The sequence below is a fragment of the Copidosoma floridanum genome, unplaced genomic scaffold (genome assembly GCF_036245765.1).
Source record: "Copidosoma floridanum isolate Cflo_tuat_1 unplaced genomic scaffold, Cflo_Japanese_pri ptg000027l, whole genome shotgun sequence".
Classification (NCBI taxonomy): Eukaryota; Metazoa; Arthropoda; class Insecta; order Hymenoptera; family Encyrtidae; genus Copidosoma; species Copidosoma floridanum.
The window spans coordinates 7808534-8323695 of record NW_028321904.1 but is presented as its reverse complement, the minus strand read 5'-3'; the positions used below and the strand labels follow the sequence as shown (position 1 = coordinate 8323695).

General features: G+C 33.3%; 3 protein-coding genes and 2 long non-coding RNA genes across 6 annotated transcripts; 2 read left to right on the top strand and 3 right to left on the bottom strand.

The window, feature by feature from the left end:
• The first annotated feature begins 43181 nt into the window (after window positions 1-43181).
• On the top strand, window positions 43182-400626 carry LOC111642868 (pyruvate dehydrogenase E1 component subunit alpha type II, mitochondrial-like). Its single transcript, XM_089595686.1, has 6 exons — window positions 43182-43380; window positions 205014-205247; window positions 248858-249076; window positions 300638-300886; window positions 381843-382091; window positions 400410-400626. Exons 1-6 carry the CDS (start codon window positions 43342-43344, stop codon window positions 400593-400595), a joined length of 1176 nt encoding a protein of 391 aa, XP_089451812.1. The 5' UTR covers window positions 43182-43341; the 3' UTR covers window positions 400596-400626.
• Window positions 45188-47796, top strand: LOC149373766 (uncharacterized). Of its 2 annotated transcripts, XR_016293298.1 has the most exons (4): window positions 45188-45537; window positions 45617-46727; window positions 46796-47194; window positions 47274-47796. It is a non-coding gene; the product is annotated as an uncharacterized LOC149373766 (long non-coding RNA). The 2 variants fall into 2 exon arrangements; XR_016293297.1 differs by having other exon boundaries at window positions 45188-46727; window positions 47274-47788.
• Window positions 62787-64177, bottom strand: LOC149373765 (uncharacterized). Its single transcript, XR_016293306.1, has 3 exons — window positions 63856-64177; window positions 63389-63787; window positions 62787-63309 (listed from the first exon to the last, which is right to left on the bottom strand). It is a non-coding gene; the product is annotated as an uncharacterized LOC149373765 (long non-coding RNA).
• Window positions 400627-486344: 85718 nt separating the features above from the next.
• LOC149373764 (uncharacterized) lies at window positions 486345-490358 on the bottom strand. The gene is made up of 5 exons (XM_089595762.1): window positions 490280-490358; window positions 490056-490174; window positions 487899-489752; window positions 487113-487718; window positions 486345-486590 (listed from the first exon to the last, which is right to left on the bottom strand). Exons 1-5 carry the CDS (start codon window positions 490356-490358, stop codon window positions 486345-486347), a joined length of 2904 nt encoding a protein of 967 aa, XP_089451888.1.
• Window positions 490359-490534: 176 nt separating this feature from the next.
• LOC149373763 (uncharacterized) lies at window positions 490535-493121 on the bottom strand. Its single transcript, XM_089595761.1, has 2 exons — window positions 492998-493121; window positions 490535-491457 (listed from the first exon to the last, which is right to left on the bottom strand). The coding sequence occupies exons 1-2, from the start codon at window positions 493119-493121 to the stop codon at window positions 490535-490537; spliced, it is 1047 nt and encodes a 348-aa protein (XP_089451887.1).
• Window positions 493122-515162: the final 22041 nt, after the last annotated feature.

The window sequence follows — 515162 nt, the reverse complement described above, 5'->3', positions numbered from 1 at the left end:
ATAAAGTATCAATTACTAACACAAGCACCTATTACCCAATGACCCGGGGCGCTAAGTGGCCACTCTATTAAATAATAAAGAATTATTTATTAACACAAGCGCCTGTCACCCAATGACCAAAGGTGCTTACTTTTCACTCTATTAAATAAATAATTATTAATAAATAACACAAGCGCCTATTACCCTATGACCCAGGGTGCTTACTGGCCTCTCTATTAAATAATAAAATATTTATTAACAGCAGAAGCACCTATCTACTGATGACTGCTGTGCAATTAATTAATAATATATATCGTTTAATAAAGCGACCAGTGAGCACCCCAGGTCATCGGGTGATAGGCGCTTGTGCTATCAATTAATGATATATATCGTTTAATAAAGCGATCAGTAAGCACCCCAGTTCGTTAGGTGATAGGCACTTCTGTAATTAATATTGCAATTTTTAATTTTCGCGTGTCTGTGGCAATGCCCCTTCACTGCTGTGCAATCTGACCGACGGAACATTTTCCCTAGATCGTAAAGATATATATATGATCTAGAGAAAAAGTTCCGATATTGAATTCGCCTAACCCAACGCTGTACAATATTGGATTGCCAGACCATCACTCAGGTCCTACGTGCTTCGTCCCGAATAGTTAGAGCAATGATGCGTAATTACAACATCAGCAAAATAACCGGATGACACGTTGTAACATTGCAGTAGAAGCGATTTCCAACCTTTCGTCCTGTTAAACTAATGCTCTTCATTTATCGAGGGCCGAGATATAGGGCTATGAAAAAAAAATTTTTTTGTTGCTTATTAACTGAACCAAACTACGGTAAACAGAAAGATTACACCTAACTTGTATTACACAATTCTTACCAGCCGCAACGTATGAGCTGATTTAAAACACGAAATTATTTTTAAAATAAATTTTTTAAATAACCCAATTATTTTTTTTTTTATAACTCCGTGTTATGAATCAGCCAGTATATTTTGGCTGGCGAAAATTGTGTGATATACGTTAGGTGTAACTTTTCTAATAACCATAGTTCGGTTAACAAACAAAAAAAAATTTTTTTTTCATCGCCCCATATCTCGGTTCTCGATGCATGGAAAGCATTAGTTTCAACAGATAAAAGGTTGGAAATCGCTTATACTACAATATTACAAAGTGTCGTTCGGTTATTTTGCTGATGCTATAATTACGTATCATTGCTCTCACTAGAAGCTGTTAGTGGGCTCGTCAGTAAGGCATATCAACAGCTTCTGCCTAAGCAGAGTTGGTTAAATACATTAATTTTCGGATTCATACGGTAATACGGTATTAAACATTTCCAACGTTTCCAACAACCAATTCAGAGTGAGCTATATATATGTACACATTAAGGTCCGATGAGTCCTATTACCCGATGACCGGGGGTGCTAACTGGCCACTGTATTAAATAAATAATTATGAATCACACAAGCGCCTATCACGCAATGACCCAGGGTGCTTACTGGCCTCTTTATTAAATAATAAAATATTAATTATTAACACAAGCGCCTATCACCCGATGACCCGGGGCGCTAACTGGCCACTCTATTAAATAATAAAGAATTATTTATTAACACAAGCGCCTGTCACCCAATGACCAAAGGTGCTTACTTTTCACTCTATTAAATAAATAATTATTAATAAATAACACAAGCGCCTATTACCCTATGACCCAGGGTGCTTACTGGCCTCTCTATTAAATAATAAAATATTTATTAACAGCAGAAGCACCTATCTACTGATGACTGCTGTGCAATTAATTAATAATATATATCGTTTAATAAAGCGACCAGTGAGCACCCCAGGTCATCGGGTGATAGGCGCTTGTGCTATCAATTAATGATATATATCGTTTAATAAAGCGATCAGTAAGCACCCCAGTTCGTTAGGTGATAGGCATGAGTCCTATCACCCGATGACCCGGGGTGCTAACTGGCCACTATATTAAATAAATAAGTATGAATCACACAAGCGCCTATCACGCAATGACCCAGGGTGCTTACTGGCCTCTTTATTAAATAATAAAATATTAATTATTAACGCAAGCGCCTATCACCCGATGACCCGGGGTGCTTACTGGCCTTTTCTATTAAATTATAAAACATTAATTATTAACACAAGCGCCTATCACCCGATGACCCGGGGTGCTTACTGGCCACTCTATGAAATAATAAAATATTAATTATTAACACAAACGCCTATCACATAGTGACCTGGGGCGCTTACTGGCCTCTCTATTAAATAATAAAGTATTAATTATTAACAGGAGCGCCTATCACCCGATGAACCGAGGCGCTTACTGGTCGCTTTATTAAACGATATATATTATTCATTAATATAGTACAACGGTCATCAGGTGATAGGTGCTTGTGCTGTTAATTAATATTTTATTATTTTATAGAGAGGCCAGTTTGCACCACGGGTCATTGGGTGATAGGCGCTTATGTTAATAATTAATACTTTATTATTTAATAGAGTGGCCAGTTAGCGCCCCGGGTCATTGGGTGATAGGCTCTTGTGTGATTCATAATTATTTATTTAATATAGTGGCCAGTTGGCACCCTGGGTCTTCGGGTGATAGGACTTATAGGACCTTAATGTGTCCATATATATAGCTCACTCTGAATCGGTTGTCGGAAACGTTGGAAATGTATTATACCGTATGAATCCAAAAATCAATGTATTTAAGGTGGTTCTTCACCTAACCCATTTACTTAAACTTACAGAGAAACTTGGAGGGATTGTTATTAAAGTTATAAGACATCTTCTCTTAAAATTTCAAGTCCCTTTATCAGGCAAATTTTTGAAAACAAGTCAGTCAAAAAATGCACTTTCAACATGTATTCTTATGTAGGTTACTTTTCCATACTATGATATCATGTAATATCTCGTAAAGTAGACTTAAGATCATAATAGAAAAAGTTTGTAGTGAAAGAAGAACTTTTCAGCTTTCTAATAATATAACAAAAGTATGAGCTAATCAGGGAAATAGTATACGATATTTAATCGTAAACGTAATCAGTTATCGATCATGCAGAAATCGGCGGCAATGTCTGCTTGAGTAGGAGCGTACATGACATTTTCAGAACCTTGCGTCAAAGAAAATTTTTTTCATAACTCTTACTCTGACTTTATTAGCATGTTTATTTGTATGTAAATGCAATGATATTACAGTCAAGTGCCAGTACAACATATTTTATGTTGCAAATAATACGCTAATCGAAAATTAGAAAACCACAGGGCCCCGTGTCGCTTTGATACGGCACCATCGTAAAGAACCACCTTAACCAACTCTGTGCCTAAAACACCTACTTAGGGTGCTCGCACTAAACTGGAACTTCCTTATATACCAACTGATGGCCTGATCCTGATGGATAATCCTGCCACTTGCGAATAAGCACAAGGCAGAGGTGACACGCCTAGCGGACAGTTATCGAAATATTATGTAGTGATACTAGAGTTCCCCACAATAGCCCACATGGGCCTAAAAGAGCTTCTAGGGAGTGAGGAGATAATGTCTGCCATTTGACTATTTGAGGCTCATAGGGAAACGCGTGAACTTAAAAACACAGCATTTAGCATACATATACGCCACGATATACATATATATGTATAGAAATATACATATATACAAATATATGACTAAAGTCCCTATAAGCCTCAAATGGCAGCTGAACAATCAACAGCGGTCCCAACGGTGTCTTCTCACTCCCTTCGAAGCTTCCCAAGTAGAAATTGAAAGTGGGCAGAAACTGGCCCCAAACTTGGCTGCAACGTCGACGCTACCGACCTTGGCCGTAGCTTGGCCCTAACTTGGCTTCCAGTGAGTTTGTAATACGGCGCTGAAATGGGTGCAGCTTGACGCTTGACCTTACTTGGCATAACTTATACCCAGTAATCACCCATTTTCATCTGCCCGAACAGAAATCTGTTGAGGTAACCTCCTTAGTTCGTGAGGACCTCCATAGGTATCCTACAGCGGATCTACTGAGGAACGTAACGCGGCGTACAGTTAGTCCTCTTTAGGTATCGTCAATAACCGTGTATAGATAACTAAACTTAGAGCATTTTTCCAGACAAAATATGTGTGAATTCATTAAAAGCGAGGGACAGAAATAGAGTTAATATATCAGAGTAAGAGAGCTGCTAGATTTAGTGAGCAAGTTATAATGACAATCGTTTAATAAATGAAAAACTATCTAACCTATATATGTGTAAATTATTGATTAAATGAGATATTTTGTGTCTCAAAAGTACTTAGACTGCTTATACTTTCAATACTTTATATGTACTTATATGTTAAATAACTATTATATTAAGTATTAAAAGTATAAGCAATCTAAGTACTTTTGAGATGCAATATCTCAAAACTAAAGTCGGCTTCGAACTCTTGCGGACTGTGCATTGTAGTTTCCCCGGTCCTCTGTCAAGTGACCTCGTCACGGTGCGTCATGGATCGTTTGCTGGAGCAGCGCTACCCAGCTAAAAATTTGTCAGAAGTTCTTACACAAGTTTTTATGTAATTTCTTATGTAATTTTTCGTGTAATTTCTTACATATTTTTAAAACTACACACAATAGGCTTAAACATAATGTTACAAGCTTACATTTTTCATCATTCTGCACATTTTTGTTAAAAAATGATTATAATTGCGGCGTTTAAGTAGGCGTAAAGTCTTTAATTACAGCACGTAAAAGTCATTTTAACAAGTATACATTTTTTGCACCAATCTATTTTTTACTCTATAATAAAACACCTGTAGGTATAATAGGGTGTTTAATTATGATTCTATCTTACTCTCTTACATTGAATTTACACATATATTTTAATTCTACAGACTCTTTAAGTTTGGTTAGGTACACAGTTCTTTAAGATACCTAAGGAGGACCAACTGTACGCCGCGTTACTTTGCCTCGGTAGGTCCTCCATAGGCTATCCAGGTATCTTCTAGAGGGCCTCTCGTTTGCCTCAACAAGATTTCTGTTCGGGTGCAGATCAGTATAATCAGCGTTGGGTTAGGCGAATTCAATGTCGGAACTTTTTCCCTAGATCGTATATATAGCTATATGTGTATATAAGTATCACGTCTCGAAGGCAAGGTTATATATATAACATACCTATATACGAATTTCATCATCAGGGCCTGGCCATACCCTTTCGATAACCTTGTTACAATACTGGCCAGGGCCTGGTGTTTAGCTATGTCCGTCTAGTGATCATTTCTTATCGGGAAGTAGCTAACGAAACGTCACTGCGTCAGAAAAAAAGGTTTCCTCACCATCGGTTTAGCAAGTGACGCTTCTGTTTCCGTTAGACAGACAGTGCCTCGTACATATGGACACGGAACCATGATGTAAAAATTTAAGGTGTGGCGTTGCGCATCCATTTTGATTGACCAATCAGGAACGCTTCCATAGCGCCGTCATGTCAGTCTGCGAATTTTAATAGACCTGTCGAAAATCTGTTCAACCTAAAAGTTGATATCCAAATGGTCATTTTGGATATTATATTGGAAAATATGTTATGTAGCTTACATGCATTGCATAGCTGTGCGGAGGGGCAAGAGAGGGGCGAACAGTTGAACACACGATGGATCGGCTTTTTATATTTGAATTGCGACACAATTTCAAAGTCCCAAAAAAAAACTGATAATGGTTAAATAAAAAAGTCTCTGAGAAATGATTTTTGAATGACATAGTCTTGAATTTTTTTTTTCGACCGAACTGCATTAATTTGTTTATGGTAACGTCTGTACATTTTCCAATGAAAAAAAATAGAGAACAACTTATTGTGAAGCATACGATCAAAAATAAATATTAAATTGATAGTAAACAAAATTTATTTATTCGCAAAAATCATAAATGCTACTATCTGGAGTATACATATTGAGGGAGGACTGAGTATCTTACTCCATATGACCTTCTTTCATCGTTTCCTCTTGCATGTCGACAACGTCATTAATCACATCATCGAAAGAGTCTTCATCAATTACTGGTCTCGTGGTGAAACCATTTTCACAATTGTCTCCGTTGCAATTTTTACACATACGTGTACACATCAAACCTGCTTTTTTGCACGTGCATTGTTTTGTTTGACAATTTTTACGACAAGAGCAGAAAATCTGTTAGGAAGAAAATTTAATATTTAACTATAACTAACGTGACCAAGAATTTGCCTTTATTTTGACTAAACACTAATGATATATCATTGCATACCTGTCGCAAAACGTCATTAGGAGCTGGCGTTTGTGTGGTCATTATCGGAAATAAAATGGTCTTTGTCTTTCTCCACTCCCAATGTGTGGGCTCCATTGTATTTCCTAGCCACGCCTGGACTTGTAGGTATATACGTTTAGCGTGTTCTTTTAGAGCATCTCTTGTTGGAGGAAGCACCGCTAGCGATAATTGTTTTTTAGAGGCGGTGGTCGATTTGCAAAACAGCCTGTATCGTAATTTAGAAACATTACAATCATATTCGTATTGTCAACTTTATAAAAGTGTGCGTTGGCATTTGGAGGTATCAAGGCGATCAGAAAAACAAGTAAGTCGATATCATTTCCGACGACTGCCACAGGTTTTTTTCCTAAGATCGCCAAGTCTCGTGCCGTTTGTACAACTAGTACGTCGGCGTCCTCGACCGCAACCTTCGTCTTGACGTTGTTATCATTCAAAAACTTAGTTAAATGAGGAACAAAATCATACTTGTTCATGATGTTTGTCAGAAATTTCTGTTGACTCATTACAACAAGAGCAGACTCGTTGATCTCTATAGCCGCAGAAATTTTTTCTTTGCGTCGATATCTCAAAAACAATAAAAATAAATAAATATAAAAAATATATTATACTACGTCGTACGAAAATACGTATAATACAACCTTTCATAAGACTTTGTGCCAATATTTTCCAGACAATATCCATCAAAAACGACCACGCAGTCACTGTCGAGACGACCAACGTCGAGACGAAGGTTGCGGTCGAGGACGCCGAAGTACTAGTTGTACAAACGGCACGAGACTTGGCGATCTTAGGAAAAAAACCTGTGGCAGTCGTCGGAAATGATATCGACTTACTTGTTCTTCTGATCGCCTTGATACCTCCAAATGCCAACGCACACTTTTATAAAGTTGACAATACGAATATGATTGTAATGTTTCTAAATTACGATACAGGCTGTTTTGCAAATCGACCACCGCCTCTAAAAAACAATTATCGCTAGCGGTGCTTCCTCCAACAAAAGATGCTCTGAAAGAACACGCTAAACGTATATACCTACAAGTCCAGGCGTGGCTAGGAAATACAATGGAGCCCACACATTGGGAGTGGAGAAAGACAAAGACCATTTTATTTCCGGTAATGACCACACAAACGCCAGCTCCTAATGACGTTTTGCGACAGGTATGCAATGATATATCATTAGTGTTTAGTCAAAATAAAGGCAAATTCTTGGTCACGTTAGTTATAGTTAAATATTAAATTTTCTTCCTAACAGATTTTCTGCTCCTGTCGTAAAAATTGTCAAACAAAACAATGCACGTGCAAAAAAGCAGGTTTGATGTGTACACGTATGTGTAAAAATTGCAACGGAGACAATTGTGAAAATGGTTCCACCACGAGACCAGTAATTGATGAAGACTCTTTCGATGATGTGATTAATGACGTTGTCGACATGCAAGAGGAAACGACGGAAGAAGGTCTTACGGAGTAAGATACTCAGTCCTCCCTCAATATGTATACTCCAGATAGTAGCATTTATGATTTTTGCGAATAAATAAATTTTGTTTACTATCAATTTAATATTTATTTTTGATCGTATGCTTCACAACAAGTTGTTCTCTATTTTTTTTCATTGGAAAATGTACAGACGTTACCATAAACAAATTAATGCAGTTCGGTAGAAAAAAAAAATTCAAGACTATGTCATTCAAAAATCATTTCTCAGAGACTTTTTTATTTAACCATTGTCAGTTTTTTTGGGGGACTTTGAAATTGTGTCGCAATTCAAATATAAAAAGCCGATCCATCGTGTGTTCAACTGTTCGCCCCTCTCTTGCCCCTCCGCACAGCTATGCAATGCATGTAAGCTACATAACATATTTTCTACAACGAAGTAAAATTTTAAAACCAATAAAATAAGAAAAATAAGATTTTAATTTGGAAAAAAATGTTACTGGAGACTATGTTTATTCGCTAGGAAATCGTAGATAATGTATAAAAAACATCATGTCTGGAGAACAAATTTTTTTTCCTCGTATTAATGTTATTGGCACTTGAAAAATTTTCGGGCCAAAAGCTGAAGTGGATATTTCAGCCGGAAGGCGATCGAGTGCGTCGCAGCTACTAGAGCTACATATATATAGCACCGGCTCTCTTCTCTCTCCTCGTGCCTGCAATCGTCTGCTAGTGTGATCGCTCACTCTGTCTCACTCACTCTCATAGGTACGTGCCAAAATACTTTCAGAATTTTTTACCTCGAAATTTTGCGCTGGTCAAAAAAAAATGAAAGACCAAATCGATAGAGAATTTTCCGCTCTACACGCTGATATTTTTATTTACATCCTATCTCCTACCATTTACGCGAAATTTGCAAAATAAACTTTTAGCAGCTATTTTACATAGTTTGACTAAGAATCTACGTTTTTTACTATTTTTCCCGTAATCTACGAGTTCGATTGCATATAATATCCAAAATGCACATTTGGATATCAACTTATAGGTTGAACAGATTTTCGACAGGTCTATTAAGAGCTTTCAAAATACCAAGGTTGCCTGTATCACACAAAGATTCTTTCCCTTTACAAACATGGTGTACGTTCGGCCTTCACTCGCGTGGTGGCGTGACATCACTCGCTTAGCCGAGTGAACTTCGAGCGTTCATCGAAAATTCGGGGGAAGGAACTCAGGGTTGTAATCAAATCCTGATTATCAAAATCCGAAGATTTCCAAACATTTTAAAACATCTGAAAGTTCGGAATAAAATTATTTTCAAATATTTTAAAAACTTGTGAATGTTTGGAATGTAATTATTTTCAAATGCTTTAAAAACATATTTGGGAGACAATCAGTCTATACTGTTAACATCGGGGAAAGTATATTAGCTTTTTAGTTTGCATACGAACTAACGAATTGGTTACACGAAAAAAAAAGGTGAGTGGAAAAAAATTACCATTCAATGTAATTCAATTTTTGGCACGCAGGGTATGAGCATAACAATCTTTGTAACACTATAATTTAGTCGTTTAATAACATGTAGAAAAGAACTAATGTATTTGTTATTAAGCAATTCTTAAAAATTACGCACGAAACTTCTTTAAGATTTGAACAGATAGCTTTTAAAATTTTTTTGAAACACAATGTGCACACAGATGGCGTACATATTTTAATTTTAATTCAATGTTTTTTCATTTTTTTGTAGAGTTTATAGATCATGAACAGATCAACGCGAATAGACTGGCAAGGATTTTGTAAACTACGAGATGATGATACTTTACAAATAGTTGCAGCGATGTGTCAAGCATGTCGGCAACTCTTGAAAACTCCATGTATGAGAACATTTGAGTCACACAGGTACCAATTATTGTGTTGTCCTATTTTTTAATACTATACGTCTTACTACGGTTTCATTATCTCAAAAGGATAGTAGGTGCGTGATAAAATAACAGTTGAGAGCTTTTCTATCTTTATTGTAATTCAACTTATAACATTTTACGATGTTATATTAAATTTATAAGTTTACTTCGTTTATCTGAAAAATCTTTTTTCTTATCATTTCTTTTTATACATAAACAAAATCTCAAACTGTTTTCTTGTCTCATTTATTTTTTCTGCTGCTTATGGAGTATTTAAAATTTATTATTACTTTCCAAACAGGCGGTCTTGCCGAAGAAGAATTCCTAACACGTCTAATTGTGGACAAGTCAATGAAGGATCTATGGAAAGTGACGATTTTTTGGAAAAGGTAAGAAAATTGTTCTGAATTAATTTTGAAAATAATATCATACAGTCTAATTGACGTAACCTCGCTGGTTTAATCCTTCGCTACTTATTTGACATATACAGTTTCATTTACAAGCGACTGTAAAAAAAAGCGACTGCATGCAGCACTGCGTAGTTCTCCTGTATTGACAATAATAAGATGTATGACTGCGTAAAATCTACATGATTATTTACGTGAAAATTAACGTAGATTTTTACATGTCCTTTAGTACATAAATATTTTAACGCAAAAATTCACGTGGATTTTTACTTACAAATTCATGTAAATTGGGAATCAAAAAGACCATATTTCAACTAAGCATTTTTTTTACAATATCGGGTGACAATCACTGAAAGAGCTGTGTTGTAGATAGCGATTAATCAAAAAAAATTTTACTAAAAAATGTATTAATAAATAAACTAAAGATCGAAATGATACATGATTAGAAACATAAAGTATGCAAGAAAATAGAAAATAGAACTCTTGAGAAATTGCAATGATTTTTGAAACTATTATAAAAAATTTTCATCCTCCTACTGAGTTGATTAACGGAGTAAGAATATCACTGAAAAACAATTTCAGTGTTTGTCAACTGCTTGAATAATTCATTTTAATTACGTACGAAGGAATCTACGGAAAAACCAGTTAATTTTCATGAGTGTAATATCGTGAGTTTATAAGCTCACGGGTCATTTTCTATTACTAATTACATACAGATTCTCAATTAAATTATTTAAACGAATGAAAAAACCATTTGTACCTTTTTTAAAAAACTATGTTTTATTTTGATAATAGAGAGAGAAGATAATACTCCGTAATTCGGCCTCACAGTCATGTACAAATTGTTGCAAATCAAAAATTTGTAGTTTCCATTTTTTCGTATGTTTATATATAACTGTGTATGTGTTCAAAAAAAAGGTTTTAATTTTAACAATTTTTTAGTTCCTATTAAAATGACACTAGGTAAGAGTATTGAAAGCAAAAAATTTTAATTTACATTTTCTATAAGAATCCATATGTACTTTACAGTATATAATACTAGAGTAAACACGTAATATGAGAACGTGTAGTCTGGAGTGTAAATGGGAAGAAAATCGTTAGTGGGATCCACTCCTTGACCTCCCGATCTCTTAAGTAGCTGTTAAATCTCGTGTATACATATACTAGTGGGGCTCCAAACCCCTACGTGCTAAGCGTGTCGACTCCTGAACTCCCATACCAAAATCTCAAAATGAACTTCTATGCAGATATAACCTATTTAGATTATTCGTCCCCTTCTACTATTTTTTTTTTAAGTTATACTTTTGTAAGCGCGTTATGTCCTAGAGAAAATCAACGATTTCAAAATTCTAGCCTTGAGAAATATGTGACAGAGGTTAACTTTTCATTTTACTACCCCCCCTCCCCGCCCCGTCACGTCACGCCATACTGCCCCACGCTGATTCTATCTACACCACACCACCACAGCACACATTTTGAATTTTATTTCTTATTTTTCAACTAAGTCTCTAAAAAAAAAAAAAAAAAAAACACTTTCCTTAAGTTGTGCACTGCCAATCTCCTTGACACAAACCAAGTACCTTCCCCACTCTGCTATGAGCGGTCCCGATATTAGAAAGTCGGTGACTTGCTTCGTAACTTACTTTTTATTTTAATATTCATTTAAAATTTATAAATTAATTTGGTTTGATTAAAAATAATATAAATTAATACATTATTCTTTTAATAAAATAATTTTTTTTGTTAAATATGTTTCTTTCAACATAGAAAATAGTATTTTTCAGCTGAGCAGCCTTTCTTTATATTAATAAGTATTTATTTTTTTATGATTAATTTATTACTTTTACAATAAGTAAATTGTTGTTTATACAATTTTTACATTTTTTCAAGATGATCATAAATTTTTCAAACAGTTCTATATTTTTTTTAACTTTTTTTCATCAATGGTTTACGAATACGAGGGTTGATAAATACTATAATTGATTTTCCTTGCGTCTTATCTTTTTACAATATTATCGTTCGTAACTAAGGTGATTTTTCAAGTTAAGGAGGTTCAGGAGTATCATTCAGGGAGGCGAGGAACGGGGAGTCCTTCCTGCGCGCGCAAATGTGCCCCCTTTACCACGTACCTGCTCTTGCACTCAACAAACTTCAAACTGTACAACTGTAACTGACTATATCTTTGAAAAATGCATGGTGAGTTGTGATTTTTTTGTTGAGCATCTTCGTTTTGTACTGAGGTAGCAATAAAAGTGTTTCTTTTTAATCTAACACATTTGTGATGTACCCTAATTTCAATTATAAAGCAACCTAACCTTGTTTTCCCATAAGAGACCGTGTTAAACTGTCAATATTTAATAATTATTTTCTCGAAAATTTCCCTAGTGAAAAATCTGAAAAAATTCATGTGCACTTCTGATATGCTCAAATATAGCATACATTTTTTTTTGGCACGATTCTTCATTTTGAACTTCTCTCCAAAACCTCCTTAAGGACGTTCGTGATAGTTAGCGGATGAATGATTTAGATAGGCGAGAAGAGTGCAAACATGCATCGACGCTGGTAATTATTTTTCTCATATGGATATACTTACATACACGCTTTTACGGCTTGACCCCTTTTATCTTATTTTATTAAAAAAAAAATAAAAAAGCAACTTGTGGATCTATTTGAAAATTTAATAGGTTTATCAAAAAGTGATCTTTCATTAAAAAATGGGAGATTTTTACACAGATCATATAAATGCAATTTAATGTGATTTTTCCATACAGATACATGTTAAATTGAATTATTTTAAAATTTATTATATAAAAAAGGATGCAGCGCAATAATCTGTATTATTGTAATCTGCAACATATTAATATATTGTCCGTCGTAGAATTTCACAGAAGTATAACTTGATACTTGGGTATCCTAGCTGTCTGGTCAAGATTTCCCCAACCCAAGGTCCTCTCGCGGATTTGCGAGGCTTAAACTTTTCGTCTATACTTGTGCTTTCATAATATTTTAGCAACAAATGAAATTTTTTAATTTTAGACGGCGAAATTGTGCCTCCAAGAAAATGCATTTTTGAGGTTAGATTTTTCGTGGTTATTTCTCCTTTTCTCATAATTATGACTATTAAACCAACTGCATCGTATTTTACTAATATTTCGACGAATAAGAAAAAATTTTTTTTTTATCACGATCATCTGAAGTTAAGTTGGCTTTTCTTTTTTTTTAATTCTTTACACGAAAGTACACGTCGTAGAGCTCTGAAACTTACACACATTACTTATGGATACTTACTTTACATGCAAAAAAATATTTTCAACAGTTACCTTTTGTGAAACGACGGCTATGATCCCGTAAAAATTGCTTGTTTTTGCGCGCCGCGCACCGATTGCGTACTGGGATGTGGTGTGTCTGGCAGGTTGCTCTCACACGGGTGCCTCAAAAGCGGTGTTTGAGGACGCTAAGTGTATTGCAATTTATTATTAAGTTACCTGATTTTATTTGTTGCTCATAACTATCATGATGTATTTATCATATCCTTATTTGTTTCATCGTCTAAGGTACATTCTAACACAGGATCAGTAGAATCTGGTATTTGTAGATTTTTAAAAAAGTCCTCATTAACTAGTGAAAGGGGAAGTGCTACATCACTCATGTCTGCTATCTTTATAAGAGGGTGCTCATGTGTACTGCTTTAATATTTGTGCACAGCATGTCCCCGCAGTGAGCACATTCATTTGTGCACTTTTAGACCGTGCTTAAAGCAACTACAAATATTTGTCTTACAAGCACCTTCCCACTGACCCGCAATTAATTTCAATATCTTATCGGGAACTAGGGCCTCGTCAGTATAATTGGGTAGAAGTATAGTAGAAGTATAGTAGAAGTATAGATAATTTTTCAAGTCAAAGGGTTGATTGTAGAATTATTCCCAGCCATTTTTGCAATTAGAGATACGTTCGGAACACGTGCTGTTTTGCCGCACCTTCGGTGGGTGGTATGCTGGGCAACTGAAAAGTATTACGAGCGGTGCACTTGCTAAATTTCTGGTAGCGAACGTCAGTTAATGATACCTTTGTTGATTTATTGTATAGTAGAGTAATTATTTTGTATCCATTAGAGGCAATTACCTTTTTGTTAGCATCATTGCGGTAAAATACGTTTATTAGCTGGCAATGCTCTGGTTTCTCGTTGAAAATTTGTATTAATTTGTTTTTCCCTTGTCCGTAGAGACACGATACGGTATCGCAGCCAGTTATGACGTGTAAAAAAGCAATGTACCGATTTAATTCTAGATAAACTGGGCTTTCATTCGTGTACCAGCAATCGTGCATGTTTCCTTGGATTTTCTTTAGAAAGTATATAGTTGTATTAGTTGGCAATTTTTGAGTCAGGCGTACCAATAAATCTACATCTTGACCAACTAATATGATATTATCTCTACTCGCAGCCAATTGCATGGAAGAGTCAACTAATAGCGAATCCGCATTTTCATCTGCAATTTTGCAACTGCAACCGGCTTGCGTGAGACTGTCCGTCAACACATCGATCAATTCTTTTTTATTTTCAATATTTAATAAAAACTTTGCTTCAATGATCGCGATGCGCGTGTAAAAATCAAAATTTATGTCACGTCCAACAGACTTTCGTTCTCTGCGGTGAAGCCAGACACACCGCATCCCAGTACGCAGTCGTTGCCCGGTGCACAAAAACATGCAATTTTCACGGGATCATAGACGTCGTTTCACAAAAGGTAACTGTTGAAAATATTTTTTTGCATGTAAAGTAAGTATTCATAAGTAATGTGTGCAAGTTTCAGAGCTCTACGACGTGTACTTTCGTGTAAAGAATTAAAAAAAAAAAAAAAGCTAACTAAACTCCAGATGGTCGTGATGAAAAAAAAATTTTTTTTTTATACGTAGAAATATAAGTTAAATACAATGCTGTTGGTTTAATAGCCATAATTATGAAAAAAGGATAATTAACCACGAAAAATCTAACCTTAAAAATGCATTTTCTTGGAGGCACAATTTCGCCGTCTAAAATTAAAAAATTTCAATTGTTGCTAAAATATTATGAAAGTACAAGTATAGACGAAAAGTTTAAGCACCGCAAATCCGCTCTACCATGACCCCTCGACTGAGAGAAAAGTTTTTGCAAAGGTATTTTTTTTCAAAAAAATGCGATATTCCGAAAATATTTCAAATTTTTTTATTTTTGCGAATTTTTTAAGTTAACTTAACCACGGATTCGCCGTAAAAATAAAACACTATGTCTCTTGAATCGTTTTCTTCTATAACAACGTATTTTTAGTTTCCTAATAAGAATTTTTTTATCCGTTTAATAGATTAATTGGGTTAATTGTTCTATGGACTATTACCTTTGAAATGCGCTATAGTATGCATTCATTTTATAAATATTACTAGCAAAAGGTGACTTCAACGAGATCTATTGGGAAAACCTGAATTTACTTTTCCCCCAATCTAATATAAATTTTTCCTAATTTTGTGGGTAGTGCTTGATGGTCGGTGGGAAGTTGTAGGGGAGTATGCGGAATACTGTACACAAATAACTGTGATATAGGAAGAAATATGTTGTTCAATGGTTTAGGGGAAGAGTAGGTGTGTGTACATAAATATATAAACATCTTCCTTATCACAGTACCATGAGTCCTTTTTTTAGTGGCAGTCGATACATTACAGGAAGACAGAAATGGGATAGGATCAGGTAGGTGGTAACAACTTAAAACACATTGGTGGCCCTTGAGTCTGGACAAGATGTCCACGTATAAACACCAAGACTGACTTAAGAGCACCTCCAGAACACGTTGCCAAGCTGTAAGAAAAACAGTTACTTAACGTTTAAAACTAACTGCGAAGGCGAAACGATCTTACTTGAATGTTCACCCAAAAAAGTACTGGTTATGTTTACGTAGATAAATTTAAAAAAAATATATTTTTACGCTTTAGCCGCTACTCACGAAATGGGTAATTAAAGAGTGGTGTACCCTCTAGTCTTTCTTTGTCCTTATACTCCTGTCTACGCGTTCTCCTGTTACGTGCTTAGTCTCATATTATATTATCTAAGTATTTTAAAGATAGAAAGGCATGTATTTATGCAAATTTGTCTATTACAATTAATGCAAGCTCCGAGTCAAATTAAAGAAGGTAAATTTGTTGCTATTGAGTTATAGGCAATAAAATAAAATAGTTTCTAAAACTAATGTAATTATTCAAAAATTCGCACGATAAAGTGTGTTTTTTGCCGTTTACATAATGTAGTAATACGTTGTATAATATTTATTTTAAATAAGAACTATAATATACACATGTAGTGATAATAAATGTATGGTATTTACCTTTCACTTTTGGATAGCTGCAAATTACTGCAAAGGTTTTTTAACATTTCCAAATTTTTATGACAATATGACATGCTATTTGTGTTGCATGGAAAAACTTGTATAAAATATTCTAAAATATGCTATATTTTTGCTTCCTAATGCGAGTTCTTTGTACAGTAAATAAAAATTTTTTAGATACAACAAACTACGATGGAAATGGAACTTCATGAAAAAACAAATTTGTTGAATCAAGAGTTGGCAAAGTTTTTCTTTACAGGAGGGATATCTTTCCGTCAAGTGGAGAACCCATACCTTACAAAATTTATAAAAATGCTAAAAAGCTTCAATATAGATTATAAGCCTCCTTCTAGATCATTCTTCGGAAATAAGGTGATTCAACAAGTCAATAGTCAAATTTTTAAAAATAAGACGCGATTGTTAAATGGAACTGATAGCGTGTTACTGGTCGATGGATGGCGTAATAAAAGCGTGAATAAAAAATATCTGGTATTCTCATTAAAAAATATTAATACGCACCAGACTTTTTTATCATATGTTGATACGTCTACAGAGAATGAGTATGGAGAAACCTTGGCTGTACATATTGCGGATGCTATTGATTTTGCTAAAAATACATACAACACAAATGTTTACAGTATTATTACAGATAATGACAGCAAAATAAAAAAAGGTGTGAAACTGGCAAGCACAGCTGAAAGAAATTATTGGCAGTCTACTTGTGCTTCCCATAGTGGAAACTTGCTTCTCAAATCTTTAGTTGACCAGGATTTTATGAGCGTACTTCGAGAAATCCTTTGTGTTTTTAAAGAACCAAAATTGGAATCTTTGTTGACAAGAAAAGGTGGAACCAAACTTCAAAATTATCCTGACACACGGTTCAATTATTTTCGTGATACATGCAACAGCGTCTTAAAAAATTTGCCGTTGCTGAAGGAGCTGTGTACTGCTGATGATAGTACAATAAATGAGGACACAAAGGATCTCTTGTTAAGTGAAGAATTTGAGAATACACTAAAAAACACCGTTGATCTATTAAATCCAATTTGTATACTGATTAACACTTGTCAGTCCCCAGATTGTAACATTGCCGACGCTACAGAACTTTGGTTAGGTCTCCAATTGCCTACTGTAGAACACGAAGAACTTATTCAAAATAGAATTAAAAAAGCTGTTAGTGATGTGGGATACGCAGCAAATTTTATTCACCACAAATATCAAGGCAATCTGTTAAGCGAAGACCAAAATAATATAGCTTTAAATTTCTATAAAACACACATGACTGTGGAGGAGAAATCAGAGTTGGACCAATATTTTGAAAACCAAGATAGGTATATTAATTTCAAAAATAATTGTACAAATGCTATTTCTTACTGGAGTTTAGTAAGCCTGTCTTTACCAAAACTATCCAACTTTTGTAAAAAATTAATGTTAATACCAGCATCAACTGCTTTACTAGAAAGTTTGTTTTCTAATTGGAGCTATGTCCACAATACACACAGAAACCGCTTAGGAGATGAAAAATCTGCATGTTTACTAGACATTTACCATTTTCTCAGACATCAGCAGTCTGCATGTTGACGCACATACACAAAACATGCTTTGTTAAACCTACGGTGCGTCGTGACGTGTCGCCGATAACATCACATTTTATATTTTAGCAAGAATTACACATTTTGTATTAATTAAATAGTACAGTTGCGTAGTAAAAGAAACATGTCTGAACCGATGATACTTGTCTTATTAAATGGACAATTTGTTTGTATAAGCCTTTTCAAAAAGTGTTACGATCTAAAAGATCTACCTTGTATTTAATTTTCATGTCTCAATATTCAAATGAACGTGAGTTATAGATTTAAAAAAAAAGGCCCAAAAGAGCACTTTTTGGCAAATTGTGAAAAAACGGCTGTGCCAATTTTAGCCCACCAGAGCTCATTTTCTTCGTCTTGAAATTGCGCATTTTTTCTAATGGTACACTCTTTTAGTCCGACTCTCCAGTTTTCTTCTAGACGCGAAAAACCATTTTTGACCACATTTTGAATTTTTTTTTGGGCCGTTAGCTGATACACTGATACTTTGGAGTCTAAAACTATTGAGATTTGTTCAGAAACCGAATAACCACCACCATGTTTTTTTTTTCGCTAATAGCAATTTTCCAAATTTAACCATGCTTTTTTGCTAATTCCATCCTACTACTGTAACACTTTTCAAAAATGCTTATACAAAAAAATCGTTTATTTAATCAGACTAGTATTATCTGTTTATTAAAAAATTACAAGAACTTCTTTAATTGTGAGGTTAGGTTAGTATCTTACCTTTTAGCTATAGTTTTCCTGTATTCTCTATGCGATTACCTACAAACTCAAAAAAAAAATTATTGTACTACGTCTTTTTTAACTGGAGATATTAGATTTCGAAGACAGCTACCTCCATTTTCATCGTTTCAGAACATAGTGCGGCGCCACCGAGTGAGACAAATTTTCCCTCGCTGAGATCACTAGAATGCACGAAGCCTTATGGAAAATGATTTAGTCAGTTGAAAAAAAAAAAAAATTGAGAGTGACTTGACTAAAGAATTAATAATTTTAGTGTATATTATACTGGTGTATAGTAATGCATTTTTTTTGGTGTTGTCATGTGTCATATGAGAGTGGAAAAAATAAAATCATGGATTGCGACTGTCAGCACAACAAGTAATATACCATGAAAATATAATATATATGTTTAAAAGTTAACCTAACCTGCCATTAATATGTATGTTTATTAAACACCTTGTTGTGACAAATGGACAAGTAAAACTGTATTTGTGTTTCTCAAGTTTCACACAGCATGTAGATGCACTTGTAAATATTGTTTTGATACAGTCAAAATCTATCTTTTTATTTTTTTCACTCTTGTAAAATATATGACAACATCAAACAAAATTCATTCACACTTAATAATCTTTTTTTAATTAATTAAAAAATCTTTCCATAAGGCTTCATGTCATATAGTTTACAAATTTGCGACACTCCAATACAAAATAGCGTCCATAAATTGGCCCCCTTATATATATAGTATTGTACCCTCAAGAACATGGCTATTGCGTGCGCAAATTGAATGATCTCTATAAACTTTTTGACTGTTCACAGTATTCTGTAGAAGTAAATGAATTTTATTAAGTTTTAATACAATGCATATAGTTAGGGGCATTATAAATAATTCAGATGTCTCTAGCTTGTTGTAAATACTTATTGAATGAAGTGGAATAGGCGAAGTAAAAAAAGGTTTTTCTTGTGCTTGAGGCAATTATCAACACCAATAATTTATAACTTTATTTTACTTTTGATGATTGTGTTTATTTTTTTAATTAAAAAATGTTTGTACTGTATTATATGTATACGTTGATAAGGTCCTGATGAGATCATCTACGTACGACGAAATAATGACCTTTGATGATTAATAAAAAGTGAATACCTGTCAATAAAGCCTGTATACGTTATTTTTATCTGAACAAAGAGTGAGGATGAATAGAAGTTTTTTCTTTCAGAATAAAATTTATGCTCTACTCTAACACCCTCCTACTCCTACCCACCCAAATTCTTATAACGTTACTGTGGTTTCTTGAATGACAACCCTCGAACAAAAAAGACAATATATTAGTTATTCATAAAATTTTAACCTACTTGTGTACAGATGACACCGACCTCTCCCTCTCGCCGTCACACTACTCCCGCTTCTTATTATTGTTTTCTTAAATATGTATAATAGATTGATTCTTCAAATAAATATATATTACATAAAATACCATTTCTAAACGTGCTATAACCGAGCAATTACAGTGTTTCATAAGAAGCTAAAAAAAAAGGTTCATTATACACGTACTATGTAACGTAGAGCTTCGGTGCACGGGAGGGCGAAGCCCTGCTGGTGAATATACAAATTTACTTACATACAGAAATATGTTTATACAAATTTATGCATGAACGCGCGGTGGCTCGGTCGGCTAAGCTATGGATCGAAACGCCGGAGACCGTGGGTTCGATTATCGGCCAGAGCGACGCAACGAGCAAGTATCTCTGTGAACTTCACATGTGCTTTTTCACCACGCAATGCTCTCTATGGAGGGATGGGCGACCTTCACGCAGCAAAGATTGCCTATTTCCCCCTACCCCCTCCCAGTAATGGGAGGCCTTCCATCCTTCTTCCCTTCCTTCTCTCAAGTGCTGAGTGCACATAGTAGTGCCCTTCATAGGAGCCGGACGTATAGCACTTAAACATAAAAAAAAATATATATTGGGTTATCGGATAGTAGAGGACAGAAACATTAGTCGCCACAGAAATTGTAGTCATGCCTTTGTTTCGAACAAAATAAAAACACATGATAATGTTATAATTGTGGGAGAAGCTGTTTGTTGACTTATAAGTACTGTTGACTCAATTGCTGACAAAAAGATAAAATTTTCTTTTGAAAGCCAAGTCACGGTAAAGTATAAAAAAGGTATACAGTGCAGCTAGCTCAAAATGAATCGACTTCAACAATTTATTAATTTCATTCGTGCTTTTGATTAATGAAGTGAAGGTAATTGTTTATACACTAAAACAATTTGATAACATTTTGTAGACAACTTTTATCTTATCGTGTCAACAAATTTTTATACTGCAAGAAATAATATACGGTATGTTAAAAAACATTATGAAAAATGGTGCGATGGAGGAGTTATGTCTAATCGTAGTTTGATAATAAAATAAATTTAAAAATAAAATAAAATTTGCAATTGGGTCCACGAAGATTCGTAGGGTAAAATAAAGGATTCCAAAAAATGGTGTAGAAGCTGCGGGGGTCTAGACAACAAAATGTGCAATGCAAAATAACAGAGAAAAAAACGGTATTTTACCTCATTTAAAGGGGTAATGGTGACGGGATCCGTGGGGGCAGTTGAGGTTTGTGGAGACTGTAGGGGATTTGTGTGGAATGCCTCACAGAAACAACTATATAATATAGAAAGATACGTATATTAAAATAGGATACAGAACAATAATAAAACTCGCATGCTAAGGTGACTTTAATTTATTTGAAAGACTTAGTATGTATTATGAAAATACATTACCACACAGTAAAACGTGGAGGAATACAAATAATTGTACAAAGACAATGATTTGTTCGTTAACAAATAAATACTTAAGAGATATTTGTATTGATGTAGTGTTAATTATATCAAACTAACGTGTACAGTAGTGCTGTTTTCATAATAATGTCATGACAATTGTGATCCTATTACATATTTTCATATAGTTTCTAAGTATGTACTAACATCTATTTATTATCTATAGACTATCACAGTTTCAAAACAAAAATATTTATTTTTTTACTAAACATATTTAAAATACCATAATATTTCTTCAAAAAGTAGTGATATTAAATCTATGCTAAGTACGCAGTCTTTCGTATAAATTAAGGCAATAATAAGGTAATTTAATAATTTTTTTATAATTCAGTTAATTTCCAGTCTTTTAATTTACTTATTTACTTTGACATAGAACGTGATATACGACAAACTTACAAACAATTTCACTATCGATATTTTTTTACATTCTGTTTATGAAATAATCTTTGGTGGATTAAAAAAATAATAATAAAAACTGATACTTATAGAACATCATACGAATAAAATGAAAAAAAATTCTTGAGAAAATTTTAAGTAAAGAACAGAGAAAAAATGTAACTTTCGAACTTGTGTGATAATTCGCAGTCAGTAGAATACTTTTCAAGCGCATTAATGAGTTTATTAGTATGATATTTAGTATGAGCAGCTTTTAATCCTGAAAGAGTAAATCCATAGTCACTCATTACATTATCAATTTTTGTGACTCTACTCCAAAATTTTTTTTTATCATTCCCAATGTTGGAAAAAAATACATTTGAAAATTCCTGGCTTTTCGATATGTAAGCCCCAATAGAATCAAATGCTTCTGGGGGTGCCGTAGAGTTAATAAAACGATCAAAGCTATCGACTACGTCTTTATGGCGTTTGAAACGCTCTCCATGATAGGTGGGATCAAAATAATTACTGGCTATGCATATAGGATCGATTTCCTTAACAAATGTAGAGAGTAGAACAGGCCCAATAGATGTATCGGAAAAAGCAGGATCTGTGGTTGTGAATTCCCAAAGTTTTTCTGTTGCCACGGAAAGTGGTAAAACATCTTCCTGGAAACCACTTCTCAAAGTATCCAATGATTTGCAAAACCTGGAAAAATCTGATTCTGTCATTAACTCTTGTGAGATTTGGGCTTTGATTTTGTCTATTGCAGCAATCAAGTTAGTTGCCGTGCGAATTTTTAAATTTGTATCATTCGATTTGCATGTTACTATTTGTGGCACAGCAATTGAACCATCATGAATTAGAAAATATGCCACTTCTTTATACAGTCCTTTTGCCCTAAGAAAACTGGAAGCACAAAATTTTAAGAATTCTCTTTGAATCGTGTCAGTATTTGGTAAAATACTAAACTGCAAAAACGATGGTTTATCATCACAAGCATGCAAGAATGACAAGCACACAACGCGCAAATCTTGGTGTACTGATATGACTTCAATACTTTTATAGTATTGTTTGTTCCAATTATTTGACATATGAGAATCTAATGCGTGCTTTAAAATATCTGATTTCAATTCTTCAACAGACGGCAAAATGTGATTCGAGTCAAAGGAATGCACTAATTCTATAGTAGAATCACAATTAATACTGTGCAGGTCTAGCAGATTTTTCAAGAAAAACTTTAGAATTTTAACGTTTCTTTCCATCGCTGAAACGCTTGAAGTTGTATCAACTGTCAATGTCTCCTGAAAAAGTTAAAAAATTTTCTTATAATGTTACAGACTCAAGAATATAACTTACAATGTACAAAATATATTATAAATGATATATAATATATTACATTGGATATAATGAATAAACAATCAATGTTTTATTTTCATTCATGATTCGTCAAGCTGTGATATTATTATAAATAATTACTTATTAATAGCACATTATTAATAAGTTTCATATTACTAATGTTGCATAAATAATTAAATTTCGAAGATCATTTAATGCAAAAGTAAAGGTAAAATATGGTGATCAAGTTTAAGAGTTCCTTACCTCTTAATTCCCTTGTATTTTGGTTCTCAATTTATTTTTAATTAACATATTTCGTTAATATTTTTCAATCAATTTGTTCTCAATTGTTTGATCAATTATATACATTAAGAAATGGTTTATCTAAAGTGACAATTTTTTTTTTCAACTTGAAAATAATATTGTTTAGTAACAGCTTTTCCATATATTAATAAATTACATTATTTTTATTTATTTGTGAGTTTTCAAACAAATAATTGTTTCTTCATTTTTTTTTTTAATCATCTTAAGCAAATATTTGTATTATTTTTATCTTTTTTCCATTACTGGTTTATTTATTAGAAGTTCTACAGATAAATAATTTTATTTTCGTTGCGACTTATGTTTTCAAAATTTGTTTATTCGAATATTAGGTAAATTTTTAAGGTTAGCTACATTTTATCAGCGTAAGAAGTTGTATTGAAATAATTGGGAGATTCTATGAAAGCGGGCAGTCATATACTGGTCAGCCTGACAGCAAGTCGTGCCATGGCTCTATATGTGCTCTATACTTTTATTCCCTACATAATATATTATTGTAATTACTTATCTATTACATATTAAAATACTTATTGAAATTACACCCAAACACTGAACATCCCAATTATGATCATGATTACACCTTCAATAGATAGCAGTAGGTTATTTAAAATATTGTTTTATAATAGGTGTATCTACATTCATATGTTGTCTGCGATAAAAGTTTTACTTTATACTTGGGTGTCCGGAAGCCCATTAACTTCCAGTTTTTTTTAACTCAGTAGCACCTTAAGTCATTGGGTGGTTAGTACCCGAGATCATTGATTTTTATATTTTAGTTAATAAGCGCGTCCCGTCATAGAGTTTAAAGCACTTGGGATTATTGTGCATTATTTGCTAATGAAGAAGTGCGTTGTGCTATGGAATTTAAGGCACTGGAAATGTTGTTAATAATCTCTGAAATATATACATATAGCATAGATTATTGTATTAATGGACATGAAGGCTTACAAGCAAGAGGATAATTTCGAACTATTTTCTCGACAAAATCGCAAAATGTTTTAAAGTTCGTGCAGGTTAACGCAAGTAAAAATGTTTAAATAATATTTTTCTCTAAAAATAACATACATCGTTAATAACAACATTAACCATCAACGAATCTTCAAGTAAAGTAGCAAAATTAGTATGACAAACGAGTATTTGGGTCATTTTCTTACAAACTAAACACTTTTTGACCGTCACATCTCCGATTTGGCTGAAATTTTTTTTACGAATTCTACTTTTTAAAAAAAATATAAGATCGAATTTTTTTTTTTTCTTACGTATTTTTGATAATACAAGCGATCGAAAATTCGATAAAAGCGAGTTTTTTGGCTTGGAATAATTTTCTTCTTATATATAAAATAAGACTAATTTTCAAAAATTCATAACTCCGGTTCTATAGGAGCTAAAAATTGATTTTTTTTATTTTAAAAGTAAAAACATGAATTTTACGACAAACATATGTAAAAAAAAATTTACAATAATTTTCATATTGTTATGAACAATTTAAATGTTTAAATAAATTTTTAACAATGAAACCCACCACATAGCGTCTTTTTAAGTATAACCATCGTATTCTACGCCCACTTTTCCATCGAAAATGCTTTTTTCATAAATCGAGTAACGATTATTACTTTAGCAAAAAAATCAAATAAATGGGCGCGGTACCTGACGTCCACACCCCAAGTTGCAAAGTACACCTCATATTCTCGCCTCTTACCATTGTTCTCTGTACTATATTACAAATTGTGCATATAGTATGTTTTACATTTTTAATTGAACGATACTATTTTTTATGTATTAAAGTTTTATAAGAAATTGGGGAGAAACAAATAAATAATTATATTATTTCAAAGAAACAAGTCATGTATTAAGATTTCAATTCAATAGTATTTTGCGTGAACATTTCTTTAACTTAATATAATATTAGTGTAAATATTTATTATTGTAATGTTCACATTTTACTCGAAAATTTTCACCATGTTTTTTTTTCCGTACAAAGATAATGGCTTTGCTTCCAACTCTTGAAGTAAGATAGGAATCATACAATGATATTTAAAAGTTCCTTTTATCATTACAGCTTTTTCAAAATATGCTGATAGTTGTTTTTCTTCTTCTTTGTACGCATCATTGGTTACGGATCGGATTATTTACTCTTTGAAGACTTGCACTAGCAGCAAGTCTTTTAGAGTTCCACCTACTCCGTCACAAGGTCTTTTGCCATGTGATGTGGGGAAAAAGTGCCACTTGGCTGCCATTTAAAAATCTTCTGCGTGGTGCAAAAGATTTATAAAATTTTTTTTATTTTTGTACTGTCCACTAGCCAACAAAACTTGCAGTAACTATACAACGAACATAAAAGTATTAGCATGCACAGCAGCGATCTCATAATCAGGAGGTTCCAGGAGAACATATTTATACAAGACACTAATTCACTATTTTACATCAATAAAAAAAAAAATTTTATCCATGGCGTGGACAGGTATAGCTTCAATATTATTACCTAAAGGAATGATGAGTCATAGAACGTGAAGATTGCCTTTGGATTTGAGTAGTATTGACATTTTTTTTTTTAGATAGAAAATCTGATAAAATAAAATAACGCGAAGTAGATGGAATCATTTAGGATGAAGCATCTATGATTCCAAAAAAAGCATTGGAAATAGTGGACAAAACTTTGCAAGATTTAAGTGACAATAAATTATTATTCAGTGGAAAAATGATTATTTTAGGTGGCGATTGTAGACAAATTCGTCCTGTCATTAAAAATAGTTACAAAAAAGAAATAATTTAAAAAACGATTAAATGTTTACTTGTTTGGATTTATTTTACAGTATGAAGATTTAAAACAAACGTACGGACTAAAAATTAAAATTTTTCTTTATTACTATTCCAATTTGGAGAAGGAAAAATTGAAACATTTAAAATACCAGAAAGTTGGTTAACGAACGATGTTTGTTCAAAAATTTAAAATGATAATAATAATTTTATTAACCCATGTTATTTAAACAACTCATAATGAGTATACTTTATATTTGAATAATAAAATTTTACATAAAATGCCTGGTATTTCTGAACGTGTTACCGTATAGATTATACTATTCATAAAGGTATAGATTAAACAGATGATAGTATAAATTTAAATTTTCCAGTAGAAATTTTAAATAATATTAATGAAGGACTTCCACTTCACGAACTAAATTGAAAAGTTAGAGCAATCGTTGTGTTTACCCAGTCAAAAATTTATAGCTATAATTGCTCCTATTAATTATAGCTATAATAACCTATATGACCTGTACAATACAGCTATAAATATAGCTATAAATTACAGCTGTAAATTTTTCTCAAATAATGAATAAAAGTTGGTTTAAAATTTGATTTTTTTAAAGGTGTTTGAATCAATACTGACGTTATCATTAGAATGATAACATTAAAACTGAAGGCCTTAAGGATTTTCAAACAATTTTGAAAAAACTTAAAATTGATTATGATTTTTTTTTTCTAATTATTCTAAAATACTCCAAGCTCCTAGTTTTGATGTTATGTATTGTACAGGTTATTATAGCTGTTATATAGGCAATTATAGCTTTAATTATAACTATAATTTATAGGTGTAATAATAGCTATAAATTTTTTACTGGGAATCCGAAACTTGAGTATATCAGATGGATTATGTAATGCTACAAGACTACGTTTCAATAAACTATTTAAATACAACATTTAATTAAAGCAGAAATAATAACAAGAAGGAAAAAGAGAGAAAAAGTTTTTATATATAGAATATCTTTCAACACAGGGAGTTCTTCTTCACTACCATTTATACTTTACCAAAAACAACTTTCTTTGGTACTCAAATTTTCAATGACAGTTAATAAAGCTCAGGTTCAAAGTTCTGATAATGTTGGAATATATTTTTAAAAATCATATTTTTTCACAGTCACGCATATATAGCTTTTCCAAGAGTTCGAAATCCGAACAATATTTTTATTCAAAATGAATCAGATAACAAATTTGAAATTCAAAATGTAGTTTGGAAAGAAATATTAAATTTGTAAAGAAATTATCATATATATAGCCTATACTTAAAATGATCGTATTGAACCATTATATTCCTTCTAATACTATTTTTTAGTTAAATTCATCAAGTAGTATAATAATAAAGGTTGATATGGTGGTTTTAAAGAAAAAATAACGTTTTCTCACTTTTTTTTGCAAAGAGATAGTTATAGTTTAGATTGTCTAATTAATTAAAAGCTTTTTTTGCGTTGTAAGTGTTTTTCATACGATAAAAAAATATTGTATCATAAAATTTACAGACTCTTCTTTTGGGTTAAGGTAGTGGGGGATTGGCGCGCGGAGCGCGCAGGAGGGCGAAACCTTACTAGTATATATTCGTATATTACGGCTTCGCCTCGGGCGACACCTTCACGCAGCCGTCCATCAGACACCTTACGGCCGAGTGACGTATACGATTTTTCGTCATCCCATATAGGAAAGTTTGTTGGATAGGTTAATATAGGTTTTAACGTATTGAATATGTCCCTTTTCATATAAAGCGCGAGACTTTTAAAGTAACAGTCCAATAACCATGGAAATTTGCTCACTATCACCTAAAAGTAACTCTGAATTTAAAATAAAGTTTGTGAAAGCATTTAGTGTTAATTTCGAGTACATGTGCACAAGAGACGAAAAACGGATTATACGGTAAACGATAAGTAAGAAAAAGTAAAAAACCAGGCAACGCTATAATTAATATAGGCGCGATTCGACTCGACGCAACGACAAAGGCAGATAGGTAATAGACAAAGGCACTGAAAAGACGATATGCACATGCATCTGGCCGTGAAAAAAAAAAAAAAAAAACACGTGGCCATCATATACATATAGGTACAGTTAATCGATATATATATATATATATATATATATATATATATATATATATATATATATATATATATATATATATATATTTAGAAATTTGCTGTGCTGTCCGAGAACATGGACCTCGTAGAAGCGCCTCGCTCAGCGGACGTAAAGAGATCCAGCGGCCGTACATTTGTCGCATTACGTCCTACTAAGCGGACGTAAACAACAAACTTTACTGTTGAGGATGACGAAAATATATATTTCAAACCTCCCTCCCCAAGTCCTTATACGTAGCACCATCGATATATGTGTCCAGTTATACATAGTTTTTCCCTTTATACGATTGGTCCTGCCTTTTTTAGATCAACATAGTGGCAGCCAATAGAAAACGCGGACATTTATTTCAATCACTTTTTTAAGGATCACCAGATTCAATTTGGTTGAGGGAATTGTGAGATACAACTGACCACACACACAAACACACACACACACACACAGAGTTTTTTTTTAGATTGTAAACGGATTTATTAATGCCAAAGGTGAAACACCCGAATGGCAACACACCAAGTAATACATAAAGAAAGAAGTACAATAACAGCAATAAGTGTAAAAAGTATAGGGTAAAAACTTAAGTGGAACATATTAGCAATTGAACTACATAAACATAAGTACAATAGATTGCATCTATTAGATATGGTGCTAGTTTACAATAAATTATAGGCATCTAAATAACATACAGTTAAACAAAAATAGCTAAGCACTTTGCCAAATTTCATATTTACGAATAGTAACGAATAATTTTTATTTTATTTTTCATTTTTCATACCATGCCATCGGCCTCGACTAATAATCGCCTGTACAAAGAACTCTTAAATTCATTTAAAGTTTCGGATAAACGGATACGCGCCGGTACAAGGTCCCAAAACCGCATAGCCATCTGCGAAAACGACTGCTCGTATGTGGCGAGAGAGAGAGAGAGAGAGAGAGAGAGAAAAAATTGTCTCATCGGCCGTTATGGAGTTGGTTCCCAAAATCAGAAAAAAAAATACTCGTGTTATTTTAGCACGTAAAAAAGCAGCTGTAGTATTTGATTAGTTTACAAGTAATCTTGTTATTGTGTAAAATGGAAATACATCTCAGTGAAAAAGAAAAAACGATTTTGCGTGTTAATAAGTACAATTTTGGATTTCGAAAAAAATTTGAAAAGGGGTCCTATAATGAAGCAAAGGACATCGTTGAAACATCAAGTAATCAACACGAACATGAACAAGTGGACGAAGCCGTTCAAAATTGGCGAGATATTAGTGACAAACTCGTCAAAATTACTGTCAGTCCGAAGCCTGAAGAAAGTGTTACGGAAAAAATATTGAACATATTAGTATGAAAGATATTACACATCATTTTTTATGGCCGGGAATCAACTCCTGTATGAATTCTAATGAGCTGGGAACCAACTCCATAATGATTATATCTGGAGAAATGCGCCGGCAACCAATTCAGGATCGCCGGTCTCATCATAACTTCAAATGGAAAGTGTGGGCTATGACTTAAAATTATCTATTTACTACTAAATACTATTAATCTGAATAACATAATAAATAAGTGCACCTACAATTTACGGATCAGGTATATGTTAGTTTTAAGATAAATATTATTCAATATTAGGATAATTTATCATACCGTAGAACAATATGTTGCATAGAAAAATATCTCAAATATTACCCCAGCGAAAATTTGAAATAGTAACTAAGTGTAAGAAAAACTAAACATGTGTAGTAATATGCCATGACCCGCAAGAAAACGTAAGAAAATGTAAGAAACTGTAATATTCTCATGGATTTCGGACGTTTCTTACATTTCATTATGGTTTGTTACGTTTTGTCATGATTTATCATATACTATTACACTATTAATTATTCATAATAGTTACTCGATTTTTTTTCATTAATAGTAAATTTTATTCGAAAATGTAAGAAAATGTGTCTAAAAGTTATAAATTATAATAAAATGTAAAAAAGTGTAATAAACTGCCACAAAATGTCAGCTGTTACAAAATATTACAGATGACAACATTTCCTTACGATTTATTAGAGTTTATTACAGTTGCATTATCACGAGATTCAAGAGCCTTTTTAGAATCATAATAAAACGTAACGAGTTGTAAGGTATTGTATTGAGTTGTAGTAGACTATAATCAAACGTAACAAAACGTAAGAAACTGTAACAGTGGTCCGAAATCCAACACAGTATCACAGAAATTTATGGTTTGTTACGTTTTCTTACATTAATATTTTCTGTTGGGGTACCATTTACTATGCATGATTTAAGTGATATACATAAACATGAGTTCACTGTGTAAGTTTATGTCAATCAGAAGAAAATCAGCTATTTACATGTCATCGCCTACACTGCTAATCTCAATTTTTAGAGTTTTACTTCTTTAGGCGCACTATACATGCACAAGAGTAAGTCAATGATTTCAATGTTTCTCCTTCAAAAAATTTTTTAATGGAATCGTAAATTTTTACTTTCGTTTACGATCCCGGGATTGAGAAATAAGTGACACAAATAAATTTTTTATTTTCATTCCTAAGAAAAAAACCACACTTTTAACCGGGCTTAAACGTACGACCTTTTTCATACTAACCTATCACGACATTCACTCAACCATGAGCTATGCCTGAAAGGAGGATACCTTTTACTTTTCTTAAATTATTCAAACTTTTTTTTAATTTAAATATAAATTTACTGTGTAATAATTAATTTGTTTATAATGTATAATTTATTATACACAGTTGATCATGTCAAGGTATAATTAAGTAATTTATGTCAAAACATCGAAAAATGTTTTTTAGTAGCAGCATTTCTATACGTTAATAAACATTTATTTGATTTCCAATAATTCGTTAATTTTAAAAGAAATACATAAATGAATAATTGTTTATAAATTTTTTTTATTTTTTTCGAAATTCTTTCAAGCAGTTTCTTATTTTTCAATATTTTTTTTACTGATAGTTTATTTATATGACATTCTATAAATCTATTAATTTATTTTCATTGTTCATCATTGTCTATCACAGTTAGCGAGGAGAAAGTTCAGAGAGGTGAGGAAATCACAAATATGCAGCAACGCTGGCAATGAGGGAGTATCAAAAAACTGGCTAACAGAGGGCAGCATGTAGCTCGGCTAGCAAACCCCCACTATTTTCCCTCAGTAACACTAGGATAATGTATTCGTGAATATTGCGGATACTGTATGTTTGTGCATACTGCTATAGGCTATACGTACAGTAAATATTATGTATAAAATTGTATTGGTCAACTTGACAAGCCCATGTATTATCAGCTGACTCAGCAATCAGCTTGTCAACAAAAGCAAAGTATTAGCAGCGCGTTCCTTTTAAAATGCAAGACGAAAGCTATTACGAAAAACTTACTTTAAAGCAATTTCAAGAGCTCTTGAAAAAAAAATGCTTCAATTTTGGGCAGGAAAAAGAAGCTCATCGATAAGTAACAAAGATTTTTAGGTTAAGCTAAGGACAGCAATGTCATCCATTAACCTGATGTATTATTTGTTGGATATTTTCTCTATATTGATTTTTTATGAAAAAAATTGAGTTTTTTTTTTTTTATATACGAACCAAGCGAAGAAATATTTATGTTTTGACATGTAAATGTACTACTTATGCTGCTGTTGCTGTAGTGTTGTCAGCTCTTATGCTTTCTGCTATAATAGTATATTATATATACACAGTACACGCATATACATTGTCGTAGTTTAGTGAGGGAGAAAAGTGGGGGTTGGCAAGCCGTACAGTGGGTCCAGGGATAGTGCGGCAGACAGGGTCACGTGGTCCTGATTGGCTCTGCCATTTTCAGCACCTCCCACTATTTTCCAGTATATATAGATGTGCAGTCATGTACCGAAATCGTTGCAGGGCCTCTTCTATAATTGTGCTGCCCCTGCGCACGTGCGCAGTGGAGGAAAAGGGCAATTGTAGAATGGCCCTCTGGTGTGGTGATGTGAAATGTTATTTATAAGCTAATTCAGCTTTTATCCATGAAAATTTCCTCATTCAAGTGTTTAAATTTATTTCGTATTCGTATTAGCTCATTTCTCATGCATGATAGAACTTTATTGTATATATGGGGCCAAAAAATATAAAATCATTGAAATGACAAATTACGTAATTTCAAATTGACCGCTACTGACATGTGCTGTAAATGGCGGCTATCTGCCGCACTGTTACTGGACCCACTGTAGCAGCGTTGGGTGAAGAGGATTCCCGCAGTGAAAATGACGGTCAGTAACATAAAAGTTACTGTCACTAACATACCAATCTATAGAGTGTTGGAAAAGCGAATAGGCAGAGAAGAAGGGGGCATTCCAGAGGTTCTCACCAGTGCTCCCAAATGTGACTGGCAAACATGTTAGAAATAACACAAGCACCAATCCCCACACAACCCGGTGCGCTTACTGGTCCCTTTATTTTTTTAATATAAATATAATAATAAGACAAGTGAAAATCCCCACACAACCCGGTGCGCTTACTGGCCACTTTGTTTATTAATTAAATAAATAAAATATCACAAGCGCCAATCCCCACACAACCCGGTGCGCTTACTGGTCCCTTTATTTATTTAAAATAAAGTGAATAAAACAAGCGCCAATCCCTACACAACCCGGAGCACTTACTGGCCGCTTTGTTTATTAATTAAATAAATAAAATATCACAAGTGAAAATCCCCACAAAACCCGGTGCGCTTACTGGTCCCTTTATTTTTTTAATATAAATATAATAATAAGACAAGTGAAAATCCCCACACAACCCGGAGCGCTTACTGGCCGCTTTGTTTATTTAAAATAAAGTGAATAAAACAAGCGCCAATCCCCACACAACCCGGTGCGCTTACTGGTCCCTTTATTTATTTAAAATAAAGTGGATAAAACAAGCGCCAATCACCACACAACCCGGTGCGCTTAATGGTCCCTTTATTTATTTAAAATAAAGTGAATAAAACAAGCGCCAATCCCTACACAACCCGGAGCACTTACTGGCCGCTTTGTTTATTAATTAAATAAATAAAATACCACAAGCGCCAATCCCCACACAACCCGGTGCGCTTACTGGTCCCTTTATTTATTTAAAATAAAGTGAATAAAACAAGCGCCAATCCCCACACAACCCGGTCCGCTTAATGGTCCCTTTATTTTTTTAATATAAATATAATAATAAGACAAGTGAAAATCCCCACACAACCCGGTGCGCTTACTGGCCGCTTTGTTTATTAATTAAATAAATAAAATACCACAAGCACCAATCCCCACACAACCCGGTGCGCTTACTGGTCCCTTTATTTATTTAAAATCAAGTGAATAAGACAAGCGCCAATCCCCACACAACCCAAAACGCTTACTAATCCCTTTATTTATTTAAAATAAAGTAAATAAAACAAGCGCCAATCCCCACACAACCCGGTGCGCTTACTGGTCCCTTTGTTTTTTTTAAATGAATATAATGATAAGACAAGTGAAAATCCCCACACAACCCGGTGCGCTTACTGGTCCCTTTATTTTTTTAAAATGAATATAATGATAAGACAAGCGCCAATCCCCACACAACCCGGTGCGCTTACTGGTCGCATACTTATTTTACAATAAATATAGTAATAAGGCAAGCGACAATCACTACATAAGCTGGGGCGCTTACTAGTAGCAATAATTATCATTAAAAAGCATTAAATAATCATTCAAGCGCAACCAGTGGTGACCAGTGAGTATCCTGGATAGTCAGGTGATAAGCACTCGCGTTGTTACTTAATAAATTTTATTAATTATTACAGGGACCAGAAAGCACTCTGGGTTGTGTGGGGATTAGCGCTTGTATTATCATTATATTCATTTAAAAAAAATAAAGGGACCAGTAAGCGCACCGGGTTGTGTAAGGATTGGCGCTTGTAGTATTTTATTTATTTAATTTATAAATATAGGGACCAGTAAGCGCACCGGGTTGTGTGGGGATTGGTGCTTGTGGTATTTTATTTATTTAATTTATTAATATAGGGACCAGTAAGCGCACTGGGTTGTGTGGGGATTGGCGCTTGTCTTATCATTATATTCATTTTAAAAAAATAAAGGGACCAGTAAGCGCACCGGGTTGTGTGGTGATTGGCGCTTGTTTTATCCACTTTATTTTAAATAAATAAAGGGACCAGTAAGCGCACCGGGTTGTGTAAGGATTGGCGCTTGTAGTATTTTATTTATTTAATTTATAAATATAGGGACCAGTAAGCGCACTGGGTTGTGTGGGGATTGGTGCTTGTGGTATTTTATTTATTTAATTTATAAATATAGGGACCAGTAAGCGCACTGGGTTGTGTGGGGATTGGCGCTTGTCTTTTCATTATATTCATTTTAAAAAAATAAAGGGACCAGTAAGCGCACCGGGTTGTGTGGGGATTGGCGCTTGTTTTATTCAATTTATTTTAAATAAATAAAGGGACCAGTAAGCGCACCGGGTTGTGTGGGGATTGGCGCTTGTTTTATTCAATTTATTTTAAATAAATAAAGGGACCAGTAAGCGCACCGGGTTGTGTGGGGATTGGCGCTTGTTTTATCCACTTTATTTTAAATAAATAAAGGGACCGGTAAGCGCACCGGGTTGTGTGGTAATTGGCGCTTGTTTTATCCACTTTATTTTAAATAAATAAAGGGAGCGGTAAGCGCACCGGGTTGTGTGGGGATTGGCGCTTGTTTTATTCACTTTATTTTAAATAAATAAAGGGACCAGTAAGTGTTCCGGGTTGTGTGGGGATTGGCACTTGTGGTATTTTATTTATTTAATTTATAAATATAGGGACCAGTAAGCGCACTGGGTTGTGTGGGGATTGGCGCTTGTTTTATTCAATTTATTTTAAATACATAAAGCGGCCAGTAAGTGTTCCGGGTTGTGTGGGGATTGGTGCTTGTGGTATTTTATTTATTTAATTAATAAACAAAGCGGCCAGTAAGTGCTCCGGGTTGTGTGGGGATTGCCGCTTGTTTTATTCACTTTATTTTAAATAAATAAAGGGACCAGTAAGCGCACCGGGTTGTGTGGGGATTGGCGCTTGTTTCATTCACTTTATTTTAAATAAATAAAGGGACCAGTAAGCGCACCGGGTTGTGTGGGGTTTGGCGCTTGTTTTATTAACTTTATTTTAAATAAATAAAGGGACCGGTAAGCGCACCGGGTTGTGTGGGGATTGGCGCTTGTCTTTTCATTATATTCATTTTAAAAAAATAAAGGGACCAGTAAGCGAACCGGGTTGTGTGGGGATTGGCGCTTGTTTTATTAACTTTATTTTAAATAAATAAAGGGACCATTAAGCGCACCGGGTTATGTGGGGATTGGCGCTTGTTTTATTCACTTTATTTTAAATAAATAAAGGGACCAGTAAGCGCACCGTGTTGTGTGGTAATTGGCGCTTGTTTTATCCACTTTATTTTAAATAAATAAAGGGACCGGTAAGCGCACCGGGTTGTGTGGGGATTGGCGCTTGTTTTATTCACTTTATTTTAATAAATAAAGGGACCAGTAAGCGCACCGGGTTGTGTGGGGATTGGCGCTTGTGGTATTTTATTTATTCAATTAATAAACAAAGCGGCCAGTAAGTGCTCCGGGTTGTGTAGGGATTGGCGCTTTTTTTATTCACTTTATTTTCAATAAATAAAGGGACCAGTAAGCGCACCGGGTTGTGTGGGGATTGGCGCTTGTGGTATTTTATTTATTTAATTAATAAACAAAGCGGCCAGTAAGTGCTCCGGGTTGTGTTGGGATTGGCGCTTGTTTTATCCACTTTATTTTAAAAAAATAAAGGGACCAGTAAGCGCACCGGGTTGTGTGGGGATTGGCGCTTGTTTTATCCACTTTATTTTAAATAAATAAAGGGACCGGTAAGCGCACCGGGTTGTGTGGGGATTGGCGCTTGTCTTTTCATTATATTCATTTTAAAAAAATAAAGGGACCAGTAAGTGCTCCGGGTTGTGTGGGGATTGGCGCTTGTGGTATTTTATTTATTCAATTTATAAATATAGGGACCAGTAACCGTTCCGGGTTGTGTGGGGATTGGCGCTTGTGGTATTTTATTTATTTAATTTATAAATATAGGGACCATTAAGCGCACCGGGTTGTGTGGGGATTGGCGCTTGTTTTATTAACTTTATTTTAAATAAATAAAGGGACCAGTACAGTAAGCGCACCGGGTTGTGTGGGGATTGGCGCTTGTGATATTTTATTTATTTAATTAATAAACAAAGCGGCCAGTAAGCGCACTGGGTTGTGTGGGGATTGGCGCTTGTGGTATTTTATTTATTTAATTTATAAATATAGGGACCATTAAGCGCACCGGGTTGTGTGGGGATTGGCGCTTGTTTTATTAACTTTATTTTAAATAAATAAAGGGACCAGTAAGCGCACCGGGTTGTGTGGGGATTGGCGCTTGTGATATTTTATTTATTTAATTAATAAACAAAGCGGCCAGTAAGCGCACCGGGTTGTGTGGGGATTTTCACTTGTCTTATTATTATATTTATATTAAAAAAACAAAGGGACCAGTAAGTGCACCGGGTTGTGTGGGGATTGGTGCTTGTGTTATTTCTCACATGTTTGCCAGTCACATTTGGGAGCACTGGTGAGAACCTCTGGAATGCCCCCTTCTTCTTTGCCTATTCGCTTCTCCAACACTCTATAGATTGGTATGTTAGTGACAGTAACTTTTATGTTACTGACCGTCATTTTCACTGCGGGAATCCTCTTCACCCAACGCTGCACTGTAGCAAGCCGAGCTACATTCTGCCCTCTGGCGGCCACTTTTTTGATACTCGCTCGTTATATTGCTCGTATGAATGTACTTACATGAATGCTTTTACGCATTCTCAACCCCTTAGTTTTTTATTTTATTGTAAAATCCACTTGTGCATTTATTTAAAAATTTAATCTGTTTATCTTACAGTATTGTATTGTACGAAAAAATGGGTCGATTTCTACAAATCCATTCCTTATAGATACAATTTTTTGTGATTCTTTCATATGGTGACATGTTTAATTCATATTTTTTTTAAATTAAACACAAAAAGTGGTACGTTAATATGATTATTAATCATTTACTACACATACATTATCATGCTTGCAATATATCTTATTAACAGTATGTTAATCGTTTGTTTCATATGATTGAATAATCATTTATTAATAAAAATATTTTTTCAATACTTTTCAGCCCTTCTTTTAAATATAAGAATGAGTATGTGAGCGCATGTGACAAATAAGAGCGCGACGTTAGAAATTTTATGTCTAGAAAGTTGTTTTTGATATATTATTCTGTATAACTTTTTTATTTATTAAATATTTATTAAAACTACACTAAGTAGCAAATATCCAAATTTCAAGGACAGTTGTATCACCTTCGATAAATTGTCGCGTGTCATTTAATATATCGTTTCGTAACAGATATATCTACATTTATACATGTATCTGCCAGAGATGTAAAACTCCATACTTGGATACCCCACTGAAAACTGGTTTTTTATGAGACAATTTTTTATCGAATTATTCCATTTCTGAGATGATTTTTCGTATACCAAGTGCAAGTTACAACTTGTTTCAAATAGTTTTCACGACTATATTTCTTAGTCAAGTGTGTCTTAAAATTCATTCATTTGTTTTTTTATTTTATTTTCATATTTTCTTTATTTTTCAAGGTTCAGAAATTCTTCATGACGCAAATACTAATTATTATTATTAATTTTTTCTTTTTTTAAACATAATTTTAAGAAGAAATTAATATTCAAGTTTAGAAATAGTTGCATTTGAAAAGAATTATTTTCTATTTATAATAGTTTTATAGTAGTTTTGTCTATTATTCAGAATAGTCGATTAAACATAAATATGTAAAACTCGTGATAAAAAATTTGGAATTTAGATTCAATAACCACGATTAAAGTACAATTAAATTAAAGAAAAAATCAGGATACGATTGTTTGAAGCAGCATTGTGCTAATTTTTAAATCTTATTTTCCGTGTATCGTACTTTTGCTAAATATTTATTGTTGTTCCGGTAAATTTTTAATTTTATACTTTATAAGGTCTTGTGCGGCTGTGGTCCTAATAATTATAATGATAAAATTGCAACATGTAAGCATATATTTCCTATCATAGAACTCTGAATCTTAAAATATGAAATTTAACTAGAATGTATGAAACTTCAGCATTATGTCCGCAGTGAAGACCACTGCCATGCCTTTTTAGTTTGTACAACACCGATTGTACTCAGATACTTATATTAAATTATTACTTATTATTCGTTGTCAATGTTTCATACAATTTGCTCCAAGCATAAACCTGGAGGGCATAAAACGATATGCGCCAGCACACATTGTGTCGATTGAGTGAAACTTAGTTGGTATGTGTGTACCCTGTCTACGACAATCAGGTGAGATGTCACCGGAGATCTCATATCAAAATCTTACGTGAGATATCAACCATGATTTAAAAAAAAGTGGCCTTACAAAAAAAAAACCAATTAAAAATCAATTTTACTGTATTCTAGCTGCCCCAGTGGTCAGATATTATTTTGATGTTATATCAAAAAACACATCTTTTAAAGTGTTTTACATGAATTTTAGAAAATAAAATAAAGTTCTTTAATTCTCAAATGAGATCTCAAGAGCTTGATCTTCGATAAGATCTCACCTGAAAATTAAAAATAAATTAATTTAATATTTAAAAATCGACATGTAAGACCTTCGAAGAAGTGTTTTTTGATGTATCATCCAAATGGTATCACTAACAGAGCAGCTTTGAATACTGTAAAATTGATTTTTAATTAATTTTTTTCAATCAAGTACACGTTTTATACAATCTCAGCTGAGATTTCAGGTGAGATGTAGGAATGAGATAGTCACCTGAGATCTTAGGTGAGATCTCACCTGATGTTCGTTGACAGGGTAATCATGATTGTGTTCGTGTAATTGTATTATAATATATAATTTATTTAAATCAATTATGCATATTAACTTACTTTCGATTGAGAGGAAACATTACCAATGTTACCGTCACTTTCCTCACCAGCTGTATTATTGAGTGCACCATTTGATGAAGGTGATTTAAAAACATTCACTGGCCTTCTTGACTCTGAAAATGTGTTAACTCCAGCTGGTGACTGATGCACATTTAATGTAATTAATGAGGAAGCTGTATTATCTACATCATCCACAGGTAAGCAGTTAACTAAAACACTGTTATTGTTTGACTGTTGGCCTAACATTGCTCTCCTTTTCAAACAAGCATTCCTGGAAAAATGAAAACATTAAAAATTTTTTTACAAAAGAGATACCATACATTTCTTTTTAAAACAGGTGTATTAAAAATACTATGGTCATTAACTTAAAAAGTATAATTTTCACTTCAAAATACTTTGATCAAATAATTTACCTGTGAGATGCTAAGGCCTTAGACGAGTGCCCAGCAAGTTTCTCTGAACACAAGTGACACTGTGCACCAACCAATTTTCCAGCCTCATCTCTTATTTCATGGAAATTTCTCCATTCTCCGTGCTTAGGTCTCCCTTTTGGCATTCTAAAATTGCCAAAATAAAAAAATTTTTTTTTAATGCACTTTAAGAATAAATTTGTATATAACATGAAAAGAATCTAACAATGAACAAACAAACTAACCAGTAAACAAAAGATTTCAACATAACTGACAATACCATGATATTTGTAACAACCTACTAAGTACTTAGCAAAATTATTGATATGGTATCACAAGTGAAGTTAGTTACCGTGGTAGTATTATGATTGTCACGTTGTTAGTGTAATAAAGGTTATGACGCACGAATATAGCATGCAAAAATGTAGTAAACCTACCAATCATCTATTATAATAAATATGAGCACGAATTATATTGTTAATATGCTCTTACTCACCTTTTTTGATAAGTGTAACTAGTTTGTTTGCAAATCAAAACACGGAAATGCTCTTTCCAACATAAATAGCGTGGCTTTTCAGAACAATTCTGAGACTTTGGAGGGTTTGGAATGAACAGAATGAAATAGTATCATTCCGAACTTTTAGAACATATGAAAGTAATTTTAATCCAAACATTCACAAGTTTTTAAAATATTTGAAAATAATTTTATTCCGAACTTTCAGATGTTTTAAAATGTTTGGAAATCTTCGGATTTTGATAATCAGGATTTGATTACAACCCTGAAGGAACTACGTTCACTGGGATTTTCTAGTGAACGCACTCGTAGAGCCGAGTGAACTTCGAGCGTTCATCTAGAATTAGGAGGAATGAATTGCATTCACTAAGATTTCCAGTGAACGCACTCGTAGAGCCGAGTGACAGCCTAACCTTCACTGAAATCATCGATGTTTGTATTATTATAGCTCACTCATGACTACATTGTTGTGTAGCTATAGCGATCATGGGAGATTGGAATTTGTAGCTAGGAAGTAAAATTTTATGTCCTTTCTTATGATGACAGTAACTGTCATACTATTTTGATAGTTGGGATAAGGTAAAAAGAATTCGAGTGTAAAAATTAAGTCATAAAATTTCAATTTTTTTCAAGTCCTTGATCTGAGAGTCCTGCAAAATATCACAGTGACCAAATACATGTATTCCATGGGAGTGATCACAACAGCTACATCCAGTGCGGCTAAAATTTTGTGCAGGCAAGTTGACAAAAAGTTTTAAAGTGCTTAATTAACTTGTGGTACCCAGATAAGAGTACACAAAATGATTTTAGAGCTGCCAAAATCAGTTTGCGAGACCACCCACAACCTCCCTCATCACTGTATTAGCCAGTTGTAGGCATCTGAATATTTATACCCATGCATCACACCAAACTGGTTACTGCAATTTTTTCTAGCATTATCTTTAGGAAAGCAGTGTTAATGCATTTTCAATTCATGACAATGTAGGTTTTGGACCAGTAAAGTTAATTAAATAGTTGCTGTATTCAGTTTGGTTTTGTATTCTAGGGTCTAGATGAGTATGACATTCAGATACCTACAACTGGCTTATACGGTGATTAGTGAGGTTGTGGATAGTCCCACAAATCAATGTTGACAGCTCTAAAATCCTTTTGTGCACTCTTGTCTGGGTACCACAAGTTAATTGAGCACTTAAAAACTTTTTGTCAACTTACCTGCACAAAATTTCAGCCACACTGGCTGTAGTAGTTGTAATCATTCCCATCGAGTACTTGTATTTGGTCACTGTGATATTTTGCTCTTAGGCCAAGGACTTAAAAAAAATTTTAAATGTCATGACTTTTTACACTCAGGTTCTCTTTGCCTTGTAATAGCAATAATGTAGTTGGTCAAATAAAATATTAAAAATTTTTATAAATATACATTTTTTACTGCTGACCCAAAATTGTATTTTTAAATAGTGCTTATTGTTCTGAAATAATAAATGTATTTGTATTAAGCTGATCCAATCTTTAATAAACTACTAATTATTTAGTACCATGATTATTTCATTTATTGGCATTTTACCCAATAATGCTGTATTAGTACTCTCTCCATTAGTAGAATAGTAATAAATATTATATATACGAGATAAAACTTTTTCATAACTAGTATATTATTAAGTAGCTGTTAACCTCAAAATATTTATACCATGCAAGTTCAACATTCTTACTTATATACCCATATAAATACACACATACCAATATCTAATTAGGTATCACTCGGCTCTACGAGTGCGTTCACTGGAAATCTTAGTGAACGCAATTCATTCCTCCTAATTCTAGATGAACGCTCGAAGTTCACTCGGCTCTACGAGTGCGTTCACTAGAAAATCCCAGTGAACGTAGTTCCTTCCCCCGAATTTTCGATGAACGCTCGAAGTTCACTCGGCTAAGCGAGTGATGTCATGCCACCACGCGAGTGAAGGCCGAACGTACACCATGTTTGTGAAGGGAAAGAATCTTTGTGTGATACATGGAAGACCTGCTGTTTGGCAACTTCCCGTCAAAGCTCTCTGGTCTCATGAGAGTGAGAGAGAGGTTGAATGTGGTCACGTGATGAACCTCTCTCCCTCACTCTCATGAGACCAGATAGCTTTGACGGGAAGTTGCGAAACAGCAGGTCTTTCATGTACAGGCACCCTAAGCGTATTAACATCAAGAAATTCGTGAAACAATATCAATTTTTATTTCAATATCTTTATTCCAGTTGTTTCAGTGACCGAACGCACAATTCGTGAAAATTTACATAGAAAAAACTGAATAGGTAATCATTCATCAATTGACGTACATGTATATTCACACACATGCCTGCGGGGAATAGGTTTTAGTTTCAACTTTGGTCACTTCGTTTCATTGTAGTACTCACATCTCCCTCAAATATATAGCGTCGTGATGGAAGGCGCAGAACGGCACGAAAATGAGACCTCGGAACGCCACACCTTGTATTTTTACATCATGCGCGGAACAGTACTTTGCGTCAGAGTAGCAGCTTATGGTCATGAAGAGTTTAAGCGGGAATAGCTTGATATTGTTTATTTAATAAAAATTATTATCGGATGACTGTCATTTCTTAGCATTTACTAACAGCTTACACTACTAAAAATACAATTACTCGTGAAAGTATATAATAAACATGATAATTATTATGTTAAATTAATATTTCGTTGACTTCCGTTGATACGTTCCACCGACTTCCGCATCCATGTGCACAACGCACTTTTTGTCTAACAGAAATGGAAGCGTCACTTGCTAAGCCGATGATGGGGGAACCTATTTTTTTGACGCAGTGACGTTCCGTTGGCTACTTCCGCAGCCACTTAACCGCGGCCTAAGGACCCTAACTTCTTGTCGACTACAAGTTCATTCGCCGAAATACAATTTTTTGTTCAATATAGAAAAAAAAAAAAAAAAGAAAAAAAAAGAGTAAACAAAATTAGAGAGATCTATTCAAATGTTCTGCTCATTGATTTATTCACGTACGATGAAAAGCGTAAGTTCAATTTCTACTTACTACTTACCCTTAGTGTTTTTACATAAAATATATATTACCAAAAAGATATAAATGTTGGTTTTAAAAAAATGCATTAAGATCTATCGTTTAACATGCAATGCAATTTTATAGTGGAAGATGGTCTAAACCACTGCTGTCGATAATCAAGTTGAAAATATTATGTAATAAGAATGTAGAGTATCGATTATATGCTAACATTTTTCTTTAAATTATTTGTTCTTTTATATAAATATAAAAAAAAGTACATGTAATAAATTACTACAATGTATATCTTCAAATATATAATGTTGGGTGTGAATTGTAACGAGATAATATGCATCATACTTATCAGTTTTCAAATTCTTTTTCAATGCTTTTTAATGCTCTATTTTTTTCAACTCCAAATACTTAACTCATTTGTAATCGAAACACAGAAAATTAATGTGTTGAATGTATATAGACTTGTAGTTATTTAATACCTACAACTACTTTTACTACTGTTTTTGGTGGTTATCAGTGTATTGTTGACACAATATCTCTTGGTTTTGTATAACAAGATAGTTGTACCAATGTTCTTCGATATTCTGAGAAAGAATAACTTATTTGATAAAGCTGTAACAACAATAATTAACATATGTAAACTAAGTCACATCACATGGTAGGCAAGTATCTTTTAAATATGCAGCTAATCCTAACTAGAGTTAAATAAGGAAGATGGGATATTTTTAACATTGTGTACATATTTAACAGATAAATTTTAATATAGCCACTTTTTTGACTAGCATCATTCAGCTATGGCTTAAGGAAGTTAACTTGCTAAGAGAATTAACGTCAATATATAAATAATAATTAAAACAGAAATAAAATATTGTATGAAAAACCTTTGATTCAAATTTCGAGTCCCTTTATAGCTTATAAATTGAGATATTGATAATTTTGTTTTTGAACTTTTAACAAGCAGTCTTATGAGAATCAGTACTATTCTGATGCGTATAACCTGCAATATCTGGGTGATTGACGTCAAGATTTAATTGGAAATTTTTTTGAAAATAGCTAATAACTTGATGATTACGTAGCTATAGTCTCATCTTTATTTACTGCTTATGGAATGGTCAATAAATTAGTGAATAAAATAATTTTCTTTTGAGAGCTACTGTAAGGGTGAGATTACATGGAGTCTGGCAGTCTGCAGACTGTCAGAATCGTGCCAAATTAAAAATATGTTTCAATATTAATATTTAAAACCTGTTGCGTAAGCAAAGAAATAATTATCGTACTACAATTGCATTTCTGTATTTAACTGTTTACTAATATTTATGATCAAAAGGCGACGAAAGACGTTTTGTCACAGTTACATATTGTTATACATACCAGGTTACATCAGTCAGGCCTACTGACCGACTGTGCAATGTTAACATAAATCTATAAAGAAAGTTATTAAATAATATTTGACAAGTTTTATTTTAAAAGAATTAAATTGTAACGAAGCCTTTATTCTGTTATAACAATAATTACAATTTTTTCTTTATTTTACTAAATTATTCTGAGCATACAGGTATTAGAATAGAGGGAGCTATCCCCATGTAACTGTACCGGAGATGTTTCCACGTGCGAGAGAGAAAGCTGCAAGAAGGCCCCTTCTATTTTCCTTCTCTTACAGTGTTGGCTTCAAGATGGCAAAAAGTGGTCCCCCCACCACTCTCCCGTCTGAGAAGAGTGGTGGGGGGACTGCTTTTTGGTCGCGGCTGCGCGACAGCCAAAAGCGTCGTCTGTTACGGCAGCGGTTCTCAAATACTATAGTCACTAGTCATGTATGATGTAGCTATATATATACATGTGTGTATATAATATGTACCAGCTGATTGTTGCGCGATATAGTGGTTAAGTGCTCTGTTGTCTGTTCTGTCATTCCTGTCTCCTGTACCGGTGCTGATAACTGAGATACCAAGAGCCAAGCCAACGTTAATGCTGGTACTTATAAGTACTGACCAATGGCTTGACCTTGACTTCTCTTCAACCAACTGTGGCCTTTTTTCACCAAGTCAAACGATGAGGTGAGCAAAGATACTACTGTTAGTGCTAGCAGTTTGACAAGTAGCTGCTAAGCAGATCTGACAAGTAAACTGCATATTTCAGTTATAAGCCCAACAGTGTTTGGTGAGTTGCAGTGCTTGTTTTTTTATTTTCTTTTTGTATACTTTTTTGTCTCTCTTAAATTAGTATATAAATCAAGCAGGACTTTAACGTGGGATTGCTAACAAATGAGTAATTCCCATAAGTTTCCAGTCACAAAGTTGTGATTTACTTTTCCTGCAATCAAATCAACCAAAACAAAAAAAAAACTTATCAAGAAGCAAGAGGTTAAAATTTAGTTTTATCAAGCACAATTTTGGAGGATAATAAGAAAAATCAAGGGCTGATGAAGTTTGACAAGAAAATGTACCTGAATCTCTGAAATGACCGAATGGCTGTGAATTCCAGTTGCTTTAGAGGCTGTAGTAAAGAGTTTTTTAATATTTATTGTTCACAATGGAGGTACAGAGAAAAGTCACTCAACGCTCTTATGAAAACTTGGTGCCATGTGATGCTAATCACACAGTTAATAATAAAAATGAAGTTCAGACTTGCTCAAAGTTAACAAGTGCGCAGCTCATCATATTTCAAACATATAGTACAGTTGTGGCAGATGGTCTTTACGATTATTCAAATGAAGTAAATTATGAAGGTAAAGAAATTTCATGAAGCTGTAGATGTGACCTGGTCACCTCCAGTCCAGCAGCCCACCAACTTTCCAATTTTGCTGGCTGCAGTAACAGTTGCTCAGCAGTTGGATATCAGTTTTAGTATTGTAATGCCAGTTTGGATTTGTATTCTCTCAACCTGGAGGAGCCAGGCTGTATGATACGTACATCAAGATCAGTGTGCCAAGTGATCGAAGGTTTTGTCCTTTTTTTTATTCATGTGTACCTAAATTATTCGTAGTGTTGAGAAATTAAGTATGATAATTATAATTACCATCAAGATTTTACAAAATAATTTGGGGAGCTGGCGGAACGAATCCAGCTGGCATTATTGTGAGTTGCTATGATTGTGGAAAAATAATGATTCACTTTGCTGACAAGATGTTTGAGAACGACAGCAACTGTTTGATTAGCAGTCCCAACAAACACAAAGGTCCTGTGAGAGCACTGGACTTAAATCCATTTCAGTCTCATTTTCTAGCTACTGGTGCGACAGATAGTGACATTTATACTTTGTATATTAATTGGACAAATGAGCCTATGTCTCCTAGTTCCAAAAAAATTTACCACCTGAGGATGTACTAGATGAATCATGGAATACACGAGGTACGTTACATGGCAACATTTTTTTTTACACATTCATAATTGACATTAGAGCATTTTGTTGTTTACAGTGCAACACATTCTTGCTTCAACATTTTCACAGCGTTGTGTCATTTGAAGAAGAATTAAGCCATGGTAATACTCACCGATGCCAATTCAAGAGCCTCTATAAGCATTATCATCAGGAATTTTAACATAATAATTCTTCATCATTATTGAAATATAAGTGAGATGGAAATCAGTACACTGACATCCTGATATATAGTCACACAGCTGTCTCTTGCTTCAGAAGAGGATTAAACTCCAATTATTGAACTGTAGGATTTGAGATTTGCAACCACACCGTAAAAACATTCCAAAACCATCGAAGGAAAGTAATATCAATTGCCTGGAATCCTTATTATTCTGATCTTCTCAGTTATGCAAAAGACAATAGAATTCTCTCTTGGAATCCTAATTTCGATATTCCAGTACGTAGCAGTTAAATTTTTCTTGCAACTCTGTTTTTTATTGTGTGATGCTTATTTTTTATTACAAATCTTATTTTAGGGTGGTGATATTGTTGGCTAATTGGCTCAAACAAATCATGGAAACTTAAATGTATCTTAGTGTCCTAGATGAGCTTGCTTGGTTGTGAGTACTACTTCATATGGCCAGGCAATAGTATACTCTCTGTAAGGTGGAGCTGACCATTGATCTGCTGAAACGTTGAATAAAATGTTGATTTATTTCCTGGCATGGACCCATTTCCACAAGTCTCACCGATGATGCAAACAGAAGTATATTATGAAAATAATGCTGTAGAGTCCCCAGTCTCTGGTTTAATGGTAGCTAACTATGCGAATAATACCATAGTTGAAGTTATACCTTTTATTCAACTAACAATGAGAGTTGGAAACAAAAATAAATTAGTACCCGAACCAAATAATATACCAATTAAGTCAGACTATACACCTGAAATTCATGATCAAACTGATAAATTCCAACCACTCCAATAATTGTAATTAAAACGCTTCCAACTACTGTTCTCGTAATTTATGTAGCTCTACTAGAAAAAAGTAAACATTTGCAATTGACCAAATTGTTTAAAGAGATGCTACTTTAAAAAATTTAAGTATTAGTTACATTTCAACATTTTTACAAATTAAAGCTAATTTTTTTTTAGAAATAAACATTTTATTACACCTGGATCTGTCTTTACTCTTTTCTTCCATTATCCTTTCTTCACAATATTCTCTATTGGATAACATTTTTCTTTGAGCTCATAAATAGAGAAAACATTAATCATACACAACGTTAAATATCAAAAGAAAATTGCAAAATCTACACCTATAGAAATGATGTAAAGACAAAGACAAGATTATTTAAAGAGTAAAAAAAAATAGAGAGGTAAATATAGAGATGAATAAGAGGGTTAGTCGAGTTATTAAATTGTATATTCGTTTATTTACCATAAATCAGTTATTAATCAATTTTTTTTTTTTTTTTTTTTTTTTTTCTTTAATTTAATGATTTTAATTTAGGAAACGTTTTTTTTTTTTTTTGGTCCATTTTTCACAGTAAATCTTTCTCTTTTAAAATTGCACCTGACAATGAATTTGCAAAAGTTGGACTCAACAATAGCTTAATAAAAAATCAGGTAACTTTTAAATGAATATTATGTATACACCGGGTAAGATTTGCTCAAGATTGACATAAATATATTAATCTAAAATTACAAGAACATTCTAAATAATAATTAATTTAAGTACTTGGAAAGAAAGCGCCAGTTAAAAAAGCCTTGCTGTTTCGAAGACTTTAACAGTAAGTAAAATAATTCTTATGTAAGCAAGCGGTGGTGATAACTAGCCCAGCCATTTATTAATTCATTTAATGAATAAATTATTCCTTCGGCGAGCAAGTGACGGTGATAAGTAGCTCTACCATTTATTAATTTACTTAATAAATATATTATTTCATTGGCAAGCAAGCGGTACCAACAATAAGTTTAGCGATTTATTAGTTTATTTGATGGATAAACTTTTTCTTTGACAAGCAAGTGACAACAACAAGTAGCTCAGCTTTTTGGTGGATTATTGAGTTAATAAATTCATTCCTTGGTGAGCAAGTAGTGGCAATAAGTAAATTAGCTGTTAATTAATTAATTTAATAAATTAATAACTTCTTTGGCGAGCAAGCGATGGCAGTTCATAGCTCAGCTATTCATCAGTTCAGTTAAGAAATAAATTATTCAGTTGGGGAGCAAGAAATGCCATTAACAAGCCCAGCTAAATTTCCAAGTTTAATGAATAAATTATTTTTTTGCTGAGCAAGCGAAAGCGAAGAGTAGCTCAGCTATTTATTAATTTGTTTAATAAATATATAATTTCTTTAGCAAGCAAGTGATGGCAATAAGAAGCTCAGCTGTTTATTAGTTTAATAAACTAATTAACTCTTAAGTGAGCAGGCGACAGCAAGGAGTAGCTCAGCTATTTATTAATTTTTTAAATGAATTAATTCTTTCTTCGGCGAGTAAGCGACGGCGATGAGTTGCTCTACTATTTATTAATTTACTTGATGAAAAAATTATTTCTTTAGCAAGCAAAGCATGGCAGTAAGAAATTCAGCGATTTATTAGTTTATCTTACTAATATATAAAGCAAAGTCGCTAAAACCGTTGTAATCGCTAACCGCGAAAACTACTGAACCGATTTTGCTGAAATTTTGCATACCGATTCTTGACACTTCCTAGATGGTTTTAGTATGGTTTTTATCTTGAAAAATTTAATAACAATAGCAATAAACAAGCTCAAATTTTTGCAAAAATACGCCTGCTTTTTACTTTAGTTCAGTAGGATCCGCTAGTTGGCGTCGAGGTAAAATTGAAGCCACCCGCAATCAATGATAGTGAAGAGTGGTTATAAGTTGCCCCGCTTAGACGACGATTTCCATAGTCGTTTTTCGGCAGTCCACTAAGAATAAAGGTGTTTGTCGTGAAGCTGGGCATCCCGGCTACCGCTGACACGCTTCGTTCATGGACAAGCGAAATACATCGGCTTTAACCCTGAATCGCCAAGATAACCGAGCGCCACGGAAAAATAGGCGTTCGAAACATCAACGTCTTAGGCGAAATACCAGGATACGTCCGGCCAGAGCTCAACCTGCTTCACCAACAATACAAGGTTTCGAAGCCCTTCTTCCATCCAACCTGGTCCTAGAAGAGCAAGCCAAGCAGAACAACCATGAGGAGTGTGAGCAGACATATCAGCTGGAAAGTTTACCAGCCTCCTCCTCAAAAGTTGGTCGCGAGAGGAACCCCACGAAGAAGATATTCTTCAGGCCCACTACCCTGACTAACAGTCAGCAGATAGTGATCCGGGGAACGACCCGGAAACGAGATTTTGTTCGGCCGGCTACATACCTTCCTCTAGCGCGTTCACCTTTTTCAGAGACTCCAAGGGCAAGGACGAAGCAACCTCGGGTCCAGACACCCGAGCTCCGCGATCCCCGTCAACTGAGCAGAGTGAAGCGGCAAATATTTGCCGTTTATCGAACGCCTGATAAAGCGTGTCAAATAATTGACCCTCACCAGCTCTCCATCGTTAGTAAAAAAAAAAATGAAGATAAAAATCGGCCCTTTCCAGGGCCATCAATAAATTTTACCGTAAAGTAACTTTCAATCTCATCGGTCTTTTTAAGAGCCATTAAACGTTGAACTACTTTTCCAAACATAGATCTGCCCTTTGCGGGGAGACATCGAGAGCAGAGCTATTTGTCGTGAGTCTGGGAACCCCGGCCACCGACGACTTTCTGCACTCAAATTACATAGGCAAGAAATTACTTTTCCTCCAAGATTAGCATTAAGCTAACTTGGCCAATCTCATTGGCCCTTTTCAAGGCCATTAAACGTTGAACCACTTTGCCAAAAATAATCTTATTTGTACTTTTGGACAAATGTCTTTAAACGAATTGCAACGATTCGTCCAACAGGGATCTATTTAAAGACAGCTTATTCCAAAACTAAGTCAGTCATTTACTGGCAGACATCAAGAGCAGAGCTGTTTGTCGTGAGTCTGGGAGCCCCGGCCACCGACGACTTTCTGCACTCGAATTACATAGGCCAGAAATTACTTTTCCTCCAAGATTAGCATTCAGCTAACTTGGTCAATCTCATTGGCCCTTTTCAGAGCCATTAAACGTTGAACCACTTTGCCAAAAATAATCTTATTTGTACTTTTGGATAAATGTCTTTAAACGAATTGCAACGATTCGTCCAACAGGGATCTATTTAAAGACAGCTTATTCCAAAACTAAGTCAGTCATTTACTGGCAGACATCAAGAGCAGAGCTGTTTGTCGTGAGTCTGGGAACCCCGGCCACCGACGACTTTCTGCACTCGAATTACATAGGCCAGAAATTACTTTTCCTCCAAGATTAGCGTTCAGCTAACTTGGTCAATCTCATTGGCCCTTTTCAGGGCCATTAAACGTTGAACACCTGCTAAAGTATATATTGTAATTGACAAAGTATAACAAAAACAGCCTTTTTGCGGCGCGCAAAAATTGTTAACAATGCCTCGAATCGCAAGAGGGCGAATCGGGAGGAGAACTTCTAATGCTTTAAATGTTTACAACTTTAGGAGTCGAGAAACTGATGCAGAACATTCATCGAGAGTAGAACAGCAACGGCAAAATCGACGATTGAACAACTACTTAAGTGACAGATCCGCTTTCTGTTACAATCCTGATATTGAATACTTAAATCTTCCATCCATTCAAATTGGCGGAATGGTTTCTATTTGCACTCATTGTGGCGCTAAAAAATGGAGAGATGAAGCTCCAGGGCTCTGTTGTTCTGGTGGTAAAGTTTCCCTTGATCCACTAGAAAATCCTCCTGAATTGTTAAGATGTCTGTTAATGGACGAACACCCCCTATCAAAACATTTCCTTGATAACGTCAGACGTTACAATACGCAATTCCAAATGACGTCATTTGGAGGGAAAGAAATTAGAGAAGGAAACTTTATGCCAACTTTCAAAATCCAAGGTCAAGTATACCACTTGATAGGTAGCTTACTTCCTGAACAGAACAAGAGTCCGCAGTGCTTACAAATCTATTTCATGTCTGATGAAGCTGAAAAAATTTCTATTCGGTCAGATAATACCCTAAAAAAAACTTTGATTGAATCATTACAAAAGGTGATGCATGATTGCAATCCTCTTATAAGAACTTTTAAATCCAATTATGACTCTCGAACAGTAGATGAACTTGAAAATTTAAAATTGATTATTCATGCCGATCGAACTCCTGTTGGGGAGCATCGAGGACGATACAATGCGCCTAGAGTGAATGAAGTTGCTGCACTAATAGTTAACGAGGAAAAAGGTCCTAGAGACATTATTTTACATGGTCGACATGGGCGGTTGGAGCGAGTTTCTGAGCTTCACCGATTCTATGACTCCTTGCAATATCCTCTTATGTTTGTTTTTGGAGAAAATGGATATTCTATTGATGTACCACTTCACGGTGTTTCAAACAAAACTGTTTCTTGCATGCAGTTCTACTCTTATAGGTTTATGTTAAAAAATGATCATATAAATTACCTACTTTATTATAAGAACCTGCTCAATCAATTTGTTGTTGATATGATGGCAAAAATGATCACAGAGCGTTTACTTTACTTGCGAACACATCAAAAACAACTGCGTGCTGAAAGTTACATTCATCTACGAGATGCAATAAATAATGATCGTAACATTGAACCCTCCAGTATCGGACAGCCTGTAATTTTACCATCCTCATTCACTGGCTCACCGCGATATATGCATGAAAAAATTCAAGATGCAATGGCTTACGTACGTGGGTTTGGGCGTCCATATTTATTTATCACTTTCACGTGTAACCCTGAGTGGTCGGAAATAAAAAATGAATTACACAAAAATCAAAAACCTTCAGACAGGCTTGACATTGTTTCAAGGGTTTTTCACTTAAAATTAAGGAAACTTATAGATGTCCTCACCAAGAAAGCAATATACGGGGAAGTTGATGCTTGGATCTATAGTGTCGAATGGCAAAAGCGAGGGCTACCTCATGTGCACATACTTTTATGGCTTAAAACAAAAATTCAGCCGGATGAAATAGACAAGATCATTTCAGCTGAATTACCAGATCCTCAACAAGATCCCTTGCTATTCAGTATCATTTCGAAAAGTATGATTCATGGACTTTGCGGTGAATTCAACATGGCTTCACCATGTATGGATAATGGAAAATGTACAAAAAAGTTTCCTCGAAATTTTGTTAAAGAAACCCTAACTGCAGATGATAGCTACCCAACCTATCGTAGAAAAGCCCCTGCAGATGGAGGTCATAGTTCTGTACTTACAATTCGTGGCAAAGAAGTACAGATTGATAACCGTTGGGTTGTACCGTACTCACCCGTCTTATCACGATGTTTCAATGCACATATTAACGTCGAATTTTGTCATTCAGTGCAAGCAATTAAATATATTTGCAAATATATCAACAAAGGATCGGACCGTGCCACTTTTTCAGTTGGAAACATTGACGAAATTGCAAACTATGCCAATGGACGCTATATTTGTTCCTCTGAGGGATTTTGGCGTTTTTTTGACTTTGAGATTCACGCACGGTATCCTCCAGTCTTACATTTAGATGTTCACCTTGAAAATTATCAAAGAGTTTACATAAATCAGCAAAACATTCAACAGATTCTCGAAAATCCGAGAAAAACAACGTTGATGGCGTTTTTTGAACTTTGCGTAATAGATGATTTTGCTAAAACTCTTTTGTATTCCGAAGTTGCCGCCTATTACCGATGGGACAGTAATAAGTTTGTGAAAAGAAAACAGGGTAAAGATGTTCCAGGCTGGCCAGGAGTAAAAAAAGATTTAGCTATAGGTAGAGTTTATACGATTCATCCCACCCAGTCGGAATGCTTCCATCTTCGAATGTTACTTCAATATGTTCGAGGCCCAACTTCATTTGAGTACTTAAAAACCGTTGATGGTGTTACTTACGCAACTTTCAAAGCTGCCTGTTACGCACTTGGTTTATTGGAAAATGATGATCAATGGAAAAACACACTCGCAGATGCTGCTTTGTCTGAGAATCCATCTAAATTACGTGACTAATTTGCTATTATTTTAGTTTTTTGTGAGCCATCGCAACCTCAAATTTTGTGGGATATGTTTAAACAACAATTATGTGAAGATATTCTTCACTCTCGACGAATTCAACTCAACGATTTTGAAGTTGAATTTTCTGAAGAAGTGTTCAACAGAGGTTTAATTGAAGTAGAAGACAAGATCATCTCTCTTTCAGAAAAAAATTTGACTGCATTTGGGCTAAACTCACCGGTTCGAGATGAACTCTGTACTAATGATCCTTTGGAACATTCCATCAGACATGGTTATGATCATAACTATTTATATAACTACGTTGAGCAAAATCTTCCTAAGTTGGTTCCAGACCAACGACAAGCTTTTGATCGTATAATTGATAGTGTCTTAAATAGTGGTGAAAAAGTCTTTTTCCTGGATGCTCCTGGAGGCACTGGAAAAACATTCCTAATTAATCTTATGTTGGCCCAAGCAAGATCGGCAGGAAAACTGTCCCTTGCTGTTGCATCTTCTGGCATTGCTGCCACTCTCTTGAGTGGAGGTAGAACAGCTCACTCCACTTTTAAACTTCCATTATGTGTTTTTTCCGGAGAAGATTACACGTGCCCGATACGCAAAAATGGCCCACTTGCAAAAATTCTTCAAGATACAACATTTATTGTTTGGGATGAGTGCACAATGAGTCACAGAGCTCACATTAAAGCAATTAATAGAACATTGCAAGATTTAAGATCAAACCAGAATTTAATGGGTGGCATTACATTTGTTTTTGCTGGTGATTTTAGGCAGACGTTACCAGTAATTCCGAGAGGAACTAGAGCTGATATTATTCATGCCTGTTTAAAATCATCATTTCTCTGGCATTATGTAGAGTCTCTTCATTTACGTACTAATATGAGAGCACATCTCTGCGGAAGAAACACGGAATTCTCAACTCAGCTATTAAAAATTGGTGATGGCACGATGGAAAATGAAAACGGTTTTATCACCCTAGATCAATCCATTGGAAAACTGGTTACAACTGTCGATGATCTTATTTCTGAAGTTTACCCAGACATTGAAAATTTATCAAACAAATCATACCAATGGTTATGTGAGAGAGCGATAATTTCACCAAGAAATTCTACAGCAGAGGAAATTAACAATATTATTCTTCAAAAGTTTGTAGCTGATTCTCGAGAGTACCTCTCTATTGATTCAGTCATCGCATCTGAAGATGTTGTTAATTATCCTCAGGAGTTTTTAAACTCCCTAACTCCATCAGGATTTCCACCCCATAAGTTGAGTTTAAAAGTTGGAGCTCCGATTATGCTACTACGTAATCTTCAACCACCGAACCTGTGTAATGGAACCAGACTGCAAATTAAAACTCTGCGAAATAATGTTATAGAAGCTACTATTTTGACAGGTCCAGCATCAGGACAAATAGCTTTTATTCCAAGAATTCGGATGATACCAACTGATTTACCTTTTCAGTTCAAGCGATTACAGTTTCCTGTCAGAGTTTCTTTTGCGATGACAATTAACAAGTCGCAAGGACAAACTTATAATTTTGTGGGGGTAGATTTACGTTCAAACTGCTTTTCACATGGACAATTGTATGTCGAGCTTTCTAAAACTGGTGATCCTTATCATCAGATTGTTTTAATTCCTTCTGGAAATAAAACTAAAAATGTCACGTATACTGAAATTTTGTGAATGAAAAATTAATTTTAAATTATATATTTGTATCTTTACAGCTTTAACAAATAACCCTTTGTTATATCATAACGTTAACATGTAAAAATCAACGGCCCTTTTCAGAGCCAATACCTATTTTATGACGTAAAGAATGCACGATACTTTTTACCATAATTATTTTCCTTTTTTCGATATTTTCAATAAGAAGTTATTTGTTGCAAAAAGTGTCAAAAATAGATATAAAGTTTTTTAACTGCAAACGTCCTATATTATTTGTCAACACACATGTGTTTCATTCAGCGAGTCTCGGGCGAAGCCGAGACGGGGGGCTGCTAGTATGATAGATAAACTATTCCTTTGGCGAGCAAGCAATGGCAGTAAGTAGATAAGCTATTTATCAGTTCAGTTAGTAAATAAATTATTCATTTTTGGAGCGAGTGACGCCAATAAAATGCCCAGCTTTTGATGAGTTTATTTGATAAATAATCATCATTTTTGGCAAGAAAGTAATGGCAATAAGTAACTTAGCTGTATATAAATTTATTTTATAAATAAACTATTCATTTGGCGAGCAAGCAGTGGCAATCAATAGATCAGCTATTTATTAGCTTATGCAATAACTCAGATAATTCTTTGGCAGGCAAGCGATGGCAAGAAAAAGCTTAGCATTTTGAAAGTTCATTAAATAGATAAAATATTTATTTGATCAGCAAGAGACGGCAAAAAGTAGCGTAGCTACTTATTAATTTATTAAATAGATAAAACAAAATCTAAAAATAGATATATCTCTATAGCGGGAATGCGACGTTAATGAGAAGCTCAGCTATTCATTAATTTATTAATTAAATAAATTATTTTTCTAGCAAGCAAGCAGCTGCAAACAAAAAGCTGAGCTTATCATTATTTTATTTGGAAACTACATTTTTTCTTCGGTGAGCGAGTGACGGCAACTAGTTGATAAGCTATTTATAAATTTATTTATTAAATAAAGCATTTTTTTTGTAAGTAAGTGACGGCAATGAGTAACTCTGATTTTTAATAGATTATTTAATAAATACAATATTTCTTTGGCGAGCAAGCGGTAGCAATAAATAGCTCAGCTTTTTATGAATTCCTTTTATTGTTAAACTTATTCTTTGGCAAGCAATCGTCGGTGGTAAATAGCCCAGCTTTTTATTAATTCATGCAATAAATAAATTATTTCTTAGGCGAGTAAAAGCGGTGGCAATAAGTAAATTAGCTATATAATAGTTTATTCATCAAATGAATTATTTTTATGGCAAGCAAGTTTTGGTAATGAGAAATTCAGCAATTTATTTGTTGGGAAAAATCGTGTTTCATCTGGTGCATATTCGATCAGGGAATTACGAGTCAGCCAATAACGCTACGCTCATGATGGCTTTTTACTGCTAGCCTATAGATAAACTTTTTCTTTGACAAACAAGCGACGACAACGAGTAGCTCAGCTTTTTGATGGATTATTGAGTTAATAAATTCGTTTCCTTGGTGAGCAAGTAGTGGCCATAAGTAAATTAGCTGTTAATTAATTTATTTAATAAATTTATAACTTCTTTGGCGAGCAAGCGATGGCAGTTCATAGCTCAGCTATTTATCAGTTTAGTTGAGAAATAAATTATTCATTTTGGGAGCGAGTGACACCGATAAAAAGCCCAGCTGTTTATGAGTTTATTTGATAAATAATCTTTATTTTTTTCAAGAAAGTGATGGCAATGAGTAGCTTAGTTATTTATATTAGCTTGAGAAATAAATTAATTTTTTGGTGAGCAAGTTACGGCAACGATTAGATCAGCTTTTTTTTAGATTATTTAGTAAATAAATTCATTCTTCGGCGAGCAAGTGGTAGCAGTAAGTAGCTCAGATTTTTATCACATCATTTGATAAATGGATTATTTATTTGATGAGCAACTGTCAGCAAGTAGTAGCTTACCTTAGTTTTCGTTTATTGAATGGATAAACGCTCGGTCGCCAAAAGAAGTATTTACTTAATAAATAAATAATTAAATAGCTGAGTTACTCCTTGCCAATGATTGCTTGTCCCACCAAAAATCATTATTTATTAAACAAACAATTAGCTGAGCATGTTATTGGCACCTCTTGCGACGTAAATAAATAATTTATTTATTTCTTAACTGAACTGATTAATAGATAAGCTACATTTTGATGCCACTTGCTCACCAGAGAATCATATTTACTTATTAAACTAATAAATATCTAATTTACTTATTGCCACCGCTTTTGCTCGCCAAAAAAATTAATTTATTTATCAAATAAAATAATAAATAGCTAAGCAACGTGTTGCCACCACTTGCTCGCAGAAGAAATAATTTAAGTATTGAATGAACTGAAAAAAAGCGAAACTGGTCCTTGCTGTCAGTTTCTCGCCAAGAAAATATCTTATTAATCAAACAAACTAATAAAGAGCTTAATTACTTATTTCTGTCGGCTGATTACCAAAAAATATTTCGTTTATTAAATAATATATTAAAAATCTGAGTTACTTCCTGCCGTCTCTTGCTGATCAAATAAATATTTTAACTATTAAATAAACTTATAAATTGCTAAGCTCATTCTTGCCATCGCTTGCCTGCCGAAGAATCATCTTAGTTAATATATAAACTAATAAATAACTGAACTATTTATTGCCACTGCTTGCTCGCCAAAGGAATAGTTTATTTATAAAATAAATTTATATACAGCTAAGTTACTTATTGTCATCACTTTCTTGCCAAAAATAAATATTGTTTATCAAATAAACTCATCAAAAGCTGGGCTTTTTATTGGCGTCACTTGCTCCAAAAATAAATAATTTATTTACTAACTGAACTGATTAATAGCTTAGCTACTTACTGCCATTGCTTGCTCGCCAAAGAAGTTACATATTTATTAAATGAACTAATTAATAGATAATTGCCTTATGGCCACTGCCTGTTCACCAAAGAATAAATTTATTTATTACACTAATAAATAGCTAAGCTCCTTATTTCCATCACTTTCTTGCCAAAAAATTAATTTTTTTTATTAAACTAATAAGTAGCTAAACCACTCATTGCACACCACTTGTTCGCCCCAAAAATAATTTATTTTTGAATTAAAATATTAAATAGCTAAGCTACTCTTTGCTGTTTCTTGTTTGTCAAAGAATGAATTGATTTATTAAACTACTAAATAGCTAATTTACTTATTGCCAAAAAATAAGATCGTTTTTTCTCGCCAAAAAGTAATTTATTTGTGAAATAAACTAATAAAGAGCTGAGTTACTTTTTGCAACCGCTTGATCGCCCATGAATTTATTTATTTCTCAAGCTTCTATAAATAACTAAGCTACTCATTGCCATTACTTTCTTGCAAAAAATTAAGTTTATTTATCAAAGAAACTCATAAAAAGTTGAGCTGCTCATCGCCGTCCTTTGCTCTCATCAGAATAAAATTTTAATTGTTGAATAAACTTATAAATAGCTGAGCTTCTTATTGCCGGCACTTTGTGGCAAAAAAAATATTTTACATATTAAATAAATTAATTATAGGATTCACTTATTGCCACGGCTTGCCCGCAAAATACATAATAAGAGCATCAAATAAACTTAAAAAAAATTCAGCTATTCATTGCCGCCACTTGCTCCCTAAAAAAATAATCTCACTTTTAAACAAACTGAAAATGAAGCTAAGCTACTCCTTGCCATCAGTTCCTAGCCAAAAAAGTATCTTATTAATCAAACATTTTAGTCAAGGGCTAAAATACTTATTTCCGTCGCTTGCTTACCAAAACAATATTTTATTTATTAAGTAAACTTATAATTTGCTAATTTACTTGTTAAATTCGCTTACTGGCTAAAAAAGAAATAAACATAGCAGAAAAGTAACTAACAGCTAATTAAATTATTGCCATTTCATGGTCGTACATAAAAGTAGAATATTTATTAAATGAATCAATAGATAGCAGATGACCTTAGGGCGTCTTTTGCTCGCTACTAAAATAGATCATTTATCAAGTAAACTAAGAGATAAATCAGCTATTTATTGGTGCCACTTGCACACCATAAAATTAATTTATTTGACAAATAAACTATTGTATGAATGATTTTATGTAAGGCCATCGCTCGCTTGCCAAGCGAATGTATTACTCAGTAAATAAATTAATAAATAGCTAAACTTCTTATTTCCGGTACTTGCTCGCTAAAGAAATTATGTATCTGCTTGATAAATTTAAGATATAGATAAGTTACTTCTTGCCGTCGATTTGTCACCAAAAAAAATTTTTTATTTATCAATTCAACTAATAAAAAAGCTGAGCTACTTAGTTTTACCGCTTTCTCATCAAATAAATAATCCATTTATCAAATAATGTAATAAAAATCTGAGCTACTTACTGCTACCACTTGCTCGCCGAGGAATAAATTTATTTACTGAATAAACTAACAAAAAGCTGAGCTACTCGTTGCCGTCACTTGCTCACCAAAAAATTAATTTGATTATGAAATAAACTAACAAATGGATAAGTAACTCATTGCCATCACTTTCTTGAAAAAAATAAAGATTATTTATCAAATAAACTCATAAACAGCTGGGCTTTTTATCGGTGTCACTCGCTCCCAAAATGAATAATTTATTTCTCAACTGAACTGATAAATAGCTGAGCTATGAACTGCCATCGCTTGCTCGCCAAAGAAGTTATAAATTTATGAAATAAACTAATTAACAGCTAATTTACTTACTGCCACTACTTGCTCACCAAGGAATAAATTTATTAACTCAATAATCCATCAAAAAGCTGAGCTACTCGTTGTCGTCGCTTGTTTGTCAAAGAAAAAGTTTATCTATAGGCTAGCAGTAAAAAAGCCATCATAAGCGTAGCGTTATTGGCTGACTCGTGATTCCCTGGTCGAATACGCACCAGGTGAAACACGATTTTTTCTAACAAATAAATTGCTGAATTTCTCATTACCGAAACTTGCTTGCCATAAAAATAATTCATTTGACGAATAAACTATTATATAGCTAACTTACTTATTGCCGCCGCTTTTACTCGCCTAAAAAATAATGTATTTATTGCATGAATTAATAAAAAGCTGGGCTATTTACCACCGACGATTGCTTGCCAAAAAATGAGTTTAACAATAAAAGGAATTCATAAAAAGCTGAGCTATTTATTGCTACCACTTGCTCGCCAAAGAAATGTTGTATTTATTAAATAATCTATTAAAAATCAGAGTTACTTATTGCCGTCACTTTCTTACAAAAAAAATGCTTTATTTAATAAATAAATTCATAAATAGCTAATCAAGTAGTTGCCGTCACTCGCTCACCGAAGAAAAAATGTAGTTTTCAAATAAAATAATGATAAGCTCAGCTTTTTGTTTGCAGCTGCTTGCTTGCTAGAAAAATGATTTATTTAATAAATAAATTAATGAATAGCTGAGCTTCTCATTAACGTCGCATTCCCGCTATAGAGATATATCTATTTTTAGATTTTGTTTTATCTATTTAATAAATTAATAAGTCGCTGAGCTACTTTTTGCCGTCTCTTGCTGATCAAATAAATATTTTATCTATTTAATGAACTTTCAAAATGCTAAGCTTTTTCTTGCCATCGCTTGCCTGCCAAAGAATCATCTGAGTTATTGCATAAACTAATAAATAGCTAAGCTATTTATTGCCACTGCTTGCTCGCCAAAGGAATAGTTTATCTATCATATCAACTAATAAATCGCTGAAATTCTTACTGCCGTGGTTTGCTTGCCAAAGAAATAATATATTTATCAAGTAAATTAATAAATAGTAAAGCAACTCATCGCCGTCGCTTACTCGCCGAAGAAAGAATTAATTCATTTAAAAAATTAATAAATAGCTGAGCTACTCCTTGCTGTTGCTTGCTCACTAAAGAGTTAATTAGTTTATTAAACTAACAAACAGCTGAGCTTCTTATTGCCATCACTTGCTTGCTAAAGAAATTATATATTTATTAAACAAATTAATAAATAGCTGAGCTACTCTTCGCTTTCGCTTGCTCAGCAAAAAAATAATTTATTCATTAAACTTGGAAATTTAGCTGGGCTTGTTAATGGCATTTCTTGCTCCCCAACTGAATAATTTATTTCTTAACTGAACTGATGAATAGCTGAGCTATGAACTGCCATCGCTTGCTCGCCAAAGAAGTTATTAATTTATTAAATAAATTAATTAACAGCTAATTTACTTATTGCCACTACTTGCTCACCAAGGAATGAATGTATTAACTCAATAATCCACCAAAAAGCTGAGCTACTTGTTGTTGTCACTTGCTTGTCAAAGAAAAAGTTTATCCATTAAATAAACTAATAAATCGCTAAACTTATTGTTGGTACCGCTTGCTTGCCAATGAAATAATATATTTATTAAGTAAATTGATAAATGGTAGAGCTACTTATCACCGTCACTTGCTCGCCGAAGGAATAATTTATTCATTAAATGAATTAATAAATGGCTGGGCTGTTATCACCACCGCTTGCTTACATAAGAATTATTTTACTTACTGTTAAAGTCTTCGAAACAGCATGGCTTTTTTAACTGGCGCTTTCTTTCCCAGTACTTAAATTAATTATTATTTAGAATGTTCTTGTAATTTTAGATTAATATAATTATTTCAATCTTGAGCAAATCTTACCCGGTGTATACATAATATTCATTTAAAAGTTACCTGATTTTTTATTAAGCTATTGTTGAGTCCAACTTTTGCAAATTCATTGTCAGGTGCAATTTTAAAAGAGAAAGATTTACTGTGAAAAATGGACCAAAAAAAAAAAAAAACGTTTCCTAAATTAAAATCATTAAATTAAAGAAAAAAAAAAAAAAAAAAAAAAAAAATTGATTAATAACTGATTTATGGTAAATAAACGAATATACAATTTAATAACTCGACTAACCCTCTTATTCATCTCTATATTTACCTCTCTATTTTTTTTTACTCTTTAAATAATCTTGTCTTTGTCTTTACATCATTTCTATAGGTGTAGATTTTGCAATTTTCTTTTGATATTTAACGTTGTGTATGATTAATGTTTTCTCTATTTATGAGCTCAAAGAAAAATGTTATCCAATAGAGAATATCGTGAAAAAAGGATAATGGAAGAAAAGAGTAAAGACAGATCCAGGTGTAATAAAATGTTTATTTCTAAAAAAAAATTAGCTTTAATTTGTAAAAATGTTGAAATGTAACTAATACTTAAATTTTTTAAAGTAGCATCTCTTTAAACAATTTGGTCAATTGCAAATGTTTACTTTTTTCTAGTAGAGCTACATAAATTACGAGAACAGTAGTTGGAAGCGTTTTAATTACAATTATTGGAGTGGTTGGAATTTATCAGTTTGATCATGAATTTCAGGTGTATAGTCTGACTTAATTGGTATATTATTTGGTTCGGGTACTAATTTATTTTTGTTTCCAACTCTCATTGTTAGTTGAATAAAAGGTATAACTTCAACTATGGTATTATTCGCATAGTTAGCTACCATTAAACCAGAGACTGGGGACTCTACAGCATTATTTTCATAATATACTTCTGTTTGCATCATCGGTGAGACTTGTGGAAATGGGTCCATGCCAGGAAATAAATCAACATTTTATTCAACGTTTCAGCAGATCAATGGTCAGCTCCACCTTACAGAGAGTATACTATTGCCTGGCCATATGAAGTAGTACTCACAACCAAGCAAGCTCATCTAGGACACTAAGATACATTTAAGTTTCCATGATTTGTTTGAGCCAATTAGCCAACAATATCACCACCCTAAAATAAGATTTGTAATAAAAAATAAGCATCACACAATAAAAAACAGAGTTGCAAGAAAAATTTAACTGCTACGTACTGGAATATCGAAATTAGGATTCCAAGAGAGAATTCTATTGTCTTTTGCATAACTGAGAAGATCAGAATAATAAGGATTCCAGGCAATTGATATTACTTTCCTTCGATGGTTTTGGAATGTTTTTACGGTGTGGTTGCAAATCTCAAATCCTACAGTTCAATAATTGGAGTTTAATCCTCTTCTGAAGCAAGAGACAGCTGTGTGACTATATATCAGGATGTCAGTGTACTGATTTCCATCTCACTTATATTTCAATAATGATGAAGAATTATTATGTTAAAATTCCTGATGATAATGCTTATAGAGGCTCTTGAATTGGCATCGGTGAGTATTACCATGGCTTAATTCTTCTTCAAATGACACAACGCTGTGAAAATGTTGAAGCAAGAATGTGTTGCACTGTAAACAACAAAATGCTCTAATGTCAATTATGAATGTGTAAAAAAAAATGTTGCCATGTAACGTACCTCGTGTATTCCATGATTCATCTAGTACATCCTCAGGTGGTAAATTTTTTTGGAACTAGGAGACATAGGCTCATTTGTCCAATTAATATACAAAGTATAAATGTCACTATCTGTCTCACCAGTAGCTAGAAAATGAGACTGAAATGAATTTAAGTCCAGTGCTCTCACAGGACCTTTGTGTTTGTTGGGACTGCTAATCAAACAGTTGCTGTCGTTCTCAAACATCTTGTCAGCAAAGTGAATCATTATTTTTCCACAATCATAGCAACTCACAATAATGCCAGCTGGATTCGTTCCGCCAGCTCCCCAAATTATTTTGTAAAATCTTGATGGTGATTATAATTATCATACTTAATTTCTCAATACTACGAATATTTTAGGTACACATGAATAAAAAAAAGGACAAAACCTTCGATCACTTGGCACACTGATCTTGATGTACGTATCATACAGCCTGGCTCCTCCAGGTTGAGAGAATACAAATCCAAACTGGCATTACAATACTTAAACTGATATCCAACTGCTGAGCAACTGTTACTGCAGCCAGCAAAATTGGAAAGTTGGTGGGCTGCTGGACTGGAGGTGACCAGGTCACATCTACAGCTTAATGAAATTTCTTTACCTTCATAATTTACTTCATTTGAATAATCGTAAAGACCATCTGCCACAACTGTACTATATGTTTGGAATATGATGAGCTGCGCACTTGTTAACTTTGAGCAAGTCTGAACTTCATTTTTATTATTAACTGTGCTATTAGCATCACATGGCACCAAGTTTTCATAAGAGCGTTGAGTGACTTTTCTCTGTACCTCCATTGTGAACAATAATTATTAAAAAACTCTTTACTACAGCCTCTAAAGCAACTGGAATTCACAGCCATTCGATCATTTCAGAGATTCAGGTACATTTTCTTGTCAAACTTCATCAGCCCTTGATTTTTCTTATTATCCTCCAAAATTGTGCTTGATAAAACTAAATTTTAACCTCTTGCTTCTTGATAAGTTTTTATTTTGTTTTGGTTGATTTGATTGCAGGAAAAGTAAATCACCACTTTGTGACTGGAAACTTATGGGAATTACTTATTTGTTAGCAATCCCACGTTAAAGTCCTGCTTGATTTATATACTAATTTAAGAGAGACAAAAAAGTATACAAAAAGAAAATAAAAAAACAAGCACTGCAACTCACCAAACACTGTTGGGCTTATAACTGAAATATGCAGTTTACTTGTCAGATCTGCTTAGCAGCTACTTGTCAAACTGCTAGCACTAACAGTAGTATCTTTGCTCACCTCATCGTTTGACTTGGTGAAAAAAGGCCACAGTTGGTTGAAGAGAAGTCAAGGTCAAGCCATTGGTCAGTACTTATAAGTACCAGCATTAACGTTGGCTTGGCTCTTGGTATCTCAGTTATCAGCACCGGTACAGGAGACAGGAATGACAGAACAGACAACAGAGCACTTAACCACTATATCGCGCAACAATCAGCTGGTACATATTATATACACACATGTATATATATAGCTACATCATACATGACTAGTGACTATAGTATTTGAGAACCGCTGTGGTAACAGACGACGCTTTTGGCTGTCGCGCAGCCGCGACCAAAAAGAAGTCCCCCCACCACTCTTCTTAGATGGGAGAGTGGTGGGGGGACCACTTTTCGCCATCTTGAAGCCAACACTGCTTCTCTAATTGGGTGAGCATGCGCAGTATGGCTCTCGTCTCTCGTCTCGACTCTCGAAACTGAGAAAGACTGACTCTTGCACCTTTCTCTCTCGCTCCTGGTAACACATTGGAAGCCTGATCACTTCCTCTATTCTCATACCTCTATGATTCTGAGATGTTATAATTTAAACATAATTTAAACTTAGCGCGATTCTGCCAGTCTGCAGACTGCCAGACTCCATGTAATCTCACCCTAAGTACGCCACGTTATATCTGTAGATATAGTCATACAGGTTACACACACAGCCGATCTTATGCATCAAAAAGGTTATATGTGTGGTTTTTTGCATAGATTTAGGAAAATAACAATTATTGGAGATACTATTTTTTGCAACATAATTATTACAACTTTAGGAAGTCGTCCTTACAATGTTACGTTAAAGATCATTCTTTTTCTTCAGAGTCGTGCCTTCAATCTGTGATTTTGAATACTCAATTTTTTATGACACTGAATTTCGGAGCGGAAACCAAATTTGAAAATTTAATTAATAATTTTTAAACGAAGCGAAAATGTGACAGAACAACTAAGTGTAGCATAAGAGACTACCAGAGATATATATGTCGTAAAAAAAATAATTTTCCATAATTATACCTAAACACAAAATTATCATATATATGTGCCTGTGCTAGCTTTACTACTCCTTCCAGCTTTTGGCTTTCGTAACTAAAAAACCAAATTGAAGGCCGAAAATCGAAACGCAAAAAACTAATTTTTTCAATTATTATTCCGACTAGAATAAATTTTAATTATAAAAAAAAATGATAAAAAAAAACAGAGATTTGATATTAATGGTGGTGGAAGTCGCTACTCTTGTTACACTTTATTGGAGCGTGGTGAGTATACATATTTTTCGTTGGAAGTTTCAAGTGTTGAAAGGCTTGCTCACAAGCCAGTGTATATACATAGTATTGTTCAAAAAGTAGCAGCTAAACGTTGGGGTACATTCGTCGGAACTTAGTGAGAGTTTTGACAGTTTTAATCGAAAATCTGAACTATCGTTTGCTTTTGCTGGGATTAATTTAAATCTTTTTTTAAAGCTGTCCATATAAATCGTCCAGATAACAAACCGTATCTATTCGTGTGTTTTGACTGTAGTTATAATCTACCACGGTATTGTCAATGCAACTCCATAGCAGATTTGACAGTTTTTTGTTTCGTTTGTCCCTCTTATATTCGTGTAAAAACATTCAGAATTAGGACTTTTGCCCTTCGTAATAATTTATTAACTTTGAGGTAATTAATAAAATTAAACAAGATCATGAGATGTTAATGTAAAATGTGATCGAAATATTGTAAAAGATTCAACATTATTTTATATAACGTACATAATTTAAGTACACAAAATAGTATATTACGTACCTTGGGAGCAAAGTGCGGCTAGCGCGGCTGAAGGCCGTGGTTTATTAAATGATTGCGCCTGAGGTACGTAGGTCATTTTTTGTCTCGAGGGCTCAAAGTGCAATTTTACGCTAATAGGCACACTTTGGGCACGGTAACTTACTTTGTGCCCGTGGGCCTGAAGTCAGCCCGAGGGCGCAAAGCGCAGCTGCACTTTGGGCCCATGGTATGAAAATATATTTTCCTACCTCGGGCGTTTTTTAAAGGCTGGTGTGCTCTCAGTAGGAAAAATAGCACTCGCCACATAAGTCATTAATACTATTTACTTGGCTAATACTAATACTATTTTCTCTTTCTAAGCCACTAATACTATTTCCTCGCTCGGGGAGTTTTTTTTTTTTTTTTATCTTAGAAGGTTAATTTCCGTGCTTTTGAAAGAAAAAATATCTATCGTACCTCGTGCTTACCTGATCAAGGTAAATATATAATAAGGAGTCCTTTGAGCCTGCATCGCAAGTCCCTCAAGACTGATGCTTGCCCCGGTAAACATGAGCCAATCGTATTAAAAGAAAAGATAGTGGCCGTATTATCGAGACCTAATTACCATGTATTGTGTACGCTTGCTTTGGTTCTGGTGTGATCCCACTAGATTTTTCGACGAAAAGCTCAAGGTCATGCATGTTGTAGTATTAGAAATGAATTTATTGGATTTATCTATTATGGCAAGTATCATAGTAATATTAGGAAGGTATAAATTACACGATAAACAATTTTTTTCGTATTTTCTGTTTCTTTTGTGTGAAATAATAAGAAAGTCGATAATAGGTGTACCCATTTCTATTGTGCGAGTATTATCAAGGCTCTACTTAAAGCAATGCTAGTAGCTGTAACAAGTATCTTCTAACCTTCATTTTTTGTCTGTTAATTTTTTTTCTTAGATTACGTTGTGGTGCAATAAGGCTACGTTCATTTTTGTTATTATAAAGAAAACTTGTAAATTTGCATGAAACATTTACAAATCTTAATACATAATATATTATATTGTGGTTATATGTATTATATTATAATCCATATAACCACGTACTTAGTAGATTCGAGGAGTATTGTCAATAAGGGCCCACAAAAATTCTACGGGCTGTTTTGGGACTCGAGAATACAGCCAATGAACAGTTTTGTTATTTGTTTGATAATTAACGTTAATCATTAAATTTTGATAATGCAAAAAAATTTACACTTGTAGATCAATCAATCAATCAAGCCAAGTGATGGCTCAGTAGATATAGCATGTCTGCCTATGTATCTTGATGGCCAGATTTGATTCTCACTCTGGGAAAAGGCTTTTTCGAAAAAATTGAAGGAGTTTTTTCCCGCATAAAAATCGTTCTCTTATCCATCCCACTGTATCCTTACACTAATTAATAAACCGCTGAATAAATAAATCAATGTTATATACTACCGTGGGGCTTAACATGAGATGTCAACTAGCTACGTCTGAGTTCTAATGGGCAATGATGATAAATTTCAAAAAAAGTTAAACAACTAATATTTACTGAAACTTAGATTAAATAATTACGTATACATTTTATAATACACTGCAGTGCTTAAACTCTCCTATTAGATTAGTTGATTTACTAAAAAATTTGTAAAAAAACTCGACTATTGCCATAGTAAAATTACCACGTCTAGCCTTGGTCGGATTATTTACAGTGCTAGGCGTTGTAAAAGTACAACAGCAGAAGTAGAATTATGACAAAATGAGTTTAAGTACTACAAAATTGTGTTTAAACGACGTTTTTTTAAGTAAATTTTTACAAACGGAATAGTAAATCTACGTTACTATTTTTTACGGTGATGTCTGCTGCAAACATAGCGAATACGAATACGACCGATTTTTTTAAAAATCCCTTCCTTTTTTTTACTTTAACTTTCTATTCGCGATGTGTAAAAATTATAGTGTTATTTACCTATGTGTACATTATAGCGTTAGTAATTATATTTAATATATATAATTGATCCACGTGAAAAATCATTGAGGTCTTAGGTCTTTGTATATAATTATTTTTTTTTAATTTATTAAATGAAAGAAAATCACTATCAACAACGCGAAAAAATTTCTGTTTATGAAGGAGGCTGGGGCGTTTTAGAACGAACTGACAGATTTTGCTGATATTGTTTTGGAATTTTAGTAAAATGTGCCACTTTCATTTGCAAAAAAGAAACACCTTACTTGACGACGTAATTTTTGAGAAAAACGATGTTAAAAAATTGTCAATTAAACGCATAATCTTATAGGATTCTGCAAAAAATTGAGTAATATGCGAAAATTAGCCAAAAACTTTCGTTAAACCAAATATATCCAAAAACTTCATGCAACAAGGAATCTGTTGATTTTAAAAAAGGATAGGGTTGGCGACTTCAATCGTTAAACTTCTAACTTTTGAAACCTCTACTTTACTTATACACCACCGATGGCTGCGTACCTTATTCAACTCTTTTTTATTCATGAATTTATCTGACATGGTGTTGTATTATTTTTTTTAATGTAGAGAAAAAAGTACAAGCGAGTTTTCACCCAAAACTTCGAATCCAGCAGCGAGGACGATGATCGACCGATCCCACCGAAAAATCGTCGAAGCCAATCTACCCTTCGGAATAGCTGCTTGACTGATGAAAGGTATTTTTAAGAAGTTCAATTCCTTACTATTTATACCCCATGCTGCGAATACAACTATTTAAAATGTAAATATCTGATTACGCTGAAGTTCCGAACGTTCACTTGGAACGAAAATCGAAACTTAGAAAATAAGTCAAAATCATTACCTTAGAGGTAAATAAAGGTCAAGAAATACTTAATCAAGGTATTATTCGTAAAAATTAGGTTACTGGTAAAAAAAATTTTTTTCTTTTAACCTAACCTGCCATCCGAGATCGGGAACAGTGCTACACACGAAAAATACGTCAAGCTCAAAATTTGCGTCTAGAAACTTTTTTAAGCAAAACATCCCTCTGGAATCATTAAATGTCATTGCTTTTGATGTTATAAATCTGTAAAATCTGTAATTGGGCCAATATATTGGGAGGACGGACCGGTATAGACCGATTTCTGGGCCAAAAACGCCCGAAATCGACGAAGTCCCTGCCGCAAAAGGCGATTGAAAATTTTTTTAAGCAAAACATCCCTCTGTAATCAACGAATGTTATTTTTATTCTAATTACAAATTTTTACAACGTTTGTCTTTATTTAAAAGGATGAAGAGGAGAACCTTGCAATGTAGTAGTGCCGACTCTGATACGTGCAGTGATAGTGATAATGATAAGACTCACTGTCCAGTAAAAAGGAAAGTCTTCGTGTCGCACCGGAAGAGTGACTTGCAAAAAAGGTAAATTATCGTCTTTACTGTAAGGTCGTCAGCCTGTCCCTGTTTAGCCCTTCTCTGGAGGAGCCCTCTAAGTGACATTGGCGCTTCTTGCAAGCGACATCGGATCCACTAATTCCTACCTCACAGCCCAACAGTGTTTTGCATTCACTCAGGCCCGGAGACTTTTGTGATAAAGGAAAATCTGGAACTAGGCTGAGAAACAAAAACTTTTTAGAAGTTGTAGTCATATCATAGGTGCCGGGTTCCATCACTTGTTGTTACAGTACCCAGAGGGAGAACTCCCTTTGATATTTTGTAGGAATCTGAGAGTGTACTAGTCCGAAGATGTAACTTGTTATCATTTCATTTTTTCTTTCCTTTTTAGTGTTGGGTAACTTTTTCTTTGCAGTAAGATTGCTAACTCTTAAAAAATCATATCAATTTGTTTAAAACGACGATATTAATTTGATAAACTGTGTCAGGTAGCTCTTCACCTTTTTAAAAGTCAAACCATTGCACCTAAATTGAAATCTGTAGTAAAATATGACTCGACGAATTTACAGTTACAGGGCATGTTACTGGCCAATATCGACAAAAAATCACATTAAAAATTCGAAATTCCAGCATTGGTCTTATGGGGCATTTTGATCCTTAAATTTTTAGTTTTCTATAGACAATGACTGATCCATGTTACTAATCTGTTTAAAGTCGTTATATGTACTTTCCATTATTTGAATTAGTTCAATTGATTGGTTTTTCATATCTCTACAACAATAATTACATGGCAACCAAGACATAATAGAAGTCTTCGGCATTCAGATTAATTAAGCCGTGTCTTGAATTGTCAACAGTCTCATCGAATTGATAATTCAAAATTTTTAATGACAGAATAATGAGAAGCACTTTCAAATACTTTCAGAATAAACAATAAGGAAAAAGAAAAAACCTGTAAAGAAAAAATATTCAAAAAGAAAACCTAACCTTCCATTGAAAAAATCTGCATTTAAGAAAAGCGAAATTCTGTGATTCGAGGTCACTACTTCAGAGGTTACAAGTACAAAGTGAGAAGTACTGTAAAAGGCGTAACGTAAGTAGTTTATTATTATTTTTAATAGTATACATCTTGATACTTCTCGAATTTCGAGTAGAGAGAAAATAATAGTAATATATGCTGAGAGTGAAAAATATATTTTCGTAATAAGAATGAGGTGGGAAGTGTTACTGGCAGTGCACGTTATACGATATTTCTTAGTAAAAATTCCTACATCGAATAAATATTGCGAATTTAGGTAATTGCTGTAAAGAGTATTTAGGATAGAAAAATTGTTTTTCAATGGAATATTTTTTATACATCTTAGGGAATTGATTTGAGCCAGTTATGGAAGAATAACCCATGTGTGTTGCATTCTAAAAGTTTAATTTTTTCTTTTATAAAGTTACGCAAAATAATCTAGTTATGTTTCGATCGACACATATAATTTAATAGTTCATTTAATTTTAACACAATAGATATTTGGTATGCTCAAGAATAGACGACGGTAAAAATAAATGTAACGGAACGTGCATGATTGACGATGGCAATTACGTGGAAGGAAAAAAATAACACAATTATCCTAGACGTAAAAGTTTGAATAAAGATCGGAAATTTTGAAGAGCCCTCTAAAAAGCCGTAACAAAAACAGCCATTGGAAGTGTAAAAAAAGTTTATGACAGCATAAAAGTACAGTTAGTAAAAGTTTTACTTTAAACCATGTACTTATAATTATACATATATTAAAAATTAGAAAATTTACATCGGTCAGCTTAGACTAGGCTTGTGCCAGATAACATTTTTTGGAGATTTCTGGTCTCACCTCAAAAAATAATAAGTATCGGCTAGATATTTCTGTCCTAAACAATTTTTTTCCTTACATCTTCTTTTTCTTCAAAAATGTTGTATCTTGAAAAATTTTAGATACTACTAAGATTACCAATTTTTTTCAAAAATTTTTCATAAAAATTGGGATCGTAATCTCGCCTTCTTCAGATTATTTACGTAATGTTGGGTAATTCTTGATTTCTCAAAAGAATTTATGGATGTATATTTTTTGCATATCACAGTATATTTCAAGCCAGTTCTCGATTTTTCAACCCCATGATTGTAAATTCATTTTCAAATTTCACTCTTTAATAAAACTTTTCTGATTTCAATAACGATTTAAATGCTTATAAAATAGTAAAAGTAGATCCATTCAAAGCTATTATGTTTGTCATTCTATGTAGTTAAATATTACTAATTACTATGATGAAATTATTAACGTACAAATATATATAGTGCGGTACGTGTAAATATTTTTGAAAAATATTTAATAACAGTATTTATGCAGAAAAATATTAATACATAATAACATGTAATAGTTTTATTTTTATTTGAAACATCTTGAGATTGTCTTGAAAATTCTTTTTTGAGACAAGATTTTCGTTCTATTTCGTCTCAAAAAATGGCGTTTTAAGTTTCCTTGACCTACAGTGTCACTCTAGGGATGTCTAGACACCTACCCCCACCATAGCTGTCTGCCATTTTCAGGCAAACGATGCGCGGCCCGTTTCAAACTCGGCAAATCTTTTTTTTTTCCTCGCATTAACGAAAACAATTATTTTCTCGTGTTAAATCGGTGTATTAAAACAAAAAAATGAGGTAATAACGATTAACCATTTTGTATCTAAATACATAAATATATTGTAAATGATTAAAATAGAAATCAATTGTTTGCATAATAAAAACATTGTATACATATAAATATAAGTAAAAATAAAAATAATAATTAATATGAGTAATATACGAGTAGTACAATAAATTGATAGTGGTATAGCCGTAAGAATCAAGAAAAAGCATTGTAAAACTGTTTGTACAACTACTTGGTTCCATCACCTAAGGCTCCAAAAAATCTTCCTAGTGAATTCTTATCTAATGATTTTATTTGATCGTCCATTCATCAAATCTGAAAATCAAATTTAAGATTGTTGTACAGACGCTTTACTTTTGAAATAATATACATTACTAAGTTAAATACAGTTAGTATGATTACTGATGCACAAAAGTTGAATAAAATTTTCAAATTTCATATTAAACACTGCTTTAAAGAATGTTAATCACGTTGACTTTCTTGACTTTATTTCTTTCACGCACGTGTGTACTATGCGTATATACCTATTCTTTTTTTTTACTACTCGTATATTACTCATTTTAATTATTGTTTACATTTTTACTTATATTAATATATAAACAATGTTTTTATCATGCAAACAATTGATTTCTATTTCGATTTTTTACAATAAATTTATGTATTTAGATACAAAATGGTTAATCGTTATTACCTTATTTTTTGTTTTAATACACCGATTTAACACGAGGAAATAATTGTTTTCGTTAATGCGAGGAAAAAAAAAGATTTGCCGAGTTTAAAACGGGCCGCGTATCGTTTGCCTCAAAATGGCGGACAGCGGTGGTGGGGGTAGTCGTCTAGACAAATCTAGAGTGACACTATTAACCTAGGCTCGAGACACCATCTAGCGATATTTTCATAAATGTAGCTCACTCATAGAGCCAAATGAGTTTGTGTGTTTATGTCGAAAGCACATTTAACCTTTATTTTTCATCGTTTTTCCTTTTATAAAACAGAACTACTAGTAAAAGTAACATAAGATTTTTTACAACTGATCAAAAAATTTCTCAAATCATCGAGAATAAGTTAAAAGTTCTTATTTGATGACATACAAATGGTGATTCGAATAACCTCTAGAACAGAACGGTAATTCAAGAGCTGTTCCGTAAGACACCGGTTATTAAATAAGAACGCACATACGTTTTTAACGAAGTTTAAAGGCTCTTTACAAAACTAAATGTACAATCTTTTCAAAATTTACAAAAAACGTGTACTAATGTATAACCAACCTACAAAAAAATTGTTAAGCAAAAATATAATAATTAATTTTCGGGAAAAACATCTTAAAATTTCTCCGTCGTGATGATCTCCTACCGTCTCGAACCATATCTAGCGCAGGCTTATTTTATGTACACAAAGAAACGTTTGATTTGAAAAATAAAAAATAAAATTATTTGAAAAATTTTAAATAAGTTATGAAGTTGTGCAACATGAACTTAAGAAACACGTAGTAGTGTGACGTACAGTATCTAGAGCCTTTGTAAGTTTGCGCCCAAGACTCACCTCTCACGGCGTATGAGCAGTGGATACAGAGTATGATGATCACCTTTTGGTGGCGGGCCCGAGCGTTATCAGCTCTCCCGCTTCCTCTCTCTCCAATCAGCCTCCGAACCTAACACCACGCACGCGACTGCTCTCGCTTTGATCCACGAATAAATGGTTATATACTTTTTTTCACGTGTATTCTATCCTCTTACACCCCCAAGCTCCCCAATTCTTACGTAACAGGAGGTTTTAGATAAGCCAACCCCCTAATTTTTGGCGCTCGACGTGTGGCGAGTTGTGTACGACAAAGTGATAGGAAAAATTTTTTTTTTGTTTTCTTTCGTCGTCGGGAAGCACCCATAGTGCAGTGTAAGTGGAAATAAAAAGAATCATCGTGAAAAGAAAAGCGATATTAGAGAACAAAAACAGTGAATAATAACAAGAAAAGAAAGCTACAGTGTTAAGAAGACACACGTGGCAATACACGTGGGAAACGAGCACGTGTCAAATACCAGCGTGGGCGCACAGCAGCCATTCAGGATGCCGGCACCGTCAGGAAATAAGACAAGGGAGAGCCAAAACACGAAACTATACCACAACACGCACCCTCTGGTAGCAATATTTTTCGTTGGACATTTTGTTTACGGACACGGAAATGCTTTGGATTGTACTGCTTACAATACTGTGCAGGTAGATACAATTTATATAAACGTTAAATAATGTTACTGCTGGGCGATAAGTTTTATCAAACAGGCCCATAACAAACAAATACAACCAAACAAACAAAACAAAAAAACAACCAAGCAAAAAAAACAAAATGCAGTCGGGAAAAATTGATAACGTTGTAGGTGGGGCAGTGGACCGCTTAGCAGACGTGGAGGTCGTAACAGACGACAGGTTATGGTTAAAATTTTGCCACGATCCTGAGGCGGTCAAAGAATTAGAAAAGTCGAACAAAAAAACAAAAGACTTAATTGGAAAAACTTTTGAGGGCATTAAAACGGTTGTGCTAAGAGATAATAAAAAAGAGGGCTCTAAGCAAACAATTGGAGGAAAAGAAGCTTCAGAATCGTATATAGAGCCCCTGCGTAGTGATGATAGCGGAAAGGAAGGAGATGAGTCAGATAGGGGGCCCACTGGAAATCAGCTTGGAAATTGGAGAAGGGAGACAGAGTTGCTTCGGAGATGGCCAGAAACGGAGAGGGAAGAAAATAAGAGAATTCTACAACAGAGATAGAAGAAAAGCTAGATCGATGCGGGAGTTCGAAAATTTTAAAAATAACCAGGAGAGGTGGGAGCGAACAACAGATGGACTTATACACAGATCGCCGCATTACCGGACGTATGAGAAGAATATAAATTACTCAATTAAAGAATTGAGTACAATAATCCCCACATTACCAATAAATACAGGAAACCCAATAAATCCTACAGCGTTCACAAGGGTAGTAAGGGCAATGGGCTGGCAGATGAACGACAGAGACGTCCTATATTTTTTGGCAACGCTGTCCAGCAGGCTAAAAGGTCGAGTGGCAGCACACTTAAACAATGGAATTACACAGTTTGAGTCTATAGAAGAATTTCTCGAGGAGGTTACAGAAAGGTACTGGGCCATCAGTAGCACAGAGACAGTTATGGCGAAAATTAGGTTGGAACGGCAAAGGGATAGGGAATCTGTAGAAGAATACTCAGATCGCATACAAAAGTTGTTCAACAGGGCCATGGGACTTCAAAAAGCAAACCTTGAAGTTTCTGAAATGTTAAGGCAGGAATTTAAGAAAAATATTTAAAAAGAGGTACTGACCTACTATATATTAGGCCTTAATCCCCCGTACAACCACGAAGTTTCAATGCATCGGCCCATAACGCTTACAAAGGCGATTAAATTAGCATTGAAAGTTGAGGATATGATGGCTATGAAGTTACCTCGAGTGGACAGCAGTAAATATGAGAGATGGGAAAAAGAATTTAACAAAAGGGAAGATAAAGTGAATAAGTGTAACTATTGTGGCCGAATTGGGCACAAAGCAGAACAGTGTCGTTCATTGTGGCACGACATAGAAAATGGGCTGCTAGTGAAGAAAGGTCGTGGTGAGGAGACCAGAGCACCGTACTATACAAGGTACCAGGATAGGGGTGAAGAAAGAAGAGGTGGAAGATTGTATAATGATAGTGGAAGAAGACCCGGAGAATACCGACATAATAATATGGCTCAGGCAGAGAATAAATACAACTACGGCAGATATGGGAGAGATTTTAAAAAATGATATGCTTATCGCGTAAATAATAACAATAATAACAATAGTAGTGATAGATATTATGAGCTGAATGGCAAAAATTACGGCCAAAGAGACAATGGTAGCCGAAATAATTACGGCTGGAAAAGTAACGAGCGTTACGAGCCTAGACACACAAACGGGACACAGGATGCAAGGGAGGCTGAACCCAGACGGGATGATATCTCTAGTAAACAGAAGTCGAATTTTCAGAACGATGCTCGAAGTACTCCCCCAACATTGAGCATCGGGAAAAAGTGGCTACAGATTGTAAGGGACGAAAAGTAAAAGATGGAAAAATTGGAGAGAAAGAAGAAAAACCCATACAGTCAGAGGTGTAGGGAAAGGAGATAAACAAAAACAAAATTAATACTCGTCAACAAATCGAGCCAAATTAAAAAAAAAAAAACGTAAAAGATAAAAATATATCGATGGGAAAAGAGGACGAGAAAGAAGTCACGACGGTACCTATTAATTATTCAGCAGTAGGACGCAGACCGCCAACAGTAACGCTGGAGAGTAAGGATTTCCGAAATAATAGATCAGATTTCTATGCTGACACGGGTGCTGAGATCTTGATACTAAAAGAAGATTATATAAAAGAAAATTCGCCATTGGATGAGAATATAAAAGTAAAAATAGTTGGAGTAACTCATGGAGAACGTGAAACAAAAGGCACGGTGGACGCAATGATCCTCGGTATAAAGTGCACTTTCCATGTAGTCCCGCAGGATTTTCCGATCGAAGTAGACGGAATCCTTGGATGGGATATGTTTAAAAAATACAACAGTGAGGTGAGCGCAAAAACAAATACACTTAGCCTAGGTGGTGTGGAAACCCCACTGAAGATGGCAGAACATTTCGAGATAGCAGTGAGATCCAAGCAGGTTATATATGCAAGAGTCAAAAAAGAATTCGGAAAGATTCAAGTTGGATTCGTGCCACTTCAAGATGTGAAATAACGTGTGCATTTTGGAGACTTTTACGGCACTAATAATAAAGGTAAAATATATGTGGAATGCGTGAATTTTTTAAACAAAAAAAGGAGAATTACAGTACTGGAAGTGGATCTAATAGAGTGCGAAGAAATGAAGAAAAGGGAAATAACTGGCTACGTGTGGGACGGCGCCAAAGAAGAAGAGACTGCATTTGTGGGCTTGCTCAAGGAAGACAAATTGGAAGGAAAAGAAATAGAAAAAAAATACAGACTGAGATATAAAAGCGTAGATAGAGATAAAGAAATCGACATGTACGCGGAAAGAGACTGTGATATGAAAAGTGTCGAGGACAGAATTGAAAAAATTATGACACTGATCGACACTGAGGGCTGTAACGAAGAAGAGTTACAGTACGTAAGAAAATTAATATCGATAAATCCGTTTGTGTTTGGGTTGGATGGGGAACCTTTAAACACAACTCATTTAATTAAACACAAAATAGAGACTACAACAAACAAGCCAGTAGTGGTCAGAAGATATAGATACCTGCCCACGGTGAAGGAAAACATCAGGAGAGAAATTCAAAAATTGATGAATTTGGATATAATAGAGCCGTCAACATCCCCATGTAACTCGAACATGGATAGTGCCTAAACAGCCAGGACAAAACGGCGAGAAGAGGTAGCGACTAGTCACGGATTTCAAACAGCTGAACAAAATAATTGTTGGAAGCTGTTACCCACTACCCTTTCAAAGTGACATATTGGAGCACTTAGCGGCCGCTTAGTACATCACAGTAGTTGATTTGAAGAGTAGATTCCACGAGATTAAAATTCAAGAAGAGGACGCGCATAAAACTGCATTCTCGGGACCCGACGGGCACTATCAATATTAACGTATGCCAATAGGGTGCTCAGAGTCACCAAATACATCGTGACCACTCTTTACAATGACAAAGAAGAATACGGAGTTTAATTGGGGCGAAAAAGAGGAAGAGGCCTTTAAAAAACTAGTGGATGTGCTATGTTTGGAACCTGTATTAACAGCAGCAGACTTAAGTAAACCGTTCATTGTAACAACAGACGCGTCAGATTATGCCATCGGTGCAATCCTTAGTCAGGGAGAGATAGGTAAAGATAGACCGTGTGAATATGCGTTACGGTGCCTCAAGGGTAGTGAACTTAGATATCCAACGTATGATAAGGAGTTGCTAGCAGTAGTTTTTGCAAAAGAACATTTTAGACCTTATCTGTATGGCAGAAAGTTTACGGTGGTTGCGGATCACGAGCCCTTGAAACATTTTAACATGCCCAAAAAACCTAACATTCGGTTTAACAGATTAAAGGCAGAGTTGCGTGGTTATGATTTCGACATCATTTATCGCCCAGGTATCTCAAACAACACACCAAATGCTCTTTCGAGAATTTCAGTCGTAAAAGAGGGCAAAAAGAACCCAGAACTACCGCGAGTAGAACTGTATCAAATGGCAGATGAACAAGAGAAGGAAGAGGGTGTTGTAAGTGATGGCCACCAGCGCGTATATTCAAAATTAGGGAAAAATCAAAAATACGAAAACTACGGATCGATGGTAAGCTAAAGAAGGTAGTAGTGGAATCAGATTTAGATTTATTACATAAAAAACCCAGGAAGAAATAGACTGAAGTGGAATTGTGTTCGGAGAAAGGAGCTGAGGAGAAACAACAAACTGAAGAGAAAATCTTATGACAGGGGCCACTAAAAAATAAATTGGAGCACATGAAGAAAGAGAAGGGCTGGATAAAAGGGGTACAAAAAACAAGCACACCTTATGTCGTCAGAGACCACCTAACAAGGCAAAAGCCAGGAAAAAAAAGACAAAGGCAGCTCGACACTCTAAATAGAATTATAGACAGATAGAATTAGCTTTCTGGCCCAGAAAATTCCTATTAGACGGAAAATTTTTTTTTGTGTAGATTGAAGTGACAGGAATTAATAGCAATAAAATTCATAAGTGAATATTGGGCGCTAAGGTACCAAAAAAAATGGTAAAAATGGTGAAAACCAGTTTTTCGCTTCTAGAATAAAAACTAAAACTTGGACAGAAAAAAATAAATATTAAAAATGTGCGCAATAAAAAAACAAAGAGAATGAGCCTCGGTTGAGCAAAATCGGTCCAGTGGATCGCTCGCAAATCGCAAAAAAACACGTTTTTTTTGCAAATATTGAAAATTTAATAACTGGCCTTCTGGTAGTGAAGGAGAGCTAAAATTTGAATATAATGTCAGTTTTATGGTCCTCTTAATACAGTTAAATTTTCAGATAAAAATATTGCAAAATTTTCGCAAACCGTTGACTTTTGCAAAAAGTGACATTTTTTTAAATCGACTGGGAGGGTGTTAAAATTTTCGAAAAACGTTATACTTTCGTTTCCTATGCATTAAGAAGGAGTTGAACTACTAATTTACAAATTTACAGATCGTTTGATAAAGAATAAAGTTGTTTAAATAATGTATAAAGTTCAGGTACTTTTTGCGCGCGCGAGTGGAGAGGGCAGCGGCTGTAGCCCAGTCAACCAAGCTCTGAAATCGAAAATTTTTTGGAAAAATTATATTTGATGTCATGCTAGATGTTTTTGAAGTCGCTGATTACGGGAAAAATAGTAAAAAAATTAAAAATCGTACTTTTCATTTTCAAAACGGTATTTAAGAATGTTTTTCAGCTCGTATCTCGCAAATAGTAAACTACACGGAAAAAAAATTAAAACTTTGTGGGACGAAGCATCTACCGATTTCGTATGTTGGTTGTCCCTCCTTGCGTGCAAGATTTTGAAAAAAAAAAATAAAATTTAATTAACATCCCCGAAACGGAACATAAAAAAATCATTTTTCTTTGTTTTAAAATATGAGGTAGTACATTATTTTTTATTGACAATATTAGCAATAATACACGTGAAAGTTGTAGGATCTGTAGAATATACGCAGTGTGGAATTAATATATAAAAGCAACAAATACAACAACATTATCGTGATAAATTATTATAAATTTTGTATTATGGCATATCATGACATGATTTGTGTCTCTTAGATGTGACAACATATTCAGTTGAGATACTGTCATCTACGTCCTGTGACACTTCTTCCTCTTCTATTTCTTCTTCCACTTCTTCTTCATTCATGTCTATTCCGTTCTCTTGCTCATTCTTAACTCCTCACACGAAACTTTCATCTAGTTGCACTACAGTGTCACAGTTGTCGAAAGCATGTGTATCATCGATTACAGTCGAGTGCACAGGTTCTACATTACTACACGTTTCTCCATGACATGAGTAACACAAGTTAGAGCAAAATCGGTAGATGCTTCGTCCCACAAGGTTTTAATTTTTTTTCCGTGTAGTTTACTATTTGCGAGATACGAGCTGAAAAACATTCTTAAATACCGTTTTGAAAATGAAAAGTACGATTTTCAATTTTTTCACTATTTTTCCCGTAATCAGTGACCTCTAAAACATCTAGTATGACATCAAATATAATTTTTCCAAAAAATTTTCGATTTCAGAGCTTAATTGACTGGGCTACAGCCGCTGCCCTCTCCACTCGCGCGCGCAAAAAGTACCTGAACTTTATACATTATTTAAACAACTTTATTCTTTATCAAACGATCTGTAAATTTGTAAATTTGTAGTTCAACTCCTTCTTAATGCATAGGAACCGAAATTATAACGTTTTTCGAAAATTTTAATACCCTCCCAGTCGATTTAAAAAAAGGTCACTTTTTGCAAAAGTCGACGGTTTGCGAAAAGTTTGCAATATTTTTATCTGAAAATTTAACTGTAGTTAGAGGACCATAAAACTGACATATTCAAATTTTAGCTCTCCATCACTACCAAAAGGCCCGTTATTGAATTTTCAATATTTGCAAAAAAAACGTGTTTTTTTGCGATTTGCGAGCGATCCACTGGACCTATTTTGCTCAACCAGGGCTCATTTTCTTTGTTTTTTTATTGCGTACATTTGTTGTATTCAATTTTATTTTTGTCCAAGCTTTAGTTTTTATTCTAGAAGCGAAAAACTGGTTTTTACCATTTTTACCATTTTTTTTTGGTACCTTAGCGCCCAATATTCACTTATAAATTTTATTGCTATTAATTCCTGTCACGTCAATCTATATAAAAAAATTTTTTCCCGTCCAATAGGAATTTTCTGTACTTTTCAAGAGTTTTTGGCTAATTCTATCTAATGCCATCATCTTCCATGAACTAACTATCAGCACATGGCAATAGTCACATATTGTCAATTAAGGACTGGCTCACGAAACGTATAATTCTTATACCAGTAAAAAGAGCGACAGCTTTAGTAAAAGCAAAAACTCTTTTAAACAGAGTAATTGCATACTTTGGTGCCCAAGAGAAAATGCTATCAGACAGAGGTGCACATTTCCAAAACAAACTGTCGGAAGAGTTCGCAAGAGTATTTTAAATAGACAAAGTGGGGACAACAGCCTTCCATCCACAGAGTAATGGCGCAATAGATTGAATGCATCATACATTAACAGAATATTTAAAGGCGTTCGTAAACGAAGACGACTTTTGAGACGATCATTTGGGCATGTGCATGTGCGCTTACAATTTGACAAAACATTCAGCAACAGGGATAGCGCTTCAAGAAGTATTGCCGGGCTACCCAGCCAGAATCTCATCTCATTTCAAGAAAACAATGAATGAACAAACGTATGATGAATATGTAGAAGACGTAATAAAAACAATGACGTGGCTAAGGACAATAGCAGCCATGAATCAAGTTCAGGCGAAGTACAGGTCCAAATATTATTACGACAAAAAGTTGAACACAAGATTTTTCATGGAAGGGGGAATGGTCTATTTCCTTAAAGAGCCGAGAAAAAAATATGAGGATCACTACGAAGGACCATACGAAATCGTAGGAATAAATTACAAGAACCACAATATAAAACTGAAACGTGGCAAAGAAATAAGAATTACTCACGTGGATAAAATCTAAAAAGCATGCGTTATAAAACCCAATTGTTAGATAATAGGGAACTCGAGGTACAAAGCACGATAACAAAAACAAATCACATAAGAGTAAAAAGCAATTCAAAAATAAGATATCAGAAGCAACAAGACCAAAATAGTGTACTTCTCTCGTAAGCGTGGCCTTCGGACGACTTACGAGATCAGCAGCCATTCAACTGTATAAACAAAAAAAAGAATACAAATCTTGTGTTTCAGGGCTGGAACCATGCTGGTGACACAGCAACCTGGAGAAATATTGATGGAGAGCTTGGGCCCAATCCAAGCAGTCGCATCAACTTGGAAAATGATATGGTATGTAGATTGGAAGGACGTTGTTGAGGAGGTAAATTCGATTTTAGACGTGAAAAGGCAAACAAAATGGAAGTGCAGGGGGACGGTGAAAAAGGAACATGAATGTATAGAACAAGTAGAGTACATAACTGAAGAAGTCCTCACAGCCTAAGATAGAGTAAAAGAGACATATAGAACAGGAGTAGGCCAAAAGATCGGTGATCAAATCAAGACGGTTTAAGCGCTGCAGGGGGGTGTGACTGACGCGGAAAAGAGAAAATACAAAAGCTAGTAGAGGCGGTCCCGACTAACACAATGGAAAAAACTAAGTACTTAACGAAACAAATTAGAGTCATTACATATGGAAACCATGAACGATACCTTCAGGATATAAAAACGTTTAAAGATAAAGCTGGGAGAATAACGGAGGAAGGTTCAAAAATGTTTGCAGAATACTTCAGCGATTATGACAGAGTTACAGGAATGGTGGGCGAATTTGAACACTTAGCCGAGAAATTTAGAACAAAATTTGGAACAACGGTGGACATAATATACTTAGCGAGTCGGGGAACGACACATATACCAGATGCGGCATTGAAAGCAATTTTGGAAGCAAAAATTTTGGCAGAGTAGCTGAGACCAGATCTACAGTTCCCAGTGAGGGAAAATACAACTATAGAAGAGGAAATTGAAGAAATCTCAGAAATAACGACCACGGCATTTAACAGCAGAATAATATATTACATACGGATACCACTGGTTACGAAAGAAAATTTGGACCTTCTTAGAATATCATCATTACCAGTGGAACAAAAAGGCTTAAATACTACGGATTTAGTGGCATACTTGCAGCCAACATACGAATGCATAGCAAGCAGTGTTAGTGAGAGAAGATTTACGCCAACACTGCAAGAGGGAATAAAACTATGTAAAAGACTAGGAAGAACACGAATATGCACACAAATGGAGCCAACATAGGAGGTCGAAGAGGACCACCCCTGTGAAATACGTATCATATTGGGGATTGCAGTGAAGAAACCAGAAGAATATCTAATAATATTGGCCAAGTTCAAAGGCACATTTTGGACACGTCTCCATGCTAAAAACCAACATGCCTTAACCACCATGGGAGAGGACAAAGTCTACACACAGTGTGAACACACCGATCACAAGACACTGAAGGTGGTGGGTTCTGGGATAGTCAGCTTAGCAAGAGACTGTATAGCTCAAGGCATCAGATACAAGACTGGATCCAGGACAAAAAGAAGGTGAAAATCGCATAATGAAGCTTGAAAGCGCAAACCTAAACTTGAAGGATATAATACAAAAGGTGAAAGAGACTGAAGGAGGTATGTTATAGGAATTAATAGAAGCAGTGATAAAAAGAGACGGACTACAGGAGCTCGATAACCAGGAGCACGGACTTGACGATAGGATAAAAACAGGTACAAAGCTAGCGGATGTACTCCAATGGGCACACGAGTTAGTACAAACAAAGGAGGAATTCTCAAATTGGAAGAAATGCGCATTGATGGCAACGGAAATAGCACTAGGAGTGGCAGCTGGATCTTTTGGATTTTTAAGATGGGGGGGGGGTCCAATAATACTTAAAGGTTTCAGAATGATTACAGGCGGACGGGAAAGGAACAGTGGAAACACCAACTCGGTACTACAAGACTTGTCAACCCAGAGGGCCATGGTTAACGCACGAGAGGTACACGTGCTAGTGGGCGAGTGGGTAGGATCAGAAGGCAGAAAAAAACCGGCTCAGTTAACAACCAATCCCCGATGATCATTGAGGTCGATGATGTGATAAAAAGGGTTATGCATAAGATGTGTACAGATTTAGAAAAAAAAAAAAAAAAAAAAGGGATAGTAAAATTAAAAAAAAAAAAAAAAAAAAAATTAAAATGAAAAAAAAAAAAAGAAATAAATTATAACCATACAAAGAATATAATTATACAACAATTATGTAAAGAGAGCAGCGCAAACAAAAACAATTATGTATACACAAATAACTTAGAATTCACAGACAACATACTACAAATATACTCGCACACACCAACCAGTATGGCCATCGAGGACGATGACCGCGTGGTCTCGGACGTGTGGCGTACAGTATCTAGAGCCTTTGTAAGTTTGCGCCCAAGACTCACCTCTCACGGCGTATGAGCAGTGGATACACAGTATGATGATCACCTTTCGGTGGCGGGCCCGAGCGTTATCAGCTCTCCCGCTTCCTCTCTCTCCGATCAGCCTCCAAACCTAACACCACGCACGCGACTGCTCTTGCTTTGATCCACGAATTAAAAACGATTTGGTGTACTGTTAATTATGTGAAAATTAAATATGCAACATTAAATCTTTCACATTTATAAGAAACATTTATGCTATTTAGGTGTTTATAAGGCAGTTTTTTTCTTTCATTAAATAAAATTCATTCAATTATCAACTGTTTGCGCGATTCCAAAATAGCGCACTCGTCAAGGAGTTTAAAAAACTCTACTATAGCGATGCTACTTCGAAATTAGCACATAACGAATGTAATGAATTAAGTCATGATTTATTAATCTGTTATTCATTTTACTATTGATGCATTTTATATCCAGTAGTATAAAAATATTACAAATTATTAATTATTTTAAGAAGTTTATGGATAAATAATTGCCTTAAGCCAAAAAATGTAATATGTGACTTCGAGAAAGCCTTGCATAATGGTGAAAAAAAATTTGGATCTTCCATACAAGGCTGTTCCTTTCACTACTCTTAAGTAATGTTAATTAAATATTATTACTTGTATCTTGACTCCCATAAAGGTAGTTCATGGATGACTTCGGATCAACGGCTATCAAATGAATTTTCATTATTTCGCTGAGTCACCAAGAAAATTGTTGTTTGAAAGTATTTGTTGGATATATTAAAGAATCCGAAAACCATTTTAGATTATTGATAGAAATTTTTATATAAATAATTTTTAAAAATTATGTTTAATCTCAAAATATACTACCATTTTATACATGAATCACCTTATGAACGTTTACGCTGAGCAGTCGTGCTTAACCTAAAATGGAGCTTGTCATATTAAACTTTCTAGCATTTGCGTACTTGACAACGTAATGCTGTTCAAAGTTTAGGAATGTTCCTGGAACAAATTTTTGTCCGAAGTCGCCAAATACTAATCGGATAAAAATTTAAACTAGAAACGAATAGAGCACCATGCTACATCAGATAAAAGTCTGTTATAAATTTTTGCAATTCCAAATCATACTTGCTCAGCATTGTTTATTTTTTCTTATTATTGTACAAAATTTCAAGTTTTAAAGTCAATTGAAAAAAAAATTTGAGATAAATGTCGCAAAACTATGTTGGGCTGTGTACGTATTTTTTCATTTTATTCATAGTTATTGAAAGAGACCTGGTTGTTGAATTAAAGCTTTTTATACGACGTATCAATTGGCATATTAAAGTGCATTAGCAACCGCGCTTCTTTAAAAAGTTATTAAAAATAGTGTATGAAAAACGCGTTTGAGCTACGACGTAGTTTCACGAAATTTCTTCCTAATTTTTTTCTATTACATCTTGGCTTGGAGTTAATTATTAAGTTGTAACTTACTTAAAAATTTATTTTAGGCCATATGGCGACAAGCTTAGAAGAGGAGTAGCATTCAAGAAGGGCAACAAAATAAAAAATTCAGAGAAATATGCGATTATAAGAAATGTGATCGCATTAGCTTTACTTCCCGCAGAAGATATAATTGCAGCTTTTAAAAAAATCAGAGAAGAAAGCAATCAAAAATTCGGACATTACTTTTTGGATTTTTTTAATTATTATGAGAAAACATGGATAAAAAGGTTATAAGCCGGAATGCTTCTCTGTATATAATAAAATTGACAGAACAAACAACTCGATTAAGTCTTATCATAGAGTACTAAACGACTTGCAATACACTATTTTGGATTATGGTACTAGTATGTATTTGAATTCTGATCAAACATTTAAAAGCATCCAGCGTTGATACAGTAAACATCACAGCAAAAGCTGATTCTGGAAAATATAATTTATTAGGGAGGCTCTTACCGTAATCCGTAGTAAATCTAGCGACGAATCGATGAAACACTTTTTAACTGACTTTTGCACTTAAATTTATTTGTAAAATAATTTGAAATTACTCAAAAATACGAGCTCTCTCGTTTTATTTTTTTAATGAAATGTTTTATATTTCACTTTTTATTGGAAAAAAACTTAAACTCAAAAACTCGTAATAATCAAAACCTGTTAGAAATTTTCGAAAATGGTAATTTATTTTCAATATTCACGTTTAATTTTAATTTGCAAAAATGTGCAAAAAAAACTATGAGCAGACATTGAGCGTAAGAATTCTTATAATCGACTCGTGTAACACGTGCTCAATAACTGACAATATTATTTATTTTCGTTTCTGTGTATTATCTTCCAACGATTCGGTACGTATCTTTTGAAAATGATGAATGACTAACATTTTTTAAACACTCATTCATTCAGAATAGTACAAGCTTCTTTTAAGCCGATTTTATTAAAATATAAATATCATAATTTAGAAACGTCGTGAATCTTCAAATGTATCTTATAATAGTGTTTTGTGGATCAGTAGAAACAGTTGAGTTTGTCAGACACGTTGATGTTTTGTTATTAAGCTATATTCAGACTGTGAAAAAAAAGTTAGTTAAAAATTTGTGTGTGCTCTCTCGTTCTCTTTTGTTTGAGACGTTCAAGTTGACGTATCTGTCTCTGCTAACCCACAAAAAAAAAAGTTCGACTTTTGTAACCTTTACATTTTGTCGATTTTCTGGTTGCCCACGGCACCTCAAAACGTCTATTCCTAGACGTAACATTTCGTGTCGACGAAAACGTGGATCTGCCTGGCCAGCAATCCCTTAACTTTTGAGCAACGGCTCGTCTCGATCGACTTTCCCCCTTGGGAAAGAGTTGGTCTACAACCTAACCAAAAGGTATTCTTAAATAACTTACGCATCATTTACTGATTCTCTTTCATCACATACTATTAAAGTTTTTTCTATTATTATTTATAATCAAAATGTAATTTCTTTCACTCGAATAAACCAGGTTTTTTGCCAAAAGGCTTTTTCCTGTTCATGCTGTGTTTCATTGACTTTATAGCCGTAAGCGTCTTTTTAAACTTCAACTACGTAAGTACCAATTAAGAGAGCGACGCCTGACCCATGGGGTCTTACTCTCTTTGCGACGTAAACATACATAACCATTTAATATTATCATTTTTTTAATGCCTTACTTTCTTTTTAAAAAAAAACTTCAGAGTTTGAAACCGTCGCATACGCAACAAATAGTTATTAAATAAGCTGCGATACAAAACTTTTCACGATTATTTTGTATCGATATCAAATGAGTAACTTAGTGCGAATATGCTTGAGTAATGGCAGTTTTCTGCTTTCACCTCAAACATTGCAACTAAAACTTTGTGGTTCTCTTAATTTTTCACGTTCACCTCTGTATTTTTTGATACCATAAGAATTTAAAAGATATATTGAAAGCGAGATTTTCAAACGACAATTGCACCAAATATTTCACGTTTGACCACGTATTTTGTATTTTTTGATAGCAATCGAAAGACGAATACTTTAAAAGTGCTCACTCAGAATTTCAACTGAATCTGTTTAGTTTCATAATTAACTCAGGGACCTATGGAACCTTCTTACTATTCAGGGGTTCTGTTATAATGTACGGCATCCTTTAAAATTATCATGCCATGAAAGTAGTCCACTTTTTTAAAATCTTTCTCACAACTCTGTAATTTTGATAAATAAATAATACCTGCATTTTAGAACGAAATGCGAGTATGTTAAAAGAACAAATATTGCATAATTTGATTGGTTCTGATACGTCCGACTCAAAAGACAGCACCAATGACGTACTAACTGAGATTACAGATAGCTCCGACAAAGAGAATATCGATTCATCTATAACTGAAAGTATGTTGAAATTATAAATGTTTATTTTCATCGCAAATCTCAATGTTTTATAAAGATTAAGAAAAATAAAAAGAAAAACAACGAACATAGTAATTATTTTCATAACGCGTGCGGAAAAGACGAATGTCCGCATAATTTTTGTGGTTGACGCGCACGAATGGCCTGAGTTCTTGGGAACGAGTAGCGCGTGTTATCTTCACAAACAACGAGTACAAGTCAATCACATTAGTACTAGAATCACCCGGGACGAGTTACGTAAGTTTTTCACCATGTGTATGAGGATATATATTTTTTTTCAAAGACATGATTTATAAATTTAAAGTTCATCACAATAATAAATATTCACACTTTGGACAATATTTTGGACGACTAAAAATTAGACATTTATAATTTTATAGAAATTTATAAATTAAAAAAGTGGCTTTGATAGATTGTACTATTTGTTTAATATCCAGCTCAAAATTATACACGTTAATATATTTATTATATGCATATTATCATTCGTGAAAAATTAATTACATAAATTATTAAAATTTTTTTTTTTTACCGACTTGCATGAATTAGAAGAAGAAAACGCGTTGAATAATCTCAACTTTTTGATTAAAAGTAATGTACCAAAGGATGATTCACCTTGACAAACCTTATCTGACAACGAACTATCTACCTGTGATACTGCAGTTGACAATGAATTGCAAAAAAATGACGAGAGTATCAAAGTTATAAAAACAGTTGATGTTTTGCATGATAACAATATCATTGCCGATTATCAGGATTATACGGAGGTTTCTAATGTAAAAACATTTAATTATAGTAATGAATACAAAAACATTTCATCAAATACAAAACATTTTTATAATTTTCAGAGAACACATGGGTAAAATGGTTTACTGAAACAACGAAATAATGAAGTTTCTTTGAGCCCTGCAGAAGATAAAAGCATCGTTGTTGTACAAAATATAATGGTAAACGTTTTAGCAATATTCTATAAACCCAAGATGTTTTTAAAGTTACTTTTCAAAAAGAAGTGCTAGGCAGGCCGAAATGGAGGTGGGTAGATGAAGTTTTAGAAACCTTAAAGGAAATCGATAGACTAGATAGCAGGCCATGGGTAGATATAGCGCAAAACAGGGAAGAATGGCGTGAAATTTTACTCAGCAATGAATTTTCGAATTTCTGACGCCACCCAATTACAATCATAATAGTTTTTTTAGAAGAATGTGCTTCAGAATTTTCGTAATTGTGTAAAATCATACACTGACACTACACAAAAATTACTAAAATTTATCGTTTAGTTAGAAAATTAAGAAAATGTAAAACTGCATCTCAAGTTGACGTCTAATAAACTTACATTTTAATAAATTTTGAAAAGAAATTTTATTATACCTTTGGAAAATAATAATGTGTACAATTATTTACCTGAATATAAATGAATCTATAAAATTGTATTATAATTTTTAATATAAGGAAACAATTAAATCGGCAAATCACCAGAATGATGACATTATTTTGATACCAAGTATTACTCCATATAAAAATGTAGATTAAAAAAAGAAAAGTTTGATGGAAGCGGGGAAAAAGAAAATAAAATTGATGCAAGTACGAGCTATAATGAAGGAAAAAGAATGAGAAAACAAAAAAAAGACAAAGACTTTTTGTCCGTATAGTTATTTTTAATTTCTTCTTTCATTTTATTAATAAAAAAACAAAAGCTATGTTGCGGATTGCTGATTTTTTAATTCCATGAAACGATAATGATTTTATGGAAAAAGTTTTAGCATTAAGTATGCGTGTTGCTATTTTATGTTATGTCACGTTGTGTTATGTTTGTAATTGATTCTTAATTATTTTCACTCAAATAAATATTTTTTATAAATGAATATGGCACATTTTGTTAACATTCCGAAACAATACCAGCGAAATCTGTCAGCTAGTTCTAAAACGCCCCAGCCTCCTTAATGAACAGAAATTTTTTGGCGTCGTTTATAGTGATTTTCATTCATTTCATAATTTGAAAAAAAAATAACTATAAACAAAGACCTCAATGATTTTTCACGTGGATCAAATATATATATTAAATATAATTACTAATGCTATAATGTACGTATAGGTGTATAACACTATAATTTGTACACATCGCGAATAGAAAGTTCAAGTAAGAAAAAGGAAGGGATTAAAAAAAAATCGGTCGTATTTGTATTCGCTATGTTTGCAGCAGACATCACCGTAAAAAATAGTAACGTAGATTTACTATTCCGTTTGTGGAAATTTACTTGGAAAAACGTCGTTAAAATACAATTTTGTAGTACTTTAACTCAATTTGTCATAATTCTCCTTCTGCTGTTGTACTTTTACAACGCCTAGCACTGTAAATAATTCGACCAAGGCTAGTTGTGGTAATTTTACTGTGGCAATAGTCGAGTTTTTTTACTAATTTTTTAGTAAATCAACTAATCTAGTAGAAGAGTTTTAGCACTGCAGTGTAATATAAAATGTATACGTAATTATTTAATCTCAATTTCAGTAAATATTAGTTTTTTAACTTTTTTTTAAAATTATCATTATTGCCCATAAGAACTCAGACGTAGCTTTTTGACATCTCATGTTAAGCCCCACGGTGGTATATAACGTTAATTTATTTATTCAGTGGTTTATTAATCAGTGTAAGGATACAGTGGGATGGATAAGAGAACGATTTTTATGCGGGAAAAAACTCCTTCAATTTTTTCGAAAAAGCCTTTTCCCAGAGTGAGAATCAAATCTGGCCATCAAGATACATAGGCAGACATGCTATATCTACTGAGCCATCACTTGGCTTGATTAATTAATTGATCTACAAGTGTAAATTTTTTGCAGTATTAAAATTTAACGATTAACGTTAATTTTCAAATAAATAACAAAACTGTTTATTAGCTGTATTCTCGAGTCCCAAAACAGCCCGTAGAATTTTTGTGGGCCCTTATTGACAAGACTCCTCGAATCTACTATGTACGTGGTTATATGGATTATAATATAATACATATAACCACAATATAATATATTATGTATCAAGATTTGTAAATGTTTCATGTAAATTTACAAGTTTTCTTTATAATAATAAATATGAACGTAGCCTTATTGCACCACAACGTAATCTAAGAAAAAAAATTAACAGACAAAAATTGGAGGTAAGAAAACACTTGTTACAGCTACTAGCATTGCGTAAAGTAGGGCCTTGATAATACTCGCACAATTGAAATGGGTGCACCTATTATCGACTTTCTTATAAATTCACAAGAAGGAAACAGAAAATACAAAAAAAATTATTCATTGTGTAATTTATACCTCCCTAATAAAACTACGATACTTACCATAATTGATGAACCCAATGAATTCATTTCTAATACTACAACATGCATGACCTAAAGCTTTTCGTCGAAAAATCGAGTGGGATCACACCAGAACCAAAGCAAGCGTACACAATACATGGTAATTAGGTCTCGATAATACGGCCACTATCTTTTCTTTTAATACGATTGGCTCATGTTTACCGGGGCAAGCATCAGTCTTGAGGGACTTGCGATGCAGGCTCAAAGGACTTCTTATTATATACTTACCTTGATCAGGTGAGCACGAGGTAGGATAGCTACTTTTCTTTGAAAAGCACGAAAATGAACGTTCTAAGATTTAAAAAAAAAATAACTCCCCGAGAGAGAAAAATATATTTTTATACCATGGGCCCAAAGTGCAGCTTTGCTTTGTGCCCTCATGTCGACTTTGGGCCTACGAGCACAAAGTAAATTACCGTGCCCAAAGTGTGCCCATAGGCGTAAAATTGCAGTTTGAGCCCTAGAGACAAAAAATGACCTACGAATCTCGGGCGCAATCATACAATAAACCCCGGCCTTCAGCCGCGATAGTCGCACTTTGCGCCCTTGGTACGTTATATACTTTTTTGTGTACTTCAATTATGTATGTTATATAAAAGAATGTTGAACCTTTTACAATATTTCGATCACGTTTTACATATACATCTCATGATCTTATTTAATTTTATAATATACCTTAAAGTTAATAAATTATTACGAGTGGCAAAAGTCCTAATTCTGATGTTTTTATACGAATATAAGTGTGACAGACGAAATAAAAAACTGTCGAATCTGCTATAAAGTTGCATTGACAATACCGTGGTTGATTATAACGACAGTCAAAACACACTAAATAGATACGGTTCGTTATCTGAACGATTTATATGGACGGCTCAAAAAAAAGATTTAAATAAATCCCAGCAAAAACAAACGATGAAGAAGATTTTCGATTGAAACTGTTAAAACTCTCACTCAGTTTCGACGAAAGTACACCAACGTTTAGCTGCTACTTTTTGAACAACACTATACGTATATCTGCCTTCTGAGCAAGCTTTTTAAGACTTGAAACTTGAAACGAAAAATATGTATACTCACCACGCTCCAATAAAGAGTGGCAAGAGTAGCGACTCCTACGACCAAGAATGTTAAATCTCTGTTTTTTTGATGAATTTTTTCCATGAATGAAATTTGTTTCAGTCAAAATAATAATTGAAAATTAAAGTTTTTTGCGTTTTATCAGAATTTTTTCTGGGCAAAATTTCAAGAACTAGGCGGAATGTCAGTTTTAAAAAAAAGTTTTTTAAGAAACCCATAAAAAATTTTTTTTAGGCATAATGTCAAGAATGTGGCGAAATATCAGTGCAATAAAATTTAAAGTTTTGTTTTTAATTGAAAAGAATTTTTTACGCCTAATGTCAAGAATTAGGCGTAACATTAAAAATTGGGCAAAATATCATGCATTAGGCGATTTATCAATTAGGCCAAATATCATCATCCCCTTCGTTGATTTTGCCCTGTTCGGGTGGTAGGAAATCGAACAAAAATTATCTGCCCTGTCGATTTTTTCCGGATATTTTTATTTTTAATTTTTGTTTTCATAATAAGAAATAATGTGGGTCGTTTTTAGTGGGGCCTTTGATTTAGTGTTTCAGTTACGAAAGCCAGAAGTTGGAAAGAGTAGTAAAGCTAGCATAGGCACATACATGATATATTTGAGTTTGGGTATGAGAATGGAAAATTATCCTTTTTACGACTTATATATATCACTGGTAGACTCAAATGCTACTCTTAGTTGTTGTGTAACATTTTCACTTCGTTTAAAAGTGATGAATTGAATTTTCAAATTTCGTTCTCGGAACGTTCCGAACTTCAGTGTCATAATTTTTTATTAAGGACTCGCATAACAATTTGCAGCATTAGAAGAGTAATTAATCTTATTAGTTACTTAAATTAATAAAAATCTACAATGGGCTATTGCAATACAAATCAAGTGCAAGATACAGATATGTTTGATATCACGACAAAATTGACTTTGATCGCAAGATATGTTTATCATATATGCTAGGTAACCACCCTGGTAACACAATCTTTTACGCACTGGCATTATATAAGTCTGCAGCTAGCCTGCTTTCAAAATCTTACGTAGTTCTGCTGCATGATGAGTACATCAGACACTTGCATAAAAAGTGTGCAAATCTTGCGTAAAGTCAAGTGTATTATTTACTTTATTGTAATGTACTCTCTCATGAAGCAGATTTGTGTCAGACTTGCGTTGAGGCTAGTGCGTCAGGCACTTGCACAAAAAGTTCGTAAATCTTGCGTTTAGTCGAGTGCGTTATTTACAGAATAAGTAGAAAAACGTCAGATTATAAAAATAATTAATATTACTATTAAATATGATTTATTTAAAAAAAGTTCTGAATGTAAACAATCTTTAAGAGTACGTTTAGAACAAAAATACTTATTTTGAGTTACATTCTTATGAACTGTATCACTGTTATAATCTTACTTTAGTAATCCACTGTTATAGTAATGCAATGTTTTTTTTAAATTATAACATTTAGTGGAATCATATTTTATAACTATGTATAAGTTGTAGATAATCAACATGCACAATACAAATTAGTTTTTTTCTCACTATATAAAGTTATGTTAATAAATACTTTAAGCATTATACGACTCATTTAATATTATTTATAATCATAAAATTATAATTAATAAAATAACAATTATTGTCATGTTGATTATAGTAATATTATTAATGATAATCATAATAATGATAACAATATTTATGATAATAATTATACTAATGATAATAATTCTCGGGCTCTGAGGTAGGAGCGCTCCTCGCACCTCTGCAGGTGGGGGTGCCCGGGCCTGTGCTTGCACTCGAGAGTGTTTATACCTTCCCTTGAACAATATAGGGGACAGTTGTTCAGAAAAATATCAACCACTAAAAACGCCGTAGAAGACGAACTAGTGACGAAATGTCAGAGGAAGCCCGTACCAAGTTCAAAGTCTCAGAGGCCCCGGCTTCAAGTTCGATGCGAATGCGGTTACCAAGCCGGGTGCTCTCAGGAGATAGGTCTTGCTAGTTCAGTAGGTATTAGGTATTGAGTCTGCATTGATACTAAGACAGTGAGTCCTACCCAGGGCTGGGACCCGTATCCTCTTTCATCATGCCTTAAAGCATTCTGGACGACCTCGAAAAAAAAAAATTATAATGTTCAGGGTAATGTTAGCAATAATCATTACTGTAGTAATGTTAATAATGATATGAATAATGATAGTAATTTTAACAACGTTAATGATTGTACTAGTAATAATAATAATTATTATTATTATAATGTTATTAATAATATAAATAATAATAATAAAGTGAGTCCTTAATCCACCCTTGTGCAGTTCGACAGAGCGATTTGTATAGAATTGTAAAATAAAATTTGCAAGTAAAATTGTAACATTTAACTTTTGCAACTTATAATTTTTACACAAAATATAATTTACACTCCAAGTTGTGACGTAAGTTTAGGGTGGAATTTTTACACAGGCAAAAAAATTAAAGTTTAATTTCCTCGTTGAATCGTATTTTTACATAAAACTCTCCACATAGTAATGTACATGGAATTTCACGCGAAACTATCAGTGAAGCTTTAACTTCACAACAATAGTATACTTAAACTAATGTAAGGTTTCTGAACGTATGTCACTTGCACTCACCTGCACTAAAGTCTTGCACAAATCTGCTGCAAGTGGGAGTGCGTTACGATATAGCGAATAACACACTCGACTTAACGCAAGATTTACTTTTTTTTTGTGCAAGTTCCTAACTCACTTGCCTCAACGGAAGTCTCACACAAATCTGCTGCAAGTGAGAGTGCATTACGATAGAGTAAATAATACACGTAACTTAACGCAAGATTTGCGCACTTTTTGTGCAAGTATCTGACGCACTCATCATGTAGCAGAACTATGTAAGATTCCGGAAGCAGACTAGCTGCAGACTTATGAAATTTTTATGGCGATAGTCATCTAGTGTAACAATTGCAAAGATATTGCTGCTAGGGCACCTATAGTAAGTAGGGACTTACGCCCACCCCGCATACTCGTCAAGCGTGTAACCGCTCACAGACTACCTCTGAATCCTTGTACTGAGCCACACATTTGCATATAATGAAGCACATACACAAACTAAGTCTCCCTCCAGCTCTGCATTACTTAACACCTTCTCCCACAACATCGATATATATATATATATATATATATATTCTAGTAGGGCTTCGCTCCCCTGCGCGCTCCGCGCGCCAACCCCCTACTATTAAAATTTAAAAGGAGAGTCTTTTAATTTCATCTGTTAGTGGGGAGAAATTGGTGCCCAGAATTCCGTGAGGGAGAAGAGTTTTTAATCTACATCGTTAAGCATTAGTTATATACTAATCAGTAAATTTCCACACCACCCAGAAGGTATTATTGTGGTACGTTAAGAGTTTTTTTTAGAACTCTCCGTTATGTTTAGAGAAAAAAGGTATACATTATTTTTTTATTGATGAAATTCTAAACAACGAAAAATTTCAAGTATTTTAATAATCATATGTAAATTATTTAAATTTTATATAACATATGTATACTTTATATTATTTTCGTTACTATTATGCATTCTATGATTTATCAATTAATATAAGTGGTTAGAAAAACTTTTTCATTTTTAGATTCAATGACAAATATGAAAAAATTTCTTCACAGTATTCCACACTGTAAATTGAAAAAATCGTTCGTACTTTGTACTATTAAAATTTAATTTTAAATCAAACTAATTATTTTGAAAATTTTTTGAATTGAACAATATGAAAGTTAGCGAAAAAGGGGACGAAAATTGTTTATGCAGAACTTTTTCTTATTTTCTGTATAGTGACGAAGATTTCTACATGAGAGCTCGTTCTTTAGTAATCACTACTGTTGTAAATAAATAGCAAAATTATTATGAATTTATAGTAGGAAACGATTATTATCAAAATGTAAAAAGTAATGATAAATATATTAACATATTGTCAAAAAATAGGACTTATGGTACAAGTATTAAAATTAAAAACTTCTCAGATTTATTTAATGTTCACGTTTTAGATCATTTCTCGAACAACGATATTCAAACATATGAGAATTCAAATAGTAATCTTAAACTAAAAATTAATCTTAAAGGAAAAATATCATAAAAAATGTTGCAATAGGTAGATTAAGCGTTGCATTTTCAACAGGTTATGAAAGATTTTTTTTAACTTGAATTGAATAAAGTAACTGGTTCGACATCGTTCAAAGATATTAGAACATTTATAGGAATAACTTATGAAACTTTTAAAGATACTGCGATTGCAATAAGTTTAATAGACAATGATGAAAAAATCGATGATATTTTTAAAGAAGCAATTGCTGTTATGTTTCAGTATCAGTTAAGACAATTTTTTGCTGGGTTTTTAATTTCAGAAAACGTTCAAGGTGATAAAATATCGAATAAATACAAAAATTTTTTTACAAAGGGTTAACCTAACAATAAAGATAATTTAGCTTTTTTTCATATTAACCAAATTTTAGAATCAGAGAATAAATCACGTGGATACTTTAATTTACCTACACCAAAAAAAAATGGAGTGTGAAAAAGAATATATAGATGATGAAATACGTTTCAGTAAAGAAATGTTTAACTTGATGTATAAAAGTTCGAATAATGACCAGAAAAATATATTTCATATTATTTGCGAACAAAAAAATAATATTTTCTTCATAGATGGTACTGGAGGGTCAGGAAAAACTTATTTATACAAAACATTACCAAATTTTTTTATTTCTCAAAATAAAAAAATCATTTTAATGGCATGGACTGGCATAGCATCAATTTTGCTTCCAAAGGGGATGACCAGTGATAAAACTTTTAGATCTTAATAATACATAGAGTGCATTTTTAGAATTCGAGTCAGATAAAAAAAAATTAACAAGTTAATTTAATTATTTGGGATCAAAAAAAGCATTGGAAATTGTAGACAAAACGTTAAAAGATTAATGTAATACTGAAAAATATTTTGGGAATAAATTAATTATTTTAGGAGGTGACTTTCGTCAGATCCTCCCAGTGATAAAAAACGGTAATAGAAAAATTATACTTGAACAAACTATGAAATCTTCATTTTTATAAAATTCATTCCATATTTTAAAATTAGAAATCAATATTCGTTCTAACGATAAAGAAATTTTAAAATTTTTATTAAAAATTAGGGAAGGGGAAATAAAAACTTTGATTACTTCTAAAAATTGGATCTCACATGATGTATGTTCTCAGATATTTTCTAATATCTACAATTGTTCGATAAATAGTGTTATACTTACATCGCATAACGAGAACACCTCTTATTGGAATAATAAAATTCCTAAAAAATTAACTGGAAAAATTAAAACTTACTATAGTATAAATAACGCACCTTATAATGGGGTTGATAAATCAGACGATAATATTTATTTAAATTTTCCGGTGGAAATGTTGAACAATATTCCTGAAGGATTACCGACTCATGAACTAAATCTAAAAATTGGTGCAATAGTAATGTTACTGAGAAATTTAAAAATATAAGATGGACTCTGTAATGGAACCCGTTTACGAATCACATAATTATTACAGTATAATATAGAAGGAGAAATAATAACTGGAGAAAAAATTGGAAATAGAGTCTTCATTCCAAGAATAACTCTAGACACAGGAAACTCCTCAACATTACCGGTTATTTTGTATCGTAAGCAATTTTCAATCGTTGTGGCATTTGCTATGACAATAAACAAATCCTAAGGTCAAAGTTCCGATAATGTAGGTTTGTATTTAAAAAACTTTTATTTTCTCATGGTCAATTATATAAGGCTTTATCAAGATGCAAAGATAAAAATAATTTATTTATTCGAGTGAAAAGGCAAAAAAATACAGAAATAGAAATTATTTTTTGGAAAGAGATTTTTACATAATATATTAACTTTACATCGGCAATATTTATGGCAACAAATTGAAAGTCACTTATTAATATTTCATCATTTAATAAGTATACATAGAATGACATGATGTATGAAAAATGGTGTGAGGGGCCTGTGGGGGGGCTGTGGGGGTCTGTGGAGGAATAGGCAAAGTTGCGGGGGGGCTGTGGGGGGTCTAAGGAAAAAGTTAGAAAATGTCAAATTAGCGATGAAAACGGTCGAAGTTTAGTTTATTTGTGGGGGGGGGGGCTGTGGAGGGTCTGTGGAGGGCCTGTGGGGCGATATGTGGAATGCCCCACACAAATAACTATATAATATAGGGAGATATATAGTAAATCTTCAATCCCTACGACGTAATTTTTGACTTGGCACCTATATTGGTTTGTTCGACGTGATCGTCTTCGTTGACCTGGAGATTGCTGTTGTGCTAAAGCGTTATTTTTAAAGTCTTAATATCGGTGAGCTGTTTGTATTTTGTCTTATTAATGTGTAGCAGCTTAGCCAGAGCCTATAATTTCGGCGCTTGGTACAATGTCTTTGTCATCCGACTCAACGCATCTTTGCCAGGCTCTGCATGTGCTGATGCTCTTGGTGTGGCTGCTGTCTTTCCTCTGCCGCCATGAGATGCATTGCTGACTATATGGTGTGATGCTGCTTATTATACGCCCGCTTTAAGCTAGTACACTGGCCACAAACCCTACCTTTATCATCACTCAAGTTAAACTTTACCAGGTGCATGTACGTTGCGCTTGTCTTCGAGGTTTTTGTCTTCACCCGTTTGCATGTGTCATGCACAGTCGTCGACACCTCGGCAGCCGTTGAGCCTCATTTTGTATATGGCCTTATGCTCCATGCTGAAGGGCCGGGCTATATATAAGAGACTGACAACCGTATAACCCAATTGCTTTTATTATGGCGTGTGACTGTAATTTTTCTCTTTTGTTGTGTTCGTTATGCGAATGAATGTTGTCACCCGTGTGACATAACAGTGAATGAAATAATTTGAGGACGATTATTTTGAACAGTGTTACAAAAGACCGAGGGGATCGCCATTCGCTTGATAATTTGGTATTTTATTCTAACGCTTATATGTATAAAAAAAGTGGCGTGCGTTCGATGATTTAGGTATTTTTTTTTAAATTTAATTTTTTTTTGTTACCGATGTGTGTGCTAAACTTCAGCTCTAGCTGACAAAATTTTTGGAAAAATGTTATGTTATCGTATTAAAACGATACTGTTTATGTTTTAAATGTCATCGAAAACTTAGTAAACTAGTCAATTAAATGCTTTCTGTTATACCATTTTCTTGCAGAGATATTTTTAAGCAGTTAAAAATTTTTTAAATATTTTCGTAAGCTTAACTGCGTTCAAACTTGAGAGGAGTACTGTAGAGGCTTACCCCCTCTTCTTATATTAGTCAAGCGTGTAATCCAGAGTCTTGAAGATGGTATCCACAGTGTGCGAGAATTAAAATTTTTAAAATTAATAACACAAACGCCTATCACCAAATGATCTAGGGCGCTTACTGGCCGCTCAATTCAGTACTAAAATATTAATTAGTAACAGAAGTGCCTATGACCTAACGACCCGAGGTGCTTACTGGCCGCTCTATTGAATAATAAATATTAAAAAATAACACAAGTGCCAATCACGCAGTGACCTAGTGCGCTTACTGGCCACCATATTAAATAATGAAATATTAATTAATAACACCAGTGCCTATTATCCAGTGACCCAGGGCGCTTACTGGCCGCTTTATTTAATAATAAATTGACAATCTCACAAGCTCCATTCAATGGTTTTGTTTTGTTCAAATCTAACTATTGATTGTATTAACATTTTTAATGACAAGAGTCGTCTTTGATTATGTCTCATAAGAATGCATGTAAAATTCACAAAAATTTTTTGAAACATTACTGAAACTGCCCAAATTTGAGTTAAAAACTGACTGTTAATTGCGTAAGGTAGTTTACTTCCTTAAAGTAATATATTCATATCACGAGATAAATATAAGCTCAGCAATAAAAATTCAGTCCTAATGATAATAAAGATACTAGATAGGTTCACAACTGGAAAAAGTAATAGACTGTAGTTTACTAAAAAGTAAAACTAATATCATAATAGTAGTTTTTTAATTGACTTGACTGAAACCATTAAAGCTAACTAAACATACTCATCAGGCCTTGGCAAGAGAAAAAGTAAAAAAAGGAGAGAGTAAGAATCATTCAGAATTAATTTGAGGAGTTTGTAATTAATCTCTATTTTAGTTTTGGTAAGTTCTTAGAATAGACGGTGGCTCTGAAGGAACAAGAGAGAAGTCCAGAACCGAAGCACTTAGATCCTTCGGAACAAAATTATCTGATTCAAGTTGTTCATTGGAGACTACTTTATGAATACCATTGATAACAATTTCGTTATCGAGGTCTGAAACTCGCTCAATGACTTAGGAGGGGCTACCGTTAGGTCATTTTCAATAAGTCAGGAGTAAGGAGTCAATAATCAAAATAGAAACTGTGACTTGAAGTCTAGTATCTAAGGTTAAGAGAATGCAATAAAAATGTTTGTAATAAAAATACAAACTAAAAAATATTTTGGCTTTTTTTTGTAATTTTCAACATTGCATACAAGTTATATACATCTCAATCAATATTTTATTTTTATAAATACATGTATACGTACGTATTGACGCATACGTTATAAAAAAATTATAAAAAGTGTTAAAAGAAAAGTAAAAATCAATCGTGTATAATTCAGTAGACATTATTTTGTAATGTATGGATGAAAAAAATATAAATCGTGTAAAAATCAAGACATTATTTGTTCATGCTTACATGCTAAAAAAAATTTTCTTAAAATCGATAGACGTTATGAGTATTACAATGAATTACACCAACGGAAAATAATATCATTAAAAAGTAGTGGGTCTTCCGTGTAGAAAAAAAATTAATACTGACTAATTATAGGGATCAATTAAAATCCTCTTAATGGGAGGATAAACCCCTTCATTTGTAGATTGAAACTGAAAAAAATACATGTCATAATGTCAGTTATAAATGGACAAACAGTAAAGTTATATACATCTTCCTATATTATATAGTCGTAAGAGTTAGAGCAAGGTATTGCTCCCCCCCGCTCCCCCCCACCTCCACCCAGCTACCCCTCAGCTCCCCCCCAAATAAGGTAGTTATTCTTTCATTTTCTTGCATTTTTCGAGTAATCCTACTTTTTTTCTAGCTCCCCCCCGCTCCCCTCCCGACTCCCCCCCAGCTTCCGTCCCGACTACCACCGACTTCCCCCCAGATTCCCCATATATAATGTAAATATATTCGTAAAGCCTTATATATTAACTGTTGTAAGTGGTCTAATTTTCACATATAATTTTATTTGACCACAACAAAAAATTTTTTACAATTATCTTACTTAGGATGTTTATTTTAATTACATACTCTTAAATGTCTTTTTAGGTGCTCTGCTCTTACATAACCTTTTCCACAATTTTGACAAACATTTTTTTAAACATTTTTTTTATGACTTTTCAAATGTCTCTGTAAGTGTTAATTTCTTTTAAAACTTTTTTCGCATTGAATACACTTAAAATTTTTTTCAATGTTTTGGAATTCCTTTGTGTTACGCAAATAGTTTTTCTTGTCTAATATTATAATGCTACACAGATCACATACAAAAAATTTTTTTTTGTGAATTTTTTCGTGCGATGATAGACACTCTTAATTTAAAAATTTTGAGCAACATTTGTCACACTGATAAAATTTTGCTTATATGATTGTGTATCTGAAAACATGTAACAAAAAATGGATTGTTCATAATTACATAAATCTGGGTACTAGACGGTACTGAAATTTGCTTTTTTGATGAAAGATAAAATTTGCAAGAAAGTATAAAAATAGTAATGAACTATAAAATAGTTTTTTTGTTACTCTAAAATTTCATTCCAAACAATATTTTTAATTTCAAATTTGTTTTCTGATTCAATAAGGATAAAATTTTTTTTTGGTTTTAACATCTAGACAGTGCAACATATAATTGCCCATTAGAAAATAATGGTCTTCTAAAGTATATCCCTAAGGCATCAAAACTTTGACCTTAAGATTTATTGATAGCCATAGAAAGAGTTAAGATAAATAAAAATTGTTTTCTGTACAATATAAATGGTAGTGAAGAAGAATTGTTTGTAATAAGTGTTATTTTTAGACCAAAGACTTTATTTCCTTTTTGTTTTACCTGTGATTATTTTAGCTTTGATGTTGTATTTTAATAATTTTGTAATTCGTAATCTTGTACCATTGCAAAGTCCTTCAGATATGTTTAAGTTTCGTATTAACATAACTATAGTAATCTAATTCGTGTGAAAAAAGACCTTCTTTACTACTATTTAAATATTCTGTAGAGAAATAAGTATACATATTATCGTCTAATTTATCTACTCTTTTGTGAGTTGCTTTATCAATACTGTAGTACGTTACTAATGTTCCTACCATACTATTTAAAATTTTTTTGTTCAAAAAGTGATTGTATTCATTGTGAGATGTTAATATAGCTTTACTTATAAAAGAATCATCATCATTATTAAAAATTTAAGAACATATATCATTTGTTAACCATGTCTGAGGAATTATAAAAGTTGCCTTCTCCTATATCTAGTAGCAATGAAGAAAATTTTTTATCAATTGAACGTATATTATTTTTAAAATAAAAAATATGAAATAAAGGCCAAAAATTGGAATATTTTATGATTTCTTGAACAATAGTAATTTTGCTCCCGTTTTTTACTACTGGGAGAATTTGACGAAAGTCTCCACCTAAAATTATTATTTCATTTCCAAAAGGATTATCACTACTAGATCAATCTTTGAAAGTCCTATCAACGATTTCTAACGCTTTTTTTGGTACCATAGAAGCTTCATCCCAAATAATTACTTTTACACAACATAATTTTTGTTTATCTGGCTCAAACTGAAAGAATGCACTTTCTATAGTGCTTAAGTCTAAAAGTTCTAAAGAAAGTCTGAAAGTTCTGTAAGTGGTAATTCCCTTTGGAAGCAGAATAGAAGCAATACTTGTCCAAGCCATCGTAAGAATTTTTTTTCAATTGATATGAAATAATAAATTAATCTTTTGTATAGAAAAGTTTCTCCAGATCCACCAGGACCATCGATGAAAAAAATTTTTTTTTAATTTTATTATTTCTTGCAAAATTTGACGTTGATCATGACTGAGTTGTGAAAAAATTTGCATAGTTATAAAAGCTTAGAAATATCTATTGACACATACAGGATAGACAGCTCATTTAAAAAAGGGAGCCACTAGAAGAAATAATAAAGCTCACGAACAAAAATTCAAGGGCACATCTCTCTGTCTATATAAACTTTACCACTTCTATTTGAAATCAGCAGCTTTTTCTTCATATTTCCTTAAAAGCAGACCAGTAATGATTCTCGAGCGTAGAAAATTTTTTCCCGAGTATTTTCAAAAGATGCCATAGTCTTCCCGATTCTGTAAAATATACTTTTTTTTTTTTTTTTATAGTGCTCTACGTCCGGCTCCTTTAGTAAGGGCACTACTATGGGCACTTAGCACTTTGGAGAAGGAAGGGAAGAGGGATGGGAGGCCTCCCATTACTGGGAGGGGGGTAGGGGGAAATTAGGCAATTATGCTGCGAGGAGGTCGCCTAAACCCTCCTCGAGGAGCATTGCGTGGTGAAGAAGCACATGTGAAAAATCTTAGAGGTACTTGCCCGATAAGTCGTAAAATATACTTCAACATATTATTTTCATACGTACAATTAATTTTATCATTTTTTAAGGCTTTATATAAAAAAAAGTATTAATACAATTCTTATTTTGAAAAAATTACATTTATAACACAATAAAAGGGGGGGTTGGCGCGCGGAGCTTGCAGGGGGGCGGAGCTCCAGTAGTATATATATATATATATGTATATATTCACACATGAATTTTGTAATAAAACAACAAATGTTACTGCAATAAATAAAAGTGTCTAAAAAATTACTTTAAAATTTTGGTAATTTAAGGTAATGTGTACAAAACTGTTGTCATAAAACACATGTTAAAACCTTAGACGCTAGAATGATAACATTCAACGATTAAAAAATGTTAACGAACTGTTGCATGCATTGCCATACTTTTACTTGCCTGTAAATTTTTTTAAGTCTGTAAAGTTTTTAATTTAACTTTATCTTTGAACGCAATAAATTGATATGTTAGTTTTGTTTTTAAACTATGACACTCTGGTAGATGAAACTGTATCTCATTAAATTTAAAAAAAAAAAACTGTCTCAAATTACATTTAGAACATGTAACATGCTTATAACAATTTCTTAATATAGTCTCCATCTGTTTAAAAAACACTAAAGTTTTTTGATTTACGAAGTAACGTTTTGAATTTTGTGATCTGAGCCACGTTAATTCATTGTATTTTAAATACAAAAACTTACGTGAGCATTCCGCCCATAACCATTTATCACCGACTTTTTGACTTTTTACTATTGATGAAATTAAATAGCCAGCTATGTACTGTAATACGTTTGTTTCTATTCTATTAAAAGAAATCGGTTGAATTAATACTGCTGGTATATCATTTTGTAATGACAATTCATGATTTTCATCAGATGAAATGAAAAAGGGTTTTTTTGCAGTGGTTGGTTAATAAAATATCTAGAAATTCTGATAAAAAAGTGCGGTGATCTTGATCATAATTACTATTTAATAGTATTTTTATATACTGTAAAATAGTTATTAATTTTAAATTAATTTTGCATTGCAACGCATTCGGAACAACATTTTTTAATTTGATAAGGGAAAAAACATTCTGCAAGCAATCTTGACTCAATCTACAAGGGAAAAAAAAAGTATAATTATAGTGATTAAGAAGTAAGGTTGTAAGCTCTAAAACAGTCGTTGTGGATATAAGAATGGCTGTCTGAAAAGGCTTCGACGCACCCTTAATACCAACTTTTATTTCTCTAAATAAATCTCTAAATTCTATCAAAAATTGTACAACTTCATAATATTTATTTGTATCGGATTTACTAAGTGCCAAACTAATATTTCTACGAGACATAAAAGTGAACCAACAAGCCACCATACTAATAAGCCATGCTGTTGTTAATTTTGTTCGTATTTGTGAATGTTCATAAATTTTTTCCTGAAATCTTCATAATGTAAAAACGAATATCTCTTATACGTCACAAATCCGTTTAACGATTGTATGCATTGCAAAGCTGAATTTAATAATATTTCAGGACTCTGGATAATCTTTCTAGTATTATTTAAAATCTCAAGAACAACATTCCTAAACATTACTATAATACCAGTTTTTAAAGTACGCTTTTTGTTATAAATTCCTTCAGCTTCACACCAAATTTTTTCATCATACTCATGGTACAATAAAACAAGGTAGGTCTATGTGCATGTTTACATGACCAAACCAATTAAAGAAGGAGCCTGTATGACGTCATAATCAGCGCTAAATTCAAATTGTATATATACAAACGAGCAGCAAGCAATAAAGTGTTTTCGTAATGTATTGAGAAGGTAAGTGTTGATGGGCACTGTTACATGAAAATATGAAGTATAATGCTGGACTTGTAAAAACGACTGACCTGTTCAAACATTTTCTAAAACTATAAGTTATAAGTTACGAAAGAGAAATGTATTAACTATTCAAAAGAATTTCAAAACTTATTGAAAAACACTGAGTTATCTAATTTTTTGTTAAGATATAAAAAATTTTGTTTACATTTTTGAAATTTTATTATTGCATATGAACTAATTATTACAAGTTAACAGCATTTTTTTACTTTATATTAGGCACTTACTTTATGTAGGTTCAGTCTAGTCAGGTTACGTACATGTTTTTATCACGATACTTCATTTAATTCGCTGTTATTAACATGATTTAATATTTGGCACAAAAAACATATTCGAATTTGGTACCCAATTATGACGTCAGTAGTAAGGGAAAGCTTTTACCACACAGTTTCATAGATATATGTCATACGGCATGCGCCGGGGGCGTAATCGGGGACCGTTTTCCCGGGCGTCACGTGACGAGGGAGGCGGGAAGAATAGACTTATGACCCAATACGGGTTTCGCGCATAATTTAAATATAATTACCGACATTGGCCAGTAAAAATAATTTCTTGCAGACATCATGGGACCCAATAAACGGTGCGCGGAAAAAAGCGCGCGTAGTTTTAATGCTGCTAGGATATTAACAACCATTTTTTCCTCGCAGATGAAAATTGATTTTACCGACATTACTTGGTCGGTAATTTTTTTTCTTTTTAGCGGAGTAAAAATTAAGCGGTTCCTCGATTATCAACTGTATCTGTGAAAATCCATATATTCGAAAGTGCAAAAATACGGCTAACGCTACTACTATTTTTCTTAATAAAAATTTGAAATTATTATGAAGGTAAAGGGAGTGGAGGGTGAGCAAGGTTTCTTGAATAAAAATCATTAAAATTTATTTAATAGATATATTGTATAAAAACACACTTGACTAATAATATTTATAAGTTTAGAAACCATGTAAAAATTTTAAAAATAGTTTTGTTTCAATATTCTACAACACTATTAATTCTGTTTAATTCAAAATGTATGTCGTTTAAAAATATTTCTAAACAGTACGTAGTTAACTTTAAAAATAACATGTCAAATATAGAATACTTAAATCATTGAATTAAAACATAACAAGTTCACCAGCTGTTGATGTCCTATGGCAGATTGCGTTATATTGTATTCGTAAGCATATTGCTTTCTTAGCAACAGCTCAAAAAATGCTATCATACTCATGTGTTCCACAGGTACTCCAGCTCTTCCGGCTTTTGATGAGATGGTGTGCTGCACATAAAGTCCTTCTTATTTCTATATGCATTGAACACACACCCGTGGAATTATGAATTAAGTTGGTGCAGTGGTGTCCTCTATGATAAGAAAACACTTTAACCGTACACATGTATAACTTTTGGAACTGAAGTTTGTTTTTAACAAAATTATTCCGACTCGGTTTCATTTCTAATTCTTCGTCTAACATTTTCAGACGTAAACCGTAGTCTTTCGTGTCGCTATACATTAGACGTTTTTCCAGCTTTTCATTACAATAAGTCATCACTTTTTTAAAAAACGTTTAAATTTGTAACGGCAGGGGTAGGTATCAAAACCGAATACTTCCCAACTGCATCTCACGATGTTTATTAAAAAGCGTTTCTAGTCATGGTTTCTAAAATAGGTATCGAAACCTTGTATTTTATGATACCACATTATGATAATTCCAAAAAAACTATCAATGTAAATACGTACGATGTTTATAAACATTCTAAGCATTTTGACCGATTGATCAAGCACTGGCTGATAGTTTTGAAAATACACTGAAACTAAATGTACAGCAAGCAGTGTTAGAGAAACCAAAGAGAAATGGAGAAATTACACATTCCGAGTAAACACTTTATTACTCATAAGTCTGTAGGAATTGGGAAGATGTTTCAGCTTAAAGTCGAGCGTTGGTTAAAGTTAAGCACGTGCAGCTAATGCTTATGTTCCTCAATAACATTTTGCTGAATTTGAAGTGCTGACTTGTACACCGTTAACGTATAACGACAAAAAATTCATAGAATAATTTCGAAAGTTGAAAGGATTCATCTTTCAATCCCCATTGAAGGCTTTGTAGTCAACAAAACCTAAAATGATTCTTTTTGGAAGTTATCCGAGGATAACATTATCTAAAGAGTCGCCGTTTATACCGTTATGTAGGGTAAAAGATTTGACTTCGTCGCGCGTAATTGGATATTTTGCCGTAGTGTTTGCCAGAGTTTTTGCGTGCGCAATTAAAACTGTAGGGCTAACTTTCACTCGCCAAACGAGAAGTGTAGCCTCGTTAATGCTGACGGAATAATTTTTCGTTGAAGCATTCGTGAGGCAAAAAGCATCTTTTGAGCGCACTAGACGTAAACGAACTTTGACGCCATTTAAAAATAATTAATTCTGATTTAATACGTCACAATGTAAATGACCCATTAAGTCTAAGGTCTTTCCATCTTTTGAATATTCTTGGCGCTTAGTAAGAGCTTAATTTTTTTTCAAACTAGGTAATTCGTCCATTTCACCAGCAATATCTGTTTCCCACAGATTTGTCGACAAATGCGATGATTTTGCAGCAGGACCGTAATTTAAAAGAGTTTTAATGTATGCTATGTATGGGTAAGCATTATTTGGAGAAGTCACAAGTTTTTGATTAAAATAAACGTCAACCTGATTAAATATCGAGTGTAAGAAATTGTTCACTGGAGCTACAAACGCATCCCCATCCTTGTCGTAAGGTGTCAATTTGACATTCACTCTGAGTATCGTATGGGCCAAGTCGATGTTATCCTCGTTTTGATAATTGATAACAAATTCTATGGGACTCTCGTCGCTTAACGACGAAACAGGTTTGTAATAAACACATCGATTAGTTTCTTATGCTGTCTGCGTGAGAAAAACGGAAAATAAACTCGCTCCAACTCGCTCTTCAGACAAGGATCCGTATGACTATGTAGAAAAGACATGATTATCCAAAAATATCTACAGGTCTTGATTTTTTATTTTTTACAGCCTTTTTCTTCGTTTTACGACCAACTTTTTTTACTTTTCTGTTTGGTTTTTTCTTTTTACTTTTTTTCTTACTCGCACCTATTTTTCGTTTAGCTATTTTCGATCGACCTTTTCTTTTCTTTTTTTTTGCACTTTTTAATGAGATGTTTACATCACCACTTCTACGTCGAGACTGTGCTCTCTTTTCATATGGTAAAGCATTATATCCCGATCCTTCCATCAACTTCACAATTTTTTCTGTAGCTTTACGTTTTTAAATTTTTACCAGATTCCTTCATCCGATTCTTGAATGCGTGTTTAAATGGAATATTGCTTTCCCCTATATCGTCAATTATATTCACTCCCTCTCGTAAAGCTTCTTTTCCAACGGCACGAGCACCTCTGACTATGTAAGGCATAGCACTCCGGAATAGTCAGGTAAAAAAAGTGCCTACACTGTGCCCTCTCTGTCTATACGACCCCGCAAACACATGCTTGACTCTTCTTTCGCTCCCATGCTGTGTGTGATACCCCTCGTAAAAAACCAGTTTGTAACGATTCGCTTGAAAGAAAACTTTCCTAAAATGTAACACCACGGTGTGATCTCTTTTATATCTATATCAATTGTATGAAATACATTATTGAGAAGGGGTGTGTAGACTGGTGGAGTATACCTCTTGACAATTGTGCTTCGGAAATGAATTTTCTGAACGGCTAAATTTTACTATCTTCAGCAAGGGTGTAAATGTATCACCAACAATACATGGTTCACATATATTAGAATAGATAAAAAGTTAATCAGGTACCACTCTTGATAACCTTGCAGGCTGTTTACAATGAAACAATAACCTGTAATCCTCTCTTATTTCGGCACGGTCACGCTCGGTCTCGGTCAGCCCTTCCTCGAACCCAATAATACGTTTCACTATAGTGGATAAACAGGGGTTTTTCCACACGTTCTTGTACGTCCAGGTCCTGTTATTGGAAAACCAATAAATACAAACCCACCTCGATGATCATAAATTAGCTGCTGACATTTCTTATCTTTATGATAATATTCCAACCATTTTCTATTTATTTCCTTGCCTAAACTATGTACAGAGTCATAGTAACCGTGTTGAATACAAAATTTTTTTTCTTTATCTGGTTCGCTTATTACTGCCTCTTCTCGTCGAACATGCAAAATAGTGAATGGTACGTGAATCTCGGAAATTCCTAACCTCCTATTTACCGCTTAGCTCGATTTCAGGGGTAACTGTGTAGAAAAATTTGTTGTTGTGTTGCTCAGAAAATATTTCATACTTCTGTTACTAGGTAAAACTATCGTAAACTCGTTATGATGTATTATTTTTTAAATCCCTTGAATTAACCCACGAGTTGAATTTTTCAGGATATCCTACCCAACTAACAAAGTGTTGCTTGCTTTTTCCTTTTCCTCTGGTTTTCAAGATCTTGTCAATTTTATGCTCCTGCTCGCTGACACTCTTCTAGTGACCAGGGTTGAGTTCTTGAGAGTAAAAAAAGCCCTCAATTTTTTCACCATCTAAATCGCTGAGCTCATACACATGTAAATTTTGTCTTTTCGAAATTCGAGTAATTTTAAATATCTCTTCACTCCAGGTTTTTACTGCAACTTTTTCAAACACATTTTTATCACGGCTTATACGTACATAATCACCTACTTTATGTTTATCTTTACTTTTACTGTGACTATGTTTTGCGCAAGGTTTTCTCGGATTGACTAAATTTTGTCTTGCAACATGTGCATTATATATTGTAACGCTGCTTGGTGTTAACTTAGTTGTAGAGTGGGGGTATTGTTGTAACCACTAATTAAATCTTGTACAACGTCTACGTAACGGTGTGTATTTTTGTATGTAAAATAACATTAAGGGCGAGCGAGATTGACTATTTTCAAGAAATTTTTAAAACCTGCTGTTACATTACGGCAACTTTTATCTTTTAAAGGTTGCACCCAAACAAATTTGCTTAATACATTAATTACAATTAAAATAAAAGACACTCCGTCGTTGTAGTTTTTTAATAACGTCAGTTGAATGAGATCTGCTTCTCACAATTCATCTCTAGCATTAACATCGTACAACAACCGTTGAAACTTTTGCCGAATAGATTTATGTAAAGTATAAGCATAATGTTTTTGCAGCCACTCTTTGATTTTTTTTGGGTAAGATTTTGTTTTTATTTACTCTTATTAAATTGTGGATCCCAGAAAATGTTGCTTCATGGTGGGGGTAAAATATTGTTTCTCTTGCGCATTCATTATTTATTAATAACCTAACCAGCTTTTAACACCGCTTGATTTTGGAGTAGATAAATGGACTAAATGCTTATTATCATTAGATTTGTCATTGTGTGCAGTTTTTTTCAAAGGTAATGAAAAAGTTTTGTGTTCGAACGTTTCTTTGTCTTCTCCGAGTGACTTTATATTACTCGTCCCATCCAACAGCAAGCTTGAACTGTCGCGATCTACAATTTAAGAGGTCTGTATTTCCCACGAGTTCTTAAGGAGTGTTTATTTCCCGAAGTACTTTAGCCAAATATTTCTCCCCACCGATTTAACATTTTTCCTTCATCTTGCAGCATTATTAATTAAATCGATAATATTTGACCTATCAATTTTTTCACCTTTCTAGATCACTGTACCTGTACTATCCTACTCAATATTGTTTTTGTATTCTTTCAAATGTTTTAAAAGCAGCATAGATCTTTGTTGGTACACTTTAGGTACAGTACTGACAATCGTTTCTTCGCTCATTCCATAATCATCTGTAATAGTAGCGATATTTTTAACTTCGTTTTCAGCAATCTGCATTGGATCACGCTTTCCATCGATAAAGTATAAATACCTGTGTAAAACTCTCAAGTATTCCTTCAATTTATCGTATTCATTGCTATACGAATTTGAATCCAGAATTTTTGTCATCGAGTCGTTTAATCGACTCAAGTTATCTCCAGCTGTCTGTGTGGTTTGTAAAATAGAATGTGTGAAAAAATTATTTGCGGCTGTAGGAGTAGAAGGACCGGGGTTTCCTCCTACGGTAGTGCTTTCTTTTTTTATTCTTTCGAGTTGGTCTTTAGACAGTAAAATCATTTTTTTCCCTCTTTCCATTTTATTATTTTTACAATATTCTTGATAGTATTTCACTTAGAATAGGTTGTAATATTGACGGTAAAAAACCGTTACCTTTTTTAACTACAATGTTCCTCTTTTTTTTCTACGAATGTTTACCTTTACTTTTAGCGATCAATTGTCGTAAAATACTTTTAAACTTTTTAAAACTTTTTTTGACTGTTTTTCAGAGAAACAACACCTCTAAGAACGTTTAAAACACACTTGCTCAAGCAGTTGATTAATTTTTTGTCTCCTTTTTTTAACATTGCAGCTCTCTGTTCTCTGTTTGGATGAGTGAGAGCTTCTTAAATTGCAATGTACCGTCTCTCAAACGGACCTTTGCGAGACTCGTCTGCACGATGAGGGGGCTGTTTAAAACGCCCGTTTTTCGATGTTGATGGCTTCATAGTCAAAGAAAAACTAAGAGCTGAGCGTTACTACTAATTATTTTATCTGTTTATTTAACCCAGATATGTGAATGCACTCGTAGCATATTTTGGCAGGTAAACATATGGATACTCGTCGTCTTAACTCATCCAAAGTGTCTTGCTTGCAATCAATCATAAGATAACCATGACCTTTAGCTGTTCCGTCTTGATACGCCTCTTATACAAATTTGGGATCTTCCATATATATCTGCCTCACCAAATGTTGTATTTGCACACGATCGCGGGGGTTTTTAAACACTATGATATACGACGCGTTCAGACTTGTGTCTCTCGAATGAGTTGATTCGTGAAAATTTTTTTGCGTTATAAACACTACACTAATATTTTTATGATGGCTCCCTTTTGTAAAAAGATCTACCACAACATGATTTGATTACTTGCGCATCAGATCGTCGATGATTAAAAGCTTTTTAAGATGGGAATGGTTCAAATAATCTGAAGGTTATGGCAGCCCCTCGCAAAATTCAATTTGCTGTCCTTTTTCAAAAAATTTTTACTTTCATAACCGTTCTGCCAGTCTGCATAGTAAAATAAAATACGGCCAAATGTAACGCTAGACGTTTGTTCTAAATTATTTCAAAATTATCTAAATTATTTTAACGAAAACTGTTTTTCCGCAGCCGGTTGGACCGCAAATCATGCTTGTCTGTGGGTGTTGTCATCGGGTATTTATTATGACAATATTTTTCATGCAAATTATAGTTGGATAAGCTTGTAAGTTAAATATTTTTTAAAAAAAGCTTACCTACATACTGTGTGGCGATGACCGCGACGCTACAGTGTTGTAGCTAATACTTAAGCGTACATATATGTATACCCTACATAGGTATAAATCTACGCATAGATTGCCTCTATGTGTGAGCGTCAGCTGGTTTGTCTCTACGTACACGTCAAACGACACTTCCTCGTTGTCTCAACTACTCCCTAGGGTAATTGGAACGAGCATGCAGCGAAAAAACATTACCTGTCATGGTATGCTATGCAAATAATTGACTAGTATATTTTTATTATTTACAAGGTAGTTGTACCTTATTTGAATTTTAGAAGATGCAAGCCCTGATTGGCTCAGTTGGTTAACGATTTCATTCGTATCGAACGTTGATTTAATTCAAACTCTTCAGGACTTGCATATTATTATTATTTTTTTTCAATTTTATTTTTAATTCTTGCATATAATATATATAACGTATATACGACTACATATATGACTATACATAATACATATATATATTACTATGTCCTAATATTTTTAAGTATAGAATTTAAAAAAAATAAATTTTGGTTGGGGTAACACTCTGAACAAGCAAAACTATTAGTTAGACGATTTTATTTTGCAATAACTTTTTGAAAACGTACAATAAAAAATAATTGTTTTTTTTTTTTTATTATCACTGACACTATCCACAACGTCTGGACATTCGGGGAATGATGCGAGCGGACTTTGACGTTGAATATTCTGGAAGGCGTTGTAATATGCATCACTATCCTGCGATGATGCTTTTTTTAGGGATAAAGTCTTGACGACCCATTCTTTTAGTACGCATGCTCTGTACAGTGCAAAAAATGACTGCTTGTCTTCGAAATGTTTTTGCGCACGCGTTAGACGAATTGGCAAACCAATTTTTTTATTTTCATGCATTTTGAATGAGGTACGAATTTGCGATAAGTCATGAACCTCCCGTGCTAGTATTGAACTAGGTAGTATTGAACTTATGAACTTGGCACCATTATCATCATACATGTAAATTCTCTTAAGATTTTTAGTAAGTGTAATAAGACAATATTTTAAATAATTTATTGTGATATCTCCTTCAAACCACTCTATACCGTGAACTTCTAGCGTGCTGTAATTGTTGCTCTTTTTTACATCTTAAGGTAAATCGTTGAATGGGCGGGGTGGTTTAATTAACCAATGACCTTTCACATTTGCTTGTATCGATACCACTGCAACTTCTTTAGGTACAAAATGTCTGTCAGAGTCGTAAAAACCTTGGATATCTACGACGAAATCCATGATGGTGAATCACTACACTCTCTTGTAATGTTTATTCTCTGGACCAAATTTTTGGTTACTGGAGAATCGATCGGTCGTGAATTTTTTCACCGATAAAGAAAGCGATTTCTTTTTTTTCTCCTTGTCCTCCTCCCTCTTAAGGAGAGGGGTCTTTTCTTCTATACTACCCTTTTCCTTCTTGCTGACATCGTTAAGACTAAGTAAAAAACAGGTTGCAACATGCATTTATAATATCTTTTTAACAGAATGTAGTGACATCTTCCTTACTTGTTCGAGAAAATTATCAATAATGCGGGTATATGTTTAACTGTGTTAGAACCACTTCCCCGTTTCTCTCTCTCTCTCTCTTTCTCCCTTCATCTTAACAAATCCTTTCAAAAATATTATTCAAATCATGCAATAAGTAAAAGACATGAACGAAACAAGTGACTCACTTTTTCACACATCCAATCATGGTAGTTTCTTCTTGTACAGAGTTGGTATATAATGTATGTGTAAAATATAAAATTAGGGAAAAATAAATGGTTTCAGTTTTTTTAAGTAAAATACTATGTATTTAAAAATTTTTTTTTCACAATTTCTTTACATTATCAAATTTCACAATATGCATGTTTGTTACATTTTGCATAGTTACTACAATATATTTTGTCACCATCTTTTACAAATGCATACCAACAGACGCACACCACTCACTTTAACAGTCATCATCTTGCACAGCTATTACAAAAATATCTGTTATGGTGTTTGAATTTATAATAAATAAAGTTTGAGCAATCGTTATATTCTCAAGTTCTTAAATATTATCATTATTTTCCTCAGAACCATGATAATTTATTATACTTGAAGTTATGAATTGTCCAATAAATTTTCTGTGGAATAACACATTTGAATCTGTTTGCATACTTGCATACAGTACATTTTTTCATATGATTGTCTATAGGCGGTGATTTCCATTTTATTTTTTGATTCTATCAGTGTGTGGAATAATGAGTGCCACGATAAACCTTGCAATGTCTGGCGAAAAGTTGGAATGCGTACACACTCAAAAAATTTACAAACTTTTTCAAAACACGAACATTTTGATGACGAGCAGTATGTTTGAATAGTACGTGAGAGATCTATAAAAAACAAATTAAAGTATTAAATTAGTTTACTTAAGTAACATAAATAAAAACAAAATATCTTAAAATTAATTTTCTAATAATCTTAGTCCACGTCTATGTTTAATTACGTCAATTCATCGGTTGTGATATTTTCTTTTTATCAAATGACCGTTGCGCCATTTATAAATGACACCGTCATCACGCTGCTCTTCATCCAAATGTCGAACTTTATAAAACTAAATTTTTATAATTCGGTTCGTATCGATTATGTGTAAAAGTTCCGATGTTGAAATATTTGAGAAAACGTGTGCGTCTAATAGCTTATTATATGGTACAGTGTTTAACTCATCATCAAAGTCCCAATTTTTAACAGGTTTTTGAAATTTCCATATGACGTTCGACTCATTAAAATAACCCAATACTCTTACATATTCAAATGACATTCCAAACAAATCATATTTAAATAGTTTCTCATACATTTCACGATGGACTCTTATTTCTCCATCAGCTTTAAGTTTAATTATAGTATGTAAAAGGGAGTGCCATGCTAAACCTCTTAATGAAGATTTATGGGGGGGATAGTACTTGCATGTTGGAACTCGACAACAGTACAGATGGCAATTACAATTTCCGTTAGCATAGACTTTTTTGATTGCGCGTACTGTATCTATAACAAAAATTATTTAATTGTTTATTTTTCTCATTACCGAAAGAATATGATAAGGTTTCCGAGATAAACCGCCACTTTTTAAAAACTATCGTGCATATTTTTTCTCCATTATGCGTTACCACCACATGTATGTCAGACTTTCTAATCATCAAATTTTTAATTTTAATTATTTTATCTGATTCTACATTATTTTCATTCCATCGATCGATCATTGTTACTAAAAAATCGAAATTCATTTTTAACAAATTTTAGTAATTTAATTTAGTACCTTTGACTTTGCAAACATCGTGAAAGCCCCCAGTAGCTGTTCGCACATGATACGCATAAAATTTAGGATCTCCTAAAACAAAGCTTCCTATGTACGATCCATCACCATACATTTCTACTTCATCCGTTAACTGTGCTAATAACGAACCAGTAGGTGGTTGATATTCACTGAGATTTTCGATATTACTAGTAAATATCACCGAATCTGTATCATATTATAAAACTCTTCGATCAAGTTTTTTCAAGTATGAATATAGTTTTAAGCGCGCTTGAGCTGTCGTATAAGCCGCTATAGCAAATTTTGTGCACGGGTAAGAAAGTGACGCTTCCTCTTTATATCGCCACGTTACGTACATAACACTATCGTTCGCCGGTAGAAATTTTCTACATATTTCTCACCATCGCATAACACCCTTACTAACTCTTTATAATCATTAACTACACTAGTTTGAGGTAAATTTCCCCGCTGACCAATTTCCCCCAAAACGAATTTAAACATAATTGTGCCACGGAACGCAAACCCGGATTTTTTTGAATGTTGTCAATATCCAACTTAACACCTTCTTTATGTTCATAATTATAAATGTAATCTATTTTATCTTATTACTGTACTGAGCCAATCACTTGCTTCTTGCTTAATTTTTAAAAAAGTGTCTATACACTCTGTGAATGAACCACCGCTCCGGGAAACGGGGTCGTATTTAGCAACTTCATATTGCCAAATGACACTAATTTTTCATAATTTATTTTCTAGTTCTAGAGCTTTTTTTATTTCTACGGATACCCATGTACCGGATAATGCCCTATCTGATACTGAATCGTGAATACATTCGCCTCGGAAGTTTGTTGCCATACACGTGCGACATAATTCAAAAAGTAAACGACTATTTATTTTTGTAGGGAGTATGGGGTGGAATAAATTGTGAAAGGTGGTAAAATTGTACATTTTACGAAGCCCTCGTCATTTTCTTTTAAATTTTCAAAGTTTTTCTGATAATTTCAAACAGTCATTCCCTGTACAAATTGTCGGATGGTTAAGTGGAAATGTCCCTGTTTTACAAATATAAGGGTATAGTGAGCAAACATCCAAATATTTTATCCTTTCGCTATCTTTAATCGTATAATGAGTAACAATATTACCCGTACGACCGCCGTAAAAAGCATCTCAAGGGTTTAAAGTACAGATTTCAGCAATTGGGTGATTTTTTATACACTCTAAATACTTGTTATTACTTTTTATAAATTCATAAAAATCATGCTACCATATCTCAATTAGTTCATAGCCGTATTCTTTTATTTTTAAACTTGTTCTCATAATATTTTCGTAGCGTTTGGTGAAAGTTTCGTTATTATTTAATTTTTGATATCGATCGTTAGAGAAACAACGGATACAACCATGAAAATAACATCCGTGAAACTAAAACATCGTTCCTTTTGAATTTATTTTTTTTTCCACACGAGGTTTTAAGTAACCATCAACGACAGGGCCTTCTATTAATCGGTATTCTCGTGATCTACCTGCGTGAGTGATCTCTACTTTCCTTACTTTTTCTTTCCATAAAAGCCAATTGATGCATTTTTTAGAAAAGTACCCTGCGTGTGTATACCCTGTTGCGGGAATAATACCGATTGTATCTTTTTAAAAAAAGTTTTTCCTATATAAAACGGAGTGCGCACTCGCTATGGTCACGCTTTAACAAAAGGGTCTACTTTTCCAACTTGCATGAAAATTTTTCGGACAGCCGTGCAAGCTTCGCGTAATATTTCAACATCTTGCAAACAATATTCAACAAGTTCTTTTTTAAAGTAAAACTGCGCGTTTACGTTTGAAGTTACTTTATCGTACCATTCTAAAAACACTGTGCGATCACGAATGTTCATAGAATCTGGTGCGTAGTAGCGTGAATCAGGATAAGGGCCTTTATAATTTTTGTCGTTCGTAACGAATAAATGTAGAAAATACCTTTTTTTTATATTTCCTGCAAGACGAAACGTTTTAGGTAAATCAGCCAATTTCATAGGTAAATAATTTAAACTATCTATAAACTTAGTTTTTCTTAATGACATGCGAATGATATTACGCCCATTAAGAATAACCTCGGGGGTACCAATTTTATCATCTACTATATATTTTAATATAAATTGATCATCAAAAGCCTTAGAGTTATGTGCTATACAAATAAATGAAGCGAAAGTTTTACTTTGAAATCTTACTGCAAAATCAACAAAATTTTTTAGACACTCTTCACCCTCTAAAATAAGCTGTTTAACACCACAGAGGGGGCAAATCGCGTGGACATTTTCTTCTACTTCGCCTATACATGCATAGCATCGTACTTGTACCACACAAAAAATTGGTATGTGTACTCGCGTGTCGGCAGTATCATATAATTCTGTGTCTTGTCGCTTTTCAAAATCGTAAAATATAAAACAATTCTTTTTAGTATTTAATTTATAATTTGATGTAATAGGCTGCATACTACGTAGCGTGTTAAGCGTATGAACACTTTACACTCTTTGCAATATTTTTTTCCGCAATCATGCTTACCTTTCGACAAATTTATAAATTTGTCGCAGGTATTACATATTTTTATTGTCTCGCAAATGGTTTTTTTGCGTGATTAGGAGATTTTGTCCTCAAAAGAGAACCTTTAGCTTCATGATTATCAAAACATTTTTGACCATAAAATTTTTGCCCACAATCCGTGCATTGTATTTTTTCTAAGTTATTAATGTTACTACAATTGGGGTTTCCATTGCATACAGAACAGACAGATACACATTCATGACTTCCTACACAACTGTATGATTTGTTACACGTAATGCAAAAATAACTCGACTTTACAGCTAACATATTTTTAATTAGATTATAGTGACCAATATTGTCGTAATACATAATATTTATTGATAAAGAACAACCATCTACCTCATCGTTGTCATTACCATCATAAATTAAAGAAGATTCATCGCCAAAAGTGTCGTAATCAAATATCCGAATACGTATATTATGTTGTTTAATATACCGTTGAAATTTAGAAAAATTTTTTTGCTGTCAAAACTTTACCAAACACAAAAGCCCTAGCTAAACATAGGTTATCCCTAGTATTTATCACTAAGACACCTTTTTTACTTAAACTATTTATAACGTCTTCCAGCGCACCCCACCCTTGAGGTAATTTAACATAAGTCATCTCAACTACTAATGTTTTCGCGATGTTAATTATTCGCTTACTCTATTCGATTTTTTCGCAGAGGCCCCAGATATTTTTAAGAAAATTTGATTTATTAATTTGAAATAGATACCAGCCGATCCTTCAGTTAACGCGTCAGAGTGCATGTCGATCAACACGAGATAATTACTCGTAGTGTAATTTTTTTTAATAACACTAATAAGTTCCCGAAAACCGTTCTTAAGCCATTCTAAAGTATTTGCTATATCCGTAGGTTTGATAATTTTAAATATTATAGCGCGACACGTTGTTTTAAATGATTTTATAAATGTTTTTCTATCGCTTTCTAGTATGATATATTTCATACCTCTCGTTATGTCCGGTTCACCCTCAGTCTGCACGGCGACGCTTGCAACACCTCTTCCATGTTGATGTTCGTGAGTGGGCTGCTCCTGAGGTTGTTTAATAGGAGTACTCTCAATCCCATTGATTCCATCTGTAAGATAAAAAATAGTAATTAGAATATTGTTTAAGACTTTTGAGAAATGTAAATATAAAATTTTATTTTTAAATTTACCTGTGTTGGTGTAGTGTGTCATAGTTAACCCCAACGGACCGGGTGTTGGTTCGGACACCTCTTCCAGCGAGCGGTCAGACTGATTTTCTACAAAATATTGTTAAATAAATATAATTGAAAAGGTAAAATGAATGGTGGAAAAGTAAATGTACGTAAAGATTTTAATTTGCCTGGAGATATTTTTTTCTTATTGTAAGAAAGTCCCTCCTCCCCCGACGGTCCAGGCATACTACCGTCCAAAGCGTCCTCCAGCTTTCTCTTTAGGGTGCCGTCAACGTTTTGAAGATTTTCGCTATCCTCAAAATATAATTTGCCAACTAAAAAAAAGATTTCATTTAATTTTTCTCATCATGCAAAATTTTGTAAGTATAAAAAAATTTATAAATTTATATCACTTACTAATTCTATCGTACGCTTCGTACATTTTCTTGAACATTGCAATGTTCCTAGCTTTAGACGGTGGACATTCCACCACAGCCTGTATAGCTATAGGACTACGCACTAGATAAAGGGGGTACAACGTGACAGCGTGCACACCCGCTAGATAAATGGTAAAAAACTCCTGCAATACTCCTATTAATTTGTTATCCGAGTATGCAGGCAGCTTCTCGCTAAACCACTTGTCGGGGTACGCTTTACTCGCATCTTCCGACACGATAGTCGCGTATCGCGCACAAGAACGCACTACCTTGATTAACGCTGCGATATTAGATGCTTCCATTTTGACTGTTTTTTATTTTATGGTGTAGCTAGCAAAAAACTTGTAACACGTTGTAGAGAGACACCGAAATAACTAACAAAAACAGTGTAGCTAACAAGAACTTGCAACACACCGTAGAGATACACTAATATAGAATTAAACAAGTTTAAGTAAACGAAAAAAATATACTGTGTAAAACTTTAAAGTTAATTGAAAATGTAACAGATTTCGAACACGATGTAACATGTAAAATTATAGTAACGTATAAGCAAGAAAAATGTGATTTGGCTGAGAGTGTTGGATAAAGACTGATTTTCTTTTACAATTTCTTCTTTTTCCCTACCTACTTCTATATTTCCCCTCCCCCCTTTCTGCCAAAATTTTGGCCAACGTATAATAAATGTAAAAAGTGTACTCACCCATATAGGTACACTTTAGTCATAGTCTGGAAAATTCTACAGTTACGGTATGATACACTTCCGCAGTGGTTACTTACTCTTCCTATTTTGAAAAAGATTAAAATTATAACAGCTGAGAGACAATTGCTTACTTTCGCCAAGGTTACTTACCTTTCTCCATAGTTTGAAAAAGATTAAAATTATTGCCGCTGAGGAGCAATTGCTTACATCCGCTGTCGTCACTTACTTCTCTCTACAGCCGTTTGCAAATATTTTCCCGGTGACTAAACAAGAGCGTCTTTCGGGCTTGAGCATGATTTTCCCACAGCATTTTGTATGATAAAATAAGGGTATACTATCTCTGCTTATGAATCACATGTTGCCAAAAATTTGAGTGGGCAGTGTTTCACCGCATGAAAAAATTTTGAGAGAGGAGAGTGCAACAGCTATACAAGTTTTCAAACGCAAAGGTTTCACTTCTTTACAGACCCGTTAGTCTTCCATACAACTCAGATAACGGCTGACATAGATAATTTTCGCAGCCCCTGCAAAATTTTGTCGGTAAAAAGATTTTTAATTTAACTGTGTCGTACGGAACTGTAAAAAATAGCTTGTGTTGAATAAAGACAAACGCGTTTTTCATCGCGTGATACCACTAAACATGTATCAGATTTTATTAATTCAATACAAAATCAAAAAGACAGTGCAAGTGCTATAATATCCATGGCAAAGGTGTTACAACATCCGTATTCTCTCAACAAGACGAGTATGAAAAAAATAGTCGTTGTAAATCGTCAGTGTTTTGAGCCTTTGTTGCAGCTTTCCAAATGTCAGTTTACAGCAAGTATAATTATAAATTCACATGTATGGAGCGAGTTAAAAGATTATTTTGCTTTTATAAATAATTACTTTACTGATAAAAACATGGATCAAATGGAACGCATACAAGTTGGTAATATCAAGTTGATATTCACATCATCTTACAGAATGGAATCAGTAATCTTTGATAAAAATGAAATTAGCGATGGACAAGACGGAAGTAAAAAAAAAAGTAAACGTACAGTTCAACCATTATTATGCAACATTGTACGTTTTTAGGACTCACTCAAGTTGTCATATGCGTGGATGAAAGACTGGGTGCAGCAACATTAGTTAATAAGTGCAAAGAATTTGTAGTGAATGAGTTCACTGTTTTACTACAAAGTATCACTCTAGTGAATAAAATCAGTGTATCAAATTTGGAATAGGTGATTGAAGAACATTACTCAACTCTACGAAAGAATTCATTTTAAATTAAATAGAATTAAAAATGTTGTAGAATATTAAAACAAAACTATTTTCAAAATTTTTACGTCGCTTCTAAACTTATTAATATTATTAGTTAAGTGTATTTTTATACAACATATGTATTGAATAGATTTGAATTATTTTTATTCAAGAAACCTCGCTTACCATCCACTCCCTTTACCTTCATAATAACTTCAAATTTTTACCAAGAAAAATAGTAGTAGCGTCAGCCGTATTTTTGCACTTTCGAATTTATAGATTTTCACAGGTACAGCTGATAATCGGGGAACCCCTTGATTTTCACTCCGCTAAAAAGAAAAAAAATTACCGATCAAGCAATGTCAGTAACATGAATTTTTCATCTGCGAGGAAAAAATTGTTGTTACTATCCTAGCAACGTTGAAACTACGCGCGTTTTATTCCGCGCACCGTTTATTGGGTCCTGTAACGTCTGCAAAAAATTATTGTTACCGGCCAATGTCGGTAATTATATTTTAATTACGCGCGAAATTCGTATTGGGTTGTTGGTCCATTCTCCCTGCCCCCCCCCGTCACGTGATGCCCGGGAAAAATGGTCCCCGGGCCACACCCCTGGCGCCAGCCGTATGACATATTTCTATGAAACTGTCTGGTAAAAGCTTTCGTGAAATTGTCTGGCTAGTGAGCCTACCTTGTTTCATTGTACTATGATCATACTCATCACTATCATTAGTAATAAAGCTTCCAATAGAAATGGATAACCTCTTACAAAGCTCTATTAGCTTCAGCTTGACTTGACCATCTGGTACATTCAGCTCGCTATGGAACCATAATTCTCTCGCCAGCATTTTTATTCGAGGTTAAAATATCAACTTATCAATACCATCGTTTATTTACTGCAGAAAAAATACATAAACGCTCTACAAGAACACAAAATAATCCGTAGAATAAGGCGATGCACTCGATGCTTTTTTCCGTTAAGATTTAGTGAAACATGGAACCTAAACAGCTAAATCATTTTCTTGCACTACTAAAGTTTGTACACTATTAAACTTACCACTTATGGGTGAAGCATTGTCATATGATTGAACTCTGCAATCTTTTGAATCTATATTATTTTCTTTCAGAAAATCTTTTAAGTCAAAGAACGTATCCATAGCTTTGTGGCCGTGGCTTTGTAAAAATTTCATAAGTCTTTACAAATCTGAAAAAAATTGCAATAGTCTTTTTGAGTGCTTTTAATGTAATAATTCATGTTTTCTAGCACTATTAGCACCTAATACATTCATTTTGTAGGAAAACCTCTTATTTTTAAATTTTCTTTAACTTAAGGAGTTTGTTACTGTGTAAGGATCTTAAAATTACTGAATGGACGTTGTATCATTAAAGATGTAAAAAAATCTATTTAGGAACTTACCTTTGCTGAATTTGACCTAAAGCTTTAATGGTACATTATATATCCTCTCGCATGTCACTTTGATTGAAATTATTTGTGTTTAAACATGTTGGAAGTCAATAATCAGATCTTTTAGTGGTATTGTACACCTTTTGCTTTTGATTTATTGGGTTATTGACCACAAAAACAAAAAACAATTTTTTTCGTATTTTCGTTCAGCTCCAACGTTTGGAACTTCGAACATATCTAGAAAGTTGCCATTATCTGGAGATCCAACCGTTTCATAGCTACTTTTAAACACAAAACCGTGTTCACCTAAAAACATAATTACTTCTACAACGCGCTTTGAAACTTGACGCCAATAATGAGTACGATTCCTAATTTCTTTTTCTAGCTGTAAAGTAATTTCGTATGAGCCGCTGATGTTTTATGCTATATTAAAGAATAAGCTGCATGTTTTCAATCGCAAAATCCAGGACATGTAAATGGATTATCTTTCGATCCAAATAATTAACAGAAAAAACAACACATACGCCTTGTAGTAGGTGGAAGCATAACCATGAACGATATATACCTTCACTATTTAAAGTTGTTCTCTAGAAAAAATTGATGTTACATTTACTCTTTTTTCTCCATCTTTTTTTTCCAATTACCTTTTATAGAACAGTGGAGTATCTTTGCTATACTGTATGGCTACATCAAAATGATTGGTCCAGTAAATAACGCTTACTATCATGTTCTCTGGCCACAGTCCTACATCTTTCAATAAACTTTGATTTCTTTTACTCATAATCTGAAAACTTATTAAACGTAGTAATTCATACGTCATAAGTTTGAAGTTTATTGTCAACTATTATTAAAAAACATATACAGTTTCAAAACGTCTCTTGTATAGGTTAGTGAAACGATTGCACATATAAAAATTAACTCATTCAAAAGATTGTAAAGAAACAACAAAATTCCGTAAATTTGCTTCAGTAGCAATACATGTTTTCATAATTATGTACCATGAACGCATACATAAAAATGTATGCTGATAGGCCCACACGCAATCGTATAAGACTAGAAGAGAGAATATATAAGTGTAGAGAAACTGCAACACCGATAAATTTCGAATGTATGTATTATTAATGAGTAAAGTGATATTGAAAATTTTGATAGGCCATATTAAAGTATAAGAATGTTGCGGCTTCCATGTTGTCGTAGTTTTTCTACTTGCCAGCGTAGCGCGGCCTTAATAACGCCAACGATAACTACGCATTGCAGCCGCACTACCCATATAAAAAAAGCTGATTAAACTGAATCCAGAACGAATCTATTAAAGACATATAAGAAATGGACTAGGCTGCTAATTTCAATGTTTTGTGCTGAAGCGCAGGTAGAAAGTGTTTGTATATAGTGCACGGACAATAATTTTGAACATAAGGAGATCATGTACGTGCGCTTGTAAAGTTCAAATCACTTTGAATTTCTACCACACAAGTATTTGGAATACCCAAGATCTTACATCATAAAGCCTGAGCTCATCTTATGTGAATAGTATATAGTATAGTTATAGTATTCGTATAGTTATAGGTATACTAAAGTGCGTGTCTATTAGTCTTTGTAGCGCAAGCCTTTTTTCCTCTTTTGTGCATCTACATCAAAATGTGATGTAGTTATATAGTCCACTACGGTTCGTGATAAAAAGTGTTAGTCATTTTTTATTAATGTTGTTAGATTGTCTATAAAATTAGTATTATCAGCATATTAAGACGTGCGAGATTTCTACACTGTACGTAATAGTATTTTTCATCATTTATTGCAATCCACAACGGGTCCACTAGCTTTAGCTGTATTTTATTCGGATATTGCACTACATAAATTTTCAAAAATCGATGAATACATCCCTAAAGCTGCAGATTTACTATTAGAACACAAGTATTTTAATGGTCGTCATGAGGAAGCTCGTTTTTGTTAATGCATCGAGTAACTTTCATTCTTGTTTTATTTAGACCAGTAATAAATTGATATTCTGAACTATTAAAGTATTTACAGAGACCAATTCTTACAACTAAAAACAGTGCTTGTGTAATTGTTTCCGTTAAGAGCACCTGAGAGACGGTACTCTTGTAGTACTACTGACACTATTGTGGAAGGTGCTTTATGTAACTCCTATCGTCATTATCGAAAAGATGCAATTGAACTGGGTATATTACAGAGAAAGTTATTAAAATAAGAGGTACATAAATTAGGTATGTAAAAAGTATTAAAATAAAAGGTACAGAAATTTTATAAAATTTAACATCTCGCAATATTTTACTCTAAGATTTTTTTTTTTTTCATACAATTAGACGTAAGGGCTGCAGCCGGGATTTGGATTAAAAAAGGATTATTACTTACGTAAATATACAAGCACACATGCAGGTGTACATCCAGGGTTTTTTTGAATTCTAGGTAGTAAATGTATATCCTCTAATGCCCTGGCTATGCTTCTGAGTTGTGTTTTTTTTTTTTTTTTTTTTTTTTTTTTCAATTAATACCTACTAACGTAGAGTATTTAATTTCAGGCTCTTATTGTAAGCGAGTACATGTAGCCATTAAGGCAAATTATTACATTATTGGTTACACACACGTTACAGTATTGGATTTGGTTTATTCCATTTCTTGGTTCGGTGATGGTATCACAAAGACTACTGCAGCGAAAAATCTAGGTGATAGGCAGTTTTGCTGCAAGAAATTCGCCTCATCCCTGCACGAGGAGCATTGCGTGGTGAAAAAGCACGTATGAAAATCACAGAGGTATTCGCTCAGAATAGTCGTAGTGGCTGAGTATCGAACCCGCGATCTTTTGCGTGCTGACCCACAAACCAGCTGAACGACCCACCGTGTGCTCTACTTGTACGTATAATTATTTGACTACACAGTAGATTAAATACAGTTGCCGCTTGAGACCAAGTAAAAAGTTGTTTTCCGGGCATAAGGAGTCAATTTAAAACTATAACAGTCAGCGTTGGTTTTATAAATCTCCTACGGTTGAAGTTTATGACTGTTCGCATACAGCGACGCACTGCGGATTAATGAGGAAGCTTTTGGATGAATTATTTTAATTCTTGTATACTATGTTTTTTTTTTTTTTTTTTCTGGAGGGAGGGGAAATGCATTAAGGCACACCGCAGGGACAGCGGTAGTGTGGGACTCGGTGGATTTTTTTTATTAGACCACCCATACCCACTAAACCCCCCCCCCCATGCAGCGTGGCTTTTGATCCACCCCGGAACCGCGTTAGCATCATTTCAGGGTGGAGCCACCAGGGAGAACATCGTATCTCACAGCATTAGCGAGCAAGCTCGCCACCAGTTGCTAGAGGTGCCAATCCTCTCGAGTCCTGAAAAGGACTCGGGGTCCCTGAGGACCGGCACCCGTCTTCTAGCGCTTTGATGATGCTTCCACTTGCTGATGAGTATAAATACTTAGCGCAGCTTGAGTCTGCATCCTTCACTCAGGGGCCCCCGTTACCTTCACGGCGGCTCTCTCCTCTTCTTTCTTCTGCCGGAGGACCGACCCGACGAAGCCATCCACTGCCGTCCACCCCTTTTCGCTGCTGAGCATCTCAGAGATGATGGTTTAAGGAGTGGGTGCCACGCCGATCTTGTCCACCAGCTGTTGGCGCTCACGGTGCCATCTCTCACACACGAAAAACGTATGTTCGATGGTATCATCCAACGCAGGGCAGTAAGAACACCTAGGTGATGCCTTCGCCGCCATGCGGTGGAGATAGGCATCGAACTGGCCATGCCTGGAGAGGAACTGGGTGAGGTAGTGGTTTACCTCTCCATGCCCTCTCTGCACCCATGGCCGCAAGAGCGGAATCAGGCGGTGCGTCCAACTACCCACACCGGCCCGACCCCACTCCTGCTGCCACATCGTCAACATTTCCTCCCGCCTGTCGCTATCGCTTTCGTTGCCGGAGCCCAGGAATTTCCTTCGCCGCTCCCGCGCAAGCAACACGACGGGAATCGTTCGTGCTATCACCATAGCAGCAGCGGAGGAGACCTTGCGGCAGGCACACGTGATTCTTAAGGATCCGATGTGCTGCACCAAAGTTAAGCGCTCTTGGACATCCTTCCTCGCGAGTGCGTCCACCCACACCTCCGCGCCGTACAAGAGGATCGAGTTGGAGACCGACGCAAGGAGCCGTCTTTTGGCTTCCTGCGGGCCTCCAACATTCGGTATTAACCGTGAAAGCGCCCTCGAGACCCTAGCGGCTTTGTCGGCTGCTCTTCTGATGTGCTCCCCGAAGGTGAGTCGTGAATCGATCCACACTCCGAGGTAGCGCACCACTAGACTCGCGCAGATTGCCTCACCCGTAATGCTCAGGCGAAAGTCACCCCCGAACCATCTCTGCCTGGTGAGGACGACCATCTCCGTTTTTCCTACAACTAGCTTAAAACCGTGGTCCCGGAGCCATTCCGACACTATCGCGACCGCCCACCGTATTTTGCGCTCGGCCTCCTCTCGTGATTTTGCTGTGACGTGCTATGCTATGTCGTCAGCAAAGCCCATCAGCTTGACCCCCGGAGGCATTTCAAGGCGAAAAAGTTCGTCGTAGACCAGGTTCCAGAGATCGGGGCCAAGGGCAGATCCCTGTGCGACTCCCAACGTCAGACGCCTCTCTCTTGGTCCATCCTTCGTGTCGTACTGGAGTACTCGATCCTGGAGGTAACTGTCCAGGATCTTTTTCATGTAGTCCGGTACATTCTGGCGCTTCAGAGCCCTCATTATGTCGGACCATTTTGCCGAGTTAAAGGCATTCTTTACGTCAAGAATCGCCAGGATACAGACGCTCCTCGTCTTATGAGAGAGTGTTTCCATGTCTCCCTGACTGACTTGAGAACATCAGCCACAGCCATAACCGTTGATCGTCCCTTTCGGAATCCGTACTGATTTTCTGAGAGGCTGACTTCCCCTCTTAAGCGGGTTCTTATCAGCCTCTCTAGCATTTTTCCAGCATTGTTCAACATACCTATGGGTCGGAATGACGATGGGACCAAGGGGGTGGTTTGCCCTTGTCCAGAAGAACAAGTCTTTAGATCTTTCACCGGTCGCTGAACAGTCCAACGCGCAGGCACGCATTAAACATGTCCAATAAAACGTGTGGCTTCTCCGCAGCTATGATCTTGAGGACCTCGGACGGCACCCCGTCCGGACCGGGGGCCTTACGCCCCGGCGTCTCCGATGCCACTGACCTTAATTCATCGAGCGTAAAGAGAGGCACTTGTCCTACACTTATTTCCTCTCGCCTTCTAGCGGGATGCTCCGGAAACAGGCAAGAGACCACCCTCTTCAAAAAGGAAGGTTCCATCAACGCTTTCACCAACGCTTTTTTTGCTTCCCTGTACGCGGCAACAGCCACCCCGGTGCCTTCACGAGTTCTGTATCGCTGTGCAAGACGCCGTAGATGCTGCGCCTCTCTGCGCAAGTTAGCGATGTCTTCGGTCCACCAGTAGCACGAACGTCGACCTCTTCTGGCTGACCTTTTAGGCATACACGTTTCACACCATTCCTTGACCCGTCTCGTAGTGCTGCTCACGAGTGTCTCGGCCTCCGCTGGATTTGTGATCTTGTTCAAATCAGCTGTAGGTGGCGCGCTAACCATGGCTTCCAGCAGCAAATCTCGGTTGAGTTTTGCCACGTTCCACCCGGTAACGCGCCTTTGGATTACATCTCGCGAGCTTGCACCACGATCCTCGTTTACCACGAAGCTGACACACTGGTGATAACTGGCCGTGTAGTCCTCCAGAACTTGCCAGTCAGACACTCGCGCCGCCATTTCTCATGACACCAGCCCGAGATCGATGATCGTTCCCTGGTTACCAGGTCACCTGAACGTTGCTGAACTACCAGAGTTCATAACGATGAGATCCAGCCTCGCAGCCACCTCTAGCACCGCCCGTCCTCTGGGGTCGGTTCTTGGCTCCCCCTAAGCGACGGCCTTGGAGTTAAAGTCGCTAGCCAGGACTACATCACTACTCTCCCTGCACACCCGAACGGCATCCTCGAGTTCGGCAAGCCGCTCTCTGAAGATACCAATCGAAATGTTAGGGGATATGTAGCAACTCACATAGAAAACACTACCACACCTGATCCACATGAATTCGTCTCCACCTTCAGTATCGGATACGGAGAACTTTTTGCTGCGAATCAGGATGGCTGCGCCTCTTGTCCTGTCGCAGTACCAGCCTCGGCCCGGTAACGTGCGGGATGGCTTATTTATAAAGAGCAAATCCACACCCTGGGCACGGGAATACTGGTCCAGCAGATCGTGCGCGAGCATGGTCCTATCAAGATTCACCTGCAGGATCAGCGCCATTTCATCAGAGCTATTCCTACAGCTGCCCGTAGGGCTCCACACCTGGCAGATCCAGCGACGTGGCTGGTATCCGGCCACGGGTTCACGTTCTCGCACAGGTAGCAGCTTGCTTCTTTTTGTGAGCAGCTCCGTGCCACGTGACCCTTTTTGCCACACCTAAAGCACGCCCCGGTTCTGTCAGGCCCACCACACTGGTGAGAGATGTGGCCGAACCCAAGGCACCTGTAGCAACGCTCAGCTTTAGTCCTGGGCAGAATCCTGCAGTTGACCCAGACAAGCCACAGGTGGTCCATTTTGTCGAGGACCGCCGCCGCAGACGCAGGGGCTTTAATGTAGGCGACCCTGTTTCCTTTGGTCGTTCTCGACGAAAGCTGCACGACCATCTCTGGTAGAGCAGCCCCGTCGAGACGTTCCTTTCGCGCTGCCTCAACCTCCTCTTTGGTCACCATCGGGTCCACATTTCGGATTTCCCAGACGAGACGCGGGACGAGGGTGCGAACGCCGCCAGCATCCGCCACAGCGCTTTTTAACGCTGCCGCGAACGCGTCGCGACGCACAGCGTTGGCCTTTTGCAGTTCGACGAGGACTCCACCCGTCCTCGTCTCCCTGACCGATGCCACCCCCACCCCGAGCTCGTCCAGGCTCACCTTTTTCATCTGGGCCAGGACCTCGGCGTACTTTTTACCCTCAGCTGGCTTGATGAGGATTGCCTCTGGCCTGGCCCTCCGATGCGGCTTCCCAGCGTTTCCAGGAGGCGGGCACCCCTCCGAAGTTTTATCCGGGTTAGCGCCCTCCTCTTTCTCCATCTTCTTCTTTTTTTTATTTCTTTTTTAGAGACGGTCTTCCACTCCTTTTGATCAGGAGGATTACCGTCTCTATTTCCTTCCTTTGCGGGTGGGGTCCGTTCCTTTTCATCCAGACTCGACTCCAACCACCGCGTCTTTTTTTTTGGCGGTCGCGCCGGGAAAGTGGAATTTGAAGAGCTCCCCACATCCTTCCTCTTCTTCTCCCCTGAAGGAGTCGAAAAAAGAGGTGTGGACCCCGACCCCTCCACCCCAGCCACGACACTAGCCAACTTTTTTTGGAGGCCCTGAGCTGCGAACAGGGCCTCCTCTACTCCACTTCTTATGTCCTTCTGGGTGGTCCCGTATTTTTTAACGATTCTACCCAGCTTGACCAAAACCTGCAGCAAGTGATTAAAGATAGCCTCTTCCTGGCGCTCCTCTCCCACTGCGTTGCCGTGGCCTTCACCACGCTCACGCATAGACCCCTTTCCCAAAACCCTTAAAAAATTTGCCTTCATTTTATTTCCACGAGTAGCTAGGGAAATAAAACTCCGCCGACTCAGAGCCCCGCATGTGCTGGTAAGGCTTAATACTCATGGAGGTCGCCAGGTATCCACGAGGCACCGTTTGAGACCGCCAGTACCCCGGCGGCCAATTAACCTTTCGGCACGGTACACATGACACCTTCAGTTTAGGGATAGTAGTAGTCTGAGAATGGTGTTCGTGCAATGTATGTATATGTTGGTACACTACGGTCATCCCAGCTAGACGAGCGGCAGGTGTACAGTCCCACGACCGCGCAGACCACCCAACAAAACGGGCTGGCGCAAAGCACTAAGGTGCCGCCATATAGCCTCCTCAGTGGTAGTAAGCCTAGATTAGTCGGCCTACCACGTCTTTTTTGTTTATGAGGCGTACAGCCATATCACATGTGGTTATCCAGACTTACCTGGGCCTCATCATCCGGCTTCACCCACCGCCAGGCCCCCAACGCAAGCCCAGAAAAGGACCCGCCACACGCAACCCAGAACAATCCGTAAGTGTCCCTGTGTTTGTTTAGTGGGAGTGTGATGCATGTATCTGAGAAGAATGTTTTAACCGCCGCTTACTTCTACACACGACGGGTGCTAGTTTTTGTTGGCCCGCATCAAGCAATGGAGTGCCATCCACGGCAGCAGCAAAAAGTGAAGAACAAGGAGCACAAGCAGAGCTGGCCCATGCATCCACACCGATGGAGACATGAAGCACTAGTCCCCCGCCCACACCACCGCAGATACACACGCCAACGCCACACACGCCTTCCGATCCACGCTCCCGACCACCACCACAGAGAGCCACCCCACCTGCCCATCGTCACCTCATATTTTAAGAGGATGCCCCTATCCGCCACCCGGGGAAGTGCCTGGTATTGAGAAACTAGCAAAAACCCCACCCGGAATACTATGTAGCAGCTGATATAATAGATATAATAGATGCAACGTATATAAATTAAGAGATAGTATAAATTAAACAAGGAAATATGTGTTTATAGATAAATATAATCAGTTATGTATCAGTTTTTGTTAAAATAAATAGAATATTTTTATAAAATAATGTGTTGTTTTACAATAAAAAATAAAATAACCTTGCAACGTATTTTTTTTACCTTCTTATTGATATCATAGGCACAAGGTACATCATTTCATCCTTCCAATTAGATTCCATGTCTGTACAAATTGGATTTGTTTTTTTTTTGTTATTGTGACTATAACCTGTCAATTAAGCTTTGTACAGGAAACACTTAATACCCCTCATGGAAACGTATATTCTGTTGAATGTTCTATTTAATTGCTCAAATTTTTATGAAATCGAATAGGTACAAGCTTACACATAAAGAATCAAAAAAGGTAAGTTATATTACTATGATTATGGAAACTAAACAGAAGTTGAATCGTGAAGATTTACCGTGATAATTAAAGGGTCTGGCTGTACAGTGCCTGTGCACCTGGGAAAGGAAATAATTGTAGATAATTTTGACGCAATGATTGGAAAAGTATAACAAAATATAAAAAATAACAATAAATGCATATTTACAAACAAGCGTTTATACGAATTTTAAGAAGCCCTGTGGTACTTAAAAAGCTGATTGTAGGTTGTTAAAGAGTCGGTGTAAAAAGTACTTTTGCATACGTCATTAGTACAAAATAATCCGCGGAATGCACGCAAAAAATATGAAAAGGATTAGTTAAAGAGAGCATCATAACAAAAGCCAAGAAACAAATAGTACATGAGATACGATACAACTGTATGTATTATAAAAATTATATGGCCCGCTTACTTCGCTCGTTCGTAGCAAGCTTTGAAATTCTTTGAATTAAAATAAACAGTTAAACATTTATATATGGAGTTATTGTTTATACTCAAGGGATTATAAACATTCTATCTTGCTTTTTACATATTTTTGACGAATTCGAAGAAGAGCATTCAGTGTCTATTGACTAAAAAAAAAATTAAAAAAAAAAAAAAAAAAAAAAAATATATCAGTACGAGTACGTTATTAAGAACGATTAAGCCGCTAATATCGACGTATAGTTGATCCTTTTCATAGTTTTATAACAAAAAGCTCGCCGGGTTCTTCATAACAATAAATTAATTTATATTTAGTGTTTTAAAGAAACTGAGGAACCCTATTTATGCTATAGAATGTTGTTAAGTTGAAAATTTTTTTAGCGTGAAATAGTTATCTTAAAAAAAGAAAATATATCGAACACATGAGAATATTTTTGTCACTGCAGGAATGGATAATCAGGATATTCCCGGTTCCAACCGAAGATTGAATTATCGGCAGCAAAGGTATCGAGCTGAGTGGGAGAATATTTTCGAGTTCCAAGAATGGCGGGGACCAGTGATTAGAAATGATTTTCGTGCCCAATGTAATGTCTGCGATCGCGAATTTTGTGCACACTTACGATCAATTCGAGATCATGCCCAAAGTCAATTACATCAGAGAGCAATCGGTATTGAAAATGATCGCGATGAAATTGTAGGCTGTAAAGTTGACAAAGCCTTAATTAAACTATGTGTAGTATTTGCCGAGCACAATCTTGTGTTTTTACTTGCAGATCACTCGATTTCTGTGATAAAAGAAATTAGCGATGATGTTGATTGTAGGGAAATTTGGCAAAAACTGCGAATGAATTGTAAAACTGTATTGGCAGTATTGAAAAATTGTGTAGTGAGCGCTTATCAAAGTGATATTACAGAAAAATTGCGATATAATAAGCTTAGCGTTTACTTTGATGAAACGACAGATGCTTCGCAGATACAAGTAGCATGCATATTGGCTCAATACCTAGATTTTGACCAAGAAAAAATTGTTACCGCACTTTGGGAGATCGTACTTACACTCGATGAATTCGGGGATAACCACGAAGCAAACGCTGAATAGCTGTACAATTTAATTACACAATCATTCACAGACAAAAATATTCCTCTCAACAATATTACAGCTTTCGGATCTGATGGATGCAGCATGATGATGGGCGCGCATAACTCGGTCGCACAACGATTTTTACTCAACAACGAAAATACTGTTTTACTAAAGTGTCCGAGCCACTCGATTCATTTGTATGCAAAAAATGCTATGAGGCAATTACCTGGGGATATCGTGCGAATGTGCTCGTCGGTTCATTTATTTTTTAGTCGATCGCCAAAAAGACAGCACACGTTACAGGAGTTTCAAATATTTTTGGATCCCGAAGTACATGAAATTTTACGGCCTTTAAGAACTCCCTGCTTGTCTCTTGAATCAAGGGTTTTAAGTTTGTCAAAGCAGCGGAACCTCTTGCAGTTGTATTTTACACATGCTTTTTTCGTTGAAAATATAAAGAGTGCAGAACCTATCTTACAATTTTTCAATTCTAAAACACAGAAATACTATGTACTGTTTTTCTGTTTTATTTTAAATGAAGTCGACATTTTTAATAAATTTTTTCACAAAAAAGGTATAATCCTGCATAAAATTACAAACGTTGTAAATACAACTTTTAAGCAAATTGCTAGCTTATTTTTGAATAGAGTGTACGTCGTTGCGAATCATCTAGCATTTCTTGATCCTTTTAAACATAATTAATTTGTTGGTTTTGATTTAATAAATTTAAACCCTGCTGCGAATATATTCATTAATAAACCGGACACCCCTGATTTCAACGAACACGAAAAAGTTGTTGTTAAAACTAACTGCTTAAACTTTTTGAGGATGCTGTGCATACAACTCAAAAGGAGATTTAATAACTTTACCAGTAATGTTTACGACGTTCTAGCTTTTAATTCTTTACAAAATGCTCTTTCTCCTGATTACCACCAGAATAATGTTAATTGCATCGTTAATCTTATCAATAGATTTACAGTGTGCGTAACGAATCCACGTGAAATCGATCTTATCATCGATCAATGGAATTGGCTTACGGTTATCGATGTTTTTGATGATGATTTACGAGATCCTGACATAGAAATCAATGATTTTTATTTCAGTTTGTATTATTACGTTAATGCTGCAGGAAAATATTTGTTAAGAAATCTTAGTTCTTTTATTCTTCGTACTTTATCAACTCTTCATAGCAATGTCGACGCAGAGAGAACGTGGAGTAAGTTGAAAATTACTAAAACTTTTTTACGGAACAAGCTGCATGTATCAACGGTCAATGCGTTGTTTAAAGCTAGTCAGTGCATCAAAGAATCGGGGGACTGCACTACATTTGAACCGAGCGAATTGATGCCAAACTTGCTGCACGAACAAAACGAGGAAGAACTTGTTGTAGACGATAAACAAATTTAGTGCAATACTTGGTGATAGTCCCATTTATTTTAAATATTATATTATCATTAATAGCACTTTTGATACTAGGCCTAGAAATATTTGGTTTTTTTTTATTAATCTCTCGAGGGAAATATTATATAACATTGTGATATTTCTTCCGCTACCAAAGATTAAAGGAATAAAAAATGTGTTATAATAGGTTGTCTATTTTTCTCTACTGCAGCTCTATAGAAATGGAGCTTATTACTATAGTTTATATAGTGTTTCTTATCATTATTCTTTTGGGTAAAAGGGTATAGGATTTTATGATTCAAGTACCTAAATAGAGTTAAAGTAACAAGTATATAAAATATGTAACAAAACTGAAAAATTACATCATTGTCTGTTATACGTAAATAAAAATATCAAGATTATTTATTCTTAAAACTATAAAAGTAATGCAAGTATATCAATGTGTTCAAGAATCGTTTAACTTGTTGTTAGACAGACAACGTAAAAAACATTATTTAGTATTTAAAAAAATTTTTAATAACTGTAAGTACTCGTCGTAAATACATAAGATATTATTTATTATATTTTAAAAAAAGGAGAAATCGTAATGATTTTCGATACAATTGTTGTACAACTTATTATCAAACATTAATTTAAATTTTATTAATTAATTTATTTAATGAATTTAAAAAAAACAAATTATCGTATTTTTTATTGTAATACTCTAATCATCTTTATTTTCATTCAAATTTTTATTTATAAACACATATTTTCTTGTTTGATTTATACCATCTCTTAATTTATGTACCTTGCATCTATTATATCAGCTGCTACATAGAATACAAAAAATAATAAAACTCATTCAAAAATTACTGCTTTGTAGCTTCCTCATGAATCCGCAGTGCGTCGCGGTATGCGAACAGTCATAAACTTCAACCGTAGGAGATTTGTAAAACCAACGCTAATAACAGTAGGCTTCCGTTATAATTTGTAACTATTTACCGTAGAACCTGTGGATGCTACAGTCATAACAAAATCATTGAATACTACCAAGATCGATAAAAATTTTCTATTTAGGTGGGCTGTTAATAGATAAACGACATTGTATTTACAGTCGTACAACAATCCAAGAAATGTATACTTTGTATCCATGTTTGTGTTTATCTAATGATCTGCAATTGCTATGACTCATTGAAAAATTCCATAATATGAAAGAAAAAGTTGTAGTTTGTACTTAAAATTTTTTTTTTTTTTTTTTTTTTTTCTTACTGTTGGATATTTCAAGATTTCACAAAAATTTACTTACCAAAAGATAAGATTTGTTCTCAAAAATGGAGGAATTCCACAAATAAAATAGTGAAATTTGTTACGTACAGTTCTAAAAACACTGAAATAAAAAAAAATGTCTAACTCGATTCGGTAACTAATGATTTGTTTTTAAACAAATTTATTTTTTTTCACACGTTTTCGGAAAATATATTTTTGTTGCGGATGTTTAAACTTTTTTTCTAGTTGGGTTGATTTGTTCTCAGTCGGGAAACGTTGTGAAACTTAAGAAAGGTTTTATTATTAGTAAACAAGAACTGTTGGATTCTTTTATTTTTCATAATAAGTTATTGTACAAGCGTGAAAATACAACCCAATTGTTTAAAGTCATAAATGCTGGTTTGGAAAGCAAGTTTTAAATTTATTCAAATCTATGTAGGAAATACGAAGCTTATTTCGCGTTTGCTATGTCGCGAACTTCAGTAGGAGTGAGAGGGTAATTAACGGTAGGCACTACCTCGTTAAAAATACATATAATATGGTATAATATAAAAATACAAGGTTCGTATACAAAAATCGATTTCTGTTGGCCTTATTCACTTGAGCACAAATGATTATAAAAAAATAGTAAAACACAAAAAGTTATTAAAGTCTTTATACACTAAAAGTCAATATCACATAATTCCACGCAGCACTCTTTTTCTCTTGCTGGCGTCTTGCGTTAGCCGTTGATGGCAAGGCGGTCGAAGGCGAACTCCTCTCTGCGGTCAGCAGCTTTTCCCTCAGCTCTGGCGCCACGACGCGCACGCAAATACCCGAGAGAGATAGCAGACTTCCCTTGTGCCGCGGCGATCAAGCGCGACACTCAGCCTGTCTAACGCAGTGGAGCGAAAAGGATAGCTCCATCTTAAAACGTCTCTCGAGGCACCAGCTCCTGTTTACGTCGGTGGCGCGAGAACGGTGGCTTCGGTTGCGTCGCCACACTTACATAGCACTGATGTAATCGTCCCTTTAAATCAGATTGATTCGATTTATTTAGTTATCAATAAAGAAACTAAATTCCAATGTTAATCTGTAAGTGCAGTTCTTGACAAATAATTTATATGAATTGTTAACAGTACCGGGATCAAGTGAAGTTAAACTCTACAAAAATGTTTTTAAATTTCTGGATTATTATTTATACGAATTACACAACGTGACGCCTTTTTTGAACACTGTAAGATTGAATCAAAAACTAAAAGCGCTCTCTTAAAATTAAACGATTTCTGCAGCTCATCATTCTATGAATGCATTAAAAAACAATCAAAAATATGTTAGATCAAAATTAATATATTTTTGAATTGAGATATCACTAGATTAAAATAAACAGACTGTTATACTACACCTTTATATACTGCTACCCTTGTTTGATTTCCGCTCCCAATATTTGTTGTAATACTAATAGCTTAAAGAAAATTGATGAAAATGTCAGAGGAATCGAATGCTTATGTGATTGGGGCAGAACTATGCTTAAAACGTACAACAACCCATTTAATAGCTGAAAAAAAAATTGTTGATGAAACAAAAAATATTATAGCAGAATATAAATATGTTTCGAGATTTTTCGACTGGGTATAAACGCTTGAAGATCTTCAAAAAATATTGTGATAATATACTTCCTCAAGAAAAAAAATCGGTTGTACTATTGATAAAAAATGAGTCAAAAGCTAAGTTAAGGTGGCTCCAGTGGCCTCAATGTTAAAATTATAAATAACCCAACCGAGGTTAACAAAATTAAATTATATTCTTTGAATTCCCATCTTTCTATTCGTATAAAAAAAAATTAAGGTTGACGATGAAAATTGTAAGAAATCATGCTTACAAAATCGTAGTTTTAAGACGGGTTGGATAGAAAATGCAAGCTTACGCGATATAAAACCTACTGCTGGACTTATATAAATAACCCGTAAGGTGTAAAAAATATACTAACTTGTATATATTATTACGCAGTTTTCGATGACATGAGAAAAGTGTCTTGTTATCGAACAAAATCTTTAAATAATCGGAGACTAAGTATACAGTTGCGAGTGCAAGTCAGCTCTCAGCTGTCTGCATTCTGCACAGTACATATATATAGGTATAACTACTCTTGAACTTAGGAGCGTACCGTAACAGTTCATCAATTAGGGCACCATAAAACTTTTTTGTTTTTTTATATTTACTTAACAGATAAAATGTAAAATATGGCTTACAACAGTCTCTACGATAATTTTATACCATATTTTAAAGAAAATGATGATTAATTTTTAGTCTCCCCATTTTGATACGGCACTAGGCGCTGGAGCCACCTTAACTGATGTTTACGCTGCTTACATTCCATTTTGAAAACCGTTAGGAGATTCCTTCAAAATTATGGGACTTTTTGATAAAATACATTTGTATATTAAAAATTTATAGCGTGAAAATACAGTTATATTCAATTTTTTGTAAGCAGAGTTATAGAAAAAAAAAAAATATTATTGTGAGGACATATTTGTTTCACCTTTGATTTTCCCTTCGATGATTTTGAAATTGGTAACTAATTAGGCAGTCATGCAGGTAAAAATAAACTCGGTGGTGGATATATTGTGTGTCCTTTTTCACCCCTAGTACTAGTGGAAAAACTAAACAGTATATTCTCAGCCATAATATTTTATTCTAGCAATCAAAAAAAGTGTGTTAAGCTCCGTATTTTTAAAATTAATTGAAGATGTGAATTATTTAGGTACTGAGGGATGGGTAGTTATTGTAGGTCTTAAAAAATGTCAAGTTTTCTTTAAATGCATAATTGTAACTGGTGATAATTTTGGAATAAAAGAGATTTGCCACAAGCTTTTTAAATACTTGCTGCTGTAGAATCTGCAGAGCAGACCCATCTCAGTTTCAAATATGAGTTCAGAAAGTTGAGAATTTTTCAGAAATCGACAGAATTTCAGTAAAGATGTTGAGGAGCAGAATATTATTACGAGAATATCGGAGCCATGTGTTTCTAATAATTTGTTCGATTTTCATATAACAGAATAAATGTCTTGACTCTATGCATGACTTTGCGGAGGGCATTTAAAAAAAATCTTTGTCTAAGATTTTAACTCAAATTATGTGTCACGATAATTTACTGAATATTGACACATTAAGTTGCCGCTAACGTAATTTTGACTTTAGAAAAACAGAAAGTAGATGTAAGCCTTGTGATGTATTGAAGGAAACGACAAAAAAATCTAAGTTTCAAAATAAAATTAAAATTAAATAAAGCGCTGCCGAAATGATGTGTCTTATAAGATATTTAAGTGCTGTTATTAGTGATTTAATTGTATAAAGAAATAAAATCTGGAAATTATATTTAATTTTACGTCAAATTATTGGAATACTGTCTTCTCCAAAATTTTTGGAAGCTGATGTATGTAAAGTTAAACACCTGATATATGTACACAATGAGTTGTACATGGAATTATTTGGTTCACTATCCTTAAAACGCACTCTGCTGTATATATTCCACAGATAATGAGAAGCAATGTTTCTTGTGTCCATTTCTGGAGTATGGTAGGAAAACGAAAGAACAAATTTTTAAAAACTATTGACTCAAGCACCGGCTCAAGAAAAATGCATCATTAATAGTGTCCATTCAAAACCCGCTCCATTAAAGTTACGTTTTTAAATATTTGAATATTTTGGATAGTAAGCCGATTTTTGGAGGCATAGAAATAAAAAATGACGTTGAAATAAATAATTTACATGCCTCTGTTAGCAGCACTTCTACTTATAAGTTTGTTGTCATCAACGGTAAAAATTACGAGTCTTGAATAACTGTTGCTCATAAAGTTGACAATGATGGGCCTTGTTTTTGCCAAATAAAAAAAATTTTCAAAATGAATGATGATGTCGTTTTTGTAGCTTCGGAGGTGCGAGCTACATATTTTCATTACCATTACTATGCATACAAAGTAAGCATTAGTTCAAACTCAATTTTATGAGTGAACGCAAATAGTTTTCCAAATCTTTTTTTACTGTTTACAATAAATGGAGATTATTATGTAGCAAATTAAATTTAAAAATAGTTATTAAAACTGTATTTTCCACATAAATTATTCATAATAAGAATTATCCACAAGAAAATATCATTTGCCCCCACCCCCATTTTTGTATTCGTTTCACCATTTAATAAAATATTATGTTTATGAATTATTTAGTTAACTAGCTGTTAAAAAGGACGTAAGACTGTAAGGCTAATATCTATGAAATCCATTTACTATACGACTGTATTGTGTTACAAAATTCATTTTGGTAGTTGTGTGGTTCAAACAACTTTAGTTAACCTCATTAGATCTTGTTTTCCCTAGATTAACTCTCTTAACTTACATGAATTGTGGCTTAAGGCTTGCTTTGTGTAAGTAAGTACAGTATGATTAAAATTTGTTTCGATAGTTTTTTGGAAAAGGTTATCTAATAGAAGTGTAAATCCGTTTGTACATACAAAAGCACTTCAATTTCGAATACTTTATTTTTGTTGTATACTAAGTTTTATTTACTAATTACGTTTGGAATACGAAATTCCACATAAGTTTTTTTAACAATCATCAAAATTATAGTTAAAACGGTTTTAATTAAGTATGTGTTTTAATAACAGAGTGTAGCCAATCTTTTGATGGTTTAAAAAAAATTATCGAGCACTCATTATTGTTGCCCTCAAGTTTGTTCAAATATTGTAAAATCTAACGAGATGTTATCTGAATAAATAATTATTTTATTGAAATAAAACAGATTTTATACCTTTGTTAAAAAACTATCTCAGTCTTATACATGTATATATATATACATATACTGGTCCTTGGCCATAAGCCTTGAGTATATATTTGAGCCCAATTATTAGGCTAATGCAGTTCGAAGATATGAAGGGCTGAGGGGGTACCTACGATTAAGCTTTCTCAGCTTAAAATACGGCATTACAAATCTAAAAGAAACTTTAAACTCGTGAAGCCCAGACTTTGTGCTAGGACAGCACGATCGCTGAGCTCCAGGGGCTCCCCTCTTTAAGTTTCTACGATTCAATGCTGCGCCATACTGTGCGTGCACAAACTACAGGCAGCGTAGCTCTCATGCTTGTGCTTTACGATCTTTGATCTTTGGTAGTCCAAATACTTGTTTAGTAGGAATTTAAGGTGATTGAAACTCTATAAACACACATATTTTATCTCTTTATGTTTAAAATTATTTTTCGTGTGTATAGACATTATTGAGTGATCACCTCGTCTGCGAGTAGCAACGTGCGAGGAGAAATGCACTTGCACGCATGCCAGTTCCTGAGTCAGTCGAATGCTTTCCCTTCACACTAGTATCGTAATTTTCTATACCGTAACCATCATCTTTTTTTAAAATATTCTATTTTTATATTTTGACCTGTTCTGTTGTATTGATTTTCAAGATATGTTATGATTTTGGAACCTTATCCTCTGTGCTTTGAGTGGAACTCGAATTAACATTCTGATCATTCAAAGATGAAAATTTTTCCCTCTAAAATTGACTCCGAAAAACTGTCTGAATTCTCAGAGTTTGCATTTTTGTTTGCAACTATCAAAAAATCAGACATTCCAGGCGGTTTTGCAATAACTTCATCATCTCTTTTCTGTTTTTCAACCTAGACTTTACCTTAAGCATCTTTACTTTTGAAGTTATATATTCCCTTGCGTCTATCGAATTGTTGGCTCATTTTGAACACTTAAGTCTGAATATTGTAAAAAAAAAAAAAAAGTAATATAAATAATCGACTGTTATTACGTCTACATACAGACATAAAATGTATTCTTACATCACAAAGAAAATGATTGAAAATCCTCGCTGATTTTAATACATCCCTTACATCACTTCATAAAAGAAATAAATTAAGTTGATGGAAAAAATAATCTCACTATACTAAATAATCTATAATACTTTTTACCATTCAGGGATGGAATGTAAGCTAATTACATTTACAGTGTTTACTTAGCAACCACTAAATGATGTTCGTCTCGTTCGTCTTATAAGACTATAGTCATATTTCTTAATTTTTTTAAGCACGCTATACTGTCAAAATAGTTGGGTAGACGGTGCCCCCCAAAGTACCTATCGCGGTGTACTGATACTCAACAGTGCTTATGCTCGTCTGCTCTTCAGAGCCAACGAGCGGTGGCACCATAAGTATCAGTACGCCGCTATAGGTACTTTAAAGGACACTGTCTACCCACTATTTTTCCAGTGTGTGACTTGTAAAAACAAAAGCTGATCGTTGCTTGCTTTCCACTTTGATTTCCCACTCCGAGCGGGATTACTCTGGATTTTTTTACATGTCCCATTCTCACTGTGATAGCTCCTGGCTTTTCGGTGTAAAATCGTGCCGTTGTAAATATCGAATAAACAAACATGAATTGTGGCATAATAGAGTCTATTAGGTATTTAAAGCCAAGTAAAAGAACAAGAAAGAGAATTTTTTTTAAAAATATAAACATTTTGTTAGTTGTACTCTAAAAATGTAACGTTCAGGCATTCGTTCAGCTGTGACAAGAAACCGACCTACCTGAAAAATGGATGACAGAATTCTATGTGTAAGTACTTCGGGAAAGCAATATGGCATTCAATGTGGTTTTACATTTGGCTTTATGTAATGCGTTTTGAATTTTTGATGCCATCCCGTATCGAAAAACGCATAGAATTACAAATTGAAAAAAGACAAACAATTTAAAATTTTTGGTTTACTTGCAATTACAACAACCTAACACGCTATAGACAGTACGTAAAGAGTAGTGTGAAAATCTTCCTAATATGATGCCACTAGTTCGTGTTCAAGGCATGTTCTTTTTTTTCCACCGAAGGCGCAAAGTTTTTTCTCGCCCGTGAGCATATTTTGTGCCCAGTAAATGATTTTCTGTCCATGGGCACAAAACTATTCAAATGGTGCAAAATGGCAGTTGCATTTTGTGCCTATAAAATTAATTTTGCATACTACAAAAATGGGGTATTGTATAAAAATTGGTTGTATTCATTGTCAAATGTTTTTATTCGAGTTTCATTACATGCAAATACGTGCTTAGTCACTGCACTTGATTTTTTTTTGTTTTTAGAAACCTTCCAAAAAAAAACTTCAATACCTTACCTGTGAGAAGTAAAAGCTATTTTAAAAAAGATTCATCTTTGATTACCTAAGGTAGCAACAAAAAACATGTTGAACAATACTAAATTGCATGATTTTTTTTGTTTGCAGGAAGTTTGAAACTAAACAAACATGGTAGTTTTTGCTACATTATAGAGCAAGTATTAAGTTTAGTTGTTACAATTTTTTGATCTTTAATTTGATTTTTGATTTTAAATTTGTTTCAAAAATATTTAAGCCCAATTTCATGTACAGTTTAACTTTGTTAAAAATTATTACAGCCGCATTGTAGTTTTTAGATTACCATGTCCGGTTATTTTGTCCAGTTTTTATTACGATGATATTAAGATTATTTGGAATACTTCAAACATACCTACATGATGTATTGTAAAATGTAAATAATGCATGTTGACAGATTTTTATAATTAAGGGCTTTAAATATTTCTTATTTTTAATTCATAGCGATCCTTATGCTTAAGGAAGCTTTGTAATAATTTCTTGGCAGTAACTTTAGCTAAAATTCGTAAAACGTAAATTCAAATCAAAACATTGAAAATTAATTATATCAACGCAAGTTTTTTTAACCATTTAAGGTAAACTGGAGTAAAGTGGGACACTTTTTTAAGCAAAAAATATTGATTTCTTATTTTTGAAGTTCCACCAATGCTAATCCACCTATGTTTTTTTTTTAATTTAAAACATAGGTCTTTTTTTAAGGAAACAAAATTTATTAACTGTGCTTATCATTATCCGTTTAATTAATTAATTTTTTAAATAAGTCGTGAAATCTGTAGTAGTGGGACATAGTCTTTGAGGATTACGGCAGTAGTAGGACACTGTGTGTGGTAGTAGTGGGGTAGTATATGACAATGTTATTTGCATATGTAAAACACAATTTTTTATTTATAAGAGGTGAATTATCACTTTTGAGAGTATATAAACATCAAAAATAATAGATTAATAGGGATTTCTCTTTTATATATATTTTTTTCAACGATATCACAAAATCCCTACTTACTATGTCCGTTAATAATAAAGAAAAAAATATTGTCTCATACAACATAAACTAAATAATATATTTATCAATAATGCAAACTACAAAAATAATAATAGTGAACACAAGTTTAAAATAAATATTCGTTTCTAAGGTCTTAAAATTTTTTTTTTCTTTTTATTTTGCTTTGCAATAAATGAACTTTACACGCACTTAATGTTTTTTCATTTTTTTTTAGTTTAGATAAACGATTTTTTATTTCCTTTACCATTGAGTCATTATTCGCATTTCGGTTTTCTTATTTAAAAATTTTATTAAATAAAACCTACTGCTTTTTGTTAGCTGCTTCCTTCTTGATCTTACAGATAATCTCTCATAATACATTGGTTACAGAAAATATATTTTTTAAAGGAAAGTTATTTGATTCTTCTGTGGAGATAAGAAACAAGTTTTAAAGGCTGAAATACCAATACCTGTATTTTTCTGTTGACAATTTCCAGAGGTATTGATTTTGTTCATTTTTTTTAATAATAGTATGATGAAAATTAATTGTTGAAAATATATATCATTTTTTGCCAAGTTGATTTTTTTACATTGGGTAGGATGGATTAATACAGATTGCATTGAGGTTAGGTATCAGATTATGTCTATTTACCAGGTAACAATGCTCTCATTCACTTAACTACTAATCCTACAAATATATTTAAGTTTAATTTTACTATAAAAAATTAGACTAATGACACTCGCACGATTACTATAGTAAAAAGCATGAAATCACAGTCGTTAAAAATAGAATTTGGTCTCGTCAAGTACTTGTCCCACTACTACTTAGTTTTAAAAAAAAAGGATGCAGTAGTTGGACAGCAATGATAAGACTCGTATCACTTCTACATGGTGTTTGCAGAAAATAAGGGTATACTAGGACAGGCTATGTTTTATGACGAATTATTTTTAAAATCTAATTAATAAAACTTGTTCTTGAGTGCCGTATTATTACGTATAAATAGTTTAAACGTACGAAAAAAATTTTTTTTTCGGTATATCATTTTAATAGTCAACTTCAGTGTCACATTTAAAATGGGTGAAATGCCTCGTTTAAGACGTATGCATCAAACGAGTGCTTGGACAGATTGATAAAATATTTTTTTTATTCTCCCTTGAACATTTACCACAATCAATTTCAGGAGTCTTATCTAGCTAAAAGATAAAGGAATATTAGGAAATTTTTTTAAGGATATTTTTTGACAAATATCAGTTATGATTTTCTCCTCCTGTCCCGCTTTACCCTGCAATTTCTGCGTTGTCCCACTATCCGACTATACCCCATTTTACCTTATTCATTTAAATAAATGTTTTTAAATAGTCAGCCATAAAGGGAAAAAAAAAAAAAAATTACGGCAGAAGCACGTTGAAAGTAGGATTAGTCAGAACATAAGTTATCAAGCCCACTTAAATACTACGCAGTACGGTAGAGGAGGTATAGATGTTATGTATAAACTGAAAAGCAGGCTTGGGTTAACCATACATATATCGCATGGAGAGGGAAAGTATAAGTAGGGGAACTGGGGTAGAGACTCTTTCGAGCTGTACTTTAGTTGCACTGGCATATAGCTCGCGACTCTTTAGAGTAATCAACTCTGCTTTTGGTAGAAAACCTTCCATTCGCCATCACTGGCTTTAGCTTATCTAGAAAAACGATTTATGACAGTCTATTCATCCAAAACGGATCACGCATTAGGACCACAATAATTGCCCCACGCAAAAGCCTTTTTTTCAGAACCATATGAACCATAACACATCGAAGGAACGCAATAGAGAATATGTTTTAATGAGGATCTATGATTCCGTGATCTGAGATATCGACAATGAGCCCAAAAAAGTGAAGCAAGTCTCCACCTTAGATGAAGCTTAGGACTTTGGGTGAAGATTTAAAGTTAGATTTTTCTCATAAAATGTCCTAATGACCGAATTGTTGGCCGAAGGAGTTTTAAGTTGTCGGCTTGGCGTCAGTGTTTAACATTAAGAAGTAAAGATATTTAAGATCTGCTCCAGTGTTTACCAGAAATGTCATGCTTGAATGCGAGTCGTTAATTTGGAAGCGTTTAGACTTGTTTCCCGTAGTCAATGCTTTTGCTCGAGAGAAAGAAGTTAGTTTTTCGAGGTATTCGATGTAGGGGCAGACAATGAGCAAATTGCTCCTACAGTGGTAGGCTTTGTTACCAAACGACGCGTGCAAGTAGCAAAGTCGATTGTTATTGTTTTTTGAGCTTCTACTCTTGGTTTGATTACAGTTACGATTGTTCCGATTATGTAAGTGAGAATGAAAACGGTTGAGAAGAGGTGTATTGTTACCCATCAGTTTTTCTATGGTTTTCTTTAGACAATCCTCGTTCAATGAGAGCTGTTTTAGCGTCTCGAAAGCCCTATCGTCCATAGATGAGATCTGATCTTTGATTGAACAGATCATGAACTCAATAGTCGAGACATGTGGGTCAACGTGAGGCGTCTGTGAATTGACAGAAGTCATATGAGAAGTATTAGGAGGTAAACAATCGCAGAAGTTGTCTGCAACATCGGACTAGTTAGAAAGAGCCTCAATTTATGTATAGAGAGCATCGCGCGATGGGTAGGGAACATATGCTCTAAAAAGACAACCCATAGGATATCATCGCCACAACTGGTCTGCAGAGAACGTATTTGATTTAAAACTAAGTAGGGTTTCTCTTCTAGAAAGATCTGATTCTGCAAGAGTTATGGTCACCGTTTCAGTGATTCTGCAGAGTTAGATTCCATTGAGCAGGAATATATGGACCCAGTACATGCAGAAATGAAAATTAATTGTGCCGAGGCTCAACATAATAATACAAGCGGCAGTCGAGATAATGACTCTTCGGTCTTATCAGAGTCCTTAGAAGTAGGCATATCTCCCGTTGGAAAACGCGCTAAGCATGAATGAAAATTCTCTCTTTTTTATTTTTTTTATTATTATAAACACAATTGTTTTTTATAAGTATAGTAAACCAGATTTTTCAACAAAATTCTTAGTTAATTGTTATACTGTGTAATTACAATAACAATATTTTTTTATGAAAATCATTTATGTGCCAATTAATAATTTATGTCTGTTGTTAAGTTAATGAAAATTTTGTAATCATTAAATTCAAGTGTATAGCATGCACTCAACAAAATAATATTAACTGAATCATTAAAATCGCAAGAGTATCATAAAACCAAGAGTAAAAGTTATAAATTTTTATTTTTTTTTAATGGAGGGAGGAGGGGAAAATCTTCATAGACAGCCCAGCTAATCTGGTGGTAGTGTCGGATTTACCTAGTGTGTGTAACGACTAAAAACTAACCTCCTCGCATGGGACAGGTCCGTGAGGACCACTCCCCTAGAAGACAAAAAGGGCATAAGAGAAAAAGGAAAAAGGAAAATAACGCAGAATTCTGGAGTCCAGCTCGCTCTCGAAGAGATTAAAGATGGGGCACTTACGCATCTGGGCAAAGCTTGAAGAGTGAAAGTATATAAAAGAAATTACTATCGGGAACAAAGGCCCTGAATGAATACAAATAGTTCGTTATTATATAAACTATAAATTATAAAAAAAATACGAGTAAGGCTTTGCAGACAATAATAGACTTTGTTAAGAATAATAAGAAGTAATTCCTAACGAATGCATACTTCATAAACAATCCATCAGTAGTTAAAAAAAAATTTTAATGTTTATTTTTTTCTAAGTATAATTGCAGGACTGTTTATTTAACTTGATTTCTTTCTTATAGTTTATTAATTTGTTTAAAGGCAGAGCTCAATCTATATGATGTTTTGTTACATGAGTGTAGGTTTTTTTCTCTGCGTTTACTTGAGCTTGATACTGTCATATTAATAATATGGCCGCTAAAAATACTACACTTACAGTTTTACTACATTTTGCATTCTTATTTACATGATCTCTTATTTTTTGTGATTTGTTACGTTTAAAATTTTTATAACATTTTTTTTGTACTTGCTGTGTGCAAGTTGGTAATAAGAGAAGTGGCGTTGACTGTCACTTTCAATACAGATTCTTATGGAAAAGTCCCGAAATTTTGTCTTTGGTGGCTACATGAACTACTTTAATTCCATAAGATGTAACATGCGAAGTCCCAAAAAACTTTTTTTAAGGAAGTAACGAATACTTATTTATGCATTAACACACTTTAAATAAGTTCTACACATTGTCCTAAATTTAAAATGAATTGTTTTTTTTATTTTTTTTTATTTTGTTAACTGTAAGCCATATCAATTAATTAACTGTAGTAATTTTGAGTTATTAATGCAACTTGACTTTTTATAATTGAAAACTAAATTATAGTCCGCGATACCAAGAACATCATTTGTTTTTTTTTTTTTTTAACAATAAGAAATGTTTTTTACAAAAGTGATTCTTAAGTGATGCGTTAATGAACTTTAGAATAAAAAAGCACACAATATTGCGTGATACAAATAATATCGTTATTTTGTTTGTTATGTTTGTTACAGTATTTTGTTCCTGTTCATGCATGTACATTTTTTAGAATAAAAGAACAATATAATGTCCAACAACACAATTATAACTGCTGTTTCCCGTAAAGTTAGGAGTCTTTTTAAGTCTTTAACAGTATTTTTATAAATAACTGAATAAAATACACACATTTTATATGATTTCTACTTCACGTTTTACGTTTAATGTATGCTTCTTCTACTGGTCTTGCACAGTCTAAACATAGGTCGGTCATGTTCTAAGATTTTATTAGTAGTTCTTGTATTATAACCTCCAAGGATGATGATATATGTAATACATAAGCATATCATCCACTAGTTCGCTTATAGTATACAGTCTCAGTTGCTGTGCTTTTTCTGCTGCTAAGTTACCTAGAATTCAGAGCGTATCGTATGTGCACACAAATAAAACACCTTTTCATTCATGAATCTGTGAAGTTATTAAGAATCTATTGCTAATTTATTTAATCCATTTCACCATCAAACCAAATTATTTCATGGTCAAAGATTTGCTAGTACAGTAGGGACATTTTATTATATTTATGGTTAAAAATTCACAACAATAATGATCATTTTTTTAGTAAGCCATTTGAAAATCCCTCACTTGCACAAATATCGGACTCAGTGATCTGAAGTGTTTATGTTTATGATTTTCATGTTTTTCTTAATCAAGTGAATTCGCAATAGGGTTATTGATTTCTTCATCCATTTCACTATCATTGCTAGTCATACTGCTGTGAAATATATGCCGTCTTTTTTAAACTTTTTGGTCAAAACTTTTAAAGAATATGTTGTCTTGCGTTTCCTATTAACTTATTTATCTTTAAGTCTAGAGCTATAATTTTTACGATCTTTACTCATACCAGTTTTACGTATGTTGGCCACTTCTCTATCTCAAGTTATGACGTCAATCATGACGTCATTTGTGACATCGCAAAATATGTCATTCATGACGTCATGAATGACATCACATTAAGGTAGTAGTCGATCAAAAACACTTTTCTTCCGATTTTTCTAAAATTTTGTGTGTGCCTTAAGATTGCTATTATTCATCATGATCCAAAATTTGAAGAGGCTTAGCGGTATAGTTTTGGAGATATTAAAGTTTCAATGTTGAACTTTTAACACAGGAGGTATAGGAAAGCGGCGGATTGGGGGTCGATTTGTGAACGAAATTGCTTATATCTCTAAAACGTTGTTTACAATGTTTCGTAAAAAATAGTATGATATACTTTATATTATAAAGCAACTGTGGTTCCAATTTAAAAGGGCTCAGTGGCATAGTTTTGTTGTTCGAGCTTTGGAAAGTTGGTAAATTCAGTGAAATTTCAGTAGAACGAGGAGCGTTATGAAAATCCGGCAACACTGCTTTCGTCGATCTCTACATGTATTCATGAATCTGTATGTATATTCCTTCCAGTGCATTGTACGCAAGCTACAGCTGATAGTATAGATGAAAATTAATAATATTTTATTTTGAATCAATAAACTTTATTTAAATCATAATTATTTAACAAACATAGACAAAAATTCAAGAAATAAATTATTTATGCGTATGCAAGTAGTAAAATTCAGAATTTTACAACGAACATTTATAAAATATTGTTGTGTTATAAATATTGACTTAATCATTGACTATTTGAAGGACTTATACATGATTTTAAGTAATCAATAACTTTTTGTAATATCTTCTTGTCTTTAGTAATAAATGGCTTATTATTTTCATCTAATTTACGAAATAAGGTCTTAATATCATATTTTCCTCCAAAACAATAATTATTTTGTAAATAGGTAAACGTAATTTTTCGTTTTGCAATCTTTTTTAACATTCCAGAGGAAATAATTTTCTTTAATTTGTTTAATTTTGGTAAAGTATCATCCATATCTTGTGATTCGTAAATGTCGTTCAAAGTTTGTTTGAAAGTTTTTATAGATACAAGTAACATTTCTTTTTTTGCAATCTTAATAACTAATTCTTTTAGAGTCCTCATGTCGAATTCAGCATCGTGCCAGTTATTCTCGATATTTTCTGGTAAAAAATCTCTGGATAAACTTTGCAACTGAAACGCACCTGGTCCCTTACGCTCAGGTAAACATTTTAAAAAAAAAGTTAGTGTATCAGAGAAACCACTGATTAAAGAGAACTCATTTATCAAATTATTATTCAAGATTGCTCTAACTAATTTACTGCGATCGAATTGAGCGTTATGATCAACTAGTACACATGATTTTCCTACAGCAACTAAATATTGATGAAAGGCATGTAGCGCTTCAGAAATATTCAAGGTAACTAATTTTTTATTATTGATGTACAATTCTCCGTCCACCGATGTCAAGCCTGTCACTTTAGTTGCATTAGGGTTGATTGTTTGAGTCGGAGTAACGTAACAATTGAAAATAGTCTGTTCATGTATAGCTGCTATTTGTAAAATATCGGCACATTTTTCGAAACCTGACGTTTCAACATCGAAGTATACAATCGCGTTATTGGACGATAGTGCAGTGGTATTAACGTTAAAAGGAAAATTACTTTTGTCTGGCAGTTTTGTTTCTGTACTTATTCCGCAGTTTGGTTTATATCACACACCCTCAGATTTTTCTTTTCGTTTTCGGAGTAACTCTCGTTTTTTAGACAAGGTTTTTCGGCGTAATTTTTGAAAATGAGATCGTGCAAGAACGGATCTTTTGAATCTTACAGAGTCCGTTTTCAAAGCGTGCTTGGAGGTGTGTGTGCCAGGTGACAAGGTCATATTTTCTTTAATTTCAAGTAGCGAAGCCTCACCATCATTTTTTGTGCAGACGGCACTGGCAACTCGATAATCGCACGACGTACTTGTACTTAGACACACATTTTTCGGTGCTTTGTGCACGATCATATTATTCACGCTCTCATTTGCTTGGCTGGAAGCTGCCACAGAAAATTTGTGTGCCTTTACAGCATATTTATCAAATACATCGCGCAGCGGTTGCAATAACGCTTTATTCCAAAAAGTAACAGTTTGTTTTTCTATTTTTGATGCACGGCAACACCAACTTCCGCACTTCTCATGTTCATTAAAAAAGTGAAAAGGTAAAGCCCTTAAAATTTTTGCAAGACCATCAGCCTGTCCCGTATTTTGAGATATAGCGTAAGTAAAGCACTTTTTAATGTGACCTATAACACCTTGTCTACTAACTTCTCTGAACGTTTTTGCCAATTCGTATAAATCGTTGACAAAGTGCTTCACTGAATGATTTTTGTCGGCTAACTTAAAAATTTCCAGATGACTTTCTTTACGTATTGCAGCAATCGTCGAGCTATCTTCGTCTCCAATAACGACCCTCACTTAAAGATTACTCTCCTTTAAAATCGGTGGATTGTTGACAAGAGCAGCACCAGCGTCCGCCTCCATACCTTTTGCACTGCCTTCGTAGTTGCAGCGACAATCGTGATCGGTTTTGGCACGTCCCATATCGCATGCTTTGCATTTTCTGTTCCTCGTTGTGTAGTCCAAAATTTTGCCTGATAAGAACCCAATTATTGTTCCGTACCCATTTAGACTGTCGTAACTACGACCGTTGCCTCGTTTACTCCACCCCATATCATAAGTCACAACAATATTTACAATATCACTAATAGCTTTGGCGAATGATTCGGATGGATTGTGAATTCTGTTACTGTAAGATTGGAGGGTTTGATTGTGTGGATTGGCTTGGACTATGTCTGTGGGCCTACAAAAATATATAAATAGATTGTAAAGACAAGAAACTTATCTAAAATTGTGTTTTTTTTTATTTGTAAAACATAACTGTATAAACCATTAAATTCAGATATTTACTTGATGTGTAATTTGATTATTCATGTAATAATAATAAAGGCTGACTCAGCATGTGTATAAAATAAATTTAAAAAATAGAACAAAAAAAAAAAATCAATTTTTGTTAATTTATCGAGTTATTAAAAGTAGGTGCTGAGCATAATTAAAACAAAACTATTCTGACAGCAATACATAATATAATAAATGATTATGTGGATAAAAAATAGAGTAATTAGTTCGTTTTCATCACAATATAAAAATAATTCTTACAATGATTCGCATAACTTTTCAACGTTTTTTATGACTCACTCTCTTTCTTCTTCAGCAGCCCGTTTACAGCTCTCCTTGGCAGCTTCTTCTATACATTTTCCAACAATACATTCATATCGCTTGTACATATCTTTATTTACAGATAGAATATTTAAGCAAGCAAAAATTTTGTTGAGCGCATTGCAGCCGACACCAGAATGTACAGCACCTACAGCACAAAAAGATTTATAACATTAATTCGAGAATAGATCGTGATTATCTGTTCGTACAATCAATCTTGTCTTTTACCAAGCACTGCTGCAAGATTTGTTTGAGAGTAATCATGCCCACCAATTTTGCTCACTTTTCCGGTCAGAACAGCATGCTTGTTGAGACACTTGAGGCACAACATGGTAAAAATCGAGTGTAGACCTTGACGTGTTTCCTCCAGAAAGTTTTCCAAACTTAAAGTTGTATGACACAGTGGGCATTTCAAGTTGTGTGCGAGAACTTGTACGTCGACGATACGTTTGCCCACGCACACTGCATTGCCTTTAATTTCATCTTGATTTTCAGTTTGTTTCACAGTTTGTTTTTTTACTCGGTTCATCGCAGCAACAGCTGTTTCTCTTTTAATTTTAGTTTTCGCTTTTATAAAACGCCCGTTACTCAAACGTAATTGTCCTAGATTCTTTTCCTTTCACGATGTATCCATTATACTCGAAAATACATTAGGTTATGATACAGTGTGGCGAATATAAACACACTTGATAGGATTCGTCTGCAACGCTCCTACAACGTTGTCATTTTTCGAAATAGTTGTCGAAGCGATATATATAGTATACGCATACGCTACAGCGCATTATGGCACGCACTGTAGAGTGCTCGACTACTACCTAAATACTTGTGGTACCACAAGACATACTGTTCTTTGTTGTTTTAGTGTATTCAGAAGCTTTAATATTTACTTAATTTTTTCATTCGTTACTATTGACTTTAATATCAATGACACTTGGTCACTGGAATTATTTTTTTTCTTTCTTAGCTTTCGTTGTTTTTTGCTAATCAGATTATATAGTTTATCCGTACAAGACACTGAAATATCCCAAATTTCAGAATCTTTTACGTTAACAGTAGTACCTGTCTTCGTTTTCTTTTTTTTTTCTTGCATGATTATTTGTAAGTTTTCTTTCGTAAATAAAATTACCGCCAGATGTATCGATAAAAATCAAAAGAATTCGTCTTTGAATTCTTGTTGAGTTACCGACAACTGTAAAAAATTTGCCATTTTTCATGATTCTACATTCAAATGATTACTACATCCATTTTCCACGGAAATTTTATGACGCGTTGGTAAGTGTACTACATTTTGCTTGTAACCGTCCTTTGCCAGCTCTTGGTCAGTTTTATTTATTCTCTCTTACTGCAGCAAGTTTCAATCAACCGTATACGTAGATTGATACTGATAGTGATGAACTGTATGGCAACGCATTTTTTATTTTATTTTATTAACCATCGAATTCTTGACATCATCGTTCATTTCAGTTAATTTCTCTATGTCATATTTATGTGAATTTTTAATACAGTTAACAGGACTGCAAATATCTCTAGTGGTACTTCCGATGTCAAAACATTCCCGCTGAAACCACTAAAAAGGAGACCCCTGGAAGTCCAGACATCACCAGAAAAATCTATTATTTGTTTTTAAAAATTACATAGGTCATTTTCCGGCATCCTGCATACTCATCTCATCGAAAAAGTTCGAAAGATCATGATAATTTTCGACAGGATTTGAACCCACGACCCCTTGAGTTTCTCGGGCTAGGAAGCTATCAGTCTAACCACTAAGCTATGAACGCTCCTTTTAATGTTTTAATACTATTTTTTCTATATTTTTAAACAATTTTATCATTTATTATTGTGCATTCTTTGAGTCTGTCATATACTTTTTGACAGACGTTTCCAGTTTCTACAATACATTTTTCACTATTTTGATCTTTAAGTATAAGTTTTCAGTGTCCCTTTCCATCTTTTTCACTGAACAGCAGGTTTTAAAAAAATGCCGCAGCCTTAGTAGGTTTAATTGGATATGACCAACGTAGTTGCCTTCTATTTTTATCTGTGGTATACACAGCCTTGCGTGTTCTGTTTAATCTATTAAATAATCAATATTTAAAATCTGTTCCATACACTTAGCTTGCACCCATAACTTCTTGTAATGTTCTGCATGAATATGGCGTCCATCAATTCATGTAGCTTCTAAATTCATGCGTCTGAAGTACTTAACTAGTTTGCTATGACACATTGTACAACTAAGTTTCTTATTACTGAGTGAACAAGACCATTGCTACACGTGAGATAACAATCTTCTTTACAGGAAAGTGGCATCACCTTTAATGCTTGTAATAAAAATTGTTTTAAGACGGTAATTTTTTTTTTTTTTCATGTCTTTAAAATTTTGCAGTCAATTTTGATTGCTTGTTTTTGTATTAACGTCATTATTATATAAAGACAGTAGAAGTATTGTAACACATTCAGTGATGAACATTTGTTTACCGATACATACCTTTTCTAGATCATAAATTTTAGTGCTATCAGCACCATGATCAAGAATATTTGAATCAGCTTCTGTATGCCTGATTTCAACGTCTCTTGCTATCGTAATTTAATGTTATTCCTTAATCGCTTATTAGATATTCATAATTTAGCAATTAAGCAATATGAAAAGTCGTAAGTTCTGATGCTGGCCTGTATGACATGGAGGGAAATAATTTAATCAAATATTATTTACGTAACGACTGAAGAAAACGACTACAGAAAACGTCTGCACGAATCACGTAAAATAATTATTATAGTTGCGTAAGAAGTTGCTATCTCTCCCACAGATTCTACTGTGAGAATGGTTTTTTTTCATACTAGAACCAGTGCGGCAAACACTTGATTATATAATGAATTATTTGCAATGCTTTATCAGGCATCGCATTTTAAAATCTTTTTAACGTTAGTTTGTATGTAATCGTTTATTACTTTTAATTCAAATTTTTTAATTAAGTACAGCAAAGCGATCAGAAATTATATGTGGAATATTTTCATGGTGTGCAAATGTACGTTGAAAGTTTTAACAGTATCTATCAGAAAAATCTTCGTATGAAATTCTTAAACCAATGAAAATAAGTTAGGTATAACAATTATACGTATTTAAGAAATTGCCTGCCTAGTACATACTATATTCTAAAAAATATCCTTACTCTGAAATGTCACCTGAAGGGTTCTTAAAGACATCCCAATTTTGAAATTTCAGCTTAAAAAAACACACCTACTATTTTAGTGCTCAAATTTATAATACAACTACAATTCTTTTTAAAGTGCTGTACACAAGTATAGAGTTGTAATGACCATACTAAGTATCTTTTATACTAACATAAGTATCTTTTAAGTATTTTTTGGAACAACATACTTTGAAATAGAAACTAGAAATTTCTGTAATATGGCATGAAAATATCTTAGCTGCACTTTTTAGCTGCCTAGCTACCTAAAGCTAACGTTTTTCCATACATCTAGACGTTCACTGTACCCTTGGTAGAACAAATAGTGTTAGGCAAAAAAGTGTCATTCTCCTTTAGAGCGCTATTTTTACTATCGCAGATGCAGTACTTAAGCATCTAAATGTCATGAAAAATACTACGAGTTACGATAATTTATTCATTCGTTCAAATATTAACAAAGTACATCCATTCAACAAAGAACGTTATTCCCTCCTGGTGTGTTGTTGTGGTATACGAACGGAAAGAGTGATGTGTTTTGGTTTTGTAGAGCGTGTACGTATTTTTACCACAACTGTTCGGAAAATCGTTCAATAAGTATAATCAATACATTTCTGGAAAAAAAGTGAACGTGCATTATAAGCCAATGTAAATGTGGCAGTGCTTCAATAAAATATTCTTATGTAGACCTGACCATTTTCATTTTAAGGGTAATCCATTTAAATCAATAAAAAAGATTCAGCCTTTTACATGGGCATAGTTTGATTCTGCTGTGTTTTCTAACTATTAAACATCAGATTGCATGTGTTTAAGAATATTAAGTTAAAGATGGCTTTTTATTTCAAACAATACACTAACTGCTTTCATCTTAATCGTATTGCAGCAGGCTAGGTTAAGTACTTATTATTGCATTAACTACTCGATAGCATCGCAAATTATAAGCCAAGAATCAGCGAATGCTTAGGTACCCTAGTATGAAGTTTTACTTCCATAGCAAACAGTATATAAATATTGATATAAGTTTTATGAAATATAATTTTCAATAACTTACTGCGATGTATCGAATATGGCTCCATTATCGTAAGAATAAAAATAATTGGTAATAACGTATAGCCTCAATAAATATTTAAATATTTAATCAATAAACAACTGTAAAAAATTAATTGTGTAGATAATAAAAGTATAGAGTATAGCTATTGCATGACGTGTCACATTACTTATTTTGAGGCGTATGATGTTATCTTTAAAGTATCTATGTATGTATATATATATATATAAGTGTGTGTGTGTGTGTTAAGCGAGAGTGACTTATGCGGAGTTTAGGTGCTTTCGGGAAATATATTAATAGCATTAATAAATAACTCCTAATTCGTCTGCATAAGTACCCCATCGTACATATAAATGTCCACATAAGTCACCTTTTTTAAACGTGCACAAAATTATTTATACATAACATAGAAGCAGAAATAATTACAGGTGACAAGAAAGGATGTATTTATACCAAAAATAACATTAAGTACAAATATTTTATCATCACTTCCTCTTATTTTATACAGAAAACAATATTCCTTTGTATTAGCTTTTTCGATGACTATTAGCAAATCTTAAGGTTAAAGTTTTTATTACACTGGATTATATGTTAAAAAACCTTCATTTTCTCATAGGCGTATGTTACCCTTCTGAGATGTAAAAATCCAGGTAATATTTTCATTTCAAATGAAGCTGAAATAAAATTTGAAGTGCAAAATATTTTTGGTCCGGAATTTTGAATAATTCAAAAAAATTTAGATACTCATCTATCCACATTATCCACATTAAGAAATGTCTAAGAAAAATTTAAGAGTAAAAAATTTGGATGCGTTTACGAATGTTCTATATTTTATAATGTTATCCGTAATATGTGAACATGCAAATTTTGTAAATTTTAGTTTGAAAAAATAAAAAAATTCAGAAAAAAAGTAATTATCTGTTTTTTATATGCACACAAATATTTCCCAGGTTCTTAAAAAAATGTAATAAAAATTAATGAAAAAAAAGTTACAACAAATTGACATCAATTGAAAAATTAAATTTGTTACTTATTTTAGGTCACGCAATGTAGTTGAGGTAAAAATATATTATTAAACTCACACAATTGTTTAAATACAACTTGTAATAGAAAATTATGTTTTAGTTTGAAAGATTTATACATCTGTAATGTATGCAAATTAAAATTTTTGAACCCTGAAAAGTTAATAGAGCATCGAAAATTATTATTCGTTTATGATACTTGTAAAACTGTATTTACTTCAGAACAAAATTTCGTTGGACATAAAAAAAAACAGAGTTCAGAAAAAACAATTGTATGCATATATTGTAATCAAAAATTGAAGAGATGAACACATTTAAATAAACACATCAAAATTAACGGTCAATGTGAAATTAAACAAATTTGTAGAAATTGTGGAAAAAGATTCTCAAGGTTAGGAAATTCAAAAAGACATCAAAATTCACAATTCATCAATTTATAATGTACAATTTTTTCGAAATTAATTATTATTTTGGTACATGAATAGTTCATTTTTCTTTATTATTACAGGATAGTATTTTAAAAAATTTTACTATCATACAAGCTTAAGATTTCTTAAAAATATATTGAAGTTTGTTCTACTACACTCGAATTGATTGGTGCAAGTAAAACAACTTTCCAACAACACACAATCCTTTTCTAAACCTTTATGTTGTTAAGAAGTAAGGTGGGGATGGATGGAAGTGGGGGAGATCTTCCTCTGCTTATACATTGGGCGCTGTAGATATTTTTTTTTTGCCCTGTAAACTATCCAACTATCTTCAAAATTCTTTGACTCCAAAAATATGTTTGACATCAATATGAAACGAAATCTGTATTAATGTTATAATCTTATTTTTATTACTTATTTTTTTTAAAGTCGAAGTTAAGTATAACGTGACTTTTTATCAACTTGCAGAAAGACCCAAATGTTAATAATCTTGGTATTGATTGATGCAGAATATTTTAAAGAATGTGGCTATTCTTTTATAAAAAGTTTAATGTAATGAAAAGAGCTATTGCAAGTTCATTGCGAGTACAACTAACTCTCTCCATTTTCACTGTAGTCGATCGGTTAATGTTACGCAACTTAACGATTTTTTCAACTTTGTTTTTAAGCTCCGAATGGACATAAAATTTCATAGAGACATGGCTTAAATAGTTGACTATCTATACTATTAATTTTAAGTTTTTCTTGTTACTCGTGATTTTCTTCTTAAAAACCTTATCTCCTTCAAATCCATCTGGACCCGTATTCGAACTACACATGCAATTCACCTATCAAGAATTAAACTGACCCCAAGATAACCGAATGAACTTTAATAATCCTTGGACGTTATTTGACTCTAATGCTTGTTGGTAGATTAGAAATTAATACGACCAATAGTATACAAGCGAATGTTGATACATCCCAATCATTGTATCAAAAGGTGCATATGCATGGATGGCGGCACTTTCAATATAAGCACTCTATATCCTATATACATGTCCTTTTCTCAACATCCAATATACTTAAGACTCATAATACTAAACCACATAGTTTCTTTTTCAAGAAAATTTTTTAAGAAATGAATAAGAATGAGAAAAATATCCTCCCCTGGTGCGGATCGAACATACAACCTCCTGTTTACTAGACAGTTGCTCTACCACTTGAGCTACCGAGGAGCTGTACATTCACTCACACCGTAAGTTTAGATAAGTTTTCATTCTAAATTTTTAGAGCTATTTTTCACCCAAGCTTGATATAGTAGTTATGTGACTCTAATGCTTGTTGGTAAATTAGAAATTCATACGACTCATAGTATACAAGCGAATGTTGATACATCTAAATCATTGTATCAAGAGGGGCATATGCATGGATGGCGGCACTTTTAAAACAAGCACTCTATATCCTCTGTATATGCCCTTTTCTCAATATCCAACATAATTAAGATTCATAATACTAAACCACATAGTTTCTTTTTCAAGAAAATTTTTTAAAAAATAAACAAGAATCAGAAAAATATCTTCCCTGGGTGTGGATTGAACACAACCTTCTGTTTAGTTGACAGTTGCTCTACCACTTGAGCTACTGGAGAGATGTACATTCACTCGCATCGTAAGTTTAGATAAGTTTCTCATTCTAAATTCTTAGAACTGTCTTTCTTTTAAGTATATTTGATATTGAGAAAAGTGCATGTATAAAGGATATAGATTGCTTATATTGAAAGTGCCACCATCTATGCATATGCACTTCTTGATACAATGATTTATATGTATCAACATTCGCTTGTATACTATTGGTCGTATTAATTTCTAATTTGCTGACAAGCATTAGAGTCACATAACTACTATATCGAGCTTAGGTGAAAAACAGCTCTTAAAATTTAGAATAAGAAACTTATCTAAACTTGCAGTGCGAGTGAATGTACAGCTCCTCGGTAGCTCAAGTGGTAGAGCAACTATCTAGTAAACAGGAGGTTGTATGTTCGATCGGCACCCGGGGAGGATATTTTTCTCATTCTTATTTATTTCTTAAAAAATTTTCTTGAAAAAGAAACTATGTGGTTTAGTATTATGAGTCTTAAGTATATTGGATGTTGAGAAAAGGACATGTATAGAGGATATAGAGTGCTTATATTGAAATTGCCGCCATCCATGCATATGAACCTCTTGATACAATGATTTATCAACATTCGCTTGTATACTATTGGTCGTATTAATTTTTAATAATCGTTGATGAGTGGTGGATTGAAAAAGGATGGAGGGTTACAGGCTGAATTCTTTTGAAATAACTATATTGGCTAGTTGCAAGTGGTGGGAGGGGATAAATGAGTCGACGCCAGCGTGCGTAGTGGCGAAAACAGAAAACCTGGGGTGCCAAATTACTGCCTTTTTTGCTTAGTTAAGGAAAGAACAACAGTATTTCGTGAAATTTACAAATGTTATCAGCACGTATGCATTAATAGTACCAATATTATGAAATTGCAGCTACCAAAATGTAAAAAAATGAACTATGTTGTGCTAAGAACGGTTGTAAAATGTTTGAATGTAACAATGTATTAATGAAGCCTCGTTAGTTTTTGATCAAGAGCACACTCTCAGAAGCAGACGGCAAAAAGAACGATAAGTACGCGAAATAAGACATGATCATTTTGATTTCTATTATTAAAACGTTTATGAAATATAGGTATAAGAAAGTGCAGTGTTGTTCTGTGTAACAGTAGCGCAAAGACAGATGGAGTAAAATTGTATAAATTATCCAACTGTAAATAAAGGTAATTTTCATATGCATTGCAACTCAGACAATTTTCAAAATAATCTGAGCAAAACGTACATGCAGGTTAACTTTGTAGGGAGCTGAAGTTACGGAGGTTGACCTTATTACGACGGCACTTGTCAAATTGCTAACTCCATTACTTCGAAATTCTGTAAAATCGCACTAATGACTACTATCAACCAACTATTTACCTTTTTTTAAGGCTTCAGAGTGAAAACAAATCGAGTGTGTGATATTCCTAAAGCCTGTTTTTATGATAACATTCATTATCAGATTATTACATATACTAACTTTTTGCTAATTAACTGGTTATTACTAAAAGTGTGCATCGGTGTATGCTGTTGATGTTTATTATGAGTATTCGCAATTGCATGATTTTGACACCAAGAGTGGCGCTGCATGACATGCACCTGGCCAATATTATAGGGAAAACAATTCACCCCTTAAGAATGAAACCGACTCCATATAAAGGAATTAACTTAGTGCAAAGTTCTTGACCAAAAAAGGGTTTAAATTGTAGGGATAGGTGGGGGTAGTGGGGGATGAATGGGAATAAAGGGGGGTTTGAGGCTGAATTCACTTGAAATTACTATGTAATATTCGAAGATATTTGTATATAAAAGTGTGCGGTGGCTTAGTTTCTTAGGTCATGGATCAGCACGCGGGAGACCGTGGTGCGTTTCCTGGCCACTGCAGACTTTTTCGGACAAGTACCTCTGTAATTTTCAAAATGTGCTTTTTGCAATGCTTCTCGTAAAGGGGATGGGCGACCTTCTCGCAGCAAAACTGTTGAACGCCTCCTACCCCCTCCTTGTAATAGGAGACCTTTCTATTCCTCTGCCCTTTCTTCTCTTAAGTGCTCAGTGACCATAAAAGCGCATTTATTAGAAGCTGGACGTGTAGCACTCTAATATATACATATGTATATATCAGTCTGCATCCCCATCAAAGATGCTTGATCACTCCTTAGGAGAAGGGGGTTGGAGAAGGATGCATAGGGGTTGGAAGGGGGTGAAGGGCGATAGAGGGGGAAGGGCGATAGAGGGGGATGTAATTAAATATACAAAACAGCAAGAAAACATACAAATAACAAGGTATTTTGAGGGGATGGTTGTAGGGTGGATGGGGTTAGAAAGGGGTAAGAGGCTAAATCCACTTGAAATAACTACTCAACATAGGATGATACATATATATATATATATATATATATATATATATATATATATATATATATATATATATATATATATATATAGTTGTAAGAGTTTAGTGCGAGGTTTTGCTCCCCCCGCTCCCCCCCAAATAGGGTCATTTTTATTTCATTTTCATGCATTATTTAAGGTAATCCTAAATTTCCGCTAGCTCCCCCCGGTCTCCCTTACCTCCTCCCTGCTCCCCCCATACTCCCCCCTGACTCCCTCCTACCCCCAATTTTAATGAATTTTTCCATCACATGTGTCATAATTAGTATATGTATTATAATGCTGTGAATAATGGTAATTTTATGCTTTCTTGAACAATAGTTATTCTGCTTCCGTTTTTTACTACTGGAAGAATTTGACAAAAGTCTCCACCTAAAATTATTATTTTATTTGCAAAAGATTTATTATCACTAGATAAATCTCTTGAAGTCCTATCAACGATTTCAAACGCGTTTTTTGGTATCATAGATGCTTCATCCTAAATAATTATTTCTACATTACGTAATTTTTGTTTATCTGGCTCAAACTGAAAGAATGCACTTTCTATAGTGCTCAAGTCTAAAGGAAGTCTGAAAGTTCTGCGAGTGGTTATTTTTCATGGAAGTAGAGTAGAAGCAATACTTGTCCAAGCCATTGTAAGAATTCTTTTTTTTTTATGTTATAAAATATTAAATTAATGTTTTATATAGTAAAGTTTTTTCAAATTCACCAGGACCATCGATAAAAAAATTTTTTTTTCAAATTTTATTATTTCTTAAAAAATTAAATGTTGATCATGACTAAGTTGTGAAAACTTTTATGGAATTTATGTTTTTTAATTTTTTTCAGTATCGTTTTTTTTTATCGTTTCTGTTAGTTGTGGTAAACTGAAATCTTAACAAGACATATTTTCAGAATTAAAAATTTTGTTTGAATGCAAATGAGCTTTATTTTAATTTTTTTACAATCATCAATAAAAAAATTTTTGTATTTGTTCCAAATAATATTGCCAACAAAAATTTCAGACATAAAAAACCATGCAAAAAATTTTCGTAGTTGAAGAGGCAGCATAACGTTACATGCTTCTTAAATAATTATATCGATGTGAATATCGTGTTCTACTAATCCTACAAAACAAGCTGTTTCTGCGTAAGTACTATAAGTGATATCATTAACAGTTTTTAAATCTATGAAATAAGTTTTTTCTGATACTTTATTGAATATCAATTTTAAATAAAGTTTTTCTTGATCTTTTGGAGAAAGTACATTCAATCTGCCAATTGTAATATTTTTTTTAACACGTTTTTGTTTATTCCATTGTTTTGTTTCATTGTTGAAAGTATAATTTTCAGGAATGTTCACATATTTAATTGATTTTGCACTTTCATCAATTTTATTGATTTCAAACTATGCTATTAGAGGGGTTTTCCAATTCTTGAGTGATTCCTTAATTTTGCCTTCTTCGAATATAATATTTTGTTTATGTTTGAGGCAAACAGGTAAATGAAATACTGAATGACTCTTCCCATAGAGAGGAAATTTTTGAAGTCTCTATGCTGCCTCCATCGGACTTATATAACGATCATCAACAAATTGTGATGTTTCGTTGACTGTCTCACTATTATTTTTTTGACTTTCATTTTTATTGTCTTTTTGAATTTTACTAAAAGCTCTATCACTTCCTTTATACATGTAGTTGAAAATATATTTAATACTTTGTATATATCCACAACATTCAACATTTATATGACAATTATATTTCATAAACAAGTATTTGTTGTAAGGGACCACCATTGAATTATTGACTAGAATTTTTTCATAACTATATTTTAATGTGTAAGTATGATTTTCATTATGATTATTCCTCCTCTTGTATTCAGGATATCCATTTTCTTTAAAATTTGTAGCTAATGTAAAAGGTTTCGGAAAATTCTTATTGCAAATTTTTTTGTTTTTATCGTAACAAGGAGTATTTTTACTGTGTGGCCCATGAAGCATGTGTTTGATAACCAATAGTTGAAAATTGTTATTGTCGTTTGGAATTTCAGCAGAAATGTGTTTATCTATTTGTTCAGGTGTTGTCAATTTATCGTTCGAAAGTATTGTTATAAGAATATGTGCATGAGGTAATCCTCGTTTTTGAAGTTAAATGGTATGAAAATATACAATAACCTTACCAAAGATATCTTATTTTGTAATATCATCTAATATAGACTGTAATTTTGTTTAAGATATCCTTACTGTTATGTTTGGAATATCATTTGGCATTGTATTATTTGAAAATTTTTTTAAAACTTGATTGAATTCTTTCCATTGTGAATTACATGTAACTGTTATAAATAAATGTGGTTTTCCGTGCTTTCTCATAATTGGCATAGCTCCCTGATAATGTTGTTGCATATATCATGGTTCCTGTACACATGTTGATGGTAAAATATAAAGATTTCCAACTTTATCATTCTCAAAATTGTTCGAAATATTACTAGCACTATTTATTACGTGACCAAATAAGCCTTGATAACACTTTATTCTAAAGGACTTTTGATTATTTCTCAAGTAGTTCATTCTATTTCTTTCGACCATCGCATATGCATGTAAAAAGAATTATTGTGTTAGTTTTCTGCCACATAACAGGGGATTAAAGTCTTGTGATTTTGTTCTACATGACAATTTATGCAAATAATATTGTAAAATTGAAAGCGTTTCAGATTCGTTTCTTAGATTTTTATTATAGTTAGTACTCCAGCCTAAGTCTTCAAAAGGAAACATTAGGGGAAGTATTATAGGGTCTATGAAATGAGAAAGTTTGTTCAAATATGTGGATGACGGACCGTTTTTTGGTAAATGCTTTGGATATACACATAAATCAAATTTATCGATTGTACCTGAATTAGAAACAATAATGGCACAACATTCTGGTACCAATGGCTTATTATATCGATGTTTTTGGTTACTATTTTTTCGAATAAAATAAATTGTATACTTGGTAAATTTTGAATGTTTGCAATTTGGTGTAAATGTTTGTAATTTTTGGAAAACGGGATTTTTATTCATAATGTTGGTTGAAATTTTTACATGTTCTTAGACCAAATTTATATTTGTACTTAATCTTTTTTTGATAGCTGTTGAATCGTCGCAAATATAAAATTGACTGCACGGTGGTTCTTGTTTATCAGCTGGAAACAAAAAAATTGGAAAAAATATGACAAATTTGACCCTGGATTCTCAAATCATAAATTACTTCTTTGTTTTCATGAACAAAGTTTGCGTTGAAGGTAGCGAAACAAAACAAATTAAGATAATATCGAATCAAGTGTCTAAAATTGTCATCGTTAACCAGAAGATTTTTGAATTTCTTGTCGCAATGAATTAATGGATTTTTTCTTTCCAAAATATAGCCAAACAATGTGGGCATTTGCAATTCATTTCTCCAAAATCTGATAAATCAGTTACCGAAGATGATTCGTTAAAATTGCTGTCGAAAATTGGTAGTAATTTTGATTTTTTCCGAGACACACCTTCTAAATTATTATTATAAATTAGTTTTTGTTTTTTAGATCGTGTTTTGCAATAACACAACTTTTTATCATATTGTTTTATATTATCAATATTAAAATCAAAAATATGAAACAATCCGTCGTCTAAATTTCCATTAAAAAAATTAATTAAATACAATGTGTTTAAATTATTAGACGACAATGAATAAGAATAATAAGGGTTTTCAAATAAAATTTTGATGCGAATATTATAAATGTAAACAAAACTTTGTATTTCTACTTTACTACCTTTAACACCAAATTTACACATGTACTCTGTGTAATTTTTTTTTATTTTAATAAAATCTTCATAATATTTCCATCTATCAATAATGTTTTTTAGAATCATATATCGAACTTTGAGGTGAAAAATATCAGAATCATATAAGAAAATCAAGAAACATCGAAATAACCCATTGCCATCTTTTGTTGTTTTAACTTTTTTTAAAAGCTTGATTCTAATAAATTTTTAGTGTTTAAATTTTCAATTTTTGTTTGATTTCTGTTTGAAGTTGAATCATTGCTTCTATCTTTTTTGTTGAAGTTTCCGTTATTCACGAATTCATAGATGTTAAAACTTCCAGAATCGTAATTTCTATTAAAAATCAAAATTAATCGTAGGTCGTTCAGAAGATCTCCAAATAAATAAACTCTATCAGAATTTTCAATCATAACTTTTAGAAACACCTTGAAATAGTCAACACAACTCATTATTTTAATGTTACTTTCGTTAACACCGGATTCGACATATCGACGTGTGCGTGGGAGACTATCACAGCGTGACGTCACTCCATGTTATTTTAAAGGGGATGACGTCACGCTGTAATAGTCTTCCATGCACACGTCAATATGTTGAGCGTAATTTTTTTTACTTTCAATATTATAGAAATAATCATTCCTCTTAACAAGATATTCATAATCATTCCATTTGTTCATTACATTATTTACTATAACATCATGTAGCTGCATGTGAACCTTTTTAAAAAAAGAGAAACATCTAAATAAACAATTTCCATCACCTTCTATTTGAATAATTAAATGAAACATTAAACATTTTTTAATCTATATACTTATACTTGCAAATCTAGAGACAAAATTTCTTCCTCTTATAAATTCAGTAGTAATCTAAAAAAAAAAATTTACAAATATTAATGAATATCTATTTAAGTCGAAGGGAGGGTACATAAATATCTGTGCATTAATTTTACTTTAAAATTTAACTATTTTAAAAAAAGTATAATAAATCAAGTTTTCATACCTTTAAAAATAAACTATACGATGAGAAATATCACGTTCCAAAAATAAGTAATTTTATCATAATCTTCTAGTTCCCATCGAGGGACAATCCCCTCAATAAAGAGCTACGACGACTGAGAAAACTATGTATATGATCAAAATGTTTATTCTACAAAAATTATAAAAATAATGAATTATGAAAGAAAATTATTTGAAACAATGAAAGATTTAATTTTTTTTATCTAAGGACAAACACTTTTCTTTTTAGTATGAAGTTCTTTATGTCGCGTACTCAAAGGGCTGAAATTTTAAAACCGACAGATTTTTTGAATAGTTGTTTACCCAAAGTCTTTTTCTCTCAAGTTTCCCCCCTTACCCCGTCCCCTTCACCTACTGTTCTCTACACACTTCTCCTTCCCCCACTATATATGTATATCTGCCAACCGCGCCGTGTTACTCTTCTGCACACCTTTGCCCACCATTCCCCCTCACACTCCCAAACAATCAATTTTTAAACAAATTCAAATTTTATTTTCTCACAATGGTTTTTCTTTAACTTAGAAATTTTATCTTTTACAATTCTTAAAAAAAAAAAAAAAAAAAAAAAAAAAACACTTTTCACTTCAGAGATTTGAGCCCTCGACCTCCTACATATGAGTCCGGTACCTTACCCACTCTGCTACGAGCGCTGCCGTCTATAGAAACTCGGTTTCGGTACTTATCGTGTAGTTCGTAACTATAATATCCCATTTTTATATGCATTTACTGATAATACATTCAATTCATGATAAATTATGTATTTGTTTTCTAAATAATACATCTAAAAAAAAAAAAAAATTTAATTAGCATAAAAATGGTTTTGTAGATTCAATATAATAAGGCGCGTTATTACGCATTAAAGATTTGTATTTTATGCATTTGATGCATAAAATACTGACTGATTTTTATTAAACCTAAGGTTTTTTTAGCATCACAGTAATGCTAATAATTACTGTTATAAATAAATTATTTTACAAATAAATAAATTATTAAAATAAACATGTATGATAGAGTTACACAACGTATCAATGGTTTTTAAGATTTTGAATTCGACTAACTAATTATGTTACAATGTCACATAATTATATAAATACAGTAATTTATTACATCAATAGTAAATAAATTATGTAAGATCATTAGATATGTATATTTCGTGTTACATATCATTTTAATGGTTGTTAAGGGCGCTTATTGGGCATTTGATAAACAAATAATGGCAAAATGTCAGTAAACAATTATATATACAATTTTATATGAAATAAGTTTAAAATAGTTTTCAAATGCCTGCTTAAAGTTTTTTTTGGCTCTCACATGGTGGCGCCAACTGTCACCAGTTATGAACTACGGCCGCAACAGGCTTCTACAGACATTGCCCCCCTCTCTGACTGTCATCTTTTTAAGGAGAAGCGATTTTTAGTGCTACGTAGAAAGCATGTGTATTTCATTTTGAGGTTAATTGTCATCATGTTACAACGTGTCAATGAGTTCAGTGTTAATACTTTGTGATAACGATTTTCTGTAGATACAAAGTGCATTTTACTCTTTAGTTTGCACGTGTTGGCAATAACTTCTTCAATAGTTTAAGAATCTGTTTGTTCTTTAAATTCAGTTAATATGGGATGTCCTTTAAAATCAAAAACAAAAAAGTCAAAGAAATCGACGAAAAAACAATTTAGTAAATCTCCTTATACAGTACAAAAAATGAAATGAAATGAAATATGAAAAAAAAAACAAGAAATGACAAAAACAAAAAAAAGGAATGAAAAGTATAAAATTAAATAGAAAAATAAACAAAGAAATGAAATAAAGGAAATACAAAAGAATGAAAATAAATAAAAAAATAAAAAAAAATGAAATAAAGGAAATGCAAAAGAATGAAAAAAAGTAATGAATTTAAATATGAAAAACAAAAAAAAAATGAAATATGAAAAAAAAAAAATTAAATGAAATGAAATTAGACAAGAAATTAAAACAAAAAATTCTTTAAATGAATACAATATAAAAGAAATTAAAACAACAAACCAGGGGGGATAAATGGGTCATGGGACCCACAGTAAGAATGAAGTTCTTTAAACATGACATGAGTATAAAAACACAATTTCTCAAGTAACAAGGGGGTTGCCAGACCCGTAGGAAGAACGAAGCTCTTTAAACGTTAGTACTGTATTCATGTAGTTCACTTAACAAAAACTTAAAAAACGAATAAAAATAAAATAAAAAAATAGTTCAGTACTCACGATGGTTGAACTTCGTGAGTACTGCATTTTTGCACGACGTTCTCACGAAGTTCAACCATCGTGAGTACTGAACTATTTTTTTTATTTTTTTTTATTCGTTTTTTAAGTTTTTGTTTAGTAAACTACATGAATGCAGTACTAACGTTTATAGAGCTTCGTTCTTCCCACGGGTCTGGCGAACCCCTTGTTACCTGAGAAATTGTGTTTTTATACTCATGTCATGTTTAAAGAACTTCGTTCTTACCGTGAGTCCCATGACTCATTTTTACCCCCTGGTTTGTTGTTTTTTTAATATTTATGGAATTAAAAAAGAAATTACTGTAAACAAGCAATAATAATTATTTTTAATTCAGATTTGTTTTTAGTGCACATTTCAATTATTGTTTTATCTATTTGTATCTTAAAAATTATATATGGATATAAAATTATGGCAAGAAATCGGAATTTGGCTTTAAAAATTGACAGAGACTATTTAAAAGAAAATTAAACCTCTTAAAACGCACTTTATTTTATTGCAGTGCGGTGCAATTAAACTCATGAATTCTGGGCTGATTAAAAAAATCATATTTTTCAATAAAAAACACTAACCGAGTAATAATTTCTTAGATTTATATAAGTTACCTTACATGATTTTTAACCAACAAATGCTATAAATATCGATGCTAACTTTTTTGGCACAAGTTGTAAGACAAAAAGTAAATAGCTCGTGACTGGAGCATTCATCGAATTTAGATATAAGATTAACTGTAATTTTCAGGTGAAGAGCTTTAATATTTTATAATATTCAAATATTTAAATATTTTTGCTCTGAGAGATCATTAAATTAATTTAATTTGGCCTGCAATAATATTTACGAATAATTTATGGGATCAGATTACAATAAAATATTGATATTTAAATGATCCCTAGATAATTATACATACTCATAGATTGAGCTCTATCAGCATGTAACAGTTCAGTAATAATAAAATATGCTGTTTGTACAGGAATTGATTCTCCTGGTCACAGTAAGAAATTATCAACCTAAATGCTTTTTTTATTTTCTTTGTAAAAATAAAAATACTTACAAATTTTATTTGAAACTTTAAATTTAAAATGTAATAATTATCACGGGCAGAAATAGCAATTATAACAATTTTTGTCGTCAACAGCCACAAAAATTCATATGTGTACGTGTGTATCGGTGTTTGAAATATCAATACATTAACATTTTATGGAAACTTATCTTGTCTACCATCGACAATCGATAAAAAAAATGTAGACACAAAGTGCAATACTCGAGTACTTAAAATTGCTTGAGCACCTAAATCCCATCGAAAGATCTGAAAATACAATGTAAGTGACTTAACCCATGAATGAAAAATATTATATATTCGTCTAATAACTTAAAACTATCTACCAAAATTCATGAAAAAAAAATATTGAATGAGATCCAGTTGTATGTTGATTACACAGTGTATTGATTCCCCTGGTCATAGGGTAACCTAAAAAAACAGTACCATCTAAAATGCATGATTTATTTTCTTTGTAAAAATAAAAATACTCAGAAATTTTTAATTTGTAAAGAGAGCAAAACACCTAACTGACGCACCGTTTGGATATACTATACACCATATATACATCATACTCTCACAGGCTCTTCATACTTTTAACGGCTGTGATATAGAAACGCCTGCTTCGATTCACAAGGGATGAAAAGGCACATACCGATAAATAAATTTACTACAACTTTTACGCTTTATGTACCATCCACACTGTTTACTTTTTTAGATATTTTTAAAAATATCTACAGAGTCGGTGAGTTTGATGCCATTGGATTACCCCCGGGTTGCCATATTCTGCCACGGGCTGGGGCGCCACATGTCATGCTTGGTCCCAATACCCGCTCTTGCGTGCGTGTACACGCCAATTAATTTTAAACGATTCTTCACGATCTACCAGTTATTACTATGTACACGCAGATAGTAGCCTTTGATAGCAATTGCGACACAACGGTGCTTGCGATCTTTCGGAGAAATTGTCAATCTTCATTCTCATTTATTAGTATAGCTATTTTTTTTTTTTATTTTTTTTTTTATCCACAAAGAATCATCACATATTGATATTAACAACCCAGGTAACCAAGTGTAAAATCGATTTGACGTAAACAGCACGCCAACGTAAGTCACTGTTCGTGTGGAATCAGCAAATCGATCTCAGATCGATGTTCGACTTACACAGGTACAGAATTGTAGCGCATTTCGTTACTCCAAAAATTATTGTCATCATGCTGCTCCTGAAAATAAAAATAAAAAAAAAATAAGTAAAAAAAAAATTGTGGATAACTTTATGTAAATTACTAACATGTAATAGAAAAATTTCAGAGCCACTAAAACTTCCATCTAACTTATACCTCCTACTTTTAATATATAACTATGTCCTGAAACTCATCAGCATTATTTTAATTGTATTTTAACAATTTGTACATAAAATTTTACTTTACCGTCCATTGTTGGGGGGTAAAATAATATTTTAAAATCGAATGATTAAAATACATAAATGCTCCGCGATTATGAACTACTATTATGTACCTATATTTAGTCATAAAAATATGTAGATTTTTTTTACCAGTTTCTTGTAAATTGCCTACTATTTCTACTTTCTATCAAAAACCGAAATTAATATTTTCATCAATTGTTTTTAAATAATGATACTTCTAGTTTGTGTTTTGTATCAGTTATCGATCTGAAATATTGGTTGTTGTTATTCAAGTTACGTATAATAAATTCGCTGTATACGTATCTAATGATTTCTGAAAAAAAGTTTTTTTTTGTACATAAATTATATGGAAAGTAATATTTTAGAAACAATAACTCTCGATAACAACTTACTGACAGGCAATTTACCCCTCTTATTTGGAATTTCATCGAAATCAATTTTAGAAATTTTCATTTTTTTTAAATCAAATTCTTCAAGGCTCGTTATTTTTGAGTACGCCTGTAAATTAATTTCGAAAGACATATTACCTTTAGTATATTTTTTGGCCTGAACAACTGTTGCATCGCGAATGAGAACTTTTTGTGCAAAGTTAGTGATATAATTTATATTAATTTCGGATTTAAATTATAATCGTCTCACAATTAGAGACAATCATACTTACTTCATTTAATATTATTGTTTTTGTGAATACTTCAATATTTTCATTGTACATGTTGCACTAAATTCTGCATCCTTCGTTGTTATTCAAAATTATTTTTTTAAATCTAAAATCATTGTTCTTCTCTCTATTAATAAATGTGTGAGCATCAAAGATTTTTTCTATAAAAAGAACTAAAATTCTGTAAATAAATAAAAAAGTTATAAATAAATCAATGTAGTAGTAATAGCAGCAGAAGCAGCAGCAGCAGCAGCAGCAGTGGCAGCAGCAGTGGCAGCGGTAGCGGTAGTGGTTTTTTTTTTTTTTTTTTTTTGGAGGGAGGGGAAATGCATTGAGGTTTACTGCAGGGACAGTGGTAGTGTGGGACTGAGTAGATTTTTTTTTTCAGACCACCCATACCCTCTAAAACCTCCGCCATGCCGCGTGACTTTTGTTCCACCCTGGAACCGCGTTAGCATTACTTCGGGGTGGAGCCACTAGTGAAAATATTGTATCTCACAGCATTAGCGAGCAAGCTTGCCACCAGTTGCTAGAGTTGCCAATCCTCTTGAGTCCTGAAAAGGACTTAGGATCCCTGAGGACTTGCACCTGTGTCGAGCGCTTCGTTGTAGGCTACTTCCTTACCTTTTACCCTTGATCACCTTGAACGACCTACTCAGGGACCCCTGCTTCCGGCGTGGCAGCTCTCTACTCTTCTTTCTTACGCCAAATGACAGACCCGACGAAGCCATCCACTGCCTTTTATCCCTCTTCAGTGCGTTGCGTCTCAGAGATGATGGTTTCGGGAGCGGGTGCCACGCCGAGCCTGTCTATCAGTTGCCGGTGCTCACGGTACGATCTCTTACAATTATAAAACCTTATAGTTAAAACTACTGTAAAAACCCATTAACATGGTGCACTACCCTTCATGAGGAGCTGTAGGGGATACACAATTGAGTGTATGGCTGTGGGGATCTCAGCATAAAACTGAACCTGCTGAGATAAAGGAGAAAATAAGTAAATTTTTAGAACGAAGTTTCTTATATCGCGTGCTTGAGGGGCTGGAATTTTGAAAACGATAGATTTTTATGAAATAGAAATCGTTTACCGGGTTATTAAGTTATTGGTTATTAAAAATATAATCATTAAAAAAGGTGAAATAATTAATCTAGGTGTGTGTTGAGCGCTCAAGTGTGAAATAGTGTAGTAGAGTCACATGATACAAAGGCTGTGAAAAAGCTGCTAAGTTATGAGTCAAAAGCAATAAGTGATTCAAGTAATTAAAAGACTCAATAGAGGACTCTAAGTGAAATAATAGTAATTAAAATTTTTTTGAACAACAAAGTAACGTAGCGTTTGCCTATGTATTGAAATTTCTTCCATCGTTTTTAACATCACGCTTTATTGATACTGTAAAGTAAGTTATTATTTGTTTACATCCTTTACATTGTCTGGAAGCATTATATTGGGCTCTAGTAATTTAAAATTTAAATTTCTACAGGTCTTGTCTTCTAATAGAAAAATCTTGTTCAGTTCTAAAAAAAACTTGGTTTTGTTTATTAAAATCAAAATCCTCTGTAAAGTATTAATCTCCATCAAAATTCTGACAGTAAGGAATAAGAGAAAAATTTTCTTATTTGAAATGACATCTTGAAACTACAAGCTTCATTAAAAATATCTTTAATATTTAAGTCTGTTTCTATTAAACCTATAACAGTTGCAGTGTCCTTACAAGTTTTATAAATAACTCCATTGTATGTATTCAAACCTGTAATCGAAGTTGTACCTCCTACTTTATTCAATATGAACTAAAAAAAGTTTACGGTCCTTAAGAGATACCACTTTAATCTGCCTATTGCTGTACTTTTTTTCAAACGCTTACGTCTACACTGTATTTTTCTTGTACCATCGAAAATGATATACCAATAATCTATTATATACAGTATCTTTATTGTTAAATTAAAACCGTACAGTTAGTGGTGTTTCCAAATTTTCTAATAATTTGTCAATGTCATTTTCATCACACACAATTTTTGTTTATTTTCAAAGTAAACAGGTAAATTTATAAGCTTATAACTTTGGCCTCTAACGGTGAATTCTTGTAATTGCCTAGCTGCTTCTATTGGACCTCCATATCTGGCATTAACAAATTTAGCAATTTCGTTGTTAACTTTTGTTTCTGAATAATCTTTTGCAATTTTAATAAATGCTTTTTCATTTCCTTTATGAACGTAACCATAAATATATTTCACACTTGAAATTAATGAACAATTTTCAACATTTCTACGGCATTTATACTTTGATATTACTCTTTGATACAACGATGAGAAAAACTCAGTGGTAGGTGAGCGTCGACTGCCCCCCGAAAGAACTATGTAATATAGAAAGAGCCCCATCTCCGCAAATTTTTAGGAGTTTCTCCGTATCCCCTCTGCCGTAATAATATTCATATAGATTAAAAGTATAATTAAAAAGTAATAAAAGCAGTAGCAACATTTACTTAAGTACGCTGATTCATCTCCAATTTAGAATTTTGACTTTGAAAATTCTGAACTGGTAAATGAAATAACTATTTTTTTTAACTTGAGAATTAATGTAATTTTCACTTGTTCTTTTAGTCATTTTAAACACAAAATTTTTAGTAATCGAAAAAATAAAACATGACGAATTGTGTTATTTATTGTCAAATTTGCTTCGAGTATAGACACATTATTTCCTTTTTTGACATTACTCTTAGCAAATTTAGACTTAAAAAAACGTCGTCACCTACATATCAATAAATATATGAACACCATAGCCCTTGATTTACTCATATAATATAAGTTAACTTAAGCAGAGCGTGGCCCATGGCGCGCATTTAAATGGCCAAGCGTCAACTCTTTCATTAATTGTTTTATTGTTTAACTCAATTTTTTCAGTAAAAGCAGACTAAGCAAAAAAGCGTTTTCAATGAAACAAAACCTTAGCTTTTCATCTAATCTATCAAAATAGTTATTTACGTAACAAGTGCAGAAAAGACGATTTCCCGCACGAGTGGCCGGAGTTGACGGGAACGAGTGCCAGTTGAGGACACAAGTGCGTAGCACGAGGGTGATCGCACGGCACGAGTTACCGTCACTGGCCACGAGTGCGAGTCTATGACACGAGTGCGAGAAATCGTCCCGCACGAGTTGCGTACAAGTTTTTTCCGCCCTCGGATGGTTTTGGGAGGCTTGTACTTCCTCGGGCGAACAAGCAGTTTTCCGGAACTCGTTCGAAAAGTCTCCTTTACGAACCTCGTTACGTCCCTCGCCTTCGGCTCGGGCCGCAAACCTCTCGGTTCGCAAACAAAGACTTTTCAAACTCGTAGGAAAACTACTATTCCGCAATAAGTGTGAGGAAAATATGTTTTCCGCACTGATGTTAGTGTGAATACTCGATTTTCCCACATAGTGTGCGGAAAACATTTTTCCGCCCTCGGGTGGTTTTTGGAGGCTGGTACTTCCTCGGGCAAAAAAGCAGTTTTCCGGAATTCGTTCGAAAAGTCTCCTTTACGAACCTCGTTACATCCCTCGCCTTCGGCTCGGGCCGCAAACCTCGCGGTTCGCAAACAAAGACTTTTCAAACTCGTAGGAAAACCACTATTCCGCACACCTTTTCCACACACTATGTGGGAAAATCGATTTTCCACACTAACATTAGTGCAGAAAACTCCTATTTTCCGCACACTATTGTAAAAAAAATACTAAAAATGCCTTTTTCGAGATATAGCGTGTTTCGTGATTTTTCTCTGTAAAAATAAAATTTTTTCGAAAAACTAACCACAAGTTTAAAAAGCTGACTAAAAAGTACATCATTAATGCTTTTGGTAACATTTTTTGAAGATAAGAATAAGGCCAAGAAAATGAGCTGAATACAGTGACTTTTAGCGTTTGTGCGACGGGCCTGGGACGTTTTGCCTGGAACGCATTATATGGATATACTTGCATACACGATTTTACGCATAGTCGACACCTTCTTTCTCGTGTTAGTGAAAAAAAAAAACTTCTAGATCTATTTAAAAATAAAACAGGTTCATCTATAAGTAGTTTTTTTATACGAAGAAAAATTGGGAGGTATATACAGATCATATTTTCAGTGATTTTCTCATAAGGTTACATGTTAAATTGCAATTCGTTGACATAAAGTATGTAAAAAAGAGTACAGTTTAATTATCTGCAATTTTTTTTTAGTATTTATTGTGCTATTTTGAATATACGTTTGATATTTGACTATTATCTGTCAAAAAAACCTATGTGTGATTAACGCTCTGAAGGGACAATAACTGGCATGTAATATTATGCTGTTGAAAAAAGCGGCACTACATGATGGTTTTCCTTAATCTTTTAAATAAACTTATTTTTGGGTATTAAATATGGAGTTGGAATAAGTGTGTAAGTGTATGTGACATATGTGAGTGTGACTTTAAAAATGTAATCAGCGTAGTTGGTAGGAAGTTGCTATGAAATTATCGGAAGCTTCGATGAAAATGCACAATATTGTGCTAGCCCATCTGAATATTGCTTATTTTGTATTTTGTCATAATACATTGTTTTTAATTGTTCAGTTATTCAATATTTAAATATTTATAGTAACCACACGCAACTAACCTAGGTATACTTATTCCAACGACAATTGCACCACCTTTATACAAAATATCGTTTTACAGAAGGTACATTATATTAATAAGTTTACTATCTGTCATAATTTTATAGAAGTATAACTTCACACTTCGGTACAACAAATAAAAAAAGTAAGTACACCAAATTTTTTTTACATATTTATTTAACTAAAAACGCTTGTTTTCGTTAATTCAATAAAAAATAATGGTAATTTTTTTGTATCGCATGTAAGAACCGGTGACGTATGTAAAGAAATAGTGTACATAAAGTACATAACATTAACCTGGATCCTTTTGATTTATATGGGCAAAAAATTTTTGATTTATAGGTTGAAAGACAAATGTAAAAATAAAAAGTATCGTAACATCCTAAATTTAAATTTTCAAAAAACATTGTATGCAAAAATTTATTAAAGTTAATATAATTTTCTTATGAGTTATTGTAATAATATGAGCTTGTGAGATTTGCTATAAGACCTTGATAGTGTTAAAACTAAATTAAGAGCTGTGAACTTCAAAATTAAATTACTAATTGATAATAGTCAAGAAGTTTTAAGAATAAAATTTATTTTTTAACTCCATAATTTTATTGATACGTGAGCTTGGCCCTATAATATTTGGGGAAAGAAGATTTTTCAATATTTATTACAAAAAACGTTCAAAGGAATATTTTAAGCTTGAATTTTGTCCAGTCAATAAAGAAACCATAAACACTTTCTTTTTACATGAAGAGAAGCGTATTATACACATGAAGGTAAAACAATGCGTATTTTGTGGATTAAAATTTAAACGAAGAACCCATTCAAACAGACATAGAAAAATCACAACGTACTAAAAATAAATTTGGTGAGAATGTAGGAAATGCTTCTTTCGGACTGATGTTTTAAGAATGTACATCAGTAGAATACATTTCTAAAAGTTAGCATCCACATAAAATTCAATATTCGTCAGCAAAGTATAATTTTTTTTTAAAACAAGTATTAAATATCATTATTCAAGAAGATGTACATCGATCATCTGCTGATGTATTGGATCAAAATAAATTATTTTTAATTAAAACGTAAGCATGTATGGAAAATTGTTAAATTAACATTATGACATATAATGAAGGACTAAGATTTCGTTTAATAAGTCTGTATGATAGTCTGTATTAGTATCGTAAATGAGTAATTGATTAATTATTAATTCAATTAATTTCACGGATGATTTGTATTGATTCCAAAAAACAATAATGGAAAAACCATTGGATTAACAAAATAAGATATTTTATTTAAACACATTTATTTAGAATGATTTTTCAGTAATTCTTTTGTATTCACGCGGCTATCAGATTTTTTTGGTGAACCAGAATTTAAAACTATAGAAGTGTCAGATTTTGTTGTTACTGATTTATTTTTGTTTATGTTAATAGTTTTGACGAGAGAAAATCATATCGTATTTTTTAAGTTTCTTTATGTTTGAAATTTAATGCAAGTGTTTATAATTTTTGGCTATGAGATTCTTATAATTTATAAACAAATTTTAAGTCATAATTTATTTATGGGAGTTGGCGTGCAAAGAGAGAGAATCCTACTATATATATAGTTTCTTGTAGAATGACTTACATATAAATATGGGTCATTTTATGAAAACAGTCATATTTCAAAACTCAGAATAAACAAACACTTATAATGGGTTGTTCTTTGTTGAAATTTTTTTCCTGTATTTTCTGTGACCAAAATTAATTAAAACTTAATGGGCTTTGCTAGATCTGGAAAAGTAAAAAATTTTTACGATGGTTTTCTTATTTTATTTGTAATAAAAAGGAGCGTTACGGGCTATTACAAATGTCACTTTGTTTTTAAATTTATATCACGTACTTACTTTCAACATTCGTACAAGTCACTATCTACGTTGATAACATAACAGTAAACAAAAAAAAAATGTGTTTTGAATCGTGCCAAGTTAGCGGTATATGCTCTTAGCAAAAAATAAAGCGTTATGGGCTCCTATAAAATCGTAGAAAAAACGATATTGTAATGTACCAAATAGAAATTAAACTCTGCCTTTGCACTCATAATATGTACAATACTGTTCAATTTTTATTTACTATCTTCTTAAATAAACGCTTGTTAATAAATAAACGCTTGAAAAAGATACATAACATGCTTAAGCGTTACGAGCCCTTAGTTTTTATTTTTGGGAGACAGAATTTACAAAACTATCGAGCCTGTAGCACTGGCTTATAGAAGTATGCAGCTGGACTATCCTCTACTTTTCTACACTATCCTCATTTTTCGTAGAATACAAAACGTCCAAAATAATACACCAAAGTTTGATTGCGTGCATTTATAAGTACATTATCCGATGTAATGTTAAATTTGTCATATTTTGGTCCCATATCTTTAAACAGAATTTTTTTATTGTATATTTACTGTCAGTAACTAAAAAAAATCAGTTTTATACTTTTGTCTCTCAAAATGGATTCTGTCATAAGTTTCCAGCCCTTCATGATCTAACATCCTTATGTGATTTGTTGAGACAGCAACTGAAGTATTCAGTTGTGACAATGCTATTCTGGTACTTATGTGTTACTAATAAAGGCATTTGAAAAGTCGTCAGGATAAATTAAAGCTCAAGAAAAGAGCCATTAATACGTTTCTTGAATCAACACTGCCTGAAATAACTTACATTATTTATTATTACATAAATATTTCCATTGTATTAATAATGTTATATTTACAGCTTTACCATGTAAATTGTAAGGCTGCAATTAAAAAGAGGGCCAATAGAGTGTTGCCAATAGGGTGGGACAGAATTAAAGCCAATTACTGCAAAGCTATTTGCAAATAATGTGACTTAGTTAGCAGTCAGCATTTGGTAAGTTTTTTTGTTTTCAGTCGGTTGGTTGTTTGGTTGGTCCATCATATTGCTTTGTTTTTATACGTACCTTACACTCTACATAAGTTATGGGGCTGAAAATTAATGCACCGTAAAGAATTGTCAAGAACTTTGATAAGATTTTGAGATTTATCTACCCTTATTTATTCTCATTAACTGCGATGTACAACAATTGAGATGTTAGAAGTATAGGACGTTTTGAAAACGTCCATATCTAGATGTGGCCAATTTCCGACCATGTCTTGTTAAGGCATTGTTGATATTGCCATACCCTGTTCTAAAAATGTGTAAAGAAATTATGTTAAATACTTCCGTATCTTTATTTCAATTCCCTACCTAAACAAAATGTTTAAAATCGTGTACACATGTTTTTTTTTTCTGTTTTCGCTTCATATATCGTCGAAACTTAGTAGAGTGATGGATAGTCCTCTACTCTGACAAAAGTCAATCATACTTAATCGATAAAAAAATCTCGATAACGGAAATAATCCATTTCTCCCGCAGCTAGTTTTTCCCCTCTTGAAAAATTTTTGAACTAATGAAAATTTTCGGAATCGTCTTAGCAGTCAAAATTTAGAACTCGCTGTTGAATGCGTTGTAATGCTCTCCTTTCTCCTCTTCCACTGTTTCAGTTCACCTAACCTGCCCACCAAAAGAACTAAATAAAATATTTCTTCCTATATAATAAGTTGTATTGTGTGGGGTAGTCAGTTTTCTCCTCCATGCTTTCTCTCCCTAACCTAATCCCTATCAAATCACCTGACGACTTCTAACATCTCGTAACACGTTCATCTAGTGCTTAAGAAATCGCAGCTTAGCTAGACCGCCCCGTGAGTAGAGGTTATTTTTCTATCTGTCACAGTAATATTAATCACTTATCTGCCCACTTTAATGATCTCGAGTACTTTCTAGCTAACAGTCGTGCATATGTTGCTGTCGCTCTCTCAAAAACTTTTCTTGAACCAGGCATCTCGGGTACACCGTTCAAACTTGATGGCTTCAGCTTACTACGTTAGGATCGTATCGAAAAAGTAGGCGGCGGTGTCGCTCTCTACATTAGGGACTGCTACAGTTACAAAATTCTTTCATCTTTTGCCTCTCCACTAAAGTACTTTAGACCACAAATGCTCAACGACCATTATGCTACTGTTTCTCGTGCCTCTTCACCTCTACATTGCACCGATACCGCGGAAATTACTCTTCGCCCACTTCGTGGTGACCTGCCCAGCATGTTCAAATTTGCACCTATAACTGGTGGAGATCAGGCCCTCACCAAAATGTCCTAAAATTCGGCGGGCCCCGACCAAATTTCTACTGACATGCTCAAGTTCGCCTACCCCGCCATTCGCTCTCATTTAATCGTAATCTTCAACAATTCAATTAAGCAGGCTCTTTTTCCGGACGACTGGAAGTTATCTCTGATTCTGCCACTCTCCAAATCCCACCTCTCACAAACACCATCAGATACGCGTCCCATAGCACTTCTCCCGGTATTATCCAAACTCTTTGAGCGTATAATTCGTGAACAACTCAGCACTTATCTTCTGTCTCGAAAGCTGCTAAACCCGCATCAGTCAGGGTTCAAGCCTTTGCATTCTACTCAAACTGCTCTTCTAGGATTCACTGAACAAGTCAGACTCGCTATTGACTGAAGAACAAATCCTACGCAGACTACGAGCCTTAAACTGCTCAACTCGCGTCGTCGAATGGTTCGCGAGCTACCTAACTGGCCGCTCGCAAATGGTCAAAAGTGAAACGGGCCCGCCATCAACCCCGATCACCACCTTTGCTGGCGTCCCGCAGGAGAGTGTTTTCGGGCCATTACTCTTCACCATTTTTATCAACGATCTTCCACAAGTACTCGCTCTCTCCAAGCACGGCATCTATGCGGGTGACACTCGCATCTTCCTGCATTGTCTCCCTTCCGAGCTTCCGCAGTGTATAGAAATGCTGAAGAAAGACGCACTGCGGGTGAGTAGTTAGGCTTATGACAATCACATTCGACTAAATTCCAACAAAACCAGACTCGTCATCTTCGGTAGCCAACCCAACATTTCCAACCTAGATACGTCGCTCCTCCCACGCGTTGTTATTAACAATGCGATAGTGAGCTACTCGAACCACATGACCGATTTAGGGTGCCAAATATCCTCAAATTTAAACTGGGACCGTCATGTCAATCAAGTATCAAGTCGTGTCCATGGAGCCCTCTACACACTGCGTTTTTACAAACATGCCCTCTCCCGCTCACTCAAGAAGCGCCTCGTTGAGACTGTAATCTTCCCGCATTTCGATTACGCCTGCGCCGTCTACCATGATCTCACGAATAAACAAAATCTCAAACTCCGTTGACTGTTAAACGCGTGCATTCGTTTCGTTCATGGCTACATTCCTTGGAGATCTCCCGTCACGCCCTACCGTCTTGCTCTTGGATGGCTCTCTGTTGAGCATAGGCGACTTCTACATGTTGCAAATCTTGCCCTTGCAGTCATCACTTCCGGCCAGCCCTCTTATCTGTTTAATCTCTTTCACCCGTACAGCGACGCCGCATCTAGGCGTGTTACGCTTTGGCGGCCATTCGCACCACTGCTCCGACCAGTGCCTCGCACTCGGGCTCTTGACAACTCCTTCCATCTAGTTGCCTCGAAATTCATAAATTCATTTGCGGATCATCAAATTCCGCTATCGGTCACTTTTCGCCACCGTCTCAAGTTACTCATGAGGGAAGCACTAACACGCGAAGAAGTCTGGCTTATATGTAATTTAACCACCGATCTCATGTCAAATACGGTGCCAAAGCATTCCTAGTGTACTAGATTTGTAGCTACCTGCGATAACTACTCAATATTGTAATAGCAAGTCTTTTTGTACGTTTATTTTTTCTTTTCCGGCTATCGTTTGTTTTGTTCTTACAGCATAAGTCTACTTTACTTTCTTTAATTTTAGACAACCTTAACCTGATAGCCATCTTGTAAACTACTATTGTTACACTCATATTTATGATTTCGATAATACTTATGTACTTTGTTAACACATGCGCACGCTATCATGTTTTACGCTTAATTTTGTTCGTATTAATCTACAGTGTAATTTCTATTAATTTTTCATCATTTTTACATTACACATCAACTTGTTATTCTTTGTACAAATTTAAACAGGGCCATTTTGGGGTTGCACCCCGTGGTCTCAATAAAGTATTCTATCTATCTATCTATCTATCTATCTATCTATCTATCTTACTAATATATAAAGCAAAGTCGCTAAAACCGTTGTAATCGCTAACCGCGAAAACTACTAAACCGATTTTGCTGAAATTTTGCACACTGATTCATGATACTTCCTAGATGGTTTTAGTATAGTTTTTATCTTAAAAAATTTAATAACAATAGCAATAAATGAGCTCAAAGTTTTGCAAAAATACGCCAGCTTTTCACTTTAGTTCAGTGAAATCCGCTAGGTGGCGTCGACATAAAATTGAGGCTACCTGCAACAGAATTGCATAAATGTAGTTATAATACGCCGAAGCGTCTTGACAGTGATGCAGTCGTGCTTCGGCAGTTCAACGAGCTGCATGAAGAATGGTGATGATAGTCTTGCAGCTGGATGTCCCGGTTACGGACGACACTCTTCTGTAAGGGGGAAGGGACCTAGGTTACCATTCACCCTGAATCTCGACGAGTGCGTTAAAAAAAAATTCATTCCAACCGATGACGTCCCTGGCATAATTCCAGGAGACATATCTAGCCAGAGTACAATCTGCACCAACTCTTCAGAGTTGTGTGGCAGTCCCACCATCAAAAATGCCACGTCTATTAGGAATTATATAGGGGTTCCCATTCTTGTGAATTTAATTTGCCATTTATATTTGAATTTCATAGTTGTTTAAAAAACAATGATAATGGACGCACTGCCGCACAGTAGACATTTTTCGAATTTTTTTTTTCAAAATCTAATACCTCATGATCGAAATAAGATGTTGACACGATTCAAAATAGAAATTGAAGCTTTTGGGCATAGGAATAAAGGAAAAATATTAAGAAGTTATGAGAATTACTTGGTACAGTGTACCGTCTATTTAAAGTTGGTGCTCTGATGGTAAAGTCCTAATATTATGATACTAATTAGCTTGTAAGAATAGCAGACGATACATACAAACATACAAAGCATATATTTTTTTGTATTTTTTGCTGCCCTATCTTAATTTCACCCTTACAGCGTTATATAAATCAAACATAACCTCAAAATTTTAATTTTACTTAAAAAAATCGATTTCTTAGTACTAAAACTTGTGTTTATTGTGTTCATACTAATAGTATAATAAAAAAAAGTACTGTTCAAGACTTCCAATATAGTAATCTAGTGCATACATTAGAAATGACTTCAAATTACGCTGGCTTGGAAAAATGAGACCTCGACATAACCTCAAAATTCTAATTTTACTTCGAAATATCGATTTCTTACTATTAAAACTTGTGTTCATCATTAGTATCATAGAAAAAAGTACTGTTCAAGACTCTTACTGTAGTAATCTAGTGCATACATTGAAAGTGACTTCAAATTACACTGTCTTAGAAAAATAAGACATCGACATAACCTAAAAAAAAAAAAAAAAAAAAAAAAAAAAGAGAAAATCGACTTTTAGTTTTGATTCTTACCTATAGTGTCACTTCGATGTAACAAAATTGCTATTTACAAATACAATGCATAGAATACTGTACAATGAGAATATAAGATCATTATTAACAATATTAAAAAAACAATTTAAAAAAATATATAAGTCCTTGAAACGTATTTTTTAAAAATTCGACTATTCCTTTAGTATGATTTTTTTTGCTTAGAATTCTCTGGGGACGCCAAGGTTTTTTTAGATTTCTATATTAAAAGATCTATTGTGCAGAATTTTTTTTCGTTTTCATCCTATGTTTTAGGAGCCAATTATTGTAGAGAAAGTTCTTATCCTATAATACTACGCCATGTTATTTGATTTTTTTTTTCAATTGTGTTCTGGTAACCTATATTTTTTTAAATATGAAAAAAGGTGATTTTTTTACACTTTTTATCAATATTACTAGGCTTTGTTATTTTTTTTTTCTTAAAGTCGCTCTCTCCTTCTTTATACACAATAATGTGAAACTAACCAATTAAAAACACAATTTTACTGAAATGCTGCAGATTTCCCAAATCACTTGTTCATTATGCATATAGTAAAAATTTTCTCAATTGTCCATTTCTTAACAAGTAATTATCTTTCAGCACCATATGTGATGACACGAATAATATCAGCAATACGGATGAAAGTAATATAGATACAAGTGATGCAGAAGATTCAAGCGAGATGTCTGATTGATTGTACTATTTTCTAAAAGTAGAGCATAATATCTTCTTTTTAATTTTTATGATTATTTAAAAAATTGTATTTCATTAAGTTTATACTCACTGATAGGTATACAAAATAAAGAAAAATGTTTTGCTTCACTTAAAAATGCACTCTCGTTGTTGTCACAATTTTAAATAACTCAAACAACTCGATTTTTATTAACTAAAAAATAGGGATCACAAGTGTCAATACAGAAAAACAAGTTTTCTTGATAAACATAAAATTTTTAAGGTTATATTAGAAATTAATATTATTAACGCAACTAGTGTTATAGTAGTCACAAAGTTTAAGTAAGATTCTATTTATTCTATTTATATACAGCATTTTTTTTCCTCTGAGGGGATAGTAATAATATGCAGCAACAATGTACAATAAATTGTTTTAACTTCAGTTGTATTATTATTATTAAATTGGGTTTTTTTTTTATTGTCACGATCAAAATTATTTGTAAAAATTTGGATTGCGAAGGATTTCACAGAATCCGCACAAAACGGCACATTTTATTCCTTAGTGATGGTTTTAAAACTACAAAACAAATTATTTTCAATTAAACTTATCTTTTCAAGATTACATTTGGGTATTACGTTTCTTGAACATCCATATTTAAAGTTTGTAACAATCATTGTACAGTATTCTATGCATTGTATTTGTAAATAGCAATTTTGTTACATCGAAGTGATACTATAGATAAGAATCAAAAGTAAAAGTCGATTTTCTCTTTTTTTTTTATTTTTTTTTTTTTAGGTTATGTCGATGTCTTATTTTTCTAAGACAGCGTAATTTGAAGTCACTTTTAATGTATGCACTAGATTACTACAGTAAGAGTCTTGAACAGTATTTTTTTCTATGATACTAATGATGAACACAAGTTTTAATACTAAAAAATCGATATTTCGAAGTAAAATTAGAATTTTGAGGTTATGTCAAGGTCTCATTTTTCCAAGCCAGCGTAATTTGAAGTCATTTCTAATGTATGCACTAGATTACTATATTGAAAGTCTTGAACAGTATTTTTTTTTATTATACTATTAGTGAGAACACAATAAACACAAGTTTTAATACTAAGAAATCGATTTTTTTAAGTAAAATTAAAATTTTTAGGTTATGTTTGATTTATATAACGCTGTGAGGGTAAAATTAAGATGAGGCAGCAAAAAATACAAAAAAATATATGCTTTGTATGTTTGTATGTATCGTCTGCTATTCTTACAAGCTAATTAGTATCATAATATTAGAACTTTTACATCAGAGCACCAACTTTAAATAGACGGTACACTGTAACATGTAATTCTCATAACTTCTTAATATTTTTCCTTTATTCCTATGCCCAAAAGCTTCAATTTCCATTTTGAATCGTGTCAATATCTTATTTCGTTCATGAGGTATTAGATTTTGAAAAAAAAAATTCGAAAAATGTACACTGTGTGCTGTCTTTATACAAAATTTGCAGGGTATTCGTGTCTATAGTGAAGTTAATTCTGACTGAGAATTCTGGCATAGGCTAGGAATCCGTAGTTTTTTACACTTCTCTGAACAAGCTCATGGTGATTTTATAGTTGATTATTTTTTAGGCTTTTGCTAAGTATTCTTTTACGTAGTAAATTTCCTTTTGATCTCTTGACTCCTTATCCTAAATTTTTTTCAACCACCTGTCTTTTACCCTTTCACCTTTTATTTTTCTTGAATTTCTCTTTTAGTTTTTACCCATCTTTTTGGCTAGTTTCCAATGTCTGTTTGGCCTGCTATGTCTTCTTCTAGTTTCTCTTTCCTCAATACTGTCATCCTTAACACCCATGAACCTTTTCCTTTTTTATGTTAATCATCGCGAGTAGTCACTTCAAGTTTTGAATTCTGTAAGCTATTTAGTACGTGGCTTAACATTTCCGGTTTTTTTAGTACGCCCTGCATAGTCTCATTTCCTCCTTCACCCAGTGTTATCTATCCCTTGTTTCGTTAGCACGCTTAAATTTTGCTAGTCACTTTCTGTTCATTAGTTTGAAGTTCTATTCTTTTCTTTTAAGCACTCTATTACTAGCAGCTTACTTGGAATTCATGCATTTTTTTTATTCATGACTGCCTTCTTCATTGCTTTGATTTCACAGCTTTTGTGCTTTGCCTGTTAAACTAGGTAATTCGCTGAGTCAGCTTAAAGCTTAAGCATCCATCTTAAGTGCTTTCTTCTCGTTGTGTCCAAGTGTCTTTCATCTTTTGGCTTTCGCGCTTCTGTTCCAAGCTGTTCTATGCTTTGTTACAAGTGCTTTACACTTCTTGTAACGTTTTTGTTGAAAATCCTTTCTCATATGCTCTAAGCGTTTTTTTATAGCCACCATCGCCTTTTTTTTCCTTTCCTTGAGGTGCTTGTCTGTTTCGACATTTTTTGCTACAAATATCTTAAGTACTGCATCTCACCTACTTCCTTAAACGTGTGGACTTTCCATTTTCAGACTTTTTTCGTTATTTTGCTTTTTTAAGAACTACAAGCTTTGGTTTCCCTGTGCTAAGAGTCAAATCCTTATATTTCAAGTTCTCATGGAAGTAAAAGAGCATGTCTTGTATTTTTTTTTTATTATTTGTTAACCTTTTATTAAATATTTATCTACCGTCTTTATGTCTCTTTTTTGTAGACTAGGTATGTCACCGCCTTCTTGTAGCCGTCCAGTATACTAAACCCCTTTACCAGATCCTTTGTAACAACTTTAGAACTTTCCGGTGGGTAATGCAATCTTTAGTCAGACTTTGCTCTCAAATTTACTGTCTCCTGATGTTTTACTAACCTAAAGTTTTTGTACTTGACTTATTACTTTTTGTCTTGTTATGTAATGCTGTCAACCTGTTTCAATTTGTTCGATTTTCTGTATCCTTCTTTTCAACCCTTTTTTTACTGTTTGTCTTCTATCTTTGCTTTTGTGTTTACCTGTTATACCAAATTTTACACTAGTTTTTAATAGATAATTAGAGTTACTTCTGTCTGCTACTTGAAAACTTTCTAGCTTTTTCCAAGCCTTTTAAATCATAATTATATAATTTATAATTTAACCACACAATATAACCCAATTGCCCTTCACCCAGAAATGAAATTTTTTAGGATACCTCTTTGATCTGATAAAATATTCCTTTGAACGTCTTTTACCTCGACTTTTTCGTATATCCTCCACCTGAAAGGAAATTTAGTTAACTTCCTTTCTCACACTACTTAACTATTCCTCGTCAAATAATCCATCAACGTCTTCGTCAGCCAACTTATTATGTAAATAAACTGAAAGCTACCGAGTGCAAGAGATACGTATAATTTTAAATAACTCTAATAATGAATTCCCATTACTTTCGTAACCTTTGATAAGGACACTTTTCACTTTGCTAATGTGAATTAAATTTTTAATGCTGTACTTTACAGTTTCACTAATTTGTTCGTCATTACCATGCCTTGTATTTTTGCGTGCTTGCGCAACAGTGTACAAAGTCATATCGACTGGTGCCACCTTTGTCGTCAAAGGCTTCGTATAATTGTATGCTAGTATACTTGGAAAAACGTCTACAAAGTAAAGGTTATTTATGTGTGTAAATCATCGCTGTATTCTTTGTTTTACAGTTCTTATAAAACGTTTAGCTATTTCAGCTTTCGTATGTGACTATGTCCTATTCTGTATTTAATGTTATTTTCTCGTAAGGTGATTTGCATTTAGCTTCTTACAAATTCTTCACCTTTACATTTTAAAAAGACATTGATCTAAAATTTTAATTTTTTGATGAATACTTTGGTAACGTTTTTTAATATTTTGTCCTTGATCAGTTCCGCCCAAACGCATTTGCTGGCAACATCGATGACAAAGAAAACATGAGCGTAATCATCATTACAAGTTTTTAAAGCACCTAAGTTCATTGAATCAGCTTCTCTTAACTCTTCTAACAGCTAATCACGTTCGATCGAAGAAAATTTGTTCGTTCTCATAAGTTTGTTCTCATCCACGTATGCAGTTAGTTACTTTGACCGATGAGCTGTCTATGCAAGTCATAGATACACTCTTCTTGCCAGATATATAGTGTAAGAGATCTACAATTTTAATGAAAATTCACAGACACTGCAGCAAAAAAAATTTGTATGTAGAAGTTACATAGACTTTTGAACATTCGTCTTAAGAAACAGCTAAATTTTTTGACACATTGTTTGAAAAGTTGGATTTTTTTAAATAGCGCAAAAGCTATTGTTTGTACAAAAAGTTGATTGTAATGTAAAATGATGCCCTTAAAAAGATTTACAAAATAAAATAAATGATTGTAATTGGTCATTTCGTTCGTTTAAAAAGTTAAAACAACTACTAAATCTTACTAATATATAAAGCAAAAGCGTTAAAACCATTGTAATCGCTAACCGCGAAAACTACTGAACCGATTTTGTTGAAATTTTGCACACTGATTCATGATACTTCCTAGATGGTTTCAGTATAGTTTTTATCTTAAAAAATTTAATAACAATAGCAATAAATGAGCTCAACGTTTTGCAAAAATACGCCAGCTTTTTACTTTAGTTCTGTAAAATCCGCTCGGTGGTGTCGACAAAAAATCGAAGCTACCTGCAACATAATTAAATAAGTGTGATTATAATAGGCTGGAGCGTCTCCATAGTGTTGTACTCGAGCTTCGGCAATTCAACGAGCTGTATAGAGAATGCTGATGACAGTTTTGCAGCTGGGTGTCCCGGTTACGGACGACACTCTTCTCTAAGGGGGAAGGGACCTAGGTGTTCATTCACCCTGAATCTCGACGAGTGCGATCAAAAAAAAAAAAATAATAATTCCAACCGATGCCGTCTCTGCCACAATACCAGGAGACACATCTAGCCAGAGCACAATCTGCTCCAACTCATCAGAGTTGTGTGGTAGTTCCACCAACCCACCTGGTGCAGTTAGAGAATTTGTAGCTACAAATGTAAGCAAGGGAAAACAGCTCTGAGGGGCACGGGCAGCTACAATGGCTACCTTCTTGGTCGTCGCGTCCCCAACGCGCTTACCCACATGTTCCCGTCTAACGATGAGCGGTTGGTTATCCGGGCAACGACCCGAAGACGAGATATTCTTTAGGCAGCGACGTTCCTCCCTCCATCACAGTTTCCGTACATCGAGACTTCCAGGGTAAGAATTAAGCAACCCGTAGCCAGCTCTTTATCATCAGGAATAAGAATAGCCTGGAAGTTTCACCACTGGCGCTTTTTAGGGCCACTATAAGTATTTACGTTCCCTACTTAACCATCAATTTCATCGGTTTTTTTTAGGATCCACCTAAGTGTACCTACCTTGCCAACAAATACATTTTTATTACCATTTCTGGAAGCGATTTGTCGAATAAAAGACTATATTAACTAAAGATGGGCACTGACGCAGAAAATTTATCGAGATTGAAACAGCAGCGTCAAAATCGACAACTAAAGAGTCCATTACGTGAGAGATCAGCTTTTCATTGTACCCTCACAGCAATCTCTGAAATCTTTAAAGATCCTACTTCAGATTTTCAAATAAGTTGTAAATGTATTTGTGTTTTTGTGGCAATAAAAATGTAGGGTTTAGGGTCCAGGACTTTGTTGCTCTGGTAATAGAGTTGTGAGATAAAATAAGAGAAAAAAATTTTTTTTTCAATATAAATTTTTTGGGGGTTTAAAATCTTAACAGCCGTTTTCGTAAATTACACGGGAGAAACTGTAAATCAACGGCTTCTTATGGCCACTGATTATTTTGTGGCATAAAGAACGCACGGTACTTTTCAGCATAATTATTTTTTTGAATTTTTACACCTTATTATTTGACCAAATAAACTATATGGATCCCGAAAAAATACGTTTTTAATAAGAAGATTTTTGTCCTGAGATGTATCAGGAATATGTGTAAAATTTCTAACTGAAAATGTTTCACGTTACATGTCAACACACTACGGTGTTTTATTTAGTAAGTCTCGGGCGAAGCCGAGACGGGAGGCTGCTAGTATACTATATTTTTTGATTTTGAATAACGAATAATTCTTTTAAAGTGGTTCTTTCATGAAATAATTATGAACAGAATGGCATAAAATCTTGAGGAATCATTATTTAGTTACAATACACTACCCCTCAAAATTTCAGAGTAGGCTGACGAATATAAACGCAAGAAAATAATAAATGAAAACTAAGCTCTAAACAAGTGCTCTTGTGGCAACTAAGAATTTTTTTACTGAAAGTTGTACCCTAGTTATTTATTTTCTGAACGTAATTTAGTAAAAAAATGATACGATAAAGCTTATGCGATTCCAAATATACTGATATCTCAAAATATATGTGATCACGGACTTAAAACATATTAAAAGAAACACAAGCATACATTTTGTTTCGTATGTGTATTTTGAGGTTAAGCGCGAATTTTAGATGATTATTCCTACGAACTTTTATATCGTATATTATGATCTAAAATTCCAAATCAGTACTTAATTTTCCTCAATAAACAATATTAACACATAATGGTTTAAAATTTAAGCAGCATTAATAAATATCAACTTAACAGCCGCACCTTTGACTCGGGAGTCATGAAGAAACCACCTTAACCAGGTATTTCCAAAACAAGTGGCAGTTGTGTGTCTTGATAGCATCAGCAAATGCTTGAAATTTCAAATCGATATAATTCGTGCTAACTGCAAAAATTTATTTATTTGTAACAAAGGTGCTTTTATAAGATTACCGTCGTTTTTCTTAAAAACAAATTAGACTAGAGATTTTCATTGGATTCTCTTTTTACAAAGTTACTTCATTAACTACAATTTTTATTTTGTTAATTTTCGCAAATTATATTGTTTAAAAACGTGTTGAAAAAACTTTTAAATGGTATACATAAATGTTATAACCACCATTTTTAGTCATACAACATTGGAAGTAGACGCATACTGTACACTTCTATGTCCTCACATTTTTTTTAATTTAAAGATTTATTAAAAATCTTTTAATTATTATTCTGCTGTCACAAAAAATTTTTTCTTACTGCTTACTCTTATATCAAAATTACTAAAAGTTTCTAAATGGTATTATGTTTACAACAAAAATTATTAATTCCTATATATTTCGTTTTTGTGGATAAAGAGTTGCTTTACAGTAGAGTTTTAAAATTAATTTATGCAAGTGATCAGGGCTCGTATCAGTCAAAATTTTTTTATGAGGTGATTGATGAGTCCCATACTACCATAGTCTCTGCGGTGTGCGTTAAGGCATCTTCCCTCCTACTACAAAAAAAAAATAAAACTACCACTACAGAAAGCTTGTTCTAATTTATGTACAGTGTGTCGAGGGATAGTATGGCAAATGTGGAAGCTTCTCCTGATTGGTTCTATCATATTCCAGATGAACACGCATACAATCCTAATCAATTAATCACTGACTTGGAATCTCATGTCTGTGAGCTTCATAAGTTTGAGTGTTATACGTTAATATGTACAAGAGTTGTGAGTAATATAAATAGATATACAGTTTACGTGTTAAAATCATATCCATAGCGGCCCATCTGACACACTGTCCCTCGACCCACTGTAATTTATGTAGTGAGTTTTCCCTCTCCTAGTGATTTCTCAGTTATTTTCTGGTCCCAAGTCGTTAACCGGACTATTTTGTATAAGCGTGAAATAGTATGTGGAATTTCGTAAATGGAATGTAAACGATTTCAATGATAAGTTTGATGGTACGTGGGCTGAGTTCAATGGCAGTGTATGGGTGACAGAAAAGCTATTTACAAAATGGCTCGAAAAAATCATAGAATTTCCAGGGGCAACAATTGATCAACCTGTTCCTCTTTTACTGGATAGACATGCAACATATGTGAAGAACCTAATTGCGATGAAGGTAGCTCAGGATGATGGTGTAGTGATGTTGTGCTTCCCACCTAATTGCACCCATCAGTTGCAGCCTCTCGACGTTGCATATGTAAAGCCCTTGAGCAACTGTTATACCAAAGACGTACACAAATAAATGCACGATCACCCGTATTCAACGATAGGACTGAAAGACATTTTCTCTATTATTACTCCGGGATTTCTCAAAGCATCAAACATGGCCACTGCGGTTCATGCTTTAATAGTTACAGGATTTGTCTTTTTGATCCATAAGTTTTCAAGGACTCTGATTTTGTACAGCAAAAATTTGGTAAATATCAAGTACCTATTGAAGAATCCACAGAAACTCTTAACTCTGAAACCCAAGGTTTGTAAAATTTTTTCTTGTTTATTTACTATCATGCTTCAACAAGATGTTGTTAAACCAATTTGGTTATTTATACTTAAGATCCTCTTCTCTACAAAATAAAGTTACGCAATCAAATTTTGCAAGTTGTGTCAATCTCAAGAAGTGAATCAGTTACACCTTTAGATCATCATCATATAGCTCCAGAAATAATCAACAACCATCAACTGGAAGTTACTTCTGATGTTCTGTCTGCACCAACTTGGGAGATACTGACTGTAAAACAACACAACTGACAATACAACTCTTGACTCGGTTGACACGAGTGTAGAAAACTCTTTAGTTGATCTTCTACTAAACCTGGAATTGGCGGGTAGAGTTAGTGGCCAGCCAGAGGTGAATAGGTGGTGTCAAGGGACCCCGTGCCTTAAGATACTAACGAATATAAAGACTGCAGCTTATAACGACTAATAACAATGAAAAATAAGTATTGAAACTTTATTTAATCCCAGTATATGACAAATGAAAAAGTTATAAGCAAATCAGACAGAAAAAATTATTACGTTTCTATTTTAAATCGCTTATAACTTATCCAAGCATGATCCCAGGCCCTTAAAATTAAAAGTACATAATGATTTATTAGCATATTATAACAACATACTAATGCCAATACAAGTGAAAAGTTATTTCAAAAGTTATAAACAAATTTAATAGGCAATATATTGATTTTTTGTAACAAATTGATTACAACTTTCCCCAGCATGATCCCAGATACTTGAAACCAAAAATAAATGATTATCAATTGGTATACTACAAAAAAATATTGATGCCAACACAGGTAGAAAGTTATTTTAAAAGTTATAAACAAATTAGATGGGCTAAATATCGATTTTCAGTAAAAAATTGGCTATAACTTGGCCCAGCGTGATCCTAGACACTTAAAATTGAACGTTTGTATTTTTTTAATGATGTGTTATTAACACATATTCTTGCTAACATGGGTAAAAAGTTAATTCAAAAATTATAAACAAATTAATTAGGCGAAATATCGATTTTCCACAAAAAGTTGACTCTTACTTGGCAAAGCATGACTCTAGACACTTTAAATTAAAAATACATGGTAATTAATAAGTATATGATAAAAATATATTAATACTTACATAGGTGAAAAGTTACTTAATATTTGTTATTTGCTAAGCCACGGGGCTCCTTGACACCACCTATTCGCCCCTGGCTGGCTGCTAACTCTGGCTGCCAATTTCAGGTTCATGTACAAAAAGAAAATTTAAAACTTTTCCCTGCTGTTTTGAAATTGAAGAAAACAATAACAAAAAATTTTTTAAAATATATCAATTTAGAGTTATTCAAATATTTTTAACATCAAGAAGCAAATTAGACTAAGCTACAGATGTACTTATTTTTAAGAATCATTTGTTTGGATTCAAAAGTATTAATATTATACGTGTGATATTAATAATGCATTTTCAATTGTTCAAGTTTCGAGATCAGTTGAAGATAAAGCAGCACTCGTTACATCAAAAGATTATGTAAATCAATTCGAATCAGTTGATAGAAGTCAAATTGATCACAAAACGTAAAGCTAATGATAGTAGGAAAATAGTACTAAAAAAAAACCAGCCGCAGGTATCACCGATAATATGGATTTCAACTATTGTATAACTATTCTGAATTCCAAAATTGTTTTTATTGATTTATCAATAGTGACTCTGATGAATTTGAATAATGAGCTCTTCATACACGCTTGACAAGTTCCTAATATTTTTCAGTATTTACTGATGTGAGTAAAAAAAATTAGTCCAAAGTTTAAGAATAAACAAAAAATTAATAATTAAAATGATTGGTTGTTTGTAAGCCATAAGGGTATTATTACTACTAAGAGATAAAGCTTGATTATGAATACTCTAAGAGTTTCACAGTTTATCTGTATTATGTGACTTTAAATTATAAAAATACAATAAGTACGCAATCAAGATTTTTTTTATCACAAATATAATTATGAATATATCGTTCACCTTTGTTTTTTTTCTATAATACGTAATTTGTAAATCCAGAAATACATTGCCCATTACGCACTCATGTTTTACCCATACTACCCCAGGGGTGGCTTATTGTGAGCAGTTTGACATGGTTCGGTTAAAGTTGTATTTGCTTAAATAAATTAACTTTGTGGATTAATTTGATTTTTGCGATATGTATTGTGATATTTATTAATATTTTAAAGCAGTTAAATGAAGCATTTTTTATTTCATATAAATAATTATATTTCACTAATCTTTTCTTTGCCCATTCTGCCCACTTCCCCTATTTTTTAATTTTACCAAAATGTTTACTTCGTTAATTTTTTTTTTTTTTTCGTCTTAAGGGGGTTATCATAATAGTTCATTTCCTATAGAAGTTTTGAAAAAATTATGAGACACTTATTATATCACTACACGTAACATTAAAATTTCAAAGAAACTAGCTTTGTAGTTTTTGTGGAAAAAAAGTTTCTTTTATTATACACGAGCTCTTATGGACAGGTCATTGCGAGCTCGCTGCCAAAGATACTGATTCTCATATAACTCGTTTGAGTTTTTGTAGATTTTCGTAAAAAACTAATATGTCAAAGCTAACTGTATTAAGAAGCACTGTCCCAAATTTCAGGTGGCCTAGCTTTATGGTTTATAAGATTTGGTCATGTAAAGTAGCACTTTTTTTCCAAAAATTTAATGAAAACAAAGCAAACTGATGACTAGACCCGAACTGCGCATGCGCGAGTACATTTACTCATAAACATCCATTGTTATGGGAAAAGAAGGGTGTACAGTCAGTTCAGATCTTGAAGCACCAAACTTTTAACGCATATTGTACCATGGTAACCCCCTTGTGCTTATTTTCACACGTTAAAAAAAGCTTTTTTCTCTTTCTCTGCAACACACTATACTAGTTTTCAATTGCATTCGCTTATTTAATAAGTATCAAGTTAAACACGAATAGTGGTATGACGTATGCAGGTGGGGTACGTATATAACTACAAGGACTCATAGTTTTATTTATTTTTACGTTTCATTATTGTTGAGTTATTTTCGCACACCACATTAAGCTAGATAGTGGAGAGCTCTGTGCTATTTGCTGTACTTTTATTTGTGATAGTACTAAATGATAATTTTAATGGCATTGTACAACTCCTGCACTATTTCATTTTCATTATTTTGGTTACGTTTGTATACAATGGCTAGCAAACACTATGCAAGCTTTGCAAATCAACAAGGTTAAATTAAGCAGCTTACTGCGCAACTCGAGGGCCTTTAAACCAGTAACACTGCCCAAGTTTTAGCCTCATACTGCAGATCCAAAATTCTCGACGTCTTGAAAAAGAATGATTTTTTCAGGCAGAAATTATGCTAAGAAGCACAAACGTAATGGAGTCGGGTATCAAGACGGATTGCATCGTGGAAAGGTTAGACAGAGAATCGTAGCAGGTGGTGTGAGATATTTTTGAACGCGACCCTGCCTCCACGAATATTTACAAACAGGTTAAATCCTGATTATTAAGTGCCTACGGTATATTCGTGTTTTTATTGCCGTTTTATTGCTTGTGCTTCAAGAGTCTCTCTCACAAATTTTCGACTTTTTTACAGTATTATTTGTACAAAATGTCACATCGACTAATATCACAGAATTTCCGTCCCTTGTTTTATGGTGGAATATTAACGCAACATAACATGCATATGCTATGGTACAAAGTAATGGAATAAACTGCTGTAAAAGTAATCAAAAAGAGTAGTAGATTATGTAATAAATAGTGCTTGTAACATTTGAAAACAAATTTTGAACATGGAAAAGTTGGTAATCTTTTTATTTGGCTATATTCATATTGACTATATATTTGACCTCACATTTGATGTATATGTATACATAACGGGGCCAATATGTATGCAACAACATTGTCAAAAGGATATGTCAATCATAAGGGAACTTGAAAAACCATACATTTCTGTAATAGTTGCGTTTTGTGAAGAATGAAAAGAATTGAATCGAGTTTTGAAAAATTTACAAAAAATAAAATGCCTAATGATAAACCCACAATAATAGTGTGACTGTGCTACGTCTGAACTGTTATGCGAAGGGCATAACACATAGATTCATTCTAAAAATCATTAGATTTAATGTTTGTTGTTCAAGAACAAGTCGTCGGTCCAAAGGCCTAATTTACACTTATTTACAGTATACTCTTCTTGTAAATCATTGACTCGACGTTTTAGTGTTCGGTTCCACCAAATGGTATGTAAGGAACGGTACTAAAGTGACGTAAGCTGAGGCTGACGTTGACCTACTGCTTGAATTTTTATCTTATGTAGTTATTCGTTTCTATATTTCACGTCCTTGCAAAGGTTTTTATCGTACATTATCTATTTAATTTTGCTTGATATTTAATTCATACATCAAAGCTAAAATTATTTTCCTATGAATTGGAATTTTAAATCTTGAATCGGAAGTGTGTCGGGAGATATCATCTACCTGGTCTCTACAGGCCGAACTACTACAAAGCTTCACGTATACAGACGAGATTGATTGTCGAACGCCCGCTTCGATACGCCAATATTAGCACTTTGTATCATGCTGATGATCCTCTTCGGGATCCACGCTCTCTAATTTCACGTCAGGTTATAGGACTGACTTAACAAAAAAAAATTGCGAACCAAATGGATGAGTCAGCTTGACCATTCTAAGCCAGCTCAGACGAGTAGCTCCACGTATCGACAGTCGCCTGTATCCTATCATGGAACATGTAGCGAAAGATGTCTACCTGGTCTCTGCGGGCCGAACTACCACGAAGCTTTACACCCTACCGAGGACATCGATCGCCGCTGACGTCAGAATGCAAACTTCGACCTGTCGGCATCGACAACTTCACAGTTCACTGAAGACCCACAGCCTTCTGCAAGACCCAATAAGGAGATCGAGCCAACCAATGCTAACAAAATGAGCGAAGTTGACAAGTCCACCAGACCATTCTGAAACAATTCAGAGGAATTAGGTGAAGTCTTAGCACAGCCACCCGGTGGTCCCGATGGGCCATCTAAACGCTACAACTTACGACCATGAAACTACAGTGAAGTGAAGTGAAAATATATATACAGTGAAAAGACTGAATAATGTAGTATGAGTGTGAGTATGCATAAAACCGCGGATCTTAGTCAATCGAAAATGGATAAATGAATGGTCGCGAACATTTGTATCGAGAGTAATAACTTCTTCGACTCCTGTAGCTCAGCTACTGCTTCACAAATTTATTACAAACTCTCAAAAACGGGGGGGTTTGTTACCATTCATGGTATTATTTTATAATTTATTAATTATTAAAATAATTATCATTTAAATTCAATCGTTTTACATAAATTTTATTTTTAAATGTCGCGCGCAGCTCCGATTTCAAAACTTTGTGCCTGATAGTACCACCTACCGCCCACTAGGTGGCAACTACTAGTTTCTACTAAACTTTAAAAGTAAAAAGGTAGTTTATAGTATACAAGAAGGGCTGCGTGACGTCTTGCAATCATCTACCTGGATCACCCGATCCAAACCAATCTTAGGTTCTCGCTCACCGAGATCTACGCTACGGCAGTAGCTTGAGCAACTCTTCTAATAATAAATAGTTAGTTTTAATTCTAATAAATACTAATATACAGTACTACACAAGAACTGGGTGTATCGACTATCTCTTCTGAGCTCCTCTTGTCAATCATTGTCTACACACCTTAGTGCTATTACCTAAGCGCTGAGACAAGCAGAGAATACACTGACACTGGCTCTCCTCGACTACGTCAAGTCACAGCCTAACCACTCATCAGCAGCACGAGCTCTAGCGGTGACATCGGGTTCAAGCAGAAGCTTTGTAACACTACGCCTGGAGTCTCCGAATAAAATGCCTACCCTAATAGGCTGCTTATAATTCCAAAAAATAAATGATTTTTAAAAACAATTTCAGTTTCAAAACTTCAAGCTCTAATTTACAGTGTTTTAACAAGGTATATTTTTTCTTATCTTATTTTAGTTCGATGATCATTGATTAGCCGCTGCTTGCACGCACGCAGTCGCAAGATCTTACAAGGTTGACCGCAACGATGATTCTAATCCTACACGAGTGTACTCGTGGCGATGACAGGAAATACTTAGTCTGGTGCTTTTAACGTTGAAATTTAAGTCGACGGTCCTTTCTTTCTTGTTTCTCTTTGATTCATTTTTCAGGCGAGTCTACAGTGGCCTTATTTGTTCTAGCTTTTTCACACAGCTTAATCATTGAACAAAGTCTTTTCTTACATTTGCTTGAAATGCACGCTTCTAATACGCAACTTAATCACAGAATTAAGTCTTACATTCGCTTCAAACACATTGTAGAACTTACTCTCCAATTTTTAGAGTCACTTTAGAGCACTTATTGAAAGAGGAAAGGCAAATATTGGTATGTGCATGGAGTTTGTCTACTCTTGTATTCAAGGAGTACACGTCGGGTTAGCGGTCCGAATGACCAATCAAAGATTAACCTTATCACTTTCGATTGACGGAAGCACAATCGTGATGAAATAATTATACAGTAATTGGGATTGTAATATAAGCGCTTTATAAGATTGTTTGGAGATGGCACGCGTAGTTTAAGTTTTGCAACGGTAGCTTGTTTCAAAAAAAGGAAGTTGTACGTCACGTAATTGAGTATTATATACATAAAGTATTTATTTCACGAATAGCACTCAATAATAAATTCTCTATTTCTACCTTTCACTTTGGGCAGTAAATAATTCTATTCACGTCAGATTTTTCTGTTCCCATGAATCAATTTTAAGGTTAAAGTTTTGATTCCTTAGGATTTTCCCTTGAAATATTTTTATTCTCTCACAGACAATTATATGTCATATTGTTAAAGTGAAAACATTGAAAAAAAAATTTTCAATTAAATCAAATCAAAAAAACAAAAATGAAATTAAAATTCTATTGCCACATAAAAAATTGAAGTATAGTTTGAAGTTTTTTTATTCTAAGATTATCAAGAAAAATTTTAATTTTCTCTGCAAGTATAAATAAAATTCTAATCATAAAATTATACAAAATTTATTCAGATCCATCATCATGAATACTCAATTTTATCTTTGTAACAAATGCTTACAAAAATTTTTATCTGAAGAAAGTCGTATCGCACGAGAAAATTTACGAAACAATATTTTTGCTTGTGACTTGAGCAGAATTGTAATATCAGAAAAAAAAAACTATTTGCATCATGAAAAACAATGCTAAAACATAAAGAAAAAGAAAAGAAAGTGCACAACATGAGATAATTATTTTAAAAGAAGTTATCACTATCGATGGCAGAAAACATGTTTTTAAAGAATTTGTTAAAGTTGTAGGAAAAGTACGTAAGAGCAGAACACCTAAAAACATTTTAAATTATGTAATGAAAGTAAAAAACGATTGTGAATTAAAGCATGAATTTCACACGTTATACTGATTTGTATCTTTTTATTATATTTAATTCTCAAAATTTTTTACAATTTATTTTGACAACAGTTAGTTTTCGTTTCACGTAAGTGTACGCCAAATGTTTCTGACATTGGGTCCAGCAATCCTGATAACATATAGTATACTAAGTAAGGCCTTCATCAAAAAAATTTTTTTTGTTGCTGTGTTATTAAGTTAAACTAATCGAAAGAATATAAAAAAATGTTACATCACTCACTTAAAAAAAAGTGAAGAAATTTTCCGATCTTATGTATATTGTCTGAGAAGAAAATAGAAACAATAAAAGTTTTAAGTTTTATTTATTTTTAAAATCTGCGGACTAAAAACGTAAGGTTGTTATATAAGTTGAACATGTAAAACAGAAAAGAAGAAAAGGTAAAAAATAAAAAAATTTGAGTTTGCTTCATCCTTGATCGTCTCTAGGACTCTTGTGTCAATGCTTTTATTGGTAGACGCAGGTTTGCACTGATTATATGCAACATGTATGTCTCTACATGTATAGCAAACATTTAGAAGATAAAGTGAGGCAAGGGCAAGTATATAAATATATTAATACAGAGTATGAAAAATATCGTTACTGATAGGAGCAGCGTTGGCTCAGTGGTAAGCGTGTTTGTTACTGATACAACGCTATTCTAGGGGTCTTGGGTTCGATTCCTGGTCAATGCAGATTTTTTCAAAAACTGTTTTCATCGGGAAAAGTTCCTATGTAAGCCCAGCTGTTTCGGGGTGGGTTCTTCCGTGAAATTTTCTTCAGAGTAATGGCAGGGTTTTTTCCTTGCCCCACAGGTCTTCAGGCCTGGGTGAATGCGAAACAGTGTTAGGAGGTAGGGATTAGCAGATCCGATGCGCCTGGCAGGAAAATCCTACATAGTGGCGAGTGGACCCGATGTACGTTGGTACAGAGAGTGTCAGCTTAACTGGCAAGGTGTTTCACCGGAGACACTCGCACTGTGCCCAAGGATTAGGTTATAACATGAGTAAAAGGGTTGGAAATGGGTGTGGCAATACACCCCCACACATAGGTGATGAGTGGGTGGCCCCAGCGACTTGGCCTGAAAGCTGTCGCGGTAACTCGATAAAAAAAAAAAAAGAAAAAAAAAATCGTTACCGACAAAGTGCCGTAGCAATGATAGAATTTTTACGAACCTCAAGTATGGCAAAGCCTTCCACCCTATAGGTACACTTTGTGCCTATGAATAAGTTTTTTTAAGGTGCAGAGGGATTAGTAGGTCCATAATTATTTTACTTTGAGGAATTTTTGGAATATTATAATTATTATATGAAGCGTGAAAGAATACTGATCTCAAGTTAATTTCTAAGATGTAGTACTGAAGCAAATGTAAAAAAATTTTTTATTTTTTGAATAACGAACTCATCAGTAAAAATAATTTTTGAACACAATAATAAACTGATTTCTTTTTCAATTTTTAATAACAAAACTTGATGAGTAAATAAACAGTATTGTAAACTTATGTGCCCAAATATTCAAAATGATTGTTTCACTACATAATCAGCCTAATTTGTTTTCAGTTTATGAAAAGCATTAATATGTGTAAATATTATGCTACTAATGCTACTTTTGAAACTAAACCCTTCCGTCTTCATAAATTAAGCACTGGACCGTCTACACAAGTAACAGTGTCAAAAACTGATGCTCTACAGTATTATAAACAGTTGCATACGATTCGTCGAATGGAAACAGCAGCAGGGAACTTATACAAAGAAAAAATTGTAAGAGGATTTTGCCACTTGTATTCAGGACAAGTAAGTATTTTACAAATAATAGTAATAAATATATACTCCCTTATGCACATGAATATTCAATTGATTACATAGAGTTTGTAAGCCTTTAGTGAATCAGATCTTTTTCTTTGTTTGTGACGAAAAATCCAAAAGTAAATCAGTATAACTAGCAAAAACAATAGATGTGTCTTATTACAGCTAGCCACACATATATTTAATGTTTTTATTGATTTGGAGCGTACCTGAAAACTATCTTACGTTTTTAATTCAGCTTACGATTTTTTGTTAGATACAAAAAAAACTTGAAAAATTCAGATCGTTAAAACACAACTTATCAGTTGATTGAAAATATTCCTAATTAACGTTGTAATTTTTAAAGGTAACATACAGTTAATTGAGCGCCTAAATTATACAAATTGATAATTTTCTCCATTAAGTTAATATTCTTCATACAGCTTAAAAACTGAGTTAGGAATCATTCCATGTTAGCATAAAAATAGTATAATGTTGTCTAGAAACAAAATACTCCTAATTTTTGAAGACAAGGCATGTACTTTTAAGAAAAGTTGTAAATGTTTAAGATAATCTAACCTATAAAAAATTACTGCTTTGCCATCTTTTTTTCGGGACGTCGAGTTTACAAATTTATTAATTTTTTTCAATGCCACCTTTGACGAGGTGTAATAATGCTATTTGTAAGGTGAAGTGAAAATAAGTGTTAGTATCATGCCATTGGGTGGACACTTAAATGTTTCTTAGCATCTGCGAATTTTCACGATGCATCTTGATGGGAGAAAATGTGCTATTTCGATTTGTATGATCTTATTGCAGAGTTTTTTCTTCAAAGTTGGAGCAGTGTTATACAATAATAACGAACTTACTTAAAGTGTTTAAATGTTGGTGAATTTTTTATACAAAATAATTATCTAAAATTACATATGTTTATAAATGAGTAGTTCATTTATCGTATTTTTATGCAGTACAATAGTTTTTTTGTGTCAAGTCTCAAAATCACGCATTGTAATGCATTTTATTTTATTTCACGCCGCGTTCATGAATGCAGATTAAAGAAGTTTGTATAAAGAAAGAACCGAAGGCTAAAAATCCAGAACTTTTAGGTCGTACAACCGCAGAAATTTTTTTTTTTTCTTAGTCGTAAAAGAAATTGAGAATAATGTCCAGATAATTAATTTTTTCTTAGACTTGCTGACTGAAAATAAGTATGAGCGTACAAGAATGCTGACGCTTTAATTGTTCATGTTCTTTGCCCTTGAAAGGTGGTATGTCTAAGTGTAATCTTATCAAACTTACCATATGATGAAGCAGTTTTTTTCTTTTCTGTCTAAAAGAGAAAGCAGCACTTTAAGATTGCCCCTTATTTTTGATTGCTAACAATTTTACAACAAAATTTGCATACAAACGGAAATGTAAAAAATTTTCTCGACAACTTATCAAAATAATTCGTTAAGCTTTAAAAGTTAGTAAAAAGTTTTGAATTAATGGATCATAAATTTCTTAAAGCCACTTGACCAAAAAAAGTATGAAACTAACACTCGTTCTCATCATACTTAATAAACGCCAACATTTTACTTTGTAAAACATTGTATTTTTTAAAGCAATTAGCGTTATGGTAAAGCTTAACTTTTGAACCAGCTAGTGTTAATTTTGATGAAAAAAAATTTATCTAGGCTTTAAAAAAACTTTTTCGAGTACCAGCTGCAAGAATATAGAAGTACGAGAGTACAAGAGCACGAAAATGTTGTGGTGATACAATTTGTTGTTAGGATATTGATTATAAATGCGACAAAAAGTTGAGCTTACAAAACATTATTTTATTTAACGAGAGCTGAATCAGATCAACTTAAATATTCAAGGCTTTTTTAAAAATTAATGCTTTTTTTATAAAACTTATACATTTTTCTTCTAAAAATAAATCATGCTAAGTTAATGCTTACATAAAAAAAGTTTTTACCACGTTTCAAGGTTCTAAAAAAATTCTAATCTAAATAAAAACAAATAACTCAGTTTGCTATGTATTCGGCATTTTGTTTTGCTTATTGATCAGTAATTAAAAAGTGAGTATAAAATCAACTGTGTATCACCTATGAAAGCTATATGCTTTAACAACTTGATATTTCTTACATTTTTTTTTCGTGAAAGTGTTGATAAAAATTAAGTGTCTAATTCTAAATAGGCGATATTTTATAGGTACTTTGTATATCAATAAATTTATCAAATGTACCACGTGGCTACTAGTTACAGTTTTTGTCTAAGGTAAGTCTTTTAACAAGTTTACTCGACAGGCCTCAAATCTTTTCTTTTTAGTCTTTATCTAACGTCATTTTATTAGCTTCATAGTTTCAGCAACTTTTCCTTTCACTTTTAAAATTTATTATGTAGGACTATTTTGATGAATAGTAAAAATAATCGTGTGATATTGTTAGAATATAAGTAAATTTGAAATTACGCGCGCTACGTTGGGATGCTAAGGCATTAAGCATGCGTAGAAGGGCCTGAGTTCTGTGATTGATACATGTTTGATGACGATACGTATATTCAGTGTATAGATAACCGTTGCTGAGAAAAGATGCTTCATGTAATACATGGAGAATTAATATTAATGAATTCAAGTATTTTATAGAAAATTTTGTAAAGTATTTATTTTCCCAGGCTTATTTATTTTTAACGGATATGTTGAATATAGTGAAAATTATGTGACATACATTGATAAAAAAAAAATTTTTGTTATTACAAATAGAAATAACAATAAACTTGAATTATAATTAATATTTTGACAAGTTTCCCTACCCCGTCATACAAGTCATTGCGTATAAGTATATGTTATATTGTTTCAATTTTGAAAGTGGAAATTAGTACGACTTATTTCTGCATTTAAGTTTATATTTTAACATAGAACCTCACGTAAAACTGCCTTAACGTTACACTTATATATGCAACTGCTGACATGAAAACTAATAATAAATTTATTTTGGGCACAAACTCAGATATGCTCATAAATCCACTGTCTTAACTTACCGGCTTACAAAAGTTTATACTGGTTGTGTGAAGGACCATTAAAAATCAGGTTTTCCCCAATTTTATAAATTTTGAAAACTTGTTTATTTTTTTAAAAACTACAATCTTATTTAAAAAATACTCTTGATAACTGGACCAAGGTATTTGTTACAAACTATTTAAAGGTAATGACTCTACATTATTACTCCGCATTTGTAATCAAAAGATCTGGCTTTCATAAAACTTCTTTTTGAGGGTAATTGACTATCGAACTATGTATAATTGTATTCGCTTATCAAACATCTAAAGCGTTGCCAGGGATTGTATCCACCTTGGTAGCAATTAGCTGTGTGTAGAAAGTGATTTCTGTTATATGTAAATGATTTTTTGCAATAAGTTTACAGTGACTTAACAATTGTCGTAATATTAAATGTGTTTTTATCCAATCAGAGTCCTAATTCTGTATTTGCTTAAACGTAGTATATTTTTTGTCATTCGGAGGTTGAATATTTTAGTCATAAATAGTATAACACAACAGCCTTTTTCCAAGTTTAAAAGTCAATTTGTCATATCATATATTTTTAAATAGTCTTCTTCATTTTTATAGTGTCATGTGGACTGGTAATATATTATCGTCAATTTGTTTTTTTTTGTTTTTTGCACAATCAATGTTTTTAACCCCTGTTTTCCTTTGAAGAACTTCATAATTTGTGATGAATATTGTTTTTTAATATCACGTGTATTATCTTGTGGTCACGGTTAACCCTGACAAAGCATAGTAAAAAGGGGTCCAAGTCTTTCTTGGTATTTTCGTTCTTGGAGTAATCGTATTTTATTTTTTGTGTTGATGCTGGCAATATTATAGTTTCCCGTATGGAAGTTGGTCGATTTTTTAAAGGTGTATATTCATCTTTAAGGTCCAGCTCGACTGAGTCTAGGGCTGTAGGTGCCACCTGAGTTATAGACATTAGATTGAGGTGTTTATCGTTGTTATATAGATTATCTGTAGCGTTCGTCGTATTGACTTCTAGCTTCGGCAATAATGATCGATTGGCCTCTTACATTTCTTTGATTGAGGTTGCATTTAGGATTACCGCTGCAACTGGAATATCACATAGTTAGTGATACACAGCCTTATTTTCGGTGTATGGTGTTTGTATGCATTGCATGGCTGTAATGTATGTTATGCATGGCTATTCTTTCAAAGATTGCGTAGGGTTAAACTTATCTAGAAGTTTGTCTGATTGCTATTTATTGATTATACCCTTAGTCATTATATTCATCCCACGTCCGTTCTTTGAGATATTATAAACGAACGGTCGTCGTTACTTCTGAGGGTCAATAGTAGACAGCTTCATATTTGGTGTATTCTGCAGGGCAGGACTGTTCTTTTAAGGCTTCATCATGAGGTTAAGGCTACATCCGCTGACGATGGTGTCTATTATATTTGTCATTTTATGTTATCTGTAAGCGTAAGTATCATGCGCGCTGTGATGATTATGGACTTACACGTGTGCATGTGTGAGTATTATTACTGTATACTTCGTGCTGTTGAAAATTGTAAATATTTGTAGGTTACTGATAAATAAAATTAATGAAAGGTAAGTAGCGAGGGATGTGCATAGGATTACATATTTTTTCACGTATGAATGATTTTGAATTAAATCTATAATGTATATAGCTTTAGCATTAATTATTATTGATTTCAATGTTCGAAATGATCGCAATCATATTAATACTTCAAAGTAATATGAATCAAGATATGTGATATAAGCTTTTCCTCCCTCCTTCTTCAATATATAATTATTACATTACATAATTACTTTTTTTATTACAAGATTATATAGTAAGGCGATGATAGACATACTGTGGGTTCTTTCATTTATAAATTTATAATTTGCGTTAAAAGATATTTTAAAGAAAGTTGTGTTTAGTAATATGATATTTTTTTAAATATTATGCTATTACAATATTTGAGCTACTTCTTGATTTTTTAAATCATAACTTAAAACTAAAAGTAATATATCTCACATCTTGTTGTAGGGTGAAGACAGCTAAATGGCAAGGTTTTATTATTGGACTCATTTTCTGTAATTGTTGATTTTCTTAATTCTGTTGATCGTAAATCGATGGTTTTACTAAAAGTTGGCCTTATTTCTAAAATTTTGTAGATATCTTTGCGTTGTCATGTAATAACACTTCTTTGATATGTCACTGATTCAACTTGTTGTTGAAAAAAAAGAATGAGTCAATTTTGTTTTCGTGTTGTATTTTGCGCTCCATTGAATGGGTTTGGCTTATTGAGTAAAATACTCGGTTTCATCATTTCGCAATGATAAAATAGCACTTTTAGGGTCTATGTAATACACTTAAGTTTAAGTTAACTTCTACCTAATAGGTACATTGTATCTATATGATGATTCTATATTCACTAGTTCAAGTTAGTTTATGCTTTTTTTTCCTGTACCCATCATCATTTATTTGTAAAAGATTCATACTTTTCACTCTTTCTCCTCGATTTATTTTATTAGAACAGATAATGCTCAATTGCTCTTCATTAGGTGTCGAGAAAAATCATGAATTACGTGCTGATAGATAAATCAATTGACTTTGCGTTTTTGGTGTAAATATAATTTTACAGTGTTTAAATACTTCTGCTCCAGGTTGTAATAGCATAAGAATTTTATGTTCGCTTATAGAGTAGAGTTATTTTAATGGTTCCATAGCTAAGCATACATAACCATGTACCGTTTTGTCACATTGATTCAACGTAAATTTGTTTAATCGTAAATATGAATTATGGTCTGCTGCTACTGCTAAAAAAGGGTAGGATGGCCTTATGTAGGCAGATCCATTTTGTCCTGGTTTAGGTATTATGACAAGATATCTATAAAGATAAAAAGGAATTTGATCTACAAGTGGCAAATGTAATATTATCATTGTTCTGTTGTCTTGCTGCACATGTTATGTCTGAACCTCTAAGTGGAGGGCGGGCTCGTGGATAATTTGGGATTATGGTGTTTGGTTTTACTTAGCGGTATGTATGGAGTAATGTTAACGTGTTTCACGCTGATCTAACGTTGACCTGCTGTTTAAATTGATATCTTATATAATGCAGTAGTAGCGTATTTTCTTTCTCTTTTTTACGTTATCTGTTCAAGTCTTTGTTGATATTAAATTTACTTATCAAAGCTAAAATTATGTTTCTATGAATTGAAATTTTTTATCTTAGAATTTTTGAATTGAGAAAAAAAATTTTAATCAGCAACTAAGTTGTATTATCTGATAATTTAACAAATTTGATAAATCCAGAATTTATTGATTTTACAAATAATATAAATTATAAAGTTTCATAAATATAAAGAGAACTCGGAACTATGACAATAACTAGGCTGCTGCTTTTAACGTCTGAAGGAAAATTCCACCAAAGAACCCGCCCCAAAATAGCTGGGGTTACATAGGAACTTTTCCCGATGAAGACAGTTTTTGAAAAAATCTGCATTCACCAGGAATTGAATCCATGACCCCTAGAACAGCGTTGTATCAGTAATAAGCACGCTTACCACTGAGCCAACGCCGCTGTTACAAATCTGTCGGTAGTTAAGTCTTCTCTCGAAGCTAATACGTCATTAATTCGGTTTAGACTACGCTCACAGCGTTTAATAGTATTATATCTTTAAAGCGATTGCGAAAATATGGCTATGTACTCTATAAAATTTAATGTTTTTCTTTTGATCGGCATGCAAACTGTCGATATTAGTGTCTACAACATTGATATCGTCTTCTGTGACTAAGCTAAAGGGTCCTTAAGGAGTTCTTCTGACCAAAAGGTGTAAATATTTTCGTTCATATGCTGGGAATTAAAATAGCGTTACCTATCGCATAGGTTCTTACAGTATTTGTTATGTTCAATACTATTGATTTAAGATAATCGAAATATCTTTCATTTTAAAAGATCTGTTTCCATATAATCAGTACAATAAGGATAACCAAATTTTACAATACAATATCAAAAGGTTTTATTTAATTCTTGAGTGGTTGTGTGTTTCGTACGAATTTTTTTATATCAAGCCATATTTTTATCCTCCAATCAGCTTTTTTAATTCTTGTAATACTGAATCGTTCAAAGTATATTCCAGAGTTTGTTTCCAGTGGTTCTGTATTATAGTTGCCTAGTTAAAATCTGCGTAACCTTTAAGCACTAATGTCATTAAGATGGCCAGTATAATCCGCATCGTCGTTTTTTTATGGATAATATGTCGAATACAATTTTTACAAGGATACTATTATTAAGGAACTAGTTTTTATCTATCTGAGTAGTTTTGTATGATTTCACTATCGTGTTTCTCTAGTTGTACATTATTTTTTTCTAAAACTGTTTTTACTTAAAGGGGCTAATTAAATTTGCGATAAAATTTATGGATGCGCTCTTTCTTCCTTACGTAATCTCCTGGCTTAACATTTAAAGGCTTCATGTTTCTATTATACGTAAAAACTACAAATTTAGCCAAATTATCCCAGTCATCATATATTTATGATTAAGTTCGTATAAAGTCAGCTGTAGCAGCGTGACTTCTTTCTAGGGATGCATTTGTTTAGGGATGATATGATGACGTCGTTGGATGGTTGATTTCCAGGATTCTTTGGAGCTGTTTGAATAGGTTAGACATAAAGGTGGGATGTCTCTCTAATATAATTGTTCCAGGCGCACCGTAAACTAATTTCAGGTTTAGTATGAGTGCATCGGCAAGCGTGCTTGATCCTTAATCTGGTACTGGGGCTAATATTATGTTATTAGTTAAGTTACTGCGTGTTAGCATGTGTCAATTTCTGTTTGGTATTATTCTCGATTGTATGTATCGGTATCAATGGAAACTACATCAGAGCCTCTCATAGGTGTATCTGTAAGCACCAAGGATTCTCGTACTTTTATTTGTTGAATTCATTTTTTTTAACTTTTCCTACACTTATAAACATAATTGAGTATATAATTTCTTATTCCACACCGATAAAATCGTTCTCTTATTTTCCGATAAGTTTAATTTTCTTTCTTATGTCCTCCAACAGGGCTGTCGTGTAATGTTTGTATTATTTCAGTTCGCTCTCGAATTTTCGAAAAATCAACCTTCCCGTAACAGACGGTAATTCGTATAAAGTTTTCATCGAATGTTTTTAATAATATTTCAGTTATCCGTCTGTGTTCCAGTTCATCTGTGAGATCTCCCCGTCTTGAGATGCGAAACATTTTTAAGTTTCTTCTCATCAAAATCTTTTTAGGAGATTTGAAGGCTTTTAAAAGATTTTTTGTAGTTATGAGATCAGTAAGGATTTTACGATTGATTATTGACAGTATATTGTGTCTTCTATGGAAGATCACTATTAATCACTTATAAATTTTTTTTATTAATATTTATTTAGAATGTATAATCTTTATCTAAGTTCTCCAAGGCTTTTTCTGTTATTTGTTGTAAGACGGATATTTTATATCGTACATCGGTAGTCGTATGTGACGGTATATTAGATCTTCAGGAGTTTTCCTTTTGAATACGTGGAGTAATTGACAATTCTCTGATCGTGGTATATTTCTGTAAAATTCCATTTCTGTCTAATAGATGTTCAAAATCTGTAGTATAAATTGACATTACAGTAATTTTACTATCTAGTATAGAATTATCAAAAATTATTAAGATCATAAGAATCCATTTCACTTAGTATACGATACATTTCAGGGTCTGTGTTACTTTCATCAGAGAATCTGGGTGTAAAAATAAAATCCTAATTTTTTTGTTCTGGTTCGCTGTCTTCTTTAGTCTCACTTAATATTTATTGTAGACCATATTAAGTAGGATTATTTATTGGTAAACTCTGAATTTTTCCTATATAATGTTGTTTAAATCGTTGATTATCATATTCGTCTTATAAATTATATCGATGGAAATCACTTCTAGGTAGTCCCTAATACTAAATGTCTTGGATTAAACCCGCTTCTATTTATCTGTCTAATCTTAACGCATTATTAAAGACATTTGTTAGGTAAGCAGATTTTTTTTTGTATTTTGCTGGCTTATCATAGGTCTTTTCATGAAACAGTTTAACATCATGTCTCTTGTTGGCGTTTTTATATACGCGTTGTACGTACTACCCTTATCTTTCATCAGAGCTTTTTCAGCACCGTTTAGCAGTAGATTTACATAATCATAATATTTACCCTCTAAAATACCGGAACAATCATCAGTTTTTATCCATTTATTTAGCACTTGCAATATTTTAACTATTTCTTCTCCAATATATGTAAACATAATTCTTAAAACGTTTTGTCAATTGGAAGAATATTGATGTTAAGTTTTAGAATACAAAACAATGACTAAAGATATGATAATTTAATACTCTCTCGTATAATCATGCTTAGGTTTGTACTTTTCGAAACTGAAAGAAACTGTCTGAATATTACTCCCAAAATGATTAATATATCACCGAAATTGACATTCGTATTACATAAATCACGTAATACTCTTTTAAGTATTTCTTAGGCATTTTTGGAAATTTTTCGAAGTTTTTTTCAAATTTAAAAGTTAAATTTAGCTGTAACAGAGCATTATTATTCATTCATTTTTTTTAAATCCTCAATAAAAATTTTTAAAATTTTTCACATTAAATTTTGCCTTAAACGAAAAAAAAATTTCTTAATTGGCATGGCAGCATAACTGTACATGCGTCTTAAAAAAAATTATAAATTTGGAAATCGTGTTCCAACTAACCTAATTCAATATCAGCATTTTCTAATTTACTATAAAATATTCCGTCAACTGTTCTTAACACTTCAAAAGATTCTGCTCCGTTAGTACAATTTTAAATTACTAAAATAAAAAGAGTTATCCGAGTCTTCGGGAGACACTCTGTTAAGTCAACCTTTAGTTAAAGCCTTTTTCGTCTCACCCAAGTTTTTTCTATTTAATCAAAACAGTAATGTTCGAAACAGTAGACATATTGAATTTTGCTGTCCAAAATTTTAGCAAAATAAAGGACAAAAATTGAATTGTTGTAAATGTGAAAGAAAATTCTTACTGACTCTAAGTCTATATGATAATAAATTAAAGCAAGTATTAAAACAATGATGATTTTAGATATTTTATTTGATATTATTATAATTTTTTGTCTTTTGCATTATTAAGTACCAACGTTGTAAGTGGAAAAGAAGCTGTTTATAGTTAACAAATTTAAGATCAAGTTTGTTTCATGACACCTTTATCTTTTTTTAACAGTTTTAACTATCTTTTTTTATTTTTAATTGTATACATAAAATGCCATTACTTCTGTAGAAAAATCTTCACCAAAATTGCTTGTTTTTATGAATTTTTGATTCTTCTGTTAAACTTTTTTATTCGTATCAGTTCTATTTTTTGTCAAATTTCTTTCCTTAATAATTTTTTTTTCCTTTTCATCTAATTCTATTCTTTGTAATACTATAATTTTTTTGTTTTCTATCAGAATTTGTACTGTTTATATTATGTAGCAACTTTTTTTTTAATTCTACTAATTTTTGTCCATAATTTTTTTTAGTTTTTTCTTAACTTTGACATTATAATGTTGTGATAATTCTTAGTTAAGTAATGTCTTACACAATTCTCGAGGCCCGCTGTCATTATTACTAAAAATAAACAAAATATTGTTAAATATAAACTATTTAAATTACTTCTAATACCATGAGTGAAATTAAAATTTTAATATTTAACAATTAAGAGAACATCACACATTTCGAAAAAACTCTTTAATTTAGCTTCTGTTCTAAAAGTTCTTTCTCTTCTCATGAAAATAATGTCATGCAATAAACGGTTCTCTTTAAAATATAAAATCACATGACTTATAATTTAAGACTTAAAATAAAAAAAGTATATTAAATTTTAAAACTTTTATTTTGGGTAAAAGTAATAAAGAGTTACCTTTCACTATTCTATCTTGCACAAAAAAGTTTTCCATTTAATATATGAAATCAATACATATGGAAAATTGGATGTAGGGTTGTTTGAATTTACGATTATGGAATAATGAGCTAAAGAATATGTGTAACTAAAGTAAATTTTTTATTTTACCTTGCTGACCCTACAGTGCTACACCATTTTTGCGAAGCACATATGTGAAAAAATGAAATTTTCAAATTTTGATTTTTATCTTAAACCCAACCCTCTAGAAAAAAAAAACAAAAAAAAAAAAATTTTTTCCAGACTCTAACCGGCGATTTGTTGCACCCTTTCTTCCCTACTACAAGTGACTCTAACTATAAATTGATCCCTGCTTCCTTTTTTTAGTGTAGTTTGTAACTTATATGTACTTCTGCTATTTATTTACTGTTTATTGATCGAATAAAATATACATTCTGTCAATGAATGACTTATTCATTTGATAAATAATTTTCCTAATGTAATAAAATAGTTCTTTCCAAAACTTGAAAAGAAATGTTTTTCATGTTACCTGATTCTTTAAGCAATTGACGGTAAAACCAAATTTCGTGTATCTATTATAATTTGGATTCTGTACATTTTTAAACGATAGAAGATCACGTGCGTTGGAATAATAAATTAATGATTATTTTTTTATAAAATGTATACATAGTGTTCATTCTAACCCTAAATTTTCTTACAAAATAATTAATTAAGTTTGGACCTTCTATGATGGTTTATAAGAAATTTTTAATAACAGAAAAATATTATTAAATAATAAAATAATGATTTATAGATACTGTAATCGTTTCAGTAAATGTCAAAAGTCATACATATTTGTATACATTACAATTTTTAGTTTGAGTACTTTTTATTCCAGTTACTTTTTAAAGAATATTGTCAATTTACAAATTACCACTTTTAATTTAAATAAGTATTTTTTTTTATTTTTGCTACATGATAAGGCTATGGATAGTTAACCTTTAAAGAATACTGGCTTTTTCAAGCATAAATCAACATTAAAAAATTTGACCTTGAGTTTTATTTATAGTCATACCCAATGCCACAATTATTAAGAATTGCTTAAGATATAAGTTTAAAGGTAGTAAAGAGGTGTTTTCAGTGTTTCAAGTTATTTTTGAGACAAAAAGTGCAACTACAATTTTCCTCCAATTATTCTTTCTCCAATATGCCTTGTCACTACCTCTCTAAATGTAGTCGTTAATATAATTTATGCTTTAGATTAATGCACAACATTTAAGGTTATTTTATTATTTATATTCCTGGAAAAAAATTTAGTACTAGGTACAACTATTTATTCATCGACCAAAACTTCCATCTTTTGACCAAGTTTTGTAAGCATGTTGATCAGATGTGTTATTATAACCAGTACTCCAGTTCAAATGCTTTAGAGAGAAAAGTAATGGACTTACTATCTGAACAATAAAATAAGAGAGTTTTCTTAGAAATATTTTATTATGATATTTATTTGGTAATTCCTTAGGTATCGACATAGTATTAAAAAGTCCTGTGTTTGAAACTGTAATTATAAAAGATCCTGCTGTTGATGGTTCATTGTACATATGTTTTATGACCATTTTTCGTACAAATATCTTTTACCATTTGGTATTTTTTTAACGTTTATACTTTAATGTAAATATTTGTATTTTTTTTATCTTTGATTATTTCTTATAATCTCTGACAAAGTTTCTATATGTTTTTTAATAAGATTAGAGTTACTTAAAATATAAATCTGCTCGATGTCTTTCATAATGGGGCTGTGTTGGGTTTGTGCAGAATGCCTCACACAAACAATTTTATAATATAGGTGGACCTACGCACATATAGATACTAGTGGGGCTCTGCCCCCTGCGCGCTTCGCGCGCCCACCCCCAAACTTTTAAATTGGTTATAAATGTCACTGTTGAATAAATCATATCGTGGAGGTTAGGAGTAGTGGATAGTCGCTAAGGAAGGTTTAAATTAATCAACTTGGTAAAAATAAAATGAAAAATTTAAGATAATTTTTTTAATATTTTACAACCATTCTGACGAACGGTATAATAACTCTCTATTGCTGTGTTACTATGCTCGTATATGCTATTGTCATTGGCATTGTAAAAAAACCTCGTTAGATTTGATTGTGACATCAATAACTTACACAATCAACGGGTGTTTAATCTTTCATTCAGTATGCTATAATTTAATTTAATTTCAAGTCATTTCTTTCAAAATGTATTACTTATAATGAATGTGTCCCATGAATGTATATTGTGTTCAATTTTTACTGTAGCAATTTGAACTAATTTAAAACAGAATAGGAATAGACCTCAGTTTTCGTGGTTTGATAGGGCTTCATAAGTTGATTCATAAAATGAGTCATCCTAATGCAAAACTTCCACGGTTTGTATTAATGATAAACTAAGTGTAATTTAAATTTATGTATGTATTGGTATTATATACAAAATAACATAATACATACGCATTTTACGCATAGTTTATCGTAAATGCTTACAAAAAAAAGCTTAGCGCACCAAGAACTTTATACTTACCAATAAATTGAAATACAATGAATATAAATTGGTTTCTGGTCATACTTAGTTGTATAAATAGCATAGTTATTAATTATTCGTATGTATGAAGTTCATCTATTTGCCTCCTGGGTGGTGTGAAAAAATATATAATAAAAAGATTTATTGTAAGAAAAAAAACATGTTCTTATTGGCTTGGAATGCCCCACACTGTTAACTATATAATATAACAGTTAACTTTATAATTAAATATATATAATAATAATGACGCTTTGCGCAACGACCCCCTATAAATCAATTATGACTTCAAATGTCTTCTTGACGATAAAATAAATCATGTCTATAAGACAGTTGTACACGTCTTTGTACACATCAAGATCTGAGAATGACGGTATGATCCCTGTCAGGTTCCCCATAAGTAGTGTGGTTGGACGGTGGGGGGTCACGAAAAAATACGTGGGGGGCTGTACGGGGTTTTGGGAGTAACTGATACTTATCAAAATAAGGATGAAAACTACGGGTTCTTACCTTATTTTGTGAAGGCGCGTTGGAGGGGGGTGAATGTGGGCCTGTGGGTAGGTTGTGTGGAATACCCCACTAACATAACTATATAACATAGGAAAATGTTTATATGCATGTATAAATATGGAAAAATTAAGGAACTATTAATTAAAAAATTATATTTACTTTGTCCATGTATTTTATAAATTTGTACGTGTATTAAAAGTAATAAATTTAATTTACTGGGGCGATAAAAAACTTTTCTTATGTTGACGTTAGATACTAAATCGAATTAAAAATGAAATAAAATACATACATATGTAAATCGAACGTATTCGCTTTATGTTTACACACAGATACGACACGCACATGTGAGTGTACATATTATGGTTCTGTAGGGCTTCTGTGAGGTTGTCGAAAGTTTTGGTGTGTACTAGGAGTTACTTTGGTGTGTACATATGTATATTTATATACATGTATTTTGTGCACATTCTCGTCTGGCGCATGCATGTGCAATGAGTTTGCAATATATTTTAAAGGTATGCTTGCTAAGACGGAACGATAAGTGTGTTATGCGTATCGTGCAGAAATTAAAGGAAGAGAGCTTAAGCAAGCGCGTGATTATGATACCCTTTGTTTTAAGCTGGAGAAAGAGTATACGGTGTAGGAATTTGTATCATAGAGTGTATGATCATGTATTTAAACTGATATGTAAGTATCGTCTAGGCTGTGACGTAGAATTGAAAGCTATTTTTGCACAGAGAGAGAGAGAGAGTATCCAGCGTATTACTCAACACTTTTTCCTCTTAAGAATATAAGGCTGCACTATGAACTGCACGCATGTACTGTATTAGTAATTTATATTTCTACATATACATTTATGTGTATGTATGTGATGCCCATGCGTTTTTAAGAGCCTTAATAATTTTTCTTCCCCTTGAAAAATTAATTTTATCAGATTCTGTATTTCATTAAATTTAAAAACTATAACATATTTACTGGACGTCAATTTTGGAATTGCAAAAATTATTTTTTTTAAGCATATTTATCACTTTTATTTTATTATTTTTTTTTTTTTTTTATACTTAAGCATTTGGTTTTGTAATATTCGTGTTAATGTCGTAATTGGTTATAAATTATATATTTCTTTTCTAAAAAAAACATTTTTCACTAATAGTTTTTGTCAGAACAGTTTCTGGCCATCCTTCTGTTTTTCTTGTCATTGTCCACGTTGAAGAGTTCATTTACTGGTATTACGTATATTATGACTTTTTGTTCATGTTTTTTCTTATTTATCCACTGTGCTATTGCGTTTTGGTACAGTAGGAAAAGGTCGCTCTAATAAGCAGATCTTGGATTTAGAATGTCCGCTATTATATCAGGACTAAGCAAATGGATCACTTTCATGAGCCGAACAATGGTAGAAACTAATTTTTTTATTTTCTACCACTATGCAAAGTTTCATCTAAATCGGTGAGTGACACTTGGGTAGGTTTACTTGTGAGTTAAAAAAGTTAAATCCTATGCTATTAAAATTGATTATCATATTTCGTCGTTGGCACGTGTAAGTTCAAAAATTTTTGGAGTTTCATGGTGTGAATTCTTATTTTGGGATTTAACAAGGAGATTTAAGAGGGCATATGACTAAACATTAAAATTTGGTTAACTAAACACCACACTGAGAAGGTTCTGATTATGAGGCAAAACACTTCTAATTGAGTTTTTTGTGTAGAAAAATGAATTTCACATATTTTTAGAATATGAGACTCATCAAAAATATAATTATTTTTAAATCACTGAAAAAACATGAAATTTTTCCAAATTTTTTTTAGGTTCCCATAGTAAGAAAAAAAAATTTTCTAGCGGTAGGTGTAACGATCCCCACCAAAATAACAGTATAATGTATAAAGGTTAGAGGTAAGTAGAAGCTGGGGAAAAATCAGGACAATCAAGGAGAAATGCAGAGGTAGAATAAATTTATTTTAATTAGTTAAGAAACACAGAACTAAAGAATGACTACATGTATTATAAAGAGCAGTGCTGGCTCAGTAGTAACTGTGATTTGTCCTGATACAACACTGTTTTAGTGGTAGTGAGTTTGATTTCCGATGAATAAAGATTTTTTCAAATTTGTCTTCATAGGAAAAACTTCCTATAAAATCGTGAGTATTTGGGGGGGGGGGGGGGGTTGTGAAATTTTTCTTTTAAGTGATTCTAGGATTTTTTTGTTGCCCCCAGGTCTTTGGGCCTGGGTGAATAAAGAACAGTGTTAGGGCTGTAGGTTGAAATTAGTGTATCCGATGCCAGGTGCCTGGTAGGGATCGTCATTCTTACTAGCGAGAAGTGATCCTTGAAACATGAAGCTTTACTAGGGATACTAATAAGCTTGGATATATTGCTTCGATAAAGAGCGCTGGCTTATCCAGCAAGCTGTAGATTGTCCTGAGATATGAAGTCTTTTCCACTGCAAGGCTACATAGTGGTGAAGAGATCCGGTGCCCTATTCGTCCAGAGAGTGCCAGCAGAACTGGCAAGGTGTTTCACCGGAGATTTGTGCCGCAGTATACGCCCATCCATAGGTGTTGAGTGGGTAAACGTGGTGACTATGACAGTAGGCTAATGTGGTCACCTGGTACAAAAAAAAAAAAAAAAAAAACATTGAAATAAAATAAAAAAATAAAAAAGAACAAACTTTATTCGTTATCTAAGGAAGAGCCACGAAGTAGGTGAAGGAGAATCTAATGATAAGTTGGGGAGGATCTGAGGAAAAGTGAAGGAGGAGCTACGGAAAAGTAATTAGAAGGAATGACAGTTTTAATGCGTTTAAAATCACTAAAAGACTTCAGAAAAATCAAGTTGTTTAAAGTGGAGTTCATTAGAAGTGAGGAGGAAGTGAATGATGATTGAGTTCTTCAGGTGCCCAGGAAATCGAGGTATGGTTAAAGTCAGAAAATTGACCTCATTTAGCTGTCTATTTTTGCTTTTTGATGTAAAACATCTTGTGGTGGACAGTAAACTTTTGCGTGAGAGGAAATATGCAACAAAAAGTCCGGTCCACTCTTCCGTGCTCTTCACTCATTTTTAAGTAGTCTTATAATATTAAAATCGTGTTTTAAAGTTTGTTTTGCTTACATCTTATAACGGTTTGAAATACAGAAAAAATTTAAATACCAGCGAGTAGGGTGAATTTTTTTTTATTGATTAGCACTTTAAATTTTGTTTCCACAAGCACAAAATATTAAGAAAAAGAATGAAAAACGCAATTTGTGCACTACCTGTGGGAGTAAGTGAGATAGAGAGATCCATTGATCGTGTGTTATCGAGCTTTGTCTCTCTCTCTCTCTCTATCTCTCTCTCTCTCTATTGTACTCACACAGGTAGGCCTATTTAATTGATTTTTTTAATATTTGGCGCTTGTAGAAACTGATGAATTAATATTATAATTAATCTTATTTTTTCATCTTTCTTTGAAAATTTTTTCTTCGTAAACATAATTACTATATAATATAAATATTTGACCATAATGTAAGGTTCTCATGCCATCTTTCAATTATGTGTACTTAAACTTCATACTAACTCGTCATTAGTAAAGAGCCAACGAAATCCGCGCGCGTGCACAACTACGCACAGGTATCTGAAAAGCGACAGACAGACAAAAAAAGTAATACACACAAACGTATTGTTAAACGTGCGTATGTACCTGTGTATTATTGTTCTTTCTTGTTCTCGCTTTTCATATATTAATAAATAAAAAAAATGTAACAATAATTTAGTATTTGTTTTTTCCCTCATCCATAATATTCACTGATAAAAATGCATATTCGTAAATAGACTGTCTTTTTACTACAAAACATTAAATAAAAATTAGGAGTAAGTAACGGTATTGTAACAGTTGCTCCAACTATTGTGGAACTCTTTAATAATGTATATATTTTAGTTGAACTAATGAGTTAAGGTAAGTAAGCACTTAAAATGATTAAACTAAGTTATACAGTGACTAATTCATCGAAATTAAGTTTTAAAATAGCGTTAAAAACTTAACATTTGCATAACAAATTATCACGTCTGCAACAACTAGTACACATATAACCTGTTATGCTATAATGGTATTATTGCAGAAATCCCGTGGATTTAGCATTGAAACTGATCACAATAGGACGTGCACAATAATACCTGCAGGCAAACAAAAAAATCAGCATTGGCAACACAACTTTAACACCTCTTTTTAAATCAATGTTTAAGAGCTTACACATTTGTAAAAGTGGAATTCAGTAGTTCTTGAGTCCAACATTATTAAAAAAACCAAAACAACAACGATTTGACTATCCGAATTTCTTAGACGAACGTTTAAAGCTAACTACTATAAAAATACCGTAATAATACTCTCATTTACCTCTATTTAGAGTGAAAAAAAAAAATTGTTTTGTCATGGATAATTAAATACCACGAAGTTCAATAACATATTATTTAATGTTTTACATCTTTCGGGGGTCCTGGGACCCACATCTGATTTTTTTTTTTAATGCTACCAAAAATTGAGCTGTGAAGCTTAAAAATTCGGTATTAGCGAATTTTTTTCATCTTAAAGCTTTAAAACTAGTTTTATATGTTAGGGTTGCTTCCAAAAAGGTGCGTATTAACGTATTATTTTGCAATTTTAGCCAACATTTAAGCGCTAATAACTTGAGCTCCTTTTAAAATTCTTGAAATTTGTAAAGAATATGTTTTTTGTCTTTTCAAGACACACAAAACGTATACCTATTACCGTTAAAAAAATTCAAGTTATGCCGATTTATGGACGATGCAAAGTGTCGATTTTTCGAAAAGTAGTGTTTTTTATGATTATTGAACCTAAATAACTTCTTTCTATTTTTTTTACCGAATTATTAACAGAGATATTTCTTAGTTATAGAAGAATAAAGTCTTATTGGTCTGGTGACGTCTATTTAACTTTAACTTTGACTCTTACGATGGTGAATTTTAAAATTTTTTACTCTAAATTGAATGTTTTATTTAGCAAATTTTGCTCAATTTTGTTATATTTTAATGCACGTAAAGAATTTTCAAAGTTATATTGTTAAAGTGCAGATCGAGACCTACCATTTGCTTTTTTTTTATTCTCTAGGTGGTCATGGACCAAAGTTATCGCAAATTTTATATTAAGTTATAATAATTGACATCTTTATCAATAATTAAAAATTATCGTTGATAGTAAATAAAGTAATAAAGTTATCCATATAACGTATATTATGTTTTTACATGAATATAATTTTACTGTTTCATTAATAATTTTTACCATTCCACTACACAAGAGTTACTATCGTTTGAAAATATTTTGCATTCTATAGTAGCAGAATCGGTTGGTCGAAAAAAATTAAATTTTCTTTTATATTTCAAACTTTTTACAAAATTGAATCTTTTCGACAGTTTTTTTCTTTTTGTTAAAACTTCTTTTTCTAAAACGTAGGAAAATCTATAATGTCGTTGATTAGTTATTAATTCAGAATAGACAAACATAGTGACGATGTAAGGAAGCTTCGTCAAATTATAATAACTTGCATGATATGTAAAAATAGATTGTTTGATTGATTTTAACTGAGGTAAATGTACATAATAAAAATTTTTTATCCTTTTAATTATTGTGAGAGAAAATGTTAAATAATATGTATATGTCGTGGGAATAACTACGTGACGAAGTGACCTGGTGAGAATTATACAAATCGATATAATGTACTTCACACCTAAAGCCTTTTATCCAAGTACTTAAACATTTTACTAGCTGTTAAATATGTACGCCTTAAAGTGAACTCTTACGAGCAGCCCGACTGGCTGTGGCCCCAACGCTGTCACAGGTGCTTTTACCATGTAATTTCACAAAAAAATTTTGAGATTTTATTGCCATCTCGAAGTCTTCATACTAGTAGCAGATATTAATAAAACCGTTCCTTTAATCAAGATAACAAAATACGCATATTGTAAGTGATTTATTAAAAATAAGCTATCGTTAAACTATTTATTTTCTAACGTCAGTGATTTTAATTTGAGTTAACATCTTTTGTGTAATACATATAAACGCTGTTTTTAATTTGGCATGTCTGTGTGAGGTGAGTATGCGTTAAAAAAGATATTTTGATTTAACTAACTTAGTCGCGTTACTGCAGCAACAGTTTTATGAATCGTAATGAGCTTAACTTTCTAACTTGTGAGAGCCACGGATTAGTTCCGACGCATATGGTTACTTCAAAAATTTACTTAAAAACTGGAATCTCCAAAAATTCACTATACGGATTAAGTGATTATACGGATAAATGTATGTTTTTGTACTTAGTGGGTGAATTCTTGCGAATTCAGAATTTAACATTTATAAACGTGATTGTTTTGCTTCGAGGGGTTATGTGATTAGGCTATTTGCACGTATATATTTGTTAGGCTTAGCGTCCGGGAGTGCTCTAGAGTGCTCTGGTCTAGAAATCAATGATACCTACCCCATAACTAAAAAATATTCAATACTTTTTGTACGGAATCAATATTTTATCCGATACTTTCTGAACTTCGGTTCTTTGGTATTAATAATTTTTGATTGAGTATCGAGCAAAGTATTACAAAATTTTGGCTCCATATGGCAATGACGTGTTGGTGAAGTATTAGGTTAGTACCTACCCCCACCCGTACTTAACTAATAGAGCTAGTGTTTGAACGTGTAAACAAAAGTTAATCAGCTGATTACTGTTTTAGATTACTTGAGGTCACATTTTAAGTATACGACACCATCGATCAGCTGATGAAGTATTGTTGAGACGTACGAATACAAGGTCATTCGTTAGTAAGGAACGGGTGGGGGAAGTACCAACCTAAGGCCGCGGTTACATGGCTGCGTAAGAAAAAAGTTATTGCATAAAAAAAAAAGGTTTCCCACTGTCAGTTTGGCGAGAGATGCATTATTCTCTTACTAGAAAAAAGTGTATCGTGCATATGGTTGCAGAACTCGGCATAATCTATCGTCAGAAATCAACGGAATAGTAATTGCACACAATAATCATTATGTTATCTCAGTACATTTACGTGTGATGGTACTTACACCTACACATTTAATGCCAAAAAATGATGGCTGTCTGACGATAATTTTTATCAACGTACGCAACGTACTATTCCGCAATCCTATGCACGATTCACGTCTTACTAGTATGCCGAGATCGTGCTGAGAACTCTCGCATGTCTGGAACTTAAAGACATAGTGCTCAAAGTCTCAATACATCAAACCCAAATGCCTAATCTCCGACAACCCAGTGCGCTTACTTGTCCGCACTTTTGTTTATTTATTAAATAAACAAAATCTCAAGCGGCCGATCGCCGATGATCAAGTGTGCTTACTTATCCGCACATTTGTTTATTCATTAAGCAAGAAAAATCTCACTTAGCTAATCCCCCATGTCCCGATCCGATCAGATACCAGGATTTATTATTAACTTGAATGTAAATGAAAAACTCAATCTGCTAATCCTTAAGGGACTTATAATTTAAGATTATGTTCTGAATGTTACAAAAATTTTTTAGTAAAGCGAGGAACTTTTTTGTTCTTGTACAAAATTGCTCATTATTTTCCAATGTCTCAATACAATGTGTCCGCATGTAACGTAATATTTTATACGCAATGTGTAGATTTCCTTATAAATGGAAGAAAAGTTAAACATCGTAGTACGTACAATGTATGCTAAATTTAAAATAAAATTTAAATTACGAAAGCATACTCAAGTAAAGGTTAAGCTACGGTACATACTACAAATATATGTAAGTTTTTGATAGCGTACATTATACAGTCTGCTAGCTCAGTTGGGAAAGTAGTTTTTTCTCAACCCAAAAATCGTAAGTTCAAAACTAAAATTTTCTCTCTTTTTTTTTTCGTTTCAAAAATTTTTTTTTCTTTTTACTCATCCAAATTATTAAATATAGAAAAGCGTGCAAATATAAAAAGCTAACTTCAGTTATCTAATAAGTTCCGTCCGCACACTGTTCCAAATATTATTTTATCTAAACTTGAAGCAATTGAATTATTGCTAACTTTCTAGTACGTCCACTGTCTGCACTTTGGTTTATTTAGTTAATGAAAAAAGTTTAAAGCAGCTAATACCAAATAACTCATAGTGCTCGCTCGGCCAACTTTATTTATTCATTGTTGAATATTTTGAGAGTCTAATCCCAAGTTAGTTGAAGTGCTCGCTTATGTGCGCTTTTCTTTCTGATTAAAATATACTCATTATTATTATTATTACAATAAACGAAACAATTATGAACTGATGATACAACTACACATATTATTCGATGTATTGGTTCATCTGGGCAAGTCGTTTTTTATGTACTTGAAACGTTTTACTACAAGAATCGTAGCAGAATTTCTCTTTTTTTCTGAGTATTCTTTTGAAAAACACTAAAAAACATTTTTATAGGTTACTTCTAACTGTTGTTGAATTATTAAATTTTTCAATCATTTCTTAATACTTGGGAAATTCACGCATTGATGTGATGGGATGTAGGAATGCGTTTATTATTTTGATAATTTTTATAATATGCATCGTTTTTATTACTTTCTAAACGCAGATATTTATTTCAAATTTTTAAACATCACTGTTATTAAAGTCATTCTAAAGTTCTTGTTATTCGCACCGAAACAAACGAATACGGCATGCTCGTGGTCATGTCAACTGTCAATTCACGTCGAAGCGTAGCAAACATTTACCTATAAGGCGTTTTAGGTGAAACCTAACTAGGTGTCACTGATTGCGTATTCGTTGTCATATTTGAGAAATTAAAAATGAAAAATCCAATATGGCGGAATAAAGATAAAAATTCAACACATAAGGGACAGCGAGGAGTGAGAAATTTGAATTTTTAACTGATAATTTCAACTTTAACTAACGATAAGTGAGGGGTTGGCAAGAAAAAATATACGTATTTTGTAACAATAGAAAAATATCATTTTTTTAGTTACCAATGATCATTCTTTACTCCTTATACTGATTACAATAATGAGGTTTTTATTCATTTCTATTGCAACAAAGTGTTGTATGCACAATGATACAGTACACCACTAGCATTACATGATTGCGATTTCTTTACACAACATACAGGTTGTACCAGTGTTTTTGAAACAAAAATCAACGGGTGTTTCGAAAGGACCAGGCTTATCTGAAATGTAACCGCTCTTTCCCCACTCCTATTTAAACATGTTTATGAACCGAGAAGAATAGAACTGATTATGGATAAGTGACTGAATTTTCAGAATATTGTTCCTCAAGTGCAAGTTAATATTGTAATCATACAAAAGGATGTTACGTGGGTTTTACGGTGCGGAAATAAGTAATAGGCCAATTTGTGGTTAACTTATGCTTTATTAGAATTACTTGTATTCGAGAGAAGTTGCGCGTTTTCTAATCTCGTGGGCCCAGTCCTTCTGCTCTCGTGTGTCTAGCTGATCTCCCTCTCTCACTCTCTTGCTTCGTTTCCCTTCTTATGCCTTCTCTTCTCTATTCCCCTACCTTTTTGGGCACAGGCCCGCGGAGGCCCACGCGTGCATAGCTGTATGCTATCGTACGTAATAAGGATAAAATCTGAAAAAAACTTTATAAAGTTTTTCCAGGGTTTGAAAGTGTATACATCAAGTGGTTGTATAAGACCAGTTTTTTCATAGTAAGAACTTTTATTGCTTTATCGTTTTTTTCGATAATTATAAATATCTTCTCTTTTTGACCCGTCCATGAGTCTAGACACAAAGTCGATCTCTTACTGGCTGTTGGTATGAATCCCTTTTTGAACCATTCAGTGACTAGATCAGAGATTAATTTTCCCAATTTGAAGGGGTAAACGACAATATTTTCAGATCGATATATGTTTTTCTTGATTGTTGTCCCGAACTTACCATTTGTCTCTTGCAGAACGATGAGTAAGGGTAATTTCAACTCACCATTTGCATTTATTAAAGATTAGATTGTATAACTGTGTGTTAAAGACGTTAACGAGTGTACGACACATTTAATTTTTAAAGAACCCTTTACTGAAAGGGTACGACCTACATGTATTTCTATATTAAAACCTGATTAAACGGTGTTGTACGCATTGGCTGCTCCCATTTACGATATCTTTAATTTCACATGCCCTACAAATTTAGAAGTACTTTCTCAAAGTCTGGCTTTATTTAATAGTTGATTTTGTATCACGAATTTATTAATTTTTCTAGATACGATTTGATGTTTTATTTTTAATGTATGCAACCATTTAAATGATGCTTTAAATAAATCAGCAGTTAACCCAACATCTTCTCTGGCTTGTAAAACCCGTATTTTTATATAGCATTACTATTGTACTTGTTTTAAAACTGAGTTCCTGTGGTGTTAAACCTTCACGCATACTATGTAACATTTAAATCTGTAAATTTGTATGATTATTATTTTCTGAATGATCAACCTCTTCATACATTGCGTTCTCTTTTCTGTACCAAATTTCAGTTTCTCCATATAATTTTTTATAAATTCTTTTATTTACGAAACGCTTGCTCATTGAGTTCTATTAGTATAACACTTTTTACCCAACAACTATTTACATCAACAAATGTTTTGGAACATAGATCATTTAATGTCCACTCTTTATAATATGAAAGAATACTAATTTGAAAATTAAAATTTAATATAAGTAACAACCATGCAATTATCAAATAAAATATTATCTTTCGTACAATTTTTGTAAATATCCTTATCAGATATGTGATTTGTTTTCTTTATGTTGCGGGTAACTGATTATCAGAAATGTAGTGTTAAATGTAGTACGTTTGTAAAAGGTTGCAAAAATTTATTCATATACTTCTGGTTAGACTAAACCATACGAGGACTTTATTTTGTATACGGACCGTAAAGCATGTGGTAAATGACTAATTTTGTATGTTTTGCAGAACCAAAAAAAATTTATACAGAAATACGCGTATTTTATTTTTGTAGAATTTCGGTAAAACTTCCTTTAATTGGTTTCGTGTCTGATAACATGTTACTTCTACAAATAATTATGGTCTACCACATCTTCTTATTATGGCTATTTTATCTTGATAGTGCTTCTGCATGTATTTTGGACTTTCGATAAATTAAGATAGCAGCATAAGTTTCGCAATTTCTTCCCTTTGTTTTAAAATTTGTAGAAATATTAGATGCTCTATAAGTGATTTCATCTAATAACCCTTAATAAAATTCAGTTTTGAAACTTTTTCCATTATATCTTCAATCAAATTCTATCTATTTTTACCTTATTTTTATTGGGTTGAATTTTTGTTTAGTCCTTAGCCGATCTTCTCCTCAGCCCTTCTGATAATTTTATAATACTATAACCGGATAACCTTATAAGACTCTAGCAATTTCATAGAGTTTCTTTCTGCCATCCTTGACCCGCATCTCTAAATAAGGTTAAATTATATTGGTTATTTTGCCATTTGTAGTTGAATTACTTTTCCATCTTCCCTCTTAGCTCTCCTTAGACTTATTAAGAATGCCCCCTCAGCCTCCTCACATTTTTAACGCATTGTGTTAGCAACGTTCCAATATTTGTTTTTGCCCTCTTTAGCCAGTTTTTACCACTTTCTTAATCATTCATTTATCGTTATAAATTGCTAACACATGTCCGCACCTTCTTTAAAGTAGTGCTATGGCGCGCTAGATTTTTTTTTACATTCATAATAAGTTTATTGATTGCATTATTGAATGTGTGTTAGAACATAACATGATATTCTCATACTTAATCGTAAAACAACGAATTACATTATAAAATATTTTAACAATGGACCTTGCTTCTAGCCTTATGTACCACGAAAAATGGCAATCATTTTACCTACTTCATTTACATATTTGACGTATTTCAAGAAAGTTTACCCTTTTATCATCAACTTAGATAATACGCAACGTACAATATAAAGAAATCTATTTACAATAAAACTTAAAATTATTTAAAAATTTAATGTACGTCTTATTTCAATACAGGTGTGTTCATGTTCTCATCAAATGTTTTAACCTTGTGAATATAACTATTCAAAATAAATCAGTAATTGAAGAAAATTTTTTTGAATTAGAGATATTCAATAAAACGAAACAGTATACGTGAAAATGATGTTTTCGTTTAGTAATACACTTTAATTTTATTTTTAATAAAAGTTTACAGTGTAAAATAATTTCAAAAATCAACCTTATTATGTCGTGAAACAATATCTAATCAATCCTTGTATACTGTCTGATATTAGAAATCAGGCTAAAAGTTGTCTTATAAATTTTTAGAGAAATATTTAGTAAATTTATGCTACTTTTGTTTTGACTGTTAAACTGCTTTACAAAGATTTTTGTATTTCTTACTCTAAAAGGCATTTTAATAGATATGTTAGACGCACCTCTGCAAAAGTCACTTTGTTCACTACTGCACACTCACAGATTATGCAATAACTTCAATCCTTTCTGAAGTTTGTTTGCATTTCATTTTGATATTTTTGTAAGAAAATAGAAAGCCCTTGATAGTTGCTAATACAAAATAAGTAAAAAAAAGAGACGAGCATTACACAAATATTCATACATATTTTTACTATATGCATTAACTAATATAAATACAATTTGCTTTGTTAATAAATACCTGTTTAATGACATTTTAATTTTTTTACAACACTTTAACAGATTTTGAATTAAAAAACATCACATGATAAGAACAAGTAATCTTCAATCAAACGTAAACACAACAATCACATGAATCAACATTTTTAGCTAGACTTATTGCTTCCTTGTTGTGCTGAGAACAGTGCGAGAAAGTGGAAATATTAGCTGCTTTTTTGTGTTGTATCTGATAGCACCTCCTTGCAGTACAAGTGCGTAACCTCAGGTGAAACGTGGGTCACCCGTTCCCGTTGCCCAGCTGGCGTCACAGAAACCCTGCAGCTGGTCACTAGACTTACCAAAGTAGGACAGTTCCTAATTAGCTTTCTACTTCAAATACCTTGAAATGTGCTTAACAATTTTTCAGTGCCATTTCGTAAAATTGTTGTTCAAACGATTAATTAGATTTACTGCACTAGTCAAATCAGGTTCAGTTGCTTGAGTTAAATACAAGAGTCTTACCTCGAAATTTATGTAGAATTTTTGTTGATTGAGCACTGCACTGATACACGTTGAAACTGACCGAATATCACTTTTGCGTCAAGGTGCCCACTGAGATAAGATTTGATGTCGTTGCTGAAACGTACAACACATTTTTGAGATGTAATATTTTTATAGCACCCTAATGACACACCACTACATTTACCTAGCTACAACTATGTGCTATCGTATATACCTTGTTTGCTGCTCGTATTTGCCATTCATGTGCACTGACATAATTTTAAAAGGCACTTTAATCGTTACAAATATGCGCCAGTGCTTCTGAGTCAATCAGCCACCTTGCTTGCAGATTCAGTTGACCCGCTGTGTAAGCACACATCACGTAGTTCTCACTGTCATCAGAATCAGAATCACTTTGCGTTTTTGCTTGACATGCCTTGGTTTTTCGTTTATCTGATAGTGGGCAATTGTTCGTGGAATGCCCTAACTGATTATATTCATAGCTCTTAACTTGCTTTTGTTTAGCTCTTTTGCTCATTTTTTTTGATCCTTACTACTATGCAGAGGCTTGTCAACTTGCTTTCTAGCAAAAAAACGCTTGCATGTCATTTCTAGTAGCTACTTTATAGACTTTGATCGTTTGAAGTAGCTTTATTTTTACTTAGTCTGATGAGATTTTTTGGCCACAACTCTTGTCACAAGTATACCCAGCCACTTGTCCAAGTCTGCATGCCTGCAGTTGGCAGTTTTTTTGCACAAGTAATAATATGGTTGACGTAGTCCTCTACAAATGCACACATTTCTAGTTTAGTAGAGGTAAACCTAATGAACAGATTCACTCTTCGTGTCAATCCATCATTAACGAAAACTTTCTGAAGCTTTTTCCACATGTTCTCAGCTGTAACTGTCTTTTTTATAAGCGTGTAAAGGACCAGATCCATGACTGTTTTTATTATCTTTTCTACGTCAGTGCATAATTGATCATCAGCTTGGGCTTGAATGGATTCCCTCAGTCTTTTAAGCTGTAAATAAGCTTTTATGGCTACGGCCCAAATGTAATAATTTTCATGATCCTGTAGCTTACTTATGGGTTGAAGAAACGACTTGTCAGCCTTGATGTAGGCTCTGGCTTGCCTCACACTTGCTGCACACTTTACTAGAAAAAATTTCTGCCCAAAAGAATTTTCTAGAAAACGTTTTTCCTACATCTTTGCAGTCATATGCCATCACCTGATGTTTTTGTAAAAAAATTTAAAAGCTCTTGATAGTTTGCAGGTAAACGATAAGTAATTAGGAGAGAAAGATCAACGGGACTTTAAGGAAAACACACGCGTTAGTCTTTCCTAGTGTAGATAACTGCCCAGGCTCTTCTACTATCGAAGAGTTACTTAACTTTGCTTTACTGTTATGAGATTAAAGGTAATTCTGCACCAAAAGTATTTGTAAGATGTACAACGTAAGAAAAGGGGCATGCATTAGAAACCTTAATGACTGTCTTTCTACAATATATAAATTTTAAAAATCTCTGGGATGGCATAAATATATTTATAAGTAATCGTAATCACTTACCTGGCATATTCTGTAAGTATGGTGATTAATAGAATGCTTCCCAGCATAGTGGACTACCGTATGCTGTTCGTAAGTCGTGTTTGTCGTCTTCCCTTTGTCGAAACTGGACTCCCGGTAGCGTTCCCCGGTCTCTGGATTGATCTCCTGACAATTTTTCTATGAACCTCGAAGTTTTGCTGCGATGCTGGTACTACTTCTTGTGAGTCCTTATGCTTCGTAGCGTGACACTATTTGTGTTTCCCAAATCTTACGATGATAACGATAAGAGAAAAGAAAAACTAAATTTTTTTTGTGGTAGCCATTACCACTTTTAGTACCAAAAGTGTTACGTGGGCTATAGTGGCTTCAAGGCGCATGCGAAATTAAAGAAACATCGAGAATTTTGATTAATACCTTTATTCACTGAACCGACGAAAGAGCTGAAGAACTGAAATCTGAAGCCCGACCAAGAGTAGCGCTCTACGGGGCTTTCTTCCTTCTTAAGTCCTTGGGATTACTCCACCTCTTGTCACTTAGTGACTTTGGTAGTCAGACCACTCAGAATGCGTTATGCACATTATACGTGGCAATTGTAATAGATTCACTAATGTAAAACCTAAAAGTAAGCTTAAAGTGAAAGGTCCATATTAACTTGTATTTTTCTAAATATACGCTGACTAGTAACAAAGAATTAAATTCTCTATATATATGAAGCGTTTCACGCCAAACGTCCCAGGCCCGCCGCGCAAGCGCTAAAAGTCACTGTTTTCAGCTCATTTTCTTGGACTTATTCCTATCTTAAAAAAATGTTGCGAATAGCACTTTCGATGTATTTTTTAGTCAGCTATCCGATGGTGTGGTTAGTTTTCCAAAAAAATTTTATTTTCACTAAAAAAAAACATAAAATATGCTATATTTTGCAAAAGGCATTTTTAATATTTTTTTTGATGGGCTAGATGGAAAGCTGATATTTTTTTACATTGAAAACGTCTTTTTACACAGTGTGCTCTCACTGAAAAATTCGAGTAAAAAAATACCATAGAGTAGACGTTCGGACGTCTGAACGCTTGCCAAAGGCCGGCGCCATCCCGCGCTCCGCTCAAGTTAACTAATATTACTAGTTTTGTAACATTTAATTATTTATTTAACAATAAAGTATGCTTATACGTTATTACGTTTATTGAACTTGCTGTAGATAGCGTATTTTCCAAAAACTACCTCTTAAAAACTACAACGACTGTATTAAAGCAGTAGTGTGCAGTAGCTCTGTTGAAAAATGTTTCTTAAGTGCAGAATGTCTAGAATGTCCCAATATGTCAACGTTACGTCCACATCTTCTTGAATGTTATAAAGTATTTATAAATTAATAATATTCTTATACAACGTGAGCGCAGCGTGGCGCCTGCCTGGGCCTCGGTGCGCGATTGGATGGCCGAACGTTTACTCTTTATTATTTTTTACTCGAATTTTTCAGTGAGAGCACACTGTGCGAAGAGACGTTTTCTATGTAAAAAAAACTTCAGCTCTCCATCTAGAGTATCAAAAAAAATATCAAAAATGCCTTTTGCAAAATATAGCATATTTTATGTTTTTTTTTTAGTGAAAATGAAATTTTTTTGGAAAACTAACCACACCATCAGATAGCTGACTGAAAAATACATCGAAAGTGCTATTCGCAAAATTTTTGAAAGATAGGATTAAGTCCAAGAAAATGAGCTAAAAACAGTGACTTTTAGTGCTCGCACGGCGGGCCTGGGGCATTTCGCGTGAAACGCCCCATTTACATGTTTAATATACCATAGAGAAAAGTTTATGTAATTGCTTAATAACTTTAGCACGTGTAGAAAACTTAGTTTGAACGTTATTACTGGTTTAAATAAAAATGATCTACATATACATAAGTAATAAACTTACAAATTGATATAAAGACATTGTGTTCCCTTATGTTTATTAAGTTACAAGTTTCTTTTGGTACGAAAGAATATTTAAAAAAAAAAAAAAAAAAAAAAAAAAAAAAAACTATGAGTTGTAGGACCCATAGAAAAAGTGAAGCTTCATTCAGGTTTTTCATAAAGAAACTCACACTTTAAATTATATAATTCTTTGATAATTGTTTATCAACAATATTTTACTTAAAAAAAAACAAAAGTTACGAATGCTCATTCATCATTTTATTCTGTCATTGACACTGAAAATTTATTTTGGTTTTTATTAGTAGTAAATATGGGCTTTTAATATGAAAAATATGAAATATTAATCAACGATTTAGCTTCATCCAAATAATGAAAAAAAATGGCATTGATGATTGTTCCACATTGAGTGATTAGTTGCAAAGGGTTATTAATTATATTGAAGTTCAATTTTTCTTTCAAAAGTTAAGTTTATGGTACAGCAGCTTCGGAAAAAGGTTAAAATCTCTCCTTGCCGCTATAAGAATCTTATAATCTTTTTGAAGTATTGCAGAGCCCTTGTCTGTATACATTGATAGCTGATTGTAAATAAATTCTATTATTTTGCTAACAAAAGTATTAGGTGATGTATATCTGCAATAATTATCTCTTTGTCTCTTTGAAAAAGACTTTTACACTGACAAATTTCTCCTATTCAACCCTTGCCAACAATAGCACTTATTATATTTGAAATGTGAAAATTTTTCAACTATTTAAGTTTTCAAGCCATTTCGTACCATATCACACAAATACATATATTTTTGTTATCTTCTATCTGGAAAATTTTTACTTGACCCAATTGATTTTAGAGTCTCTTGAGTCTAATTTCACTTTCAAATTCTCGCACCTGTTCAGTGCCATCACTCGATTTATAATAATTTTTTTAAAAATGTTTTGTATGAATCATGTAATATTATTTACTAATAAGTAAGAAACGATTTTTTCGGTTATCCTCAGAAAAAAATTTTTGTTCATCGTCCCAGATTTAGACACGGGACCTTCGCGTGTCAATCAGATCATTAGTTTACTATACCCCACAGTGCCACTCTCTTTTCATTGCGTAAATACAGTACATAATTCTAACTACCTTTTCATATATGTACAGTTGACAAAAAGAAAAAGGAAGAGAGAGATCGTAGGCACCTCACTACATGCATGTATATAATACACTATACTACATATACTACTCGATGTTGAGAGAGCCTGTGGTAGTGGGAGGACAAACAGGAACGAAGGAGGCCAGAAAAAGTGTGACGCTTTTCCGTACTGTCATCTAGCAAGGGCCCTACATAAGAAGCTTCGTTTCAATAAAAATGATTAAAAATACGATGATAGGAAACCACGTTAACTTTTTGATTTATACAATTATGTACTTACATTTTTTAGCTGAAAAAATTTTCATTTCATAAATACTGCTCTCAGTGCCAGTTCTTATTTTGCTATATTTACAATAATTTTTTTTTTAAAGATTATTTGCTTTTCAATATATTTATTAATTGTGAACTCTCGAAAAAGCCTTAAGTTAAAGTTATAGTATAATTTAGCGAATTATCCAATTTAGGCTAACTGGTAACAAAAAAGCAAATTTTATTCATGTGCTACATGTACAATGGAATTGAGAGTCTACGTAATTGTTATATAACTTATTTGCATGATTTGTAGTTTTATTAGTTTGCTTAGTGATATGACAGTAGCCTACAACTATTGTGTTTGTACAGCACGTAAAATAAACGCTTTTTTTAAAAGTACGTACAAGTTGTAAATCATGTGTCTATGCATAAAATATAGACATGAAAAATTATATACAGTAACTATATCAACAATTGTTACATTAAGTAACAAGGTACTCTTATTACGAAAGAGTATGAAAAAAATAGATGATTTAAAATATCTAAATAACAAACCATGTTATTATGTAAATCATAGATTTGCCTACTTTAATTTGTTTGCATACAATTTTTCATTCTGTAATATTATTGCCAGGGACAGTTTTTATTTTTCTATATTTAGAATAACTTTTTTCCCAATACTGTTTACATTGCAGACGGTTTTGAAAACTTTTTTCGACAAAGTTCTCCATTTATTTCCGAGTATAGACTGGTCTTGTTGTAAAGACCGTGTAATATGTATCTGATTACTAGTTTTTTTTTTTAATTTTTATCATTAGAAGGTATCCTGGCAGATGTATTGGCTTCAATATTTTGTTTTTTACTCGGATAACAACAATAATAGATTTGTATGTAGCAATCGTCTTTCATTAAAATGTATTGTTTATGTAAATTAAACGATTTCATTGCAAAATTTTTTTGTTGTTACTCACACAACCCATTGTTATTTCGCATAATATAAGCTAACAGTAATGTTTGATATGTAATTTGATGTTAAATTGTTTAGGAATTGAAAAATATTCTTTTAACTTGTTTGGTTTTCAAATGCACGTCACAGTAAATAAATCTGACTTACAGTATTTTCTCACTGTAACAATTTTATTGCAATGGTGTTTGTTACTTGAAGCGTGGTTAACTAACATGTATTTATGAAGTATAAGAAGATTTTTTAATTTTTCGAGTAGAGAGTCATTATTTCAGCTTTTCAAAAAAACTGAATATTAAGATTACCAGCAGATTGATGTTATGCTTTTTAGCATATCAACATGAGTAGGTATGTAAATAGATATCTTCACTCATTATGTAAAACTAAACTTAATGGGCATATTTTATAATGTAAAAAACAACACTATGATTCTAAATTTTGTCACCCAATCATTGTCGACCAATGAATTGTTTTAAATTACATTAGGATAGTCCATCATCCATAGGCCTATTTACAATGGACCATCTGTTCGTGCATTCAAAATGCGCATAACACTCCAATGTAGAAAAGGCTTATTATAACGTTCTGCTGAGATATGGCAACAGTGTCGGTCAGCTTGCGATCGTCATACGTTTGCTATACACACACTCGCATACTGGCTATACTTATGTGGCTGCTCTGTTGCCAAACATTTGATACATTTACGTACGCAGCAGACAAGTTACATGATAATTGTTAAATGATTCACTACCTTGTATTGATACAGGTGACCCAACAGTTTTTAAATTGTAAAAAATAGTACAAATTGTAAATTTTTTACTTGTATATTTCTCATAATTTTCTGATTTACTTTAATAGCTCTTTTTGCCTGTATTTGAATAGTCTCATTGTAACCCGTGTTAAAATTTTAAACTTCTAACTTTATTATCTCGAAAACCAATGTGGTAGGAATATTTTTTTATAATTTATTCCAAAAAAAAAGAATTTAATGTATAGCATACATTTTTTTCGAGGAAACTGAAGTTAAAAAGTGGTGAGTAATAGACTACTTTAAAAGTATCTTGATAGACATTCAAACATTTCCACTGTTAAATCTTAAATGTTATTTGTACTGTGTAATATTTTCACCAACTTTCGTTTGAATGACTGTCACTTATTAATCAATTTATTTTGGTGGATTACATGAGAACTTATTTAATCAATGTACCACCTACCCTACTGTCAAATCTCGAAGCATATCCATACTATGCGATGATTTCGACCCGATAAATGTATCATTGGGTTAAGAAGGGGGGTAAAGTTCTAAGGGAGGCCGAGGGAGAGAGGCTACGTTATTGTAAGATGTTTTTTATTGGTTGAACTCACTGGAGAAATATTGAGATTTCTTCCCTATAGAAAAAGCGGGGCTAATAAAATAATTTAACATTTTCAGTGTTGTATAATATATAATGATGAAATATCTTTATAATATAAAATAGACGTATAAATTTATACATACATATACGTATAACTTGTTTTTATTTTAGTTAAAATTAGGACAGGTTTCAATAAATATGTAAGTACGTGTAAATAAGTAATTAAGTGAGCAAGTGGTTATTCACAAAATAAGGTGTATATGAGTAAGTAACGTGCAAAATAAAAATATTGTAAATTTATATATAAGTTAATATTAACGGAAATGAAATATAATTTTCTAATGCTGGAGTAGATTAACTTCTGAGACGAAGCAATAAAATAGGTAAGTCTGATGATTTAGCTACAAAAAACAGTAAATTCTTACAAATTTCCAGAATGAAAGGATTAAATTGATGTAGGGCACTTAAAATTTTAAATATAAGTTACAAATTAAAATAATAATGGATATGTGAACGCTAGATAAACAAGAAATTTACGGTGTACGTATTCCAGTTTTTTTAATAGGAATAAGTCATCTGGAGATCATGCGAGAGATATATAGGTCAATGCGGGAAGTACTAACAAGTTGTAAAAACGGATAACGGCAAAACTGTTTTTGAAAAGCTCAGTAGACCTTATTATATAGCCTTGAATCTTTGAGGATCTATGTATTTTAGACGTGCAGGTCAAACGATAGGGAATATTTAAATCTAACACTAAGATCTATGGCATTTGTAACGTAAAGTAATTGTTTGCTAGAAATAATATGATTATACAACGAATCAGAATTGTCTGCCACTATTAAAGGAACAAACTAGCATTTATTAATGTTGAGAGACAACTCATCCTCATAAGAGCAATAAGGAACAGTCTCCAAGTATCTTTGCAGAGCTCTGCAGTAAAGTGGTGATTTAAGATGTACTCAAAACAGAAAGCGACTGTGGGACATCACAGAGATAATATCATTCACAAATATCATAAGCAACATGAACCCGTTAAAAGACCTTTAAAAACCTTTAGATTTTGTGAGAAATGCTTTAAAAGTAACTCCGTTCACTCTTACAAATTGGTATCTTTTATTGAAATGAGACTTAAACCAGGATAATAACATACCACGAATATCATAGTCATAAAGTTTGAATTTGATACCAGATGATCAGGGAATGTAAGCAGACTAGTAAGAATGGATGTTTGGCACACAAGAGCATTTTATTCAGAGATCATTAATGGCATCAAAGTGTTAGCCAGTTGGCGTTCTATAATAGTATCAAAAAACTTAGCTATAAAAGATAGAGCTAAGGTAGGTTAAGGTAGGTCTATAGTTCGAGACATCCTGGTAGTTACTAGACTGGTAATAAGTGAAACAAAAGGTCCTTTTGATACAGATAAAAAAGTCCATTGCTTAAAGATTTATCAAAAATGATAGTAAGTGGTTGAATCGCAGATTGATGCTGTTTTTAATAAATGGAGTCAGGTCAACATGTCAGCTTGTAATCAAGTTCACGTACAGTTGTAACTTATATTGGTGAAATTGTCAAGGCAGAAAGTAGTTCTGGAAAGTCATAATTACAAGGAACACCAGGAATCCAGTCAGAGTTTAATTACTGACTAAAATTCATCGCAAACAGATCAGTGAACTGTTCCAAGTTTGAGCTAGTAGGGTCATGGAAGTACACGTCAACTGGTAGACCATGAAACTTAGTGAGGTTTTTGTATGAAAAAAAAAAAAAAAATGATTTAGGGCAAGGAAAAGAAAATTTTTTTCAACACTAGTTGTGTAATAGTTTTAACATTGTTTTGATGTGCGAATGCATAATGCATAATGCCCTCAGCCTTTTGAACTTAAAGAAGTCATATAGTCAACTCGTTAAATTCTAGATACTATGTATACGTTTTTTGGTAAAATTAAGTTCTTTTTGTTCTTGACTAAACCATCTAGAGAATAAGCTATGAAAACTATCTTTTATAGCCACAGAAATAATTACACGATATATTTTGGAATAAATATCACAAATATTAAAATTTATATCACCGTCACTCAAAACAGAGAAGATCAGCCATTGAGATTTAATTTTTCATTCAGCTTGTTAGGGTCTATACAGCAAGTTACTCTAACGCTTAACGCACATTAATAGCATAGGCTGGTACATGTATATTGTCAAGAACATGAAGCACACTGCTCTTTTCCATTAAATTTATATGATTATCAATATCGACTAAAATTTCAGTTGTAAACAATATATTTATGTGTACGTAAAAAGTCAAATGTGTGTTTATGATTAGCTGTGTATTGTACATGTATTTGTGATAAAATGTGTGTTCATGATTTCATGACCTGGCTCGGTACTGATCAATCACCTTGAAATTCTGATTACTATTAGGTCAAACCCTGTTGAGGATTTCTAGAATTAAGATGGTCTACAAAATCTCTCATACTTTTTTTTCTATCCCCTCTTTACTTTAGCAGTTTCTCTGATTAAAATGTTACTTTTTCCTTGTGTATCTTTTGAGCTCACAGTTGAAATTTTTTGCATTGGAAGCCTCTAGCTCTTTTTTTTCTGAGCATTCGTTCTCAGTTAATAAGTTGTTATTAATAATCCCACTTTCAGATATCGACAGAAAGTTAGTCGATAAAAAACTGCTGTAAATCTTTTTTTTCTCTTTTATTATTGCTCTCAGGTTCTACATTACTTTTTAGTTGTTTTTTTATTATTTTTTGATATCTCCATGTTGTTTAGATAAATCTAGACGTAGCATTTTACAAATTTTATTTCATTTTTTACCTTTCTTGCTAATACAAATATACTTTTTTAGCTGATATTACGAGTACAGACTTTGTATCTACCTTTTCTCTAACTTCGTTGACTGACTTCTTTCCATTTTTTGAGGTAAACTTTTTCTTGTACTCTCGATACTTTTTGTTTTTTATTTCTTTCGTTTTCTTATTTCAACTGCTTTTACTACACTTCTTCCAAAAGTTGATGAACACGTCAGGTATAGTCTATGTATAAGGACATTGTAACGTATTTCTTTATCTCTAAGTCCATTACATACTTTTTCAGTGCTCTAAAATTTTAAAGCTGTTTTAACAGTTTACTTTTATTATTTTTCTCCTATTGTGAATGCATCTTAACTAAAGTGGACAAACACAAACCAATAAAACTGACTACTTTCTTTTGGATGAAAATGTACTCAGTATAATTTTAGTTGATTTCACGAAAAATTAACATACGTAAATATTGTAGTTTTTCATGTTTTATTTGTATGTACGAAAAAGTATTTCAGTAACACATCCTAGTTTTAGAATACCATGGATTTTATTCAAGAACTAGTGGCCCCCCGCCTAAGACTCTCTAAATGAAACACCGTAGTGTGTTGACATGTAATGTAAAACGTTTGCAGTTAAAAATTTTACATCTACTTCTGGCACTTCTCATCAGAACAAAAATTTTCTTATGAAAAACATATTTGTTCGGAATCCATACAGTTTATTTGGTCATACATGCCAAAAAATAATCGTTAGCCCTACAGGGACGTTAATTTGAAATTTCTCCCGTATAATCTACGAAGAGGGCTATTTTTGGAAGCTGTAAAGATTTATAACTCACAAAAAATATATAATTGAAAAAAATTTTTTTCTTTCATCTCACAACTTTATTACCACAGCAACAAAGTTCTGGAGCTTAATCTCTACTTTTTTCATCTCCACAAAAATACAAATACATATTCTACCTATTCAAAAATCTGGAAGATTCAAGAGATTATGATAAGGATTATAGTGAATAGCTAATCTCTTTCTTAATATATTATTTATTTATCGATTTTGATGCTGCTTAAATCTCGATAAATGTTCAGCGTCATTTTCTTGATGCCTAAAAATGTATTAGTTCGATGCATTTGAAATGTTCCTTCCAATTTTACTTATTGTGACTTTTGGCATAGTTAAGACTTTTGTGAGCACTGAAGGCTATTTTTTTCAAGTTTATTGTGTTGTAATATATTTGTTGACAAGGTAGTTCAACGTCCAATGACCCTGAAAAGGGCCGGTGAGTTTCTTAAGTAAACTCTTTCTTGACTTAAGTTTCCAGCAAACGCAATTGCCACAATACCTCAGGTTGATCTTCTCTGACCTGCTGTTGTAGCACGAGACTGATTGGAAGGAAACCTTTGTCTGAAGCGTTGGAGATCACTGTAGAGCTCTTTCCTAACATCTCCTGGTGTTGCACTGGAGACGTTTATGTCTAAAGCACCTTAAGTCGATTATTAAATTCCATAAATGACGGTTGATTCAATAGTCGATCTTCACTTTTATTCGTTACAAACGTTACAGCTGTTTTGGTATCACAGTACCTTTTTCAGAGGTGTGTACGACAAGACCAAGTAATATACTGCGTTTATATAATAACAATACACACAGGCGTACATATGTTTCGGTTTAACTACAACGGACAATACATAAAAATCGTACATAGTCAATACACATACATTATCTTAATTCTAAATTTAGTAAAGGTGAGGTATTAAGGTTTAGCATATCATTCAGTAATACGTTTGAATTGAATGGTATAGAGAGAAGTCGACAAATAATACTGTAATATGCAGACATTTTATGTGAGGAAGAAAAGATGGAAGTATTATGTATGGTACTGTCTGCGTGTGTCGGCTTTTGTAAAACACTATTCTCTATGGGACCGTTAATTCTATGTAATATTAAATCTAAAAAATTGATTTTATTGTTGTTTTTTCGTTCATTCATCGACTTCTCTCTGTACCATGAAGTTCTATTAATTAGAACAATAAGTTAAATATTATCAAACGATTAGCATACAACAACGGTTATAATCCCGAAGTTATCGATAAAATGGTTAAAAATATAAAATATAAAATGGCTATAAAAGAAGTATTCTCCTTATTTGTAAGAGAAAATAACAAATTTTTTGTTATCGCATATAATGGAAAAGTATCATAAAAAATAAATAATCATTTAAAAAAATGTAATATACAACATTACGTTTAAGTCTAATCAAAGTCTACAATCAGTCATTAAAAACATTTGAGACACAACAGAAGAAAGAAATAAGTCTAGTATTAACAAACTTAATTGCGGATCTTTTAATAGAAAGTACATAGAACAGAAGGGTAAAGCTTTGAATTATAGGATGAATGAACATAAAAATGCTTTCATAATAATATTAGATAGTTCTAGTTATGCTTCCTATATGAATGACTGTAATCATGTTTATAATGATTATTTTAAGATTTTGCATACATGTAAGAAGGGTAAGAAGTTATATTTTTTAGAAGCATTAGAAATTAATAAATCGAAAAATTCCAACGTATTGCTGAATGATATGCTAAACCTTAATGCCTCACCTATACTAAATTTAGAATTAAGATAATATGTGTGTATTGACTATGTACGATTTATATGTATTGCCCGTTGTTGTTAAACCGAAACATATATACTCCTGTGTGTATTGTTATTATATAAAAGTGGTATATTACTTAGTCTTGTCGTACATACCTCTGAAGAAGGTACTGTGATACCAAAACAGCTGTAACTTTTGTAACGAATAAAAGTGAAGATCGACTTTTGAATTAAAAGTCATTTTTTGAATTTAATAATTAACCTGACATAAATCTTCATCAAGTAACGACCAATACTATCAAACACCTAAAGCACCTTTTTTGCAGAATTCAGTGGTTTTGGTGATCTAAGGTGAGGGGATCGCTTTGTGATGCTTGCCCGTTGGAGACTGTCCCGTTAGCTTAAGTTCATTTTTCCTTCATAGCTGTTAGGTTCTTACAGTGCAGACCTTGGAGAGGATCAGTGATTCCTGGTTGAATGGTTAGAGTCGAGAGGGTACTATAAAGTCGTTGGTCACCGGAGTTCCCAGCCTTGCGACAATTAACTCCTTTCGTGACGTCTGCCAGTGAATGACTGACTTGGTTTAATATTGTATAGCTTTACATAGTCTTTTAGTTAACGAATCGTTTTTGGAAATGCTATGGTAACAATTTATTCGTTGGGAAGGTACTTTAACACGTTAGGTGGACCTAAAAAGAATCGATGAGATTGATGGTTAAATAGGGAACGTGAATACTTATAATGGCCCTGAAAAAGGCTGGTGGTAAAATTTCCAGTTATTTTTTATTATTACTCATGATGATGGAGAGTCAGCTGCGGGTAGCTTGACTCTTATCCTTAGAGTCTCTGTGTATGGAGACGGTGTTGGAGGGAGGTACACCGCTGACCAAAGAATATCTTGTCTTCTGGACATTCCCCAGATAACCAACTGCCTATTGTTAGTTGGGAAAATGAGCTTGGAGAGTAATTTTTGTGTAGGTATGCCGTTGAGACAACCACTAAGAAGGAGGCCTATGGGGCTGCTCGTACTCTTCCGGGCTGTCTTCCCTAGCTTGCATTTAAAGTAGAAAATTCTCTGACGATACCAGGCCAGAAGGTTGAACGGCCACAAAACTCTGAAGTGATGGAGCAGGTTGTGCTCTGGCTACACACGTCTCCTGGGATTCCTTTGGAGATGTTGACGTTCCGGATGCCTATTTGTTCGTGGCACTCGATTATCTTGGCGATCCAGGGGTAACAACGGATGTATTTTGCTTGCCCATGAAAGAAGAGTGTCGTCGGTAGCTGAGAGGCCCAGCTGCACGACTTTTAACTCTGTTCTTGGTGCATTGTCGATGAACGACTACGATATTTTACAACTCGATAGGGCATCTTATAACCACTCTTCACTATCTTTGATTGCAGGTGGCTTCAATTTTACCTCGATGAAACCATCTTAGAATTATCAAGAATCAGTATGCAATATTTCAGCAAAATTGGTTCAGTAGTTTAGCGGTTAGCGATTACAATGGTTTTAGTGACTTTGCTTTTTATATTAGTAAGATTGATAGACTATTTCCTACTGAATTTAAAACTATTCAGAGCATGTGTTAACATTGCGTAGACTTAATACAAAACTTTTCAAACCTAGTAAATATTACAATGGGGTTTTGATAAAAATGTACTGACAAGTATTTCTAAAATTAAAACGAAAAATAAAAGCTTTAAATATTGCTTGTACGTTTTTTCAAATGTTAACCTAAATTAAAATGCTGTCTGAAAACATATAACAAGAAAAATTGATCGTTAAAAACTATGTGTGACTTCCAAAGGATTTGTCTAGAGAAATTTTTTTGCCAAAATTGATGTCAAGGTATCATGCTCTAGAACGGCAAGCACGATTACCGTTCCTGGTATCATACTGGATTTTCAGGAACTGTTACTTGCTGAAGCTGGTCAAGCACAATTAATTTTTGAGATCTCCAAGTAAATATCTTTGTTGTGCACGCAAGTTAATACCTTTTTTTCAATACTTGAAAAAAACGAAAAAATACTTTCTCGAACATCACTGGAAAAAAAAATTTATTTATTTTTAAGAAATTTACATTTAACAATACATCGTCTGAAATCTTTAACATGCTTAACTTCCTGGAATAAACGCTCCGTATCTTTCAAATACTAAGATAAAGTTGTATGCTTTGCATAGATAAAAGAGTAGTAAATCAATAGCTTTAGTTATTTCAAATTACTTACCTTTTTATGACAGTGTCTTATAAAGAAAAGTATGAATATAAATCTTTTTATATCCAAATTTTTAAAGAAAATCATATAAAGAGTCTGTAGGAATTTCTTGCTTTGTATTGGTTTGGAGAGATTCTCATCTGTCAAGTTTTTTTAACAGGCTTTTATTCAGAACAAAAAAATGGTAACGATTTTTTAACTATCTGTTGCATATTCTTATGTTTAATTAAATTGGACGCTCTATAAATGCTTTTTTTTTTTTTTTTTTTTTTTTCATTTCTTATTATATATTTCAAACTTTTTTTTATTGATAGTGTAACCCTCTGGGGTATTTTTTTATTAATTATTAGTTATAAAAATAATTATTATGCTTTAAATTCAATTGTTTCACATAAATTTAATTTTTAAATGTCGCGCGCACCTTCAAATTTTTGCGTTTGATAGGTACGCCTACTACTTGCCTAACTAATATTTTCTGGTAAACATTGCAAGCAAGAAAATAGCTTATAGTATATGAGAAGGGCTGCGCGACTTCTCAAAATTATCCTTCCGATCACCTGGTCTTAAGCTGAAGCTAGGTTCGTGCTCTTTCGATGAGATCTACGTTACGGCAGTGGTTAGAGCACTAATTGATTTTAATAAAACACTAATGTTTACTACCACATAAAATTTAGTGTGTCAACTTTTTTTTTCACCCGCTTTTATCAACCATTATCGGCACTACTTGCTCTACGGCCTAACTACTGTTTAACAATTGAGAGAAAGAGACAAGAGAACAGGCTACGGGCTCTTCTCAACTGTCGTGAATCACCACCCAACTACTCACCAGTGGCACCAACTCCAGTGGTGAAAAGTGATTCCAGCAGAAGTGCACTAGCTCTTCATGCCTAGAGTCTGTAGCACGGGGTGCTTACTGCTGCTCGATCTTGACTGCTGATCGACACTCTTACAGACAACTCTAACTATCCTCAACTCTCTCTCTCTATTGAGAGCCGTCTACCCCCCAAAAGCCTGATTTTTACTATAGCTTATTAGAAAATAATAATATTTTCTATTTAATACATTAATATCGCTAAAATCAATACTTTCACCTTACAAACAAGTATGTATAATATTATTGCATGAAACACAAGATGAATTATTGAATGTTAAAAAATGCAGTTAACGTCAATAATATTAATTAGTATCTTAAGTATTTGGAACCAACTTAAAACTTTAATTTCTTACGAGCAAAAGCTTTATTACAAAGAAAAAAAATCAATTTAAAGTTCTAGTGCCTTTGTTCAAAGATTTTATCATAAATAATAAGTTTGAATTTTGATGTATGTGCACTAATTTTATTTATTATTTTTTTTCATATGTTGTGCTTGTAATGCTCCCATACCTTACTAACATAAGTGTTAGGAATGTTGTAAAAAGAACTTAGTTCGCCATTTTATGTTGTTACACTTAGAGTGAAAGCATGTTATTTACTGTACCTTGCCTAAGTGATCATGCCCTTGTATTTTTACATACTCACAGCAAGAGATTTATAGTAAAATGAATTATCTACCATTTAATGGTAACCACTATATTGAACCTATTAGGATATCAGAAAAATTATCTCTAAATAAGGAGATGTATACATAAAATTATTACATAAATTAACACCAGTTAGTTGTAAACCAATTTTTGCCAGGCAAATCAACAAACAAAAAAATTGTAGTAAGAAGCACACATGAACTTATTCTAGAATTTTCGTATTTTAGGAAGCATGTGCAGTTGGAATGGTTGCTGCACTACGTCCTCAAGATTCAGTGATAACCGCTTACAGAGCCCATGGATGGACGTATTTAATGGGAGTTCCACCCGTTGGTGTATTAACTGAACTAACAGGACGCCAAAGTGGAAATGCTCGAGGAAAAGGTGGTTCTATGCATATGTATGCTAAAAACTTTTTTGGTGGAAATGGTATCGTAGGTGCACAGGTCAGTAATAATATTAGAGTTTTTAAGTTTAAATGTGAGTAAAATAAGTTGGATTTGTATATACAAGAATAATTTCAAACGTTTTATTCATAGTTATTTCATTACTTTATTGATTGAGGAGATTTTTTAAAATACATAGTATAGTTCCTGTAAGAACCATAAAACGTGTAAAAAAGGATTAGTTAAAATAAATTTTATATAAAAGTTTTTATCTTCAACCGCACCTTTAATCTTGCACACGTTCCAAATAAGTAATTAAGATGAACATACTTGTATTTTATGGAACTTTTTACTCCTTTCGTTTTTTGTCAAAAACAAAAACAGTGTAAAAGTTAGTAAGTTTTAAGGTTTAAAGAGCTTGAAGTTTGCAGATGATTGAATTTTAAGGAAAAACATAAAATTTACCTTGTTTAAAGGCCATGAAATTTTCAATTATTGAACTTACTAAGAGTGAAAGTCATAAACGCTTTGAGCATAAAACATTTCGACTGTTTTTTTTTATTTTAACAAATATCTACTAACTAAGTGCATTTTTTTTTAAGCTTGTATTGTTAACGAGCTTATATAGTTTAGTTCTGATTAAATAATACGTCTCATGTCAGTTGGTAAATGATTGAAAACAACGTCCAACGGTGGTACTAGCATATTTTGTATTTTTTTAAAAAACAAAACAATGTTTCGGTCGTTTAGATAACGTCCTGGCTCTCATTAGGGATTAAAATCTAGAAGTAATAAAAAATTCTTTACAATACAAATTTTAATAAATTCCAATGAACACAAATTTAGTTGAGTGTATAACATACCTCTAACTCTTACGAAAGGGATGTAAAATCGTAATGTAGATAGAGTTCCAAGTTTAGCGGATTTTAACTCTGCACATACACAAATGACATAGTATATGCGCGCAACACAATTTAATAAGAATCGCAAGCAGTTCCTTGTGAGAAGCACATAAACAGTACGTGTGTTCCTAATACTATAAATGAAAGACGTTTTTCAAATCATGTACAATAAGGTTATCCTCTTTTCTAATTGACTTAACGAGAAACTTAGAACAATTTTTTAGTTTCTCTGTAGCTTGTTGTCTATTAATTTTTTTATTGAAGTAATGTATATTTAACTTTTCAGAAAAAGGCATTTTCTGTAATTTTTTCTTATAATTATATAGTCTTGTTTTAGTAAGGCACATTTTTACATTATTGGTTACATATTATAATACATTATTGTTTACACATATTTTACGATACTGGATACAGTTTTTCAATTGTTTAGTGTGGTGATGATGTCACATAGACCACTTCAGTAAAGAATCTAAGTGATAGGCAATTTTTCTGCCAGAAGGTTGTCCATCCATTCACGAGAAGCATTGCGTGGTAAAAAGGCACATGTGAAAATACTCAGAGGTAATTGCTCGAAAGAGTTGCACTAACCGGTAATCGAACCGTGGTCTCTCGGGTGCCGACCCGCAACCCAGTCGACCAAGGTAATTGCGTAAAGTCGCGTGCTGTAATGGTTAATATAGTGGTGCGAAATACAGAATATTCTAGCTGTTTGAATTGCGAGAGCTTATAGTACGAAATTTTTGAGGTTCGTTATGTATTTATTATCGATTTCTTAAATTATTGAGGTACTTCTACACAAGTTATTTTAAAAAATAATTTATAAAATAAATTTGTACACTAAAAACATATCTAAAGGTTACTGTAAGTTTCATGATAACTTATGTTATTGATTTTCCAAAAAAAATTTTCCTGACATAACATGATTTTCTCAGGGATAATAAAGTATTCAGAAAATAGTTTGGTATTTATTTCAGTTCCTCTTCTGAGAAAAGTATTTTGTAAGGCATGATGTTCTTAAAAAAGATTAAGTGGTTTTTTTTTTTTTTTAAGAGTCGGGAGATGATACAAATGTACAGTTATTTATTTATAACTTACGATATTTGTTATGCGCGCCATAAAATTACGTATATAATTTACTAATCTATCAGTGTTATTTGTGGCTTTGAAAACACTTTGAAGATCTTATGACAAGACTCTACACACTGTCATAGCTCATACAATTTTGTCTCTTCAACAAAAACGCGCATCTAGTAACATGGTGATGGCGTCGATTTTGTAACTCGTGCCACCTGCCAAAATTTGAAACAAAAATTTTTATAAAATGTAGTATGATCTTCAAATAAAGGTTACACAATTATAGTTCTTCTTATTTTTAACTATTGAGGATGAGATGGGTACAACCAAAAAGTTTGAAAAATAAATACACGTACATGCACATGCATATCAAAAGTGTGAATAATACATAAAATAGTATAAATACACAATGTTGACCTTAGGTGCATAAATAATTAATAAGAAATCAAATTCGTAATTAAAAAAGTATCAAATGTAAATTTCACATAAATGTGTTTATAATAGCAAGTGTAAATATGTCAATATTATTAAATTTTAATAACGTAAGACATCCAATGACAGTTAGTAAATAACTAAAAACAATGTCCAATGGTGGTAGTATCATATTTCTCATGTATTTAAAACAAAACAACGTTTCGGCCGTTTGTATAACATCCCGGCTCTCATTAGATACAAAAATCTATAAGAAAAAAAATTCTTTACAATACAAATTTTAATAAATTACAATGAATGCAAATTTAGTTGAGTGTATAACATACCTCTGATTCTTACAGGAAGGATGTAAAATTGTTATGTAGTCAGAGTTTTAATGTACATCCAGTTAATCCTCTTTTCTATTGACCTAACGACAAACTTATAACAATTTTTGAATTTCTCTGTACCCTATTGTCTATTGATATTTTTTGAGGTAATGTTTATTTAGCATTTAGAAAAAGGCGTTTTATGTTATTTTGTTCTATAATTACAATTTGTATCTTATCAAAATTAAATTTTTTTTGCTAATTTAAAGTTATGTTGTGAATTCTCAATGGCTATTGTCCTGAATTATAATTCACCGTTGGGACATGTAATAATAACAACATTACTTTCCAAAAGAATACAGTACTGACACAGATACTTCGAGACATAAATAAGTAATCAAGATCAATATACTTGAATTTTATGTAGTTTTTAGTACTTCTTTTGTTTTTAGTCAAAATCAAAGTTAGTGTAAAAGTTAGTAGGTTTCGAAGTTAAAAGAGCTTGAAGTTAGCAGCTTATCACATTTTTAGCTTATCAGAATTCAAATCATAAAATTTACTAGGTTTTAAAGCCATGAAATTTTAAATTATCTAATTTACTGAGGCTAAAGGTCCTAAACGCTTTGAGCATAAAACTTTGTCTATTAATATTTTCATCCTTGTAACGTATATTTAATATTTCAGAAATAAGGCGTTTTTTAAAATTTTTTTCTAAGTCTAAAATTTTTATCCTTTCGAAATTACGGTTATAAGCAAACCTAATGCTATATTGTGATAGTACAGATCCATCTCTTTTTGTGTGCCGCTTTTGTGTTCTGCCATTCTTAAGTTAAAAGCTCTTGATGTTTGAGCGACATAACAGCAGTTGCAATCCGCTTATAGTATGTGGTAAACAAAATTTTTTTCATTGAGTTTATATCAGTTATATCATTTTCAAGAGAAACGATCGAATTCAATTAATTGTTGAAATTGTATTTAAGACCACTGTAAAGTTTTTTGCAATAATATTAAGTCAATAAGAAAGGAGGACTAACTTAAACTACATGATTTGGCGGGCCTATCTCATTTATATAGTATTAGAAACATATGTGCTGCTTATATGCTTCTTAAGAGGAACTACTTGCAATTCTAATTTGATTGTATTGCGTACCGGTACTTATGTCATTTGTGTACATGCAGAGTATAAAAGCAGCTAAACATGAAACTCTGACTACATTACGATTTTACATCCCTTTCGTAAGAGTGAGAGGTACGTTATACACTTAACTGAACTTTTGTTTGTTCTATATTATCCAAATGTCCTAGCTAGATTAGGGGGGTAAAACTGCCGTAGCACTACAAAATCTGAAAAAATTCATGTATGTAGTGTACTGTAAAAAAAATTTTTTGAAAATTTTTTCAGACCCCAATCCACTCATGAGTTTACTGGCCCCAAACGGTGAACTTCGATTTTTTAAAGATATCTCCGCTATTTCTTAACCGATTCCAAAAATCCTTATTGTAAGTTGAAGACAAAAATAATTCATGGAAACTGAAATTTTTTTCATAATTTTTGGCGCCCAATTCAAACTTTAGAAAACGTTCGAAATTATCAAAAAGCCGTACTTCTGAGAGTTTTATCGGTACAGACAAGAAAAAAATTTATAAATTGTATTATATAGTATGCTATTGCTATGACTTTTTCCGGATTTTTTGAGACTTGGCTACCTGGATAAAAAAAAACAAGAACCATTTTTTAACCCATTTTTTCCCTATAATGGCTTCAATATGCCTCAAATAAACTATAGAAAAAATTGATACATTATTTTTTGGCACTTTACTCAAATTATTTATGCTTTATTAAGACGTTTACTTACATACAAAAGTGGAAAAAAAGTTTGTACGATTTATAAAGTTGAAAAAAATGTGAACAGAATTGAGTGTACGCTGAATATCAGTTAAAGTAACAGGTACGTGCAAAGCATTATTAAAAAAGATGCATGTAACTAAATACTTTCATAACATACTATTTAGTTTCATTTGAGCCCCAATAAAACAGAAACTCAATACTACAGAACTATTTAAATACAAATATTTAGCTGGCTCTTCAATTGTAAAAACTTGGGAGTGTAGTTGACGGGTTCTTGATGGGCATTTGGTAGATATTGACAAGTACTTGATGGTCAATTAACAGGCACTTAGTAGACACTTGACAGGTACTAAGCGAGCACTTGGTGGGTACTAGAAGGGTATTCGGTGGGGACTTGGTAGACACTTGTAGAGTCCTTGACGTACTTTTTTGCAGGTACATAGTGGGCAGTTGGCAGGTACTTGCTGGATACTTGGTGGGCACTTGACTCCTACTTAGCGGGCATTTAGTGGGTACTAAATGGGTACTTAATGGGTACTTAGTGAGTATTTGTCGGGCACTTGACGGATACTTGACAGGCCCTTGAAGCGTACTTAGCAGGTATTCGGCGTGCACTTGGTGGGAACTTGGCGTTAAAAACAAGCCCGTAGAATGACTTTGACTTGCCGATTAAGTACCCGTTAAGTGCCTGCCAAAAGCTTGCCAATTACCTACCAAGTGCCAACAAGCGCTTGCCAAGTGTCCTAAGTACTAGGACAATGCCCATCAAGTTACTGTCAAATGTCAGTCAAGTTCCTGCTAAATGTCCGTCAAATGACTGTCATGCATTTGCCAAGTTCTTATCAATTAAAAGCCAACTAAGTACTTGTTGTGTAATGGTTTTGTAATTTTGGTTTTCTCTTTTATTGAGGCTTTAATCAAACTCAGGTAAAGTTTTGGCGTAATATTGTGTTAAAAGTGGCTTTTGGGGGTGGGCGACTTTGAACTAGGGGGGTGTAGTTAAACGTAACCGCTGGCACTTCGGGAGAGCCAAGTCGTCCCTTCGTGGACGAACGATGAAGGTGGTATCGCCTTGACGTCGTAGGAGCAGTGAGTACGCTGGCTTCGTCAAAGTTTAGAGCGTTGAAGGAGGGTAATGTCAGAGCCGTAATTTTTTACGGCCTAGTTGACCTTGCTGGGGTTTTCGATGTTACCTTGAAGATCGTCCCCATGTTGAGAGATTTCTGGGTCTTGGACCTTAGGCAATTTATATATACTTGTGAGGCGTGAGAGAGAGATAGGAGGGGCGTATGGTGAGGTTTAAAGAAAGTAATGGAGTGGTTTAGTGTACAGTGATTTTTATTGAATATGTACTTTAGTACTACCACTGCTTCGTATATTTTAATTATACCAAGTGAGTAATTCATGCATTGCACGTATATGCATGATCTGAGGCGATGTCGATGGTCGTCACGCAGTCCTTCTTATATACTTTACGTTGCCTTTTTACTTGCGATGTTCACTAAAGACCAGTAGTTGCCACCTGGCGAGCGGTAGACTGTACTATTAAGAGCAAAGTTTGAAGTCGGAGCTGCGCGCGATATTTCAAAATTCAAATTTATGTAAGACGATCGAATTTAAAGAAAATTAGTTATTTTAATATATAATAATTATTAAAATAATACCCCTGACGGTAACAATTAATATAGTTTAATACTTTTTAATGCATCTATTATCTGGGACTCTAATTATTAGCAAACAGTTTAGTCAAGTCATGTCAAGTTATCCTATAAGTTTTTGGTAAATCTGTAGACGTGATTGTTTAACTATAAAAGGTTAAAGTCTTGCAACTTGTTGACAAGTAGTAACTGTAGTAATTAGTAATTTTGTAGTAATTAGTAATTTTAACTGATCACAAAACGCTGATTTACACTTTTTTCCAAAAAGTCGAAAAAGCCATTCACTGTCAAAGCCGTCAGCTTAGCTATATTTCTTAATTTGTATGAGTTGATTTACAAAAAGCCTGCCTTCCCGTCGATTTTAACACCCTCGATCTAGAGCAATCTTAAAAAGCAGATAGCAAGCTTGCTGAGCTTCAAAATAATCCCAAAAAACTTTTGCTGAAATTCAAAGATATTGAGTGGGGTAGGGTCACCATCGCATGTTTTGTGACGTGACGTGACAAGTGACATATTTTGTCCTTATGTTTTGAAGCTCCTTCACAGTCACGTTTTCGATCTTCCTCATGATCCCACGCATCTGAACGCAAATTTCGCTGATGCTATCATTTGACAGCGCTACGTTATGTCCGTGATGCACAAAGATATCGAGGCATGGTGCAGATCTCACTTAGACTGTCAAGCATCAAAAGCGTTGCACTACGTTACGAATACTCCTTGTCATTTTTTTGCCCCAGACGCGCACTTAAGCATATCTACGTGAATATTATCGGCCCGTACCCAAGTCTTTAAAAAACACCTCTGCAACAGCAATCTCAAAAGCTTTTTCCAACAACTGGTTATCTCTATTTGGTTATCCGTTAACTTTAACGACTGACTAAGGATTTTAGTTCAAGTTTCAAACTTTATAAACTCTGTTTAAGTTGATAGATACCAACCAATGTCGTACAGTGTGCTACTATCCAGCTTTTAAAAGCATAATTGAACGCTGGCATATCAGTTTAAAAGCAGCCTTCTTGTGACAGAGCGCCAGTGCTTATTGAGTTTTCTAGCTTTCCACAGTTCTTCTGGCTGAGTTAGCACGGTGGTTAAACACGGATGTTACCCTAGTTGACTTCCTGTACGATGCCACGTTCATCGCTCCTGGCGAGTTTTGTCTTAAAGACTCCGCGACTAACCTGCAATATTTGTTGGAGGAATTCAGTGAGCATGTGATTAATATCAAGCCAGTCCCTGTTGAGCATTGTTAAAAACCCAAGTCATTATTGTTTAAGCACCTGCATACTTGCTTACATGTTTTTTTATGTTTACAAAATCCCTAGAGAGACCGTACCAGGGTCTGGATAAGGACATCAAACGAATTTCTGATCTGTACCTTACTACAATCGTATAAATTGAAACATTTATTAATTAATATTTAACATTATTATATCACAGCAGTAATATGCTATTTGGCATAAAAAATGAAAGTATAGAACTTTTATAATTATGAAATCAGCGTTTGAAAATATACGACGATTTTTATCATCATAGAATTTTTAGTATGAAATTCAAGGCTAACCCATCCTTTAATTTCGTAAAATTAATTTTTTACCAAAACTCAAAATTTTCAAGACGAATGTCCAAGTTATAATATGCATGAAGACTTTAGTAATGTAAGCATTTCTTTTTTTTTAATGTGGGAATTTATAAATACAGTATTTTTATACATCATTTTGTTTTTATGTTTTTACTTGTTAGAGTTCTAATTTTTAAGATACTTTCTATGTATTTAAAAAGTTTAATTTCTTAGAAAAAAATAAAAAATTATAAGGAATAAAGTTTAAAAACAAATAATAAAATTTTTAACGATCAAAAATTTCTTGCCATAAATGTTTTCAATGTTTGCTTGGTTCTCTGAACAATTTTGAATAAATATAATTTCAGGACTTTTACATCTTCATACTAATACGTATAGTTGACCATGAGAAAACAAAGGTCTTTTGTAGTAAAATCCTAATTTATCAAAACTTTGACCTTGCAATTTAATGATTGTTATAAAAAAGCTAGAACTATTGAAAATTGTTTTCTGTATATCGGAAACGGTAAAAGTAAACTATTACTGGTATTAACCGTGATTCTGGGAATGAAAACTTTATCACCAGATTTTTCACTAGTTATTATTTCTCCTTCTAAAATATATTCAAATAATTTTGTTATACGTTGTCTAGTTCCATTGCACAATCCACTAAATATCCTCAAGTTTCTTATCAACATAATTATAGCATCTACTTCAAAATTTGAAATATGTGGCTGTAATCCTTCATGTATGTTATTTAGAGTTTCTATGGAAAAATTTTTGTTTATTTTTTTATCAGTGCGATCACTACTTTTATATTTTGCATAATCTATGCTGTAATAAGTATTTTTTTTTTTTCTGTATAAAACTCAAAATTTCATTATTTGAAATGTACGAAAGTTTGTTATGAGTTGTTAGAATTACTTTGTATCGGCAGCAATTTATACCATCTCTGTAAATTTTTTTAGAAACATCATCAGTTTTTCATACCTGTAGAATTTCTAAAGACTTTATTGTTCTATTTCCAATGTATATTAACAACCATAAATATTTTAAATCTGTACACTGCATATTATTTTTCAATTTTATGATTTTACAATATATCCATAGAAATGAACACCTTGTAGTTTAACTAGTTACAGAACTTTAACACTTATACTTTATTACGTTGTCTAAAACCGCCTCTTAAAACAAATGATTTTCCACTAAATGGAGTATTATCATCACATAAATCTTTCAAAGTTTTATCTACTATTTCCAAAGTTTTTGAGGGATCATTGAAGCTTCGTCACAAATAATTACATTTACTGCTCGTAATTTTTTTTTGTTAGCTTCGTTTTCTATGAAAGAACTTTCAATGTTGTTTACATCTAATCGTCATAAAAATGTTCTATGACTTGTCATTTCTTAAGGTAATCAAATTAAAGCAGTTTTAGTCCAAACAAAAAATAAAAAATTAATGTTTTGTACAAAAATATTTTTCCAAAACCTCTTGGACCATCAATAAAATATAATTTTGTATAATTAATATTAATTGTTAATTAATATTAGTGAATGATTGCCACTTCATGAACTTAAATTTAAAATTGGTACAAAGCGTTCATTTGAAATTTTTGTTTATCAGACGACTTATGTTACGGTACACAGTTGTGAATTACTAAATTGATGAAGTATAACGTAGAAGGCAAAATAGTTACGGGAAAAAAATTGATAGTAATGTTTTTATTTCAAAAATTGCAATAAATACCAAAAATACTTCATCATTACCTTTCATTTCATACAGAAAAAAATTCCCATTAGTTGTAGCATTTGCTATGACTATAAACAAGTCTCAAGACCAGAGTTATTATAATGTGAAATTATTCTTGAAAAACCTTTTTTTTCTCATGGTCAATTGTACGTGGCTTTATCGAGATGCAGAAATAAAAGTATAATTTTCAATTAAATCGATAGAGAAAACGTTTTGAATATTGAAAATATAGCTTGAAAAAAAATTTTTGATTGTAAGTTACATTTTATCTTATAATAACAACATGATTTAAATATTCTTATACGTATGGACAAAATTTATCACCGAATGATACATCCCATCAATGTATATCGTGTTTATCTATTGTACCAATTGAAACATTAATTTAAAACAGAATAGGAATAGACCTGAGTCTTCGTGATTTTTTAGGGCTTTGTAAGTTGACTCATAAAAGAAGTCTGAATGCGAAACATCCACGGTTTGTTTTATTGATGAAATAAATGTAATTCAAATTTATATATATGTATTGGTTTTATTGACACGTATACAAAATAATCTAGTACATACACATAAAAATTAACATTTTACGCACAATTTATCATAAATGATAATGAAAAAAAAAACTTAGCGTACCAAGAACTTTGTACTTAGAAATAAATTAAAATACAATTAGTATGAATTGATTCTTAATCGTACTCTCAGTTTTATAAATGAAATAGTTAATAATTATTCGTATGTATAAAGTCCATCTGTTTGACATCTGAGCGGTGTGGAAAAATAAATGAAAAAATAGTTTGTTGTAGAAAAAAAATATGTTCTTATTGGTTAACATTCTTTACAAAAAAAAATTTTCACAGTACAAAAACATATATGATATATTATTTTTATGATGTATTTAATTGTATTTTCATTGAAAGACTTTGAGTAAAACATGAATTAATAAATAATCTTTTAACTACCAAAATAAATTTTTTTATGTGGTGAAATGTTGCTTGGAATGCCCCACACAGTTTACTATATGATATAACAGATAACTTTATAATTTAATATATATTTATAATGCACTTTGTGGAGTGACCCCCTATACATCAGTTATGACTTTAAATTTCTTCTTGACGATAAGATGAATCATGTCGATTAGACAGTTTTGTTTCAAAGTAATTTAACTATGAAGCAGATTAAAAATAATAGATTAATCCAAATACTATACGTACACGTCTGTATAATCATTAAGGTCTGTGAAAGACTGTATGATCTCTGACAGGTTTACCAAAGAAGTGTGGAGGGAGGTCACGAAAAAATGGGTCTGAGGGCGGTCTACGGGGGCTGTTTGGGATTTTGGAAAAAATTGCAATGTCTCATACTAAGGAAGAAAATGATGGGGGGTTTTACCTTATTTTGTGAGGGTCAGTGGGGGTGGTGGGGGGCTGTGGGGGTTGTGTGGACTTCCCCACCGAGATAACTATACAATATAGGAAGATGTTCATATATATACGTACATTAAAAGTTTATATAATACATTAAATGTATATTTAAGTACAATAAATATATTATTTAATTGACAACTAAATATTATTGTCACATTTTGTATGTTGTAACAAAAAAAGCCAACCATCTTTGAAAACCACGGATGGATTAAACTGCTGTCAGCCAAAACAAACAAGTTATATCGTTTGAAAATTATATTACATTATACTGTGTAACAATGATTAATGAAATTGAAACATTAATATTGTCGAAAAAATAATTTTTTTATTCTTTTGAAATGATAAAACAGAGCATAAATTATACGATGAATAATTTTGTTTTGAGTATGGGCATTAAAATTAAATCTACTTATCTTTTATAAAAAAAATTACTTCACTCGCATCATTGTTGACTTCAGTCTCATTTTTTCTTTTATTTCGCAATAATTATCATCGTTAGATTTACATGTTGATAAGGTAGTATATATTTGACCATATAATATCATCGCTGAGGGTAGATCCCACTTGTGTGCGCGCGCGTGCGTGCGTGATGTGTGTGTGTGGGTGTATGTGTATATTAATTAAAGGTGATCTACGTGGACATTATTGGAAAAAAATGTTACAAGATCTATTACGAAGGCAAAATCATAGTTATGTTACAAGTCCGCAAAAATTTTTATTAGTATCTATCTTATAAACATTCTATTAAATATATCTCTTAAGAGCACATCTTCTCTTCCATCCCCCCCCCCCGCTTAACTTGAGGAGCATCTGTAACTATCAGTCCCCCCTGAAAAATAAGTGGACGTATAGAAAGATCACTAAGCTTCTTGGGATTTGTTTGCATAATTGTAGGAGTCTTCTCTGTGACCCCCCGCTGCTCTTTATAAAGTAAGAAATAATTTCGTAGACTCGTCTGTTATTTTAATCTAATAAAACTTTTTATTACTTTTTACATCCCCTCTTTTACAGCCACACAGAGCACAGCTTCGCCGTCATTCTTTGCACTATGTTTGGAATACATACCTCCGTTCTAAGACTCCCATAATTTTTTAAATATTCAATAAATGTGTCTGTCATCTTAACCCAGTAAAGTTGTTATGTTGTTATCGTTCCTACCCTACTCTTCACATAATCTTTACAACTACCATATTCCTTTGCGGTGTACAGTTATTTATTTTTTTCATTAAATTTATTACTTTATTAAAAACTTTAAAGTCTAAAAGCTGAGGTAATAAGGTTCCAAAAAAAAAACACTTATAATAAATAAAATATGGCAGCTAGGAGTTTAGTGGAAAAAATATTTTATTATGAATACTAAGATACCTTGAAACTAATGTATATAGTTCATTTACATATTAAAATTCAGGTATAATACTATTGATTAATTTTCCTCGTACTAAAAGATCATATAATAAAATGCATTACATTAAACAATCTTGTACAGGCATAGTTTAAATAGCAGGCAATTTTCATACCCTATTTATCATTCAAGCAATTTTACTTCATTATTAAATTTTGAAATTATTTAATCTTTTACTTTGAATTTCGTTCGATTTATATTCCAATCTTCTGTTTATTTAAATATTGTATTAAAGTCATGAGTTAAAAAACCATTAAATTTTTTGATAAACTGAAAAGTGTTTTTTATGCATACTTTTATAACAAAAACACTGGATACAGTTGTTTCATTGATTTTATATGTTTTTTTAGGCGTAAGGAACATGTTTTTTTGATAAAGTGATTATACGTGTTTTTTACGTAATAAATTACAAAGTAACAGTCATTCTTACAAGTTATTTGACAAAGTATACTACTCGCATGATTTACAGTGCAGGAATTAGTTTATTTTATCATCGATGACAGAAACCTTAGTTTGTTTTTCAGGAGCTATTTTAAATTGAATTTTATGGATTGCTATACCATAGCTAGTGAAAATGGGAAACTGTTTTCTGATTATGTTAATTTTATCCATGACAATGAATTATATTCAAGTCGTTCTATGGAATGTTTTTTGCCAGTTTGTTACTCAATACAAACACTTGTAACTTAACCTAAGGTATCTTCATAAACCGAAATCACTTTGCCTGAAGGCCCATTTACTAACCCTATTGTAACATTAATATTTCATCTTAATATAATTATTAAGTCAAGTTTTATCCTTTTGACTCGTTCAAGTCCATGATCATTAACTTCTTTTTTGTCAATTAATTTCAAAAACTTTCTTTTCAAAGATTTTCGTACACTTAAACGAATTATCAGTATCAAAAATATAATCTTCAGTATCAATTTTTGGAAGCATAAGATTATTAAAAATGTAACACACATTTTTAGTAGATAATAGGTATTTGTTGGCATAGCCTCTAAATCAATACAGAACTTCTCAAAAACTGCATCGCAATTGTTACTATTGAATTTGATTTTACTTTTTTTTAAAATATTAAAATCTGTTTCCGTTTAGAAACCCAGTGTAATCGTGGAAAGAATTTCACTATATTCTTTTTTTTTTTTTGTCGGATATATAGTGTTTATTCATCGCTATTAAATTAGCCCCATAAATCAGTAGTACCTGAAGCACTTACGTATTGATAAATTTTTCTTATTTGCTAGCTTTTGAAAAGCAAATACCTCGTGGACAGGTGGAAGTTGAAGTACATCACCAAATAATATTATATGTTTTTTTCTGATCTACCTATCCTCACGGTTTGTTGTATTAAAAATTTTTCAAAGTCTGAAATGAGCTTAAACAAATCCAACATCTTAAATCATCGAAACGTCATCAATAATTAAGAGATTAATTTTCCTCAAGCTAAGTCTTATTCGTTTTAAAGCTGCAGGGGATAATTCTTTGTACTTGGCAGTTCATTCATATTCTACTGGTAATTGTAATAATCAGTGAATAGTTGATCCGTAAATAATGGACGTATCTATCCCAATTAGTGATGTGACGGCTGTTCCTTTATTCCAAACGATTTTATTCCACAGCACAATTGTTTCATTGACAAAACTCTTTTCATAATGGAAATCAATATTGAGCTTATCATTTGTAATTGTAAGTTCTCTGGAACCATACCAAAGCACTGGTTTTTTTTTGTACACTCGATTGGTATTGCTAAATTTTTTCAAGTTGTTATCAATTAGTTACTGTGTTAAAGATTGTTTTTATAAACGAGATATACTTTTGGCAAGTATATAGTTTGGTATACGCTTAATCATGTTTGTATCATTGCAAATAAAGCATTTTGTAATCGAATTTAATTCATTAATTATAGAAGACTTAAGAATATTTGATTTGTAACTAAGATGTATAATAAATTTAGCAGTATTTTGTTGTTTGCAAAAAATGTACCATTGGTGAACAAACTTCTTTAAAGCTGTGATATCAAAAGTTTGTTAAAAGAAACAGATTTTGAAAATGTTATCTAAAACACTATCAGTATGATCTGCTAAAACATTTTTTCTTCAATTGTTCTACAATCCAATAAACTCTGAAGTGAAGTGTTTATATAGCAAGGTACACCATTGTAGATGGGGAATCCAGTAATATTGTCTCTTTTGTTTCGTAGTAGAACATTTATGTCAAATGATTATATTTTGTAAATGCTTTTATTAGTTGTACTTGCTTGTCTAGTAATAACATCTATATTTGTCGTATGCTTTAGCAATAAATCATTAACATAACTACTTTGAATACATTTTTGACCCAATGATTGATAAAATATATCGACAACTGTTACATCGATTTGTAAGTAATTGTTTTAGTAGCACTTAATTTTGTTTAATGCCTGAAATCGAGCAAGGTTTTAAACATTAGTTGGTGTCATCAAATTTTTGTGTGTAACCAAGCGTGCCATTACTCTTATGCAACTTGAGGTGATTCTGACCTAATTTTTTTTTTTTATTAGAAAACGTGGTATTTGTACCATTTAGATTGAATTTTTCTAGATATATTAAATATACTCAATTTAAATTATGGGCTGTATTTAAAATTGGACTTATGTGTCATCAACTTGGTACCATTTACCATGACTTTGAAGTATGTCAGTATAATGGACACATTCTATGCTACTTCGGTGATGGAATATTATTCTAACTACTGTATAAGATATAACTTCGACTAAGTAATCTTTTATAATAATGGTAACATTAATTAGATTTATGATATAAAAATCATCGCGCACTTTATTGGTGGTATCCCATAAAGACAGTTTGAATACTATTATTGCACCTTTTGTTTGTATCTGAAATTTTTGTTGAATCTTATTATCCTATTTATTTATACAATGTATATTAATATTTTTCTAGTTATACAAATTATACTTGATAACTTCTTGTATTAAAAGTGTTGTTGGTAATTGTATTACGGGATTTAGTACTGATATATTAAATAAGCAACTTGGGTAACTGTCAGTAAAATTAATCTCATTGCAAGACTAACATTTCTCTGTAACAATATATTTTTGTTTTGTAGCAAATAATTAATACTAATTGATTCATGGCAAAGTTGCATAATAAATTCAGCAACATTCTTTTGCCTTTTAAGAGTATATTGATGATGAGCAAAGACTCTCATTTTCTGAATGTCAACACTTTCGTTCGACAAATATTTGTGAAACATTTCATTTAAAACATTTAATTAGGGATTCATTAAAAATATTTCTTTAATTCACTATACCCTGAAGGGATGCATTGGCATAAAAAAATACACCATCTGAGTTTGGCAGTCCTCTAACATGCAAATCTTGAAATGGTAAGTTCGGATCTTTTTTCTTAGACGATGTATAAATGTGTAAGAACACAGTTATTTATATGCGAATTATGGTTATAAAACATTGAAAAATGAGAGATAGTATTTGTTTCTAGCACTGTTCACAGATGGTTTTGCAACAATAGATGATTATAAACGACAATACTCGGATTTGTGTCCAAACATAAACATGTAGCAAATACAATAGAAAACACACCACAACCAATAACATTTAATTGGCTTAACACTTCTGTAGAATAAACGGGACTCTCGTCAAAAAAGGAAAACAATTTTTTTGAAGTTATACGGATAACTGAGGGTATTATTCTGATTTTTTTTATCTTAAAAAATCAGTCCGTGAAATTGATTTAATTTTTTTTTTTTTTTTTTTTTTTTTATATTACACTTAAAAACTACTGCATTCCGCTTTTATAAATGTATGAACTCATAATATTGATTTAAAAAAAGGTTTGAAAGATCAGCTGCCAATGCTGGTATTATTGTGGGCCTGTATGTATTATTGTGCACGTATTATTGTTGTCAATTTCAATGGTAAATCAACGTTGCATCCGCAATAATACCACCATAGTGGAAGACGTTATGTGTGCACTAGTTATTGCCGACGTGATACTTTGTTATGCAAATGTCATGTTTTTAACGCTATTTTGGAACTTAATTTCGATGAATTGGTTACTCTATAACTTACTTTAACGATTTCAAGTGCTTACTCACCATGACTCATTACACTTGAAATATACGCATTATTCAAGAGTTTCGCAATAACTGGAGCAACCGTAACAATACCCTTACTTACCCCTACTTCTATAGTCGCCTCATGAGTGAGAGTAAATCAACGATTTCAGATTGGTGACCTTGTGAAAATGTGTAATGAAGGTGGGATTTAACAGTTTCTGAATGGATTTAAACTTGAACGTCGGATCACCAGCACGCTAGCCAAGACTCTTACCCACTCTGCTATGCGGGGGCCCCAATATAAGCAATTTGATTACTTCTTGTTATGGTGTGGTTTGTAAATTATTTTTAATTTGAGTTTTTATATACTATATATATCAATCAATTTAGTTTGATTACAAATTATATTAGAAAACAAATTATTTAATAAACTAATTTTTTTCGTTAAACATTTTTTTTGAAACTCAGAAATTTGTTAGCGGGAAAAAAGTTTGAAGAGGTAAGAAGCGTAAATATATGCAGCAAAGCTGGCAATTACTTTTCTCATATAAAAAAATAACAACTTGTGAATCTATTTTAAAATTTAACAGTTTTACCTAAAGGTGCTCTCCAATACAAACAGAAATTGGGAGATTTCCGTAGATAATATAAATGCAATTTTACGAGATTTTTTTTTATGGTTACATGTTGAATTGTAATTTTTTTTAATCAAACATGTAAAAAAAGGTACAGTTAAACGATCTAAAAAATTTTCAAGCGATGTTTTGTGTTATTTTTAATATACGTACAACGTTTAAATAATATCTGTCAAAAAAGTGTATGTGTATTATAAAAGGACATTCACTGGCATGACATACTACCCTAGTGAAGAAAACCGTACTACAGGATAGTTTTTCTTAACATTTCAGATAAAGATATATTTCTAGTATTAAATATGGACCAGGAAAACTTTCGAAGCAGGGATTAAGCGTATGTGACAGATGTGAGCGTGACGTTAGAGATGTAGGCCAGTCTACATATAGTTGACATTGTATTGTGCCGTAATATATTGTTTATTATCGTTTACTTCTCAAACATTTCAATATTAACTAAGACTACCCCCAATTTACTCAGGTATACTTCTTCCAACGATAATCGCACCACGTTTGTATACAATATCGTTTCGTAGAAGGTATATTTATAATGGTAATTATATTATCTGCCACATAATTGTATACAAGAATAACTTCATACTTGCACTGAAAATAAAATTGTGCATCCTCCGCCACAGTACGTGCAAAAATCACACAAAATACCCCAATACTTTTTATCTCAGTCACTTGCGCAGCAGTTGCTCAAGTCAGGGGAGCTCACATTCCAGATTTGTACGTCAGTGGCACACGCATCTTAAGGTGTCTGCTACTCATGCCTTCTATGCATCAGATGCTTCTTGTCTCTTGTGTGCTGTGCAATCAGAGCGTGAACCTTGTAAAAAACTATTTTTTCTATTCATAAACGTGCCACAAAGAAGTTACCATAGAAACGTTGCGTCAAATTGTTGACATTCTTATGTCTCCAAGAATAAGTACAAAAAATTCAAAAGATTTGATGATTTAAGTTAAAAAAATGAATAAAATGTATACTGAAAATGTTGGTTTATTAAATCCAAAATTTTATTTTTTGACACATTATGCGCGAATTATTTAATATCCATATTTAAAATAATTAACAAAGTACAAGTCAAGACGCAAGCAGACGTAAAATAACAAACTGATCAGTGAATATATAGATGTATTTATTTATACATGTATACATACAATTAAATTTTTATTTATCTAGGCTGACCAATGAATTATCTGTTAAATTGTGCGTTACACCACGCACTATGCTTTTATGCGTAAGCGTGTTATGAATTTATACCGATTTTTCTTAATGCGTATATTGTTATGTAGCTTTCTAAAAATACCCCATTACTAGCGTTGCTGCTGCACCATGCAGTTTGCCCAACACGTACACCATACGACTTGTGCAGCTGCTGCCCAAGTCTTGCGCAGCAACAGCACTAGTCTTGGGCCGCTTCTGCTTTAGTGTGAGCGAGGTAACAACTGCCCTACCTCCAGTTGAGCATGTGCACTATTTTTTTTTCAGTGTACATAATTGACTGAAAAAAGGACCAACAGAATTTTTTGTTGAATAATTAGTCGTAAATATTTAACTTTATCATCCAGTAAAAACTGGATGTTTTTTTACTTTTGTCTCACGCTTTCTGATTGGCCGCGGGACCAGCAGACTGTCCAACTATTTGTTTGTTTGTATATTGGAAAAAGAAAAAAAGTGTTCAGCTTTGTGAAATATATGTGTCAATGTACCTTTTCCTTCTGCAGGTTAAATTTTATATGATTCTTCAGTACTGCTGCTTTTGATATGATTAATTTTATTTGGTTTTAATTAATGAAACATTCTGCACCATCTGGTGTACTTGTTTTTTTTATTTAGTTTTACAGTGAATCACAATGAATTTAATGAAAAATTATAACGACTTAGATTGAAATATAGAAATAATAATTAGGAACCACACTCAATGAGCGGTGGAACGCTACTAACTAAAGCGTCGTGCAAAGAAATGCACCTTGCGCAAAGCATTAGTTCAAACTTCTTTGTCTTACATGCTGTGGGATTGGTACTTGTTGACTTCATGTATTTGGGCTTAGCGGCTCGCTTCGGTTGTCACTTGACCCGTCCGAGAACCACGAAGTACACAGTCAGCCTTGTAAGGTGACAACTTTTGTTAAGTTTGGCTCTTTTAAGAGTCTTCAATTTTTATCATTAAGGGAATAAATATAATATAAAATAGAATAAAAAATAAAAAAATTTTTATTTACGCAAGTTGTCACTAAACAGCCTCCCCTCCTTAAAACTATCACCGTCCTCGGTGAATACATACCTATATATATATATATGTGTGTGTGTTTATACAGAGGGTACTTATGTGGACAAAAGTGTAATCATGTGGACGGCCGCATAATTCTACCATGTTAATAATATATATTTTAGAAGCATGTGAAGTGTGCATAAGTCACTTTCTATAAGCATATATATCAAAACAATTTAATTAATGGTAAGAAATGAACCATCAGAAGCTGAATATCTGAAGAAAAAAAAAAAACTTTGCCACTTTTTACCTTTTTTTTGTTTAAGGTTATTCTACTCTTAGAAATAAAAATTTACTGGCAATAATCTTTAACACACATCTTAGCATTATAAAAAAAATCTGACAGTAAATGTGTGTGTCTGTATGTTCTTCTTTTGGTTTTTTTTTCTTTTTTCCTTTATTAAAAAATTTTTTTTGTTTATTTATTTAATTTTTTTTTGTTGAAATTATGATTCGCATCAGGTCAATGGTTTGAGCATTGGATGGTGAAATAATGGTAATAGGTTTAATGATGGTTATGTTAGTTAAGTATCTTAATACTACATATAGAAAGGTTTGATTCTTTTTATTTTTTTTATTTTTATTTTTTTCACCTTTGTTGTCTGTCTTCTCTTTTTTTTCCATGTGCTCTTGATTAAGTTACCTCTTAGTTAGTCCGTATAAACATTCGAGGTTGGTGTCGTGCCCTGTCCTACAACACAGATCGTGGTGCAAGGCATATTTGATGAGGCTGATATTCTTATTACAAATATTTTATTTTATTGTATTTCATTTTCATTTTAATTTTAATACTTAATATAATATGCAATTGTAAATCGCATTTGTATCCATGATTTCCGCATGTTGTCCGCACATGTCAGTAGATATTTGGTCTACTCATCGGTTGTAATGACGACCGGTACTTTAATCATTAGCCTTGGTAGTTATTTTTCAGTCATGATGCTGTAAGTGCCTACAACTGGTGGAATATGTTATAGTTGTGATTATTGTTGTGTTTGCGATGGCGTTAAGCCCCTTTTGTTGGGTTGTAATGCAATGTACAACTATCTTTCGCATTGCCTCAGATTCATATTCCATACCATATTTGACATGGACAGGTATAATTTTTGTCCTATCTTAAGGTTTGTTGGAAAAATAATTATCTTGTATACCGTACGGTTATTCGAAGAACTCCGTCAGGTATTGAGTATAATGAGGTTTTTATTAGGACATGAATCTCCCTATTTCTATGTTATACTCTTACAAAGTGAAAAATAGATATTTGTTTATCTTTGTCGCATGCCTTGATCGCGATTTTTGTATCTAATCTAGACTGTAACCGTCTAAAAAATGGTAGTTGTTGCTTAATGGACGTTTGGATTTAAACTGTTTGCCGCCATTTCTGCCTCTGATGGTGAACAAAACACTACCTCATGACTCAAATAACCCGTAGCACAGGGTTCTCGTTATATCGATTATACTATTCCGAAGTTCTTCAGAATCTTTTCTAGCATGAGCTGACTATAATCTCCCTGCAAAAGTATGCTAAGTTGGGGTCTATCGGCCATTGCTTTGACTATTTTAGGGTTTTACTTGTCCATTGTGTATGTAATTCTGTAAGCGTTAATATGATGGGTGTTATGATGATTATTGATTGATATTGTATATGTATGAGTACTGTTGTAGTGCATTTCGTGCTGTTATTCATTGTTATGATTCGTAGGTTCTATGTAGAATGTAAGTATGAAAATAATTTTAGGTTTGTCAAACTATTGGATAATGGGTAAAAAATACATGGATAGATACAATCATTACTTATCATGCTATGCCGAAATATTTGCGAATTCACAATACAATGTCAGAAGTAATTTTAAAATATGCTAAAGCCTAATATTAGAAAAAAATTTTTTCAATATAGTAACATGAAACTATGACATAATACAACATGCGTTTTAATCTCAAAGCCTCGAAGTTTATTTATTTATTTATTTAAAAAAAATTTTTTTTCTGATGTCTGTGTCTACCATTATAGTTTAAATACTTGGCGGTAATAATTAACGAAACATAACTTCGCTCATTTGTTTTATAAAGCTTAAAATTAAAATCTAAGAACTAAGTGACGTATTTCTCGACGTAAGTCTAGACTTAGAAGTAGCTAGTTGAATGGTGAAGTTTAATTATTGGGTTCATATTCTGCTACTTTTGATTTTTTTCTCGTAAATCGATAATTTTGGCAAAGCTTGGCTTTGTTTCTGAAGTTTGTGTACATTGTTCTTTTCTGCATGTAATGACATGTCATAGATATTTCATTTACTCAACTTGTTGTTGACATAAAGAGTAAGTCAACTTCTTGTTTAATTTGTGTTTTGCACTCCTTTTAATTGGTTTGGCGTATCTTGTGCGATACTTGGTTTCATCGTTCTGCAACGCTAGCATAGCGCTTTCAGGGTCCATGTATTTAACATATCCTTGGGATAATCTTCTCTGCCGATCTCTAACAGCATGACCATTTTTTAGGATACCGAATTGAGAGAAATAGTTAAAGAAATTTCTTTTCCTGTTCGTTTCTTCTATATCACACGGTAGAAGGCACACAAGTTGTTTGGATCAACGTTTGGTATATCATTGTCTCTTTTTGGTGATGGTGGTGAAGAAATCCTTTCTGCTTGACAATTGGTGGATTTCATCTTAAAAGTAGAGAATATCTGAGCTTCTTCTCCTGATTTTAGTGTTTTATCAGGTTTTTTATGGAATTAATAACTATTATAAATGGTGGTTATAGTTTGATGTGTATTACTATATAAATGCGGAAGTCTGTGCATTTTCTTGATGTTTTTTTTATTCTCTAATTGTTCAATAACTTAAAGTAAAGAATGATTTACGTTGACTCTAGCCTTTATTGTTATTTCATAGTCGGGGTTTATCGTGCAGTCTGCAAGGAAAATACTATCAAATAACTATTGATTTATGAGTCCAATGCAGCTGCAAAAATATGGATATTTTGTTCATACACTTTAATATATTCCTGTTGCTCAGCATGCAAATTGTTGATGTTAGTGTTCATTACCTTAATATTGTCTTTTGTGACTAAGCCAAAAAGTCTTCCAGCAATGCTTCCGAAAGTTACAAAAGTTGTCAGTCTTTTTGTTCGTATGCTGGATGATAGAATAATGTTATCTTCCACATGAGTTCCTACAGTATTAATTATGTTTAATAGTGTTGCTTTGAAATTTGTTAGGATTCTCGTTGTTATATCGATTAAAATTGTTTTGCCCATAATTATTACTATTTTGTTGATTTCCATGATATCGACTTTTTTTGTTGTTCCTAAATTATTCTCGAAAATTAAGATTATTATTTAATTGCCTATTATAATTTTATGATGCTGATTTTGTGTTCATTAATTTGTCCTATTTAATGTGATAAGAATCACTGGTCCGGGTACGTATTCTGTTGGTAATACGAGTTATTTAGATTATTTCTAAAATCACAGCGAAGTAGTCCTTTGTATAGGAGGGTAGGGGGAAATTAGGCAACTTTTGCTGTGAGAAGGTTGCCTAGACCCTCCTCGAGGAGCATTGCGTGGTGAAAAAGCACATGTGAGACTCACAGAGGTACTTGCCCGAAAGTCGCACTGGCCGGGAATCGAACTACGGTCTCCCGCGTGCCAATCCGCAACCTAGCCGACCAAGCCACCGCACGCTCTAACAAATATATATATACAAACATGTTGGCACCTAATATTGTTAGTTGTAAAAGAAGAATTCTTGGACATGGAAAACGATTTAAATATAATCTAATAATTTTAATTAAATACACACAATTGATCAATTCATTTTCATAAAACGATATTTAATAAAACCCCTGACACAAAATTTTGCGAGTAATAAGAAAAGTAAGAAAAGTGGTGAGAAATTCTTTGTGCAGGAGCTTATAAAAGAGAAAAATGTCCTTGAAAGAAGATTGTTATTAATTAATGATCAAATACAAAATCACCAAATCACCATAATTTGCACAAATTTAATTCTGAATTATCGGAAACTACAATCAATTATTTTAAAGCAGAAATCAACAAACAGTTCAACAATATGGTCATCTTCGCGGAAATGGAACTCTGAAAATTAAAAAAAATAAAAAGTCTGGAAATATACTAATAATTCGAAACTTTAATTTCCCCTCGCCTTATTCTTGTGGGCGTATCAATATTATTCACTGTATTAGGTTGCAGTGCATATATTTTTAGGAATGTGTAACCGTAGTTAATAAAAAAAAAGAAGGTTCATACAACTATACTTCAGAAAAACCAGTGCTGGGTCTGTCGGATTACTTACAGACGCCTATAGATATACGCGTGCGTCAGTATAAAGTGTCTGAGGAAAACTCTTATTCTTCAATGAAGTCAGAGAAACTCTAGCTGTAGGATTGGAGTTGTATGCGACGGACTGCATGTAGCAGTGAATATAGTTGTAGTGCGCAGCATGCGTATTTTGCCCGGTATTCAAGCACACACTTCTGGCTACAACGGACTATCAAGTATATGTACTTCCATACATAATACACATTAAAAAAAATTTTTTTATAGTTTTTTTCTTCTATCCTTGAAGTATTTCTTCTAAAAGTTTCGTTTAATTTTATCGAGTACTTTCGGAAATATTGCGATTTAAAAAAAAAGTAGTGTGAAAATTTATTTGTTCATAACATTTAAAAAAATTTGAATTTCACAAAAATAAAAAATTTGTATATTTGTACTATACAAATGAACAAAATTACCCAAGAACCTTATTGAAATTCGATAGTCATTTTTGTAGTGTCCGATTTCATAAATTTTGACTCTACATGATTTTGAAGTTGAGTGATGAAACCTCAGAGTAAGTGGTAATTGAATCAAAAGCATTAGCCATTCTTCTCTATGCAAAATTTACCATGCAGAAGATTGATTTATCATGCTCAGGAGCATTATAACTATAGATTATATTATAAATTTGTCATTATTAAAAGTTTTACATTAAAAATAGTTTAAGATATAATTTACAGTGCGAAAATTACAGTGACTTTAATAGTGGATTTTGTCAAATTTCAATACAGATTTCATTCCCAATACAAATTAAAATCTTATCATCCATACTGCCTCATTTGCTCCCTTCATGTACAACTTCTTTTCTAGGACAGATAGAGGTGTAGTAATCATTTTGGATCTGACTTCCAAGAGTATAGAAATTTTCATCTAACATTTGAATTAAAATTGAATTGCATGGTCTACGGTGATAACTTTACAAATTGCATTTGATAATAGTTTTTCAAAACTAAGATTATAATATATTTCTTGAAACTTAAAACTATAACCTAGTGTGCAAGTCTATGCTGCTTTTAGTCCATCCGATGGATCCAATTGGAATGTACTGAACTGTGACATTATTGGAAGTGTTACTGACAATATTCTGATCTCGTACTCCAAATAAAATATATTCATGGTAATCACTTTTTTTCTTTTATTTAACAGTAGTACTTCCAAGGCAAAATGGTAATATTCCTTAAAACTATAATTTTGTGTGCTAGTCTCATTTAGACACTGGGACCTTTCAGATGGATTTAATTTTCCATTTATATGCCAATGCAAATTTCTACACTCTTGACGGTCAGCTGTAAAATGATTACTACACCTCTCTCTGGCCTGGAGAAGAAGTTAAACATGTGAGAAACTAATATAGTAGCTTGTTAGTCTGAATCTGGTATTCTAATCTATTTGATGAATTAAACTTAGGTAAGTTCCATCATTCGAGTTAAAGTAATTTTTATATGATGTTGCTACAAAATTTAATAAAAATTTCGAATAAACTTTTTTTTCTTCAGTTTATTCTGACTCTATTCCGTTCATTTATATAGTATTTATTAATTTTGGTAAGTTGTAAAGTAAATATTAAAAAATATGATCCTGCAAAAAAATTTTATCTAACGTTGTAAACAACTTTTTTTAGGCCGTCTTGCCAAAGTGCCTTTTATTGCATTTTGCATTTAGCTGTGGTTTGCAAAAACTGTTGATTCAATCTTGCTGGAATTCAGTGTGGTTATTAAAGACTACTAAAGCTACAACTCTGCTAAAGTTCAGCTTTACATGTTTATGCGAAACAGAGTTATGAATTTTTCAATATTGGCTCAAAAAATTAGTTTTTTTTTTGCATTGTGCAGGGAAACCAGTGGACCAATTGGGATTGACTGAAGCTTATTTTGTTCGTTTTTTTTCCACGCATACTTCTATATTTTTATTTCTTATTTTAAGGCTTATTGTTAATTTCCGACGCTAAAAACCGTGTTTTACTATTTTTGTCATTTTTTTTGAAGCCTCAGCGTAAAGAAATTTTTGTTCGATTTCATGACAATCGATTGGCATTGTTCAATTCTTTACAACATAGTTTTTTTGAGCTAGTCTAAATTTTGATTGCTAAAACCTCAGTTCGATCCCACAGTGTTATACTACTGTTACAATTGGCTACGCTACGAGCCTATTAGATGTTATGCTACATAATATAATGTGGTTTTTTTTGTTCGTTAATATGGTAACTGAGTTATAATAACCAAACGTAACTTGGGTTCGTATATACATATATATATATAAGCACACGTAACTTAAATTTATATATGTATACTAGCGCCCCCGTGTTGGCTTCGCCCGAGACTCACTAAATGGAACACCGTAGTGTGTTGACATGCAATGTGGAACGTTTTCAGTTAAAAATTTTACATCTATTCCTGACACTTCTTAGAACAAAAATTTTCTTGTTAAATACATATCTGTTCGCAATACATACAGTTTAATTGGTGAAATAATAAGCTGTAAAAATAAAAAATAAATAAAATTATGCTGAAGTGTACCGTGAGTTCCTTATGCCATAAAATAATCGTTGGCTATAAGAAGCCATTGATTTGCAGTTTCTCTTATACAATTGACGAAAAGGGCTATTGTTTAAAGCTGTTACGATTTAATACTCCCAAAAAGTGTACATTAAAAAAAAATTGTTGTTATCTTATCTTACAACTTTATTACCAGAGAAACCAAGTCCTGGAGCCTAATCTCTACATTTTTAATTGTCACAAAAATACAAATACATTTTCTACTTATTTAAAAATCTGAATTTAGATCTTTAAAGATTTAAAAAATTACTGTGAGGGTACAATAAAAAGCTGATCTCTCACGTAACAGATTCTTTATTCGTCGATTTTCACGCTGCTGTTCCAATCCGTACATTAGATAAATTTAAAGTTTTCTTTCCAACCTACTCTCTTGCGACTATTGGCATGCTTACGACTTTTGTGACCCCTAAAAGCTGTTTTCTGTCAACTTTATTAAGTTCTAATATATTTGTTGGCAAGGTAGTACGACGTCCAATTGCCCTTAAAAAGGCTGGTGAGCTTCTTAAGTACACTGTTACTTGACTGAAGCTTACAGCAATTGTGACTGCCTGAATACCTCAGGGGAATCTTCTCTGGCCTGCTGTTGAAGCCCCAGACTGATCGGGAGAAAAATTACATACAAAGTCCGAAACTTTAGAGCTAGTTTTAGAGATCTTTTTCAACGTCCCCTGGTATAACGTTGAAGACGTTGGTGTCTAAAGCACCTTTTTTTTGCAAACTCTGTTGTTTTGGTGATCTAAGGTGGAGAGATTGGTTCATGTTGCTTGCCCGTTGAAGACTGTCCCGTTGGTTTAAGTTTTTTTTTTCCTTGATAGCTGTTAGGTTCGCCCATTGCAGACCTTAAGGAGGATCGGTGGTTGCTGGTTGAATGCTTAGAGTTGAGATGGTAATACAAGGTCGTTGGTTGCCATGGTTTCCAGCCTTGTAACGAATAACTCTGCTCGTGACAACTGCCAGTGAATGATTGACTTGGTTTAATAGTGGCCGTCTTTAGTTAACATACTCTTTTAGTCGACGAGTTGCTTCAAGAAATGGTAGTAAAAGTGTATTTGTTGGCAAGGTAGTTTCAACTCAGGTGGCCCTTAAAAGAACCGATGGGATTGATGGTTGAGTAGGGAACGTAAATACTTATAATGGCCCTGAAAAAGGTCAGTGGTGAAACTTCCAGCTATTCCTTATTATTATTTGTGATGATAAAGAACTGGCTGTAGGTAGCTTGACTCTTACCCTTGAAGCCTCTGTGTACGGAAACCGTAGTGGAGGAAGGTACGTCGCTGACCAAAGGATATCTCGTCTTCAGGTCGTTCTCTGGATATCAAACTGCGCATCGGTAGTCGGGAAAATAGACCTATAGAATACCTTCTCTGTGGGTATGCCGTTGGGAACGACCACTGAAAAGGAAGTCGTTGTGGCTGCCCATACTTCATAGAGCTGTCTTCTCTGGCTATCATTTGTAGTAAGAAATTCTCTGGACGGCACCAGACCAGATAATAGAACAGCCACATAACTCTGAAGTGTTGGAGCAGTTTGTGCTCTTACTTGACACGTCTTCTAGTATTCTGTCAGAGACGTTATCAGTTTGAATAATTTTTTAATGGTGGCACTCGTCAATCCTGGAGATTCAGAATGCAATTAGACCTAAGTCACTTGCCCATTGGATAAGAGTGTCGTCGGTAACCGGGATATCCAGCTGCACGACTATTATCTACATTCTCGATGCAACTCACTGAATTGCCTATAGTTAACTGGAGAAATTTTTGAGACGCTCCGGCGTATTATAACCACACTTATTAAATTATGTTACAGGTAGCTTCAATTTTATGTCAATGCCACGTAGCAAATCCTGCTAAACTAAAGTGAAAAGCTGAGGTATCTTTTCAAAATTTAGAACTCATTTATTACTATTGTTTTTAAATTTTTTAAGATAAAAATGATACTAAAACCATTTGGAAGTGTCAAGAATCGGTGTGCAAAATTCCAGCAAAATCGGTTCAGTAGTTCTCGTGATTAGGGATTACAATGGTTTCAGTGACTTTGGTTTATATACATACATACATACATACATACATACATACATACAAATATACATGTATATATATACATATATATATATACAGTAGTATTAATAATAGTTTTATGTGTATACATACATATACATTTATATATATTACAAAGTAGCTGCAGTAGAGAGAGTGAGAGGCGAAAAAAAAAGCTGTTGGCCGTATAGCTATGTATCGTCTTCGTTCACGTTCTATCTACGTTTCTTTTTTTCTGTATCCACGCTCATGCACATATATGTACTTGGAAGTCGGTTTACTCAAAAATGACGCTACCGAATGCATTATAATATTAAAGAACCGTGTGCTTATTTTAAGTTGCAAGTGTGGCACTTCCTCTACAAATGTCTATTTCCTATTTTATTTTGCGGCATACACTATATACGGTATTATACATCTATTTTCTGCTATCCTACTACGGCTACACTTTTTTATTGCCGCATGCTTAATTTTTTTATTCGTTTGTCGTTATTTTTTTCCAATTTATTGTTTTTTTTATAATTTTCTATTTTTATATTTTTTTATTCTCTTTGATAATCGAATTAGTACACTATATCAATATATTCCATTAATATTATACTCCAATAGATGCGAGTCTGGAAAGATCATGAATCTCGTACCACAGGCTCAATTGGCTTATATTAGTCAGTCCAATTTTCTGTTCCTAAAATTTTTCCACTCCCTTCCTTCCGTTCTTGTGTGTCATGCATGGAAAAGGAATTACGATGGATCCTCCTTAATTTCGATAATCCGAAGGCGCTAGCACCCGTTCACTGCAATTTTTTTCTCCCTTTCCGCTAGCTTGTACTGTGGATTTTCATCAATTCGCACGCTTTACATTTTGTGTCGTAGCTACTATGTTCGCCCTCGTACGTGACTTCTTAACCACCTTCCCATCTTTTTTTTTTGTTTTTGTTTTTTTTTGTGTTTTTTTTTTTGCTGCATTATTCTAGTGGTTTATTATTTTTGGCAGCATTGCTGTTTATTTCTCCAACGCTATCCTAGTGTCCGGATAATCCGTGACGTTTTTTTTTTTTTATGGATTCCGTCGCTTTTTATGTATTATCTCGAATACTAGTGCCAGATAAGGGAATTTCGTGAGCCTCCGTCCGTGAGCCTCCGTCGGATTACAAAAATTGCTTTCGATTGCTCCAGGTCCGTGCTGGAAGGATCTTTGTGGAGTTGTTGGGGATAGTGGAGTGTATTAAATTTATCTTTGAGGAAGGAAGGGGTTATCTTGAAACGCTGTAGATGTAATTGCTTTAGGGGATCGTGGTGTCTAGTGATAACGACAATAAGTTAGTGTTACCTTGAATTTAATCGATTTCTTTTTTCGGACTTCTCTCTGCCTTTCGATTTATTCTTTTTCTTTTAATTGGCCCTGCATATTCCATGCTTACAGGCTAATTTTGCCTTGTTTGTACATGTTATATAATTTTTAGTTGATTGTAGCACCTTGCTTTTGTTTTGGTAACAATAACTGTTTATTATCTTACTATTACAGTTATTGTTATTTTTATGTAAATCTTATTATTATTGTTGTTATTCACAATTTTTTTGCATCTTTTTCGTTAAAAAATGCCACGCGCGCTTCTTGTATGCTCTATGTTTAGTTCCTATATTGTTTGTATGTTATTGTTATAATTTCTCACCTTCATCATCGTTCACATATGTGTTTTAGTTTTTCTTTGTTCCTAACAATATTGTTTATTTACCTGCTTCCGTTAATGTTTATTTTTTTTTTTTACGGCACGTCCGGTGGCCGCGAAAATTTAAGAAAAAAAAATTTGTACATATTTTATTAATACTGCTTCTTTAGAAGGGCTTTAATTAGTTGTCCAAATGTCCGTTGATTACGCAGTTATCAGTTATTTTATATTTTCTTTTCGTAACATTTGTTGTTCACTTGTGGCTGGTCCGAAGGCCGCGAATTAATTAAAAATAACCCTTTCCCAATATATGCATAGACATATGTTACTGTGTATCCTGTCTTATTATATAATACTGTATTGATATACTAGCTGTATTATTCTTATATTTTCTATTTTTTCTGTCATTACTATTATTATTATTATTATTATTATTATTATTATTATTATTATTATTATTATTATTATAATTATTATTATCATTATTATTCTTAATATTACTCATTTATTATTATAATTATTATTATTATATTTAATATTATTATTATTTTTATTATAATTATTATAACTAAAAAGTTAATACGACCAATAGGTATAAAAGTGAATGTTAATATTTTGTGGTTTGATATTTTAAATCTTAAGTATATTAGATATTAAGAGAGGGGCATGTATGGAAGATGTAGAGTGCTTGTATATAAAGTGCCGCCATGCATACATATGCACTTCTTGATACAATGATAAAGATGTATCAACATTCGCTTGTATACCTATTGGTTGCATTAAATTTCTAGTTTACTGACAAGCATTAGAATCATATACCTACTATATTGAGCTTAGGTGAAAGACAGCTCTAAATATTAGGAATGATGAACTTATCTAAACTTACTATGCGAGTGAATGTACAGCTCCTTGGTAGCTCAAATGGTAGAGCAACTGTCTAGTAAACTGGAGATTGTGTGTTTGATCGGCAACCGCAGAAAACATTTTTCTCATTCTAATATATTTCTTGAGGAAATTTGTTGGAAAAGAAACTATGTGGTTTAGTATTACGAATCTTAAGTATATTGGATATTGATAAAAGGGTATGTATGGAGGGTATAGAGTGCTTGTATATGAGGTGCCTCTATCTATACATATGCACTTCTTGATACAATGATTAAAATGTTTTAACATTCGCTTGTAGACCTATTGGTCGTATTAATTTCTAGTTTACGGACAAGCATTGAAATCATATACCTATCATCATCATTATTATTATTATTAGTATTATTACTATTATTATTATTATTGTTATTATTATTATCATCATTATTCTGTTTATTATTATTATTATTATTATGATTACTATTATTATTATTATTATTATTATTATTATTATTATTATTATTATTACTATCATCATCATTATTATTATCATTGTTATAATTAGTATCGTTGTACTGTCGTGAGTCAGTTTGATTTGGTGTTCGAATTTTGTATTAGGGCATGTAAATGGCTTTCTCGCCGTTACCTTCTAGATTTAAGTGGCCGACTTCTTCTTTGTACGTTGCAAGATAGTGCATACTAATATAATTTCCCGGTTTAATTTGAAGTGTACATACACGTTTTCTTAATTCTTCCGAAAATATGTACATGCATTTCCTACTTTTATATTCTGTACGCGACTTCAGTATATTTTCTGTTTCTTTTGGCTCCCTTCACTTTTGCAGGTATTCTGATTTTTCCACTAACATTTTCAGCTTGTCAGTCAAGAGATTAAGATGAAATAAAAATGTAAGGCTATGAAATAGTCCTATTACTTCAGAAAGTATTTGATAAGGTTGAATGCATTCACTCGTTTCTCTTCGTGTATTATCTTTTATACACTCTATCCACTTATCTGTCAGCGCATTTGTGTCTGATGGTAAGTTGTGCTCTTTTACTGTTTAATCCTCTGGCTCTGCAAACTAAACTCGCTTATCAATTTTAAGCAACGTTGAATCTGTTTTTTTCCTTTCCTCCAGTAACGCTTTTTCTTTAGGTATGTTTTCTTTGGGCTCCCATACGTCAATCCTCATTTCCTGCCTTTCCTCTACATCTTGCTTTCTAACGTTGATCATAACTTAAGCCCGCAGTTCGTCTGATCCGCGTCTGTTGTTGGAGCCAATTTTGTTTCTATGCTCCTTGATGGCATTGCTGACCTACGTTCTTCTTCCGCGTTTTATTTCGTTATTCTATTTGGCGATCGCGTTGTATCACAGTTGGCTATTACTATTTCTTTCGAAGGGCTCATTATTGTCATCGTAATTGGAAAATTTAGCTTATGTTTGTTTCATGTATATAGCTGTCTCTTGCGCAATTTTCGCTTTTTTTCCTCGATTAGTATTGCTGCTGGTGTACTCGTCGTTTTTAATTCCCTTTGAAACCCTGGTTATTTTATAATATAACCTAATTTTTCGTCCATCATTCCTTGAAAAATAGGATCATCCCCTGTAGTAGCGATCGGACTCCAATTTTTTCTTGCCACTTTTTTGCTTCATCGTCTCATGTATCCGAACCTGAGCATTCAATTTCCCTGTTGCGCTTATTTTCATTCTGTCCCTCACGTAATTGTTTTTTCCTTTGCACCCTCTGATTATATTTATTAGTGCCGTTGGTGAGCGGCTTATTCGCCGTATGCATGTACTATGGTAGCTCTTCTTTACTCTCTTTTTCCTTTGATCTCTCTCATTCTTGATCGGCTCTCTTCGATACTTCGACGCTTCTGCCTTTGAAAATACCTTTTTCATAGGTCTTGGTATCCCCTGCTACCTCATCTGCTTCCGTTGACTCTCAGGTATCCTTCATTTCTTGATTACCGTACACTTTCTTTTTTTTTTTTTTGACGTCAAGATTGCTTGTATCAGTTGCCAGCCCCAACTTTTGAGTCCGGTATCGTGATTTTCCGATGCACTATTCATTATTACTGCTGTTCTGCAATTTGCAACAATAATATCCTTGACGGGCTCTCGTTGTGTTCCGTAGTAGAGAAAAGTGCTTGCTTTCTTGTAAGTTTATCGAACTGACGCTTACAAGTTTTCGGTTTCTTTGGTACGACCTCATTTTTCTTAATTGCTGGTGTGCTTGTTTAATTCATCCTATGTTGCATTCGGCCCTCCCTTCGTACATAGGGTAATCTATCGTTCACTGGCCCCTGTAAAATGATTTCATTCATTGCTTTTGTGGTTGTTTTAGTTTTTAAATTGCTAACTATGATTTTCTTTCTTGGGTGACCTCGTTTTCTCACTGTTTTCCTTACATTTTGCTTCATTTTTTGCTTATTTTTTTTTTTTCCTCGGATTCGGGTCCCCTTCACTATCAGCTTGACCATTTATTCTTATATCACGTTTATTTCCTTTCCATCCATCAAAATTTTGTTTCTTCTACTGTACTTTCTTATCTTAATCCTCTTAATCAAAGTAAGTAATTTTTCCTTTTTTAGTATTTACCTGAATCTGCTGTTTGCGGGTCGCTCATATTGTATAAATGCGCGCTAGAGGCCCATCGCTATTGGCTAGTCTTTTTTTCTTCTATTCGGCCGCCAGCTGATACAGTTTGTGGCGTGGCCGCCCAGTGTTTATTTCTCCCTCTCCTATTCTTAGGTTTCGAAAGAGTGCGTCAAGTGCTTTGTTTGAAATGCCTAGCCGATATACTACGTCAAACTCGTAGCCTTATAGTTCCGCTTTCAGCCTATTAAATCTTCTGTCGGGCTTTTTTGACATGTGATAATATTGAAGTAGCTTATAATCTGTGACTACTGTAAATTTTGCACCCAAATAAGTACGGCTGAAACTGTATTTTTGGCGAATACTATGGCCAACAGTTCCTTATCATACGACGAGTAGCGTAATTCCCTCCCTTGGAGGCATCGTGAAGCCTATTCACACGGTTTATCTTTTCCCAGTTTGCCTTGACTTAATATTGTCCCTATTGCGTAATCTGACGCATCCGTTGTAACTATAAAGGGCTTGTCCAGATTAGGTGTCACAAGTACCGGCTCACTACATAATGCTTCTACAAGTGTCGTAAAGGCTCGGTCCTGCTGCTCTTCCCATATAAATTTTGTTCTTCTTTTAAGAGCTTGGAAAGCGGCTGACCAATTTTTGCATAAGTCTGGATGAATCGTTTGTAGTACCCTACAAATCCAAGAAACTGTTTAATTTTTTTTGCATTAGTAGGTCTCGGGTATTTTCTTGCTGCTTTGATCTTCTTTGGGTCTGTTTTTTTGCCCATCCCCAACAATATGCCCTAACACTTTCGCTTTCCGTTTTAGAAATTGGCACTTTTTAGGTTTAATGGTCAAGTTAGCCCCTGCCAAGTGATTTAAAAGTCTAATAAAGCGTCTTTCAAGTTCCTGGAGGTTCTCGATACACTATTATGACATCTAAGTACACCTCTTTTTTGTGCCTTTGTAGACCTGTCAAAGCAACTGACATCGCTCTTAGAAATTTATTGGGCGAGTCCGTACATTCCATTGGCATTCTCTTGTCCTGATAATGCCTGTCCTGCCCAGAGAATGCCGTTTTATGTGCGTCCTCTTTGTAAATTTTAATCTCAAAAAATCCTTGATTTAGATCGATTACTGTTAAATATCGAAGCAGACGCTAAATGCTCGAGTATGTCGCTCTGGAATAGTGAGGTTGGCAGATTTCTACGGTAATTTTGTTAAGCTGTCTAAAATAAGTTACCACGTGCCAGCGCTTCTCTCCATCTGGCCCCGCATGCTTGGGTACAATCCACATGTTAGAATTGTGCGACAATTCTGATGGTTTGACTATGCCTTATTTAAGCAATTTTTCTATTTCTGTCTTCATTTGCTTCCTTAGTGCTGGTAGGTACCTATAGCACTTAGCTGTCACGAATTTATCAGTTGTAGTCTTGATTCGATGCTTTACTACGCTAGTAGCTTTTAACGGCTCTCCATATAGATCAAACACGAAGGGGTAATGCTCTATTAACTTTCTGAAATGTAATTTTTCCTCTTAGTTACAGCTAGACATGTCTACGAGTTCCATTATTTTTTCCACTCTCGCAATTTCATTTCCATTTAATCCGCTGTTCAAATTATTATTCAATTCTCCTTTTTTTTTTTTTTTTTTGTTTCAAATAACCTTATCATTGCTTTATTGAAGCCCCTCACGTCATCTCCTTTGACGCTGAACGGTTCAGCCTCTTGTATTGCCTCGCACTCTAATAAAACGATATCGGGTACCGACATTCTAACCGTTTCATCCTTTGTATGAATGCACTCTGCATACACCTTTCCCTCATTCTGTGTGGCTACGAAATTTTCAAATAGTACGCCTTCCTTACCCATTTTCTGGAAAGAGACCCAACCAATATTAAAATTTTCGCTCGTTTTCTTTACACGAGCGTATACCACTTGTATTATTCTGGCAGGAATTTCGATCATCTATGGCTCTAATTTCATCTTTATGCTTCCCAATTACAAAATAATTTTTCCGAGCACATATGCGGCCATTATTCATTTTCAAAACATCCTAACCAATTATACCTTCTACATCTATTGGGAAGTCGCGTGGAACCACATGTGATGTGTAAACGAGGCCATTTAGTGGTATTTCTACTGTACCTAACGTGCTACGTTTGCCGTGCGTAACTCCAAAAATTTTAACTCGGGTCCCTTTGTCAACGAAAATGTCTGGACAAAGGCTATCTTCTTATACGATTGATATCTCTGCGCCTGTATAGGCGTGGAATTTTACTTTTTTATTTTGTAGCCGAAAGATTTTCATACATATTGAGGGGGGAGTCGTACGTGCTGTAAATATATTTATGGTTTTTACAAGAGACTTCGTATCTACTCTTTTCTTGTTCTGTCTCTTCCGTTTGTAGGCTATTTTGAAGGAAATTATTTTTGCTCGAAATTCTATCGACGTACGCGCTCGTAGTCAGTAGTTCTCTTACCTGAATATTGACCTTACATGGCTGACTAATAAGTTTTCTTGTGGGCTGTGTTGGGTTTGGTGTTATTGAGCTCCTTTGTCTCTACTTGCCATGCACCTTCGTACGTTTCGTTGTGTGCACGTGTTCCTGGCACCCCTCTAGCACTGAGCGCGTTTATCACCTTATTGCCTATTGCTGAATGCTCTATGTTTGGGGAGCACATCGAGCATCGTTGGAGTTTGAATTTCCCACATTTATTCTTGCGTCTTGCGACTCCTTCCTAAAATTTGTGGTGGCTTCGTTTCCTTGTTGTTAGCTGTGGTTATTATGACCCTTTTGATATTGGTATCGTCCTTCATAGCCATTACCCCCATTTGTATTAATATATCTATTTTTATTTAAAATCTTGATTTGCTGCGTTCGGCCTGTTATAATTACCAGTATAATTATTTTGTCGCTGTTGGCCAATGTACGGGCGGTTATTATTGTTACTATTATAAAAGTTATTGTTATTATTATAGTTATTGTTATTGGGGCGCCTATTATCACCATCCTAATATTTTTCTTGTTGTTGATGATAATTATTATTACCATTGAAATTGAAACCATTTTGCCGCGTAGCATGGAATGAGTTATTGTACGCAGTTCCGCTCTTGTTCTCCCCTATGGCAGACTCTTCGCACGGTACGTCGGGTGGTTTATCGGGGTGTGGAAATTTTTCAGTTAGTGCATCCTATATTGGTTTTTCGCATTCCTTAGTAAAGTTTCTGTAGTGTCTTCTACAATATGAACACCATTTATCGTCTTTGTCAAACTCACTCTCTACGTAGTTGGTGTCTGAGCTTTCTATTTGTGCATCATTGATTTCCAATGCACCTATTTTTGTATACCTTTCATTTCTGTGATAACTTTTCTGTGTTGCGTAGGAATTGTACGTTCCTTGTCCCATGTTACCCAAGCCCATCTCATTGTCTACGCTTGTGGCTGCTTCTATAGCTTTCTCTATCGTCGCCGGCCTAAGTCCAGCTACATTTCAACTTCATGGTGCCTTGAGGCCGTACACAAATTGTTTAGCCGCTTTCCTATCTAAATTTTTCTTTAGTACTATCTTCTCTATTTCCCTCAGGTGTGGATTTAAATCATGAGTCATCATGATTCTATTACATAATTTCTGCGCCTAGCTGCAGTATTGTAAAATCGATTCACTTAGGTACTGCGTTAATATTTTCAACTCTGCTTATAGCATCTCTGCGCCCCCCATTCTCCCAAATTGTCGTGAGAGTGCTAGCAAAAATTTATCGACGGTATTAAATAGTAAAAGCTGCGCACGAAACTGGTCTGCAGCTGTACCCTTTAATTTATTCCCTAATATCCCTATGAAATATTTTTCAAATGTCCGTGGAATTGTTGTTTTCGCTATCTGTACCATTTCTTTTAATAGCGGGAAGTTGATTGGGTCCCCGTTAAATTTTGGGATGCCAACTGTGTCTTCCAGGTAAGCAAGCTAGCCACTCTTTATAAACTGACGTTCTCCAAAAAAGCTGTTAATTCTACAATTGTCTCTGGTATCGCCGGAACCACTTTTAGTAGACCTTCATCGCTGTACCTGTCTCCTTAGCGTTGTCCAATACTATTGATGTCCTCGAAATGCATCCGAGTTGCCTCAGCCAACACGTTATGCCTTCAATGTTTGAGGTACTTGAGAGTCGTGACAGTCAAGAATTTACTTAAACTTCAAAGGAGAGGTGTCAGACGTAGATAAAGCAATTTTTTCTCGATGGGGCGTTTTAATAGCATCAGAGTGAGTAAGAGGCCTTCTATCGAATTAAGTAAACCAATGAGGGATATTCTTGCAGCTGCGTTGACAGCAAAACAGTAGGCTTGCACAATAATGTTTTATGTTATGATCTTATGTATGAGAAAATAACAATACAACAGTGCCAATTGCACTTTTCTGGCAGGTGCGATTGAGATTTTTAGATTAGTGACGATGCAAATCCGCTTTTTACCATCAATTTTAAATGTAATGTAATAATTTGTTTATTAAAATTTTAAATTAACAATTAATGTGCAAGTAAGCTATTTATTTAGTCATACAATACAATTTTTGCGAGCTCGCAAACACGTATATGAGTGACGTATAAGCTCCACTTGTCATATGAGCTTGTGTATATACACAATACGTCTTGCATGAGTTTGACGAGCAAATTGCGTGTTTACTTATAATAGGAATCGTCTGTATTACCTCGTGATAAAACATTTCAGAAATATGTTAAGTTATGTTTCATATTGCGTTGACAGCAGGTTAGTTACAGTAGGTCCTGTGGGCTTTTCAAATTGTGTGAGCTAGTCTAGTCATTGGTGGGTATTCGTACAAAAAAAATCAGTTTAACCTTTCTATTTCTTACCTTACCGTATGTAGATTTATCGTACCAACCTTGCAGTAGCTAAAAAGTGGTGCATTATTGTTCAGTTGTGCAATGAATGTAAAAAAGAAAAAGATTCTTCCTTTGCTTTTTGGTTTAATATTTTTTACTAAAAATTTCACAACAATACTTCAATGAAGTAAGTTTGAGATATTAAAAATAACTACTTAATAAGCCACGACAAAGTGGAATGAATCATTGGCTTCTTTAGAAAAATCGGAAAAACTGAAAAAAATCTAATTTTCCGATAAATTATTAGTTAAAAAAATAAGAACCCAAGGCACTCATAAGCTGCAATAAATGATGATTTTGTATTAAAGAATAAGTTTTTTTCCGCATTTGAAAATATTATACTTTCCACAAAAATGCATTTATTAATAAAAAAAAAAAACGCTTTCTTTAATATTGTGCAACTTTTTTTTAAAATCTTACAGCAAAACTTGCTTAGTCTTATTTTGTTTTTAAAGACTTGTACTTCCAATTATTTTTTTACTGTTAATCGATTTAAGCAACGTTGGAACCACAAAAGACATTAGAAAAAAGCGTTTAGTTGCAAAATTAAATTTTATAAGAAATTTTGACGATATTGATTCGAGACTTTTTTTATCTGATAGGTGTGGTTTTCACCAAATTAAAAAAAAAAGACGTTTGCTGTTTAGCCCCATACTTGGTTATAGCCTTTGCTTACAAGATATTTTACAACTAAAATAAACGTAAAAATTAAGAAAATTATGATAGTTCGAGAAAAAAATATACGTTTTTTGGCCACAGCATGTCATAAGTTAAATTTTAAATCTAAAGTCAAATTACGATAAGATTTTTTAAATTTAATAACTTGCTTAAACTATTAGTGATGCTTCTGCGTGTATATTGTTGCATTCGTATTTTTTTATTCTTATACTTATGCTTCTGTCTAACAAAGAATATTAATTAGTTTTGATCTCTAACCCTTAGTCAGAAAAAACATTATTATTTTATTAATTTACATGACGACGGTTAAAATAAAGTTGCGTGGACGTGAGGTCAAAATTTGTAAATTAAGTTGTATACTAAAGGAAAGCTTAAAAGTTCAATAAAAAGGTTGAGTTTTATCCGAAAGAAAGAGTCGTGTTTTATAATGCGTGCTGAGAGCCGTGTGAAGGGCTACTGCTGGGTAGTGCGAGAAGGTGAAGAGTAGGAGGGATGTGAGTTAAAGGCGTTCATAAAACACATTATGTTAGGTATATGTTGTGTGATTTATACTTTTTTGGTGTAGCCATAAACTGTGAGATACTTTTTTTTTTTGACGTAAACTTTTATGTGAATGAATATGTTATTATTAAAAAAAACCATCAATAATAACATAAAAGTTGTATATTAAATATTGCAATGTAACCTCATTACAGCTTGAAACTAACTCCCAATATCCTGTCGTTCTTTGGAGGGGGGGGGGCTTAGAGCTCTATTACAACCCATCCCCCGAATCATTTGATTTTTTAATGAGTTGATATGTATGGATATCAAATAAAAATGTATTCATAACTCAAACAGAACGACTTTTTTTTTTAGTATGAATAAGAATTACAGTTACACAGCCTCAAATCTTAAAGAATAAGAAGCGTGTACGACACTAAGTACAGAAATGTAAGTTAGATAGACTGTTTGACAGTATCAATCTATTTAAGTTTATTTTATCTAGTCTTTAACTCTTAAAAATAAACCTACTTTTTGCCGAACCCAAGAACAATGACGTGAACGTAGCAGGTATATGTTCCCTTTGACCCACCCCTCACACTTTCCAGGATGCTTTATTATAGTGTTTTCTCCTCGCCTCACACTTTCCGAGGTGCTTCATCAAAGTGTGCTCCCGTTACCTCACACTCATAACAAAAGTGAAGTTTTGATAAATACATATATATACATATAAATATATATATATATATATATATATATATATATATATATATGTGTGTGTGTGTGTGTGTGTGTGTGTGTGTGTGTGTGTGTGTGTGTGTGTGTGTGTGTGTGTGTGTGTAAATTTATAGATATAAAAACACAAAAAAGAAATTTTTTTTCAACAGTGATTCAAGAGATCCGTCCAACTCCTAATCTATAGAGTTATGGAGGTGTAGGGCTATAGAATTTATAAAGTAAAGGGGTTTCAGGATTAATAATTCTTAAACTCTAATGATAGTGTTATTTGGTGATGTAATAGTTAGAAACTTTATTTTCTCTTCTTAAAAGTGCATAAGCCTCTTTTTCACTGGTTCTTAGGATTTTAGGGTTATGCGGTTGTAGAATAGCAAATACTGGGTTATATAGGGTTATGAGGATGTACAGTTCATATTTTAATAAGTAATGAATTTACGGTGACTGGAAACTTAAGGATTTATGAGTTATTGGGTTATTTACGCTGGTTCTTAGGGTCTTACAGTAATTACGTTTTAGGCTGAATGGGTTTATTAACGTTTTAAGCAATTATGTAGTCAAGGGGCTCGACAAGTTAGGGAGTTCGCTACATATCGGTAAACAACATTGACTTAGACATCTCAGCACTGGGGACTCAACCTCTGTTACTGATCGGGCTTAGAGATTACGTTTTAGGGTTAATAGGTTAGTACGTTATGAGGTAATACGGTCATACAGTTAGTGTCTTAAGCAATTATGTAAAAGGTGCGTGACGAGTTAGGAGATTCGCTATACGTCGAGAAACACAACATTGACTCAGACATCTCAGTGCTAGAGAGTCGTACCTCTGTTACTGATCTGTTGTAGAGGTTATGGGGAAATTTGGTCTTAGGGTTTTGTGGATTTATGGAGTTTGGGGATGATTGAATTATGAGGTTATAGCGTTACGTGGGTTAAGATACTCGGGCATTAAATGGTTTATGTGTCATAGGATTTTCGGGCTTAAATTTTGTGGTTATGAAAAATCCTGACGTGATAGAGTAAAACTGACCTTAGATTCAGATTCAACATATTCGATTACATATACAAGGGTATGTTAGGTCTCTTCTCTAAGACTTCCGACTTTTTTGTGAAGCTGTGTTACCAATGAATGATTTACTTTATTAATTTTTGGTTTTATTTAAATTGTTCTATCGAAAATTTTGCCGATTTAATTATTTTGCGGGAATACTGTGTCGATTTTATTATTATTAATGCAAAAAATGTAACATTAATATAATTAATTCAATGAAAATACTTCGAGTATTGTTGGCCAGAGCCCAGCAAATCGTCATAGTTCTCGTTAGAGGCCTTGAAACGGAATAAGTTTTGCCGTAGCCTGATTTTACCTATTTTTCACCGAACCCGTTGTTATCTTCATATCACTTACTAAATAAATTGTTTACAGATTATTTACAAAAGCATTGTCACATAGCCTTTAATATGGCTTTGTAAGTAAAAAATTAATTAAAATCAATGAGCTAAGAGTGTGAGAAAAATCCGGCCACTGTAGATTCGCCTAAAAAGTAAATTGAAGAAGAAGAAGAAAGAAAGAGCTGTTGACCTGGGTTCCGACGTTAAAAGCAGCAGCCTAATTATTGTTATTATTAAAAGTACTCTGGTGTAGGATTAGGATAATCGTTGCGGTCAACCTTGTAAGATCTTGCGACTGCGTGCGTGCTAGCAGTGGTTAACCATCGATCATAGAAAAAAATTAAGTTAAGAAGGACAATAAATTTTTAAGTTATTGTGAATGTGAATCTGAAACTTTATAACTTATATTATTTGTAAAATCGCTTAATTCCGGCTTTAATGAATTTTTTAAATCGTCTGATAGGACATAAGTTGGTTGTTGATTAAATAAAATTTTTTTAATTAAAGTGGCTTGAGCGATTTTCATCGACTGGATCAAAACTTCTAAAATTATGTAAAGAAAGTATGCCAAATTCATTTGCGATAAAAAAATACTAAGGTCAACGACTTAATTTTTTTGCAAATCGCTACTAAAAGTTCACCTATTTAGCATGCAGTCTTATGAAAATTGTCACTAAAACGGCTTTAATTCTAGAAGTACTTGATAAACCTCAAAAATTTAAAAAAGTTCTTGTGTATTTTTTTACGAAGAATCTATTAAATTCTTGAAAGTATAGGGTCAACGACTTAACTTAAGAGAAAATCAGAAGAAAAGCATTGAATATTCACTTAGTTTACCTCGCAACATTTCCCAATTCTTACAGTTATAATTTCACGGTACTTTTCTGGCAATTACTTGATCTTATACTGTAGTTATATCGAAATAACTATATTTATTGAAAAATTTACCGTCGAAAAGTATTGATTTTTTCGGGGCCCTTATGGCACCCTACTCTAGGTACGGTACTAACCGCCTAAGCCACCGTAAAATGTTCCAATTCCTAACTTCCATAAAACATTCCAAGATTAAAAATTCTATCTGATAGAAACACAATTCCTAATAAAATTAATGAATTTAATACCACGGAAAAATTAAACAGATAATGTACAACTTTTACAAAAACGTGAGATAAAAAGACGAATAAAATACGCTACTATTGCATTACAGAAAATATTAATTTAAGCAGTAGGTCAACGCTGGCACGGACAACGACTCGCTAACACTACTGCACATTGACCAATTGTTGAAACATATCACCACAACGATTTAAAAAAAAGTATTCTATAAAGAAGAGCAAATGAGGCTTTTTAGCTGATGGCTAGTTCCTTACGAACAGAAATAAAATTTATTTGTTTGCAGAACGAATCTACGAGTTTTGCCCTTCACTCAGAAGTTCAGATAGTTATTTGGAATTAAAAAAATTATGTTTTAAGTTCAAGCAGTATAAAGCACAGTTTTATGGTTCAAAATTTCAGACCAAGTGTTAAAGGTAATGAAAAAGTAATACAAGGTAAAAAACTTTAAATCTCATGATATTTAAAAAGAAAATCGTTTTTTGTCTAGTGGTCCGTGTTGTCTCTAAAATCTTTTTCTTTTTTTTGGTATGCCTTTCTGTTTTGGGACATAATGAAAATATTTTAGAGGGCATGTGATAGAAAAGGTAGGATTAGAAAATTACAGACACTATATATATTTAAATTATTATTTATAAATTATTATTTGTAATTATATCATAAAAATTACTTATCGTAATATATACTATAGATTCTGGACTATATGTATTATATGTATTATTTAAAATATTTCCTATGCCTATAAAAGAAATAAAGTTAAAATAAAATGTATAAATATATACTAGTGAGCTCTGCCTCCCTGCGGGCTGCGCGTGCCAACTCTCTACTACTCTCACTTGAACGAAATGTATTTCCATTTAATACATGAATTATAAACATATGTAAAATTAGAAATTTAAGATTACTGAAACCTACGATTGTAGATTATAGACTTTAAAAAAATGTGTAACTAAGGTAAATTTTTCATTTTATCCTACTGACCCTACTGCGCTACATCACAACACTAAAGCGCGTATGTGAAGAAACAAAATTTTTAAATATTTAAATAACCGAATATTTTAAAACATGTCGATTAATATTAATTCTCTTCCATAAGAACCATTACTGATTTGTAAACTGTAAAATTTTGAATGTCCATAAAGTGATAATTTAATAGTTTCTTAAATATTAATTGTTTTCTTACTGTTCCTTACTTGTAGCAGAATTTGAGAAAAATTTTCTTATAATATAATTCATCTATTCCTAATACATATTTTCGTACGACAAATATATCTCTCTTAAATACCCATCAATTGTTTCTAAGGCTTTTTTGGTAGCCTTAAGGCTCCATAGTGAATAATCACATAATATTTTTGTCATTTCTTGTTATCATTTTCAATTTCTAAAATCACGATTTTGATATTGTTTCAGTTTCACGAAAGTATAAAATGTCTATCACTTGTCGTACCTTTTGGAAGCAATGCTATTGCTATGCTTATCCAAGCCATTGACAATTTTTCTTATCTTGAAAAATAAAATAACAACTTAATAATTCATATAAATAAGTTTTTTTCAAATCTCCAGGTACATTAGTAAAAAAATTACATATTTTTTGTTGCAAATTGTACGAAATATTTTTCTTTGATCATTATTTAAACTTATATGCAATAAGTCAAACATTTTATTACTAAAAGGTATTTCTAACCCTAAAAGTTTGTGCATTATTAATTTAGTTTATAAGTAAAAGAGCGTGATCATCTCTATTATGAACAAAATCTTCTAAAAAATTTTTTTATATTTATTTTGTATTGTATTACTTTGAATATTTCCTGGAATTTGAAACGAGACCAAAAATGTTTTTGATTGATTAGAAAACCTAGACGTAATTGCTTCTTTGAAAGTATTATCAATTTAAGAATCATGCTTAATAAAATGAATTGCGGTTAAAATATCAACAAACGTCTTGTATTTCATTTCTTTATTTGTGTTAAAGTCTTTGAAGGATGTTGCACTGATTATTTTGTTTATAATAAGTTTAAAAAAACCGTTTATTATTCTTAGGAGATATACTGTTCAGTTTACTTATTGCAATGTTTTTCATTACATTTTTCTTTTCTTCCACATTTTTAATTTTGCAATAAAATAGTAATATTCTAAAATGTTTAGATATTCTATTGATTTTTCAAAATAGTTATGTATTTTCAACTTTGTTCATTTGCCTGTTGCAATTCATAGTATAAGTACTATTTTTAAAATTATTTTTTTATCCTTGGTCCGAATTGTATAAATATGTGTATTGGATATGTTATTTGTTCTTTCATACGGCGGGTAACTGTTTGTTTAGAACGTAGTTTGAAATGTAGTACGTTTGTTAAAGATTTTTTGGACAATGTGCTTATTTTTCTTACTAAAATAAATCGTACAAAACTGGGTTACTGCCGAAATAAGTGTACTAATTTGTGAAGTTTTAAAATTTTTCTACAAGATGTTGAGTTTTTAAAATTTGTACATAAGGTATATGACTTTTTTGAAATTGAATTTTATGAACGTATGCTAACACTTTACTAAAAACATAATTTTTAATATTATCTAAAATCGATAGTAATTAAAAATAAAGTAATCTTCCTGTTGTACTTGAAACGTCGTTTAGTGACGTGCTTTTGAAGATTTTGATGAAACTTACCTTAATTTTTTTTATTTACGATATCAAGTTACTATTATTAATGGTTTAGGTTCACTACATTTTCTTATTATAGCTATTGCATCCTAACAGTGCTCTTGGATATATACGTATCTTAGATTTCTGACATGATTAGATGGCAGTATAAAGCTATTTCCATTTTTTCTATTTTTGTTTCAAAATTTTCAGAAAAATTGGATCTTCTATTAGTAGTTGCATCTAAAGACTAGTAATGATATTTATTTGTAAAACTTTTCTGATTACATATTGAATGATTCAAACAGATGTATCATTTTACGATGTAATGTATAAAAATTTTGTCAGTCAATTTTCCCCCACATCATTATTAATTGAAATTCTCGTTATGTGATCAAAATGCTCCCATAATATTGAACAAGTAAGTTCTCCATTTTTTGTTGTTTTTTTTAGTGGAACAAGTGCTTTTACCAAAATTTTATTGAGGAGAAAATAATAGACACACCATCCAATCCATCAAATAATATAGTGTACTTGAAAATAATTTCTTAAAATGTTTTCGTTGTAATTGCTTAAGGTAAACTCATACATCAAAACTTTTCGGAAGTTCTGAGTTTGAAGTTATACTGGCAATACATTATGCTGTTAATGGTTTATTGTAAGTTTGTTTTTGTAACCATTTTTTCGTAAAAACATTATTGTTTAACTTAGTAGTTCTGTCTACGTAAGTCATTTGATGTCAATATTTGTACTTTTTGGCGATTAGTTATTCCTTTATAATCTGTCTTAAAGTTTTGATAGCTCTTTGATGAGATTAGAGTTTTTAAAAAATTAATCTTTGACCAATAACAATATCTGCATATTGTGACGTGACAATTCGGAAATATGTCCAGACATATTACAGAACCTTTGTCACCAATAGTAATTGGTGAGAGTCTCGCAGGTACTTCTCTCTCCTACATGTGGCTTGCTATAAGGTATGAAATCCCGGTGCAAGACCTGGAGGCCACAGCAATGAGAATATTTATAGGGCTCGGTCTGACTCCTCTCCCATTTTTTCCACCTGTTTTCTGGAGATGTGTTAGTGATGCTGAATGTATGAATCCGTGAACGGCAGCTATCAGTGTGTTGGTGTACCGAGAGAAAGCATAGTAATGGTGGCCAGTTCATGCTATTGTGCTGGCTAATAGTGTGTAGTAGGCCGCATAGCATACGGTACGTATGCGTGGCGAGACAAGGACAGACACTTAAGATCGTTGTGAGGGTGGCACAAGAGCAGCGTGGCGTGGCATCAGCAGACTCTTGCCTGCCGAGATACCGTATGGCCGAGACCTCAGTGACATGAACACCAGCACGTCCATACACGGCCACCCAAGCTCCCCGGTACTCTCGACACTGGTAGTATTGCCGAGAATATCAATAAGAACGTCACCGGAGATATCCTGGTAGGTGAACATATCTAGTCTTGGTGCTGTGTGTTGTGTCGGGTAGAAGTAGTCGTCCGTTATTATCCTACCTTAGTGTCTTAGAGTCAACCTGAGTCCCCTATCGCGAGTTATTAGGTAAACAAAATGCCAAGTATAACGGATTACGAATATAACAGCAAGCAACGACCGTTAGTTTATTTAATAAGCGAAATGCTTCAAAAGAAAACAAATAAAGCTCATCGATGTCCAATACTTTTTTATATTAAAAAAAAAAAAAAAAATTAAATTCCTCGTTGGACGCCATTCCGCCATGTAGTCGACTCTCTTTTCACAAGTTGACTGTATTCGTAAGTCCAGACAAATACGCGCGTGATCAATCCGTAAAACAAAAATAGCTATAACATGTTTTTTTTATTAAATTTAGAAGCCTTCGATCATGCTCGTTATCGCGCGTGGCGTACGTACCCATGTCGTAGCAGCAAAAAATGCTGCACACAAGAAGAAAAAAAAAAAAAAGATGTATTTTATTTTGTGTAATTGGAATGGATGTTAAGTAAGAAAAAAAAAAAAAAATAAAAAAAAAATTGATGTGGTGGCTCGAACTTGGTACCTATGGGTCCAAAAGGTTACACTTAGCCCACTGCGCTATCGAGTTAATTGGGCACGGTCGTTCAGATTTTACATATGTTTAGAAGGAATCCCTGAAGCTCAAGTTGATTGATAGTAAAGTCTTATTCTCCCAAAAATAGGGTTTAGTATCGTATTCACGTTAATTTAAGGTATCGTGAATATGAACTCTAGCATTTCTGGAACTCTGGAGCTCACGCTGAACGAATGCGCTTCACTAGTGTAATTATCCCGCACTCTCGTATTTGTAATTTGCTACTACCTACTGCCTACCAACCCTACCTTATCTAAGGCCCATGTACCTGTTCCAACCCCTAGTATGTGCGGCATGGCCAACTATCGACCGTGTGCAAAAGTTGGTGTGTGTTTGTACCAACACATACAGGTAGCGAGGGCACCGAGGCAGCACGAACCGGTGAGCCGGCAGGACGAGAGCACTCTCGCTCTTGTCTGCTTGTCATCGTAAATCGTATTCTGAGGCAACGATATATCTCGTAGGCGGGCAGTTTCTTGCGTGTGTTCATAGATATATAACGTTGCGCAGCACCGAGCGGCATCAGGAGGTGCAACAACTACCTGTTGACGTTCCGGACTGCATCGACAAACTACACACATGCGCTGCCAGGAACTGGTGTATCCAAGTGCTGACGCCAGCCCAGTGGATATGCACGGAGGTAAAATTTGGGTTAAGAGAGTGCAAAAGTTGTGTAGTCAGAGTCCAACACAACATCAAGCATCCTCAGTACCAACTGTAAGACTACTACAGTCCGATGCTTGTGTTAATACAGTTTGACGCAGCGCTAAGATATAAGAGCTCGAAAAGAGGGGGCGAGCGATCCCAAGGCTTTGGACTCTCTGATGACAATCCTGGAGGCTCATGGCCTGACGATAAATATAGATGTATATGTATACATAGATTGTCAGAGTGAAAGAGAGGTAAGGTGTGCAGTGCTATACTGATGATACATAATTATATATGCATATGTTTCCATTTCTTTTCTCTTTTACGACGTGCAAAGTATGGACCCGCATCAGCTGCTGCCGTTTAAATTATTTATACGCTGTATAGCTTGTGAATGTTTTTCATTAAGTAGTTTATACGTATTAGTGTATAAGTTACATGTGTATAAACTATTAATTTTGCTTCTTTTAATTTACAGAAATAACAACTCTGAATACAAAAATAATAAGGTTATTATTGATCCTTAAAAATTTATGTGTTATTTATTTGAAATAATTATATTTTATAATCTTAACATTAAAAAGATTAGAATCTTTAGCCATGCACGTCACTGTATACGTAAGTGTCATATACGTATATATATATATATATATATATATATATATATATATATATATATATAAATGTATTATACATACAGTTACGTAATACGTATATGTCTGCACATCTCAGACTCTTTTTCTCTCTATGTATATATCTATATTTATCGTCAGGCCGTGAGTCTCTGGGATTGTCATGAGAGAGTTCAAAGCCTTGGGCTCGCTCACCCCTTCTCTTCGAGCTCTTATAGCTTAGCGGTGCGTCAAACTGTATCAACACAAACATTGGACTGTGAAAGCCTCATTGCGTTGTACTGTACAAGTTCAGTAAGTGTACGAGCTCTCTTAACCCAAATTTTACCTCCGTGTGCTGGTGCCCGCAGTGGTAAAAATGGTAGGCCCACTTCCTTACATTCCGTCTCTACCGTGTTAGCATTGTGCCGAGCAGCAACTGCCGGACCTGCATCAGTAAGGCTGATGCTTAATTGAACTAGGCAAGTTCAGGTAGAAGGTAGCGTGATTCTGTGCATAGTGATTGTATTTAGTTGTTTTAAAATACAGGTAACAGCTGTATATTAAAATATTGGTGTCCTCTATTGATAATACATTTAAGTGCCAACTATCCTTGTCATCTCTTCAGTCCTGTAAAGAAAACATCCACATGTCGTGCCTTGCTCAATATAAGTGAGTGAGTAAGGTGCGACACATTACAACTTAAAAAGAGATGCACTGTATACACTTTTTGCTCTTTTGAACTATTTTTTAGAAGCTTGATGTGTAAGATCTAAGCTGTTTAATGAAACGGACTTTGTTTGCAGCATCGAATTCTAATTCTTAGATATGCCTTAAACAAGACTTATACATCACAGTTTTAAGAGAATAAAATGTTATTTACTGCACTTGTCTGACGCAAGTGTCTTTGATGAGTAAATATTAGTATTCTGTGTCTCCTATTCCTAGTATTTTTTTACTTTAAAACAGTATCAGTACATCTACGGATAAGCTTTTTTAGGTGCATTTATATTTTGCTTATTATTAATGATATTGTTAGAGCCTGTGCTTAATTTTTTCTTGTTTATTATGTTCTCAAAACTTATTTCTAATGTTCGCACACATTAAACATTATAATACCTAGAATGTGCGTAACAGTATATTTGAGCGGGCTCAATAAGCCACAGAGCTAGAAAAGTACACATGGAAAAATACTACTGTATTAACTCGGTGAAGAGCTAAAGAATGAGTATAATACCATTTCCTTATATTTTAAAGTAATGGCCGATTTTTCTCTCAAAAAATTTTATAATTAACTTTTAGTGAGGACACAATAAAAAACAGCTCTCTACAGCAGTTTTCCTGGGATGAATAATTTTTTAACAAAGTTTACAATTAAGAGTTATTGGGATAAAGCAGTCCTTTTTGGCATAATAGACTTCAATACATCTGCACATAAACTAACTGCCTTATCTGCTCATTTAAATTACTTGACTTCTTATGAACGGTGCGGGGTTGCAGAAGAGTGTCTGACATTGTGACTTAAGCTTTCATAGGTTCAAAATTTAATACAATGATTATTGAGATTAGGCTTGTTCTCATTGTTAGGTCTACAGAAAACTGTTTGCAATAACTCATTATTATTGTAAAGAGCCAAGAATGAATTAAACGAATTTATGAACCAAAAATGTATTGTTACAAAAATTTCAGATGATTTTTATACAATTCCATGTATCTTTAAAGTTAGTGATTTATATTAGTCAATTTATTAACTACCTTTTCCAACTAATTAAATTCTATTTCTACACAGTGGGAAAGTGCAACTTATCGATTTTAGTTAGTTTCTGAGACTGTGCTTCCACATGAAGTTTTAGCTGTATCATGCATAATATTTTAAGACTTTTGCATATTAGTGTTTTTAGTTTACTCTCCAGTAGAGTACGTTGTTAGAAACTTCTGTCTAATAATCATTTTTTTTTTTTTTTCTTTCTGTGTCACATTGCTCATTTTTGGCTCATTATAATTTTTGTCAAGTTTTTTTTAACGAGCCATTTTATTATTTAGATTTTACATAAAAAGTAAATTGTCATAATAAAAGGTGTCTAGATCAAACACGAGTTGGCAAACATATTTGAACAAGTAGCTTGGATACATACAAACAAGTGTGGCAATGCTAAAGTTAATTGATATTAAATCATTATGTGGTTGACGGTACAAAATTAGTTTTGTTTTATCCTACATTGACAGTAGTAACTACAATATACTTATCTGCTTTAAACTACCATGTTGCTTTCAGCTCACTACTTAGAGTTATTATTTGGTAGTAAGAAATTTATAAAAAACTCATTCCATGCTGTTTTTATGAGTTACATTATTATTTCAGAGATAAGGAATACTGATGTTCAATACCAAATCATTTGTACTTAAAAAAATTTAAAAACTAATTTTTTTAAATATGTTGTTCTGTGATGTGGATGTTGAAATTTTTTTTCTTATTACTTAGGGGTGAAGTCATACTAAATGAAAGTACACCCATTAATAAACGATGTTAATAAATTAAATTATTTATTAGTACGTACTGAAGAGCACAGCTACGTTGAAGTATAAAATCAATTTGTAACAACATTTTTCCATAAAAACTAAAGCTAAAAAAGTTTATGCATAAAAGAAACGTGATGTAGAAATTATCATTGAGAGATTACTTTCATTGCATAAAAACTTTTACCCATGAAAACTTTAATTCACGATTTTATTTACATGTGACTTATATTTCATTTATATTTAATGCTTCCTAAATACGTCCTATAGTATACTATTTTTTTAGAAGAAAAAATTACGTTTTACTCAGTAAGTTATGATAAAGTATAAGTGTCAACTATTTTAAGTCAGTGTAAGCCATTAAGTATAAGTTATTTTATAGGATTAATTTCATAAATTTAATATTGCATTCTTAGGTACCTTTAGGTGCGGGAATCGCTTTTGCCCACAAATATCGAAATTCTGGAGGAGTATGTCTTGCACTGTATGGTGATGGAGCAGCTAATCAAGGCCAGATTTTTGAAGCTTATAATATGTCGAAATTATGGGACGTACCATGCATTTTTATTTGTGAAAATAATGGTTATGGAATGGGTACAAGTGTAGATAGAGCTTCTGCCAGTACCGAATACTATACCAGAGGAGACTACATTCCAGGAATATGGGTAATATAGATAATTTAGAAAATATTATAATGATGCTGTGTCTCATTTCTAATAATTTCATTTAACTATAACATAAATGAATTAGACACGAAGTCAACTAAACAAAAAAAATTATTGACAAGTTTGTAGTTAATTAGAATAAATATAGAGCTGTACTTTTTATCATAGTACAATATAATCTAATAATTATACACAAGCTGGTTCCATGAATTTATGGTATATTTAAGGTTAGGTTTCATTGCTGTAGGACTGTGAACATTTTTAGACAGTAAAAATAGTTATTTCCGTAATTAAATTTCTTTTATACGTGATAATAAATCTGCTCGACTTGATTTTGTAAATTATCATTTTTGCTAGAATTCTGTTTCATCTGTTTTGTAGAAATTTAAAAAATGATCGTAACCTGTTTAATTGTTTATTTTTTTTTTTAATTAAAAAAATTAACAAGATATGGCCTCTTAAGAATTCTGTATTTTTTATAGCTATATATATATATATATATATATATATATAATATGTATACATACACATATTTTATATTATAGTGCTCTACGTCCGGCTCCTTTGTTAAGGGCACTAATATGGGCACTTAGCACTTGGGAAAGGGACAAGGAAAGGGATAAAAGGCCTCCCATTAAAGGAGGGGAGTTGGGGAAAACTAGGCAATTTTTTCTGCGAGAAGGTCGCCTCAACTATCCTAAAGGAGCATTGCGTGGTGAAAAAGCACATGTAAAAAATCACAATGATGCTTGCCCAAAAAGTCGCACGGTCTCGGAATCGAACCACGGTCTCCCGCGAGCTAATCTACGACCAAGCCGACTGAGCCACTGCGCGCTAAGTTATACATATATATATATATATATATATATATATATATATATATATATATATATATACTAGTGGGGCTCCGCCCCCCTGCGCGCTCCGCGTGCCACCCCCCTTTTATTGAGCTATAAGTGTAATTTTTTCACAATAAGGTTTGTATTAATATTTTTTAAAGCCTCAAAAAATAATAAAATTATTTGTTAGTATGAAAATAATATGTTAAAGTATATTTTACAGAATTCGGAAGACTATGGCATTTTTCGAAAATACTTGGGAATTAATTTTCTATGCTGAGGAATGATTACTGGTCTGCTTTTGAGTAAATATGAAGAACAAGCTGCTAATTTCAAATAAAAGTGGTAAAGTTTATATAGACAGAGAGATGTGCCCTTGACTTTTTGTTGGTGAGCTTTATTATTTCTTCTAGCGGCTCCCTTTTTTAAATGAGCTGTCTATCGTGTATGTGTCAAATGATATTTTTAAGCTTTTATAACTATATATGCCCCCTGAGCGCTCTGCGCACCAACCCCCGTAGTTGCAAATTAGATTCACAAAGTATAGAAAAAAACCCGAATTATATTAATTGTTACTTAAAATTAATATATGTAACAAATGTATATTGATCATAATTAATTACATGAATTTTTTTTCGTTTCCGTTTCGACTACGAAAATTTTTCGCGTAGTTTATTATGTCTGAAAATTTTTTTGGTAATATTTTTTGAAACGAATACAAAAAATTTTTCATTATAAATTGTAAAGATGATTAAAATAAAGCTCTTTTACATTCAAACGAAATTTTTAATTCTAAAAATATGTCTTGTAAAGATTTTAGTTTATTAGAACCAACAGAAACGATGAAAAAAAATATTGATACTGACAATAATGAAAGAATATTTTGTAAACATAAATTCCATGGAATTTTTTTACAACTCAGTCATGATAAACGTCGTATTTCGCAAGAAATCATAAAATTAAAAAAAAATTTTTTTCATTAATGGTCCTGGTGGATCTAAAAAAACTTTTCTATACAAAAGATTAATTTATTATTTTATATCAATTAAAAACAAATTCTTACGATGGCTTGGACAAGTATTGCTTCTATTCTGCTTCCAAAGGGAATGACCACTTACAGAACTTTCAGACTTTCTTTAGACTTAAGCACTATAGAAAGTGCATTCTTCCAGTTTGAGCCAGATAAACAAAAATTATGTAATGTAATAGGAATTATTTGGGATGAAGCTTCTATGGTACCAAAAAAAGCGTTAGAAATAGTTGATAGGACTTTCAAAGATTTATCTAGTAGTGATAAACCTTTTGGAGATGAAATAATAGTTTTAGGTGGAGACTTTCGTCAAATTCTCCCAGTAGTGAAAAACGGAAGCAAAATTACTATTGTTCAAGAAATCATAAAATTTTTTAATTTTTGGCCTTTATTTTATATTTTTTATTTAAAAATAATATAAGTTCAATTAATAAAAAATTTTCTTCATTGCTACTAGATATAGGAGAAGGCAACTTTTATAATTCCTCAGACACGGAAAAAAAATGGTATATGTTCTTAAATTTTTAATAATGATGATGATTCTTTTATAAGTGAAGCTATATTAACATCTCACAATGAATACAATCACTTTTTTAACAAAAAAATTCTAAATAATATGGTAGGAACATTAGTAACGTACTACAGTATTGATAAAGCAACTCACAAAGGAGTAGATAAATTAGACGATAATATTTATACTTATTTCTTTACAGAATATTTAAATAGTAATAAAGAAGGTCTTTTTTCACACGAATTAGATTTAAACGTCAACGCTATTGTTATGTTAATACGAAACTTAAACATATCTGAAGGACTTTGCAATGGTACAAGATAACGAATTACAAAATTATTTAAATACAACTTCGAAGCTGGAATAATCCCAGGTAAAAAAAAGGAAACAAAGTCTTTAGTCTAAGAATAACACTCATTACAAACAATTCTTCTTCACTACCATTTATACTGTACAGAAAACGATTTTTATTTATCTAAACTCTTCCTATAGCTATCAATAAATCTTAAGGTCAAAGTTTTGATGCCTTAGGGATATACTTTAGAAAACCATTATTTTCTAATGGGCAATTATGTGTTGCACTGTCTAGATGTTAAAAACAAAAAAAAATTTTTATCCCAATTAAATCAGAAAACAAATTTGAAAGTAAAAATATTGTTTGGAATGAATTTTTAGAGTAACAAAAGAACTTTTCTATGGTTTATTACTGTTTTTATACTTTATTGCAAATTTTATCTTTTATCAAAAAAGCAATTTTCAGTCTGAGTACTGAAGGTGATTCTGTGACTATATAAATGAAGCTCAGAAGCTTCTGTATTCGTTGGCATTCCTATAGGTATGTTTTTTTTCCAAGGACATTTATGTACTAATATAATTTCCATATAGCCAGTATAAAAGATTTTAACATAAATTTTGTGTGTAATTGAGCTTTATATATAATTGAACGACTTTTACAACCGTGGCGGCTGCATACAGTACCGGAGTCGATATATATTGTTTTCTATCTCGCTCACAAATTTTATTTGAAACAAATAGTTTAATCCTCATTTAGGTGTTAACACATTAAATTATTTAATTTACGGTAATCTTATAACTGTAACGTTGGAGACGTACTACTTAGATGTTGCTGTCAATTTTTTTTTCTCCCTTCGGATTTTTCCCATGCTGATTAAAAAAATCCCTCGTTTCAAAAAACACAAAAGCATTAACCAACATAAATCTACGTGCTAGTCCATGCGTAGCTACTATATACCGAGCATGACTCACGCTCATGCACACTGCCGTACATATAGACTGGAAATGAAAAGCAAATTAAATGCTTTTCAGTAGAAAAAAATTAAGTAAGTTTAGAAAAATATGGATTAGCTGGGAATGGTTACGCCTATCAATATGATTCATCATGTATACGGAGTTACAGTTAAACGGCAATTTAATTAAACATTCAAGCACATACGGGAATGTATGGATGTAAAGACGTGATGACAGTAAGTATTGAAATTGTTTTAAATAGCTATATATTATAATTATTGTCAGGATTAAGAATGGTAGAAATACAAGTAAGTGTTATACTGGATTATCTGTTGATGTTTTGGAATTTAATATAGTAAGATGGGATTGCAGATACGGTTTCAGTTGAGGTAAACCAGATAACATAGACAGAAGTATTGGATACGTTCTCTGAGTGGGATTTGGCAAGATTCTGTCAGTAAAATTCTTGTGAGTGTGCTTATACGATAGCCTAGGACATAGCTGATTGCAGCGTATTGGACTATTTGGGAAATAGTATTACAAGCACGATGAGGCAGGCATAGTCGATCAACTATACCACATATATAGCTTTTATGCAAGATGAGAAAGATCTCTTGTCTAAGATCTCTACCAAACAGCACGTAGAAATTGGAGAATGTATATATATATATATATAAATTTTTTTTGAGAACGAAGGTCTTTATGTCGCGTGCTTGGGCTGGAATTTTAAAAACAACAGATTTCTATGAAATGGTACCGTCTAGTACCCAGATTTATATAATCATAAACAATCCGTTTTTTGTAATATGTTTTCAGATACACCATCATGGATGCAAAATTTTATCAGTGTGACAAATGTAACTAAAATTTTTCAAATCAAGCGTGTCTATCATCACACGAAAAAATTGACAAAAAAAAAATTTTTGTATGTGATCTGTGTAGCATTATAATATTAGACAAGAAAAACTATTTGCGTCACACAAAGAAATTCCAAAAACATTGAAAAAAATTTTAAGTGTATTTAATGCGAAAAAAGTTTCAAAAGAAATTATCACTTACAGAGACATTTGAAAAGTCTTGAAAAAAACGTTCAAAAAAATATTTGTCAAAATTGTGAAAAATGTTATGTAAGAGCAGAGCACCTTAAAAGACATTTTAGAGTATGTAATCAAAATAAACATCGTAAGTAAGATAATTGTAACAAAATTTTTTGTTATGGTCAAATAAAATTATATGTGAAAATTAGACCACTTGTAACAGTTAATATATAAGGCTTTACGAATATATTTACATTATATATGGGGAAGCTGGGAGCTGGGGGAGTTGGAAGGGGAGCTGGGGGAGAAGTGGGGGGGAGCTAGCAAAAAAGTAGAATTACTCGAAAAATGGAAGAAAATGAAAGAATAACTACCTTTTTTGGGGGGATCTGAGGGGGAGCGGGGGGAGCAAAACCTTGTTCTAACTCTTACGACTATATAATATAGGAAGATATACATATATATATATATGTATATATGTATATAAATATATACATTCCTTGGGTATGTGACGTCATAAAAATACATGTGAAAAATAGCTATTTTGATTTTTTACTACAACTTTAGTGAAAATAATAATTTTTTTTGACGTTTTTAGGAACACTTGGTTTTAGTGTTATATAGACAAGGTTAAGTTTTGATCAAATTTTATGTAACCGCTTGCACGTTATGAGAGGTTATATGTATGTCTGGTAGTTTTTCCATAACTCTGTGTCTTTAAAAGTTTTAAATCGTTTTTTTTTCTCTGGGCCTATTTTTTGTACTTAATTGTAGAACTTTTACATGTAATATATACTTTACAAGGCCACATATGTATAGTGTTTTCTGTAACTTTAAAGTTTTCATAATTTTCTGGTACTATATCGTTTTAAAGTTTTGTTTTTAAGGAAAATGAAAAAGTACATGTCAATTATCTTTTAAAATTGTACAAGATGGACTAAGTAAAATTTTTCATGCAAAAACCTAAATGCCATGGTAATGTAAAAAGCTTGTATTTATATAAATTAGATAAGTAACAGTACAACGAATTTTGTCAGTTACATTAAATTTTGGAACCTGAAGTCATCTGGCTTACGTGTTTTGATCCATATACACTAGTGGGACTCCACCCTCTGCGAGCTTTGCGCGCCGATCCCTTGATTTTTAATATTTAGAATAATGAGAACTTAAAAAATATAAAATAGAGTTATCGATTAAGGTATTAATTAGAGGTATTTGGTACAATAGAGTATTTAGATGGTTTTTTCAAAACTAACAAAGGATCATCTAAGTGTAAGAAACATCTCTACTTATTACAATAACATTAGAATTCCAAAGTATACAGATCCCAAAATAAATCTTTCAAACAAATCCCTATGTATTTATGATTTTGGCGTTTTAGTAATTACAAGAAATTTAGAGCACAAACATTATCCCTTTGAGCTAATAAAAAAAAATTTGAGCGTTATTTTCCATACAGAAACTTACTTTAATCAACGCTTAATTGATTTAAGACTCCAGGTGGTTTTTGTTTTTATATGTTCAATAAAGTGTATTCATCTAATTACATACAGTTTATTAGGTCCACGTAGCTTTCAATACAGTTTTATGGCATTGTGTTTGTCTAATGTTTACTACTTAAACGTACCAGAAAATTACGTGTACAGATGCAATAGTTGAGCTACTATCCTATTAACTATTACGTAGAAATTTAGGTCTACCCTTACCTACACTATTATATAACTTATACGGTTTGTCCCCATATCACATGGGCTATGATAAGCTCATAATACAAAAAATACGTACTGTCTACTGAATCAAGGATTGGATTATCTTGTGGTTTGGAACAAATGAATAAGCACTTTATCTATACTCAAATTAAAATGAAGCATCACGCCGAAGTAGCTAACCTTAATTTTGATACGGAGGCTTACAGATACTCAGCTTTATAAAATAATCTACTTCACGTCAAATAGCTCGATGCTATATGTTATTGTTTTGTATACTTATGGTTTTAAGAAAAGCTTTATAAAATTGCCATGCTTTCTGTTAGTTAAGTACCACTTTGCTTATTTTCGTAATTTTTGTGTATTTAATAATGTATATTAACTTTTAAAGCATTTGTACTACTTTATAAAAGTTTTTAAAATCCATTCTTTTATTTACAAGTAACATACTTCAATTAATTATAATAAAACACTTTTATAAGAATATACTCGTATATAAGAATTTTGTACAGACGCCCGGAATATTTTAGATCATTTCTGATACAAAACGTTGTGGTTCTTTATTAAGACTGTAGGTTTTAATCGTAACAATTATTCAGCTACTGTAACAACTAAAATTAGAGCGCGTAATTTTGTGTTCATTAAGAAAATTAACAAACTTTGTTGAATAAAACTGGACTTGTGCAAAACTATCAAGTTACATCACGGTTTTTTATTGCATAACTTAGTATAAGATTTTTTCTAAATTATACAAATATAACATCATAGAAATTCATACATTAAATAAAGACTTTGTACGTATTTTAAAAATAACATAAACAAAAACAGCTTACCTTATCGAGAACTTTACACTTACAAACAAATCGAAGTATCATAAATATTATTAATTTATAATTATTGTATTTATCATTTAGTACAATATAAATATATAATAGATAGCTATACATTAGTTGCGTGCATAAAGTTGGTTGTTGTGGGTGATAGGTTATCTCAAGAAATCGCATGGAGGGGAGACCGTGGGGGTCGTAAGGGACTGGATAAAAGTGTTAATAAACAATGAATATGACTTACTTCTTTTCTTGTTTTTTTAGGGCGGGGGTGGTGGAGAAAAAAAATATTTGATTGGATTGTACCAGATAGGGAAGACTACAATATTTTTCAGAAATACTTCAAAAAAAGTGTTTCGCAAGGAGGGGCTGGGTAAAGATTATGGGGCTGCTTTTTGAAAGATATAATGAAAATACTACTTATTCTAAATAAAGTCGGTAAATCTGACTTTTTTGACGTCAGCTTCAGTGCCATGGATCTGCTGCTCGAACTTAGCAGTCCATCCAATAAATGTTATTGATCATTCCTACAATTTATTTGTGATGTGAGCATGCCTTGAATCTTTTAATTGTGGTTTACGTAGTGTTTGTGAGTCGAAGTATGTTACAATTCACGACCCCCAAGATTCACTAAGTGGAGCACCGTTGTGTGTTGACACGTAAAGTGAAACGTTGTCAATTTAAAATTTTCATCTATCTTTAACATTTTTCGGAATGACAAATTCCAAGAAAAAGAATTTCCCTTTGTAATCCATACAGTTTTAATTAAATAATAAGCTGTAAAAAACTTTAAAAAATATAATGATGCTAAAAAGTACCATGTGTTTCTTACACCATAAAATAGTTGTTGGCTTTAATTATAATGAAAAGCTGATCTGTCACTTAAGTGATTATCAATTCGTTGATTTTAATGCTGCTCTTTCAATCTCAATGAATGTTCTACTCAAGTTTCTCAACGTTTAGAATTGTAAACATATACATCATTTAAAGTTCTCCTTCTGATTTGTCCTCTTGTAATTCTTAGGCATTATTAAAAATTTTTGTAATTCCTAAGGACTGTTTTTCGCTAACTTTGTTAAGTTGATAAGTCGTTGGTAAAATAGTTTAACGTTAAATGGCTCTAGATGGCTTAGGACTAATGAGCTAGACCGAGTAGGACGAACGCAGACCTCAAAGGATTGGTAATTTTTGGTTGAATATTTAGAGCTAAAAGGGTGATGCAGGATCATCGGTGACTGTGGTTTCTAACCTCACTATACACAGCTCCGCTCTCGACGTCTGCCAGTAAATGATTTACTTGGATTAATACTTGCTGGCCTCACGTAGACTTGTTGTGAACTAGTCGTTGCTGGAATTACATCAAGATATTTATTTGAAATAGTGGTTTTAAAAAATATATTTGCTGGCAGAGTAGTTGAACGTTAGATGGCACAAAAATGGATCGATAAAATTGATGGTAGGTTAGTAAAGATTAATAATGGCCCTGAAAATAGCCAGTGATAATACATCTAGTTTTTCTTTGTTTTGCTTCATAATAAAAAGCCAGTGGGTCGATGACTTAACTGACAGGATCTGGCGTTTTTTAAACAGCGCATATGTGCTGCTTAACTTGACTAAGACAACTGGTATTGCGGAGCTCGGGTATCTGGATCCGGGATAGCTTGACTCTTGCCCTCGGAATCTCTGCGTATCAAAAGCGTGCTAAAGGGAGGTACACCATTGACTAAAAAATACTGTCTTTGGGTTCTTTCCTGAATTACCAACTGCTCATTGTTGGTGAAGAAAGTGGACCTAGAGAATACCTTCTTCGGTGGTATGCCTTTAAAACGAACCACTGGGGAGGGGCTAACAAAATTTTCAGTCAATATGGCTGCCCAAACTTTTCAGGGTTATTCATTCTAGTTTGCTGTTGTAGAAAAAGATGATCTGGCAGCACCTAATCGGTTGGAAGAACGAAATCCTGAAGTGTTGTAGCAGGTTGTTCTTGGGCTGGTTGTCTCCTGGTATTACGCCGGAGATGTTGGTGTTCAAAATATCTTTTTTTTGCACTCCGTTATCTCAGCTGTTTTGAATGAGATTCGACGTAACTCGCTTATTAATTTTAACATCACCTATTGGATTTTACTGGATAAAAGCGAAAAGCTAGCGTATTTAAAAAGAAATTTAAGCTTGTTTATTGCTATCGTTATAAAATTTTTGAAGATAAAAAATATGCGAAAACCATCAACAAAAGTGTCAAGAATCAGTATGCAAATTTTTAGCAAAATCGGTTCAGTAGTTTTCGTGGTTAGCAATTAGACCGTGTTTTGGGACTTTGCTTCATATATTTGTGACATATATATCAACGTAAATGCTGCCTTAATGTATGTTGTAACATCCCATGTTATAATCTTAATATTGATTACTTCGAAACACATAATGTCGTTTTTAAATTATAAAAAGCAAAAGCTGAGTGATCTTCAAACATTGAGTGGTACACCTGCTTCTGCAATCGCGTGACATATAACTTACTTCTTTTAAAATAAGCTACCATCACAAAATTCGAACTACGCGTGCAACCTCCAAAAATCTTATGAAGCGCTCATCTTACAACATCAATTCGCAGTGGTACATCCAAGAATATAAATAATCAACAATTTCAACATTCTTTACTGCGTATTTTCACAAGAAATATCATACACAATTTTGACAGCAACTTGAACTTAATGTAAAGATCAGCAATTTTAACCATTAATTACTATGTAATTAATGTACTACGACTGTGCTTGTGTCCATCGCGAGTGACTAGGTCAAGCTCTGATTGGTCGTTCGGATTTCGGACCTGATGCGTTCTCCTCAAGTGCAAGAGTATAAAAACTCTTCGCACATAACAATATTCGCCTTTACTTTTTTATCAAGTCCTCCAAAGTATTTATATCAGTTGGAGAGTGTGTTGTGTTGCATCTTTTAAGTAGATGTAAAACTTAGTTCGGTGACTAAGCTGTATGAGAACAGCTCGAGCAAACCAGACCACTGTAAACTCACCTAAAAGTTAATCTAGAAGGAACAAGAAAGATAGGACCGTCGACTTGGGTTCCGGCGTTAAAAGCAGAAGCCTAATTATTGTCATCGCCACGAGTACTCTCGTATAGGATTATGATCATCCTTGCTGTCAATCTTGTAAGATCTTGTAACTGCGTGCGCGCAAACAGCGGCTAACCAACTATAAAAGAAGTAAGTTGAGACATAACTTGGTTGTTGATTAAAATTTACTTTTCTAATTCAAGCTAATTCCAACAATATTCCAACTAATAAATTATATGAAATATTCAAAGATGTAAAATTCTAGCAACATAACTTTAACTTTGACAAATAAATTGAAAATCAAGAAAAATTTAAATAGATTACATATGAAAAAGACTCTTACAAGGACGTAAGATGAAAAGGTGAATAAGATACGCTACTACTCTATAACGTTAGACATAAGCTCAAACAGTAAGTCAACGCTAGCTTGGCGCACACCACTCCATATATATCGCTTGATGAAATCTAACACCACAATGCCGTGTCAATAATTTAAAAAAAAAGTATACTATAAGTCAAATCAAATAAGGCCTTTGGGTCAACGGCTGGTTCCTGATAAAAAAAAAATTTATTTGTTTGTAAAACGACTACTTTTTCAAATTTTTTTAGTCTTACCGCCATAACTACTTGTTACATGTTAAATAATGCTTTAAAATCATAGTAAATATGGCTGCAAAGGACCATATACAGCCTCTAGGTGCAAAGAACTTTTTATTATTTGTAAATGTTATTAATAAATAATCCATTTTTATGCGAATACATTGGTTGATGAGTAATTGTGTGTCAATGTTTTTAATAATAATAATTTATCATAAGAACACTATTAATATGTTTGAATAATTTTTTATTTGTATTTACCATGCATGCCCTAGTATACCGATGTATTAAGTTGTGGTAGGTTTATATTCAATGTAACATTTGTTAGTTTTTTTCGTTGATATGTCTGGACCTTATTAATACTTTGATAATATTTGGTTTGATTTTAATATATGGCTTGACCTAATTGATAGGTTACCAAAAAAAACATTTTAAATTTATTTTCAGTCAACTCTAGAAAGTCAATAATTTCATGAGATTTTATCGTAATCGAAGTAATGGATCGTCGAGAATATCTGTCTGTTTCAGTTTCTACTGCTGAAGTATTTTTACTTTAAATAATAATTAACATACTTTTAAAGATTATATCCTATAACCCATTATTATCTTTATTTTTATTAAAACGCTTACCAAAAAAGTTATTTAGAAAACATGAAATTCTACGATGTGCATCAGCTTTTAGTAAAAGTTTATTATCTGATTGCTGGTGAAGAAGCTTGTAGTTCTTACCTAGAATACCATGAACAGCCTCTACGACCTATCTCAAGTTTGTTACGTATCAAGATTCATTCGCTTTAGTTGTACTTAAGTTTGATCTATTTTTTTTAAAGCAGTTATGAGAACCTTAAAACCAAGATTTTCTTAATAAAGTACTACATACTTAAATCATCTATCTACAACGAAAATATCATCTTTTTGCATAATAGTTCTAATACCATTTTGATCATCTATTACTTTATTTATGATACTTGCATCATTTTCTATGGCCAAAAAAGGACTAGGGAGGTCAACAAAGACTTTGTGGTATAAATAGTGAAAGGTTTGACCAAAAGATATTTCTTGTGACCTGATTATGATTTTTGTTGAAAATCGTTATTTTGATAACGTTGATATATTCCATCAAAAACTAAAACAAGCTCAGTTATTAAATTGAATAATTTTTTTGCATAAATATTTGTATGATTACGGACAAGATCCTCTCTTTTATTACTTTTAACATCAAAATTCTTAGGTAGAACATCTTTTTCAAATGAATGAATTACTGTCACAAAAATTGGAAACCTTACTTTCGAATTTCATTTCGTATACAGATCAAATAAAATAATTTGATAATGCAGTTCGTAATTTAAATAACCAAGAAGCTAGAGCCTGCATAATGTCTCTAGAAGCTGATGATCTCACGGAAACTAAGAATTTTGTCACCTCCTGTTATTGATCGGTCGAAAGATTAGTAAAACACAATACTTGTTTTTCGGTAAGCTCTGATAATTTTATTCTTTTTTAAAATGTTTTTGGAGGTTTATCTGAAAGTTTTTTTTGAAATATACATATTTCATCTGTAGTTTAAAAACTAGTGTTACTATATACCTATGTAAGTTTCAGGTCATTACAAAAAAATTGTTTTTTGATTAAATGTTTAGCACTAACATAATTTATATTTAGAAAGTTTTCATTTTTTGGAAATACTTCATTCTTGCAGTTAATAGTACAAACGTCTAGTTATTTTGGTTTCTACGGATACAACATGTTGTATTAGAAATATGAGTTCTTGAAAGGAGACACTCTATCGTGGTTTTTTTTTTTTTTTTTTTTTTTTGTTATTTCTACTGCTACCTCAGAAATGTTTTTCGAGCTCTGAAAACTTGCCATTTTCAAGCTTGACTAAGTGTTTGTTGATTTACTTCTATTACTGGTTAATGATTGTACTTTTGCTGTAGTTTTTTTTGTAGCAAAAAAAAACAAGTCTTCTACACTTATTGCAGAGTTAAAACTCAATATTAACATTATCTTTATTCAACTGCTAACAAAAGTCTTGGACTTTACTAGCTAAGTTGATGATTTTGATCCGAGCTGATATTCTACTGAGATTTTGCTTCCAGAAATTACAGTCTTCATTAGTTGCATCGGCATCATCCATGTTTGATGCAACAACTGAAATGGCAAATATTTAGGACACATTAAGAGATTATAGAAGTAGTTACGAAAAAATATAACTGATTAAAAAAAAATTATTTGTGCGATACTACATCTTTGTTAAAGTCACTAAACTATTATGTAATTATCGCGAAATTTATGAATTCGATTATATCATATAAAAACTATTTTCTGAAGCAATGAATGTAATCTACTTAAAATATTTCACAAAAATTTGCTTGCAGAAAGTTAACTATTACTTAACAATAACAAGTTGAATAAAGAAAAGAATGATGAACACTGTCGATTATGGCTAGTTGCACGTGAGTAAAGAACATTCCTCGACCACACACTCCCTTTGCTCTGACAAACTTTTACCTACTAGCATGGTGGTTGTTAATCCGTGTATTTGACTCAGAAAATTTTTTTTTTTTTCTTATTGTCTATGTAGTCAGAATGTATTAAAATATTATGTGGTAAAGCTATTTCTAGTCAAAAAATTACAAATATGATTACAGAATATTTATACAGTGTACCTCGCCAGTATAATTATTAACCACCTAACGACAAAAAATCTCAAGTTCACTTTTATTATGTTCAGAGCATTGTTTTTACCTTTGAATTAGTTAATTGTCATAGAATGCGCTAAAACTAATTTTCTCTGTATAAAATAAATGGTAATAAAAACGCACTTCTTGTATTTATAATTATTTATGGTTTCAAAAATTCGGCTTTCATTTTTTGCCTGCTTATAATTTTTAATGGATTAAAAAAATTAAGATCGTTAAATCAAAGAGTGAAAAATCATTTGAATTAACAACAAACTTTTTGTTAAAAAAAATTTCGAGGTAAAATATAGACAATGATAATTCGTTATTCTTTGGTAGTGTTGTAATATATAGTACAAGAGTAATATGTAGCACAAACAAGAGAAGCAAAAGTAGGTACTTTCATATTTTAAACTTCATTTAGAAAATATGATTAGTTTTAAAAAAATGTAATAAATATAACATACACAACAAACATAAGGTATGTAATGAATTTGGAATTTTAAATTAAGAGCTTGAAAATTTTTTAAATAGTCTATACTCCTGAACGTCAAGGTTCTTTAAGAAAATCTTTATTTTTCACTAGCTGTGAAAACGGGGCAACCCTTTTTTACAGCGTCACGATTATTTGATTCTAGTTAAAATAGCTTGATTTTACTGGATAAAACTTTCTAGCCTAAGAAATAAAAAATAACTTGTGGCACTATGTATGTAAATAAAAAATTAATTCATAATGGAGAAGTTTGGTTAGGTCTACGTCATGTCCTGTTTTTTATTAATCTGACACTTTAAATTACATTTCTTTATGTAAATATATTACACCAGAATATTTAACATCCATCAAATTGCATTAAGTAATAACTATTTATAAATGTACAAGTTTTTTTAATAGTCAACGACTGCTTCTGCTTAAGTAAACAATTAGACCTAGTTAGTACTTAACAGTGACACTAAACTTATTTAACGTAATCATTTATTATCCTACCTGTTCGATTGTACCCATTTTAGCAATTAGTAATAGAATTATACTGTTTAAGACTTAATAGATGGTTGGTCCTCAGAGACTTATGCTTGTTATTTCTTTTTTCTCGTAACACTTTATTGCAACAAAAATTATATCGTAAAACTATTATTAACCAATTACATTTCTTGATGAAAAATGTCACTGCAGTCTTGACATATCCCCTCTGAGTTAAAGGCCACGGGGCAGAGCCCCAACTGACTAGTACCTCGTTGCGGTAAGAATAGGATCATCACGAATATCCTTCTCCAACACCCGACACTTCCACTCACAACGCTTACGCTCAAGTAGCCCTATGAAGAGCCTCGAGATTCAGATAGGCCTTCTATCGAGATCGGATGGAAAGGGGGAAAGATAGTACGACCGCAAGTGAATTGAAAGAAATAAGCAAGGAGTTTAGTGGATGAACGTGCAACGATAGAGGTAGAGTGGGTCAAAAGTGAAAGGAAAGAAGAAAGTTTGGACTTTTCGTAGCTCATGAGTTGCATCAATGACTTAGTTAATGGCACTACAGTAGTCAAATGTTGGAAAGACCAGTGTCTTGATAAGATGTTAACCCATAGAGAATCTCAGTGAGTGCTTATAAAAACGCAGGAGATGTAGTGTACCGTGGATTTGCTAGGTAAAATAACTGGCATGGTGAGATCACGTTAGTGACGATCACACCTAGATTTTTCGCCTCAGCCAAATATGGCAGCCTGATCCCCCTGGTTACAACCCGCGGAAGAGTAGCCATGTCCAGAGAGTACAGAGTGGCCTGGCTTTACAATAGAACTATCTGTGTCTTATCCAGCTTAATCTGAAGGCAATTATCTGTCGATTATGTCTTAGTTAAGGTGATATCCTGGTTGAAAAGTATAACCACATTATTGATTTGGGATTTTGAGAATAAAAGAAAAATATGTAAGTCATCGGCAAAGGTTGCGTGAAAAATGGGGGATAGGAAGATATAAAGGTCGTTAATGTATAAGAAAAAAAGCCAGGGCCAAGCATACTATCCTAAGGGACACCAAATGGAACGAGAAACCAGGACGAAGCTGCCCATTCGTCACCAGGGGTAACAGCTGGGCAGCGATCTATGAGGTAAGAAGAAAACTAGAAAAGCGAGATACTACTGCACTGTACAGATCAAAGCTTCGTGAGGAGAATGTTATGGTTGAGGGAGTCAAAGGTACTCAAAACGTCAAGTAGGAAAAATATGCATATGCACTTTGTCTACAGCCACACGCACAGACTACAGGATGCCAAGCAAAGTCGTCTGCGTGCTACGGTCTCTTGTGAAGCCAAATTGGTATTCGTCGAGGATGGAGTGCAACTGGAGATGTTGGGACAGAAGACGTTTTAAGGCTTTCGATAGCTTAGAAAATGTGACGATCGAACAGGCATTAAATGGGAATGAGAGGGTTCTGTACTTATCCATGGGTGTGATGAGTGGCTTCTTCCATTTTTTCCCGGAAAATACCGCATGACGTGAGAATTATCACAGTGACGAAGAAAAGAGGTCATGACAGTAGTAGATGAACTCTTATTTCAGACCCTGTAGCATAGCAGCAGAGATTCCTTATGCCGTGTGAGGTCAGTCCGAGAATAGACTCAGAGATCTCGTACCTATGGTGAGATCGTCAGAGGTGAGATAGGTCAGAAATTGAAAGCAGCCTTCGAGGTGGAGATAACCCCACAGCTTGGAGATAACAACGCTACATTTGCTAAACATTTTCTACGGACGTTGGGCGTTGCTACAATTTTCTCACCAATTGAAGCAGCGTGGCCTGTGTCCAGCGCATTCGTGACTTCCGCCCTTAACATGAATAAAAGTGAAAAGTAATCACCACGCTCAGAGTGTCGAACTCCCTGTACGCACTATTTTACTCGGCAGTCTACTGCTGTCAGCACTAACCGTTGATATGCATGATCTGGTCGGTATGACTGCAAGACGTCCGTCCCTTTTTTACCCTGGAGTAAAATTAAAAATTTAATGATTTGAATACTTTTGAATTGTCCATAGGCAATAAAACTAGAGCGTGCACTGAAAAGTTGTTAGCCAGACCATAGCCATTGTAAAACGTTGATAGTTTGAGAATCATGGGTTTTAGTTATCAGTAACATTTTTAAACAATTTAATAGCATTTATTGTTTTGTCAAAGTAAAAACCAGCTATGATTAAGGAACCCCTCAGTCAGTTGCTTAGACTAATATTCATTAAAATACGGATCATTATAATGTTTGATTTTTTTTTAAGCTTTTTTTACTAATTTTGGTCTTTGTATGCAGGCTTCTTTTGTGATTAGCGCACAAATCATTTTTTGTCGTTTTGGTTTATAGCTAATTTGTTGTTTACTTATAGTTTACTAAGAAGTATTTGTACTTGAATCACTATCAAATTTTTCAATTTTATTTTGAATAAGTACCTTCACTTGTCATTAAAAAAAAAAAAAAAAATTGAAATCCTTTGGATTGGAATATTACACCTCTTGTAACAGAAAAATAAAGTTTGCTTCGACATTAACCCTTTTTTGAAAAATTAATCGTCTTAATGTAGAATTTATATGTTATTTTCGTTGTTATTGAATCATTATAAATTTAATAGACAACACTTTTCTTAAAAACAGCAATCATGATTAATTATTACGTCAACGGATACCTTATAGTACATTCAAAGACGTCGTTATTGCTTCAGATTTAGTAGGCAACGATTCCCTCGTTCATAATATTTTTAAAATGTACATAACATGCTGCAATGCGAAATGAAAAAATTTTTTGCTTAGTTTTTAATGTCTAAAGATATTTTAGGCAAAAATTTATGCAAAACATTGAAATAATTTTTATTAAAGATTTTGAAACAGATGAAAAAAATAATGCTTTGTTACAGCTAAATTTAATTTTCATAGTTAAAGAAGACAACAAAAAGTTGTCAGAATAGCCTTTGATTGACTAAACATTTACAAAATTATTATTAGATATTGAAGAACCAAAAATCATATCATTGCAAGAGCCAAATGAACGGAAAACAACTAGCGTTTGTTCCGATTTTTTTTTAATATGTCAAATTTTCAACAAATAACGTTTATTCTTACTTCTCATGAAAAATATACTTATTTGTTGTGTACTAAAATTCTAGATAATGTAAGAGGAGGAATAAAAACATATTACAGCATAGAAAATGTTACTTTACAAAGGTGATGATACATCTGATAGTGATATTTATATGAATTTTCTACTTAATTTAGAAGCAATTTTTAAGAAGACTAATTTCTTTATGAACTTCATTTAAAAATTAGAACAATTGTAATGTTGATATGAAATAATGCAATTATCAAACTTATTACGGATTGAAGATAAAACAAACCAGCTCGCGATTGCACTATCTTAAGGATGGTGTGGAAATGTTTTAACTCACTATATATACTCTTGCTCTTGTGTCTCTAGTAAATCTTTAGTAATCGTCCCTTGATTCGTACTTTCTCTCTTTACTATTCTTCTACCTTTTAGGGCCCAGGCCAGAAGGAGTGCACGGACGCATAGCTATATGCTATCGTATGTAGCACGTCCGAGGCTGCGATACCGACGTCCTTAGCGTGTTCCCTATTTGACTTGTATGTTTGTGATAAGGTGGAGTACGTGTTATGTTCTTTGTGTTGGAAAGTATTTCCAGTTCGAGGAAAGTGGGTGGTTTTAAGCGCCATGTCCCCGTTTCTTCTACTAATTTATTATTGCTGTGTCTTATGTGTATACACGTTTTTTTATGTTTGCGCACTTCTTTAATACAATTTTCAAAGCAAGTTTTTTTAGTTACTTACGTTACATAATTACTAATAATGTTTTTTTGTCGTTTGTTAAACTCTCTCTTTCTCTCTCTCACACACACACACAAACATACACCCACACACAAAGTAAGAGAGAGAAAAATGTTAACATATATATGTGGGGCATTCCACGTCAACTGCACTGTTAAAAAAATAGATTTGGTCAAAATCTATGGGAATCGATAGTCTTTTATGAGAAATATTACTCCAACTTTTTTAGTTTTTTTTTTTTTCTTACTCACACCAAAGCCGTCAGTGACGGTTACAAATTTAAGATATCTTCTTTGACTTAATTGTTTTTAACTATTTTTCTAATAAACAAAAGAAAGAAACATATAGGGGCCAAATTTTGTGGTTTTTTTGAGATAGAATCGTTTAAAGATATTTTCAACAATATTTGAGGTTATGTTACCCCATTTTTTAGATTTTAAAGTTAAATTAATTTTTCTTTGCAAAGTGTGACACACTTTAGAAAAAAATTTTTTTTCATTCGAACCTCATAACAAACTTTACTTTCATGATTTTTTTGTAGTGAGCTTAAAACGGTAACAGGTGCTAGGTGGTGATGAACATTATGGTTACAAAATTTGACGCTTGTTATCTTGGGTTTTAAGGTTTTGCAATCAGATACTAAATTTATACTAGGAATATAAAGGCTACTGATGATAAGAGTATAGTTTAGTTTTCAGAGTTTAAAATGGCTGATTTAATATGGTGGATGAGTTTTGAAAAAATTCAACGAAATTGTATTGTTGTATTTCCTATATAATTCTTAGTAAAAATTGTCTTGCACTTTTTTGATTAAATGCATGTATTTAAAGCAACAAATTCAAGAATATGTTTAATGATACAAATTCACGTCAGATTTAATATTTTGTCTATTTAGCAGTCCGTAAAAATCACTATAATCATGTCAATCAACCTTAAACACTTTACTCGATGGTTAGAGCAGAATTATGTATTTGCTTGTATGTGTGTGCAAACTATATTGCATCCATAAATGCATACTCAATTTTCTCCATGTCAAGCAAGTTGAACCTTCTGTTAAAATTTATACTTGGTGCCTCTATTATAAAGCGTGGAGTGCACTTGAAAGAAAAACAAGGAATAGAAAAAAAAGGAAGGGAATCGTTTTGTCCGCGATCGATGGTTGAAACTGATCAGTGTGGCGTGCCAGTGATCTAGTCACAGACGAACATGGCTAACACTTGCACTTAGACGCATCATTATAACGCTGGCAAGATTGACGTAGAAGGTAGGAAAATTGGCATGTATTATCAACAGTATGCCAATAATAAATCAATTAGTATAAACTTCTGAAACAACTTTCTTATTTATTTAAATTAGTAACATTAATCAATCAATAAAATAATAATAATACGTTTTCATTTGTGCAATGAACTTTGTAGATTGCTAATATCAACATTTATGTTAGATTATCTAAAATCAACATGGTGGTTTATTATTGTTATGGAATTCAAATATGAATTCGTACCATGATTTGCGTTAGACTCTTGTTAACATATGTTTTGTGGTTTGTTGACAAGATGTACAGTTAATAAATATTTTTTTTTTTGAACGAGTTAATTTATCTTAGTTTAACAATAGATATTGAAACTAATTGCTTCTCAAGGCTATAAAGTTACTAATCAAAAAAGGTGTTGATATTTTTTAAAGAATTTTGAGATCTTCATAACTTGTAGATTCAGAGAATTTTTTTTCACTTATGAATCCGTTTTCCAAGATAATAAGACAGTGATTATTTTGCAATGACTTGGTTCCGTCATTGGAATAAAACCAGCTGTTTAATTTTCTTTTGTTTGATTCATATTCTTCAATATCAGAGTATGCGAAATTTATATTCAGTAGTACATCAGTACTGCTTAGCCATTTGAACAACTCTAAAGCGTTAAGATCAATGTTTTTGATTTTAAGCTGGCTCAAACAGCAATTTGTTAAACTGTCGCTCCTCAACTATCACGGAGTCCTTTTTATAAAAATGTTTTAAATTTAGCAAATTACTATCAAGATCACAATATACACGCCAAACGGAATTTTTTTCCCACAGCACATGGGAAGGGACCCTGCGATGGTCTGGGAGCTACAGTTAAACAAAGTGCTGATTAAGCCAGCTTACATGAAAAAAACATTGATCTTAACAGCTTTGGAGTTTTTATATTGACATTCGATTGGTTACGCATAACAGCGGAATCGGCGATCGCGATTACGTAGGTAAGGAATGGAGACGGAGGGACGGGGGCCGAAATATACTGAGGGATCGAAAAAGGTAAAAAGGGCAGTTTTTAGATTCGGGTTAAAAAAGAAAAAACTAAGACAGCAAGTAAGGTAAATAAATTCCTTTATGGCTTGACAGAGCGTAAGTCACAAGACTTTTTAGAATTGGGACGTAAAACAATAGCCAACATAATATACCAATCTAAGGGTGACCTCGATTTCTCTCAACAAGCAACTCGGGGATATTCGCTCGTGGCAGTTTTCTTGGTGTCGCTCGTATTTCTATTGCGCTGTTCTGTGTTCCATCGCTTGGTGCTTTGGCGTCCGTGGTCCCTTTCTCTCTTGCACCAGTTTTTGCATCAGTGTGAGCGTTTTAAGACCTTCTCCTTTACCTGCTATTTCAGAAGTTATTTGAATATAATTAAGTTAAGTCCCGTAGCGTACGTTTTATTTTATAAAGTTATATGTGACATAGTGATTTAAGAATTCTGCTGTGATCTTAGCAGGTTCATTGGAAGTGTGTTACTTAATTGATTTTCACGGGATTTGATTGTCGTGAGCATAAAATTGCTTTATTTTATAGTTAGATAACATTTTTGTTAATTCTTTAATTGCAAGGAGCAAATGGTCAGCCAAGAAAGTACGGCATATCGATTTGGTTATTCTTAGTTATCTATAATCTCGGTTTAATTTTTGACCTTTGCAATATAACAAAATTAAGCCTACTCAAATTGGTTTATTTTATTGTTGGATAAAATTTTGTTATCTCTTTAATTACGAGAACAAAATGATCAGTCAAGAGAGTATGGCATATTGATTTTTTGATTTTTAGTTTTCTATAATCTCGATTTAATTTTTGATCTTTGCGTTGTAAGCTTATTCACAATAGCTTACTCGAACGTAATCCATTGCTTGATAGACGCATGCATAAGCGCGTCGTTTGTGTGCGTACCACGTAAGCTTCCGAGTCGTTGAGACATTGACACTTGTTTTGGTCGAGGTGATTCGGGAAAGCATGATAGTATTATTGTTTTGAGATTATCCATCTCGCTTATGGCTTAAAGCTTGCACGGTTATTATTTAGGATATCTATATGAGGGATTCCTGCCTGCGTCGGATGAAATTGTAAACGTATTGCGATAGAAATAAGAAAAAAGGGAGGAAAAATCAATCTGTTAGCATTGATTGTTGTATTGCATTAAGACCACATTTTGTCGAAGGTACATGCATAAATTCATATTGATGACATACGTTCAGCTATCTTGTATATCAAGCCATTATTATCACCTACAACCTGCTTCGATCCTCCGTGTCCATGAATATTTTGAATTTAAAAACCTAACGTAAGAAATAAGGATTTTGCACTGTCCAGCATCAACTTCGCATACTTTGATATTAAAGAATATAAATCAAATAAAAGAAAGTTACACAGCTTGTTTTACTTTAGTAACAGAATCAACTCTTTTCAAAATAAACACTGTTTCATCAGCTTGAAAAATAGATTTATAAGAGTAGTAACATACTCTAAATCTACAAGTTATAAAGATCTCAAAGTTTTTTAAAAGATAATATCTTTAATTGAACAGAAACTCTACATTCTTAAGAAGCAATCGATTTTAATATCTGTCTTCAAGCTAAGATAAATTAAGTTGTTCGAAAAAATGTATATTTGGTATAGGTTTATCGATTTCTAGGACTTTTTAGCTTTTGCCATATCAGCGACCTTTTTTGCTTTTAACTTTTTGCCTTAACCACACGATGTGTGTGTCTTTCGTGAGGGCTCCTTGCGAAACTCCCCTCAGACGACTCAGTCATCCATCCTTCTCGGTACTATTTACAAGGTGCAGTGATTTTCCCGAGCACACCCCAGCTATTATCAAGTTTAATGGAAAGATATTTCCAATAAACTATCCAAAGTCGCTGTACCAACCTTGTTATAACCAACAGAGACCTTATCCAGTGAGCAGGCCAAGTGTTAGCCTTTCCTTCTGAAAGAAAGTACTTGGAGGTCTAGACATCACCAGAAAAATCGAATATTAGTTTTCAAAACCGGTTGGAAGGTTTTTTAGCGCCCTGAATACTCATCCCATCGAAAAAATCTGAAAAAAATTCTTGATAATTTTCCATGAGATTCAAACGTACGACCGCTCGAGTATCTTCGGCTATAATTCTAGCATACTAACCACTAAGCCATCGAAGCTTTTAAAAATGTATATTTAATGACTGTGCTTTTTGTCAGCAGACCACAAAACACATTTTAACGAAAGCTTAACCCAAAGTATGGTACGAATTCACATTTAAATTCCATAACAAAAATAAGCCACCATGTTGATTTTAGACAATCTAACACTAATTTTTGTATCAGCTACCTACAAAGTTCATTGCACAAATAAAGACGTATTGTTATTATTCTTCCGGATTTATAATCATTAATAAACATCGAAAATATTAAATCTGACGTGAATTCGTATAATTAAGCTTAAAGAATTTTTTGCTTAAAATAATTGCATTTTATTGAAAAAAACAAACACAATTATTACACGAAATTGAATAAGAAATACGATAAGTGTTTTTTAGAACTGTTTTTGAATTTCTTCAAAAATCGTCGCCATATTGGATTAGCCATTTTCAATTCCAAAAGCTTAACTACACACTTATTATTGGCAACCCTTATGTACTCTAATAAAATAAGTATCTGATTGCAAAATCTTATAACCTAAGCTTACAAGTGTCAAATTTGATGACCATACTGTTCAGCGTTAACTGGTGCTTGTTTTCGTTTCAAGCCCACTACGAAAGAAATTATGACAGTAGAGTCTGTTAAGAGGTTCAAATAAAAAAACATTTTTTTAATCGTGTCACCCTTTGCAAAAGAAATTATTTAAACTTAAAAACTTGAAAAGAGTGGTTACATGACCTTAAATTTTTTTCAAAGTATGTTTAAACAATTCTACGTCAAAACATCTACAAAAAGTGGGACCTTTTTTTTTTTAATTTCTTAGCAAACTAATTAGCTACAATTAGGTCATAGAAAGTATTTTAAATTTGTAACCTTTACTGAAGGTTTTGTTAAAGAAAAAAAAAAACTAAAAACATTGAAGTAATGTTTTTTTAAAAAAAACTATTAATTTTCATACGTTTCGACTTCAACGTTTTTTTGACCAGCACAGTTGACGCGGGATGCTATGTATGCACACACACACACACACACACGTACACACACACAGTGTATACATATATCCTTTTATATTGTATAGTTAAATGTATGGGGCAAATCACATGACCTGCCTCCCCCCTTTGCCTCCCCTCCAAAGACCCAATAACCCTAAACAAACATACTCAATATGGTTTCAGTAACAATACAGGGCCGCTCACTGTAATAAGATTGATTAGTAAACATTTTTTTGTATAATGTAAAGTATTTAGCAAAAAAAATCAAAGTTTTAATTATTTATTTAATTATTTCAGGTCAGTGAGCTAACTTGAGTGTGAATACTGCCCATATGTTTTTGGAACTACGTAAGAATTGAAAATTTAATAAGAAAAACGTAACAACAAATTTTGAAGTAAAATTTTTTTAGGTGCGCTTTATATAGGGAGTTAACCCGTGAAACGAGTGAGCAAGCAAGTGAGCGAGCGAGCACTTCCATGCACATATGCATCTATATATATATATTATCTGTACGTATACTAGCCAACGCTGGCTGCGCCACGCTGCACCTAGGGGATCCGTTTGTCTGTCTCTCGTCCTTCTCTCCCTTCCTCTCGCATGTGGACAATAGTGCGCCGCATTTACTCCGTATATATTTACTTACGATATAGCTTCTTTCTTAACAGTACTATGTATACGCTATGGTCTCTATGTATGGAGTAGGTATACACTGAGAGATTAGTGGAACGCCCTCTGTCTTCGCACGGTCAAATATAGTCCTAATGTAACGTACGCATACCGATCCAGGCAGTGGGACAGCTAGCGAGCCACTTTAAACTCTAGGTGGACCACCGTAGTACAGCAGCAGTATTATTTATACAGTACACCAGTTGTCCCCGTATCTAGTGCATGATCTGTTCCGGTTCGTGGTACAGTACATGTCCACGACACAAGCTATTTATACTACCTATTAGATAAGTTACTTGTGTCTTATGGATAATAATGTATGTATATGATACATAGCACATCAGTACTGGACATATTTATTTATACTATTCACTGTATAAGTGCTACCTGTGCGTTACTCTGTCACAAAAATAACAACCACACCTGCAGTATATTATAAGTATGTATGTATATATATGTAATTATGAAGATTCTGAATGGTTCATCTTTTTTGTAATAAATTTTTTAGTCTCAGAAATCGAGAACAAAAGCAAAAAAAAGCTGATAGGGTGTCGATTTAAAAAAGACGATTTTTAAAGTAACCAAAATTCGAAACGTTTTATATTATTTCTAAAAACTATAATACATATTAACCCTATAACTGTATCTTACAAAAAAAATTATCTCTCCAAACTGTAAAATAAAAATTTTTATTCAAACAAATTATTATAAAAAATAAGTTTTCATTTTTTATTTTTATGATATTTAGTTTATATAGAACTAGATTGTAAATTATTATTCTTTCAATAATATACATATACACATATATATACGCATGCACACATGCGCGTTACATACACATATGCGCGTCGAGTATGCATTATAATATATTATACTCGACGCTCGGCACGCGAGCTACTGTGGATATATCTAATGCACTCGTCAATAGCACGTTAATAGCACTATACTTGTGGCACATTGCTCGTGCTGCAAGAGTGGAGCGCCTGGCCAAAGATTAGTAGGGAAATTGCTGACTGCCATGCTACGGAGTGTGCCCACTTTTTTCCAGTGGTTCGAGCGCCCCGCCGCGGCCAAGCGGCCGAACCAGGCGCACATTTTTTTTTTATTTGCGAAGCACGGTAGGAGTATGAGAAGAGTGGATTCGCGTGGAAATTTCCATATAGATGCACATTTTGGAGACACGTTGAAGGGGTACACCGAATGTGCGCCTACGAGGAGAGGAGTGAAAATGTCGGCTATATAGCTGTATATATCTGAACGCACAGCCAAAGCAAGCGACGATACGAGTTTTTTTTTTTTTGGAGTCTTTTGACTCTGCAACCGAGTACTATGTATATATTTAACTGACTTGCTCTCATTCTTGCTTCAATGTTATCTATAAATCTTATTTAATTAAATCGTGGAACTAAATGCTCATTAATTATATACACAGAATTTTGAATTCAATACATTATTTTTTAACTTTCCCGTACTCTTAAAATTCCCAAATCCATTTATGTTTTCAAAAAATTAACCACTAATTTATTAATTTCACACATCCTAACTGCTGTAAACTGTAGGACAAGCTCCGGAGGATATCCATGAACATATGTGACTTCGAAAGAGTCACCTTCCGTCCTTCGGTAGCTAAGATGGTTAAGGCTTATGTCCCTTTATAGATTGTTTTGCACTTAAGGGTTCAAATCCACTTCATGGTAGATATTTTTATTTTTTTTAATTTTTTTATTTAATGTATCATTTTGTCTTCATTTCTTTTATTTATGTTTCGTTAAAAATATATATTTGTATATATTTATGTAGTCAACATTTTTTTTCGGATACATCAAAACAAATTAAATTAATATTGTTACTTTGATACAAGGCAATTCTGTAATTTTATAACACTAAAAAAATAACTTTTAGGGATTTTAACATAGTTTGTGTATTCTAAAACTCCTAAGAAATTGTGAACATCCTTTTCACGAGTAAAAAAAGCCGCCCGTTTACTGCTATTTACCTAATGTCGAATTTTTAATCAGTAATTAAATTTGATGAACACAATACAAAATAGTTTTATAAATATGCTAAAATTGTTTGCAAATCTTTAATAAGGTGTGCTACTTTTATTTATTTTTAGACAGCCAGAAGAACAATAATGAATGAAACAGTTCGATGAATAAGTAATAAAATTTATTCGGCAAGATTCTGAGACTAAACATTTTTTATAATACCGCAGTATTTTGTTAAAAACAAAAAAAAAATGAATTACCCTTAAGGGTAATGATTGTAATAAACATATTTTTAGGCTGTAGATCAAAAAGGAAGTTTAATCATTTATATTAAATGCAGGAAAAGCATCGTAATACTTTTAACAATGATACCATCGGGTGAGTGCAAGGAAGAGTATTTTTAGAGTAAAAGTCAAGAAAGAGCCTTTTTAAATTTTCGGGCAGAATAAAGTCCTCTTAAACTAAAAGAAAAAGCCTTTTTATACAGAGGTACACTCGCACTTAGGTGTCGGCGTCGATTGGTATAATTAAGCCCAACGAAACGTTGCTCAAGATTATTCTTTGACATTTTTGAGTTCTTATTTGCTCCTCACTTAGCTCTCGGTTGGTCTCGTACTCCTGTACGAATCCACACATTTATTCAATACTGGAGAGCAAAACGAGGAGTTCAACAAAAAGATATCAATGCCTTTTTAACTAATTTGTTTACTTCTATTTTAATGCAGTAATGTATATATTTTTATAGATCATTTATATATATACACATATAAATGTAGTACCAACTTAAAATCGGAGAAATAAAAATTAAAGGCTCTTTTTTATATTCAGTTTGAAAAGGCTCTTTTACGCCTATTACTCTGAGAAGACTCTTTATTATGCTAACGTGATACATTATTTAGAATTAGGAATTGTGAGAACTAAAAAAATTTGTTAACTACAAATTTCTATATTAGTAAAAACTGAGTCTGGGTCTATTTCTGCTGGCAAAAACTTCGATTAAGTTACGGGGGATGTTGTGATATTTCATTGTTTTAAGAAATTTCTGAAAAAATTTGTATAGGTATGTTTCAGTATCATAAATAACATATTAAAATTTCAAAGAGTCTAGATACACCATTTTTGAGAAATAAAATGGCGAAGTTGGCCACTTATACACATGCTTTTAGATGGACTTGTCGGAAAATGCACGTTTTCACTCATAACTTTTGAGATTTTTTTAAGAATCTTTTAGAAAATTAAACTGTTAGGGTTTATTATAGTTGAAATAAGTATACTAAAATTGGGGAAGCTTAGCTTCACCGTTTTTAAAATATAACAGTTTAAAGTCTAGTTACAACGTTACTAGAATACCTATATAGTGGTACAGTCCGAGGCGAAAGTTAGGTTAATTTGTTGTTTAAACGTTTGTGTTTACTTTCCTGGGCACTTTTCTGTTCCATACACCTAATTTTTTAATTATTTACCTGTTTCGTTAAGAATAATCACAACAAAGATATTTCTAACACGAAAATTTGATTTCAAAATTGCCTGTACCACGACAACCCCCTCAAAATAGTATCAACATATACATTTGTAGTGCAAAATTTTAAAAAAATCTACAGTTTATCTGAAAAATCGACCAATTATTTATTCTAGTTTTTCAGTTTATTCTTAAAATCGTGAAGTATTTAAACTATTATTGTTTACTGTATTTAAGTGCATACTTCTTTATGGTAAATTAATTCAGCTATGATTCTTAAAAATTGATATGTAGAGCTATGAAAAAGGCATTTTAAAGATTTTAATGTTACGCTACTCGTCGTGAAAGTTCCGCAAACTTTTTAATAAAAGCAACCTATGTCACGTAGTTAAAGATACCGACAATGCGGTTGTTACTATAACTACAAAAAAAAAAAAAATTAGCTGCCTTGCGTTGTGTGGCAAGAGTCGTTTTTTGATGGTTTATCTTACCAACTACAAACAATCGAATAAATTTATGCGAATCATTGTGTGTTGCATACGATGTAAAATTAATTGATCGATTGCGATAGTTAAAAGAGCAATTTCAATTGTGAAATTTTCATATTTTGTAAATTTATTCATCTATAAAAGTATATATAGTGCTACCTTCCAAACAGAGGAAAATAAATTTTTGTCAACTGTATGTGATTTACGCACTGTCAAAAATTTTGGTAACTATTACTGAAAAATTACAATAACAATTGATTATAGGTAAAAAGATTAATTGTTTACACAGAATACAAATTTTTTTTTAAACCATACTCTGAGTTACAAGTGAACTAGTATGTGTTGAATAAAAAAAGCTTCGTTCAGTCTCTGTAAGACTCTTTATTCTAAAATACGCACTATTTATAAAGACTAACGAATCTACTTCCATGTTTGTACAAATATATATGTAGTACGAATTTTGTCAACGCAATAACCACAACGTATTAATAAGGAATGTAAATATAAGCACAAAAATATAATATATGTACGTAGTTGAATATTCACGTATAATTGGATGTAAGTTGAACTTTACTGGTAATGATCATATTTGATACAATCGTAGTAAAAGTATGAGTTTTCTTCTGCCTTCGGCTTTTGTTTGTCGTAAATAGGATGTTCATAATTTCTTAGGAGTTTTAGAATACACAAATTATGCTAAAATCCTTAAAAGTTATTTTAGTATTATAAAATTATAGAATTGCCTTGTATCAAAGTTACAATATAAATTTAATTTGTTTTGATGTATCTGAAAAAAATGTTGACAACATATATATATATATATATATATATATATATATATATGTATATATGTATATATAAATATATAGTTTTAACGAAATATAAATAAAAGAATTGAAGACAAAATGATACATTAAATAAAAAAATTTAACAAAATAAAAATATTTACCATGAAGTGGATTTGAACCCTTAAGTGCAAAACAATCTATAAAGAGACATAAGCCTTAATCATCTTAGCTATTCGAAGGACGGAAGGTGACTCTTTCGAAGTCACATATGTTCATGGATATCCTCCGGAGCTTGTCCTACAGTTTACAGCAGTTAGGATGTGTGAAATTAATAAATTAGTGGTTAATTTTTTGAAAACATAAATGGATTTGGGAATTTTAAGAGTACGGGAAAGTTAAAAAATAATGTATTGAAATCAAAATTCTGTGTATATAATTAATGAGCACTTAGTTCCACGATTTAATTAAATAAGATTCATAGATAGCATTGAAGCAAGAGTGAGAGCAAGTCAGTTAAATACATACATAGTACTCGGTTGCAGAGTCAAAAGACTCCAAAAAAAAAAACTCGTATCGTCGCTTGCTTTGGCTGTGCGTTCAGAAATATACAGCTATATAGCCGACATTTTCACTCCTCTCCTCGTAGGCGCACATTCGGTATACCCCTTCCACGTGTCTCCAAAATGTGCGCCTACACTGAAAAAGATTCAGCGTGCTGGCTGTTCTCTAATATAAGTGACAGCAGCGCCCCTCTTTATGAGTGGATAATCCGCTGAAGCAGAGTAACAGAGGCGCTTTTTACGCGTAGCGCTACTGTGTCGATCACTATGCACAACCACTATACGTATGATCGGAGTAGAGGCTACTCCGATTCGGAGTAATAGTTAGGCTGTGTTACACATGCTAAGGGTGCAGAACAGCGCCTGCCAAAGTATAAGAAACCGTGGGAGAGAGAGAGAGAGAGAGAGAGAGAGAGAGAGAGAGAGAGACAGAGGTCTGCTGAAAAGCAATTCTACAGACCTCTTTCTCACTCCCACGGTCTCTTATGCATTCGGCAGGCCTTATTCTGCACCATGTAATTAATTTAATTTAATTATTTTTTAACCTTGCAAATAAATCGAAACAATATAATAACGATAAAGTGGGCAGATACATTTTTTTTAAATGGATATGAGTTGATTAATAATTCAAGCAAAATAAAGATTTGATACCATTTTTAGTATGATTGCGATTTAATTTAATTTTTGACTCATTTTCAAGAACATTAAACACCTCGCACATTTTTAAAACTTGTTTTAATGCAATAGTTTGTAACAAATTTTTTTTTGAACTAGTAGAGATCGCATTAGCTTTTAGTTCTCTATGTCTCGATTCAAATCGCATACTTCGAAAATGTATACAAGAACCAAAATATTCTAGAATTGAGATATAGTGAATTAAAAAGTGAAATTTCGGTTTTAATTTACCATAAGACTTTAAATAAAGTGAATTTAATAATTTCACGAAACTCTTGGAAACATGGAATCATATTTGATAAAGAACGCATCCATTGTCAAATTTAATTACAAAACTAAAAAACTAACACTGAACTAAAGTGAGAAGCTCACGTGTTCATGATGGATGCCGAACAAAAAGAGTAACGGCTACTCAGTTGCAAACATACTCGACAAACCCGATTGACTAATGTGGTTGGTACATCTATTTAGAGCGTATATTACGTCGATCGGAGTAGCTAGTACTCCGATGAAAAGTATAGGTGCTGCCATGTCAAATATGAGTAGCCTCTAAACTTGAAGAGTAGGGGGCGCGCCGAATCTTTTTCAGTGTATATGGAAATTTCCACGCGAATCCACTCTTCTCATACCCCTACCGTGCTTCGCAAATAAAAAAAAAATGTGCGCCTGGTTTGGCCGCTTGGCCGCGGCGGGGCGCTCGAACCACTGGAAAAAAGTGGGCCCACTCTGTAGCATGGCAGTCAGCAATCTCCCTACTAATCTCTGGCCTGGCGTCCCACTCTGGGTTGTCTCTCGTCCCAACGTACGTGGTAGCTCAGCCGCGCCACCTGAAGGACAGATGGCGTTCCATTAATCTTTTAATGTACCTTCTGCTGCATAGTGAAAATCGTAACGGGGCTGTTATACGAGCCGAACTAGGCTTCTGTTACAGCTAAGGTACTGTCAAGTCAATAATGTCTGATACAAGACATCGCTTGATCTGTCTGAAATCTTCGAAAAAACATGGTAACAATAGTTCTTTTTTCCTATTTATCTATTTGTATCTATCTATGTATGTGAAAAAACGTACGTAAAATATTAAATATGTATAATATGACAACTTAGCTTTTGAAAACAAAAAAACGCTGTATCTCGAAAAAGACGCTAAATTAGCTGTAAATAAAAATGTTTTTTGGTCACCTAAAGGGGGAGTTGGACTATGCACAAGCATAACCTCAATATTTCTTCTTTTGACAGTATCTTGAGAAGAACGAGTAAAAAAGTTTTCCTTTTGTAGACCGTGTATGGAAAATTAATATAGATGTTTACAAAATCTTCGAAAAATTTTTGTCGTAAATAACCTCTCAAAATCGAAAAACAGTCATATCTCAAAAAGGAAGCTAAATAGACCCGAAACAACTGTTCTTACAGGTTCTGTAAGGGGTACTACATGATCAATGCACACAAATAGAGAGAAGTTAGACTGTGTGCAAATATAACTTCAATTTTTTGTTTTTTCGACTGTATCTTGAAAAGAACAAGTCAAAAAAATTTTTTTATTTAGTACAGTATGTTGGGAAAATAAATGCGAACGTTAAAAAATCTTCGAAAAATTTTTGTTATAATATAACCTTCTAAAATTAAAAAAACAGTCGTATTTCGATAAAGAATCCAGATAGGCCAGGAATAATTTGACGTGTAAAAAAAATAATTTCTGAGGCGCAGAAACACGTTACACGGATTTATATAAATAATCGTAATGAAAATAATGATTAATATTTCAAAGGCAAAGGTACAACCTCTATATCCTACCTGTTAATTGATTTATTGTCAGTTCTTTAAAATGTATTATAAGAAAAATTGTTACGTGATTAAAACCTATATTTGTTTTAATATAAAATTATGAGTTATTATAGAAATCGAATGGAATAAAAAATCAAAATTTTACAATGGAAAATAGCTATTCGTATATTATTTTCCTTAATCTTAATAAGATATAGGTGATTATTTGACTTTTATGGAAGCCAAAATCAAAAAAAAAATATTATTTTTTGGTTACAAAGATTCTAACTAGAATTTGTTGTACACATATTATGTCTAATCAGACGCACGAATATTAGTTTTAAATAAAAGGAATTTTTGTTCTGCGTAGTAAGACAAAAGAACCTACTTTAGTCGAAGAATAGTGAAAATGTTTGTTTCATTCTGCATTACATGACCAAAAATTTGTACATGTATTACATATATCACAGCAAATATGGAAGTACTTAGAATGAGCGAATGATAACATAAGTAGTATATTAAGGTATATTTATTTTACGTACGCCGCGTGCTTGAATATGTGATAAAATTAAATTTTTCACTATTTTGATATGAGATTCTTAAATATCTATTGAAATAAGGTGTACTTTAATTTTTTCAGATTCTATTATACTGAGTTTAATAACATTTGAGTTAAAAGTTTCACTTCTGCTAGGGGTTCCGAGACCCACACCTGATTTTTTTATATCTGGATTATGTACAAGCTTCAATTTTCTCCCTATTCGTTAACATACATTTGTTTTCTGTACATCATACTTTAAGAGCCAGCCTATTTTCGATTGAACCCATCGACTTATACGTGTCAAAAAATACTCTTTTTTCGATTCAAAAATATTATCGTCCATAACTTCTGACCTCTTTAAATATGTTTTCACGGTACAGAGTGCACGTTGAGCATTATTGTTAGTGATGTCCTTTTAAGTGTCGAACCAAGTTCATCAGCATTAAAAATTCACATCTTTACATTGATAGTTTTTTCTTCTCAATTAAAGTCTGTTTCTTATAAATACATGTATCGTTGTTTACGTTGGTACCTTTTCCTCAAAATTTACAGGAAAAAATGCTGTGCCATTGCTTAAGTCTCTGCAACAATCCATTACGAGCTTTGAATTCTTTATGGACCAGACGCTGGGAATCAAATAATGTGAAAATATGCGTTCTCCGGGCAGGAGGAATGTTTTGATTGATTCTTAAGCATTTTTTGACGTAGAATTTAATTAGCGCTACCTGCGCTCTGTAAAAGTTGTGCTTCATTTTTTAATGTAAGAATTGATTTTTAAAAAGTGACTTTTTCACGTTTTGCTTTATACCATCTTTTCTCTGGATTTTTTTTTATACATACCCATGAAGTTTTTTGTTTTTGACTTAACTGCGTAAAAAGTAAGCTGAGGTAGAGGTCGCTGAGCATTTTTGTTTAACGATAAATAAGATTTAAATTTAAAAAATGTGCTTTTTTAAATCTCTAATATCTCAAGAATTATAATACCTACAAGCTTAAGATTTTTTCAAATTATTAATAATAATAATATTGACAATCGCACCAAATGTGTTGAAAATCGGTTTTGAACTTTCCGAGTCATTAGCGATTATTTTTTTTTTTTATTAGTTGCGAAATGACCTTACACTTGTGAAAAAAAGTTTAATTTTTTTTAAACAAGTCAGAAAATTCAAAACACGATCAAAGTTTTTTATCCTATTAGAATTTTAAAAAAATTTCGATTCTGACATATTTCCTGACGATTTTGTAGCGACACTACTACTTTAGACACATGTATAAAACTATATAACTTTTTTAATTAAACATCTTGAGGATTTGCTTCTATACTTTCAAAAAGATACTTTCTTTTTATTTATTAAATAATTATTCGAGTCGTTAATTATATTATTAACTGATCTAACTGATATTTGCACATGTTGTTATTTATTACTTTTTAAAATGTATGCTCAATTATTTTCGTAAAAAAATTAGTAGCGATATGTATGCAGCTGGATAGTGATAAAATCTTGGGAAAACAATCAGTACCGTATTCGAGACGAGCACCAGATTTCTAGTTTCAGTGGAGGGGGAGAGCCACTGCGGTACTGATGGCTCGCTATGTACGGAAATGACAAAATCCTTACGAAAGTAAATAACTCAAGATTGGTAGATCTAATTTGAAAATGTTTTTTTTTTTTTTTAATAAAGCTTATGAAATAGGTCTGACAAAAAAACTATAGAAAACATTAGTGGTCATGATCCTAACCTACAAATTTTTGGAGAATAGCAAATAAATAAAATTTTTTAGGTGGATAAACAAGATTTCATGTACAACTCAAGCCCTAATGACTAACTCAGGTTTTTATAATGTTACTCTTTGCGTAGTAGCAGAATTATGAGGTTAAAATTGTCTCAGAGTAAAAGAACTGGTTTATAACGCAACTGCTTAAACAATTTCCAAAATTTTTTAATATCTCTTAGAACTATTTTCTTTAAAGATAAAATGACCTATTAAAAAGAAAAGATTTCTTGTGATTTCTCTGTAAAATGCTTATAAATGGACTTGAAATTTTTTTAAATACCGCAGTCAGGCAATTGTTACCATACTGATGGAATCCCCTCATCAAGGAAAATTTACAATCTACCAAATGAAGTTCTTGTTACGAATCTTCACTTGCTTAACAGGCATCCAAAATCTATTGTTGCATATTCATTTGTTACTATCTATGTATAGACATAAATTTAATAATCAAAGTTTCCTCAAAACTTTAAATTTTTCAGGGAAAACATGATTTTATCTTATTCCGTTATTTCAATGCATTGATAAGCTTTGAAAATTTTTTAGCAAAATACCAGAAATTATAGAATAACTCGAGAAAAATGGATTAAGAGATCATTGATGTTTTTTAAATCTTCAGTAAGCGATCATTTTCCTGGTAAAATTTGTACTAAAATTTCTACTCACGATTTATATATAATATTGTCTATCGACTTTTAATTTACCAAAATTTACCATCTACCAAATGAAGTTTTTGTTACGTATCTCTATTTGCTTAACATGCATCCAAAATCGATTGGTGCCTCATTCATTTGTTGTCATCTATTTATGTAAATCAACACAATAATCAAAGTTTTCCTTAATTTTGCAATAAATATTTTCAATGGAGATTTAGTGTGAGCCATGAAAAAAAATTTACAAAACTTTTTTGATGTTATATATCATCTTTTATTGTTGAATAAATTACAGAATAAGATAAGAGTATAAATTTATGTTGTGATATTAATTAAAAACTACCAGTGATACTATTCCCAAATGCATTGTGAATATTTCATACGTATTTTCGTCTTGTGATTCAATGAAATAAAAGGCTTTTTGAAGCACACTATATTTCTTGGAAATATTTAAATAATTACATCATTGTCTTTAAGAGAAGATAGTACAGATAAAAAATTCCGCTTAATTTGATATAAGTCTTTTTTTATTTAATTTCTTCATGTTTTGAAACACTCTATAAATGTCTTACAATAACAGAGATCGTAAAATGTTGCGATCTATTAAGTTACTTTATATATTTTATCGAAATCATTTTTATATATATTCAAACAATCGTTATGGCTTAAGACTAGTTTATTGAAATTATGTAATGAAAGACTATCCTAAAGAAAGAAAGATTAACTTTAATTGTTATTTTAATATTGTAATAGCCCAAGAATATTCTATTCAAACTTCAAGTTTTGTACTTTACAGTTGAACACATATACAAATCATTATTGCAGTTGAGAAAACTATGGCAGTTGCGTTTGTAAGGTATGTATGTACAATAAAATATCAGTCATGTAAAAAGTAAGTTATAAATAGAAAATATTATGTAAACAGCAGAGGCAAATTTTTTTATGATCTTTATTGCGAGTCCTCTTCGTCACTTCTGTCATCATTGAAACTTTTGTCCGGTCTATAAATGAAATCACTTTAAATTATTATTGCAAACAGGAATACACTGAAATATTATCTATTTGTAGCATGTACAAAAGAAGAAAAGATTTTAGATATAATTTTTTCTCTCACAATAATTTTTGAGCAAACTGTTGTAAGGTGTATAAGTTGATGTTTTCTGTATTAATAAAAAGACATAATATAAAAAATTTTGAGCCACTTACATTTATATTTGTCAACTTCGTTTAGCATGAAAAACTTGTAACGAAAGTTTTTATGTTTTATTACAAAACTGATCACCCCTTTATTGTAACGTTCAAAACCAAGTTAAAAGTTTTTTTTATGTTTTATTCATTTTTATAGTTTTTATTTAAGAACAAAAACAAAAGTGAGAACACTTGAAACACCGAAGTAATCGTTTCAAAATAAAAAAAAAATTTTGACGACTTTCAGTTGGTACATAACATTAATTTTTTTCTGGGCAAGTAAAAGTATTAAATTAAGAGTTTTGAACTCGTCATCATTTACATGTGTCAATTTTTTACTGAGATGTTGCTGGTAGTTCTCGAAAGTAGTTCCATTATGAAGATAAAACCATACAAAATTCCTTATTTACATAAGATAACATTTTAAACTTTTTAAATACTCGTTAAAATAAAAATACTGTACAACTTTCATTAAACAATTAAAACGTAAACTTTCGTAAAATTTTTGCTTGGCCATGGAAAATCGTTAGAATTACTTTAACAGACACTTAAGTACGAATTTTTTTTCAAATCGCTATACCAAAATTAAAAAAAAAAAAAATTGAACTATATACTTCAATAACACGTTATTTATTTTTCTTATAAAATTTTAAATTTATGATTATTTCTGTTCCTTTCTCATTTGTCGTACTTAGGAGGTTATACTGTTTGGCTTTGGGCATTTTTAACGAAAGAAATCTACGAATATAAATACAATGGCCACAAGTCTTTTTATTTACTTATTCATTCATTTTCATTACATTTTCATAACAAATCAAAGTCAAATACCCACTGCTTTATCACAAAAACATTGAACACATACGTATAACACTATCTTAACCGACGCAGCAGACGAGCAGACACCTGATGCGTGTACATTAACACTCACACATTGAAGACCCGTACGGCGTTGTCAAATCTTCACTCATCGCTGGTTTCCCCTCTCCCCGCAAATCTTTCTCCCGCTATCTCTACCGAACGTCCTTAAGGGCTTATTAATACATTTACTCAAGAGAAAACAACGTTTCGATAAAAATGATATACATCCCCACTCATCGATGGAATTGTCTTACTAGTTTTAAGTTTTGTTATTTATTAATAAATAACTCATATTAAGTGTTAATAACCAATATTTATTTTAACTGTTTTTATTTAATTAATGCTTGTTGTGGAAAAAAGATAAATTCAATTCTTTTTGCGGTACGCACTGAAATTACGTGCATATTTGGACTAACAGTAAAATTGTTAACAAAATGAGTTTCAGCAGGGATACGAATAAATTAATTTCTGGTAACGCAGCTCTACGTAATTATAAAATATCTGATCGCAAAAACTAAGTTCGTTGAAATAAGGATATATGAGTCATTCTTAAACGTGGAAATTTTAACATTTTTCTAAAAATATCTGCATTTCAGTCTTAATAATAACTACGGTAATTTTAAACATAATTTTACTGATTATTATATTGATGAATGTTTAACGATAAACCTTTGCTAACGATTAACACACACCTCTTATGCTATAGAGTTACTTTCACGCCACTCAATCAGCACGCCCACATGGCTCAGGCCTAAGAGGCTTTACCCGAGTGCTTTCAGCACACATATTGACTATTACACCTAAGTCTCAGGGATTCACCGCAGTCAAATGTCTGCGTAAGAGTGCGTAAGGGCTTGAAGCTGCGACCTTTTCACTTTATTTGCTGATAAATGTATGTGAGAATTGAAGAACAGTATAACAAACAGTGCAAATAATGAATTAACTAAGTATAAAACATTTGTTAGCTTAACATACATTATTCAATCAAATATTCTCGTTATTTCGCAATAAGTAAAAATTGTGGTTGTTAAACGAATTAGAGGAAATAGTGCGTTGAAAAAGAGTTGACGAATTTCAAGATAATGTTTCAAATATTTCTAAACATGTTTTTAAAGATCGTAAAAACATCAGAATAGTGGATTTAAATATTACTCTGCTTCTAAATATTATGTTAATGGTATTATAAAAATGACTTAATTTTTAAGAGTTATGGAATCTTTTAAATCCTGAAGCTTATTTTTTCTAAGCTTTTTGAACACAGCTACAAATAATAAAACAGTATCAGCCAATTATCTAAAATGTTACACACTAAACGGAGAATTAGTCATTTACAGTTCAAGAAATCAGTATCTCATTAGATCAGCTAAGCTATCACGGATCATAATAAAAAAGCATCTTTAATAAATTTATATCGACATGCTGTAAAATGCGTTTTGAAAATACTAAAAGTAAAAATTAAAGGACTCAATGAACTGCAATGTATACGAAATAGAAAATGAAACTGAGCAAAAAAAAGTCGTATAGAAAAAGTAACAATGCTTTGAAGTGTTAAATTAGTAATTAAACAATACGTCCAAAGACAGTTAATAAAAAATTGATAGTAACGTTCTATTGTAATACTATCATATTTTGTATTTATTTACAAACCAAATAACATTTTAGGCCATTTGGATAATGTCCCAGCTCTTATCAGGTACAAAAATCTATGAGTAATAAAAATTCTTTACAATAAAAATTTTAATAAATTACAATGAACGCAAATTTAGTTAAGTGTATAACAGACCTATGACTCTTACGAAAGGGATAAAAAATCGTAATATAGTCAGAGTTCCAAGTTGAGTGGCTTATGTAATCTGCACATACACAAATGACAATGATACACGCACACAATACAATCGGATAAGAATCGCAAGCAGTTTCTTGGGAGAAACACATAAAGAGTACATGTGTTCCTTATACAATAAATGGAAGAGGCTCCACAAATCGTGTACCTTACGTAAGTCCTCTTTCCTAATTGCCTTAACGCTAGACTTATAACAATTATTCTATTTCTTTGTATCTTGTTGTCTATTGATAGTATTATTAAAGTAATGTATACGTAACGTTATGGAAATAAGGCGTTTTCTGTAATTTTGATTCATGTCTAAAATTTGCGTATCTTATTAAAATTTTTAACTTATGTGTAAATTCCATGCTTTGTTGTGATCGTACAGATCTATCTTTTTTTTCCTTGTATCTTTTCTATGCTCTGCCATTCTTAATTTTAGAGTTCTCGATATTTGACTGACATAACAACAGTTGTAATTTGCACATGATATGTGGTAAACAACGTTTTTTTTTTGAGTGGCTCAGTTGTATCCTTTACAAGAGAAAAAATTAAATTCAAGTTATTATTTACACTGTATATAAGACCAATGTGAAGCTTTTTACTATAATATTTAATATTACTGTGCAACTGGAGTATATACGGTAATGATAAAATTAGTTTATAATTATTATCATTTCTATTGCAATTGTCAGTAATATTTATGCTGTTTAAGGTATTTATTTATCAAGTTATACTTCTATAGGCGCGTTCTGCCCTACGGAGTAAATCAACGATTTCAGATTAGTGACCTTGAGAAAAAGTGTAAAGGTGTAACTTCCCCTCCACCCTGTCTCTCTTGACGTACTTCCAGACTCCCTACACCACCCAACGTCTAATATTATCATTGTACCACACTACATATTTTGAATTTTATGATTTTCTTTTCTTTTCACCAATTTCCAAAAACAAAAAAAAAAATGTTTCCGAAGAGATTCGAACCCCCGTCTCCTTGTACACGGGGCAAGCCTTTTATCTACTTCGCTATGCACGAGCTCGACGTAAGAAAACCAATTACTTTGTTTTATCTTAAAGTTCGTAACTTATTTTCAATGTAAATTTTCATTTATTGTAGATTCATTCATCTGGTTTTATTTTACATTAAATAAACAAGTTATTTAATAAAATACAAATATAAATAAGAATATTTTCTGGTGTATGACTTTTCAAAAATTTGTAACATTCATTTATTTATCATTAATTTGTTACTTTCATAATAAACAAGTTATTGTTTATAAAATTTGCTTACATTTTTTCTGAACTTTAATAACTGAAAAAAAGAAAAAAAATACAATTTTTTAGTGTATAAATACAAAAATTAATTTTTATTGCGTTTTCTTCTTTTATAATTTTTCCTTTGTAATTGAGGACAAAATTCAGAGAGGTAGGAGGAGCGCAAATGTATGCTGCATCGCTGGAAACTATTTTTCTCATAAGGTGAACTAACATACACACTTTTACCTATACTTGGCCTCTTTTCGTTGTGTTAATAAAAAAAAAAAAAATTATGGATCTGTTTTAAAATGAAACAGATTTATCTAATAGTAATCTTTCATACAAACAAGAATAATGCCTTGCTATGTCGACAGTACATGAAAATATTAGGGCATTATTTTAATCTATTTAAAAAAAGGTTTATATACAGTACCAGTCACAAGTCAATATTAGTCAGTTTGAGTTTTTTAAAGTACAAGTACTAAACAGTATTATAATACGAGTGTCATACAAAATGTATGTTGCGCAAAAAAAGACTCTACTGTTTTTATGTTGGGATTTCATAACTTTTCTAGGCTACAGATTCATAAGAAAGAATACTATTGTATTATACCCTGCCAGTGTATAAAGTCTTCAGAAATTCCTTACAAAATATTGACTAAACACATCAAATTCACCTAACCTTTTTGTTTTGTTAAAAGGTATTTTCATGGGTTACTATATACACAATTGTCATCTCTCTATCTATTAGGCTATCTTATTACCTAAGTGACCGTCTTAAACTCAAATTTTTTAAAAATTATCTTCGTTTTTACTTTAATTGCCATTTTTGTTTTCAACTTTATTTTCATTTAAAATATTTTTTACTACATCATCTTCTGATTGTGAACCAGTACAATCTGTGCCATCTTCGATCATATTGATGTGTCTAGTAACTAGACTCTAGTTACTCCTATCTTATTATTTCTGAGATTCCTATAACCAACATTTTTATAACGTAAAAAAATTCCTAAGTCTTTTTTTGTCCCATTTTAAATTTCTCGTTCCTTCTAGTTTTCTCACAAAATCTCTTTCATACATTTTTTAGTTTTCCATTCTTGGAAATTAAATATTCAAGTTGCGTGAAATTATGTTAAAGTGTTAAACTTTCTTGGAAAAACTTTTTAAGTTGATATACTGACTCTTCGAAGAGATTAATAAGAAAATATAGTCAAAATGTCACTTCTGACCTTATCCTAATCTTAATTTCGCAACTAAAAGCCCCTATTAGGACAAATAAGCTTTTTTGCCATGTCCTCTCATACACATTGTCAAGTACAGACGTCATATTTTACATTAATTCAATAATAACATTTATTTTTAATTTGTAAGGAAGAGTTTCAACCAAATTTTAAATGTCCAACGATTCGAACAAAAATGTTAGTTGTAGTAGAAATTGCTTTAAAACCCACAGTTTTGTGCTTCGCCACACCTTTTAGGGGTAATTTTTTTTAATCTTACATCATAACAAGACAAACACCTGAACCAAAGCTGTCAAAAATGCTAATCTTAAATAACACATATTTTATCTTTCCATTCTCGCGTGTACAAAAATTTTGGTCACTTCTGCCCCCTCCCCTTGCTCCAGCACTCTGTTCCCCATACAAGTAAGAACAACTTTTTTTCTTGTACTTTTTATTGAGGACCGATGTTTCGTAAGCGGAAAACCATTTATGTTGAATCTACGAGTTGCAGTAGTATTCCAAAGCTCGAAATGTCTCTTCAGTATCCGTCACTTCCGTGCTCCCCAATAGTAAAAAAAGCCTCTTTTTCTATCTTCCATACATCAGAACTTCTTGAAGCTTTTCCTCCGGTAATGTTGAGATAAAATATGAGACACATGTCTGGGCGTTAGGTCTAATTAACCTTTTTTGGTAAAATACATCAACGAACATTGATTCGTCTTCCAACAATAGTAGCGAAGGAGTACACTACTTCAGGTGGTCCAAAATAGTCTCAAATGACTTTTGAAATAGAGCTCTGTTCATTAAAAAAAAATTGGGAAATTTGGTGCCACAAATCTAAAGTTATAGGGATTTTTCTAAAAATTACAAATATCTGAAAAAAATCCTCGAATTCTCATTCTTTGCGATTTTGGTCACTTTTTAAACAGCTATAACTTTCGAACGGATGCACTAAAATTAACAAAATTCTATTTTAATTGATAGAGTTTCATCCTAGCTATTGATTTAATCTGTCTGCGATTGAACACATTAATATACAAACGGCTTAGCTGTATGCATCAGGAGCAGAAATATTTTTTTCAAAGTTAATTAAAAATTGACTAGTAAAAAATGCCGTTCATCTTTTGACCCAAAAACTTTGTCGTAGAATCGCTTTGGACATTTGTTGTGGATGGTATTTCAAGTGCAACTACGATGAAAAATGATTTTTTTTTACCAACTTTTTTTTTAATGATTCTTCTAGGTATTTTGAACTATGCGACGAAGTCGCAGCATCAAGCACACGCATGAGGGTGCCTAGGTGTAGTAAATCTATGGGTATGTGCTTGTGTGTGTGCTCAGTGCGATCTGGTAAGGCCTCTCAGGCCAAAAGTCATGCGTGCGCGCTTGGCAAGCGGCACACAGTGAGATGAAACGGAGTTTTTTCCGGAAATAAAATATCTCTAAGATGAATCAACCAATCTTAATGGTCTTTTCTTTATCTAACAGCTTATTTAACACAGAATACAGGAAAAGTGGTCTGGGTTGCAAACATCCCCTTTAAGAGGGTGAAAACAACCCTCAAAGTTGACAAAATACCAAAAAAAATTATTCAAAATTTACATTTTTAACTACAATTGTTATAAATCGCCAGAAATTCTGTAGAAGTTCATTAAAGTGACAAAGAGTGTAATATGGTACACGAATTGGGTAGTGCAGGTATGTTGTAAGGGGTTAAAAGAATCGTTAGAGTTGATAAAATTCGAAATATTTCTATTAAAAATTACGTTTTTTACTGTAATCGTTAAAAATCTATTGAAATTTTGTGAGAAGACTGGAAGTGCGTCATAGTACAGACGATGCATAATGTAAGTGTGGTATAAGGGGTAATCACAATCTTTAAACGGGCTAAAATTGAGGGAATTGTACGCAAAATGAATTATTTAACTAAGTGAACTAAGCGTATGTTTGTTTTAATCATGTACACTCGCTTGGAGTAAAAAATCACGTACGAGGGTAGAAACAATCCTTTAAAAATATTTAAATATGAAATTAGAATAATAATTTGCAATTTTAAAGTATAGCTTTCATTGACAAATATCAATAATATAATTCGAAAAGTTTCGTTTGGTTATCTATGTAAAGTCAACGTAAATATTTTTAAATTACGTTTAGAGTATTTAAAATATGATGACGGGGTACAAACAATCCCTTACATTGGTAAAAGTAAGAACACTTTTTTTCATTTAAATATTATTTCTATGATTCTGAAGAGTCGGGAGCAAAAACTTATTTGCTGGTCTAAGTTACCCATAAATCTTCATTATTACGTAATATGCAGAGTTTATTATAAAACAAAGACATGAGGGAAGATGATAACCATTGAAGGTTCTAAAAGGATCGAGTTTCGAATCTATATTTAAGTGTATTGTTTTAAATATAAGGAAGTACTATTTTCTACCAAAAAAGTAGGTATTAAATTTTTGTACACAGAATATTCATTCTGTACATCTGAGCAGATTTAACCAATACAGGAAAAATCAAAAGTAAAAAAATTAAAAAGATACATTCGTAAATAACCATATGTTTGCCAATGCTTTAACTGCATGTATAATACTGAAAAAAAAATTTATAAAATTTGTTGTCGTCGAACAGCCATTTAAAATATCAAAAAGTTAAAAGTTAATAATTCATCAAATTTCGATTTTTTTATACGTACCAACTACACTGGAAAATGGTATGGAAATTAAGATTCAAGTAGTTTTTTTTATGATTTGATAAAAAGTAAATTAGGTCTCATTTTTCTAAACAGTTTAAGAGTTATTAAAGTTATAACTCTGATGGAAGTCAGAAAAATCAACTATTAGAAAGTTTTCATGAGACAAACTTTTTTGGTATGAATTTCTTTTTATAAATACGTTAGCCAAATAAGTTATACTAATGGAGAATTAACTTTTTAAGTTTTAAAATTGTAAGATAAAACGTGTTCAACAAAGAGATGCTTACATTTTATATAAGTTGGTTTTTAAAGTACACAGCTATATGTATTATACCTTATTTATTCGTAAAAAATTTCAAAACGTATTTTTCGGATCATTTTTCATCATTGCTAACAGAATCAACTTCTGACTCAAACCAACTACTATCTTCGTCCACGCTTTTGTCAGAAACGTCCTCACCCTTTCTTCGTGATATTCACAAACTTATCATTTATTACATTTCTTCAAGAAAAATTTACAAAAGTATACATATTTTGTTTGTATTTTCTTATTTAAAGCATGTTTTTTTAATCGTATTCGATACTTTAATCACTTGTGTCTCTTATAGCCAATTGCAAAATCTATCTGATTTAATGTGGCAACAGATCAACCATAACGTCTGTTGGCTAAAACTGCCTTATCACTAAACTTCATACCTTTGTCATTAAGTAAAAAATATATGTTATGTGAATGTTAGATTGCGTGGTAAAAAAACTAACAGTATGTACTTCATAATCCTTTCACAATGTACATCCAACAATCGTTAATAGGAAAGCAATGTAAATAAATGATGTAGTTGCATTTGGGCATGATAAAGTTTATTAAAGTTATAAATACTGTTTTAGACACTAATGACGATGCTTTTGTAGGCAATTATATATTGTTGAATAAATTTTAATAGAAAAATAAATTAGTAAAGCAACTTACCAAAAACTGTCATTGAACATAAATTTTTTGATGTTATAATGATGATAAAGAAGGTTATTTTTCAGCCGTACTTACTTTTTTTTCAAGTAATTTTCAGCATCTTTGCTCAATTGTTTGGTCTTATACTGCTTGATACGATCGCTTATGTAGCACAAAGATAATTTGGGGTCACTTATACTTAGTGCTCTGTTAAATGTATCCTACAGCTTCGCCTTTGGCTATTCCGTCTAGCGTGTAATACTTATGAACTTTTTTCGAAAAATTTTGTTCCATCCTTCCTGGGCATCCTCATAAAAATAAAGACATGGCAAAGGTAATTTTTTTGCATCTTCACAGCCATGCATTAATGATTTATGAACACTTGGGCTTATACAAACCCATTTATATTCTTGAATCACCTTCTTTCTTTTTAAAAATTCTTCTTCAAAAAAACAATTATTACAATACAGAAATTTATGTTCATGAAATTATTTATCATTTTTTTTCTATGTACGTATGTATGCTACTTAAATATTTAATAGTTATACTGGAAATGGTTCTAAACCGTCCATACAATAATTCAAAGAAATCTTAACAGGAAAAATTATTTGTAACATTATGAATTCAACCTATCAGATACCTCCTCATATGTTAAAACACTGCCCCAACGTGCCCCAAGGCCTGACCACTTCGTGCCCCACACCTGGAGCGTAACGGGTAAATACGTAACTGTCGTTAACCTTAATATTTTCTAAAAACTGATATAAAATTTTTGGATTTTTTAAATTTGCTTTTCGTTCCTGAAATGCTGCTGAATCGATTTACGTGCGTTCAATTTAATTTTGATGGAATTATATAATTCAAAAAAAAATCAGAAAAATTTGTTACCAGTCATGCCCCAGGTTCCCCTATACTACAACACTTATACCTGCTGGTGTACTTACCTAGGTACAAACGCTTTAAAGCAACGTGTACTTGCTAGATCTGTGTTTACACATCATACAAACCTTGAACAAGGATATAAATATAATATACACAAAAGCACAATTTCCAAGTATGTTAGATGTACACTGTGCTATTGTAGACAGATAGAATTAGATTTTTGGCCCAGAAAATTCATATTGGACGGGAAAAAATTTTTTTGTATAGATTGAAGTGACAGGAATTATTAGCAATAAAATTTATAAGTGAATATTGGGCGCTAAGGTACCAAAAAAAATGGTAAAAATGGTAAAAACCAGTTTTTCGCTTCTAGAATAAAAACTAAAGCTTGGACAAAAATAAAATTGAATACAACAAATGTACGCAATAAAAAAACAAAGAAAATCAGCCCTGGTTGAGTAAAATCGGTCCAGTGGATCGCTCGCAAATCGCAAAAAAACACGTTTTTTTTTGCAAATATTGAAAATTCAATAACTGGCCTTCTGGTAGTGATGGAGAGCTAAAATTTAAATATAATGTCAGTTTTATGGTCCTCTAACTACAGTTAAATTTTCAGATAAAAATATTGCAAACTTTTCGCAAACCGTCGACTTTTGCAAAAAGTGACCTTTTTTTAAGTCGACTGGGAGGGTATTAAAATTTTCGAAAAACGTTATAATTTCGGTTCCTATGCATTAAGGAAAAGTCGAACTACAAATTCATAAATTTACAGATCGTTTGATCAAGAATAAAGTTGTTTAAATAATGTATAAAGTTCAGGTACTTTTTGCGTGCGCGAGTGGAGAGGGCAGCGGCTGTAGCCCAGTCAACCAAGCTCTGAAATCGAAAGTTTTTTGGAAAAATTATATTTGATGTCATACTAGATGTTTTTGAGGTCGCTGATTACGGGAAAAATAGTGAAAAAATTAAAAATCGTACTTTTCATTTTCAAAACGGTATTTAAAAACGTTTTTCAGCTCGTATCTCGCAAATGATAAACTATACGGAAAAAAAAATTAAAACCTTGTGGGACGAAGCATCTACCGATTTCGTATGTTAATTGTCCCTTCTTGCGTGCAAGATTTTGAGAATAAAAATTTAATTCAATTAACATCCCCGGAACGGAACATAAAAAAATCATTTTTCTTTGTTTTAAAATATGAGTTAGTACATTATTTTTTATTGACAATATCAGCAATAATACACGTAAAAATTGTAGAATCTGTAGCATACACGCAGTGTGGAATCAATAAATAAAAGCAACGAATACAACAACATTATCGTGATGAATTATTATAAATTTTGCATTGTGGCATATCATGACATGATTTGTGTCTCTTAAATGTTACAACATATTCAGTTGAGATACTGTCATCTACGTCCTGTAACACTTCTTGCTCTCTTATTTTTTCTTCCACTTCTTCTTCATTCATGTCTTCTTCGTTCTCTTGCTCATTCTCAACTCCTCTCACGAAACTTTCATCTAGTTGCACTACAGTGTCAAAGCTGTCGAAAGCATGTGTATTATCGATTACAGTCGAGTACACAGGTTCTACATTACTACACGTTTCTCCATGATATGAGTAACACAAGTTAGAGAAAAATCGGTAGATGCTTCGTCCCACAAGGTTTTAATTTTTTTTTCCGTATAGTTTACCATTTGCGAGATACGAGCTAAAAAATATTTTTAAATACCGTTTTGAAAATGAAAAGAACGATTTTTAATTTTTTCACTATTTTTCCCATAATCAGTGACCTCAAAAACATCTAGTATGACATCAAAAATATTTTTTCCAAAAAATTTTCGATTTCAGAGCTTGGTTGACTGGCCTCAGCCGCTGCCCTCTCCACTCGCGCGCGCAAAAAGCACCTGAGCTTTATACATTATTTAAACAACTTTATTCTTTATCAAACGATCTGTTAATTTGTAAATTTGTAGTTTAACTCCTCCTTAATGCATAGGAACCGAAATTACAACGTTTTTCAAAAATTTTAATACCCTCCCAGTCGATTTAAAAAAAGGTCACTTTTTGCAAAAGTCGACGGTTTGTGAAAAGTTTGTAATATTTTCATCTGAAAATTTAACTGTAGTTAGAGGACCATAAAACTGACATTATATTCAAATTTTAGCTCTCCATTACTACCAGAAGGCCAATTATTGAATTTTCAATATATATTTAAAAAAAACATGTTTTTTTGCGATTTGCGAGCGATCCACTGGACTGATTTTGCTCAACCGGGGCTCATTCTCTTTTTTTTTTTATTGCGTACATTTGTTGTGTTCCATTTTTTTCTGTCCAAGCTTTAGTTTTTATTCTAGAAGCGAAAAAACTGGTTTTTACCATTTTTACCATTTTTTTTGGTACCTTAGCGCGCAATATTTATTTATAAATTTTATGGTTATTAATTCCTGTCACTTCAGTCTAAATGAAAAAATTTTTTTCCGTCCAATAGGAATTTTCTGTACTTTTCAAGATTTTTTGGCTAATTCTATCTGTCTATTGAGCTTTATCCGCAATCGATAACATTATAGTTTACTTATTAACAAAAGCCGTTGGTATCAACTGATGCGTGACCTCTAAAAAATATGAGCTGTATGGACAATTCACTCTAACATTGATGTATAATCTATAATACTGTTATTTAACTAACTACTTTATACTCAACATACAGTTAATACGGTGTCTTCGAATAATATACATAAAATAAACTCTGAAATTTGTGAATAGTGTAGATATATCACTGAAAGAAAGGGTTTACAATAGCATTTCTCTCATAACAATTTCATACGTATGATCAGTGCATCTTCAGGTTGCCGGTTTCTGAATTAATAAAATCTAAAGTCCAAATTCCGACTCAAAGTGCGGAATTCGCCGCATTAAATTCTGAATTTTAATCCGAAATGTCAATTTTGAATGAAGTATTTTAAATTTTATCAACTCCCAGGATTCTTTTAACCCCTTACAACACATCTACACTATTCATTCCGTGTACCGTAATACACTTTTTGTCACTTAATTGATTATAGTTGAAAACGTCAATTTTACATAAAATATTTTTAATTTTCTCAACTCTAAGGGTTGTTTAAACCCCCTAAAACATACTTACACTATCTTTTGTGTGTCCCGTACCAAACTTTTTCTTTTTTTAATACATTTTTGGAGATTTATAACAATTATAGTAAAAAAGGTCAATTTTCAATTATTTTTTTTTGATTTTATCAATTTTGAGGGTTGTTTTAACACACTACATCATACTTACGATATCCATTGTACATCCCGTATAACATTTATTGTCTCTTGAATGAATTTCTGGCGATCTATAACAATTATAGTAAAAAATGTCAATTTTAAATAATTTTTTTGGTATTTTGTCAACTTTGAGGGTTATTTTTACCCTGTTAAAGAAAATGTTTGGAATCTGGACCACTTTTCCTATATTCTGTACTAAATAAGCTGTTAGATAAAAAAAAGACCGTTAAGATTGGTTAATTCGTCTTGGAGATATTTTATTTCCGAAAAAAAACCCGTTTCGTCCCACTGTGCAGCGCTGACGCGACTCAGGCATGGGAGGTGTGGCTTCTTGGTCAGTGGCGGGTATGTTACTCGTGACAGTGCCTCTACTTTTGAGGGAGTGGAACAGTCTAGAACGTGAGAACCAAACTGGTGGAGACGCCGGTACGATTTGCCGGTCAAACTATTATGCCAGTAAGGGTGAAGGGATGATTAAATAAATAAAAGAGGGCGCTGGTGCACAAATAGTCCATCAGCAATCGTTGATTGACGGTAGGCAATAGATCAAGGATTGTTGGTAGGGATTTTTCCGAGGTATCGAGCAAGAACAAGTAGCTGAAAAAAGGTAGTTCGATTTTTCGTGATTTCCCGTTACGTTGATTTTATTGTGGTTCATCAACACAAGAGATTCGGAGCAGCATCGAAAGTTTACTGTGTGGCTCGCGACTGGTTTGGGTATTCTTTTAAGGGTTTTGTGACCAGAAAGAAAGCTTCAGGGTCTTGGCTGGCTAGGTGCTATCGGGTGGCTGCGGGAGTTGGTAAGAGGACTGAAGCCGGAGCCGACATCCAGGACCAGGAGTCCCTTGGCATCGAAGGTCAAGAGTAAGCCAATTAGTACGTTTTGTCTGTTGTTGTCAGTAGCTGTAGTGTGCGCAGCGTACGTAATAGTGAAAACGATGCGTTTCCGTGTCCCTTACTTCAGGGTAGTAGCTTTCTGGGGCCCGGTGTTAGTGGCTATACGCGACGCGTGGCTAGGGGAAAACTCGGATCGCGAGGCGCACTTCGTGCCTTCCTGGAGCAAAGCGGGCAGTAGCTGTGGTTTCGTGGTTAGTGGCTACAAGTTCCACAAGTAGTAGCTCTTTGGGGGTACCCTAGTGGCTTCTTGTAGGTGATTCACTGGCGGTTATTTAATCCGGAAAGAAGTATAAACTGCTGTCTGAGGCATTTTGTGTTGCGACGCTGGGGTACGATGGTCGCATCAAAGAGGCCGAAGCCGCACAGTTGTATTTACGTAGCATTGTAACCAGGCTAGTGGTGTGCGTGTGCTAAGCTGGCCGGGTACAATGTTACAACTACTTACGGCAGAATTACCCATATACCTTTTTCTTTTGCAGAATTACTTATATCATTATTAATATACTCCTTGCCATTATCGCATCCTAACCTTTTTAGCTTTTTTTCTGTTTTACTTTTAATCGAATTTAAATTGTCAACCAAACAGTTATGTACTAAATCTTTTGATTTAATACAGTACACCTTAGCTACTCAACTGTAGTCACCGATAAAACTCAAAAAGTATTTTCCACCGCCTAAGCCAGTCGTACTATATAGCTCATTTCAATCAGTAGGTACAATTTCTCAAATATCTTTGGCCCTTGATCTTTCATTTTCAAATGGCAAATTTTGCATTTTAGTTTTTAAACAAATTAGACACTATAAATAATCAGCTTTTAATTTACTGGGTAAACCATCAAGCATTTGTTCATCACACAATGTTATCAAATAATTGTGGCTTATGTGATCTAGTTTTCGATGCAATTTGTTCTCTTTCTCTTAATTTGTTCATTGTCATCGAATTTGACTTGCTATTCATAATTTTACTTGTCAAATGACGAATACCATTATTTTCATAGCAAAGGCTATTAAATTTTTACTTTGATGAAAATTCTTCTACACATTTGCTACAGATACAATTCTATTTGTTTTTATTACCTTACCGTAACTTTTTTAATTTCGATCCATATCTTGAACAAAAAAAACATTTTTCTTTGTGTTCATTTTACTTTGACCATAAACATTAAACTTGTGCCTAATATTTCCAACTTTAGTTGCTTTTAAAGAATGACTATCACCTATTTTTATATTTATAGCCTCTTTTAACTTAACAGATCCATCAAAATGTCGGTTATAACATGATCTGAGCAACCGCTATCGAATAACTATTTGACCTTACTATGACAGCTATTTACTGTAACACGCAACTCATTAGGTTTTTTCTCAAACCCCGCATATAAATTACTCACATTACTGCCTTCGTTTTGATGCCCTTGATTGTTTTGCTGCCAACTGCTTCCTTGATAACGTTGACTACAGCCTCTACCAGCTCCACGACCTCGGCCTCGGTCACCACGATGCTTCCACTGCTGTTGTTGTTGTTGTTGGCGCCCGCCTCGTTGCTTCTGCGCTATCTTGCTCTCATGAATGATCACTTTGTCTCGTTTTTGTGTATTGTGGTTTAGCTACCATGTTAAATATATTTACTTAGAGGTAGTGAATCGACAAATGCACTCTTATTAATATATGAACAGATTCATTTAACAATAATTACTTAGATATAGTCGAATTACAAAATACTCTCTCTTTGTACCGAGAGACCTGACAAAAGCGTGCGTGCGTGGCAACGGCCATATTTTGTCTGCTTTAATTGTATCGCTATACAAAATACATTTACGTATCATCTTGCACTACTAGTGTTTATGCCACACCATGGATAATGCTAGTTGTACATCTAATATAAATTTACTCATATTCTAATACTTACGAAAGTGTAAAGCAGTTAAATCTACGTTTGACTCTTAAGACATAAAGATGAAATAAATAAATTGCATAGTTATTACCATTAGATTTTAAGACAAGTATTGAAAAAAGTTATAGTCCATGAACGGTCCACACACCATAAATTACAAAAAATTCAGAAAAAGTAATAACCTTGGTTTCTAGAGTAAAAAAAAATTATATTCAATAAGTAAGATTTCATAAAAAGTTTTATCTTCCGAAAATTCCAGATAGTAGACATACTAGTCATAGGTGAATTAAAAATTCAAGTCACCCAGAAAAAAAAGATTAAAATCAAGAAAAGTAAAAATAAACAAGGCGAAACGAAAAAAAAGTAATTTCCTGACACATTTTTCGTCGCTTAGCAAAGAAAACTATAGTTGAATATAAATACAAAATTACAAAAAATTGTTGACTATAGAGAAATTTTATCATACTATTAATAAGTCTTGATGTAATACTGGTAACAAACTGCCTTAGTGATGATTTACTAAATAATTTTATTAATATTCCGCAGCCCATTAACTCACCTATGCATACACAAAGCATCTTATGCTAACAGGTTTTTTTGGCTTTAAGAAAAAAAAAACTTTTCTTAAAGTATTCAAAAACAAATAGATGGCAATAGTTGCAGAGTTTATTCTGCGATGATAGTGTTTTTTTTGTTTATGTGTAGTGATCCTGATAAAGAAAATCAGTTATGTAATGCGGTGATAATGAGAAAACGTTTTTTAAATGTTCTACTATAAGTTCACCCTGTACCACTTCTGGTAGTAAAAAGGTAAGTGTAAGAAAGAGAAGTAATGGTTAAAAATATAAACGATATAAATGAGAAAGAGAATATAGCTGAAGTAGAGGAAGGAATGCTGGTGAAACTGATAAAAAAGAAGATAAGAAAGATAAAGGAAATAAAGTTAAAGCTAAGACAAAAGATAAGAATTAAGTTAAGGAAGAGAAGGATAGTAAAAAAAAGTGTTGTAATGTAAAAATAGTACGTAACGTCACTAGGGCACAAAGTACAAACATGAGCGCCCGAAGGGCGCGATTGTTGTATGTTGGTGCCTGAGTCACGTATAACGTTTTTCTTACCGAGGACGCTAAGTGAAATTTTGAGGCCGTGGATACACTTTGCGCCCAGTAAATCAGAAAAGTACATTGGGCCTGTAGCGAGCAAAAAAACTTTTCTGTCCGTGGGCCCAAAGTAATTACGAAGTAAGTGTAGGCTCAAAGCGGCAGTTGCACTTTGGGCCCATGAAAAGAAAAAAAAAAGAAAATAAAGAGTGGCACAAACTTTGGTTGAAAAAATAAAAACTTACTATACAAAAACATGTTATTGTACGAAAGAAAAAATTCGACATTTAACGTAGAAGAAAAGCAAGATAAGGTCTAAATGATGACCTATCAGAGGCCATGAATCCTTTTAAGGATTCTTAAGGTGAGTATTTAACTGTTACATATTTAGCCGCAAATAAACCGTTTTTCATCAAAAGTTTTAGATATAATTGTGACTTTTTGAAAATATAATTCAATATATTATTACTAAGTCTGACAGTACCACGCTTATCTGTAGTGCTTGTACATTGGTTACGCTTGACATAAATTAATCTTAACAGATACTTTTTAATCACAGTGTGCGTACTTTCTTGGTCTTGCTTCAGTTTCTTAGAAGTTTTTAAATTGTATAAGAAATTCAAGTGTACTTATGGTAGCTCCCTTGTATACTGCTGTAGTCAAATAGGAGAGTTTAATTTTTATGTATGTACTAGTGGGGCTACTCTCTCCGCGTGCCAACTGTTATGTAATTTGATAAATCATTAAAATTTCTTACCTCTTCAACTACTTTTGTTTGAAAAATTTTTATTTGTAATCAAATTTGTTGTTATTCAGAGAAAAACTAATGAAATGGGAGAAACACAAATTGATGTCATTTTACAGTGGAATTCAGGGTCGACTTATATAGAAATAACAGATATCTAAGAAAAATTTTAATTTACTTATGAAGGGGAGAGGCGAATAAGCCTTTCTTGTCACTATCATAAAGTAATCTCACAAAAAATTATATGTTAATTGAAAGGGTGTTGAAGGCAGTGAGAGAAAGTATTTTATAGTAACCTTATGATAAAGTATCTTTACAATACATAATAAGTTCTTGGGGAAATATTTAGGGAAGCGCTATTGGGTGGGTTTGTAACTTAATATGTACTCATCCATAACATATTTTTATTAAAACAGAATGTTTTTAACATTTTCTCAAATTAATCTAAGTTTTTGGTGGAGGGAGAAGCACTTAATTTACGTGGGGGTTGTGAAGTGGTAGAGGAAAGCTTGGCGAAGTTCTTACGAATTGTGTTGTGTTAAATTCACAGAGAAATGAAAAAAATTTGCCCTTGTACTGTAGGTGGTGGAGAGGGGGCTGTGTTGGGATCACTAGGGTGTGAGAAAATGTGTGGACAGCACCACCAAAATAACTATATGATATCGGAAGATATATATTTTATATGTATTGTGACGTGGTGAGTTGAAAATACATCCAAACACGTCACAGAGCTCTTTTCACCGGCAATAAGTGGCGAGATTCTCGTTGGTAGCTCTCTCTCTCTCTCTCTCTCTCTCCTACATGTGGCTTGCTGAAGAGTACGAAATCCTGGTATCAGGTCCGGAGGCCATAGCAGTAAGAGTAACTATAGAGCTAGGTCTGACTTTCTTTAAACATTTTACTTCTCAGATTTCCGTAAGGGAGCTATCTTATGTCACTTTTACATTTTACATTCAAAATTTATGTTACTTTGAAAGTTTTTTTATTGAAACCCATGTTCACCATTTTTTTCTTATAACACGTGGCATTGCGAGCAAATTGAGTCCTCTAGACTTAAGCCCAATATCTTGATGGTCTGCTTAAACTTTTGTTTAATGACGGGAAACGAATTCAAAATATTTTTGTTGAGTTACTTATACATATATATATATATATATTTTTTTTTCTTATATTATAGTGCTCTACGTCCGGCTCCTTCAATAAGGGCACTACTTTGGGCACTTAGCACTTTGGATAAGGAAGGGAAGAGGGATGAGAGGGGGGTAGGGGAAAATTAGGCAATTATGCTGCGAGGAGGTCCCAAACCCTCCTCGAGGAGCATTGCGTGGTGAAAAAACATATGTGAAAAATGACAGAGGTACTTGCCCGATAAGTCGCACTGGCCGGGAATCGAACCACGGTCTCCCGCGTGCCAATCCAGGACCTAGCCGACTGAGCCACCGCGCGCTCTTATATATATAAATATGCTATGATCGACTTTATAAACCATTTATTAACACGTAGCATGTTAAACACTTCTGTAGCTAGTTGCCCATCAAAATTATTCTTTGGTCTCTGTGGTAACTTTCAACTCCAGCGCGTTAATAACGTTGATAGCTGTGAAGACAGGAAGTGAATACTTTTTTACTTTAAAAATTACTTATTACGTTTTGATATAAATAATAAACACTCACTAATTTTTGAAAAAATGAAATCCAAGACAATCTTCCATTATACAGAAATAATAGATATATTTTAATTTACCGAAACAAAAAGAATCAATAGTCACAATAATTTTAGTAAAGAGACATCTTTACATATCGAAGCACAGTTTTACTTGTAACAACTATATACAGTGGTTATTCTAATTTTTTTTTGTCGCAAACAATTGCATGACTGGATGTAGGACAGGTACAATGTTCTGTATACAACAAGATTTATCTAGTAGATTTGAACGAGATATTTTGCTAAGGTTTGCCGCATCTCTGTAGTGTTCTGGTAAGTTGTAAATCTTTTTAATTGCTCTCACCCACAGAGAATCTGGTTTTCCATCTATTTTTACGACTTTATTTTTTTTTTAATTATGTAGTTATTTGTTCATTAGCTTACTTAAAAACGATTGCAAATAATTACTTTTTGTAGTAACTTTGTGGTAGCGGTAGCATCTGCTTAAGACTGTGACCTACGGTCAAAGTTTATCAAGAGCTTGGTAAAAATTAACTTTTTTGTAAAAATTTGCACATTCCCTACATTAGTCCTAATAGTACGATCGAATTAAGTTTTCGGCTTTTAATATTCAGACTAGCTTGAAAAAAACATGTTGTAGAGAATTAAATAAATTAAAAAAATTAACATTTCTCTTTCACATAAATATTAGAAGCTGAAATTTGGCAAAGTTTAGCTTCAGTAGTCTTCGACAAGGATACCAAATTTGAGCGAGATCGGATCGATAGTTTTTGCCAACCGCAGCTAAATGCAAAAAAGGTACTGTGGCAAAAGGACCTAAAAAAAGTTGTTTACAATGTTAGATGCAATTTTTTTGCAGGATTGTATTGTTTCATACTTAATCTACAATTTATCAAAGGATATAATTTTTTTAGAGTGTGGAAGTTGCTTAAAAAATGATAAACCTGATGGGTACTTTTGGCGCACGGCGGTACGATGCATAAGGGGCAATGAGCCGCTGTCGCCGCCGATGAATAAACCACGCCAACTTTCTCAAGCTCGACTCCGGTTATATCAACCGAGTACGGTTAAACTACAAGTGCTCTTAAAAATAACGATATCTTGGGAACGATATAACCTACTTCCACACTGTAAAAAAATTTGATACTTTGGTAAATTTTAGATTAATTATTAAACAATATAATCCTGCAAAAAAATCGCATCTAACCTTGCAAACAACTTTTTTAGTCCCTTTTGCCAAAGTACCTTTTTTGCATTTAGATGCGGTTTGCAAAAACCATCGATCCGATCTTGCTCAAATTTGGTGTGATTGTTGAAAACTACTAAAGCCAAAACTCGGCTAAATTTCAGCTTCTAATATTTGTGCGAAAAAAAGTTATTAATTTTTTAATATTGGCTCAAAAAACGAAGTTTTTTTTCATTTTGTGGGGAAACCACTAGACCAATTGTGATCAACCACAGCTCATTTTGTTCGTATTTTTGCCACGCATACTACTATATATCTTATTTTAAAACTTTTTGTTTATTTCCTACGCTAAAAACCGTGTTTTACCATTTTTGCCATTTTTTTGAAGCCTTAGCGAAAAATATTTTTTGTTCAATTTTATCACAATCGATCGGCATTGTTTAATTTTCTACAACATATTTTTTCCAAGCTTTTCTGAATTTTACGAAAATTTACTGACATTTCAGCTAATTCGATCCCATTATAAGCAAACGTCATCGACGTTGAGCCAAAAAATAGTCGCATCAACCAATATCTAATTTTCTTAGAATATGCTGCAAATTTTTTTGTTGTTGATAAAATACGGAATTATAATCCAATTGCCGTTGATATCCGTACTTACTTGCTGATTTTTTTTTTTACTGTTACTGAGGCAACGTTTTCAAATAACTAATAAAGATCATCGTTTCCATTATATTATTTTTATAACTTAAGAATTTGATGGCCTTGATTCCGCCTGTCAGGTACTTTGGGGACGTTTGCTCGTAACAGTTCTTTAAGTTTTTTTCCTATTTCCGTCGTGTCGTTTTGTATTCAATCGCTTAGCACTTTGGATGCTGTGGTCTCTGTCTTTCCCTCGCTGGGAGTGGTAATTATTAATTTTATTTTTAAACCTGTGGCATTTTACGAATAAATGACTTTTTTCTCGGCCTATTCTCTTTTTTATATATAATCAAGTAAACTTCGTGATCTTTGCTTTGTTTTAAGCAGTAAAAAATGTCATCTCAGCGTCGTCATGACCTGTGCCTGGGTCAAAATGTTCTCCTCGAAATCAAGTAAAAAAGAGCAATTGTAAGCATATTGATGAATAAGGTATTTTATTTTGTAGTCAGGTAAGAATAAAGTTCGTTCCAGAATCGGGCTCACTATAAAGTTGAGACAAATTAAGGTTTATTGGATAAGGATTTTTCTACTTTGTATTTTAGTGCATAAGGATGCATCGGTGCGTTATATAAGCCAAGTAATAGGACAATGAGAATAGTATTATCAGTAATAAGAGTATACCATAATTTTGTTTTGTTTATTTATCTTTTTGAATTAATAGATAAATTTCTAAATTGTTTCAGGAGTGAGTCTAGCTGAAAGAGCCGACTTTATCTTGATCTGTCGTTCAGCTAATGTATACATAAGCTTGTTGATTGTTTACTCACTGCTCGAATATCTGAGTATTCAAGATGACGTTAATTTATTCTGTCAAGGGAATTCGGGTACATAAGACAGTGTTAATATTTTGGGATTTTAGACCTCGCCCGTAGCTTAGCATTCGTGTAGTTATCACTTGGAAAGTATTTGAAAGATTTTCTAATATATTGAATGATATGTAAAGATAATATGATTGCGAAATCAATGTGTTGACATTGATGTTACGTATTTGTGGGTGTGCAAGCCACCAAAGCGTATTTATATGTCTAAGTTTCTGTTTTTAATTAGCACCCAATAACATCTATTTATACAACTTATATTCACATATATTTTGCATAAAGTTTCTTTTTTTAACCCATGACCTGCTTCAATCCTTCGCGTCAATAAATACATGACTTACCATGTAAGACAGAATCAAATAAATTAAACGCTTTGCTTTGGTACCCCTGGTGGGACACGGAGGAATCGAGTGAATGTTGTTTAAATAGTGAGCAGCTTTTAGAAACATGTTGCGTTCCCCACCTTCTGATTCGGGGAGGCTCATGACGACTTTCAATCTGACAGCCAAGCCAGTAAAGAACTTCCAATAAACGACAGGAATACGTGAAAAAAAATCGGAGTGAACAAAATGATAACAACAGTAACAAAAATTAAATTGTATCCATGAGAGCCCTCTGATCAAATACGAACCTTGGTGACATTGATTTTAATTGTCATAATAGTTTGAATGCATAGAATAGTAATTTGTCTGTGGGTGACCAAGCAATATCTAACGACGGGTTCGCATCTAATTTTGACTGTCCACCCGATTTGGCACTACGGCGTCTCGTGCAAATCAGATTAATGATATTATATCATATGAGAATCTACGTGCCGACTACTCGTGGATGTGAATTTTTAATTGGATCGAACCGTGCAAAATAGTGCCGAATTGATTACCCAAATGCGAGAGAAGATCCGGTACACACGATGTGAACACGATACTTGATTTAAAAATATTGAACTCTGGGGTTTTAACTAAGCCGTAAAAAATGAAGCGACTATAACCGGTGCCCGTCCTTGAAGCAAACGGACGACTTTCGCCGGTTTGAGAGATGGAATGGCCTATTTTTAGTGCAATACCGTTTAATCACTCGAATCGTTTTATTTGCAATTTGACGAATTTTATAAAAGGCATGCACATTTTACCAAATAAATTTAAGGAGGTTTGAGAGTATCATTCAGAGAGGCGAAAATCGGGGAGTTCTCCCTGCCCATGCATCTGGGCCTCCTTTATGGCGCAACATCTCTTACACTCTACAAACTGGAAACTATACGACTGTAACTGCTTATATTTTTGAAAAATGCCTGGCAAGGCGTGACTTTTTGTCGAGCATCTTCCTTTTGTAGCAAGGTGTCTTAGAAAACGTTTTTTTTTTCAACACATTTTAATATACCTTAATTTTAATTTAAAGGCAAACCTACCCTTGCTCTCTCATAAAAGACCGTGTTAAACTATCAATATTTCATAATTTTTTTCTCGAAAACTTCCCCTGGTGAAAAATCTGAGAAAATTCATGTTCACTCCTTATATGCTTAAATATAACATAGATATTTTTTGGCACGTTTCTCTATTTTGAACTTTTCTCCTAAACCTCCTTAAGTATGTTGCAGGGCAGGCATTAAATGAATCAGTTGGAGACTGAAGATTATTTCTTGCCGACTTAGTATACGATTTTTCTATGTTTGTTACGGAATTTTATCAGAAATATTGAAACAAAGAAATCGAATCAGTCATTAAACGCGTCCCAGAGTTTGAGTATTATCGTGCAGAACAAAACCACTAGCGTAGTGAATATGTTATTATACCTATATAATAAGGCATCCCATGTGACGCGAGTTCCTATTGAGTACGAATCTGTTAAAATAATTTGCAAATCATTTTATCGCGCAAACCCAACAGCTCACATTAATTCACGATGTACGCACTATTAGTACGTTTGTTGGATTTCTTTAAGATAAAGGGAGGGCTTAATTCACGGTATGGCAATGAATCCTTGACACGAGTTAGACTCAACTCGTGAGATACTTTTACACCTGCACGAGGCAATCAACAGACAATGAACCGCGCTTCACAATGATCAGATAACTATACGGTGTTGTGAAGTCGTGACGCAAACAAAGAAAGGAAATAATTTTGTGGTTGATAATTATTTCTATAATACTGACGATTTGCTGTTAAGTTTCTGTGATTAGTTTGAAAGTCTCACTAAGTACTCTTTCAACCTTATCTTTTCTAAATTTCAATAATCTATGTCCCTTTTTACGGCTTCTCTTGCCTTCACCAGCTGATAAAGAACGTTTTTTGTCTCGTACAAGTTGTAGCTTTGATGTCTAAGAGTAGTCTGATTAGTTCGCGCTATATACATGCTATATTTATAGCAAATCTATCGAAAACTTCATGGTGCCGGCCGTTATTTATCTGCGTATCCTTGTCGATAGCAATGTAGCCATGTTTTTCATCATTTTAACAGCTTAAGCACATATCTTTAGAGTGACTATAAAACATGTCAGAATTGACGTGATCTCTGTACAAATATTTTAAATTAAGCTCATGTTGACGAAGTAGAGCTAGAACATAAACGTTATCTCTCACAAGATGCTTCGGTACTCGTGCATATGACTTACAGAGATAAAAGCAATTAATATTTTAATCTCTTTTCATGCAGTATAAAGTTTTTGCATTTTCTTGTTTTTTGCAAGCGATATTATCTAAAATTCTCATAAAGTATTGTGGAGCATCATTTAAAGACACATTGGTTCTGTGTTTACTTAAAAAAAAAGTAGAACACAACACCTACAAGCTCTGAAAGCTCTTTAATGAACGTATATTACGGTTAGTTTAGCGACTTTAAGTACCGACAAATTTATCTTACTACAAGTAGATAAACCGCAAAAAACAGCTTAAATACTGTCAAGTAGTAAGTTATCATATTGATTAGAGCGCTTTTCGTGTTTAACAACAGCTGTGAATTCCGGAACCTGCAATTTACGTATGGCTCTTCAAATTTCATGACTGGTGATACGGTTTAACCCGACAAAGTCCATTTTCTAGTATACCAGAGCTAGCTTCTGTATCTTACTTAGAGAAGGAGCTTATGGGCTCTCCGACTCGTCCAGCGTTAAAATAAGCTCTGCAAGCTAAGGTACCTCATGATATAGAGATATTTATTTTCCAGAAGCTTTCCCCATTCCAACATCTTCTACCTTTATTGGCTGTTGCTCTTTGCCTTCTTATATTTTTTTACATTTTTTGTTTTTTTGTTAAACTAACTGGCTTTCACACGAATACAACATATTTTACTAAAAAAAAATTGATAAATTTAAGCATTATTTTATCACCATACTCACCCTTCATAAGCCCGATTACTTCTATTATTTCTTTGAGGTGAATTAAAGCGATTATTGTCTTCTAATCTGATGTACCGAACTTATCGATATCTTCACCCAGAAATAAATTTCTTCATCTCGATTTTCGTAGATCAAACTATCAGTATCTATCTATAATATCATGCACATACCTGCAAAATGCTGCTTTATCCAGGAATTATGGAAATCATGTATTAGTAACTTCGGTAAATCGAGTATACCGAGTCCAATGTATCTAGGCTTTCCAATTGTGATATCTGTTCGTGCAAGTTGTGAGGCCTTGAACATTATGCGATTATAAAAATTAGACTTAGTGCACACAGCGATTAGAGTGGGTTGATATTCTAACCTCTAACGTTTTCTGCGCATGTGTAATGTATGAGCGCATGACTGACGTCTACTTTATAAAATACTGCTGATATATTCTCATTGTTACTATATATTTCTGTCTTTTAATATCTTTGACAGCTCTTTTTAAGTCTTACCTTTTTTATTTTTCTTAACAATTTCCGTGTATACGTTCCAATCGACTGAGAAACACAGAGGGTTTCTCGGTCACAGGTACGAAGCACGGGGGTAGTTGATAGTGCTATCTCCGGGGCCGTTTTTCCCCCCTGTTTTCTTGTGAAGATAGAGGAGGCTACGCAGTATTCGATTACTGTTTCGAACATGGGTGTTTAGCCATTTTGGAGCGTACATGCGGAATTTTCCTTTCTCTTTTGTTTTTGGGTTGCCATGCTCGTCTTGTTATAGCAACGCGTTGTTTGCCCAAGTTTTTCGGCAGAACCCTTTCAGCTGTTAAAGGTTAAAGACGTGTCTCTTTTTCATTAAGTTTTCTTTGAATAAACTAAACGTTTTGCAAAGCTCAAATAATTATTTTCAACCCTTTTTGTAAACTACACTCATTGTTACACATTTTCAGACTTGTGGACTAAGAATACGATGATTTCAACCTCTGAAAAGTGATGATCGTACAAAAGAGAGGACAAGGTCTCCTGAATAAGATTATAAACACTGTACCTGTTAAACTTTGCATACCAGGCTATGAGAACTGTGGTCCAGGTACTAAACTTGCGAAACGTCTTGCCAAAGGTGATGCAGAAAACATTGAAGCTAGAAACTTAACAGATAAAATCTCAGCCAAGAAAGCTTGGCAAAGAGTTAAAGCCAGAGATTCAAGTATTTGGGAAAAAAGCAATTGCTCTAGCTATTGCAAGTACTATGAAGCTCAAAAGTGAGTTGGTTATGAGTGTTGAAAGAGAGAAGAGACTGTGCACTGTCTTGCATACAGTCATTAAAGCTGCATCATGGGAAATAAAAACCAAAAGCACAAATGCACTCAAGGTTATTACTTTGGCTTTGAAGAGGCCACGTAGTGCAATTAAGAAAGCAGGTGGTAAAAGAAGTATAAAAATACCATCCCTAGTACAGTATCATATTTCCTCCTGCTCGAACTAGCGATACACTACCGTTAATACCCTTATTTGCTGGCTCGAGTGTAACCTGTAAATCAGCTAATAGTGTAGCTGGAATATTAAAAAATATAAATACTAGTGATTCTGCAAAACAGCAGCTGCAAAAAAGTCAAAGACACAACAAAGCTATGAAGACTATTGCACCTAGAAAAGGTCTTAAACTCTGATCATATAAATCTGGATAAGGTATCTACTTAAAGCCATATGCTGGAAGGGGTTTGAAAAAAGAATCAATGAATTAAAAATTGCTGATTGAGCTTCAACCAACATTAATTTACCTGAATATGCTAAAAAAACTGATGGTTCCCAAATTTTGTAAGGTATATATGTGAAATGAATGGGCTACGATATCGTGAAATGCCTATTGTAAATCTTGACGATTAGTATGGACCTGGAACTCATTGGGTAGCGTATCAAAAATGTACAACAATTATGTCACTTTCTTTAACAGCGTTGGCAATCTGCAGCCACCCTTTAATTTGATGCTGTACTTGGAAGTTGATGAGTTTAAGTATAATTATAAATAACATCAATTCTTTCTTTCAACTATAGTCATTGGTGCTTGCCATTCTTATAGAGGAGATCATCAAAAAGTATATAATGTAGTGTCATAATCAGAAATTATTTATTTCCTCTTTAGCAGTCATGAAAGAAACATTGACACTTAGTCTGTCTGGTATTTTTTCTGTTTAAGAATCGCAGTATTACAGCAAAAATGGGCTCATACTTAGTTTGGGTCGGGATTAAATGACTTAAAATGCCGCTTGGTTTAGAATTTAAGATGAAACGACTTTAACTATTATTCGTGACTTCTTCGATGTCTTGATTCCCTTCAATATGATATTAGGTTTTGCTGAAAACTATCGCAAGATTGTTGTTAATGTGAAACTTGCTAACGCAGTATGAGACTGGAACTGCCATATAGTGATGTCAGATTTTCACAACGTTTAACTGCTTTTGTATTTACCGAAACATAAGTTTATATCTATAATTTTCTGAATTTAGGAGCTCTATGAACTTGCACTCTTGCCTACAACATCAAAACATGTTTGGACAGTCAAAATTTCAACAGTTGGAAAAATTACGCTAAGTGATTATAGTTTCGTTAACGAACCATAAGAATCAAAAATAAGTTTTAGCATGTTTGATTATTGCAGCATAAGGAATGTAAAACTCTATTTAAGTTTGCAATAATTGCCTACAGTAATCTTAGTCTCGATATTGCAAAAAATCAGTTTGCATTGTTGTATGATGTGTATACTAATTTGAAGAATTCGCATTACGGTAAAGATCATGCTCCACTGTTAAGCAAAGTCCAATTCCTATTCCATGTACCTCTCGTTGTCATTAATTGCTCCAAGCAAAGTGAGTAACTAGAAGATGCTTCAGTTGATGTACGTTTAGAATTTAAATCTCACAACAATTTTCCTGCCTCCACATCAGTCTGTTGATTAGGTCTGCCTGATTGCATTGTTTAATACAATCCGATGAGCGGAGATGTCAAGAAACTCATGTAAAGTAGTGGTGGGGACAGATGGTAGTAGTGGAGATAAAACTAAAAAGACTCGTTCCTAGCTCTCTTAACATTATTTGTCTTTCAACCGTCATGGAGAAAGGTCACAGTAGTCGCCATAGCTGGAGCAGAGAAGAAGAAGAGAACAAGCCAAGACAAGAAAAGTGTAAAAAATTTAAAAAGAGATTCGAGGAGAAGAAACCGACATCGATGAATCTGAAGACAAATTTAAATATGAAAAAAATGTAGTATTTTTTAAAAAGTTTCCCATACATTGCACAAGCTAACCGTTAAAAAATTTACCACACTTGTGAATAATATCAAAAAACTTTAAACCAAGGCTGATGCATAACTCTGCTCAAATCATTCATCCATCAACAGTCACGAGACAAGGTGAGAACGCTGAAGTAAAAGTGTACAATAGAAAGTACAAATAGTGTGAAAATTTTGTTTACAGATTTGTGAAGTGGACTGAAAAGAAGAAAAAAAATGAGTAAAAGTAGTAAGAATAGTGAGTAATTAGAGAGGAGAACATTAAGTATCAATATATATATGTATATTTATTAAAGTGAGAAAGAGTCATCTGAAGGTTTTAAGCACTTATGACCAAGAAATTACATACTTCACTTGCAAGGCTTTAAAAAGTCTGGTGACGATTTAGTTCTCAAGGAATTAGCTGTATAACCTCACTAAATTAATAAACTTTTTCTCTTTAAAGAATATGAACCTATACTATTTCTCTTCAAATATCCATTCCTACGGCAATGACTCTGAAACAAATACAGAAGAGAAAACTTATTGATGGAACTTATGGATGGTATACCATGAAAATCTATACATTTTTCGTACAACACTGCAGTAACAATACTACAAAAACACTTACACAATGCTGGAGAAGTTTATGCGTTGGCTCATTGAGAAAGCAATTTTTAAAAATGTTAAAATTTATTGTTTATGATATTACCGATTTAGGTTACCCTCCTACTGATAAATAAAACACTGGATGCCTCAATCACAATGGGGCGTATAAAGCCAACTATAAGCATCATAATGTAAGACTGTATAAGAAGTATCTTCTAGATTTGCCTCAGGCCATGAAATGGGTGTTAGCAATGCTTTAAGCATTCAATTCTTTATTAAGTAATTTTTTACTTTTTGAACGTGATCTAGCAGACAGTAGGCAAACTAAATTAATTGTATTCTTTTTTCTTCTTGCGCTTGTTTTGGAGAGGTAAGATTTATTAGATGAACCCAATAGATAAGAGCGTTTTCTTAAGACTCTTATTAAGCATGCTGCTAAATTAACATAGTAGACCTAAACAACGTGTGGGACTTGGAGTCCCCCGGTAAGAACGAAGTTCTCGCACGTATGTGGGAAACACATGTATATACTACAAAATACAAGGTTTGTAAATACATGTGAACTCAATATTTATTGTTTTTCATGGGTTACGGCGGTATGTGCCTTCCCCAACCATTTGTCATGTAGAAAAAAAAGGCTCAGAAACCCATCAGCCAGAAAAAAATAATTTTTATTTTTTCAACCGAATTCTAATTCTAATGGTTAATGAAAAGTGATGGTTATTAAATACAAAATATGTTATTTGGTTACTAGAAACGAGAAAAAAATAATGAAATATGCAAGAAGTAATTTGTAAACATATCGTAAACTTGAATTATAAAAACACAAAATGTAATGATGCAATTGTCATGAAAAAACTTATGATGATTAAAGTATGGTTATTTTCAAAAACGATCAAGTCGCATATTTTGTGTCAATAAAACTTCTAATTGATTACGTATATCATTTACCAAAATCAGTGATCGTAATTGTTCCTCTACCAGTGAGTGCGAAAAATATATGCATATTCTATAATAATGTTTACGCAGCAAAGTGAGGGTGCCAACATACATGTAGTCTCCTTGAACACCGTTTTAACACCTTTTTGTGCGTTGCTTGGTATGCGCGTATACGCGTATTCAATACTTGCTCTCTATATTTATTTTTGTCATTTTAATATTCAAATTTGCAACAAATTTCCTATTCGTCATGTAATTATGGCGCCTGGGCTTGAATGGGTTTTCGAGTCGTGTCTATCCGTGTGGAACAGATAAAGTGCTCCCATTTCTTTAAAGAAGATCGATTTGCAAAAATTCTTATTGTATTCAATTTGTAATCAAGTTCTCTTCAATTTGGCTTGTTTTTACCGGTGAAAATGGGAGTGCACGCTTTTTTCTTACACTTTATGGCTGGTGGGTCCCCGTTCCTAATCGTCCTTCTACACAGGAAATGCACTGAAAGTATATATCCTATTGTAACCTGCGATAAAGAACTTCGTTTTAAGAATTTGATTAAACCATCCTATGGGTATAAACAGCAGTAAATCCATACTTAAGTTATTTGTATGACATTCTTACATTAACTTTAAGACATCTTAAAATTACCTTTTTGTTATCTTGAAGACAATGTAAGATAATGCTGAAGTCGTTTTAAAGATATATTTAAGGCAGTTGGTGTCACGCTCACTGCTACAAGACATCTTCTAGACGTATAAGTAAAGGTACATACCAACTTTTCGGTAACGCACTTATCACACTAGAGACTCAGGTTTAAATCCTGTTATGGGCAAGAAAATTTTTATTATTAAATTCATAACAACGAATAGTGACTGCTCCGATGCTCAGCGCCCTTGTATCCTCCACCATTAGAGTGGGAGTAATGTGCGCATGCGAATGCGAGTAAGAAAGATTTAGATTACCAGAACATTTATCTTAGAAGCTGCAAGCCGCAAAGAGCTCATTTATTAACGAGTCGTCGAACTGGAAGGGTCTCCTGAAGGAAGAGCGGCGTGGGGAAGCCATGGAGATCATCATTTATGTATGTGTAGTAAAACTCAGTGTTTCTGCTGCTGAGAATGTGCTGCTAACTAACTTCAAGCGGAGAATGAGTCCTCTGATGCTCAGCACTGTCTTTTATCCCCGTGGAAGTAGTATACGTATGCGCATGTAGATAAAAAAGGTGAAGATTATACAGCAACGATAATGCACGTTCGTAGATCTATGACACTGATGGTAACGCAGATTTGCGGTATCTAATCGGCCTAAAGAACTGCTTTTATTGCATTTTTGGCTTAAAAATACATTTTACTATTAAAAATAGCTTACAATTCAAGAAAATGTTCTTACAAAAGAAATAACTATGGACACAACGGGTATTTAGCATCTAAAAAAAAATTAAAACTATCCGCACAATTTGTTGTAGCGTTTTATGTAATGGAAGAAAAAGCATTGTGTACGTCGTAAATCTTGGTTGGTCTTGAAAGTTATTGCATTTAATTTAAAACTAATCGAATCGCGTGACATTTAATACAAAGACCTGAAATTTCAGTAATAGTTTCAAACACGTATCCATAATTTTGAGTAACAGTGACTGTACACATGACGTACTGGACAACTTATAAGTAATAATGATATACTCAATTAAATGTTGATATAAAACTTATCATATACTACACTTATATTTGTTCTATAATTAAAGACCATGACATTGAAGGACTAGTGAATCAATTAGATTCAATGCCCATATGTATATATACATACATTGTGTGGTGTTTGTTGGACAAGGAGGGGTATAGGCAAATAAATAAAGATATCGTACGTCATTACTTTCGAAAAATAACTTTAAATATAAAAATTCAAAAATTAATAAGAATTAAAATTAGTTTTACAGTATTCTTGCAAATTAATATCAAATATATCGTTTTCGTATGAAAAAGAAAGTAGTATAGAAAATAAAACTCTTTTAATTCACAAAATAAATGAAAAGAAGTCTACTATAACGGACTTTTCATGCAATAATCTTTTTTACGTATTTAACTGTCTCTTTCAAGTAGAAACTCCAAGATGCAATGATATTACCTTGTAAACAATTCAAAACAAGAAAAAAACTAAAATTTCATACGAGTTGTACAAGAATTAAAAATCATCTATTGCAAAAAAATCATCTTTGCTTTTCTTGTTTTAATTTTTTTGGAATGACCAGCTCTTTTAAAAAATTGAAAAAGGGTAATCTGAAAACGAACAAACAGTAAACTTATTAGTATAATTTTGGTAACAGTGATAATTACTTCGATTTTCTGAAATGTCTCTATGATCCTACAGTAAGTAAGGGATGTATTCCAAGCTAATTAATTATAAAATCAATAAATTTTCTCTTAAATAACCTTATTAATTTGCAGGTTACATCACTTATACTATGAAATCAGATTGCAACATACATTTTGAAACGCAGATAAATTTAATTTAAAAAAACGCAAAATGGAATGATTGAAATTGGAGTACAACACAATATTCAACGGGATATCGGCCTCTCTGTACTTCGTGGTATCACAAATTAATTACTTATTGAGATCAAGTGAGTCCCTCTGGTACGAGATAAATCACCTTTACGAAGCCATCTCAAAGGGTTTTACTGCCTCCATGACGAGTTTCATCAGCAAGTATTCGCGAGCTTCGCTATACCATCAAAATTTAATCGTTCTTACTTATGTTTATCTGTCAACCAGAGTCTGAGCCAGACGGAATTGCCCACGAGAAAAATGATGACACATATACAAAACTGCTGCTACCAGAGAAAAAAAGGAGTACTCATCGTTGTCAAGCTCTTCGACGAAGTGACCGAATTTCCCATCACCCTCTTTTTTTATCTAAAGCTGCCAAAACCGCCATTCGCCTTTATTAGTATTCAGATTTTCTTGCACTTGGTTGTGGCCCTATACATACATTTTGGACGCTTTTTCCATATCGGGACCACGTATTGCCAGAGATTTTTACGATTTGGCGAGTAAAATCTTTTGTATTAGCCCGTTTGATCATTATCTCGTCCAGATGAATGTTCCTAACATCTTGAAAACTGAGTCCCAATCTACGCCGGTATTCCCATATTGCTTCTCGGATCTGAGGTTGTATACTTGGAGGGTTTGTTTCTGATAGAGATGATGGCCATTTATTGTTGTCCATTAATTCAAGACCACTGGATTAGAGCAAGAGGTCGCACACCACTGGCTAACATGGTGCCGGTGTTCGACTCTCTGCTGTTGAATATCATTGCGTTCTCGATCAATGAGTCCTCTCGTCATCTCCTATAGGACCCAGATAATTGGTTGCCTCGAAAACCGATGCGTGAAAAACATCTTACGAGATATTTAATCGTTAATTAAAGAATAAGTTCTTTCTTCATTCGATTGTACTGCTTAAAGTCAAAGTTTTTAAATCTGGTTTCCAATTACTTAAGCTTTTGTTTTTGTATTAACTCTTAGTCCTGGGGTCGTGTTACATGTATCCTACGATTCACTCTGAATTAAATAAATGATTTATTGGTTTCAGTTGAGATATCTTGCTGATATCCCTTTCATATTAGCAATTTTCGTTGGTCGTATAGAAGATTACGTTGTCCGTGACAAAGTTTTCGCAGTAACTGTTTCTTACGTCCTCGTCGTTTCTCCATACGCTGCTGTTCCTTGACTTGCACAGCCTACACCTATTAGAGAACACGTTATAAATGACGTGGAAAATTTCTGAGATTACGCAACGGAACTTGCACCAGATGACCCATTCCTAGAGAAAAGTAAGATAAAAATTAGATACCTGGCTTAGACTGCATTGAGGTCGTCAAACTCCTTTTAAGGATCGTTTAAGTTGATACCAATAACATATTCATTAACTTAACATAGTGTATCAGTCAGTGAGATCTCGGCTGTACTAGCATCTTTGCGTTGTTTTACGAGGTTTTGTAATTTTTTGTTAAATGTTAATTAATTGTAGCCGCATTCGTCTTAGTTTCCGATTTAACCGTTGTCGTTTGCATCGTTCGCCCCTTATCTTTCTCTATAAATGGGTATAATTGTGTTCAACGATGCAATCCTCTCTCTTTATTGGTTTTACAATCTGATAAAGTATAAGTGCTATTATTAATGATACGTGGTATCAAGTATGGCCCTTCATACATCGCAAGAAATTTGGACATGATGCACGTTGAGTTAATCAAAAAATTGCAAGCCTTAACTAAAACCTCATCCTCCATATTATGAGTTTAAAGAAAATGGATCGCTTTACACTGCTCTATTTGCGAATAATTTTGATTTTTTCTCACCACTCAAATAATTTGTTAATTGTGGGGGTAAATATGGCTCCCAGAATCGAGTTAGTAATTTTTTAAAATTAATTTCTAGGAATATTAACTTGATATTGCTATGATAAATTTCGTTTATAATGTCCTGAATAAAAGAGACATGCAAGATCTAGGTTGAACAATCTGTCTGTAATATTACTTTATGGATGATGAATGGAACAAAATACGGTTTTGATATTGTATCTGGCTAAGGTTTTTGCCCGTTTCTTCGAGGTTAACTGCGTATCGTGATCACTCTGAATAGCTGAAGGTTTTCCCTAGTTGGGAATATAATTTTATATTAATCAATTTAACGTGACCATGGTCGTAGCTTTTATCAATGAATATAAAACAACGAATTCACCAAAATTAAAAGTCAATAAATAGAAAATCAAAAGTTATTTCCAAGACACATTCAAATCTGAAATTTTCAAATAACAGTGGTATTTGAGGCTATTTTTTTATCTTTTTTTTACACTTGAAACATTCAAGCTTCCTCAAAACCTTACAGTCTCGTGATCAAAAGGCTGTATTCTTATAGTTGACCTGACTGTGCAAGAATTTCACTTGTTCATGAAATATGTACAGTAAAAGTAACTTAACATGTAATCATTAGTTCTTACATGGAAGTCTAGTATTAAAAAGTATTTCTTATAGTTTCTTAGGAACCTGATGTAATATTACCAAAGTTGCAGCTCCTAAACTTATATTTGATGTATATAGCGACAATAAATAAGTAGTAAGATAATTTCTGTACCAAGCTGTCAATGTCGCCTTATACATCGTTTTCTTGATGGGAATAGTACTATTATTCTAAATAGAGACATTGCTGAGTATAGAATGAAAAAGATAACAGTTAATCTATTATTATTTTTCTTGAATAGTGCAAACTAATTTTTTCTACAGTAAATAAACGAATGCAAAAATAGAGTATTTTCAGCGTATAACATTATAAAATTAACCTACTTAGCAGTTGTCTACGTATTTCACCATCGAAGATCCTACAAATGTTGCCAAAGTTCTAGAAAAAAAACAAGTTCGTAATGTTGTATTTATTTTCAGAGCTACTCTATTGCAACTTCACTACCCATGTATTTCATGGAAAAAATCGTGTGTTCCAGATGAACCAGTGACTAGTACAATGGAAGAGTCTAAGAAGGCTACCTTCTGAAAGTATATAAAAAAAAAGGACTCAATAGAAAGTAAGACAAAATGAAATTTTTCTGGAAATGAAATATCTTTAGATGGATACGGAACTTTTTTTAATAAAAAAACTATTAATAGTTAAGATTAGCAATAGTAACATTAACTTCTATGATGTTGCCATAAGTCTTAAAACATAAACTTTCAATTTTTAGATTCTTTGATACGAAACATATACATGTTGCTGCATCTTTTTAGTGAAAAAAAATTTGACTAAGGTAATATGTTGATCTATTTATCTTAATTACTTCTACATCTGTGAAATATTTAACTACATCTTAGGCTGTATGTTTAAAAGAGCCTTCTCTGCTTATGAGGATACTACAAAGAAGAATAACTTTCAAAAGTTTCAAATAGCAGGCTTCAATAATTAAAGGCTCAGAGTTTGCTCACTGAAACATGTTTGTAGAATAATTTTTCAGATAAAGTAATATAAGTTCACTGTACAATCAACTGCTTTCATTTTAAGCTTTTTTATTTCTGCTGTAGTAATTTGTGGCAACCGCAGAAAATGCACGAACTTGTCGATGGAAGTGTATGAAAGAATTGAGCCTATTAACTGTCCATATAAATAAGTAAATTTATTCAAGCAATTGGTCTTCTCTTATTCCCTTTCTTATCAGGCAATACCATATTAAAAAAAGATTCCTATAACATCTGAAAACTTCTATTAAAATACTGGCACCACAATCATTTATATAAATTTGGAAGGTTGCGATTAATACAACTATCTGTTGTTTTGTCACTTAATAATATCTGTTATTAGGAATAATAATGGTAAAAAAAAAGTCTAAATACATTTTCTGCTTCAGTATTTTCTACTTGTACTAGGAGTCCTTAAAAATAAACATTAAGTTAAGTAATATAAAGTTAAACTTAATATTAAAATTAAGCAATCAATAGACAAATCTTTAAAAAAGATAGATGCTGAACTGAAGAGAAGAGAGACAAAGCAATAGGGAATTTTTACAATAAGTTTAAATAAGATGTAAAATAAGTTCTAGGTTATTGATATACGGCTGGAAATATGCATTCCCAATTTTAGATGTATTGTCATAAATCAGATTCTACATTTTTTAGCTGGTATGAACTTGTCCTATCTATTACATTAATTTCTACGCCTCTAGAAACCTCTTACTTCTAAGGCCACGATTAATAAACTTCTATCATGCTTTGGCGTTTGTTTCTCATAAAACGTTTATTTAACTAAGTATTTGTTGGTTAAAACTCATCCAGCTGATTTTTAAGTGGAATAATTAACTTTTTACTGAACGTTTAGTGCATCTCGTAACTTTCTGAGATAATCAAAAAACATTGTAAGGGTTAGTCAAATTAACAAATTTAACTAATGCTGTCATACTGCTGGTAAACTCTCAAGCTATGATTTTTATTACCATGTCTTCAACTGCGTAAGATCTAGGGCATGTTTTGACAGTAACAAAAAACCTAAATCCCCTGTTTATCTTTGAAGCTGTGTCATCACGTTCAATATTTTTATTGTTGTAGCTGACTTACCGTTAAGTGAAAATTTAGATATGCTAGCAGTTTTGTCTCACTCCTTTTATGCTTATATCATTAGTACTTATTATATTGGATGCTTTAATTAATGATTATTTTTGTAAAAATGAATTAAATAGAAAAATCTACATCATGATTTGTTTTTCTTACTGTCGTTAATTTTGTTAAGATACCAATTTACATGTATAAAAGATGAGGCAAATCGAATCAACTCTTAAGGTTTTCAATATAGTAATTAAAATACTGCGTGAGCAGATTCAGAATTTAATTCATTTGGAACTCAGCGACTGATCATTAATCTTTCTTTAGTAAATAGTTACCGAAGTAAGTGTGTTGAGGTTTGGTGTTAATTGTTATCTCAACTATCTAGAGACAGGTGTTCGTCCCTTTACGTTCTTCACTAGTGCCCTCATTTTACTGATGTTTAATTCGGCTGGCAAAAGGAACCCTAAACTTAACTGTTACTGCTTTGTATTCCTGATGTTTCCATCTGAGCAGTTTTTTTTTCTAACTTATCTACATTTTTCTGATAGTTAGAGCTCATCTATAAGTGTCGTTACTAGAACGATTAATACTTAATCACATCAATTAGCTATGTCGTTTCCAAATAACATGTCATACTTCTGTGTCAGCTTCAATATTGTGAGGGATTTGCACATTCCTTTCACGTCTCCTCTTAATTAAGATCCCTATACTATACTCTTTGTAGAGTATCTAGTACATCAATTAGGATTCGATACATTTAAAACGATACAAACTGCTGTCAAAGGGTAACAATGCCTCTGTGATAGAAAAGGCATAATAATTCATCAGCTTTGAATTTAGGTAGGGTTTGAATTACACTCGCTACATAAATTTAAAAACTTTATTCTTGATCTTCAGGTTTTCTGATTTTTGTAATACAAGTAGGATAGATTATCTTTAAATTAATTGCTTGAGAGTTTATAAGCAAATGTTACATGCGAATGGATTGTGAAGAAGCTTTCTAAGTGCCCTTCTTGTAACAAAAAAGTAGCTAAATAAATGCAAAACACTAAATGAGATACAACCAATCTACAAAGTGCCACAGAAAAAAATGTTATTCAAGTAACAGGATTCAGTTGTAATATTATTCTGTTATCATATTCAGCTCAGTTTTGACATGAATATACTAAGTTAGAATTTAAAATGATAAACTTACATTTTCGCATTAAATATTTCGTCTAAAAATATAATGTGCAGAAGTAAGATAGTTTAAAACGATTCATTAAAAACTTGGAAACGGTTTTCGCTAATTACATTGTTAAAAAGGTACTTCGAAAAGATATGACATTACAAAAAATTATTATTCTAATCAGCTCTACAACTTCTATATGTAACACTTTGTTGAAGGTGTAAAATTTCAATTTATTTTTTAATTATAGTATAATAATTCACTTTTGCTGACAAATGTTTACGACAGTTACAAATTCTTAACAACATGCAACGATCGCTTACCTAATAAAAAACTTAACAGTAAAACACACTTAAGATCAACCAGAAAGCGTTGTTCTTAGTCGCTAGTCAGATACTCCCTGAACTAAAATTTACAAACCATAATGAAAAACACGCTACAAATAATAAATAGGTAAAAACAACGAAAGCGAAGTTGCAAGAATAATATAAATATACGAACACTTATAAACTAAGTAAAGTATTGAGATACAGGTAACATGAAGTACGTAGGGTTATTCATATATACAAAGTTCGGTGCAGAAGTGCATGTTGTACATAAAAAATAATAAGTTTCAATGAGAGTAATTCTATTGAGATTTAAAGACTGAGTTATAAATTTTACTGAGATTTTTGATGTCTTCTTTCTTATTAATGTTATTCTTGGACATAATAATAATAAGTATTTCTGACAAAGTACGCTTTCTCAACACTGTTACTCTATCAAAAATTTTTGTGCTCAGATTTTCTATTTCTTAACAGACTTTTTATCTTGCCATTGTATTGAGCTGGCCGATTCTTACACAGTAATTTATAAACGACGGTTGTGTTTTCTCTCATTTGTGAAGAATCCTTAATCAGTTCTATGAAACGGCTTCAATTTTATTCAATTTTTGGAACAGGTTTGAAACTAAATTTATTGAAAGTATTGTAGTATTGTGAGAAAATGTTTGGATTTATGAATGGGACAGTTATGACATTAAAATCTTTTATATTATTATATGCATTATTCAGATTTTTATCGGTGATTTCTGTAGTTTTAACCATTTTAAAATAAAGAGCATCCATCCATTTTTCTAAAAATTTGATGGATAAGAACACTTATCTGGTAAACTATTTTCAATGTAAGGATTGTTTTTTGTAGTGTTGACATACAGATAAGAGAATAGGTCTGTCTACTGGATGAAATATTATATTTTTTTCAAATAAGATAGGTAGATTGAAATTGTAAGTTAATTAACAATGTGAGGCAGACGGCCTAAAAAATCAGTTGATAATTATTTTATAATTTTTTATAGTAAAAGAAATGTCCAAGAAATAAATTTCATTGTCAATGGGGAGTTCGTATGTAAATTTTAAATGTTAATTTTATGATTCTTAAGAACTTGTTATTACTATTTAATAAGTTTAGGCTTAATGTACATAATATTATCGTCTACATACTGAAAGTAACATAAAGGCTGAATATTAAAACTCTTTTTAAGTTTTCTCAAGCAATCCAACTCAAGGTCGTTTATAACCATGTGTAGAAACATTAAAAACATGTCTGAACTCGTAGGAGTACCAAACATCTGCTGATAAAACTTTTTGTTTAATAAAAAAATTCAGGTCGTAAAGACGAAACGTTAATGGTTACATTGTTTCTTGACTTATAGATTGACGTAACAGTGTAATAAAAAAAAATTTATAACATTATATAATATACATACGTAAGACTTAAACTGCAGTATTTTTGAGATTTTTTAATTAATTGCATTAAAAATGAATTTTATTTCGAAACCCCTTACATTATATTTTCCAAGTAAGTTCTCATGAGTCCTGATAAGTAGTAATGCCGAATTCGTTTGTTGTTCTAAGTCTGTAACTCTGCGTATTTCTTCTTTATTACTTTGTTTCAAATGTATTAAAAGTTAAATGGTGTAAGTAAAAAGGTCTAACGATTGACTAACCATTTTTTATCAGCTTGTAGTTTTTTTTTTTTTTTTTTTAAGGGAAAAGTAGTTCTTTATAGGCTGCATTCTTTGATAAAGCCACTTTAATGCTTTCTCTAGTTAATGAGTAAGTGTACTCAACTCAGTACAGATTTGCATTGAACCTACTTAACCTTGTCACTTGAGAAAGCCTACTCGAAAATCCCCGTGTCCCGCATGGTGGCTGTCTCCTTTTCCTTCTTACGATGGATCACTGACCTGACGAAATCATCCACAGCTTTTCATTCTCCGTTGGTGTGGAGCATCGCAGAGTTGATGTTTTCGGGCGTGGGTGCTACGCAAAGTCTGCCTACTAGCTCGTTCGTGCTGTTACCATAAGCAACGGAGTAAGCTGTGTGGTAGGCACACGTAGTCCTACGAGATGCAATGTGTTGGATTCAAGTAAAGTGCGTTTTGACGTACCGTATCGTCAGAGCGTCCGCTCACACTTTCGCACCGTAGAGCAGTATTGAGTTAGATTGACGCAAGAAGCGGTCTTTTGGCTTTCTGTGGGTACCTAACGTTTGGCGTTAACCGTGAAAGCGTTATCACAATTTGAGAGGCCTTGCCAGCTGCTCTTTTAATGTAATTCCAAAAGAGAAGCTAAACGTCTACCCACACTCCCAGGAAGCGCACTGCCTGGCTTGTGCAGATTGTCTCACGCGCAAAATTCAGATGGAAGCCCCCCCCCTAACCATCTTTGACCGATAAAGACGATGACCTTCGTCTTATAGATCGTTCGAAACCGTGATCTCAGAGCTACTTTGACACTATCACGACTGCCCACTGGATTTTTCGCACGACCTTCTTTCGAGATCTCATGTCATTCACAAAGCCCGTCAGCTTGACCTGCAGAGGAATTTCAAGACACAAAAAACCATCATAGACCCAGTTTCAGAGTTTGAGCAGAGCCCTTTGCTACCCCCGATATCAGATGCCTTTCTCTTGGTCCATGCTTTGTATCGTACGAGAGTATTCGATCCTAACTTTTCAGTATCTCGTTAAGGTAGTCTATTACATTTTGGCACCTCAAAGTTTTTACGCACACAATAACAACCTTTTCAATAGCTTTTTTGTACATAATTTTATCAGTTGAATCATTAAAATTTTTAGGATTGTAATTTTATAAGTACATCGCTGAAAACATCGATAATTCATTCAATAAAAAAATTCTGAGATAATGTAATTATTTAGTAACAGCTGTTCAATGAAATTTCATTCTTTGTTATATTTATTCTCTGCAAACGTAATGTTCAGGGGCTAATAAATGTAGCTTTTAAATGCTAAAATTTTATAAGCATATAAATAAAAAGGGGAGTTAGAGATGATATTGTCCGTTTGTAAGAGCTTATTAAAAAGACCAAATTTAAATACATTATTGGCTTTTTTAATTTTCAAGTCCAAAAAGTTAATTCCATTGTTTGACTCTGATACCATCGTGAAGGTAATGTTTATGTGGATTGTACCAATAAGTTACAAAAACAAATCCAACTCTCTTCTTGCTCCTGTAATGCCTGTATACACATTCTAGATAGTGGACATTCATGAATGGTTTTTTCAAAGTCATGCATAAATAAATCAAATAAAATTCATTAAATTTTATCTGATTTAGATACAGATTATTTAAATAATGCTCATATGTGATCAAATTCATGCATTATGATAAGGTACAATTAAATTTGATCTTATCTATTTTGAGACGGGGCATAAGGTAAGTTGATTGATACACAAAAAATACATTATTGGGAAAAATAAGCTTTAGGAATCATGTTTCAAGAAAAAATGAAGAACTGATAAATGACTCTAAAACACAAATTTTTAAACTTTTTGTTAATGCTTCTGATACCAATTTTACAAGCAATGGATTTGAGTTATTGAAAAAGGTTGTAAATTAAATTTTGACATTGATAATAAGGATAAGCTTATAGAGTTTTTCACGCAGAATGCAAGTTTATTGTTAACTAAGACAAAGTACTATTTAATGACACATAAGGTGGAAAAGAACAAGTGGCGCTGCAAGAATTTTATAATCAAACAGCTTAATGTATTATTAAGAAACTGATTTTTAAACCAGATACCAATACCATTGATTAATTACAGAAAGAAACTGAAACCCCTACAAGAATAGTATAATATTTAATAATCTTACTACTTATTCTGTAATACAATACAAATAAATTCTCAGCCACCTTAACTCACTCTTTTTTTGACTAAAATAACAAAAAGAAAATTCTTATAATAGAACTGTTGTATCATTTATTACCTTTGCATCAGACAAAATATCTCAAAAGTTAAAAAATCTTATTTTTGCTAATAGTTAATTTTCTTCCATTTACATTATTGAAAACTGAATTCAAATTATTAACAATATAAAAACTAGTACAGTACAGACGATTTCGATAAAAACTTGTACCCGAGTGTTCCAGTAAAGGATGTCGTGAAAATACTTATAAACAATATATATATAATAAAATTATACCTTAAATAGCCGATAAAATTTACAAGCTTTTGAAACTTCTTTAAATTGTTTATACTTTTTCATGTTATATTGTTAGCTTCGTTCGAGATTTACTATGTGGAGCACAGTAGTAAACTTAAAAGTATCGTGCATTTTTCACGCCATAAAATTGTTATTCGCCCGAAAGGTCTGTCAATTTGTACTTTCTCACGTTATTAAATAAAAAGGGCTATTTGTTAGAACTGGAAATTTTCTTAAGCCAACACATACAGATATCAGAGTACACAAGATTTTTATTCATTCCGGATCACATAAAATAACTACAGTTAACTACACTATAAATAATACATGTCAACTACAGTTACATTTATAGACTTCTTTACATACCACTAAATTCTGTTGATTATGACAAATAGTTGAATATTATCAGACAAATAGCATACAACAACGGGTAAATTCATAGAGTTTTTTATAATTGGATGAAAAAACTAAAACATGAAATAACCTTAGAAAATATTTTTTCCTTACCCGTACAAAAAAATAATAATGTCTGTTTTTGCATGTAATTTGCATTTTTTTAAATGCAGTACAAGTCTAATAAAAATTTACAAATAATCATTCAAATATAGGGCAAAACATTAACCGAAGACAAGTCAGATATTACGAAACTCGGTTATATATCTTTTAATAAGAAATATATAGGATACACTGGAGAGCTTTTGAGCGTTGACTGAGAAAATATGCTTGCATAAAAAGATTGGACAGGGCAAATGCTTACACAAAACGGTTGGATATTTATAGTTGTGCCACCCATATACCGACCAAAACTGCTCTTTTTAGTCCTGAACAAAAACTATGCCCTTTTGACGTCTAAGCCTAAGACCATGCCCGTTTTTCTAGTCTGGGCCATGCCTTTTTCTTGAGTCCGGGTGTAATGGTGCTCTTCTGTCTAGCCGGAATAAGAGCTATGATCCTTTTTTGGATCTATACGAAGAGTATGTCCTTTTTTCCGAGTCCGGACAATGACTGCGCTTTTTCTGAATCTCATCGGAAACTATGCTCTTTTGGAGTGTGAGCTAAAAACTATATCCTTTTTCTGAGCTTAGGCAAAAACTGTACTTTACTTTTAAAAACAATTTAATGCTGAACACTGCAAGAAGAAATTTTCGCATACTGGAAAATACAAAAAAAAGTATCGGCAGATAATGCTGTTATAAATTTCAGATTGTGCCTATTATTTGGAAATTAAATGACGTAGGTTTGTAAATAGTTTCATAATTTTTTTTTAAAGTCTTAAGCAGACAAACGCAGTAAATATAAACTAATGTTAACAAATTTAAACAATCTGTTATGTAATTATTATCAAATTAGTAAGTGCTAAGATTAAACCATTAAATACATCTGAATGAAAAATGTACTTACACCTTGAATTATTTCTAGTGTGAGACTAAAATGCTACCATACCGTGATGCTGGGAGAATCATTATTTTCATAACCTATGAAGCAATCTCCACGGAAACAGTTGTGTAATAATTATATAAGAAAGCACATAATGTGGGCCCTATTAAATATTGATTATTTTTTGCCTAATTTAATGTCAGTTAACATATTATTGAAGCTCGTTATTCTACAATCAATCGTTTCATCCTTGACAGAATTTAGTTAACATGAATTTTGTAAGATGCAAAAGTTCCGTAGAATATAATTTTTTCATGAGCGTAAATAATCATTAGAATAATTAACCTTACCAATTTTTTATTAGCCTAATAGAATTACATGTAATACATAAATAAAATTATTAAATGTGTTTTTATTGCAGGTTGATGGAATGGATGTTTTGGCAGTAAGAGAAGCAACAAGATTTGCTATAGATTACTGTACATCTGGGAAAGGACCACTCGTTATGGAAACATTTACATATAGATATAGCGGACATAGTATGTCAGATCCAGGAACGAGTTATAGAACAAGAGAAGAAATACAGGAAGTTAGACAAACACGAGATCCTCTAACAAGTTTTAAAGAAAAAATTTTAAACGTTGGTCTCGTAACAGCTGATGAAATAAAGGTTAGTTGCAAAGAAGAAAAACATATTCTGAATTAACTCATCAAAAAACTTTAATTTGGGATATTAACCGACCAGTTTTACTTTTTATGAGAAAGTTTGAAGTACTTAGCTAAAACAGAATTGAAAAAAGGTATTTAGTTTCGTTTACAGATTTATTAGAGCATGTGAGTGATAGAAAACGTAAATTTCTCAAGGGTGAGAGTGTTTCGAATGTTCATCATATTTTATACTGTGACATTACCTTTCAAACTCAATCAAAAGCAAAAATTTGGCTTGTGCGCTTGAAGACTAGTGTGACTCGTTGGCACTTTATTTAGAATCATTTTCTTTGAATAAGCTCACATTTGGTGTCATTTTAGAATTTCAATGAACAACTATAAAAGTTGAGAATGTAGATAATTAAAATATGACATGACATTGTTTTTTTTTACCATATGTTATGGGTAAGTTAAGCAATTAATGAATACAGAGATTTAGATGATGTTAAGTAAAACAGCTATTCGTACAATTAATATTACAAACATAATCTAATTGATAAGGTAGGTAACTTCAGTCGTTTTTGGACTCCCATTGATAAGAATTTGTAGACCTAATTTAACTTAACAACCTACGTCATAAGTTATTATTTAGTCGTAAATAATTAATAATTTTGGTTGTATACTAAAGAAATCTTGAATGGAAATACAACTAACTTGCACATCGCTTCGATGATTTTTGTAATCAGTAAGTAATGATTGATCATATAAATTACGCAAAATGACGTTGTTGCTTAATAAATATCATTTGGAATATTTAGACTTGGTTTAATTATGAAAAGAGATTAATAATAAAAATGTTAAATAATGACACATCAGAGTGTTTGAATAAGTTTCGTTACACTCTAATCCATCGAAACATAATGATAAAAGTAAAGTGATTTAATTTTTATTATGAGCTTGAAGAAGAAAGCACTTTAAATGCTACACAGTTATCCATTGGAATAAAGTATCATAGAATATAAATCCCTAAATTTATGCATTTTTTAGAAAAAAGATGGTTTCTGTTTGACACAATTTTAAATTATTTATCTAAATTATTTTTGTATAAATTCATTTTTTCAGTAGGATTATTAGGTGTGTGCAGCAATTTAAAATATTACTACCTGCATGGAAAAAAATTTTGGTACGTACTTTCGAGAACACAGCTTTACGGAACCATAACTTTTTATCAATTATCCATTAAAATATGCCATTGACTATATTTATAGCTATGATCATAAATGTAGCTGTACTTTACAACTGTGTCAGGCAATCTAATTACAAGCCTTATGGAAAATTTCTTGATACTCACCTTTGTACAGCTATTTATTCTTAACTAAATTAGATTACTGCAAGAAGCGAATAATAGTACGCTGCAGCTACCTCGTACAGCCTTCATCTGTATTCAGTACTTTGTATATAAACAGTATTTGATAACTTAACTTATTTTAAATAAATATAGGAAAATGGTATTCTTTAAGAACATATGATATTTCAATAAAATTTACCTTTTTACAAAAGTAAAACGTTAGGCAAGTTTGACATCTTACAATAAATCATTTGCACCATTCATTTTAGTTAGTAATAACTAATAACAACGTTATTATTAGTACTCAATTACAAAAAAAATTCTCATTTTTTCCTTTAATTATGCATTTTTTGTCATGTTAACTTCCGAAAACAATTATAATTATACTTGTATTGATACGTACCATAATATAAAATGCATTGTTGAATGAACCGCAAATCGTTTACTGACCTAAAATGCAAAATCGTGATATCCTTTTTCTACATTTTCTAGTGATTAATACTGAAAAACTGGAAACAGTTTGAAAAGATACGATTTCTGACTTGCAAAGTTATGAAGAGTAATAAAACTTTTGAAAAACTTTAACTTCTTAAACACATTGATTATACCACAACTGTCAATCAAATCATATGTGGTAGATGTATTAGCTGTATTGTATACTCATGACATAACTTTTTAACTTTCAAGTGGAATATTACTTTAAACTTCAATATGTGCAGAAGTTGCCATTTATTTCTTTAAAATTAACATTTTGGTGGATAACTACCGTTGTGATAAATATTTTTTTTCATTTAAATTATATTCAAAGAAAGTGTAATTTTTACTGTGAAATATTTTTAACATTTGTTTTCCGTTATAGGTAGCAATATTGTTTTTATAACCCTACCCAAAAGTTCTCTTTTAAGTTACAATAATTAATTACAATATACAAACATTAAAGAGTTCATGTGGAGACTATCAAACAATTCATTTTATATATAGTTTACCTAACTCACACCTTTAAGATACATTATTTACACCTTCCTTATGATTCATACATAATTATGTAGAGTTATTGATTTTCAAGGTTGAATGCAAGTGTACAATAAAGCTACCATATATCGTTCGATCACCATACGTAATATTTTGCATTATACTTATTTGAACTCGTAAGATCGATTTCTTCTTGACGGCCTACTAATACAAGAACAATTTGTAATGTTTGTATTAATCAAAATAATTAAAAAAAGTAACATTTAGTTATTTAGTTAAAAGAATAGTTGTAATACAATCAATTAGTTCGAAAAAATTTTTGAAAAGTTTTTGCACGTAAAACCCCCCGACCATATAAAAAACTTGACATTTTAAAATTGATGTCATAATTTTGCAAGTCAGAAATTGTATCTTGTAAAACAAATTTCTGTTTTCCAGAATGAGTCACTAATACGCAAAGCTGTTCTATGGAATATAAACAAAGGAAATCATGATTTCGGATTTTTAATCCGTAAACGTTTGCCATTTATTAAATAATGTATTTTATAATATGATATATATATTAATACAAGTATAGTTATAATTTTTTTTTTTGGATCGACAATATGAGAAATAATGCATAATGGAAGTAAAAAACATATGTTCTATTTATTTGTTTAGTTTTTTTTCTAAAATTGTGTAATAGTTATAACAGCATTGTTATTATTTACTTTTAACTGGAATGAATGGTGAGCGTAATTGACTGTAATTTGTTTAATTTCCTAACCTTTTACTTTTGGTAACGACTAAATCTTGTGGGTTACCCATTACCTGTAATAGTGCACTGATCATTTTGACATGGGTAAGTCTTTTATGTAACTATTCATTCTGATGTTAGGCAAGAAAAATAAGAGGATAACAGGGTTTTTTCTACTTAGTTACATACAGGATGAGACATAGCTTATTTAGTTCGCTTACAATAATTACATTTTTTTTACTTGAAGGTATTTAAAATTTTAAATATTTAAGACTGCTTAAGTTAAATTTTTTCACTAATTTATGGACATATTATCAAATTAGTTAAGTACTTCATATTTAAAATATTTTTTAAACATGTCTTTTAATGGTCTTAAGTTATCATTTAATTAAAAAAAAAAAAATGTATTTGTTCCTGAAAATTTGTAATTGTGTATAAAAAACGCAATAAATGTTAAATGGGTTCGTAAAAGTTAGGGTCAAGAAAAATGATCAATCGGAAACTATAAATCACAAATCCGTCTTTCTCTCTCTCTCTCTCTCTCTTCAAGCTGTTTCCTATTTCGCCTTTTACTTTAAGGTTTCTAGAACTTTGATCCCTATGCTCAGCTTTCTCTCTCTCGCTCTCTCTGATGCCTATTACCATACTGTCCTGCGCTATGCTATTAACCTACATAGGTGAACACGCCCCTCCCTTTGCATGTGAAAAACGGCCAATAGTTAAAGGTTTCAAAAAATAAGTAATCGATGCAACCACCCTCCCTACTCTCACTATCTTCTGACTCCTTCGTTCAAAACAGGGACTATGAGATGCTCATTTGCTGTTCAATCCTCACTATTCATGAATAAACTGGGCCAAACCACTTTTCAGCAATCATAAATTAATACTTTCAAAGCCTTATTACTTTCATTTCTGATGATTCAGGAAAAGAGCGAGTGAAATACAAAAAATAGATTGTCACCTAAGTTATAGTTTGATTCTGTAGATGAAATCTTCCTAAGTTCTATTAATTTTATTACGTTTGGTTTTAAATATTACTAACTAACAAACGTAGAATTACGAAAAATATCTTATGAGTCACTCTTGCTTATACATAGTACACGGAAAATGTCCTAATCTACAGTAACAAATAATTTCTCAAACATCTTTTGTTATAATTTAAATAGCTATAAATGAACATTGCCGGTTGTGAATATCCTTAGATTCTTTAAATGATCTTACTCTCAAAACATTCTATAGTTATATTTAGTTTTACATCTAGTATCTTCTTAATTGTATTATATTCCTGTGCTTGTGTCATACTTCAAACTTTATGCACTATACATATTATATATATTTTATTTTATCAGTATGTTTTATAAACCTATGTAATAATCTTACGTTAACAATAATACATTACATTACACTACTTACGTAATCATACCTCGCACACAATCAAATCCTTTGAGCGTCTTCGGTCCTTCTCTCTCCTCTTGGCTCGTATTTTGTGGCACAGAGATCACACATTAGGTTATGTTATATATATATATATCACTAGCGGCCCCCCGTCTCGGCTTCGCCCGAGACTTACTAACTGGGACACCGTAGTGTGTTGACATGTAAGTTTATTTGGTCAAATAATAAGCTGTAAAAATTGAAAAAAATATAATCATGCTGAAAAATACCGTGCGTTCCTTATGCCATAAAATAATCGTTGGCCATAAGGAGCGGTTGATTTGCAGTTTCTCCCGTGTAATTTACGAAAAGGGCTATTTTTTAAAGATGTTAAGAGTTCAAACTCCCAAAAATATATATTTAAAAAAATTTTTTTTCTCTTATCTCACAACTTTATTCCCAGAGCAACAAAGTTCTGGAGCTTAATCTCTACATTTTTTATTGCCACAAAAATACAAATACATTTTCTTCTTATTTAAAAACCTGAATTTAGATCTTCAAAGATTTATAAGATTACTGTGAGGGTAAAATAAAAAGCTGATCTCTCACGTAATGGATTCTTTATTTATCTATTTTGAGGCTGCTGTTCCAATCTCGATAAACTTTCTGCGTCAGTTTCTTGACGCTTAAAATTGTATTCATTAGATACATTTGAAGTTTTCCTTGCAATTCATCCTCTTGCGACTTTTGTGACGCCTAAAGGCTATTTTCTGTCAGCTTTGTTAAGTTCTAATACATTTGTTGGCAAGGTAGTTCAACGTCCAATTTCCCTTAAAAAGACCGGTGAGCTTCTTAAGTAAACTCTTTCTTGACTAAAGTTCACAGCAATTGTGACTGCCTAGATACCTCAAGGTTATCTTTTCTGGCCTGCTGTTGAAGACCCAGACTGATTGGGACGAAAATTACGAAGTCCGAAGCTTTGGGGCTGGTTGTAGTGCTCTTTCCCAACGTCTCCTGGTATAACATCGAAGACGTTGGTGTTTAAAGCACCTTTTTTTTGTAGACTCAGTTGTTTTGATGATCTAAGGTGGAGAGATTAGCAGATATTGGTTCGTGATGCTTGCCCGCTGGAGACTCCCGCTGGTTCAAGTTTTTTTTTTCCTTCATAGCTGTTAGGTTCGCCCAGCGCAGACCTTGGAGAGGATTGGTGATTCCTGCTTGAATGCTTGGAGTCGAAAGGGTAATATAGGGTCGTCGGTCACCGGAGTTTCCAGCCTTGCTTAGGTGGCCCTTAAAAGAACCGATTGAAAGTTGAGTAATGAATGTAAATACTTACATTGGCCCTGAAAAAGGCCAGTGGTAAAATTTCTAGTTATTCCTTATTATTATTGATGATAGAAAGCTGGCTGTACGGGTAATTTGACTATAACCCTTGGAGTCTCTGCGTACGAAGACCTTGCTGGAAGAAAGTACGCCACTGACCAAAGAATATCTCGTCTTCAGGTCGTTTCCCGGATAACCAGCCGCTCATTGTTAGTCTATACGTAGTGGCATACTCTTATATACGGTAGTAAAACTGTATTCATTATGTCAGTTTTGTAAAATATGACTAAATATTACATCATACACCATATATATTATTTAGATACTAAAATAAACTGACGGAATATACATAATTACTTTACTTTGCTACATTTTTGATAGCGTTTGTGTATTATATGTTATATAAGTAGTACAAAATTTTTTTGCATATATATTCATATTAGAATACATGTATATGACTGGTTACTATGTATAAAATCATTATGAATGCATAAAAAAGTTAGTATTAAATAGGCTATTGTTTAAGTGGCATTTTTCTAAAATTTCAGTTCAATCAGCTTCTTGTCAACTTATTCGTATTCATACGTAGAATAGTTTGTCAAAAATATAATAAAAAGCTACGTTGAATTTAAAGCAGGTATTTAAAAGATGATTTTAAACTTGCATGATAAGTGGGGCCATCAGTAATCTTACTATCGTATCTTCATGCACTCCAAACAAGTAACACGAGTGGAACCTGGCTCTAGACTCCCCCTGGGCCTGAACCTGCTCCGACTATTCATTACGAGTCAGGGTTGTTACCACGGATGAATCTAGTTAGATTTGATGAGCAGGATTCAGGATGTAATAGTCGCTTTCAGTAGACTCGATCATACTACAAATTGAGAATAGCGATAACTCTTAGGCAGTTTAAACGCCCCCCCCCCCTTACTTTAAATCAGTTAAAGACTTTCATTAATTCGCAAACTGTTACCTTAAAATCGTATGAAAGCCTCAACATGAAAACCAGGTGTATGTATGCTAGCCAGTTAAAGATACTTCACGAGGCTCAGTGCATCAGACAGAATTTAAGGCTGACTAAGATTATCCTGATTGCAAGGAAGAGCATCGTCTGAGTAGACGTTCCTCGTTTAAGACTAAACCCTGGAGTCAATGGAAGGATGTTATCCTTAAGGCTTGGTTGAGCCTGAACTTCTTCGGTTCGTATCTCAATGAAGACTGCTAGTCCAGATGGCTTTGCAACGTTTGTGAGAAAAACACCATACCCTTCTCTGTAACAAGGCTACACCCAAGCCTAAGGTCGTCTCTAATGATTATGCCAACGATACTTACAGTGGTTCTTCAGATGCAGATGAAGAGTAGATTACTCATTGAATGCCCTGTACTCGCTTCAAAACCATTGGAGTTCTATTTGCAACCGCTTGAGAGTACGTTATTGAACTAGCGGGTGACAGGATAATAGTTTATGCTCTAGCGAATTAGGCTTCTTAAGTCTCCATTATCTCCAATTTGTTGTGCAACTTGCTTAAACTTAAGAAAAAAACCAGTCATGTCACATTAACGGGAAATGTTGAATTAACCGCTGTCAACCCCTAAAGCATGGTTAACTTCGAAATGACACCCAGATTTGACTGAACTGTAGAATTCTAAGTGGAGGCTTATATCTTTGACCGAGTATTTGCCTATCTGCCGCCTGTCTCAAAGTATTTCAAAAGCTTTCATTATTTGATTGGACTTGATCTGTCTCATACAGAATTCACAAATTCTGACAAGATACATCTCTTACTGGGAACGGAGATTCATGCCTTTATTGTCAAATCAGATATAAGACGGGAACAATCTTACGAGCTGGTAGCCACGACAACTGCTCTTGGTTGGTTAGTCTTAGGTTAAATTTTCCGCAATTCTCTCAGACTGGTAGTTAGTTCACAATATTGCTTTACTAACGAAGAGCTGAGTATGATACTATAAAGATTCTGGCAAATGGAAGAATTTCCTAATCTTTAGTACAAAATTTCATCTATCAATTGGACTGGCATTGCGTCAGTACTACTACTGAAAAGTATGATTACTCATAAAACTTTTTGCTTACCTTTGGATTTAAATAATATTCTGGGTGCATTTTTTGAATACGAATCTGAAAAAAGTGACAATAAGTCGATTGTATAGTTAGAAATAAAGCTTCTAGGGTTCCAAAAAATGATCTCGTGACAGTAGACAGAACTTTGCGTTATTAATGCAAAACATACGTACATTTAAGAAACAAATTGACAGTTCTCAAAAGATTTCTGTCGAATACTTTCTGATATAACTCACTGTAACAAAGGTATGGTTTTATCGGAAACTATCCGTATGGAATATACATATGCCAGCGGTATGATACAGTACTTCACTAACACATGCTGCCTTCTGGTGATTAATTTTTTCATTACATCTCAACGCTACTCAACACTACTTTTTCGGTTGGTAATGAAAGTCAGAGAGTGAACGTGTACTTTCATTAAAATGGAGGTAAGGGGACTTTTTTCTTTTTCTGCTGTGACTCTGGCTACTTCCGCTGTATGTAACCGTAGCCTAAAATTTTCACTCTACATGGTACTCTTATAAACATTATTATAATGTTAATATTTTTATATCATCAAGCTACAATTGATGTTAGACTTGAGAGGTATATAGAGATCTAACTAAGACTAAGGGTAAGTAAACATTGTCAAGAAAAATTTTGTTACGTATAAACTTATAATTAAAATCATGTTCGTCAAAATCAATTTCTTAACTTCTAGGTTTGACAAAAAAGAATTTTCGACTAACAGCTTTGTCTTGGAACCCGATTATCAAAATTTTTTGAAGTCAATGATGGAAGTATTACTGTATTCAACACATTGATCTTCGTCTTATAATATTATTCAGTTTCTTTGTGGAGTAAACATCACTGTTGAAATATAATCACTATCATAGTGTGCTCTTGTAATGATAAAAAATTAAAGTTCATAATGTAAACGATAAAAATTAAATGTTATTTTTGTATTGCACGATTATAATATAAAAATGTAATTGTTTCATGGTACAGAGCTATGATGTATTGTTCTTAGTATTTTGTAAGAAATGTATTTTTTTAATTTTTGTATTTATAATTTTATTGTTATTGATACTTAACTTTTTGAGTTGTACAGTAAAGTAATTGTTAGAAAGTTACATCACCACGTAAAATTTTGTTTTCGCCTCAATTTGTGATTCCTATTTAGGTCAGAGTAATATCAAATTATTTAAAACATTTAATCTACTGTCTGAAATAAAAAAACACGTAAATCTTTTACTAAAACAATATTTAAAAACGTTGTTTACCACATGCACACTTATTAATAACATCACATTCTGATGAGAAAATCATAACACCTGAACAAATTGATAAATTTATTTCGGCTGAAATTCCTTCGAATAATATAACACTTACAAAATTATCGATTCAACACATGCTTCATGGCCCTCATACAGATCAAAGTCTATGTATTGATAATTCTTAAATAAAATGTACAAAAAATATTCTAAAAACTTAAACAAACCAAACTACATTTAAAAATAACGGTTACCCACAATGTAATATGAGAAGAAATAATATGTTTGAAAAACATGTTAACAAAAGTCTAAATACAGATAAGACTTATTGATAATTCATTGTTGATAATTCAATGGTTGTTCCAAACAATAAATTTTTGTTAATGAAGTATAAATGTCATTTAAACGTTGAATATTGCGCATCAATACAAAGCATACAATATATTTATAACTACATACATAAAGGTAGTTACAGAGCATTCATTGAACTAGGAAAATCAAACAAACTGAATAAAGAAATATTAGATAAAATTAGTATTTACGTAGATGCTTGATATGTGAGTCCAATGGAAGCAGCTTGGAGACTTCAAAAATATCCAATTTATGGTAGAAGTCATACAGTTGTTAATCTATTTGTTTATCTTGACAATGAACAAAAACTCATATTTAAATAATCTAATATCAAAAGCGTAATAAAAAATTATTAAACACCCCTTACAGCTTGGTTTGAATTAAATAAAATAGATGATTTTGCAAAATCAGTAAAATATGTCAACATTCCCGAGCATTACATTTTTTACAATAAACTTAAAAAACGGGAAAAAAGGAAAATTGTAATGAAAAATATTGCTACAGGTAGATTAAACATAGTATCTCCAAAAGATCATAAGCGTTTTTTTAAAACTTACTTTAAATAAATTACATGGGGCTACATAATTCGAAGACGTTAAAAACCATAATAAAATAACATATAAAAATTTCGGGGATACTGCAATTGTAATGGGTTTAATTGAACATAATTCTGAAATTGATAATATTTTTAAAGAAGCAATAACAGTTATGGTTTCATACCAGTTGAGACAAATTTTTGCTTGATTTTTGATGTCAGAAAACATTGAAGGAGATAAAATATGGAATGAATATGAAAAATATTTTACAGAATACTTCGATAATAATAATAATAATTGTGCCCTTTTACATATTAATTAAATTTTAGTATCTGAATTTTCGTTAAACTTGATAGAGAAAACATTTTAGATATTGAAATATAGTTTGGAAAGAAATTTTTGATTATAAGTAATAATGTATCTAATAACAACAACATGATTTTAATATTCTTGTATACATAGACAAAATTTATTAGTTATAATGAATGTATCCCATTATTGCATATTGTGTTCAATTTCTACTGTACCAACTTCAACTTATTTATAATCCATTAAGATGACTCATTTTATGAGTCAACTCATAAAGCTGTATCAAAACCACGAAAACGAAGTTCTATTCCTATTCTGAGTCATCTTAATGCGAAATCTCCCCGGTTTGTATTAGTGATAAACTAAATGTTATTTTAATTTATGTATGTATTGGTATTATTAACTCATATACAAAATAATATAATACATACACATAAAAATTTTACGCATAGTTTATCATCAATGCTAACAAAAAAAAAGCTTAGCGCACTAAGGACTTTATACTTACAAATAAATTGAACTATAATTGATACAAATTGGTTTCTGGTCATACTTAGTTGTATAAATGGAATGGTTATTAATTTTTTGTATGTATAAGGTTTATCTATTTGCCTTCTGGGTGGTGTGGAAAAATAGATGAAAAAAAGATTTATTTTAAAAAAAGAAATATGTTCTTATTGGCTTAGAATGCCCTACACTGTTAACTATATAATATAACAGTAAACTTCATTAATGCATATAATAATAATGACGCTTTGTGCAACGACTCCTTATAAATCAATTATGACTTTAAATGTCTTCATGGCGATAAAATAAATCATGTCGATAAGACAGTTGTACACGTCTGTATACACATTAAGGTCCGAGAATGATGGTGTGATCCCTGTCAGGTTTTCCAAAGGCAGTGTGGTGGGTGGTGGGGGGTCACGAAAAAAGGCGTGGGGGGGCTGTGAAGGGGCTGTGGGGGGTCTTAGAAAAAACTACGACGTATTAAAATAAGGGAGAAAATGACGGGTTTTTACCTTATTTTGTGGGTGGTCAGTGGGGGGGGGTAAATGGGGGTCTGTGGGAAGGTTGTGTGGAATACCCCACTGAGATAACTTTATAATATAGGAGAATATATATATATATATATATATATATATATATATATATATAGATGTGTTGTGTTAATGTCGATATAGAGCTAGCGGAGCTCTTTGATTGGTTGCAAAGTTCTGTGTTTACCGTATCACAGATTTATAAAACGTCTTGAGTGATAAAATTCTGTGTGAATGATTTGAGACAAAGTTTGACATTGACATATACTATCAAGCACTCTATATACTTTTGGTGTAGTTTGTTGGTTACAAACCATTTAAAACATGTGCTGGACGCATGGACTGATTGGTTGATACCATATTTAAGGTTAAAATATACGGTAAGAGGTAGACATACAATTTATCTTTGCAAACAAAAATATTGAATAATTATTGAGCATAAACTGTGTGGTATTGAATGGACATTGTCATATTATGTAATTTATGAAATACGAATTATTAGTGAAGTTTATATCATTATATTAGCTTCAAGTAAGTACAAAGCAATCTCTTGAGTGTATTATTTTTTCTATAAATTCTATTGGTCAAGTAAAACCAGTTTACGGTTGTGGTAATTTAAAATTTAGTTCCATGCATTTGAAACACACGCAAGGATCTTATTTTTATTGCTTATCTTACATTCATTGCTGATATGTCTCGTGAAGTCCTCTAAATCTGCAATGCATTGACAATGTTTTATACATGATGAATTTTGTGGAGATATAATAGTATAATTTAAGTACCTACAATACTTACACATTACGTACGCTGACGTGCAACTTGCTTATACCAACAACTTTATTTGCTTGTAATTCACGCATTTTTTGCTCTCCCACTCAACATTTCTAGAGCTAATCTTTCAGCATTACTCTCTCGATTACTGCAAATTTTATTGTATCAAATCATGGCAAATTTTTTAAGTAACGGTCTGAACTTCTGAACCATTTTTCTCCACAAAAAAAAGTCTTGAGAATAAACAAATAGCACCATCGGAAACAGCAGATAAAAATCTATCGATTTGTATTTGTTAATTATTTTTTTAGCTATTTCCCAGCCATTATGATCGAGTTGAGCATGTTCGGGCGAAAAAAGTTCCGCACGCGCGTAAGATGGCCAACTCTCAGTGGACAAGGTATATATCATGTGTTATAACACACGAATACTCTATGGATCTCACTCTCAATCGGCGGCATGATAATACACGATAAACTTTGCGCATGAGCTCCATGCGCTACATCTGTACGCGTCATGCTGTCCAAGCTCGCAGACTATACTATATTAGAACAGTCATATCCGATGCATTGTACTCGTGAAATCTACAGTGTTGTTGCATGCATTCACGCGTATTATGCATAATGTGTCTCACGCTGAAACAGTGTTAACAGTGTTTATACTATAATTGCTTGGATTTTTTTTCCGTGTGGGGTTAAGCCACCTCAGCAGTTATGTATACGTGAAGATGATGATTAAATTATAACAGTTGTTGTAGGTCAAGAGGTGAGCTCCTTCCCCACTGCACCTGTTACATGTGTTCATTGGAGTTTCCCACTGGGTTACCATTGGTTGGGGTTAGATAGCCTTGAAGTCTAGCCGCACATATATTGGAGTTGAAGTTAAAGCGTGAGGTCCTGATGCTCGTTGCTCTATTTCGCTATTGCGAGTAATATTACAAATTGTATCGTAAGATTACGGAGTTGTGCCTAGTTTTGTGAATTGAATAGTTGTGAAAAATTAAAAAAAATAAATAAAAAGAGAATCGATGTTAACTAGTTTTTTATTGAAGTTGAAATTGTCTATGGAATATAATGGGGCAGCTGAGCGCGTGCGGGTCAGACTTGAAATTGAGTACACGTCCTGAGAGGTTTTGGGTTGAGCGTCCAACACTCACTGGCAACGGTTGCTGGGTAAATCGTATCGGGGTTGTCCTCCAATCTGCACGTCCAAACGAGAGAGTTGTCTTCAGGTTTGTCCTCCAGATGAGAGCTCTGACTTCTTGCCTTAGCAATTGGCCTTTTCTATGCTTCCAACACCTTGCTATGCGGTTCTGCAGGGGAACATTGATAGTTAGTTCTCCAATTAAGGCTTTTTTAAGTCTCCCTTGCTTTGCTTCCGTCGTTAGGAAGTGGGGCGTCTTTCATTTCTTATCTGATAGCGCTTAGCTTCCTCTTACAAAGTTTAAATAAGTACAATTTTTGACGTTTTCATACCGGAGTTTGTAAATATAAAGGCGAAACAGTTCGTACAAACAATAAGGGCAAACAAAACTGCTAAACATAAGAATGATAAAAATCGGACTGTTTTAACTTCATTGGCACAAATTGGATAAGTATATAAAAATCGTGTTTATGCTTGTTTTGTTGTTTGTGACTTGTGCATATATTTAGTTGATCCTATTTGTTGGCATCGCCATTTTAGAGGGATGATTACTTTTACAACTCATAGTGCAAAAGGTATGAGTGTAGTGCTTTGTTTAATTACATGGGACCTCGATGTTGTTGAACTCGTGTAGAATGTTTCTTATTAATCATTCAGTGCTCGGCAACTATCAGTTTTTTAGTTACGTTGTCGAGGACAGATAATAGGAGTGCACCTCTGTCTTCACAATGACTTATCTATTTGTATTTGTACATAGATTACAGAGCACCGTAGTTAGAGGCATCCAGTTCTTAAAATCTGAATTTTAACGATCATGAAATATATTTTAATCGTTGCGTTGAATAATTAACAACGAAAAGAAAAACAGGATTCTAAGATTTAAATATACGTTTCCAACGTTACAATACAAAATTCACTTCCTGAATGTAAAAAAGATTTAGCCAATTGAAAGTTATCAATTAAATTTTAATAACACTATTTAATGTTGGCACATGATGTGCTAATATTTCTGTTAATATTTTATCACGTTATTGTTTTGTAAAAAAATCATTAAAGTTATTATTTTGATTTAGCACAACTATTTATGTTGTTTTTGTAAAAAAAGGCTAATCTTTTAAAACCTATATTATAAAACAAATAATTTATAAGCACATTTATATTGATTAAAATAAAGTGTAGTCATTTATTTTAATAAAATGAGTGGAATAACTAAATTAATTAATTGACACTTTGTTTTCCCTTCAAATTGTGTAAGTCTACTGGCAGTGACTACCACCGTTTCTATTGTTTTTTTTTACTCCTTGAGTTTTAATAATATGTGTGATCATATCAAATAATACTAATTGCACGTAATAATTGAAAACTCAATATATAAAAGAATGAATAAAAACCAGAAAAAGTCAACATATCTTGAATTTTGTAAATATTTGAATTTATATCATGTAATAACCATATTCAGTATTTTGAGTACTCGTTCGTGATAACTATGGAATTGATATATTTGCCTCATGGGCGGTGTGGAAAAAGTAGGTAACTATATACGACTGAGGAACATTTTATAGTACACAGTAGGAGCTGTCACTGACTACTACTGGTTCTAGTCAGTGGCACCTTATTAGAGGATGCACAAGAGAGAAGTTGCTGCAACTAGCAGTTGCTTAGATTACAGTTCATCTACAGGCTATATATTGTCAACACAAACTATACATAAGACTGTAAGTGTTGAAAGTATAAGACATATAAGACATATGCTAAAAGAAGACTTCAGAAAAAAATGTTATACTTTGCAAAGTTGCATTTTTTTAAATTTTAACGCATAAAGAAAGGTAAAAACAACTCTTAAAAAATGTTTTTAAACTCAATTGTAATTTATGGAGTAAAAACTGAAAAGAAACTATATTTATTTATTTTTATATATGTTAGCCTATAAAATCCACAAGTTCGGCATTTTTTTTTAGGAAAATCGAATTTTGCAACCATCCATAACAAGAGTGTAATGTGACTTAGTCTGTTAAACTTGGGGATTAACTTTTTCTGACCCCCAGCTACTTGTATGCAAAGTTTCAGAAAAACTGATTTTTTTTCACATTTCAGTTGATGTAAAAAGTCCCATATATATTGTGACAATAGGAAAATTTAATACGAAAAGTCACTCTATGTTAAATTAAAACGCAACCACGTACTGTAGTTTGAGACCTGGAGGTATCATCTAATTGCTCGAAATTTTTAACGCTGAACTAACATTTATTAACCCGTAGCCCGTAATACAGTATACAACATTAGCTGTATCTTCTCCGTTGATGTGGTTGCGATCTGACTTGATGGCGGCTTGGCGTTTAAATAACGATACCCTTGGAAAATTCTCAACCTATCCTCACTTACGAGCTTCTCCCAGATACCGTGATTGAATTCCTTAACTTTCTCTCTCTCTCTTTCTCTCTCTCACTCTCTTTCACTTTCTCTCGCTTTCTCTCTCTCTCTTTCTCCTTCTTTCTCTTTTCTTTCTCTCACCCATGTTCTCTTGTCTCTTTTATCTCGCGTCCCTGTACTCAACCTAACCCTTGCTATATTTCTTACTCATTCGCATATACAATATACTTTCTCACATCACACTGTTATCTTGACAAGTTAATGCACGATCTTACAGATGGAAGAAGTACTGTAACTGGACAAGCTACTGAGGCAACCAGGACTCTTTCTTTTTTCCTCGGCGCTGGAATTCTCGTGTTCTGATTTTGCAGTACTCTCTTGCCCTCAAAAGAGTGCCCTCAAAAGAGTGGCTTTTGCTTTTCTCTCTCCCTTTCTCTATCTCGTTATATTCAGTGAGTCTCTCAACGGTCTGAGAAAGCGATGCAGGTACTTTGCAGCCCAGGCGGAGGGGTGTCTTACGCGTAGCTACTATTGCTGCTTCCTTGCTTTGATGGCCTGTCTCTAGACTGAGGTGAGTCAATTAGAGTGGTGGGGTAATCGGAGCTTTTCTTAATATATTTTTGTAAATCCATCCAATTTTTAAAAAAAAGCTTTTTTTTCAATTTTTGACTCTAACGCGTCTCTTTTACATGTAAATATAGCGATAAAAAACTGTTTTTTTTGAATAAAAACTAGTTGAAGCGTACTGTCATTTCATAGTTGAAAAAATGGTTCGTACACCAGTTGTATCATATGAAAAATATTTAAAAAATTCTAAAAACTTTGATGTGTTAGACAAGAAATATTTAAACTGAAAATTTAAAGAAGGAAAAATCGGAACGGTTTTTCATTAGGTTTTAGCGGTTTTGTGACGTTTGTTTTGTCTGCTCTAAATTTATTATAAAGTTGTTTTGTTATCGCTGATGCCATGTCCAAGAATTGTCGATTTGCAGGGTTCAAGATGGGTTTTGACAGCTATGGTTCCCTCTTTCGCCCATACAGTTATGCAAATATTCCCGAGCTTTGCCTAATATTTCTTCCAGAGAACGCAAGGAAAATATTTTTAAAAAAAATTTTGTTATTATTCTAAATCTGTAGAGATTAAAAAAAAATACTGTATAGTAATTCTTAATTATTGTAATTAGAAATTGATGTTAAAATTTTTTTAAATAATATTATTACGATGATGGACTAGGGCCACACAAGATACTACCGAAAAAAAGGCAATTAAGTGTTTACCACAAAGTAATAAGTAAAAGAAAGTAAAAAAAAAAAAAAAAAGAAACGAGACAACTAAAGTAAAACAAAGTACTAAAAAAACAAATAAGCTGACGAGCTTTTCCAATAATATATCATTGCAAGTCACAGCGAGATTGCGAGAGAAGGGCAAGCACAAAATCTGGTGGGTGGTCACGATAGTCTCTAACATGCTTCACATTGATGAAGGATGGAGGGCTATGAGCGGCTACGTCGGGTCAGTAGTCTGTCGTAAGAAAAAACAAGAAAAAGCCGCCACGCGGGACGCTGTGGTTGTCAAGTAGGGATTCATAGGTAATAAGGTTTTGAAGATAGCTGAAGCTTACTCTTGAATACTATGAGATACAATGTTATTCTTGGTAGCTTTACCCGAAAGTAATCCTAATGTGGTTTCAGGGTGAATCAATAGCCATGTGGCAAGGGTGGGGGAGGTTTTTGTGGGCATAGGTGGTCTAATAGAAAATATGCACTGAATTTTACACTACTGTAGTCCCTGTGGTGTGCGTCAATTCATTTTCCTTTTCTACACACAAAATCTTGATACAGCGTAGCTCTGAATCGTAGTTTGCAAGATAGAGTATTCTGATGATCAATTGTTGTAACATGATGACTGTAATTTAATAGTAAGTTTTTTCAGATCCTAAAAATAGTGCAAGATGCCACTTGAAAATTCAATAGCTCACTTTACAAAGTATACTATCATAAGTTTTATTATTGGTAAACAAAAATTATTTTATGAATTATAAGCATGCAGATATTTTGCGTAAGGCGACAAGAGACATTTATAATAATGTGTTAGTACACTACGATACTACTGCGCGAGGAAGGCGGTTAAAGCGTGTATCAATGACCTAACCTCTCACACGTGTGGTGTATACAACTTTTCGAAAAATTGTGAGCGGGGAACAAGATTATGAGTCATCTAATATGGCACTAAAGATTTCGATGTACACACGCACTTGCACGAGTGCTCAGCACGAGTTATGAGTCACATGTGTAAATTGAGGTCTTTAGAGCCACAACAAATGGCTCATAATCGAGGGTCCCGCGCACGGCATGTCAAAAAGTATTTCTTATAATTGGCGTCATGTGAACTTAAAAAGAGTAAACAAAGTAAAGAGAGAAAAAAATAACAAATGATTTCAAGATGTGTATAAATCATTCCTTTTAGCTTTATATAATGTTCTGTGTAGTTTTCAAAAGACATATCTAAAGTTTTTTACAGAGACCCTTGTTTTTTTATTGTTCAAAAGTGTTTCTTATGATACTAATATTAAGTTTTAGAGTATGATGAAAAATTGTATTATTAACATTATTTGTGGACTTTAGCAATTTGTTATTTAATTGATACCAAAAAACAATTTTAATTATTTACATGTGAGCAAAGTTTTTAACTGAAGGTTCAAATATTCTGTACCTTTTAATTTTATTTCAGAAAATGGAAAGTGAAATCCGTAAGGAAGTAGATGAGGCAGTAAAAATTGCAAGATCTGACAAAGAAGTACCTCTTAACGAACTTACTACAGACATCTATGCGTGTAACTTAGAGAAAGAAATACGTAATACGACACCTTTCAAACCACTTGTACATTCTAGTTTGGGATCTGCTGTAAACATTTAATTTATACATATTAAAAATGATTTGTTCTGTATTTCTTTAACTTTTTATTAACAATCTATATCTGTCAAATTTGGCACTGTTCTTTTGAATAAAGATATGGCCTTAAAAATTATTAAAACATGATCAGCAAAATTTTTTTGCGAGTACAACTGAAACTGTTGAATTTATTTCATATTTAAAATCCTTATTTATCTCATTTTCTAATTTTAAACATACGTTTATTCATAATTTAGTCATACATAATTTTTTTAAGCAGACTATGTTGAGTGCACACAAGAATTGTACATAATTTTCCGTGAAGAAATTTTTGTATGTAAAATATCATACACAAGCTATTGAATAATAACTACAAAATATTTATTTTAATTTTCTTACGCACAATATTTATGCACTATCAAGTTTTTATGTGATGTACCCTAAATCTTTGCTTAAGTACACTTAAAAAAATACACTACTATGCTGCGAGTGCCATAGAGCATGTATTGATCTTCTATACATCCAATAAGCATTTAATTAAAGGAACGCAAGGCTTGATGCGCTGAATATCAACTTTTACAGTCGTGTTAATGGCCAGTAGCTGTAACGATGTCAAGTTTCATTTAGCGGCTTCCTTTGCATATGTTATATTTTTGCATATGCTGACTTAACTCTCATTTTATTAATATTAGTTTTACTTGAAAATAGCTAAAAGTGATTAAACCATACAAGTAGAAATAGATTTGAATTATGAAATGATAACTCAAATGCGGTAAAAGAAAATGAACTCTTAAAATAAGGAACGTAAAGTAACGGTTTCCATATGATAATAGCAAGAGCCATTAAAATTTGCAATAACCAATTCTCTGTTTTTATTTTTCATAGCAAAAAGATTTTGTGTAGCACCTTAATAGAATCTTTACAAAACAATTTTAAAAACTTTTATCAAGTACTTTGCAGTAAAATTTTAGCATAACATTAACGATTAGCAACAAATCTTACTAGACTTTTTTTACGTATTTCTATGCGTAAGAAATAAGGATACACGTAGCTGTTAGGCTAAGTACTGTGAATATGAGTACTTGGTTTTCACCACTATTTGTGTTAATCAAGGTACATTTATTTGTCAATGTTTTAAACTCATAGACAAAATATCTGTGAATATAATTTAGTTCATTATGTTAGCTTTTCAAAGTACACATTTATTAGGTAGGTATCGATTTTCGTTTGATATTTTAACGCATCATTCTTCAAACTGTAAAAGATCTTACGTAATAATTCCACAATCCTGTAAAATTTGTAGCATTAAGAACAAAAGTCTCACTAAATGGAAAAGATGACAAATGTATGTGTTCAAATCATTTTTTCTTGGCAAGACCCTCATAAAAGAACACAGTTAGTAGAATACGGTAAGTTGTACCTACAGATTAGGTATTGATTTTAAAAGGTCCCATGCTCCCATGCCTGACAGAATCTTGACTAAAATTCTAATAATTACATATAAGTATTAGTAGAAATAAATAGGGTTTCTGTACTCATTAACTTATGCAATTAAACATAAAAACCACTACAAAAATACATTAAAAACATTGTTAATTACTGGGACACTTAATATTTCTTATTTTTTAAATTTTCTAAGAAAATATTTTTTTTACTTTACAACCATTATGACAAGGTGTGTGCCAAATTTCTGTGCATAAATATGTAACTATGCATGTTTATACAATATCATCATAAGAGTATTGAAATCACTTTACGCGAAAAGACCTTTTTCATTGAAAATTCCCTACCACGTGCAGTAATGGGTTTTTCATAGCTTGGTATGGTTTTTTCCAGTACCGAGTCTGTATAAGATGTACGCTTAAATATGTTAGTCATGTAAGGTCTCCTTTAACCGTCAGGTAAAATCATTTTAATGCAAGGTGAAACATTTTCTCTCTACTGTCTTAACGAAAATCCCCTACCACGTAAAATTGTACATATGTATTTTACAAAAACCGGCATATTTTTAGGGCCAAAATAGACAAATAATAAAAATAGATCAATAATTGTAAAAATATTTTTCTTGTATTGTCCGTTACCATAATAAGCTATAAATTTTTGGGTCCTGCTAAATCTACACGAGAAAAATAGGAATGTTTCGGACTATCATCAAATCTTATTATAATTAAGGTAAAGGCACTGTCAATGATAGTAAAAGTACCTTCTCCCATTTAAATCGTTTACTTATTATAAATGTACGGCTCAGTCACTATCCAAATCTATAATCAAACATGAGACAGAGATATTTTCTGACTTTTCATCTCAAAATAGCACCTTCGCCACTTGATTTTGGGTTCTGAGGTAGAAAAATAGTGTATGAAACTTGTTTGGCAAGGCTTTTTTACGAAGCTCGTTACGGCTCTCGCCTTCGGCTCGCGCCGTAACCCTCTTGGTTCGTAAATTTAAGCCTTTTCAAACTCGTACGTAATATACTATACGCGTTTTAAATCGTTACAGCATAGCATTACGGGTTCTTAGCAAATAATTGACCGTTATGGTCTTTTATAAATAAATAAAAAATTGAGATTGTAACGCACAAAATAAAAATTAAACTTTGTCTTAACACTCATTTCATGTACAAAAAAATTATATTTCAACCCATCACCTTCCAAGTTAACTTGACTCTTTGAAACGATATGTGACATTCTGTAGCGTTATGGATTGTATAAAAAAAATTATTACGTGCTCTCATAAATACGTAAAGAAATCGAGATTGCAACAAACGAAAGTAAAGCTAAACTTGACAATTGTATACATATATATGTATATATTTCTTACCTCCTTCTGAGTCGATAACCTAATGCTTTAAAAAGTTAAATAACAATCCTTAGCGTTAGGACCTTTCAGTTTTTATTTTGAAGATACAGAATCTTTAAATTCACGAATCGATAGCATTGGCTTAGTGGAATGGAGGAAAAATCATAAAAATTCCTGCAACATCCTTAACCTTTTTTTAATACGATTCACTGTAAATTTACGAGTGAGACATGAGCCTTTAACGCTAATTTAGCTCCTTTTTGGAATCCAAAAGTAGAGGAAATTTTTTTATAGTGTAAATTCTGTTATACCTTTAGTGGTAAGCATTCTTAGAGTAATTGAAAAATTTTCCGGATCTATATCTCTTTACATGACATCGTAATCGACTGGGGCATGGAGTATGCCGTTATCGATAGAATGATCCATATTCATAGAAGCCCATTGTGTGAGTCCATGTCCTAAGATAATAGGATGTCAAAACACAGTAATTCTCGAAACCGCAAGATTCTGTCAAAGCTAAAATAGCTTTCTTATTAACCTTTTTTTTTAATAAAAGCAACAAATAAAAAATAGTAAAGTGCCATTGTAAGACTGAAGTAATATTTATTTATTGTAAAGTTATATTATACTTTTGTCTTTTTTGTTGCAAATAATCAAAAAATACAAATTTATCTTATCTTACAATAATAATAAACAATTTTTTAAAACTGTTAGTAACAATTTTTTAACTTTTTTTAAGCTACTCAAAAATTTATTATTAGTTGATGACAAATAATAAATTTCATATGCTGTAAGTTTTAATGAGTAGTAATTCGTTACAGCTGTTATCAGCTTCTTTTTTTCTGTTTATTTTATGAGAAATGTCATTTAGGACGAAAATGAAAAACGAGTACTAACAAATTTCAAGTTCTATTCTTGGCCTTAAATCTGGATATTATTACTTCTCACTATCGGTTTCTATCACCTACTAGTGGCTTACGACTAAGATATTTTTGAAAATAAGAAAATGAAAACGCTTTCTAGAAAGATAAGAACACTTTAATTGTAGATTTTATGCAATGAAACAAATAATAAATGAGGCACTTAAAAATGTATTGTATCTTACATTAAATCACACAATTACTGAGAATATAACATACTCTCTTCCTGTAAAATAATAAGCGTGGTATTTTCGAAGCCTTATATTTATAACAAATTGTATTAGTTTATTTTCTATTATTTTGGGTACGATGCTATCTAATGAAAAAAACACTACATAATAGGATTGACGTATATATGTGTGTGCACGCAAGTCTTACAACTATTTGGTTTATATGAATTTTAAAAATGAAGAAAAAAAACGTTTATTCATAATTTGGTAAAAAAGTTGTTGGTAGGGGAATAGAGAAGAGAGGTTATAGAAAAGGTAGAGAGAAGGGACAAGAGATCAGCTAGGGACGCGAGAGGGTAAGGACGAAGTCCGCGCGACGATAATACATGCACAGCTTCCCTCAATAATAAGTAATTCTAATAAAGCATAAGTAACAACAAGTCACGCTTCTATTTATTCCCGCACCGAAAATCCCACGTTACAGCTGGTGTCAAAAGTAGGATACAGAAAAAATTTTTTACGGTCTGTCGCGTGCACGGAAATCACTTAGTCTTGCAAAACAAAAAAAAAAAAAAAATTTTTAACTCTTTTTTTCTCGACTTAATTAACGTAATAAAAAAAAAAATATATATATATATATCTCGTTAAAAAAAAGAGTGTCAGAAGTGCCAGACGCCAAATTCAGCGTGTCAAGTGCCACAATAGAAGGAAAATTATAAAAGTAGAGGATAACAGGAAGATATAATCGGGAAAATCTTCGATACCGCAAGGATACCAGACTAGGAAAAACTGCACATCAAGCCAGTAGACCAATATACCAGGACACCAAAGGCAGCTACCGTTCATTAAACCCAGGAAAATACAGACAAAGAGAAGAAAGCACGGTACGCCAAGACCGGGCTACAGCCACAGATGGAAGACGAAATACATGGCACAGAAGAAGAAAACAACGAGCGAAGGCAGAAGCTGAGCAACTCCAGGAAGGATCAAAGAAGGGACCCATAAGTATGCACGGGATCATCGTCATGCTGACCATCGTCACGGCGATCTGCTAAGTGAATTTTCATTACTCGTATATACTATACTCATAACCCTCGAGGAAAATACGCACCTAAAAGAAAAAATTTATAAATCGATATTATTCCTAAATCGCAATATCCTAAGACCTTAGCGACAACCCATAATTGCATGCTCAAGCATTTAACCGATACAAGCGATAAACACCCCATACAAAATTTTTTTTTAAATTGGTTAATAGATATAAGAAGTAGCCAACCAAAAACAAAAACAAAAAAAAGACTATCGACTAACACCCGATAGAGCGCGCGTATCTATCAGGTTAACACAAAATACACAAAAACGACGGAGTTTTACGATTAGAAAAATATAAATACGAACTAGAAGAGCACAAGACGAACTACAGAAAAAAAGAGACTAAAGAGCAACACTATAAGTGACATAGAAACAAACGATACACTGGTAAGGGCAATACAAAAAGCCGTGAGGTGCCCAGATATACACGAAATAGGACCAATTGAGACAGATGACGAAGTAATACAAATTAATCTAGAAGATGATCCGGAAACATGGACAGAGTGGCAGAAGGCCAGCAAAAAATAGAAGCTTTTAATGATAAAAATGTTAAGGAAATTAACGCCAAGCATAAAACGTGGACAGTTATCTCATACACAAGACATAAGCGATAACGAAACTGATGCGCCATCCCACACAGAGACACATGGACCCCCTGTATTTAAAAAATTAACTTCATTTACCGAACGTGAAAACGCGACAACTGACATGAATCGACGAGTCACTAATCCACATAACGATAAAACACAAGCCAAACACGACACTAATTTACACGATATAATAAGAGAAGCAGCGGCACAAGCAGTGCAACAATCTACTAATCGAATACCTACACCTACACAACCAAAACATCAATCATCACAACAGACGTACGGGGAAACTACATAGCGTCGAACACAAATGCGAACCCAAGTAGCTCAAGGCGAGCAAGAAATCGGGAACTACGGCATCACCCATATTACAAACCACGACAATAATTATTATACACAGAACACAGCGGCACCACTTTATTCTGCAGGAGAAGATGAGGTTGGGCAAATAGACATTACTTAAACGCCCAAGACTGATTTACAGTACCCCCACATTACACAGGAAAACCTAATTACGAACGCCTAATTCAGAACACACTGTCGTCACTAAGTCACCTAGCAGCAAACATACCGATATTTGACGGTGATTCCGTTAAACTAACCCTTTTCGAACAAATGGTAAGAGTGGTTTCGTGGACAGTAAGCCCTGTATATGAAAATTTTTTATAGGTTCACTAGCGAATAAGCTGAGAGAAGCAGCTGCTGAATTTATACCGTGCCTGGTGCAGTTCTCATCTGTAAATGAATTCTTGGTAGAATTGAAAAATAGATATTGCAGCATTGGAAGCGTTGACACGTTGTTGACAAAATTAAAAGTAGTGAAACAATACAGAGGGGAATTAGTAGAGGAATACAGCTGGCGTGTTAAAAAATTATACGATAGAATAATAGTACGGTAACTACAATAATTATAGAGGAAATTATAATTATAACAGAAATTATAATAGGGATGAAAATTGTAACGACAGAGGACCTTTGAATAAAACAAATGATGCACCTGATAAAAAAATATCCACGCGTAGCACGGAACATTTAAACTCGCAGGACGCTCGTCGTGCTCCCCAAGTGCCGAGTGGGCCCCGAGAATAGAGAAGGAGATAGAGCATAAAAACGAAACGGAGTCAGCTGAAGGAGAGGAGCAAGCAGAGTCAAATAAAATACGCATCGGAGGTAAAGATAGCGAGACATCACGCAAAGAAAAGTCTACGAGAAATGAAACAATTAAAGTATCGCTAGAAACAGACTCCGAACAGGCTCCTTAAACGGCTGAGAACGCCTACAAAGAAAAAAGAATTGAAACAGAATTTATAACTAGTAGCCCTTTAGCTGGTAAAGAAAAAATCCATAAAAGCATGAACCTACCTGTCCACAAGGTAAATATATCGAGTACTGGAAGCACACCACCATCAGTAATATTAAACAGCAATCAGCTGCAATCTTATAGCGCAAAATTTTAAGCGGATACTGGTGCCGAAGTATCAATTATAAAAAAATGCTGTCTCACTACAGACACGCAAATAGAGAGCAGAGAAACAGTCCTAATAACTTGCGTCACACACGGAGCACGCTGCACGTTATGGACGACTAAAATACCTCTTAACGGTATAATAATAAATCTGCACGTAGTCTCCGATACCTTTCCGATATAAATGGAAGGCATTATTGGCTGGGACGCTTTTAAGTTATATAATGGCTTTATAAGCGCCAAAAAAATTATTTAGAATTGAAAGGAATTAGAATCCCATTACTAAAACCAGAATATTTTAAAATCCCCTCTAAATCAAGGAAAGTAATATTTGCGCGTACAAAAGATGAGAGCAGCCACGTACAAGTCGGCTGGGTCCTTCTACAAAATATAAAGGAGGGAATCTTATTTGGAAATTTTATAGGAGAGAATAAAAACTCAACGATATATGCGGAAATTATAAACATAACAGACAATCAAATTGACTTGCCAGTACCAGAAGTAAATGTTTTCGAATGTGAAACCAGACGAGGGGCGGAACCATTCATCATCACTAGGGACGACACTGAAGGGTTAAACGAAGCCATGATTAGGCTTTTTAACACTTAAAATTCAGACAAAAAGGTGCAAAATAATAAAATTATTAAAAAAAGAAATGCTGTAAGCGGTAAAAATAATGATGATATCAAGAACAACATCGAAAATTTTAAAGATATTAAGAAATCGGATATAGCGGCTCGAGTAAGCAAAATAATGGAAACCGTCGATACATCTGGCTGCAACATGGAAGAATTAAACCACATCCGGAGCCTCATAAAGTACAATTCGTTCGTGTTTGGCCTAAATGGCGAGCCACTAAAGGCTATAAACTTACTTAAGCATCGAATAACAACGGCAACAGAGAAGCCAATAGTTGCCATAAGGGTACGCTTTCCAATAAAACTAAAGGAACAGATGCACGTAGAAATAGATAAGCTACTGCAGCAACAAATCATTGAGCCATCGACATCCCCATATAAATCAAATAAAAATGTATATTAATAAGTAAAAACTTAAAAGTTGGCTTTGTTTCACAATTTTTTATTATTCGCAGACAGCTGTTTCGGCAGTCACGTCATTGTCAGATGCTCGACATACACTGAATGGTCTATGTACATCAGCTCGCTAAAGTCAAGTACAAGTATTGCAAATGTAGTTGTCGCTCGACGGTATGATATGTATGCACCTGTGTATAAGTACCTTATGAGATACTATGTATTACATTTTCTATTATTGGAGATAGACTAAAATTAATTTGATCGTTTGTTATGGATTTATTATGTTTCTTGCTTATTCTATTTCTATTGTCTTAAACAGATTTATTTTAAAACTTTTAGGTAAACTGTGTAGTCACTTTGTATTATTTTCATCTAGGAAATGCGCATTAGAATTACAATGTTTGTAGCGCCACAACCTGGCGCAAAATCTTCGCGCCGAGCACGCAAGCAGAAGCTGGAGCAGAGACAAGAGTTTGACTAGCCGAGTCAAGCTCCTTGTCGTCCGCGCAAGCCAGCAGACAGCAAGCAGAGCCGCGCCTGATCAACGTGGTTCAGCTGCTGTCTCTTTCGCTCGCATTTCACCTGCGGACAACTAGAGCTGAGGTGATGGAAGCTAGCCCGCCGTCTCCTTCATTTATTGAGCGTCCAGCCTTCCAGCTGCTCGAAGCCACGCGCACGGTGCTCTATACTAAAGCACGTGCGGGAAAAGACTTTCTTTTATAATCTAAGTTTTCTTTTTCAATCAAGTATTTTGTAATTGATTTATTTTCTTATTTGTTTTAATAATTAGTGAACAAGTTTAAGCGAGTGTGTATTTTTCACCCGACACTGATTTCTCTTCCAAAAGTAGTCCATAAGTGGTGACCCGGACTTTGAACATTTTCCTGACGTGAGTTGTTTATAATAATACTTTTCGGTCGTGGAGAATTAGTGCACGCGGTTCACTACATCAAAAAGTAAAAACTCATCGGCTTTCGTAAGGCGCATAAGCTTTTAACTTGCGAGTGCAAGTGCCACAAGGATGCTCTCAAGACGGAGACACGCAGCCAGGCTCGCCTTCGAGGCCGTGGCCGTCCCCCCCCCCCGCTCGAGCTCGACGAACATCAAGACCCAGAGCACCCTTCCGGTAACCGCACCCGCAGCTGGTCTCCTAGACGCGGCAGAGGGAGAGGTCGCGCTGCTGGGTCCCGCCGAAGCAACAGCGAGAACAACAGGCCTCTACGCGGTTTCGATCTCGCCCTCGTGCCAGGCAGCCCAGACGACCCGCTGCTAGGTTTCGCCGTCCTACCCTTCGCTGACAGCAACTACATCGACAGCAAAGAAGAGTCGATTTCGTCGAGAGGATCACCTCGTAATTCTCCCAAGGTAGGTGGTATCCAACATAACCTCACAGAAAATCCGACAGAGACAGAGCAGACCATGTCGGCACAAAAGACACTTCAGCCATTTTGGCGTGAGATGCCCGAGATGTGGTTTATGCAGGCGGAAGCGCTTTTCCATACCAATAACATTACCGACGATGCGGCTAAATTTTACGCTGTTTTTGGCGCATTGGACCGAGAGACAACATCAGAGCTCGCGGACATTGTTAGTGCACCCCCGGCATCAGACAAATACAAGACGCTAAAGGAGGCAATTTTAAAGCGCACTACAGAGTTCGAGGAGCAGAGGCTTCACAGCCTTCTCACTGACCTGAGGCTGGACAACATGAAGCCTTCGCAACTGTGGAGGAAGATGAAGGGCCTTGCGGGTACTTGAATATCCGACGAGACACTCAAAGTTAAATGGCGTTCTCTTCTTCCAGTGCACACACAAAACCTTCTTAAGATCTTTAAGGCTGAAGACACCGAGGATCTTATACAAGCAGCAGATAAAATTACCAGCACTGCAGGGCCAACAGTGTATGCAATCAACAAGGACCCGATGATCGAGAGGCTCGCTGCCCTCGAAACAGCCATGCTCCAGTTCATTGCAAGCCACAAGGTCCCTCAACAAAAACAGAAGCAGCAGGCACGAGGCCGCTCGCGCAGCAGGTCACGGTCCGGGAAGCGCAGCCAATCAACAGGGGGAGATTAATCCTGGTGCTGGTATCATGAAAAATTCGGGGACAAGGCACGCACTTGCCAGCTACCCTGCTCGCACCCAAACGCGACGAAGGGCCCCCAGGGAAACCAGTAGAGCCACCTCTGGGCCAGGCGGCAGAGGTCGGTTTGCAACCCAAAATCCTCCTACACTTACACGATGCGCAATCTTTCACGAGGTTCCTGGTGGACACAGACTCGGCTGTTTCCTTACTGCCTCTCTCAGGAGCCGCTAGAGGTTTGCAGCAACAAAAGCTGGTGCTCTACGCAGCCAATGCAACGCTGATTAACACCTATGGCCAACGTCAACAAATTCTCAGTATCGGTCTTCGACGAGAATTGACTTGTGACCTCGTCATCGCCGACGTCCCCCACGCCATCCTGGGAGCAGATTTTTTGGCGAGGCACGGCCTGCTGGTCGACATGAAGAACGGCTGCATCATCGATCCACTGACAGGGCTGACTTTCAAGGGGACGCTCACCCGTGCGGTTCTCCATTCAGTTTCCACGGTAGCGCCAACTACGTCCAGACTCAGCGATACCCCGGCAGCCAGGTACGCAGCTTTGCGCCAGAAGTTCGCAAGCATCTTCGAGCCAAACAGCAAGCCCAGCCCAGTGCCCGGACTCCCGGTAAGGCACGCTATCAACACCACAGGGCCGCCCGTTTTCGAACGCCCTCGCAGGTTAGTCGGCGACAAGCTGGCAGCTGCGAAGAAAACTTTTACAGGTCTCCTGGAAAAAGACATCGTTCGACCGTCGGCTAGTCAATGGGCAAGTCCACTACACATGGTGCCCAACAAGGATTCATGGCGCGTCACAGGTGATTACCGTCGCTTGAACGCCTGCACCATCCCGGACCGCTACCCGCTGCCCATCATCGAAGACCTCCTCCAGGAGAGCCAGGGCAACGTATTCTCAACGATAGATCTGCGCAAAGCTTTATACCAAATCCCAATAGCAGAGGAGGACGTGGAGAAAACAGCCGTAGCAACACCTTTTGGCCTGTTCGAGTTTCTGGGGACCCCCCTAGGACTGCGCAACGCCGCGCAATCAATGCAGAGGACCATCGATTACGTGCTGCGCCAACTCCCGTTCGCCAAGGCCTACATTGACGATATAATCGTCGTCTCGAAGGACCATGAGGAGCATCTTGTCCACTTGCGGCAGCTTTTCAAGACGCTACGCGAAAATAAACTTCATGTTAATGAAGCCAAATGCGCCCTAGGGCAAGATGACATCATTTATCTTGGTTACCAGGTTTCTTCGAAGGGCTTTCAGCCACCACCAGCAAAAATTGATGCCATCAAGGCCTACCCCAAGCCCACCACAACTACAGAGCTGCGCCATTTCCTAGGGATAGTCAACTACTATCGACGCTGCACTTCACATGCCGCGGAAGCCCAAGCGCCACTCCACGACCTGCTCAAAGGCCTACCCAAGAAAGCCAAGCTAACTTGGACTGTTGAGGCTGACCAGGCGTTCCAGGATTGTAAGAGTGACATCATCAATGCCACCTGCACTACCTTTTTCCTGCCCAGCGCTCCACTAGCGCTCTGGACCGATGCTTCTCAAACAGCCCTTGGAGCAGTGCTGGAACAACAACAACCAGACGGCACTTGGAAACCTCTGGGTTTCTTCTCAAAGAAGCTGGATGCCACGCAGCAAAAATACAGCGCATACGACCGAGAGCTGCTGGCAATATTCTCAGCGGTTAAGCACTTTAAAAGGATCCTCGAAGCCCATCCTTTTACTGTTTTTACAGATCACTGTCAACTAGTCCATGCGCCTCAACAGCGCTCGGACAAAGCTTCACTAAGACAAGCTCGACAGCTTGAATACCTGATGCGATTCAACGCCAAATTCGAGCACACACGAGGCACTGACAACATTGTTGCAGACGCCCTATCCAGGACGTACGCCATCGCGCAGTCACTCAACAACGAGCCAACAGCTGACCAGGACAAGGAAAAGAAGGCCCTCGAGATTGCCACAGTCTCCATGCCTTCCTCCCTAAACGCAGCAACCATTGCCGAGGCACAAGCCCTTGATGCTGAGCTACCGACGCTGTTGGACTCAGCACTTCAACTGCAGAAACTTCCATTGGATGGACACGAGGTATTCTGCAACATCAACAACAACATCGTGCGACCGTATTTGCCAGCCCCTCTGCGGCGCCTGGCTTTCAACACCTTCCACGGTTTGTCTCATCCAAGCGGCAAGGCCACAGCCAAAACCTTGTCGCATAAGTTCGTGTGGCCAGGAGTTTGCAAGGACGCCAACAACTGGGCTCGTCACTGCAAAGCCTGCCAGAAGTCAAAAGTCGGTCGGCACAACAGAGCAGAGTTTGGTCGATTCACAGAACCAGACAATCGATTTGAGCATATTCATATCCATTTAATCAAACTACCCTTAGTGCAAGGTATGCAATACTATCTCACAATTATAGACAGGTTTACTCACTGGCCCATGGCAATTCCACTGCCGAACATCAAAGCTGATACAGTCACTAAAGCCTTCACAAATCATTGGATCAGCTTATTTGGCACACCTCTCCAGATCACTTCTGGCAGAGGAGCCCAGTTCGAGTCTAAACTTTTTACTGAACTCACCAAAGCCATCGGTGCCAAGGTAGTTCATACCGTTGCATACCACCCGCAGTCGAACGGGATGGTGGAACGTTTTCACCGTACTTTAAAAGCAGCCCTCAGGTGCTGCCCACACTCTTGGATTGACTGCCTGCCTACTGTTTTGTTGGGACTCAGGACAGCTTTCAAGCACGACCTGGAAGCATCACCTTCAGAGATGCTCTTTGGAACGACACTCAGAATTCAAGGCGAATTCTTTGTCACTGACTCCATCCAGGCTGACAAAACAGCTTTCGTCCAAAGTCTTCGCCAGCTCTTCGAAGCAATTCGTCCAGTTCCTGCATCCAGGCATAGCTCAGCCCACCCATTTGTCTTCAAAGACTTACAATCATGCACTCACGTTCTCAAGAGAGTTGACAGCATTAGGAAGCCGCTGGAAGCCCCATACACTGGCCCACATCGCGTCATTAGACGCACAGAATAGCGGACGTTTGTCATCAACGTCAATGGCCAAGAGAAGGTCGTCTCTATAGACCAGCTGAAGCCAGCGTACCTGGAAGTAGCAGAGCCTATTCCCGAAGAAAATCCAGCTCAGCGTCTACCTCCAGGCCCAGCTCAGTCTCAGCAGGCCAACCAACATCAACGACAGACACCTCCACCGGCGTTTCCAGCAGATGACCTACCAACTTCATCTCCAGTCGCTCAGCCTAAGAAGCCCGAGCGTCATGTCACGTTCCCAGCACTACCCGCGCCAGTCACTGGAGGGGGAGTAGCTGTAGCGCCACAACCTGGCGCAAAATCTTCGCGCCGAGCACGCAAGCAGAAGCTGGAGCAGAGACAAGAGTTTGACTAGCCGAGTCAAGCTCCTTGTCGTCCGCGCAAGCCAGCAGACAGCAAGCAGAGCCGCGCCTGATCAACGGGGTTCAGCTGCTGTCTCTCTCGCTCGCATATCACCTGCGGACAACTAGAGCTGAGGCGACGGAAGCTAGCCCGCCGTCTCCTTCATTAATTGAGCGTCCAGCCTTCCAGCTGCTCGAAGCCACGCGCACGGTGCTCTATACTAAAGCACGTGCGGGAAAAGACTTTCTTTTATAATCTAAGTTTTCTTTATCAATCAAGTATTTTGTAATTGATTTATTTTCTTATTTGTTTTAATAATTAGTGAACAAGTTTAAGCGAGTGTGTATTTTTTACCCGACAGTGATTCCTCTCCCGAAGGTGGTCTATATGTTCACTAAAACCTGTCGTATTGCGATCATTATAAATAAACTTTTTGTGCTCCTTTATACGTTTGGAAAGGGCACGTCCTGTCTGTCCAATATATATGGCATCGCATTCGGAAAAATTAATCTGATAAACACCACATTTCTGTAAAATACCAACTTTTTCCTTATTATTACATAAAATAGATTTCAAGTTACGTTTATTGACCATGATTGTATTTACATTTTGTTTTTTTAAGAAATTACTTATTGTATCGGATACTATGGGAACATAATTTAACATATTCAATTTTTGGTTTGTTTTGCGACTGCGTAAACATATTTTGAAATAAGTCATAAGGTACTCATACACAGGCGCAACATATCATACCGTTGAGGGACAACCACATTTGTAATACTTGTACTTGAGTTTAGCAAACTGATGTACATAGAACATTCAGTGTATGTCGAGCAGCTGACAATAGCGTAACTGCCGAAACAGCTGTCTGCGAATAATAAAACATTGTGAAACAAAGCCAACTTTTAAGTTTTTACTTATTAATACACATTTCGATTCGAAATGTTTCACTAACGCCCAAGCGAGAAATTAATTTATAATAAATCAAATATGTTGATTGTCCCGAAAAACGTGGGACCAAACGAAGAAAAACGCTGGAGGGTCGTAACAGATTTCCGGCTATTGAACGTAATAACAGTCGGTACGTGCTACCCACTGCCATTCCAGAATAAAATTTGAAAAAATTTAGCAGCTGCAAAATATATAACCGTGGTAGATCTGAAGATCGGGTTTTTCCAAGTAGAGATTCACAAGGAGGACGCTTATAAAACTGCGTTCTCAGGACCAAACGGACATTACCAATATAAATGAATGCCAATAGGATGCATAGACTTGCTAAGTACATTCATGCGAGTGATAACACTGGCACTAGCAGGCTTACAAGGACGGGAGATAGAGGTATATATGGATGACATCATGGTATTCGCAGAAAACTTGGAACAACACGAGATAAGATTCAAAAGGCTCTTAAAACGGCTAGCCGATGCAAATCGTACAACAGAGCCAAGAAAATGCCAATTCCTGAGAAAAAAATCTCGGTCATATTGTAGGCAACGGCCAGATTAAAACAAATCCGGAAGAAATTAAAGCAGTAAAAAGTTTTTCTAAACCAACGAATGCGAGAAAAATGAAACAATTTCTTGGGTTGGTGGGGTACTATCGATGCTTTATCAAGGATTACGCAAAAATAACTCAACCTCTCTTAAAGCTTACAAGAAAAAAAGCCGAATTTAAATGGGAAGAGGAACAAGAACATGCATTCATAAAACTTAAAAACGCTCTGTGCAGTAAGCCAGTGCTGAGGACTTCAGATATAAATGAACCCTTTATCGTAACAACCGACGCATTCGACTACGCCATGGGAGCAATTTTAAGCCAGGGAGAGATAGGCAAAGATCACCCTTGCGAATATGCATCCAGATGCTTGAAGGGCAGTGAATTACGATATCCGACATACGACAAGGAATTATTGGCGATAGTGTACGCCAAGGAGCAGTTCAGGCCATACTTGTTAGGTTGTAAATTTACAATCATAACTGACCATGAACCACTCAAACATTTCCACACATCAAAGAAACCGGACTCAAGATTCACAAAATTGAAGGCAGAATTCCGTGGATATGAGTTCGATATTGTTTATAGACCTGGACAGAAAAATAAAGCACTGGATGCTCTTTCCCGCAATCCAGTACTCAAAGAAGGGGGAGAAAACCTAGAACTACCACGCTGGGAGCTATACGAGCTTGCGGAAAAACAGAAAAGGGACAATTACGAAGACATAAATGCACCACTGGCTTGAATATATAAAATGGGTACAAAGAGACAGAGGAATCTAATACGAAAGAACAGGAAAGTAAAAATTGATACGTCTGCCTTAGACGAACCAGACGAGAAGGAAATTGAAAAAAAGCCTAGAAAACTTAGAAAAAGCGAACAGGTATCAAGTATTCACAACTGTGGTAGTACAGACACAGGATCAGAACGGGGAATGACGGAAAAACTAAAAGATAAGGCAGATAAAAACACCCTTACAGCGGTAAACGATAAAGAAAGAGTTCTGTCGCAAGGACCAGCGGACGATTAACTGGCGTACATGTGCAAAGAGAAAAATATGGAAAAAGGGGTTAAAGCGACGAGCACACCATTTATCAACAAGGGTGTAACAGAGAAAAGACAACACAAAACCCGTAAACGACAGTTAGATACTCTACATAGGAAAATTGCAGACTTTTCTAACACCACCGAGCAACCACACAACTAAAAAGAAAATATTATCGCGCATTGTGATACACCGGCAGCAACGCAGAAGGATACCGAGAAAAAAAAACACTGGGGTTACCAACTAGCGTGGAATAGCGAGGCAGCAGAAAGAGCGGAGAAAGAAACAGAGCGGAAAGCGAGGAAAGCAATAGGGGAAACGGCAGCAGCAAAAACACCTGACAGAGACAAAGAAAGCGAAGAGGAATCAAAAAATAAAGAAGGGGTACATGACCAGAGAGAGAGTAGAGCCAAAGGTAGACAGCAAGTCAACAAGTGGGGGACGGAAATGACCGAACAAAGCTGAATGGCACCGAACGAACACGAGAGCCAACAACCGCCAGATACACAAGTACCCAACGGCGGAAACGATAAGTATAATAATAACAAAGGTCAAATTACCAATTTAAGATCAATATTTGATGAATCAACCAATCGATTTTGAGCAAAGGTCTTAATCGATCTTTGAGAAGAAAAACATCAAAGGAAAAGAGGGTATAAGAATCGATGTATGGGAAAGCGATAGCACACCAACCGCAATGAACGAAGAAGAGGATGCAAAGATTTGAGTATCAGGGACCCAGTGCGCAGAATATCACAGACAGCTTATAATGATCGATGTCCCTAGAGACGGAAGTTGTTTGTTCCATTGCCTAAAACTTCTATACGTATTGACAGAATCAACAGACGAGCTCAGAAAAATTCTACGTGGGTCAGAATAGATAAATAAATTTAAGGACCCAAAAGGAACCAAACAAATATTAAATAACAGCCATGAATTTGGCGACGGAGAATGTGCTTTTATATTTTTACAAGAATATGAAGCAAACATATGTATACACCTACAAGTATCATCCGATAAGATAGTATACCAACAATTTATGGGGGGGGGGGGAAAGACGCAGACTTTAAACACATGCATCTTAGAAACCAACACTATCAAGCCCTCGTAAAAGGAACTAGTGGTGATCACTCACTCAAATATAATAATGAGAATCAAAACGACGATTCCGATACCCAGGAACCTTGAGATAACACAGAGGAAATTTTGAAGGAGATAGCAACGACCATGCCGTAAACAAGCAAGACGGAGAGAACGATGAAAAGGACGCATGAGATATGAAAAGCGAGGAAAAGAGTGAGAGAGAGAAAGAAGGAGTGTGGGAGCCCAACGAAAAGCGCGTAAGGCCCTTACCTGAACCACCACCCCTATCAGACCCTTAAAGCGACTGTAAGCCATTAACTGAAGAGAATACAACGGCGATAGTTAAAACAATATTAATAATGTTAATAATAATAGTAATATAATAATAACAATAATAATGACAGAAGCAATACTGAGTATAAGAGTAATAAAGATAGAATACCGATATAGTATAGTGTAGGAAGACGGGATCCGCAGGTACAAACGAGTAAAAGTTATATAAAAAATATAATTTTTCTTTTATCCGCGGCCCTCGGACGAGCCGCGAAAGAAAGCAAAAAATTATACGAAGAGAAAATATAAAATAACTAATGACTACGTAACCAACGGACATTCAGACAATTAACACCCCCTGCTTTTTCTAAAAAAATAATATTGATAAAATACAATTAAAAAATCAAAAAAAAATGTTTCTTATTGTGACCTTCAGACGCACGCGCAAAATAAAGGCGAAGAAAAAAAAATAAGAAAGAGAAGAGTATACTCATGTGAAATTTTTTCGGCTGTACAACATCCAACTTACAGGAAAATGGGTTATAGGATAAAAGATATAGTTATTAAATTTTTCAACCCTTAAAAAAAAAAACATTGTCAAAAAAAAAAAAAAAAAAAAAAAATCAATAAGAAATATTAAGAAAATTTAAATGAAAAAACTTAGAATCTTGGAGCATGGCTATTTATTTTATATTATTGATAGGACAATATGATCCAATATTTCGGAGTCATCCTTACTCCCTCTTCAGGGAACTGTAAAAATTACAATATTTATGATATAAAAAACATTATGACATATTACATTAAGTAAAAATATAAGTCACCTATGCAGATGCTAACATGAAAGCGTTAAACGCAGCATGACTGATAAAGACTAGTCAGTCATAACCATGGCAATGGTGTACTAATAATGAAATAAACTCACTATTATAGATTTTACTAGTTAAAATGTATGTACAAATTAGTTATTTACAATATAAGTCACAATATTAGTCACATCCTGACTCAGCACTTGTAACTGAAAGATATTGAATGTGGTAATATGGTATTAAGGTCTTGTCATCACATAAGGGTGCACCCACGGTCAATGTATGTACAGGGAAACTGCGACCAACAGAAACGTGGCCATCAAGTGGCACACCTATCAGGCAACTACCGTCAAGAGCAACGCCACCCATGCATCCTGTCTCTAAGTTCATATAAAAAGGACTTGTAATGATCCTGTAGCTTAACGGTATCTAGTTTTCTATTAACATTACGGTTGAAGTACGAAATATATAACATCTCCGAAAATTCCCTTTTAAATTTGTTGTTTTCTTGGGCCAAAATTTTGACTTCATCGAACTTGAAAGTATGGCTGAACTCAGAACAATGCGTGGCAATGACACAATTTTTATCACACTTGTGAACCATTCTCTTATGTTCGTCAATACGTGTGGCCAACCTGCGCTTACTTTGACCTACATAGAACAATCCGCACTCGCACTCTATCCTGTAAACAATGCCACTTCTTTGCAATTTTGAAGTCTGATTTTTACCTAGTCGGATTACATTTGTAAATTTATTAGAGTTTTGGAAAATAGTTTTTAATTTGTGTTTAGAAAAAAATGAACGGAGAGTCTTTTCTAGACGAGGAAAGAAGGGTAAAATAATGAATGATAGTCTAGGACTACTTTCCATGACAGGTGGTGACATCTCACAGTTGGTGAGTGAGTTAGTGTGGTTTTTGTTTTTATTAAGTCTATTGATAATACTTATTCTGGCTTTACTATATTTTTCTATGAAATATGTAGGGTAACCATTCATGGTAAGAGCCGGTCTCGCTCGATCAATGTTTCGCGACCTAAACTTCGGATCTGCTAGTTTGAAACATTTGTCAATCAATGAAAAGACTATTGCGATTTTTTGTGACACTGGATTGTGAGAGAAAAAGTTTAGAAGTCTACCGGAAGATGAAGGCTTACTATATAAATCTATTTCGCAAACGGAATCCGCGATACGAGTGATGGTGACGTCAAGAAACGGAATGACGCCGTTGTCTTTACGCTCCACCGTGAACTGTATGAAAAGGTTGAAATCATTAAAATCTCTAAAACAGTGTAGACACTATCCAATCGGATGATCAAGAGACAGTCATCCACGTATCTCCTATACATCAAGCAAGAATCTCCACATCTCGGCAACATGGATTTCTCCAGGGACTCCAAAACGATTTCTGCAATCCAAGATGATGTACATCCACCCATGAAAGTAAATTTACGAATATACTCTGACTAGGTAAAGATCAGACTTCGAAATTGCAAAGAAGTGGCATTGTTTACAGGATAGAGTGCGAGTGCGGATTGTTCTATGTAGGTCAAAGTAAGCGCAGGTTGGCCACACGTATTGACGAACATAAGAGAATGGTTCACAAGTGTGATAAAAATTGTGTCATTGCCACGCATTGTTCTGAGTTCAGCCATACTTTCAAGTTCGATGAAGTCAAAATTTTGGCCCAAGAAAACAACAAATTTAAAAGGGAATTTTCGGAGATGTTATATATTTCGTACTTCAACCGTAATGTTAATAGAAAACTAGATACCGTTAAGCTACAGGATCATTACAAGTCCTTTTTATATGAACTTAGAGACAGGATGCATGGGTGGCGTTGCTCTTGACGGTAGTTGCCTGATAGGTGTGCCACTTGATGGCCACGTTTCTGTTGGTCGCAGTTTCCCTGTACATACATTGACCGTGGGTGCACCCTTATATGATGACAAGACCTTAATACCATATTACCACATTCAATATCTTTCAGTTACAAGTGCTGAGTCAGGATGTGACCAATATTTTGACTTATATTGTAAATAACTAATTTGTACATACATTTTGACTAGTAAAATCTATAATAGTGAGTTTATTTCATTATTAGTACACCATTGCCATGGTTATGACTGACTAGTCTTTATCAGTCATGCTGCGTTTAACGCTTTCATGTTAGCATCTGCATAGGTGACTTATATTTTTACTTAATGTAATATGTCATAATATTTTTTATATCATAAATATTGTAATTTGTACAGTTTCCTGAAGAGGGAGTAAGGATGACTCCGAAATATTGGATCATATTGTCCTATCAATAATATAAAATAAATAGCCATGCTCCAAGATTCCAAGTTTTTTCATTTAAATTTCCTTTATTATGGCAAAGGAGCAAGAAAACAGTAGTTTTATTATTAAATGAGAAATATTGTTTATAATAAGAATATTATGTGTTTCTACTCGAAACCATAGAAAAATCAAAATAAGAACAATAATAAATAGGTAAATAATAATAATTATTATTGTTTTCTACAAGAAAAAAAAAACATTAGAAAAAAACATTGTTAACAATACAAAAAAAAAGGATTTAATTACAAAATAATTACAAGTAAAATCACGATTAAATGTTACGCACTTCAAAACAGTGTTATAAATAGATTTTAAAGGACGTGAGACATGCAAAGTTTTAACAAAAAAAAAAAAACAAAAAAAAAATTTTATTTTCAAAATATTTTGATTTTAATTATCAAGAAATATAGCTGCAATTAAAACATTTTTACCAATTGGGCACTCAGCTATAATCCGTCAAGTACTCTACTCATAGCCAATCCTGATATTCCTTACCTACTATCAAAATCATTGGTTATTAGAGGATGATAACAACTACTGAAAATTCTGGAGATTCGGTTACATAACAAGAGTAAAATAAAACTGAACAAGAAAAATAGTCACACACATTTAGTTTGGAAGCCATATAAGATAAGATTTCTGCCACTGTATAAGGGATCAAAATCACAATTAAATCTGAAACAGCATTTTACCATTACAATAACAGTAGCATCTACATGCATAGTCATACAACATAGCAGAGCCTACAGGGGATAGTTCTCAACAAAACAAAAATGAAAAACATAAATACAAATTTATATGTACATACATACGTGTTAAATAGGAAAAACCCTATAATACGAGTCATCAGTCTCATAAATGAAGCCAGAACATCCTAAGTGGACATCTGTGATAAAAATTCCTCAAAATCCACAGTAAACATATAACATAAATAGCCAGAATAATGGAGCAACTCTGCTACAGAAACACTACACAATACTATTAGTGAATTCTAGTACTACCGGAGCAGAAGTGATACACACCGGAGAAAAAACAACTCGATTATGACAACGTCAATTATGACAAGAGAAGTCAAAAACCCTCGTATTGTCTGACCCAGATGTATGTATCCAGAAAAAAAAAACCAAACAGTTGCGAATCATACGGAAATGAAAAAAAAAAGAACCAACAAATTTTCGCCAAAGTACCTACGAATTTACTATAAATTTCCCTTCCAACAACGTACATGGTCACCAATCAAAGAAAGTACTTATGTAAGCGAAAAAAAAAAAAAAAAAAAAATATTATATTTAATAAGAAAATCAAAATAAGCATTTTGTACACGAAAAACATAAAAGTAAGAATTTAACATGAGGCCAGAAAAATAAAATGTGTAAAAGGGGTGTAAAACATATAAGTACCTAATAGCAAAATCTATTAGCATATAATAAAAAATAAACAAATCGTTTTCATCCTCTTACGTTAGGTGCAAAGATTCAGCATATTGACTCAGCTTACTTTCTGTTTCTTATAGCAATAGTCGAATTTAAGAGCCATTCCCACGGGGGGCCCCGCTATTTACTTGTTATAGAATGATTTCAGGTAACAAGCGAAAGAACACCAGTCAGAGAGCCAACGAAACTTTACTGGACAATAGTTTGGCATTGAAACCAGCAATTATTTTACAGGAAGGTATCAAGATAAACCTAAGTCGCGTACCGATACAAGGGCAATAATTGTCCAAGCAACTAAAACGAAGAAAAAATTTATTGATAATAAAATTAATGAACGCAGTAAGACCCTGACCCTCGACATCCTTGACACAAAAAAAAAAAAAAAAAAAAAAGTAAAAAAAATAAAAATATGAAACTGACAATTATATTAATTTTTATGCAATGCGAGAATAAACTGTTTAATAACCCTGTATAGTGCATATGTACATAAATAATAAGCAAGAAAACTGTAATTAAGCGATTATATAATATAAGTAACTAAGCGAATTCTAGAATAAATTTTTTGTACAAGGAAAGCGTGCAAACAATAAAAAAAAAATGTATACACATAAAATACAGCAAATTAAACTAGTAGAGGAAATAGGGATAGAGCGCTTCAAACCACCCTCTTTCCTCTAACCGAAAAATGCTATACAACACAAACAACATAACACAGACATACACATCAAAAAGAAAATCGCCACCAAGGACGTCGGCGTCGCGGCCTTGGACGTGTTACGTACGATAGCATATAGCTATGTGTGCGTGTGCCTCTGCTGGCTTGGGCCTGAAAGGTAGGGGAATAGAGAAGAGAGGTGATAGGAAAGGTAGAAAAAAGGGACCAGAGATCAGCTAGAGACGTGAGAGGGTAAGGACGAAGTCCGCGAGACGATAATACACGCACAACTTCCCTCAATGATAAGTAATTCTAATAAAGCACAAGTAACTACAAGTCACGCTTCTATTTATTCCTGCACTGAGAATCCCACGTAACAATATTTTAATTACAAAATAAGTTGTATTTCGACGGGACCTTCAACTAGCACGTTTCATTTGTTGTCTTAAGTTCAAAATAAAAAAGTTAATTAGAGAAAAACGGCCTTTTATTCATTTTACAAGCATTTTTAGGCTTAAAGAACATGTGTGTTACATCCAAGGTAAAATGGTCTTACACAAAAAAAGTTGTATTTTTATGAAGATCCACAACTTTTAAGTTTAATATGATAATTTAAAGTATACAAAAATTGAACTAGATAAGAAAAAACTACCTTTTGAGATTTTTGAGCACTTTTTGGCTCACAGAACGTTTGGATCACATCCCGGACGAAAATTTTAAATACAAAAAGATGTAATTCAAGTATATCTACAACTTTGTATTCCACAGCAAACCTCGATAACATGACGTAATAAAGTTATAGCCATAATTTTTTTTTTTTACTCAAAGTATCATCTTGAAACGACTGTGATTTTTTTTTTTCTAAAAAAGTAAATTTTACGGATTTTAAACCATCACGTGAGACATAAAAGACAAAGCTATTTGTTAAATTACAGCCCAATCAGACAAAAACTGCATGAGTTAATTAAAAAACTTGATTACGCCCATACATACACACCTACACCCATGACACTAAGGTTTTCGATCGAAATTTTTTTTTTACCAAAAACTTTCTTACAGAAAAACAATAAGTTTTAAAGAGACTAACCCCTTTCTGCTCTGGCAAAAATATAAGGCACTCCTGACTATCAGTCGTGCCTGAACATATTTTTTAAGAGTTGACATCACCAAAGAAGTTTGCAAAAATTTGTGAGCTACAAAAATTTTAATTCCAAATCCTCGTATCTTAAACATGCGTTTGTGAATAAAAGACCTCACATGTACAAAACCAAGAGGGTAATTACACTGTCAGAAGAAGATTGTTTTAAAAGTTAATCAATGAATTGTAATATACTTGGGAACTTAATTCAACATTTACGTAAAATAATATAAGACTTTGTTAAGGAATACGCGAACCAATTTATAAGATATACAGGGATTTTCGTTGAAGGATCTTGGGTGAGCATATTCAAACATACAAGCTGTTGTAGTGTGTATAAATTATTTTATTTTTGCTACGTTTCGTCCGAGTTTCTTGGACCTCATCAGGCAACTAAAAATTAACACAAATGCACATATAGAATCATAAATCAAAAAAAGGAGGGTTTTACAGAGAACGGACGCACAACTTAAAATTACCTGATGGAGATTAAACTTAAAACATTAAATAGTAGCCAAATGTAACTCGTGTGAAACAGACGGCAGTCAGCACCCTACTGATCTAGTATACGCACTATGTAGAATGAACGAACGCAAAAATAATACGAATACGAAGCAGTAAGGAAGAGAGAGTTATGTGTACAATACATTATTGAGAAGAAGTTATGAATATTTGTATACCGAATGTATACATATGATGAAAAGGTAGTATAACTAAAATTGTCTGTACTGATCAAAATTATTTTTCTGAGTTTCTTATTTTTGAGAAAATTGGATTGTATATTTTACTGAGATATTGGATATCTTCGCGTTTGTTGACAGTATTTTTTTTTTGTTAAATTGTTGTGAATCATTTCTGAATAAATACGTTTTTTGTAAATATATTCTTTGGCAAGAGGGGTGGCGTGGAATCCTTACCCAACTTTATAAATTTATTGAAACTTCTTGACACTTTTGGTATTGTTATTAAATTATAAATTTTTATTCAAATGACTAAATTTTGAAAATATTTTCTGGTTGATGAAAGGAATGGTTATTGTATTATAGTTCATTTGTGTGCTTGATTTGTCTGTGAGTTATTATTGTTATTGCTGGTGTTGTTACTGTTGGTATTGTTGTTGTGGATGTTGTTGTTTTTAGGTTTGAAGTATCGAGATTTTATCAACTTTTCGAAAAAACTTGGAGGAGAAGAATTCTTACGCAATAGTCCTCTTACAACATCAAGGTTAGATGTGTGAAATCTACGATAAGACAAGAGAACGGCTCTTTCTACTAAGTTATAAACCATGTTTCTCCTTAAAGATATTGGGTGATTAGATTTAAAATTTAAGAAACGACCCGAGGCCGAAGGCTTGGAAAACCAATTTGTAATGATTTTGTTGTCTTCTATTGTTAAAGTAATGTCTAAGAAATTGATGCTACTGTTTATAGAAAGTTCATGAGTGAAATTCGAGAATTGATTGTAGTTATTAAAAACCTGTAATACTTTATCTATTTGGTCGGACTTTGAACACATTATAGTGTCATCCACATATCTGTAATAGAAAAGTGGTTCAATGTTGGAATCTTTTTTTAATAAATCTAAGCAGTCGACCTCCAGGTCGTTCATAACCATATCAGCAAACATTGGTGACACAGGAGAGCCCATCGGTGTGCCAAACGTTTGCTGATAAAACTTGTAGTTGAAAGAAAAGAATGTTTTGTTAAAGAGGAATTTGATACAGTCTCTTATCTCATCAAAGGGCACACTACACCGCTGTCACAAACCAACTACCCGTTTGTCCAAGCTTTTCATAACCAGATCGCATGGCACGCACGTAAACAGGGATGTAACGTCAAGTGAGATTAAGGTGTAATCATCTGGTACTATTACATTTTTCATCAAGGTAATAAATTGAAAACTATTATTAATGTGTAATTTTGGAACTGAAATATTGTTTTTTAATTCCTTGTAAATAATTTTTGATAGAAAATGCGTCGGGCTATTGATAGTAGAAATAATAGGGCGTATGGAGGCACCTTGTTAGTGTGTTTTTGGGAGACCATAACATTTAGGCAAAGTCGTGTTGGTTTGTGTGACCTCGTTATTATGAAATTTCCTGTATAAAAAGTTGTTATTGTTGAGGTTGAAAAGAATTAATTTTACATCGGTGCGTAATTTTTTGATAGGATTTTTTGTTAACAGTTTATATGTTTTTTTTTGTCTTCAAGAATTTTTGCATTTTTTCCAAAGAAATATTTTTATCAATAATTACAGTCTTATTGCTCTTGTCTGAATTACTTATTAAATCGAGCTTCGCCCAGATACGTAAGTGTCTCTCTTCTCATGCTTTTGAGAGCGTTCTGGTCTCCGAAATTTTCCGTTATTTTTTATTATTCTTCTTTACTAAGGATCTTTTGATATTCTAGGAGAGTGGTCCTCATAGACCAATCCCGTAGTTTTTAGTTGACAGACAAAGTAGGTGAATCTGATACTACCATTTAAGTAGTCAGGGTGTCTGTTAAGATTTTCTTTCCTTACTCGGCCAACAAGAAAGCCTTCCTGTAAGTCTCACTGATCCCATTATATCTCTCTTACTTTAACTCTGAAAGGTTAATAGGATCTCCACAAGTATCTTGTGTTAACTTATTGTTTTCGTTTGCCATCGCCTCCTCTTATGTAATAACCAATATGAAAACGCAAAAGTTTATTTTCTTCTAGACACAACCGTTCCATGTCACCTGCCAACTGATCCAGTCTTAGGTTAAAGATTTTGATAAGCTGAAGATTAGGTGTACATTATTTTAAATATTTGTATGTTCATACGTGCTAATATATACTGAAGATAAGTATTATAAACATGGCTACTATGGAAGCAAATAAACTACGTAGTTTAAATTGAAAGATCTTGGCTCACTATTATCAGATATCTGCATCATCTCACTTCGTCTATTTACGTGAGTGTATCCAACGATAGGTTGACGTAATCCCTGGCTACTTATGATAGATGTTTCTAAAAGGTTATATTTACCTCAAAAAACAGAAAAAATTTACACATTTTTTTAGAAAAAGCGTTTGGACAAAATAATAAAGTAATCTACATCTGAATTTGATTTATATACGCAAGAATTTTTGTCAATTGTAAAATTATGTTAATTGGTAAAACTTGAAAAAATGAAGACAAGGATGGGTACCAGTACACTTATGTGATTCGTCAGTTGCGAAAGCGCGAAAAATAAAATTTATGCACTAGTTAGTAATGCACATCAAAAGTTTTTGTAATCATGTGTAAGAAATGAGTGACTAATAAGTATAGTTTTTGGTACAAATTCAATAATTAACGGTTGAAATATGGCTCAAACGTAAGAGACTGACCACTGCATCAATGTGGTAAACCCATTAAAAGCCACGAGGCTTAACATTAAGGTGACCGTACCGATGAACCGCTTCAGATTTTCTTACTTTTTCACTCATTATAATTTGATACATTTCATTATAAACAGACTTTTAACTAACCATAATAGAGCACTTCATTCTTAGTTTAAAAAAAAAACTATCAACTCAAAAACTATCGAGGAAAAAACATTAAATAAATTTTATGTTTACCATCGTTTTGAAAGCATATTTTATAATATTTAATATTGTATTGTAGAATGAAAAAATTTTGCATTTTATTAGAAAAAAGTCTACTTAAAATTTTAGGAAAACTAAATTAGCAGTTATCTTACGAAACATCATAGGTAGCTAATGACAATCATACGTATAGTTTTTATTCTAAGTCGGCACATTCTAAAATATTGTTATTTTTATGTATCTGAAAAAAATAGTTGTACCCATAATACATTAACAGTTGATTGAAAATTTAAAAACGTCAAATTTTTTTAAACTGCAAAAAAATGCATATCTTCTTTTTAATAATAGATATTTTTATTGAAAAACTTTACCACAAATAATCTACAAATTGGTTGAATTACAGCCCTCTTCTATGTTGACATGAAATAAGAAATTTATAAACAATTACTTACGGACCAATAAGTAGTCACAACTATATTCTCGAGGTATATGGAGGTCAGAAAATAAGTGACTTGAGTTACGCGAGCTCTGCGACTTTTGTTTGACTTTGTTAAATCTATCTCTTATAACATGCGTAGTGTTGATTAAAAGTAAGTTCCGTTCACTACTAATACCTTTATTTTAAGCGTCTTTGGCTATTTTAAGCCTATCCTTATCCTCTTTTGGCCTCCGACTACAGAGGCAAAGGAGAACTACTCCACAATGTCTTCTACAGTATGTATTAACAATATCAATATCTCTTTCCGTAAACGCGACTTAGTCGCGCCGCGCGACTGTGTTTCCGCTAAATTCTACACCCGCGTACACGCCGCCCTCAGGGGTGGCCCGTATGGCTTGCCCTTCTCAAGGGTATAGTCAAACAAATTCTGCGGTGGCTAGTCCACAACCCAAGGTCAATATGACCAACTCTTTTGATGCGCTGTTATCCGAAACAGACACATCTTCCGAATTGCCCGCGCTCCATAGTGCAAGTGTCAGTGCTAGTGCGAGTGTCAACAGTGCCCTCCATTTCCCTCCGATGTCCAGCATGACTGACAGCTGGCCAGCAGATCTGCAATCCCTCGAGCCAAATGGATGAGACCCTTGCGACAACCGACAAATCAATCAACGGGAACACAGCCCGCTCTCCCTTGGCGATACACTGGCCAAAATCACAGCCGAACTCGCCGAACTCCGCAACGGAACGTGTACCTGGAGAAGATTACGAGTGAGTACTCTATCCAGCTGGAAAAATCCAACCGGCAAATTGCTAAACTTGTCCAATCCAACGAGGAGAAGGACAATATTATCGCGGCTATTTATACAAAGCCCCCCCGTGCAGTGGAAAACACCCCGGTAAAAATTCCGGATTTTATCCCTCCGTCACCCGCAAACCGCGACCCTTTAAGCCTGCTAAATCCCTCCACTTCAGGAACGAAGCAGCCCCCTCCCATGCCCAGCCCTAGGCCAGTGGTAAATGCCTCCACAAATTCGGCCGTAAAAAACCCGCCGCAAAGAGAAGGCGTACAAAGCTAGTGACCAACGTGTCACTATCTAGCTCCAAACTCTCCGATATGAAGTTTGAAGAGTCTCGCGACTCCCAACCCCCACAAAGCTCCTCCCAAGCAGGGAAAAACGCGTTTGACGGTCACCTCGAGGACCCAGCGTACCCCGATGACGTCGACAGCTTCCATCGTATCGTCCACGACCTTGAAGAGAAAAAGGTCGAATTCACCACCCATCAGCTTCACGAGGACCGTGAAATGATAGTCGTCATCCGTGAAGTCAACATCGGCTACACGGATGCAGAAATCCTGGAGATGATCCAGGAAAAAGTACCATCCGCCCGCCGTGTCTATCGCATGACCAAAGGTGACCGAACCTGGTCATTAGTCACTGTGTACCTAGATGCATCAGATGTCAGATCCCACGACATCTACAACATCAGGTCTCTCGGGGGCACTTCTGTCAGAGTAGAACAGAAGCGAAAGTCAAACGACATCCCCCAGTGCCGTCGCTGCCAAAAATTCAATCACACGGCGGCCTACTGCCGTGCGGCCTTCGTTTGTGGTTTCTGCAGCTTAAACCACGCCACCGCAACGTGTCCAAAAAAGGACAAGGACCAAGTCACCCCTCGCTGTGCAAACTGCAATGGCGAACACCGCGCCTTCTACCGGGGTTGTCCAAAAATCCCCCAAAAAGGAGCTCATGCCCCCAAGAAAAGTACTGCCCCTCCTCCCCCTTTTGGGAGAGCTCCCCCTCGGACAACAGCCCAAGGCTCGAACATCACTCGCCCGGGGATGTCATACGCGAAGGTGGCATCCTCTCAACAACATCGAACAGGAGCCCCTCCCCCGACTCCCCTGCTCAACACACCCCCGACCACCGAGACAATCCTCCACTCAATAATGACCCTACTGACTCGCCTCGACCAAAGGGTGTCTGGACTAGAGGGAAACAGAACAGTAGCACGATAGATAAAGACTTCACACTACTCAACTGGAACGCGAACAGCATTACACACAAAACGACTGAACTTGTACACGTACTTCAGACCAGAAACATAGACGTTGCATGCATAACCGAGACACACCTAGACAACACAAAGTCACTGTACATACACAACTACACGGCCCACAGAAGAGATAGACGCGACCAATCACGTGGCGGAGGTGCTATCCTTGTACGCAAGGGCATCCGCCATCGAGTCATCAGTACGGACGCTGCCAACTGCGAAGCAATTGGAATCGAAGTATATACCACTACATTCTCTTCCATTCGAATCATCTGCCTCTATTCCCCTCCCACGGTTGATCCTACCCTCCAATGCATAAACTCTCTGTTTGACTCCAACATCCCTACGATCGTGGCTGGCGACTTGAACGCCAAGCACAAATCGTGGGGGTGCAAACACGAGAATCCCAAAGGACGCTCCCTTCTCAAACACTCAATATTGAGGTTCCGAGCGAACCAACTTACTATCCAAGCTCCCCAGACCAGGACCCCGACATTCTAGACATATTCCTAACGAAAAACTTGACCATCCCCACGGAACCAAGAACTTCTCCTTACCTTCCCTGTAACCATAACCCAGTCTACCTAGATATCCCTAGATCCCTTCTCACCATACCCGTCACCACCAGCCGCATAGACTGGGTCCACCTTGCGTATAACCTCGAATCCTCTCCATTCAAATGTTGCCCCATTAGGTCCCAAACGGAACTCGACATAGCAGTAGACGAACTCACTGACGAACTCAACAGTTGCACACACAAAGCCACCACAACAACCACAGCTCCCCAACATACACTCAAACTCCCCCGCGACCTCCTGCGCCTCATCAAGGAGAAGAAAAGAGTCCAGAAACTCTGGCAAAAAAGGAGAACCCCTGAACTTAAAGTTCACCTTAATTCCCTTGAAAGGGAAGTCAAATCCCAAGTCTTCGAATTCCGAAACAAGGAATTTAACAAATTCATAGCCGAGGCAGAGTCCCACCGAAGAAATGCTTGGAAGGTCGTTAAAAAACTCCGTAACAAACGGCCTTCCCTCCCCCCCCCCTTCAACAAGGGAACAAACTCTACTCGCTAGACTCGGACAAAGCAGAGATCTTTGCAGACTCGCTGCAAAATCAATGCTCCCCCAACCTTAGCGCCGAAGAACTAGCGCAGGAACACGCGAGGATCACCCACACGGTGCAGCAACAGGTCCTTGACAATCCAGATTTCGAACACTGCACACCCTTCGAAATCAGAGGCATCATCCGATCCCTAAAAACTCGAAAAGCCCCTGGCAGTGACGGTATCTCCAATAGCGTCCTGAAAATCCTCCCTCAAAAATTCATCACGGCGATTTGCAACATCACCAACGCCGTGATGCGCCTTCGTTATTTCCCAAATGCGTGGAAGGTGGCTTCAGTCATCTGCCTCCCGAAGCCGGGAAAACCCCTCAGCAACCCCGCGAGCCACAGACCCATTAGCCTACTCTCATCGCCCAGTAAAATCACTGAAAGCGTCAATCTCACCCGCCTAAACAAGCACGCCACGAAAAATAACATCCTTCCAGACGTGCAGTACGGTTTTAGAGCCAGACATTCGGCAGTTCACCAGCTTCTGAGAGTCACCGAAGACCTCTCCGATAGCCTCATCCACAGAAACTTCACCGCGATAGCTTTCCTAGATGTACAGCAGGCCTTCGACAGAGTTTGGCACGAGGGCCTCCTGTACAAGCTTATACAGCTAGGTTTTCCACACTTCCTTATAGGCACTGTCAAATCTTACCTCTCGGACAGATTTATCCGCGTTAAAGTAGGCGACTCCCTCTCCGACCCCCGCCCAATTACCTCCGGAGTCCCCCAAGGCTCCAAACTTTCACCCACCCTTTTCAACATATTTGATGCCACGACCTGCCCCAGCGCGAAAACATCAACACGTACGTCTACGCAGACGACGTCGCGGTCAGCTGTACGTCAAAACAACACTCTCGGTGCACCACCCCTCTAAACGAGCACATCATCACTCTACTCAACTGGTATAGTCTTTGGAAACTGGTCGTAAATGAGGCAAAGACTATAGCCATGCTCGTCTCCTGGAAAAATTCCAGGAAGAAATTGCAGAAAATAAGGGTCAACGGAGTAGATATCGACTGGAGCTACTCCGCCAAGTACCTTGGCGTAACGCTAGACCGTCGACTCACGTACGTTCGGCACATCAACAGCACCCGCGGAAAGGCATATGGAGCCTTCGTGCAACTAAAGCCCTTCTTCAACAACAAAGCCGTCTCCCAGAAGACCAAGCTGCGCACCTTCAACGCCATCATCAAAAGCATTAGCACCTACGCGATACCAACGTGGGGCGCTGCAAAGGGAAACCGACTACAGAACATCCAGGGCCCTTTCATGAAGATACTGAGGTCGGTCCTGGGTATTCCGTGGTACATCAGGAATACTCAGATTATCAAGGAGTTTAACATCGTCCCTCCAATACAAGCAGCCCCCGTCCTTGCGTCTAAAATCCGCGTCTCCATTACGGACCACCCAAACCCCACCATCGCCGCACTCGCGAACCTCCAACCCGGTAGCTTCGACCTTATAAGACGTCCCTGCGCTCTAGCACAGAACCCCGAAGACCCTCAATACACTCTAGGTCTTCAATCCCCCCTGCTTCCATCGGATGCATCATCTCCATCTCCATGATCTCGACGAAACGAACGCGACTTCAATTCGTGCGCTCCCTTCAGGAGCACCCTTCTATCCGCCGTATCCTCTACGGCCTCAACCCTATACAACACTTACACTAATCACAAGTACGCTTCCAAATACACAATACCCAGCGGACTCACACATTTACACACACACACACATACAATAACACAAAATTCAAGCTTCTCTAACTCTATTCCGGCGCAAGCCAAGACTCGAGCTTCGCCCAGATGCGTAAGTGCCCCCTCCTCTCATCTCTTCGAGAGCGAGTCGGCCTCCGAAATTCTCCGTTATTTTCCTTTTTCTTTCTTCTCTTATGCCCTTTTGTCTTCTAGGGGAGTGGTCCTCACGGACCTGTCCCATGCGGGGAGGTTAGTTTTTAGTCGGTAGGCACACCGGGTAAATCCGACACTACCACCGGATTAGCTGGGGTGTCTATGAAGATTTTCCCCTCCCCGCTCCATCAAAAAAAAAAAAAAAAAAAAAAAAAAAAAAAAAAAAAAAAAAAAAAAAAAAAAGAAGAAGACCATGGGAAACTGAATCCTCAAGTATATAAAAGAAAATTTTTACTTTTTACCCTTTTTTTCAATGTACTATTGTGCAACGTATGTCTTCCGTACACTCAGCCGTTTTATATGTTATATGAACGGGTACAACATCTTCCCGTGCTTACTACTACAGACACTGGCAACTTTATTTTGTCAGAAAATTTGTTTGATTCATACATAAACACTTATAAAAAAGTATTTATCACAAATTATACTTTTGTATAGAAAAGGTCATTATGTATAAAAATAGTAAAATAGTTATTAACATTACCAGTACGGAAAAGACGATTCCCGCACGAGACGTGATTGACTCGCATAAGTGGCTGGAGTTGACGGGAATGAGTGCTAGTTAAGCGCATGAGTGCGTAGCATGAGTGTGATCGCTAAGCACGAGTTACCGTCACTAACCACGAGTGTAAGTCTATCACACGAGTGTGGGAAATCGTCCCGCATGAGTTGCGTACCAGATTTTTCGCAAAAAGTGTGAGGAAAATGGTAAATATGTTGACAATTCGCAATAGATGTTGTACGGGGTCCAGGGGTAGCAACCGGATGGGAAACCAGGCGGTGGAGCCCACGGTGGTACGTGGGTGGGGCAAAGCCCCATAACTGCAAAAATATTAAATGATTGTTAAAAAAAAAAATGTTTTTATGCCTTAAATAGAGAAGCAAAAATAAAATTGAATTAATTTTTATTTTTTAAAAATAAACTTTGAATTACTCGAACAAAAACATTTTCAAAAGATCTTACAACTGTAATAAATTTTGTTAAAGGACCCTACACCAACACAATAAGATTGTAGTTCCAAGTGAAATGTTTTATATAAAAATACGATACAGTTTAATGAAACTAACAAAAAAAGTCATTGAGTAGGGATTTTAGTTGAGAGTTAAACTTACGCTGGGTAGGGTTATGTTAGTTGTACATACACGGTATCTTAATTTGTTCCGTACGAGATTTTTGGTGTGTAGAAAAATGTACTCCAGTGTGTGGGAAAAACTTTTCAATGCATCTTTTCTGCACACTGTGCATCAAAAACCTTTTCTACACACCTTTTCCACACACTATACAGGAAAATCGATTTTCCACACTATCACCTTGATAATAATTTTTTTGTGTATTGTTTGCAATTTTTATCACAGAGTTATAAATTATGATTAATAATTTGCTTTAAACAAGGACCATAAAGTGTATAAGAGGGGGAGCCAGAGGACAGGGTAAGGGGATTCTTGATTTTTGTAAGGTATTCATTATTGGTTCCATTCGAATTTTTGTAATGTTAAATACACACTTTAAAGGATATAAGAACGATTGCGTGGTTTCTTAACAAACAAGTAATCTTCGACACAATTTCAACTAGGACTTTTTAAAAATATATTATAATGAACCAAAAAAAGAAAAACTACAAGAAAAAACTGGTGTCACGAATCATCGCTATTGATTCAAATAGCAACACATTAAATAAAATCGAAGACGTAGACATGCTTAGCAGGGTTTATTGATCTTTGTGGCGTGTCATGCCGAATGGTGATAAGTGTCAAGTAATCGGATAATTGTTATTGTTACTGTGTAGGTTGTTCGTTATGTCCAGACACTATAAAATCTTTGCGGCGTATAAACGTTTAGTTGATTAGAGAAAATTTTCACTCTTGTTATTTCAGTAGCATTAATTTGTCGATAATAATAGTTAAAATATTATTATACTTACTCATTTCTCTGTTATTATAAAATTTTTGTACTTTATTGTATAGTATTTGTGTGACCATCGTAGAAAAATAAATTTTCGCCTTTTGAGGCTGGCAAAAACATAAGCTAGTAAAACGTTGCCTTATTAGAATAAAGTTGTGACTATTTCTTGGTCCGTCAGTAATTTTGTATGAATTTTTTATTTTAAATAATTATAGAGGATGGCTATAATTCTATATATTTGTAAATTATTCATGGTAAAGTTTTTCAATAAAAATATCTATGACTATAAAAGAAGATATGCATTTTTTGCAGTTAAAACAAAATATACCTTTCTTGAAATTTTCAATGAACTATGAATCTATTAATGGTACAATAATCTTTTTTGGGTACAAGCAACTAACAATATATTAGAATGAGCCGACTTTTAATAAAAACCATACGTACGTTTGTCATTAGCTATATAATGTTTCGTAAGATAATTGCTGTTTCTCTTTCCCTGAAATATTAAGTAGACTTTTTTCTAATAAAATGCAAAAATTTTCCATTCTTAAATATTTAAAGTTACAAATTATGCTTTTAAAACAATAGTTAACATAAAAATTATTTAATTGTTTTTCTCGATAGTTTTTGAGTTGATAGTTTTCTTTCAAAACCTAAAATAAAGTGCTCTATTATGGTCGATTACAAGTCCGTTTATAATAAATTGTATCAAGTTATAATAAGTGGAGAAGTAAAAAAATCTGAAACGGTTGACCGGTACGGTCAGCGTAATCTTAAGCCTCATGACTTATAATAGAATTTACCACATTAATGCAGTGGTCAGTCCCTTACGTTTGAGCCATACTTCAACCGTTAATTATTGAATTTGTACCCAAAACTATACTCATCAGTAACTTATTTCTTACATATGATCACAAAAACTTTTGATGTGCATTACTTACTAGAGCATGAATTTTATTTTTTGCGCTTTCGCAACTGACGGATCACATAAGTGTACTAGTACCCATCCTTGTCTTCTTTTCTTCAAGTTCTACGCAATTAAAATAATTTTATAACCCACAAAAATTCTTGCGTATATAAATCAAATGTAGATGTAGATTACTTTATTATTTTGTCGAAACGCTTTTTCTAAAAAAACGTGTAAATTTTTTCTGTTTTTTGAGGTAAAAATAACCTTTTAGAAACATCTATCATAAGTAGCCAGGGATTACGTCAACCTAATGTTTAATATACTTACGTAAATAGATGAAAAGAAATGATGCAGTTATCTAATAATAGTCAGCCAAGGTCTTTCAATTTAAGCTACGTTGTTTATTTGCTTCCATAGTAGCTATGTTTAAAATATTTTATTTATTTCTTATAACTCATGACAGTGGCCAGCTACGAGTTATTTTACTTTACTTCTTCTCGGTTTGGAAGTACGTATCAAAGTATAAGTGTTTTAAATAATGTATACTTAATCTTCAGTTTATCAAAATCTTTAGCCCAAGAATGAATCAGTTGGCAGGTGACATTGAACGATCGTTTTTAGAAGAAAATAAACTTTTGCGTTTTGATATTGGTTATTACATAAGAGGAGGCGATGGCAAACGAAAACAATAAGTTAACACAAGATACTTGAGGAGATTCTATTAAACTTTCAGAGATAAAGTAAGAGAGATGAAATGGGATCAGTGAGACTTACAGAAAGGCTTTCTTTTTGGCCAAGTAAGAAAAGAAAATCTTATCAGACACCCTGACTACTTGAATGGTAGTATCAGATTCACCTATTGTGTCTGTCGACTAAAAACTACGGGATCAGTCCATTAGGACCACTCTCCTTGAAGATTAAATAATTCTTAGTTAAGAAGAAAACTAAAAAATGAAAGAGAATTTCAGAGACCAGAACGCTCTCATCAGCATGAGAAGAGGGGCACTTACGTAACTGGAATAGAAAAAGGACCAACAAACGCAGCAGTTGTCTTTAAAAGAAAGGTACGATTATAATTTGTATATTTTACTGCTTTAGTGAATTTCCTTATGACTTAACTTTGCGTATGTCCAGTCCTTATAGCCCATTAGAAAATTTATGAAGAAAAATTAGTTTAAACAGCAGATATATACTAGATTCTCAATCTCCATAGCCGACAAGACAACTGGTTAAACTGAAAAGTTGCACCAGTTTTTCCCTTTGACCGCATACACTTAGTGAATCTCACAATTTACAGTATGTTTTTTGACTTTGTACTAAAAGGAATGTAGAATTTATAGTGTGTTAAATATTATTTTATGAAACATATACAATTATTTTGTAAAGAATCATCTGAAAATTATGTTAGCAAATTTATAAGAAAACGAGAATGGACTTATCAAGAAGAATATATTTCACAAGTGTAGCTGTACATCTTGTTAATTGGTTTTTGGAATCTATAATAAAGTCTTATGTTATTCAATGTAAATGTTAAATTAAGTTCCCAAATAAATAACAATCAGTTGATTGACTTTAATAATTATAATAATAACAGCTTCGATAACATTACAAATTAAAATAAAAAGAGAAGTTTATTTTTTCTCCAACTTTTTTTTTGTATTTTCTTTGTTTAATTCATTACATTGTGTACGTCTGATTCCTCATCTGTCTATGCTCGTTTAATAAATATTTGTTTGCGAGTCAAATTTATAGTGTCATGGAAGGTATTAGTGTTATTTGAGGGTTCATGCAATATAGTTAAGTCCAAGTTCACTTCTCCTTGATTGAGGTATATTGAATCTGAGTAATGTTATTGTGTTTACTAGTTAATGTACGTTCGTGTGTTTTTCTCGTACTTCCATCATTTATCCGTAAAAGACCTATACCTCTTACTCTTTCTTATCATTCTATTATATTAGAGCAGATGATGTTTGATTGTTCTTAAGAAAATGTCGAGAAAAACTATACATTATTAGCTGGTAAGTAAATCCATTGACTTTCTGTTTTCGTTATCAATATAATTTAACAGTATTTATATATTTCTGTTGCAGGTCGTGATAGCATGGAAAATTCACTTTTGATCATAGAATAGGGTTCTTTTTACGGTTGCATAGCAGAGCATATATAACTATTTTTTTTAAATAAATTATAGTGCTTTACGTCCGGCTCCTATAAAGGGCACTACTGAGGGCACTTAGCACTTTGGAGAAGAAAGAGAAGAGGAATGGGAGGCCTTTTAATACTGGGAGGGGGGTAGGAAAAATTAGGCAATTATGCTGCAAGAAGGTCGCCTAAGCCCTCCTCGAGGAGCATTGCGTGGTGAAAAAGCATAGGTGAAAAATCACAGAGGTACTTGCCCGAAAAAGTCGCACTACGGCCGGGAATCGAACCACGGTCTCTTGTGTGCCAATCCACGACCTAACCGACTGAGCCACCACGCGCTCCAGCATATATAACTATATAATATTTTATCACATTCGCTAAAAGTAACTTTGTTTAATTTCAAATTCGAATTATAGTTTGCTGCTACTGCTAACTGAGTACGATGGTTTTAGGTAGGCATATCTAATTTGTCCAGGTTAAGATATCATACCTGAATGTAGTCTATAAAGATTATAAGGGGTTTGATCTACAAGTGGCGAATTAAATATTACTATGGTTCTACTTTTTTAGCACAAAATCTAATGCGCTTAGAGGACTAATTTCGCTAGAATACAGATCCTCCATTCGTACTACAAATTCTAGGTTTCCTGCTAGGTTCTTGACATTCTGAGCTATAAATCTACTTGTGACCTCTTTGTGAATAATGCAATACGTCAATCAGATCATTACGGGAATAAATAATATGATATGAAGTGGCCTCAGTTCTACTAAGGTAAGTTTATAAAGGTATCGGATATCTATCGAGAGTGAAATCTTGTCATGAAATCAATACATATAAAAACGTTTTTTAGAATATGCTCATGGCATTTCGTAGTATTATGTAGTTCTTTAAATGCAGCTGCAAAAATATGGCTATATTGTTCATACAGTTGAATATTTTTTTTTTTACTAGTATGCAAACTGTTGATGTTAGTATTAATAGCGTTGATATTGTCTTCTATGACTTAGTTGAAAAGTCCTCTAGTGATACTTTCAATTATTCCAAAAGAAGTCAGTCTTTTAGTTTGTATGCTGGAAGGTGAAACAATATTATCTACCTCATGGGTTCCTACAGTATTTATTATGTTTAAATGTGTTGCTATAAGATTTTTTGTTCACTTTACCTTCAAACTTGAGAGATCCACTTATATATAGTCAGTTCAATTAGAATAACGGACATGCAAAATACAATACTAAAAGGTTTTATTTAAAACTTGACTAGGTATGTATTTCAATGTAAATTTATTAATATCTAGCCATATCACCATCTTTTAACCAACTCATTTAATTTTTGTAATACCGATTCGTTCGTTCAAATCTGTACAACCTTTAAGCACTATTGTCATAAAGATGGCTAATTTCATGCTTATAGCTCAGTTTTTTTTTCTCTTGAAGACACGTAGAATATAATGCTTACAAGGATACTGCTGTTGGAGAATTACTTTGAATTTATCTATGTGTTTTCGTATGATAATGCCATCCTTGTCTTTAACTAATACATTATTCCTCTATTAAACTATTTTTATCTTTAGGGATTCCTTGATGTAGCGATTTAGTTTATGAGAACGCACTTTTTTCTTTACCCAATCGTAGATTCCTGATTAAAAACTTAGAGGCCTTAATTTTTTATTGAATCTTGTATTTGCATATATTTTTATTTTTATTTGTTGATTTCCTGCTATAAATTTCATTCCTTTAAGTCGCTTAATAAGATTTTGTAAGTATAATGGATACGTTCATGACCTTTTATCTTGAGGTATCTTAAAGGGCAACTTTGCTACTCTTCTCAATACTAGCTTACAGGGTATAAAATGTGTTGCTGTATGTACTCTCGTTTTATACGTGAAAGCTTCAAATTTGGCCAAATTGTCCAGTTATCTAAGGTTTTGGAGTAAGTTCTTATAAAATAAGCTAAGGCAGCATGACTTTGCTTTAATAATTCGTTTGAGAATATTATGCTGATGAAGTTAGATGATTGGTCTTTAGAGCTCTCATGAGTTGTTCCAATAAATTAGACATACACGTAGCATATCTGCCTCATAAGATTGCTCTAGGGGCACCGTTTACTTATATTAGATTTTGTACAAGTGCATTAGCAAGCGTGCTTGATCTTAGATCTCGTACAGGGACTAATATGATGTACTTAGTTAAATTACACTGTATGGCTAAAAATTGGCAGTTAACATTTGGTGTCATTTTCAATTTACTGATGGTGCCAATAGAAACTTTATTAGAAGCTTTAATGGACGTATCTGTAAGTACTAGTGGTTCTCTAGTCTACATTCGTTCGATCTTCTCTCCTTGACATTTGCTGCATTTACGAAGATAACTAAGAATATCATTGGTCATTCTAGGCGAATAAAATCATTCTTTTATTTTTCGATAAGTTTGGTTTATTTCCTTACAACAGGGCTGTCATGTAGTGTTTGTATTATTCCATTGCGTTCTTGAATTTTCGGAAAATCAATTTAACCGTAACAGACAGTAATTTGTATGGATATATTATCAAAAGTTGTTGAAAACGTTTCTGTTATCAATCCAGGTTCTTATTTGTCTGTAAGATCTTCCCTTTTTTAAAATTTAGAAAGATCTAAGATTTCGTATTAATAATATTTCCCTGAGTGAATTAGAAGCTTCTATAAGACTTTCTGAAGTTATTAACTTAGTAGGTATTTTACAAATAACCATTGACAGTTTATTATGTCCTTCATAAAGTGTTATTAATATTTGATAAATTTTGAGTTTCTTTGATTTAAAATAGTTGAAGTCCAGTGCACCTATTAATCTCAAAAGTCTTGAGACAGATGTGACTAATTGACAATCTTTGCAAATAAAACGAACTGTATAGTCTCTTTGGTATGTAAGGCAATATCTGGAGGTTGTTACATTGATTATTAGCTTAGCTCTATTCACGTTCTTGTAACTGTCAGTAATACTACCACTATTACTAAGAATTCTGTACACCTTTCCGTTCTGTTGTTTTTATCGATTAATTGGTTTGAAAGAGTATAAGTCTAATAGGAGCATGGCATCAGGTGCAATACTTCGATTCAATAATGTATTTTTCTTGCAGTTTTTTTCTTTGTTGTTGTTTTTATATAAGCAAGCCGGGGTTCTTCTGTCGTTTATTCCAAGTGCGGTGCTTTAGAACGTCGGTTTTTGCAATAATAGAAGTACTCATATGCGTCAGTGTACTAAAACTTAGAGATGTAATTTCTTATATAAAAGAGGTAATTGGCAATTTCCTCCGTCTCAATCATAGGCATGATAACTGTTCATTTCGGTAAATATGTCTTAAGTTTTAGAATCCAGGTTCTCTATCAGATATTCCAGTTACTGATAAAAATCTGTATTAGCTTGCTTGGATTAACTTTTGGAAAAACTTTTGTATTTTTTGATAAGTATTCTTATTAACATAACATGTCGTGGTTTTACGTTGGTTTTCAGAGACGTCGTCGTTTGAACCGTTACTAAGTAAAATAATGTCACGTGACTTACAGTATTTTTTGCGTCTGAGTCCGAGTCAGTATCTGTATTTGAGTTTACTTTAGTTTTAGTCAATTCTTTCCGTAATTCTCTTCGTCTAGGGTCAAATACTGGTTGGTTGTTTATCTTCTCCTGACGAATTTTCAGTATCATTAAAGTATCAGAAAACATACTTATCCTTGACGATGTACTAAGATTAATTATACCTTTAACTGGTAATTGTGGCATTTTTTTACTATCGATACTACTGGGTTTTATTCCAGTAATTTCTACATTTATATCACTAGCGTGTGATGTTGAGCCTACTGATATAAAAAAATTCTTTTTAATGAGCAAGAATCTTTTGATATATTTTTAGTGACATTTCTTAATATACTTGGTCAAAATGCAGATGATGTCTGAGGCTACGAAAATGTTAATGTTTAAGTATTTTGAGCAATCACACTATAATCTCACTTTTGCCGTTCCTTGTTTGATTATGAACCAACAGGTCGTTTGGGGCCCCTGGCAAATTCAGGTACATTTTTTTTGATTTGGTAATGTTTCTAGGTTTTGTTACTTCCACTGTCCCTTTAAAGGTTTTTGGCAGTGCTTGCAGTTGAATAGTCGTTAAATGAGATGTTTTTACTATATTATTTCTCTGACTTTGTAATTCTGTTTTTCTCTTTTCCTCTGTTTTTTTCGATTCATTATTATAACTCTTAATATCGTAATCTGTTATTTAAATTGTTTTTTGCATACAGAACTTCCCAATCAGTAAGAACGGAATAGTGCATTGTGTATCGTGCAGCTACGCATTACTTTTCAGTCATAAAATAATTTATTTTGGCTTTATTTAAAAATCTTAAGAAATACGCAATAGGGGGCCAAACTCATTTTTTTTTTTTTGACTTAATATTGCTCTAATGGCATTGTGAGATTTATTTGTTGTTAACTTGAATATTTCACTAAAGTCGGGAAATTGTAAAATAGGCTCTTGACATGGATAGTCTTTTAGTATTTGAAGACTATTTTCTTGCACTTTGGTCTATTAAAATTTTTCTTGTTTTTTAAATAAATTTGGTCAGGGCTTAGCTATTTTAAAAAATCTTTAGTTAAACGTCCATACTATCATGCAAGTTCTCAGGATTGTCTTACATTTTTCATAGTTCTTGGTTGGGGAAATTCTCTAATGGCTTGCATTTTTTTATGCTCTGGCTCAATCCCTTGTTAACTTACCATAATATGCCCAAAAAATATTACTTTTTTTCACAAAAATTTAAACTTGTCTGGCTGGAGAACCATATTCGTTGATCTTAACCGGTCGAAACGTAACCTAACTTTACGGTCATGATCTACTAGATCTTTTGCGTGAATAAAATAATCATTTCAACACACTACAATCTTGACATTTAATTAACCTCTTAATATGAGATCGATTTATCGTTAGAATGTGGTTGGTGCGTTCTTCAAGCCTTTAAGCATTTGTCTGTATTGGTAATGTCCATAGGGTGTCGTTAATGCTGTCTTATACTTATCATGTTCAGCCATAGGAATTTAATAAAATCAAAAACTGGAAAATGTACGGATCCTTTTAACTAGTCTACAATATCAATATCATCACCAATGGTCTTTTCATTAAGTTTTCAAAAATCTATTGCCACCCTACATCTTGGATTTTTATGGCTATTAGATTGTTTTGGCTCAATACAGAAAAGTGCTTTATAGGGTAGTAATAAAGGCTGTATTATTTAATCTTTAAGTTTTTTGCTACTTGCTCTTCTTAAAATTTTCTGTATACCAGTGGGTGACGATATTATTAAGTGTTAATAGGGATATTATTTCCCGTCGGGATTTCATGTGCAACGAGATTAGTACAGGGTGAAGGGTGCCCTGGTTATAAGAATATTTCTGGAAATTCGGAAATCAATCGATGAATTCGGTCTCATTCTTTCAGATGTAAGTGACTGGTACGCACACGTCCTTTTAGATCTCTTATTCTATCTTGTTCGTTTTTGATAACTAGTCTCTTATATTCGCGACTATCAGGGTTAAATTAAGGTACATTGTATTAGGAGGGTATAATTTCTCTTGGATCTATTTTAATGATAACATCATCCTCATTAGTGTTTATTGCCATAATATTACATAAGCCGTTTTCGTTTCTTACGTTTTCTCCTTGAGATTTACATTATCATTTTCTACGTTTACTCGTGGTCAGTATTCCTTAGTTAAATTGGTTTTAACTCAATTAATTCTTACTATTTGACGTGTTTGAGCCTTAATCGTATATTTAGTTAATGAATTAATCTTTTTTTGTCCCTACTTATTGTAATGTTGTTCCACACTTGGAGCATTTTTACTCCGTTCAACGGCATGTTGTTGCAGTGTATCTTGGTTATCAGTTTTATTTTTAGTGGGCTTCATAAAATTATTACCCCACTTTAATAAAACCAATTTGTTATATATTTATTTCAAAAAGGCATATTAGCTTTTATGCCTTCAAATTTTTCGTATTTAGGTATATTTGACTCTCCGGGCCAGTCTACGATGTATTCGTCGTAAAATTTTTGTTGGTCAATTTTATTCCAAGAACACTGTGTTTGTTCGTTTGTATTAAGGGTAGTATCTAAAATTCGATTTCCCTGCACTTGTTTCTTAAGTTTTATTGCTTTCTGTTTTTTTTCATCACTTTCCAATTACTCTATTTCTTCAAGAGTTTTTAAAAATGAGTAAGGTTCATTACGTCATTATATAGTACCAAAGCATCATAATAATGTGATAATGTGGCTTTTTTTTCTTTACAAAAGTTTCGACCTGAAAGACCACCAACTTTGATGGGAAAATCGTTAGGGATTACATAAACAATTGTAGGTTTCTTGTATACTTATATACGTTGTTCCGTTAGTTAAAACTTGGTACGGTAAGATTGACAATTTCACTAGTCTCTACGCGCGAGTATGGGTGCAACTATGGTGATTTCTTCCTTCTACGATTGACAACCTTCTGCTTGTAGTCTTATTATCCAAGCCAAGATCCTGCCACGTACTGATGATGATGGTTTTGATTCTGATGCATTATTCACCACCTGAGCTGTGGTACTCAGTGTTTGGTTCTGATTGAAACGCTGGAAGCGCACCTTCATGCGACGACGTTAGTGGTTGCCAACTGCGAGTTTAAATGACGTGGCAAATAATTGTCTCTTGGCTGTTGATACTTCTGAAAATTTTATCTCTGATAATTAAAATTGAAATTTTGTTGATTGTTAACGTTCTAACTACCATGATTATTGTTTTGGGGGTATTCATTACAATTACTTGTTTTGTCTTGATTACCAGATTGGTTATTTGCTAAATTAAAATTCAAATTTTGTTGTGCATAAAATCTCTGAGGATTCTCATTGTTATACCAATTAAAACTGTTCTGCCCATAGTAATAACTATTTTGTTAATATCCATAATATAGTCTTCTTTCGTTGTTCCTAAAATTTCCTTGAGAATTTGGATTATTAGTGAATTAGCTGTTAGGATACTCAATGTTGATTTAGTGTTCATTAACTTGTCTTAGTAGATGTGATGAGAATGGCTGGTAAGGATACCTATTCTGCTGTTACTATGAGTTATTAAAATTATTTATAAGATCACTGTGAGGTTGCTATTGGTATCATGTGTCCAGGATTATACCTGCTCTTATTCGTTTCTTCGATCTCAATGCATACTCAAAGGCATTGGCTAAGGAAGCAGATTCTTTCGCCTCTACCTGCTGACTTATCACAGGTGCTAGTCCTTTTATAAATATGTCCAGCTCTATCTCTCGTATTAGCGTCATCATATGCACGTTGTTGACATTGCCCTTATCTTCCAACAAAGCCTTTTCAGCGTTACTGAGCAGTAGGCTTACATTATCATAATATTCGCCCACTGATGGGCCTTATCTCTAGCGCACTTTCTACAGTGCTACTGAGTATGATAGTGAGCAACGATTTTTCCTATTGCATATCTTTTTTTCAAATGTTTTATGAATGCCTCAAGGTTTTCAAGGTCTTGACCGCAAATGCTTATTTGTACGGCACCTCGCAGATTTTGCAGTACTAATATCTTATATAAATATTTTTGGTCATTTCTGACCCAACTTTTTCTGTTCCTAACGTCTTGGATATGTAGGCATTGAGTGAAATATTTTGTTCATCAAATATAGGAATGCATTTAATTGCATATTGAAACGAGAAATTGGTGTCAAGAGACTTCATCAGCGCTTCAGCGACTGTTATATCGGCATCAGCTGGATGATTGTTTTCGTTGACCATTTGCACCGGTTAATTATTATCTTTGCTGTATAATACAGGTTGTATGCGTGTTTTTTCCTTATTATTTATTTTTATGCTATGTTCTATTTTATTTTACTTTTTTTTAGTTAGATTTAATCACGTTCGAGAGAAAAAAAGTTTATAAACATATTTTTTTTTATTTCAGAAACATTTTTTAATAGGTCCTTTCCATGCATTATAAAAGATACAAAAAATGAAGAAATAATTAGATACATGGTATATAAAAAAAATCGATAATCATGCACTTGACGTGCTACACACAGTTAGTTTCGGGTAGCAGAGAAATATTTTTTTTGGTGCGTATGTATAACATGTATATATATATATATATATATAACTTTCTTCCTATATTATATAGTTAACTCAGTGGGGCATTCCACACAAACCCCCCACAAACCCCCCACGACCCCCCACAAAATAAGGTAAAAATCCGTTATTTTCTTGCTTATTTTGACACATCGTAGTTTTTCTCAAAACCACCAACAGCCCCCCACCGACACCCCACAGCCCCTCACTGACCCCCCGCACAGTTTTTCATGACCTGCCACCGCCCCCCCACTGACCCCCCAAAAAATATTATATGAATAGTATAGAAGTATGGTATAAGTCTTTATTCAAGCCAGGGGGTTCAACCACGTATGGCTTCATGGGATAATAACAATGTGTGTTTTAATATTTAATAAAATAGTTACAGATTACTGCACAATACTATAATCAGCTAAACTTAAATACAATTAATTATATTTCGATTTACTGGATCCCTTGGTATCTTTGTAAGCATAAAGTTTTTGGTGGGCTGACTTTTTTTGTTAACATTTTGTAACGTTGCATTTTGCCAGCCCTGTCAATGTGTTAAAGTCTATTACCACATTCCTACCAAATCACATGGAAATATTGTATAATATTTTTTCTCAAAACATCCCACATTCCCCCACCTACCCCCTATGGCCCTCCCACTGACCCCCACGAATTTCTTCATGGCCCCCACCGCGCCGCCTTTCCACAACACTTTTTTGAAACCTGACCGTAATCATACCGTCTTTACCTATCTTTGGACAAAACTGTCTTATTGCCATGATTTATTTCATCGTCAAGAAGAAATTTAAAGTCATAAATTGATTCATAGGGGGTTGTTGCGCAAAACATCATTATTTATACAACTAAGTACGTTCAAAAACCAATTTTTATAGAGTTAACAATATTTTGAAACCAAATAATATATACATATATATTGGTGCGCATAATTATTATATCATCATCACTTATATAGTCCTTTATTACACAATTCTTCTTTTTACGTACATGAACTTAAGTTTAATTTAGAGTATCATTAATACAAACAATAAAAGTTTCGCATCACTTTATGAGTCATCCTATATAGCCTGATGAAACCACGAAGACTTACGTCCATTTCTATTTTGTTTTAAATTAATGCTGAAATTGGTACAATAGATGAACACGATATACATTCATGATATGTATTATTAATTTATAAATTTTACGTACACATTAAAAAATAATATTTAAATCATGTTATAAACATTAGATACATTATTATATTCAAAAACTTTTTTCCAAACTATATTTTTAATCTCTAAACTGTTTTCTCTATCAACTTGAACAAAAATTCCATTTTTATTTTTGCATCTTGATAAAGCCACGTATAATTGACCATGAGAAAATAAAGGTTTTGTTAAGTATAATCCCACATTATTAAAATTTTTACCTTGAGACTTATTCATAGTCATAGCAAATGCTACAACTGATGGGAATTGTTTTCTATATGAAATAAAAGGTAATGATGAAGTATTTCCAGTATTTAATTTAATTCTTGAAATGAAAACTTTATAACCAATTTTTTCTCCCGTTACTGATATACTCAAATTTCGAATTAACATTACTATTGTACCTATTTTTAATTTAAGTTCATGAGGTGGCAAGCCTTTACGAATGTTGTTTAACATTTTTACGGGAGAATTTATATGAATATTATCATCTGATTTGTCAACAGCTTTATATGTTGCAGTATCGATGCTGTAATAAGTTTAAGTTTCCCCATGTAATTTACTTAAAATCTTATTGTTTAAAAAAAAGTATATTCATTATGTGAAGTTAGTATCACGTTATTGTTAAAACAGTTGCTGTAATTACCAAATATTTTGGTACAGACATCATCTGTTATCCAATATTTGGGAAAGTTAAATGTTTTTATGTCCCCTTTTCCAATTCTTAACAATAATTTTGAAAATTCGTTTTTACTAGAACGGATATTATTTTGTAATCATAAAATTTTGAAGAAGTTCCATAAAAATAATGATTTAATAGTTTCTTCTATTATTATAGTTCTATTACCGTTTTTTATAACTGGAAGAATTTGTCGAAAATCTCCTCCTAATACTATTAATTTATCACCAAAGCAAAGTTTTGTATTACACAAGTCTCTCACCGTTCTATCAACGATTTCTAGAGCTTTTTTCGGAATCATAGAAGCTTCGTCCCATATTATTTAATCAACTTCCCTTAATTTTTATTTTTCAGTTTCAAATTCTAAAAATACACTTTCAATATTATCTAAGTCTAGAGGTAAACGAAAAGTTCTATGACTGGTCATACCTTCTGGTAGTAATACAGATGCAATTTCTGTCCAAGCCATTGACAAAATATTTTTACCTCTAGAAATAAAGTAATAAATGAGTGTCTTATATAAGTAGGTTTTTCCGGATCCACCAGGACCATCTATGAAATATACTTTTTCATCTTGTTCACAAACAGTTTTAAAAATTTTACTTTGATCTTCATTTAAATTTGTGTACATTACATCGAACATTTTTTTACTGAAAGTTATTTCCTCAATATTGCAATTATTTATATAGTTGCTAATGGTTGGTGTCGGTAAACTAAAAGACTCACATGATTTACCTTCCGATACTAAAATTTGATTAATATGTAGAAGAGCACAATTATTATTATCATTATCGAAGTCTTCCGTAAAATATTTTTTATACTCATTTCATATTTTATCTCCTTGAATGTTTTCTGAAATCAAAAGCCAAAAAAAAAATTGTCTTAACTGGTATGGAAACATAATTGTTATGGCTTCTCTAAAAATATTGTCGATTTCAGAAACATGTTTTATTAAACCCATTGCGATTGCAGTATCCCTAAAATGTTTATATGTTATTTCATTATGTTTTTCAACGTCTTCAAACGATGTAGCCCCATGTAATTTATTTAAAATGAGTTTAAAAAAAAAGCGTTCACGATCTTTTGGAGATACTATGTTTAATCTACTTATAGCAATATTTTTCAGTGTAACTTTCCTTTTTTTCCAAATTTTAAGTTTATTGTCAAAAATGTAATGTTCTTGAATGTTAACATATTTTAGCGATTTCGCAAAATCATCTACTTTATTTAATTCAAACCAATCTGTAAGTCGTGTTTGATAATTTTTTATAACATTTTTGATATTATTTTCTTCAAATATGAGTTTTTTTTTATTTTCAAGATGAACAGCTAGATTTACAACTGTATGACTTGTACCACAAATTGGATATTCTTGAAGTCTCTAAGCTGCTTTCATTGGACTTACGTATCTAGCATCTACATAACTACTAATTTCATCTACTATTTTTTCATTTAGTTCGTTTAATTTTCCTATTTTAATGTATGTTTAATATTATTAATTAACATGAATAGAATATTGGATTTTATTAAAAAGTTTACGTATTTTTTTATAATATAATATAATATTTTAAATGTTTTAAGATAACTTGATGTATTAGGAATCACAAATTCCCACTTAAAATTTGACGTGGTGACGTCAAATTTATCGTATTCCAATACATATTATTTTCCAACAATTACTTTACTGTGTAACTGAAAAAGTTAAAAATAAATAAGAATAAATACACAAAAATTGTAAAAATGTATTTCTTATGAAATATTCGGAAGTTGGGGGGTTGGCGCGCAGTGCGCACAGGGGGGCGTTAGCCCCACTAGTATATATATATATATATATATATAGATATGTATAAATATCAACAGTGTAAATGCTTGTTTGGCGCATGTATGTATAATTAAATTTCAGTTTTTCTTATAAGTGTATGCCTACCGACGGAACGATAAGTATACCATGTATCCAGTAACTAAAGTGAGAGAGTGCAATCAGGCGCGTGTAAATAAAACCCTTTCCTTTAAGCTAGGAAGAGAGTATATGGCAAAGGGATTATCAACAGAAAAATAGGCTATACACCAAATTGCTACGCAAGCATCATCTTGTGCGTGGTATATGATTGAAGGCTCTTTCTGGACAGAGAGAGAGAGAGAGAGAGAGAGAGAGAGAAAGAGAGAGTATCTGACATACATTTTGTCACTTTTCCTCTTTAGATTAGAAGGGATCACGATGGTTCACGCTTGAACACTGAATTAATAGTTTTTATATATTTGTGCGCTTGTAAGTTATCTTCTGCCTATGCGTTAATACGTTCTTGAGTGCCTTTAAAAAACTCTTTTTTCGCGGAAACAATTAATTTATCAAATCGTGAATTTAGTCAAATTTCAAAATTATTGTATTACTTATGAGCGTTGATTTCTAAATTGTAAAATTTCTTTCTTTGAAACATACGTATTATTGTGTTTTGTATTTGTTGTTTTCTCTTAAATGAGTGCTTGGTTTATGAGATTTCAAGCAATATTGTCGTTGTTTATTAAGAGAATCTAATTTTTTCTAGAAAAATTTTCTCAGCTAACAGTTTTTGCAAGTAAAGTTTTTTGCCACTTTTTTTGTTTTTTTTTGTTACCCGTTTATGTTGAAGAATTCATAAGCTCGTATGTATATATAAGTAAATTTATATTTCGCATTTTTATTTCTACATTTTTTCAAATTTATTTACTGCGTGGTTGTGTTTTAGTAAATGAAGAGAGTATCGCTCTGATAAGCAGATTCTAGATTTAGAGTGTCCGCTATCAAGTCAGAACTAAGAAAACGAGTAGCTTTGACGAGTAGATTCAGGGTAGGAATAGATAGACCGCTTTAGTTAGCAGATCTAATGTTAATGTCTGTACTCGTATGTGTAGTCAAAGAGATCACTAATTTTTGTTTTGCTTCTATTTTTTAATACACAAAGTTGTCTCATTTTTAATTTTATAATGATAAACTTTTTTTGTCGATTTTATCGCTTATTAATTATTGTATTACTACTTTTTAAATTAACTTATTTAACTTTATCATCCAGTAAAAACGGAATATTTTTGGATTTGGGTCTCACACTCTTTGATGGGCCGTGGGACTAGCAGACTGTCTAATTATTTGTTTGCTTATAAGAAGGAAAAGAAAGAAGGTTGCATAGAATAATCGTGTTTACGTACCTTTTTTCCTGTACCAATTTTGAGTACTGGGTGACTTCAATAACTGGGTTATTGACTAATACTAACTGTTGCTTTAAATAGTTAAAACTTCTCCTTCTGTTGTTTTTACATTAATTTGTTTTGTATTACTTTAACAAAAAAAAACTCAGAGAAAAGAAAGGACATAAAATCATTCTCTAACAAGTTACTTTATAAGTATTAATAAATTTTTGCACTCGATGAGTGGCAGTGGGCTACTGACTAAAACGCGACGCGAAGAAATGCACCTTGTACGACGCTTCAGTTAAATTTTCTTCGACACTATATGTTTAGGCTTAGTGGCACGCTTCGGTTGTCATTTGACACTTTCGACAACCATGAAGTACACAGTCAGCTTTGTTAGATGATGACTTTTGTTCAGTATGACTCATTTAAGAGTCTTAAAATTTTATCATTGAGAGAATTATTGTAATAGAAAATAGAGTAGAATAAAAATTTAGTTATTTACACGAGTCGTAAACACTAACATGATTAGGGCATAATTACCTGGTAGCGAGTTCCATAGTCTCTTTAGTTAGGGTTAATAGAATATAAGTAAATTTATATTAGATATATAACTTGTGATATCCATTATGTGGCATAAACGATATGAATGCAAGATGATATGTATATACTTTTTACAGTCATACAGTTAGGACAGACAGAGCATGGCCGTTGCCTTGCACACACGCTCTCATGAAGTCTTTTGGTATTATGAGAGAAGATTTTGTAATCTTGTTTATTCTTAATTTATATTGTTAAATATATTTAGTCAAGTGTTATTCAGTGTCATTTTATGAATCCACTACCTAGTAGTATATTTATTCAACATTATAGCCGGGTCTGCGGTTAGTATAGCTCTTTTTTTATTTTCCCGTGTTGCTTTGGTGGTCCGTAATAATAAACAACTACGAGTTTACGTAAAAGTGTTAATCCAACACTTATAAAATACAAAGGTAATGTTAATCTAACACTTATAAAGAATTAAGAAAAAAGTTTCACAAAAATAACAAGAAAAGTACTTTCACTAAAGGTAATTCTAGAAGATTCGAACAAAGAGGAAGAAATAAAAACAATGGATACACTCAAAATTTCAGTGTTTGATCAAAAAGATTTTGAGCGTTATAGAAGGAGAATCGCAATGGTTCTAAAATTTAAGAAATGGGATGTAGTAGCAACGAGAGCCATGATAGGAGCAGATAAATCAAAAAAGTTGATCGAAAAGAACTTGAAGGTGATCAACGGAATATATAGAGGAATTTCGAATGATTAGTTACAGTTTGTGAAGAACAAAGAAATGGCCTACGAAATTATGAAGAAATTCGATAAAATGTACATATAGAAGTCTAGTGCACTACAAACTTGTGTGAGAGTCAAGTTAGAAAAATTGAAGTTAAAAGACTTTAAAAATTCAAGTGCATTTTTGACTGAGTTTGAAGTGATAAATAATAAATTTAAAACTGCTGGTGCAAATGTGACTGAAAAAAGAGAATTTGAGTACGTGGTAAAAATGCTTGTTAGTTAGTAAAGTTATATTAGTAACTTGATCGATGTGTTAAAAGAATCTGATCAAACAGTTGAATTCTTAAAAAGTTAAATAAGAATGTTTGAATTGAAAGAAAAGGAAAATGGAAGCAAAAACAGTTACAGTGCGTTTAAATTAGAAAGAAAAAAAAGATGGAGCATGTTTCAAGTGCGAAAAACATGAACACTTCAAGGCACGATGTACGAGAACGAGATAAAGCAATTATTCATGGAAGAAAGATGGTGCGTAGCAGTAACAAGGCAGGCATCAACAACAACAACAATATCGCAATAGCTGAAGCTGAGGTCGTCGAGCTGTTCGAAGCTCTAGTCAACATTGTTGAGGTGGCAGTTTGCAGCAAAATAATTAAGGGCTTTAAAATGAAGACGGTCATATAAGTAATTTTAATGGGAATTTGAGGTAATACCTAATGAGTCACGTGTGGAAGTAAACAGATGTGCTAGTAAGGTTGAATATTTACTCGATAGCAGTTGCTCAGAGCATGTTATAAATGATGATCGATATTTTTATGAATCTGTTGAATTATAAGAGCCTTTAAATGTAAAAGTAGGTGATGGTCATTTTTAAAATCACCAACAGTTGGTCATATTAGGCACAAGTTTAATGTTTATGGTCAAAGTAATAAAAATAATGATTAATTTTATTTTGTTAAAGATATAGATAGAAAGTTCGTAAGTTATGGTAAGTAACAAAATTAAAAAAAATTAAATCAGTAGGAAATACGTCCAAGATTTTTGATCAAGTTGAAAGTTTAATTTCGTTGCCCATTAAAAATAATGATATTCATCATATGACAAGTGAAATTATGTACAGCAAGTCAAATATAATGACAAATAATAAATTCACACAAGAGGAAAAATTATATCGATCAGTAGGTCATGTAAGTTTTTATTATTTGAAAATAATGTGTGATAAATAAATGCTTGATTTTTTACACAGCTTTCAGAAGAAGCTGATTATTTTAAATGTGGAATTTTTTCAAGAAAAACGCATACTTTACCATTTAATAATGACATAAAAAATCAAAAAATGTTTGAGAAATTGTACGTACCGATTTAAATGAACCTCATAGTACTACTGGTTTGAATGGCGAGAAATATTTTTTTGAGTTTATTCATAATTATAGTAAAGTAGCTAAAGATTGTCATATTAAATGAAAAGATTAGGTACAGAATTGTTTTGTTGAGTATGTTAATTTGGTCGAGAGTAAGACAGAAAAAAAAAATAAAAAAATTAGGATTAGAGAATGGAAAGGAGTATATTATAAATGATGTAAGTAATTTTGCAAGTGAGAGACGTACTGGTATTAAATATAATGGCAAAAAAGTATATTAAAGATATTATGGATGTACCTAGTTGTTTGTTAATTGAACCAAGATTTTATAATAGATTTAAACCAGAAATAATAAAACAGCAGCTTATTTGAAAATTTGAATTATCAGTTTTAAAATTGAATTATTAGTTTTAAAATTTTGTTAGAAAATTTCTACTCAAAAGATTTAGTATGAAAGATTTTAAAAAAATAAAAAATAATTTAGGTGTTAGTATCAACTGTGACTATGAAAATGGAAAAATAACTCTTGATCAGAAAATCTATAATGAAACATTAGCAAAGAAATACGGTATTATAAATTTTAAGTTGTATGTAACTCTTATGGAACAAAATTTAAAACTGGAACCGGCGTCATCAGCATCTAATGAAATTGAGTACGGAAATTGAACCCAAGCTTTTTTACGCATTAACTCAGAAAGTAGACCAGATATTAGTTTCCATGATAATTATTTAAATAGATCTTAGAATCATTACAATAGTGTTGATGATGAAGACGCTTAAAAAATTTTAAAATATTTGTACTTAACAAAAGATTTTCAATTAATTTTTGGAAAGGAATTTATCGCTCATATTATAGATTGATTTATTGACGACAATTGGGCTGGATATATTATTAATAGAGGCGTGTTAGAACATGTGTTAATTTATATCAGATATATAACTTGTTTAACACTATGAGAGCAAGATGATATGTATGTCCTTTGTACAGTGATACAGTAAGGACAGATAGAATATGTCCGTTACCAGACACGCACGCTCTTGTAGAGTCTCTCGGTATTATGAGAGGATATTTGTTAGTTTTGTTTAACCTGTATTTCTATTGTTAAATATGATAATTTAAGTATTATTAAGTGTAATCTTATTAATCTACTACATACTAGTACACTCATTTAACACGGGTGATACCTAATAGTGTGTGTCATCTAGCAATACACTAGTTTTAATAATTGCTCTATGATTCCTAACTGTACAACTGAATTTCTTGAAAACAATTAAAGCAATGACTGTGTCATATTAATAGAATTTTTATAACGTTTGTAAAAAAGGCTAATACACTTTTCTTTAATACGTTCAAATTCAATTAATTTACTCAATAAGCAAAAATGAAACTGTGAGTATTGCATTCTTTTCTTCGTAATACTAAAACGTTTCAAACTTTTAAATGAATAACATTTTTTCAGCATTAAAATCAGTCACTTTTTTAACGTGTTCTTGAACTTGGTCACATTATTACCAATATCAAGATCACTTAGTGTGTAAGTTCAGTCTACATTTAAGTTAATCTATCGTTAGAGCATTATTTACATAGTTTGCAGCTGGAAAATGTTAATCTAATTCAGTCATTCACTGGACGATGTCACGAGCGGAGCTGTTCGTCACAAGGCTGGGAACCCTGACCACCGATGACCCTGCAGTATCCTCTCGATTCTAAGCATTTAACAAAAAGTCACTGATTCTTTCCAAAGTATGAGTGTGCGAACCTAACAGTGAAGCTACATAGAAAAAAACAAACTGGAGCCAATGAGATTTTCAGTTTTCAACTGGCAGGTGACACAAACCAATCTCCACCCTTAAAAAAGAAGGTGCTTTGGGTATTAACGTCTCTGGCGTAACACTAAAAAGTCGTTATGAAAGAGCACTACAACAATCTCTAATGCCTTAAAGCGTTGTGGTTTTCCTCGCCACAAGTCTGGTGCTAAAACAGCAGACCAGAAAAGACCACCCTCAGGTATTCAGGCTGTCACGTTTGCTGAAAAATTCAGTCAAAAATGAGTTTAGCTCACTGGTCCTTTTTTGGCGCTCAAGAATTAATCTTTAGTACTTTGTTGCTTCGATAATAAAGTTTAGAAATTAAAAAAAAACAAATCAAAGAACTTTTAGGGCCAATAGCTACTTTAAAGCGTAAGGAACGCTCATTGTCTTTGAGCATTATAATGTTTTTCAAAACTTTTTTACAGCTTATTATCCGATAAAAACTGCATGGATTACAAACAAAAATTTGTTTAATTAGAAAAACGTGTCAACACATTCTGATGCTGTACTCAGAGAATCTCGGGCGCAGCTGAGTGGGGCCTTTAGTAAAGTATATAACTTATAAAATTGAAAGTGATCTGTAATCTATTGGGGGCGAGCTAAAAGAAGTCAATAATTTAAAGGTACATTTAAACTTTGTTATGCTAAAAACTGCGTTATTATTGCAACTTTTCGTTGAACATTCTTGTCAACCTCATCAGACGCAGGTACACGAGAACTCGTGAATATTTTTACTCACTCGTCACAGGTTGAACGGAAGACTGTCTATCATTAGTCAGTCTATCGATAGTCAGTCTATTGTTTGGCCTGTGTTGAATGAGTCAACATACTCATAAATTCTCGCATACATGTGCCTGATGAAGTTGACACAAATAATCAACAAAACGTTTCAACAATGAGCCAGCATCAAAAACTATAAACACACCTTGTATTTATTTATTTCTTGTATCTCATTTCCCACGAATCAGCGATCGCTTTTTATTTCTAAATTAAACTGAGAGCAGTGATGAAATTTAAATGAGTTATATAACTAATGTATAGCTTTATTAAAATTGAATTCAGTATCAGTACTTTTTTTTTTAACAAAAAAATTTCATTTGTACAGAATAATTAAATGTTTCTTTCTTAAGAAATAAACATCTAATAAACATTTATATTTTGTAAGACACAGAAAATTATTCGTGAATAAAAAATTTTTACAAGGGCAGAAAATGTTATTTAGTTGATTTTTTAATTGGAAATATTTTATACATACTTTATCTATGTACATAACCAAAAATATTGTTTCGTACTTATTGTTAAGTGATGACTATTAAAACTATTTTTCTCTTTCTTAATGATAAATTTTTGAGGCTTTTCAAAGAATCATCCTTAACAAATGTCGTCCCCTAATAAAGCTGACTATGTTCTTCGTGGCTCTTGAAAGTACTAAGTGACAACCGAAGTGAGCTGCTAGGCCCAAGTACATGGAGTCAGCAATTGCCGGTCCAAAAGTATGTAAGATAAAGAAGTTTGGACTAAAACTTCGTGTGAGATGCACTTTTTCACGCGGCGTTTTAGTCTGTAGCCTACTGCCACTCGTCAAGTGCAGTCCTTAATTACCAAAATAACTTGTAAAAAAAGACTTATTGGCCTTTTTTTACTTTGTCTTTTTGTACGAGTAATTTAAGATAGATCAATTTAAAACAAGTTGAAGAAAGTAAAGGCTATTCAAATCATTAACCCAATTTACTTGAAGCTGCTAGAAGAAATGAAGGTTCGTTAACACGCATTTATCATAAAACTTGTCCCTTTTATTTCCTAAAAATAAATAAAACAAATAAATAGTTGCATTGTCTCCTGGCCCCGCAGTCTGTAGAGGAGCGTGAGGCTACTGCCCAAGACCTTCAGTTCTAAATTAAAAGTAGGGTTAAATGATAGTCAACCATTTAACATTTAGAAACTGTAGTTACCATCAAGATAGATTTAAGATATCTGAGTACTAAATATGTATTTTTAAAAACTAAAAAAAATTTAGTATACTTAAATAAATTAGAATATATTTCTAAAGTACATTGTGAAGTGAAAAATTTTGATACCAAATGCTTTAGTAGCTGTCAAGGGATTATCAACATAATGATGTGGATTACTAGATATTATTGTCAATCTCTAACTTTAATGTAGTCTTTGTATAAATACCTTAAATAAGGTCGTTACACAGCAATAAAAAAAAATTACTATGAAATTCATGCTGAAAGTATACATCGATGCTTCTTGTGAAAAAGATTCCTTTTAAGAATCTCCTATTTGAAATAATACTGAACATACTATTTTTTATTTTTTTAACCCTTCATGTTAACATAGTATCTTAAAACTTTACCTTCTTTCTATGTTCACAAATTATCCTTTCTTTACTGTTAGGCAGAACTTTTCTCATTTTTTGAGTGACCTTTGAATTAAAAAATCAATTCATGTGCTGCAGACTATCTTTTTATACAATTTTCGCAAGAAATGACAATTTTCGAAGATATAGTGAATAAATAGATAGTTGAAAAAAAATATTCAGAATTTGTCCAGTAAAATTTAGATTTTCGTGAATAATTATAAGTTTAAAAAAAGTAAGGTACAAAATCATTACAAAATTACTTTTACAAAGGAATGTTATGTTGAACAAAATAAAATCATATTAGATAATTAACGACCTAGATTTAACAGATTTTTTTTAAATATAACCGTGGTACGCCAACAACACTTTTTTTATGTATACTAATTTCTCAAATCCAAGACGAGTATTATAGGTTTTTTGTTGTAACACACATGCACATTTAAAAAAAAAAGTGTATTGATGATACCTACAAATTTTTGTAGGAACAGATTTGGAGTTCTGTATATCCGTTTAGTCAGATACAGTAGAGAAAAAACTTATTTTCTTCAACAAACAGTAAAAGTTCAGAAGTTTTATTTTTAAAAAACAGTTAATTAACATTAAATCAAAACGTACATTGTTGTTTTAATAAAATTTGAGTAAACTGCTGGGTGAAACAACGTTTTTGAGAAGTCTTTTATGCCGCTGCTCTTAACATAATTGCCTTATATGAACATTAAAGCTAATAGTGTTATCACACATAAGTAAATACATTTTTTTCGTCAAATAAGTCTTCAAACTCAACAATAAAATGTTCAAAATATAATAAACAAAATTATAGTTTATTTCTGCTATTTGTGTACTAGCTTTTAGCATGAACTAATATAGCGAACGTTTGTTTGTTGTTAATTTTAGTGTATAATATGTTAATAAACTTATTAATCACATTGAAAAAGCGAACATAAAAATCCGGACAACCTATTAGAGCTTAACCTTATTGTTCTTAATTGTCCCGAACACAACCGTAGTGCAGTAATGATATAGTGATTAATGATTAGAAACTCTAATCTCTTGAATTTTACGTTTTGTAAAAAGTTAATGTCAAAATAGTGTACAACGTTCGCTGAGGAATATACGCAGAAATGGGTGTTTTGATTATTGACTGTTAGCATTCTGGCATGTATAAGTGCAAATTAATATTGTAAGATCAGCGCCTTATAAGATTGTTAAAAATTGCACGCATAGTTCAAGTTTTGAGACGGAAGCTTTTTTTTGAAGAAGTAAGTTACTGGTTACGTGATTTGCAGAAGCAGATACATAGTCCAATGTTTGAAAGTAATTAATAATTAGTGTATGAAATCGGATGTTACATAAATAAGTGGGAAGTCAATAAATCCTCAAATTTAATACAAAAACCATTCCCTAAGGGTAATCTTTTTTTAATATATGATCTCTTTTAAGTTGAAAATACTTAACAAAACTTCGCTTAACTTTCATAAGCCATGAAAAATAGGTGATTTTAAAGATTGCTTAAACATATATACTAGAAAAAATTTTCTACCATTTCTCCAGCGTCAGTAAAAATGGCCTACTCGAGCACTTAACATGCTATTGTGACCTTTTTGTGTCAGCTTTAAAACATACACAGAAAATTAATGACCATATATATTCCGAAGCGTCTTAATCTAAACTTTCGAAAAATATCATCAAAATCCATGATTTCTTTGTACATAACATTGAAAAAAATGAATTAAAATCGAAAATGTGTTCTTGGCGCGATCTTAAAATCTTTAGTTATTTTTAAAATTACAAATCGAAAGATCAGATCTTTTTACACTGGTAAACGTTGTAACCAATAGATATTTCTCGTTTTTTATGAATAGTACAATGCAAAGCTAATACTATTCAAATGTCGTACGTACCTTCGACTTTAGAATTTAGATACACGTCACAGATTTATAATGAATTTAGTAATTTTTTCACGCTCTGCAGATAATATTTATAATATTTATTGTATTACTAATAACCAAAATCTCCCAGAAAAAATTCACCCACTCCCAGGACTGCAACATCAATTAGAGACAGACACAACTACCTAGCATAAAGAACAGTTTGTAAGTATACACGTGGCAGTTTAGTTAGTGTTATGCTTGTCTCTAAAAGAATATTGTAACTTTCGCTTACTTCAATACACGACTGATAGCTTGTTCCTGTGAATTTAATGGCCCAGTGCGCCTTAAATCTGAGAAGCATACACCTATTTGCTACCTTAAAGCACCTGGTGTGGAGAAATTAGCATAAAATCTCACTGGTAGTAATAATAGTTGTTTTTTTATAGAGAGACGAGAAATGCATTTACGTACATCGTACGGGCAGCGGTAGTATGGGGCTTGAATATTTTTATATTAGATATCATTATCGCTATCATTAGTATTACCTTAGAATAGAGCCACCTAGAAGATCATGGTATCTCGTAGCATTTGCAATCACAATACTTGCTCAAAGTAATAATACTACCAAGTCTTGCGAAGGATTTAGAGTCCTTAAGAAGGGAAACACATGTCTAGCACACCTTTGTAGCCACATCTTGCTTGTTGCTTATTTGTCAACAATCTTTCTAATATTGACTCTTACAACGTTTTTCGGCGTGATGGCCTCACTAAAACTCTAGCTACTACTTCTGCTTGTGCCATCTCTCATACTGAGTTAAAGTGTGCTCTGCTGCATCGTTCATCTTAAGACGATATCCATTGTCCGAGAGAAGCTGAGTAAGTAAATTATTTACTTCGCCGTGGCTACGCCCAGCAATAAATTCAGAACTAATATAAGATGGTGAGCTCACTTGCCCACAGTAGCTTTTTTCCACTTCTGCTGCTAGCGTCCTAATCTTGTCTCCCTACTGAAGTCGTCCAGCTTGGTCGCACGTGATAAAAACTTGGCTCTGGGCTCCTGGGCCAAAAAAGTCATGGGTACGATTCTTGCTATTACCATTACCGTGGCTGAATATACCGTGCAGTATGTTTAGGCAACCTGAAGGGCCCTGTTCCACTGCATAGATGTTCAGTGGTCCTGGAGCCATTCTGATTCTAATGAATCCACTCAGGACTTTAAGCTGTACAAGATAACGGTGCTCACTACCAAAACCCAATCTATTACTTTAGATTCTTGCAGCCAATTGATATTTGGTATCAGTCATAACAGAGCCTCCATCACCTTTAAGGTCTCTTTCGCTATTCTCCTAATGTATTTCTCAAATGTGAGCTGAAATTTTACCTATCCTCTGAGGTGCCTGATCGTGGGGCTTTTGTATATTGTTTAGCTCACGATACACACACAAACATTATAGCCAAACCATAGCTGCCTGGTGAGGACAACTGTTTCTGCCTTGTAAAAAACCAGCTCAAAGCCGAGACCCCTTAGCCCCTCTGATACTTTTAAAGTTTCCTAATAAATCCTCAGTTTAGCTTGAGCTCAGAATCTTGCTGAGATAACTATAATAATAATATCGTCAATCAAGCCCACTAGCTTTAGTCTCTTTGACTCAAATAAGCCTACAAGCTTATGGTACACGAGGTTTTCGAGGTCCGGACCCCGTGTGGAACAACTTTTTTTTGTGAAAGATTGGAAGGTGGTCATTCAGAACCGTCCTTGAGTACACCGTTATCTACTGATTGCCCAGCACTCTTCTTAAGTCAGACCATCACGCTGAGCTGCAGGCATTCTAAATGTCCAGAATGATCAGATCACAAATATTCCTTGTCTTACTGGGAGCTTGTAACGCCTGTTTTACATATTCCGGAATCGTAGACAGCGCGAGGAATATTAATCTGCCAACGTAAAAATCGTGCTGGATGTCGGCTAGATTTATTTTTACACTTAAACTAGCTCAAACTTCTTTTCTTTTTAGTACTTTTCCCAAGTTGTTTTGCATCCACAAGAACTGGAATAATGCTTCAGTTACAGGTGAACCCTTACCTTTATTCAGAAAAACAAAGCGTTGGATCTATTCCGGCCTGTGGAACATGTCTGCTTTTAAATAAGCATTAAAAAAGTCCAACAGAACATATGGTTTCGCTACTGACACGATCTTAAGGACTTTATATAAGCTTGCGTAATGCCATTCTTTAACGCGTCGCATAGTGAACTTCACAAGCTGCTCTACTTCCTGCTGGAGGTGGCGCATTGGCCAGGGCCTCGTGGAGCCCTTTTTGGTTCAGTCGCGCTACATTTCTCTTAACGACTTACATCTGGAGAACTTCTCATGACGCAGCCCCACGCAGCTCTCAAAGTTTAAATACTATAAACTGGTTATTACTCGATTTATAGCCCTCTATTATCTTTCAGGCAGATACTTGCACTGCCATGCCTGATGTTACGAGCAGCACCAGTAATATTCTGCTCCTGGTTTGTATTCATCTGAACGTTGGCCCTTTGGCATTGGTTTGCATTTAATCCCAAGCGTTGGCCTGAGAATTTAGTTTTCTGATAAAGACTATATCACCCCTCTTCTTAAACACACAGCCTCTTGAAGAGCAGTGAGTTTCTCTCCAAAATAGCCGATTGTTAAGTTAAGAGATATGTAGCAACTTCCATACGTAAGACGGTCGCTTCTGATCTACATGGAGCTAATTCTTGCTCTGAAATCTGAACTGGAAACTTATCTCTGCCGTAGGCCATGATGGCTGCCGTACTTGTAAGGTTGCTATACTAGCATATGCCTAAGCAGTTACGGTATTGCTCACTTCTTATGAACAGCACTTTCCAACCTCAGGAGTTCTGGTCCAGCAGTGTTTGAGACAGCTGGGATCTTTCTCGATTACTCTGCAGTACCAGCACCATCAAAACCACCTGTCTCCTTCAGCTGCCTCAGATGCTGAACATCCAGTAAATAGTAAGGACTAGGGGTTGGTACCACTCCAATTTTTTAGTGAAGTTGCAGGTTTCCCCTCATCTGGGACAGGACAACAGTCGTATGACAACATTGGGGGCCTCTTTTCTGCTGAAGCAGCCTTCAATAATTTCCTACCATAAGGCAGATTCAGCGACGATAAGGTAGATTTATCACATGAAAAGGCAGCAACACCTAGTTAGAAATTAAATTGAAGATTAGCATCTTTAGCCTATATGTTGATAGTGAAACTATTTTAACTAAGGTATGACTATGGCCTTAAAAATTTACATCGCTTTACTATACAATAATATACATGCGTACCATATCATAACTAAAATAACATATGTTTCATGTACGTACTGTACCAAATGAACAACCTTCGATATGTGTAATGACTGTATACTCACGTTTTTATTAATAAAAATCTATTTACTACTGATAATGGTGATAATGACCTCTATGATAGTTTTGGTCAAGACGTAAAGCAACATGTTTTTATAAGTATAACGATTTTTTTCATTGCAAGACTTATAACACCTTAACTTTCCCTTCTGATATAGGCTTACGTACAAAACTATTTAAACATTATAAAGTTTGACTATTTGTAATAATAGTTTATTCTATGAATTAATGCATTTATAAGTTTTAAATCACTTTTCATATCATAATAAGATATTTGTGGAGGTCCATAAATTTGTGGAGGTAATAAAATTGTATAAATTCGAATACATATATATATATATATATATATATATATATATATAAACAATATGTATAAGTAGTTGAATTTGTACAATTTTATTCAAAGTTCATGGCTGTCCCCAGAGATATTCATGTGTGTAAGAATATTCGGTGGTACATCTTTATAAGAATTATATACCCTGAGAGCTCGTAGGCACACACCTGAAAGCTTAACGTTCCCAAGATGTTTTACTAGTCAGCTTAAGGAAGTAATCGTAGGTCTCAAACCAGTTTCGCACTGTCTCTGGCCTATATTACTACGTACCATAGTTCACTAATATATACATATGGATATTAACTTAACTATCTTTGCTCTCAACCTATATACACAAGTTGAGGTGGAGATCTTATCTATACTCGCATAGGGCACGATAATTTGTCAATACAAGAAAATCTCTTCCAGGATGAAGTGCCTAGGAGGTTCTTTTTCTTTCTTTTTCATACAGGTAGGAAAAATGCCTTGATTCACACTGCAGAAACAGCGGTAGTGTAAGGCACAGTTAAATTTTTTTATCAGACTACTAATACTCACTTATCTCCACCCCCTCAATGCCACGTGGCCTTAGTTCTACCCCGGAACTGCGTCAGCATTACTTTAGAGTGGAGCCAACAGGGAAAACATTGTATTTTACAGCATTAGTGAGCAAAGTCACCACCAGTTACTAGAGGTGCCATTTTTCTCGAGGCCTGAAAGAACTTAGGGTCTCTTATAACCAGCACCTATAACTAGCGCTCCTTTATAGGGTGCATTCTTTGCAAGCCCCACTATATAATTGATGCTTACCTTAGCTGAAAGTAAGTGTACATATTGCAGCTTAGATCTACACTAGCTCAAACTTCTTCAAGAAAGTTGGCCTCTTTACTTTCGCGCTGCTTTCGTCTTTCTTCTGGCTTTTTTTAACACTTGTCTGAAGACTGGGCAGTTTCCACTACTATCTTCATGTTTCCTGTCCCCTGTCTTGCAAACGAAACACCGTGCTGTATGAATGCTGTACTATTACCTAGTAAGCTATTTTATTCGAGACACGATAATTTGAAATCATTGGCAATACAACTTTCTATCACACCTCTACGTAAACAGATAACATAATAAGTTTTTTCCTAGCTTCTGATGCTAGGATACTTTCACCACTTCATTCATGTTTATTTAATTACCACTAGAATTTTAATTACAATGGTAAATTAAGAGTTTGATTTTTGGTGCTGACTATACAACTAATGATATAACTTTTGAAAAATCTTACTCTGAAATCTTAAGATCGAAATTCTTTCACTGTAAAATCAGAAAATATGAAAGTGAAATACATTCAAATTGACAAAATCTATTGCGCTGAAAACTATGAAACTAGGTCTTGCACTTTATTTAGAATGTAAGTCTTACTTGCGATAAGTAAATGTGGTTTATAAGAATAAAACGGTGAATACAAAAGACATTTATCACTTTGCTTACTATAGAAAAAATTTTACATTTTAAATAAAGTATCTAAAACTATTTTAGTAGGTAAGCAGTCGGTCAACATGATAAATAAACTCTGACCAGGTAGTGGGTAGGGACGATGCGATAGGTGGTGGTTGAAAAGTGGTTCGAGTTATAGCACGATTGGATGGCAGGTGGGAAAAAGGCAGTAGAGGAGTGGCAGTAGGTGATGGTGGGAGACTAGCTCGAGACATAGCACAACCAGACGGTGGGTAGTTAGCTCTCCACAGGTTGGTGGTGGGCAGAGAGGCTTGAGCTATAGCATAATTGGGGTAGTGGAAGAAATATTAGATTAGATTAGTGATTTATTAGGCTAAACACTCCTAGTCAATTAAAGCCTATATTTTATACAAGTCTTGGAACAAGACCAAATCAGAGGGCATGCAGGCCACTTACATGTGAGCAGTACAAAACTGGCTGACTTTAGAAAGTAAATCATTGCAATAAATGAAAAGTTAAAAAGATGTTATAAAATAAACAAAAACTTTAGTTTATAACGATAATTGTAAAATAAAGATAAAGTTAATAATAATAATAATAATAATAATAATAATAATAATACAGCTTAGACCGTGACTAGGAGCCTCGAAGGTGCAGGAATAAAGTTTTAAAGTATCTCAAGAAGTTATTCCTGAACCTATTTGTCGCCATACCACTGCGAGCCCGTACGGTAAAACTGTTCCACATTTTTACAGCACTTACAGAGAAGCAATATTCAAGGTAAAGAACCACGAAAGATTTTACCAGCATTAAGCGCGTGACCGTCGGTAAACAATTACCACATTTTCTGAGCCAAAAAAGCGTTCCAAATCATTTTGCAGAGGCGTTTATGCATTGACTTCTTATACTAAGCTAATTGTCGAGCGTAACTCTGAGTAGAGTAATCTTTGTAGAGAAATCGACCGGAGCACGATCCATCAGAAGCATGGGTGGGACATCCAACTCGTTCAACCTCTTAATATAGATACTCATACTTAATATAGAGGCTCAGGATGCTAACCAGATAGCTTTCGTTTTACGTCGATTGTTGACTATGCCATTGCTCTAGACCCACAGCAAAATGCTGTTCAGATCCACCCCAATGTGACTAGCACTGTTGTCGATCTCAGCAAATGCACCAGATGCGTACATCACCAGATTATCGGTATGTTAGTGAATGCTAACTTTCAAGCATACGTCAGGCAGATCGTTGACTGCCAGAACAAACAGAAGAGGGACAAGAATGCTACCCTGAGTCACTCCGTAGGCACGGAAGAGTGCGTAGGACATGCGCCCATCCGGAACACGGACCGCTTGTGTACGGTAGGACAAATAAGACGATACCCATCCGCATGCTGCGTTGGAGAAACAAAGAGCTCGTAGTTTATCCACAAGCAGCCCCACATTTACAAGGTCAAAAGCTTGCAAAAGAGACTAGCAAAGTTATCTGCTTCTTATCAATTGCTGCTTTAATGTCATCGACTATCTTCGTGAGTGCAGAGTAGATGCCGTGCAATCTCCGAAATCCCGAGTGATGACGATTCAGAACTAAATTACAAATCGATGTAGGTGAGCATCAATGTATGTGCAACCACCTCAAAAAGCTTACCAATTATGCAAAGCAGGCTAATCGGTTGAAGCATATTCGCAGTCATTACTGGTTGTGTTTTTCGGAACTGGTATGACTGCTGCTTTCAACGCTGCAGAGAATATACCAGACTGTAAGGTGCACTTGAAAGTATCCAACAGTATTGGAAATGTGATACGGAAGCATATCCTGATGTATCGCAGGAAGAAGCCATCAGGGCCAGATTAGATTAGATCTCCATTAGATCTAGCGGATATTAAGGCATTAACTAGATCTTGAATGTGTACCATGTGAAAATGAAATCTATCGTTGGGCAGAATACATGCAGTTGGACGCAAGTCACGTAGAAATGCAGGAAAAATCGTACCAATAAAACGTTTATTCATACTGGTAGGAGAGTATGGGAGCAGGTATGAGTTGGACTTTTTCTTTGTGGGACTAAGATCATTGATGACTCTCCATTTTTTCGTAGAATTTTGGCAGTTTAAGAATCTGCTAGGATCGTACTTATGTTTCGCATTGCGTATTGTCAATCTTACCAAATTGTGCAAGTGTTTGTATGAGGAAGCCTTGGTTTGATTACTACTCTGTTGATATGTGCACCAAGTCGCATTTCGAGCTAAATAGTAAAATTTCTTAAGTCTGTGCAAAAAATAATTTTCATTTAAAAGTAAGGGAAATTCTTGATAAAGAGAATACTTTTAAAACTGATATAATTTTGGTAGTATGTTCTAAAAGAGACTCCTTAAATATTATATTTTAACACTAAGTCCAAACGTATTTTCATACGACAGATCTACATTAATGGTTTTAAACAAATGTCTAAAAATCCATTTCTGCAGATATATAAGAATTCCAGGGACGCGATTCCAAATGGATTTTATGTTGTAACTTGAATTCACTGGTGAATGATAGTAGAAACGATGTACTGAATGGTAGTTCTCACATACAACTTCCCACGGATACCCAAAAAAAAGGCATACGTAAATGTACATAATGCAGTTCATCAATGCTTTAAATTGGCCGCATTGTCTGTTCCACATCCAGCCAATGAACGTTTATATCAAGTGTCAATCTATACACGATACGAAAACAGTTAAAATTTCAAGAGGTAGAATGCACCTTTTCAGTGCATTCTAAGTAAATTTGGTACCCAAAATGCTAAGTGCCCAGAAGAGTATGTAGTGCACTATAATAAAAAAAAAGGCTATAGATTATAAAAGTATGATGCCTATACAAACACGTACACGCGTAGTCAGACACATACACACACGTAGTCGGAGAAAACAAATTGCGTATGTCAAGTGGCTGAAGATATTTTATCATTGCTCCCAAACCTCTGTACCTGATACTGATTAAATATCATTTATATATTGTATGTATAGCATCGTATACATACGTACACATATATTTTATATTATATGTATGTATATACTATGTATAATATGTTGAGAAAAAAAATTAAAAAACCATTTTCGAAGTACCTGTTAGAGTAAGTGTGTGAGAGAGAGAGAGAGTGCCATTGATCGTCTGCTACCGCGCTTGCTCTCTTTTTATTGTACTCGTGCCGGTAAGCATTTTTCATTGCTTTTCATAATATCTTACGCTTGTAGAAAATGATAAACTAATATTAGAATAAGTATTATTTTTTCATTATTTATTAGAAATTTCTTCTTTGTAAACAGGGTTATTAAAAAATATAAATATTTGACCATAATGCAAAGTTTTCTTGGGGTCTTCTGATTGTGTTTATTCAAACTCGATTTCAACCCATCTTTAGTAAAGGGCCGCCCAAGGAAATTCGCGCACGTGCGCAACTACGCACAGGTATCTGAAAAGAGATAAAGAGACATAAAAAGTAATACACACGAACGTATTTTTAAACATGTATGTACCTATGTGTAAGTAGGTAATAAGGATACTCTTTGCCTTGCATTATTGTTCTTTCTCGTTCTCGTTGTTACAATGTTAATGAATAAAAAAATAAAAAAATAATTTAATATTTGCTTTTTCCTAATCTCCAGTGTTTACTAATAAAAGTACATATTCGTAAATTCGTAAGGTCTTCGCAAGTGCTTCAGGCCGCAAAGTAGCAACGGAGACGATGGCACTCATTCAACGAAAACAACTGTTGTCATTATAGACAAACAAATTTCACCGAGTTTAATAACACATTCTTTAATGTCTCACATCTGTGGGGGATCCCGAGACCCACACCTGTTTTTTTAACAAAACGTCAGCATGAAATAAATATTTGCAACCGCTGTCTTCATCACTTTACAACTGGTGAAAATTTAAAAACACATATAGTAAAGTACGTTAAAGTAAATAAGTGTAAAACAAGCTTGCCGAGGTATAATAACAAAATTTGAAATTTAAAAATCACATGAATAAAAATCGCGTGCCATTCAGAGTGTATGCAGACTTTAAGTGTTTCTTAAAATTTTCGCATAATAGTGAGCAAGTATTGCAACATAGTTAAGCATTGAGTGTTGGAATTTATCTAAATTGAATTTTTAATAACCCAAAGTCTCAATGCGTTTGCTACAAAAAGAAAACTAAAAGCAATAAACATCCAGCTACGTAGTTTGTAAAAAAAATGCAAGATCTTGCCTTAGATTTTCAGAGCATGTACAACATTTCTGTACCAATGTAATCAGTAACTGAAGAAGAGGACTTTGATTTTTTTGATGTTGATATCTCATAAATATGAAAAGTCTATTAAAATTCATAAAATTTAGCGATCATTAGCATTTTACTGAAGAGTAAGTATGACAAAATATTTCTTTTCAAACTAAAACTCGCTTTTTCACTGAGATTTCGAGATCCAGCTCAGAATGTATGTAATCTTAAGAACCAAAACTCGTGAGTACTACCAAAAGTTACTTATAATCTTAGAAATTATGATACTCATTTATACAAAAACTTGTAACTTGCTTTCCTAGAACAGCATAAGTTATTAAAGAAAAAAAAAAAAAATTTTTACTTTAATGAATTAAGTAAAAGGGACAAGTGTAGATTTGCACTTCATTGACTCATGAAAGTTCTTACCATCGTCGTTTGATAAGCTGGGATCTTACTGAGAGTAGTATAATCCTCTGGAAGGAATTGTCAGTCAAGACGATATGCACTTTTTTGAGCAAATTAATATGCTTAAGAGGAATTGTGTATTTCCATACAACCATGTAGCATCACTCAAAAAACATGCAGAAAAAATTCTCCCATTTAAAGATGAGTTGAAAAGTAAATTTTATGATGCACATATAAATAGTGAACATTATATATATGCTTCAACAGCATAAGGAAATTTCAATATTAATACTCTTGGACAGTATTTAGATTTTCACGTAACCACTGATGTATTTCTGTCAACAGAAGTATTTATGAACTTTAGAAATAATTGCCTCAAAGCTTATAAATAAGATCCCGCTTATTATCTTACTACTCTAGGCTTCACTGGGAATATCACGTTCCAAAAAACGAAAGTAGCATAAGAATATAATGTTAATCGTGCTTCAGTTATTAATCGAGAATTTTTTTTTTAATTTCACTAGAACTCATAACTGATATGGGCATGTAGATGTTCATTGAAAAAGGCATACAAGATGGAATAAACTAGAGGTGTAACAAATACGCAGAAGCTAATCATCATTGCATGGGAAGTTATAAAGAAGATGAAACTAAAAGATATTATCAAGGACATGGCTTAGTGAAATCCAGCCGCTCGTGTATTGACACACTGGCGTACAACTGACGACATAATAGTGCATCTAAAAGTGCAATTAATATAACTGCTCTCAGCGGCGGTCGTTGCTGAGCGGTCAGCATAAAGTTTCGCGAATCCTTAGTTGATCGGGTTCGATCCCGAGCGCCACCTTTTTTGTGAAGCTACTTGCTACAATATTTCAGACACTTTTATCCATTCATTTAATAAATTGGAATTACTTTCTCTTTTTCTACTTGAGAATCCCCAAAGCTTGTTCCGTAACAATATATAGCATGCTTTAAAGTTAAGAATTCTTATGACTACACAATGATTTAAAAACTTTCTCATGATAGATTTTAGTGGGTCGAAGATCTCGACTAACAGCCTTACGATTGTCATAATATTGACAGCTTCAGCTTCAGATTTAAAGGAGCCCAAATGATAATATAACATAACAAGCATAAATAAGTATTTCATCATAAAGCCCTCATGTAAGCCTTAAATCGTAAATTACGACTGACGAAAACTCATTAAGCCTTAAAACTCTGGCTAAGTGCATAGCTTAAAAAATATATTGATTCTAACAGTAAGAGAAAAAAAACGCTAAGAATAAGTTTGTTAAAATGCTTTCCAAACCATTTAATAATGCTATTCTTGGAAAAAAAATAAAAAATGAGAGAAAGTATATCAATGTTAAACTTCTCAATTATTTGGAAGGACGCTATGGTCCATCGTTGTATATTGTAAAGCCAAATTCTTACAGTTGAGATTTTTTTACCAACAATTGCTCATTCAATTTGAGCATGATTTTAAGTAAGAAAATTTTGATAAAAATAAACAGATCTGTTTGAAACAGCAAAGCTTGGATACAAATATTTCTGACGTGTCGTTTTATTCGTATATACTTTTCATTCCTTAGAGAGCTGACATAATTATTTTATTTTATAGGTATCTAATTAAGCACCACTTAACGAATTTAACCATGATAGATAAGCACCAATAAAAAATATTAACAAGATAAGCAAGGAGCAAAGCCATGTAATAAAGCTAACAATCGATGCAAAAGCTAACAACAAATTCGACATGAAAGCTATCGCTAAACTAGACGACCACTCCTAGTTATTTTGACCTTGTTAAGTATTCAAGTATCTCGTAAGTCATAAACTATCATTAATGAGTTTGTTGACATCTGCCGATAAAAAAAATCTGTCTGTTCGCTAAAATACAAATAGGATGACTCTTGAACCCATGAATGGTTAATTATATACATAGAAAAAAAGTAATTTTTGTTAAAACCATTTTAACGGGGCAAAAACAGGTACTTTACTAAAACGATACTAAACACAAAAGGCAATTCCGTTTCGTTTCTGTTTCCAGTACGGAAACAAAAGTTGCAAAATTTTATTTCGTTCCTCGGTCAAGAAACGAAATCTCATAAGCACTGTGAAGTGTTTATCTGTAATAAAACGTACGTCTATTTAATTTCTTTTTATTTTGATTTTTAAAATACGATAGAAACATAGTTTATTATTGTCGTTTTGTTTTTTGATAACAAAACAAAACTAGAAATATTTAAGTTTTATTTCTTAAAAACGCAACTAAAGTGGGTTTCAAATATAATAAATTTTGTTTTGCTTCTGTTTCCAGTAATTAAAACATTTAAAAAATCAGTATTGTTTCTCGTGTCAGAAACATAGTATGAAACATTTGAAAAACGTTTTATTTTAAATTAATAATAAAAGTGTAAATGTTTAACAATATAAATGCAAGAATTTTTACTAAGTCAAAAGTTCTAGTAGATATATAATTAACTAATTAAAACTTGAGCAAGTTCTCTATGTTATTTTTTGATGCTCACTCCCATATAATCATGTTCTTATATGGTCTGAGAACAAAACAACGGCAAAAAAGCGATCCTCATAGTTATAAGAAAAACTTTAAAAAGTATTAAACAAAAGAGCTTCGTTTCGTTATACGTATATTATTTGATTTACATCTTTATTATAAGTCACAATTTTTAACTATTAGTATATAAAAATATTCAAATAACAATTTCAAAATAATTTATAAACGATCACTACAGTTTTTTCTTAAATGAATAAGAATATACTATTTTTAAATATCACTTCATTCCTTTATAAAATTTGTACAGTTTACTATTAAAATATTACAATTTAATAAATAAGAATAATTATGTATCAGTTAAGTAGCAGAACAATCCGTATAAAAATGTATTTGAAAACTGTTCTACTTCAAACTAATATAAAAAAGGTACTATTGTTAATAAATATAAAACGTTTTATATAAAGAAATGTCTAGAAAAAAAAACCTTTTGAAATATTATCTGAAAGAACGTCATGTTTCAAATATAAGTAAACAAAAATGTCCTATCTTGAATTATTACTCAAGAGTATCCTATCTCAAAATTTTATCGGAGGCAATCCCATCTTGTAATAATACATACATAACTTCATAACTTATAAGTGAAGATTGTGAACCTTTACTATACAAGTTAATTTAATTTATATTCTAAGAATGAACTCTTATACATAAATCTTGAATTCCAGTATACGTATAAAACGAGAAGTGTAAAATCATACGTATACATACATTTGTACGTTTCCATCTGTAATGATTGTATACACATGCGTATACACACAAATACCACACATATATGTGGGCAAACGCATGCAAACATTTATACAAATGTATTCACATACATATATAAACAGATGTAGTGACTTTTATATAATTTTAATATAAAAGTATACTTTAATATTTGAAAAACTACACATATTTTCTTGTGATCACTACTTGTATAGTTCAAGTTCTCTAACGCAATTTAAATGAAATCCAGGATTAAGCCCTATTTGTTCAAACAATTTCATTCCATTGGTATTTACACTTACAGTTAGTACTTACGTGCATAAATAAAAGTCAGCACATCTATCTATACATGCACCCGTATACGTGTGTATGAATGTTCATGTACGTTTACATATATGTACATATTACAGCAACCAATTACATTAACCAGATAATATTATAGCGTAAAGTAAAACTATTATATTCCATTAGATATGATGTAAGCCTACCATTATCTGGTGTTTTTTATATTATACTCCCACTTCCATGCTTTTTTTACCTTTATTCTTTTCTTTCTTCAAGTACCCTAGTCTTTCGTACACACCTCTATTGTACAATTACCTCCAGAGGACTTGGTTGATCATCTTACTGCTTACCATTCAGAAGAATTATCGTAATATTGCATTTTCCATAGAGTTTTTTAAAAAAATTATAAGATATTCATTTCATCACTACCCGTAACATATTAAAAATTTCAGAAGAACTAGCTTCATAGAATTTAAAAAAAAATCCTAATGTTTTTCTGTTAAACTTAAAATCTTATTAAGAGATTATCGCGAGTTTGCTGCCTAAGATATGCATCCTCATGTAACTCGTCTAATTTTCCAAAAATTTTTGTCAAAAACTAATATCTCAAAACTGACTATATTAAAAAACACTGTCTTTAATCTTACGAGGGCTAGCTTTGTAGGATATAAGATGTTGTATTGTGAAAAAGTACATTTTGCCGAAAAATTGGACGAAAACGAAACAAATAGAGGACTAGACCTGATGTACGCATGCGTTAGTACATATACTAATGAAAATTCATCGTTACGGGAAGAGAAGTATGTACAGGCAGCTGAGATCTTGACGCACCCAACTTTTAACGCGTATTGTATCACGATTATCCCTAAGGCGCAGCAATCATCTTGAGTATACTGTGGTATTATTCAGTTTTTTTAAATGATTACTTTACTAAACCATCCGATTCGCCATATCTACCTTTTAAGCACTGATCGTAACTTTGCTAACGAGCTGACTGCGTGTTGGCTTCCCCTTAGGATGAGAGAAAAAAATGATATCTTTCTTTTCAATAAAATTACGATAATATCAGACTTTTTGTTACAAATTATAAGAAAGGTTACAGCTACTCGCTTCATCAATCGCAAAAATGTTATAGAATAGAACACAAAGTTAAGTAATAAACAAGGTATTCATTAATCATCAATATCTCACACAATAATCTATACTTTATTTAATTACTAAAGAATGTTGGTAAAAGCAACATTTAATCTGTGGTGTAGTAATATTTTATAAGCGTTAAATCTACATTTTATCTAAGTATAAGTAATATTAATTGGACTACGTTGTATGAAAACAGGTAAGTTATAAACAGTATTATTTACACCATACATTACTACTTACCATCGTTGCCATATAAGTCACTGTTCATTTCTTCTCCTCGACTGCTCCAAATATCACTTAAAACTAAAAAACTTAAAAAAAGGCCTAAAAATTCCTAGCACAAACGAAAAAGTATTTTAAACTATAATACTATTTTAATTTACATACCTTTATAGTAAGCTTACGTTAAAAAAAATACACACACACACACACACATATATGTATGTACAAAATTTATCTAAGCTATTTATCAAGTTGACTATTATCCCTGTATGAGCCAAATAATAATAAAATCACAATAATTGATTGTTCACTCTTTATTTTAATGCAGTGACTATTATTCCTCAATATGCCAAATAACGAAAAGATCACAATAATTTATTGTTTACTCTTCATTTCAATGTAGTGACATGTGAAAAAACTTTGTACTGTGCTGCGCAGCAATACGGGTTTTAGAATGTTTTCTTATAAAATCCTTTATAATTTAAAACAATAGATAGTAATCTTGGAAGCATTGCAGTTCTCATCAGTTTAGAATTGCACAAGCTTCAATACAATGTGTCGATTGTTACGGGAACGCTCCTTATACAGTTAACGATTAAGAAACAATTGAAACATTAATTTTTTCATGTTATTTATCACAAGCATCAAGTATTCTCACATATTTTGCCACAAATAAATAATTTAAAAAAAGTTCCTATAACAAACAACACACTGTATTAAACCTTGTGCAATCCTCAACATACTAAAACTTCAATGCCCCAAGGTTACCGTAGATTTCTCCGAGCTATAAGCGATTTTGTAAAAAAAGTCTCAGAACCGTGCTACTGCGTATTAAGTGACGACTCGCATGAATAAATAAACTTATTGTTTAATTCTGTTCTATATTTTTATAATTTTATGTTTTTTTTACTTTCTGAAAGATAGAATTTTGAGACTCTTAAAAGAGTGATCCTAAACGAAAGTCGTTACCTAATAAAGTTGACTATGAAAATCGTGGTTCCTGGAAGTGTCAAATAACAATCAAAGCAAGCCGCTGAGACTAAACACATGAAGTCAGCAAGTACCAGCCCCATAGCATGTAAAATAAAGAAGTTTTGACTAAAGCTCTGTGTATGGTGTATTTCTTCGCACGTCGTTTTAGTTAGTAGCCTACTGCTGATTATCGAATGCAAAAGTTAATTTCTCATTTTAAAGTAACTTGCTGAAGAGTGCCTTAATGTTCTATCTTTTCTGGGTCTTTGTTTCGTACAAGTGATATGAAATAAAAAATAAATAAAACCAACGCAAGAAGAAGCTTAATTCATTTGAACCAATAATGAAATATTAAAAATTTGCATGCTGATGAAAAATAATATATTAAATCGTATAAACAAAATAGGCAATATTTTTGCACCTCCATCCAAAAAGTATATAATATACGAAATGTCATGAGTATATTTTCAAACAAGTTGCTAATATATTGAACTTAGGATAATATTTTAGTTTTGACAGGTATCCGATACATTTATCGATTTACTTTAGAAGAACTGATGCTATCTGAGATTATATTATTAGTTTCTATGAAGATCTGATTCATATCCAGCATAATTTACAAAGAGGTCAAGCACATCCTGAGCTATTTTCTCCATATATATTTAGTACCATAGCCGAGGATATCAAAAAACTAGGAGGGAACCTAGAATTTGTAGCACCAATAGAGAATATAGACTACTTGCAATCATGGTACCTTTACCTGGACAAAATAAATCAGTCTACATAAAACATCTTACCCTTACTTTCTATGATAAAATACAGTTATCTTTTAGTAATGGGATAAAACTATGAAATTCTTGTGCTATTATGACCTGAAACAGATGTATTTAAATACTGTGAAATTATATTAACACCAAAAACGAAGTTCATGGATTAACTTACCAGCTTATATATCATGGTTATTCTCGGCATCTAATAAATAACAGCTCAGCACTATCAATCCCAATAAAATGAAACGCATGAAAGAGTACAAGGTGTAGGTCTTTTACCAATAAATATTAGGTGTTTGAGAAAAATACACAAATTAATCTTAACTAGTAAACATAAAATTATCACTCAGGTACAAAATACGTATCAAGTCGGAACGAATTTGAAGTTAACTATATTACATAAATCCTTAAAGGACATGGATGCCTCTCATGAAGCTATAAAATTAATTCAAGATTTAAACTTTAATGAACAAGCATGGACGGATGAAAAATTAAATGTAAAACATACAATAAATCAATTGGAGAAAATGCAAACCCAAAAGTTGGAGAAAAAATAAACGTCTTTTTTTTAATACATTATGTCATGAAAGTTATTATAATAATAACAATAATAGCAATCATTATCAGAAAAGTAAGAAGTTGTTTTAAGAATGCTATGAAACGGAGTGTCACAGAAAATTTATGAAACGCACCAATTATCCACTGAACACAGAACCCCGATTAACTATTGAACAAGAAACAAAAGAACACGAACCAACTAAAATTTATGTCTAAATTAAAGAGAAACAGAAAATACCATTATCCAAGACTGGACCTATAATAAAAACACGGATTTTGATATACACACGCCATACACCCTAAAAGTTAGAAATAGACTTATAAATCAATAGTTATTTGATACTATTTTCCTTCCAGGTCTAACGGTGAGCCCCTACTAGTATATAACAATAAAGATTAAAATCAACATGGATCCTTCTTTACATAAAGTTATGGAACAATTAAAGAATACAGAAAACATCCAGGAAATGCACATACTTCCGGGATTATGTAATTATATACATCAAAATAAATTGAACCTAATAATAGAAGCCTGATAGTCAACAAGCTACATCCTACGTCAAGAGAATGCATCACTTAGTTCTAAGATAAGAATTTATATTAAGTATCATTATTACAAACGTATATATAAAAAAAAGCAAGAAAAAATACCTACGATCATAAATCTGAATTTATAATATTTTGTAAATTCAATTTTTTTACAATTAGTTAAAATATTTAAAGTAATGATAAAAACTTTAATTATATGTATAGTAGATTTAATTCATTATCTTTGACATACAAAAAAAGTCATGTATCCCTATGCACCAACCTAAGTATGACTTTTATTACATGTACAAAATAAACATTAACAGCATAATCTTACCTATAAAACATATACATATACTCTTGCTTAATCAAGTACAGAAAATGTTTATCAGTTACGCTTAGAGAATAACATTTGTAAGAGACAAACAAAATCCTAAGATCGTCGATGCAATAGGCTGATAGACCCCAACTTAGCATACCATTGTGAGGAAATAACAGTCAACTTATGTTAAAAGAAATCCTTAAATATTGTGAATTAGTACTATCCATAGAATAGGAACCCTATGCTATAGGTTATTCTAGTTATGAGGTGATGTTGGAGACATCCAATGGAGATATTCCTTAATAAATTTGGTTCTATGCTATTCGTTAAAGAACTGCCATGCATCGTATTTTATACTGGATATAAGGCTGAACACCACTAACTATGTGATGAAGCAGTTGCGTTAGTGACCCTAAATGCAATACCAATCAACGAAGCAAAAGGAGCTAATTAATCATCAGTGTAAAAGATTCGAGGACCAATTTATGTCAAAGCCCAAGTGCCGTATAAGAGTCTTAAATCTACTACAACAGTGGAAGCTCCTACAAACGATCATGAAGAAGGAACTGCGCCAATACTACGATTTGTGAGAGTGAATTGTGCTGGGACTAAAATAAGCGTTCTTGTAAAATAACCTTATAATACTAATTCTATTGTTGAATTTTTTCAACACAAGTGTCTAGTTAAGGATGTTTATTTCTCATTTAAACCACAAAAACGGAAAGATGTTACTCCCATTTACATAACATACAATACTGCTAAGTGGGTGGAAAAAATACACTACACAATAGTATATTATACAACCCAGCAGTCAAAATATTAAAAAATTTAAAATACAGAGAATTAAAACACAACCAATAAAGATGATGCTCCTAAAGACTGTGATCCACTTCGGTGAAAAAGAGGTATCTAAGATGCCAGTTATAATGAATCTGGATAAGTATACCAGTCGTAAATGACGTTTGGTCCTCTAAGCCATCTAAACTACTACTTACTAGATGCTGTGCGGGATGATGGGTGACAACTGTATCTAAATTTTGCTACTTTTTGTAACGAAGGATTAATAACAAGAGCCCTTGATGGACTTAAAATATATAGGAAAAAATATTAGTATCAGGATAGTCAAAAAAACCTTGATATAATAACACATTTACCATGTGGGAGCTTTGTAAACAAAAGTGACCTCGAAGTGCACAGTTTTTTGTGCAAAAAACAATTAAGGCTAAAAAAGACTTTCCTATCATGCAAAAAGGATGTCATCCTAGTGAAATTCGACTGGCACTATAAGTTTTTCCTTTAGACAGGCTTCACAACAAATATTAATGCCCTTAACAGATGGATCGTTACCAAGAAGAAGTCAAAGAGCAAGGAAAAAGGGTGGACATTAACCATAATTAATCATAATAAGTCCTACTGTCCTTCCCTTTTGCCCATTGCCAAATCAATGTAACAATTCTGTAAAATATTTACCACTTACTAAAGTTTATTACAACATGCTATTTTTTTTCTCAGTAATAATTGAATGAAAAAAAAAGAAAAATTATTGTATTATATTTATCTTTATAATTCTATTATGTATATTAAAAGTTATTTCCAACTAATTTTTACTTTTAAGGTTAGAATAACTTTAAAAAAAGATGGTAAAAAGGAGAAATAATTTTATACGTTGTTTTTAAATGTAGGCGTTATGAAACGTCTCATTTTTTTATGAAATGACCTATATATTCACTGAGGATGGTGACAGTCTTAAAAAGGCTGTTTAGTGATGACTTGCAGTAATAAAAGTTTATTATTTTATTCAATTTTACATTTCTGTATTTTATATTTTTCCTTTTGCAATGATAAAATTTGAAGACTTAAAACGATTATCCTTAACGAAAATCGTCACCTAACAAAGTTGACTATGTACTTCATGGCTCTGGGAAGTGTAAAGTGACAACCGAAGCGAGCCGCTAAGACTAAATACATCAAGTCAGCAAGTACCGACCCTATACCATATAAAATAAAGTTTTGACTAAAGCTACGCGCAAGGTGAATTTCTTTGCACGACGTTTTAGTGAGTAGCCCGCTACCGCTCATCGAGTGCAGAAGTTATTAACTAATTTTAAGGTAACTTGCTAAAGAGTGACTTGACTTTCTTTCCTTCCTCTGTCTTTCTTTTCTACAAGTAATATAAAATAAATTGATATTAAATCAGCAGAAGAAGAAGTTTTAGTTATTTAAACTAGTAGTTAATAGTCGTCAATAATCCAGTAACTGAAGTTGCCCAGTACTCAAAGCTGCTTTGGAAAAAAAGGTATGTAAACACAATTATTTTATACAACTTCCTTTTTTTTTTCTTTTTACAAATAAACAAATAATTGGATTGTCTGCTGGTTCTAAAGCCAGGAAAAAAGCGTGAGGATACTTTCCACAACCTTCAGTTCTACATTATAGGCAAGGTTATATGATAGTAATGATCATTTAACACTGCGTGGAACGGCACAAATTTGGGTCACGGTCAAGATAACACGTATGTAATAATAAAAAATATCGTAATTTGAACAATTTACAACACTCTTTCTTCGATCATCGTTTTCATTTCTAAGTTAAATTTTTTTCATGCGAGCCATCCAACTTATTAACTTTCAATAAGAACTATTAGATACTAAAATCTTCAAAAAACGTCTTTACATTTTTTGCTTATGATTTTCGGAGTAATCCTTAAGTACTGGTGAGTACAGTATAATTTCTTGGTAAGTGCCATTTCATAGTTAGTGTACGTACGGTAATGCGATGGTGCTAGCTTAATTCTTGTGGCAGTCATATCAATCTGACATGCTTCATTCGTTACTTTAAGTTTTGGGTAAATTAAACATACTACTTCTAAAAGGATTTTACGTAGACAAGCTTGTCAGTTATCTCATGGAACTTGCATGTACTGCATGCTTTGGGATTACAAATATCACGACAAAACGCTGAGACTTCTTTCTTACACATCAATTTTCCAGTATCCATGAGTGTTTATTTTTTTGAGAAAAAGCATGTTTGAGTACCACACGATATTTCACAAGAAAATTTCAGATTTAAATTTCGTTTACGCTATAAAAAACTAGATAACTTTTTACCTTTCGTTTCCGTCACCAAAAAACAATAAAAAATCAGACTTATTTTGTTCCTGAATAATGTTACATAAAAAAATTATTTTTGTTTTATTGAGAAGAAACAAAATGATATTAATCTGTGTCGATCTGAAACGAAACGAAATAAAATCATGCAGACTAACATTTCGTTGCAGATAAAAATTTGTGGTGCTTATAAGATCTCGTTTTCGACACGAGTAACAAAACTTATTTATTTAACTTTTGTCTTCGTTACTAGAAATAAAAGAAAAACAAAACCTGTTGGGTTTAAAATCCATTTTAGTTGCGTTTTTGGCAAACAAAACTCAACGAATCCTAATTTCGTTTCGTTATCGAGAAACGAAACGATATTTAATTTTGGTTTTGATTATTTTAGTTAAGTGCCTGTTCATAAGAGCGTGAGACTAGACTCTAAAATATTTAGTTTTAACTTTATTCAGAGGGGAATAACTGTTTCTGATAATTTAACAAAAATTAGTATCAGAACTTGGTTTTGATTTCTAGCTACTTGTTTGTATAATCTTACAATAAGTTTCTTTCAAATATTAATATCTTATTGTATACGGCTATAAAAATCTTATATTGAAAAATGGGAAAAATTGCCCGAGCTACTTGAAAGATTTTCAAATTTTTCTGCATTTTTCGATGTTCTCAGCATATCTGTATTGTGGACAAAAATAAATACTATTTTAAATTTTTTACTGTTTAACGCTATTATTGTAGTTGTATATACAGATAATGTTTGTAACATCACTATTTAACATGTATTAGTTTTAAATACTTTTATAAAATCGTTGTTATTGTAAAAGCAAATAATATTGGTGAATTTTGAGTTAACGACTTTCTTAGAATGGTACCAGAAATAGCCAGCAGCAGCTCTACCTATTTACTTTCAACTATCCATAAGTATAAAATATATATGGTGTGGGTTGAACAAGAACATATACAGTAAAGCTTTATTAAGTTAAAATAATGGAGAAACCTGTGTACCATATTGCGAGGTATGCTGGAATAGTTGCATGTGTCACAAATTTAGTGTGGAGTGGCTGGAGGGGTGGCATAGGGGTTGTACGGGAAAACAGAAATGTGTAGGGTGGGAGTGTGAGTTACACAAAAATAACAGAGTTTTATTGGATTAAAATAACGCACAAATCAACGGAATTTTTTCTTATATTACAGGGGGCTTTGGGGGGCTGCAAGATTGTTATAGAGGTTAAGAAACGGCGTAGTGTAGCTGCGTGGAGATAGGGGGAGGGGGCTTGGTAGGCTTTGGGTTAACTTAACATTAATAGCAATCTTATTTTTATTACTTTTGCGGGGGAGGGGTTGAGGGGTCAACAGGGGGTAGCAAGGTCTGGGGGGGGTTGTATGAAAAGCTTCGTTTCAAAAACTAAATGATTAAAAAAGACCTTTGTAATCAGACGCATTCATTGAATACGTAAAAGTGTTTATCTACTATTCGTGTTTAAAACCATGTAGCATGTTGAATTTATAAGTATTGTTATTATTTATAGCTATATACTTACTCATATTTCTGTCTTATTATTTTTTATTTCTTGTGTTTTTTATGAAGTGTCTAGAAAGCAAAATAAAAGGAAAATATAATACTACGTTTTTTTTCCTTAACATTTAAAGCTAATAAAAAAAAAGAGAAGAAGTTAAGCCCCCACTTATTGTATTTAAATATTACAGATGCAGATAAAATATAGTATCAAAATTAATAAGAAGAAAAACAAAAACATCCATACAAAATAATAATGAAACGGGAAAAATGACTCATGAGCAAGGTAATCAAGGTGATGTTGATGTGACAGTGCTAAAGTGCTTAAAAATTTGAATCTATTCCCATGTTTTATAGAAAAATATTTCCTTTAAAGACTATGTACAAGACAATAGAAATAAAGAAAGCTAGGCCAGAGATGACCATAAGGATTTACATAAGAGAGCAGTATTAAAAACTCTGCGATAAGTTTCACGTATAAGCATAAGTGGCCAGGACTTTAAAAATCTTAAATCGTTCACAATGTACTAAAAAAAGAGATATGCAGCCGGAAAAATAGTTTCTTATTTCCAAGCTCAATTGCAGAAGGAGCGCCAACGGTAGAGACAACCAGTAGATGAACATTATGATTAGATCTGAACAAGGGTATTTTTGCAGTTTTTTATAAATAGTTAGTTCAGCTTTCAACATGTACCTTTCTTACGAATTTAGTTTATCAAATGGTTATAGTTTCTTTTTTCTTATAATTTGTTCCAAAAACTATTGAATTTTACTTTTTTGAATTTAAAAACTCAAACATCGGTTTGAAATGTAATTTAAAAGTTTAGTTGCCAATGCTAGTATTATTGCGGGCCTGTACGTATTATTGTGGTGAATTTCCATGCTTAATTAACAAGGTATCCGAAATAATACTATTACCGTGACAAAGGTTGTGTGTGCACTAGTTATTGCAGACATGATACTTTGTTACGCCAATGTGAAGTTTGGAGCTCTATTTATGAAACTGAATACTGATGATTTACATACTCTATAACTTAATAATATGATTTTAAGTGTTTACTTACCATAACTCATCAGTTCAATAAATATATACATATTTTTCGAGAATTTTGATTTAACTGGAGTGACCATTACAATACGTTCATATACCGCTACGGTGATCTACTCTGGAACAGTGCTAAAGAGGCTCTTAAGAAGAATAAAGGAAATACATGTAATGTCACAATGACTCTGGTAGAAGACATTGCTTAATTTGTTTATGAAAAAATTGACACCTATAAAAAGCCAACAAGTGGATGCCAAACAACCAAGACCTTAGAATCTGCTTTGGAGCATGCACTATAAGTTGAAGGTCGCATAAAAGCATGAATGATTCGAGACACTCCTCGTGGAGGACTACTCTGCCATAATTTTTATAAAAATCATAAGCAAGACATATAAAGTATCCAATGATTCCTACATTATCGCATAGTAAATATTAGTAAATAGTTATAAGATGACGTGTGTCTGAAGGTAAGAATTAGTATAAAATTTTTATGCTTGATAACAAAGCCACAACAAGCTAAGTGTAAATAATTTAACTAGATCGTAAGCTTCTGGTAGAGTTAAGCAACATAATTAATTTTACAGGAATGATACCACACCTTGTCTTACTAAAAAGTACTGTTATGACAATGATTCACAGAAAACCTCTAATTTTTTATTTTACGCCTAATGTTTTCACCTTAAAGATGGTAGATAACTCAATCGAAACTTTTGTTAAAAAAAAACGAGCCACATTATCATGCTAACATGATGAAAAATTATGAGACGATGATATGATAAGTCTTATCCTATTTAGAAAGAAACTTGAGAAAATTATATCATTAGAAAAGAAATAAGGAGCAAGCCACTCAAAACATCAAAAAATAAGCCTTGGAAAATTTAATTATAGCTACCTATATTTATCCTACGTATAAATTTTGATGGTCATCGATTTATTTGTTCTGTAATTAGTTGGTATTAGTCTTAGGTGCGTAAACATGAAAGTAAGATAAGATAATAGTAGTTTAAATTTTTGCGTCAAATAAGAATTAAAACCTTTTACTGTATAGTAGAAAATCATTCAATTGTTTTTACTAAGTCAGAAAATCAAATGTTTGTTATCAACTATAAGGGGTTTAATGCGTGAAGCGTGCAGTGGCAGATTTAAGTGAAAGTACAATATACCCCAAAAGTTCAATTAATTATGCAAGAATTTTTTTAAGAATACGTTATAGGCCCACGGAAAGAAAATATAATATTCCTAAATGTGAGGAATTTGGTAATCTACGGTAGACAATCACTTTTCAAACTTATATGATAAATTCAATTGAATAAAGAGAGAAGATAGTCCTAAGATCGTTGATTGTCCCCTAATCATAATTAACAAAACCAATCAGTATAAATATAGTTACTTATTTAACGACATACCTGATTGTTATGGCAACACAAATTAATACGACTTTAATTTATAATAATAAAATAAAGATGTATCAGTCAAATATATATTCATAGCTTGCACACATTTAGTTGCACGAAATAATTAAATCGTCAATTAGAATTGTTACAAGCTGCTCATTTCTATGAATTGTATATAATTTTCCTATCGTAATAACTATGCTACATGAAGTTACACAAAGTCTGTATAAAAATCGAAGGTGGATTGTTTTATCGTGACGTTGCCTTAGGCGGCACAGCCACGTTTTTTTTTTAATTTATGAACTTTAACACAAGATTATTCATTGGTTTTAAATTCACCAGAAAAAAAAGACGATGCAACTTTATCCCACCATACGTTAGGTATTATTACACTAAAACAAGATTTGGGATAGGCACAATTAAAACACTGATATCCAGGGAAAAAGCCATTACGGCATAAAAAACCCTTTTTATTTAAACAAGTCACAATCGAGAAATTTCACTGCAGTGAAGAAGAGTCCAATTTCAATTTGTATGTGTGAGTGTAAGTAAAATCGAGAGAAGAAAACTGAACGCATAGGTTGATCCTAGTCAATGAAAAAAAATGGCGAAACTCGCGAGTAGCAAAATACAGTTAATGAACTGTTGGTGCTGTTAGCACGCTATTTCGAACGCAGCTCCTGACTGCTGGTGCAAGTAGCACGCTGTACAAAGGACTCGGTATACCGGTCGCCAGATCAAGTAAGAGAAAAAAAACTAGTCAAAGACGAAGTAATAAAACGTATGAACGTCTTGGAATAACTTTGTCTAAGCACTGACTGACTCGTGAGCTCCCACATGCTCGCGCACCCGTCCGTAGGCCGAGCAGAGCTCTCGGCCGCCGCTCCGGCCACCAATCAGCCGGCGCCGCAGCCCAGAGCTCCGCGATAGTGTCGCCGAGCATTCAACGCGCAAGACAAAGATGACGAGAAAGAACCCAAAGGGGGGAAGCCCGAAAAAAGCGTGAACCTACTGAACAGACTCCCCTGCGCATTGCGAAGGCAATAAGTTAGTGTGTACGTGTGTGTGTGTAATGTAAAGACAACTTAAATTCGGATCCTGACATCTATCTTGATGAATAAATCCGTGGGTAAAAGACACAGTCTAGTGATGTTTCGTTTGAAGATTCCGGTGGCTGTTTTGACTGAGACCACTCGTACCACGCCATCGCTCCCAGGATACACCTCAATAATTACACCCAATGGCCAGCGGGAACAGGGCAAATTGGAATCCTTGATTACCACGACGGAACCGACCTTGATATCTGCATTCGAGTCGTACCATTTCTGGTGCTTTTGGAGTTTGTTCAAGTATTTAGTATGCCATTTATCCCAGAAGCATTGTCTCGCTTTGGTAATGAAACGCCACGTAGAAAGTCGATTATCTGGAATAAGAGTCAGATTGTGATCAGGGAGTGAAGTTAAAGGTCGAACTATTAAAATGTGAGCTGGGAATATTGCTACTGGATCATTTGGGTCCGATGACAGAGCACAAAGGGGCCGAGAATTCAAAATTACTTCAATTTCAATTGCCAGAGTTTTAACCTCTTTATATGTAAATAACTGATTTTTAATTATGCGTTTAAAGTGATGCTTGAAGGATTTAACTGCGGCTTCCCACAAACCACCAAAATGAGGAGATAATGGTCGATTGAAGTGCCAGGTTATTTGTTTATTCTCAAAATAAGTTTTTAAATCACCTGTGTGCTCCCTCGGATCCAAAATGGCATAAATTTCTTTGAGTTAGTTATTGGCCCCGACAAAATTGGTTCCATTGTCAGTATAAATATGGGCAGGGACTCCTCTGCGACTTACGAAGTGGTGGAGCGCGCCCAGAAATCCAGCAGTAGACAGATCGGTAGATATTTTCAAGTGTACTGCCTTGGCGGGCATGCATACAAAAATACTACCGTAGACTTTAACCTTACTACGATTACGCAATTTCTTTTCTTTAATGAAAATTGGGCCAAAAAAATCAATGCCTGTGTAATAAAAAGGTGGGGTCTCGTTTACTCTACAAGCTGGTAATTCTGCCATCCGTCCATGTAGACTTCTGGGCCGCTGTTTAATACAGTCAACGCAACGCTTAATAATATGTCTGACTTGATCCTTGCCATTTAATATCCAAAATTTGTTACGAATGAGATGGAGGGTAGTTTGAATACCAGCGTGAAAGGACTCAGAATGAGTTCGTCGAATAATTAAATCAGTAATATGATGGTTAGTGGGTAATAAGATCGGGTGTTTCTGATCGAAGCGCAACTCTGAATGTTTAAGCCTACCACCGACCCGAATGAGTCCATGTTCATCAATGAAGGGGTTGAGATCGTCAAATCGAGTGGTTCTTTTCTCTGGCTTGTTAATTCTACCAACTTCGTCAAAATGAGTAGACAAACGCTTAATTTCAATGGCGAATCTTTCCTGTTGGATCAAAGAAATAACTTTACATTCGGCTTACAATATTTCTTCTGGTCTGATTGGGTCTGCAGTAACCTGTGAACAAAACAAACGCAAAATCCAAGCGATCACTTTGATTAAACATCTATAGGATGATGAGCGAGATAAAAAATTCCTAGCTACAACTACAGTATTTAGACAAACTGCCTTCTTTAGTCCAGGAATGTTACTGGCCTCACCAATTTCGATGCTAATGGGCCAAGAGGATTCTAGGGTTAACAACCAGCTTGGACCACCAAACCAAATTTTATTTTTCAAGAACTCTGACGGAAGCTGTCCACGGGATAAAGCGTCTGCGGGATTGTCTCCTGACCGGACGTGTCTCCATTGAACTGTATCCCCTAACGACTGGATTTCAGTAAATCGATTCGCCTCAAAGGTTTTCAATGCAGAGGGCGATTTTTTAAACCAATGGAGTACGATTGTAGAATCTGACCAAAATACAATTTGACTAATTTTAAACCTCAAAGTTGAAGAAATGGTTTTGTAGAATTTAGTGAGTGTCCAAGCTGCGCAAAGCTTGAGCCTCGGTATAGTCGATTGTTTGACTGGGGCAACTCTTGATTTAGCACATAAAAGTCGAACGCAAATACGACCCAAAGAATCAATCGATCGAATATAAATGCAAGCACCATAGCCATTCTGACTAGCGTTGCAAAACCCATGAATTTCAATTTGATTAGGCTTATCTATCACAATGCGTCTATCCACCGCAAGGTTGTTTATCAAATTTAACTGTTTAGCGAACAGAATCCAGCGACAGTGCAATTCTTGTGGAATGGACTCATCCCAGTTCAGCTTGGCTCTCCAACAATCCTGCATAAGAATTTTTGCGAACAATATTATTGGACCCAGCAACCCAAGTGGATCAAACAACCTTGCAATTTCAGACAAGATTCTACGCTTAGTACAAGAGCTAGAAGTATCGATCGATTGAGTCCTGTAAGTCAATTGATCTTGCCGTGCATTCCAAACGACACCTAAAGATTTCAAAACAGGATTCGGATCGATAGCACAGTCCGATTCAAAAATTTTCTGGTCAAGATTATCAAAAGCATGCTGGTGATTGGAAGCCCATTTTCTGATATCAAACCCACCTAACTTCAATAATCGTATAACATCGTCACGAATCTGCATAATTTCCTCTAACGAATCAGCACCTGTTAAGAGGTCATCGACATACAAATCCTGCTTCAATACTGCACTGGCACGAGGAAATTTCTCTGCTTCGTCATCCGCTAGTTGATGGAGTGTTCGAATGGCCAGGAAGGGAGCTGCTGAAACGCCAAAAGTAACGGTGTTTAATTCATAGGTTTGAATCTGACCTTCCTTGAACCACAGTATACGTTGGAATTTGCGATCTTCTGGATGGACAAGTACTTGACGGTACATCCTCGCGATGTCTGCAGTTTTCACAAAAGCATGAGTTCGAAAGCTGATCAAATGTTTGAAGAGAGTTCGCTGAATCGTGGGACCGACAAGCAAGGCGTCATTTAAGGAAGAATTGTTACTCGTCTTGGCAGACGCATCAAAAACTACTCGTACCTTGGTGGTGCTACTTGACTCTTTAATTACTGCATGGTGTGGCATATAATAGCCTTCGTCTTGCTCGTCGCTCAGCCATGACATGTGTCCGAGATTAATATACTCTTGCATAGTCTTATGATATTCAATTTTAAGTTTGGGATCGCCTTCTAGTCTTCTTTGTAAGGAGTGTAAACGTCGAAGGGCCTGAGATTTAGATCTACCTAAAGCAACGCTAGAGTTACGAAAGGGTAATCTAACTGTGTATCGACCTTGAGAATCGTGAGTGGTATTTATAACGTAATGTTCCTCACATAAGTCTGACTCAGACGTAGTTATGGAATCAGTATCAAGCTCCTTAATACTCCAGAAGCGTTGTAAAAGTGAGTTAAGTTCAATCAAGCTGCAACTTAAGGCACGTTTTGGCTCACTTCCATTTATTCCTCCAGCAATGACCCATCCTAATTGAGTTTTCTGTAAGATCAAATCACAATCGCCCCTGGAAACATTGATTTGCCCGATCGAAAACATAGCTATAGTGGCTTCTGATCCAACCAACACATCAATTGGTCGAGGAATGTGGAACTAGGGGTCAGCTAATTTTATGTTTTTTGGAATGTCTAATAGGTCTCTTGGAAATGTTTCATTCGGGACAAAATCGGCAATTTTTGGTACGGTTAAAAAATTCAATGCCTTTTCAAAATCATTATAATGTGCCTTAAACTTTATCTTGACGCAATTTCTAGATATGGTACAGGTATCATTGATGCCACCTACTGGAATGGAACACCGTCGTTTGGGTAATCCTAATAACTGAACTAAGCTTTCTGTTATCAAATGAGTCGTGGAACATGAATCTAGTAATGCACGAGCTGTCCTAAATCCACCGGTATGATCTGCAATACGAATGAGAGCTGTAGTCAATAATTAAGAGTTTGGGACGGATGCTCTTGTGCTAAATGATTGATATCCTAGTCATGCTTGTTTGTTAGGGGTTTTGCTGTCAGCTTCATATCCCTTTGGTTGTTTGAAGGCATCGTCAGATGGTCTCTTGTCCACGTGCAGGAGTGTGTGATGCATTTTGTTGCAACGTTTGCATCGATTTGTACTACTGCACTGCTCTGCATGCGGACGTAGACAATTTCTACACAGTTTGTGTTCCCGAACAAAATCCCAGCGTTGCTGAGTATCTAATTTTTTGAATTCTGGGCAAAAGTGAAGCATGTGATTGGATTTGCACTTAGAGCAAGATGAAGTTAGTCCTGAAGCAAAGGTTCGAGAACCATTTTCGCTACGCTGGAGTTTTGTTTGGGTGGATGCCTTGTTAGCATTGCGGGGGCGTTTTGTTCGAAGGTGTGCATTAGTAAAGAGGTTTCGCGTAAAAACTTGAAAAATTGCTCTAATGTAGGAAGAATGTCAGGTTTCAAAGTCTTTTCCCATTCCCTACGCGTAAATGTTGGGAGTTTTTCGGCTACAATCTCAATAATTATCATATCATCAGGTACAACTTGAATGGATTTAAGTGTGCTCAAATGTTGTCGGATCGTGTCGTGAAGTGCGTTCAAGGTCACTGCAGTTGCCTTGTCTACTGATGGCAGTCGTAGAATGGCTTGAATGTGTCTTGATGCTAAAATACGTTTGTGCTCGTATGTCTCTACTAACAGTTTCCAGGCGGCGTTATAACTGTCTGCACTAACACTGAAAATTGATAATTTGTTAACCACATCACCTTTCATACAAGCCTTTAAGTACATGAATTTAACTAAGTCATCAATGTCTATTCGTTCGTCAACCATAACCTTGAATGAAGTAGAAAAGGAGAGCCACTGTTCCGAAGTACTATCCAAGTTGGGAAGTTCCGCTACGGATAGTTTCAAAAGTTTCTGTTTTTCCACGAAGGAACTATCACTTAATCCTGCCCTAGACCCCCTAGACCTAGTCTGCATTTTTCCCACCTTGCACGCTATAACTACGTATCTGTCTTGTAAATCTAAGAACTCCTTCAATCGCGCGTTACTTGGGTCGATTTGTCTCAGTTCGTCGTTGTATCGTTCATATTCTGTTAGTTGTTTTTTAAGTAACTCTAGACGAATTTCTGCCTGTGCTGAATTATAACTTTTCCTTTCAAGTTTTTTCTCAAAATGATCTAATTGTTCCTTGAAAGCTGTTGCCTTAACTTCTATATACGAAATACGTGTTTTTGCTTGTTCAGTTGCCTTTTGACAGGAGACGCTTAGCTTTATGCTACAAGGATATTAATAGATTTAGTAACCTAGGAATCAATTGAAAGTAATATACCGTTTTGTAAATATAACAATTAAACATAATAAAATTGAAAGCTAAACATCAAGGCAATGAAGGGCAAACTGCAGAATTCAAATAAACAAATTAATTTTAGTCCTTGTTAAGTATCGCAGAGGTACTCAACCGTGGGTACGGTTGGACTCACAACATAAAGCACCGGCCGGTGTGGTTCAGCTCACGATGCAGTATGCGGAAAACGCAAAGAACGACACCAAAACAAGTCCTTGACACAAGCCTTCTGCAATTTACACTTGTTACTAACGACCTATATCCAAATGGTGAAGGTAACCTTGACAGTGATGTTCATGTCAAAATGCATGCAAACGTAATCTCCGGATGGGTTGCACCAGACTAGAAAATGTTGAAAAAGTACGAAAGAATTCGAGATAGATAGTATCTATTGAACTCGTAGCATGCACGCGATTGTAAATTCAATAACCGTACGCTGGGCATGTACATGCGTGCTCATCAGCGGGTCAGACTCGATATGATGCTTTGTGCACTGGGAGATAGAATATACATATGTATTTCACTTTTTATTAGTCACAATCACCGCTTGGAATGATATTAGATTTACTATACTACCACCACTTATCTTAACAATCCAAAATTAGGAGAGATGTCGGCCGGGTGTTGAGGTGTCCTTGGCGGGAGCGAGGCAGGCTTGGTTGTTGAAAGCAGCGGCCGCTGAGACGCTACGTGTTGAATTCTGCGAATTGCGTTACGCGCGCGAAATAACGGACGTGCCGCATGAAGCCAGCACGCTAGGTGTTCACAAGACAGAAAGAAGATAATCGAATGAAAGAAAGAGAAAAAGAAAGAAAATCTCTAGGGGCACCAAAATGTTTTATCGTGGCGTTGCCTTAGGCGGCACAGCCACGTTTTTTTTTTTAATTTATGAACTTTACCACAAGGTTATTCATTAGTTTTAAATTCACCGGAAAAAAAGACGATGCAACTTTACCCCACCATACGTTAGGTATTATTACACTAAAACAATATTTGGGATAGGCACAATTAAAACACTGATATCCAGGGAAAAAGCCATTGCGGCATAAAAACCCTTTTTATTAAAACAAGTCACAATCGAGAAATTTCACTGCAGTGAAGAAGAGTCCAATTTCAATTTGTATGTGTGAGTGTAAGTGAAATTGAGGAAAGAAAACTGAACGCACAGGTTGATCCTAGTCAATGAAAAAAATGGCGAAACTCGCGAGTAGCAAAATACAGTTAATGAACTGTTGGTGCTGTTAGCACGCTATTTCGAACGCAGCTCCTGACTGCTGGTGCAAGTAGCACGCTGTACAAAAGACTCGGTATACCGGTCGCCAGATCAAGTAAGAGAAAAAAAACTAGGCAAAGACGAAGTAATAAAACGTATGAACGTCTCGGAATAACTTTGTCTAAGCACTGACTGACTCGCGAGCTCCCACATGCTCGCGCGCCCGTCAGTAGGCCGAGCAGAGCTCTCAGCCGCCGCTCCGGCCACCCATCAGCCGGCGCAGCAGCCCAGAGCTCCGCGATAGTGTCGCCGAGCATTCAACGCACAAAACAAAAGATGACGAGAAAGGACCCAAAGGGGGGGAAGCCCGAGACAAGCGTGTTCCTACGGAACATGTATTTACACACTATTTATCATCGTTTTGTAAGAAACTCATTAAATATATGATCTTTGATCAAAGCTGTAAGTAATTGAATGACTCTTCAATTATGGTAATCCAAACAGAACTGAATTTCCTTTTCTCGAAACCAAAAGAAAAGTTGTATAACAGAACGGCACAAGAAAAAGTGGAGGGGTGGCACAATAAATTTGGGGAGCTGTTGGTTTCGGTAAATTTTTAAAAATTTTGTTTAACAATGGGGTGGACTTCTTTTTTTTTTTTACATACATAAGCGACTCCTGTCGTTATTTGAAAAAATTTTTCTTCTCTCTCTCTCTCTCACTCTCTCTCTTTTATGTTTACCCATTTAAGCATCCTCCCACACAGACCATGACTGAAGAACTGAAGCGCCGTTCAATGGCAGTATCAGCTAATGTTAGCGCGAAAACTTTTAAAAGTTACTACTGTAACGACAACGTAATTAGAAGTGTACGAAAAAAATCGTGAAATAATTATTAATAATAATTATCACAATTGTATCCATGTAATAATTGAGAAATACAATTTTTTGTTGGATAATTATTTAATTATCCTTCAATCTCCTTAGTGACAAAGTAATCTTCATTTGTGACAATTATAAATCTTGGGGAGCTTTCGGTTACGTAAGCTTCGATAAGAAAAAGTATCACAGATTGCTTGAACAATATAATTAAGACCCTCTTTATTTTATGTAAAATTTTATCTTCTCTCTGCCAAAATCTATTCAAGATATTAATTTTGTTTAAAATGTTTCAAGTGCAATGCATGACTTGCGCATTTAACAACAATGATCTCGGGATTATCGCGCTCAAACTTTGACCAAACGGAATTATGTGCACCCATTATTGTATTCGTACTATCTGAACCAAAACACGATGTATAACGAGGCGAAACGTTTTTATCTAAAAACATATTACTAAATAATTTAAACAGATGCGCTGCATTTAGCCGGCGATCGTCACCAAATTCTTTGAGAGTTTTCCGTATCTCCCAAAGAGTCACTACAATTTTCCTTAATCCAAAATTAACGGATTTCTAAAATAAGGAGAGCCTTAATACTAAACTTAGCTAGAATATTCGCAGATAGTCAGTGCAGAAGCAACACAAAAAAAAAAATACTAAAATTAGCTAGCATATTCGCAGGTAGTCAGTGCAGAAACAACACAAAAAAAAAGGAATCACGGCAGTAAATCACTCAGCGCCTTAGCAAACATCCATCTAAATGCAGAAGAGGACTCCAAGACACCTAATTAACATTCCAGGAATCATCACGAAAACATCCCCCAAGGTTTGCGAGTCTGCATAAAACATGTGAAGTAACACAGCGATTCTTACTACGGGAAAAAAAATAAAACTAAGGAATAGAAAATAACCAGTCAAATATAAGTAAAATGACAAGTATATTGTAATGACAATGATAACTATGTTTTAAGGATAATTCTATAATGATAGTATAAATAACAGGGTGATAGTATTATGAGGATAATAATGATAATGACATTAATAAGAAAAACGAAAATAAGTGCCAAGAGCCGCTCTACTGAATTAGCGGGTGCAGTCCGTAGACGAGACTAAGAAAGAATTTTTTTTTTTTTTGAATAATATAATATCGAGAAAGTTATGTTAAGGTTTAATGAAAAAAAAAAAAAAAAAAAAAAAAAAAAACGTATCGTTGACGTGGTAATTGTAGGTATAATAATTATTATTATAAGAATGAGCAGACGAGATTGAGTGCCAGAAGTCACTCGACTGTATCAGAAGGCACAGTTCGTAGGACAAAGACAAGAAAGAATTTTCTCTTCTTTTTAATACTGATGGTAAGAAATTTGTATGAAATTTTTTGTTGAAAAATAAACAAATAATAAATAAACGTATGGAAAACTATAAAATAGAGACTTTATGTAAAATAACGTTGTGTATACTTTAAAATTCATTATTTTGTATGTGAAACAACACATGATGTAAAGTATTCTTAAGCAGATGTCAGATTTGCGGCAATTTTATATATAACTGTAATATAAGGCAAAGCGCATGCACAATTAATATTGTTATACATTTAACACACAATGAGAGGACACTGAATGATAAGAAGAGCCAAAATACTAGTGTAAGAAAAACAGCAGTTCTCTACAATTGAGTAGAAGGATGAGTTTTGAATAATCAACTACATATACAACACATACAACAAAATACAGCTTAGCACACACACGTACAATCGCAAATAAGTCTATAGGCGCAACATGGGACAAATTAAAAAGTCAGCGTCATCGAAGTGGACGACGTCACGGCCGCGGACGTGTAACGTACGATATGCAAGGCATATCAACTGACTCTCCCTGGTAACAGCGAGGCTACTTTGGCAAGAGAGCATCGATAAAAGGGAAACAAGGTAATATAAGGCCCAGCGAGTTCCAAACCAGGGCAGTCAAGCGCTATTAATAGGGCGATTTGGACGCTCGGCATTAGGGCAGTTAGACAAGAAGGGAGTTAAGCGCTATCAAGAGGGTTAAGTGTTACCAAGGGACTAAAGCAATATCAAATTGGGCGATAATTACGTGAGGACACGACGAGCCTAGAACGGGAACACACATGCGAGTTTAAGTTATAAATGGGATGTTTTAAATAAAAGTCTTTAAAGAAATAAGTATTGATCCTTCTCGTGACAGACCTCCTTACCAATCTCTTTCCCACGTTACACATGCTTCTATTTCTATTTTTTAAATCTGGAGGAATCTGTCTGAAATGGCCTTGCAAAACAATTAACTTATTACAAAAGTGGATATTTGTATCACATAAATTACGTAATTTTCAGTCTACTATTAATAAGGTTCTTTTGGGATCATAGAAGCCTTGATCCATATAATAAAATTCATTTCTTTCAATTTTTTTTCTCGCATTAAAATTTCGAGATTGAATTCTCTACACTATTTAAGTTTAATGGCAAATGATATATTCTATGACTGGTCATTCCTTTGAGAAGTAATATTGATGCCGTACTAGTCCATGTCATAGTTACATTTTTTTTTCCACGAGAAACGTAATAATAAATAAGCGTTTTACGTACAAACTTTTTTCCTGAACCTCCTGAGCCATTAATAAAAAAAGTTTCATCTGTTTGTTCCCATATAATTAAAAAAATTGTGATTTACGATGAGAGAGATTCATTACGGTCAGAGAGTGTAACCGCTATTTTTGTATTTTAATTTCTTCTTTAAATACTCTTATCTATACTTATTATAAGGCCTAATGAGAAACCCATATTAGGATATTACAGTGAAGTTAAACTTACCTGTCAGACCTTTTTTCCGGAGACACTATGCAATCAATAAAATGATTAGAAATGTTTTTAAAATTTTATATCCTTGGATATTTGCTGCTATTTAAAATAAGGCAACAAATTGTCTCAAAAATTTATAAGAAAGTATTTATTCAATTTACACAACTTCTGTTTTAGTTGTTTAACTACTTAACGGAAATTGTTTCAATTTTTTAACTTCAAAAAGCATACTGAAAAAATGAAGTATTTAACAAATTCAAAAATAAAGGGGTTGGCGTGTGGAGCGCGCAGACAGGTCCCCACTAGTATATATATATATATATATATACAAATAGGACATTTCACGCCAACTAAGAGCAAAAAAATTTTTTTTTCAAAACATAGGGAATCGATAGCCCTTGTAGTAGTAGTAGGTTTGTTCAATAACAGTTTGCCAATCTCCATCAAAACTTTATCGATAAAAAGAGAATTCTCTGTACTAAGTGAATCGTTCAATGTAAAGGAAAAGGAGGTCAAAAAATGCTTCTTATACTCTCATAGAAGAAGTATGAGGATCTGGGAAAGTAAAAAAATGGAAAAAGCGTTAAAAAGTTTTTATTGTTGTACGTATTAGGAGCAAGAACCGTCGTACATTGTACAAGTACATTTTCTATATAAATATATTTTTCCTACCTCAGACGTTCTTAAGAGTCAGATATGCCCCCTAGTAGAAAAACTAGTGTCACCACGTCGACAATACGTTTTTTTTTTTTTTTTTTTTTTTTTTTTATGAAACCTTAACATAACTTTCTCGATATTGTATTACTCAAAAAAAAAAAAAATTCTTTCTTAGTCTTGTCTACGGACTGCACCCGCCAATACAGTAGAGCGGCTCTTGGCGCTTATTTTCTTTTTTTTTATTGTTATTGTCACTATTATCCTCATAATACTATTACCCTGTTATTTATACTATCATTATAGAATTATCATTAAAACATAGTTATCATTGTCATTACAATATACTTGTCATTTTACTTATATTTGACTGGTTATTTTCTATTGCTTAGTTTTATTCTTCTTTCCCGTAGTAAGAATCGCTGTGTTACTTCACATGTTTTATGCAGACTCGCAAACCTTGGGGGATGTTTTCGTGATGATTACTGGAATATTAATTAGGTGTCTTGGAGTCCTCTTCTGCATTTAGATGGATGTTTGCTAAGGCGCTGAGTGATTTACTGCCGTGATTCCTTTTTTTTTTGTGTTGCTTCTGCACTGACTACCTGCGAATATTCGAGCTAAGTTTAGTATTAAGGCGCCCCTTATTTTAGAAATCTGTTGATTTTGGATTAAGGAAAATCGTAGTGACTCTTTGGGAGATACGGAAAACTCTCAAAGAATGTGGTGACGATCGCCGGATAAATGCAGCGCATCTGTTTAAATTAATAAGTAATTTGTTTTTAGATAAAAATGTTTCGCCTCGTAATATATCATGTTTTGGTTCAGATTGCACTATTACAACGATAGGTGCACATAATTTCATTCGGTCAAAGTTGGAGCGCGATAATCCCGAGATCGTTGTTGTTAAATGCGCAAATCATGCATTGCACTTATGTAGCAAACATACTGTAAAACAACTACCAGAAGATATTAAGGCCATGTGCTTTGCGATACATTCCCATTTCAGCCGATCTCCTCTTCGAGAGCATATACTTATAGAATTTTAAAGTTTTTTAGACGCTAAAATAAATAAACTATTAAGACTGTGTGTTACACATTGGCTGTCTTTTAAAACTTGCAATACCAGATTGCTTGATCAATGGGATCCTTTAACGTTGTACTTTATCGATGCTTATCACATTCAGAATATAGAGAGTACCGGTACTACTGTACATTTTTTTGTATGTCTTATAAATGTCACCTCTTATTTTTAAAGTTTATTTTAAACAAAATTAACATCGTGAATTAATTTTTGCACAGAGAAGATAAAATATTACATAAAATAAAGAGGGTCTTAAGCATATTGTTCAAGCAAACTGTGGTATTTTTTCTTACCGAAGCTTACGTAACCAAAAGCTCCCCAACATTCATAATTGTCACAAATGAAGATCACTTTGTCACTAAGGAGATTTAGGGATTAATAAATAATTATCCAACACTCCTGTAGATACTCTTATCTATACTTAATATAAGGCCTAATGAGAAACCTATATTAGGATATTACAGTGAAATTAAAATTACCTGTTAGACCTTTTTTTCCGCATATACTAAGCAATCAATAAAATGATTCAAAATATTTTTAAAAATGTATATCCTTCGATATTTGCTGCTATTTGAAATAAGGCAAGAAATTGTCTGAAAAATTTATGAAAAAGTATTTATTCAATTTACACAACTTTTATTTTAACTGTTTAACTACTTTACGAAAATTGTTTTAATTTTTTAACTTTAAATAGCATACTAAAAAAATTAAGTATTTAACGAATTTAAAAATTGAAGGGTTGGCGTGTGAAGCGTGCAGGGAGGCCGTTCCTTACTAGTATATATATCTATATGTATAGATATATATGTGGGTATGATTGTGTATAAAATAAAATAAAATACATAACATCATTGATCAGGCGAGAGTATAACTATATATAAATGAGAGAGTTAGATTGAATGCGCTATGTGGCGCGCGAGGGCAGTTTGTTCTTGACTACAGTCCAGTCATGAGCTCTCCACGCTTGACTATCACGAGATATAACACGACTAAACATTAAAGTTACCTTATACTTACATCTGTCTTAATTTTATTCCTATTTTGCAATACATTTCCCACAAATTTTGTGGGCTCAGCCGGGATGCGGAATTGTGAGTAACGTGTTAAGATTAGATGCTGCGGTCGATTTGTGAAGGTGGCTAAGGTGTTTGGTTGTAGTAATAGTTCAAGACGTGTTCAGTTGTGGAGTGCATGACTGTGGACTGTGGACTATAAATGCGATGAACCTTATTGTTTAACAGGAGAAGCCGAATCCTGGAACCCACACCAGCTAGAGGACGAGTAGACGACAAATCTACTGACTAGAGGTGCCAAGAAGACGTATCGCATAAGAAGTTAATGTTTTTTCAAAAACTAAAATCAGCCGTTATATTAGTTGATGTTTGGAAACAGACGGTTCTCAGAAGCGGGTAGACGAATTGACGCTAATCAACTATAAGAGTGCCAGAGACGAGTTGGTAACAACAAGGATTGGTGGAGAGTTCTCGGGAGACGCCGCGAGAGTGCCGCTTCGTATAGACTTTGCTGTGAGTGCTGTGTGTATAGTACCTAAGTTGTATTCGATACTTATATACAGTGCCTATACGAAGACACAATTGTTCGACGAATCGGACGAGACGGAGAAGCAAGGTAAAATTCGAAGAGAGCAGAGTGGCTCTCACGCTCAAGCGACACGCTTCCAACCGCCTAGAGAGGCAAAAAAGTTAAGCGCTGTTTGTCAACAAGAAGCCGTAGTGAGAAGTCGCAGAAGACAAGCCAAGATGTCCGACGACGAAACCCAAATGTCGCAGGCAGAGCATGAAGCTGCAATGCAAAAAATGAAGCTTGAACTTATGCACGTGCAGCGACAATTGGCCGAGGCTCAGAAGGCCAGGAGTTTACCGACTGATACAGCTATGATACAGAGAGAGAACGAGCTACTAAAGAGAGAGCTTGACCTAGCAAGGAGAGAGTTGGCGTTAGCCTCTCAAGAAAATCCGCCTCCTGGTCCTACCCACGTTCAATCAAAGATCAGCTTGAGAAACGTAGAGGGGACGTTACCTCGATATTCGGGTGAAGATGCCGCTTACCCAATCGATTCTTGGATTCAAGAAATGAATCAGCTTGCCGTTATTTATGCATGGTCACCGGTTGAAACTTTGGTTGCTGCGAAAAAGTGCCTTGATGGTGCTGCCAAAATTTGGTTAGAACGAAAGAGTATCATTGTAACATGGAATGAGTTAAGAAGCAGCCTTCGAGAAGATTTCGCCGTGACGAGCAACAGCCGTAGTATACATGGTATGCTCACGAAGAAAAAAGAGACGCCACAGGAGACTATGCTTGGGTATGTTCAAAGCATAATGACCATTGAAATGCGTGCGCAGCTGAGTGATGATGTTATATCCGAATATATAGTAGACGGTATTCCTGACAAGGCGACGAACAAGGTTATATTATATAGTGCAAAAACAATAGCTAAACTGAAAGAACTGTTGCCGGCTTACGAGAACGCGAGAAGTAAACAACGCGTCATGCAGGGGCAGTCTGCTAAGCCGAAGCAGGCATCTACGAAGAAAAGTAGCCTGAAATCTACACGCGGTTGTTTTAACTGTGGTGAAAGCGGACATGTAAGCAAAGATTGTACACACACGTCAAAGAAGTGTTTTAAATGTATGCAGTTCGGCCATATTTCACCGAATTGTCCGAGTGTAAACAAAGCCGAAAAAAGTTGAGTGGAGACGAAGAAAAATGCTGAAAAAACTGATTCAATCACTAAAGTCAATCGGATTCACTGTAAAGAAGATGTTAGCATGAAGAAAATGAAAGTTAAAGGACATTAAGTCGATGGGCTGATAGATAGTGGATCGAAGTGCAATTTTTTAAGGCAAGATTTTTTTGATGAGATAAAAACACTGAAACTAAATAGAATGCTGGAAGTGTTTGTGGGTGCGGGTGGCAAGAAGTTTAGCTCTATCGGTACAACGGATGCTATGACGTGGATTGATGGTGCTTATTATCCTTTGAATTTTAGAGTAGTACCAGTTTATTGTATTTCAGATAGGCTTATTGTTGGCAATGAGCTTAGAGAGCACGCTGAAATACATTTGCTGCTTGACGACACCTATGTAATTCCGACCGGCGAGTACATCAACATTATTAAAATGGAGCAAGAAGAGTATCCAGAACTGTACGATGGCTTGAAAGAAGTGCATGCAGCGGAAGTGAAAAAGTTGGTTTCCAACTACAAGCCGCTATTAACTAGAGAAGCTTTTGTCAAGATGCAAGTGAGGTTAAGAGATGAAACGCTGATTTGTCGCAATCCGAGAAGGCTATCTGTAACTGAGCTGTGCCAAGTTGAAGCGATAGTGGATGGATGGATTGAAGCAGGCGTTGTGAGACGCAGTACATCAGAATTTGCGGCGCCAATTGTTCCTGTACGAAAGAAGGATGGTTCAATCCGTATTTGTATTGATTTTACTGCTCCAAATAAGGTTGTTGTTAGAGAGCATTTTCCCATCCCTCTCATCGAAGATGTGCTTGATCGATTGGCAGAAGCAAAGGTGTTCTGCACTATTGATATGAAGAATGGATTTTTTCACGTGAATGTAGAGGAAGGCAGCAGAAAATATTTGTCATTCGTAATTCCCACTGGGCAATATGAATTTTGCAAGGCTTCTCAAGGCTTGTGCATTTCACCAGCCGTATTCCAACGTTTTTTATCGATTATTTATGAAAAGCATATAAGGAATAAGAAAATAATTATTTATTATGATGATTTCGTAATTTTAGCTCAAGATGAAGAGGACGCTTTGAAGTTATTGAAGGAGGTATTATTTATTGCCTCAGAGTACGGTTTACGGATAAGCTGGAGGAAGTGTCAGCTGCTGAGAAGAAGTATAGAGTTTTTGGGCCACGTTATCTAAGACGGTACGATCAAACCTTCACCAAGAAAGACAGAAGCGCTAGTCAACTATGCCGAGCCCAAAACAACTAAACAGCTGCAAAGATTCCTAGGCTTGTCTGGGTATTTCCGTAAGTTTATTCGTGATTATGCGAAAATTGCGAAGCCTCTGAGTGATCTACTGAAAAAAGACGCAATTTTCAGTTTCAGTCCAGATCAGCAGCAAACTTTTACTATTCTGAAGAATTTGCTAATAACGAAGCCTGTGCTGCAGTTGTATCGAGAAGATAGAGAAACCGAACTGCACACAGATGCGTCAAAAGATGGATTTGGAGCTGTTTTATTGCAGCGACACGAAACAGATGGAGAGTTTTATCCAGTGTCTTTCTTCAGCCGCAATATGACTCTGACTCAAGAAAAATACCATAGTTATGAACTCGAGATGTTGGCTGTAATCGAAGCTTTAAAAAAATTGAGGGTTTATTTATCGCATAAGCCTTTTAGGATAGTTACTGACTGTGCCGCGTTCGAGAAAACCTTCAAGAAAGAAGAGCTCGCACCAAAGATAGCCAGATGGGCAATGCTGTTAACCGAGTTTGAGTTTACAACAGAGCATAGATCTGGAACTCGCATAAAACACGTGGATGCTCTCAGTCGGATGACTGGTATCTACGTCATCAAGGATGGATTAGTAAAAAGGATCAAGCGAGCCCAGCATCAAGACGATCGATGTCGAGCAATTAATAAAATTCTTAAACTAGAAAGCTATGGGAATTATTCTAATCAGAACGGAATATTATACAAAGGCGAAGAAGGACAAAAGAAATTGTTTATTTCCAAAGGATTGAAAATTAAAATAATTCGTAAAATACACGAGGATGCACACATAGGCAAATGCAAGGTGATAGAAGAAAAATCAAAGTAATATTGGATCGATAAGCTTGATTCGAAGATTGATTATTGCATTAGCAATTGTATCACTTGTATTTTAGGTGGACGAAAGCAAGGTAAAGCGGAAGGATACCTCGATCCCATTCCAAAAGAAGATTTGCCTTTGCACACGTTTTATATGGATCACATAGGACCATTAGAGTCGACGGCGAAGCGATACAAACATTTATTTGTTATAGTTGATGCATTCACAAAATTCGTGTGGATTTTTTCTGTCAAGAGCACAGTTGCTGCAGAAGTTTTGAGCAAGATGCGAGTCGTGCAAGAAGTCTTCGGGAATCCGAAACGGATCGTAACTGACCGAGGGACAGCGTTCACATCAAACAAATTTAAGAAATATTGTGACGATAAACACATTCAGCATCTGCTTATAACTACAAGTATACCAAGAGGCAATGGGCAAGTGGAACGAGTCAATGGAATAATATCCGAATTAGTTGTCAAGTTGGCATGTGATGATCCGAAGAAATGGTATCAATGTGTAAGAAAAGTGCAGCAGGTAATTAATACTACTTATTAACGGTGTATCGGTAGGAGTCCATTTGAGTTGATGTTCGGAACCGAAATGAGAAGTAGTGGAGATGCTCATCTTAGAGAGATGATCGAAGAAGAACTTTGGGAACAGTTCGAACAGGATCGAGATAGAGCCCGATCAGAAGCAAAATTACAGATCGAAAAAATTCAGCATGAAAATTGAAAAAGTTTTAACAAACAACGTGTACCAGCAAGAAAATATAAGGAAGGCGATCTTGCTGCCATAAAACGAACTCAGCTGAGACCAGGACTTAAGTTTGCTCTGAAATTTCTTGGGCTGTATCAAATAACTGAGGTGAATGCTCACGACAGATAAAAGGTACGTAAGATAGGAGGAGAAGGACCAAATGAAACTACAACAGCAACTGATAATTTAAAACCATGGCGAGGATTTTCAAGAGATAATTTTGACGACAACGATGATTTTGAGGAAAGAGAAGATTGATAATAAGTTAAATTTTTGACTGTGAAGTTTATTATTTCAAGTGTTTAGTGATCTTACATAATACTATAGTTATTAAAATTAGTTATTATAATTTAGACGTGAAGGTAAATTATATTAAAAAAAAAAAAAAAAAAAATATAATAATGTGACTGTAATTTGAATCTATAAGATTAAATTGTCAATTGGATTGTTTATGTAATTTTAGAAGAATAGTATTTAATCAGTTGACACTAGCTTGAAGGGTTGAATCAAATTATTTTTAAGATTGTCAAATATGCCGATTTTGATTCAATTTGGTATGTATTACATTAGCGTAGTTCGAGATTAAAGTTGGTATTAAATTTCCTTACTTTTACTTAAACTGATAATATTTAATTGATGAATTTGCTTAAGTAGAGTAACGATGTTCTACAAATATTATGAAACTTCATAATATTTAATCGTTTAAAATTAATTAGAATTTTAAGGGTAGACGTGTGTGATTAATTTTTTTATTTTATTTTACAATAGTTAAAATTGTGTAAGGTTGTCTGAGCGCAGACAAATTTCAGAATAGCCGAGTTGTGGGTATGATTGTGTTTAAAATAAAATAAAATGTATAACATCATTGATCAGGCGAGAGTATAACTATGTATAAATGAGAGAGTTAGATTGAATGCGCTATGTGGCGCGCGAGGGCAGTTTGCTCTTGATTACAGTCGAGTCAAGAGCTCTCGCGCTTGACTATCACGAGATGTTACACGACTAAACATGAAAGTTACCTTATACTTACATCTGTCTTGATTTTATTCCTATTTTGCAATAATTTTCCCACACATACACACACACACACACACACACACACATATATATACATACGTGTGTATGTGTGTGTGTGTACAAAATATTTATATTGGAAGTATTTTATAGTTTTTCAACGCATGTACATACGTAGTATTTATTCTTAAAAAAGTATATCTACAATTTTCATCCAAAATATGTCTATTCAGTTTCCGGATTTTTATTAAATATTAGTTGTAAAAAAGTGAATTATTATCCTACACAATTTTTCAAGATTGAAAAGTTGTATCTTTTTTATTAAAAATTTTCATAACTTCATTTGTTATGATAGTTTATAATTACTATAATTTGCATATTATACAGGTAATATAAAACATTAATTCTTATAGATAAGATCTTAGAAGCCAGAAGGATTAAGGATGATTATCACGTGCCTGACTTAACCTTCGAAGAACCGTTAGGCAAAGGTATCCGTAGGTGACCTCTGGGAAACGTTAAAACAACGACTGTGGAGCACCCACGATTCCTCAGTTGCTTCTGTACTCGAAAAAGAGTGCAGTAGCAAAAGCTAAGACTCTTTTACGGTTTCTTATTGAAGCAAAAAAAATTTCGACCATTCTTGACCATTCATATTACGTTACAAATTTGATACAATAAATACAAACAAAAAAATTTAAGCGATGCGTTTATCGACAAAAATGTTGATATTGACGTTCTGAAGCCTTAAGTGTAGCGTTTGGCATATAATTTGTTAAAAAATATGATTGAAAGCAAGTCAAGAGATCCTTATACTTGCATCGTATGTAATAAAACAGCTGATAACAACACTGTTTACTACGAATCTTGTTGCACGTGGCAACATTTTATTTGCGTTAGAATAACTAACAAAATAAAAAAAAGAGTATTTTCGTTTACTATGCCAAAAATATGAAAAATTTTTATTTAGAGTACTTACCTTTAATAATACTAAAAAATTTTTTTAATTGTATAAATTTTATTAAGTTCTTTATTCATTTAGTTTATTTTACATTTTATATTAATGTAAGAAATATAAGATTTTGAAATAAAAAAATTGGAAAAACCTTTAGAGAATGAAAAACTTAACAGCCAATATACACTATCGCTATCTGCATTTCTTATATTTTCAACCAAGTTTTAGCTAATTTTAATTTTTCATTGTAATCGTCCATTATAAATTTTGGATACTTTTTACCAATATCACTTAGTTCACAATTTTTATACAAAGTATCATGAAAACAAACTTGAGTCAGTCTGCTGGCTCCTAAAATGGAATAAATTTATCTTGATTGCTGCTGTCCAAGAAGTTCAAGCTCTAAATTTCTGTTCCTCGCATTTCGGGTTAAGTCAAACGACGATAACATCATGGTTTGAGTAAAATTATTTATTAACCTTAGACGTTAGCACCTTTTTGGAGCAGATCTTTTATGTCAAATCAAAGACTCTGTAAATAAATAGATTAGAAGCAACGATCATTACTAAACGTTGCCAGAAAATTTATGGAGAAAGCTTTCTCACGATATTCGATGAAGTGAACCTTCTTTAGGTGCACCTTGTATGGGAAGCTAACCCATGAAACGAGCGAGCGAGCGGAAGCTGGTGTAGACATATGTATCTATATATACTATCTGTACCTATACCAGCGCGGACTACACTGTAGGTAGAGGATCTTTTTGTCTGTCTCCCTTCCTTTCTTTCCCTCCCTCTGGTATGTGCACAAAAGTGCGCTGCAATTACTCTATCTATATATACGATATAGCTTCTCTTTATCTCTATATGTATAGTAGAAATACCTTTTTTTAACATTATAGTGCACTACGTCCTTCTCTGGGCACTCAGAACTCTGGAGACTGGGAATAGATGTAGACGGAAAGGGTGTAAGGGGAATCCGTTCCGCATTCGCCAGAATAACCAGTTCTATGCGCAGAGATGTTGATGGACTGGACTCGTGGACTGGACGAAGCTATTGAACGTCAAATTGCGTGGAACACTCATTGTTATCGAAATATAGCCTGAGGATCACTAATAGATTTTCAAATATCTGAAATTACATCGTGCTTCTGTAGTAAAGACCATTTTGTGATTACTTTTCTTTCATGCAGATACGTTACCTAGGTTACTTAGTTTTTACGTATCATTATAATTTTTGTTATTCCCCAAACTATTTTAATGCGATCAAAAGTTTTTCATTAAAATAAACACTTACCGATATTTTTGTTTGGGACAATCAGTTTTATATTTTTATTTTTGCACTAATCCCTAATTTCCATGTCTCTAATTATTAAATAGATTGCTGTCATCTCTGCGCAAAAAGTTGATACATGCACATATATAAAGAAATCTATGTACACTAGCTAGAAACTCGGTTTTTCACTACTTTAAAATAAATCACACCTTACTCTATCTATTAAGTGCAAAGTATATAATAAAACTCTAAAAACATTTAGCGAGGACTGACTGTTCGAACATTGGTACATACACTTTAACTGACTGTATACGTTTTAAGAAAGTTATGTAAAATTTATTACAAATGGAATATTTTAGGAAAACATGCACAGCTGCTTAACATGGACATCTGACAAGTGATTCATTAAGTGAAATTAGAGAAGCTCATACTCTTGTGGTCGACCTAATCAAAATTCTATTAATCAAATGAGTATCAGAACCTTCTGAAAAGATGACAAATAGTCCTACTCCTTTTACTCTTTTGCCACCGAGTCCAATTTGTAAAGAGTAAAATCTTGTCATCCTAACGTTGCCAAGTTTTATAAGTATGATGATAGATAAAAACAATCTTATTGTCAAAAATAGCTTGAACCAATTTTTTTTCATGCTCATACAAATACGTGTATTTTTCTTGAAACCCCCAAACAGTTGTCCACTCTTTATTCTTACATACTATGACGAAATGTTTACTATTTATGGCTTAAGTCATAATAAAATAATGTATTTTTATCTTTTCCAGTTACTGTACTCATAAAATAGTAAATTATCAAGTGCATAAGAGTGAATGAAATATACTTATTAAGTACGATAATATCACATTAATACAATTATTTTAGTAAAAACTTTTGTGACTGGTCATCTCAAAGTTTCTGTTTTGATTTATATTTTATAAAAATGTTACCGTTTCATTTTACTTGCTTGATATTTCAGTTCAAATTCAATTAATTGGTTTGAATACAAAAATGCCTTTTTTTGGCTTGGTTGAAAATAAAGCATACTTATTAAAAATAAAAACATTATACCTACAAATATAAAAATGTTTTTTCCCCGTATATTCACCAACCATGCAACTTGGCTCTCTATTTTTAGGGAGCTAACTCGGTTAAAAATTATTAACTTTTATTTGAACTATAAATTATAGCTGTATATACAGCTTGAACTAGCTGCAATAATAGCTATAATTAATCACAAAGTAGCTATTATCATGTACAAATAGCAACTTTAAGAAGTAGCTGTTTACAGCTATAAATTTTACTCGAATTTGGAACAGCACAATTTATTGAATATTTTTATTCTGTAAGGTATACCAGCCATAATAGGCGTTATTGTTTGTATAATGATACTAAAACTGAGGTAAAGTATTTTTGAACAATAAACAAAAAAAGTAATTTAAACATAAATTGTTTTATTGCTTGTTGTTCAAAAATACTTGAACCTTCTAGTTTTTATGTTATTATATTAATAATACCGTTTGTAAGGGCTGATATACCTTACAAAAAAAGATTAGTAAATAATTTTCGTTGTTTAAAAATCGCGCAATTTGTTATAACAGGTACTTTAAAAAGTTATCATTCGTATACGATTACAGCTACTTTGAAGTCAATTGTTGCTATTATCGTAGCTTATTATAATTTATAGTTTAAATAATAGCTAATAATTTTTGACCAAGAGGTGAAATATTTCTTCCAAATAAGAAATCGCACGTAACGCTCATGGAAAAAGTATTTTTTTACTCTCTGTTTGGTAGCAATGCCAAAATACTTTTACTAATAACCAATGAATGCGATTTTTGTCTGGAAGGTCAAGTTGCATTTTTCTCCGTGAAATCACGAAAAAACGTCGCATTTTTTGTAAGTAAATAACACCATGTAGGCCTCCGGAAAAAAGTACGGCATTATGTCCTGGGCATTGTGTTATGCTAGATCTTACATTGATATCTTCACTCACACTCATTAATTTTATTTTAGTTATTCAGACAACTACACTCTTTAAATTGAGTTATAACGGTTTTATAAATAATTGTTAAAACAAACGGATACGCATGCGTGGTGGGCAACTCTACTGTCTGGTACTTATTGGGTCAAAGTTTTTTTTTTCCGAGCAAGAGAAGCGTGCAAGGCGCATGCATACACATGGATATAAGGTGTGAATAGACACAGCATAAAACAAAAACAATCTATTTTTCTTTATTGAAAAAATATTGTACAAAGACAATAGTAACAATCTGTGTCGCTTACTCGTTGCCAAATTAAAAAATTCGTCACTTCAGCGAGTTAAAAATGAATTGATACAGTCTTATTCTGAAATCAAGCTGGCACTACACTCATACCTACAGCATTACCCCTAAGATTGCATTTAATAAGGTTATGGTTTCTTTAAAAGGCTAATGGATACTGGAAAATTAAAACATCCTATTTTTTAAGCAAATCAAATAAAAGAAACTTATTCGTCAGAGTATTGCAAACGTTCTTGTTTTTGTGTATTAAATTATTGTACATTCTACTATTAGATTACAATGGTTTTTGAAAAATTTGTTTTTTAACACTCAGTTTGCCCTCTACTATTATTTTTTGCGTATTTTAAAAATTTTGCTTATTTCTTATTGTCATAACCTATAACGTCCAGAACGTATATATGTACTTGTAACCCTAGCAGTTTTCATTTTTATTAAAAACAAATTTATATAGTCTCTGTTGAACTAATGATTCCTGTAATAAGTCTTAATGAGTTCTTAATATAATTTCTTACAATTCTTTTGTGGTATATTTCAATAATCCAAATTTCTTACATTTCTTATAAAGAATACTATGACACACAGGCTTCTTTTATCCGATTTGCCCTTATGAATAGGACGTCTTTATTTTCTAGCATCCACTACTTTTTCAAAGTAACCATGAATCAGTTAGATGAAATTTTTTTATGTATGTTTATGAGCTCTAACACAAAATTTTGAAGTTCACTCGACTGTTGCAGACAGCCGAAATATTCAAATCTTTGGCAGCCACAGCTGCCCCGAAACTGCGCCTGCACGCATACCACAATGCCACAAACTTAGACTATGCGTAACAACATGTAAACATTTTTCTGACTGATGATTTTATAAACTTACATGTCAGTCACTTCTAGCCGTATGAAAATCCTCGCAGATAAACTACCGATACTATAATTATCAGCTGATGCGTCAGCCAAAACTTCAAGAAATAGTTAGTACTGAAAAAAGCTTGTTTATACTGCAATAAATAAGTCACCAGTTCGCTCACAATATTGCATCCACCGCATGGTAATTAAGTACTGTAGCATATCACGTTAGATCGTGTTGCTTTTCAAACGAAAATGATTCGAGGTTATATATATACCACCTGAAATGTGCTAAACAGGTACTCATACAGATACGCACGTGGCTTTTCACTTAAGTATTTCTTGTATTGTGCATGGAATTAATTTTTAGTTGTTATAATGTTTTTAATTTATTCAATTATTATCTATCCATGAAAATTTTTATATTTTTTGCTATTATTAATAACAAAATTAAAAAAAAATTAGTTTCCAATCGCTTCTTTGTATTAAAAAAGTTGCAATACTTAAGATTTATTATTACTTACATTCTCTCCCATTCTATGATGACTCTTATTTTTCTAGGCTGAATTTTGTCAACAGACGGATGTAGAGCTGACCAAGGAGGATTAAGGAGAAGTTGACACAATTTTTGTGTGCTTGCAACATTCCTTTCAGAGTAGTTGAAAAAAAGAACTTGCTGAATTTTGTGGACGCTTTGCGGTTGACAAGAATCATTAAGTACAAACCTCCTTGTCGTCAAGTATTAGCGAGTACATGTGTTAATAACTTGCATCAAACGATTATTAGAGGCAGAAAAGAATTCTTAAACGGAACTAGCAGTGTTTTTTTAATAGATAGGTGGCGAAATTCAACAGTTAATCGCAAACTGGTTTTTTGCAGTTTCCGTAATGAAAATATGAATCACACGTTTCTGAAATCATATGACGCTTCTATGGAACGTGAAGATGGAGAATTTCTTTCAGAAGTAATAATAGATGCTATTGATTTTGCTAAGGACTTCTATGAAACTGAAGTGTGAAATTTGATTTTAAAAAGCTTAGTTCCTTCATCCCTTTCAGATAAAATGAGCAAAGTAATACAAGCTTTTTGTGACCCAAAGCTTGATATATTGGTCATAAAGTACGGTGGTACATTACTTAAAAACTACCTTGATACAAGATTTGGTATCTTCGTCATAGTGCTATTAGTATAATGCACAACATAGATATACTACGAAAAATACCTAATCTCGAAAATCTTACGATTAAAAATGAGATTATGGATATCATTTATAATATTTTCTTTATTTACCAACTGATTGATATTATGAATCTACTACAACCAATTTGCAAGCTAATTAATAAGGCTCAAGACCTTGTTACCAACGCAGTGGATACTGTTCAGTTGTGACTTTCTTTGAGTTTTGTTCATCCTCAACATCAACAGCTCTTAAATAAAAGGATAAGAAAAGCTTTGAAACCTGTAGATTTTGCTGCAAACTTTTTGTATCCTGCGTACAGAGGAAATCTTTTTGAGTTCTGAGCTAATTAAAATGGCTTTTACTTTTTCCGAGGAAACAATGGATTCAATTACACGTCAAGAACTACATAAATTTTTAACTGACAAAGAAAAACCATGACCTTTACGATAAAAATGCCATAAATTAATTGTGCTTTGGAAGCAAAGTAAAGTTTTCTATCCCAACTTGGCCAAATATGCTACAAAGTTATACCTTATACCTGCTTCTACAGCTCAGTTAGAGACATACTTTTCACACTGGACTTTTGTCCATAACTTGTATAGAAATTGCTAAACACAGGAAAATGCGAGTAAATTGGTTGATGTGTACTCTTCTTTACGATAAAACAATAAAAAATTACCGTAACATAAAATAAATTATTTATTTGACAATGAAAATTTACTATATTCAAAACAGCAGATGATTTTTACTATAAGAAAAATAAATACTAGCAGAATATTTACACTGTAAACTCGGAAGTTTAGAGCTTCAAAAGAAACTTCCTGATAATAGGCATTTAACATAACGAAAAAGGAAACACTGATGGAATTATCAACAGACCTATAAAAATAACGAGTTAGCATTAAAAAATACACCTATACATGTAAAATATTCTGCATCCAATCAGATAAAAAAAAAGGTTAAGCATATCCTATGCTAGTTTCTAACATCATATAAATAAGACTGCAATTATAATATAATTTGACAGTTTGCATTATTGATCACTTACGGAATGATTGAAGTATCGTCGTCGTCGTCGTCATCATTGTCATCGTCGTCGTTGTCGTCGTCATTATCATTATCATTGACATTATCATTATTATTATCATTATCATTATCATTATCATTATTATTTTCATCATCATTATAATTATTATTAACATCATCAATACCACTGTCATTATTATGATTATCATTATTATTATTATTGTTATTATTATTATCATTTTTATTATTTCCGGTTATTATTATTATTATTATTATTATTATTATTATTATTATTATTATTATTATTATTATTATTATTATTATGATTCTTATGATTATTATTACTATTATTGTGTAATGTTAGTTGTAAAGGGTGATTCTTAAAGTGGAAATTGTCTTGAACAGAGTTCATGTAAATTCAAAGGATCATCAGCCTAATAATACTATGGCAAAATACATTCTTCAATTCCTTTAAGGAAATACCATTTTGACCTTCCATATCGTAATGTAGGTATTAGCGTGGGACGCGATAAGAACAGAGAATAAGGAAAAAATGTTTTGGAGGTATAAAGAAGACATTCAAAGTAAAAACTGTAAAACCAAAAGTTAATGAATACTTACTACCTTCCTTTTTTGATATACCATGTAACGGTTTGTTATCTTATTTTATTTAAGGAACATTTTTAATAATTTTATAATATTACTCAAATACGATACTTGGTGTCATACGAAATTGTTTCCACTGTGGTAATTTTTATTGGTCAAATAAATTGTAAAATAATAATTTTACTTTATCACGGTCTTCCAACTATTGAATTACTAATTCTTGTTTATATTAATAAATGCTAGTTTATCAATTTTCTAAGAACAGAAATTCTACTTATTCATAATTGTTGTAATAATAAAATAAAATACATAACGTAAAAAATATTAAGGAATGATGGACAAGGTTAAGATACAAGAGTGTCCGTAAATAAGAGATTTAAAAATGTGTAATACGAATATAAACAGTATTAAACGTACTTTTGTTTGACTGGCAGCCATAAATAAAATTTATAAGCATTGGGTTACGAAGGTTGAAGAAAATTTTTTGAATTTTTAGAAAAGTTGATTAGATAATTATTAACCAGTTTTTGAAAACGAAGTGTTTTGGGATTCTTCGAAAATGTAGTATAGAATGTAGGAAAATGGACAAGTCGATTGATTAAGTAATGAAAAAAAAAATTCTCAAGTTATAAGAGACTAACAATACTTTTATGTAAGGAAGAACAAACTAGCAGTGAAGTAGAGTCAACATTGTTTTAAAAATATGATAAAAAAAAAAAAAAAAAAATTAAAACGAGGATGAAAAAAAACTTTCTTCTTTTTGCAACATAACTGTTAATATCCATGAATTGCTTTGCAAAAATTTTAGTATATATTAAAGACAGAAAATCTGAACATAATGAATGTCATATTGATAGAGAGCTTAAAAGAAATTAATAAAAAAAAAAATTCTAGGCAGAATTACACATTAAATTTATCGTGAATACTTAAATCTACTTGAAACCTTATAAAAAATATAAAAATAACTTATTGTCAACATTTCTAAATTAAAGACAAATACTCAATCATACATACACGATACATCCTTAATTAATAATTATTACTACAACAAGCTTTATTACAACTAATTAATATTCTCATACATTATGAAAGTTTTTAAAAACTTATGACAATATTTTCCGCCATTTAATAATACATTGTTTTATGTTTTTACGAGCAGAACAAAATCAAGTACTCTGAAATACAATATAGCTCATTTAACAAATAAATTAACGCTGCATTAATCAACGACTACTATAAAAAAGGCCTACTAACGACTACTAAACATTCACAAACTTCAAATGAATTTACATTTTTTAAACTCTCATGGTTTACAAATGAACTTGCTTTTTCATACTATCACGATTTTCTTGGCACTTCCTAACAATATTTTATCACTATTTAATTGTTAATAAAGAAGAACAGGTACATTATATCGCTTTTAATTTGTAAATGATATATTGGCATGAATAAAAGGTGGTGGTTGATCAATTAAGCAAAAAAAATTCCAACACTGGCTTGTTCAAATAATCTCCTTCTAAACTTACAAATCTTCTTATTTTCTTCATTGATATTAATGACGTAGGTCTTAAGGCATCCGGGAGACGCAATAACACCATGGCATACTTTGCTTATTGAGTAGTGTTTGTACCATCTTTTCCCGAGGCTGACCAAAATTTAAAAACGTCATACTTATCCGTAGAAAAAAGGATTTAAAAAATACCTTTTGTTTCTTCATAATCTGTCCCACCAGTGAATGAATCATCATTCTCTCTGTCATATTCAAATGTTTCATATAAGTGTGTAAGCATGACTACACTCAGCTCTTTTTAATCTGTAAACTTGTGACCCTTAAACTTGTAGTTGAAGAAGTTAGCAGCAAGTACCACGGGATTTAGAAATGATGAAAAGTTTTTTTCTTTGTAGCCAGTTAGGGTATTCTTTAACCCTTCATAAACAATATCCAAGGCATTTTCTATACTTTCAAGTCAATGTATGTATACTACTTTCACACTTTTTCTTCATTTCTATTATGTGTTGGTACAAAACGTCATGAACACGTATAGAATTATCTATTTGCTCGAGCCATGCAGATACAATTGTGGATGCAGTAGGTGTGATAAAGCACTCTTGATCATCAGATTCAAAGCAATGACTGAATTGAATGGAACTGTCAAGTATGATATACTTTATATGAGATTTGTACATGTCACCTGCAGTTC

Excerpts from the sequence above, each read along its gene's own strand:
- LOC111642868 (XM_089595686.1), top strand. The coding sequence starts at position 43,342 with ATGTTCTGCTCATTGATTTATTCACGTACGATGAAAAGC. Across the intron at positions 43,381-205,013 it reads ATTCACGTACGATGAAAAGC|TTTATGAAAAGCATTAATAT; the intron begins GTAAGTTCAATT and ends ATTTGTTTTCAG. Across the intron at positions 382,092-400,409 it reads TAACAGCTGATGAAATAAAG|AAAATGGAAAGTGAAATCCG; the intron begins GTTAGTTGCAAA and ends ATTTTATTTCAG.
- LOC149373764 (XM_089595762.1), bottom strand. The coding sequence starts at position 490,358 with ATGCATCACACACTCCTGCACGTGGACAAGAGACCATCTGACGATGCC. Across the intron at positions 489,753-490,055 it reads AACGACGGTGTTCCATTCCA|AAAACTCAATTAGGATGGGT; the intron begins GTAGGTGGCATC and ends TTGATCTTACAG. Across the intron at positions 487,719-487,898 it reads TTCCTGGACTAAAGAAGGCA|GAAAGATTCGCCATTGAAAT; the intron begins GTTTGTCTAAAT and ends TTGATCCAACAG.
- LOC149373763 (XM_089595761.1), bottom strand. The coding sequence starts at position 493,121 with ATGCTCGGCGACACTATCGCGGAGCTCTGGGCTGCTGCGCCGGCTGAT. Across the intron at positions 491,458-492,997 it reads ATGTGGGAGCTCGCGAGTCA|AAGTTAAGGCAACAGCTTTC; the intron begins GTCAGTGCTTAG and ends TTTCGTATATAG.